General features: G+C 46.1%; 49 protein-coding genes, 2 long non-coding RNA genes and 2 pseudogenes across 65 annotated transcripts; 30 read left to right on the forward strand and 23 right to left on the reverse strand.

Annotated features, from left to right (window-relative positions):
• The first annotated feature begins 629 nt into the window (after window positions 1-629).
• WDR91 (WD repeat domain 91) lies at window positions 630-21112 on the forward strand. The gene is made up of 15 exons (XM_055807167.1): window positions 630-888; window positions 2652-2831; window positions 4258-4464; window positions 5308-5391; window positions 7501-7625; window positions 9583-9760; window positions 10039-10194; window positions 13243-13442; window positions 13908-14058; window positions 15501-15595; window positions 15919-16087; window positions 16892-17000; window positions 18496-18608; window positions 19360-19557; window positions 20469-21112. The coding sequence occupies exons 1-15, from the start codon at window positions 766-768 to the stop codon at window positions 20631-20633; spliced, it is 2253 nt and encodes a 750-aa protein (XP_055663142.1). The 5' UTR covers window positions 630-765; the 3' UTR covers window positions 20634-21112.
• A 1438-nt stretch (window positions 21113-22550) lies between these two features.
• LOC114012158 (uncharacterized) lies at window positions 22551-24220 on the reverse strand. Its single transcript, XR_008747663.1, has 3 exons — window positions 24086-24220; window positions 22826-24032; window positions 22551-22689 (listed from the first exon to the last, which is right to left on the reverse strand). It is a non-coding gene; the product is annotated as an uncharacterized LOC114012158 (long non-coding RNA).
• Window positions 24171-26039, forward strand: CYREN (cell cycle regulator of NHEJ). 2 transcript variants are annotated; one of them, XM_055807168.1, is made up of 3 exons: window positions 24171-24550; window positions 25096-25165; window positions 25519-26039. In XM_055807168.1, the coding sequence occupies exons 1-3, from the start codon at window positions 24171-24173 to the stop codon at window positions 25759-25761; spliced, it is 693 nt and encodes a 230-aa protein (XP_055663143.1). In that variant the 3' UTR covers window positions 25762-26039. The 2 variants fall into 2 exon arrangements, with proteins under 2 accessions (XP_055663143.1, XP_055663144.1); XM_055807169.1 differs by lacking the exon at window positions 24171-24550 and adding an exon at window positions 24586-25021.
• Window positions 26040-26419: 380 nt separating this feature from the next.
• TMEM140 (transmembrane protein 140) lies at window positions 26420-33299 on the reverse strand. The gene is made up of 5 exons (XM_013299149.3): window positions 33165-33299; window positions 32865-33063; window positions 30199-30316; window positions 29507-29612; window positions 26420-28745 (listed from the first exon to the last, which is right to left on the reverse strand). The coding sequence occupies exons 4-5, from the start codon at window positions 29517-29519 to the stop codon at window positions 28129-28131; spliced, it is 630 nt and encodes a 209-aa protein (XP_013154603.3). The 5' UTR covers window positions 29520-29612; window positions 30199-30316; window positions 32865-33063; window positions 33165-33299; the 3' UTR covers window positions 26420-28128.
• Window positions 33300-42564: 9265 nt separating this feature from the next.
• On the reverse strand, window positions 42565-56921 carry AGBL3 (AGBL carboxypeptidase 3). The gene is given in 9 exon segments (XM_027786679.2): window positions 42565-50997; window positions 52158-52228; window positions 52390-52492; window positions 53040-53112; window positions 53115-53160; window positions 54303-54457; window positions 55264-55713; window positions 55716-56020; window positions 56525-56921. Coding segments are annotated over 9 exon segments (1488 nt in total). The 5' UTR covers window positions 56644-56921; the 3' UTR covers window positions 42565-50831.
• A 22364-nt stretch (window positions 56922-79285) lies between these two features.
• PDE6H (phosphodiesterase 6H) lies at window positions 79286-88491 on the reverse strand. Of its 2 annotated transcripts, none has more exons than XM_005237359.3 (4): window positions 88347-88491; window positions 83443-83632; window positions 83135-83175; window positions 79286-82223 (listed from the first exon to the last, which is right to left on the reverse strand). In XM_005237359.3, exons 2-4 carry the CDS (start codon window positions 83580-83582, stop codon window positions 82147-82149), a joined length of 258 nt encoding a protein of 85 aa, XP_005237416.1. In that variant the 5' UTR covers window positions 83583-83632; window positions 88347-88491; the 3' UTR covers window positions 79286-82146. The 2 variants fall into 2 exon arrangements, with proteins under 2 accessions (XP_005237416.1, XP_005237415.1); XM_005237358.3 differs by lacking the exon at window positions 88347-88491 and adding an exon at window positions 86705-86946.
• Window positions 85924-318030, reverse strand: LOC101911108 (histone H2A-IV). Its single transcript, XM_005237376.4, has 2 exons — window positions 317354-318030; window positions 85924-85938 (listed from the first exon to the last, which is right to left on the reverse strand). Exon 1 carries the CDS (start codon window positions 317935-317937, stop codon window positions 317548-317550), a length of 390 nt encoding a protein of 129 aa, XP_005237433.1. The 5' UTR covers window positions 317938-318030; the 3' UTR covers window positions 85924-85938; window positions 317354-317547.
• ARHGDIB (Rho GDP dissociation inhibitor beta) lies at window positions 99988-108660 on the forward strand. The gene is made up of 6 exons (XM_055807336.1): window positions 99988-100122; window positions 103629-103817; window positions 104337-104420; window positions 105291-105367; window positions 106860-106923; window positions 107860-108660. The coding sequence occupies exons 2-6, from the start codon at window positions 103640-103642 to the stop codon at window positions 108057-108059; spliced, it is 603 nt and encodes a 200-aa protein (XP_055663311.1). The 5' UTR covers window positions 99988-100122; window positions 103629-103639; the 3' UTR covers window positions 108060-108660.
• On the forward strand, window positions 109395-126212 carry ERP27 (endoplasmic reticulum protein 27). Its single transcript, XM_055807331.1, has 7 exons — window positions 109395-109515; window positions 109726-109826; window positions 112687-112824; window positions 116394-116507; window positions 119489-119614; window positions 125259-125456; window positions 126168-126212. The coding sequence occupies exons 1-7, from the start codon at window positions 109395-109397 to the stop codon at window positions 126210-126212; spliced, it is 843 nt and encodes a 280-aa protein (XP_055663306.1).
• Window positions 130235-151271, forward strand: MGP (matrix Gla protein). 2 transcript variants are annotated; one of them, XM_055807345.1, is made up of 5 exons: window positions 130235-130386; window positions 147830-147982; window positions 148766-148801; window positions 149958-150033; window positions 150899-151271. In XM_055807345.1, exons 2-5 carry the CDS (start codon window positions 147922-147924, stop codon window positions 151032-151034), a joined length of 309 nt encoding a protein of 102 aa, XP_055663320.1. In that variant the 5' UTR covers window positions 130235-130386; window positions 147830-147921; the 3' UTR covers window positions 151035-151271. The 2 variants fall into 2 exon arrangements, with proteins under 2 accessions (XP_055663320.1, XP_005237418.1); XM_005237361.3 differs by lacking the exon at window positions 130235-130386 and adding an exon at window positions 144979-145135.
• On the forward strand, window positions 161487-164531 carry ART4 (ADP-ribosyltransferase 4 (inactive) (Dombrock blood group)). Its single transcript, XM_005237419.1, is given in 4 exon segments — window positions 161487-161579; window positions 162890-163517; window positions 163520-163597; window positions 164437-164531. Coding segments are annotated over 4 exon segments (894 nt in total).
• On the forward strand, window positions 171947-172753 carry SMCO3 (single-pass membrane protein with coiled-coil domains 3). The gene has a single exon (XM_005237362.2). The coding sequence runs from the start codon at window positions 171947-171949 to the stop codon at window positions 172622-172624; it is 678 nt and encodes a 225-aa protein (XP_005237419.1). The 3' UTR covers window positions 172625-172753.
• WBP11 (WW domain binding protein 11) lies at window positions 176969-189713 on the forward strand. 2 transcript variants are annotated; one of them, XM_055807322.1, is made up of 13 exons: window positions 176969-177154; window positions 178527-178573; window positions 178828-178941; window positions 179731-179762; window positions 180970-181063; window positions 181451-181647; window positions 182483-182616; window positions 183306-183505; window positions 184350-184544; window positions 185162-185263; window positions 186096-186404; window positions 187822-188004; window positions 188610-189713. In XM_055807322.1, exons 3-13 carry the CDS (start codon window positions 178878-178880, stop codon window positions 189041-189043), a joined length of 1944 nt encoding a protein of 647 aa, XP_055663297.1. In that variant the 5' UTR covers window positions 176969-177154; window positions 178527-178573; window positions 178828-178877; the 3' UTR covers window positions 189044-189713. The 2 variants fall into 2 exon arrangements, with proteins under 2 accessions (XP_055663297.1, XP_005237420.1); XM_005237363.4 differs by lacking the exon at window positions 178527-178573.
• LOC101923645 (histone H2A) lies at window positions 194821-195310 on the forward strand. Its single transcript, XM_005237364.3, has one exon. It carries the CDS (start codon window positions 194857-194859, stop codon window positions 195244-195246), a length of 390 nt encoding a protein of 129 aa, XP_005237421.1. The 5' UTR covers window positions 194821-194856; the 3' UTR covers window positions 195247-195310.
• Window positions 197206-197966, forward strand: LOC101918911 (histone H1). The gene has a single exon (XM_055807334.1). It carries the CDS (start codon window positions 197248-197250, stop codon window positions 197902-197904), a length of 657 nt encoding a protein of 218 aa, XP_055663309.1. The 5' UTR covers window positions 197206-197247; the 3' UTR covers window positions 197905-197966.
• LOC101923823 (histone H2B 1/2/3/4/6) lies at window positions 198925-204386 on the reverse strand. Its single transcript, XM_013299140.3, has 3 exons — window positions 204258-204386; window positions 202169-202333; window positions 198925-200117 (listed from the first exon to the last, which is right to left on the reverse strand). The coding sequence occupies exon 3, from the start codon at window positions 199732-199734 to the stop codon at window positions 199354-199356; it is 381 nt and encodes a 126-aa protein (XP_013154594.1). The 5' UTR covers window positions 199735-200117; window positions 202169-202333; window positions 204258-204386; the 3' UTR covers window positions 198925-199353.
• On the reverse strand, window positions 206393-207550 carry LOC129784684 (histone H3-like; annotated as a pseudogene).
• On the forward strand, window positions 207686-208345 carry LOC129784683 (histone H3-like; annotated as a pseudogene).
• LOC129784688 (uncharacterized) lies at window positions 209655-218203 on the forward strand. The gene is made up of 2 exons (XR_008747688.1): window positions 209655-215046; window positions 215615-218203. It is a non-coding gene; the product is annotated as an uncharacterized LOC129784688 (long non-coding RNA).
• On the reverse strand, window positions 220650-221089 carry LOC101924345 (histone H2A-IV). Its single transcript, XM_005237367.3, has one exon. It carries the CDS (start codon window positions 221037-221039, stop codon window positions 220650-220652), a length of 390 nt encoding a protein of 129 aa, XP_005237424.2. The 5' UTR covers window positions 221040-221089.
• LOC101923998 (histone H2B 8) lies at window positions 221369-221887 on the forward strand. Its single transcript, XM_005237366.4, has one exon. The coding sequence runs from the start codon at window positions 221426-221428 to the stop codon at window positions 221804-221806; it is 381 nt and encodes a 126-aa protein (XP_005237423.2). The 5' UTR covers window positions 221369-221425; the 3' UTR covers window positions 221807-221887.
• LOC101924681 (histone H2B 1/2/3/4/6) lies at window positions 242806-243263 on the reverse strand. The gene has a single exon (XM_005237369.4). It carries the CDS (start codon window positions 243246-243248, stop codon window positions 242868-242870), a length of 381 nt encoding a protein of 126 aa, XP_005237426.1. The 5' UTR covers window positions 243249-243263; the 3' UTR covers window positions 242806-242867.
• LOC101924840 (histone H4) lies at window positions 243530-244361 on the reverse strand. Its single transcript, XM_027786718.2, has one exon. The coding sequence runs from the start codon at window positions 244099-244101 to the stop codon at window positions 243790-243792; it is 312 nt and encodes a 103-aa protein (XP_027642519.1). The 5' UTR covers window positions 244102-244361; the 3' UTR covers window positions 243530-243789.
• LOC101925005 (histone H2A.J) lies at window positions 249127-250066 on the reverse strand. The gene has a single exon (XM_005237371.4). It carries the CDS (start codon window positions 250001-250003, stop codon window positions 249614-249616), a length of 390 nt encoding a protein of 129 aa, XP_005237428.2. The 5' UTR covers window positions 250004-250066; the 3' UTR covers window positions 249127-249613.
• On the forward strand, window positions 250288-251031 carry LOC101910413 (histone H2B 1/2/3/4/6). The gene has a single exon (XM_027786716.2). It carries the CDS (start codon window positions 250332-250334, stop codon window positions 250710-250712), a length of 381 nt encoding a protein of 126 aa, XP_027642517.1. The 5' UTR covers window positions 250288-250331; the 3' UTR covers window positions 250713-251031.
• LOC101919081 (histone H1.10) lies at window positions 251960-252890 on the reverse strand. Its single transcript, XM_027786709.2, has one exon. It carries the CDS (start codon window positions 252856-252858, stop codon window positions 252193-252195), a length of 666 nt encoding a protein of 221 aa, XP_027642510.2. The 5' UTR covers window positions 252859-252890; the 3' UTR covers window positions 251960-252192.
• On the forward strand, window positions 266906-267811 carry LOC101919250 (histone H4). Its single transcript, XM_027786680.2, has one exon. The coding sequence runs from the start codon at window positions 266950-266952 to the stop codon at window positions 267259-267261; it is 312 nt and encodes a 103-aa protein (XP_027642481.2). The 5' UTR covers window positions 266906-266949; the 3' UTR covers window positions 267262-267811.
• Window positions 268969-269492, forward strand: LOC114012164 (histone H3). The gene has a single exon (XM_027786712.2). It carries the CDS (start codon window positions 269000-269002, stop codon window positions 269408-269410), a length of 411 nt encoding a protein of 136 aa, XP_027642513.2. The 5' UTR covers window positions 268969-268999; the 3' UTR covers window positions 269411-269492.
• LOC129784681 (histone H3) lies at window positions 269622-274102 on the reverse strand. 2 transcript variants are annotated; one of them, XR_008747687.1, is made up of 3 exons: window positions 273388-274102; window positions 271458-271569; window positions 269622-270979 (listed from the first exon to the last, which is right to left on the reverse strand). XR_008747687.1 is itself a non-coding variant. In XM_055807338.1 (1 exon), exon 1 carries the CDS (start codon window positions 273949-273951, stop codon window positions 273541-273543), a length of 411 nt encoding a protein of 136 aa, XP_055663313.1. In that variant the 5' UTR covers window positions 273952-274102; the 3' UTR covers window positions 272671-273540. The 2 variants fall into 2 exon arrangements, 1 of the variants encoding a protein (XP_055663313.1); XM_055807338.1 differs by lacking the exons at window positions 269622-270979; window positions 271458-271569 and having other exon boundaries at window positions 272671-274102.
• Window positions 275140-275891, reverse strand: LOC129784686 (histone H4). Its single transcript, XM_055807343.1, has one exon. The coding sequence runs from the start codon at window positions 275848-275850 to the stop codon at window positions 275539-275541; it is 312 nt and encodes a 103-aa protein (XP_055663318.1). The 5' UTR covers window positions 275851-275891; the 3' UTR covers window positions 275140-275538.
• LOC101910757 (histone H1.10) lies at window positions 287312-288068 on the reverse strand. Its single transcript, XM_013299104.3, has one exon. The coding sequence runs from the start codon at window positions 288056-288058 to the stop codon at window positions 287378-287380; it is 681 nt and encodes a 226-aa protein (XP_013154558.2). The 5' UTR covers window positions 288059-288068; the 3' UTR covers window positions 287312-287377.
• LOC129784687 (histone H4) lies at window positions 293678-294075 on the forward strand. The gene has a single exon (XM_055807344.1). It carries the CDS (start codon window positions 293705-293707, stop codon window positions 294014-294016), a length of 312 nt encoding a protein of 103 aa, XP_055663319.1. The 5' UTR covers window positions 293678-293704; the 3' UTR covers window positions 294017-294075.
• On the reverse strand, window positions 295015-295527 carry LOC101919599 (histone H2A type 2-C). Its single transcript, XM_027786711.2, has one exon. The coding sequence runs from the start codon at window positions 295467-295469 to the stop codon at window positions 295080-295082; it is 390 nt and encodes a 129-aa protein (XP_027642512.2). The 5' UTR covers window positions 295470-295527; the 3' UTR covers window positions 295015-295079.
• LOC129784678 (histone H3) lies at window positions 296689-297288 on the forward strand. Its single transcript, XM_055807335.1, has one exon. It carries the CDS (start codon window positions 296809-296811, stop codon window positions 297217-297219), a length of 411 nt encoding a protein of 136 aa, XP_055663310.1. The 5' UTR covers window positions 296689-296808; the 3' UTR covers window positions 297220-297288.
• LOC129784685 (histone H2A type 2-C) lies at window positions 298064-298582 on the forward strand. Its single transcript, XM_055807341.1, has one exon. The coding sequence runs from the start codon at window positions 298128-298130 to the stop codon at window positions 298515-298517; it is 390 nt and encodes a 129-aa protein (XP_055663316.1). The 5' UTR covers window positions 298064-298127; the 3' UTR covers window positions 298518-298582.
• Window positions 299522-299923, reverse strand: LOC101910934 (histone H4). The gene has a single exon (XM_027786717.2). It carries the CDS (start codon window positions 299890-299892, stop codon window positions 299581-299583), a length of 312 nt encoding a protein of 103 aa, XP_027642518.1. The 5' UTR covers window positions 299893-299923; the 3' UTR covers window positions 299522-299580.
• Window positions 308700-310623, forward strand: LOC129784677 (histone H1.01). The gene has a single exon (XM_055807333.1). The coding sequence runs from the start codon at window positions 309082-309084 to the stop codon at window positions 309739-309741; it is 660 nt and encodes a 219-aa protein (XP_055663308.1). The 5' UTR covers window positions 308700-309081; the 3' UTR covers window positions 309742-310623.
• LOC101919773 (histone H2A-IV) lies at window positions 310658-311150 on the reverse strand. Its single transcript, XM_013299084.3, has one exon. The coding sequence runs from the start codon at window positions 311148-311150 to the stop codon at window positions 310761-310763; it is 390 nt and encodes a 129-aa protein (XP_013154538.2). The 3' UTR covers window positions 310658-310760.
• LOC101911280 (putative histone H2B type 2-C) lies at window positions 311130-318755 on the forward strand. The gene is made up of 4 exons (XM_005237377.4): window positions 311130-311876; window positions 316656-316669; window positions 316823-316835; window positions 318279-318755. Exons 1-4 carry the CDS (start codon window positions 311335-311337, stop codon window positions 318673-318675), a joined length of 966 nt encoding a protein of 321 aa, XP_005237434.3. The 5' UTR covers window positions 311130-311334; the 3' UTR covers window positions 318676-318755.
• A 10836-nt stretch (window positions 318756-329591) lies between these two features.
• Window positions 329592-330372, forward strand: LOC129784676 (histone H1.10-like). The gene has a single exon (XM_055807332.1). It carries the CDS (start codon window positions 329625-329627, stop codon window positions 330303-330305), a length of 681 nt encoding a protein of 226 aa, XP_055663307.1. The 5' UTR covers window positions 329592-329624; the 3' UTR covers window positions 330306-330372.
• Window positions 330373-331023: 651 nt separating this feature from the next.
• LOC106112506 (histone H2A-IV) lies at window positions 331024-331493 on the reverse strand. Its single transcript, XM_013299088.3, has one exon. It carries the CDS (start codon window positions 331474-331476, stop codon window positions 331087-331089), a length of 390 nt encoding a protein of 129 aa, XP_013154542.2. The 5' UTR covers window positions 331477-331493; the 3' UTR covers window positions 331024-331086.
• Window positions 331494-331701: 208 nt separating this feature from the next.
• LOC129784680 (histone H2B 1/2/3/4/6-like) lies at window positions 331702-332277 on the forward strand. The gene has a single exon (XM_055807337.1). It carries the CDS (start codon window positions 331702-331704, stop codon window positions 332212-332214), a length of 513 nt encoding a protein of 170 aa, XP_055663312.1. The 3' UTR covers window positions 332215-332277.
• Window positions 332278-333512: 1235 nt separating this feature from the next.
• LOC101911810 (histone H3) lies at window positions 333513-334047 on the forward strand. Its single transcript, XM_027786714.2, has one exon. It carries the CDS (start codon window positions 333555-333557, stop codon window positions 333963-333965), a length of 411 nt encoding a protein of 136 aa, XP_027642515.2. The 5' UTR covers window positions 333513-333554; the 3' UTR covers window positions 333966-334047.
• Window positions 334048-334178: 131 nt separating this feature from the next.
• Window positions 334179-334689, reverse strand: LOC129784682 (histone H3). Its single transcript, XM_055807339.1, has one exon. The coding sequence runs from the start codon at window positions 334648-334650 to the stop codon at window positions 334240-334242; it is 411 nt and encodes a 136-aa protein (XP_055663314.1). The 5' UTR covers window positions 334651-334689; the 3' UTR covers window positions 334179-334239.
• Window positions 334690-336661: 1972 nt separating this feature from the next.
• Window positions 336662-337217, forward strand: LOC101920120 (histone H2A-IV). The gene has a single exon (XM_027786683.2). It carries the CDS (start codon window positions 336706-336708, stop codon window positions 337093-337095), a length of 390 nt encoding a protein of 129 aa, XP_027642484.2. The 5' UTR covers window positions 336662-336705; the 3' UTR covers window positions 337096-337217.
• A 199-nt stretch (window positions 337218-337416) lies between these two features.
• LOC101918216 (histone H1.10-like) lies at window positions 337417-338252 on the reverse strand. Its single transcript, XM_027786684.2, has one exon. The coding sequence runs from the start codon at window positions 338250-338252 to the stop codon at window positions 337641-337643; it is 612 nt and encodes a 203-aa protein (XP_027642485.2). The 3' UTR covers window positions 337417-337640.
• Window positions 338253-356375: 18123 nt separating this feature from the next.
• On the forward strand, window positions 356376-361285 carry APOLD1 (apolipoprotein L domain containing 1). Its single transcript, XM_027786676.2, has 2 exons — window positions 356376-356471; window positions 358628-361285. The coding sequence occupies exon 2, from the start codon at window positions 358633-358635 to the stop codon at window positions 359371-359373; it is 741 nt and encodes a 246-aa protein (XP_027642477.1). The 5' UTR covers window positions 356376-356471; window positions 358628-358632; the 3' UTR covers window positions 359374-361285.
• Window positions 361286-365432: 4147 nt separating this feature from the next.
• Window positions 365433-374219, forward strand: DDX47 (DEAD-box helicase 47). Its single transcript, XM_055807325.1, has 12 exons — window positions 365433-365552; window positions 366315-366408; window positions 367858-368046; window positions 368696-368767; window positions 369297-369415; window positions 369940-370011; window positions 370133-370249; window positions 370414-370560; window positions 370863-371000; window positions 372467-372537; window positions 373358-373487; window positions 373579-374219. Exons 1-12 carry the CDS (start codon window positions 365475-365477, stop codon window positions 373699-373701), a joined length of 1350 nt encoding a protein of 449 aa, XP_055663300.1. The 5' UTR covers window positions 365433-365474; the 3' UTR covers window positions 373702-374219.
• Window positions 374220-374363: 144 nt separating this feature from the next.
• Window positions 374364-400886, forward strand: LOC101920479 (retinoic acid-induced protein 3). The gene is made up of 4 exons (XM_027786722.2): window positions 374364-393396; window positions 395915-396885; window positions 397852-397904; window positions 398598-400886. The coding sequence occupies exons 2-4, from the start codon at window positions 395961-395963 to the stop codon at window positions 398688-398690; spliced, it is 1071 nt and encodes a 356-aa protein (XP_027642523.1). The 5' UTR covers window positions 374364-393396; window positions 395915-395960; the 3' UTR covers window positions 398691-400886.
• A 17922-nt stretch (window positions 400887-418808) lies between these two features.
• On the reverse strand, window positions 418809-424866 carry HEBP1 (heme binding protein 1). The gene is made up of 4 exons (XM_055807330.1): window positions 424707-424866; window positions 424404-424542; window positions 422687-422867; window positions 418809-421199 (listed from the first exon to the last, which is right to left on the reverse strand). Exons 1-4 carry the CDS (start codon window positions 424782-424784, stop codon window positions 421028-421030), a joined length of 570 nt encoding a protein of 189 aa, XP_055663305.1. The 5' UTR covers window positions 424785-424866; the 3' UTR covers window positions 418809-421027.
• Window positions 424867-443025: 18159 nt separating this feature from the next.
• FAM234B (family with sequence similarity 234 member B) lies at window positions 443026-464860 on the forward strand. 2 transcript variants are annotated; one of them, XM_055807324.1, is made up of 13 exons: window positions 443026-443097; window positions 448642-449034; window positions 449967-450065; window positions 452620-452808; window positions 454310-454440; window positions 454967-455114; window positions 455341-455482; window positions 456120-456263; window positions 459762-459843; window positions 460074-460232; window positions 460861-460978; window positions 462121-462347; window positions 462801-464860. In XM_055807324.1, exons 1-13 carry the CDS (start codon window positions 443061-443063, stop codon window positions 462804-462806), a joined length of 1875 nt encoding a protein of 624 aa, XP_055663299.1. In that variant the 5' UTR covers window positions 443026-443060; the 3' UTR covers window positions 462807-464860. The 2 variants fall into 2 exon arrangements, with proteins under 2 accessions (XP_055663299.1, XP_055663298.1); XM_055807323.1 differs by lacking the exon at window positions 462801-464860 and having other exon boundaries at window positions 462121-462793.
• Window positions 464799-480170, reverse strand: GSG1 (germ cell associated 1). Of its 9 annotated transcripts, XM_055807329.1 has the most exons (10): window positions 478878-480170; window positions 478427-478554; window positions 477689-477902; window positions 473035-473129; window positions 472799-472884; window positions 472341-472659; window positions 469775-469822; window positions 467315-467467; window positions 467080-467191; window positions 464799-465996 (listed from the first exon to the last, which is right to left on the reverse strand). In XM_055807329.1, exons 3-10 carry the CDS (start codon window positions 477826-477828, stop codon window positions 465681-465683), a joined length of 1269 nt encoding a protein of 422 aa, XP_055663304.1. In that variant the 5' UTR covers window positions 477829-477902; window positions 478427-478554; window positions 478878-480170; the 3' UTR covers window positions 464799-465680. The 9 variants fall into 9 exon arrangements, with proteins under 9 accessions (XP_055663304.1, XP_055663302.1, XP_055663301.1 ...); XM_055807327.1 differs by lacking the exon at window positions 478427-478554; XM_055807326.1 differs by lacking the exons at window positions 478427-478554; window positions 478878-480170 and adding an exon at window positions 477991-478326.
• Window positions 480171-503004: 22834 nt separating this feature from the next.
• Window positions 503005-518139, forward strand: EMP1 (epithelial membrane protein 1). Its single transcript, XM_005237385.4, has 5 exons — window positions 503005-503183; window positions 514486-514603; window positions 515504-515606; window positions 515714-515854; window positions 516435-518139. The coding sequence occupies exons 2-5, from the start codon at window positions 514526-514528 to the stop codon at window positions 516593-516595; spliced, it is 483 nt and encodes a 160-aa protein (XP_005237442.1). The 5' UTR covers window positions 503005-503183; window positions 514486-514525; the 3' UTR covers window positions 516596-518139.
• The last annotated feature ends 42510 nt before the right edge of the window (window positions 518140-560649 follow it).

Genomic DNA, 560649 nt, shown 5'->3' on the forward strand with positions numbered 1-560649 from the left:
TTTCTTCCAATTAAACTGTGACAGCGGAGCAGGCAACACCACCGGACATACACATACACAAAAGGGCCAGGCCCACGCCCAGCCGAGCCTGCTGCAGCCACCCCACCGGCCTGACCAAGTCCAAGGCACCCGCCGCACGACGGACCGACGCCCCCTGCCCCAGTACCGACCGCCAGCGCGGCACAGAGGACGCCTGGCCCTGCTGTCTCTTCTGCTGCCGGGAGCGGAAAGGCCGGCTCGAGGCCGACCGTGGCTGCTCACACCGGACACCTCTGGGGATCGACCGATCGCCCGATCGACCTCACCCCGCCCGGCCCGAGCCCGAGCCCGAGCCCGAGCCCGAGCCCGAGCCCGAGCACACGCCCACGCCCACGCCCACGCCCGCGCCCACGCCCGCGCCCGCGCCCGCGCCCGCACCCGCCCCTTCCATGGCCGCCGCCGCGCTTCTGCCCGCCTGCGCTCAGCAACAAGAGCCGCACGTGGCGGAGAGCCAATCGGAACGCCTCCAGTGCCCGGCGGCGGCCAATAAGGAGGCGGGAAAAACGCGGGCAGCGGACGCCGGCGGGGAGGGTAGCAACGAAGAGGCGGGAAAAGGCGGGCGGGTCGTGCGCATGTGCTAGTTGGGGACTACAAGCCCCGGCGCGCCTCGCGCCGGGTGGGCGCGGCAAGGTTCGCCGGGGGCTGCGGCTCTGCTGCCGCCGCCGGGCCGGGCTCCCCCTACCCCCGGCCGTGGGCGGGCGGAGCCGGCAGCGCCGCGGGGCTCCCATGGCGGCGGCGGCGGAGCGGACGGACGAGCTGGTGCGGGAGTATCTGCTGTTCCGCGGCTTCACCGCCGCCCTGAAGCAGCTGGACGCGGAGATCAAGGCGGACCGGGAGAAGGGCTTCCGGGTGAGTGGTGGCCGCGTCCCCGCTCCCGGCTGGCCGCGGGTGGCCCTTGGGGAGGCCGCTGTTCCCGGGCAGGCCGCGGGAGCCCCTCTGCGCACCCGCTCCCGGGGCTGGGCGAGCGGGGCGGCTCTGGGAGCGGCGCTCCGAGCCCCCGTGCCTTCCCGCGGAAGCAGCTCGCTTCAGGGACGGCCGCCCCCCAGCTGCCCGGGCTGGGTCGGTCGCCGGGGCCCGGCCGGCCGCACGGGCAGGACCCTCCGCATCCCGGCGGTGGGGGCCGCCACCTGGCCCTGCCGCAGCCGATGTACGCGCGGCCGCCCGGCGGGGGGCTCTGGCTGTTCGGAGGCTCTGCGCCGCTTGGCTACGAAGTGTCGGCGGTGCAGGGCAGCGGCGGTGAGTGCCAGCCCCTCGCCTGAGCTCCCAGCCGGGGGCCGCAGCTCCCGGGCAGCCGTCCCGCGCCGGCGGCCTGCTCGACCCTTCCCGGGCCGCCGCCTGTGCACCCTCGGCCCCCGGTAACGCGCGGGGGCTTCTCAGCTTCGTGCCGAGGGGGACGGAGCAGCCGCGCGTTCGAGTGGGCAGCGGCGGGAGGACATCTCTTTGCCTGCATATTTTCTCAGCCGTGAGACTTTTATCTGGCGGCTTTACAGCTCCGCGCTGTAGTTTACATGTCTTAAGCACCAACTACCTTGCTAGATGTGTGAAAGTTGGTGCAGAATTTGACAGCCTCAAAAATACAGTCTCAGCCCTTTGTGTGAGCTTCACGTTCCTGTAGCAGCAGTGCTGGGCACTGAATGTAGTGTTCTGAACAGTCAGATTTTCCTTTAACAATAGTACAAGCACTGCCTTCATAATTCATAAAGCATATTGCTTTTATTTTTAAAAAATTCAGCACTTTGCTAATGTTTAGAGGTTGGAAAACAGTTGATTTAATTGAAATTGTATTGTCCAAGAAAGGACTGTTGGCGTCACAGACTTAGACTTCAGTTCCTTTTATCTGTAGGAGCCACAGAGACAGAAGCTGGATGATGTCCTAAGATATTAGCTGATAAGGGGGAGCAAACCACATATTTGAACAACTTTGCAGCCTAGAGAAAATTAAACTACCAACTTTTTTTTTCCCCTGATGCCTGTCTTGGCCATCAGAAATCAATGAGAGAAAAAAAAACTATTCCTACACCACAGTTCTGCCATATTGGTACTGCAGAAATGATTTTCAGAGTCATAATGGCAAAACCCCCTTCTGTTTCAAACTTTAATGCCCGTCTTGTTAGTAGAGGATGTTATTAAAGGTACTTCAAAGACTGCAGTACAATGGTTCTTTCTTCCTCTTTCTGTTGGCTAAATATTTTTTCCTTTTAGTCTAAAAATAAGTTTTCCAGGTGCTGCTGTTGAGTTTTGAACATTTAATCACGTTATTCCTGTTTTGCTGTTATCAACTGACTTCTTTTAAAAGTGGAAAGTTTTGCTTACATGCAAAAAAACCCCACCAACTGCATTTAACAGCATATCATCTTTTTGTCAAAATCTGCTTGGCTATGTTCTTTCATGTCTTTTTTAAAATTTTTTTTTGTTTGGAAGGTGCTGCAGAGTGGAAGAATGCTAATACAAAATGCAGAGTGTTTCTAGGATTAGGAAAATAGCTAATGCATAAGTGCTGGATTGTGTTATTATTTGTGCAGTTAAAGCTTCTCAGTGTTAAGTTACAGAATGTCTCTTGTGCTGGAAGAGCCCTCACATGACTGTAGTGTTCCCCATTTTGCCTTCTTTAGGTGGATAAGATAGTGGACCAGCTGCAGCAGTTTGTTCAGAGCTATGATCTGGCTGCCCTGCGGGATTATTGGAGTTACCTGGACCGACGCCTCTTCAGCCGTTTGGAAGATGTGTACCGGCCAACAGTGAACAAGCTGAAAACCAGCTTATTCCGATACTACCTTGTCCATACTATTCAGGTAGTGTTTGGTTTTTTTAAGCTTCTGTTTTAAAAATAACCGGGTCTCTGAAACCAGAGCAATAAAATATCCTTGTGAACCCCTGACAGGCCTGGTGGGTAAGGGACAAGCAGTTGATGTGTCATGTATCAGGAGTGTAGTAAGGAATTTCATGCAGGCTTGCATGACAAGTTTGTAAGCAGGATAGGGTTGCTCAGATGAGAAATACAGTTAGTTGGGAGCAAGATACTAGGATATGAAGGCAGGTCCCCCTCAGACTAGATGTTAGTCCTGCTCAGCCTCTGTTAATAACTTGGATACTGGGAAAGAACACGAGGTTTGTAAACATCTCCTTGTGGGGTATTGCCATGAGAACAGAGAAGGACAAGAACAGGGCTCAAAGCAGTCTTCATGAGTATGAAGAAATGAGCAGGAAGAAAGCCCCAAGCACCTGTATGCAGGTAGTAGTCAACTGCTCCAATGTAGAATATGGAATGATGGAGCAGGCAGCAGTAGAGCTGTTACTGCAGCGTTGGGGATCAACAGGCAGGATTGTCTGTGTTCCTTCCACTCTAACCTGCTGTCAGGACTCAGCCACTCCTTTGAGGTACCACAGTTGTTAAAGCTTCAAGGGAGCTGGAGGGTCCAGAAGAAAAAAAGATTACTTGAAGTTTGTGGAGGTGAGTTTTAGTTTGAGAGGGGAGAAGTGGGCTTCAAATCTGTACAAGGTATTGTGGGAGAGAAAATAAGTGAATGGGTTTTGTTTGCTTTGAATAGGACAGAAAATAATGAGTTTAAAATGGAGCAGAGTGTATCTTGTTGACCAGGAAAGTCAAAGGAATCTGTTACACAGGCAGGGCTCGGACAAACAGTAGACAGATACCTGTCAGGATTTTGTGTTTCATTTCTTGCTATCTTACCTCCTTGATTCTGTTCCCTGACTGAAAATCTTTAATGATGTGTGCTGCTGGAGGAGTGAAAATCTAACGCAAATTTCTGGAAGTGAGTTTTCTCATGTTTTGTTTTGCCCTATACTTGCCCTTGGGCATACTTGTCCTGTGTTCCCGAATAATGTATCGGATGGAAACCTTTTCAGGCTATGTCTTCTGTAGATTTGAATAATTTGAAGTCTGCTTTGGTCCTGTACGTAAATGCTGATGTTTTGGTGCATAAACTGCACTGGTTTAGCTGGAAATCAGTGGGATTAGTTTAACTTGCCTCAGCCTTTAAACAAGACTGGTGAGTAGAAAGAAGGTCAAATTAAATGCATTTTCCTGGTGTATTTGGGGTGCTTTTGTTCCCTGATGAATCTGTTAACTCTAACCATGTGCTCTGTTGGGTGATGAAAGTAGTTGTTAGTGTGTTCATAACAGAGAGCAAATATTACTAGAACCCACGTGGTGGCATTAATGAAAGCGTGAGCCCTTTTCTTCTTGCTGTATTTCAGACCAGCCGCAATGACAAGGCGCAGGAGTTTTTCCTCAAGCAGGCCTCTGAGCTCCAGAACCAGGCGGAGTGGAAGGATTGGTTTGTCCTGCCCTTCCTCCCTGCCCCAGACTCCAACCCCACCTTTGCCACCTATTTCTCGCGCCAGTGGGCAGATACATTTATTGTGTCTCTGCACAACTTCCTGAGCGTCTTGTTTCAGTGCATGCATATCCTTTTTTGCAACTAATAGCTAAATCTCCCTTGCCCTGGTACTAGTAAAATGCTTACTATTAACAGTGGTGTCAAGAATATAATGTTGCAGAGCTTGCTGCTTTCAGGTTTGGAGCCAAGACTTAATAGGAAGCTGGTGTTTACCAGAGGATGTTGGAATAATTATTGGTCAATTATCTGATATATTATATTCCCTGGGTGCGGACAGTTGTGGTTGTTCAGCCATAGTAACTTGTCACTATGCAAGTGACTGGGAGTGCGCATTTTGTTCTGAAATGCTTTTCCTCTTTGCTTGGCATAGTACAAAACAGGCATGCAACCTTGGGTCATAGTCCATAACTGAACTAGCATCTCCTGCTAGACTGTTCTGCGGGTACCTATGTTCACAACATTGTCTAAGGACAGCTCACTTTCCTACTAAAGTTCAACACTGGCAGAAGTAACTGCTTTTGTCCCCCACTACAGAGTTCTGACCTTGTTTGCTGATAGACAGGTTTACACTGCAGCTGAAATACAGATCATCTTGAACTGTGTCTTTAGTGTACACTAATGCAGTAACATAACTTGTCTTGTCCTCCACTTTGGTCATGTAAAAAGGAAGGATTTAAAAATTCTTGCAAAGTCTTATGTCAGATAGTTTGTGCAACGGTAAAGTACAAAGTTGGCTTAGGTAACTAAGCTGTTACTAGTCTTCTGACCTTGCACATAACTTCTTGTTAGTTGTATGGGCTGAGCGGCTTTGCTGTCTTACAGGCAAGTGGCTGGTATGGAGTGCTGACTTTTAGAATTAAGTCTGGTGCATACAAGTTCTTGCCTTGGTTTTCTTTAACATTCCTCACCAGTTCCAGTCATTTTGAACTTTGAAGCTGAATGTCTCAGGAGCAGTCTCATACAAGAAGAAAATGAATCATTGCGGCATAAGGTCAGAACTGAAGTCAGTCTTTAGTTGCTGACTGTATGAGGCTCTAAGTTTTTTGTAAAATTGGTTCCATCTATTCAAGAAAGCTGTAACTGTTCAGTGCAGTTATTCCAAGTCAGATTCTCCTCTAAGGCCTTTGTTATTTTGGTTTATCTTTCAACTGTCTCCAGCAAACTTGGGGTTGTGATCATATAAAATGTCTATTTAGAGTATTGCTGTCGCTCCACTGGAGGTGATCCTTCTCCCTGTACTGTCTGACAGGTGGCTGGATACTGTGCAAGTCAAGAGAAGCTGAAACTAGTGGCAGGTTAAGGGCATATATAGCTGACTTTGGATGTAAACTTCTGAATAGTATTTAGTCACTTCCAGATTTTAGCTGGTGGAGCAATAAAAACAGGCAAAGAGGCAGTAAAACATTACTTCTGAAATGGCCACTTCAGCGTGGTTGGCATACACCAAAGCAATTTAGATCAACTAATGGAAAAGTTGTGAATGTTTTTTCTCAACTCTAGACCTTACAGGAAACCATAAGAAGGTCTGACTGGTTCAGACAAAATGTTGCCCATCTCCTTGTCTTGTGTTTGACAGTATCATGGGCAGACGCTTAGATGGTATAAGAATAAATAACATGAGTCAGTCCCTTTCCAGTATAATGTCCTATGAGAGAGGTTTTGGAAATCTGCAGTTTAAGAACTTTCTAAATTATGGATCACATGTGGATGATCATGTGCAAGTGGGAAGCCTTATTCATGTAAGCACTACTTTAGTTTCACTTCCTCAAACATACCAAGTAAAAGCTCTCACGGCATGATTACTTCAGTAAAATAAGTTGTTTTACCTCCTGTGTTACAAAATGTTACATTGTATGTTGTGCTTCCTGTTTCAACTCTTTTGGTGGCTGATCAATGCTGTTCATTTGTAGTAAAACTGTTGGAAGTAAAATAGAATAATTGATTTCAAAAAGGAGGCTTTTTTATGAAAGGTGAGGTTTGTCACTGTACTGTATGAAGTCAGTGGATCAGGCAGATTTTGACAGGAGGATTCTGCAAAGATGGTCAGTGGATAGGAACAGCAGGATAAGGTATCTTTTGAAACAAGGCTCCTTTATTTCCTCCAATTTTGTATTCTGTACTTTTAGTAAAATTAAAGCTGTTTTGGTGTGTTGATTGATATCGCTTAAAGACTAGATAAGATTTCTCTGGCAAATAGGCAGACTAAAATTGGACTTTCCTTTTTGAAGAACAGCTCAAGTCAGAAAAGCAAGCAGCTACCTACAGAGTACAGGTTTAAATAAAAAATGATGTGAATAAATATTGAACTCAATGCTAGTTGAAAATAAGTAGTGATTCTCATTTCACGGTTGAAACAATTCAAATATGTAAATAGCAAACTGGATTTCTAAAGCTCCTTTTTCTTCCTGTAACTTCTTTCCTTAAATACTGTGGTAAAAGGAAAAAGAATTATATCTGAAAAACGAATGTATGGAAACAGAAAAGCCTGAGCAACTCATGTGAACAAGAGTCACAGGCATAAACCACATCTGTCACAGAAAGCTGCATCCTGAGGTTCCTCTCTGCTAAAGGGAAGAAAGAAAAATATCTTTCTCCACAATGTGGAGATAAATCTCACTTGGTCATGCTTGGGAGGGAGCTGGGCATGGTGTGGAACTGGGTTTTGGGGTGACCTGATGGTGTTGTCGTCAGTGCACTCTGCCAGCTCACCAAACCCTTGGCCGTGGGAAGATTACCTTCTAGGCTCAGTGCCCATACATCACTGCTGCCAGTCACATGCATTGCCTTGGCCTTGAACTGCACGCATGGGGTGGCTGATCAGCTCTGCCCTGGCCAGCTCTAGTTACCAGCCCCATTAATGTTCTTACAGCAACAGCCCAAGGAGAGGAGTGAAGGGTTTTCCTTAGGCTCCAGTTTCATGTGTGTAAAGTACTGATTGTCTTGATTACTTGGACTAGTTTGGTGCTTAACCAGTCAGAGTGACACTATTCCCTCACCACCCTTCTAGGGCTGTTGGAATAAAAGGAGTAAACATTTCAGCAAGTGGGAAGGAGGTGAATCTCAGTGACCCTCTGTTTACTTTGCTCTTTTTCTCCCGTAGTTGTTTGCTTTGCAGGCTGAATCCTCTCGCATGAAGAAAGAGGAATTTCAGGTGGAACAAGCAGTTGTGCATCACAAGTTACCTGCATATGTGGCCAACATGGATCGGCTAGGGGACTCTGAGCTGTAAGTGCCTGCAGGGGAGGAGGTGGGGACAGGCTCTGCTGCTTTTATTGGGTCAGGAAGGCTCCTGGAGGGTTATTTACTTGTCCCCTTTGCCAGGAATCAATGCAGAAAGACATCCAGGCAGAAATTCTGGTGACCTAAGTGGGTTTAACGGGGGTATTCATGATGGGCATCTCTCCTGCCATTTGGTAGACAGATTTTTGCCAGTCAGTGAGAGCCCAAGTACACATGGAAGTGATTCTGCTCTCCTCTCAGCATTACACCAAGGTGTTCTGGGCAGTCAGGGCACTAGTAGCAGTGCAATACCCTGCAGTACTGCTCAACTGAAGTGGATTGACTCTTGGTTCCTATTTACTTTAGTGTCTGTGGTGCAGTAGGTGAGTGCCCTGTGTTTTGAAAACATTCTTTCTGTGTGACCCAAAAGGGTCATTCTTATGCAGAGATGCTTTCCTGCTTTTGCATAGCTGGGGGAAAAGGAAGGGTTTTTTTCTGTGAGGCTCAGTTATGCAGAGAATTCCCTATAAACTTGTTGCAGTTAAAGGGTGTTTTATGGTTACATCCATTGTATTCCTATCTGTGGAAATTGGGCAACATACACAGTGATACGGCTTGTTTAATTGTTAAACTTTTTTTTTCCCTCCCCCGGTACACAGTCATGAAAAGAAAGTCTGTGTTTGAATTCATTATGGTGTTGAGATGTTTTCTTTCTTTAAAAGGATCTGAAAGCAAATGTAGCTTAGCCGCAAGGTATTAATACTACTGGGGCTTTGACTTTCTCATGTGCTTCTTTCAGTCCTATTCAGACAGAGGGGGGTTGATCAAATTATCCTGCTGACAGTGACAAATAGAAGTTGTGGCAGAGGCCACACACAAAGTCTTTGTTTTAATCTAAAAATTGTCTGATAGACTAGTGTCTGAACTGTCTTGATAACTGCACTGTACACTCTGCACAGGACCGGCTACAAGAGTTTAATTTGAGATTTTTTTTTAACTACTCTGTGTGGAAAGCCCTGATGTTTATCTGCACACATGGGGGACAATGACATGAAGGATAGGATAATTTATTCCCATATTAATTTTTGTCAATTTGTATTAGAAAAACTTGCCTAAGAAGTGGCATTTCTTGTGTGCACAACTTTGTCTTTTAGTCTAGGGGCCAGTTCTGATTGCTTTTTCCATGTGTGCTGAACCCAAAGCCCAACTTGGGTAGAATAATTCCTTCCTAGAAGAGAGGATGGACACAGTGAAGATGCTTGTATTCCCCTTCTCCTGGGTGCTGCTCTGCTCTGAGGAAGCTGTAGCGGAGTGAGGTCAGACAGTTACCTTCTGGGAAGCAGCTGCTGCTCTTGTTGTTGTGGGCTGAGAAGGGAGGTGTGTGTAATCATAGAAATGGACCTAAACTTTCTTACTTTGGGTCTAGTTTTTGAGATGCTTGAGGGCCTGTGCTTTGAAATTGCTGAACATGACTTGCTGAATATCTAAAGATATTCAGTAAAACACTGGATACTGAATGCATTTCAAAGTAGGTCTGTTTTATGCTTAGAAGTGGAATCCCAGCTGAATAGGTTCTTTAGAAATCTGCCTTTCCCTTTGGGTCTTTCTAAACTAACCAGATGGAGTGGAAGCGGTTTGAGGTGGTTTTACAGGAGATTCAGCAACAGTTGAGCCCGCTGTTTCAATGGCATCTCTGAGAAGTGAGCTTTGGTTGTAGTAATTATGATCTGCTCTAGGCACTAACAGGATGTTTTGAAACTTTTTTTTTTAAATGCATAGCAGTCCATTGGCTTGGAAAGGGACATCTGTCCTCTAGTGGTTCATACAGCTGGCACTTTGCTTGTTGGGTGGTCTTTGATCAGGCTGTCTGGCTACAATTTCATATTCTGTTTGGTGTGGTTTGTTTGTTTTGGGGTTTTTGTTCTGTTTTGGTTGTTTTTTTTGTTCTTTATTTTTTAATTAGTGATATGACCTGCAGTCAGAGGAGTACTGCGCATTCTCTTCAGTCCCGGGGAGGCTTTCTGTCCTCTTTTCTCTCACAAAGTAAAAAGGGCCCTTCCAGACCAGCCCATCCAAGTGGGGCTTCTCCAATGCAGACTGGCAGTATGCTGCTAGGGAAGAAAGAACCAACAAATCACCAGGTAATTCTCCACTGTTTTTATTGAAAGGTGCTCAGTATCCAAGGAGTTAATTTGCAGCACAGCACTGCTTTAAGCTTTTGCTTCCACCTGAAAAAATGAAGTGTCCTTTCCTTCCTTGCAAGTTTATGCTGGGCCTGAATGCAGCACAAGAACAGCTGCTGTTATATGGGGTCTTGTGGAGGCCTTGCAGGTGCTTGATTTCTTTGCTGCCTCTTTTGCTTTTTGTTCTGCAGCCTAGCACAAGTGTAACTTTGCCAAATCATTCCTCTGCCTTCTAGAGTGCCAAAGGAAAAGAAGGAACAGTGAGCTGTAAGGATGGGAAGAGCCACTTCAGTGGGTTAGCAGGCGAGTCAAGTTCCCTGCAGCAGCGGCAGAAGCGCTTGCAAGAGCATGGGAAAGAAAGGAAGGAACTGCTTTCCAAAGGGACCTTTCAGGTACCAGGCAACGCCGCAGGGCTGGGAAGTGGAGGGCTACAGGGTTTTTGTAGTTTGTACTATGTGGACAAGTGCAAGTGTTCCTGTTACACTTCTGAGTTGCTACTCAGATCATTCTGTATCAAAGGTTCTGTGTCCCTAGAAGGGAATCAGTATTGACATTTCAAATGGAAGAAGAGTTGTCTTTTGTCATGATCTTTTCAACAGCCTGGTTGTGGAGGGCGTATGTTTTATCTGGCTTAATGGTTTTGTTCACATACTGTGTTATAATCCCCATTCCTTAGTGGCAAAGGGCTTGGCTGACCCATTCTGCTCAAGTGAGTTCTCTTCTGTGGGTTCTTAATGCCGGTTTGTGCAGGCTCTCTGTGGGACAGAAGAAGTTGATAGAAAGTTTTTCTGGATAGGAGTGATGTTTGCTTTTTGGAGTTCTTTTGTACTGTATAGTGCAGTTCTGCCTGGGGGGTGTACTGTTCTTTCTAATCTAATGAAATAAAACTGTGTCCTCAATTTTAACTGCTGAAGGGCAGTTCTGTTCACCTGTATATTGTTTGGCTTTCAGCAGGCATGTGGTCAAAGGATAACAGTGCAGGAGGAACGATGGCAGCATCTCAGGCACTCCCTTGGGGGAGAAATGGTGCAGAGCGACTGTTGCCTAATAGCCAGTAGATATGGCTGTTCTGTGGTGGGGAGCACTGCTTTACAGAGGAGATAGCCATGAAGAAAAGTTCTCTCATAGTACACCAGTGAGCATTCAAGGCTATCTAAAACACTTCTTAATTAAACGTTGGTCAGAAAATTGCAAAGCCCAGCTTCCCCTAAGTATCCTTTGACTTCCCTTGTTTTGTGACGTTCCAGGTTAAGGCAGTGTTTGAAGTTGATAGTATTTAGCTTTGCTCTCAATGTGTGTGAGCAAAAAGGAAACTGAAAGGTGGCAGCACTTTTTTTCACATGACTGTCATTCATTGGTTGTTATCTCTCCACATAAAATAACACAGAGGGGCATTCTTGGATTTATTTCCCAATCTTTTCTGGCTTTGTGATTTCAGATTATTTCATTATCCAGTGTTTGACCCATTGCTCAAGATGTGAAGCTACTATAAATAATGCAAGGATGTGTTAGGGAACAGGGTTTCAAAACAGTTTTGGAGCATTTAATCTTTAGAGGATGGTTTAGCAAAGGAATGCTTGCAGATGTTTTACTAGCTTATCACAGAATGGTTTGGGTTGGAAGGAACCTTAAAGGTCATATAGTTCCAACCCCTCTGCTGTGGGCAGGAGCAGCTTCCACTAGACCAGGTTGCTCAAAACCCCATCCCACCTGGCCTTGAACACTTTCATGGATGGGACATCCACAGCTTCTCTGAGCAACCTATTCCTGTGTCCCACACCCTTACAGTAAAGAATTTATTCTTTATCTAAATATCTAATCTAAATCTACCCTGTTTCAATTTAAGGACATTTCATACCCTTGTCCTCTTGCTATGTGCCTCTGTAAAAAGTCCCTCTCCAACTTTCTTGTACACTCCCTTCAGGTACTAGAAGGCTGCTGTAAGGTCTCCCTGGAGTGTTTCCTTCTAGGTAAATAACCACAGTTCTCTCAGCCTGTCTTCACAGGAAGGTGCTCCAGCCCTCTGATTGTTTTCATGGCCCTCCTCTGGACATGTTCCAACAGGTCCATGGCCGCCTTTGGTTGGGAGCCCCAGAGCTGAATGCAGTACTCCAGGTGGGGTCTCCTGAGAACAGGGTAGAGGGAGAGAATTGCCTCCTTCAACCTGCTGGTCATGCTTCTTTTGATGCAGCCCAGGATATCGTTGGCTTTCTGGGCTGCAAGCACGCATTGCCAGGTCATGTTGAGCTTCTTGTCCACCAACATCTCCAAGCCTTTCTCCTCAGGGCGGCTCTTGATTCATTCTCTGCCCAGCCTGTATTTGTGCTTGGGATTGCCCTGACCCTTGTGCAGGACCTTGCACTTGGCCTTGTTGAACTTCATTGGGTTTGCACAGGCTCACCTCTCAAGCCTGCTGAGGTCCCTCTGGATGGCATCTCTTCTCTCCAGTGTGTTGCCTGCACCACACAGCTTGGTGTGGTCAGCAGACCTGCTGAGAGTGTACTTGATCCTACCATCCATGTTGCTGATAAAGGTGTTAAATAGTGCTGGTCCCAGTACCGACCCCTGAGGAATACCACTCACCGCTGGCTGTTGACCACAACTCATTGAGTGTGACCATCCAGACAATTCCTTATCTGCCAAGTGGTCCATTCATCAAATTCATGTCTCTCCAGTTTAGAGGGAAGGATGTCGTGGTACAGTGTCAAGTGCTTTGCATTATGTGCTGTGTCTGCTTCTTGTTCAGCTTCCCGTGGCAATGGAAGACTAAGCTGCTTTCAAACACTGCTGTTTGCTGCAGTGCAAATCTTTTCTCATTCAGATACCTTCACCTCATAAAACTCAACTTGTTCTCTCTGCCCTGTCAAATTGGGTTTTAAGCTTTTGGACTCTTGTGCCAACTCTACTGTTATCAATCAGTTGGCTGCAGTGGTTGCCCCAGTGTGCACAGACTAAATCTTTGGCAGATGAGGATAATCTATGCCTGGGGCTCACCATCCAACAAGAGCTTTTGTGCAGGTTTACTGAACTGCGTATTACATGGATGTAACTTATATTGCTGAATGCAAGAATTCCTTGAAATATGTTTGTTTGTGAAGCTGTGCTCTAATGGCATCAAAATGGGCCTCTGATACCAGCTGAGGTATGCCAAACAGATGTTGTGGTTCCTTTAATTCTTCCAGGAAAGCGTGCGGCTGAGCATGTGGAGGGGGATATAAGGGACTCTACAACCAAGGAGGCCATATTAAATGGTGCAATTGTGCAGCTTGGTATCTTTGTGCTCAGAAAGGTCCCTGGCGGAAGGGGTGTTGAGCAGACAATGCTTTTGTGTCAGTGCAGCTCCTTGGATTTTTTTTTTTCTCCCAGTGGGCTGGGGTGGCTGAAGAGCTTGATCTGGAGGTTCTGCTTTCTTGTATTTCACACAGGATTTCTTCTTTCAGGGCCAAAGTGCTGAGAAGAAAATAGATACTAGTGCAGCTGAGACAGAGCTGTGCTCAGAGCTGCATGCTGAGCAAACGGAGACTTCAACCAGGATGCCTGGCAGCAGTGCAGAGGCTGTGGGGGTCCGGCAGGAGCAGCCTTTCATTGTCCTGAGCCAGGAGGAGTATGGGGAGCACCATTCATCAATCATGTACTGCAGGTAATGGACTGGAAGAAGAGGGCTTTCTCACAGAAGCATCTGTAGAGGACCAGCTGTGTCTGACCTCTTTCTCCCAGCCTCTCTTCTGTCCAGGACATCGTGCATGTACTCTCAGTTGTAGGGCAGTTTACCTGGTGTGACTGAAAATAGCCTGTAGCTTGTGCAGTGGGAACAGACAGATTTTTGTGACTGACTGGAGATGCCAGCCAGGAAGAAAATCCCTGGGAAAGCAGAATGGTATTGCTTAAGGGCATTATGCTTTGTATGTGGAACTTGGTGTGCTTCATTGTGCAAGTTACTGTGGACTGAACAGGAAGCAGTGCAAGGAAGTTGATTCCTGCAGAAGGAATTGGTGTGTGGCCAGGAGAGGAAGAATTACTGGGGTATCTACTTGCATCTGAGAACTGATGAACCCAATTGGTTTCAATTTCTGCACATTTCAATTGGTTTTTTTTCTGCACATAGGGTTGATTGTTCTGGACGGAGGGTGGCCAGCTTGGATGTGGATGGGGTTATCAAAGTTTGGTCTTTCAACCCTATAATGCAAACTAAAGCTTCATCCATTTCCAAATCTCCATTGCTGTCTCTGGAATGGGCAACCAAGCGTGATCGGCTGGTGAGTAGTCTGTGTGTGGAGACTCGAGCATCACAGCAGATATTTGGGGTTGTGTTGCTGTGTGGTGTGTGTGAACTTCATGATAGCTGCATTGTGGAAAAGATCAGGGCAACAGTTTGTTTCCTCTTTAGTGGGACCTGGGGAAATGAAGCCCGTAGGGTCTAAGAAAAAGTGGGGAGTGTGCTCTGTGTATTGAGCAAGAAATTCACCACTGGTTGCCTTGAGTCAGAAGTTCTCAAGGTGCAGTGCTGGTACAGTTACAGGATAGAAGTAGCTCCTTTAGCAGAAGTGCCTCTCTTCAGGCAGAGCAGGTAGCTGCTTGTAAAGGCAGGCAGGCAGAGGCCTCCTGATACAACAGCCTGTGGGAACCGTCCAGCAGGAAGCTGTGGAGCTTTACTTGTAGCCTGAGCCAGAAGCAGAGAAGGAGGAGCAGGGGTGTGGTGTTGACATTCTACTTGTGCAGGTGTGAAAAGGGCTCCATAGCCAGTTTTGTATTGGTGCCTGACGAGTTGGGGGGTTGCTGTGTGCATAAGTAGCTCAAGGCTTGTTTAAATATCATAACAGTTTAAATGTTTCCTATAGCACTTATTCTCTAGCTCTGTAACTAGAGAGGAGCCTTGAATTATATGTATTCTGAGTCCTGGAACTATTCCTAGTGTTTCATGCCCTCTCTTGGTGGAGAGACAGGGCTGTGTGAAAAGGCAGGCCTGCAACTGAGGGAATAACGTTCATGTTCTGGCACTGACGATGTGTTGCTGCCAACCCCAAAATGCTATCTGTGAAGAGCTGGTGCTACAGCTTGTCTCTTTCCTTTGCTCTTAGAAAGGAAGTTATCTGTGTAGATGTTCTGATGCTGCTTCTGCTTTGTGGAATTTATTTCCTGCTTGCTGATAGAAAGGTTCTTCTTTCTGAAATACATGGGGATTCAGCAGCAAATTGGGCTCTGAAGTGAAAAGGATCTGGCTTGCTGCTTTTTCTTTGATAATGCATCCCACCATGCTTTTACTTTTATTTGAATTGTAGCACCACTGATAAAGCATGTGTGAGCCCTTCTGGATGACTTCATTCTCTTCTGGATAAGAGGAGGTGACTCCTACTTAATTTTTTCTTAAACTTAGGCTGTTAATTCTTGCTTCTCTAGATATTGAGACTGCACATATATATGTTGAGCTATACTCTAGGAAGTGGCTTTTATTCCACCTTGGAGCCTATCAGATCCTTTTCTGACTGGAAAGCGATGATTTTACTTTGACTTCTGTGGCTCTGGGGTAGTCATAATCTGTGAGATACACGCAGAAAGACAAGGATGTACCCTAATGGAGTGATGTTTAATTGGAATGCATAAATAGAAAAAATTTTACTCTGTGGTGTTAGTGGTTGTTGGACAGCATCATTGTACTCATCACTCACCCTCCTTCCGTCTCCTCCTTGCTGGTTTCAAGCTATTGCTTGGCAGTGGGGTCGGGACAGTTCGTCTTTATGACACAGAAGCAAAGAAGAATCTCTGTGAGATCAGCATTGATGAAGACATGCCCAGGTAACTCTAGAATACTGATTTTTATATATAAATATAAATGTTGTTGGGTTTGATTATGAAAAGGTAGGTGAAGTTTACATGTTCCTGTTGCTTTCCTGCAACTGCAGGACTATAGCCTTCATCCAAATGGCAGTCCCTGTCTGAGTAGCATAAAACTGCTCCTTTAAACAGGAGGTGCTCAAAATCTGTCGAAGAACGCAAATCCTGCCCTCCTTCACAGTGCACCCTGTCTTGCAGGGTCTTAATGGGAGAACTTGTAGTTGAGTGTTGGGCTTGAGGCATGTGCCGGACAGAGGTAATTCAGACTGCTTACTGTGTTACAGGATCCTCTCGCTTGCCTGCAGCCCAAGTGGTGCCTCCTTTGTCTGTTCTGCGGCAGCCCAGAGCCCCATCTCCCACGTGGACTTTTCAGCAGTCAGCTCTGGGGGAAAAAGCATGAACCAAGTTCCTGGGAAGCTGCTACTGTGGGACACTAAAACGATGAAGCAGCAGGTACTTGCTGGGTTTCTTTTCTTTCTTGGTCTGCTTGCTGAGAATGAATGTCTTCTATTTCAATGTGTAGGAGCCCTCTTTCCAAATTATGCTGACTTTCTTTTCAATACCCCTTCCCCCCCCCTCCCTCCTGTCTCCTTTATCACATACAGGATAAAAATTAATAATGTAAGTAGCTTCTGGGTTTGGGTGTTTTTTTTGTTTTATTGGTGTGTTGGTTTTTTTGAGGTATTCTTCAAAGTAGTCCATAGCCTTGTTTCTATCCTGCCTGCAGAGTTTGTGACTGGAAATGTTCCAGGTGGATTGAATGATGCTTTGCTGAGGCTTTCTCCAGTTGTGCTCCATTGAAGGTTTTTTTTTTGCTGCCATTTCCCCTGCCCTCCCTGTTTCTAAATGAAGTGCTACTTTCAGAGGTTTCATCTCACGTCATCTTCACCATTGTTTTGATTTAGATGGGTCAGATTCTGGCAGGGAATCTTCATCCTATCTCTCACCTCTACCCTTAAGAAATACTATCCCTGACGTACAGGAGAAAGCAACATACTCAAGCTAATGCCTGCCAGAAGCTGGTTTTGCAGCCTTGAGGCCATGGCCAAGAAAGCTGTGGCTTGGCTGAGGTGAATCGTTGGTTCGGTGTCACAGTAAAATGCAGCTGCCAACCTTGAAGTCTGTAGTCATGAGACATGTAGGGCTTCAAACTGGAATTCTTGCTACTAGATACAGTCTTTACTCCCTCCCCTGGAGATCAGCTCCTTAACACCCCTAGCTCCATTTCTTTGCATTAATGCAGACTTTCCCTTCCAGCTGCAGTTCTCCCTGGAGCCTGAGCCCATTGCTATTAACTGCACAGCGTTCAACCACAATGGCAACCTGCTGGTCACTGGGGCTGCGGATGGGATTGTTCGTCTCTTTGGTATGATGGAAAAGGATTAGGGGTATTGACCAATAGCTGAATATGAGCTGGCAGTGTGCCCAGGCGGCCAAGATGACCAATAGCATCCTGACTTGTATCAGAAATAGTGTGGCCAGCAGGACAGGGGCAGTGACTGTCCCCTCATACTCAGCACTGGTGAGGCCACGCCTCAAATACCATGTTCCGTTTTGGGCCCCTCACTACAAGAAAGGTGTTGAGGTGCTGGAGCATGTCCAGGGAAGTGCAGCAAAGCTGGTGAAGGGTCTAGAGAACATCCTGTTAGGAGAGGCTGAGGGAACTGGGGTTGTTTGGTCTGGAGAAAAGAAGGCTGAGGGGAGACCTTATCACTTCCTAAACCTACCTGAAAGGAGGTTGTAGCAAGGTGGGTGTTGGTCTCTTTTTTCCTAAGTAACAAGTGATAGGACAAGAGGAAATGGCCTCAAGTTTCACCAGGGGAGGTTTAGATTGGCTATTAGGAAAAATTTATTCACTGAAAGGGTTTTTAAGCACTGGAACAGGCTGCCCAGGGAAGTGGTTGAATTGCCATCCCTGGACGTATTTAGAAGATCTGTAGATGTGGTGCTTCTGGACATAGTTTAGTGGTGGCCTTGGCAGTGCTAGATTAACAGTTGGACTTGATGACCCTAAAGGTCTTTTCCAACCTGAACAATTCTATGAAACGAGGCAGTGAGGTGGCCCCTCGGTATCCCCAGCTGGCTGCCCCCAGAGCCTTTCTTCTGCAAGTAGGGAGGCAGCTGTGGGACATGCTTGAACATCAAGGTGGAAGCTGTTGAGGAGAGAAAACAGCTCTCAGGAGTGAATTGACATAAACTTTCTCTGGGGCACATTGACAGGTGACACTGGTAGTGCTGCTGGATTTGTTGTTTCCCTCCTGCTGAGGAGAGAGTTTACTTGCCCTTGAGCCATGCAGTCTTGGCTCTGCCATATAGTAGTACCAGTATCAGAGGCTGAGTCTTGAGGAAAGGCATTTATGTGTGATGTTCCAGTTGAAGGCAAGATCTTCACGTCGGTCCTTCCCTGAGCAATTTCTCTTTCTCAGGTTTTGCCCTTTTCAGCCTGTCCTTGTGATAAAGACAGTTTGGGCCTCCCTCTTCTGTGGATGAGGGATCTGCTTCTGGCCCAGATCCCAGGTCTGTGGGAAGACAGAACTGGCAGCAGCTGTGAGGCCGGACAGGATGGCAATGGGAGGGGAAGAAAACAGGTGGCAGTTTGGAAACAGAATGCCTGCAGTTGACAGTGAGCATGTGAGCAACCCTGTAAAGCTGGAGGAAGAGGTGACTAGTTAAAGGCAATGATTTCTGTGGCCCATGTAAAAGCCACATGCTGGAGAATAAGCACAGGGTACTGGGGTTGGATTGGTCTCCCCCAGGCTGGTTTAGAGGGCTGGGACAGAGACCTTACAAATGTGAAGGGCCTCTCTCGACCTCAGCTCTGTGCAAGTACAAGAAGTGTTCAGTACTGTTTCTCCCCTCAGATATGCAGCAGCACGAGTGTGCCATGAGTTGGACGGCACATGACGGGGAAGTATACTCTGTTGAGTTCAGCTGTGATGAGAACACGGTCTACAGCATAGGGGAGGATGGCAAGGTAGGCTCTGGGTGACAGTCTACTGGTCAGCTGTCAGTGTTATCCTTTCTGGGGTCTTCTCCATATGGTGGGGATAGGAGTAAAAATACCCTCAGAATCTGGAGGATCTGCAGGCTGCTGACTGTAATCTTAGGTGTGCAGCACCACCCTCCTCCATGCAGTCTCTGCAAAGAGTGGCTGGAAGGAGTATTAAGAACTAGAGCTGTCTTGGACCTTGTCTGCAAATCCTACTGCTGATGACATCCCCTTCTTAGGGGATCCATGCAAAGGTGACATTTCTGTGCCCCCGAGATCACCGCATTTGAGATCTGTTTCGCCAGGGAGCAGATCCTTGACCACTTAGCATGAATTCCTTGTCAGCAGCTCCCTGTTTTTTATAATAAAAGCTTCAATTTCTGCAGTCTTCAGCCATACATACAGGTGTGGCTTGGGGAGGGAGGGAGCCACCTGCCTGAAGGTGTGGGTCCTTGGCTGGTGAGAGTTAGAGTGAATTTCTCACTGGGATCCTGCATGAAATGTAGAAGGATACATAGGCAGCAGTGCTAGTGGAAGGCAGGACATATGTTTGCATGGATAGCAGGCACTCCTTACAGCCTTTGCAGCCTGTTTTATAAATATAGCCTCTTACACAGATGTTGAATGCCACCTTCTGTTTGTGAGGAATAGCTGTTTTGCTTAATGTCAAATGGCCTCTCTACTGTCATCCCAGTGAATTATACTATGGGCTTTTGTCATCTTTTTGTCATTCTAGTTTATTCAGTGGAATATTCACAAAAGTGGTTTGAAGGTGTCAGAGTATGATCTTCCCAGCGAAGCTACAGGTCCTTTTGTTCTGTCCGGGTACAGTGGCTACAAGCAAGTCCAATTCCCACGAGGGAGGCTTTTTGCTTTTGACTCCGAGGGTAGCTATATGTTGACATGCTCTTCTACTGGAGGAGTAATTTTTAAGGTAAGTCTGAGAAGTGATGGGGAGTACTCTCAAGCATTCATACAAGCTTTTGTTACAAGGCTGCAACAGCAGCCACTGGAAGGTCTCAAGCAGGACCTGTCTATCCCTGCTCTGTGAAAGTTGCTGCTCAGTTTCATACAACATGCATTTTAGCAGTGTGTGGTGTTTAGGAGGTGTTTGAACTCTGTAAGCATTTGGCCCTCTGCATATAGCTGGAGTAGGTATGCTCCTTGTGTTCTTAAAGCTTAGCTGCAGCAGTTTTTCTTAGTGCCCAAGTGCCTAGGACAAAGTTTTGTTTTTTTTAAATGTATTGATGCATGCCAGTTCAATGCAAAATGTGTAATTGTTGTCTGATGCTCGTTTTTAATCTGCCTTGTGTGCTTGCTGATGCTATGTTAGTCCCAGCCTGATTCTCTCCTCTTACTGTGTACTAAAATGAAATGAAGGGTAAAGCTGAATGGCTTCAAATACCCAAATTTCTGTGCTGCAGTAACTAGGTGGTTACTGATAGCCCCTTGCCTGCCTCCTCTTGAGTCAATAGCCATCAGTATAAGCTATTGCAAGGCAGATCAGAAGGAATTTACTTTGCATCTGGGGCATTCAGAGCACCCATGCTAATGTGAGCCTTATCTTAGGCTTACATGCTCCTCGTCAGTGAGTAGTCTTAGCCTGCCATGTGCAATTACAGCAGCTCGGGTGATGTTAGAAGCTGAGCTGCTTGAGAACATGTGCTTCTGTCATGAGACTGGAAATTTATGTGTGCTACATACAACTCAACATCTCTGATTTTATGCTTAGTTATGTATGCTTATAGGGATATGGAGTCTATAGCAGGCTTTGACTTCTGCAGGTGCACTGCCCCCACTACAGAAATTTTCCTCCTTAAAAATCTTGTGCTTTCCTTATTTCAGTTAAATGGTGAGGAAAAGGTCCTGGAGAGCTGTCTTTCCCTGGGAGGACACCGAGCTCCTGTTGTCACAGTGGATTGGAGCACAGCCATGGACTGTGGGACCTGCCTCACTGCCTCTATGGATGGGAAGATTAAATTAACAACCTTGCTGGCTCAGAAGTCCTAACCTGGATAGTACAGAAGCGGAAGAGCAGCAAACTTGACAGAAACAGTGTTAACTCCATGGGAACAAACTGCATGGGAAAGAAGGCAGTCTCTCTTCTCGTTGTAGCTTTTGCCTCTTGACAAACATTAATACATTTGCCAAAACACTGTGCAATAGAATGCCGATATGGATGGGATCAGTGGCAGTACTGAAAAGTAAGTCTCCACTGACCCACTGTGGTAGCTGGACTCCCTCTCTTAGGGAGTCTTAACTAGCACATGGCTAGAAGGCTGCTGGGATAATGTCAGGGGTTCTGCAGAAGAAGGTGAGGCTGGAGGAGGTGTGCATGAGACAGCACAGTGCATGGTGATGTCTCAAACTGCAAAGGCCAGTGCAAAACAAGGGTATTCTTTTGGTATAGCATTTCTCGATGTGCTTTTTCTTTGATGGTTTTGTTTTAGTTTCTTTTCCATAAAAAAAAAAAAATCCCTTGCACTTGATTTCTGTGCTCTGTTCAGCTGTTGTTGGAAAACATGGAGGGTCGCTGGGGCAGTGGTGTGCCAAGAAGTCTCCTGGGTGGAGAAAAAAACCCTTGTGCTTTCACCAGGCACTTCCAAGCACAGACACCTGCACACTGGGGGAATCGGTGCAAGACATCAGGAACAAAAATAACTGGCATTCATTCAGATGTATTGTGTTCCCTTGTGATAGATACCTGCTACCAGCTAGAGGAGAGATCCAGAGTCAGACTTGAAATGCTTGTGTTGGAGTTCAGAAACTACATAATGCTTAGCAGCCGCCTGGTGGTGGATAGGAGGAGGGAAGGCCAGAACCAGTCTGGTCCTGCATGGTGCTCCCTGTCACTGAAGCTAGTCTCCCCCTGCATGCCCCCAACATCAGGCAAGCTCGGATCTTGCATACTCTTCAAATGGACTGTCAAGCAGCCAGATCTATCTGCTTACACATCACCACGGAGCTTACTGCTGCTGGTGCCCTTGGCCTTTATTGGGAGTTTACAGTACTGCTCCTTGGCAGAGCTCTCATTTCAATTATGTGAAGAATTGGCCCGGTTTGCTGTCTGAAGATGCCTTTGGTATATTCCAAAGGCCATTTTGCTCTTAGAGCCTGGATGTCCATTAACATTCATAATGTGAAGGGCAGTTGCCTGGAGAGGAGGTTACTATTTCAGTCTGTTTTGTGTGCTTTGGTGTATTTGTGAAGAGTGACTTGTCAAAGTTGTAATGCCTAGCTCTGCCTTTCTCCTTGCATTTGGAGAGATGAGGGCAAGGCCAGGAGAACCTCCATAGCTGGCAGCTTCCACTGCTGCCCAGGCAGAACTGGAGTGTGGTGGTTCTTCTCCACTTCCAGGTTACAACCTGGGGGCTGGAAATCAAGATTAGCTTGGCTAACTCTACAGCTATTCTTCACTGGTGGCATCACAACTCCCACCCTGACTTTGTGTCCAAGGTGGTTGTTGCCACCTTTGTGCCTGAAGGTGTTGGATATAGCCCAAGGAAGACTACAGTTACAGCTCAGATAAGGTCAGGCTCAGGCAGAAGCTCATTAAAGCAGGCAGAAAGTCTGACTGTATAAAACCAGGCCTGCAGTGTGAAATTTTCAGATCACTGGAGACATTTGTGCCTTGAAAGCACAGCATCATTGAGGCTGAAAGCGTCCTCATGTTGTCTGTCCCTGCCCTGCTTGAAGTAGGGTCAGTCAGGGCAGGTTGCACAGGGCCATATCCAGTTTAGAGCATCTCCAAGCATGGAGAATCCACAGCCTCTCTGTGGCACAAATAAGCCACCAGAACTCACCTCCAGCTCATGGGCCCAGTGCACTCCTGTCAAAAGGAGGTCTCAATACAGTTGCTGAACTCAATACAGTTCAGGCCCACGTTCAGTCACTTCCTCTGAGCAGCACTCCAACATGAACTCAGTAGCAAGAACTGTACGCTGACAGGCTCTATTCATGAATACATGCATCAGCCTCTAACAGTCACCTGTCTGTCACCTCAATAACTTGCTTGATTTGAAGCATCCTTCTTTAGCTGAATCTCTTCTCTCACCAGCGCAGAAACCTGAGTGAGCAAGAACACAGGCAGTGGGGAAAGGAACTCCCAGCAACACTACAGCACTATGCTGCATTACAGCACTGGGGCTGCAGAAGTGTGACTTCTGCCACTGGTAATACATTACCTCTGGAAGAAAAAGTACCTCATTCTCAGGAGTCAGTCTTCCTTTTGCTCTGCTCCTGCTGCTGGCAGTACACCTACAAAGGAGGTAAGAAGCACAAGGCTGCTGTGAGCGCTTATTTTACTTGGCTTTTCCCCATCTGCTTCACTCCAGAGAAGCTTACAAAGGTAACCATTTAGTCCATCAGATTACCATTGCCATGCTCCTTTCCAACAGACTGCATGCCTGCTCTGTGTCTGTCTGCAGCTGGAAGCAGCATGCTGGCTGACATTTTCCTGGGACCTTCAGAATCTATCTGCATAATTTAAAAAAACACACGTGAGAACTGGCACAGGCTCCTCAACCGCCTCCATGCACAGAGCTCCCATTTCAGCCAAGTCATGTAACAACGTAACAGGTGACAGAAAGAATGAAAAGGGCCAACAATCAGCATGTTAGGCATCTCTCTCTTGAGCAGGGCTTTCGAAACGGGCCAGAGTACACCTGGCCAGGATAAGAGGACCTAGACAGAAGCTAAGCATCTAGACTGTAGGCCCTACAGGTAAACATTTGACACTGACTGGAGCTGGAGAAGAGAGCTGTGACATGGAAAGCCAGCAACCCTGACAAGCGCCAGCCTTCTGGGATTTCGGAGGATTGCAACAGGCTGGAAGCCTTACTGCTTCAATCCTATACTAGAAATCCAGCTCTGAGGTCAGCTGCTGGGAGACCCAGGTTATTAGCTCGACCTCACTTTGAGAACAGTTTGCCTGTAGCAACAGCATGTCAGGGTCCTGCTTCTGAACAGGTAGCAGCAAAGGGAAATGAGCCCAAAAGCAAGCAAGCCCAGTGGGCCCCCCCTGCCTCCTTTAGAGAAGGTACCTCAGAATCAAAAGGAGAGTCATATTCCTCTTGCTCTGCTCTTACTACTGGCAAGACACCTACAAATGGGGTAAGAATAGTGATGCTGCTGTGTTAATTTCATTCTGCCTATCTCTATCCCTCGAGTCCTGCATCCAAGTGACAGGTTATCATTCTCCTACAGGCCAGAGTGGTTTGGCCTCATCACCTCCCACATGGTGAAGGACCCTGCCTACTCTCGTCAGCGCAGGTGCACCCATGGGAAAGCCAGCAGTTGTCCCAAAGCAAGAGCTGTCAGCTGCTGCTGGGCCTTCTGCTCTGCCAGGCAGGGTGGGCGCAGGCTTTGCGACGGGCTCTGCCTGCCCCTCACCGCTCCGCGTCCCGCCCGCTGGGGCGGAGTCTACTCCGCCCGCAGCGCCGCTGGGGCTGTGCACCCGCCACGGCCCTTCGCCCGAGGCCCCGGCGGCGCAGGGCGCGGAACCGCTGCCGGCCCGCGCTCCCCCTGAGGAGTCCGGGCCGCCTCTGCATGCGGCGGGGACGGGGGCACGGCCCGCCCCGGGCGCAGCAGCCGCGGGAGGCGTCCGGCGGGCTGTGTCGGGCCGCGGGCGGGGCGGGGAGAGGGCGACAAGAGCGGAGCCCGCCCCGAGCGGCGGCCGCGGCTCGCAGCCCCCGACGCGCCGCCCGTCCTGACGCGGCGGCGACAGCACCGAGTGCCGGCAGGGGGCGGCCTAACAGCGGCAGCACGGCGGGGGCGTGGGGAGAGCGGGCTCTGCCTCCGCCGTGGGGGGGCCGGGGCGGGGGCCCAGGAATACGTCTGCGGAAAGGTGCCGTTTGCACAGCTGCTGCTGCGGAGCCCGCTTTGCTCCTTTGTTCGAATGTTGAAGGATGCAGCCCTCTGTGCATCGGGTGAGGTTTTGGAGTAAAGTACGCCAGCCCAGCGCATCTGTCCGCCCCGCCCACCCGCCGGCCTCTCCCCGCAGCCCCGCACCCGCCCGCGCCTCCCGCCCGGCTGCCCGGCCCGAGCGAGCGCCGGCTCCTGTCCTGTCGGGTTTTGGGGGCGTTGTGGTTGTTTTGCTGCTCGCCTGCAGCCCCGCTGTAGCGAGGCAGGGGACTGGCGGCAGACGGCTGTCCGGCAGCGCTCCGCCCCGCCCCGCCGTGCTGCGCGGACGCGGCTCGGCCCGGCGCTTCCCGCTGGCGGCGCGGCGCGGCTCCCGGGCCCGCCCCGTCTCCCCCCCGCCCCCTCCGGCCGGCGGCACGGGGCATGGCGGCGGGTGGGCGGCGGCGGCTCCTCCCGGCGTGGATGGTGGCGGCGAGGGACGAGCGGGCGGCGGCGGCGCCTCCTAAGGCCGCTCGGCGGCGGGCGGCGGCGGGGCCCAGGTAGGGCCGCTGTGACGTGGGGGCGGGCGAGGCCGGGCCCTGGCGCGCTGAGTGTCTCCCCGTGCGGTGTCCAGGGCGGCGGCCGTGGTGCACTGCATGAACGAGGCGGAGCTGGTGGACGTTGCCCTGGCGGTCCTGGCCGAGGTGAGCCCGGCTCCCTAGGGGCGGGGACGCGGCCCTGGTCGCACCCGAGCGCGGCCGGGCGGGCAGGAGGGCTGCGGGACGCGGGCAGGGAACGCGCCGCCGCCGGCTCCCCGGCGGCCCTCTCCGGGAGGCGGGTCTGGGGGCGCTGCCGGGCGCCGCCCGCCTTTCCCAGTCCCCTTGTCCCCTTCCCTGAGGCTTCCGGGGCCGGTGCCTTTGCCCCTTGGCCGCCCCGGAAACCGCCTCCGCGGCGGACCGGGACCGACGCGGGGTGGCCCGCAGGGGCGGTGGGGTGGCCCCCGCCTCCCCGGGTGCTCCCGGGCGCGCAGCCCGGCCTGGTTGTTCTCTTTGGTTAGAACCTGGACCGCGAGGAGGAAGGTGAAGAGAAGGCCCCGGCCGGGAGCGGAGAGGAGCGGGAGCTTCAGCCACCACCGAGCGCGGCTCCCGCAGGCACAGCCAGCGCGGGGGCAGGCAGTGACCGCGGCCCCGCTCCGCCGGCCCCTCCAGCCCCTGGGGCGCGTGCCGGCGCGGCGTTGGCAGGCTGGGAGGACTCCGAGGACGATGCTCTGAAATATGTCAGGGAGATATTTTTCAGCTAACGTTGCCTTCTCTGAGGCTCCCCGGAAGCAAAGGGGACAGTGGGGAGAGTGTCCCCTCCCCCAGCACTGAGGATGGTGGGGGGACAGCCTGGCATGGGCCGTGTATCTGGCGTGTTGGTGGCTTGTGGAGCTGGTGGAGGCCATGGGGGAAAAGGAAGGGGGTACTCGCTTCTCCCACTGTGTGCTGGGTTCAGTGGGATTTGGCTCCAGAGTAGTTTATGTTCATTTCTGTTTGGCATCTCAGAGCATGGAGAGATTAAAGAGGACATGTGGGTTTCTGTGAGTGTCCTTTTGGCAGGTCCCTGCTGGGACTGAAGGGGAGCAGAGAATTGCTGGCCTTGAAGGTCTTTGCTGGCTCTGCAGAGCTGGATAGCTGTGGTCAGCCTTGGGTCTCCCTTGTTCTTGCGGTCCTTCTGTGATAGCTACAGTGGGCCGTGGCAGGCTGTCCCCTTTGGGGACACTGAATTTGTCTCCAGGCTCAGGCCAGGCTTCCTATAAGCTGAAGAAGGCATGGGTGGGAGCAGACGGGCGGGAGCAGGGTCTATCCTGAGGGAGCTGAGCCCATGGTAGTGTGCGTGGGGCTTTAGGAAGGCATGAGGATGGCTTAGCATCCTCTTCCTGGTCCTAAGGGGGGCTGAACAAACCACATGAGTCCAGGGCAGGTGTGAGAGACTTTATTGAAATAAAAAATCGGTCAAACCAGCATCAGCAGCCACATTCCCACCAAGTCTGCAGCAGGAGAGAAAGTGGACCCTCATGTCCCCAAAGGGGATGGAAGGCGAAGCAGGCACTTCGTGCAAGGTTACAGACATGGCGTGGAACAGTGCTATGCACTGCCACAGCAGAGAGACTCCATCCAGTGCTGGCAACGATGGCCCAGCTGGCACACTGCACCTGTCGTTTGGCAGCCCTGGCACTGCTCCCTGAGCACAGACTTGCACCAGGCACGTGTTGGTCTGAGCTAGCTTTACGGTGAACTGCCCTCCACAGAACCCATTCTCCTGCAGTCTCAAAGGCTGCTGGAGTGCTGGGCTCAGCCCTTTAATACCAGCAGGGACAAACCTGGGGCTCTGCACCAAAATATTCAATTTTCTCATGGAAACCCTCCTTATTAGGGCTGTTCAGCAACTTGTTAGGCTGCCTCTCCAGGTGCTCTGCTGCTGCTGGGGTTGGATGTGGGCCACTTCACCCTAAAGAACTAAAGCAGAGTCCCTCTAGATATTATTCCAGCAGTTGAAATACAGATACTCCTGCTGAATAGGGTATTTCCAGTGTATCTCTGGGGCTGTCACTGCTGTGATGGCAGTGTGAAGCCACAGCTCCCTCGAAGGCATCCCTAGTCAGTGAACCTCCACTACAGCAGGTGACGAAGGAGCAGTGTCTGTTTGGGCATCTCCAAGAGAGGAAGCCTGTTTGCTTCTCTGCCTATACTTAGGCTAGTGTTGTGGTTTAACTCCAGCCAGTAACCAAGCCACACACAGTTGCTTGCTCAGTGCCCCCACAGTGGGATGGGGGAGAGGATCGAAAAAGTGGCAAAACTTGTGAGTTGAGATACAGTTTTATAAGTAAAGCAAAAGTTGCACATGCAAGCAGAGCAAAACAAGGAATTCATTCGCAACTTCCCATCAGCAGGCAGGTGTTCAGCCACCTCCAGGAATGCAGGGCTCCATCACACACAATGGTTACTTAGGAAAACAAACACCATAATGCCAAATGTGTCCCCCCCCCCCGCTTTTCTTCTCCTTTCCTCAGCTTATATACTCAGCATGATGCCATATGGTATGGAATATCCCTTTGGCTAGTTTGGGTCTCCTGCCCTGGCTGTGCCCCCTCCCAGTTCCCCATGCCCCTCCAGCCCTCTCACTGGCAGGGCCCAGGAAACTAAAAAGTCCTTGACTTGGTGTAAACATTAACTATCAACATTGCTCTCATACCAAATCCAAAACGCAGCACTGCACCAGCTACTAAGAAGAAAATAACTCTATGCCAGCTGAAACCAGGACAGCTAGGTATGGCCAGAGCTGTGTCCACTGTGTGCTCATTCTCATCTGTCTCCTTCACTGTCTTCTGGTTCAGCACCAGAAATGCTGTCACTTTGATGCTTTGTCCCAGGCTGAGGAGTGTGTTACGTGCTGCAGTTCCTGGGAAGCTTCCATGCTGTGCTGTGGGTGTTGGTGGCTGCTGCCTGCTCACTGCAGGGGAGCGCCGCACACAACTACGTGCCAGAGCATGGCTGGACATGGGCCTTTGGACCAAGGATGAAATTCCTGCCAGTGACTAAAACTGCAGTGGGATTACTGTTTTAAATCAGGTTATCAATACCTCTTGCATCTTCTTCATTGTCAAATCTCAATGGGCAGGGCCTCCTCAGTACAAACAGCTTTGATATGGGGTTGTGTGCTTGGCCCAGCTGAGGTGTATAGTGGCAGTGACAATTTGGAGCAGTAGCAGAGCGTAAGTCCCAAGCAGTGCCAGGAAGCCTCCAGTGAAATCAGAGGGGTGAATCCAGTGCGAGGTTTGGAAAAGAAATATACCCAGGCCGCCAGACAGGATTGTCAGCTTGATGATGAGTACGGTGAGGATCACCTTCCATCCCTTTTGCTCCTCTGTGCACTTCACATGTGCAACAAAAATGGGGTAGAAGATGCTGAAGACCAGGCAGCCATACACACACACCCTGGATAGTGCCATTCCTAGTAGGCTGATGCCCATCACCTGCAGATGCCTGTAGTCCAGGCACTGCAGCTCCCCGGCTGTCTCATTCCACAGGCAGAAGTTGTAAAAGCCAATGCGTTTTTCAGGGAGGTTGACCAGGTTCCCGGCTTCCCATAGCAGTGCGTAGAACATTAAGGCCGAGGTGCCGGCAGCCTCCAGGAGGGTCAGTGCACAGAGCAGGTGCCTGGTGCACCTCTGTTGCAGCAGACCCATCCTGGTGCCCACAAGCTTTCTTGGTATCATGGTAAAGTCTGCTGTGGGGACACATACTGCAAAACACAAAGTGGGGGACCTCTTGGTGGTTGCGTGTTATGGCACCCTTCCCAAGATGGGCAGTGAGCCTGTGTCACTGAGGTCTTGGGACTTCCTTTGCAAGTAAAGCCAGAGTGTCTCAGTCCTGCCTCTGCTGTGCATGTGTTACTGGGTTGAGGGGGATGCATTTTTTGGTCATGCAAAGGTGGCTTAATGATGTCCCCTACGTGGACCAGCACTGGGAGGACAGTAGAGTTCCCTTATCCCCACACATGCCCTTTGCACCATGGTCTCACATTGGACAAGAAAGGCATCTGTCAGCGAACTGCAGTGATGGGAGGGCAGCAAAACACTGCTATCTGGTAAGGAGGGGGTTAAGAGCTATTCTGGGAAAATGTTTTTTTTTTCCAGTTCTGGTCAGATAAGGACATCCTTTGTGATCTTTGGACTACTGGCTAAAATGCAGGCATGACAGGGTTTGAAGTGCAGGGCTCCCCCTGCCGCCCCACCCCCCCAGCACTGAAACAACCAATGCCACTGATATCAGTTTCCCGAATCCACATGCCCCTGAGGCTTTTGCTGCCGTACATTTATGGGCACAGCAGGGCTGATTGCCTGCAGCCCTGCTCCCCACTGAGGCTGTCAGACACGGTGCTCCTCTGTCCCGGTTGCCTGAGGACTGATGCTTCGTGTGGGCAGACAATTGTCCACCGCAGACCCACCCACAGCCACTTGTCCTCCTCTGAGGCCCAGGAAAATGGGTGCTACAGAGACAGACCTGCAACTGCCATCTTCCTCGCTCCTCTCTGACCGGCTGGACTCCCTGCTCCTCTCCCAGAAATGTGGGCTGTCCTCAGTGTCCACTTGCAGGCTTCTGCTTTGTGCTGAGAAACAGGGAAGTGGCATCAGGAAGGGGTATCCCTGGCTGCAAGAGCCACGAGGCATTGCAGCACTGTCCACCCAGGTTTGTACAGTGGCACAACCACAGGGCAAAGAATTCAAGAGACCTTGGTTTCAAGCTCAGCATCTGGCTTGAGGCTCTGCAGACAACCCCCTTCCAGCCTCTGCCAAGCATTATCTCCTGTGAATCATTTATCACCTTGCCTCAAGAAGTTCACAACTTCAGTCCCACTTCTTCCCTCCGCTGCCCATTGCCCAGTATATCATCCTGATGTCCTAGATGCCCCAGGCCATCACCCCACAGCTGCTTATGATTTGGTACAGTCTCTGAGTTTTTAGAGTGCCAGGTCAATCTGTACCTGGTGCCTAACTGCAGTGCTGGTGACTATAGAGACCCTTCATCATCCCACTCCCAATCCTCGTCTCCCCAGATGCTTGGGAGTGGGGCACCAATGTTTAATGTGCACAGAGATAAAGCTTCTGTGTCCCAAACTCCTCCTCCACACAATCACTGTCAGCAGGAGCACACACACACACTATGGAAGGGAGTCACAGCATCCAGACACCGACCTGTCTCCTCCCCTGATGAATACTTCACTACTTCTTGTAGCTTCCCTTGGAGGTCTTCTTCACAACAGGCTTCTGGAGAGACTGGAAGGTCACATGGAGGATGCCCACTGTTCTGAATCTACAATGAAGACACAAATGACCAGGAAAATATCCGTGCTTGGGCCCAGAGCATGTAGGAGAATGAGACCTCACACACATGTAATTTCACCAGGGTTTGTCTTGCCCCTGGTATTGCTTCTTGGTTTGTCTGTCTTTACATGTGCTCTCCTGCAGCCAGTTGTTGCAGCTCTTCTCTCGCTGTCCCACAGGGGCTCACATCCACGTACCATTCTCCCCGCCATCCTGCCTCACAGCCCTCAAAGGGAGAACAAGTTTCACTTGGAGGGGGCTCTTGGTCACCTGACCATCTCCCCAGGATTTCTGTCAGAACTCAGAGCTGGGACTGGGACAGCCCAGCCAGATCCTGGCCCTGTCTACCTGCCAACTCTTGCTGTCATATTTCTTTAGACTGGTTTCCTAAGGAAGGCAGACTCCTAGGAAGATGGGCTTTGTGTTCCACCATCTCACGTTATCTTTTATTTAGCAGCACCATGCACACTCTTCCATAAAATACAAAAGCAATTAAAAAACTGTCCTAGTTGCACATGTTTAGTAGAGAGTGGACAGAGAAATAAATTCCTAGCAGGTTTGTGGAACTATATGGCAGGAGTGGAGGTGAGCCACCTCAGAGACTCTGCACTGCTATGTGATCTCCACATGTGTGAAGGCCTGAGGAAATCCCATGGTGTATCTGCCCTCTCCTCTGCTTTCAGGCTCACGTCTATAAGGACCTAGTTTCTTTTCCCAGCAATGCCCCCCTATTCACTCTGCCAGATTGCAGGCAGATTTGCCCCTCAGCCTCCTGCAGCCTCCCCAGCCCAGCAGGCATGACTGTGACTTTCCAAGGCTGGAAAGGCCATGACTGTGACAAGGGACAAAAAAAATGCTTGGTGTGTGTGCCCTATGCCAGCTGGGGCAGACAGCACACAGCTGGCTTGGAGGTGACCTACAGACTGGCAATGAAAGCAGAGACCTGCCACCAGCACAGCCACAGACATGGCACCTGTGAGCTCTTCAGCTTGGCCCTGAGGCTAGTTTGAGGGCAGCCTGGCTGAGAAGCAGGAGATAAACAGTAAAGAGCTGTCACCTGGTGTCCAGCTGGGGCTTTTCCCAGACATCCACAGCCCCTCTACCTCTATGGAGTTGCCTGTGCCTTCAGATAGAGCATCTGCAGCTCTACCTCAAAGGTGCAAGAAAGAGGAAAGCAAGCACAATGCCATGAGCCCTTGCCTGGCTTCAGCCCCTCCTTGTTTCTGGGCAGGCATCACTGGAAGCACTGGACTTCACCTTGGGGGAAGCTCTGTGTCTCAGTTTCCCAGGCAGAGAGGGGCTCTGTGCACACAGCTCTGGAGCTCCCTGGGGTGTCTGTGTGCGAGATGGGGCTTGTAGGGACCCTCTGTGCTGCCAGGACAGCAGAGCCCTTCCCTCTGCCAGCTGGTAGGTGGGTGAGCACCTTTCCAGGCTGGAGCTGTGCATGCTCCTCAGCGAGTGCTGGCCGAAGGCAGTGGGACAGGGAGGCCAAGGCACACAGCTCCAGCACAGGAGCTGGCCTCTGTGCAGGAATGAACATATCTGTGGAGCCGATGGACCCTGCTGCAGTGAACAGGCTGAATGCAGAGGGGTGAGGGAACAGGCATTTTCTCTTGCACCGAAGAGCTCCACAGAAGACTGCTTGCCTGCATTCCCCCTCCCCAGCTGCTAAGGAGAGTGATGCCATGCAAGAGTGGTAGGAAAGGAAGACAGCTTTGGACTTAGCATCTTTCCTTCAAGCCACCCACTCCTCCCCAGGATCCCTCTTTCCCCGTGGACAGGATTAGCTGCAGGGAAACCGTAGGTGAAGAAAGGCTGCTGACAAGCTAAGGATTGCTGGCAAACAGAAAACAGCCAGCAGGATGCAGACCAGGCTGCAGAGGAACTGCCCCAAGAATGTCCTACAACTATGGAAGGGCCTGCTGCCTCCCAGACATTAGCACCCTGCAGTACCACTTCTGGCAGCAACTCCCAATGCCAGCAGCATTGAGAAGGTGGAGGACTTGTTGCAGCACTATCAAAACTAGCCAGCTGCAACAAGGCTTTTACCATGACATACCAGGTTAACTTCAATAAGTAGTTCCCACACCTTTCTCCAACACAGCCACCAACCCCCAACAAGGTTTCAAAAGTTCATCTACTGTCTGTGCTGTTGCTTCACCCTCTTCAGGCCAGTCCACCCTGCTTCTTGCCTCTGCTGCATCCAGAGTCTTCTTTCTCCAGCTCCTCTTCCAGCCAGCCTCTTCTCATCTGGGCCCCCTTCTTCTCCTTGTCTTTCCTACATCCAGGGTGCACTCTCTCCTCCCTCTGCTTCTTCTAGGTCTCTCTTCATCCAGAACTCCTCTTCTGTACCCCTTACAGCTATTTAACTACTTAGCAGGAACCAGCCACAGCTGCACATTATCCACGTCAACCAACCCACGGCCCCTGAAGCCAGCCCACAGCTGTATATTATCAATGTTAATTAAACTGCCTTCATTCCTCTATAAATCCTCTACCACTCCTCTGCAGGGACTGACTCAGTGGAGGATACTTACGGGCTGTCCATCTGGCTGTGTGTGGAGCTGAAAGGTGCTGGAGAGGGCTGAGCGGGTTCGTGCCTGCTGCTGGGTCTGGTGCTGCCTGGGCGCTGACACCACAGCCCCTCTTGCGTCGAAGGCAGCTGTCGCTGCTTTCTCTTTCGGTTTTGAGGGCCACGGTAGCTTGATGCAGTGCTCCTCCCTGATACTGCGTCATCTAAATAGAGCCAGAAAACAAACTGAGCCCAGCCGCGGCCGGCCGAGCCAGGGGCAGGGTTGCACTTTCCACTTTCTTCTCCCAGATGGGGCTAAACTCACCCAGGAAAGCTGTGCTGCTAGAGGGGCTTGGGCGTCTACGGGGACTGAGATGAGTTTGTTTTATTGGGACGCTTCAGTAGAGGTGACTGACCGTCCCAGCGCTGACCCCGGTACTGCAGCACTGTCAGAGTTCACTGACCACTCTGCACGCTGCTGCCCGCCCTCTCCTCCCTAGAGCCGAGCTCCCTCCCGCCCGCAGGCAGGGCGCGGGTGCAGGCAGCGCGCGGGGAGAGCGGCCCGCTGCCTGGCGTGACGGGAAACCTGCTGCCCTGCTCTCAGCTGGGACAGAGTTAGTTTTCTTCTTAGTAGCTGGTGCAGTGCTGCGTTTTGGATTTGGTGTGAGAGCAATGCTGATAGCACACTGATGGTTTTCATTGTTGCTGGGTAATGTTTGTACAAAGTCAAGGACTTTAGTTTTTCAGACTGTTAAAGAAAATGTATTTTTAATTAAGAAATTTAAAGTGCTGAAGCTGCTAAATGGCAGAACCAGGCTTCATCCCTTGTATAGCCCTAATCCAAGGCTGGTTTAAAACTTAGTCAAGTTAATCAGTGAGAGGACAGAGAAACAATAGATGATCAATTTGTGTACACAGGCGCTCTCAGAAACGCAGGTGTTTCTAGAAAAAAATCAGCATATGTGAATAGGAATTGCTTGTTCAAAGACTGAGTGTGCTTGAAGGACTGTGTGAGTTAAAGCAGCAGAAAGATCATGATCCAAGGAGGACCTTGGAACCGAGGCAGAGACTGGAACCAAATAGATGAATCAAATGGGACAGAGTCAGCTGATGGATTCGCAGAACTGACAAGACCGAAGTAAACTTCTAAAAACTTCAGACATTGACTAATGATTTGATGAGTGTATATAAGCTGTGCTGTATCCCTTTGTTCTCTGCCACTCACGGAGGCGGTGGCCCAAGTCCTAGTTGTGATTAAAGCAAACCTAGTGCTACCCATGTCTGTGTGAATTTCTCCTTTAAACACAGGCCTTGCTGATGGGAGGGCTGGAGGGTCACGGGAAATTGGGAGGGGACACAGCCATGTCAGCTGGCCTGAACTAGCCAAAGAGGTATTCCATACCATGGGGCGTCATGCTTGGTATATAAACTGCAGAGGGTGAGGAGAAGTTGTGGTGGCTGGGGCCTGCCGATATGATCAGAGACTGGCTGGGCATCATTCAGCAGGTGGTGAGCAGTTGTATTGTGCATCACTTGGTTTCTTTTCTCCCATCCCTTTTGATTTCATTCCTCTCCCCTTCTCCCTCCTTTTCATTATAACTGTTGTTGTTGTTATTATTATTATTATTATTGTTCTTTTAGTTTTATTTCTATTCTTAAATTGTTCTTATCTCCACCCTCGAGTTCTGCATTTTCCAATTCTCTTCACCATCCCCCTGAGGGGGGAGCCAGCGAGTGGCTGCACGGTACCTAGTTACCAGCCAGGGTTAAACCTCGACACCTCTGAAACCTCAAGTGGTGTAAGGAGCAAAACTCTTATTTTAGGCCTCCTGGCCAGATCCAGAACCATTTGTCCTGTCCTATAAGCAGCCTTCGTGGTGGGTCTGTTAGGAGAGGTGTGTGCTGGAGGGTGATATAGGTGGGACAGCTAGCCATGAAGCTGTTCACAGAGTCCTACCTACTGATTCCACATTTAGGCATAGTCTGGAAACCTCCAGGTGGTACACATATTGTGAACCTATAATATTGACACTCACATCCAAGAGCACAAGGTAAGTGAATGGAAATATGGGAGGAAACCCTAAAAGAAGCTTAATGGATAGAGCCATAAGGCAGGTGGGAGTGGGGAGGTGCCTTCCTGTCTGGCCTGTGTGCATTGAATAATTTTAGCATGGAGAAGGACAGGGATCTGGATTGAGGTGGTTCAGATCATAGATTACTTGAGCAGGGGTTATGGTGGGAGAAATCAGGTGTGGGGGCAGAAGGCTTGCAGCAAATAAAGCCTAGCAGGCCACAGCTGCTGAGCTGCAAGTGGTGAATGATGGGGACCTGGAAGCCTTGGGGCTGAACATGGCCATCATCTAATGTTGCAGTTGCTGGCTGGGAAATTGGGGAAGGAGCCGAGACTACCAAGGCAAGACCTCTGTTCCCGTGAAGAAACACGCATTGGCACGGGAGGCATGTTTGTGCTGTCAAGAGGGGCGGTCATGCAGTTTGGCCTCACACCACTCACTTTTCTGTCATTCAGGAAGGAAACAGGTGTATGATTTGGGTCTGGTGACTCAGGTGCTTAGCTGGCCTCAGCACTGCAGGGGAAGCTGCTGTTCCACTGCCACAGGCAGAAGGCACAAGCAGCTCCTTCACAAACATCCTCATGTCACATTGGGGTCCTGTTTGCTGAAGCAATCAGGATGACTGCCACAGTGGGCCTGCTTTGTCATGCCACAGCACTTCTCCCTGCAGCCACCATCCTCCTAGAGGGGTGGCTGATCCCCTTCCCATCTCCTGAACCTCAGGCTTCATGAGCGCGACAGATGGCCACACATCCTGGCTTTAGTTTTTGCACTCACCTCCGATCTCTCTGGCCTTTTCTGTGCTGCTCAGAGCATTTGGGAATGTTAGCATGGTGTCTTCCCGGCCAGAGCTTCTTGCCTGATTGTGTACCTATGGCAGAAGCGCTTCTCTGGAAACACTTTGTCTCCTCCCCTGCAGGGTCTCAGTCTTTGCTGCTTGTAATGCCTCCTGGGATGGCATGGCTGCCGGCAGGGAGAGGTCCAGTCAGCCCCTGGCTCAAAACCTGCCATTGGTCCCAGCTGACCTTCTTATTCTGGAGGCCTCCTTCCACACCTTTGGCTGTGTCTCTGGCAGGTAGTTCCCCTGCCTTCTCCTTCTAGGCATTTATCCAGGGAAGATTGTGCCTGAAGGCTGGGCAGGATGCGATATGCCCTGCTGTTCTCTTTCCTAGGGACATTTTACGGGTGTGCTCTGGCTGCTCCTTTGGTTTCTGATTCCCAAAGTCTATCTGATGGGGGAGCAGTTGGGGAGGATACATGTGATGGGTGTAGGGTGGGGTAAGCAGAAGGATGATGATCAACGTGTCTCATGGAGAAAGAACAGGAAGGGAGAGGAGAAAGCAGGGCTTCTACATATGTGTGCCCGGAGGTAGGAGGAATTGAATGGAGTGTTTGGGCTGATGGGACCTGATGTGTATGGGCGGGAAAGGAAAGCGCTTCCTACAGAAGCCAGCTTCCACTAAATTCCTTTGCAATTGTTTCTTCCTGGGATTGTTTCCTGAAATAGAAATACCATTGCTTGTGTACATTAAGATGTTCACATGGCTTTACAGTGGAATGAACTGCTCTGCAGCTCTTGGTTTCTTATGGTGCAGTTAAAGCAAACACAGCAACACTGTCGGCAGTTCTAGTAATATTAAGGATCAGAAGTAAAGCGCGAGATGAGCTGGGACCTTGAAAAGTGTTTTGCTTATTTTAGCCTGCTGTTTCAAAAGTAAGCTACTACACTTGCTTCCAGAAGTTGATCATGACCCTGGTCCTCATTCCTGAGGGAATATCCACAGCAGAACTCCATTCCCTCTAATTACTCAAAAACTCTCTGAGCTATAGCTAGTACTGTCCTATTGTACCAGACTTGAGGGATTCCTGTGGGAGTCCTTAGGCTGGTGAGAATTGGAGTTCATATTCTTCTACATTGTTTAGAAATCACTTTTATTCAGAAACAATCATAAAATTACTATTTTTTTCCTCATCTGTAACCTACTGACAATTAAAAATAATAAATCTCAGTGAAACAAAGCCAGCTCTGTGCTTTTCTTCCTATATCTGTCACGAGGAGGCTGCAAGCAACCTGAGAGCCAGAGTCCAAGGTAGTGCAAAGCTAAATGGCTTTGTGCTGTCTGCTTGTGTGCTGCCGGATTTCATGAGACTGAACCCTAGTCCTGCAGGGTATCAAATGCAAGGCTCTCAGAACTCGTTTTCCAGCCTGGCTGCAGCCTTTAGTTTGGAAGGTGCTCCTCCACCATACTCACACCCAGTTCTAGCCCTGACAGAAAGCTGACCCAGTTGCCTTGTAATAATGACTTGTGCCTATGTGTCTAATTTTTTCTTTGTTATTGCATTTGTCTTGCTGTAACACAGTACGATTTTTCCTCGTCTCTTATACACACAACAGAGGGGCTGTATGGGGTATTTCCTTCCAGCAATACTGGGGTAATATAATTGTCCTGTCTGATACTTCAGACGTGAGTAGGCTTCCCTTTGCATTTGATAGGTCTGGTCTATGTGGAAAAACAAGGCTTACCAATTGCTGTCCTGTGTATACTTCATACCCTACTTTCCCCCTGCACCAGAGCCGTTGCAGCAACATGGCTCAATGGCTGCAGTGTGAGGTTCTACCCATCTAAGGCACCTGGCATTTTAAGTATTTGGCCAATTCTTCCTTCTTGCAGATACAAAATAATTTAGTTTTTCTCTATTATTGACGATTCTAGCTCAAGCCCTCTCAAATGCTCAAAATTTGATGCCCCTGATTTTACAGCAATGGATTCCAATGTATGGATTAAAATGGAGTATGCTGTAGAAACAGCAATGAGGTAGAGAGAGGAAGTCCACTGACTTCTTTACTGGGCAATCCTACATGCTAGGAAATTTAAAGGAGACAAAACTCAGTACTTGTCTTAAACAGCATAGTTTTAATCTCTTTTCCCAAATGTCTGTACAATGCTACATTACACATAGTAAATGTACAATACGAATTAAGAAGATGCAAGCTATGCAGGTATATGACTGTAATGAATAAAATATTACCCAGGTATGTAAGAACACATGAATGGCCATACTGGTTTAGGCAAAGGGGCCATCTATCACAGCACCCTGCCTCAAAGGTGACAGTGCATGGATGCCCAGGGCAGAGCAGGAACAGAACCAACATGCAATACTCTTCCCAAGCACTCTCCCAGATTCTCACTCTTTTCAGCTGAGGAGATTTCTGAAGCCATATGTGTCTTCAAAAACTACCAGTGGTCTATCTATAAGGTACATGTCCATCTAAATCCATGTGATTTTTGCATCCATGACATCCTTCAGCAGAGTTCCACAGACTATTTGTGTGGATTTTATGTCAAATGTTTTTGAGTGTAACAAGTGTTTGGTTTGTTAATGAAAGGGGGAATGTTTTTTGTAGCTTACAAATCTCCAGTTTTGTGGCTTCTGACTCCGGTTTTTCTACTATGATCAAGGAATCGTGGCTTCAGCTACTTGGTGAATAATCCTTCTCCTTAAGAATCTTGGGGAAACTTTGAAACTGAGTGAAGAAGGGGGGGAAAAAAGGCAAAAAAGAAGCAGGGGGGACTTAGCTCTTCATAGAGCTCTTTCCACAAGTGGAGCCTGCCTCACAAAACCAGTATATGCTGTTTAAGACAAATGTTACTTTATATTCAGGAAAAGACTCCCTTACTAAACTGATTTAGAAGTTGAGATACTTCTTCATGTGGTGAGAGAAACTTCATGTGTACATTAGCCAATGTGTGTGAACTAGTTTGAAAAAAAAAAAAAAAGAGCAAGAAGAATTTTGATGTCTGCAGGTATCTACTCCCTTGCTGGTAGAGCCATAATCCATAACCAAAGTCTTGGGAGCTGTTTAAGCAAATCAGATACATGACACTTTAATGTGCCTTGCAACATGTTGTCTGCTCTTTGCTCAAGGCAGTAACAGCAGAGAGAACTGCAGTGTGTCTTGTGCCTGGCAGGATTTATTTTTCCCAAAATTTATATCTTGTCTTGCTGTCCTGGTTTTCTTGGGCCTTGTGTTTTATGAGGGAAGTCTCTCCTTCATTTTCTTTTCTTCCAGTTTTGAATTGCTCTTTGCACTATGATCATGACCTGAGCCAAAAAGGAGGAAAAAACAAATCTGTATCAACTACTACAGGGTTACTACTTACCAAAGAAGTACATGGCTCTAACTTCCTTCACAAGAAATGTGGCATTATGGCAGAAACATTTCCTTTACTAAAGGAGAGCCACAGCATGATTCAAAATCTGGTACTAAAATATGGAAACTTCAGGCACAGGCACAGGACCTGGTTTTATTGCTCCAGAGATACAATATTCTATTGACATTTTCCTGGAAAGGTTAATTCCAACATTTCACAGAATCAGACCATACATCCCTTTATTGCATACTAATACATATAAAAAGCAATGAACTGATGGCTAGAGCCTCTCCCACCAGTAACTGCAGAAGGATAGTGCAGGGTCAGGGGCATTATCCTTTGTCATTAGGCTGAGGTTTTCCAAGCTCTTTTCACTGGGCTGTTCATGAAAAGGTTAATGAGCTTCTGGACCTTTAATGTCCCAGCTGGGAAGCTCCATGAAATGAGTTCTGGTATGAACACTTGAAGAGTTTTCCAGCGCTGCTGATGTACTGCTACCATCTGTCTTATGTCTTTCCAGACCCTGAGATAGCTAGACAAAGAAACCCACCAAACAGAACTAAATCCTATTATCTGGTGTATTTTGAATAGAAAAAGAACGGAGAAACCTTTTAAATATTGAAATGTTCTCTGCAGGCTTGGAGACACTTGCCATTGTGTTGCTTCATCTTGTAGGAGAACACATTAAAGCTGGATGAATGGAAATTTTTTCTTGTGGATAGGATTGTATCGTAGCACACTTTTTCCTGCCTCCTGTGGCACAGATGGTTCTTCATGATTGCCTTTAGCATCATGAGTGAGACTCTCAGAGCTAAAACACATGGAGGCCAGGCCAGAAAATACTTCACTCCACACAAATCCATGACAAGGTGTACATAAAGATAACCGTGCAGAACACAAAATCCTTACAGGTAAAATTCCTGCTACTTCAGTCTGAAGTATTTCCGAAGTTTCATATGAGAGAAAAAAAGAAAAAAGAAAATAAGTAATTTACTGTATTTCAAACTGCAAAGAACAACAATGCCATCATACTGTCTTAAGGATACTAGTGCCAATATCAGGTAGCCACTATAACACTATTCCTTCTGAGTCAGTCAGAAGTACCCATCACAGAGGCAGCAGAGGGTTACCTTACCATCACAGAAGTAAAATCAGACACCAAAGACATTTTCTTCCTCTTTTATCAGAGGAAAACCTAAAAATTTCAAGCTTGTGTATCAAAGTCTGAGCTGTAAGGTGCAAAGCATGAGTCCTTGAAATCATTTAGCATGAACAAATTAATATGTATTATTTCCTGAGGTGTTTGTGGCAGGATCTGCTGCAATCTAACTAGCTAGCTAACTCCACTTTGCTCTGTTACCCAACCACAGACAAGTGTATGCTCAGCAAAACACACAACATTTCATGCTTTCAGCAGGTGGGTACTTACAAAAGTCAGTGTTACAGCCACTGGGCCTTGTTGGACAGTGTCCAACCTCCATTGTTCATCGCTGAAGCACTAGAACCTGGAAGTGAAGGGAAAGTGCTAGCAATGAGCTATGCACCAGCACCATGACAATATTGGGATTTTAAGATATCCAACCATGCTAAACTAGTCAATGTCTGTTGTCAACTGTGCCACCTAGCCTGGCTTGGCCTTTATTTGCTCACCTCTTCCCTGTTTCTTAGTAGCTGCATGGCCCTATCTTTTCCCTGCCTTCCAAGGCAGCAGCAATCATCCCTTCCTCCAGAAAAGCATCAGATCAGTGCCTGTGCGCTGGTGTGTCCAGCAAAGCTGAGGAAAGGAGTTTCAGCTATGTGCTGAAGGAGGGGGTCTGCTGCTCCAGATGAGATGGAGGAAAGAAGATTATCTGCTTCCTCAATTTCACCTTCCACTGCAATCTCAGCCATCGGATGAAGTGGCCAAGGACAGCTGTCTCATTTATGAATGAAAAACAATAAAGCACAATGTCAGAAGAGCAAAAAAAGGATGAGAGTGGAATTGTAGAGAAATCAGGCTGGGATCATTCTCTCATTCCTGATTTGTGAAAAATGCTAGAAACCTGTAAAATATAATAGTATCCTACCTGAAATCCTTTCTGAATTGCTTGGCAGAAGCTGTAATAGGCAATTCTACTGTAAAAAGTAGAAAAAAAGAAAATTATTGAAAGTGTGTATCAGATCTCTTAAAAAAAATCAACACAATGAAACATCCAAATTTTGTCTTGGCCACTTCAGACTCAATAACTGACTGAGGCTGATACAGTTACTGTAACTCTACTTACTGTGCAGTAAGTAGAGTTACAGTAAGTGGAGTTACAGTACGCAGACATCTCTGGACACCAAGCCATTTACTCAGCTGACTGTGGGGATTAAGATTTTCTGCATATTGAACAGATTCTAACTCAAATGACCACCTCCCCTTCTTCACCTGTTGCCTAATAAAGGCTATTTGGCGATAAAGACATTGTAGGTAGCTCCCATTAAAACTGTTCCACAAAGTATAAAACTGAGTCAGGAGGTGAAGGTGCCAAAGGCAACATGGTTTTGTTTTGGTAAGTGTGTAGGTCTGTTGAACAATGCGTTCTCACTCGTAGCAGCTGCTCCAAGGAAAGCAAGTGTTTGACATTCCAATGATGCTGGACCAGTCTCATAACAAACATCTCCAGAGCACGAGTAGTATGTTGAGCCCCACTGGTCAAGCAACACTGGTGGGAGTGGGAGAGAAGAGCTGGTGCCACCTGGCAGACCCTCACAGGCCATACTTGATGACCTGCCCAGCTGCTGGTGCTCGAGGCTGTGCCACAGCAGGGTGCCCTGCGGCGTGAGCTGCGCCAGCCCTGGGGACACAGGGCTCCAGCGGGGTGGCAGCCTCCGGAGCGGGGGGCCACTGTGCTGAGGTGGCTGCTGAACAGGGGTCCGGGGCAGGTGAGATGAAAGTGGCTAAGCAACAGCAGCCTTTGGGCTAGAAATTGTTTCCCGTCAGATGCACATATAACACCTGCCTTCACTACACTGGTAAGACATCTCTAGAAGAGCAGTAGGAGGAAGAAAAAGGAGATATAAAGTGTTTTACAGGCTGTGGGATAGTACTTGAGTCCAGATATAAAAGCCACAGTAGCAAAACATTAAGAGACAGGATTTGTTTGTGTAGTTGTTTTTTTTCTCCTTCCTCTAAGCAACGTCAATTCCAGGAAAGCCTAGAAGAACGTGATCTGTTACATTTTAATCCTTTTGCTATAACTAGGATGGAACAACTGCAGCTGGGGAATAAAGTGCTTTAAAGTCACACAAGATTGCAAAAACATATAAAAATGCATTTTTTATTAACCTCTTCTTTGGCAGGCAAGCCCTCATCAGTCATAACACTTAAATGTACTCAACTGTACCATACTTAAACTGTACTTAGCTGGACCGCCTGTCCCACAGAAGCCAATTACAGCTCTAACGACTTGTGTCGAGACAGGCTGGCAGAGGGAAAGTCACTTTTAACTCCATTTCTCCCTCCACACTGCAGGTGACTCATATCTTCACTCTGAAGACACAGATCTCAGCACGTCGGCTGGTGTGACAGGCATGGCCCTGGCACTGATGGCAGGTGGAGACCACATCTCCTCAAGCGGCAAAATCCCTGCTGCAGCCCGGGTCCCTGGCCTCCCTTTTGGCATGACCTGATCCAGGAGGTGCATCTTACCAGCCAGACATGGGCCAGGTTGGCTGCTGCTCACTGCAGTGCTGCACAGCAAACAGCTCACCTGCAGGGTGTGGGGAGGCAGGAAACCACTGGGTAAGGTCTGTGTCCAACTGGTGAGAGGAACTAGGTCTGCCAGTGTGTGGGGAGCCGTATCCCTTGGACAAAAATAATGTTTACGACATTTTGAAGCTCATTTTATTCTAAGCAAAGAGGTGCTTTATATAGTTGATACTGAATGTAAATAATAATATTTAACACATCTGGCCAAAATACAGTAGGGAAGGCAAAACACAGGTGAGGAATATGAGGGATCAGACTGGGCTGCTGGCGGCTCAGGCTTCAATGGTGGGATAGAGCTGTGTCCATAGAGAGAGCAAGCTGCGACCTTGACCGAGTGAACTCAAGAGACAAGAAGGAAGAGAGAAAACAGGATATGAGGCGAGGCTAGAGACCGGTGACAGGGCAGCTGCTGGCTCAGGACATGACATCCACCCATCTTAGCCAATCAACAGCTGTTGCTGAGCTTGCTAGCTGTAAGGGCGACCAATCAGAGAAGCTGGAGAAAGGGTCTACAAACCTGGAGAAACAAACAAGGGCGCGCTTTTTTGCTGCTTGCTATTTTGTTTGTTTTGCGTTATTTCCTGACGGTCGTAACTCAATCACAACACACAGGGAAACTCGCCGGTTATATTTCTGTAGGTTAAAAAACCCCACACATTAAGAACACAGGATCCCCTCAATCAGTGAATCCAGTCCTCTCCTATCACAGGCACATCCTTCTTGCAAATCCTTTCACAAACCAAGTATCTGTCTTAGTTTTCCAGCTACCATGCCACTATGGTTTTGGATTATTTTTCTGGTTAAGCTCTCTAAGACAAAACCAAAGTAGTCGTAAGGCAGAATAGCTCTGGGTGCGTGCCTGAGGAAGAAAAAAGACAGGAATTCAGAACCAAGCACAAAGTTGTTACTAAAACATACCGCTACAGCATGACACTCTTAGTTTTTCAAGATCAAAAGAGTGAAAATCACATGAAGAAGGATCATCCTGAGAATTAATTCCAGTATTACTTATGTAGGCAGAGAATAAGTAACATGTTCTCACATTCCTCTCTTTAACTGATCTGTGATAGCTCCCCATGAATCCGTAAAACCCACAGGTTTATATAAAAACACAGATAATAGGTATGACTCTTAATATTTCTTACCTGGTCCTCATTGAGGAATTCTAGATCTTTGCTCAGCAGAAAATAACAGCTGAAGTACTGTTCTATATAATTTGCTGACATGACATCTGGAAAAGATTTAAATCTTTAAATTCTCTTCTTTCAATTAGAAGAATCCTTTGTTTTTCTTTTTGTAATTCTTGGAATGTTTCATGAGGCTTGTTTAACTGTGTAGGACAGGTCAGAACTGAAGAGAAATGTATTATCAGCTTTGCAAAATTTTGGCAACGTATGAGCTGTAAGGAGTTTTTAAAAGTGACACAGTACTGAAATTAACACTGCTCACAAGTGATTATCGGAATAAAAATTAATAACAATGACTAAAATCAATGAATACTGACTTATGGTACTGTGAGGTGAGGGCTGACAGCTTTGTATTCAGGACATTTCTGCTCTGCTATTTTCCTCATAGATTAACCAACATAGATGTTGGTTTTATATGCTTGATAGCGGGCTGTTTCCCACGGCTTTGTAGGTATCTGCTGTGCCACAAAGTTTGACACTAAGCACAGCAAATGCCGTTGTTTTTCAGTGCTCTGTCCACATCAATGTTTTCAATTAAAACCCTACCAAAAACTCTACCAAACCCTATCCTTAAACTCCTGAATTCAATAAACTCAACACTCCCGTAAGAAACCCATTTGGTTTTCATGTCAAAAACTAAAACTGTAAGTTTACGAAAATCAGATTTTTAAGGCCTGAAAGAATCACAGATTATCTCATAATTTGTGTACCATGAAAAATAGGCTAGCAATTTCATTCAGTTTGCTGTGAACCCTGTTGTAAACTGTGTGACTGAAGCGAGACAGAAAACCCACTACATCTGGAGTTTGCCCTAATAGGTGTTCTGACTCCCTGTCAAAACATACATCTGTTATTTCTAATGCAAACTTTTATCAGCTGCAGCCACAGCTTCTCATGCTTTTTTTTCCTTTTCATTACCTGATGCTATCTCTGCTATTCTGAGCTGCTCTACTGAAGAATGTCCTTATATTTTAGGAGACAATTGTCATCCCATAAGGTCTAATTTCATCATAAAGTGGCTGAACTCTTTAAAGTGTCATAACAAGAGGTTCTTAAATACTTGCAGGGGTTCCCTTTTATGTTCTTCTTTTTTAAAAAACTCTTTAAAATAATGATGACACCAGAAGTAGTCAAAATAATTCAGTATTAGTCTCAGAGAAATTCTACAAAGAAGTCAAGATAGCTTTTCCCTCCTCCTGTTTTTACATAGGCAAGAACTGTATTTGTCCCTGTGGCACAGTATGAAGATAACTCATGTTGAGCTACTTATTCACTGTGATATCAAAATCCTTCCCAGATTTCCTAGTTCTTGCAATGACACAAGTTCTCCAGTTCTGTTTTCTTAGTCTCCGCATTCACTTATTCTCTTTCGTCTCTATTGAAACCAATAAGTTCTGGTTGATCCCAATTTTCCATAAGATTTGGTCTGTCTTGTTTGACTTCAATGAATATTTTCTCCTCTAGTTTCTCTGGACCAAATGAATACATTATTAAAAATGCACATAACCCTACTGTCAATAGAAGCAAATATTTTTTCACCTGTCTGGAATTTGCCTCAGATTGTTTTTCTCCAGTGAGACTGTTCCAAATCAGTAAAACAGAGTGTAATAATGTGATGAAGACAGCTGAAACAAAAGAAAAATGAACTCTTCCAAATGCTGTGGCTGAGTGAAATCACAAAGAAATCAAAGAAATCTGTAATTATCTTTTTGGAACATACTCTTTACTGAGGTTTGAGATTATAGAAAAAAAATATGGCTTATTAGGATTTTAAGAATTAAATAAACACATAATGTTTACCTTTTTTTCACTGGGTCAAGTACCTGAAATATCTCATGTTGAGTTTCAATGTCCTAAGTCTGTGAAACAGAATGAAAACACAAATTATTTATATTATTAAGTTCCAAAAGACTGACAAAAAAGTATCATCAGGCAGCCACTTCATGGCTTGTTCAAAGTGTGTGCACGAGGTTAGGACAGGAGAAGCTTGGTCAGGGTTCAATAACTAGTGAGTGAAGAGTTAACTTGTAAAGGCGACTTTTTTTCTTTTCTTTCTTTCTTCCTTCCTCACCTCCCTGACCACCCTCCCCCACCGAGACCCCCCACCCCCAAAAAGCAGAAGGCAAGCTAGGCGTTCTGTATTTGGCCTGATTTTCAAAAGCTCAGAAAACTTGGCAGCTTGTGCTCGCTTTGCAAGCTGTTGGGTGCTCAGCATTATAAAAAATATTGACGTTAAATTCCTTTTCATGAAAGTAGTAGCATAACATTAGACTACATTATTTTCATCTACAGTTTTGAAGTGTTTGTCAGCTACAATGAGGCTTTCATTATGTAAATAGTTATGTAGGATGCTGAACAGCAACAATGGAGAAGTGATGCTTTTAAAAATGATTAGGTTTTATGCCAACTAGACTGATAATGACCCTTTAATAAACTTAATCCCATGGTAGTTGCTAAGCCAGCTAATGCTGAGTACTAAATCACACACTGAATGGTTAGGAAGGGGCATGATGCAGCTTTACAAGTATTGCCAGCACAAGTATTTCAGAGCAGGGGCTTGGTAATGATCCCAAAGTTAATTAAAAAAATTATTACCCGTTTCCCTTAAAAGTCCTGTGATCTTTCCCTTTCTCTTATCTTCACAGCATTCTACTGGACTGGAAAACACAACAGAAAATATTTTAATGGGCTTGGCAAAAATCTTGTTCAATAAGGTCAGCAGGTTCTGGTGACAAAATTGTCTAAAGTTGCAGTGGTTGAATTAAGTTGTCATGTATCAGTTTCTGGTCAGAAAAAGAGCACAACATGTTTCTACTGGGATGAAAAATGCTCATATTTTTGCTTTCATGACTTCTGTCTTTAGCAATGCTGTGAAAATGTTCTCCTCATGTTTTGGGTATTTTTCTGCACAGAAAATAGTATGTAAACATTTTGATTCATGAGGGAATATTATAGTTAGAAAGAAAAAAAACACTACCTCAAACAGTTCCAAATAAACATGATAATCACAATGCCAGAAGGAACACATGTAAGCAAGCTGCTCAAGATCAAATTCCTTATGCTGTGTTGTTCAGCAAATACTTACAAACCTGGACACAAACATAACGTATTGACAAGGGACCTTACTTCCTACTCAGTATGGCTTGTTTATTTTTAGTCTGGGAACCTGGATGTCCATGCTTTCTCAGCAGTATGAATTGCCACTGCTCTGTTTTTCCAGTGTTGGGGCTTCTGAAAAGGCAGATTGGCATAAAATGCTAAAAGCTCGTGAAGTAGTGGTCTACCTATTGAACCAATGAAAGCATTAATATAGCAGCCAGCATTATAATGTTTATGAACACAAAAAGAACATTACCCATCAAAACATTAACATGACTTCTTTCCAAATGACAGTTTGCTGTCTCTAGGCAAAAATAACAGTGCTCCTATTTTACATCTGAGGGTCATATAGTTTTCTAGGCTGAACATCAGCAAAGTGCCGTTGAGGGCTACGTACAGCTCCAGCACGATTTTCTGTCAAAACCTCTACTGTACCTGTGATATTCCTTGTTATTCACCTTTTTCAAATGTCTTTAAGAACTTCCATCAAGAGCAACAACAGAAATTTTGGTAAGCCTTTTGATCTAATAATGTTAATTAGTCACTGAAGTAGATCTACATGGGAAAATTGTGCATAATCATAAAAAGAACAAGAGAAAGAAACTTCTGGCAGGAATTGTGATGTACTGATCTTTCAAACTCATTTGATAAGCTATTATTATTTTCTTTACATAGCAACAGTATCACTCTGATGTGTTTTTCTCCTACTATACATCCAGCAACAGCACATTAATTAATTGCATGAAAGATGCATGAATGCAATTCATACAATCTCATTGCATGAAAGATATCTTTGCCTGTGTTTCAGCACAAAAATTACAGAATATGACCTAGTGAAGTTCCACTTAACTAATAATTTTGCAATGTGCACTGGTGTTTATAGGTATTGGCAGGCATAGCCTTACAGAATCAGGCTCTTAGGTGGCCAAAGCTGTGTTGAGTCCTGAAGATGCTCATCCTCTCCTAAGACAGGCATATGATGGGATGGGCTCTGTACCCAGAGGGATCTCTGCTGGAGAAGACTTCTCTTTATTGTTACATTAGTGATTAATTTCTAAAGTGCAGTCACTCAAAATAGAGAGGTTCAAGTAATCACCTAAAGCTGTGGTTTCAGACTGCTGAGATCTCCAAAGGGCTTTCGTCCCTGCTCCTAGCTAGTGTTTTCCCCCAACCCTTAAACTGGCTCTGATGCTCCAAAAAACGTTGTGTGAGCTGATTTAACTCATTAACACAGAAGAAAACCGACTCATTCTTTTTGCTGGTTTTTTTTCCTATCAGCTTGGTGTGTTAAACCAGGTCACTGGCAGGGACCGAACATCAGAGGGATGTAAGGGGAAGGAACACACAGCAAGGAATGTGGCAGGAGGAAACAAGGGAGGACAGAAAGTGGTTGTTAAACACTGTCAGAATGAGGAAAATGCTAATCCATTATTTAGTACAGATCCTAAAGTAATTAAGCTTTAACAAATGCTCTTGTGTTTCTGGAAGGCATCCCTGCCCTTTTTTGTTCTTGGATGTTTCTTTTATGTATATTACTAAGCAAGTCTACCAGTTTTAAAGACTAAACTAAACGGATAAGAAACAATACCCTAACTTTCTGCAGTAGCCTTCTGTGTTTTTCTGGACTTTATCTAAAGCAGTGTTACACCCCTCCAATTCTTCTTCTGAGTTTGAAATTCTCCTGAAATCACAATTATCCAACAGGGTTCCATATCTCCCATGTCACCTGGATAAATCTCATTACATATCCTTTAATCCCAATCCCTGGGATGAATACCACACACAGATGTTTTGCAATAAGCAGTTATGAATGAGAGTCATGTGGCAGCCTGCTCAATATACAGCTTAGTCACAGATATGAGGCAAAACCTGCCTGCCTTGCTTGTATGTACCATTTATAGACCCCAAGAAAATTATGCTTATGGCTATCAGAAAAAAACAAAATCAATCCCGCTGGCTGGCATGGTGAGTGTTTTAATACAAACAAGGATATTTTTAGCAAATGAAGTAGAAAGGCTCAGAGTTTTAGGCAAATTTTTCTCAGGCTGCTAGTCCTCAGAGCTGCTGGCCCCATGTCACACTGGCACCCCGCTGGCCAGACCAGAGGAGGTGGGGCAAGAAAGCATGAGGGGCTGGGAAGTACCAAAAGGCCCTGGATTCTTGGTGTCAACCAGAAGATTTAACTAGCTAACTTTGGAGTTCATTTAACATTTTCATTCTAAAGTTTTCATTAATAATTTGTTTTTTTAAATCCAGCACTGGGAAATGTGCCCATGTGGATTTATTACTCACATATGAATAAACTCAATCCCAAAGGTAAAGTTACAAGAACAAACATAACAGAGGATACATTAAGGAAAAAATACTTCAAAACTCACCCCTCCCTGCATACTTTCACCAACCCTCTGCTACCAGTCCTTGTACTGTACAAAAGAGACTTTTCATCCAACTCACTACAGAAGCCCTCCTGTAACCAATATAGTCCTGGAAATACAATGGCATCAGTGGTGGAACTTCCTGCTTGGTTCTTCAGCACTGAATAGAACAGGGGAAGAAATTTCAAGCTGTGGATAAACATTAAAAGTCAACACCATCCTCACAGACCTTTCCATCCACCCATGTGGGCTGGGTGAGTGGAAAGTCTCTCTGGACTTCACCTTCCTGAAGTACAGAACCCAGCAGCTTTGCTTTAACTCTAGGTGAGTGGGACTAGGTGGAACTGTTGCAATTTGCACAGGCACGTGTTCTCCGTATAACCCCTCCAGGGACAAACGCCTCCAGGGAAGGGCAGAGCACATGAAGGGATCTGTGGCAGCTTCCCTCATCACAAGTGCATTCATGACAGCTTACCTGACTACGTCATGTTTCAAACTCTCATCTCTGAAACTAGATCTAAAACTCAAAATCATGCAATTTGTTGACCAGCCCAGTTACATGAAATGCCTATCTGCATATTTTGCAAAGTGTCACAGGGGTCACTTCAATTTTACACACTCTTAGGACAGAGCCCTGGTACTAGATTCCCCTTTTTCTGTTGTTTATTTAATGTATTTATGTCACAAACAGGAAGCAACAATTTATAAGAACTGTTATTGTTGGCTAAAATTCATCCTCAAGCGTTCTAAAAGTAATACACTCACCAAAGTTTGTTTTGTTTATCTACAGGAAATATCTTGAGTAATATTATGGCAATCACAGGCACCAAAGAAATAAACACCAAGCAAATAAGGACAAAAAGCCTGATGTTTCAACCCATTCTTTTCAGCAAAATAAGTAAATACAGATTTCAGGAAAATTAAACGTCTCATTGCCCTTCAGTGAAAGTGGTTTGTTAAATCTGGGGCTACATTTGCCCGTGGGCTTAGAAGTAGGCAACGGGGCAGTCTGATGCTGACAGCACAGCACCAGTTTGATGGCTTGTCTGCGTGTGTGAGAGGAGAACACAGCTCCTGAACACTGAACTGGGTAACTGCACGGTATGGCTGACACCAGTGTACCTGGGCACGATACTTCTTGTGCTTCAAGCTGGTGCCCTCCTCCTCCTCCCCCTGACCCTGCTTACTCAGCTGTACTACAGAAGCTGACAGCTAGAAAGCCTGGCTTCCTTCTTTTGGAGCAAAACCACCACCTTCTGGACAATCTGGGTTAAGCTATAAGGAAAATTAATACTGTTGCTCTGCACTGTTCATTTGGACTGTACCTCTATAGACTATTGATTTGTTAATTACTATTCTGACTGACTCAATCCTAAAGCTCTTTCAAATAGAGCCTGTTAAACTCTAGCAATTCTTTCCCAGTGGCATTCAGGACAGACATGAAAATAGCCAAGAAAAAGTCATAGCATACCTTAATACCTAGTATTAGCTGGTGTGCAACAAGACCACAGGAGTCTGTGCTGTCAGAAGTTTGGCTGCTGTGGAAGACGAGCATTGTTTTGTTTAATTTCCAGATTTGGTGATTGCAAACAGTATTTTGCAGCACTCATTCCAACCGTTAGCATGTGTCTTCTGTAGTAACCCTAGCTGTAGAGTTGCATATGTGTTTTCCACACGCCTGTCTTCCAGATCCACATTTTGCTTTTACAGACCTACAGCTAACCTGCAAAAGGTGGGCATCATCATCTTAGAGAAAGCTTGGTTATTGAAAGAGATGGGATCTGTCCAGATGGCACCTCCTGCTTCTACCTAGGTTTCTTTTTGTGCTCCCTCCCCTCCTAAATCCTCTCACAGAACATCATCCCCTTTATTCCCGGGAAGCCTTCTCCTAGTTCTCTGATGATACAATCAGTGTCTGGTGTCTCTCTTTTATTTCCTTGCAGTTCAGCACCAATTGCGCAGCTCAGCTCTTGAATTCTATATTCTGGGCACCTAAAGTTTGATGAGATAGATCCTTATCTATGTTATTATGTATTATGTTATTATGTATTATATAAACTTATTAATGTTTTCCCAAAAAAGAAAGGTACAAAGTTTTTATTCCCTAATAAACGGCCATAGAGCCACAGCTGTTCATAACACATAAATGTCCCCCTCTCACAAATCACATGCACAATTGACTTGCCGTCACTCACAGTCAGCACTGGTACAGGAAGAGCTGATCACGTTTAATAGGGGTATCGTTTGGTCAGCATACAGATTCTTGGACTGCTATCAGTTACCCTGAACTTAGCCCCTTTGACTAAATGGAATCAGACTAGAGTCTTCCATAGTTAATGAAATTAGGTTTACACAAACCCAAACAATATACCTTATATTATGGCTAGATTGCTCTGCAAAATGTAAGGCTGAAAAAAAGCCTATTGATTTAAGTGATATAACAGACCAATTTAAGTGATATAACAGTTTCATTTCTCCTCAGGAAGGCCATCCGGGGAAGATACTGAGTTCTGCTTCTGATGAACTGGCTGTTAAAGTTTGGGTATATGATTTGGATGCAGTTTTTCAAGGAGTGTTAAAGGAGTGTGACTATTAAAAGTCTAATTTCAGTAACATTTCTAATATTTACTCTGGCACTCTTTATGAAGTGAAAAAAACATATAATAAAGTATGGCATATCTGAATAGTTCTAAGATACCTGGAATCTCAGTCTAACACATCAGAATTCAGGACCCTGGAGTTCACTCTGGCTTGCTGTTTCACTACCTTCTTGTGTTCCATCAGGCACAGATAGTAACAAGAAACACCACAATTTTAGTTTACTGCTTAAAGGACACCATTATCAAATTTATTCTTGCTATAAACCTATAGCGTATTATGTTTTGTTACAGTAGGAGGAACTGAGGCAGGAGAAAAGGCCTAGGGGGTACTTTCCTTACCTCCCTGTTGTGAACACAGTAGTTCAAAAGAGCATCACAGAAATGCTGTCCTATTGACTGCAAGTCTTTCATATTGAAATGGGTGCTTTGCAGCCTGCAGCATCAATATGAGCAAGACAGAAATGAAAATGTCAGTCATCCTGCTGACTGCTAGGTATCTGTGATACTTCAGGATGGTGGCTGACTGCAGACTTACATATCTTTCACTGCCAGATGCTAGACAGGTCTATAACTGCTGGAGTTTTATACAGATGATATTACATATCATTATTCTGCCTATATGAACAAGTCTATCCCCTCAGAAGCGGTTAACTATAATGCATAGTTAATGGATAACTCATTACAAAATTTCCTAAAAATACAATTGGCTTTAGTCACTGCTTTTAATTTGCCATCCACTAATGTTGTTTCATGATACATATGCAATAATACTAGCGGTGGCCTGAAAGGTTGCTAGGTGAATGCCTTAGTTTTCTGTTTTTTCCAACTTTTATCTTAAATCATCACTACTTTCTACCCAATAAGACAGAACACCAACAAGGGGATTGTAGCTCAAGCCACCATTTTCCATGAAAAAACAAAAGTAAAGGTCTTGTTTGATGATTCCTACTAAATAGCTATAGGGAATTGTCTCCCCCAACTTAAAGTCACAGACAGAGGCTTCCAAAGTGTAGCTGTTGTTGATGTTAATCTTCCACACTACCACTCGGCCTGGCTGCCTTTGTTCTTTCGTACTCTGAAACGGCAGTCTGGGAATGAAAACTTAAAAGACACAACATTAGCCTTTGAAGTCTGGAATATATAGGAAATAGGAAGATGCAATAATTTCATTTTAACCCTGCAGGTTTTTTTAAATCTTATCTACCAGGTAAGCGATTGTGAGTTTTCACTCTACTTTAATATTGCACAGCATAGCTCACAGCATACTGTTATTACTGGTATAATGGAGATGTAGGTGAATAATAGCCCTTAGGTTAAAAGCTTATTTTACTTTAAGAATTTCTGAGATATATGCAAATAATTTTTATGTGGCTGTACTTACTGTTTCTAAACAACCCTATACAGACATCTGACCAGCTGAGTTACCAGAAATCCTGTTATATACCAACATCCATACTTACTAAAAAGTTGGAATAGGTCTTCTTTCATGAGTTAATAGACCAACAGTTTGATGCAACCAATCTGGAGCTCACAACCACCTCATTACTGATATTACTGATATATATACTGATATCCGAGGAAAACAGCATTAGCTGCACGTATGCAATGACATCTAGTAGGTTAGTTTGTGTGCTGTTTTATTCCTGAGCCTTTGAAACCTTTTTTCAAAGGCTCAAAAGAAGCTTACTGCAGTCAGATTTTGCTGGTAAATGACATATTTTAAAAGCAGTCATTTCCTACTGAACTTTTTTCCCCCTAATTGAAATAGCTTACACAAACATAGTGATTTTGACAGAATTTTCAACAGAAGTTTTCAGAAGGATTCAGTCCGGAGGAAACATTTTTCTTCTTTAGCTTCTTGTTTACTTACTTGTTTGTTTGTAATTCTACAGTATGTTTTAAAGCTGCCTTTAATATAAGAGTACACAATATTTAGTGTTCATTTTTGACATTATTAAAACAATGCTACTTTGATATTTCATATTTTTTTCATTATTTAAAAAAAAAGTTTTTTAAAAATGCTAACTTTATGTCCCAGTTCAGCATGATACATTTGGAGTGCTGGAATTTCAAAGGAGTTAACATTTCATATTCCTACCATTTCTAGTTTTAGCCAATTGAAGATTATTTTACCGGCTGAAGTGTGGTCTTTTAATAAATGTGATACCTTAACAAAAAATTAGGTAACTCGGATGGTGCTTGATTTTTTAGGTGAGTAAGTTTCTAGCCAAATATTTGCTTACCTTATCTGGGCAGCTCTTGCTCAGCAAGAGTGGGAAGACACATGGATGCACATATAGTACTTCTGCTTGCTGCTTTCTCTCACAACCACACGTGAAGCTATAGTAGCTGAATATGATGCTGAAGGTCAGTAGCACTTGAGCAGACATAATTAATACTAATTATGGGGCACTCACTCTCTCCATATAGTAAGAAAGAGAGAGGAATTCTCATGGAAAAGAAGGAAAGGCACCGTGCTCGTCCCCTGTAAGCTAAGGATCTACATGCCAAAATATTCATTTGAAAGAATACAGATCTTACTTAAAACAGACTGTAACTAGATTAAAAACATTAAATTTATTAATTCTGACACTGTTTTTTTGCAGAAGAGTCAAGTTTGTATTAATTTGTTACAGAAGTTAAACCAGAGGGATTTGTTTTAATAGCTGAAGGTTTAGTTTAATACCCAAAGGTTTAGATTTATATCCAGAGTATTAATGTCTCTGTGACTGGAAGTCTGCATAAGAGATCAAACATATTTGTTTCAAAACATACAGGAAACTTGGCAATCTTTGCTGTCAAATGGACATCTGGGATCTATTTTTAACCTAACTTCATTCTGGGCTGTGGTTGTATGCCAGAAAAGATGAAAATGAAAGAAATAAGGAATTTATATGTAGATTTTGGCAAAGGATAGTGGGGAGAATTATGCTGATAATGTTTTGATGAAAACTCTTACTTTGGAGATATAACTTATTACCAGAACAGAGAAAGTATATTAAAGGAAAACCGGCACAATACTGAAGAAAAAAATAACCTACTCTGAAATGCAACTGAATGTAAACAGAACAATCAGAAAGGCTTGGGTACAGGGCAAAGATGTAAATTCCAAAAATTCCAAAACAATAAGGGACATAGGGAAGTCACGCTAACAAAGAGACAGTAGAAAGGAAAATAATCTATTCCAATGGGAAATAAAATGACATTACCTTTTGATCATGCTTCAGATATACGAGATAGAAGGGTAAAATTTCTTCACATTAGATCTGTATTTGCGGTTCAAGTCCCGACCTGTTAAAGAGCAGCGGTGACCTCCCACAATGACACCATCTGGATTCAACATGGGTACCACTCTGAAGACAAAATTGTCCTGCAGGAGTTGAGCTTTGTCTGAATTGCCAAGAATGTAATCTAGAAAGCCCTTTGACACCCAGGAACTATTAGTTTCTCCGAGATGCACCCTTGCGGTAAGTATCACAGCCTTCCTCCCGGTGCCCTTGCCACTTCTGGGGGGGTTGGTGGTAGTTAAAGCATACGCTGTGTTTCCTGCCAGTGAATAGCACAAGATATGAATCTTGCAGAATTTGGGCTTCACTGATCTTTAGAGATGGCAGGTGTAAGGATAGCAGTGGGCAAAGTAGCAGGTGTCTTGGTATGAGTGAACTGGAATGCCCAAGTGAGTGAGAAATACTGATGTCTGCCTTGGCCCCTGTTGGCTTTGTAATACTTGATTTCATTTCCAGCCCTTTGCCAGCCAACCTTGTGTTTCTTAGCATTGGCTTCTGAGTACAACAGTGGCCACAAGCCATGCTTATATAGGCTGTTACACTTGGTAAAATTGACAATAGTGAAGCGATACGGCATCCCTGCCTGCGTACTCGTTAATTTGAAGTAGTACCACTGTATGCGTCTGCTTGTGTGGAGGTCAGTGCATGGGGTCAGCTGCTACTCAAATTCATTGCTGGTAGGCAGAAAGAAGAGAAGCAGTTGTGATGCTGGTTAGCGCTGCGGTATGATGCAGTGCCAAATAATGCAGACTACCATGAAAAAGCACACCACAGTGAAACAGGCGCAAATGCAGTTTACACTGTCATAAAGTCTGTGCAGCTGCTAGGAAAAGACACCTAACCACAACTAGTCAATAATGCAACTGTTATCTTAATTACGACTTCTAACAATAACTGGGACTTCTGAAAATTTTCTCCACATTATGCTTTAAAAGGAGGTGCTTAAGAAATGGTGTTTAGCTTGTGTGGGTGATTATCACCTATAGAAAACATTCAGTGCTATCAGATCATTTCAAGTGAAGGCTACCTGCAACTACTTTTGAAGCTCATTCAACTAATGTAAAACTAGTGCAAACCCGGAGTAACACATACTGCTCAGAAACTGATAGCAGGCTGCTGATACAACAACTCTGATAATAACACCATCTTAATAACAGACAAAAAGATTAGAAACTTACACTTTGACCACCTTCTGCAAATTCACACTCTCAAACTGTGCTTCAAAGATCAGTGTGTTGTCCCCTTTCTGATGGAGGATCTGCTTCAGGGGGCAGAGACTTCTCACTTGGGAATACATAAACCAGGAGATTTTGTTAGATAGGGGAAGGAGCAGAACAGGTATCTTTCATTTCAGTCTGAGTCATTTTAGGGAACACCTGCACCCTTCTGAAAACTCCTTCTAGAAAAAGACAACTTGATGGAGTTGAACTTAAAGGATTATCTTGGTTAAGCATAAAAGAAATTATACAAAGATTTTGCTGCTCATGCCCACTTAACCTTATGGATTTCAGCCAGCCTAAGATCCGACTCTGTCTTGGAGGTCCCTGTGTCTCTCTGCATGAGCAAAGGGCAGTTCATACTCTGTACTTACGCAAAGCAACTGGGTTAGATGGAAAGACTGCAGGACTCAGCTCCCCCTGGGTTCTTGCACCAGTCAAACGGGTAACTTCTTACTCACAAATCATATGTAGTTGACAACTCTTGCCATCAGTTTGTTATTAAATCTCTGTATTCAATTATTCTAGTCTAGAAGCAAAAAATATGACACCCAAACCAAGCAGCAATCACTTTTATACTGCAAGTAATGTTTTCCCATCACATTTAGCATGCAATTTGAGCCCGTACCTCCTTTTACCCTCTTCTGCTTTTTCCTCAGATGAGGGGTTCACAGAGGCATAACTGAACTTTCTACTACAATCTCTGTTACTTTAGTTCATTAAGGGCCAGAATGTCTAGATTTGCCATCAGCAATAATTTACTTTTTTGTTTGGGAAGTTGTTTTGGTTACAGAATATTCTTGATGTAATTTTAGTAGTCAAGGATCCTCCCTTTACAGAACCATGACAGGAATTGTTTTTAATATTTATTTGCTTTCTCTGTATTGGTGTCAATAAGGTGGCAAAGGCCTGCAAACCCAGGGTAACCAAAACTTCCTTGTCACCCCCAAACTGCACCCACAAAACAGAGAGAGGATGTGGCACTTCTGCCGACAGCGGGAGCCCAGAGATCCCGCTGCAGTCAGTGCAGCCCTGCTGGTGGCTCCGGCAGGAGCTGTGCTCTGACACTTTGGTTAGGGCCAGCTCAGGGAAAAGGAGAAAGGTGAAAACTGCAGGTATTTCTCGGCTGCAATGACGTACTACGTGACTGTGGTTTCACACTGCTGATACTGAATTGGCTGTCTTATCAAAATTCCCTGCCACCTAACTTTCTATCTAGCAAAATGAAGGATTTGTACCGGTGGCCAGACACCGATCATCAGACTGTTGGATTCTCAGTTCCTGTATTCTTGCTTCTCTTTATCGCCTTACTGCTGGATCCACCTGAGGAGAAACTGCTGCCTTACCATGCTGCCAAATATGGGGGATGGACCCCACGCCATACAGCAGGGTTAGATCCTGTTCGGATCAGTTGTGTCTGCCCTTGCTTGGCCGGGGCTCCGCTAGAGATGTGTGCTGCAGCAGCCTGTCTTATTCTCTCCTGTAGTGTTGCTAAAGCTCTGACAGTAACACCCAGGAAGTTCTGTAAAACAAGATTCCTTTAAGTAATTTTTTCATTCCTTGAATCAGTGTTGCCATATGCAAAAGAACACAGTGTTCAGTGTACTGTACTGTTCCTCATGATTGCAGTTACGACAGACCCACAGGGGTTTTCTAGTTTTCCAGTTTGCTAGCTGGAATACCTACTTGAATTCAACTACTTTCTGTTTAGCTGAATTCCATTCACAGTTCCTCTGCTCTTCCCTTCCTCTTCATGCTCTTCCTTAACATTAAGGAAGTGTTCCAGTAGTTAATCCAGTAAAACTGTTTCTGGAAACACCTGTATCAGTGAAACGCTATGGAATGAAATGCATGCCTAAAATCTGAGAGCTCTGTCATGGGGCATTTAATTTTTCTGCATGGGAGTCACCATTAGATCCTTTCCCAGACCAGACTTCAGCAGGGCCTGCAGGAACTCTGCAGCAGGGAGTTCCCAGCCAGGCATTCCCTCCCAGCTCCTGCCGACTCCAAAATCAAACCGAGTGGGGACCAGAGCGCTGCTGCTGTCCCGGGCGGCGGGACAGGACGCCCCGACGAGGCGGCGCGACACCCCCGCGCGGAACGCCGCACTCCCCGCCACTCTCGCGAGAGTTCGGCGGCTGGGCGGGGGGAGCGCGGCCCCGGCGGGGGGGTGGGGGGGGTGGGAGGCGGGGGTGGGGGGGTGGGGGGGTGGGAGGCGGGGGTGGGGGGGTGGGAGGCGGGGGTGGGGGGGGTGGGAGGCGGCCCCGGCGCGGGGCCGTAGGGGGCGGGTGTCGCGGCCCCTCGTCCCGCCCTCGGTGGCCGGCGGGGCAGCGCGGGCCGAGCCGCGCCGCGGGTTTGTGCCGCAGCGGCCCCGGGTAGCGAGCAGGGAGCGGGGTGCAGCCCTGAGGCCCAGGCTGGTGCGCGGCGTGGCGGGGGCTGTGCGACGGCTTCCAAGTGCCTGCTGGTGCCGCTGCTGGCTCGGGCTGCGGGGTGTGCGGGGGGAAAGGCATTTGCTTTCTGTCGGGTGTGAACGTTAGACCTGGAAGTCATGGAATGCCAGCCGCACGACACATCACTGTGAAGTACGGTGTTGACAAACCCCGTGCATTTACAGCGCCAGGCAGCGCCGCCTCCTCTCCCAGTGTGTTACCTGGCCGCAGCTACAGCCTGGCCCGTGACAGCGCAGCGGCCCCCGGGCGACCCCCGCCCCCTGCAGCAGCCCCCGCAGCTGGGGCAGGGCGCTTTCGGCTGCTGGAGGCGTGAGCAGGCAGCTCCCGTGGGCCGTACACGGGCCGTGACCTGCTGGACACACCAGGGGATACAGCTGCTCCGGGTGCCCCGGGGCTGAGGGACAGAAGGATGCGTTTGCCAAACGTAACCTTTCTTACTGTGTCGTGTCACAGGTGCCTTCTGTAGAGTTCTAGTAGCCCTTTCATGGACAGATGATCTTCTACTGAGTAATCTGTTTTCTAGTTTCTTGTTACATTCTGGTGATTACCCTGTCACTTGAGTCTCGTGGCTCTAGTAATTGGATTTCCTATTTTTTCACAGCATTCCTTTTGTCTGATATAGGTAGAAGGGGCTGCAGGAGGTTGTGCTGAGCCTTAGGTGCCATTGTCAGCACCACAACAGGGCTGCAAACATCGAGGGTCACATGTAGTGTGAATCCTTCTTCTTTGATGTTGTCTCTTAGAGGAGGCTGCCCTCTTAATTTCTAGCTCCCTTGCCATAGTTCTTCACTCCTTATAATGCCTTGATGGCTGACTCCCAAATGAGCTACTTTCCAGAGCAATGGCTCTGCACAAGGCCCAGAGAATCACCTGGAGTCCAGAGCCTGGGCAGAGACCGCCCAGGGCACAGGGGAGGAAGGGTTAACTTCTTTGCTGACCAGTGCCAAATTTGTTGTGGAGCCTTGCAGCTCACTCGCTGGTGCCAGCCCCAGCTTCTGATGACCAGCCTTACATCAGTGTCAGGGTGGCTTACCATCCCCGGCTGAGGGGACCAGAGGGAAGGAAGGCAGGGAGTGAAGAGCAGACCTACATGTCGCTGTCCTGTAATGAGGTTAGTGGTTAAAAAGAGGAACGAAGGCCCAACAGAAAGGGGTATTAAGACAGGACTTTAGGAATAACCATGATGTTGGAGGTTGCAGTCACCTAAGCAAACTAGCAGGACTCCTTCAGCTTCCTCTGTTGTCCATGAGGGCAGGCACTCCCAAAGAACAATTCAGAGCTCTACAGTTTGGATCTGCTTGGGTTTGCTCTCTGGAATACTTTCTCCAGTGGTTGTAGAGGGACTGGTGGAGAGTTCCTTGGCTAAAATAGGAGTGCCAAGTTAGTTGAGAGTGAGCATCCATCCCTAGGATTTCTGTGAATTATGGGCAGGCAAAACTGCCTGGTGCCCTGAACCTTGCCCAGAGCAAGTCACCTCACAGAAGGGACTGTGGGCAGTAGGCGTACTCTTTTACTGAGCAGAAGAGAGAGAATTTGAACCTGCGTCTTACAGTAGTGACATATTACTATGCGCTTTTGATCTGTATAATCACAGAACACCTAATAGCTCCACAAATAGTCTCCTGGACAAAACAGTCATGGGAGTTTTACTGTTTGCTGCCACAGGGCAAATGCTGTGACCTTGATATCAGCAATATGTGTTGCGGTCATATCAATTTGTACATGAAATGGGGGACCACTGCTTCTTAACACATGGGAAAGTTACTTCCTCCCTACAAGAATCACATTCCACATATGATGTTACAACGCCTTCTAGAGTCAGATCCTGCATCTTCAGCACTGAAAAACAATGCCTATGTTTCTCTCGGTAGTGGATGGGTCTGAGATGCATGCAGGTGTGGAACCTCTGTCCCATGCTATTAAAATGTTTGAAAGAAATTAAGTCTTTGAGCAAAGAGATTGGGACCATAATGTTTCCCTACTTATGATAAGTGAAAACTGTGTCTTTAATGTAACCACATTTAGAAATGTGTGTTTAGATGTGGGCCACAAGAAAAGCTTTGTAGTATGAGCAAATAGTGGGAAAAATCCTGAAACAGGTCTTAAAAAATTACTCTGTTTTATAGGCTGAAAAATAATATTAACTGATCAATATCCTGATATTTCCAGAACTGCTTTTTCTTGGTTTCCCAAAATGCCCGTTGAATGATCATATCTGCTTTCCTTGTGCAAACAATAATCTCTAATCTAATCACAAAACAACCAATCCCATGCTCTTATTTCAATTATTCACTTATATTTCTATTGTCATGGTTCTTAAAAATCATAGTCTCGATCAGAATCGTGTTGCGTTAGGTGCTGTGTTTTGCTAAGGGCCCACCCACCCTTCCTTTAGAGAGGTGACAAGGAGAGGCAGGGAAGGCAGGGACAGGAGGCAGGAGTGACTTCGCCCAGAGGATGGAGCAGCAGAACTGCCGATGGAAACTGTCATAAATCCGTCCTGTCCACTGGGCAGCATTGTCCTTTACAGGAGCTCAAAAGTGAGCTGCTGAGCTGGAGGGGGAAGTTCACAGCTTTAGTCTGGGGTCTCCAGGAACCTTTGGGTACCTTTGGTGAGAAGTTATGTATTGTTAGGTACTTTCTTGGGGAAAAATCGTTTGTGTTGATAGCAGCTTGATTTAAACTGTTTTCTTTAAGCTTTGTATTACAAACTGTGTCTCGGTCTTTGTTCCTGAATGAATCAAGGATGGCAGGATTTCAGGATGAGTGCACTAAAGCTTTGTTTGATATTAGAGAAATCGTTCTTTGCAAATTATCCATTTGTTTTTAAAGCATCTGTGCTGTCTTTCCTTAAAAGAGCTTTATTTGCGTTTGCAAAATGGAGTGATAGCTACCATTTTGGGATCCTGGTGTAAACATTACAGAAAACATTTTTGACACGTTTTTCTTTAATGTCGCTTTTTTTTTTTTTTTCTTTTGGTACTTCTTTTGCTAAAAGTCATTTATCTCCAGTGGAACAGCTGAAAGAACGGGAGCACAAGTTCCTATTAAGTGTTTCGGCTGCTGTTGTCAGCCCAGGGAGCAGCGTGGCCACAAGGTGGCAGCAGTCTGTAAGGGGCCGGAGGTACCGCCCTGCCAGGCCGGTATGTATGTATGTATGTATACGCGGCAGGCCTGCGTATGTATGTATGTATGTATGTACGTATGTATGTATGCCTGCGTGCCTTAGGCCATACAGCGGAGCGTCCGCAGTGTTCAGGCACAGTTATTGCAGATCTGTTTTCTCGAGTTCTTTCACTTCGAGCTAATCTTGCGTGAGGTTGAGCAATGGGGTGTAACACCAGTGTCTCTCTTGTTGGCCCCGTAGGCTGGTGGCAAGTGACTTGGCCAAGAATGGCAAGTGCAAATGCATTTTAAAATCGCCGGTGTAAGCCAGCATCTGGGCTCGTGTGCTGCTGTGAGGCCTTGGCTGGCTCCTGAAGCCTGTCTGCTTCTTGGGCTCTCCTGATGGCATCCAGAATGGCACAGCCCCAGGCTGCAGAGTGCTGATGTCCTACCTACCCCTGCCAGCTCGCGTCGGTTCAGGGTAATATAATGGGTTAACTTCATAGTGCCTGGCTTTGTGAGAGATCAGGCATCATCCACCCTCCCCAGCTGGCATAAAATTCGTGTTAATAGAAAAGGGCAGCGAAAACTCCATCATGTGTTCTGTCTGATTTGACAGAAATACAGTCATGTGCCCGCACGTGATCAAGATTAAATTTGTGCTGCTGAGTGATCTGGCAGTGTGCAAACCCATATTAATGCACATGAAACCACAGGTTTTTTTGGGGGAAAAAAAAAAGCTTTTACTTCTGCTGCTCCTGCTATGAGAGAAAAGAAGATAAAGGGGAGCTTCTGACAGATTACTAGGGCAGACAATTGCAGGGTTCATTTTGGTCTGGGTTACAATTACCAGAAAAGACATAGGAGGTTGTTCTGTAAACTGTTTCATTCTGAATTCTGGGAGAATTTCATCATTTCTTAATGCATGGGAATTGTGGGAAGGTGTGTGAGGACTGGCAGCACTAACCTATTTCTATGCTGTATCTGCTTTATATCATACTTGAGTGAAGTTTTTTTGTGTCAACAGAACTTATTATAAAGGCAACACTCAATTTACAACATATAAAGTTAATTTAACTCTGCAATGAAGATAAACCCTGCATTTCCTGCTGTGTTTCTATGCAGAAATGCTAGTTGCTGTGAATAGCAAGTTTCCTTTGGTTGTGGTGCTCAGATGTGGATGCTCAGACACTTCGCAGCATACAGTTTAAATCTTTTAAAGGAAAAAAAGAGGGTGTCAGTACTGGTATGGACTCGGCATTCATTGTAATTTGCTTACTGAGAACCGTAACCAATGGTCTGAACTGTTGTTTCCCGCATGGAGTCCATCTCCACTCTTGTGCAAGTTTTTCTCCTCAGTGCTAATGATTTAAACACCTATTCATTACTCAGTAAGACTCTGCCCCTGGAGGCAAAGGAGTGAAAAAATGTCAATGTTACACAAAATGAAGTTGTGGTTTGTATTAGGTTCCTTTCACCCAATGCTGCAAACATGCACACATGCTTTAAATTTCTCTCTATTTCTAGAGGACTATTCTTAGTGATATGGTGAAATGTGCTCATGTTAAACATGCTCTAGAGGAGTTCCAAAATAAATCATGTCCTGAATTGACCTGATTCTCTTTATTGTTGCTTTTCTTTAGCTGCAATATAGCTTATGGAGTGATAAAATGCAACGCTGAAGGTAACGGTCTAGTTTGTTTCTCTCTGATATATTTAATTTCTTTCTGATACAATCACTGCTACATTTTTCTATTTCTGAGTTAATTTCCATGTTTTCATTTGATTCCACAATTCTCTAAAGGTGTATCCTCCATTTTACAGAAGGCAAACTGTTTAAGAATATATATTGCAGCATCTTGTAGCTAAATAAAAATAATATACTCTCTGATACTTACACAGCTGGCTTACTTATGGGATTTAGTAAATCTCTGTGAAGTTTTACAGGTATTTGAGAAGCTCTTAGTCAAGGAAGCTCCTTTAAATCCAGTTATTTCTGCTCTGTTCTTTTCTGTTCTTTCCACATACTTTCTTCTCTCGGGCCATCTCATGACGGTTTCACCCCTAGCTGCCAATACTGATTCTTGTGTCCATGCTTGGGTTTCTTTTTTTTTTTTTCCCTTTTTCCAGCTCCAGCTTTAATAAGCCTCCTGGGCTTTCTTTGAAGATTTCATCTGCAACTGCAAATAAACCCTTGTGTACTCTGACGCTTCTATTTGGATTAAAAAGCCAAGCGACCTTGTTTTAAACACTGAACAAAACGCTCTTGAAGATACATGGAGATGGGTACTCAACACACACCTGAACTCAAACCTGGAGCACATAAAAAATAAAGAGATTTTTAAAATGTTTTGTGCCTTCATTAACAAATTGCTCTAAGTCTGTTGTAATGTTTAAGTTCCTTTCTGTGTTTACTGAGTTAAAGAGGAGTTCTGTAAATTTTTTCATTAGGGGGGATATGTTTCTTTCCCATTTTCCCCCAAACACTCTGGTTCTTGTATGTATAAAAGAAGTTCTCCCACATACTTGGTTAATATTTCTAATATTTTTCTTTGTTACCTCATTCTGTTTTAAAGCCTTGGCTGAAGCTCTTGAGACATGTTGAAACAACTTGAGATCACCCAAAAAGGAACCTGAAATGTCATGGTACAAACTTGGCCTTGCAATGTCAGAAATTTTGCAATCAACAATATATGCCCTGTTCTGAGGCACCGTGTTTTAACACAAGCACTTCCCAAAATCTTATTACTGCATTCCAGCACAACCCCTTAAGAGAAATGGGCAATGGTGAGACCTTCCTGGAAATGGCTAGGAAAAACAAAGTCAGAGTAAATGGGTGATGACCATGCATGGATCTTGCTGCTCCTGCACACATTCTCCAGGGATAGGGAGTGTCTTTTTATTTTATGGTTGTACAATGCTTAGCACAGCGAAGCTTTGATCCCTGATAAGGGTTTTTGGATGTTTTGGGAATGGCAGTCAAAACTGTGCTATTTAACCAATGGTTATTGTAGTGCTTTGAGAATTTGGTTTGTTCCCACAGGTTTTATTTTTATCCCCATTCCCCAGCTATGTATTGGTGTGACTGCTGCTGTCACTGTTGTGCCAGCATTGTCCTCACTGCATTCTGGACTACTTTATTTTTGGATTCTGACTGTGGCACTCACCTCTAATCACATGCAAATGTCTGCATCTGGGCTAGGCACCTTAAGTTTTTTCCCTTGTCTGTGGAGGATTAATCAATGTAGCTGAGACTATGGTACGACTCATCTCATGCTGAAGCAGATGCCTGTGTTTGGTTAGATGAATATGTCCTTTAACTCCAGCGATTTTATTGACTAGATCCTCCTTGACAGCTATGCTATAGAAACCTAAAGTTAGGAGAGATTAATCCCATCCTTAGAGACCTTTACCATGGTGTCTGTATAACTAAGCATAGAACGCTGATGTGTAGATGGTGCCTAACCTAATCCCGGTCAGAGGGCTGGGTGCTGCAGGGGCTGCATCCCTGGCCCAGCAAAGGGGCTCCCATATGTTTTTCATAGTCTGTGAATCTGTTATAACCAGGCCCACAGTCAGCCAGATCTGGGGCAGAGTGTGAACTCCAGATAATAATCTTTCTCGCTTTTTCCCTCCACCACATATTCCCTCCCTGCCCTGTCCTGCCCTGCCCTGCTCCTCCCTTTGGCTAATCGCTGCTGCTGTTCCCAGGGCTGTGCTTGTGCTCACACTGCCTTCTACTTCTAACCAGTCTGCCAGTTTTTTACTGGTTTCACTGTTTTTTCACTGAAAATTTTTTACTAGTGTCTAACTACAGGGGCAGCAGAAGTAAGAGAAAATCCTTCCTCAGCTTTTGAAATAGCTCAGGACATAAGACAAGCTGCACTGGGCCAGCCCGAGGGTTCACCCCCCCCTCATGTTTTTGATAGCTGGACACTGGGGAAGGATGCAGGGCAAGCCCACGGTAGCACTTCCAGCCTGCAGGGGTCTGGCTCAAAAGCTTTCTAAATCAGAGGCATTATCTTTGAATCTAAATAGATGAACTCTCACAGACAAGGTGGCAACGTGGCAGTGGGTCTGAGGTTGCCATGTCTAATCCCTCCCCTACACTCCTCACTCTCGACTGGGCATTGCTGGCTGCATGGCTGTTTTGTAAACACAGGCTTTACTTACAGGAAACAACTCAATTACTTTTTTCTGATTTTTTAAAATGAAATAACTTTTCCTTAGCTATAAATTCCATAGAAATTGGCTGTAGTCAGAGAGTGGAGAAGCAGTTAATGAAAGCGTTGCCATCTGGGATAGTAAGGGCCTTGTGGGAGACCAGCCGTATCAGGGCTGATGCATCTCAATCTCAGTACAGAGTCAGTCAGTTTGTGACTTGCACTAAAGATTGCCGCTGATTTAATACTCAGTCATCCAGGACATGGACCTGCTGGGATAACCAGGCTCTGAAGAGCCTTCTGACCTAAAAAGACCTCTGTAAGGTGCAGTCCAGCCAGAAGTCTTCTTTAGCTCAGAGGGTACACCCCCAAGCTGGAAAATAAAGGCTAATTGCAAGCAAAAATGTGACACCAGTGCTGAGAACAATGATCAACTTCCCAAAATGGCACAGAAATAGGGAAGACAGTGAGAAAAGTGAATGGGGAAGATGCTCTGCAGAGGGAAGAGTTGAGAGGCCTGTTTTTTCACTGAACAGGCAAGGTGGGCAGACAGTATATGCTTACTGATAGCAAGCTGTGATCCTACAGCACTACATCAATAAACTACAGCATTTAGAGAACAGCTATCCTGATTTGGCACCCTGTTAAGGAGCATGAACTTGAATTTACATTTCCACAGCATCAGGGATAGCCTAAAGGTAAACCCCTCTGAAGCTAACCCAGTGGTTTGCAGTCTGCTTTCCTGCCTAACTCAATCTGGGAAAGACACCAAGTGGTCCCCTGGTGCAATGGCAAATAGATTATTTGGCCGTGGCTTCCTGTACCTGCTACATTTCTAACGTACTGCCCTTAACTTTAGCTGTTTTATGCTGCTGCACATGAGCATAGAAAATATGTTGTTATTTGCTCATGTATTTCTTTATAGAAACACGTTATCTGGAGGTGATGTGATCTGTATAAAATAGCACTCCACCAGTGATTTCTGGACTAGCACATAGGTGGCATATCTATGTAGTTCATAGCTCAGATGTCCTGGAGCTAGCTCCAGTTAGAGCTGGAATGTCTGAGCAGTGCTGTGCTGAGATAGCAGTCTGAATCTGGAGTAGAGTATAGCACAGCAGTTTCACTAGTGACTCCGTTTCTCTGCAGGGAAAATTAGCTGGCCAGGCTGCTGTGCTGAGCTGAGGTGTTAGGCTGTTTCCCATTCCAGAGCTATTTTGGTGGGCATTAACTGTGTGACCTTTGCACCAGGCTCTGTTGTACGATGCAGGTACGATCTGTTGCTTGTTTCTGCACCAAACAGATCCATGATATAACAGACAACATGACAAATATTAACCCAGCAGAGGTTATTTTTGTCTGTTGCAAGAGAGCTGTACCCAGAATAGGACGACATGGAGTAGATCTGGTGATGCTTAATGAGTCAAGAAGATCCAGGGCTGGCTGGGTAAATCAGCAAAGCAGATCTATAATGCGGAAAACAAACAGTTCAATAATGCTTCTACTTTTAAGATGAAAGCAAAGCCTCGACTCAGTGAAATAACAACAGCTCAGATAAATTAGTACTAGAAAAGTGATGAAACCACAGCAGTAGCTTTAAGTTATCTGGCATGGATGCTGCTGAGGAAATTGGTGCAGCAACAAGAATTCTGCATGGGCTGCAAAATGCTGCTGAGAAGCTGTACAAAATTACCACAGTTTGATGCTTCAGCTAGTTGAAACACTTACAATCCAGACTGGTATGTATGAAGCAGGTTCCTGCTCTTTAGGTGGGTTCATGGACTTTTCTAGATCATCGCCAACCTTGGATGATGTCTTTTATCTTTTTTCTGATATGTTTCAAAACATTTTCTAATGGAGTCTGGGTTCCTGCCTATCAAATTAAAGTGTAGTGACAAGCGCCTTGCTTGCCTTGGTTGTTTTTCCGACCCTTTAAAAATAGTTCATGAAGTCCCCAGGGACTGTAGATCACAAGCTGAAAAGCACTTAATAATTCTCTTTCCTGGTGCCTTGCAGATTCCTGGGACACAGCGTATCTTTCAGCAGAAAAATCGGGTGACGCATTCATAGCTGATTTGAGACAGAAGGCTTGTTTTTTGTATCAGGACAGTGAAGCATGCATGGCAAAAAGAACCTCACAGAGAAGAACAGGGCTAAGTGACATTTAGCGTATGGTAATGAATAATTTTCTTGATTTCTTTTTTATATTTGAAAATTTTCTTTGGGAGGTGAGGTGAGGAGTAAGTGAGTTTGTAGGGTAGAAAACCCTGGTTAGACTTACTCTTCTGTGGCTGGTTTTATTTATTTTTTTGTTGACTTGGAGCTAGGGACAGTCTGTGGCTGTTTCTTTCTTCTTCAATTGTATTTTTAACTTTTGGCAAAGTCTCAGAATGTTGAGGATGCTTATTTTTGTAGATTTCAGAAAACAAAATAAATAAAACCAAGCTATTTGTATCTCTGTGCTTGTGCCATTCAAAGTCGTAACTATGACTTTCACTGGTCAAAACAGGACCCAACAGCTGTTTTTCTACAGCTGTGGAAAGCTCGGATAATACTTGATAGTGCTAAAGGTACAATATATTTTCCCAAAAGCCCCTGTCTTTGCTTCCACTAGGAGAAAGTTCTTATTTATGGTACAGCTGCCAAAAGATGAAACTCATGTTATAAGGCTGCTTTTTTCCAAGCAAGTCTGTACCAGCACTGGCATTTCCTAGAGCAGAAATCACTGCTTCCACATAGGGGGGATTTATTCTGAGATACACACACATCGTTGTGGATGAGTATCCTGGACCCCTCTGTGCTGCTTCTGACCCCAGATGCTATGGTATTGCTTCTCTCCTGCATGGTGGGGTGGGTCATGGGAGGCAGCAAGGCTCCCTATGCTCTGCCTTCAGATGTCGGGTATTACTAATCCCATGGTTACTCTTCTGTCAGCTTCTGAAAACTCTCTAAATTTTTCTATGGATGAGGAACTTCCCTGTGTTTCAGTGCCAGTAATGGGAAGCTCTATCTGAGGAGGCAGCCTGCTGCCATGTGCCACCTGTGGCTTTGCAAGCCAACCATTGTGCTCTTGGGTAGCTCTGGCAGTGCATTTTGGAAGGCAAAAGCTACTCAGGCTCTCCTTTCCCCACTTTCAGCTGGACCACAGGGCAACAAGAAAGTGGACAAAGGCTGGAAGATGGCAAAGGGCAGCAGGATGGGACAGTGATGCTGTGTCAGGGGCGTCTTCCCTTTGCACAGCCTTAGAATGACTTGCATCGAGGCCTGAGAAGCACGGGCTGATAGGGCAGAGGTTTTAGGGCTCTGTTTTCACAACCTCTTACAGAATGCCATTGTCATAAAAGCATCTTTCTGGTATTTCTGGATCTAAAAAGTCCAATAAAAATTTAAGTGGGAAAACATACTAAAGTCACCCTTATTTTTTGTGTTTATAGCTCCAGTTCTCACAGTACATCTCAGACATTACTGTCTAACCATGCAAAGCTGTGTCCTCAATAAGGACATCTCCATGGCCAAGAGCTGAGCACCCAGCACTGTGTGCAGGGGGGGAGCAGGGCACAGTGACCCTTGAATAAACAGAGGCAGAACCAGTACAAGCATGTGGGGAGCCCCAAGAGAGCAGGACGTGTTTACTAGCTACTGCCATCATCCTCCAAAAGGAGCTTAAAGGAGGCAGTTGTGTACAGGGCATGGGGAACGAGAACTGGAGAGATTCACACCTGCAGCCTCACTGCCTCCAGCACTGGAACAAAGGCAATGCCAGGTTAGTCTCAGTCTGTGCTTATGGTACTGACAGCAAATCCAAGGGGTGGCCTTGCTTCTATAGTTGGACTTTGCTCTGAGGGAACAGGGGTGTCCTGGCTACCTTCTTGTTAATTAAACCTTATTTGAGAGCAATCAATTATTAGCATCTCTCTGTTTTGATCCCCACAGGAATCAGTTCTCCCTCTGATTCTGGTATGTGAGGTATGGACCCTGCCTGCTGGACACGCTTACCCCATCCAAACGTTTATCGCCCAGTTTCTGTCCTAGGTGTGTCTTGCGAGCCTTTCTGAGACAGTAATGCTCCACCGTAGCCTTGCTTTGAGTAACCCACGAAATGCAATATCCTAGGTTAAGATATTAATGAGCATGAGGCAGTGTCTTCTGGTTTGCCATAGCTGGCTAAAATGTTAAACCAACAAATTACCTTGTCTTCTCTAAAATGTTCCTTCTTGTTAGTTACTTCATGAAGGCTAAGAACTTTACGGCTCTTTTCATAGTAAAGTCCTCAGCTCCATTGTTTCAATGAGTTTAGCTGGATTTTACTGCTGTGATCAGCCGCCAGCCCTTGGAGGAGCCCAGGGTTCATACTGTGAGTGGTGGTGCCTCACAAACCAAATGTAGAAAAAGACTGCTTGCTGGAAGGAAACACAGTTCCTTAAAACAGGGCACATGAGCACCTGAGCTTCTTCTAAGGACCCAGAAAGCTGCTCAAGGACCATACACTTGCTGCAGCTGGTCACGTATGGTGACTTATGGGAGCAAGGTCAATTTTCAGCAGCAGATGTTTTGACTGTGTGTAGGGAAAGGCTGTGAAGTGTATTTTTTATCTTGAAACTACTGGGACAATGCAGTTATCGTAAAGATTCTTTTATCTTTCTCCCTGGAACTTTACTATTTCAACTTCCAATAACTTCTACTAATCTCCACCATGTCCTACCTGAATTCTTGAAATGCTGCTTTTAAGTAACGCTGACTTAAAAAAAACCCACCAAAACCAACATCCCCTGTCACTCATTACAGTGTTTTGTAACTATATTTAAAGGCAGAAGGTTTCCTGACCTCTCTAGGTGAGGAAGAATGTAGAGCTTTTAGTATTTTTCAAGCAATGATGTTCTAACCTGAAACCCACCATCTGCGGTTGATTACAACTGGCCAAACAATGAATGACCCCAGCATCCTCTGCTTTGGAGCATGAAGTAGGAGAGCTACTGTCTCTTTCAAGACAAGTATTGAAGAAACTTGCAGGTGATAGCCAGCACTATGAGGCATTTTTTTTCTGAATTCTGAGATAAGCAAAAGGTCATATTTCTATGTATTTCTTTAGTAGGTATGAATAGGTTTATTGTGTGAACTCCTTGCCTAAGGGCACCATGGATAGCAAATGTTTCTTTAGGTTCCAAAACTATCTACACTGCATCATGAAGGAAAAATTCACCAGGTGCTCTGAAGCACTAAGACATCAGTTCTGGCTCAGGATGTCCTTGAGTGCAAATCACTGGAAGCTACTAGATTGTGTTAGTGACATAGTGTTATATATTGCCACCTTCTTGTATCTTCTCCTTTGCATCCATTAGTGGCCACAGCTGGAGACAGAGTAATGTGTTTGAGGGACCTTTTGTCAGGTTTGGCAGAGACTTCTGCCTTCTTATGCTTTTTTGAATGTTTCTGATTTAAATTAGACATACAGAAGGCAGCAATGAAGCCCTATTTTGTCTGGCCCATAGCAACAGGCTAGATATTTTGCAGTGCCTGTGTCAGACTCAGTGACATTGATTTAATGTACATGCCAATCTCAATTTTTCCAAATACTTATGGATGAATATAAAGGCTGTAATATTTAAACACAGCTCTTGCTCATGGGCTCCCACCTGTGCACCAGTGGGTAAGCATGGGTGATAGATTGTCAAAACCAGCTGGGATCATCCTACAGACATCCTGTATAGCTCTGACTTGAAAACATCTCCAGTGGTCCTGAAAAAGAGCTCTGAACTGTCTGAGCCACAGATGTCACACAGTATTGGTTTGAAGACCTACAGGGCACAGATCACGTGGAAAGTTGTTTTGGTACTCAGAAATGAGCAATGTAGTTCTTATCTGAATTTGTCAAACACTAGTTTCTAGTCACCAGATCTGATTTTACTTTTGCTGCTTGGAAGAGACTCATCTCCTATCAGAAATGTGTTCCTACGAAGACATTGCTGGTCTGATCAAATGGCCTTTTGACCATCTCTAGTAAACTAAACAGGAGTTATGGGTCCCTGGTGGAAAGCAATGAAGCCATTTCAGGTTACTGAGTACTGCTCAGCAGCTGAGCTGGAGCAATGTGTTGTGCTTGCGCTCTAAGCTTGCTGCAAGCAGAAAGGATACATGCAAGCATTAGCCACCATGAATTATATCTTACTTGATAATTGAAGCAGCCAAAGAGGTCACCTTCTCTAACCCAGTCAATGAGCAGTAACTTTTAAAGCTGGGGCAACCCCCTTGCTTTGGATGTGTGTCTGAGCCCTGAGCTAATTTACCCCCTCTGTGCACTTTCAGTGCTGCATCACAAAACTCAAGGGACTGAAGGGGCTCTGGAGACAGATTTCTCATTTTTAAGTAGTGTCAAAGTGAAGACACTTGAAGGGCAGTGAAGAGTTTTTGCACTGTTGTGTAGCTCCCAGCCACAGTTGCAGTTTGAAAGCAAGACAGAAGATTTATACTATTGGGACCACTTGGGACCTCTATTTGGGACTCAGAGAGAAATTCCGGTCAGTCCCCACAGTATGACTTTTCTCAGTCCTTCAAAAGAGGTAACTTAAAGTTTGCTCTGTAATTAAATTATTATAACTAGCAGCAATTTTCTCCTGCTTGCAATTTAGTTCATATTAAATTTATCTTATCATTTTTGTCTGCATGAACTTGGGAATCTTGTTTTTAATTGACTAATTTAGATAGATCAAGAGATAAGGTTCTTCTGGGAGTAGGCACCCAAAGGCTCCAAACTGCTTGTGTTGAATCACCACCCAGGGGCAGGGTAGTGAGGGTAAGGAAATATTCCTTCCTGCAGAGTTTATCAAGAACATCTTGGGATCAGGGTAGCTAATTATTCAGGTTAAACATTGCTTGAAGCAAATTTTATACGTGTAGAAAAACCAAGTGTTAAAAGAATATGAAACCATAGCACTTTTTCAGTCAGGTAGTTTACCAGTTTGCAGTGGGTTGGTTTTTTTTGGGAGCCTGACCTGATCCAAAGCCTGTGGAAGTCTGAAGAGATTCCTGGCTTAATTCAAGGAATTAAGTTGTATGCCTTAGTGCCATAGGATATTATTACACTAAAGAGCTTATTAAGATTAAAAATGGGATTAGGCATTACCATGAATGAATGCTAAGAGTTTACATTGCCGGGATAAAGCTGCAAAGCTTTATTCTGCCTTTCAGGGAAATTGCCCCAGATTGGAGCCAAGAAAAAAATTTACATATCATAGTATTAAACACAGTGAAGTGTTCTTGTATCTTGTGTTTTCCAAAGTGGAGAAATCTGGTACTAAAGGTAGGATGTGGGACTAAGATCTCACTGTTTTTTTCCCAGAAGCAGTTCTTACTGATCAGCGAAACAAATATGTCTCACGTACTTCCATGCTCTTTCTTTTGAGCCCTAGATTTTTGCTGGGGTTTTATATTTATTTTTCCAAATTAACTTTTGGTTGCAGTTGCTCCGTTAGACCCTAGAGAATCAGCAAAGGACCCCTGGTGGCGCAGGAAAGAAGCCTGAAAAGGAAAGGAGAAGGAGAGAAGAGGGAGAGGAAGGGAGAGGAGACCTGGGCCAGCTGCTGTCTGTGGGAGAAGATGGAGGAGGGAAAAGGCTTTCCTAATGTGCATTGTCTGGCAGAAAAGGAAGGGAAAAGCATGTGGGAGGGAGGCAGAAATAGGAGGAGAGAGGGGCAGGGAGGATGCTGGAGAGAGGAAGCAGACAGTGCAGCACCAGGGACCACGGATGGGGGCATGCAGATGGTGTGTGGGGATCAGGCCCCCCACGCCTCAGCTCAGCGAAGGGTTGCTGAGGACTGCCACTTACTGCTCGTGTCCTTCCGTAGCGTGTGGCAAGTGGGAGGCCGCTGCTGCTGACTCTGCTATCTGATGGTGAAACAGTCCTGCTGCAGCAGGGGATTGCTTGGGCTGCCCGGCGCTTGCTGAGGGTGAAGGGCAGGTGCAGCCACCTTTCCCAGAGGCTTCTCTAACAGGGCTGAGGTCTGAGCCAATGGTTTTTTTCTTTTTTTTTTTCAACAGAGAAATAATAACTCCTGACATGTAACAGGGAGCAGAGGTGAAAGCTCAGCTCAGACATTTTTCTTCCATCCTATTAATGTGTTTCTATTTCTTCGCTGCTTTGTTTGTGTCTTGTTATCGAAAGCTTACAGATGGCTGCTAAACAGAGCTTCCTGTGTATTTAACTCTGATGTTGTAATGACTGAGAATAAATTTCATGTGAAAAACAAACGTGCTTGCTATATATCACTACTACATAGCTTTAGAGAAAGCAGCAATGGCGATGGTCCAGCGTGACTGCCCTGCCTCCTGCAGGAACTATGCCTGATGCATACCTCATTTTATCTGCAGGGGATTCTTGGATGCTTTCTGCAGTCCAGTCACAAATGTCCTAAGTAACAGAGCCTTCCCACTTCCCATGGGACAAAAGGCCAGCTTTCTCAAGGAAGGCATTTGTTAGGACTTCTTGATAACAATTACTTGAAATGTTGATGTTTTGTTATGTTCCGATAGCTTTTCCATGTTTCATCGTAGCTAATATTTGTCCTCTTTTGATATCTACGCTCTACAGCTACCTCCAGATGGGAATCACAACTCCACCTGGCTGTTTCAGGGGGCTGTACAAGCTGGAGAAAATTCCCTGCTGCCTGTGGAGTCCTTACTCCTCCATTCTTCATTTTCCTATCTGTATGTTTTCTTTCCTTCCCCTCCTCCTTCTACATTAGCTTGAAATGCTTAACAGTTTATGAACCTCTGTCCTCAAAATGCCTAGAACCCAATACAGCTTTCTGGATGGGGTTGCAACAGTGTTAAGTTCCTCTCAGGTTTCTGATAACATAGCTCCTTGTGGTACTATTTCTGTATAGGCAGCTTTAGTCCAAACTGGCTTAATTTGCTGACCGCACTTCATTCCAGTTTAATTGCTGACTTGCTTTCCCTTTGCTCTTGTCTGGGATTGGTGCTTACCAGTATTTCTCCTAGCTTGAGATTTGTGTCTGAAAGGACTGTTCCCTGATGCCTCCATCTGTGTGTTCCTCATCACAACCGTCTATATGTGACCTGTCCACGTACTGACATTTTGAAGATGGTTTGTGCTGCATCTTCACTGTCCCCCACTTGTTAGTGAAGTTCAGTATCCACAGGCTGGAGTAACATACTGGCTTGGAGATCAGAATTATTACTAATTCATTAGTTCTCAGTGATGTACTTACAAAGTGCCTAGCATGGAAAGACTGTGATCCCAGTGAGGGTTTCTGGTAACACTGCAGTTGCTGCAGCCAGATCTAACACTACTTGTTTCCCACGTGGTTGGCCTGCTGTTATTTTTCTTCCTCTACTTTCAGACCTGCCGCCAGCTCCCCTGGTGCTGACAGATGCACGCTTACTATGCCTGTGCCAGCAGCTGCTTGGATGATAAGGTGGCTGTCTGGTGTACAGGTTTGAGTTGACTTGTATCCAGTTAGCTTTTGAGAAGAGCAAATAAGCTTGCCTCCTTGTGACTGGAGAAACCAATGTAGGGTTTTGATGTGATGTGAGTTTGTGCTTCAGGTCACCTGTGGGGCAGAAACTTCTGTATGACTGAGGAACTGGCCCTGTTTCCCATCTGTCTATAACCTGCCATCCCCTCCTTCGACTTCTGTAAGCCTGCACAGATCACACTTGCAAGGGTTGTGTTCTAGCCAACCTACACTGGAGGGGGTGTTAACAGACCTGGGATTTCCATCTTTTGCTTCTTTCTGTCCTAACCAGAGGTGGAAAGAAACAAAACACAGGTTATTGAGTTCTCCTAATAACACAAGATAGATTCTCCCACTGATGTTACTCCTGCTTAACTACTCTGTCACCTGTGATTACATGGCCATTGTGGTGGTAGCCTGGAGCACCCCTTGCTCCCATATTTTGATGTGTTTCTCTCCAAGCTCTCTTTCTTCCTGGATGGTTCTGCTGCTTCAGCTGCTGACTCCCAGGTAAAGCAAGGCCTTTTGTAAGGGACCAGATTCAGCTTGCTCAGTGGATGCCCCTTATAGATAGTTTATGCCTTGTATGGATGCTTTTCTTCAGTGCTACAACAGGTTTGGAGCTCCTGCAAGTGCTCCTTGGCCATGTGCCATACCCTGCCTGGTACAGTCCATAGGGCAGAGCCCAGTGTACTGCTTTTGCAGGCAGTTCACAGGCTGTTCTTTTGTTCCTATGCACTTCTCTGGTGCTCACCACTGTTCTGACCAAGCTCTCAGGGTACCAGAAGTCTTCTCCACTCCCAATGTCCCCCCACCCCGGCTAAAGTCATACTCTTCATAGGGTGTCCTGGTTTCAGCGGGGATAGAGTTAATTTTCTTTTTAGTAGCTGGTGCAGTGCTGTGTTTTGGATTTGGTGTGAGAGCAATGTTGATAGCACACTGATGGTTTTAGTTGTTGCTGGGTGATGTTTGTACTAAGTCAAGGACTTTTTAGTTTCTCAGGTCCTGCCAGTGAGAGGGCTGGAGGGGCACAGGACATTGGGAGGGGACACAGCCAGGACAGCTGTCCCAAACTAGCCAAAGAGATATTCCATACCATCATGAACATCATAGCATCATGCCCAATATACAAACTGGGCAGGATGGGGGTTGGCTGGAGCCAGCCCGTCACTGCAGGGGGACTGGTTGGGCATTGGTCAGTGGGTGGTGAGCAGCTGTATTGTGCATCACTTGGTTTCTTTTCTCCCTTCCCTTTTTATTTCATTCCTCTCCCCTTGTCCTTTTTCATTGTAACTGTTATTGTTAGTATTATTATTGTTCTTTTATTTTATTTCAATTATTAAATTCTTCTTATCTCAACCCCTGAGTTTTACATTCCTTTCCAATTCTCTTCCTTATCCCCCCGGGGTTGGTGAGTGAGTGGCTGCATGGTACTTAGTTACCAGCTGGGGTTAAACCATGACATAGGGTAATGTGGTTCATCTATTTGTGTCCTATCCCTGGTCTGCCTAGCCATCGGGACAGCCTGGTGTATGTTGCATATGTGCTGATGATTCCTATGCTCAGCTGCTTCATATACAGCCTCAGGAATGTGAGAAGCCCTCAGAAAAATGCCAGAGACAAGAAAAGTGTGTGAAAATGCCTGAAGGCAATGAGCTTTCATAGTGAGGGTGTCCATTTCACCCAGCAGGAGCAACAAGGGCCAAAAATCTCACCGCAGTTATGCTAAACTTCAAGAAGGGGGACCATGTAAAAAATGAGTTGTTAAAGGTAAGCTAAAAGTTGCAAGTGATAGAATTAAGTCCTTATGTGCTCCCAGCACAGAGTCTTCAGCCATCCCACTCATGACAGGTGGATTATAGTTGGTGTGATGAAGCCTGGGAGCTATAAGTGCTCCCTGCGTTGGGCAATCAGGACAACTCTGGAGGTTCAGGAGCTCAACATCAGGGTACTAAGCTGAGACCAGCTTTGACAATTTGAGGAAATTCCAGAGTTGAGCACATTTATAAGCATGTGATAGTATCTTTAATTTTAATTGCATGATCTTCTGTTCTTTTTTTCAAATCTGTCTAGATTCACATCACAATGGTATGGTGATGCTGAAAGAGACTGTTGACTGGAATAACCTGCCCACCCTGAGTGATGCTTAGTAAGTTATTCCTATGAGGCGTTACACAGATGCTCTCAAAATACATCCTCGTTGTTCCTTGGATCTCCAGGCTGAGGCCCTGGATCTCACTGAGTGAAATCAGACTCAGAGAGAGAGAGACTCACTAACGAGTGCTCATAGCTGCAACCACAACCAATGACAGCTGTATTTTGAACACCAGAACATAATGTTAAGTATTATCTTAATCTCTGAAAAATAGGTACTGGAAACCTAAAGGTGATGGATACTCTTGACATTACTTTTTCTAACTCTCAAAATACCATTTATAAAATAGAAAAATGCCCTACGAAACACACAGTGATATTGCCAGAGTACATTTGTTAGTCTATACCATATTGATCAATACCACAGGAAAATGTGATACTGGCTTGATACTGAATGAGGCACTCATTTGCAAACTGTTGGAGGATGGGAATCTTGCCCTGAGAATCTTCAGATCTTCTGAAGAATCCAATTTACACTGAAGATTATGGTTTGTTTTTTTTTTAATTGAGCTTCCTGAGGTGATTTAGATATATTAGGGGAGGAAAAGCAAGACAAGTGCTTCTCACTTTTCCCAAGGTTCATTCTTTTCTTGCAGAGATTTAGGTTTATTTAACTTCCTCACTAGAGCCAGAAACTGAGGTCAGTGAGGATGGACTCATCTTTGAGGGCACTCTGTGTTACAGAAATTTCTGGACATCAGCTAAACCCATCTTTAAAGCTGGTGCTATTAAATAGCAGTAACCATGTAAAGATATGTTTCTCTGGCTTGCAAAGTGTTTTTGGGAAGGGATTTATAAAAAGCCACTCCCCAGCTGACTCCTGGCTAACTTATATTTGTATCTCACAGGACAGAGAGCATTCAAAGTCAGAAGACACTCAGTGCTGAGTTGCAAGAATAAAGCTCAAAAGTTGGCAGAAAAGAAAACACTTTCTAAGGCTGAGACCTGCCTGGAGCATACACCAGGAGGCAACTGAATCTGACCAACCTGAAATGCTATAAATGTTTAGAAAGTTCAGCAACAACAAGAAACAAAAGGAGATGAGCATTTGCAGCTCTCTCATGCAGTCATAGCAATAAGAAGGATTTAAGTGGCATTCACATCCCAGTAATCTTGTGCTATAGGATAAAAACATGCTGACACTCAGTTGCATAAAGAATCCCAGAAGACATAACTGGCCAGAAAATTCCAGCCCTAAGGAAATCATATGCACCATACCTGGGAGAATATACCAGTCGTCACTCAGGGAAAAACTACTTCTCAGATGATATCACACTTGGTCGTTATTGCCTATTTAGTTTTCTCTCATGAGGAGTGGTAAGCGGCTTTCAGAGCTTTCCTCAGGAAAGGATTTCAGAATGAAAAGCTAAGTCATCTGCCTTTCTCCAGATACATTTTGTAAGCAAGTCAGACTACATTCCTAGAATTTTAAAACTTTTTTTAAAATTTTTATTACTTTTGACTTGTTTTCATAGTAAAAGAACAAAGAATAACATATTACAATGTATATAGACTGAAGTCCTTCAACAAGCTACTTTAACACATTTGTGCTTTCTTGCACCATAGCCGTCTCTCACTTTGAAAAATGGAAGTTTCAGGGGTTATAGCTCATTGGAAAAGACTCAGAACATCAGACAAAATAACTGTGAGGATGTTTTAGGATTCCTAAGTCTCAAAATTCCATACAAGTAAAGGAATGAATGTGATTCTTATTAATGAATAGAAATTATTTTAAAAATAATTAACAAACTGTGTTGACTGAAAGCATCTTCTGATACAGCATATCAGCCAGGCACGAGAGCTGGGGTATGTGTGCATTCCTGTTGGACTCTTCTAGGAAGAAGAATGGAGTACTTCTCTGATGGGGGCTGGGGTTATGGCAATCAGATGTGGAACTACACCAGGACTCTCCCATTTGCTGAAATGCTTCAGTCCCTGGACTACAGAGAAATTTGCTTTTACCCCAGTATTTTCTGACAGAGGATCTCACTATCTTTGAACTGCTTTCCCAAGGCCTGACTTGAAAAGGGAGCAAAAGAACTAATTCAAAGGTTCTCCTCTTGTTGTTCTCCTTCTTAAAAGAGCTTAAAAAAAGGAAAACTCAATCATGATACAGGCAACCAGCTTGCAGAATTCAGAACTGGATGCAGTGGGTCTTTCCCCAGGTAGAAGAGGATAGACTGAGAAGGAGGAATAAGGATCACATGCTACAGGATGGTGTAATGTGAGGGAAAGCACAAGAGCATTGGCATAGGAACATTCACATTTAACCACAGGAGGAGAGGGCTAGCATATAAGCTTGAAAAAAAAAATTAAATCAGTCCCCTACAGTAAAAGGTAAATAAAATGTAATTTACATAACACTTAGGGAAAGAAGAAAAGCCTTAAAAGGTGAGAAAGGTGGGAGAAATTGGTGCTAAGTGGAAAGGACAGACTGCCTCTGCCCAAGGAAACAGCTTTGGGCTGCAATTAGCTAAATCGTACATGACTCCTGTGCTGTGGTTGTGTTGCGGTTCTGAACCGCTCGTTGGTTTACTGCTGTTTCTAATGGTAGGAGTGCTGAATAATAAAAGCTGTACTCTGGACTGCCAACAGCAATTTCCTTTAGCTTTTTGTGCTCAAGCTGTATTTTAAATGAAAACTGCTAGCTTTTATTTCTGGAATACCAGTAGCGGATAACTATAGCACAACCATGGATTTATAGCAATGCTTTATGTGTGGAGATTGGTCTTTTAGGCAGGATTTGCTCTCCTCTGCACCACCACTCCTTGCTCCCATGAACACGTTCAGCGTAGGAAAGATAAACTGGGGAGAGGGAGTTCTTATGCAATGAGGCTCATCAAACTGAAGGCAATGATTAGAAATACCACCTGCTTTTATGTATATAATGTAGCTACAACAAAGCTTGTTTACTTCCTCCAAACAAAACAAACCCCCTTCCTTAATGCCAGGGCATCAGAGAATGTCGGTGCCTTCCCCAAGCGTTTAAGTGGTTATGAGTGCCTCACCACTCACCAGCACTCAGACTGCCAGAGACCAGGAGATACAAATCGATACGGTTAAGTGGATTAGCTCTGTGCTTGCCTGCATATGCATCACAACCTCCCCCTGCCTCCCCACCTGCTCTGCTGTTATCACTCTCTGGGGAGCCACCATTTGCCTGCTTGTCCAGGCAAGCTCCAGAGCTTGAAGTTGCCAGAGGATGAAGAGAGAAAAACCTTCCTGCTGACGGCGGGGTGTGTGTGAAGGGGGGCTTGCCCCATGCTAAATACAGGGAAGAAAGAGCAACTAATGCAATACTGTCTTCTGCTAAAAGAGGCAGGACTACTGGCACTGTCTGGTAACGGATGGTAATGATTGTCTGCCTAACTGGCAGCAAACATGTCCTGGGGAGCAAATGCCTCATGTAAGTATGTATGGGCACAGGGACGGTGTTACACAGGGGTGTCCCATCAAAGCAGAGGGAACCGTGTTATTTGGAGTGCTGCTTCTTTGGAACTCCATCAACAAAGGAATGAGTAGTAGGATTGATTTGTTTAGCTATTGATCTCAGACATACACATTTTTTTTAACATTATTAGAATAGGCAGAGTCTCATGGCTCATAGCTTGTAGGCAGTACAGCAGAGACAACGTTTGCAAGCCCTTTTCCTCATTTAGCTGATGAGGTCAATCTTAGCAGCAGATTCCTTCTGGTGAACCCTGGGGAAGGGCCTCTTATGGAAAAATAGCCTGATGTCTGGACTGGTGACTAATGCTGTTCCCTACAGATATACTCAGCAAATAATTGGTGGCCCAGATAATGTGGGGACATACTCATGGAAATCCTATACAGAAAACTGTCAGGGAAGGAAGGAAGAAAAAGAATGGGCTTGATATAATGAGGTCTGGACATACATGCACACAGTATCTCAGCTAATCAGAAGGAAAGTTCAAATACAGCCTCCCTGTATCTCCATAAACATGAGGATCTATGACAGTGGGAAGAGACAGAATATGGTGCAGGGAGGCATTAAGACATTTTTCAGTAGTTTCATCACAGGGAGCATGAGGTCTTCTCAGGGACCTGCATAACTTCTTTGCCAAATTAATCTGCACAGGACTTTGTCATAACTAGCTCTTACAAAACCACGCTGCCCATGAGCAAGTGGATGTAAGGGCCAAAAATAAGTGTCAAAGGTGATGAAGACCATGCTGGGATCTGTGGAGTCACCAGGTGACACCAGTAGAGATGCTGGGGCCTTAGATGATTCCAAACTGGGCCAGCTCATGCAGTTCCAGATGGCTGAAAGCTTCCCATGGGCAAATCACTGTGATATCTGCAGAAGAGAGAAAATGACAAATGGGTTCTGGTCACTGCACTTCTTGGATTTTTTTCTTCTTGGATTTCTTTTGTATTAATGGAAAGGATGATTTACTAAGGAAACATTAAGGAGAATGAGACTCCACTTGAAGGTTAAATGAGCAGATGAGCTCTTCAAATCTTGTACTAACTACGAGACCAAACCAGATCAGTGTATTTTCTCCTGTGCCACCTTTCTCTGTGAGCAAAAGCAAACCTGCATTTCTATAGTCTCTTCAGTGACAGTGTAGACTGGTGTAAAAATTCATTCTAGTTATGTGATTTCTCCTATTCTTATAAACTACCTGTAGCCAAACTCCTTGAAGAAACATGCAATCTTAAATCAGATGCTAAATAATTTGGTCTGCAACATTCAGGATCTGTAACTCTTTGATAGCTGCAATTGTTATTGATACCTAAGAAGTTCTGACTGGCTACAGTTGATCCAGTGTGTGTTTCTCAATCTCAGATGGGTGCATAAAATTCTTAAAATTAGGATTCTGGTGATAACACAAATACTTAACTGGCTGGGATTTGGTTCCTGTGATTTTTGGTATTAATAGCTTAGCATTTGGCATTTCTTTGAGAACCTCATTCTGCTGAAATTCTTAGCCAGAGTATTAGCACAAAACAAATAAGCACATTTGCAGCCAAATGAAAGTATTCAGAAATCGAAGCATGCCTAAATAGCCTTTCTCACTTGTAGGATATGTAAGCATAAGCATGACCATGGCAGCTTGCGGAGGGAGTACTAGCCTTCTCTGGTGACCCTGAGAGCTGCAGAGAGGCCAGGGAGACAGAGGGTCCACCCTAGAGTCCTCTCCCATGCTGAAGCATGACTGCACTTACGTTAAATCAGAGCATGACAAGAACATCCGCAGGGCTTACCTGTGCCCAGTCCCTCCATGCCTGGGATGTCATCTCCAAACCTAGGGGAGAAAAGAGCAGGTGGGGGGTGAGTCTGGGCCAGCAGCAGCCAGGAAAGGGGAGCTGCCCTGCACCCCCAGCCAGGGAAGAACTGCCAGCAGGCAGCTGATGAAGGGAAATAGTTCCAGGTGGGAGAGCTGATGGCACCAAGGGGCAGGGAGAAGCCTTCTGGCTCCTTGCCCCAGGGAAGACGGTACTGCAGAAGCCCAGCTTAGCAATGGGGACCCACCCAAGTATCATGGTTTCTTATTTTTCCAAAATGCCCTTACCCTCTTACTCCTTTTTTAGGGGGCTTGCTCTTGAACTGCCTTGTCTGTCTCTGCTTGAACTTGGGAGGCCCCTTGCGAGGTGTAGTGGGACCAGTTGGAGCATCTCCAGTGTTGAGGGTGGTGGCTGGGTTCTCACTCATCGCTGGGCTGCTGTGTGTGGCAGGCGCACACCTCTCTCAGATCCCTCTGTCTGCAAGATAACAGCAAGGACTGACACAACACTCTGCTTATCATTTCTAGGTGTCAGTAGTCTGGTGCCAGAATTACAGAAAATATAATTGTGACAAGATTAGAGATAAAGATATTAGACATAAAGAAATACTGTAATGTACACAAAGTAAGCAGGATAGTGCTGCCTTTCATCTGGCATGCTAGAATTCAGATGAGAAACAAAGGACACTTGAGCTAATGATAAAAAGACACTTAAGTCCATAGTGTAGTGACTTCTAGACTCATGGAAAGTCACATCTTCTTTTGTCTCAGACATAGCTAGACTCTTGGAGACAGGTTGCTACAGCAGCTTGCCCTGTAGTTTGTGTAAAATAGGAAGGTTAATGACAATGCTGTTTGTTTTCTAGTTAGCCTTAGAACAGCAGTACTGAAATTTTTACTTATTGGTTCAGGACATGACTACTAGGTCCCACAAAGACACACTTACGGCTTAGAGAAATAGTCTATCCTTGGGAATCATGATATACTTCACCTGTTCTTATATTTGGGCCTAAGCATTACCTTTTGGACACTGATTTGATGCTGAGATAGATGGGCACTTAGTCTGGGTGGAGCTGCAATTAAGGCCTCATGTCAGTACCCAACATGTGAAATGGCACAGGATCTTTGAAAGATTATAAAGAAGGCTAAGGCAAAGCATTGGAGACTGTCTTTTACGCAGAAGTTAATTTCTCAGGATTTAGGAGAGTAAAGCCTGTAACTTTCCCCAGGATGTGTCCATTTTGGTATTTTTAAGCATTATATTACATGTGCTGACCTCTTCTGCACCACACTGCACATGAGCCGAACTCCATTTCACAGGGGCTAAATAGTTATCAGGGAGCAATTCTTGTGAGGGAGACATCTCTCCTGCCCCAGAGGGCAGAACTGCTGCACCCAGAGCCCTTTGTTTCCTTCCCAGAAAGACAGCAGGAACTCTCACTGGTGACCAAGTGGGAGCTTCCAGCCCTCCATCAAATTTTGTGCTAATTAGTATGCTCAAATGGTCTGAGCAAGTGCATTTATGGATAAAAATAAATGCCATTTTTTCTCTCCTTCCTAAAGTCACATTCTTTCCCATGACCATTACGTAACTCCTACCTCCAGGTGTTTGTCCCTGTGCAGCCAAGCTGATGGAATCGTGGATGGAATTAACTTCAGGATTTTGTACTAAAGGCTAATCCCATTAGGTCACCATAGCACTCTGGCCTAATCCCCAACATCACCTGCAGTGACACTCTGGATTTTTAATCTCAGAACTATAAATGCCATCAAAGATGTTGATTTTTTTTTTCTTAGTCTGAAGACAGTTCATGTCTTTGTCCTAAAATAGCCGGACTGCCAGAAAGCAAAGCCTGAGATGCAAGGAGAAAGACCATCCAAGCAATCCTCCTGTGTCACTTCTGTATCAGTGCAGGGCAAAGAGCTGTGTTTCTGTATTTTGTGGCAATCTGGGAGTACTTCACCCCTGACATCTTTCCATCTGTGCTGGCAGTAGGACGAATCCTAATGATAGCACCTAGAGGCATGCTAGTTCTCCTGTTGCTTGTGGTTGGGGTCCTGTCTCAGATGTAACATCCCGAGCAGGAGACTGGATGGGTTCCAGCAGCCCCAAATGGAGCAGCAGATGGTTGTGTCTGCAGCTGAAGTACGCACAGATGCTATTCCCCCGCCTGTAACACAACGCTTCGTAAGTACATACTGTGCCTACAAACCCAGGGATCAGCTCAAATTGTAGAAGTTACTTATTTGGCTGCCATCTCTGCAGCACCTGAACAACCACCCGGTATTTACAGCTTTATCCTCACAGCATGACTGCATGACAGGCAAACACTGTCACCTTCACCTTTTACAGAACGGAAATGGAGTGCAGTGATCAGTATGACCTTGATTGCACTGCTGGGAGGAGTGACACAATCTTTTGACTTGCAGTTTTTTAAGCCCAAACTGAGAAGGGAAGGCAGTTTGGCACCAAAGCAAAGAGAGAATTTGGTGCCTCGCTATTACTCAAGACCAGTGAGGAATTCAGATGGTACTGCCCTACAACCAAATGCTTTGCATCAGAAAACTGCTCCATGGCATGTCTGCTAATGCCCTGAAGTACAGTCAGTTCTCTGCCTCAGGTACAGTTCTTATTGGTGTCCATCTCAGTGCTGGATACCCCTTCACAGAGGGGAGATCTCTCCACATGAGAGACACACATCCACTTGTTCATCTGACATGCCAAGATACTTGGGACCCTTCTCAAAGGCTACTCCCAGAAGTACAACAGAAAAAACAAACCACCTAACAGATTTCCAACCCTTTGGACTGGCATCCAAAACTTCTCAGACGCATTTGAGCTCCATCTCCTAGTGAGTTCCTTCCCTGCTTCACCAACCCCTGCTGTCTGCCAGCATGGTACCTTAACCACAAAAACCTCTTTGAGGATCAACTCCACTTATGGAGTGGACTTGAGTCCATGCCTTGCCCCTGGCCTTCACTCAATAGAGAAACAGATAAAGGGAAGACTCAGTCCTTGGAGTTTCCTTTTCCCCCAGTCTGAAGTAGTTGTATCCACCTACCAGCTACTCAATAACTCTGGATCTGGTAGGAAAAAAGATCTGCCCAAATCACACTTCATCCTGTCTCTCACCTGCATGAATTCAAGCAAGAGTACTCAGTGAAACCAGAAGGGACAATTCTAACTTCTTCCTTGCTAACCTCACTCTACTTATTCTCTCCACTCATCACCAAAAGAAATGGCAGAAGATGGCAAGCAACCTTAATGTCCCATAACAGCCTCTGTCTTGCAGCAGGAATCAAGCTGCCCTCCCACCATTGAGCTGGTGGGACTTACTTGCCATCACAGGCAGGCAAAGATGTCTCCATTCATGCTGGAGAGGGCCCTTCCCCCACAGCACGGGACCTACCTCAGTTCCCACACCTCAGGAACCAGCTGCCCCTGCACACAGACAGACACAGGTGGGCAGGCACCCCAGGATCACAGACATGAAAGAAATGCCCACATCAGCTTCCCAGAAGAATTTCCCAGCCTTTCACCTCCCTGTACCTGGGTACTTGGATAGTCCTTGATACCACAGCAGATGGCTTGACAAATGTTTGACGAGACTGAGGCTCCTCTAGATCTCTGTAAATGCTATGCTGCCTCCTCCCAGTGCTTCCCGGGCTGCTAGAGCTCTTCTGCTGTGCCAGCACTGGGATGCAGCTCCCGGGTGAGAGCTGATGGCTGTGGGTGCAAAGACTGCTGAGGAACAAGATCTTCTTCCATGCACTTCCTCTGCTCCCTTCTCTGACAAGGCATTACTTAATTGCCCCTGACAGACTTTCTGTTCAGTCCAGGGTTTAATCCCCTGGGTAAGAGCTTTGCTTGTGTCCAAATGCTAATTATACTTAATACACATTAATGTGCTTATCTCAGTTGCGTCAAATATCCCACGTCTGGGTTGCTGGCCAGGTTAATAATCCTTCTTTCAGGTGTTTTTTTTAACGTAAAGGGGCTTGAATACTACTGACAAATGCTGACTCTTTAATCTGCCCTCTCCTTAATCTCTGATTCTCTGTGGAAAATTTCCCTGACAGATAATGCAGACGCCTCACTTGACCTTCTTCAGACAGATTCAGTACAGGAACCCATCTTCCCATCTGAAACCTTCAAAAATACAGACTCCTTCATGTGCACTTGTCTTCCTGGTGCCTCAGGAGTGTCAGACGCAGAACCCCTATGAGCCATGGCCTCCATGCAGGGATACACTGGGTGCAGGCAGCAACCAGGAGGAAATACCCTTGTTTTCATGTTCCTTTTGATGGGTTTCTTGCATGCTCAGCTCTCAACTTCATCAGAGCCACTGGCATCATCCTTGCAGCCAGGCTTTCATCAGGGAATATTGTATCCAGTGTAAGATGCCTTTGAGGAGTCTCTCAGCTCCAGACTCAGTTGCTTGAGCTGGCTAATCATAGCAATGGAAAAAGTCCATATAGGTTCAGCCCTTTCTGTTCCTGTGTTTTACACAGGATCTCAGAACCTTCATACTAGCAGCAGTTTTAAGACAAAGGACAGATGAAAGAGAATGCACTCTAAAAGACAGAAACTCATTTCAAGTAGAACTATATTCCCACAACTACTTCCCAAATGGGGATCATTGGAAAGATTATCCCAGCTGAAAGAAGGGATTCAGTAACAGTGGAGGTACAGCATCACACGGTAGAAACTCCCCACTGATGTGCCCTGCATGTATGGCTGGGCACTGGGGCAGGAAACATTGGCTGCCTGTCCTGACTGCTCCTCTGGAGCCCTCCCAGTGCTGCTCACATGTGGGCTCAGCCGGCCAAGGACACAAGGCAAGGGGGACCCAGGGAGTCCTGACCAAGGGGTGCCCAGCATGAAAAACCAAGCAGCCCCGTGGAGGGCAGAGCTGCTCACACAGGGAGCTCTGAGACAAACCACGGCTGCAGCACTTAGCCTGACGTTAGAGGAAACAGAAAATGACCACCCAAGAACCACAACTCCCTCTCTTAGCTACTGGGTCTGTTGACACTTCCAGGCACAAAAATCCCAATGTTTCCCCCATGGGGTTTTATCAGGACTTTTACCTCCTCTGGGTTTTGTATCCAGTTCCTTTACCAGCACCCACACCTCGCCCTGTCCCCCCGCCATCCTTTGCTATTGCTTTGATATTCTGGGAAACACTTACAGTGCCAAGAGGTCCTCTTGCAAATCATTTAACTCCTGTCCTCCAGCTTGTGTAGAAAGAGTCTCGAGGTGTTCTTTCTCCTCCAGATATACCCTGCCACCAGGTGACATCAGGGCGCCAATCGTGGGCGGGCCCCCGCATGGTGGTGGTGGGGGGGGGGAGGGGATGCGTGGGAGCGCTGTGACCCCAGCACCCATCTGGCACAGCTCCAGCAAAGTCTGAAGGAGCAGCAGAGCCTTGATGTGCTCCTGAGGGGCAATGTGCCCCTATCTGCAAGAACAGGTTGTGACTTCTCTGGACCTCCTTGGGGGAGATCTCTGGAGAAGCAAAGTGGAATAAGGAAATCATCTGCCCTTTGAGTGATGCTGCTGCTTGTGAACACACACGCACATGCCTGCACATGCAGGGAAGGGAGGAGTTGGTCCTAATCACCCCAGATCCCTCCCCTGTGCTGGTGAAAGCATAAGGAGGCTTCCCGCAAACTTCTCAGCAGTGCCGCAGGGATCATGATGCACCTTACAGAGCGGTGCATGTGGCCAGACCGGTGCCAAGAGGCCTAAGTCCTCCCAGGGGAGTCAGGGAATGCTGCTGAGAAGCTGCACAGGGCCCTGGCAAATATTTAACTGCATCCAGCAAATGGGATGTCAGGCAAAGAAGGGGGAACCTTTGTGTCGCACACAGATGGCCAGTCAGGAGGGTGGCCTGTCACCTCTGAGACCCAAGGCATGGGGCTGAGGGTAACAGCTGGGTCACATCTGGGTACTGATAACATTGCTACTGTGAGGGGCTGTCTGAGAAAGGGAAGAGCTGGTGCCTCAGCGCAAACTCCAACCCAGCAAAACTCCACGCATAGTAATACACGCTGTTTTATCAGGCGCTTTGTATCTCCAGTGTGTTTTAATAGTGTGTTGTGACTGCCCAGGATATTAACATCAGAGAGACAGAAAAAGTGGGCAGAGTCACAGGATGAAAAGAGGTGGTCCAGGGCCCTGCTAGAAGGTACTGGAAGATTGTCCTTGTCCTTGTCTGCAGCAGCACTTCAGTCATGGACTGTAGCTGTCTGGCTTGAGGCATCACTACAGGCTTAAAAATTCTCTGGAGTCTGTTGGGTCTGGTGAAGCAACGCTCACTTACCCTTTGTTGAGCATCCAGCTCACAGCATGAGATCAGGGCTGGGAGGGCCAAAAGTGGTCCCAAAGAATGCAGCTGTGCTAGGAGCACTGAGGCAGCTCAGGGGCAGAATGAAACCAAGGTGTGGGTTTGTGCAGTGGCTTCATATTTGGGTGAGGCTGAAGGAGGGGATTTTGGAGCAGCCATGCCAGGGGTGTGACTGCATGTGACTGAGAAAGGGCAGGCTATCTGACATGACAGACCCTGGCAGTGGGGACCAGTTCAGCATTGCTTTGGTGTTGAGCAAGAGCCCCACAGTGGAGGCGTCTGGCCTTTTGTATGGGTGTGGTTAGATGAGATAAATCCTTCATTGAGACTCTTAGCTTGCATTTAAAAAATCAGTAAGGTCCTAGCCCTTAAGCGAGCACAGAGAAGCTGGGAAGTAAATCCTAGATGCAACCGAGGGGCTTTCAGTCTAGCAGAGAAGAAGCAAACACACTTAGCATTCCTGTGTGTTTGAGGATGATCACATGGCTTTCGGAGGCTTGTGCGATAATTTCTGGGCACAGGAAAGAGAAGGGGGGCAGCATCATGTTGGCATTGTCTCTTTCCTGTGACGACTAGAGCTTGTATACAAATGTGTGGAGATTGATTGCGCTCAGCAGCTCCTGACAGCAGAAGTGATTACTGTGGGCAGGGACCTGCTTGTGTGGATATAAAGAGGTGCAGCCTGCTGGCAGCAGACTCCACTCCCATCCCCGCTGCTCATTCTCATGCCTCCATCTGCTGCACGCAGGTTTCCGGGGGCTCCCCCTCCCCTTCTGCCTTCTTCTATGTAGGTAGAGTTGCTGGGGAAATCGGCTCTACAGCCCCCTACTCCTCTTTTCTGAACCTTAAAAATTTACATATCTTCAGGCTGTTTGTTTTCAGAACACCCCCATTGTTTTTCTGTTTTCCTAATGAAATCTGGCTCATTTCTCTTTAACAACAGTGGACATGTGGGGGAAAAAATTACTGTGGTGTCACATGAAGCTACTTTTTGGCCACTGACAAAATGTGGCAGAAAATCTCTAAAGGGCCCCACTCGTGGTTTCTTATCTCCCGTGATTATCAGACCATTCACCCCTCTCCTCCTCTCTCCCTTTCCAGCAGAAAGTGGGTGGCATTCGCTTTACAGGGATGCAGGTGCGCAGCTCCTTTGCAGAGCAACAGGCACCAGCTTTGTGTCGGTGCCCAGCTGCCACCCCAGATGGTTGACGAGTTCTGCCCAGGGACCGAGTACCTGATCCCTGTCCCTCCCTGCTCCTGCCCATGCTCTTCCTCCCCTCATCCCAGGAAAGCCAGTCCCAGCCTTTCAGGCCACATCAGTTGCCACCTGATCCAGACCAGAACTGCACCAGAAGCCATGCTTCTGTCCAAGTGGTAGCAGGAGTCCCTGTGGCCCCAAAGGAAAACCCATTAGCTTCGTTACCTCTGGCCGGATTATTCCCTATTCCAAGGAATCATTTAAAAACATCTCCAAGGTTTCTGATCCTATTTATGAGCTGGTGTAGCCATGGTAACTGTAGTCATACCAGAAATAGCAGTTCACTTGAATGACAAAGAAAACACAAGTTTACAAGACAGTGACTTTTCCAGGGGCTGGCTGAGCTCATGGGACTGTGGGAGGAAATCCCAGCTGAGGCGCAGGCTTGGGGATGCAGAAGATGAGGGCTGTGGCTGGCATGGGCCACAATAACTCTTTTGAAACATATCTCTACAAGCTTGTGCCAGGTGCTTGGAAGAATTTGTACCTTATTGATAAAGCATTATCACTTGCCACACGTATACCTGACTGGAAACAAGCAGGGAATTTCCCAGGCATCTCCAGTTAAATCTCAATTTCCTTCCTGCAGACAGACAGCCTACCAAGTGCCTCTGAATCCCTGGCAAGAGAAGGACAGTGGTAGGACCTGGATTTGGAATGAGATTGTCTATTGGTCTTGTAGAAGGTCAGCAAGGTTGTCATGTCAACAGCATTTTGGTGAGAAACTCACTGTACCAAGGTGACTGCAAAAGAAGATTCTTATACTGTAACCCTCCTTCCCCAATGCCCATCACATTCCCAAGCTCTCTGTCGTTTGTGCTAGTGAAAAAAGAGAAGCAGATACAGAGGATTGGGCTTTGCCTGGCACAGATATTTAGCTGTTTGAATACATGCAAATCAGACCATTAAAGATGCAGAGAAGGCATCCTTGTGGAGAGTTCTATTGCTTTTCCTTCAGGAAAACATGCACTGCTATTCTGCTGTCAGGATTAAGCATCTGTAACAGCCTGCAATAAAGCGGGTGTGCTGACTTTGGGAATCTGTGCCTGCTGCTGGATACAACAGTTATGTTGAGTGTCCCTGAGCTCAGCCTGCAAAAGAGCCTGGTCTCAATTCTCTTTTCCACTCATGCCCTGGAAGCTGCTCTGGTAATGGGGCAGAGATTAAAGAGGCTGAGGTCTGTTTTTCCACTGCCAGGGCTCTAGAGAGAGATTTTCCTGGTCAGTCTGGAGAAAAGGGTCCTTTGAGGAAATAATAAATCAAGCTGTAAGGTTTAGTTGAACTATCAGCAATGGCCCCGTCTGTGTTAGAAACTAGGTGGCACTGGGGACATGACTAAGTCCACAAGCCAAATGGCCATTGCCAAAGCTTCTTCAGGAAAAATGAAGTCCTTTTTTTATCACTCAGTCAAGGGTACTTGATTTGTGCATGTCACAACATCATTACAGGCCCCAGGCTTTTAGGCACACACACTCTTTAGAACATTCTGGGTCTTTTTATAGCAGATGATATAAAACCCATGTAGCCTGTTATACACTTCGTTAGTTACCACAGAGTTACATTTTCTTCTGAGTAGTGAGTCTGTCCTTTCTTGGAATGGATAACCAAGCCTTACCGCCTTCATGCTCAGAAGACTTCTACTTTGGTATGATTTTATTAACTTACATGAACTTTTCCCTTATTGGCATAAATAAAAGGAAAACCAGAATGAATTCTCTCTTTTATTAGATAGCACTTTTCACCCACAGGTCTCAAAACACAGACCTAAATTTTCATCATCCCTATTTGTAAATATGGAAGCTCATGGACAGAAAGTTCATAGACCTGCAGATGAGACCCAGCCATCCAGACATCTGCTGTGGGGACTGATGTGCTTGGCCATGCAGCACAAAAGGCTCAGTACTTTATAACTGCTTTGTGATTCATTGTTTAAGAGCACACCCCTGCTCATTGCAGAGTTCTCCCATGAGAAAGCAGTAATATTAGTGAGCGTCTTTTCCATGCACTAACTTTGCTTAAATCTGCATCCAGGCTGTTGGTACTGCTGCAACGGGATTCAGTTTGTTAGATCATTTAAAAAAGCTTCCTTTCTTTCCTGTTTTCACTCTGCCCACCATTAAAATATCTTTTTTTCTTTCATGAGATTATTTTTCTCCTGAACGACATTTACAGAACAAGCTCAACATTAATATACTGAACCATAACCTAACATTTTTCCCTTTTTTGATCACACCCAGGTAGTTAATCTTGTAATCTGTAACTGCTAGAAAGCAGAGCATGTGGTTGCTCTTAAAAATGTGCCTGAATAACACAGTTTTCACAGTATTGTCTCAAGGGTCTTCCTTAGATTTTTCTTTTTGCATAAGTGATTCCTTCTGTATGAATTACATGCTGTATACCTGTGAACAGTAATTAAATAATCCATTAGCACTCACTAAAATGATTACACATTGAACTAAACAGAGAAGTAATACTGCCTTGTTTAAAAAAAAAAAAAAAGGTACTCCAGAAGTGTCTTTTTGTTTAAAAGGATATCAGATGGTTCCAGAGCTTTACTCAGTTTAAAATAGAGAAACAAATTATTCAGTGTCACTGGGCTAAGAAGAAGAAACTGTACGCAAGTCAGCTCCAGATGTCTTCTCTCCTGACAGCTCCTTTTTTCATCTTTTTTCTGAAGGGTCAATTCTTTCTCCTTGGCAACCAACAGCTCAATAAAGAAAGGCTCTCCTAAAACATTTTGGTAAAATGTTTCTTTCTTCTTAAGGGGGCACATCTCTTCCTATGGCTTTCACACCATGCTACAGACATACTCTTCTTTCCTCCTCCTACCAGATAAAAGCACTGCTGTGCAGTCTCATTCAGTTCAGCACTTTGCCACCATTACGATTTTTTTCATGTAACAGCTGAGGCTTTGAAACAGAAATGATTGCTTCTGGGGAGCATCTCACACTCTCCTTGGGAACATTCAGCTAATGGGCAGAGGAGGCAGCATTTCCTGATCCATTATCTGGTCTCTTGGGTAGCTGCTTACCTCCCAGACACACATATGCTAAATTCTCTAGCTGCCATGCGATAGCAGATCCCTGGTGGAAATAATTGTCGAAGGGAAGGGGAAAATCCAGGGAATGAAAATGTGAATCAATTGTTTTTTTTAAAAAAACTCTCCTTTTATTGCTCAGGTGTATTACTATGTACTAAGCCTTCTGTCCTCCCAACAGGATCTTGCAAATGCGTGGGGTTTAATGCTTTAAAGATTTTTTTTTTTATGGCTTTTCACTGGCAAATTCCAACCTTTATTTTAATTTAGGTTCTCTACACTCTAGCTTTCCACTAAAGGTACACTGTGGAGGTACACAGTGGAGGTGCAAAAATAAAATGAATTTTTCCCTCTTACTGAGAGGCCCCTAAGGATATTTCTGTGCCAAGAACCTGGAACTGCAGCCTGCTTCTTGATTCAGTCAAGCATCATAAACACATCACAGACTAAGTGAACTGTTTAGTAGCCGTCATTGCATGCTGGGCATGCACATGTTGCACAAAGCATGTTCTGACACTTTCATATACACAGAAAACTATTGTTGGGGTCCACAGCTTTGAGGGACGTACTTTGACTGTAATAGTGAAAGTTATTTCTAGAGAAAAATGAAAATAAAGGAAGAGAGAGAGAAAAAAGGGAAACTTTCCCCAGTGGCCTGCTGGGAAGGGCAATGATGGGGTCCCATAAAAGCATCCTTGTCAGAGGCTCTCTCCAGTGCAGCAGGTGATCACAACAAAAATTATAAGGATGATACTTTCTTGCTGTGCTTTCCCTTAGCATTATATATTTTTCATCAGGACCCACTTAAACTCCCTATTGGTTATTTCTGGTTATGATTCTATTAGCTCTGGGAGGAGAATGCTCATCATGTGCAAATGTTGCACATTCATTGATGGTTAAGCTTCTGTGAATATATATTATTGGATATTTACTGAGAATTTAAATAGCTGTTAGCCACTTTGTTGAGCATCGCATTTGTTTTTCTCTTTTATATACTAAAGTCTACAAAAGAAGAGATAATGACGGTGCTGGGTGGGGGGTGGGGGGCAATTCTCACACTGGTGCTTTCTGTGAGAATCCGCCACGATAATGCTGTTGGGGTTTGCAGAGGCAGGGCTGTGAGAGCAATAATGTGGGAACAGCACAAGTGCAATAAAGGAACAACGTTGCCACAGAGATGCTGATGATTACTGCCTCATGGCTTCAGAGAGAGGTTATGTAGCCGCAAGCAACATGTCCTGGGCACTGCTAAGGCTAAAGCAGCAAGGCACATAAGGCACCTAAGAGCTAGTGGGAGACTGGACACAGCCTGATGCAAAGCCTGGAATTCCAGTATAAAATCAAGGTCTGTGTTGAGAGGAGTGTTTAGCACAGGCAAGGCAGGGTGCAGCGGTCAAGGGAGATTTTCTAAGGCCAGCAAAGAAGGAGAGGATGGCACAGCTCTTCTCCTGATTTAGTCCCAGCTTCAGCTCTGCTTGCAGGAAAGTCACAATGCACGGAGGAGAGCTTGGGTAAATACCTCCTAACACCCTGCCTGGTGATCAGCTTAGGACTGAGATTTGATTACACTTGCTGAGATCCGACCTTACATAACCACCTGTTTTCTGAGAGGTCCTAAAATAATCCAGTCCTCTTTCAAATCCAGCTCCAGTGAGTGACTTCTCCAGGACACCACCCTCTGCAAGATGCTGGCTCCTGCCACGACATTAACTGAGGGATCGAGAGCAAAAGCTGCTTTCCTCCATGCCAGGCTCTGGAGTGCAGGGGATGCAGGGAAGACACCCCTGCTCCCCAGTGGCAGGGACGTTCTTCCTCTCACTTTCCCCCTTCCACCCACTTAGCTCTCCCTCTCCTTTACCGGGCTGCTCTGTCCATCCTCAGCCTTTCCCAGGCTAGCCTCTGGGGGAAACTGGCTCTCTTCTGCCCCTACTCTCTCATCCCCAACCAAATCCTTTTCCTTTCCCTGACTTGCTGTTCTCCTTGCTGCCCCAGGGAAGTAGAGTCACCCGGAAGTGACATGCCAAGTCTTTGCCCACCTTCAGGCTGGAGACGGGGCTTATGGCGTTATCACATTAGCCAGCCCGAAAGCTGCTTAAACAAGCATTAAATCGCCAATCTTCTCTCCATCTTTCAAGGAAATCTCTTCTGGAGGAGCTGGAGAGATGAAGCACCCAGTCACGTTTTCTGGGGTCAGCTCTTCATGCAGCTGAGACACCTCAAGTCCTGTGGCTGGGTGGTTTGAAGGGATTGCTGTTGGATCAGGGAGTGGGAAACCCACCTAAACCCTTACCAGGGGCTTTGTGGCTGCACCCTGAAGTACCTTCTTCTTCCTTGCTCTCCATGCTGAATACTGGCTCCCTTGCCTGGCACCATGCCTAGCCCCCATCTCTTTCCTCCCTTCCCACCCCATAAGCTGCACACTCCTTTGCAGCTTGTGAGGAGGGGTGAGTGGCAATAAGCAGCAAGAAGATGGGCACCATGTGTGCTAGGAACAGCAGGATCAACCTTAGGATGCTGTCTTTTAAAGAAAATCCTGGGACACCTTGTGCCTGTGTTTTATTCACGTGGAATGAATCCATGCTTCATTGGCTGCATTCCCCTGTTTATCCCACTTAACTGGGATGTGGAGGAGGCAGTGCTGGGTTTACCAAGGAGTTGGGTGGCATCTTGTGACCTTGTGATGCAGTGATCGGCATGCCCCCTCATACGGCAGGAAAAGGCCTCGTGTCTGAGCTCCCTGACCTGTCACTTTCTCTCATGCTCATCACCTCGTGACTGCCTCAGGCCCAGATTACCTCCTCCCACCTCTGGAGGAGAAAGGCTCTCTGCATGGAGTGAGAGAATCTGGGGACACCCACCTGGGGGACACCCACTGCCAAACGTGATGCTTAGCTTGCAGCAGCTGTTGACGTGAATTTGCTGCACCATGAGGCTGTCTTCCCAGCATATCACCTGTAGTCTTCCTGGAGACTGCAGGAAGATTGAGGGGGAGGCAAAGCTCATGACAATGACAGGATTCAGCAACATTATTCATTAGAGAGAAATCCAGGTTAATATGTACTGAGTTTAGTGCAAATGGAAATGGGTAGCTTCAAAACAAAGCACTTCACAAGAGCAGTACCAAAAAATACTACACTATTGGAGACTCCTAGAATTATAAAAATTGATTCCCTGCCCGAACTGAAATCTCTTTTTATTTTTCCCTTCAGAGCTTCCAGCCTGAGAAATTTCAGCTCTAAATTAGACAGTTTTGGAAATTAAGAATAGGTGAAAGTAAAGCCTTCTAACAGGTGAGGGTTTCCTGAATTATTATTCACTTCTAAAGGCCATAAAGTAGTTCCTTTCCTCAAACACAGCCACCTCTTCTGCAGAAGATGGAGATGACATTTAGCAGCATGTACTAGCAATGTACCACTAATCTAAAAAATTCAAATCCAGAAATGCTGGACAGCTTATGGCAGAAATCCAAACTCAAATAGGAAAAAAAATGCCATGCATAAGATTTTTTTAATCTTACAGTTTTTAAGAAATGTCAAAATTTGTTGGGTCCAGTAAGGTGCTACAGATAGTATATGACTATTGAGAGTAAAGGCTGTGTAGTTGAAGGATATGCATTTAAAAATTTGCATAAACTATTTACTTGAAATTAAGTTTTGACACTAGTGGTTGATCACACGTATTAATGTGGTCAACTAATTGTACAACCAACTGTGATCAGTGGGGTAAAAGTACATAAGACCTAATCATAATACTTTAAGTAGAAAATATTATTTTCCAACTAAGAATACATTTGAAAGATTACCATTTCTTTGGCAATAAAGCAGGTACACTCTAGATGTTATCCTTGCTTCCTTCTGTCACAGACATAAAAATTGGTTGTGGTTGGACAATGTCTGACAAGAGATGATCTTCATTGCATGGCATCAGTTTGTCAGAGATTAAATACTTAGTGGTAGAGATTTGCTTTCGGTGATGTCCTGCTCCAACACAGTTCAAAACCTGCCTTTCTTCCAGCAGATCAGTGACGTTGTTCCCCAGCGGGATGTTGGATGTGCTGACCCAAAGGATGATGCCTGGCTTCTAAGCTCCCATATGCTCAGTATGGCACGTATCCAATGTCTGCAGCAACTTCTCACCTCTCTTACCCATGGGAAGATGAAGCACAGAGCAATGATGTGATTTGCCCATGATTACATACTGGCTAATTTCTAATATAGGAGTAAAATCTGTTTCTCCTGTGTGCTAGGCAGAAGTGCCAATATAGGATGAGTGTACATACCTATGGTGGCACACAGCTATACATCTCTATACCTTTATGCATATTTGTGGATATACTGGTCTTGATGTATGCTCACACATGTTTAGAAATAGTGTGCAAACAGCTATGCAAAGGCACAGGCAGCCTGGTATTTGTCTCCAACTAAAAACCAAATGAGACAAAACTAAACCCAACCACACACCAGCAAAAAGTATCGTAATAACGCTAGAGTTATGATTGCACTGGTCTCTGTACACAGCCACTAAACCCTAGAAGATTTCACGCCAAGCCATGAGTGAAAGGTAACCTCAACCCACAGACCATTGCAGCTAAAAGGTGTACTGGTCTCCCAGTACAAATTGGGAAGTCTATTGAAATCAGAGAGTTAGACCAGACAGGACAGGAACCAAGACAAGAAATTGATGTACAAGACGCAGGGGCTGCTCAACAAGACCATTTCCTCAAAGCTCCCCATAGTTAATACATCCAAATCTTCATGCCTTTCCCAGGCCAGGGCTGTTCACATGAACAATTTGAGCCACCATAACATGGCACTGTCATTGAAAGAATTTGTTCTGTCATTTTCCCATCCGTATCACACACAGCCCCTTCCTTTGTGCTGGCATAACGGTTTAGCCACATTTGGCCATTGTGAGCAAGGATTGGGAAACCTATCTAGGTTTAAAACTCACTGGTATATATTTATGCATTTGCTTACATATTTTTACCAGGTACATTTTAAACTTGGCTCAGTGCTGTCTTCAGCTCAGTTCTCTTGTGCTGGCCCACGGGGAGGGTTAACGTAGGAGTGAAAAAGAGCAGCAGAGAATAAAATGATTTCTCTTGGTGGTGAAGCTACTTCATGGAAGCTTAAAATGTTTCTGATGCTACTGCCCCTGCTAAGTGGAAACTCGTTTGCCAGACAGACCTATGCCCTGTTTGTCCCTTGAAATGCATGAGATCAGAATCAAAGTGCCACCATCAGCCTAAATGAAAACAATGGTAGGCTGGGAAAATCAGTCCCCCTCTTCTGAGATCTGTCCATCCCTGAAGGAGAGCCCTCTTACTCAGTTGTTCGCAACCTTTAAAAATTTGTGTATGATAAACATTTTCTAATGGACATGTGGATCTGGGGCAGTGAATTTAAGCCCATTGACAATAGGTTTTCTTTGTTTATTTTGCTTCTGCAAATGCATTAAGAGCAGTCTATCAGTCATTGCAGATCCAGATTTGTCGGCTGCAGATCAATGATTCAATTTGTTGTGCAGTGAGGATTGTTACTAAAGAACTAAGTGGGCACTCCATGAGTGGAAAAGAAAATCTGCTGATATTTCAGAAAGGAAGTGGTGTAAAATCTTTCTGATCATTTAAGCATCCCTGGGAAATGAGAGCTTGTTCTTCTTGAGGTAGCTGGTCTTTGAAACCGCTTGTGTGAAAATGGCTGGGAGTTGGGAACAATTAGCTGATTAAGTGCAGCAGCAGGTAGCATGCATTAACCAGGAAAAATGAGGTTCATCAGTAATGACCCCCATTTGCACACCCTCATATCCCGCCCCCCTCCGTATGCAGGTACTCAGCCTGATCCTCCACTTATTTTGATCGGTGTAAATCAGAGCCAGCTTTTGAAATCGACCTTAATTACACCAGGAAAATAAACAGAATAAAAGCCGGACCTGAAAAACAAAGTCCCCCAGCTCCCAGGCACAGCACCGCGCACCGAGAGCCCGGAGCCGCGCGCGGGTAGCACTCCCGCGTCCCCAGCCGGGCTCGGCTCCGCAGACAAAGCCCTGCGCACCTCTGCGCAAAAAGAGCGCAGCGCCGGGCGGGCGGGCGCGCAGACAAAGCGGGGCAGGCAGCCGGCGAGCGCTGCAGCATGCGGAGCCGCGCAGGGCTTCCTCTGCGGGGGGGGGTGGGGGGTGGCGGCGGCTGATTTTTTTTTTTTTTTTGTGCAAGTGTTATTTTTTTTTTCCTCTCTTCACCAACTTCCTTCCTGCTTCAACTGCCAAAGCTCAGAGCTGAGCGCTGAGAGCGGAGGAGGACCCCGGCCGCAGGCGCCGCGCAGCCGGTGAGTACGAGCCCGGGCGGCGGAGCCGGGCAGGGGGCGAGGCGCGGGCGCACCCCCGGCTCGCGCTCTCCTGGCGCCGCGCAACTTTGCGCCTTTGTGCTCGGCGGCGGGCTGCGCTGCCCAGCCTTCCCCGGAGAGACGGCAGGGCCCTGTCTGCGTCCCGTGGGGAAGTCGGGCTTCGCGCTGGGATGGGGTGGAGGGGCAGGAGAAGGGGAGGCAGCCCCCTGGGTGGCGGGAGGGCCCCCGGGGGGTCGCGGCGGGTGTATCCCTGCGGAGTGGTACCCGGCGATCCCCGGGGATGGCTGGGCACGGGTTCATTTTCTGCCCTCGCACCCCCGGGGGGTGGGATGGGGAAGCCGGGGCCGGGGGCGCTGGTGGGGCTGGTGTGCTGCTCCCCCATTGTAGAAAATTACTTCCTCCCTGCCAACCCCGCTTCCTGGAGATAAGCCCTCGATCACAAAGTGAGAGCAGATACAATGCTGGCCCTGTGACACCCCTCTTTGTGCCCCACGGTGGCGTGGGGAGGGTCCGAGACGGGGCTCACGCCGCCCCCTCCTGCTGCAGGTGCGAGGGCAGCCACCCACCCCCGGCAGCAGAACCCAGTTAGGGAGATGCTCGCACCCCTCAGCAGGGCACGATTCCTCTTTCTCCTCCTGCAGCCATCTCTCTCTCTGGCAGGGATCCCTAACCCACTGCTTTGTGGGTGCTGCCAGGCCTCAGAGGTGCAGGCGGTGCATGACTGCAGGTTGGGGCTGCAGGAACGGGAAAAATATGGTGGGTCAGGGCACAAATCATGCAGATTTCTCCTTGCATAGACCATTTATAGAGTTAACGTTCTCATTTTTAATGAGGAGCGTGGCCTGAAGGGGGGGTCTCAGCCCAGCCCTTGGCATGAGCAGTGGCACAGGAGCTCAGGGACCCTGACAGCTGGGCACTGACCTGCTAGCTCTGGGGAAGCCCGTTGCCTGAGCCCAGTAGCATGTCTCAGCTTGCAGAAGGGACCAGTCCCAGAGCTGGAGTGAGTAGAGGCAAGGGCAGCTAAGATGTGAGCTTTCCTCTTTGTTACCTGCCTGGAAGTTTGGTAGGAAGGCAGGGTCAGGCCCACAGCCTGGGGAGAAGTGCCAGACTAGGGTCTGATTGGTGCCATCCTGAGAGACATGTGAGCCAGGGGTCGTTCAGCCCAGACAGCCTGGCTAGCCCTGTTCCCTGCTGGCTCTTGCTGTTGGCACAGCAGGTTGTCTGCCCACCTTTCTGGGAGATTTTCAAAGCCTGAAAGCATCCCCCCTCAAGTGAGCCACCCCCACAGGCTGGTAGAGAAAGACTCTGTGGCATGTGTGATGCAAAAGGAAGGTCTGAGGGATGGGGAGCAACCAGCTGGTCCAACCCTGACTGCCTTTTCTCTGCGTGTGGCCAGAGATCTCTCTCTCCATTGCCTGGGTCTCTCCTGTCCTGTGATAAACCACAGCCCCCCCACCCCCAGAGGATGGGGGCAGGCAGCTCTGCTTTGTGGTTGTATTGGTGGCACATGCAGCCTGGTATCATGAGAGAGCTTGGGAGAGTGAAAATTACTCAGATCTGCAGCTGGAGCCCAAGTGGAAGGCAAGACCTGGCTGTGGCTGCCATGGCTCATCATGTCCTCTTCTTGTGCTGAGTGCGGGGTAACACTGAGGAGGATGCGAGGCTTTGTAAGGTAACTGTGTTGGGGCTGCAGAGCAGTGGGGCATGACCAATCGCTGCTTTCATGAGAGAGCTTCAGGTTTCCTTCCTTATGAAGACAAACTCAAGGGCCTTTCCCATGGTACGTCAGTCCTTCACACTCCTAGGGCTGGACATGAGCTCATCCAATGTTATTCAGATGCTGGGACATGGTTTTTTCCCTGTTCATTTGAGTTGGGATTCCCTTTTATTTCCCAGCTGCTCACTCTGCACTGGTTCCTGACTCACCACAAAATTCCAAAGTAGTTTTGCAATGGCCATTGCCCATTCTGTGCCTGACTGAGTCTTCTTATTCCTGTGCTGCTTGGTCCTTCTCTGTCCCTTTGTAACATGCCAATATACCCCTCCTTGATCCCACCCCCGAATTGGACTGAGAGGTCTGCATATTACTCATTGCTGCCTGATTCCACTTGCTGATTCACGCTGAACTGTTGCACATATATATATATAAATATATATATATTTTATTATTATTTCCTTTCTGTTTTAATGAACGAGAAAACTATCCCACTAGCTCCCAATGTAACTTTTGGAAGCAGGGGCAGATGTTAAGGCCACAGCTGCAGAGAATGATAAAGGACTTGCTGGGGAAATTGCAAATAAGCAGGCAAAAGGGGAATTCTTAGTAGAGACAGCCTTGAAGAAGGAGTTAATATAAGGGTGAGTGGAAGTGAACTGAATGATCTGTGTAGCTCAACAAATTCTTCTTGCTGACAAACAGCAAGGAATAGCTTGGTCATTTGAAAGAACTGCCACAGCACCAGGGCACTGCTCTGTTATTCAGTATTTCTCTGAAGAGTGGGAAGGTGGCTAGGACCATGTGTCTGGCTCCATGAGGCAGGCAGTTGACTAAGGGGGACCTGACACTGCACTACTTGCCCCTCTTGCCTGTCTCCTGTTCCCCCATCCCATTCCCTGTCTTCTCATCAATTGGTCTCTCCCTGCTCTGGCTCCCGTTTGGGATGCCATCCAAGCAGTTTCACTGCCCTCCTGCATTCAGCAGCAGGGTCCCAGCCATGGTGGCTGCAGGTCCCAGCTGTCCTCTCCTTTCTGAGAAGCCCCACTGATGCTGCACAAGTATGCATGGCTGCTCTGCAGCTGGGCTGGATGCGGTCACCAGTGCTTCCTTCCTTGGGGGGAAGAAGACCTGACTGATGCCTAAAGTAGGTTGTTCCTGGGAGCAAGCACTGGGAACGCCAGCAGATAGACTATAGCGAGTGCGTTTCCTTGAGGGTTTCCACTGACTTGTTAATATAAGGGAATTGCTGTCAGGTATTCAATCTTTCTGTGAAATGTGGCTTTTAACCCATTATGAGAGGGTGGATGAAACGTCTGGCCTTGGCTCTCTGTGACCCGGTGTGTGGCAGTGGCTCTTTCTGTGATATAGTTGGCGAGTGCTGAAACCTTGTGCAGTGGCTTGTAATTGCAGGGTTGCTGGCCACAACCATGCTGCAGAGTGGCTGTAAATCACTCTGGTTTCAGCCTCCACTCCCACACCTCCTCCCTGGGAGGGAAGAGTGGTCTAGGTCTGCGTGTGCGCGTGGTGCCTGCAGGGAGAGGAGCGGGGGCAGAGGGGGATTGTGTTCAAGCCAGAATATCAGCACGGCAGCATCAGGATTGCAGCTGATCACTGTCGCCATTTGCCTGTAACGATCCCACCGTGTTCAGCGCCGAGCAGATGCCTGCCTATCTGGGGGTCTGAGCCACGCTGTGCCCAGAGCGAGTGCCCCCAGGGACGCTACCCCACTCCAGAGCAATCTCATTGACTGCCCCCTCCTCTGTTACCCCAGACCAAGTGACCATGACCGAGAAGACCCAAGAACCTCATGTGGAGGAAGATGATGATGAACTGGATGGGAAGCTCAACTACAAACCTCCTCCCCAGAAAACACTGCAGGAGCTGCAAGAGTTGGACAAGGATGATGAAAGCCTTGCTAAGTACAAGAAGTCCCTGCTGGGAGATGGACCTGTTGTAGTAGGTAGGCTGGGGCATGCTGATAGGAAGGGACTGGGAAGATGCATTGCAACAGTGTGCTGTGGGGCTGGGACAAGGTGGCCTCAGAGAAGAGGGAGCTTGTTTGACCAAGCACATACGCTCCTGCTGGAGGAATGGGGATGGGCAGGTGGAGGGGTACATGTAAAGGAAGCAGGGAAGATGCTCTGAGCATTAGGTGTAAGGTTACTGGGGCATGCTGACATTGGAAAGGGACTTGTGGTGGGAGTTGTGTGGGCCTCAGAGGACTCCTGAGGGGATGAAATCTTGAGGGGAGCCTCCTGTAGTGGACAGACCTCCTCTAGGTATTGGGCTGGAGGCTGGAGGGATCCATGTTGAAGGACTGGGATGGATGTGTCCTATTGTGCTAAGAGAAGCCTAGCATTCCTAGGTGTTCAAGAAGTGCAGTTTCTTTGTGGGAAAACAGCCCTGTTTCTTCAGTCTTGTTTCCTCTGCATTTAATTTTGCAAGCTGACAGCTTCCCCCTTGACTTTCCTACCTGCAGATCCAACAGCTCCCAATGTAGTCGTCACCCGACTCACCCTGGTGTGTGACTCTGCTCCAGGACCGATCACTATGGACCTTACAGGTAGGCACAGACTCTGTCCTTGGGCATGAAAGGGGACAAGCAAAGGCCCTGGCACGCTTCAGATTGAAAGGGAATTCGTCCTTGGGATGCTACAGTGGGTTTTAGAAAAACTCTGAGGGCATCTTAGCCTTGTTTCTTATTTTAAGGTATACATATATGAAAAAGGAGATGTAACGGAAAAAAATGTCGAGGGTCTTTTTCTTCATCTAGACTGCTCTAGGAGCTCCTGGGTTTCTCCTGCCTTCTCTTCTTGCTACCTTTCAATGAGAACTCATGAGCACAGGGATGCCTGTGTTCAGGTAACAGGCTGTTTTGAAAATTAAGAATGGAGCAATGCTGCAGTTCCGGCTCCTGGGGACTGGGGAGAAAACCAGGCTTCACCTTATATGGGCTTTTCTGCAGAGAGAGGAAGCTGGGCCTGGAGGAGCAGAGAGGCTTCCTGTTCAGCTGAAACCACACAGAGCCCTGCAGGGCCCGGGCAGACTCACAAGCCCAGCAGGAGCTGCGAAGCATGGTGCAGTCATCCGTGCCTAGCCCTGGCTTGGGTGAAGCATGCACACACTCCTGCAGATGCCCAGCAATGAGTCTGTGCATAAGCAAATTTGTGTATATGTGCCCACACCTATGTTTGTTTTTGTTTAGGCATTTTCTTCATAGATGTGGACACAGACATATATGTACACCCAGGTGTTTCCATGTATCTGCTTGCACAGTGCAATTGCTTATGGAGACCTCCATGTACTCATTTTGCAGATGTGCCATCCTTCGAAGGGATGCTCACCTTGGATGCCAATCCCAGCCCCATGCCACCGCTCATGGTCTCTTCTTGCTGTGACACCTCTAGCTAACAGCTTGATGCTCTCCTTGCAGGTGACCTTGAAGCACTCAAGAAAGAGACCTTTGTATTAAAGGAAGGAGTGGAATACAGAGTTAAGATCCACTTCAGAGTGAGTCATTTTCCTTCCTGTTGATTGTCATCAGTTGCTGAGGCCAGTCAGTGGCAGTCTCTCAGATAACTAGAGCCAGGCAGCATGCCTGCCCAAAGTCTGGGCCCCTGTAAAGCTCCCCTAGCTTCAAGTGTCATTCTACCCAACAAGGGACCAGGTATTTCCAGAGAATTGCGTCTTCTTGCTCATTCCTTGGAAGAAGTTGCTTTCTGTCTGCTTGCAATGGTGAGCCATAGGTGGTTTGGAAGCCACATGGGTAGTTTTGCCTGAGTTTGGCTTGGTGTTTTAGCCACCAGAAAATCTTTACTTCACACAAAGTGGAAATGGACAGGGATAAGAGAAGAGATAAAGACTTTCCATTTAGTACTGGTTCAGTCAGCATTGCTGGGCTTCATGTATGCTTAAAAAAGATTTAATACTTTAACATTTGGCCGAAGATAATTGAATTATTCTGGGTCACGATATACCCAAATGGGCTCATTTATCCCCCTCTTCCATCAACCAGTGTGTCAGCCATTTCTTCTGTTTCCAGCTGAAGATGAAACTTGGCCACACTGCAGTGTGGCATCCAGTGTTGATGTGATCATCTCCACAAATGTTTTCTGTAGACAAAGCTGGGCTTGCCAGAGAAAGCAAAAAAGGAAGGATAGTTCTTCTAAAACAGATGAGGGGAAGTGTTAATGTTATGGGTTCTGTAGGAAAGATTTCCCTTCTTCTCTGAGGCTTTCTCTCTGAGGTGACTTTGTCCCCAGAGACACCTTCAGCTCTCCTTTGTGCTATGAAATACTTCCATATGTGTCTGAGTCCTGTTGACAGGAGACACGTGGAGCCAGACGAGTTATTCTAACTCCTTTCCTCAGTCCCAAGGCTGGTAAGAGCTGGCACTGTGTGAATTCTCCCCTGGGATATAAAAGGATCTGCCTGTCTTGTTTCCAGATTGAGTAGTGCTGTGGGGAGGCAGTATATGCTGGAGGGGGGACAGCAAGGGATACATCCAAGCTATCCATGGGAGATTTGAGGAAAGATTATGAACAAAACTGTATCCCTCTGTCTCTTGAGGAGAAACTTTCTAGTTTGTCACAGAGCTTAAAGGGCAATTGAGAGTTCTCAGCTAATCTTGCGCACAGCTTTGTGCTGGAGGGATGATTTTAGTTGCCCATGATCTAGTTTTCTATATGGAAATTATTGTCTGGGAACTCGCTGCTTCACTCTTCTTTGTCTTTCTCAGCCTGTCTTGTGAAGGTGACTGATGTGCTCCAGCCAGCTTCGAAGTCAGGGAAAGGATGGGCAAGTGTAGGAGATGCACAAAGGATGCTGTAGGTTTCCAGGTGCCTATGGAGAAGTCATGTTACTCCCCACAAGGTGTCCAGTGCAGAGCCTTTGAGAGCAGTGGTGTAGGGAGCCAAGATGGGTGTCTCTAAGGAGAGAGAAAACCAGCAGACACAGAACCAAAACTCTTCCCTTGACACTTACTTCAGGTCATTTCTTGCAGGTAAACAGGGACATTGTGTCGGGACTGAAATATGTGCAGCACACCTACCGGACAGGGGTGAAAGGTGAGTAAGAGCTCTTTGTACCCTGCACACCAGTGCTCCTGCCCCTGTGTTCCCTCTGCTCAAAGAAGTGTTCCTGCAGCTCTGGGCCAGGACAGAGCCTCCTCTGGTCCCAGGGACCTCCTTGTGCCACCACACAGGAGGCAAGACTTCTCAGCAGAGTGCGCTAGCATGCAGCCTGCACCAACTGTTTCCTGTTCTTGTGTGAACTCACTATCAGCCAGCTCTGGTATCTGTATGCTGCACCACTGTCTGTAACAGCAAAGACACCAGAGACACTGCTTACAGTGCTTGCTACAGATTTCCTCTCTGTACAGAGCTCTTTACCTCCCCTGTGCTCCTGTAGAGTGGCTCAGTCTGTGTGGAGCTCCCCACCCCCTGAAAGCTCTTCCAGATGCACTTGGTAAAATTCAGAGCTGCTCTATGAAGCTTCCCACTACGTGCAGAGCTCTGTGTTTGCCCATGGCTTCTCCTCTTGATGCAGTGCTGCCCTGCCTGGGCAAGGCAGAGGAAAGCCCCATTTTGCACACACACATCCCACTTGCATTTTTGCATGCAACCACCTCTAAGGCTCCAGCATCCAGTTCAGCACACGTAAGTTGTGTCTTCTCACCAGAAAAGACAAAAGGGGGGGATCAAGAGAGATCTCAAGCCATATGCTGGGTGTACCCACTCCCTTCCAGCAGCACATACATCTGAGAGGGTACAGACTGAATTGCCTGTCCATCTGTCCATCCATCCATTTATCTTTCCAGCCATCCTTATGCTTCACTAACCCACTTTTTCCATTGATTCTATTCCCCTTGCTGACATGGACTGTCCCTTTCTCTCTCCACTATTTCCTTTCTGTCTGTGATCTGTGGTGATGCTCATGGCTGCTTCTTTTCTTTACCATTCGCCACCTGAAGGACTCATCCCTTGCGGTTTGTTTTCTCCTAGTGGACAAAGCTACGTTCATGGTTGGCAGCTATGGGCCACGGCCAGAGGAGTATGAGTTCCTGACTCCTATTGAGGAAGCTCCAAAGGGTATGCTGGCTCGAGGCACCTATCACAACAAGTCCTTCTTCACGGATGATGACAAGCATGACCATCTCACTTGGGAATGGAATCTGTCCATCAAGAAGGAATGGACAGAATGAGTTCACCCAGTTTGCCTTCCCCCTTCCTATCCCCTTGCCTCCTGCACCAGTCTCCAGGTGGGCCATGCCCACCACGCTGCTCCTTCCTGTCACCTGCCACTGTGGCCAGCCACAGCCCTGGCAGCCCTTCCTGTGGGCACTGGGGCTCTGTGCCAGCCTTGGTCAATGCACAGGCCTGCAGGCGGCCTTTGCTGCTTCTTCTGGTACACTGAAAATAACCAGCCTGTTCTCACCACTGCCCCAACATGACACATAGTGGGTTAAATTGGGAAGCATCTCTCTCCCTCTTTCCCAGTACTTCTTCCTGCTGCCTCTGTCTCTCCTGTACCAACTCCAGTCCCGGAAGTGCCTTTTCTAGGAAACAAGATCACCTGGCAGGGCAGACTGGTCCCTGGAAAATCCCTATCTAAGTTACATTTGCCATGTGCTCTGACTCCATTGTAAATGGTTACTTACCTCCTGTGATGGTCTCCTGGTCTGTATCTGGTGCCCTACCCCGTTAAAAATCCATCCTTGTGCAGGCAAAACCAGTCAGGGGGAATGCAGCTAGATGCTGTAATAAGACTTCAGTGTCCCAAGAATAAAACCAGTTTCTTTCTTCTTTTCTGTATGAGTGTCACATTCTTTTTCTACAGTTTGTTTTTCAGTGATGTGTATGGGGAGAATGTGTTACAGGAAGGCTTAAGAGCATGTTTCAACAGGGAAGTAGCCCTCCTCCTGCGAAACATCAGCCTGACTCTATAGGCAAATAATTTCAGAGCCGCTTCCTTCAGGGGTTTTGTGAATCCTTTGAAACCTAAAGTCTGGCTCGTGATGGGGGTAGCCTCCAAGGGTAGACAGCCCCCACTTCTCATCCCAGGTGGCAACTGAATGAGCCTAGGGAGCTATAATGTGGCTTTGTCATGTTTAATGCTTACAACTGCAGCTGTTCCCCATAGCCAGGTAATGCAAGAGCTGCATGTGCCAGTGGCTGCCCTGCTGGCCAAGCACAAACAAACATCAGCCTCTGGGATCCAGCACTTGGGGAAGTGCAGTGGCTCCTTCTGCGTGGAGGGATGTTCTTACCCAACTGGGGTGCCTGGTCACACAGCTGTAGGGTAGCCAAGATGGCCAGTGCTGTGGGTGAGGGCACAGTGGTGGCAGTGTTGGTGAGGCTCTCCCAAGGCCGGTGCCTGCACAGCAGGGAGGGACTCTCTCCCAGCTGGGTGGTTATCTCAGGAGCTGAAGGCTTCACCCTGGCCCAGCTGCTCCCTTCCCACTGCCCCAGGAGCTGCTGTGGGCCCCTTGCAGCAGCTGACGTGTCTCTTGCCTGGGAGAGGACTGGAGCGGGGTGGCATGTCGAGGAGAGGGCAAGCTGGCACTATGGGCACCTCCATCTTCCCATGCCTCTTCATTATCCTGCTCACCAGGGGCTTCCCAGCAAGGTGTGCTGGAGATGGCAGCTCTGCATCACACAGTAAGTGAGCTTTCCTCCTGGCTCAGGGTGAGGCTGAGCCTGCTGTGGGGAGTCCTTGCCCAGGGTGTGCTGCGCAAGCATTGTGTCGAGCTTGCAGGATTGATGTGTGGGTGAGGTTGTAAGGGGTGGGATGCTTATGTGAATGTTGGGGGGAGCCTCTGTAAGCTTCTTTTTGCGTACCCTCTGTCAAGCCCTGACTCTCCTCTTGAGGCACAGCCAGCACCGCAGAGAAACCTATCCTGTTGAACAATGTTGAGGATGCTGAAGCCTTCATCGGTGGTGCAGAGGTGGTGGTCGCTGGATTCTTCCAGGTGTGTTCACAGCACCTACCCTCCACCAGCTGTGAGCCCTATCCCACCCTGACAAGAGCGTGGGGCTGGATGTGGCATAAACACCTTCCAAAGGCAGCTCCTGTCCTGAAAGTTGCTGGGGCTGTGAGGGACATGTGGAGGTATTAGGTGACGCCACAGAGAGATTGCAGGGAATATAGTATGTGTGTGGAAAGGGAGATGGAGCAAGGGGAGAAGGTGGAGGAGTTTGTAGGAGCCCTGGAGCAGAAGGGAAGTGCTGCAGGGGAAGCAAAACAGGAATGTAAGTGGCAGAAAAACAGTGTTGGTGAGGCATGAGTGGGAACGTCAGTGGTCTGCTTTAGTCGGTAAAGATAGAGCAAGGCACTGCCTGCATGATGGTGCTGAGGAAGCCAGGTCTCAGGGAGCAGTGCTTGTGTGGGTCCTCTGAAGTCCAAGAGGGTTTGGGTTCAGGCTGCAGCCTCCTCCCAGGACAGTGTAGGCATGGTCTCTCTGTCTCACTGCTTTGTTCCCCAGAGTTGATACCCTTGAAATCTCTGCCTCTCTGTGTCTAAATTCAATTGAATTCAAAGGTGAGTGATGGATTTGTGCCCCTTGTCCCCAAAATGGCATGAATGTTTTCCCTTAGGAAACAAGACAAAAATAGTGAGTTAGAGCACCATAAAACAGAGGCCTCTTTGACAGGATCCTCATTAGTTTTAAGGTCCCCAAGTTGCACCTTTTCCCCCCTTTTCCTTGAGCTGTGCTCTGGGCTTCTGCTGCCCACCCACATACAGCCTCATGGCTTCTGTCAGAGAAAACTTTAGCCTTTTGAAAACAACTCCTTCTGCAAATGCCTTCATCCTTCTGCCCTGTGCCTGGGTCTGGAGGACAGCCTAGGGAGGGCATCATGCCCTTGGTATAGGGCAATGGGATCTTACAGCCCACCACAGAATGAGGACTGATGATGCTACCTGTGCAGTGTCTGAGTGCTGGAGGCTTATGCCCCAGGGGCCTTGCTAAGCACTGATCACAGAGCACCATCTGCCTCACCTTCGGTGCCTGCAGGCATTTGGAGCTCCTCCGGGGTTGCTTTTGCAGTGCTACAGCCCTGCAAACCAGTGAGGCAATCTGCACACGCAGAACGAAAGCGCTGAGACGCCTTCTTCCCCCAGGGCAGCTGGCTGTGCTTGTGGCAGAGCTGTACCTGGGGTGCAGAGCCTCCTGCCAAGCTACAGCAGGGACTGTGGCTTCTTGCTGGGCAAAGCAGCGTGGGGGGCATAACCACTGGTGGTGTCTTGTGCCACTGTGGCCTCCATCCCGCTGCAGTGTTTCATTCATCAGTCAGACAGGAGGCTGCTGCCATGCAGCCCCAGCTGCCAGGAGCACGAGGCAGCAGCCAGGGACGCGTTGGGCATTCAGTGCCTGAAGCATGACAGACCTGCATTTAAACAGTAGATAAAGATGTATGTGTGCCATGAAGGCTTGTCTTGGCCCTCTGCCTGAGAGTATATTCGTCCAAATAATGTCCATGCTCTGTGTTTGCCATAAATTATTTCTCTGCTGCAGCCTTTCAATTCACTGCAGTATGTGGCTCGGCAAGCTCCCTGTGTAATGAGCACGGCCTCCCTGACTGGGAACAGCATGCCATGATGGAAAAACAGCACACTGCTCCAGAAACCCCACGTGTCTGTGAGAAAGGGCCATGCTTGGCCTGATTAAACCCCAGCTTTCCCAGGAATGCTGCAAAACTCAGTTAAGGTTATTCCCACCCCAGGCTTTAGCACTCTCACCAGAGCCATGTTGACGTGCTGGCATTTCCAAAACAGGTCAGGAAAGTTGTTTTTCTTTTAAATGAAGAAAGTATTTTGTTTTCCATTCTCTCTGGGCTCACAAACAGCTGAGATGATGGTTCAAACTAAAAAGAAAACCAAAACAATTTCCAAGCGGAGACTGTGTCTTAAGAATTTAAATCCAATAAGTAGAAGTATCAAAAATCAAAAGAAAAGTTGGGAATGAAATAGCAAGGGAAACTTTAATATGGGCTAAGGCTGAAGCTAGAAAGAGAATGGACCTCAGGTTACTGAGAAATTGCATATTACTATCCTTTGACGTATCTGCATTAGCTATGTTTTAAAGGGTATGTCTAAGACACCTTTTTAAAAGGAACCAGGATACTGCTAATGCAAAGTGTTAAAAATTATGAACCTCTAACCCTAGAATCGAAGTAATCTTAAAACCTGTATTTTTATGTATCTATTTTATACACACACACACACACATATGTCTGTATATATATATATGTGTATATATATTTAAGAGTGCTACATCTAGAGTCTGGGTTTCTCCCCTCCCTTTTGAGCTCCAGGACTCAGCATTATCCTGGTGCCACCTGTGCGTGCCGGGGTGAGGTTTCAGAGGAACGGGGGGCGAGGTTCCCGCAGCGCCTCGGCTATGTGCCAGCTGTGGCTTTGCCACTGACAGCGCGCTTGGTGACCTCCCCGGCTTTGGGAGGAGAGGGGGCTGGCGGGGCGAGGGGGGACCTCTGCAGCATCCCGGCCACGCAGGCAAGGTCACAGCGGGAGAGAAAGACGCGTAGCCGGGCGCCCTCTCCGGTCTCGCGGCGGCCTCCCCCGCCCTTCGGCAGCCCCCCCCTCCCGGCCTCCCTGCGCCCCCTCGGCGGGGCAGCGGGGCGGGGGGGCCGCGGGCCGGGCGGTTCTGCCGGGCGGGCGGTAGGTGTCGCCCTGGCGCCACCTCCGTGCGAGCGGCGAGCGGCGAGCGGCGGGCGGCGGGCGGCGGGCGGCGGGCGGCGGGCGGGGGGCGGGGGGAGGCTCCGCTCCTCTCCCCACGCTTCACCCTTCCTCCTTCTCCTCTCCCTCCGCAGGAGCCGGACAGCTCCGAAGCGTCCCCGTTTCTCCTGGCGGCCGGCCGGATCCCGGAGGTGCCCTTCGGCCTCAGCAGCAGCCCCGCGGTGCTGTCCCGCTACGGCGTGGCGGCCAACACCGTCACGCTCTTCCGCAGGGTGCGTGGGGCGGGGGTACCCACGGCGCCGCGCTGCCTGGCCGGGGGGCCCGGGAGCTACGTGGGGCGAGCCGCCGCTGGCCCCCGGTAGCTCCCTCCCGGGAAAACACGCTGCCTGGCAGAAGGTTGCATCCACAGGCGTAACTCCCTGGTGTAGAAGATCCCCTGCCCACCGGTGTTGGTCAGAGGGGCTCGGGGCAAGTGCTTAAGAACTGCCCGCGGTCACGGTGAAGCAATGAAGTTTCCGGGTAGCAGTGATAAAGAAGATTAAAGCAGCTTATCTCTCTCAGAGCAAGCCAAAAAAGGGCTTGTCGTTGATAGTCATTCTGCCTGCCCTACTACGAGCACATCTGTAGAGCTTCCTGCCCCAAAGAGTTTTTTTGCTTTTCGCTTGCAGAGTGCCCTTCACTGAGACATGCAACATTTATTACACCTGATGTGATTCTTTATTTTAAGTGTTTGGCCTGTGGATCTGGTCCAGCACTCAGTGCTTTGCAAAGAACGATGTCTGTGTCTCTGAGTGACCTGCCTGGAGCTCAGTGTTACTTGGATGGGGTTTCTGTGGTTTTGGAAAGGCTCCTGAGGCACATGAAAAACATCTAGAGGCCATCATACAATGGATCAACACAGCAGGCTTGATGTCAAATGTTGCCAAGCGTCACTTCAGGCAGGCAAAGCTGTCTCCCTTGGGTGCACAACTTTTCTGTCGTCACTGAAAGTAGATCCAGACTGGGTCTTTGCAGTTACAGATGCTCTGCCACCAAAAGAAATCCCAAGCGCTTTTTTCTGTCTCCTACACTGGTTTGCAGAATTATTCCCGAAATACGCTTTGGGCATGGACCCATTAAAAATGTTACTTTGCAGTTTGTTAGGAATAGATGCTGTGGAAGAGAAAATCTTTGTTGACTCCAGCTCTAAGTGCTGGTGCTTCACTGAATCTGAAGCCATGTTTGCTGGAGTTTAAGGAGGCAATATTGGGAAGGGCCATGTACTTGCTTCAAGAGTACCAGCAAAAGCTAAGAGCAAGTATTCTGCTGGTTATATCAATTTCCTTGTGTTGTACCTTCTCACACAAGTGTGGCACTTGAAAACTGGGGAGAGAGGTGTATCTGGGGAGAAGAGGGTCCCTAGATAGTGCGAGATGTTCTAAAGGCTAATGAGGTGTCATGACACCAGAGCTCTAATCACACAAGGGGTGGTAGTGGTGGGAGAATGGGATGGGAGACAAACTACATGTACCAGGGAAAGTAAATGTGCCACCTTGGCTAAGTTCTAGATAGAGGCTGTAAAAAGATTGGACAAAGCCAGTTTGTTCCTCTTACTTTCTCATCGTTTCCTGCACTGTGTTTACCACTGGAATTATCCAAATAATTCAAAGAGAATGATCTAAGAGTGAGCAATAGGTAGGCAGGTCCTTTTATTTAACCTCTTATTTGCTATGTGCAGATGTTGCAATTTGAAGCAACACCCATCTCAGTTTTGGTTCTTATTCATAGTGGTTTTCTTCCAAAAATATTGAAAAGATCCTTTGTTTTTACCCTGTGGCAGATAACGAGGATGACTGCATTGGGAGGATGTTCGATAAAATAAGCTATCTGGATTGTTGGAATTTGGATTATATTGAATATTCTTTGTTTACACTGCAGTTTTTGCAGCTGAACTCTTGTTTAATAGAAAAAAACCCCACCAAAATCAGCCAAGATACTAATACATTAGTCAGGTTCAGATTTGGTTGTCTAATTGTCAGTCTTTAAGTTATTCAGACACATTATTTTTCCTTTTATTCTGTGCTAAATACTGTATAGGAGTAAGGGGTCAGAGATAAAAAGGAAAAGAAAAAAGAACGGAGACAAGAACTTGGAATAAAATACTCATTTGAAGAATGCAAAGTTGCGTTACCAGGATAGCAGTGAATCGGAGGCATAAATGAATTTTTTCTTTCCTTTTGCAGAGTATGAAACACAGTGCTTAGAAGTTTAAACCATAATTACAGTAGTAAAAGGGGCAGCTGTCAAATAGTGAGACTTCTTTGCATATAGTGGAGAGAAATAGATTTATTCTAGTGAGGGATCTGACCTGACAGACCTAAAAAGAACACAATTAACACATGCTAACAAGCTATTTATATGGAGTGATACAGATATTTTGACTAGAGCTTTAACCGTTAGATGCAGGCTGTTTTCCAGCCTTATTTTCTTAAAATAATAAATGTTAAGTACAGATTTAAAATGTTGTTATTCCAAAATGAAAATCAGGTGTTTTCAGAAGCCCATGAAAGTCAAGAGAAGACTTTCTGTGGAGTCCAGGGTGCTTTAGATTGGTTCCCAAAGCCTGTCTGATCTTACCCGCCCAGATACTGCACTGGCCTGATCTTATTTACTTGAATAGAGCTGCCCTTTCATTTTACACAGGAGGAAAAGCTGTGAGAGGGATTGGGCTGCACAGTCTGAAAAGCACCAGTTTGGATTGCCAGACAGGGTGCTGTGGCCCACTACCAGATCAAAGACTTTGCCAATGACCACAGAACAGCAAAAAGGGCTTTAGATGTCTGCACACCACTGGAAAAACTAACACGAGCACTTTCAGAGGTCGTACAGATGCAGAGAATAAAATCTAGGGTGTGCATGTGGATCTTTTCTCAGCCCCAGGAACCTCGTTCAACGTGTGTATCAAAGGCTTGCAAATCCCAGAATTTGATCCTATTGCATGTCAGAGCCCAGCATCCCTATGGCTCAACTCAGTCATGTCCTGTGGTGGTACTGCACAGCAGCTCTGCCCTTTCAGGTGGTTTAGCTGTCATTCAATGATTGCGTGTTTTTTTTCTGTTCACCAGGTCATGAAAACCTCAATAAAATCACGTCATTTGGGTGGGGGTGTGGAGTGTGGGGAGATAGTGTTAGGTAGTCCCGTGAGGAGCAGGGAGCTGGACTTGATGATCCTTATGGGTCCCTTCCAACTTGAGATATTCTATGATTCTGTGTATGGCAGGATGGGTTTTCCTTTAAAGCTAAAATGTGCTGGGCTTGGGGTTTTTAAAATTTTCTATTTTTTTTTTCTGTACTGGAAAAAAATTCTCTTTTTATTGGAGAAATTTCCTGTTTGCACAATGTTTCCAGGAAATCCATACAGGTCCATGCCAATGTTTATTACTTGTAGAAGGAACAGAATAAGCAGATGAAGATTTAAAAAAGGGATGTAAAGCCAAAATAGCTGCAAGGAGTTAGGCTGTTTAATGATGTCTCTCCACAATGCCTAGAATATGCCTAGAACTGTTTACAGTGCATCAGGAGCTGATGCTGTAGGAATATCTGGAGTCCTCGGGGATTTCTGTCATGCCATGAGTTTGTCTTGTCCTTGGGAGACTGAAGGAGGGTGGAAGATCCTTATCTCAAAGTGCAGGCTGGTCTTTGTAGGCTCTGGACCTTCAGAGTGGGGTTATGTGGTGGAGGGGAGAGGGTGGAGGTGTCCCAGGGGGTGGGTGTCTCTGTGAGTGAGTGCCATCAGTGCCTCTGGAAGGGGTGCTGAGAGGAGAGGACAGCTGTGACTGGAGGTGTCTTTGCATGTCTTCAGGTAGACAATGACCGGAGGGATCTGGATATGAACAACAAAGATGTTGATGTCGAGAAGATGACTCGTTTCATTCGGATGAACGAGCTCCGCCTGGTGACAGAATACAACCCTGTGGTAATTACCAGGTCCCCTCAGTCATCACCCTGGCACCTGGCCTCCTCCTCATGGGCATCCTCTGGCCCAAGAGTTTGCATACTCGCATGTGTGTGAGGACTGCAGCAACAGTGTGGATGGGGTTGGAGAAGCCATGCAGCTCTTTGCTGCTGCTCCATACTGGGACTGGAAGCAGATGCTGTGCTGGGGTGTGCAAGTGGGGTGGGTAGAGGAAGGGAAGCATGGTGACTCCTTTAGCATTTCAGTAAATTTGGGATGTTGGTGGGCAGAAAGTTCCATTTCTTACCACTCCTGCTGGCAATGCTGCTTCCTCCCATGGGCACTTGCCATGTTCTGCCATGCCTACAGACCCTGCACAGCCACGATCCCCTCTCTTTGGCTGAGAAGCCTTGAGAAACATGGAAACTTCAGCACCCTGCTTCCAGAAGGCAGGCTTTTCTTCATCACCCAGCACATAGGGCTTGATGTAAGCCCAGCTATTTAAAGGCATATTCAAGAGCTGATTGGAAACTTCCCAAGCAAAATTTTATCTGTCCCCTCCATCACTTTCCAGAATGCGTCAGTTCCACAAAAACATAAAAGAGATCAGACAGAGGATGCTTCCATGTTGGCCATCTTCATTAGCTCACCCGTTTGACTGGCAGTGGCAGGGTCTCAGTGCTCCTCCCTGCTATAGAGGGTGACCAAGGATTTAGGCTTCTCTAAAATCTCAGCAGTTTGCTGGGCTCATTGCTGTGGAGTCAATAGTCTTAGAAGCCCCAGTGGTCACAAGACCTGAGACTTTATCATTGCTGATGGGGTCTTTTGCAGACTTCTGGATAGCTACAATAGTGCTGACCAGGCTCAATTTAATCAAAGGAGAATGCCTCAACCTGTTTCAAAGCTATACTTTTGCAAGCTGACGACAAGGATCAGCTAAGAGGGCTGACACATTCCCCACTTCAGGTGCAGCCTGCCAGTAGAGAGAGCATTTTGTTTTGGAAATGCAACATTTTGCTTCTAGAATGAAATACTGCAGATATTATGTTTTTCTCTTAAAAAGAAAAAAAAAAGAAAAAAGAAAAAGTGGATTTGTTTTTTAATCTTGATAAGGGATGTGAAAAATGCATTTCAATATCACAGAACATTTCTGAGTCAGAAAGGTATATCCTGTCCCTCTGTCCTTGCAGCCCTTTGAGAACACCCAAGTCATGTCAGTGGGAATGTTCTTGTTATCTTTATAATCGCCCAGGCCTTCTGAACCCTTGGAGTCTCCACTGCATCTTTTGGCAATTCATTAGATCATGGCTCTTTCTTCATGCATTTCTATTGATGCTTTGGGGTCTCACTCTGTGGCGTCCTGTTCAGCACCCAAGCTGTCTCCCTGACTAAGAAGTCCTGAGCTGTTCAGCCAGTCCTTTCCACCCTGACTAGCCATACACTTGTTGTTCAGGTTTTTTTCCAGACACTTTGGAGTACTATCAAGGTGCTGCACTTAAGAGTGCCTCCTGCAGTCTCTGCCCCAAAGCCCTCCCAGCTCTGCTAACATAGCTTGTTTTTTCTAAATACTTATTCCCAGTGCATGTGCTGTTTGCATCTAAGAGTGCTGCCACTCAGCAAAGGCTGGGGTCACGCAGATCACAGAGTGCTGCTAGGAGTTCCTCTCCCCATCCTGGCACCCTTACTGTTTCTTCCACATTCTTCAGGCATTTTTATGCAATGCTTACCCTGTGGGCTTTCCAGCAGTCAGATATGACCCGGCTGTGTTGATGAACTCTGCTGATCACTCTTGCACAAGGTTGTATGGACAGGCAAGCCTTTGAGTGGAGTTGCGAGAGGAACTGCTGCTCCAGCTCTGCTTGCTCTCAGCCCAGCCTTGTCACGGCCCTTGGTGCTGTCCAGATTCATCCTCACCTTCAGCCCCATCCTCTCCCATGAGGTCTTCTAATGTTCTCCAGCCTTGGTTTGCATCCCCTGTACTCTCCCCTGCCCCATTCGCACACCAGAAAAATGAAGGGATACAAAATGTCCGATAAACAGTATGCTAATGGCAGAGTCCTGTCTGCCAAAAGCTAGATGCTGTGCAGTGCATGGCCCTTGCTGGCGTGCGCTCCCTGACCCTTTCCTTATTACTCCTGAAGCGTGTGGAAACTTTCGTCTCCCACTGGCAAGCTGCACAGTCTGTGTGTCTGTGGTTTTGGTGGCACAGGGGAGGCAGCAGGTCTGGCCTGGCTGATGTTTAATTTGAGGGAGAGGCTGCAGGGCTGCAGGAAGCGGGCAGAAGGAGAAGCAAGATGACAAGTGAGCGAGTGCCTGGAGATGATGTGGTGGCTTCTTGGGCAGTGCCAGCCCTGTCATCTCACAGAGGGCCAGTGTGTGCCCTTACTGAGGGAACAAGAGAGAGCTGGCTCCTGGTCTCCCACTATGGGACTGCAGAGGCAATTTTAACCCTCAGCACTCTAGAATGCCCAGGCATTGGGGCTGCTGAAACTCTGGACTCATCCCCATCTTATGCACAACTGACTGCTAAATAAAGGAAATTAAGGGAGACACCAACCCTGACACCACAAATCCTTCCTGCTTTCTTGCTCCCATTTTGGCTGGGTGCTGGACCTCAGTGATTCAGAACACCCTTATTTTCAGTGTCTGCTGGCCTTCCCTCTTCACCTCCTTGCCCCTCTAGCCTTCAGCTGGCTGTATCCAGGCAGTCCTCCTGCCTAGTCACTGACCGTCCTGAGGCCAGTGATGAACCATTGTGGTCTTCAGACACTTGTCTCAGGAATAAGCAAAGCCAAGAGGTTAAGTGCTTCTAGAAAGAACACAGACTGGATCCCTCCTGCTCAAAAGAAGGCTGTTCTGCTTGTGAGGCTGATTTGCAAAGAAATCTCAGCTAAAGCATGAGGACTGATGTGCCTCTGGTACTGCATCCAATGTGGACTGAATGTTCTCAATCTCCTTGTTTGTGTGTGTTTCTCTTTCTGTGGTGGCCATGTTTTCGGCAGACAGCAATAGGTGTGATGCAGAGTTCGCTCCAGCTTCACCTCCTCCTGATCACAGACAAGATGTCCCCAAAGCACCCTGAGCGAATGCGGAGGTATCGGGCAGCAGCAGAGCTCTTCAAGGGGAAGGTAAGTCCAAACAGAAAAAGAAGGGGCATTAGGGACAAAAAAGGAGAAAAGTGATTTCTTCCATGAATGGAAAAATCTCCTTCTCTATGCATCAGGGGAACAAAGGCCAGATGGCAGGAAAAGAGGATTAGCTGGATAATCAAGTGGATGGGTTGGATCTCTTCACCTTTTGCCAGTTTGCCTCCTTGTGGAGAAAATAACCTCTGTATCCTTCTCCTCTGCTCCCTCAGAAGGACGTTCGTTACTTCCTTGCTTCTGGTTGAGTGTTGTCCCTTTGTACTGCGAGATGACAAACAGCTGCTGCACTTCAGTCTGGTGATGATTGCATTCCACTGGTGTGATTTGGTAGATACAGCCTGCAAGATGCCAAGGACCATTATATAAGTGACCAGACAGCAATTAATGTCATGGTGCTTCTTAACCCTTAGCCTTCTGGTTGGATCCTGGGCTATTTTAAAGGAATTGCAAATGGTTTTGTCAGATTTCTGATACTAAAGCGATGGGATAGATGAAGTCTTTCAGAGGAATTTTGCCTGGTCCCCACCCCTCTGTGGACAGAGCTTCTCAAGTAGTAAATCACCCTATGGCTGATTCTCTGCCAGCAGCTGGATTACAGGGGAATTTGTGTCTGGGGAACAGAGGAAGGAACTGGCAAGCAAAGGAGGATTGGGAGCAACGGGAAGGCATTTGGAGCAACAGGGAACAGCAGATGAGAGGGGGCAGAAGATCACAGTGTCAGGGAAGGCCAAGCTGAGATGCAGTTGAAGAGATCTTCCTGGGAGAAGTGTGGAGCTGGAAAGAGTTGGGGTTTGAGAACATCTGCATGCATCTGTTTGTGGTACCAAAGGGGCAGATTAAGAATCGAGTATATCCTCATCTTTAAATGGAGGGGTCACCTCAGAACCATGCACTCTCAAAAGTCTTGAAACTTGTTCATGGCAGGACTACTTTGGACCTTGCCATATGTCCCACGCATTGGCAAGAGACCAGGCAGAAATCATGCATCAAAGTCAAAAGGTCTCTTCAATAGCATTTTGTTTTGATGAATACACACACCTGCACACACCCACACACACCATTTATCTGAAAAATTTCAGCTATCTCATGTGAGATGTGTGTTATGGTGACACCATTATCACTGTCCTCCATGAGCAGCAGTCTGATACAGGTCTCCCTCAAGCAGCTAACTCTTCTAACACAGCACATTACTGTTGAGCATCTCTGTCCTTTGCTGATGCAGCTGCATCTAGTTTTCTCTTCATGTGTCATTCCTGGATCTGAGAAAATGTGATTTATTTTCCTAAAAATACTTCACAAAACATTGGATAAAATGTTGTACTGAAGTCCAGATGATTTATAAATTACCAGAAAGCCAAATTATCTTTTTTTAATTAATGCAGGCAAGTTTCCCACTGAATCAGTGTAGAAGTTTGCCAGAGTAAAATATAGAGATTAAAATTGTGGGGATTTGACTAATTATTTCCACTTTACTGCAGTGGTACTGCAGGACATGTAGATGAAGGAACTTAGGATCTAATAAGTCATTTTTCCCAGAGAAGTGGCACTCTGAGTTGGACTGTTCTCTTACAAAGCAGTAACAGACAGCTAGGACCCCTCTGTTTGGTTCTTAGATCTGGATAGCAAGGAGTAAGCAGAGCGATATGCCCATTTAGGTTTGTCTCCATTGCTCTGTCATGTAGAAAGACATGAAATAGTTTGGGTATTCAGAAGCAGCCACTGCACAATACCATGGAAATCTCACTGGCTCATTTTCCTAAGTGGAGTTATCTGCTGTCAAGACTACCAAGTTAACTCAGGTTTACTTGAAAACAAGTAAAATATTGGGTAGATTTTGTCTTTTTGCAGCTCACAGGTTGTCTGTGAATAAATGCAAGATTCTTGACTTTAATTTTATTCAGGTTTACTAATGAATAATTCACAGCCTGTAGGCTGGTGGTGAAAGGCTTGTTTGTGCTGCAGGGTTAGCTGTCAGTGGTTTTAGCAAGGAATCATTGCTGTGCAGTGGAGAGGTGTTCAGGCTCCCTGTGAGCATGTACAACTGCATCCACAAGCACTTCACAGCAATTGCAGAGTACCAGAGCAGCGTGGGGAGATTTGGTGTGTGCTGCCATTTCTCCACAAGCCAGTGAAGAACACAAATAGAGCCTTGAGGGGGTTCCCAAGCAGGAGAAGGGATACAAATCCTTTCAAACGTTTCTGCTGCACTCTGAGGGAAGAGGAGTCCTTGTCATTGTCATCACCAGGAGGGAGAAACTTGTTCCTTGGATTGATGGAGAGAGAATCATAGATTTGTTTAGGTTGGAAGAGACCCTTAAGATCATGGAGTCCAACCGTTAATGGATCATGAGGAAGTGATTCACCTGCTAGTTCCTGGATTATGGTCCCTTAATCTCTAGTTTATGATCTTTTCATTTTTGCCTGAGAGGAAGCTGAGATTTTCAGCTGGAGGTTCTATGAAGCTGTATGATGGGAGTGTTATTTGAAAACAGCCTGAACTGTGCCTGAGCAGCACCGAGTGTCTGAAGGCAGACTAGATTCCTCTAGATGTTATTGTGGAATCTGAGGGCTATAAAATCCTGGAGAGGAAAGTGCAAATGTTAGATGATGTGAAGCCAGCAAGAGCTGACAAGAATAAGAAGAAATATGGTACTTTTCTAGCAGAGTTTGAGAAACAGTTGTGGGTGGATAACAGTGAACAGGCAGAGCTGACAGTGCTGCAGCTGCAGGAGTGAATCCACAAGCCTTCTTGGAAGGATCCCACTGCAATCAAATATGTGCTTATTCAAGAAAGTACTGCCAAGAGTCCAGGCTTTCTACTGGAAAGGAAGTATCAGGATTTGCATTGCTGAGCCAAACTAGCATAAGTATCTTCAGTTTTCTTTCCACAGTACCAGAGTATAACATGAGAATTACAGCTGGTGTACCTTATGGATGTTTGCGGAAGTTTCAATAAGGTGATGTTGAGAATAATAAAAACAGCTTTTGCTGCAACTGATACAACTGGTTTACAATGTCAAAATGATTTAGGTAGAGGTGTTTGCAAAGTCCCTTTTAATTTATATGTAGGCCCATTTAGAAATGGGTTCTGAGAAACTCATGAGACTCCTTTAGTTCATCTTCAATGGAAATGAAAGAACAGTGTTCCTTCTTTTGTAGACAGTCATCCATACACTTCTTATTTTTCTTGTCAGACATTGATGGCTCCAGAACTGAGAAAGATAATATTTAGAGATGCTGTCTTTGGTGTTTATCTTTGTTAGAGGAAAAACTAAGTGACATCGAATTGATGTCTACCATTGCAGTACTACTTTCAATTAACTTTAATTTCTTGGGCAATAACATCATTCCATATCTTAGTATTTACCAGGAGCTTGATGTTCTATAAGCACCGGGCTAGGAATCAAGTTGTCAAGACACCAAGACAACACCAGTGTACAGAATTTTCTGAAAGAGAGCTTATTGCAGGTGACAGCGCACAGATAATATGCTTGGTTTCCATCTGCTGAGGAGACCAGGCTTCCAGTGCTTGTGGCCTCAGTACCAACACACATTACAGACTGCCTCATGGGTGTGACTTTGAGGCTGCACAGGCCCTGGCAGGACCCCAGGGGTACATCCAGCATAGGATACACGGCCTGTCCTTTTGCTGAAGGAGGATTCATCCTATGTCACAGCACTTACCAGGAATGTGTCATTCTAAAATGCACGTGATAGGTGTTACTGTTTCTTCTTTCGAGCGACAGTGGACAAATGAAATTTCCATCTCTCTTGTATGTTTGGAAAAGAAGAGGGGAAGGAAACTTTTGCTGTACTTTGGCACCCTGTAACTCTGAGCCAAATGTGAGTCACTAGAGAGATCCAAGCCAGGAACTGCAAATGATGGTATCTCAGGCTTTCTAGCTGAGGGGCCAGTTGTTTGTGTGTCTTTGTTTTCTTGCTGCTCCAGCTGAAAACCTCTTAGATCAGGTTCTTAGACCTGTGACCCTTAGATTTCTGACCCTTCCCTAGCTTGGTGTTTTATCCTTCAAAAAGATAAAACTCGAGGAGAAGTTCCCCACAACCTGGCTGCTCACTAGCTTGTTGCCCTTGGGGCACAGTTGGCTTATGAAAGAGAAATGGCAAGTGGTAAATGTCACATATCCCGTGGAAATGTTGTTCCTGTTTCTGTATCACAGTGATTAACTGCAGTTAAACTTTACACCAGCCTAACTGTCCCTCCTTCCCATAGGCTGTTGCCTAGGAAAGTTTCCAGATATATTTGGTTTTTTATGTAACATGAATTTAGTAAAATAAAGAATTTGAGATTTATCCAGTTTATTTTTAGAGGAGAAAAAAGTTTTGAACTAATGTGAGTGTTCCTGATTGAAAAGAAAGAAAAACGAGACACAGCCTGGGAACTGGGCACATCATCTTCACATTGCATTACTTTTCTTTTTTTAAACTTTTCGTTCTTCTTCGGGAAGTTAAGTCATATCCATGCCTATAGGTACATTGACTATGCTAGGCTCAGTATACTGCACAGGATAAAGAGAAGATGAAATGATACTTATTAGCTGGATGTTTGTTTCATTGACTTGGATATCATCTGCCAAGGGATTCTATTTCATCAGGTCACTGCTTAAATTGTTCCATTGCTGTATTTATTTTCTTTTGTGAAATTCATACGTAATGTTTGTATTTAGTATTAACAGATAATTTAACAAAGATTTTGGAAATACCTGTACATTTTATTGGTAAGGTTTCACATTCCAAAATGTTCGATTTGTACCAATTCCTACAGCACCTATAAGATCTCAGTTGAAACTTACTCCTAAAATTAAATCATAGAATTGATCCCCAATTCTGATAGATCTGTACTATTGAACTTCCCGGAAGAATCCTAATCCTTGGCTTGATTTTGCTCTCCAAGACTACTTGGGAGCCCAGAAAACTGTAGCTCATTCTTATATTGACTTATTCATTGTTGGGTTTCTCTCCCCAGGTCTGACCAACTCTCCACTGAGTTGGGCTGTATGGACATTGGTGTCTTGCCAACAACTCCTGTCTGTGAAATGATTACATCTTCATTTCTATTCACTGCAGCTCACTTAAATATATCCTCTGTAGTTGCTGCTCGCACATTCTTATCCTTGCAGGCTCCTGCTGCCGTATACTTCACTCCCACATTCTTGAAATTGAGTTTGATTCTCCACACACCAAAACACCTTTTTACTCTGCCACTCTGGGTCTTGCATGAGTGTGAGTATCTTATCCAAATAACATGTAAGTAGAGGAGTCGGCTTCTTCCACATGTGCCACTAAGGTAAAAGACATCTTGTCTCCTTATCTCTTAAAAGAATGGAAGTGGAGACTGCCTTCCTGCCATACTCTAGATATATTCTTAAAGAAAGCGAAAGCAGATGTTTTGTTTGGTAGTGTTAAGTCTGGACTTGATAAAATACAGAAAAATGAACTGCAGGGAGCAGTGAGGTAGTGGCAGAGGGAAAAGTTGTCCTAACAGACTATGATCCATTTTCTCTAACTCTTTATAAAGTTAACACTGTGAATCTTCATATGATCACTGTTTGGGGATCTGTTCTAAGTTTCTCTTTTGCTCATGTTTCCTTTCCTATTTCCATCACAGATTCTCTTTATCCTGGTAGACAGCAACTTGAAGAGCAATGAACGAGTAGTGTCATTTTTCAAACTGAAGAAGTCCCAGCTGCCAGCTCTCGCTATATTCCACACACCAGATGAGGAGCAGAATGTGTTGACTGTGGATGAAGTCTCTGTCAAAGGTGTACAGGACTTCTGTAATAATTTCTTACAAAGAAGGCAAAAGGTAAAGGGGGCTCCTGTGCAGTCTACAGGAAGATGGGATCTTGTAGGGCAGTGCTTTTGCTCACAAGGGTCTTAAGGATGACTTCAGTTCCCTGAACTCCTTCCCACCCCTGCCACCTCCTCTTCCATTTTCATTTGCACCTGAATATCAGAAAAGCATTAGATCTAGAGCAGAGATGGATGTCTTTGCAGAGCCTCTTCTTCATTGACTTCTGTCTTCTAGTCTACAGCAAGAAGACTTTGCTGACCTCTGCAATTGTACGAAAGTCTCAGTGAGGCATCTATTTTCTGGGAACAGCAGCTGGGGAGGCAGTGAAGGGTGCTTTTGAACACTGAGAATGGGGGTGGTGGATGGCAGCACCTGAGAGAGGATCAGAGAGACAGTGGCATGTATAGTAAGGAAATCTATCAAGAAGACCACAGAACAGAGTACCCGGACAAGGGCTCAGTACTTTACCAAGGTCTCTGCTAGGAGAAAGACAATTTAATCTCCATGTTCATTCAGCGTTAAGAATCCTCCCTCTGTCAAAGCTCGTCTTCCTGATGAGGCTTTGTGTATCAGTACCCTGTCTTGTGCAATTGAAATGGGATAGGGGCAGGGCAGTGGCATAGACAGCAGAGGGAGGCATTTAAGTTGATATATTTTCTTTTATCACTATGCTGAGAAACTAAGCAATGTCAAAACTGATTTCATGCCTCTAATGTTTTTTAGAAAGTCGACGAACCTGAGAAGGCGGCTCTCAATGAGGAACTCTGATTCTTTCTCAGCCAACAGGATGACTTTGACCAGAGTCATGTTTCTGGTGTATGAAGAGTTCACTGAACCCCACAGCTCAGGAATTCCTGGGATAGTAGTGTTAAGGAGCCAAGTCAGTCATGGATTTCCATCTTCATGCTGTGTACATACATGCTGTCTGCTCTCTCTAAGAATCTCTTCTCCCTTCTTATTTGTTGGTTTCAGCCTTGTTTTCCCAATACTCCAGGAGCTCTAGTATTGCCCTACACTCTGTCCTTCCAGGTCACCTTTGTTGGAGCAAAGGGTGGGTGATACAGCAAAATGGCAATATCAGAGATAAAGCTTGTAGTTTCCAGAGATCTGTTTCCCCCATTCTCTTTGCTTTTGGTGCCATGCTGGGATCCACTGTCAGCCTCTCCTGACACTAGGAACAGATTCGTTGCTTGATGTCACAGGAACTTTTCCATTTCTTTTACTAAATAAAGCAGAAAGTGAATAGCCTAAATTTTTATGCAAATATCCGATTTCCCACTCCCCATGTCTTTCACTTAAGGACAAAGCCTGTGTATTTCTGAGAGAGTAAGCTCAAACACCTCCTTTCTCTGAATTTAACCAGTTTTGCAATGCCTAACGAGGCAGATTCGTTGCTAAGAATCATTCACCATGGAATGGGACCCACCAGCAACAGATATTTCCACCAGGATGAGGGATTTGTGTGAAGGCTGGGAATCAGAACAGTACTGGGTACAGCAGATCTGAGCTGGTGCAGCAAAAATAAATGAGCCTGAGATGCAGGCTGAGGCTAAGAGGAATGGGAGCTGTGGCAGAAGGGCAGTAGAAATTTGCACTGCAAGATATGGGATATCTCCACACTACATTAGAGGGAAAGGCTAATGTCTGTGCACTGACCTCAGACATCCCTCAGAGGTCCCAGTGCTGGTGTACAGGGGATGGGGACTTTGCAGGTGAGGTGTATGAGCCACCCCTGTTCTGCTGTGCTAGATACATGCAGTAGGCTTGCTTCATACTTGGCTCAGCAACCTTTGGCACGAAGTATGGATGCTGTTGTCAAACAGTGACTGCATTTTCTGTCAGGGCTTGAGAGACTTGGCTTGGGACAGGGAGTCTAAGAGGCATAGATCTGGAGCTCTCAGCAATTTCTTGGAGATTAGCCCAAGGTGAAGAACTGGGAATAGAAGAATTTGTTCTTGCAGATGAGGCAAACACAGCTCACCACCACAGATGGGGAAGTCAGGAGCTGGAAGGGATGCACAAGTAACTGCCAGCCACCATGATGAGAGCCGAGGCTTTCAGTACAAAGAAGATGCAGGTGCCAATCCTGTGTTAGCTCTTGCCTCTTCCACGTGGATCAAGCTGATGTCTTTCATCTCCCTGAGGCTCTGTCTCCCATGCAGATGGACTTATCTCCTTTAGTGCTCTACCCTTGCATCCCCTCCACTTACCTAAAGCAAGCCCAGTGCTCTAACATTTGGTATGGGGAATCAAAACAGCTGAACATTTCCAAGGAAGAGTGGTATGACCAAAACAGTATTCAGGATTGTGCCTTGTGTGGGCAAGGATGGGAAACTCTCTCCCTTCAAGCAGGCTTTTTCCTAAGAGGCAGAGTGATGGGCAATATGGGGACTCAGGAGCTCCATGGTCAGTGCAATAGCCAAGAATTGTTTCCTAAATGAGACAGTTCAGAAAAGAGCAAAAAAAGAGGGAGGAAAGGGGAGAAAGACAAATCACCTCTGTCTGTTCAGTTGTCCCCATGGCACAGCTGAGAGTTGCCTAACCTCTCGTTTTCATGTGGCCTATAAGAACCTGTGACATTGCTTCTGGACACAGCTTGACAATAACACTGAAGATGTCAAGGGAGAGGTGAGTTTGGGGCATTATGTGCTGCATGTTTCTTTCTTTAGCCTGGTAAAAGCGGAAGCACCTGCTCTCAGCCCATCAGACTGTTTTATTGGGGTGTCCTCTCTTCTGAGCAGCCATTTCACAGTGACCTTCTGCCTGTAGTCCCAGAAGTGGAGATGTCACCATCATCAGCTAGAATGTACAAGGCCATAAGGTTTGGGCCATGGTGTAGTGTTCGTAACAGCTGGAGTGAGCCATCTCTGCAAACATCTCAAGTGTCTTTTTCTCTGAAGCATAAGACTGTTCAGGGTGGGTCACATACCTGTCACTGGTTTTCATGCGTTGGATTTACAGGCTAGTCGTGGAGCTGCAAGTGAAGACTGCTTCTCAGCAGCACTTCTTGGCATGGAGGGTCTTGCCTGTAGCATCACACAGCTGTGCTGCAGCCTCTCTCCTGCTCAGTGAGCTCACCCAGGAGATGCTGTTGGTGAGCAGAGCAAAGCGTGCCCTCATCATCAGTAGGGCCAGGGAAGAGAAATCTCTGCCCTAGATGACCTCTTGAATGAGCATGTGTCTAGTGGCAATTTGTATGCCTGGATCCTGTTGGATGCTCCTGTGGCTTTTGCGCCTTGAAGAAGGGTGCAGAAGTACATGAAAGCCCTTCTTCAGTGTGCAAAAGCCACAGCAAACCAGTCAGGCTGAGGGCAGAAGGCTGAGCCCCAGGAAGACTCTAAGGTATCAGAACGTCTCGCTGCTTTTGGCTGGTGGCTCAGCCCCTGGGGTGGGCAGAGGTTGCAGTGCTGAACTGGAAGGGCGAGTATGAAGCCTCGACTTTGGTGCTGGAGTTCCCTGAGTAAAGCATGAGGCTTGCTAGGCCTGTGTGTGCCCTGTGTGAGGGGCATGGTGGAGGAAGGATCAGTTGTATCTGACCGTAGGACTGTGTGAAGGCCTAAGTACAGGGCTCAGCCCCTCCAAAGCACTGGGGAGCCACAGGGTCTCATCCAAGACTCTGTCACACACTACAGCTTTGAGGATCAGAGATGGCTTACCTCACACTGGCCCAGAGTCCAGGCAGAGCAAACTCATACCTGCCTTCAACATCCCCATGTCAGTGGTGTGTGATGGTTTTGAACACCTGATTTTATTACCAGTCCTAGAACACGTAGGACTCTATCTCCTAGCAAGGGCTCTGCTTGCATTTCCTCTATGGGAAAATTGCTCCTTGTTATGGCTATAGCTTGTTCCTCCCTAGGAAGGGTTGTACTGCTTTCTCTGCAATTAGGTAAAGTGAGAAAGTCTTCTGCAGAGACATCTGTGAGGAGCCTTGGTGTTGTAGATGTTTCCAGCGTCAGACACCTTTGTGGTCCATACCAAACAGAGTGGGGGGAACTGGCCTGCTGCGTGGGCGTCTGAGGTTCATGTCTTGGCCCTGTGCAGACACAACAGCTGCAGGAATTGGGCACAGCGACGTGACTCTGCCTCAGTGCTGAAGGGAAACAAAACAGGACATGAATGAAGCTCTGGTTCTGCAAACAAGCCTGGGAGCAAAAGCAATGTCCCCAGTGACTGTGTTCACTGTGTACACAGCTAATTATAGGGACAGCTTTTCAGGAGCTTCATTATGTACACTGGGGAGTTTAATACCCTTTGCACCTACCAGAGCTCTGCACCTAACTAACAACATTGGGAGCCACAAGGCAGCCACAGGAAAAGTCTCCTCCTCCTCAACTGCTCTGCAGTACTCTTTGGGACTTGCACAGCACAGACAGCCCCGGAGCGCTGCACTCAGGATGCCCTGAGCACAGGCAGTGGTGGGCGTAGAGCCAGGGGATCTGCCTTAATCCCTGTGCTCAGAAGCTTCTGCAATGGAGCTTTGGTGGGCTCAGACACTGCGATGGGGCATCTGAGGTAGAAATGGGAGGCAGAATCTTGTGGAGGGGCAATCTCTTTGTTGTTTTAGTTTGGGTTTTGTCCCCATTGTGTTATCTCTGACTCAAATTTGTGACATACTTGGCCCAGATGTCTGGAGCTGGCTGGGGAGGCTGGATTGGTTTTCAAGGGGAGGAAGTGCTAGATACAAACTGACAGAGGGCAGGATGTGTGTGTGTGTGTGGGGGGTTCCCTTTCCCCTCAGTGTTGTGGAAATACTCTGCTGTGGGAGCCGTGGCTCTGCAGCAGTGCCTGGACTCAAGGGACATTCAAACCAGCTAAGATAGCAGCCAAGCCTGCCTGACAGCAAAGCGAAGCTGTGGAGCCATGCAAGAGCTGCCATCCTTACCCCAGGGAACATGGAACTGGGTGCACTGTGGAAGATGTAACTTCACATTCATCTTTGGTAAGAAAGAATTTGAACATCTCTAAGAGCAGAATATTAGAAAGAACTGGAGGTTTGGCAAGGGGACTAACATTTTTGTATTTTATCCCCCTGAACTGTTGTGTGTGGCATGTAATAGGCAAATGTAACTTAGAGGTGAGGGCTGGGTCTCAGGAGTGCTCCCCACATATCCTCCCCAGGCAGAAACCAGCTGCCAGGTCCTAGTGGCATCATTCAACTCTCTTGGGCACTTTCCTTTGGTACTTCCAAGTGCCTGGAGATGCACAGGTTTATGTTACAACCCTCTTCTCAGCATTTCCTACTGGTTGGCAGGGTGTTACTCCATGCAGTATTCAGCTTTCATCAGAAATCTCCTGGATACGCACATACCTTAGGAGTCTGACTCTGGGTCAGGGATGTCACCAGGCAGCAAGAGGTCTGAGAGAAGAGCTGGTGCTGAGTTTCTGCTCTTTTGTCCTGAGGCCCACAGAGCAAGGTTCAGCTCTCTGTTGCTTTTATCCTCCTCTTTCCAGCAGCTGATACAGTGCCATCTTCATGTAAATCATGCTGAATATTAGTTGAACAAGGCTGTTTGGGAAAGAGAGTGTTCAACAGGATACATGCAGTGCCTCAACTGTTGGGACTGCTATTTCTACTCACTTGTGTTCTTCAGCACAGAATTTTTTTTCTGCCTTTTGTGTAGCGTGGCCCCAAACCGAAGTTTTGAGCATTGCTGAATGCAAGGGAATTAGACCTCTGAACAAGCCCTTGTCTGCTGCAGGTTGAACCAAGACTTTCAATATGAACATCTCTGTGCCTCAGCTTTGTTGCTGCAGTCCCCCTGCTCATGGAGTGCTGGGTCTGGCCATGAGTGTCTGCTGAGCTGCAGGGAGTCTGGCTGGCAGGAGAAGGAACAGAACAACCTTTGCATCTGCCCTGAAGAAGAGGAGCGGGCTCTGGTTTCTGCATGTGGATCTGCTTGGTCAGCAGTGGTCCTGCTCTTGGCAGTGGCTGGGAGATGCTGAGAGGCCTCTGACTGACAGAATGAAGGGAAGAGACACCTTCCAGGGCATGTGACCCCAGTGCCTTATACACACAGAGGACCACCACCAGCACAGCAAGGTTGCCTGGCTTGCTCCCCACGCAGGACTGAACCTCCTACCTTTCTTCTAGGGACCGTGCTAGGCACCAGGGCCCTGCCAACTTTGAATAAAAATTTTAAAACTCTCTCTGTTATATACTAGAATAGCTGTCACAGGATGAACTTCATGGTGCTCAAGTCAGATCTGATCTCATGCACAGAAGTCCATCACTGAGCTGGGTGTGAGTTCCCAGGAGGGGGAGGACATAGCAAAGATTTAGCGTAAGATATTGTAGGAACCCTTGTCCTCCTTATAATAAAAGGAGGAAGGGCATGGCTGGCTGATGCCTCTGTTCATCTGGAAGGAAGCTGAACCAATAAATCTGGGCAGCAACAGTAGAAGCCAACACTCTTTTGCAGATGGAAGGACTGCAGGGCTTAGTCATTCTGCACCTCCACACAGGATGGCTTCCTCTCAGTACCACTAATGGCAGCCCATGGGCCAGCAAAGAGGTGGGGGCAGTTGATACAGGAGGGGGAAATATTGTCTGAAGGATGCAGTTGGGGAAGTGGTTTGCAGGACCATGAAAGAGCAGGGCAAAGATGAGCCAGAGGCTGGTCTTAGAAAAAGAAAGTGCTTGCCCAAGGGGTGATGTGGTCAGGGACAGGCAAGGGTCAGTGAGGAAAGGTGCTGAGTGGGTACCTCTGGGAACTGATAATGATGGAGAGGAGAACATAGCAGTGTTTTTTCTGAGGCTGTGAATCAAGTACTTCTTTGACTCATTTTGGCTTAGTCACTAAGGAAACTTCAGAGGAATATTCTCAGTGGAAAAACCTACAAAGCCACAAGATGCACACTGAAGAAGAAAGTACTTGTTCTCCCCTTTGAATTTCACCCTTCTCTGCTAATGTACCTACAAATCCAGGCAGGCAGGCTAGTCCCATGAGCTGCAAAGCAGTACATTTCTCTGGATTAGAGGAAAGGCCCATAGATAACGGCCTCCCTGCCTGCTCTAAGCCTCCACATGTGGCAGCTGTGCAGAGTTGCCTTCTGTATCATGGCTGCAGCCAGCACTGTGTCCTTCTCTCCTTATGCTCACCAGGGTTCAAGCCTTTGAATCCTCTGTGCATCACAGCAGCCCCTGGAGCCCCACCCTGTCCATGAACATGGTGAAAAGCCAGACCCATCCACTTTCCAGCCTAAACACATGGGCTCTGTGTGCACTCCAAGTTCCTCCTTATCCCTGTGTTACGAGTATTATATACCCTTCATGTCTCCCACCTCTCTCTTTTCCTAGGCCAGAGTTCACATTTCATCCTCATGTTAGGGGCTTTGTGTGAGTCTATGCCACTCATGTCACATGGCTGTACAATGCTTTTATCACCATCATTATTTCTTGCCTTTTATCTGGTAGCTGGGGTGTTAGTAGTATTGTTTTCTGTAACTTTCTCAGACAGGACTGAGAAGCACATCATTACTTCCATAGGTACCAGAAGACATAGTTAACATTGGTGCAGTATAGTTCTTTGGTCTGTGTGGGCAGCTAGAGGGAAATGCCACATCCTTGGATCTGATAATCAGCTATCAGGAAAGAAGGATGGGATCTTGCAGTTTCCCTGTTTTTTGTTTTGTTGCTATTACTCACTGAAATCAATGGAATAATCACCTCCAGAAAAACCGTTCATCTGTTTTCTTATCCACTGAATAATACAGGGCTGTATGACCACAATACTCTGTTTTAAAATACAGACGTGATACTTTCAGTATAAATCTGTTGTGCTCTGAGTATTCTTTGGCATTTTGGAATTCAGTGTGGGTGTTGACCCGAGGCTATTTCATGACTTCCCTTTGTGATCAAGACTTTTATTTTTCTTGGCCAATTATTTCTGTTCTTTGGCTGAGAAACAGAAGAGAAAGACAGTAACTTATCCCAGATTGTTGAGGAGGCCAGTGGGCAGAGCTGCAGTGAGAATCCAGATCTCCGGTATCCAGATTTCCTGAGCCTTAGCCATATGGCCAGTTTCTCTTCACCCTCCATCTCCCTGTGACTCCCAATGGCTACTTTCTTAAGTCAAAATGGCAATCTTTGGCCATGAATCAAGGGCTGCCTTGTTTGGTTGCTCTAGCTTGGCACAGCTGAAGCTGAACGGATCTGGATCACTGCTTTCACTCAGTCTCTCACTCCTTGCCAGTGAGAGCTTTCCTCCTGAAGCAGCTGTCTTATCCCTATGTGAGCCAGTGGGGAATGTGCTCCCTTGCCATGTGGCTTTCCCAATGCAGTTGCAGTGCTCTCTTGGATCCCCGGGCATCCTGGATTTCAGACTCCATCTTGTAGCAATGTTTTCAGGCTTTCTCCCCTCTTGAGGTTCTGTCAGTAAAGAAAATATTTTGTATTTGCCTATTCAATATTTTAATATAATTTTAAATAATTGCTGAATATGTATAAATTATTCTGTTTAAAATACTTTATTCTTAAGATATTAAGAAGATATCTTTGCATATTAAAAAAAAATATCTATGGCAGGTGAGGGGAAAATGTGAATGAGCCCCTGCTTGGTACATTTTAGTCTTGGCAAGACAGTAGCAGAAAGGCAGGGATTGTTAAAGTGAAAGGCTATTTCTGATGCTATAACTGAGATAGCGATGCTTATTATCAAAGGATCAACCATCTTTAAATGGTCATCAGCCTTTTTTACACAGATCCATCCTGTCATCCAGGAGTCTGGATGCTGGCACAATTAATGGGTCTTCCAAAGTCTTCTGTCATGCAGTTCCCTAGCATGGAAACAGCACATCTTTGGTTCTCTGCTATGACTGGTTAACTCACACAGAGCTGTAAAACACTCCGGAAGGATGCAATCCTTCCACAGACAAGCAGCCAGGAGTAGGGTGATCTAAGAATCATCTCACTAGGGTTGTCCTCGGTATCCCAAAACAGAGTCTTTTCTTTCTGCCTTGCTGTCTGTTCAGCAGCATTGAGGCTTTCAAGGGTACAAACCACTCCACATGACACTTCTCAGACTTCAGGACGGTGCTGGCTCTAGCTACACTCTCTTCCTCTCTGCTGGTTCCCTGTTTCTGTGTAAGTGACAGGCCCTCTGACCCTTGCTATGATTTTATTTATTTTTGCCTACCCCATGCTCTGGAGGCAGTTCTATCCCAAGCATAACCCTGCTGCTCCCAAGGGAAGATGCCTGCTTTTATAAAGAACAAATACCCCGTGCAAAGGGAGAACAAAGAGAACCCACCAGGCACCCTCCATCAGAGTGGTGATGAAACAAGCCTTTAGCAACAAGAAGGAATAGATTAACTACCTTGCCCTGGGGGCCCTGTTCACCCCAAGACTTCTGTTTGGGCTCTGAGTCCTGCAAGTGAAATTTCAGTGGAGCCTTGCTTGGCAGGTCTGGCTCTGCGATCTAGGACAATGAACCCTCCTTCTTTTAATAGCAAAGATAACTATATCCAGGACATTTAGAACCTGAGACACTGCTTTACCAGCATTTCACATGGTAGGGCTGGATTATTTCTGTGGCAGTTCCTACGGAAATTACATGGTTTGTGTGTCTGCTTGTCCTATCCCACCTTCCAAATGCTCAGACACACCTGACAGCAGGGCAGTGGTCTCTAAGGTATTATGGTGCCACTGGTTTTGCAAGACTAGGTGTTGGGCAGAGGAGGAAAGTCCCAAAAGCTACATCATTAGGTTTGTTATGCCAGGGGTTCTGTGGTCTTGCTCGTAACATGCCCTCACATCCTTGCTGGGACCCTGAAGCCCCCCAAGATGAGCTGCTTGGGAGCTGCTCCTTGCCCATTGCCTTGAATGGCATCAACATTCTCTGACTCACCTCTGTGCCCCCTTCTTGAAAATCCAGGCAGGGGTGTTTGCTTTGATTTGGGCTGGGGTTAGCTGAACGCCTGTCCTTGTGCTGGGAATCCACGCAGCATGCAGACCTAAAGCCCCTGCATAGTGGTTGGCTTCTATTTCTAGCTGTGATGATCAGCCAAAGGCTTGGTGCTGGTTTGTTTGTGTTTGATATATTAGATCTGTCTCTGTGAATTTCCCTGTGACAGACAAACATGACACGGATGGGTGGTGTGTGTGGGAGGGGGCTCCATTTCCAGACAAGCACCTTCCTTTGCTTTTCCCCCAGCCCCACAACCCACTTAGTGAATTTCCAGGGACCCTGTTCCCCAGGTCACTGACAAAAGCAGCAAAAAAGAGCAAGGAGGAGGGGGCTGAGAGGAATGACATGGTTATCTGCCCCAAAAGCACTCCCAAATGGAGAGCAGAGGTGCCAAAGTCCTGAGATGGGCCCCAGGGTATCAAGACCTATGTTTGATTGCTGGTTGGTTGTGCAGCTGCTATTGGCAACTGCTTTGCTCTGTCATTTGGGCTTGGTTGTGGATGCTTCCCCTGCCCCTCTCCCCAGCAACTGGGGCTCCTCTCCATTACACTCCCCTGGCCATGGCACCCTCCTGCAGGCTTTTCTCCAGGGCAGAACAGGGCTTGGAGCAGGTGGGAGGTGGCAGTGCCGTATCTGTGATGGAGGGGACAGACAGCCTGGAGAAGGGGCTGGGGCTGCTGCCATAGTGTATCCCACTGGCCAACTGGGGCAAGGATGGAGAGGAGAGAAAGCAGAGTGGGACAGGGGGAGCTGAGGCTGACTGTGGACTGTGGTTTATAGCTGCTGTTGTTCAGCCCCATGGCTGGAGCATGGTGAGCAGGTGCAGAGCGAGGAGCCTGACACCTCTCCTGCCCAGGGCTGCTGTTCCTGCATTACACTGCATCTCCCTGCAGTGTTGGGAGCCCAGTCCTGGAGCCAGCACAAGTCACAGGCTCAACATCACCATGATCATCAGCAGCCCTAAAGACAGAAAAGGGCTGGAGGTATGCCCTGGCTGTCCCTCTGCCTTTTGATTCAGTTTCTGGACAGCAAGGCAGGTCAGGTAAAAGAAATGGACGCTCAGGAGGACACATAAACATGCAGCTATTGTGGGAGAAGCTGGGGTGCTTAAGTGAGCAGTAGCGGGGAGCTCAGAGCACCGGCAATGTGGCAGGTGGGGCAGGCCCCCTCACACCCTACAGCTGAAGGCAGGTCATGAGCCCATCTTTTCTGCAGGCTGGGGAGGGCAAGCTGATCCCTGTGGCTGGTATTAGCATCCTCACCTCACCCAGAGCTGCTGATGTGGACATTCACTTTGTTTTGTATTTGCTGTAAACACATGGTGACTGACAGGTTTGTCCTTCTTCCACGCTGGGAATGCAGCTGCCCCTAGCTTGGGGAAAAGCCCTGCTGCTGTATGCAGCCCTCAGTGTCCTGCTTGCGGCTCCTTTCCCGCTGATACCTTGGACACCCTGGTATGGGGATTTAATCTAGTTAACTGGAATTCACATCTTCTGCTACCTGTTCAGGCCCACAAGGGTGTATTGTTACTTCACTCCTATTTAGCAACTTAATTTCCCAACAAAATCAAAGCCTGCTGAAATAAAGTTCAGACACATATATGTGAGTTAGCTTATGCTGGTCATCTCAACCTGTGGCTATCAAGAAAGTCCCTGGGCCCTTTTCTCTTGCTTTCTGGGCCAGTTTTCTCCACTGCAACTGCTGAACATTGGCTGAGGTGTTGAGGTTTCATGTTACCACAGCAGCCAGCTGCAGGACAGCAGCACAGAAGAAACCCTTCTCGCAGCCCAACATCTTTTCAGGGAGCTCACATGATTCAGAAGGCTGCAGGAATGAAGGACAGCAGCCACCGGGCAGGAAACAGCCTTAGCAGCAACCCAGCAGAAGCCCTTTGCTCAGCAGTAGCTTAAAGTCAGCTTTGTGCCTCAGGGCTAAGTCCCCTCTGCCCGGAGGAGGCAGAAACCTGACCAAAGCGATCTCAAGTGCTTGCTTTCAGGCAGGAGGGAAGGAGCTAAAGCCAAGCTCTCAGCTGTCACTCCAGTCTGGCAGATTTCTTTCTTCACTGGGCGTAAAGAGCTCCTTGTAACATTCCCGCTGCTATTTTACTGATGGTGCCTCTCTCTGGAAGCGCAAGCCCACTGTGATAAATTATTTTCTTATCTTCTTATTATCTCATTATCTCCCCAGCTAAGGCATAATGACAGCAGATTTCTGTTTAGCAGCCTGGTGTCTGCAATGGTTGCTGGAGGTCAGCAACAGATTATCATTAGAGCGATAGTGAAGAGTGGGCCAGAGATATCAGATAATGCAGAAGAGCTCCAGGGGCTGAAAAAAGGTTGAACTTGGGATGCCTGTACATCATCTGTCATCACCAAGCCCCAGGCTTGCGGCCTTCAGTAGGTTCACTAGTGAAATGACCATCTAGAAAGACAGATGCCTACCTCAAATAGCTGAAGTGACAGGCAGATGGTAGGCCAAGTAACATAGGGGAAGGTTTGTTCTACAGATGTGTACAGATGTTTGGTAAATAACATATGCACAGCAGAGTTTCTCATACCACGTCTGCTTGGGAAAATGTATTAAAAAATGTCCTCATTAATCTTACACTTAGCCAGCCAGCAGGTTTGTAAATGCTTGTATACCCAACATGGGACTTGTGAAGTGTTTTTTGCTGATAAATGTACAACAATATTTTCCAGTGCAGGTATGGCTGTAAGTGGGAGAAGTGAGAAATCTCAAATAATACAGCCCAATGGGTGCCAGGAAGTATTGTAAACAGATCCTGTCACTAAAACAGAGAGGGAAAAAACATCAATTAAAGCCCAGGAAGGACAAAAGTGTCTTTGCTGGCAGGAGTCTTTAAAGAAAGGCCCTGCTATGGAAAAAACCTCTATGCAACTTCTAGGACTGATACATGCTATAAGTCATATGTGTGATTTTATGTGATTTTTGGCACCTGTATTGAGTCTTAAAATACCATCCTTTATCATGTGTGGAGATATAAAAGGGCAGATAGTTTCAGCACAGCAGATCCCAACCAACGCTGACCAAGCCAAGTGAGGGAGGATGTTGAGGCTGGGTTGGATGGGGCTTTGAGCAACCTGGTCTAGTAGAAGGTGTTCCTGCCCATGGCGGGGGGGCTGGAACTAGATGACCTTTAAGGCCCCTTCCAACCTAAACCATGCTATGATTCTATGAATCCAAGAATGTCACCTCATGCCTGAAGCACTGCTGCCTTGCTCTTTTTCTTGTGCATCTTTGCCATCCGTTTTCTCCCAGAGTCTAGCTAAAAGGACCATGAGCCAAAGTGGAAAGAGCTCTGAAAGAAGTTTTTTACCACACAGACCACTGCCCAAGCTGCAGAATGATGTGAGATGGTTTTGGATGAAGACTTTTCCATTCTGAGGACATCACAATGTCTTCATGTTACTTTTTGATACTTCATTTTGTAGTAAATACTGTTGCAATATTGGAGGTCAATGTGAGACACTACAGAAAAGGAAGGTTGTTTTATTGTAAGCCACACTGGTTTCACTCACTCAGACTAACACTTTCATAACCACATATTCATAAGCACCAAGATGCATTTGTTCCTACTATTTGGTTTTCTTGCAATCACATAAAAGTTTCAAGGCATGGGCTCTGGAGTCCTCATCATGTCTCCTGGGTTTCTCTTGGTTTGACCACCATATGCTCATTTTAGATGCATCTTTTGCATCCTTCAAGACCTGGTAGTGACTATGATCTTTTGCCTCTCCATCTTTTCCCATATCTGAGGATCATTAGGCCTCATCGTGTTTTGTCTTTTCATCTAGGTATCTTTCAATCTTGTTCTTTAATTTATCACCATCATCTCTAGTGGTTTGAATTTTTCCTTTCATTAAGCCTGTCCTAAAAAAAGGACATATCTTGTTTTAAACTGTGCTTTGTTTTTCCCAGTCTGGATGTCCAGAGGATTGGTGTGTCAATATTTGGGATTTTAATGATCTACTAATCTAGGTGCCATCAATATGTGCTGTTTTTGTAGCCCTTCTTATGCCTTTCTTCCCATTGCTTCCACACCCTGACCTCTTCTTTGTTCTCCGTTTTTACTATTCTTATTGTTTTTTTAATAATTTAAAGGAAATTATGACCACTAATGACAAAGACATCCCTGGTAAAGCGGTGACTTCTGGACTTCAATGCCATTTTAGGAAGAAGGAAATACTAATTGAAAAGCAATAAAAAATGATCTGATTTATCTTTCCTTCTCCTTTAAAAATTCTTCTGTGCTTTATGGGAACATGAAATTTCTTAGCAAAAATAACCAATTGTCAAATTTAATACAAATAAACCATAAACATGTATCCAAAAAGCATATAATTAGCGTGTGAAATTCATTACTAAGGAAGGTCATCAAGTCAAATGACTTGGCTAGCATGTGATGTTAGGAACATTAATATAATTTGTAGTTATGCACAGCAAGATAAGAGTAATCAGATTTCGTGCTTTAAGGAATAAGAATGTCTTTCTTCTTGCTACAAACAGCATTTCACAATTAGCTGGGTATCATGCATTTTCCCCCACCCTCTAGCCTTCCTTTGAACTCTATCAAATATTGAAAACAGAGGCCAAGACCAGGGGCTTGGTGTGCCACAGAAAAAGTTATTTACCTAATAAACACAAAATTTATGATACTGTAGATACTGAATCCAAGACAGAACAAAGAAACATATATAACACTACAGGGATGCTTGTAAATATTTCAGTGGCCTGCTGCGTTCAAGACAGACAGAACAGAAATCTTTCATTCCAATCTTGGCTTCACAAGGACTGGCAGGTTTGGAGCTAAGTTTGTTGTTGAAAAAAGAGGCATTATTGTTATTTTTTGTTTACCAGATGGATGAGAAGAGTGAAACCACAGCTGCTTTCTAATCATTCTGCCTGTCTGGACAGGAAGTAAGGCGGGTAAACCTTATCTGACCCAAAAGAATGAATCAGGTCAGGACATTTTTGTGCTCGTGGTGAAGTGAGGGGCATGAGGGTGGAAAAGGAAGAAAGATTTCTGCTCCCCTTTCCCATAAGAGTGCTTCCCAGAAGCATGCTGTTTTCATAGTAAGAGTTCAGACTTTTTGCTTGCTTCATTTTTCATAGGATACTTGAAGTTCAAGCAATTCTAGTTACTTATATGGATTGTTTAATCCCTACACAGTAGCCTCTGCCAATTTTTTCAATATCCAAATAATATTAGCGTTATCCTCTCCCTTCCTTCCCAGACAGCAACAGAACTAGGCTGATCAGTGTACGTGGACATACGTGGGTGGGTGGAGGGGAAGCCAAATGAAGTGACAGTTAGGTCTTAGCCCTGAATGCTTTGGTTGCTTTATTCAGTGAATTAAATAACCTTGGTTTGTTGTCTGTGAAATTTTAGTCTTCTGTGCTCATGAACTTCCCGTTACCAGTAATCTTTTTTTTCACTGTTTCAGCCAAACACAGCTGTTCTAGGAAATCTTGGCTGGAGAGAGTCAGGCTTTAAAGTAATGCAATGATATCCCATGGAGAAGAGTGCTGAGTACTGGAGTTGAAGGACTGAGCCAGGCTCACTTTTTGCAGCAAGCAGAAATGGAGAGCAATGAGTTCTTATTGAGCTGTACTGCTGACCCCAAATGCTCCTTTATTTATACCCAGACTGTGATTTTTCCAGGCCACTGGACTTCATTTTGAAGTCTGATGGATTATTACGAGGAGTAACATCAGGGATCACAACTCTATAGGCCATGACTGTGAGGTTGTATCTTACCACTGATCTCTGAATTTCAATAGATTAAACATTTGCCACCACCAACTGAATATAGTGGCTAAACCCCTCTCCAATCTACCAACCAATCAACCAGCCAAACAAACCCCACAGTTTACCAGTTGGAAACTTCTCCTTGTGGTCATGGCTAACGTGGAGACAGGGTCAAATTATGTAGGATACTGCAGGTGGAAGAAGAATTATCCTCTCACCATCTGGCTTTTGTCAGGGAGGAAGGATCTGGACCGTTTGATGGTGTTTAATTTCACTCCTGCTCCTTGGCACTGTGATACAGAGCAACCAGTTATCCCAGAGCCCAGAGTGATGCCCATCAGGCTGAATGTACAGGTGTGTTCCACAACCACGGGCAGGGGAAAGTCATTGGAATTCATTGTGTAGGATGAAAAGGGGAGTTTCTGAAATGCACCCTGGTCCAAAACACTGGAAGAAGCATGAAAGAAAATAGCTGTGAGCTGGCATGGGAACCTTCCTCAGCCACAGAAAACGGACACTATCTGTAATCTTCTGAGAATGGTTTCTACAATACTCATAAGACTATACATGGATTCACTTTGTTAGAAGAAGTTTCGATTAGAACCAATGCGTAGTTTTGCACTAGAAACTTATTTTTGCACAAAGCTGTAATGCTGGTGGCAAAATTCTTCTCGGGAAAGGTGGAAACAAATATCAAAGATATGCGCTTAAATATTTTTAGGGAAAAAGAGCCACTTATTTGTTACAAATTTACTCTTCTCACCACCCCACCAATGACATGAAAATTAATAATTTAAGTTATTTTGGGGGGAAAAAATTGTTTGATTGTTGTGAAACTGGATTTCTCCTGTTTCTGTGCTCCCCTTTTCTTTTAATATTTGGAACATTTTAAATCTAGTTTTGAAATGTTTAAATCTGTGTTTTTCCCAGGTTGAACTATCTATTGAACTAGTTTTAGGGTTAATTTTGAGTAGCTGCGTGAGTTTGCTGCCAGAGCTAAGACATGTTCAGATATATATATATAAAGTTCTTTAAATGTCTGTAATGTGTTCCATTTATTTTTATTTCACAGTCTTTTGACTAGCTCCTGTGTTTAAAAAACATCTTGCTTTCTAAAGCTTAGTGTCAGTATGCTGCTTTTCAGCACGATTTATTCCATGAGGTTGTTGACTTTAATTATATTATGGATACTCGGACACTGCTACTTAGTGGCTCAATTACACTTGCTTCTTGGATCAGTTCCTAGGTATTACTTAGGACGAAATGAAAAAATAAAAATAGTCTTGTTTTCTCATGTGCTGTAGAACTAGTTGTTCCAAAAAGCACTTGTTTATCATGTTGAGAAATCGCTTCCTAAGCCACAGATCGTGTGGTGGTTGACTAACTTACATCCTGAAACACAAGAGCAAGCTTGGAAAGGGCTGTCCAGATTGGTGAGTCCAGTTACTTGATACTCTGGACAACTTGGGCTTGGAAACCCTCCCCTGTGACAGAGCTGATAGGGTCTATTCCCTTGCTGCAGTGCTCAGTGACTCTGCTTAAACCTTCCTAGCATGAGCTGGGCACTTGGTGAGGGACACATGGATATGGATTAAGACCCTAAAGAGGCTAGAAATGAGAATTTTCCTAAACATGAGAGCTGTGGGCTCTGCAACAGCCCCTGGAGGAGTACTGGAAACAACACCTAATTGCCAGTCCATTGGTCTACTGGAAAAGCCTTGTGGACAGCCCAGGGAAGGAGAGGTTTGGTGACTCCCACAGTCTATGGTGAGAAGATCTGTCATTTTGGGGATGACTGCAACTCACCTCGCCTTATTAGTCCTCACCTATACCACTTCCCACAGGAATTCTTCTTCCATGAACATGGGTGACCTGAGCCACGCAGAGGACTCCTGCTGAGGTCCCACTGATATCTTTATCCAGTGGCACTAACAGGTGCCCATCTCTGCTGGCACATTCTCAGTAGACATCTCAGAATCAGTATTCTGTGATCACCTCTGGGTCACAGTTGTTACTTTTGTTCCCTGTTTACTTCCAGTTTATAAGCTTTTAATTTACAGAAGGATTCTTACAGCTAATCCCCATGGAAGACCTTGACTTTATGCTACAGCATATTACTCTGTTTCTGTTACTCCAGCTTTCAAGGTCACCTTTCTACTCCTGTATGAGGTCTCAGACCTCCTTTGCACTGATGTTGCTTTCATGCTTTGTGTTATAAACAAACTTCCTCCACAAGTATTCCCATTTTAAGCCAGTCATTAATGGAATTATTCAGTAAAGCTAGTCCCAAGAGAAATTCAATTAGTAATCTCTGAACATTTCCCCTTTCCGCTGCTCAAGCTTCTGCCCCATTTGTCTGGTTCTTTACCATCTCACAATTTTGGCTTTAATGCCCATTTTTGCCAACTTCAGCAAAAACTTGCCAGATGGCACAGGAGCCAAGGCTTTTCCAATATGTAGACAGATGAGTGTGACCAGATCTTCTGAGTCCTGATTTCTTTCAGTGTTCAGCATGTCATAGAGCTGAATATTCAGCTGTCCCTGAAAGGTGGTAGAAGAGGGCAAGAAATATCCTCCTGTTTGTATTGACTTTCAAAGGCGGCTCATGACCATGTGTCCTATACCTTCAGGAAAGCTCAGGATTGCTGTTCTCAGGTTCTGAAGGCCAAAAGCTGCTTGTACAAGGGTACGTGCTATGTGGTACCTTGTTGCCACAGGTAAGTCTGAACTTTCCCAAACTTATCAAGCACTGTAGGAGCTAAAGATCCCACCCTTGGACAGGAGCCCCTCACTGTTCTTTGGGAACCAGGCAAAAGTACATAGATCAAAAAATGCATGTCAGCTCTAAGGTGACAATGTGTCCTATACAAGCACAGCAAATCCCACCTCTGTCCCAATAATTTGGTGGTTCTTTAACTCCATGGTTATACTATCATTTTCATTTTGCAACCAAGGATGTAAGCCTAAGACCAGACAAGCCACACTCACCAGTTGTTTGGTTAGTGAATAGATGTGATGGGTTTTCTCACTTAATGTCCTGAGCCACTGATTCTGCAGCTGGTCATCCCTCCTACCTCACTCCTGCTGAGCTCAGACCATCAGGCTTTGCCTGCCCTTACTGAAGGGTGGGACATTATGCCAGCACCCATGCCAAGAATGCACTGGGCACAGTTCTCTGCTAAGTGAGGGAGCACTGATGCAGGTTGCTACTTGCATGGGTTCATCATCCCAGCATGGTGCACTTGTGCTCTTGGCTCAGGTGCAAGCAGGGCCAGAAGCCCAATAACCCAGCCCGGCAAGCACAAGTGCATATCCTGGGTTGTCTGACACGTTGTCCAGCACTGCTGTGAGTCTGATCTGAGCAGTGAGGGCACCTTTCAGGGGCTTGGGTTTGTGCACGCCAGCTCTTTGCCACAAAAGGTTTGTCACTTTTGGAGGTTTCAGAGCTGCCTCTAAAAGCAGACACTTTTGTTACGTGAGTTTTCAGCCTGCCATTAAGAGGGAGGAACAGACAGTTGCAAAAGGAGCATGAAAGGAGATGGAAGAAGGCTCCTAGCCTCCTGCTCCCCATGGAAGAAGGTGCCCTGGCCAGCAGTGCAGCTCTAGTTAGAGCATAGCCAGGGAAGGAGGGTTTGGAGGGGGAAGTGTCTTGCTGCAGGGAACGAGACTCAAGCTTGTCCTCAGACCTGTGCCCACTCCCTGCTTCTGGGCACAGGAAGGCAGCCTGGATGTGGTGATGACCCCAGTAGCCCCTGGTGTCTGTTCTGGTTCTCTCCCCTCCCTCTTGGCTCAGTTCAATGTGACTGTTGGTTTCCTGATTGTGGGCAGAAGGTGTTTTTGGCAGAGAAGGTGGTAGCTTGGGGGTGGATCAAGAGTGGGAGACAGAAGAGGGGAGGAGTCACTGATTGAGGCTAATAAATAAAGGGCCCCTCTTCTTCAGTCCAGGGTCCAGGACGCTGGGAGAGCTGCCCCTTCAGGCAAGAGCTACAGGCTGGCGGGGAAGTGACAGCTTAGTGAGTATGCAGGGACTGCCTTGCTTTTCTTGGATGGCTGCTCATTATTAATATCTTGCCGGTGCTTCACAGCTGCAGAATGTTAGGAGTGGTTGCTATGGCGTGTGAATTATTGTGATTCTCCTCTCTAGCAGAAGACAGGCCAGAGGACTGATTTTCTGATCTACCCTTTATTTGGGGGACTGTGGATATTTCCCTGGAATTTGCAGGCAATTCATCTTAGCTTCTCTTTTTGAATTTCTAACTAGGGAATGCTGCTAGAAAGCAGGGGGAGTGGGCTCACTATGCTTCATGGTGTGTTACCTCAGGGGACAATCCAATGATACTGGGGAGGGGAGATATGTGCTGGAGAAGTATTGAGTGCAGGAAGAGCGAAAAGAAGTGCTTTTGAAAGGGAAAGTGTTCCCCAAAGGAGATTTGTTGGTATAGGGCTGTGTAGTCAGCATGTTCATTAATCCCTTGGAAAATGCATGGCCTCTGAGGTGAAAAATGAAACATTTGGGTTAAAGTGGTGTTTGTGGCTCTTCTGTGGTTGATGGCAGGGGATGCTCAGGCATCCTGGGATCAGAGCCCTCTGAAATGGGAGCAGAGTATTCCAGGGAGCATTGTGCTGTGCCCTGAGTGAAAGCAGGTAAATAAAGAGGGTTTGGCTGGAATGTGCATTGGAGTTTCCCACTCAGCAGCCTCACCTTCATTCCAAAGTACTCCCAACATCCTCCTCTCTGTATTCCACTGCTTTCCTGCTGGGGTCTTTCCTCCAGCCTCTCCCTCAAGCCTCCCTTTCTTGGCAGATCCCACAAACTCCCAGAGTGTACAAGACATTCAGGAAGCAGATAAAATCCACATTCAACATGAACTCCAAAACCGTGGGCTCTAAAGAATGCAAACAATCCTGGAGCAGAGAATTCCCTTAAAGAGACGGAGTGGCAGGGCACAGAGGGACAGCAGAAAAGTCTCAGTTCTCCTCTGACCTTGTGTCTATAGTAGACTTCTGGGTTTTGCCCCAGCACAACCTATTTTTCCTACTTATCTCAGTCTGAGCACTGAACTGGCAGGATGTGGATGGTATGGGGGGCATACATGGTGCAGGACTGAGCTGCTTTCCATGTGGGGCAGGATAATGGGGAAGAAAAGCAATTCTTTCTTTTTGGTCTGAAGTTGAAGGCCCTGCTCATTTTCTCTCCCAGTGACCAAAGGCTTCAGGCAAGAGCCATAAGTTTGGCATTGAAAGGGTAAGTTGTAAAGCCCAGAGCAGTTTTGCTCCACTGAACTTTCACTCCCCATTGGGGAAGTGCTAGGCTCCAGCTAGCTGTTCCTGTAGTTCTTGGCTGTGTCACCTGCAGCATCCTCCCCAGACTGGCCTCTGCAGGTGACAGCAGTGATAACACCACACTGGCTTGGGGGGAATGGCCTGCACCCAGAGTGCACTCAGTCTACACCTTGTCAGTGAGAAATCCTGATGCCTGCATGTAAGCATGAACAAAACGGGCAGTCACCACAGCTTGGATCAGACATAACAATGCTTATGTCTGTGCCCTTGGCTCATCCTCAGGCAATATACATGGTTCCAGACCCACCAATGCCATGGGGGAGGGCTGGCAGGCACTGGGTATCCACCTTCCCTCCCTGCCTTGCCTCTAGCAAACTACTCCCCTTTGTTTTTCACCCAGCATGCATGGCCATCTCTGTAACTCCTTCATTCTTCTTTCACTCCCTCCTACTGTACCACAGAGCTGAAGAGGGGAACACCCCATGTTTTGTCCATTGCTGCTGTCCATGATATTAGTTCCAGACAAGCTCTTTAGGTGCTAGAAGGCAAGGTAATGCTTTCAGAGACTGCTGGCCTGGGAGATTAATCCCAGCTGAAAAATCTTGCATTGACACCTGACTTCACTGCCCAGTGGGATGAGGACTGTTAGTGCTATACCAGAGAGGCAGCAGTCCTGAGAGATATGGTTACCTCTGCCTTCACCAAGATGTTGTCCCTTAGGCTGGAAGAACAGTATAGGGTCAGGACCACAGTGAGGACATGTAGAGACAGAGTTCTGGGTGCTGCTGTCATATCAATGCAAAAATTATGATACTTCCAGCAGAAGGGATCCTTCTAGGTTACTGCTTGTCACTCCTGAGGCAGTAAAGTAGGAAAGGGGAAGGGACAGTAGGGCTGGATTCCTCTTCTGAAAAATTGACAGGCTGGAACCACAGCAGGGGCCAACTAGCAGGAGGGGGACCAAGTGGGGAGGGAGTGTTTGAAGCCTCATTCTGCATGTCTCCATTGGCAAAACAGCCAGAATGGTTTGGCCTGGGTGTATCCAGACAGAGGTTGGCAAGGGCAAAGAAAGCAGATCAGAGGAAAAATTAGAAAGGCAAACATTTACATTTGAAATCAGCACACACCTCTCCCTCCGGGCCCCCAGCAGCCCCTGAAATTCCTTCCACTTGCGCAGCCAGCTTTTCTGAGCATGGAGTGCTAGTGACATGTTTGCCTGTGAATTATGGCCCCCAGCCCTGAACTGGGAGAGGAAGGGGGCATGCCCTCTCCTTCCCGAAACCTGATTCAATCTGCTAACAGAGGATGTTCTGTAATGGCTCCATAAAGAGTGTATACCAGCCAGCCATCGCCTTCCCCAGGCTCTTCGTGGGCCCCCTCCTGGCTCTGTTTTCATAAGAAGTGTTCCACTGCTAATTTTGCAGGCAACCCAGAATCTCCAGCTGCCCTCAGTGGGAAGAGAGGAAGGAAGACACAGAGAGAGAGACAGTGAGAAATTCCTCCCTGCACTGGCACAATGCGCACTCTCATCATCCTTATGGTCCTGGCTATCTTGGTGATGGCTACTACTTGCTATGGTAGGTGACCTTTTTTACTGGGTAGAGTGATAACTACAATAAACCTGTAGACATTTTTGGATCTGTTCAGATGGTTTCTACTCGACTTTGTGTCTTCTTTCTCCTTAACTTGATCTCTTACCTGCTTTCTTGCCCTTGTATCAGATCCTCCTAGCCCTGCTCCAGACATGTCAGTTCCAGGTATTGTGGCTTGTGGTCTAGGATGCTTCAACCTCTTCCTCTCTATTCCAGTTCACCTTGCAGACTGCTCTTCTTTTTGTCCCTCTGTTGTCTGGACTACAATAAGAGTTCTTATTCTTAACTTTTTTCCTTGTTAATGGGGAGATCTCTCCTTCTCCTTTTGTAATATCAGCCCCCTTTTCCTGTGAGGCACACAGTTCCATACTAATGGGATTAAGATACTGTTTCATGCAAGAGTCAAGCACATCTCATTGTACTAACCCATTTCCTAAGAACACATGCAAGCTTTGAAGGTAAGCAGGTATCATAGCCACTGTGGTGTCAGGAACATGAAGGTGAGGAACTATGTTTGAGAATCACACACTGGAAGACCAAGCACAAGCCTTGAAGTTCTGCCTAAGGCACCAGATAGCTCCATTCTAAACTCCTGAACACTCAAAACTCCTCAAGGTCACACCACTGATACCTTTCTCTTCCTTTTAAACAGGTGCCTAAAAATGTGGCTTCTCTGATTTGTGAGTGTTCTATTGACCTGTGGTGTGTGAAAGACTCTGAATCCCATCAATACTCTGTCTTACCATGTTTCACTCTTTCTTTCCCCAGAGTCCCGTGAGAGCATGGAATCCCATGAGTATTTCAGTAAGAAACTGCTTTACTATCTTCTTTAATTTGAAGTGTGCTCAAGATCATATTCTTGTACCGTAGGGATTAAATAAGCAGAACCATTCAGTCCAGGGAAATTGAATTTACTGGGTGATGGCATTTCAGGATGAAAAGCAAGAGAGTTAAAAAGAGGCTTCACATGTTTGAGCACAAATGCATAACACTGTTTTGCAAAGAATATAATGAGAATTGGAAAACAGAGTTCAGATCCCTGCTAAGTGCACCTAAAAAAGGTTAAGTGATACTAGAAAAAGACATTGCTCAAAAAGCCTGGGGATGAGCATGGGAATAGGTACTGCAGAAAGCAGTGACATGATTTGTTCTCCCCCAGGGACAGAGAGAGCCTTACTCTCAGCACCTTGGAAGAAGCAGGTGGGATGTGTGGGCAGAAGGGATCCTTTGTCTGGAAGAGAGAGTTAGTGTTACAGGAAGAGCATGAGAGGGTGGAGAGTCTCACTCTGGAACAAGTGATATCCTGGAGGGGTTTGAGAACAGAGGGATCAAAACTAAAAAGAAAATACACCATCTGGAAGAAGGACTTCACAAAGAAGCTAGTCAGAAGAACAAAGGCACACAGGCCATCTAACACCAAAGACATCCACAGACTCCTGAACTCTGCAATAGGACTGTGATGTTTTTCAAAAAGGATGGAAGGGGCCTTCAGGCACCTCAGTCCAAAACTGCCACACAGACTGCTCAGTGACTGCCTAATCTTGGAGGCAGATATATTTACTGAGGCCCTTCTTGTTTTTACCTGTAATTTCACAATTCTGGTAATTCTGCTGAGTGTGCCCAGACACCCCATGGTCTTGCACAGCTTGGCACCTACCTCTTGGCAAAGTTCCACTCACTCAGAAGGGCTGTGGCAGAAAAATCACAGTAGCTTTTCCTCGGGTGGCTTTAATAACGGCAGAGTGAGAGCAGCGTGTGCACTTCCATACAGGCTGCACAAGCCAGAGGGAGAGCCTGTGTATGAACCAGCAAGGTGGGCAGCAGGAAGCATTAAAAGGTCCTGGGTTTCACTGTGCATGGGAGGGTGGACAAGTAGGTTATAAATGTGGAAGCTAGCTTTTGTTGAAATCTGGCCTTGAAAAAGTGTCTATCTGCTCTGAACAATGCCTTGCCTTCTCAGGACCCTTCATCAACAGGCGAAGTGCCTATGACTTCATACAAGCTCATGCAAGACTACAAGCCATCTCTCAGGAGAGGTACGTTATGGCCTCAGGACACTGAGGATAGGGGTGGGGAGAGGTGTCTCCCTGTCAAGCACAGGCTAGTACCAGGGGTGGAAGCCACGGTGACTTCTGAGAAGCCTCAGCCCCTCTGTCAATGTGAGGTGCCCGTGAAGTCCCCAACCTTGGGAGAGGTCAGAACTCAGCAGAGAGCGAGTCCTTGTGTTTGAGGACATGTCATGTGCTGGGAAGGCTCTGTTTAATTTGTCTGAAGGAAAAACCAACAGGAGAAGGAATCAGTGTGGGAAGCTTTGTTAAAGATCTTGATCTAGTTCTCAGATCTCATGTGGAGTTTGCATGACCTTTTCTAAATCGTAGGGCCATCTGGGGGCCAACTTGCCTCATTTATAAAATGCAGATATAGGTGGTTTCATGCCTTATGCAGGGCTTATGAAAATAAAGGCTGAAGCACAGAAATCATGTCTTAGCGAGGTGTCAAGGCAAACCTTCACAGTACTGGGTGGCCCTTTTGCAGGCTGTTTCAGGCCTTTGTTCCATGCATGGCTTTGGGGAAGAGCAGAAGAGCTGAAGGCAGCAGGCTGGGAGGACTGCAGAGGAAGGACTCTTCCTCAAATTGAGGCACAAGCCACCTCCCTTTCCCCACCACCCTACTTAGCCCTGAAATAAAAGGTTATGTGAGGAGGCAAAACATTCCTGCTGCAGCCACATTGCTCCCAGGGGTGCGGTGAACACAGAAGCTGGTATGCTAAGGTCTTTGTAGCTGGATGATGGAATCTGTTGATGGACCTTTAATCCTGGAGCGGGGTTGTGGGGCAGAAAAGGGCTGTAGACAGATATTTAAGATGACAGTGCTTACTCCTTACCTCTCCTATTTTTGCAGGATCAGGGAGCGTAATAAGGCGCCACAGGAACTTCGGAGGGAGATCTGTGAGGACTACTACCCCTGTGATCCTGCTTCTCTCCATGGCTATCCTTCTGCTTACAGGCACTATCTTGAGAGGAGGAGGACTAAGTAATGGATGACCTGTCCCCAGCCTGAGGCCTGGAGCCCACAGCATCCTCCCAAAACATGCAATGGCTCTGAAACATATTTAGTTGCTCATGTCCCTGTATGTTATCCTGCCCGCTGCTTCACTCCCATCTAGCCATGGATTCCTACACTGTGTTAATTAGCCCTGAGCTGATGTAGCAGAGATCAGAAAGAGTTCAGGATGTGGGTATTTACTACACAATAAATTGCTGGTTTGATACTATCTTCTCATGAGTCACAGTATTTTGGTGTGTGTGTGTGCTATATTCCATGAAGAAGCTCAGTTTGTTTGTTTATCATAGACTCTGGTGCAGATTACAGAAAAAAGCCACTACCTTGCAATCACATGAGTTTGAAAGGATCTACAATATTTTTGTTCCAGGGTCTACAAGTGGTCCTTTTAAAGGTCACTGGCAAATTTCATTTCCCAGTCTTAAGACATCTTAAAATGGCATGGTGTCTAAAAGGCAAAGTGAGATGCACTTTTTGAAAATGTAATCTATACTGTCTTTCATTAGTTGGGGAAACAAAATTCAGAAGGTGTCTGTTTAATCTTAAAAACAAAGTTAGGTTAAGAGTTAGTGACAGGTAAAGCCTGTAAATTGCATCTTGTTTATCCAGTTACCCTCAGGTCCTGACATAGGGTGCTGCTGTGGAAAGGAGTGTGTGGTCCAGACTTTACCCATATTTTCTTTTGGAATCCCCTTTCATGCCTTTACTTCCACTTGGAATTATTCTGGTAGTGCTAGAAAGCTGCAGAAACCAAAGATGAAATGGGGCTACAGGTGGTAAATAAATAAACCTGGTGTTTGAGGCAAAACCCAACTTTCTTTACTTAGAACAATTTCACGTTACTGTTCATAACTTGAAACCAAGATGTGGCCTGACCCTGTGCACAGGTTGCTGAGCACCTCCCAGCCCACTGAGGAGCAGGTGTGACTGCTGTCAGGTTGTCACCAGCACCAGGGCACCTGGCAAAGCCTGTCCCCAGGCCAAGAGGCACCAGTGTTGAAATGCCTGTGTTGAATTCAGTGCTGCTCTGGGCTGGTCAGCAGCTACAGCAGCTTGGACGCTCCTTGGTGTGGGGGGTATAGGAGATATAACAACTTCTCAGTTCAGCACAGCTGGTTTGCACATTTGTATCTCCAGGCTTCCACAGGCACTTGCAGATTATAGAAGTGGGAAAGAGTCACGGCACACTATCAAAGACTATGAGGTATAAAGGATCAAATAGTTGACTAATTTGTAAAATTAAATCTAGAGCCAAATCTATCTGTCACAATAGAAAAACGCATCTTCTAAAATATGCTTCAAGGCTTTGCCAACTTTGAAAATGAACTTTGGGAAAGAAATATGATTTATTTATTGAAAACACTTCTGATAGGAAACTCCACCCTGACAGTTGCTAAAGTTTTGACCAAAGGAAAAAGTGTAAGATAAATGAGTTTAAGGAAAAAAACCCATACAGTTTAGGTATATTTACACCCACATTTTTTCTGCACGTTCCCAAGTGGGTGAATCTTATGATCACCAACCGGAGCAAAACTTCCATAACCCAAAGTCAACAGGTCTGCAGTGTCTGGGTTTGAGTTGACACTATGACACTAACAAAACAGAAGGTAGTGATGTCTGGGTCTGTATCCAGAAATATCTTGTGATTCCAACCTCCAGTTTACCAATATAAATAATGAATAATACCAGAGATTTCTGTGGGATTTTGTTAGTGTAAGCAATAACCAAACATGTTTAAGAGACTAAATGCTGGTTAGAAGGCTTGGGAAAAGTTGGGAAGAGAAGTAAAGCTGTTTGGATTACTAGACTTGTATATTTATGTTCTTTCAAGTATTCTTTTGGAAGCATAATTTTCCTAGAATACCTATTATTTTTAGACATTTATTTATTTATTTTTAAGCTGTTGCTCTTTAACATACTTTTGCTGGAAGTTTTTAGCATATGTATTTTAGTATATATATTCGTCTTACCTGCACTGTAGAAAACTTACACTTCCCCCCATGCCCCCCACCCCCCTCCCGAATCCTGAAATTTCTCTAAGCTAAAAGACAGTATTTCTAAGGACTGGCAGAATCCCTAATAGTTCTGACTGCCCTTGGGAGCCTTTTAGCCCTGTATTAATTCTGTAACCCTTGGACATGTCCCCTGCATATGGGGCTGAGGAGGACAGGATATGAGATGAAGATGTGATCCATATGCTGTATGTGGTACATGGCTTTGGAAACTTGGACGGTGGGTTTGGGGAGTATGGGGTTATTGGTAGGTAGGCTGTGGAAAAGCCCATGCAGTGCTCTTCAATTACCAAGTAACTACAGCCTCCCAAGTCCTGAATAATGAAATACTTGTGGAGTCTAAATATTTATTTGATTTTTAGACAAGAGAAGCCAAGTGAAACCCTCCAAACTAGGAAGATTTGCAGGAAGAAAAATTAAAGACCTTCCCTCAAACTACCAAAGTTCCCAACAGTAAAAAAATCTCAGCTCTCCAAAGTAGTTTAATAAAACTGTCCAAAGCAAAAATCTATTGTGTGTTTGCCCTATGCAAACTGTTTCATGGGTTTCTTTACCTTCAGGGGAATGGGTCAGGGTGGAGTGAGGGAAAAGGGTCACCACTGGGTTCAGTCTTATTTGCTTTTCCACATGAGAGAGCCCCATCACACAAAAACAGCTGCTCTACTTCAGGGTGTGCTGTTCTCTCCCCTGGCTTTCTGACAAGAAGCTGAATGGCTTTTACGTTTATAGAGAAACTGATTATTTTATCCAGTTGTTTTTCTTCAACATTCCCATTCAAAACTTCAAATAAAATATTCTGGAAATGCCACGAGTCCTGAGATAGATGTGCAAAATAGCTGCCAGGACCTGAAACCCCTGGCACAAGGGACAGGCTTTGTTTTGGAGCTCAGATGCAGGAACACAAGCCAGAGCCCCAGTCTGCCCAGGCAATCACAGGATATCAATTGCTGCCTGAAAGCAAGCTCTGGAGAACTTCAGTAACTGCCAGGAAAGCTCTGAGGTCAGGAAGACTGGCACAGCCAAAGAAGATGTGAGGAGTCTGCTGGTACCACTGATCATGACTCTGGCTCTGGCAGTGCTTTGTTGTTGAGGGGATGTCTTCCCTGGAAGGGTCTCGGGAGTGCTGCTCAGTGCTGCGTCTTGCCACCAGCCTCCCTTCGGTCTGGGAGACATGCACAGCTTTGGTGGGCGGAGTTGCACCACCAGTCACTGCACAACTTCAGATCTCTGTCTGAGAGACAGTCAAGGACGAGAGAGGGCTTGGGGACGGACAGCCTCATCTCATGCTAGGCACTTTCTTCCACTGGTCAAACCCCACCCCTGCAACTGCAGCATTGAATTGCAGCAGATAATTTGAACAATGTGGTATGTTTAAGTATTAAAACAGTTTAGCATTTAGGTGAACTGGCAAAGGTATGCTGGATGTTCACTTTTGAGTAAGAGGGTTGAGCTGCAGGCAGAGTGTGTTGACCACAGGAAGACAGATTTTGTGCCTGCCAGCCCTGGAGTGCTGTAGGATCACAGAGACAGGCACTGAGTCAAGCCTTCACCTGCAGGGAAATGTGGGATGTGGAGAACTTCTGGAGGAAAAAAAGCTTCTTATTTGTTAATAAATCAGAGTTCTCCCATTGAAATAAGAGCACATAACATTTGAAGGTTACTTAACAATGGTGACTTTATGATGAAGAGATAGTAATGTAGTGGCAGCTCTATAGCTGATAAAGAGAGAGAGAATTGGGGAAAGATCAGAAGAAGCAAGTGTTTTCCCTTTACAGCAGGAAAAGTGAAACTGAGCAGGAGAAAGCTCTGTCTTTTCCTGTATTATCTCATTCAGAGTTAAATTTTGTTCAGGTCTTGGCATCATTATGTCATGATTCAATGCTGGCAACTATGTTTTGTTTGATCAGTGTTTTCCTTCTGTCAAACTCTCACTTTTTCACTCTTTATCTTCTTTTTTTTTTGCCTTTTTTTTTCTTTTTGTCATTATTACATTCCAGAATGCTTAATGGCCTTGGAGTAACTTCTAATTTTGTTCTTTCTTTCTTTCAAACCCAAGGTATGTATACATTGCTTAAAAATAGAACTACACACAACCCTTTTACACAAAGTTTTTGTTTAAGCACAGTTGTTATTTTTTTTGGCCTCTAGAGTCCTCTTTCTGCCTGTAAATACACTTATACCAAATATCTGATGTCTTGAGTGGAACTGACACTGTTGAAAAAAAGTGTGGTGAACTAGTGGAAGAAAAAAATTGTGAAATAGGACAGTGTGGGAGAGCCAAGATTAGGAGACCTTCCATTTCTCTTTGAGGATGCCTTCCTTGGGTGTTTGCAGGGAGCATTAAGATTAAGGCTGAACAGAGAAATACAATGGGTAAATTCCTCTTGGGAGGACTGGTGAGCCAGGTACTTCAACTCTGAGCCAAAAAGCTGTGAGGACAGAATTGTTCCTTAATTTTGGCCCTATTTCTCTTTCCTATCAATGGCTTGAAATTTATCCCCAGAGTTAAGGAAACCTCTCTTTCCAAAAGTGAGAGGACATGTTCAGCTATCTTCAGGTTCTGTCCAAATTTGGGGTTTTGCTCAAATAGTTCCCTAGCACTAGCTGTCCCTGCTCTTAGCAAGGGTGGGGAGGGAGGAGGAGGAGGAAGGTCTTCTTCCAGATTCCACAGTGGTTATATGTTTATTGTGCCATTTAATATGGCTCCGAGGAAGTTGAAATTAAACAGATCCAGGCATAATGGGTGAATTTTGCTGTGGTGGGTGTTAATAAAACCCTTTTCAGAAGGAACAGACCTTCTGGGAGAGTGTGGGGAGCTTGATCCAGCCAGTAAGCAGAGGAATTCAGCTACAGAGTGGAGAAGAGGAGGAGGACTCATAAACAAAGTTCTTTCTGTCTGTCTTTCAGATCCCAAAGACCCCTCAGGATCTCCCAGTGCTGCCAGTAAGTGTATCATTGTGATGGACACTCAGCTTTGTTGTCCTGCATCTGCCACCATTCTCCCCTTTGACAGGTTCAAGGAGTGAACAAAAACCATGCTGAGCCCCTCTGGCTGTTCCCTTTTTGCTCCCTCAGCGCTGCAGTCCCTGAGTTGCAAGAACACCTGCAGCAAACAGAGGGGTTGCCTTTCACAGCCATGGGGGCAGGAGACACAGGAGAAGTTAGCAGCCCTGCACTGGTAGGCCAGCATCGCTCTGGGTGTGCTAGTGCCTGCATCTCCACAACCCTTGAGCAGCCTCCAGGCAAGACACAAGTCCTGCAGGTTATTAGCAGCTGGATGCATCTGCCCTCTGTGAAAGAGGGGGATGTGGGTGCAGCAACACGGCCACTCTCCCTGCTTCCGTGAGCTGGCCTTAGAGACCTATCCAAAGTGTCCCCAGGTGGTTAAGAGAGCAGAACCTGCCCCAGTGACAGCAGACGATGGTCTTTTGGATCTGCTGAGCAGTCAGTCTGCTGTGCAGGATCACACAGCAGAAAGGTTTGGTGCCACACAGCAACAGTCTGTGACATCCCTGCCAAATCACACAGCCTGGAGAGCCTGAAAGCAAGTGCCTTCCTTGGCTGCTCCTGAGGGCTGCAGTCCCTCCTGTTAGGTTGCCTGGGACATGGGAATTTGGACACCTTGGGGTGTTCACAGCTTTTGCAAGAAGCTGATTCTGGCAGACATCTGTATGGAAAATCCCTTTCGTTGTCCCCTCTCTGTGCTTTCTCACACCTTGAAGGATAACACTGCTGCTGAGGAGCATGAAAGCTGCTATTTCTCCAATGAGCCAATACAAACACAGATTGGGAAAGACATAAAAAATGAAAAGAGTGTTCAGGGAAAGGTGGCGATTTCTGACAGCTCTTTAACTCGCAGTTTCTACGTAGTTGTTATTTTGATAGACTAAACCCCAGCTTGCTAAAGGGGGCATCTCTCTCCTGCCAAACAGAAACAGTCAAACACCCCGCGATGATGAGGGAAGGATACAAGACCCACTGTCTCCCCACAGGCAGAGATCTTAGAAACTTCTTTCCCCCAGTGATAGCAGGTTTGCCTGTTTACCTGCTGAAATGTGCGTTGGTGTGTAGCTGCCTGTGTTGCTGGTGTGCCAGCACCTGTGCACAGCTCTGCTGGTGTGGGTCCATCCCATGGAGTGAGGCTGTGCTGTGTTGTGCTGAGCTCTGGCTGGGGCTGGGGAGTGAAGTGGCTCTACCTGCTGTTTGTGGGGTGCTCCACAGCACCCCAGGGTTTGCACAACCACAGATCTAAGGGAGCAAACAAGCAACTGTGCCGACACGGTGTGTTAGTGGAGACCAGGGGACAATGCTGTCATGGCACTTCCTTCCATTCAAATCCCCAGGACACAATAGGTGATTGCTCTCAAGAAAATCAATGTATGCCTTAGAAGCATAACTAGATCTTTTGTCCTTTTCTGCAAAATGCAGGATTATAGAATGAGAATGTCACAATATGTGTAAATGTGGTGGAGGGAAGAAGGCAAAATAGTTGCCTCCTAGTATAATGACTGGGAAAGTTCAGTGTTTTCAGGTAGAATAATCACTCTAAATATGTGCCAGGGCAGGATCGTTATGTAAAGACAGAAGTATGGAAATACTGTTACATAGCCAGAAATCAGGTTCTGGTACACTCTTCCAGTTATTCTGTCACAAAATTTGCCTGTAGAGCAACAACAGATAAATCTCCAAAGGCGTATTTAAAGAGTCCTTTTAGATGAGCCTTTCCATTTAAGGAGTCCTTTTAGATGAGCCTTTCCATTTGTATACTGTAGTCAATGACTGTAAACAGCAACCTGGAGATCTCTTGTTTTTGTTACAAATGGTTTCTGGTGAAAGTGAATTTACCCAAGCAGAACAAAAAAAATTATCTGTTCCTCTCTGATACTTCGTCATTTATGCTTGAAACTGAAAGTGTCTAAACAGCTCCAAAAAAGAAAAAAAAAAAAAAAAAAGCAGTAAACTTCATGAAATAAAAAGAAAATCAGTTCAAGGATAGATTGAGATTGAAGTGGGGTCAGCATTTGGTTTACTCAGGGCAATTTGTATCTCTCCGAGATATGTAATGTGTGTGTATTTATATAAAAGTCCTCTTCCCTCTGCACTACTTCATTCTGTATGAACATTGTACCTTAGCAACTTTCTTCACAGCCTCCCTTGATGTGCTTTGTCAGCTTTCCTTCCCTGAGAGGCAGATGGCAGATCCCCCCTCCAAGGGCAGGGACTGCTGACCCTCAGAAGACTAACAAAGACCAAAATCTCTCTGGTTGTGTGTAAGCTGCTGCAACCACCCTCAGCTGCCAACTGCAATAAATACTTCTTATGTAAAGCAGGTTGGTGTGCTGCTTCTCTCTCTTCCTCCGTACAACCTTTATCTGTGGTTAAAGAGATGCTTAAAAGATAAAGCCTGCTCTTGTGAACCCTGGGGAGCAGGATCTCAGTGTGTGAAGCTTCCTTCTCCCTTCCTGTGCTCCATCGTGAATCAGATGTGACTACATTGGAGTTCAGGTCATAATCCCAGTACACTGTGACAGTGAGGGAGAGGAGGGCCAGGCTTTTCTTGATTAACCATCTACTAAGTTCAGCACAGGGAGAAGCTCTGGGTCCTGCACTTGGGTCACAACAACCCCACGCAACCCTACAGGCTTGGGGAAGACTTCATGGTAGAAAAGCACCTGGGGGTTGATGTCCAGCTGAACATGACCCACCAGTGTGCCCAGGTGGCCAAAAAGGCCAATAGCATCCTGGCTTGTATCAGAAACAGTGTGGCCAGCAGGATAAAGGAAGTGATTGTCCCCCTGTACTTGGCACTGGTGAGGCTGCACCTCAAATAGTGTGTTCAGTTTTGGGCCCCTCACTTCAACAGGGATGTAGAGTAGCTGAGGTGTGTCCAGCAAGTCTTATGAGAAGCAGCTGAGGGGACTGGGGTTGTTTAGTCTGGAGAAGAGGAGACTCGGGGGATCTTATCGCTCTCTGCAACTACCTGAAAGGAGGCTGTGGGCAGGTGGGGGTTGGTCTTTTCTCCCAGATAACAAGTGCTAGGACAAGAGGAAACAGGCTCAAGTTATGCTAGGGGAGGTTTAGATTGGATATTAGGAAATTTTTTTTTCACTGAAAGGGTGGTCAAGCATTGGAACAGGTTGCTCAGGGAGGTGGTGGAATCACCATCCTTGGAGGTATCTAAAAAATGAGTATATGTGGTGCTTTGTGACATGGTTTAGTGATGGACTTGGCAGTCTGGGATTAATGGTTGCACCTGATGATCTCAAAGGTCTTTTCCAACCTAAATGATTCTATGATTCCATTATTTCTCCGAAAGTCCTTGCCCTGAAGTAAGTACATGGGGTAAGTCCACTGAGATGGCTGCCAGTGTGAGTGTGAGCATCTCTTGTTTAGCAAGCTACTATAACTTGTGCTGGCTATGCTGATCCTGGCCAAGGAGAAGACAGTTAAGTATTTCTGCTTGTCTTGGTCAAACCACCTGGGACAGGTTCCTCTATTGGCATAAACTGATGGGGTTCATTGCTCAAAGCAAAACTCTCCTCTGAGTGCCATCTAGTAAAAATGAGCAAAGTGCTCGTTAAAAGCAGTGAAAATTTTGCTGGGATATATTGCTAATACTAGAGATATTAGTGAAATTCTAATATCTGCTGTACTATCAAGTTAGGGGTTTTGTTATTGTTGTATGGTTTTGTTAGCACCAAAAAGGAAATCAAGCTTCTTGTCTGTATTTGCATCTTTCTGTTAGTTTTATATTTTTCTCTTCCTTTCAGTAAAGTTCCACACGAAGTCCTTGATCATATCATCTCCTCTGTGTCACCGGATTTCTATACAGGCTGAAGTCATTACGATCTTTGAGGACATGAATGCACAAATCACGTTACAAATTTACTGCTGGAAGGGAGGAACTCCTTTTGCCCTCGGTAAATGCAGGTTTCCGTACAAATCCTCTGCTGCCATCTTATGGCCGTTTTATTTATTGTAGTTAACGACTACGTTGCTTTTGAAGCATTTGAAAACGCAAATCCAGTGGGCTTTCTTCCTGATTCACATCATAGTACAACATACTCTAAGAGGCCAGAAGGAAAAAAATAGGGACATAATCTGCAACTGGATTAGATACAGCTGAACTGACGTTTTAGTGGCTCTGTTTATCCTATCCTGATTGCCAGGTTCCCACTGGAGCCTGTCACACTTCAGCTCCTTTTTATCTCTACGCAAACAGGAGAGGAAACGCCTCTGAATAAATTCGCAAACCCTTCTGTGGATTCACTTTTAGCAGTCGAAGAGCCACTTTCTGAAATACAACCCAAGATAACAGAGAAATTCCAGGAAGTGGGTAGAATGCGTTTAGCCCTTTGCACCATCCTTCATGCCGTCATCTCCTATCACCAGTGGCTGCAGGTATTGTCAGCAGTATTGGCTGGTGCAGCGTAATAGATCATGTTGAAAACAACCCAATATGAGACCTTTATGTCATCTCTCACCCTGTTTAAGCAAGATTTGGCAAATACTCTCTGTCCACAGAATCCAAGCAGCTGCACAAACACCTCTTTTCCCAGGGAATCACATCATGTCTGCAGGCGCCTCACTCACCCAGCCTATCACTAGCAGGCAATGGAAAATGGACTTTGCTTCTTTGTAGTCAGAACAAGGCTCTGACACCTCCTTTTTACTCTTTTTCCATGCAGAAAAATTATCAGAGACCATAGGACTTAGCAGGTGAATAACACACTGCCGTTATTCGGAAGGGCGACTGGAAAGCAGCTACTAGAGAAGGGTTAGTCTCAGTATAGAATCTGTATTTACACACATTTTGAGTGCACCCAACATAAACACTTCAACAAGGTGCCACTCTGCAGTTGCGTAAGAGTGGGATAGGCAGCACATTACTAGAAACCAGTGAGAGCTAAGGAGGAGGACAGTTACTTTTTTTCTGCTTCCAGATGGCATCCCAACCTACCCTGCATTTCTGTGTTGGCTTTATCAGAGCTCTGTACTTCTTTAAAAGGGCTTTTTAAGCTCTTGACCAGAGAGTGCTTTCCACCTCATCCTGACACATCACTCCTCAGGGAAGAACTGCCTTGGACTTGTCCAAGCCAGGGTTTTCTTCCTTTTTTTTTGCAAGAACAAGAACACCAGATACCTTGGAATTCAGAAAACCATTAAGGTGAAGGATACTTACAACAGCTGAAGCTGGTGCAACCGGACTCTTCCTTACGGATTGTGGGCACACTTTTAGCTGTAAATTGTCTGTTTGCGGTGATTATGACTTCTGGATTGCTGTAAGAATCTGGTGAATGATCCTTGGTTGAATAATTGTCATCAAAACCTGAGTGCAAATTACAAACCGCAGAATTTTCCAGTTGAAGAAAAAAGGGAAAGAAACAGATGTAAATGACCCCTACTTCAGCAAAATGTTTTTTACAGTGTCTTGGGTGAACTCTAGGATGCCAGTGCTGCTGGCCAGCCTTCTCTTGCTGATCCCCTCACAAATGCTGATAAAAGGGGTAAACATTGTTCTTTATTTTAAATAGTGAAATTGCTCATCCCACAGAAATAGGCCTCTTTTGTTCTCTTTTCTCTCTCTTTTTTTTTTATTTTATTTGAAATATGTTATTTAAGGAGTTTTGGGTTCAGTTTTAACTCTTCTGCTTTCAGCTCTGTTCCATTTCTTACCTGTCCTAATTCCTTTTAACTACTTGGTTGGAAATTTCTTCTCATTTGGAGCCAGGTGGTTTCCCAGGGTATGTCTGTGTGTAGATCTCATGGGATTGTTCCTCTCCTTTTCCAGCCTGTCCCAGCCAACACTCTGATAAAATCGATGTGTTGTTGGATGGGACAGTGACTATATTGTTCTCTTTCTTGTGACTGCCTTTTAGTTTTCCCTCCAAAAGATCACAGTATCATGGAATAATAAACTAAACGCCTGTGTTGTTTATGGGCCAGTATAACTTCAGAGTCTATGAAAGGTTATGTGTCTAGGATACACATTTGAGATGAAGTGAGTATCTTCTTGTAGAACACAACTGTCAACTGACTGTAGTACTTGACTAGTCTACTAGGAGATCAAAAAAGCAAGAAGAACAATGCCATAACTCACACCATTTCTTAGATCTTATTACACAAGGTTTTTATTAATGACAAATGTTAGAAACAGATAATTAGTGTGTCATTTGATAGGCAGAATATATTAGACATTATTTTCCTGTTATAGCACTCAGTTGTGTAAGTCCTTACTTATGTCTTTAACACTTACATACATGACAAGTTCATCTGGCCTCACTGAGACAAAATGGATGAACAAAAGTTTTGGCACACTGCTACTATATTGTCCTTTACTGAACATCATTCCCTGGAGCCAAAACCTATCCAAGAGGTATGACAAGACAGGAAAAAGAAATTCACCTCTGAGAGTGTTCAGGCTGTATTGCCCCAAGCACATTGTTTTGCTTATTCTTTCCCTCTTCAAAATTGCTTATTAATCATGAGGAGAAAATTGAAATAGATGGACCATGGGTCTGTCCTGCAAGCTCTATATCCTTGCCCAGTGAAGGGCCAACTCTCCTGAAGTTTTTAATGCCACTGATCCACATCAGATAAGAACTCTTGCTTTCTGGCTGGCATTTGCCAGAGGTGGATCTTCGACAATAACTGGAGGTTGCTCAGCAAGATCTTGTCAAAATGCCTACCTGCTGTGCTTGTTCTGCCAATGACAAAGAGGCAAGAAGAGGGTAAGGAGAAGCTTGGCTTGCATCCATAGAGATGCACAAAAATTTCACACTTCTGATGGCAATCTTCATTTGCTTTTATGTGGCAGGCTGTGTCCCACCTCATGATGGATATGGCTCTGCATTCCTTTGATTAGTAGTATCTGGGGTGTAGAGATCAGGTGATGGAAGAACTGGACTGAGACTATTTCCGAAAGGAGACAGCTGCTAACAAGGACTATTTGAGTCTCTGGAAGAAGGCTCAAGAGGCTTTGTTAAAGAGCCCTGTAGGTCTCCTGAGGGAGATGCATGAGAGCCATGCCATGGCTTACACCATGAATTCTTCCTTGCACTGTCAGCTGAACTGGGCCACATCTATAGCAGGAAGCTCTCCAGAGCACTACAGACACAAGTTCAGTTTCAAATATTTTCACTTGAACCTAACGACTGCTATTCAGATAATGAAGCAATGGCAGAGCAACAAGGAGAGCATGGTGAAACATAAGCGCTAATAAGTGCACAGGGGTGTAAAAGATTTATATATTGAGGCCAGGGTAGGCAGCAGGGTGCAATTTGTCCATTTCACCTCCACCTCCCACCTCTGGAATGAAGCCCAGAAGTCTGGGAAAGAAACTTCGTTCACAGTGACAACTTGCCTGGGAGCAGCTGCACAAGGCTTTTCTTACTACACATCTGAGAAGGAAGTCCTCATTCCCCTGTACGAGATACTCTTTGTCAAATTCAGACACAGCATGGTAACTGGCTGCATCTGCAGTCTGTGGGGAACTACAGTAAGTACCACTGCCAGCTCATGGAAGGTATTGTACACATCCTTTCATGCAAGGGAGTGCAGGACAGTTTGGTCTCAAGTACCCCAAGCAGACCTCACCAGCTGCACCTACATGGAGCCACACTCAAGGCCAAATCTGTAGCTTGCCTGCTGTGTTCACCTACGAGAGCCACATGACCCAGTTTTTACCTTTTGTTGTGAAATCTGGGAACACCTCTCAGGTTGCTAAAAATGAATCCACCTGATACAGAGCAGGTCTCAGGGTTTTTTGCATCCTCCATTTATCCCATCTGCTATTGCAAGGATGTCATAGGACACATGCATTTGGGTCCCCAGCATTCCTATTACAAGGGCAGATGAAATATGCAAGCAACTTGAATTCAGATATTTATTCTGGTGACTTGTAAGGCTGCTACACTTCAGGCCTCAGGACTGTTCTGGGCTTTGGTCCACTACTACTCTGGCAAGCTCAGGTAGGTGTACACAAAACTACTGTTGCTTTAGAGGTGTTCTCTCACCTGTGACAGAAAGGAGGAAAGGTATCCTTTGGCAAAACACACACTGAGTTTCCTGGCTATAGAGGTAACTGTGCTGGAAGACCTCACTGGACCTATTCCACATCCCTGTTCTTCTGTGAGTTCACCACCAATATAGGACTCTTGCTTTTGTCTCGTTGGACGATAGTGTGTCAATGCTACCTTTGAGCACAAAACAATGATTCAGGAATGAGTTTGTGCCTGGACCTAAGCCACCAAAGTAGTAGGCAGACTTGAGAAAATGGCTCTTCTGGGCAAAGGCTCTGTTAGCAAGTGCAGGAAGCTTTAGGCACCCAAAAGAGGTCTAAATGGCTGCTCTCTTGACTTTCAGGTTCAAGAAGCAAGAACAGCTACTCCACTGCCCTCACCTCTGCCACTCTTCCCAGTGTAGTTGGAGTTTTCATGTGCTTGGCCTGCGATGACTGATTCTCTGGGTGCATTCAGATATATACACTTGAATAGCAGGCAAGAAGAATTCACAGAAAATCAGTCTCTGGAGTTCCTGTTGTTACAGAAGGTTTGACCCTCCCTTTGATTTCAGCTGCATCTCTCCTGCCAAGACTGGAACATTCAGCCTGGTTCATCAAAATGGACATTCCATAGACCCATTCAGGTAAGAGGGCAGTTTTCTATGGCCTTTCTAGGCCAGTGACACCCTTCACCGTAAGTCGCTTTACCGTTAGGAGTTCAGGAGACACACATGAACTTTGGACTCTTTACAGATTGTACCTTTCATTTTAGTGATAAAGAGTCTGTCTGTGGGATGCAAAAGGCACCGTGGTGGTAAAGTTAGGTGTGCAGCTATGCAGCCTTGCATATTTCATTTGAGTATAGGGTCTCAGGGGACAGTAAAGTCTGTGCCTGCTGCATAGCGGTCTTCCGCTGCTGCATGATTCCATGCACTAAAGCCATAGCTCTCACCCCAAGCTGACTGCATCTCATATATGGGCGTTAGAAGCATGTTTGAGACATGAACTTAGCAGCAGAGCATCATGAGACTTGTCAGGCCTGTCTTCAGCTTTCATGTTCTCGTTTAGCATTTATTCTAAAAAATCAGGCAGATCCTGTGCTCATAATAGTCCTCTAGTGGTTTATGAACACATGCTGGTAATTTCACACTGAAATGAAGGAGCACCTGTGGAGCCCACTGCTGCCTTCATGGGTACCGGATGTGAGTGAAATTCACTTACTTGCCTTTCTACTTTGCTGGTCTGCAACATCTAATGCTGGAAATTGAATCAACATCACATATTGGAACTGGAACTTCTGATTTAGCTATAGATTCCTCTCACTTTTATGCGTTCATTTAGCACTTCTGGAGTCTTAGACACCCAAGGCAGAACAGCTATGAAGATCTCCCATCTCCAAAAAATACTAGTGGGAAAATGGTAAGAAACATTTTCTGCCTGCAGTTCCCCTTTCTGACATACCTTGCTTGCTTCTTCACCCTGGTCCCTCACCCCCACTGACACTGGCCCTGGGCTGAAGCTACGGTCAGGGAGATAATCTCACTGGTCCGAGGAGACTAGTCATAGTGACTAAACTTCACAGTGGAATCATCAAATAATTGAACGGAAACTTGGTGACACATTTCGCAGATGACCCCAGCTTTCAGCCACTGCTATCTTGGCAGGAAGCTGGAGTTCAGTATTCACCACCACTGTCCAAAACACGGAGTCACAAATTAGCTATCCAAAAGAGATATGAATATAAGAAGACTGCACAAGCTGCTAATCAGCTGGTTAGTCAAAAGTAAGGACAGTCAAAAGAACCTGTGTGAACTGCTTGACACTTGGAGCGGCTCTACATAAACTTGGTGCTGCCATTCCCTCAGAAAGCCTATGGCAAGGAATGCACAACTTAGGGACAGAGTAAATATTAGCTTTACAAATGTAGGCACTTAAGGAATTTAGATGTCTTCAGCTTTTAGCAGATTAAATGGAAGAGCTTGAGGCTTAGCATCTTGTGTACAAAATTTAGGTGTCTGTAATGGCAGATGCCATCATCTAATCGTCTGAAACCTAGAAATGTATTCCGTGAAACTAACGGCTGCCTCTGAAATCTTGAGACTTGCTTGCCCAGGCAGCTAAACCAGATTTAATACATAGCTCTTTTACTATTAGCTTGTTTTCTATCTGTATTTCATGCTACTTTTTTGTTGCTCTTGGTTTGCCAGTGATTTCAAATTTTGATCTCTAAATGTTCAAAGATACTGAGCCTAGATTTCAAAAAAAGAGTGAAAAGATTAAAGCACCTGCTGCAGATACCACTTGTATGTGTGTTCAAACATGCTTAATCTTTTTCCTATGTAAGAATTACAGGAATCAAGATGGATTTCTGACACATCAGCACATTTATGTCTCTTTATGGTTATCTGTTATTGCTGAGATGCAGCCTTCAATCATTTTAACAGAGGTTTGAAATCTCTCACAAGGTGGCTTCAGAACCCTGAAAACCTCCTCTAAATAGTCAGCTGCTATTTTCAGGTTTTTCTTTATGGTTCTGTGTCCTTGAAGGGTAGCTGGTCGGAAAACAAGGAGTGAAGAGGAGGAGGGTAAACAGCAAAGCCCGAGTTGTTGTGATGTTCCGCTTGAGGGGGAGCTGCCTTCTGCGGTACTTGGTGTCTCATTTTGTTGCAGCGTCTTCACAATGTCAGCATATTCCATGAGAAGTTCTGATACTTGGAGGGATAAGGCAGGTGAATCCAGTAACTGATGAATAGCAGACTCTACTGTGGCAAGGAAATTATCATGTTTCAACATCTCTGCAATGAGTAGACCCATGATACTTCCTACATCCCCCTTGTAATTCTCACAAAGTCCCTTTACTGCAGCGATCTTGTCCTGCAGGGAGGTGACGGGACCAGCAATCTTAGCATACAAACTGTGGCTGATGATTTCCTGTACATCTTTGTCTTTTGTTTCCATGGTGGCTTGCATCTCTTTCAAAGCATTGACCACGAGCAGCAGATTCTCTTTAATGCTGAAATTTTCTTTTGCTGGTATGATGGGGAAGTTGGTGCCAAGATGTGCATTAAGGAGACGGGCTGTTGCGTTGGTTGAAGAGACGTACATGTACACTAAATCATGCAGATTCTGGCAGGTCTTCACCAGCCTTTCTTTATCACTCATAAAACCAAGATGAGCTAACATTTCTGGAGTGGGGTCTGACTCTGAAAAGCAAACCAAGGAAATCCAGAAGACACAGGGGAAAAAAACCTGGATATATTGTCAAATAGAATGTTACTTTTCTGAAACCAGTATTGAAAATTAGCAGCCCACATGATGCATCCTCTCCCAAGACATTAGTTAGAAGAAAACACAGAAAAAGCTCTCTATCAGCCTTTACAGGGTCTTACTAAGCAGGCCAGCAAATATGGTGTAACCAGCTGCAGCTAACATTACTCTTATGGCTGCAGGAAGCATTACTCTCACCTTCAGCATGCAATCTGAAAAGCAGTGGAAGTGTTGTAAGTGAATTATTCTTGCCTTTTGGTGTTTATTGGTAAATTTACAGGAGCCCTAGCAAGCAATCTACTTTACATCACCTTTGCAACTATAATCCTTCAGTTTGTATATACTGGCGGGTGTAGACAGAATTAAACTCTCATTCTTGAGAGGAGGGAGTAGACACAGCAAAGGCAAAGGCATCAGACATCTACATTCAAGAGACAAAGCAACTGAAGACTGAGAATGCAACATTTTGTCAGGCTACGGTTTCCTCCGAACTGACCCATATCTATCAGTTCATACATGGGTTAGCTGTTTGCAAGCATCCCTTGACAGATGAAAACACAAAATGTCCTCCTTGCTTGGGCTCCTGTCTTGCTACTATTTTGACTACTAAGGAAGTTTTATGTCCTTCAGCTTGCACCTAAGCGTTCTCCCAAGGTCAACTGCAGGTTCAGTCTTGGGACAGGACGCAGCTGAAAGACTGCTCCTGATGTTGTCTTTGCTTGTGCCACAGCCCTGTAAAGCCAGGCTGGTTTCAGCAGAGACATTTCATTAGTTGTTGATGTGGTTAGATGTGTAGTTAGATGTGTCCAAGCAGTTGCAGCTTCCCATCCCACTTCATACATTTAAAGACTTTTCTCTCAGTGCTCAGCTCAACCCTCTGCCTCTTTCTCCTTTTCCTTCCCACTGCAAAAGTAGTCTGAAATTGTGTGAAATGGCAAAATTGATGCTAGCCTCCACTGCTGTTCAACCAGAGCTGGCTCTGGGTCTCCACACTACTTCTTCCACTCTCATGGCATCAGAGGAGATGACCTGGCAAATTGCAGCAAAGAAGGGTGACAGGCACTCTAGATGAAGTCTTTCACTCAAACTTAATAGCTCTGAAACAACAGCTATTAATCTTCCCTAAAGACCCAGAGTAAATAAGCAGGAATAAAACTGCTTGCTTAGTGTTTAAATGATTTTCTGTCATGTTCCAAATGATACTTTAGAATTTTTATCTACTGCAGATCTTGAAGACCTGAAATCAGTTTCCAGCCTACAGAATGTGACACAGAGGCAGTTGTCAGCCTGATCAATTCAGTTCAGTCTAATATTGAAAGAAGTACTTCAGGACTACATGGCATTCTCAGTTAATAACAGGATTCACAACTAATTGATGATTGCAGAAATGTAATAGTTAAATCATTAGTGTTCCCTCTCAGCTCATTTTCTCATGCCTACAGCTCTGAAAACAAGGAGAGTTTGATAATCTGGCTCTGGATTGAATACAATAGCTCAGGTTTCAGGGAAAAACTCTGGCAGTTGCAGAGTATTTTGAGCTTGATCTTCTAGTTGCACCTGAGAACTCAGCCACTCTCTGCTGGGGAGGCAGCATTCATGACCAGAGCCTAGTAGGCAGCAGGTCCATCTTTCTAAGGACCAGAGCATGAAAGCTGTCTAGAGCTTGGATGAAGGCAGAAGTACAAGCTTGTCTTCCTGGGATAGATGAAGCCTATTTTTACTGTCTGTGGTATCTATTTTTCTATTTGTGAGGGACTATCCAACTTTTCTTCCATAATTTGCAGGTCATGCAAAACCAGTCATGGCAAAAAAAAACATTATTTCAAGGAACAGCTGCAAGAGTTAGTGTTTATTGTTGATACCTATAAACAATAGAAATTTATAAATCTCAGTACAAAACCTAATCCTTTATCTGTATGTATGAAAAGTGATGTCCTACATGTTTTGTGTTCTCAGAACAGCAAGTAATCCATCCCTTCCAGCCATAGGTGTAGGTATCTGTGTACCATGGCTGTACCCACCCCCTTTGTCATAGGCAGGGGGATTCATGCTGTACCTCTGCTCTCTAGGAACAGAATGCCTTTGGAGGATCTAACAATTTGGCACTAGTGTTAGATAAACCGAAATCTATTAAAATTGGAAGGGGAAAGGAGGAAGAAAATGAGATGAATCTGAGTAAACATCACACAATAGAATTAATGACAAGCGGACAGGCAACAGGACCCAGCTGCAGCCCAGCCTCTGGATCCCTAGCTCATCACATGCTGCTGGAAACCACTAGAGGAACACAGGGGAAAAAGGATGAAGTCACTCTGCCACACACATTTCAGCTGATTGCGGGAGCACTCAGACAAAATCAGGTAGGCTGTCTAAATGTTTAATTAGAAAAGCTTCAGGGGAAAATCTCCTGGAGCTGGAGAAATAGTCAGAAATATGGACATATATGTGGCCTGCCTAACTCTAGAAAGCAAATGTAAAAACTATCAAAAAAGTTAACGTGAAGAACTAGAAGGCAATTTTAGCATTAAGAGAAAAAATCTAGAGCACTTATAGGAAGCTGAAATAATCTTGCGTAAAGAATAGACGCTGAGTCTCCTCCATACCTGTCTAGTACATAAAATGTTTGTTGAAGGGCTATCCCTCTTAGAACACATTGTCTTCTCAGTTTCTATGAATAAGGAAGAAACAAATGACCTTTCAACAAAGCATCACCAGGGTAGAAAGGAGCTAATATCATACTGAGTCAGAGAGCAAGACAGCAACATCCCTGAGGCAGAACTGATAGGAAATCATACCTTGCATTGACATGGTTTTATGTTTCCTGAAAATCATAAACCTTTACTGTATATGCACTTTTCTCCCTCCAGCTTGAAGAAAAAGATGTGTTAAAGATTTTACTCTCTTGACAGAGCTACAAGGTAAGTGGCTGAAAGAAAGGTACAGTACTGTGTGAAGTACTGCAGAAAAAATTCTCTTCAGACTGGCTTGTATTTCAACACTGAGACTAAAATTTGGCTAGGGGACTGTTGAAATAATTGTTTTTTACAGATATCTTCTGGGGGAGGGTGTGTTTAGTAAAATACAGCTGGGTCAGTGTCAGATGATTTGCAGTTAGCAGATAATGCAAGAACTACAAAGGACTGAAAGGACACAAAGTTATCTTTTTAAGAAGAAAAATCTAGCTAGTCCCCTACACATAACTATTTTTAGCTGTAACTGTGATATATAGGCACGAACAGCAAGAAGAGGTTTGTCTTGGGAAAATGTGAAGCACTGCATAAAAGTGGCCCAGATTTGCAATAAAAGGGCTGAGAACACTAAAGTACCAGCAAAGAAACAAGTCACCCTCTCATTCATAGTTTGTCCCTGCTGCAGCAAAGTAAGACATAGCATTTAAGTCAAAAACATGCTAAAGCATTTTTACTTTGCAGCTGATGATGGGTTAAAGGGAAGTGTCACAGAGTTGATTACAGAAGCAAAGCAGTGACAGCTCAGAGAGGAATGGTGACCCTAAGGATTAGACACAAATGTTTGCGGGAGAGGAATAAAAGGAGTTAAATTTTGTGCTCAGGTCTGTACAGTGGTAAGGGAGTGCCACATTCTGCTCAGTCATGTCCTAGGAGCCTGGTGAACACCTGCTGATATTAGCTTCAAACAGGACACCCTGGATATGGAAGGAGCGTGGCTGTGCAAGCGGGGCTGTTCCTGCAAGCCAGTGCGTGCTGCTCCAAGGCAGTCTGCCATCACAGATGTCCTGCCAGAGTAGGTGCACCTCAGGGTGCCTACACAGTGTGCTGACATCATATGGCTGTCTGCAGCTGTTTGATGTTCACAAGTGAAAAAACAATGGTGAATCCATTACAGCATTAGGGAGGTGAATAAACAATGAGGGAATGGGGCTAAATATCAGGGAAGGAAATACAGTCGGAGATGTGTGTAAGGTGATGTAAGTTAGGGTGGGTTTATGATACATAATTGTATTATTCTCTATGAATCCCCAAGTGTAAGTTTATTAGTAGCAGCACAGAGTGCTTATATAGTAACATTTTCTCTTGAATGTGAGGAGAAATAAACTACACTGGCATAAACACCCTTGTGCTGATATGGACTTTGCCCATTCCACCAGCCACCATAGTTGTTTAAAAATCAGATGACACTAACTGAAAAAAATAGGCTGATAAAAAAGTGTGTCTAGAACAGGCCTTTTATTTCCACAGCTTATTTTAGATTTTGCTGATTAGATGAGAATTGTTCCATTTTTTTAGTGAACTAGTTCAGCTTCTACCATGTTCAGTTTCACAGGTGAAGAATGACCCCTGTTCATTTTACCAGTCTGCTAATTACATATTTGTTCGCTATTTTTGTTGCTCTGAGTATGTCCAATGTCTCATAAGGTCCTTTTCCAATCATTTGGCTAAAGTTCCAAAGCAAGAATTTAGATTTTTACATTTACAAGCTATGCCTTGGGATTTGACTTGTTGAGTATAAAAAGAACCAGTGATGCAGAGACAAAAGACATTTCACTGTTCTTTAAAGGCTAGGGTTATGGGTTTTGAACAGGGTAAGAGATTTCTTTTCTCTCTTGAAGTAGGCTATTTCTAAAGAATGGCATTGAGTGACCTCCTTTACCCAGATAACCCCAAAAGAAGGCAAGAATTGATCCATCTGCACCAGGAATTGCTCGACTGCATGTCCACAAATTTCCATGCAACAAATGAGCTGGCTGGAGTGCTGAATGAACACCTGGGCTGTACAATTACCCTCATTCAGATGAAAGAGAGCAGCACTGTCAAGGAAAACTGTGACATCATCATTCAAGCGATGAGTGAGATTCAGCATCAAGTGCAGAAGATTGATAGTGACATGAAGGAAAAGCTAGAGCCTGTGCTGTACCAAAAGCTGTATGACATCAAAGAGCCTGAGTTGGAGAAAATTGCAATAGCCCATAAAGTTTTTTCTGTTGTTCTTGGAGAAGCAACTTCAACAGCTGGGATGGTAGCTATCAAACTTCTTGGCTCCAACCTTATAACTCTCACCGTAAGCAAGCTCGTCAGTCTCCTTGCACAGATTGGGGCATCTGTTCTTGGGGGAATCAGCATCACCATTCTTGGGCTCGGCATTGAAATGATCCTTCATGCCATCCTGGGAGCCGTGGAGAGGAATCAGCTTCTCACAGCTGTGAGAAGCTATGAGGAGCACCTGGCTGAATTTAAAGCAGCCTCAGAAAAGTACCAGCGTGCCATAAATGAAGTGACTTCTTTGGTGAGACAGCAGGTTCAGTGAATGAAGTTGCAGTTCTCCTTCCTGCTGTGACAGTGGCTGCAGCAGCTATGCCTGCAGAAACCTTTTCAATTCATTATGGTAAATGAACTACTGATGGCTTTTTCTCTTATTAGTAGCAGCAGAGCAAGAGATGTGACAGATCAGGGAATTGGCACTGAAATATATTAATAGGGAACTGGCTTATAGATGCTTCATGGAGGTAATGCTTCAAATACTTTGCACCTTTCCTTCAGCTGTTTTCTGGAATGCTTTGTAGATAACCTTGAACTGTAATTTGTACCAGTGACAGTAATACTCACTGCTAGAGCAGCAGTGGTGAGAAGACGTGATTTTTTCTTGTTGTGTTTCTATATAAAAGATGACAACATGATGGGAAAAAAAAATTTCAACATGCTGGTCCTTGTCATCATCTGGAGGGCTCATCAGGACAGCTGTGGTTGCTATACTCTTAGTGTGGATTAGTGCTAAATCTGATAGGCTGAATTCCCTGTACGCTGAACTGCTTACAAGGACTAGCTGAAGCATATTTAACTACTATTTCCTGTCCCATCCCTGCCAAAGAAGCCAAACAGAGATCTTCTTTAAATAAAGTCTAATTCCACTAGATTAGCAGGTAAGAGAAATATGGGCCTACAGGTAAACACACAGAACCTTGTCCCACAACTGAGAGAAAGCAGCTGTAGTGCTCTAGGCATGCTTGACTGTAAATAACCTCTTATGTTCAGCAATGCCCTGCTCCTGGCAACTCATAAGTAAACATTTCTCTGAACAGTTGTCGCTGTGTTGATTGAAATGTCTGTTACAGCCCTATTAATGCACTAAATTTATTTTCAAGTGCTTTACGCAGTCCCACCAACATGGGACTGCCAAAAGTATGCTTAGATTCTGCATTTCAGAATATGCTACCAAATGCCCTTATTTTTCAGGTTTTGAAAACAAAGCTTGAAGCAAAAACATGATTTGCAGTCTCTTGCTCTGCTTTTGCTGTGGTTTGCTTTTTTTGCTTTGATCTTTGGGGGGGGGGAGGTAATTTACAAATTAATAAAAATGTACCTGAGTACTGTAAGACTTCTCTTTCCTGTACTTGGTTTGGTTGTTGGGTTTTTTTTCCTGTCTGAAAACCCAATCTTAAAACAAATAATGAAAAAAGAATAAAATTCATTATAGATGCAACTTATAAATTCTTTTTTATATCCATGATAGACCGCTCTTTTTTTAGTAAAAGCTTCCCCCATACTAAAAGCTTATTCAAATTAATGCATTTGTTAATATTTAATATTAGAGATATTAGATTATTATAATAATAACTAGATCATGCCTATGAAAATAAAGACATGGGTGAGAGCGCAACAGGGAAGATCTACACTGGATTCATAACACTTCCATTCTGGGTTTTGGTTTTTGTTGTGCAGGTTTTTCCCCCCCCCACTGTTCCCATTTTAATCATCTTTGCTGATTCCTCTCTGCTTTTGTGTTCAAAAGCCACCAGATGGCAATGCAGCTGCTGGCTTTCAAGCATCTCTGCCAGCCAGATGAGTGCTAGGTACTTACAAACTGGGACCAGCACAAGCTGCACACTGGGCAGTGTGGGTCAAGAAAGCCAATTTAGAGGAGGCAAAAAGCTCTGCCTTGCCTCACATGAGGTATTGTGGTGGGTGATATGGTGACCTGAGGCATCATTTCGCCAAGATGCGACATCTCCCATCTCCTGACATGTGGCGCCCGGTTTAGAGGTACTTGTTTAGAGGCAAGAGACTGTCGATCAGCAGAACAGTGATATTGAGTGTTAGAGAGGCAGGAGTTCCTGGCTCCTACCGACTTTCTGCATGCAAATGTGCATTCTCATTTAGGAAGAAAACCCACCAAATCAGTACATATGTTTGCAAGACTGCCCATCACTGCTATATGAGAACAGTGGAGTCAAATAAAAACAAATCTGTTGTACTTTTTAGGCAGTTTGTCCACATTTTCTTGAAAGCAAATTCCAAGCTGTGTCAGGGTAAATGTGATACGCAATAAAGAATGTAAAGATACACAATTTCTATTCACCTCTTGATAGATCCTTGTTCCTGGTGGGTTTAAAGGAAAGCTGGCTTGCCCACAGCAGCTGGTGTGGCAGGTGTCATGCCCATGAGATGTTGGAAGATGTTGAAGATGTTGAAGATGTTGGAGACTGGTGGGCGGCAGCCTGTCCCTCCGCTTATGAGGTAGGATGCTGTGAGCTCACAGAGGCCAGGCCAGCATCCCCAGCCAGCTAAGAGAGCTGCCCGTGACCTCATAGAGGGGTATAGCAACACACAGCCATAACAAGGTGGGTTTGAAGTCAAAAAACCTGCTGATCAGCTTGGGATCTTCTCAAACTCTTTCCCCCAACTCTAGCAGTAAGAAAATCAATGGGTTTTACTTGTATTACCAACAGTTACGTACTTGAACTGAGTGCAACCGGCTAGATGTAAAGGAGAGCATCCAGTGGAGTGTTACTCTAGCTTAGCTCTGTTTCTGCTTGGTAACTGAAAGTCTGTCCCACAAAATAAAAAATAATTCCTGCTCTCTCTAGCTCTCTGACCAGTCTTACACTTGGTCCTCCAAAGATGTTATAACCAGCCTGTTGATGCTTCTCCTCTAGACTCCCTGGAGCTGCCCCTTGGTATGGCAGAAGTCCCCAGTGAGAAATGAGTGGACTATGGTCCTCCAAGTCAGCAGACACTGCTGGGAGAAAGCAGTTAAGACTGAGGCAGTACCACTGTCCTCACTGAGCCCAGTATTATGACAGAAGACCCCAAGCCTTGTGAGAAGAGGCAATCTTCAAAGCCTCAGCTATCCCCCTCTCCAGTGACATAGCACATGACAGGCATGTGCATGGCTACAGTATTCCTATCACACCCCGTCAAGCATCCCCCCCCTCTGCTCAGACTGTTGTTCTGGTGAAAAGATGAAGAATTATAACTGTATAACATGCATGTTTCAAATAAGAACAGTTCCAAAGAAGTAAACAACCTGTAAACCAGCCCAAACCAGTCTAAGCTGCTTCCAAACCTGTGTAGAAACAAACACTGGATGGTTGCAACGGAAATCTGCCCTGCAGCAAATTCTTTCTGGTAACAAGAACAATGTAACAGAACAGGCCAAGGAAGCACAGGGAGCGGATGACTGCTGTGTACATGGTTAGCAAGACTCCTAGGTGCTGAGAGCTCTTGAAGCTCTGTCTCTGAGGATGCCTCTGGGCTGGCCACTTGCTGACTTAGATTTTGTGCGGTTTGCAGCTGATGTCGGTGTTAATGTGACGTGCAGCTTGTAGTCTTGCTCTTGCCCACCCTGCAAGGATCCTTTGTAATTTTCAAGTTTGCCAACTAAGCCTCCGTTATTTGAAAAACTGTAACAACATCGTGTTGCATGGTACCTTCACCCAGAGCAGGGGGTCTAAAAATCCTGCTTGGGCGTTAGACCACCTCTGCTGTCAGGTGCTTTGGTGAATAGAAAAATGTCCTTCCTGTAACCTCCCCCTGGCATGTTGTTTCTTCACGCCTGCACCCATCCTTCACTGCTTGCCCCCTCCTTATTCACAGTGATGTAACTGGTCTCCCAGGGGCTGTTTTGTCTACCTTTATCCTGGTTTTTCATGTGTCTGGGGACTTTTGCTGGGAGAGGCACTTTGGGCAATGAGGTGTAACAGTTCCTACCGAAGTGTCCACCAGCCTCTGCAAAGCTGATCACACCGCAGGGGTGGCTGCAGCGAAAGACAAGTAACAGAGCAGTTTCTGCGGTCCCTGCTGGCTCCAGACTAGCTGTGTTCATTGTATGGCCCGGGTTGCCTGATGAATGTCATCGGGTCCCTTTTCTCCAGTAGTCCCCCCAAACAGCAGCTGGCACAGGAGCCTAACCGAGGGGTGCCAAGGGATGCCAGCCCTACTAACAGGGGAGCAGTGCTGCGTTCAGGCCAACCCAGCAAGCAACGCGTATTAACGCCTGAGACTAGGCGGGCCTCCTGCACCCTCAGTGCTTCTTCGCCCCCATTCCCCACGGACAGGGGCTTCTCGCGGCCCTGCCGTGTTTGGGGGCAGGGAGGCGCTGCGCAGCCCCCCCCCGGAGAGCGCGGGGGCAGTGCCCGCAGTGCCCACGTTCACAGGGCTCCTCTTCTGCCCCAGCGCGCTTCCATCGCCGGTCGCACCGGCACGGCACTCCCGCACCCCAAAGGCGCCGGCGGCCGCCGCTCCGCTCCCCTGCCTGCCAGCCACGCCCCCTGCCCTGCCTGCCAGCCACGCCCCCTGCCCGCCTCCCGGCCCCACCCCCTGCCCACCCATAGCGGAGCCTCCAGGCGGGGCAGCGAGGGGCGGTGGAATCAGAGTCGGGGCTGACGCGCCAAAGTCGCCACTTCCGGAGCGCGGTTCCGCGCGGCGCGGCAGTCGCGCTTTGCGGCGGCGCGCCATTCGGTCCCGGTTCAAGATGGCGGTGGGGCCGCGGCGGCGGGCAGCGCGGGGGTTATAGAGGCCGCAGTGGGAGAGAGTCGGGCCGCCCCGGCCGGGCGGAGGGGTGAGAGGACCGGGGCCGTGCTGGGGTGGGGGGAAGGGGAAGAGGAAGGGAAGCGAAGCGAGGGGAAGGCGGCGGTTTGCACTGCGCCTTCGCTTCCTCCGCCGGGGGAGGAGGGCAGGCAGTCGTGTGCCTCGTGGGAGGCTTTCTTGCCTCTGTCCTCAGTGAGCAAAAAAATAATCATAACTTTAGTGGTTGTTGTTTTTTTCACTTTCGGATGTTAATTTGTAGCATTGAAGCTCTTAGCTTTGTGCCCGAAGAGGATTTGGGGTCAAGGTTTCAGAAGTTTATTCTCTTTCTCTTTAGCCTTTAAACGTTATAAATGCGAGGTGCAACTCTTAACTTCTATCTCTGTTTGGTGAGCTTCCCGCCTAAAGAAATGATAGTGGCATGCAAAAAAGTCATGATCTTAGAAAAAGGGAATATGTTTTTGGGGATCACAAATCGTGGGGTGCTCTGGCAAACAGCAGGCCACCTGAGAGCGTAACCTGGTAGCGTAAGCCGTGAGCAGAGCTCTGCAGATTTTAACTAGTCAGTGCATTGAATGGGGTCAGTTCTTGGAGCTTGCTAGGGACCCCTTCTGTTGGGCCTTAAAGTATGAAATGAGGCACAGTGCTTAAATGTCTTTTTGGGGGGTAAGGGGAGGCATGTAATTTAGTAGTTTGGAGGTAGTATCTTATGTAAGCATGAGAAAAGGATGCACATAGTGACTGCAGTTAGGCTGCAGAAAACTTCATATCGAACTTGTGAATGCTTTCACTTCGGTGGTGATCTATTTGGATGCAGTTATGGTGACTAGAAAGCTACATCCCAGCAGCTCCTAAATTTCAGAGGGTGTTCTAGATTTTGGGGTAGAATCTGTTGTGTGGTGGGATTATTTTGTTGTTTGCCGTATGTCCCGCCCCCGCTTCCCCCCCTCATCCCCCTCTCCCAACACACAATGTTTTGGCAGGGAAGTAGGGGTGGAGGTGGGGGGAGATCAGAGCTGTGAGAGAAACATCACAGGTAGTTTAGACACTTACATAGTTGAAGAAATGTCTAAAGACAGGAAATAACGCTTTCCAGAGTAACCTTTTTTCTCTGGTCATCATAACATAGCTTGAAATAACACTGATGGAGGTAGAGAGCATAAGAGCAGTGGTTTATGGGGAGGAGAAGACACAGATGTGTATGGAACACATGTTGGATACGGTGGGTACTTGGGAGAGAAATCAAGGGCAGCCTAAAAGTCTGAGAAAAGGAGGAAATTTGTGGGAAACATTTGAAAGAGGAATGGAAATGTAAAAATTGGAGAGCTCATATGAAAGTAAATGAAAAGCTAGAAGGGCTCTGATATGCTTTTATAAAAATACAATGTATGTTTCTCTTTCCCCAGTTCCTCACCATGGTATAAGCAAGAAGCTTCTCGGTTTGAATTTTGGAGTGAGTAATAATGGAGTAGATGATTATCTTAAAATAGGTGCTTAGTAAAGTAGTAGTAAGTAGGTACTTTGTTAAATAGTAGTACTTAGTTAATGTAGGGTGATCTTGATGTGAATGCCTGAGCCTGTAGTAGGGTTTGAGGACCTCACAAGTATTTGCGTTTTTTGAGGGAGCAACTTGCTGATACAGAGAAGAGAAATAAGCATATTCAACCTACTGGTGCATAGGACCTGAAACCATGTCATCTTTTCCAGATCTGTCTTTTTTAAAGGATTTTTTTTGAGGCAGAAGGGAAAAGGTCAAAATGGGGCGGAGATCTACATCATCCACCAAGAGTGGGAAGTTTATGAATCCCACGGATCAGGCCCGTAAGTATTTGTAAAAGCTAAACAGATGGGAATGGGGGAGTCTTAGGGAAGCAGATAAAAAGCTTTCTCTGATGATATGATCTTCACCTGTGAATCAGAATTGAGTTTCCCTATCTTGAAAAATTGTATTTGAGTTTTGTTAAAAAAAATCCTGATAAACCTGCTTGCTTTCATGCTGTTGCTTCTCTTCGTTTTTGCTGTAGTTATCAGTGTTCAAAGACCTTTGTACCTAGCTTTTGACTAAACTGCAAGCTGTTTCTTGGGACTTAGTTTCTGTTTGAGGCTAGAATTTGAGAAATGTTAAATTTTGTAGATGCTCTGGTTAGATGAGGGAATTGTCTAACTGTTTTTTCCTTTTGGCAGTATGCCAGATACTCTGCTAAGCAGAGAAAGAAAATCTTGACTTCCACAGTGAATGTACTTTATTTCAGATGCATACTCAAAGCCTACATATTTTTAAAGTGGGTTGTCTGTTGATTCTGTTGCAGCTTCTGGGAAGCAGTCTTTTCATGACTGCACATATCGCTCTGACTTTTGCTGCCTGTTATTTTTTGTATACAAATGCCGCTGCTTCTGGAGACATGAAGACTGCTGTATCCCTTTTGTGTAACACATGAAAAATGTTTCATGCTGTATTTATCAGTAGCAAGATGAGTTAAACAGTTATAATATGTATAAAATGAGTGAACTCTTGAGAAACAGCACTAATCTTGATGAAGGAAAGGTTCTTCATGGATTTGATTGTCTCTTTCAAGTCTTCACTTTTTCTTTTTCCCCCCTCCTTTCTAGGGAAGGAAGCTCGGAAAAGGGAACTAAAGAAGGTAAATAAAAAGATCAGGAATGAGTACAGGCAATGCCAAGTAAAAAGTATGATGTTTGTGACTGTATTGGGCTGCGGCTGATGCATAGACTACAGATGTTTTGGTTGATATTCTAAGATTGACTTCAGAAAATACTTTCCAAACGAGTAGCTTAAGAAAACATAAATAGAAATATTGTTTTGGGTAACTGTCTCATCATCTGTCGCAGTACTCTCCAAACTATCAAGCTGCAACAAGGTCTTTTACCATCTCATACCAGCATACTCTTCATGCTCTCTGCTGCCTTCTCCTCGTTTAACCTCATCCAGGGTGTGTGTTCTCTCTCTTCTCTCTGCTTCTTCCTCTCTTACCTCTTCCTTGGCTGCTCTTGTGCCTTCCCCCAGCACAGCCATCACTGCTGTCTAGCTGGACCCGCTCTGTACCCGCCACCGCTGTGGGCTGCTGCCACGTCTGGCCGTGTACTCTGCCACTGTTGCCCTTTACCCTCAGTCTCTTAACTCCACGACAGTCAGGCTTCCTTCTCTTTGATCACAATGGCTCACCTTTACCGGTGTCTGATCCAGATCCCCAGGCTCTTCCCTCCTATCTCAATGTGATCTGGATCACAGGCTATCCCCGCCTGTCTCTGCTACATTGGGCACTGCCGTCACTGTTCAAAACTTCAAACATATTCCCCAGCACAGCCATCACTGCTGTCGCTGCTCATTACACTCAGCCTCATAATCTGAAAGGCCTCACATGGGGCACCAATTGTCACAGCACTCTTCAAACTATCAAGCTGCAACAAGGTCTTTTACCATCTCAGTCATCTGCTGTGTTCTAACTTGTAACGATTACAGTTTTTGAAATGTTATTGTAAGTACTTGGGAATTAAAAAAAAACCCACCCAAACAACAGATAAACTACCTAAGACTTGCATACTTTTTTAGTGTGTTTTACTGTATACATTTTGTCAGTTGGTTATCTTGTTGATTGTATGTATCTTGATCTGAGTGAATGAGTTCTAGAAGCATTTGTAATTAGCAAGATAGCCAGAATTTTTAATTCCCTTTGCTGCAGATTTGTACTGTGGTTAGTATTTGCACGACATCTTGAGGTGTGTTTTTCCTGCAGACTGGAAATACTGAGAAAGGGGTATTTGATACAACTGTTACCTCTCTCTCTTCTGTGACACTTTTCTGATCTGCTTGATCTCTGCTTTTCTTAGAACAAAAAGCAACGAATGATGGTACGAGCAGCTGTACTGAAGATGAAAGATCCAAAGCAGATTATCAGGGACATGGAGAAATTGGATGAGATGGGTGAGTGAGAGATACCAGGTGTTGGACTTAGGCAGTGGTTTATGGAGATGCATGACAAAGTTTTAAGGGATGACTAGGAGACTAAAATAGAGTAATGTTTTTCCTTTCCTGTTAGAAGGGGAGATTCTATGAATAATGGGGGATTAATTATGATTTGAGGTGGTGTGTTGCCATCAAAGATAACTTTTTTTTTTCCAGGAAGGTGGCTGATAATGAGTAGTGTGTGTGATATTAACGTAAAGTTGAAGGAGAGGATTATCATAAGGCTGAAGACTTCCTGAAAATAGGGGTTGAAAATTGTTTGCTTTGAAGTTGTTTCGTTCATCACAGTTGTGCAGTAGAGTAACCTAGGAATTTTTGGGGTTGTTTTTTGCGGTCTTGTATTAGAGTTTAACCCAGTACAGCAGCCACAACTTAATGAAAAAGTACTAAAGGATAAACGCAAAAAACTTCGTGAGACTTTTGAGCGTATCTTGCGGCTCTATGAGAAGGAGAATCCTGACATCTATAAAGAACTGCGCAAGCTGGAAGTAGAGTATGAGCAGAAGAGATCACAACTCAGCCAGTATTTTGATGCTGTCAAGGTAATAATTATTTTTTCAGGCTTGTAATTGTGGTAGGGTATAATTTTTGCTAGTTAAGCGTAATAGTTGGAAAGGAAGAGAACTTTTGAGAGACCAGTGTATATGTCGTGGCCCATATTAAGTACTTACATGAATTTGCGTAGTATCTTTAGTTGCAGCATTTCAGTAAGGACAGCATGGGGGTTGTCAAGTCTGTTCTCATCTCTGATATACTGATTTCATTCAATGTGATGTTACAGGGGAAAGGGAAATTTTAAGTTGCAAATTAACAATATGAGAGTTTGTTTTCTGTATTGGAGAGAGAGCTTGTGAATGTGCAGTTGATATTTCTGTGAATTTCTGCTAAATCTGTTGCTGGAAACAATGAGAATCCTTTGGCATTCCTTTAAAGGGTTTTCTTTGACATTCTTCCCTACCCTACTGGAGAACATAATGTTGCCCAACTGCAAGTATCTGTAAGATTATAATTTTTTTCCTTTGGAATATGCAGCAGCTTATAACTTTTGCCTTCTGGATACTTAAATACAGACATACTTGTCTGTAGCCCCTTTGCTTTGGGGCTGAAGGTCTAAAAGGAAATGGTAATATGACTGATTTTGAAATAGTAAAGCCTTTCAGAGGTGCACTGCATGTATTTGTTTTGCATTGAAAGCTTTTACTGCTGACATTTTCCCAAGTATTTTTCATGAACTGCTACAAGATAACATGCCCTAAGAACAGACAACTTGGCAAGTGATGGAAGGTCCCATGTGTTCTGTACTCTGAAAGGTAATGAGGTTGTGCAGTAGTTTCTGTGGGAGTAACCAATTATCTCTTTTCTTCTTTTCCTCCCCAGAATGCTCAGCATGTTGAAGTGGAAAGTATCCCCTTACCAGATATGCCACATGCTCCCTCCAACATCCTCATACAGGACATTCCCCTTCCAGGGGCCCAGCCACCTTCTATCCTCAAGAAGACATCAGCCTATGGGTAAGTGAAAAAAGAAACTTGGGAAGGGAAGAAAAAAGGAGCACTCTTATTACTGGGGAGGAGCTAAGGGTAGAAACAGAGTTAGTACTGACAGCAGAAATGAGGAATTCTGTATGAGTGAATTGTACTTTTCTTGTAACCAAAGCCCTTTTAAATCTTTCTCTACTATTACAGGTTTTTGTTTAAACTGCTTTGAGTAATACACTGTATCTTCCAGTGTTTGTCTTTCTGCATATCCGTAAAACTTAAAGCTCTGCCACTTTGAACATCAATGCCCCTTAAATTGCCATATGTGTTTTTTAGTCTTACTAGTATGTTGAGTTTAAACTTCTGGTTTACTTACTAGGTTTGTCATTCTAATACTAGTTCTGTTTCTTTCAGAACAGCCTTCTGTTTTCACCAACTTTGTAATTATTTCATTCTGCTTCTTTGTTGGGATTCAAGTCTTGCTTTATTTGTTGCCTTCAGTTGCCTTCCAAAAAGCTTACTTTTGTCTGATCTTCAGCAGTCATGTCTTTGTATGGGGTTGTAAACTCCTTGAGACGAATCTATTCTTTATAAATGCTCATGTTTCTTCTTAGAAGGCTGCTGTGTAAGCAATTGAGACAAGGCTAAAGTATTCTATTAAGTGCATGTTTGCTTTCATTTGTTTGTGTTCCTACCTTTTTCATTTCCTTTCTTATTTCCAGACCACCAGTTCGGTCTATTTCTGTACTTCCTCCTCCTGGGCTTGGTGTTCCACGTTTACCTCCAGGCAGGAAACCCCCTGGACCTCCACCAGGGCCACCTCCACCTCAAGTCCTACAGATGTATGGCCGTAAAGTGGGTTTCACCTTGGAGATGGCTCCTCGAAGGCGAGAAGAGGAGATTTCTTACAGTTCTGAAGCAGGTAAGGATTTTCCTATTACTGTCTGGGGTTTTGACTTCTGTGTTTTGCTGCTAATAATAGTACTAGTACAAACATAGTGTGCCCTAGACAAGGTATTCTCTGAGCATTATGGGTGTTAATACTACTTGAAGGACTCTTTATAAGTGATTATGCCTCTGAGGTGATTCTGGTATATTTCATAATATCTGCATTATTGTTATCAGCAATGTTTTAAGTGTTGAAACTTCTGATTTTAACTTTCAGAATCTTTGTAATTAGGTTGCACAGTTTAAATATTTTCTATGTAATCTTAACAGTGCTGAGACATTGTACATAGTGTCCCTTAAGAAAAACACAGCCATCCTCAGAGAAGTCTTCCTTTTTTTAAAAAAAAAAGACCCACAAAAAAACCCCCCACAACCAAAACCAACCCTGAAAACCCACCCCAAACCAAAATCACAACAACAAAACCCCCAGCCAACCCTGGGTATGCATTTGGTAGGAGAGCCTAGATCCTCCTTTTCACCCAGTTACTGTATCGTCCTTAGAAACTTGTGAATGGGTAGATCAGATTTATTGCATACTGGAAAGCATCAAAGTATTTTAATAGTGGACTGTTAGCAAACAAATGGTCTAATGAGTTACAGATAGGAGTTGCCTTCACTTGTTTCTATGCAAATTAACCAGCTGGTTAATAGTCAGTCTTATAAGTAGACTCTCAAGACTGTGTGCTAAACAGTAAAGGGTTGACAATATGTCTATGCTGTTGCTGAGGGGATTTTTCTAACTGTAGATATAAACTGATGTGTAAGACAATGTTTTGTATTTGAAGTTTATTCATTTCCTAATACTTTGCTTCCTGCAGGACAGCGAGGGCATGAAGATGATATGTCCAGTACTAGTGAAGATGAAGGTTATCCTGAGGATATGGATCAAGACAAGCATGATGAGAGTAGTGATGATAGTGACAGCGATAGGTCAGATGCAGACAGTGAAGGCGAGGACTTTCTGCATCGTGATAATGACAAGGAGAGGGAAGGTGGTGAAGAAAAGAAATCAGGTATGGTGGGAAGCTGCACATGGGGGTTAGATTTTTTTTATTTTTTTCCCCCAAGAGAAACACTACTTAACAGAGTATGTGTCTGTTCTCCTGATGCTGGGGTGGTGGTGGAGTAATTTGTTTAGCCAGCTAATTCAGTTCTAACTCACCTAAATTACAGCTGAGTAATTTTTACCAGTAGATGGATCAGAAGGAAATGATCTGGAAGTAAAGTATATCTTAAATGGATGTGTTTTCTTAACAGTTGAGTTAGCTTAGTAAGGTTGCAAGCCATTTTTCATCTGAAGCACTGAATTGACAGGGTACCCTACCGAAATTAAGCCTCAATGTAAAATAGGCTTAGTGATTTGAATACTAAGACAACTGAATTTTATGCTACTACTGCTTTTGGGTAGTGTTTGGGTTTTTTTTTACTGCTTTGGGGAGACAAATTGATAGAGAATACTAGATTAGCAAAACTTCAAATAATCAGTAACACCAATGTTTTAACCCTTATGTAAGGAGCATCGTTATGTTAGAATGATATGTTATCCATACCAGGTAGGAGACTTAAATCTATCTTATTTTTATTTTCTTCCCACCTCCCACCACCCTTGCCCATGCTTTGCTTTCCCCAGGTCATAGTGTACGGTTTGCAGACATGCCTGGGAAGTCACGAAAAAAGAAAAAGAACATGAAAGAACTGACTCCACTCCAGGCCATGATGCTACGAATGGCAGGTGAGTGAGATGGGTATATTAAGTGGAGGTAATGCCATTAGGCTTCCAGTTAAGGTTTATCCAGCAAGCTGACTTCTGTTTGCACAGTTTTTATTTTATAGAGTAAATATTTTACTGGTTACGATGCAATATCTGCTAAGAGTATAAACTGTGGTTAGGTATTTGTGGATTTGGGTTTTTTATTATTATTTTTAATCTACTAGTGTGTGTTTTGCACAGCAGAGTTGAAGTTATAGTAGAAACAGGGGTTTTTTGATGTACTGGGATAGTTTTTTTCAGCTAAACTTTATCTTGCTTTTTAAACAGCTGCTCAAATTAAATACGAACTTTTTAATGAAAAAGAAAGGGTGAGTCTGTAGGCTCAGCCTGTAACCTGTAAGGATTTGTACTCCCTAAAAATAACCTTTTGCAGAAATAAGTTAACTGATAGAGTGAAGATTGGTTGGTTTGTTTTGGAAAGACACCTTCAGTGTCTTTCGGAGGTGCTGGAGCTTCTTGGACACAGGGATTATGTTTATTTTGAGGTTAAGTCCCCATTTCCTTCCCTTCCCGCAAGCTCCCACAAACTATAGATAAAATAGCTGCAGTTTGGATGGGTAGTAGAAGTTTCAGCTCCCGTGGGAACAGATAGCTCTTGGTGGCAGAGTTCTGTCTAGGGTGGATTTATTTTTTCAATTTCTTATTTTCATTTTATGTTTAACAATAAAATGTGATCAGTTTCCTTTGAAGTAAGGTTTATCTTTACTCTTTGTATTCTGTGTGCTCAGGTTTCTCTGATGTTCACAAAGGTATTGTCTGTGGACAGATATGATAAGTATGTCTCCATTTCCAGGTCAAGAAATTCCAGAAGAAGGGAGAGAAGTGGAGGAATATTCAGAAGAGGAGGAGGAGGAGGAAGACGACTCAGAGACTGAAGAGACATCACAACAGCAGCAGCAGCTTAGTGAGGAAGCTCTTGCAGAGACTGCATCATCTACTGCAACTTCCCAGGCACAACAGCAGCAACCGCCTCCACAGCCTGTTCCTCCAACTCAGATACAGGCACCTCCTATGCCTGGGCCACCTCCGCTAGGACCACCTCCGGCCCCTCCACTGAGGCCCCCAGGTCCGCCCACCGGCCTTCCTCCTGGCCCTCCACCAGGTGAATACTTTGGTTTAGTCTGGTTTGGAAGGTGCAGGCTGTCGGTACTACAGGCAGTGTATCAGTTTGGGAGTTTTGAAGCTACAGGATGTGTACAGATGCAGTGCAGGAGCCCAACGTGGTAATTGCTGAGACCTGTGTGCTCTCTTCTGTCGTCAGTCTGTTGCTGTACTGCGCTTTTGAGGCATCAGGCTCTTGTAGCTGTAGTCTGCCTGATGGGCACTGGCTTGTTTGTTAGCACTGATGCTGACAGGTGGCAGTGGAGCCAGCACTGAGAGTACGAAGAACAGGGCCTGGTGCCACATGCCTCTCCAGTTTTGTGCCTTCCCCCTGCCCCCCTTGTGGCATTCTCCCCATGCTGAGTTGAGGCATGATTAAAGAGGTTTGTGAGCTGCTACCTAGTTATAGGTTTTGGTGTGGTTTGGTTTTGTGGGTGGGGTTTTTTTGGCTTTTGTGTGTTGTTGTTTGTTTTTTTTTTTAAACCTACAGTGTAATGAAGGGTTCTGCTATTCTACCACTTGAATGAATGTATTTCAGTCTTGTTAGGGTAGATAAGTATCCTTGGATGAAATAAGTAGTAAATTTGAATTTGTATCAATATTAGACTGCTTAGTGACAGTTAGCAATAAAGCCAATCAGTACCGGTTTGGGGGGTGTTTTATAGTGTAGGATTATTTTTTTTTTTTTGAGGGCCATCACTTGAGTTTCTTTGATCTGGAGAAAGACCATTTATTTTCTGTAAGTTGATGACATTGCCATATAGTTGAACTGGATAACGTAACAGGTTGTTTTGTAATTAAAAAAGTGTATAAACCTGTTGCTTGTTCTTAAATTGCTAAGATAACAGTTGGGCAATAGTGAGGAGCACTATATGCTATGATTTTAAAGTATTTTATCCTATATGAACACATTAATATTTTTGTGGGTGTGGGCAGGCATAGTTCCCTTTCCAATGTCTTCCTTGCTGTTCCATTTCTGATACTTTGTAGAGGGGGAACCTCAAGCCATTTACTTTCAATAGAGCAAAATTATTTGTTTTTCAGGCCAGAAGGGCAATCAAATGTCAGAATGAAAAGCTGGATTTCTTTTTTTAGCTGTTTAAATTCTGACAACCTCAGCTCGATATCTGTTCTCAGCTATTGCTTCATTACATGGGGAGAAGCCCTTTTTCCAAATAGGAGATGATACTTATGTTTGACTATTATGAAGAAGCTTTACTGTAAACTCTACAGCTGCTGTCTCTTTTTGAGACTTCTAGAAGATCTGTTTAATCTGACAGCTGGCTAGTGGTAGAATAGCGTTTGAATTACTGTTGAAGATCTTTAGCTGCTGGGATAGTTGTTTTGTGTTTTGTTGGGGTTTTTTGTTTGGTTTTTTTTTTTTTTAAACTGAACTGTTTTTGTATACTTGCTTTCAGGAGCTCCTCCGTTTCTGAGACCTCCTGGCTTACCAGGATTGCGTGGGCCTTTACCTCGACTTCTGCCACCAGGCCCTCCACCTGGGCGACCACCTGGCCCTCCCCCAGGACCCCCACCAGGTCTGCCCCCAGGTCCTCCTCCACGTGGTCCTCCTCCTCGTCTGCCCCCTCCTGCCCCACCAGGTAAAGTGTTCTGTTTGGTTCAGTACCAAGTCTTTTGTTTTCCCAGTTCTTGCTGTGTTGATGAAGCCAGTAAGTATAATCAGTTACCAGTTTGTTCCTGGCTGTGTTATACTATTTTCCTGTGTAATAATAATTAATGCCATGCCACTGTGTGTAGTTTGGTAGCAAGAAACTTGTCTTCAAGAGGGGAATTTCAGAGTTTAAACTTCTGCTGGACTGTTTCTGAATAACCCCTGGGTACTATACTGGTGCTCTACTTCATGAGTTGGAGATAAGGATATTTGGTTTTTATGCCTGGTCAGACATTTTTCTGATGAGTCTGAAATTCCAGTGGGATGGATTATCAAGAAACCTTATTTTCAGTGTATAACTTTAAAATTTGAAAGGGAGCAATACACAGACTTTCAAAATCTGAGGACCAGCAGCATTTGGTCCAGGGTTGGAAACCTTGTATGTTTTGGTTTTAAAGCCAGTGCTGCTGCATTTTTTCATTTGTTTGTTTTTGTTTTTTCCTTCTTGGCTTTCTGAGCCTGGGTGCTTTTTTTTGACTAAAGTTTGTAAGACTTCCAGGTGTGGAGTCAGCTGTTGCTTCCTCTTCTTCACAGGTATCCCACCTCCTCGCCCAGGCATGTTACGGCCACCTCTGGTGCCTCCGTTAGGACCTGCCCCACCTGGGCTCTTCCCACCAGCTCCCATTCCAAATCCTGGGGTACTGAGTGCCCCACCCAGCTTGATTCAGCGCCCCAAGGCAGATGACACCAGTGCAGCCACCATTGAGAAGAAGGCTACAGCCACTATCAGTGCCAAGCCGCAGATCACTAACCCCAAGGCAGAGATCACTCGCTTTGTGCCCACTGCCTTGCGAGTGCGCCGGGAGAATAAAGGGGCTTCGGCCGCCTCCCAGAGAAAACAGGATGATGAGCCTGCTCTCCCATTAACCAAAGCTGCCCCTAAGGCTGGATCATCTGCCCCTATCTCTGTACAGACAAAGGATGATGTGTATGAAGCTTTCATGAAGGAAATGGAAGGTCTTCTGTGACCTGTCATAGTCCTAGTCAGCTTTCCTGCCCCTCTGAACACAGATCAGACCGCCATGGAGGAAGGAGAAGGGAAAGTCCTCCTGCAAGCAATGAAAGGGCTCGCATGACAGGGAATGGTTCCCTACCCACAGGTTAACTTGTCAGTATGCTCTGAATAGAGACTGCTGCAGATGAGGCGTGTCTGGAGACCACCTTTCAGACCACTTGGTGGAAAGATACTACAGTAAAGGCGGTGCTGCTTCCCTCAAGTCCTCGGTCTTCCTTGGAGGGAGATAATGGTACTCTGGGGAGGGGGGTGTGGGAGTGGGGTGTGACTATGCTCTGCCTGAATCCTTGCACATCCTGAATGCTCTGGTGAGGGTAGTGGAACAGGTTTTTAAGGAGCCAGAAAAGTGTTAGCAGCATTTCATACGCATATGGTTGTCCAGGTCTTATTTTCTGTACTATTCTTTTCTGTAAATATTTTATAATCCTGTTTTTTTTTTTTTAGTTGCAGTGAGATTGATCAATCATCTTTCTTCCAGGGTAGTCAGGGAGGTAATTCATGGCATATACTGTACACTGGAATTCCACACCCTATCCCCTTTATCGTCATCTTGATGGCTTTTCATCAACTGGGGAAACTTCATTTTGTCTTGTGAAAGACAATAAAAGTTCAGTGTATCAAAATACTGCTTTCCTTGTTATTTGTCTAAAACTAGCACGTAGATGGAAAGGGGGAAGGTTTTTTGCTGATCTTGAGGGAGGATGGAGGCATTCTGAACCTCAGAAAAGCAAAGCAATAGCTACATTATAAATAATACATAGTCTTTTTAACTGAAGTTCTGCTCTATTCTTTTAAGTTCTTAAACATCCCTTTCAGCCTTTGTTGGTAGTTTGTCCTGAAGTATTACTAATAATTACAAAACTATTTTATATACTCTTATTGAAAGGTTTACTTCATATCAAGCCTCAGATACCCACCGTATGCATCTTGACCAGGCTACCATAATTAAAATTGTTTACCAATTTTTACTTAAGAGCTTGACAGATAATTTTACTTGTGGAAAATCTAATTTCAAACTCTGCGAAGTTAGTATTTTTAATGTGCAGATCCTTTAAAAAAGACTCATGTTTCTATTCTAAGGAATTATTTTATTTTGGCAGAAGTATTCCTTTAGCTTCATTCACTAGACTGACAGAGCCAAATATTCCAATAACTGCTACCACATGCAAGAAACAAATATTTAATCTTTATTCTAATCTTTATTCTAATCTGAAATGGACTGCAAAATCTCTTAGGATCTTGTAGGCAAGTCAGTTTTAAGACCAGTGGGATCAGTTGTGTTGGCAATAAGCCTCTCCCAAATGAGCTGCATCTTCACTGATGATAAATATTTCAAACATGCAAAGTTTTGTCTGGAATGCTGAATTTGAGCACAAGGCCTAGTACTAGTAGTTAGCTATTTATGTAGGTGCCTTCATGCAATTAAAAAAAAAAAAAAAAAGAATTTTTCAAGTTATGATACAGCATGAGAGATTGATAAAACTTCAGTGTCCCTGTTGAAGGGCTTGTGGTGAGTTTCTCGGTGATTTCAAGAGTGAGTCCTCTAACAACATACCAATTTCTAGATGAATATATCCAGACTTGTGGGTTTTTACATTTTTTTAAAATGAGAATTCGTGTTAGGCTGCCAACTAGCAGATATCTCAAACAATACCTTACTCTGGCTATAAGCCTCAGACTTGGCTGAATACTCAGCATTTTGAGGTTAAATCTGTTTTAAAGAGACAATTATTACCTATGCAAGCTTTGATTCTGTTTTCACAAATTCTGGACACAAACAAGTTTGTATAACAGTTCTCTTCCTGGTTCAGGAGTTAATTGCATTTGTCAGTAATATCTTAAATCTTTTTTTAGTTATGGTTATGGAATATCCCCTTTATTTCAGCTTTTAAAGAATAAAGACAAAAATGCTTTTTTTCTGGGGTTTTTTTTTTTTAATTGAAATGCGTGGTGATTTTTTTGATGGAAGGGGCATCGTTGTGGTACCTCTAACCCTTGGTTTAATGATGTTCCACTTGCCATATTCTCATACAGCTGAGCCACCTTTCCTTCTGTTGGGATAGAGTGAACAGTTCCCTATTGCTGTACCTATCCTCTTCAGACTGAGGCAAAAGGATCTGAATTTGCTACATGTTTAAATGGGCTCAAAAAAGGAAATCAAATGCACAAGGACTATGCATAATATCAGAAAGGTTGCTTCCTCGCCCTGTCTGGGCTGAAGGGCAGGTGTGAAGAAGGTAGGTAGCTTCCCACAGCTGCTGCACCTCTAAGATGGCTTCTGGGGGGCAGGGTGTGTGGAGAAGGCGAGGGGAGGTGGGGAAGAGAGAGTACTCTTGGAATGGACTTTGAGGCTCACATGGAAGGGCTGGATTTGACAATGCAAATCATCCAGGAGCTGCATGATTATTTTCTTTTTCTGGGAAGATTCCAAGGCCAGGATGCCTACTGTCTTGTGAGCCTCTCATACATGAGGCTACTGGTACTCTGTTGAGGTTTTGGATAAACACATGAGGTTGGGAGCTGTGTGCCTAGCTGGGACTGTGTGTGTAGAACCTGGCTGCACGTGGGGCTGATACTTCATCTGATGGACCAGAACCATGGTTTGTCTTCAGCTAACTTAATATGGGGGATGTTTTTCCTTCCTTGCTCTTGTGGTTTAATTACCAGCTGGGGTTAAGTGCCATATAGCCACACTGGCTCACTCCCTCCCTCACCCAAGGTGGGGTGAGGAGAATCAGAAAGGAATGTAAAACTCCAGGGTTAAGATGAAGATAGTTTAACAGTTGAAATAAAATAAAAACAGAAGAATAATAGTTCTAATGAAAAGAAGGGAGAAGAATGAAATCGAAAGGGAAGTGAGAAAAGAAAACAAGTGATGCACAATACAGTTCCTCACCACCTGCTGATTGATGCCCAGCCAGTTTCCAAGCAACAACCTGCAGCCCCAGCCAGTTTATATATCGAGCATGATGTCCCATGGTATAGAATACTCTTTGTTTAGCTAGTTCAGGTCAGCTGTCTCGGCTATGTCCACTCCCCCCCCTTCCTGTGTTCTTGCAGCCCTCCTGCTGGCAAGGCCAGAAACCAAGAAGTCCCTGACCACACTGTTCCCATGCCAAATCCAAAGCACAGCACTGCACTAGCCACCAAGAAGAAAATTAACCAGGATACTTGCCTTTAATGCCAGTTTCAAGTGGAGAGAGCATAAAGATGCAAGCTCACTTTTATCAAAGCAGTGGGATCTGTGGATGCCCTGACTTCAATCCATGCACTCAGGTAAACATCTAGTTCTTCATCAGCCATGCAAATGGTGGGCCACGGCAGAAGCATAAAATCCAGCTTTGAGGACTGCTGACAACCTTCTCTCCCCCAGCATCAGAAATGATTGTAAAGCAATTTCATTACTAAATGACAATACTTTAATCAACTAGATATATTTTTCTCTTTATACAGGTGTATAATCTTTGACCTTTGATAATGACTCTGAGTGGAATCCTTAAAAAAGAACAGGTCAATGAAATTTGCTTTGGCTGAACATCCATTTAATTATCTAAGGTTTTGTTCTTATACATACTTCTACCAAGAAAAAAATAGGACAATGCTCCCTAGTGTCTACCATGTCTCAGTACCCCAACACCCATAAAAAAGGGATTGAATAAGAAAGTGTGTGGAATAGATATACATGTGTATATAGATTTAACATACTGTTAATTTAATTGGAGGAGGGAGAGTTGAATCAATGTTTAGTATTTAAATAGAAATTATTTTCTTAGGGGGGAGAAAAGAACACAATAGAAAGCTCGTGGCATATTCAAGAATAGTCTGTGTTTCAATATAGCCTGTAGAAACAATTATGTATTTAGTTTATGATGGCACGGGTCATGGACACAATCCTGTAATGCTATCTTCTCTACAGCTCCAGAACAGACGCTTTCAGCTCTGGATAACTGGTAACATAAACCCAGGCCAATTTCTTCTTGGTTTTTGTGTTGTCATATAGAGCTTTGGGATTCTTTGTAATACCACCTTCATCTTGCGGTCACATTTTTCATGTGTGGTCCTGAGTAGTGTTCACAGAAGAAAAAATTATCATGGGGAGGAAAAGGACTGGGAGGGGATGGAGCTGCAGTGAAGTGATGTGACTTGCCCAGCGCATCATTGAAAATTAGTGACTGCATAAAGATGGAAATAGAAGACTCTTGAGGTTAGTGAATTTTGCACAATCCATTGAATGATACCACTAAGGAAAGATGCTTTCTAAATGTTACTGAACCTTCAGAACGGGGAGCTGGTCTTAGTTACCCAGAAACAAGTTGTGGCAGTACTTTGTGTGTGCTATAAAGTTCTTTTTGTTTTGCCTTGTTTATAATTTTCCTGCTGCGACTGGCATACACTGAACAGTTTTGATCGGAATTCCTGTTATTGTACCCTTCTGGAAAGAAGGCTGTGGTTCTCTCTTGATCTCAGAGTTGCAATGTTTAGATGAAATACTGTCTTTTGGCGCAGTTTTTTTGTTTTGGTTTGGTTTTGTTTTGTTTTGTTGGGGTTTTTTTTGGTAGGCTATCATGGATGGCCCGGTGGGAGTCATATCTTTGTCTTTCCCTGAACTATGACAATACTAGCATCATATCTGTATTATAGGGTCTGGGGTGCATTACAAAGAAGAACCCACATATTAGAGTGCAAAAACATTAAGGAACAAAAAATCACACAACTGGAATTTATGGAAATGAGCAGAATCCCATGCTGTGGGGAAAATGGAGGAAGAGCCTGCCATGCAACACTGAGGTAGCACAAGGATGTGGCTAAGTCCAGGGTGAACGTTCCTTCATGGCTGTAGACAAGGATAGGGTCTGTCCATACTCAAAATATATGGAAGAACGAGAAAAAGTTGCCAGGGAATAAAGAGAAACCGTGGGTAATTAGTGCAATGGAGGAAAAAGGACCAGGGATCTCATACAAACATTCTGAATCTTGAAGAAGTCGCTTCAGCTTATTGCTGCAGTGAGATATTCTCCAGTTTGAGTAAAAGTGTGACAGCCTGACTTCTAATGTTCTGCAGAATAGCCTTGCAAGTAATACTGTATTAGTCTGATTACAGTAATATGATTCATTTGTTTCCAGAATCAGAGAAAAATCCTGTTACATGTTCCTGCCTAGTTTCTAAACATTATCAGTAGTGCTGGGTTGCAAGTGGTCCTACCAAAAGGAATGTTTCTCTTTTGTAATGATAGTACTTTTTTACAAAGTAATCCTGTAGTAGCATTTCTGAGGTTCTAAATACAGAATTATTTATAAAACAACAACGATGGCATCAGGAGAGGTTCCCCCCGTTCCTGGAAGGCCGCTGCAGGCGAGGACCCGTCTCCCTCTAAGATGGCCTTCTGGAGCGCGTCTTGGGGTCACGGCTGTCGGGCTGCGCAGCCGAACACAGCCAGGAGCAGAGCGGAGGCGGTGGGCGGTGGGGCTGGATCCCCGCCCAGGGGTGGGCGCTGGCCCCACTGCGCCGGGAGCGCCCAGCCCGTCCCCCTCCCCCTGCCGGCTGGCGGGCGGGGGCAGCTCGGCGGGGCGGGCCGGTCGCCCGCTCCCCCATTGGATGGATTTGGATCCGCAGCCCCATTGGTCGGAGCGAGAGAGAGCGTGCTACGACCAATCAGAAAGCAGGCCGGGGCGCGCGGGGACGCTATAAAAGGGGCCGGGCGCGGGGTCTAGTGACGCGTATTGCAACGTCGTTTGGGTGGTGGTTGAAGGAGGTCGTCGAGAGCGATGTCCGGCCGCGGGAAGCAGGGCGGGAAGGCGCGGGCCAAGGCCAAGTCGCGCTCGTCGCGGGCCGGGCTGCAGTTCCCCGTGGGCCGCGTGCACCGGCTGCTGCGCAAGGGCAACTACGCGGAGCGGGTGGGTGCCGGCGCCCCGGTGTACCTGGCGGCCGTGCTGGAGTACCTGACGGCCGAGATCCTGGAGCTGGCGGGCAACGCGGCCCGCGACAACAAGAAGACGCGCATCATCCCCCGCCACCTGCAGCTCGCCATCCGCAACGACGAGGAGCTCAACAAGCTGCTGGGCAAGGTGACCATCGCGCAGGGCGGCGTGCTGCCCAACATCCAGGCCGTGCTGCTGCCCAAGAAGACCGACAGCCACAAGGCAAAGAGCAAATAAACTCCAAACTTGAGGAGCAGACCCACTTCAAAAGTAACCCAAAGGCTCTTTTTAGAGCCACCCACTTTGTCATAAAAGGAGCTGTAATTTTAGGAAAAAAGTCTTCAATCCTCATAACCAAAACCTCACAACAGGATGTGTCATATCTGCGTTCTAAAATGAGATTCAAGTTTAGAAACTCCGAAAGTTCTTGTTGCCAGATTTATGCCATGTGAAAGGAATTTGGTGTGGTAGGGTCCAGAGAGGCAGTTCAGTTCTATGGCAAGGAGCCCACAGGCCCAGCGGGCCTCTCCTTTTTCAGCTTAGCTCTATGTGAAGTTGGGGTAACTCACTGATGTGTCTTAAAACAGCCCTGCCCCCCTTCCCCCCCAATATTTTGACCTGGAGACTTGTTACAAAAGACAGACATTTGGAATTACTAATTTTCTATGGGGTTTTCTCATTGCTTTGTCTGAGCTGCCTTGCCCTTTTTCTGCCTGAAATCTGAATGGGTTGAAAATAATTAGTAAACGCTGGACAGGCAATTTAAGAGGAAAAATGACTGTTGCCATTTTACATTCTACCTTCAACACAGTGCTGAACATTACCATAAAGATTTTGAAATAGAAACGTAAAATCAGTGGTCATAGGTTAAGAAACATAATTTAATTATTATACATTTGAAAACATAATTTTACTCGCATCATAACTGAACAAAATGTTAGTACCGCTGACAGTTACAGTAGCAAGAGGTAGCAAGCATTTTGCAGGCCTTTGGTAAAAAAAGGCTTATAAGATAATAAAAATATCAGAGAATACTTGTTTTAATTCTCTGTTTCTGTAAAAAAGCAAGCATTTATTTCTGTAAGCATGGTCTTAGTAAAGTGCAGATGAGGACTTTCCCCTACTTGCCAGCAGCCAGTTGTTTTAGTATAGCAGATACATCAGTTGGATATACTATTTTTAGTATTACTTCCAGTGCCTAAATCCTGCCACTGGACATTAAAGAAACTGAATATTTCACAATCTGCTGTGAAAGGGGAGCCGTAACTGGTAACTTGAGCAAGTTCGATTGTGTAGAAGTATGGAAAAAGCAGCAGCAGCAGTGTCTCCTTAGATAATGATGACTCAGATTTTTACCAATCAGGCTGTATCAAAGTAAAAACACTGCTGAATTATGAAATGATGGGGCACTGATTATAATTCTTAACAAAACCTGGCCGTGTTCAGTTCTTACGTCTCCTAATTTATTAAGAAAATTAATATTTCTGCAGCAGAGCACTGGGGAACCATGTCTGCATTGTGCTCACTGAGCAACACAGTACAAGCTGCTATGCTGTAAAAAGTCATCTCCTTCTGGGACAAAAACAGCCCTTCATAAAACTTTAATCTGCTTCTTGCTTAGTTGCATAATGCACTAATTTAATTTATTTTAATTATTTTGAAAGGGGTAAAGGATTTTGGACAAAGAAGCTAATTTCTAATCCATATTCAGTGCTCAGGATGAGCCTGTGTTACTTCCTCCTCTTTGAAATCAATTTGCGATAAAAATATCGGTTCAAATTCCTGATTTTCAGTTCAGATTAAGAGAAGACCCTTTAAAGAATAATAATTAATTACTCTGGATATTTAGTTGCCCACATCGCGGATTTTATTTAGAAGGAAAAACAAAAGTTTCTGTCTCCGGAGGTCTGTCCAGGTCCAGGACTCGGGGTTTATCGCCTCTTTTTTAACTCACCCTTTGCCTCTTCGAGGGGAAACTTTGCAGAGGGGAACAACAGTCTTTCTTTTCCACGCCGCTGCGAACTGGGGGGGGGGTTGGTGGCAGAAATTCTGATAAAAACAGGCTTTTTTGACTCCTAAGAAACACAAAATGAGCGGGGAGAAGGGACCTTTCTGCCGTGCAGCGGGGCGGGCTCTGCAACGCACCAATCACCGCGCGGCTCCTCTCTATAAATATGAGGCCGCTGACTTGCTCCAGGCCCAGTGGTTTCCCCTGATTCGTGGACGACAGCTGCCACTATGTCGGAGACCGCGCCTGTTGCCGCTCCCGCTGTCTCTGCTCCCGGGGCGAAAGCCGCCGCCAAGAAGCCGAAGAAGGCGGCGGGCGGCTCCAAGGCCCGCAAGCCCGCGGGCCCCAGCGTCACCGAGCTGATCACCAAGGCCGTGTCTGCCTCCAAGGAGCGCAAGGGGCTCTCCCTCGCCGCGCTCAAGAAGGCGCTGGCCGCCGGCGGCTACGATGTGGAGAAGAACAACAGCCGCATCAAGCTGGGGCTTAAGAGCCTCGTCAACAAGGGCACCCTGGTGCAGACCAAGGGCACCGGCGCCTCCGGGTCTTTTAAGCTGAATAAGAAACCGGGTGAGACAAAAGAAAAGGCAACCAAGAAAAAGCCGGCAGCTAAGCCCAAGAAGCCGGCTGCCAAGAAGCCCGCCAGCGCCGCTAAGAAGCCCAAGAAGGCGGCAGCAGTGAAGAAAAGCCCCAAGAAAGCCAAGAAGCCGGCGGCCACCGCGACCAAGAAAGCAGCCAAGAGCCCCAAGAAAGCGGCCAAGGCAGGCCGTCCCAAGAAAGCGGCGAAGAGCCCGGCCAAAGCGAAGGCGGTGAAGCCCAAGGCAGCCAAGCCTAAAGCAGCTAAGCCCAAAGCAGCCAAGGCAAAGAAGGTGGCGCCCAAGAAGAAGTAAGACGACTCGGAACAGAGTCTACTCATTTAAATAAACCCAAAGGCTCTTTTAAGAGCCACCCACTTATTCTTAAAAAGAGCTGGGACACTATGGTAATCCTAGCAGCTAAACCAAATCTTAGGAAGTTTTAGTAGTAATTGATGCCGTAGTAGGGTAGTTACCATCTTCGAAACGTGCGGTACAGCCTTCATGGGAGAGCCGGGCTTCCTTAAAGAGGAAGTGTCTTCTACGTGCAGTCCGGCAGCTCCGCGGCAGCGGCGGCACTTGCCCCGCCCCCTCTTAATTGACCGGCACAGCCGAGAGCAGCGACGGGCAGCCCCGCGCGCCAGCGAGAACCCCTTGGTTGCGGGGCCCGGGGGAGTTTAAAAGTCCCGCGCTGGGCCCGGATTGGCCCCTTCCACCCTCCAGCCCCGCCCTCCCCTCGCGGCACCGCCTCGTGGGGCGGTGACCGGTGACACCCCGCTCCCCCTCACACTGAGGCTGTTCCCGGGGCCGTCCCCCGCGCGGGTTACCTAGGGCGCCGCATCGGCTCTCCTTCCCCCCTCGGATGGGCTCCGGGGCCGGGCGCGGTGTGGGGCGGGGATGGGGACACGCGTGCGCCGTGCCCTGCTGCTGCCTTGGCCCCGCAGCGAAAGGCTGCCCTGTGCGGCAGCCTAGCCTCTGCGACGGAAATTGGCTTTCGCACGAACTTGCGGCCCCATGCCCCATACTCAGACCCTGGGTACCTTGCACATCACCAACCGCCCCCAGCTTCACTTCCATAACTTTAGTGTTGTTTTTTTTTTTTAAAGTACCAACTCCTGCGCAACTTCGGGAATTGGCGTTTTAAACCGCAAAATGTTCGCAAAGAAAAATCTTTGCCCGTTGCCTCGAGTACACACAACTACAGTGAAGAAAAAAAATAAAATAGGGGCGGGTGCACTGGAATGTTCAGAAAACAAAGAAACCGAACTGCAAACACCTGAAAAAACTTGCTTCAGAAACTGCTTTCGAAATATTTAGTCACTGAGGAGGCCAAAATAAAAATTATTTTTTATTTAACAGGTACAGCGCACAGAATTCTTAACAGCAGCTAGCATTTTGTACTGGACTTACCAAGAGGAATTAAACCCCTTAGAAAATGAAATGTTACCTACCTTCCCCCCAAGGACTCTGAACTCTTGAAAGCAGAATTAGCAAAACACTAGGACAGATTCAAGACCAGAAATCCTAAGCTTGAAACAAGTACAACTCTAAGGTGAGCACAAACTGTTAAATAAGAGCCCTCCACCCTTAAAATTAAGTAGTCGCGTTTCAGCCATTTGAAAGTACTTAATTTTCAAATTATGTGCAAACAGGCTGTTTACATACCTCCTACCTCCCAAGAAAAGTAGTATTCAGCCCTTCTATCTGAAAAAATTGGTGGCTCTTAAAAGAGCCTTTGGGTTTGAAGTGACGGTCCGAGACACTCTACTTGGAGCTGGTGTACTTGGTGACAGCCTTGGTGCCCTCGGAGACGGCGTGCTTGGCCAGCTCACCGGGCAGCAGCAGCCGCACGGCCGTCTGGATCTCCCGCGAGGTGATGGTGGAGCGCTTGTTGTAGTGCGCCAGGCGCGAGGCCTCGCCGGCGATGCGCTCGAAGATGTCGTTGACGAAGGAGTTCATGATGCCCATGGCCTTGGACGAGATGCCCGTGTCGGGGTGCACCTGCTTCAGCACCTTGTACACGTAGATGGAGTAGCTCTCCTTGCGGCTCTTCTTGCGCTTCTTGTCGCCCTTCTTCTGCGTCTTGGTCACCGCCTTCTTGGAGCCCTTCTTGGGCGCGGGGGCGGACTTGGCCGGCTCGGGCATAGCTGAAGCTGCGCGCTGGCTCTGTAGCACCGAAATGTCCGATAATGCGATTACTCCTATATTTATAGGAACCTTATGCAAATATCTAGCCTCAGCGATCAGCGCTTCTATTGGATAATGGACTCAGTGACGTCTACAATCGTACGAACAGCTTTGTAATTGGTCACTTTTACATCCCACACTATTATTGGTTAATAATTCGAACGCTGTCAGCCAATCACATTGATCTCTTTCAATCCCTCAGTTCGGTGGCCAAGCTCGTTCTTGCTGTCGGGCCTCGCCCTGCCCCCGGGGTCACCTCGGAGCATCTGAGCTCCCGGGTCTCCTGAAGCTGCCTGCTCCGGTGGATTTTTACGTACAAAATGTAGTTATCAGCAATTACTCTAGAAAAGAAAAAACAAAACAAAACCCAAACCTAGAGAAAATTGTAAAGGGTTTTGCTACTCTTTTTTTCCTTCCAAGAAATATACCTGCATACCTTATGTAATAGCCTGCATTTGTAACAGCCACAAGTTAAATATAAAAGCAAAAAAATATAACCAGAATACATATAGAGGATCTGGAATACGAAGCATTATTAATATTGTTTGAATAATTTCTCTGTCCCACAGACCATGGCTTGTTTTTCAGGACTTTAAATGAGATGGAAGTTCTGATTTAATTTGTATCTTCAAAGAACGTAGACTTCTTTTGAGATGAAATAAATGTTGGATGAATGTGTTTAAGGCAAACCCAAGATAATCCTAGTGGATTTTAAATTGCATTTTGAATTTATGATCAATCAGAAGTTGAAGCTATTTTCATATTAATTTGACTTGTGCAAGAAGAAAATACAATCTGTAATCAACTGAAACAATTTAACACCATTAAGAGTTCTGATGTACTGGCATTTTTTTTTTTTATTAAAATGCTGTATGGTGACATTAGAAGATACAATTATAGACTCATTCATCAACAAATTAGAGCACTAAAATACACTTTTAAAGGGTTCAACTTCATTTGTGGTTGAATGAAGCTAGGATTGGGTAAGTTGGTATCAAATACCCAGTGCTATAATGATGCTATTTCCTTTTGGAACATGTTGTGGTTTAACTAGGTACCACACAGCTGCTTGCTCACTGCAGAAGGATAGGGAGAAGAATTGGGAAGGACTGTAAAACTCAAGCATTGCAATAAGAACAATTTAATAATTGAAATAAACCAAACCAAACCAAAACAGCATAATAATTAAAAAAATCTAATGAGAAGGAGGGAGAAGGGGAGAGGAACAAAATCCAAAAGTAAGGAAGAAAAAAAAAAGAAGTGATGTACAACACACTGCTGACCAATGTGCAGCCAGTAGCGATTGACCGACCCCGGCTTATATATTGAGCATGACATTCTATGGTATTGGACTAGCCCTTTGGCTAGTTTGAGTCAGCTGCCCTGGCTGTGTCCCCTCCCAATTTCTTGTGCCCTGTCCAACCTTCTTGGCAAGGCCTGAGAAACTACAAAGTCCTTAACTTAGTATAAACATTACCTAGCAACGTCTAAAACCATCTGTTACCCACATTGTTCTCACACCATATCCAAAACACAGCACTGCACCAGCTACTAAGAAGAAAATTAACTCTGTCCCAGCTGAAACCAGGAGAGAACCCTTAAGGGCCATTCAAAGTCTAGACTTTTTTGGTATCAGAGGAGACAGACAGTATGGGGCCTATACAAGAAACCTACCTGGCACAGGTAAATGTAGTTTAAGGTAGGTAACACTGCTAAAACCAAAACAAAACTAATTGTTAGAAAGAGATTCTGGATACCAGCACAAGCAATAAAAAGACCTATCACCTCACCAGGCTGATTATACTTCTGCTTTTTCTTTTTTTTCCCTTTTCTTGTCGTGTCACACACACACCCCACCCCCCTTTACCCTGCTGGGCAGAATTCTGGATTCACAAAGATTTCCAGCCTACATACAAAATAGTGCTGTCTCAACAAAGGGAACCAGGCAAGGAAAGGGTGGGACCTTTCTCTTTCCTAGCCAGTAAGGCTAGCTTGCAAATGCTTCTCTTGTGCTCAACAACTCTACTGGAGAGACAAAGGCAGACACCTGTGCTGAGCAACTTCATCATGCTGCCTCTGTGATGCTGTGGATCTCTGGTTTAATGTCTGTTGCCCCACCACCACCCTTGCTCCTCCTCATCAGGAACAGCAATGGGATAGATGCTCATCCATCTCCTATTTGCTCTGCTTCCCCCACAGCTGTCTTCAGCAGCTCAATCTAGCTTGGAGAAAATCTGGTAAGACAGAAGGGAGCTCTTTCTGCCTTTTCAAGAGAAGAAAAGTAGTTCTCTCTTTTTCAGTAAAGCGAGAAGAGAAGCCAATGTGGCCCATCTTTACACATTTAACTCTTTACACTGTGAACCTGATTAGCTTTTTTTGTCATAAACATTACCTGGAAAAGCAGTTCACTGAGAACACCTCTGCCTGGTAACAGGACTTCTGATGAACACCTGTGAAAGTCCATGATTTGACATGCCCCTTGGGGACAGTGTGGTGTAGGATCACCAGTTTTCTCTCCACAATAGCAGACAAAGGCTGTTGCTCTTGTTACACTGCTCTGAAAGACAAAATTTAGAATAACAAAGGGCAATATCAGCAATGTAAAGTACTTAGGTCCAGAAAGCAGAGGCATTAAAAATGCAGCACCTCTCCTCCCAAAAAAACCAAAACCACTTGTGCAAACACCCTCCTCCCCATGTTAATCCTTTTAAATCTGTTGATCATTTCCAACAAAAATGGCAGTTGATCCAAGTCTCACAGATTCTCAGTTCCAGTAAGTTTTCTAAAGATCAGCTACAGAGTAGAAAGAAATCCAGGTTAGAACTCCCAGTGAGGAAAAGTAGTTACTTGTGAACTGGACAACTACTGCTTTGTTTTAGCCTTCCAGCTAAAAAAATCTGTTAAACCAAAATATCTCAGTAATAACTAAATGCCAGTCATTCCCGGTATAGTGTGGTGGTGTGTGCTGCCTTCACAAAGAGATACAGCTGGACAGTACTGAAGGCAAAATAACTGGGGATGGGAGTAGGAAGAAGGTTAGAAGATATTTATAAAGGGAACTAGAGTTCTTGGAAAGGAATGATTGTGGAAACCTTATCAGCGATGGCAGAAGAGCTGAGTTTAGTGCACTGTTTAGACAGGATATATGTAAAAGAAATGTAGACATACATATTTCTCTCAGAAGCCTAAAAAAACATGTTCACTAAAGGAAACGGATGGGAACTTGTTAACATCCAGTCACCCATCATCCATTCCACTTCAGTAACACTGGACTTTCTAGTGACTGACCAAAGGTTGGGAGCATCCATAAGAAATAATCCTTCAGAGCGAGGAAACCTAAGTCTGATAGGAGGGAACAAAAAAGGCTTCAAGAACAGCCCTAGAACAGTTCAAGGATGTCAGTGTTGGAAGGAGTCACCAGCATACTGCATATTACCAAACAGTATGAACAAACAGGAGTAACTGCTCCAGCTTGAAGTTTTTAGGAGGCAATGAGAACACATAAAGGCAAAGCTGCTGTCAGTGTTTTGCTACTACATCTCCTGGGTGAGCTCTGCACAGATTTTTCTGGAAAATGCTCCTTCTTATTCTGAAATCTTGAGTCAGAAAGACAATTCTTTTACATCTGTACTTGTTGCCTAAATGGGCTTCAAGAAAAAAAATGGATTTTTTGAGTAGTATCTTAACTTTAATTATCCCACGTTCTGAAGCCTCTTCAGCCAGAAACGCTAGAGAACCAGTTGTCTGATGAAGTCAGAAACCTGTGTATTATCTTGGGCTTACAGAGTACACCATGCCAATGCCAAAAGCTTAGAAAAAAACCAACAAAAAAACATTTAACAAAGCAAACAAGCAGAGACAAAGAAGTAGATTTTAAGCATAGTAGGATAACTGCTGGAGATTCAGATTGGTGTCTGAACGCTGCTTTGTTTTATTCTGATGTGTTCCACACAGAGGAATACAGAGAAAAGAACCAAGGAGAAGTCCAAGAAAAAGTTATAGAACAACTAGAGCATCAACAGAAGACACTGTGTACATAGCCTTAGGAATTATTACAAATATATTGATGATGAGGCAGAACTGTCTAGTCGTTGTGGTTATTCTGGAAAATTTCTAAAGCACATGATGTGCCTTAGGATCACATTTGAGAAGTCAAGTTTTAAGGTTATGGGTAGTTACTGTAGACCTTTTAGTTGCTGAGGTTGCAATATTAAACATAATTATGTTATATGCTGCATATCTTGCTGTCTATACCTGCAAGTTTTCTAGGTTGTTAATCGTTGAATGGTGCTATAATCAGAAGGCCTTATTATTACTTAGAGTAACAGTCAATATGTGGGTCACATTTCTACAGGATAAAATAACTACTGGAAAAGCCACAAGGTAAAAGGAAAGGATAAAGGAGAGACAGGAAGTTGCCATGCATTTCCCAAAACATTTGGACACTTGAGATGACTAAAAATGATTAAAATGATACCTACCATTTGTTAAAATTATGTGCCCCTGCTTATGAATGCAGCTGTAGAACTACAGTTAAAAATATCATATGTTCAAAAAGTAAAACTACATGAAGAAAAACAGCAAAAGGAATACTTTGAGATATTACGTATCAATGAAGATTAAGTCAAAGAAAATTAACAAACACATGACATATCTTTGAAGGCACAAGAAACAATCTACTTTTTGTCATGGGCACATTAAAGACACGAAAATCAGTTCCTGTCTCGGCACCTCAGTCCCATAAACACAAAAAAGTCATGTGATCCTTGTTTTAGACATGAGAAACAAAGCCAGAGTATGTCGTACCCACAAAAGAAAAAAAAAAAAGCTAATTAATTCATTAATTTGGCTGTCGGTATAAAAGGGTGGATTTACGCAAACACCGCGACAACCACAACGGCCGGGTCCCCACCTACCCGGCCGGGCCCTTTGTTGGAGCGCAGCGAAATGGCGGCGGCTCCGCGCGGGCGGGAAGCGGCGCTCCCGGCCCCGCCGCCCCCATTGGCTAGATTTTGCTGCAGACCCGCGGCCGGCGGGGCCCGGCTCCCCCGCCGACACCGAGCGCCGCAGCAACGGGACCGGGCAGCCGAGCGCAGGAGAGCGTTCCCCCGCCCGAAGATTCGCTCCCGCAGCGCCCAGGCCGAGCCGGCGGCGGGGTCCGCTGTTTCCCGGGGCCGGGGCCGGCACCTTGCCGCCCGCCCCGCCCCCTGCCGGGGGCGATGGCGCGAACGTCCCCGCCCGCAGGGGGAAGAACGCGGAGGAGAGCCCGCCCTTGCCCTGCCTCGTCGCAGTTCTCAACCAGGTCGGACTACGGGCTATATAAGAGCGGCGCTGGCGGGTGTTGCCACCGCGCGTTGTTCACGTCGGGTAGACGCTGATCATGTCTGGCAGAGGCAAGGGCGGGAAGGGGCTCGGCAAAGGGGGCGCCAAGCGCCACCGCAAGGTGCTGCGCGACAACATCCAGGGCATTACCAAGCCGGCCATCCGGCGCCTGGCGCGGCGCGGCGGCGTGAAGCGCATCTCGGGGCTCATCTACGAGGAGACGCGCGGCGTGCTGAAGGTCTTCCTGGAGAACGTGATCCGCGACGCCGTCACCTACACCGAGCACGCCAAGCGCAAGACGGTCACGGCCATGGACGTGGTGTACGCTCTCAAGCGCCAGGGGCGCACCCTCTACGGCTTCGGCGGATAAACCTGGGGCTTGGCATAGGTTACACGTTTAGAACACAAAGGCTCTTTTCAGAGCCACCCATATCATCAGGAGAAGAGCCTTAATCGCTGTTGAAGATCCGTCGTGGTTTTACGGTCACGATAAAGTTGGGGGGGGGGGGGGGGGGGGGAGGGTTGTCGGGTGTATGCCGAGCTTCTGCTGTTGCTGCCCGTACCGGGCCGTACGGCCCGATGTCTAGGGGTCCGGCTTACAGCCCCGAATGCTTAACGGGCAAATTTGCAATCGGTGACTGGCTATATCCCGATTGCCCTGTCCGATAACAATAGGGGGGGGAGCAGGCGGAGCTAGTGCGTGACTTGAGGCTCTCTGGGCTCCACAGAAAAGCACGTTCGGCTCGTAAAGATGACTGCGTCCTCGGCGCTCCGCTCGCGCTCCTTCGGACAGGGTACATAGAAGCGACAGGCAGGCGCCACTGCGGCAGCCGCTCCCCGCTACCAGCTTCACCGCGACAGCCTGAAACGGGAAGCTCGTGAAATGGCGGCGGCGCGCGCTCTGCCATTCGGGGGCGGGACAGAGCGGGAAGGCGGGGGGGAGGGGAAGAGACCGTTAAGAGCGGCCGTAGCGCCCCGGGGGCTGCAGGGGAAAGAAGCCGCGAGCCCTGTGCGGAAACGCCTTCCCTTAGTGCTCTCCTATTGCGGAAAGGCTGTTGGTCCCCTGGATACCAGTACCGACACGCACCCCCCCACGACCCTCCTTCCCCCAGCTTTAAACGGGGCACCTCAGAACTGCCAAATCACTGGTCTGGGCGGGGGGGGGGAAGGGTCCCACGCTACCGGCAGACCGAACCTTCCCATCATTGCCTCAAGCACGGGAAAGCGCACTCGGCAGCGGCTGCATATGCCTGCTCCCACAACCCCAGAGATACAGCTCTCTCCAGTGGCCGTGTGGCGGCTCTTAAAAGAGCCTTTCGGTTTGGTGATGGCAAGGCAGGAGCCTCAGGCCCGCTCGCCGCGGATGCGGCGTGCCAGCTGGATGTCCTTGGGCATGATGGTGACGCGCTTGGCGTGGATGGCGCACAGGTTGGTGTCCTCGAAGAGCCCCCACCAGGTAGGCCTCGCTCGCCTCCTGCAGCGCCATCACGGCCGAGCTCTGGAAGCGCAGGTCGGTCTTGAAGTCCTGCGCGATCTCGCGCACCAGCCGCTGGAAGGGCAGCTTGCGGATCAGCAGCTCCGTCGACTTCTGGTAGCGCGGATCTCGCGCAGCGCCACCGTGCCGGGCCGGTAGCGGTGCGGCTTCTTCACGCCGCCCGTGGCCGGCGCGCTCTTGCGGGCCGCCTTGGTGGCCAGCTGCTTGCGGGGGCGCCTTCCCGCCCGTCGACTTACGCGCCGTCTGCTTCGTCCGCGCCATCTCTAAAGTCTTCTTCCTTACAGTACTACTAGAAGTAGCAATGTAAAACTCTTCCGGGCGCTCTGCGCTGACTCGTTTATATACGCGATCTCTGCTGGTTCATTGGCTGAGAGGAAGCGCCATTTCATTGGGCTAATTTGAAAATCCCGCGTTAACCCTTTGTATGCTAACCCTGCTGTTTCAATCACAGGCATAATCTTTTCATGTTCCTTTTCTTCGGAAACTACTTTCCCCCCTTTTTAACGATTACCCTTAATGTATTGCTCCTTTCATCAAATCAATTATACTAATGTAATCGTAAAAGTAGCCTACTACTGAAAATCGTTAAATATGAAACCTAAACACATTTTTCTAGGTTTATCTGAAAGTTCATCTTTTTCTTACAGGTTTCCTTATATAAAACCTAATTATGCAAAAAGCCGCTCGCTTTTATTTTGCCGTACTAAATCATTTAGGGAGGTATTTCAGGAGTAATGGAGAGCTTTAATTGCAATCCAAAAGTAGAACTCCCATATTAGTGTGGGTTTTTAGCAGCTAAAATAGTGTACAGTATTACATCGTATACTTGTATCATAGAGTTTACAAGCACGATTGAGAGTTTTAAACAATTGAGAGAAAAAAACAGGGTTAGTAAATAATAGATAAAACTTCAAATTTTATATGAAAAAAAATAAAAGAGCGACTGCACCCCTTAGGTGAGGCCTCGGACTTTGGGCGCCTTCAGCTCCCTCCGAGGTGACGCAATTAAATTCTTCCCGGTTTTGACCAATCACAACTGGGAAGGCGGGGCCCGACCGCTATAAATAGGAGTCTGACATGCGATCGGGGTTCACCGCGAGGACAGTGGGTTTATGATCTGCAATGGCGCGGACGAAGCAGACGGCGCGTAAGTCGACGGGCGGGAAGGCGCCCCGCAAGCAGCTGGCCACCAAGGCGGCCCGCAAGGAGCGCGCCGGCCACGGGCGGCGTGAAGAAGCCGCACCGCTAACCGGCCCGGCACGGTGGCGCTGCGCGAGATCCGGCGCTACCAGAAGTCGACGGAGCTGCTGATCCGCAAGCTGCCCTTCCAGCGGCTGGTGCGCGAGATCGCGCAGGACTTCAAGACCGACCTGCGCTTCCAGAGCTCGGGCCGTGATGGCGCTGCAGGAGGCGAGCGAGGCCTACCTGGTGGGGCTCTTCGAGGACACCAACCTGTGCGCCATCCACGCCAAGCGCGTCACCATCATGCCCAAGGACATCCAGCTGGCACGCGCATCCGCGGCGAGCGGGCCTGAGGCTCCTGCCTTGCCATCACCAAACCGAAAGGCTCTTTTAAGAGCCGCCACACGGCCACTGGAGAGAGCTGTATCTCTGGGGTTGTGGGAGCAGGCATATGCAGCCGCTGCCGAGTGCGCTTTCCCGTGCTTGAGGCAGCGCTGCTTCTGGGATGATGGGAAGGTTCGGTCTGCCGGTAGCGTGGGACCCTTCCCCCCCCCCGCCCAGACCAGTGATTTGGCAGTTCTGAGGTGCCCCGTTTAAAGCTGGGGGAAGGAGGGTCGTGGGGGGGGTGCGTGTCGGTACTGGTATCCAGGGGACCAACAGCCTTTCCGCAATAGGAGAGCACTAAGGGAAGGCGTTTCCGCACAGGGCTCGCGGCTTCTTTCCCCTGCAGCCCCCGGGGCGCTACGGCCGCTCTTAACGGTCTCTTCCCCTCCCCCCCGCCTTCCCGCTCTGTCCCGCCCCCGAATGGCAGAGCGCGCGCCGCCGCCATTTCACGAGCTTCCCGTTTCAGGCTGTCGCGGTGAAGCTGGTAGCGGGGAGCGGCTGCCGCAGTGGCGCCTGCCTGTCCCTTCTATGTACCCTGTCCGAAGGAGCGCGAGCGGAGCGCCGAGGACGCAGTCATCTTTACGAGCCGAACGTGCTTTTCTGTGGAGCCCAGAGAGCCTCAAGTCACGCACTAGCTCCGCCTGCTCCCCCCCCTATTGTTATCGGACAGGGCAATCGGGATATAGCCAGTCACCGATTGCAAATTTGCCCGTTAAGCATTCGGGGCTGTAAGCCGGACCCCTAGACATCGGGCCGTACGGCCCGGTACGGGCAGCAACAGCAGAAGCTCGGCATACACCCGACAACCCTCCCCCCCCCCCCCCCCCCCCCCCCAACTTTATCGTGACCGTAAAACCACGACGGATCTTCAACAGCGATTAAGGGCTCTTCTCCTGATGATATGGGTGGCTCTGAAAAGAGCCTTTGTGTTCTAAACGTGTAACCTATGCCAAGCCCCAGGTTTATCCGCCGAAGCCGTAGAGGGTGCGCCCTGGCGCTTGAGAGCGTACACCACGTCCATGGCCGTGACCGTCTTGCGCTTGGCGTGCCTCGGTGTAGGTGACGGCGTCGCGGATCACGTTCTCCAGGAAGACCTTCAGCACGCCGCGCGTCTCCTCGTAGATGAGCCCCGAGATGCGCTTCACGCCGCCGCGCCGCGCCAGGCGCCGGATGGCCGGCTTGGTGATGCCCTGGATGTTGTCGCGCAGCACCTTGCGGTGGCGCTTGGGCGCCCCCTTTGCCGAGCCCCTTCCCGCCCTTGCCCTCTGCCAGACATGATCAGCGTCTACCCGACGTGAACAACGCGCGGTGGCAACACCCGCCAGCGCCGCTCTTATATAGCCCGTAGGTCCGACCTGGTTGAGAACTGCGACGAGGCAGGGCAAGGGCGGGCTCTCCTCCGCGTTCTTCCCCCTGCGGGCGGGGAACCGTTCGCGCCATCGCCCCCGGCAGGGGGCGGGGCGGGCGGCAAGGTGCCGGCCCCGGCCCCGGGAAACAGCGGACCCCGCCGCCGGCTCGGCCTGGGCGCTGCGGGAGCGAATCTTCGGGCGGGGAACGCTCTCCTGCGCTCGGCTGCCCGGTCCCGTTGCTGCGGCGCTCGGTGTCGGCGGGGGAGCCGGGCCCCGCCGGCCGCGGGTCTGCAGCAAAATCTAGCCAATGGGGGCGGCGGGGCCGGGAGCGCCGCTTCCCGCCCGCGCGGAGCCGCCGCCATTTCGCTGCGCTCCAACAAAGGGCCCGGCCGGGTAGGTGGGGGACCTGGACATCGCGGTTGTAGCGGTGTGGTGAATCGATGTTGTCGATTTGGGGATGATCACTGTGCGCAACGTTGCCCGCGGAATACTTTTGGCAATACCTTTGGGGTCTGTAACGGTTCCGGTGTTCCGGGATAGCAGCATTTTTTCAGGAGAAGATATAGGGGCGCCGTTCGCGCCACGAGTGCACTGCGCGGGAGCTGCTGCAGTGACTCCTGGAGGCACGACCGGTATAGAAAGCCCTTAAACTTTGGGTGCCCGTACACGCAGTTTTGCTTTTCCTGACTTTGTATTTAATTTTTTCCCCGAATATGTATTTAACGTATTTTTATTTTGCTTTTGAAGCATCATCTTATAAATGCTTTCCCAGATATTTATTATTTACCATCTTTTTGGTTTTTTGTTGTCGTTTTGTCCCTGGGTAACTTTCATGTAATACACAGGTTTTAGAATTTGTTTGATTGCAAAGGTATTTGTCTTTTTGTTTGATCTTCCCCATCTTTTCCTTATTTCCTGATAGGTCCCCATTACTAGATGCTTCCTGATCATAAAATTTTTTTGCTTGGTTATTTCACAGCCCTCTCCATTTGAACTGTAACTTTGCTGCCCCCCCCCATTTGTTCTTTTATTCCAAGAAAAAGGGATGAATTTTTCTCCGTGTTTGGGGCTTCTAGGGTTTGGGTTTTTTGATATTTTTTTTTTTTCTATCTCTCTGTAGCCTTCTAGTATGTATGTTATTAAATTCAGGTTTTTTGGCCACCATTTTAATAAGCCTGTTTCCATGTGTAGATAGCCAGCTTTGTTGTGTTTATCAGCCTTTATGAATATGACCCAGCAGTTCAACAGAAATAGCAAAGATGTATTTATCTTTGCAAATCAACCCTAACAGCGGTCTTGGCAGAGATGAACCTCCTCAGTTTATATTAGAATCATTAGTGTGCAAAGACACAGTTATGAGTTCACAGACTGACTGAGAAAAAAAGAATTGATATGCAGCCTTTTTTTCTCCCCCATTTATTGGTTACAGCATAAATAGAATACAAGAGAGCTCAGTAACGCTTCTGCATAACTATAAAGTACATTCTTCCCTCCTTGTTACTTCTCTCAGTACTTAATATAAAACACCTTTTCCCTGAGAGGTAATAGTGTGTTTTCCCCTCTATTTGTCTAGATTCAAAGAACCTCTATTGTTCTCTTTGGGACTGCTGAAATAATTATTTTTTCTTTCTCATCTGGCATATTTATTTTTAATCATGCATTATTTGCACTTTTTTATAGCCTTGCCTTCAATTCACTTAATGACTTCAAATGCGTAACTGTTAATGTTCTTCTAGATTATCCACTTAATTCTCTTTTTGTGGTTTAGTGGGAACAGGTATTCTTGCCTTGCAAGTTCCCCTATTCACCTCCTGTGCCTAGTGTTGATTGGCACTTTGTCAAAAAGTTTCAGTCTCCTTTAGCATCCATTTCTTGCTTCTTTTTAGTTCACTGGATCTCTGTTTGTGGCATTTATTTTGCACTTAAAATTTTGGCACAAAATTTAACTTTTGCTTATTTTTCATCATACTTCCTTGATTCTCTCTTTATTAGACTTACTTAAATAAACAACTTTTCATCCTTATCCAGGGTCCGTTACTCCTGAAGAGTGACAACCCAGCTGCAGAACTGAAGCAGCTGCCAATGTAGCTTGTTCCTGAGATAAGCAATAACTTAGCTTCAAAAGGCATAAAACCCACAGATTTTCTAACGCATGATTATGACCAATTTCACACCAAATTTCTGTAGATACCATAGCAATGTACAAACATATGTTGCTGCATTACAGTGTGCTTGAGTTATTTGAGGAAATATTATTCTATATATCACAATTGTGAAATATAGGTTATGTTTACCCAGTTTTATCTTTTCCACACCAAACAACAGACAGTTTAATTTTAGCATAATATATGTGTGGTGTCTTTCTAAACTTTTCACTGGCAGCTGTAGGTATAAAGTATCAGTGTGTATATTCTTGAAATGTTGGGGTGCTCCTGAAAATAGACAAAACTAAACCAAAAGGAGGGGCATACATCCTGTTTACAGGGCTCAAGCCTTTCAACGTTCTGGAAAAGAAGGAAGGAGCTCTGTGCAATCTGCATTGACTAAATCTTGGAGTAACACTTCCATTTCCTAATACGACATTTTGGTCTCATTTTATGGCTAGTGTTCATTCATCACTCCTGGTGGTTCATTTACATGAATTCTTGACCGAGAACCAGCCAAGTGAGTATATGAATTACCCATTAATTTTATTGATTTTTATTTTTTTTACAGTTCAGCTTTTCTCATTAATTAAGACAGTATGGGGAGGGGGAAAGTTCTGTTTCCCTCTTTCTGATAAGGCATTAGTTGAAAGAGCCTTGAGCTGTTTCCCATGGTGTGGGAAGGCAGCCAGGGCACAATGGACTGAAGGAGCAGGTTGGGTGAGGGCAGAAAGGAGTGAGAAAAGTGTACTCCTCTTTCTACTCTAGGTACGTTGTAGCAGATCATAATGCTCCTGTCTTTCTCCATCATCTCTTAATCTCTCACCCTGTTATTCCTGCTAATACTCCTGGCCTTCCTAAGAGACAACCATCCCCTGAGGAAGCTGCTGAAATAATTAAATTCTAAAATCTGTTTTCTCTTCAGTGATCTACTTTTCCTTGAAGTTTTCAGGAAACCTGTTTTGTTGTTATCTGAAGGAGTCGCTGGTCTCTCAATAGATCTGCCAGCACATGTATTTTTGGGTCCTTAGGAGAATGAATATCAATTTACAAAGTCTCTGCAGTATGGTTGTTTTTTTTAAAACTAGCTAAAAGTATTGTGATAGAAATGTTGCAATTTGGAGATATAGATCTGCCCCACATCCTAAAGCAGAAGCTTGTGCTAAACATGCTGGTTTACTTAAGTGAGACATTTGTGAGGGAAAGGAATTAAACCGCGTCATCTTCCTAGGGAAGTGTAAGTGTTCTCAGAGCATAATCACATGAAAAGTAAAGTCCAGCTAAACACGGAGATGGATTTTTGCCTAGAATGACAACCAACATGATGAAAATATTACAGACACTGTCTAATTCCGTGGAAAAAAAATATTGCTGTACACTGCATCACAAGCTTATTACAGCACAAGCAAAATTAATGCTTTGTATAGCCTACTCATATGGAGATTCCAACCTGTCAGTCTCTGCCCAGGCCATCTGCCAGAAGTAATACAGGCCCATCAACATGACTGGTTGTTATTCTCTCAATATAAAGGGGAATCCCACATTTTTCATGTGACAGCTTGATATGCCCCTAAATTATTGCTGGAATGTCTGAGTTTTGGTCAGCTTAGCCCTAGTTTTCGTTCTCATTCACCTGGAATAACCTGATGGAGGACCTGGCACCTGGGACAATGGCTCCCCATGGGTCTTTCTGCCCAGTGAACAGCAGGATTCCTTCTCGGGTTGCATTTGCCTCTGAACTCTACTTGCAACTTTGTACTGAAGGCAACAGCTGGTGCATCCAAAGACACTTTCCTCCAGTACAAGCTATAAATCAGCATGGATCATGGCAGCTCATGCCCCAGAAACAGTGGGGTCCACCTCTGACAGAGCATTATAAACCTCACTGAAATCATATATGTACTTATTAATTACTGATGCTTAAAAGTGTTACCTTTTCATGCATTGATGTGTTTACACAGTTACCTCCAGTAATGCTTGCTGGTTGTCCCCAAAATCACAGTCAAGGACAAGGGATAGCCCAGGATGAAAGCAAAAAAAACCCCAACCAAACAAACACGTAGGAGAAAGTTACAAAGTCCTTTACAAGGACTATTTCCCTATTTCCCAACCCTTACCCCCCATTTTTCAGTGTATGGTAATGAAATAGTAATCTTATTAGTATTATCTTGATAATTGTTATCCTATGCTGCTGCTTTTCTGTATGATACTGTCCTTTTACACATCCAGCATGTTAAATGTGCTTGCATGCACACAAACACATTCAAGCATCTAGTATGATATTTTCTGTTGAAATGCCCACCCTAAAGAAGCCTTAGAGCTGCTCTGATGTGACTGCAAGGTCCTTCAGCATTTAGCAGTGCGTGCACACACATTGAGTACCTAGGGCTAGCAACTAATGGAAACTTCACCACCTATAGAGACATGTGGACTTAGACTTCTGGGTCACAATGTAAGGTGGCAAATCCAACCATTCTTTTGTTGATGAACAAAACCTCCGTTTGCCTGATGTGCAACACTGATCTTCCTGTGACCTTTATAGCATGCACATCTTGGGCTTTCTAAACTTCAGTAGTTTTGGATGTCGTTAAATGAAAATAAACTTCAGCCTTCTCACTTATTCACTTTGTTAAACCATAGATTTTAGGTTCACTGCGTGTCCTCCTGCCCCTGATCCGTGAGTCAATCTTCAAACTGTCTCACCACCATCTTCTACGTTCACTTCAACCTCCAGGTTGAGCCTAATAAAAAAAATCCTCCCACATCTGAAAACAAATAAATAACTAAACAAACCATTTGTTCAATGCTCAGAAGCACTTCAGTGAAAACTGAATATCAACAATCGCTAGATGAGGAACAGAGAGCAAAACAGAGGATATTGTATCTTTTTACCATTGTAGCATTTTGTGCAATAGTTGCACCTTGAGTGCTGTGCCCATTTCTGGCCTCCAAATAATAATAGCTAAAAAAGATTTAGTGCAACTGGAAAAGAAGGTTTGAGAAAAGTGGTAAAGATGATTTGAGGTCTGAAATGTATTTTGTAATAAGTATACTAGGACACTTTCAGAACAGAGAAAACTACTGGGTGAAGATGTTCTTGCTTATCTTTACTATTCACAAGTTATTTGTTAAATGTATCAGACTTAGTTAGTTTGATAATTATAAAGTTAGTTACCAACCAAAAGGTTACTGATGCCAGAAAGACTGCCTAAATATCATAGGCAGTTTCCTAAAGTAAATGGACTCCTTATCTCTATAGGCTTTTTCCAAATGAAAGAGAAGAGCTGAAGATGCAGAGTGACAGGGTGAGGAAGGAGCACCTCTCTCCTCAACAGAAACCAATTCTGGAGTGCACAGCTACTTGCATTACCGCAAGCACTTCCTAATACTGGTGGTGAATAGTTTCCATCTCTTAAAGACTTCTAAACTGATTCCTAATGGCATGAACTGCCATTTAATTACCTACACTTCCTCAGAGTCAGTTTTGTTTTTGTCATAAGGTCAAAAAACCCCAAACAGCAAACCCCAGCAAAACACTACTAAAAAAAGGACTTCTAAAAGAAAGCTCCCATTTTAGTTTAGTTTTGTTTGTTTGTTGTTCCCCACCCCACCCCGGGCTTCCAAGTTACTAGCATCCTGTTTTGTGCAGGTATTTCCATGGTTCTCTCACAAACTACTTGGAGGGAAGGACTTGTTTTCTATTTAAAATCCCTCCCCACATGTCAGGGGCAACATCATTCATACACAGAGTGCAGAGGCAAGAATTAATTGAATTTTTTAAGACCTGATATATAGACATGCATGCCATCTGGAGAGGTTTGTCTGCATCAGCCTAGCTAGTATGGTAGTGTTGTTTCTGTACCGTGCAGTCACATGTCAAGTTTTCTAGGACAGAATGGACAACGGGAGCAAAGCTCTAATGATCACAGATTCCTTCCTTACTGAAGCAGTTTATCATGCAGGGTCCGTTCCTCTCTCAGCAGCGAAGCCTGCAGAATCAAAATGGAAATCAAAGCTGGAAGTCATACCTCTCCTCATTTTTTTGTTTGTGGCTTGGTTTTGTTTTTGGTTTGTTGTTTTGTTTTGTTTTTTTAACCCCGGGCAGCAGCCACAGTATCAATAAAGCACAGTTAAAATAAGACCGACCGTGGATGCAAGAAGCACTGGAGATATTGACAGAACGCAGGCTGGTTTTACCAGCAGCCAGGGCGAGGTGCTCCCCATTTCACCGCGGTGTCATCCGGCAGATCCACCTGCCTTGCCTGCCAGTTAACGACATGGAGAGGACTCGGGGGGGAGAGGGGTGGGGGTGGCAGAGAATGTAACCTGGGGGAGACAGAGGGGAAGGGAGGGAGAGGAGGAGGAGAAGGCAGAGGGGGAAGCCGCTTCCTGGGCAGGATTGGTCAGGAATTGCTGCAGCTCGGGTGCAGCGGCCCCGCGCCTCCCCGCCTCTCTCCCCAGCCTCGGCTGGTGTACGGGGGCGGGGTGGGGGTGGGGTGGTGGAGCACCCCAGCCCGACCGACACCCCCCCCCCCCGTTACTCGGCTGTGCCACGGTAACGTTAGAGAGATTCTCAGAAGATTTAAAGAGAAAGATGGAAAAGCACTGAGCTACGGTTTACAGCAGTCTGCTTTGCTGTTAATACCAGGTATACTGGGAGCGTTTATTGTTACCTGCAAATGCAGATTTCTGTTGGATTTCTACAGCTCTAGTGCAACTGGCTTTCAGATTTTCATTCAAGTTTCCTGAATGTCAGCATCAGTGCCTCTGAAATTATTGGACACATGTGAGTTTCTTTCATATTTACCAAAGTCTAAATTGATCCTGTTCGGTGTCAGAGAAAAACACAATAGTATCGATACTTTTTTTTTAAAAAAACACTTCATTAATATCTAAGCAGGTTTGTTCTGAAGTCAATATGAAAAGTAAATTACTAATGATGTTACTCAAAAGGTTTCTATACATTACAACAGATTTATAAGATATTACTATTTTATTTTGGTTTGCTGTGTATGGTCACAGAAAGGTACTAAAGGACTAAAAATCCAAGTGAAAAGATTTGAAAGTAATTTATGAAAAGACCTACAAATGTTTATAACCTTTCCATAGACTGCATTACATAAATGACCGAACAAGTTTTACAAAGAACAGCCCACAGCCTCATGGAGATACACTTCTGTTGACCTAGGCACATACACCAACTTGCCTACATTTTTGGTAAATATGGTAGCCTAAAGCAACTTCTCCTGAAAGGCAAGAGGAAAAATAATTTAAAAATAACATCAAAGCTTCCTTTCAGACTGTAGAAGACTGCTTAGTATCAAGGGAGTTTGAACAATCTATTTATCCTGTCCACAATCAGGTCATTACTGAGCAGCCCAGCATAGTCTTTTTCAAGAAAAACGGGAATAAGAATTTTTGAAGGAAAATAATAATTTGAAGGCTTTTGCCATACACTACTGTCACTATAACAAAGTCAACAGGAAAGTGAACGTCCTTATATTACTTTACTTTATTTGTCTGCACACTTGGGAATGCTTCTGTGGGAACTTCTGCTACGGAACATTGTCTTTTATTTAAATTTTATTTTCTTTAAATTGTATTTTCTTGCACATTATCTTCTAGTGCTTTACAGAAAAGCAGAGAACTATTAAGTAACTGCAGGTTGAATAACATTCTTTGAGTGCAAGCTGTCTGAGAGATTGCACTACCTATGCTATAAGCCAGTACTTTAAAGCATAACAGTCTATTTTGTGAGGACTTAAAGACCAAAAGTAATTTAGGTCATCTGTGACACTACACGTCTTTTCATGACTGCCAGCATCTCTGATGCACTCTTCTTAAATGTAAAGCCTTTCTCCTTTATGAGAATTGAGGCTGCCTGAACAGTTGGAAATAAATTTAGGAAGGAAACCAGATTAATTAGAAATCAATATGCAATGAAATAAAACATTTGTCCTTTTGAAGAGAAATTCTTTAACTCTTACCTGTCATGTAAGTAAATAAGTTATACGATCAGTTTCTTCTATTTTAAAATATACAAAACTTTTGTTTCACTATGGTATGCAGACAGATGTGTTCATTTATAACAAGCACAGTTACATGAGGTAGAATAACATATCGCCCTACTACATAAAATGTGAATGTGCTGATCAGGAGAAATAAAGATACGCAGTAATTGTAGGCAAATATTCCAGTCATAGTTTAGCTGAAGAAAAAAGAGGATTTGGTATCCAGAACTCATCAGTTTTCCTGTACTAATAAAAACATACTAAAAAACATCTTGAAAATGCTGTTGGTGGCATAGATAACAGAACATTAGTCATCAAATACTATAGAAGGAAACCGAGCTCATTACATGCACCGTCTCAAGGGGGAAACATGGCCAGAAAGGCAGAGAACAAAACGGTAAGATTAATGAATTACAACTACTGAGTGTAACTAGTTTCTAGTGAATAGAGAAGAAAACAACCGAAGAAAAGAACTTTAGACTGTATTTTAATCTGCCTGTATCTCATTTGTAAATAAAGTTAAAATACTTGTGTTTTCAAGTGATTTTTCAATCAGTGGGGAAAACTCCTCCTTCCCTAATTTCCAAGAGAAACTGAACAGAGATACTTCCTTCTCAAGCAGTTCAGGGTCTTATTGCTTTTGAAAAAAAAAGAGAAATGCTCCCTCCCCACACCGTGTTTTTGAGGACAAAAATAAAACCCAGAGGCCTCCGTTTCAAAACACGGGATTTTCAGATGGCCCAATCAGGCCTTCTGCAAATCAGTCCTTTGCTGCAGACCCACGCAATCTCTTCCCCTATATCAACCAATAGAATATTATACTGCGTACGAGAAACTGAGATTATTAAGAAAAAAAAATCCTCAAGTGCTTTACACCTAGTTCTAGCTTCAAATTTCAGCGTAGTTACCAATAAGTTCCTGTAGCTGATACTGTTTCAAAATCCAGCTCTTAACGGTAGGTGATTAGTACCTAATGCAATTTCATTCAGCAAGACACGGCCGATAACAGAAAAAAAATCCACTCCTCTCTGAGTATTTAGGGTCAAAGCAAAACAAAAACAACAAAAAAAAAATCAACAAGCCAACTTGAAAATTGCGTAAGAAGCAAGTACCGTTTCAAACCAGTCCCGCGATTCTCGTCTTGTTTCCAAGCAACATTTCGGCCGGGCACTCCCCTGTTATCTCCCTCTGCTTGAGAAACATTTTCCATTACACATTGGATTGGCAAAATGGTTCGCTCCTCTGCCTCCAGAGGCAGGACAGTGCAAAAAGCACCACAGTTTTCCCCGCCTTAGCTCTCAGGAGGCACTTTTAAAGAACAAAGAAAACACCCCCCGCCTTCAGACAGCCTGAATCGGAGACTCCAAGTCTTGCATTCCCACCTCCCCTTCGGGCAGTTTTTTCTTCCACATAAACCACTACTGAATGAAAAAACAAATAAAAGCCCCTTTCATCGATATCGGCCTGACGAAAGAGGGAACACCGTGTCCGTTACAGGGGAAGAAAAGCTAATCTGTTCCGAGGAAACGAGGGGAGAAGCGCCTTCCCTGCCTTCCAAGCAAGGTAAACTCCCAGAGGCACGAATGGCAGAGAGGCTCCTCCCTACAAATGGCAGCCTCTCGCTTATTACCTTGATTTACACCACAATGACACACCACCACCACCCCCTTTTTCAAACCCATCTCTGCCCATGTCCGAGCCTTTGCTCGCTGCTCCGGCCCCCGCCTCCAGGAAACTGAAGGCGACTCTAAAGCTCCCGGCCCCACCACCATCGACCGAGCTGGTTGCCAAGGCCGTCCCCGCCTCCACGGAGCGCAAGGGGCTCCCGCGCTCTAGCAGGCCAAGGCGACCGCTAAGAACCCCGAAAAGTCGGCGGCCGCCGTGGCCAAGAGGCCCTAAAAGTCGACGAAGCCCGCCCTGCACCTAAAGGTAGCACCAAAGGGCACGGCCAAGGCAAAAAAGGCAGCACTCGAGAGGCAATACAGTAAAAGCAAAGGAAAGCTTTACAGAAAAGCCCAACAACGCTTTTAAGTGCAGCTCAAGCTGTCAGAGTGAAAAAGAACTGGAAACACCAGTACAAGTCTATACTGTTACACGGTGATCCCCTACTGCAAATATATGTGACTTTTTGTAGTGCTTCTACAAAATCTCACACGCTAAGAAGTACGGTTGAGCCTATTTTGTTTTAACTCGTGACCCTCCATTACAATTTCCACCACCGATAAATTGCTCAGAACAGTAAATACTGCTCTTTAGAAACCATCCATGATTAGTTACAGGACAGCTCCCCAGGCAAACACTAAATTCTCTCACCGCTGCCTGCAAGCAATAAATCGCAAAGAAAGAACTTCAGCGTGCAGAAGGACAAAGCCGCCCCTACACACAAGGCACTCGGACTCCGTTACGGCCCGTGAAACAGGAACAGGGGCGTCTGCGCCGGGACTGAAGCGCGCTCCATCCCGTCTGGGTTTGAAACCCGCGCGCTCTCCTTGGATTGGCCAGCGGCGGCCCCGCCCCCCACAGTGGGCAGGCACAACCCCCGGCCCCTCACCCCGCCACAGCCCACCTCTGCCGCGGGTCGGGGTGCTTACCCCCCACTGGAACCAAGGAGAGGGCAGCAGCGAGCGCACGCTTGCTGTGTTCTCATCTCTCCTCACACCATGCTGCGGTGACCGATTTAATCAATCGCAACTACTACTTTTATTGATTTTTAAAAAAAGTGAATCGGAGAAACATTTACATAGGAAACTTATATACATAAAACTTCCTGAAGAAAAATACAGGCAATCTACACTGATCAGAATGAAGCTGGAAGATCTAATAGTTTTGGCTTCAAAAAAGCCTTCCCTCACATCTAAAAATTTCCCAGATAAAAACAAAAAAATTCTGCAGATGCACATATATTCAGGGCTCAGGTGTTCCTGCTCTTTCTGGGAAGACGTGGGTGGCTCTGAAAAGAGCCTTTGAGTTTTTTGTTTAAAGAGCTTTACTTGGCTTTAGCCTTGTGGCTGTCGGTCTTCTTGGGCAGCAGCACGGCCTGGATGTTGGGCAGCACGCCGCCCTGCGCGATGGTCACCTTGCCCAGCAGCTTGTTGAGCTCCTCGTCGTTGCGGATGGCGAGCTGCAGGTGGCGGGGGATGATGCGCGTCTTCTTGTTGTCGCGGGCCGCGTTGCCCGCCAGCTCCAGGATCTCGGCCGTCAGGTACTCCAGCACGGCCGCCAGGTACACCGGGGCGCCGGCGCCCACCCGCTCCGCGTAGTTGCCCTTGCGCAGCAGCCGGTGCACGCGGCCCACGGGGAACTGCAGCCCGGCCCGCGACGAGCGCGACTTGGCCTTGGCCCGCGCCTTCCCGCCCTGCTTCCCGCGGCCGGACATCACTTCGCTTAGAACTCTAACAGTGAAAAAAAAAAAGGGAAAAAAAAAACCCCAACCAAAAAAGACTTACCTAACTAACGAAAAAGCTGTAAAACCAGAACAAATGTAGTGAGGGAGGCCACCCTGCCTTTTTATCCCTTCCTTCTCGGGTTCGGTGGGACTTGTGATTGGTGGAGGCGCCGATTATGAAATTAACCAATGGGAAGAGAGATGCAATAGCGACCAATTGGAGCTGCTAGCTGCTTTGACATCACGAACCCGATTTGTCCAATAGACTGGAACAGCCTTGAGTCAGCTCATTTGCATACCGTCCCTATAAATACAGGGGTCGCCGCTATTGTATTTACGTCGTTACTGCGGTAGACAGGTAGTGACAGACTTGTAAAATGCCGGAGCCAGCCAAATCAGCTCCTGCTCCGAAGAAGGGCTCTAAGAAAGCCGTCACCAAGACGCAGAAGAAAGGTGACAAGAAACGTAGAAAGACTAGGAAGGAGAGCTACTCGATCTACGTGTACAAGGTGCTGAAGCAGGTGCACCCCGACACGGGCATCTCGTCCAAGGCCATGGGCATCATGAACTCCTTCGTCAACGACATCTTCGAGCGCATCGCCGGCGAGGCCTCGCGCCTGGCGCACTACAACAAGCGCTCCACCATCACCTCGCGGGAGATCCAGACGGCCGTGCGGCTGCTGCTGCCCGGTGAGCTGGCCAAGCACGCCGTCTCCGAGGGCACCAAGGCTGTCACCAAGTACACCAGCTCCAAGTAAATTTTTGTTTGAAAGATCAACAAACCCAAAGGCTCTTTTAAGAGCCACCCACATATTCAGTAAAAGAGTCGTTCACACTGATTTGATTCGGTGAGTGGCAATTGTGTTTAGCACTGTTTTTGTTGCCAGGCAAGAACATACTGTTTAATAGAGAAAATTTTTTCAGGATAAAAGTACCAGGGCTTATTTGGGTCTTGCGTGTTCTCTATCCTGACTGCTCATCAGGCAGATCTATAAAGACTTAAAAGTCTGAGTTCTAAAGCTATTAAAGTTTTACTTTGTCATTTTAGAGTAATTATCTGGGTTCCAATTTTTGTATATATACAGGGAAATATGTAGCTGTGTTTAGTGTGTTTTGGTGTTTTTTTCCTGCTGTTCCGATATGAAATAAAGTATGTAGGGTTTTCCTTACATTTTCAGCCTTAATCCAAATGAGTTTATGCCTTGTCTAAGAAAATGTCATTGTCGCCTTTGAACACCAGCTGTCATTCTCAAACGACTAGGCAAGCCAGAGCAGCTTGTTTACTTAAAGACATGGGGATTAATTTGTATATGTGACATTTGGAAGACTAATCTTTAATGAAAGTTATACTGCGCACAGAGGTGAAATGTTATAAAGAACAGCATAATTTTAGTCCCACATTTTGTATGGAAGTGGTGTAGTTTTTTGTGTTGCTTCTCTTTAATGGAGAAAAAGCTGAGTAGGAGAGCTTCCTCGTAGATCCTAAGTGACAACGTAGTCGGAAAATACAGATTAAAAAAATAACGGATGTTTAAGAAGTGAATGAGAGCGATTTATCATACTTAATGTGGTGCAGGATATGCAGGGAAGGCTGCTTTTTCGGAAAAAAAAAACCCAAAACAAACCCAAACACGTTTGCAAAGAGGCTGAAATGTTGGCTGCCGGGGACAGGGGCGGCGGTAAAAAGCCTGCTACGCAGCCCGTGTAAAAACCCTGCATCCGCTGGGAGGTTGCCGCTATGGCAGAGCGCCCAGCCACCGCCGGCCCCGCTCGGCCGGGCAGAGCCTAGGGGAAAAGAGAAGACAGAATGCCGTCACGGCCAGCGGAGGAGGGGACTGCGGCGTGTGCTAGCAGCCGTTACCCGCCCTGCCCCCCTCCATGCCTGTCGCCGGGCTTTTCAAATCGTTCCCATTGTCCAATGGGATTTCTGCTTTTCCTCTAGCCAATCACAGCGCGGTGGTACCCATAAATTGCGGGCCCGACGTTCGCTTTCTGCAGACACTCACTGCTGAGTGCTTGAAGCTTATTCCGGCAAGATGGCGCGCACGAAGCAGACGGCGCGTAAGTCGACGGGCGGGAAGGCGCCCCGCAAGCAGCTGGCCACCAAGGCGGCCCGCAAGAGCGCGCCGGCCACGGGCGGCGTGAAGAAGCCGCACCGCTACCGGCCCGGCACGGTGGCGCTGCGCGAGATCCGGCGCTACCAGAAGTCGACGGAGCTGCTGATCCGCAAGCTGCCCTTCCAGCGGCTGGTGCGCGAGATCGCGCAGGACTTCAAGACCGACCTGCGCTTCCAGAGCTCGGCCGTGATGGCGCTGCAGGAGGCGAGCGAGGCCTACCTGGTGGGGCTCTTCGAGGACACCAACCTGTGCGCCATCCATGCCAAGCGCGTCACCATCATGCCCAAGGACATCCAGCTGGCACGCCGCATCCGCGGCGAGCGTGCTTAATCTTCTACCAAAACGGACCTTTGAGATTATCGAAAACCCAAAGGCTCTTTTAAGAGCCACCACATGGCACTAAACGGAGCTGTAAACTCTTTAAGTTCTATATAGGCAGTGATGCGTTTTGGTGTTTTCGGGTGGCTTTATAGTGACCGGAGCCTGTATCTCGTCAAGTAAGTACCAAATGGAATGTGGCAGTCACAATTCAAAAACATAGAAAAGGATTTTTTCCGTAGCAAAGGAGTACGGTGTGGTTTATTCATGACGAGGTGATTGTGCTAGGACAAGTTTAGCCTAAAAATTACGTATGCGTTTTTTCAGATGGTGTAAGTTAAAAATTTTTGGCTGCTAAAGAAAAAGTAGGACACGGGCTTTCCTTTTCTAAAGGAAATGCTTGGCTCTAAAAGATTCATATGTTTTTGTCTGTTTACTGCAAAGAATGCTTTTGAGACAGCCAAAGTTGAATTTATAAAGTTAACTTTTCAGAACTGCATTTTCCATTAACTAAAATTGTATTCAGTTATGAGTAATGTAAATTCCTCGTGCTATGCTGCTTTTATTTTTATGTTCTTATGGTAACAATTTTACTGGTTTTCCCTGTGAAAAGTATTGTTTTATTTTACAAACCCCTTTTTTTTGAAGTGGGGAGTGGGGTAGCGTGATTTTTCCCTGAAGCCCCAGGAAGCCCTTTCCCGCCCTTCCAGGAAAGGCACCATTCGGCAGTTTTCTTAGTGTTTTATCACCCGTTGTCTGATCGTCTCTGTCCTGAGAGACTTCCCCTGGGCATCTTCAGCCCTTCTCAAGCACTTCTAGTTTATTCCTGACATAAATATATTTCCAGAGCGCTAGAGACAGGGTAGTTGCAAGGGTAATCTCTGCAAGTCCTGTTTTTAAGAGGTGTGCTTTTTTTTTGCTTTGGTCTTCTGGGATACACGTGGCACGTTTCATGGTGCTGGGTATCCTGTATGAATTATTAGAGATACCTATTTAGATCAACTTTCTTGGTCTGTGATTAGGCTCCCGAAAATATTTGCTGCACTGAGGAAGTGTTTTCCACGGAGTATTAGGGATCAACAACTTGACATAGTGTGCGAAATTGTTGTCAAATGGAGACTCCTGCCTATCTGTCCTGTTCGGTCACTTAATTTTTTTTCTAGTGGACCTACCAGGAAAACAGGGTTTCTCCCTGACTTAAGTTCACCTGCACAGACCCTCACCCTCATAATAAATAGATCTGTAGTTGGTGCCTGAAAATTGTACGTTTCCAAAAGTGTCTGACTTTCCGTCGTCCTTTAGTTCTGTTCTTATACTACAGGCTTTTTTATGTAATTTGGGAAGCTTGCTGTTCCATTGAGGTGTTGGAAATAATGTCTGATTTTTTTCAATGCTACAAACGAGCAGCTGTGCCTTTAAGAAGCAGTTGGATCGAGTTGAATAGAGCCTTTGTTTAAACTCGGGAAAAAACCCACGGAGAACTGTGGAAATAATTCTCTTGGAAAGCCTAAACCTGCAAGACTCCTGGTTTTGTTATCTGTTGGTAGGGTTCATATTAGGAAATTTTCTTTTCTGTGTCGGGAACTTGGACTCTGCAGCAAAATCTGACCAATCCAGTGCCCGGACACACCATTTTCTTTCCCTTGTTTTTCTCACTTTCAGCCATTTTCTAATACTTTACCTCGACGGGTAAAATGGAGGGGCTAATGTGTCGGAAATAGATTGTCTTAATTCCTACAGTACTATGCGATTTATTCATACATACAGCCCCCTTTTGTTCCTTGACATAGGATTTGCGTTTTTCAGAACAGATGAATTTTTTTTTACAGTAGATGATCAGCAGTGTGATTGCAGAAATGAGTCTTAGTGAAAGCAAACTAATTTCTTCTTACTGTCTGTGATAGCAAGAGATCTATTTATCTAAACCCGTTTACATATGTTACTACTATTAATTAAATCAAGTAAAATATTTTTTATTTTTGTATACTAGGTGATTAATTCATAAGCAAACAGTCAGAATACTTAAATCCCAGCAGAAATTTGGGTCAAAAACTATGCTTTCTTGCATGCACAAGAAATAAATTATTTTTGGAGGAGTGACACAGGGAAACAGGTTATATTTCGCTTAATCTGTCATTTTTCCTCTAGTCTTTTGAAGATCTTGGCCTGTCCTATTAAATATAGTACTATTTGGACAATTGCATGCTTGAGTTGTGAAAACCACTAACACCCCCATCAACTGAGAAGGAAACATTTGTGCAAGGCTTCTGCAAGAAGGGTGAGCTCATATGAACTCACAATTATAATGCCTGAGTCTGAGGTAGTTTTGGGGTGTTATATGTCTTGAAAAGACATTAATAATAACCTAGCATAGCTTGTCCTAGTGGACCAGGCTAGAAATTGGGAAGAATTATGTGGATTTTAAAAGTCTTTAATAGCTGCAGATGACTGTAGTAGTGATATGGGGAACAGTGGTAGACTGATTGTATCTTAATACAGTAGTAGTAGGCTTTGGTCTTACCTTACAGAAGTGATAAATCCTGTCTGGAATCCTATTCCTATCAGTTTGCATATGGTGATGAGTTAACTGTAAAGAGAAACAGCCGAAATCCCAAATTGGATGTAAGTTTGGGAGGAATCCTTTTATAAGGTATGGGTATCAAGAGCATTTAAAATTGAGCATTTTAAGCAAAGATAAAGTGCTTAAGGATTTGAAGTACTTGCCACAAAATTCAGAATAAAATTGATCAATTAAATCTGATGTAGAGTATATCCTGGAAGGTATTTGCTAAAGCAAAACCCAAACATACCATGATTTAGAAATGAAGCTGTATTTGCCATAGACAGTTTTTGATATAAAACTTTTTTTAATCTAAGACACACAGGTGACTTGGTGTAAGATATACTAGTTCCAAGTGACAGTAAAAGTGGAGTTTCCTCTGATACCAGTAAGATCTAGCAGTATTTTGGTGTTTTTTGCAGGGGAGAGTGAGTAAATCAATGTGGCTAGGTAGAAGCAAAGTAATGAGATGAGCAGACCAGAGTGCTGCCCAGCTGAGGACCAGCTTGCAAACTGGTAGTGGTATAGGGTGCTTTTGTTGGTGACTTGTGATGCTGAGTAAGATCTTTGCTAAGACTTGCTGGCTGTTCTGCTGTCCTCTGAGCAGACCAGGCACTCTGTTGGTATGGTCTGGCTCAGATCACTGCTTGGAAGGATGTACTTCCTGTCAGATGGAAGGGTAAGATGGACCATAACCACTGAGGCCCTGGTGAAATACTTCCTTTCATCAAAAATGCATAAAAAACTCTGAAAGCATCTTTCTAGTACAAAAATATTAGCCCTACTTGACTCTTACTAGTTTCTGAAAAACTCTGAACAGATGTATCCATATGAAAAGAGTTGAGGTTTTAAAATTTTGAATTAACTTGTAGTGTAAAAAACTTTAAGGGTGATATGGTGGTTTCCATGCTAGGCAGTACTTAAAGATAAACCCTAAACATCCTATCACATTCTCTTCATTTGCACATCCCTTTTCAGGGCTGCTTCACAAGCGAATCACCTGTTTGTTACAGTCTTCAGTAATCAGGATCAGTGAAGTCTGAGCTCAGCCAGTCTCAGCTCTCCTACTAGCCTGGGCAGTACTGCCTTGCTGCATCTTATCCTCTTCTCTTCCACCTTTGAATCATACTGTGTTTTCAACTGGATATAAGCACCTTTCAGACTGTACATGTACAGACATTGTCATAATGGTATGAACACTTGCTAAGATTTCATATTACATATTGTTGAGCTTCAGGAAGTACTGCTTGTCAGCTACTGCTGTTAGGGATTTAGGTACATTGGCCACCATAACAAGGTCCAGTCCTTGGATCCTGCTGATTCATGTGTGGTCTGGGTGAAGGTTTCCAATTCTTCTGTTACTAGTTCTCAGGTTACAACTTGAGCTAGTTGCCTCCAGAGAGGTACCCCTGCAACAGATCATGCCCCTCAGCTACACCTGCAGCACCCAGCACTTGATCCTCAAGTCCAATCACTTAATTTTGCTTCATGGTCTCTTGATTTCTTATTGGTTTTCACTGTTGCTGGGCTGGCTGCCTTCTGAAGTTACCTCATTCTCTTGGAATTGTTTCCTTGGTCCTTATCTTCATTCTGCTAGTATCTGCCAGATTAAGCTAGTCTGTGTTAGCAGCATTAGTTTTCTCAAAGTTTACTTCTGGTCAGCTCTTGCAGCTTAAGGCTTTAACTACTTTAGCTACTAGTGTTAAGCTACTAATGCAAAATGAGACAATTCAGCGGAGAAAACAGGTAACCAAATTTCTTCTGTAACACTATGAACTGGTAGTAACAGCTTCGCTGAGAATAGATTCCCCTTTGACTGAAGTAACATGATAGTAATAAAAAGGCAAGCTACTCAAGGAACATATATAAACAAATCAAACCAAATGTTATGAAAAGCAGCTGGTAGATGAAAACTAAGCACAACTGGTCATGTTGGCTCTGAGAGACAAACTCTTTGAACTAAAAATTATTGGTGTTCTAGTGTCCTGTAAAACTGTGTATAGTTCTACAGTATACTGTAAAAGATGCATTGCCCTAGTTCTAAAATTGGGTCTAACAAACATTTCCATGCCTTCTTAAAAGTTAGGGAAATGTAACACAATATAGACCACAAAGAACTGTAGCCATAGAGCTCTCTGTAATGTGAAAGTCCAGGAGCGAAGACATTTCCAGGCTCTCTAATCTCCTTTATTCAGCAACAGGTCCTGCTTGTAGGACAGCACTGTGGCTAAGTCCCTAAGCATCTAGGTTGCAGTCTGTATGAAAAATCACCTCCTACTCTAGGCGTGTGTCTTACTGTCCTAGTTGACTGTACAGAGCTGCAGTATGCAGCAGTGTTGCAAAGTCCTTACTTCTGGTGAACACTTCACTATTCTGTAACTGCCAAACTCCAAAGCCTTAAACACTCATGAAAGAGTGGTGGCCTTTACAGCTCCAATTAGTACTCATACAGCTTTAGTAATTGAAATACTGAGATGGGGAAAAAAATATACTTGTCCAAAAATGTGAAAACCGATGTATTCCTGAAACTCTGGAATTAGTATATGCAAGTGTCTGAAAGAAGAGAAGAAGCACAGCTGTAAGTATGGAGGGTGTCAGTTGCACCTAGATAGTAATAAAGAGCCCCAAATTTCTACCTGCAGCTTGTCTGGGACACCCAGGCTGTGAAAACAAAGCAGAGCATAAAGCAAGGGGCAGTATAAAGGAAAGCAATTGAGAGGAGAGGAAGATAATGATCAGTCCTGGACCAATAAGGCATTCTGCTATAGAGACAACCAGTGGTGAGTGAATTCCAATGCTTACAGAAGTCTTAGATGTTGAAGAGACAGAAGAATAGAATTGCTGTTAGCTTCTAAACTGCACAAGAGGCCATTCAAAGATGACCACATTGTAGCCAGCACCTCCCCCTCCCTGGAGAGCTGCTGAGGGCTCATAGCAAGCATTCCTTGTCCTGCCTGTCCCTGAAAGCAATACCGCCCTGCCCTTTTGCAAACTTGGTCTTTTGGGTATGTATCTGTTTTAGGATTGATTTAAAGAACGAAGTCAAAATTTCTTAGTGACTAAGTATCCTTTATTGGCAGCGCTGGATGCACGGGGGACCCTTCCGCCTAACGTGCATGTTTAAAGTAACTAATTAGCTTATATTTATACAATAAGACAAACAATTAACACCTATACATATTCATTACCTAATCCTGCCTACCCTCACTTCGTGTGTTAATTAGCTTATCAGTCCTTCGTGCTTGCGCAAATTCCTCCAAGAATTGTGGGCAGTGGTCTCTGGGAGGAAGTAGGTCTTCCTCATGGTACTTTTCACCTTTTGCCTGGTATGTGATGGTCTTGCAAGTTTGCAGTGTTCTTATGGGTCTGAGCTAATTTATGTCCTTGTCGACATCTGTTTCTTCTGCTTGTTTCTTTTACTCGCTCCCTCTAGGTAACTTTTAAACAGGGCCCTTGTTAGAGAAAGTTAAAGAGAAACAGACTCCTCCTTTGATCAGTTATTCATTAATTATTTCTTTCAGACTATGGTTACATGGCCTAATTACTATACCTACATTCTTTGAGTAAATATAAGTTCTTAGCCTTGGTACAGGGCTGTACAGAGGATTTCATAGCCGCTTTGGTCGTGCAACTACTAGTTTCATTAGAATATATTTCTTATATTCATTAACTACAAGGCTTATTCTATCCTAAAGTGAATTCATACAATATCATTCCCCCCTTTTCTAGGTACATGCAAATTCCTTTGCATCATATGTATCTACTTGTATTCAAACACCAAAGCATACACTTAAATAATATACATACAAATATTCCAAATACTATAAAAAATATTACAACAAATATCTGCTTCAACCATTGAAGGTCAGGTAACCAAGAAGTCAGCTTGTTCCACATTTCTTCAAATCCCCAAGAAAGATCATCTTTTGTAATCTCGTGCAATACTCTGGTTTGTTACCAAATTTCTTCTAAATCAGTGGAAACTCTTCCACTCTGATCTATGTATATACAACAACTGGTATTAATAATTGTACATACTCCCCCTTGAGCAGCCAATAATGAATACAAAGCCATTCTGTTCTGTAATTCCACTTGTGACAAGCTAGATATTTCTATTTGCTATGTCTTTATAGCATCGATTGTTTTGTTTTCCAAGTTTTCTATCATTGCTGATATATTGACTATAGGTTTTTTTTTTCAGTTCACTTACTCCTAACCACAGGATAAACCATTGGGAAAGCTATGAAAAGCACTTGGCTTTTCTATTAAAGAATTTTTGATTACTCGTCTAATTCTCCGCATATGATTTCTCAGGTATCCTTTTGACAAAGAATCATGTAACGTCATGTTAGGAACTACTGCTCCTAAGGTACATGTTCCCATCTGTTTTTTTGGTAATATCTTTCAGGCTGTATCATTACACAGCCAGTACCATCCTCTTCCTTCCGGTATTGGCCAAGCTGTGGAGTTAACAGAAATAGAGGTACCAATATTTAAAGTTGTATTATAAGAAGTTTGATTTCCTACATAGGTCACAGGGTTACAGTCCATGTTTCCCAGTCCTTTGGGTGGATTACATGGCTGAACACACGTATAGTATGACTCTTGCACCTTAGGACTATTTATCTCTAATTTCAAAATTTCATCATTTTCAATACTCGAAGAGGTATTTTCCCCACAGTTTTTCCCAAGATTTATTCCTAGGTAATGGAATTCCAATCAATGATATACCCTTTTCTCCATATTCAGGCAGATGTGTACATATCCAACAATCAGTTTTATTCAGAGCCTGAGATATGCCTTGTACCAGGGATAAATGTACATTATTATTCCACAGAGTTAAGTACAAATTTGGCAAACATCTGACTATAATTATGACCTGAAGAATCGTAGTTCTGTGGGTCCTGTCGAGGCAACGGCCCATGATTTCTCAGGAGTTTTCTTTACTCTTGAATAATGGATCCAAGCGGCTTGTTCTTTTCTGTTCATCTTCGTCACTTTGTGAAGAGAAATACTGGATTCACAAGTGAAGAAATCTGTTTTCACATTACATGAGACTTTGCTGGACTGTTATTCTGTTCTAGTTCATGTTTGTTAATAAATTGTTATTTGTTGTTTACTAATTGTCAAATGGTTCATTGAAGTTACTTTGCATCAAACACACAGTTTTCAAAATAAATCCAAAGGGTTGGGTAATACATATAATAATAACCTACAAAAACAAAACCTAAACCCAACACTTATAGCTATATGTTTCACTTAAAATATAGTGTTTATAGTTCATTTAAATAATATTGATTTTTATTATTACTTAACACTTTTTTTTACATGCATCACTGTCACGGGTAGACTATAGGGATTTTGCATGTGTGGTCTTTCACGATTTTTCCAACACATTCCATGGGGCTTTAAAATTGTGTATGCGCATGTTCAAAGGTATACACAGATCATGCGTGTGATAAAAACATGGCTACTGCATGTCTAGATGAAGTCCCAAACCCATTTCCTGACCTTACCACTCCAGTAAGTCTATTAATGGTAACATTTATGGCACTATGGTCAAACAATAGGTCCCTGTTTTCAATGTAATGTTTTCTCACCACCAGACCGCTACATCACCTGCCAGGGAAGAAGGGTCTAGAGTGCACATTTCCCCCTCTGAACATTCTGTATGGTGAGTGTTCTCAAAACGTTTAACCTATATGGTTCATTGGAAAGGGGAATGAAACTTTTTTTTTTCTTCCTGTTGTTTAGGCAGAGGGTGTGTTTTTCTGCTGTCACACATCAAGAACTTATGGCAGAGGTGGAAAAGTATAAAAGTCATTACCATATCCTCGTCTATGCGTTCCTGGTGGTTGTTTTTGCTGTTATTCTATTTTTATTCTTACTCAGCCTACATTGTTATCTGAATTGTTAAGAGTCAATTGTTTCCAAATTCCCGTTGGCTAGTAAATTGTTATTGTGTGTACATTTTGGCGTACTACTCAAATTTGTTTAACGCCATCGGGTGAAACCATAATGGCAAATTGCATGTTAGTTATAATGTGTTGAATTAACCTTATAAAACATGGAACAGCACATGGCAAAAACAATAAGGTGGCTAATCCACATAACAAATAAAATAGGATTCATTTTACCCGGGGGCTCCTGAGAAGCCAGGAAAACAAGTCAATATTCGTCTTTCCAAGTTCGGACTGGAATAGGGGCTACTTCCCTATCTCTGATGTGATTTGTTTAACTACCTCACCATTGTCATCAATTTTCAAACAACAATTGGAAACAAATAATTTACCACAAACACCTCCTTCTTCAGCTAGCAGGTAATCGAGAACCATCCTGTGTTGATAAATTGCATTTCACATCAAGAGCTTTAGCTGTTTGATTAGTAATAATTTCCAAGACAGCTTGTAGAGGAATGACACTATTCAGATTGTAGATAGGTTCTTGAGCACCACTAATGAGTTCATTAGGATTCCAAGTTGCAGGTGCATAATACTGTATGATACGTTGCGGTGTCCATTCATTTAATAAATATTGGTACCCCTCTTTTCTTGGGAGTTTGGAAAAATCAACTTGTCACTGTTGCCCTGGCTAATTTTCAAACACATTTCACATTGCTGTTTTATTTTATCACCTGTTTTATTACAGTATACAGGTTCCGCCCTATCAATTTCTGATTTAGACTTTTACATAAATTATCAGCTCCCCAGTGCGTCTTATTATGTTCTGTTAGGGCTGTGGTCCATATTAAATTGGATGGTACCACTATACGACCATCCCTCAAATAAGTCCACTTATTTTATCATTCATGTCCTGAATTAGCTTTAAGTTTTCTTTAGAATAGTTTGGCTCCTGATCTGTACTTATAGTTTGGATTTTACCATCTGGTATTAAGGATAATTCCTCCTTTCCTACATCCTCTGCTACTTGTCTGGCCTCATGGTTGGCCAGGCAGTTTCCAATTTCCAGATCAGTGCCTTAATGGGTCATCTTATGTTCTTCCTTCCTGGATGACCCTCTTATAACGGAGGGGGTCATTCCTCATATCAAGGTCTGGCATGGCATATGTTCCCACCGCTCAACGCCTACTGGGTTGCAGCCAACAGCAGAGCTCAAGATTCTTCTTGGTGGCAAACACAGAGGCCAACCCAGTCTTGCCCTTGATTGTGGCAGGAGGCACTTGACCAACCTTATTCCTTGTACTTTGTTGTCAGTGCAGAGTTTCATCTGGCATCCCATAACAAGTCAGTCATGGTAAAACACACAGATTTACATTAGTAGAACTATTACAGAGTGTATTTTATTTTAGTTTTTATGCCAATAACCCCCACAGCCCTGCTGACCACAGGATATTGTTTTACCTGAACTAGGCAGGCCTCCCGCTTATCATTTTTACTGTAACAGGGAAGGCATTTTTCGCCTTACCTGGAATTTATTTCCAGATATACCTGGTTAAAGATTTCTTTTACTTCAGGGAGGTCCTCTCTTCCACTTTTCTGTTGAATTAAAGATAAGCTCAACATTTTCATAAATTGATCATTTTTAACTTTTGGTTTCATTTCCCCTTCTTTAAAGGTCTAGATGTTCTAATAAATCTCATCCCAACAAAGATTTTGGTGAATTTGGCATTCTTATTTTTTTCTTGGTTTGTACTTTAAAGGTTTCAGGATATTTTCCTGGTGGCCAGCAGCTCCCACAACTGTAACAAATTCTTTTCACTGAAGTTTAACACCAAATAAGTTGGTTTTGTATTCACAAACTTTTCTACATCACAATTACTTAGTAACAATCAACTCGAAACTTTATCCAGTCCTATTCACAACCAACTTTCAAACATCTAAATTTCCCCATCAAAGATTCACCTTTATTCTGCTCAGACCCACTGTCTGCCCTAAAGGGGCTGTTACCGGTCCTGTTGTACTGCAAATGCTGCAGCAATTGGGGTGACATTGTCAGGTCCTTCTGCTTAATCGTCAGCAACAGCAACCCCCTCCTCCTCACCAGGACTGGGGGCAGGAGATGCTCTTCCTGCTCTTCAGGTTACACAAGCCTGCCTCTGCAACAGCGCTTCTGTTTTAACTCTTTCTTACCCTGAACGCAAAACTGTTACTTGTTGCTTTAAGTCTGTGTTCTTACGTATCAGCTTTCGCGGGCAAACAGCAAACACCCTGCCGTGCGTCCAGCAGGACTCAGCCGCACCTTCGAGGGGGTACGGGGGGTTGTACAAACTCACTCCAATACTAACACTTTCACACGGTCTTTGACTCTCCACCCCCCACCCACCCCCTGCTTCAGATCTTACATACATTAGTATAAATTTTATCTTACAACGTGTGAGAAGCTATGGACTAGGGTATTGTTTATTAAGATTTATGTTAAACCCAATGTAAAGGTTAGGCAACAAAAGACAAGATAACCGCAATCGCTTACACAAACTAAACCAGATACTGCTTGTGCAAGATAAGATAACCACCAGATATCCAGGAACCGACAGAAGCAGGACAAACAACCCCATATAAGGACATATGAGTGAGGGGTCAACTATGGGACGAAGGAGGAAGACTTCTTACGTCGGCCTCAACGACCACCAGGAGGCAGAAAACGACCCCCTAACAACAACTGAAGCATGCCTCCACTACCTCATGAACACGGAAGTAAAGATGTATAAAAAGGGACTGTTTGAACTGCTCAGTATGGCAGTTGGCGGAGCGCAGACTCCCCTGTCGTCCAGCGCTGTTTTTGCTCATATTCTACTTGCTATAATTAATAAAATTTTAATTGGATTATGATCCGTTCTGGTCTCAGTTTATAACAAACGTGTTTCATTCTGGTTGCTCCACAGAAGGAACCACAACCTGAGCTCTCTTTTTTTTTTTTTTTTTAAATTTAATTTAATTTTTTTTTTTTTTTACACAAATATTTCAACGGGAACATCCTTTTAGTTTAGGTCTCAGGTTTTTTGTTTTTGTTGTTTCTTTGTGGGTTTGGTGTTTTTTTTTGTTTGTTTGGTTTTTTTTGTTTGTTTTTTTTTTAATCCTTTTCTAGAGCCATAATCAAAGATCAGGTGGTGTTAATCCCACACTCCTCCTGTCACAGAAACATATCAGCACACATTTCTTGAGGCGAGAGGAAAATGGGATGAAGTATAACATTTACTGTAATAAAACATTATAATTCAGTGTCCCATTTAAGGGCCATGTCTCTCAGTCCCCCAACTTATACAAGGGCCACCACTGATTACAGTACTTACAAAAGTTCTCTTATTCACGGTTCCCGAGGCTGCACCCACCCCACCCCCCGCCATTTCCTTCCAGTGACTTAAAACACATCCCAACAGACTCTTTCTTACTATTCCACCACTTTGTCATCTCAATCGCTATCCCAGCCATAGACCACTCTAATTTCAGTTACAGCTTTCTCTCTTATCCCAGGGTGTCCAAACCTTACAGTTAGGGCATTCAGTTTCTTGTCCCCACCATATAATAATTCTTTACACCATATACACTTTAAAACATATAGAGGTTCACATTCACCCCTCAGATGTTCAAGACAATAACCACATACCAACATTTATAATATACTTAATACAGAAATGTTCTCACATTTCTAGCATAAATGCGTATAACAATTATTAATTAAAAGACCACTTTTCTCCACATTCCAGCTTATAAAGCGGCAACCATTGATTACAATATTTTATCAATGTTTTCCTATTCACATTTCCACCAGCGGATCCTCCAATATCCTTCCAATGACTCAAAACACATCCTAAAGGGCTTTTCTTTGAAATCCCACCACTTTGTTTTCCTCCCATTTTCCACTTCACACTAACAGAATACACTTAACACTTACAAAATGCAACATGCAGGTACCTTTCTACAGCAACATCAAAACGCCACTATTATTGCCAAGAGTATAGCCAATATCACAATAACAATAATCAGAGCCAAATTCCACATCCAATACGTCAAAAAACCGTAAAAAGCAAGATTACCAAGAATATAGCCAAAATCACAATATCGATAATCAGAGTCAAATTTCCATACCCAATAAGTCAGAAAACCGTAATAAGCGAGACCGTACCAAACGAGCCCTATAGGTGAACTTGCCAGGCTCCAAACTGCAATTTAATGCCAACCAAACGTATACTTAAGGTGCTAGCCACAAAAGTATACACCACCCTGCAGAAGTTTAACTTTTGACTTACGGGCAGTCCCAAATGACCGGTCTACCAAACAAACAAACCAAAATAAAGAATACCGTCACTTACAGCAATGGGGTCCTTGTCTGCCGCCGCAGTGATCCGTTGAGTCAAGGAGTCCCTCTGGGAAATCCTGGGGGTACCCTGGGGAGTCCTATCCCCAGCGGGTCCTACAGCCCGGCAGAGAAGTATCTCACCTGGGTCGCCAGATTGATTTAAAGAACGAAGTCAAAATTTCTTAGTGACTAAGTATCCTTTATTGGCAGCGCCGGATGCACGGGGAACCCTTCCGCCTAACGTGCATGTTTAAAGTAACTAATTAGTTTATATTTATACAATAAGACAAACAATTAACACCTATACATATTCATTACCTAATCCTGCCTACCCTCACTTCGTGTGTTAATTAGCTTATCAGTCCTTTGTGCTTGCGCAAATTCCTCCAAGAATTGTGGGCAGTGGTCTCTGGGAGGAAGTAGGTCTTCCTCATGGTACTTTTCACCTTTTGCCTGGTATGTGATGGTCTTGCAAGTTTGCAGTGTTCTTATGGGTCTGAGCTAATTTATGTCCTTGTCGACATCTGTTTCTTCTGCTTGTTTCTTTTACTCGCTCCCTCTAGGTAACTTTTAAACAGGGCCCTTGTTAGAGAAAGTTAAAGAAAGAGAAACAGACTCCTCCTTTGATCAGTTATTCATTAATTATTTCTTTCAGACTATGGTTACATGGCCTAATTACTATACCTACATTCTTTGAGTAAATATAAGTTCTTAGCCTTGGTACAGGGCTGTACAGAGGATTTCATAGCCGCTTTGGTTGTGCAACTACTAGTTTCATTAGAATATATTTCTTATATTCATTAACTACAAGGCTTATTCTATCCTAAAGTGAATTCATACAATATCAGGATGCACAAGTGAAATCACTTTTGCTTTAAAATAATGCTTTCCATTCCTTTTCAGTTCTTGCACTGAGCTTTGCTGCAGGACATCAATGTCTAGATGATGTGGGATTTTTCTTAATATCAGTTAACAATTAATCATGGAGAAATAACGATTTGTTATTCAGCTTCCAGGCAATTGTAGTGTATGCTTCAGTTCCAGAACAACTTCCCTGTCTTCTAGGCTGTTTTACCCCTAAACACTGACAAGTTGCTAGTATAGAACTGGGAAGAAAATGTGTTACTAGGATTGATGGCTCCACCTTTATACATCAGCAGAGACTATACTGTGCTCTGTTATCTGTTCTGATGCACATGTGGTTCTGAAATGTAGTTTAGAAATTCAAAAAACTGCTCAAATCTCCTGTGTATCCTTTTTGCTTTGATATTTACCCTTTATACTGACCCATCATTATACATTTCTAAAGACCTTCCAGTATTTCCTTGCCTCCCCTGTATAATGAGTATTTGAGATGGTTATGACCACCCCCCTTCTCTCTGCACTTGTGGGATGGTTTATTTGGTTGGGGTTTTTTTGTGTGTGTGGTGTTGGTTTTCTGTTTGTTTTTTGTTTTGTTTTGGGGTTTTTTTTGTGTATGTTTGTTTGGTTTTTTTTAGCCCAAACACACCACTGAGATGGACCAGTGAAGTTATACAAAATGCTGATCTGTAAAGCTTCAGTCTGTGAGGCCATTAGTAAGGAAGAAATTGTTCCAGAGGGCACATGAGATAATTTTCATTAAGTGTTCAGTGTGCTCACACATGAATCTTAGCATAATATGCCAATGTTTTAATGTGCATGTCGATGCAGAGCTTAATGCATGGTGTAAGAAGCATGATGGAAAAGGGAAGAAGAATGGTTTCTGGTGTTGCCTAAAGTCCTGAATTAACTATATGTTAAACAAGTATGTGCACAAAGTTTAAGTTAAGATGACCCGCTCTCTCAAGCCATCAAAACTGATGTATGAAGGACTACTTGATTGTGGGAGTCAACCTTTGGAAACAACACATAGTAAGATCACAGTTACCTAAATGATGCAGAAGGAAGCCTTCAAGTAAGAAAGTTCTGGCTACAAGAGAAGACAAGGTGAATAACGTGTTGCAGCCCACAGGAAATTAGTTGGAAGTAGGACAAAATTAATTGTGGTAGTGGGAGATCGCAACCTTCAACTCAAATACAGCCCCCTCCCCCCAAGAGGGCAAACCCCCGCTTTGGGAGCATGCGTAGGTCACTTGCATTGGAAGCAAGAAACTTGTAACCAATCCTGTGCATGAAATGAAATATGTAATGTGCTATGAATATGCAAGTACTCTACTTCCTATAACGTGTACCCTCTAACAGCTTGGTGTGCATGTTAGCAGGAAAAATCCCCCACGCACCCAGCACTGCAATAAATCAATGGCAAATTATAAACTGTCATTTGCTTTGGAGAGTATTCCTGGTTACGATTTTTGGTAACACTGGGACACAGCCTTTCAGGAACAGCCAAAAATTGAATGCAAAGCTTGGTGTGGTTTAGATGCCTATTTAATGAGCTGAGCTCTCAACTTTTTCAGTATTAGACTACTCATGGTCCATGAAAAGCAGGCAACATCCCCACTGCACCAATGCAATAAGTAGCATTTGAGAATTTCTGTTTACTTTTGTGCAGTCAGCCAGCTCATTGTCAAAATTGCTCACGCTGACTTTAAAGGACTTCAAAGCAAAGAACCAGATTTGTTGTTGTTTTGGGGAAAAGGAACATATCTGGAAAAAATTAAACTTTTTTACATGGATATGGACTAGTCCACTTCCAGGAGAGATTATTTTACAAGTCTAAGAGGTGATTACACAGATGCCAAAGAAAATGCAGGGGTTGGTTGCCAAACTACTCTGGTAATATCAGCCTAGGTCAATATAACACAAAAGTTTCAGCAAACCAAACGTGTCACTCCACCTCTGCATTCAATGCCTGAAAACTGTCACAGTGTAAGCAGCATTGCCAGGCCAGTTCTTGCTGTTTCGCTGGTTTAGGCAGGTGTGTGCAGAGTTTGAGTTCGCCTTGCAGCAGCATAAGTGCAGTCTACACAAATAAAATGAACAGTCTAATGTGAAATAGTAAATACTGATTACATGCTATGAGGACTGCATAGCAGCTGGTATGTATGTGCATGAGTATGTGCAGTTGTTATACATTTTCAGGTATCTGTCACTTCTGATATCTTTAGACTTAGCCCAAATCCAAAGTTCTTAATTTATCCCTGTAAAATGTACCTGTGTGATGGTCCTGGAATGAACAGGGAAAGACCAAACTAAAAGTTCTTCAAAATACATTGTATTTTAAGAACACTACAAAATATTGATACTTTGTATCCTCAAGAGTATTTGGGGGTTTGGTTTGATACCTATAATTTTTTTAAAAATACCTTCGAAATGACATTTAAGAGTTAATATTTATCAACTGTTTAACTAAAAGTACAGTTTAAAGTTCTCACTAATCTACCACACTGCCCCAGTACAGATGCAGAACTCCACTACTGTACTATCTAGCAGAGCTGCCCTCACCCATGTCCCACAGAAATGCAAAGCAGCACTCCCAGGCCTTTCCTGAGACCCTCCATGAGACCCTGCCTGGTGTTCGCTGTTGCAAAAGGAATGATTCTCCCTTTCTTCTCCTTGAGATATTTTTCCACAAGTGTTTCATTTATCCATCAATCCTATGGCTGTCTTTACTGAACATTCCGATTTGGGTTTTGGAGTTGCTGATGGATTTTGCTCTGTAAATGTAAGAGGCTTATCTGACTGGAGGCTGACAAGCACAATACTAACAGATCTATCACTTAATTGTAGGAGACTCTAGTTTAAATGTAGGAATCAAATAGAAGGCTAGCTGGTGGTGTTTATAAAAAGATGACTAACCAGAAAAGTCAAGAGGGCCTCATATCAAGGGAAAAACAAACAAATAGGCTATGACACTTCACTGAATACTTAAGTCACAGTTCCAAAACTGGTGGTTGCCTGAATTATAAAATAGTTTCTGTCAATAGATTTGCACAATTTTAAAAAGAAGGCTGAAGAGTTTTGAACAAGCTTGTCTGGTGAGGAAGGAAATGGAAGAAAAGCTAAAAGTTAACAGATATTGAAAGGAAAAAAACACCCCACTTTTCTGCCTTATGTTTCTCTGTTTGGAAAAAGTAATATATAAAAAGATACATTAAAAATGTCTATCTTCTAAAAGGATAGTAACTTCCTTTTTGCACATGTATCTATTATACACTCTAGGGCATGAGGGGGGGGTGGTAAAGGGAAAAAATGAGGTAAAGTTCTTAACCTATTGTATAATATGTTATGATTAATACATAAGGAAGGTGTGTGTGTGTATCTGTCTGTCTGTGTGAGTGCAGTACTGAAACTTTTTTTTTGTTTTCCTAAGAAGTTACAGAAATTTATGCCAGTGAAGATTTTTTCATAATGCTATAAATTCTCAGAATATGAAGACTAAATGCAAATTAAAACAGAAACCACACCATAACAAAATCCTTGATATCTTCAAGAAATTTTTAATTTTCCCATTTCTTGAAGACTTATTTATGTTTATTTCAATATTCCTCTATTAAATTGGAAAATGATTTATTATTGCCAAAGTCACTATAAATTAGTGAAAACCTGTACAGTTAAAAAGAAGAAAGGAAACCCCCAAGTAGTCCAAAACCATTTTAGGTTTTTAATTTTGAAATTGTATTTAATCTCAGTATATATTATTTTAATATTAATCGGTTTCAGGAAGTAAAGTTTATTAGTTTAAGCAAGTTTGCCCTAAACCAGGGAAGTTAGTAACATGAGAACATTAATCTGTGGGGTTTTGTTAACCTTTAAAAATACAAATAGCATTCCTATATTAAATGGCATGTGTTTAGCATGGAAATAACTGAAGCATTAATGTGAGAGTAGTGTAACAGTCTTTTTTTTCCATTAAGGTACTGAGCAAAACCAGGTCTTTTGCTTCCCCAATAGGAAGTATTCCCAGAATATGGTGTTGTGACCTGTGCTGCTTCATTATGGTCTATTCTCTTGAAATAATTCTTGAGGCTCTCAGCTTTTCTCAGAGTGGTCCAAAATATCTTTGATAAGTAAAGGTATGACAAATATATGTGTGTGTGTGTATGCATGTGCTGTGACGAAAAAAACCCAAATCCAAATTAATCATGTTTTAAGTTACAGGAAGGAAATACTACGTTGCATTTTAAAAAAGAAAAGATCCCTTGTCTTATCACGTAGCTTGAGCGTTTCCTTCCCGTCCACTTTTAAGCAACACGTAGCAGGACTTAGCAACAGAAAGAAGCTGCAGGTAAAAGAGGACAAGGCTGAAAAAGATTCTATGAATATACCCGAAGAAGGTCTCGATGCAGGCAAATATTACATAGCTAAAAAATTTTGAAAGCAACACGTGAAGCGTCCAAAGCAAAACCGGGGGCGGGCGGGGGCCGGCGGCGGGGCGGGGCGGCAGCGTGAGCGCGGCCCCGGATTGGCCGGATTTTGCCGCAGACCCGCGGGCAGCGGGGAGGGCCGGGGCCGGGGGCGCCGCCGCAGCCGCTCTCGCCACCGTCGGAGACCCGGCGCTGCCTCGCAACGGCCGCCCGCGCAGGGGGGCAGGGACGGGGCGGGTGGGTCAGGAAAGAAGCCGAAAGACGGGCCGGGGCAGCGCGCAGGGCGGCCGGGCGGCGGGAGGCGCGGGGCGGAAGCGCAGCCCCGCCCGCGACAGGCGGAGCCACCGGGCGCGTCGCGGGGGCCGGGGCCGGGGAGAGCGCCTCGGCCGCCGTCTCGCGGGAAGCCCGCGCCGAGCCGCGCGGGGACCGCCCGGGGGCGGCGGGCGGGGGCAAGGGCGGAGACTGGGGCCGAGCCCCCCGCCTCCGCGCCGCAGTCCTCAACCAGGTCGGCTCCCGGGGAATATACTGCGGCTCCACGGTGGCGGCGGCGTGCAGTGTGCGGCTGCAGTAACGCTGGCATGTCTGGCAGAGGCAAGGGCGGGAAGGGGCTCGGCAAAGGGGGCGCCAAGCGCCACCGCAAGGTGCTGCGCGACAACATCCAGGGCATCACCAAGCCGGCCATCCGGCGCCTGGCGCGGCGCGGCGGCGTGAAGCGCATCTCGGGGCTCATCTACGAGGAGACGCGCGGCGTGCTGAAGGTCTTCCTGGAGAACGTGATCCGCGACGCCGTCACCTACACCGAGCACGCCAAGCGCAAGACGGTCACGGCCATGGACGTGGTGTACGCTCTCAAGCGCCAGGGGCGCACCCTCTACGGCTTCGGCGGATAAACTTGAATTGCAAACGTTAACGCTGTCAAAATCAAGGCTCTTTTCAGAGCCACCCACATATTTCACAACGAGAGCTGTTCATTACTGAAATACTATGTAAAGTGCAATTTTATAGCTCAAAGCTGCAGGATTTTATACTTGGAAAAAATATGTTACTTGATTTGCAGCTCTTAAAGTGTGGGGCTCTTAGTCTGACTGTTGAGAGCTCTCTGCCCTTTAAGTAGCTATGTTTTGATTACCTAAAAGTACTTAATTTTTCAGTAATGTGCAAATCAATATGCTGTTTACATACCTTCTACCTCCCAAGAAAAACGGCAATTCAGCCCTTCTCAAAAAAATTTGTGGCTCTTAAAAGAGCCTTTGGGTTAAAAGTAACGGTCCGAGACACTCTACTTGGAGCTGGTGTACTTGGTGACAGCCTTGGTGCCCTCGGAGACGGCGTGCTTGGCCAGCTCACCGGGCAGCAGCAGCCGCACGGCCGTCTGGATCTCCCGCGAGGTGATGGTGGAGCGCTTGTTGTAGTGCGCCAGGCGCGAGGCCTCGCCGGCGATGCGCTCGAAGATGTCGTTGACGAAGGAGTTCATGATGCCCATGGCCTTGGACGAGATGCCTGTGTCGGGGTGCACCTGCTTCAGCACCTTGTACACGTAGATGGAGTAGCTCTCCTTGCGGCTCTTCTTGCGCTTCTTGTCGCCCTTCTTCTGCGTCTTGGTCACCGCCTTCTTGGAGCCCTTCTTGGGCGCGGGGGCGGATTTTGCCGGCTCAGGCATCCTTAAAAGTTTCTTTCAAAGATCTTCACTATACCTTCAAGAACATCGAAAATAGCCCTTGCATCCCTTGGCATTTATAAAGGAGTTATACAAATTAGTGGATTGTAATCGTCCCATTTTTATTGGAGTAGAAAATCTTAACGTAGAGGCACTTCCATCCTGTAATAGTCACGGCTTAAGCACTGCATTCTACATGACTCTGCTTTGCAGTTATTGTGATGAGGGTAATATCTTCACCAGCTAAAACTTACATAAATAGGTAAACAAAAAACACACTTGAATACAGTTACTAATGCTATTATTTAACATGTGTGCTCTTAGTACACTGGGCATTTTGCAGTAGTTATTCAGGATGCTCATAAAGACTGAATTTTGCTCCAGCTTTTTAATTCTCAATTTATTACAATTCGTGTTTTAAGGTTACAGCTCCGTTAAGTTTGCAAACTATTTATTTAAGTAATGAACAGCTCTCGTTGTGAAATATGTGGGTGGCTCTGAAAAGAGCCTTGATTTTGACAGCGTTAACGTTTGCAATTCAAGTTTATCCGCCGAAGCCGTAGAGGGTGCGCCCCTGGCGCTTGAGAGCGTACACCACGTCCATGGCCGTGACCGTCTTGCGCTTGGCGTGCTCGGTGTAGGTGACGGCGTCGCGGATCACGTTCTCCAGGAAGACCTTCAGCACGCCGCGCGTCTCCTCGTAGATGAGCCCCGAGATGCGCTTCACGCCGCCGCGCCGCGCCAGGCGCCGGATGGCCGGCTTGGTGATGCCCTGGATGTTGTCGCGCAGCACCTTGCGGTGGCGCTTGGCGCCCCCTTTGCCGAGCCCCTTCCCGCCCTTGCCTCTGCCAGACATGCCAGCGTTACTGCAGCCGCACACTGCACGCCGCCGCCACCGTGGAGCCGCAGTATATTCCCCGGGAGCCGACCTGGTTGAGGACTGCGGCGCGGAGGCGGGGGGCTCGGCCCCAGTCTCCGCCCTTGCCCCCGCCCGCCGCCCCCGGGCGGTCCCCGCGCGGCTCGGCGCGGGCTTCCCGCGAGACGGCGGCCGAGGCGCTCTCCCCGGCCCCGGCCCCCGCGACGCGCCCGGTGGCTCCGCCTGTCGCGGGCGGGGCTGCGCTTCCGCCCCGCGCCTCCCGCCGCCCGGCCGCCCTGCGCGCTGCCCCGGCCCGTCTTTCGGCTTCTTTCCTGACCCACCCGCCCCGTCCCTGCCCCCCTGCGCGGGCGGCCGTTGCGAGGCAGCGCCGGGTCTCCGACGGTGGCGAGAGCGGCTGCGGCGGCGCCCCCGGCCCCGGCCCTCCCCGCTGCCCGCGGGTCTGCGGCAAAATCCGGCCAATCCGGGGCCGCGCTCACGCTGCCGCCCCGCCCCGCCGCCGCCCCCCGCTTCCGCTCGTTGGGAGCCCGCAGAGCGCGGGTTTCTCGGCCGCGGTCTCTTTGTCCGTTTCAGCCGTGACGTTTCCGTGTTTTCTTTGTCTGTTCGGACAGTGAGCTTCCGACAGATGCCCCTTCCTCCGTGCAGCCCTCTGGGCTGGGCACCGAGCGTTCAGCGCTTTCATGTCCACACCGAGCTACCCGCAGGTCGGTGCGAGAGGGAGCAGGGTGAGCGGCCCTACGCAGCAGGGGATATCGCCAATGAGGGGCCCCGGTGGGAAGCGCTTAGACGTTAGGCTTCCGTGAAGGCGACTTGGTGCAGCTGCTTGAGAGCGCGGAAGTGCCCGCCCGCCCTTCTCGCCCGCCCTTCTCGCCCGCCCTTCTCGCCCGCCCTTCTCGCCCGCCCTTCTCGCCCTTCTCGCCCTTCTCCTCCTTCTCCTCCTCCTCATTCAGCGCCATCCCCGCAGCGCGGTCCCACGGGCAGCGCGGGGCGCGGGACGTCGGGCTCGTTCCCGGCGGCTGGCAGCCTCTGGAATGGGGAAGTGCTCGATGGCGTGCAGCTGGGTCCGGCAAGCCAAAGAGAGCGTTAGTCATTACCAACCAGATGTTTGTATACTATTTGAAAAAATGAACGATATTCAAGTTTTCCTTCTTCAGATGAGGAATCTAGACATTTTGCCGTGTATATCACGCTTTTGCTAACAGACCTCACATACATGCTGATTGCAGTATGTTGAGCTGTATTTGTAAAGTGAATGAATAAATACTGAAAGCATTAGGAGGCTATTTTTAAAATGAGTGTGTTGGGCTTTTAACTGTTACACAGAATAAAAGCAATATGGCTATGGTACATGCAAATTATTCTATTATTAGTATTATGCAGTTCAAACATGTTTACCTTTTAGAAATGATTGATTGTGTTTTAGATTCGTACAGTTGTTTATGTAATTTCATTCCCAAATATAATTTACAGAATTCAGGCAACACCTCCAGAATACTTCTTGGCAGAATAAATTGAGGGCAAAATGTGATTGAGATATTCATGCTACAGGTGTACATTACAGGTGTCCAAATATGTACCAAGTCTTTTTTACCATTATCATTATCACTGTGAATTCCATTTTCATTCAAACTGTTACTCTGAGTTAAATTAAAGACTTGCCACTCAATTATATATGCAACAAAGCTGGCAAAACTAGCTTTAATTGAGTTCATGTTCACTTTTGGGATGAAAATAATGAATTACAGCTCTCTCTGCACTAACTGGAAGGTTTGTCAGTAGTGGACCTGCCAGGCTGGTGGCTAATGTCACCATTTGCCTCTACAAAGTCTGCTTTGTTCTTTATACCTGGAGATCTGGTTATGTTTCCTGAGGCAGTTATAAACAATCTTCTGAATACTAAAGAAAGTAAAAAAAAGAAAATAAATTACACAAAATCATTTAGTGTGTCAAAATCATCACTTCCTAACTCTTCCTAACTGCAGGGTGAGTATCCTTGTGCAATTCCCTCTGTCAGTACAACCACTGGAAGACTTGGAAAATTGTCTTCCACAGTGTCCTGGCAGAAATGGGTGATGCAGAGGCTGAGACCAGTAGCTTTCAGATTAATTAGCTGCAAAACCTTTTTCCAAAAGTGTGGACCACAGTTAATATAATTTAATATCATGCTTTCTAGAAGGCTGCGTTGCCTGTAGGTTGCTGCATGTGGCCACAGACATGTTTCCTGAGTGTTTTTGTTAGTGACGTAATCAGCTCTCTCATGGACCAGAGGGTTTTCTTAGAGAAAAATAATGAAAACAGAAAGAAAATTTTGCTACTGAGTGTAATGCCTGATGAAGTTGCTTTTACTGTTGATTTGAGACAATATTTGGATCAAAACCTAGGGTTCAATCCCCAGTTTGTAAGCACTAAATTTTCCTCATGAGTTTGGATGCATAGTACTAGAAGTTAAATGAGAAAGGAAACACTTGCAAAACTCTGCTCCATTGAAAAAAAAAATTATGTAGCTTTTCAAGTGTGCACTAATTAGGACAGTTGCCCTAGTTTCTCATTAAACTATAATGAGGAAATTGCATTTGTTTATTGTAGTAAGAAAATATCTCATCATGACTGCACAAGGAAGTACAAAATTAGCAAAAAAATCATCACATTAGTGCATTATACCCAACTAAAACGTTGTTCTTAATTTTCTTGAGCGCTTGTATGGCAATTTAAATCCGCCTATGTATCAGCTACAACTGTAATAATAACAATAATATGCAAACTAAACTCATGGAAGATCTTTTTAGTAGAGGACGTTCCTAACACTGCTACCAAAGTGAAGGAGAAAAAGAGATAGAAAAGCCTCTTATCTTTTTGCCTATGTGATTTATGACTTTGATATATAGACTTATATTATTAAGCTATCCCTAAACATAACTACAATCTATAGCATTTGAGGGAGATTGGTTGGAGGGGTTTTTTTTTTGCATCACAGGTTCTTTGAGAATGCAAAGGGGTACTGGAACCCAGTAATACAGCTAAGGCACCATATGGTATGGATTTCCTCTTTACTACTATTTGTTGTATATGAAAATGAGAAATCTGATTTACTTAAACTTGCTTTGCTACATTCCTTCATCCAGTGGCATATGCCAGGCAGATTTGCCAGCACTCTTATCATATAATCCATCTGATTTATAAGACACTTACATTTGAAGCCTCATCAGTGTGACGGCAGCACAGGGTTCACAACTGGTGAAACCACTAGTGGCTAAGAACAAAAGTAGGGAATACTAGGAAGTGGACTGAAGTATCACAAAGGCTAAAATTCCAGTTATTGAGTTGAGCAGAGTAGTGAGTGAAATACGAGGAAAGAAATTCTGCAGAAAATAATCTAATTCTGATCAGATGACAGGAATAATTTGGATAGATGTACTGGCCTTACTTCCACACTCAGAAGGGCATGACGCTCTCTCTGGTACCGACTCTGATTTCCACAGATAGGAGTTTGTTCACAGAGAAATCCCACTCCTGGATATAGATACCCCCACACCCATGGGCTTTCTCTGGAATTGCAGTGCTTTAATCTAGAGATGCATGCTCGTGGCCCAGAAAGCCCATGCTGTCCCAGGCTGCATAAAAAGCACCCTGGCCTACAGGTCAAGGGAAGTGATTCTCTTCTACTCTGCTGTCGTGAGACACCACCTGGAGTACTCTATCCAGCTCTGGGGTCCCCAGCACAAGGCAGACACAGACCTGTTAGGCTGGGTCCAGAGGAAGGCTGTGAAAATGATCAGAGGGCTGGAACACCTATCTTTTGAAGAAAGGCTAATGCAGTTGGGGTGTTCAGCCTGGGCAAAAGCAGGCTTTGGGGAGACCTTATTGCAGACTTTCAATACAGAAAGACTGAGAGATTTTACCAAGGAAGGTAGAAAGACAGGTGCAAGGATAAAAGACAACAGTTTTAAACTAAAAGGGAGATTTACATTGGAAATAAGGATGATTTTTTTTTTGCAATGCAGGCAGTGGGATACGGTACCAGGCTGCTAAGAGAAGCTGTAGATGGAAGTGTTCAAGGCTGTTCAAGGTTGGATGGTGCTTTGAGGTGCCCCTGCCCACAGCAGGAGGGTTGGACTAGATGCTCCCTTCCAACCCAGACCACTCTATGACTGCAATCTTCTGACACACACCTATATAGGTATCTGTTCTGGAAACCAAAAGTAGAAGACTTCTGCATGTTAAAACACAGTTTTTATATCATTACAGTTCTTCAAGAAATGTAGCAGAAGAGAGGTAGTTTCAGCTAATGAGTATCAATAAAACAGCATAATGAAAACATTACAGCTCTACAAGTATCCACTTGCAAACAAAACCCTGAGGCACAGAAACTGCCACCTTATCAGAACAGTCTGGTGCTCCAGACAGCTCTCTTGCTTTGATTCTCTCCAGAAATCATCCCTGATATCCCTCTTTGGCCATGATACAGTCCTACTTAAATAGCCTCTCTGCTACAGCTTGGGGGTGGGGAGGAGAGGCACAGAGGGTAGTATCTTGCTGAAAGTGGTATTTTCCTTCCTCCAAGGCCAGAGCATTCCTCTTTCTCCCCAGGGGACGGGGAGGGCAGAGGTGCTGGCACAAGTGGGAGCTATGGCCTGAATACAATGTGCTGCAGACCACCAGGTGCAAGTTCTGGGAATATTCAAGCAATAGGAATCACCTAGACAATCTTTCTCATAATTTACAACTGAACCTCAACAGCTTTAACAGTGTGCTCTGGGTAATGATTGGGCCAAGGATATAGAAAATTAATTCAAACCATACTACCCACTGTTAACTGACATAAGAATAGCTATGCACAGTGAGGGAATTTACCTGGCAAGACTGAAAATCCCACTTAAATGGGAAATAAATCAGCACTTTGTGTTTCAGAAGAAAAAGGAGTTTCTTCTGAAAGAAAAGATGTATGTTATTACTTCATTGTCCAGGTATGACTACTCAAGGATCAAAGTAAAAATGAGCCAGTTCCCCTACAGAATTTCTCATTTTATTTCTAAATAAAGTTAAGTCACAGCAAACCATTACATCTTTTGAAGAAAAAGCATACAAAAGAAGCCTTTTCTCATTCTTAGATGTATTTATGTGGGTTTAAGATGCTCTATTTATTTATCTATATATCTGCATAGCCTTTTCCGCTCCCCCAATCTTTTAGCCAACCCCCCTCTATTTCACACCTTAAGCAGCCTGAAAAGTCATGAAAATCGAGATCCAACAGTAAAAACAAGTGTTTTGCCAATCCTGCTACAAGACACATGATCAATAAATCACTAGTGTTTTCACTGAAGATACAGACTACTAGAGCACCTAACACATGCTCTGTAGAAATACCACCTAGCACAGAAGTACTTTTCTAAAAAAGCAACACAACTCTTCTTCTGATTGTGTGGTTGGCTCTGAAAAGAGCCTTTAAGTTATAATGTTATTTTGTTGAAAGTCCAAGCAGCTTTGTTCTCTGAGCTTATTTGCTCTTGGCTTTGTGGCTCTCTGTCTTCTTGGGCAGCAGCACGGCCTGGATGTTGGGCAGCACACCGCCCTGCGCGATGGTCACCTTGCCCAGCAGCTTGTTGAGCTCCTCGTCGTTGCGGATGGCGAGCTGCAGGTGGCGGGGGATGATGCGCGTCTTCTTGTTGTCGCGGGCCGCGTTGCCCGCCAGCTCCAGGATCTCGGCCGTCAGGTACTCCAGCACGGCCGCCATGTAGACGGGCGCTCCCGCGCCCACCCGCTCCGCGTAGTTGCCCTTGCGCAGCAGCCGGTGCACGCGGCCCACGGGGAACTGCAGCCCGGCCCGCGACGAGCGCGACTTGGCCTTGGCCCGGACTTTGCCTCCCTGCTTCCCGCGGCCGGACATGCTTCAGACAGCACAAAAAGTACAACCTCGCTTCTCGCGACAAGACTAAGGCAATCATACTGACGCAACGGCTCTTCCCCTTTTATCCCTTCCCTGGGCGGGATTAGCGCTTGCTGATTGGCTGGACTCAGTCATTGCTTACAGAACCAATGACAAGCCGGATCGTATTGTAACCAATCAGAGACAAAGGCACACACTCGTGAGAGAAGATCCAATCGCATTGAACAAATTAGAGGGCTGGTATTTGCATAACAGCCCTATAAATAGAGGGCTCTGCGGCCATTTTGCATGCGACTCCACTTCGGAAAAACGGCAGAATTGTGTTAAAATGCCCGAGCCGGCTAAATCCGCCCCCGCGCCCAAGAAGGGCTCCAAGAAGGCGGTGACCAAGACGCAGAAGAAGGGCGACAAGAAGCGCAAGAAGAGCCGCAAGGAGAGCTACTCCATCTACGTGTACAAGGTGCTGAAGCAGGTGCACCCCGACACGGGCATCTCGTCCAAGGCCATGGGCATCATGAACTCCTTCGTCAACGACATCTTCGAGCGCATCGCCGGCGAGGCCTCGCGCCTGGCGCACTACAACAAGCGCTCCACCATCACCTCGCGGGAGATCCAGACGGCCGTGCGGCTGCTGCTGCCCGGTGAGCTGGCCAAGCACGCCGTCTCCGAGGGCACCAAGGCTGTCACCAAGTACACCAGCTCCAAGTAGAGTGTCTCGGACCGTCACTTCAAACCCAAAGGCTCTTTTAAGAGCCATCCACATACTCACTATAAGAGCTTTAACACAGTACTGGTTCGTTGGTTTTGGATGCTAAAATTTATTTGAGATGGTAAATAGAATTTCCAAGTAACTTAAATTCGTAGCAGAACATGCAATGACTGGTAGTTGTCTCTGGAATCCATGTGAAAGTATATAGCTTTAAGTCAATAATGTATTAACTATTACGTCATATATGTTAACATTAAAATACTTTTCCAATAAATTAAGCAGTATCGTTCAGCTTGTGCAGTACAGATTTGAGATGCAGTACATTATATTATACGTTCTGCTATAAAGACAAATCTTTCTGATTTCACATACTTTGCAATCGCTGTATTAATATAACCGCCCCTAAAAAATGAGGATGAGCGGGAAAATGAATGACCCTGATCAAATTTTTTGCATAGGTCTCCCGGGATAGTCTAAGCTTACAAACTGCCTTCTGTATAAGAAGACAGGGAGCAGCCTTGTAGATCCAAAGACCAGGACAAGAAGATTGGGGGGAAGCGAGGACACCTGAGACAGAGGTAGACACTTTGTGAGGAGAAACTGGAGGGAGGAGGGGGGTGTGGACGCGGGAGCACCGGCAGGCGCGGAGTCCGCGCAGGCAGCGCTCCGTGTTCCGTTCGCCGCGCGCGCTTTTCGAAATTCCCCGATCGCCGCATAAGCGGCTGCGGCTTCTCCCGTCAGCCAATCGCCGCCGGCCGCAGGCTGAGCCCCGCAAACACCGCTGCTGCGGGGAGCGCCGCGCCGCTCCGCTCTGCCCCTGCGCTCCGATCGGCCGCAGAGCGCCCTGCCCGCAGCAGCTCCCGACCACTGCCCGGCGGAACTCTGGCCGCACCGCCACCAGGCCGGCAGGGTGCGGAAGAGGATCGCAGGCATCTCTACCTGCCTCCCGTCCCGGCAACCTCTTTCTCAAAAAGCAGGTCGGTGAAGTCACGGAGAAATTGAGACCTGCCCCACAACAGCGTTGCCGATCGGAAAAGATATTGTCAAGGAAGCGGAGGAGCCGTGCCGACAGCTCCCGGGCACAGTCCCTAAAAAGTAGTGGTAATCGCAGCCAGGCTGTTAGGAACCCAAGCTGGTTAGAGCACCGAGAGAAACCTCCACGCCCAAGAGCGACACCCACCCTTAGCAGTCCCTTTAACATGTACAGCCTCTTGCGGTGCTCAGAAAAAGTCAGCCTTTAGAAAGCGTTTTAGCAGGGAACGTAAACTTTATTTTTCCAAGTCTTAGCGTAAACACCGCCGAAGTTTAGCGTCCCATTCACTCCACAGACGAACGTCCCGAACGTCCCACACAGACATGGCGTGGGGTTAGCCCTGCGGCAAGCACGGAGCTCCGCGGCGGAGTGTATCAGCCCTTTCTGGGACAATAGTGGGTGGCTCTTAAAAGAGCCGTTGGGTTTAAGTATTTCCACTTGAAAACTTCACTTCTTGGACGCCGCCTTCTTTGGCTTGGCCGCTTTCGGCTTGGCCGCCTTGGGCTTGGCTGCTTTGGGCTTCACCGCCTTCGCTTTGGCCGGGCTCTTCGCGGCTGCCGCCGCCTTTTTCGGCTTAGCAGCCTTAGTCGCCTTCTTAGGGCTCTTGGCCGCTTTCTTGGCCGCGGCAGCTGCCGGCTTCTTGGCTTTCCTGGGGCTCTTCTTCGCCGCCGCTGCCTTCTTGGGCTTCTTAGCGGCGCTGGCGGGCTTCTTGGCAGCCGGCTTCCTGGGCTTGGCCGCGGCTGCCCGCTTCTTGGGGGCTTTTTCCTTCACTTCGCCAGGCTTCTTGCTGAGGCGGAAAGAGCCGGAGGCGCCGGTGCCCTTGGTCTGCACCAGGGTGCCCTTGTTGACGAGGCTCTTGAGCCCCAGCTTGATGCGGCTGTTGTTCTTCTCCACATCGTAGCCGCCGGCGGCCAGCGCCTTCTTGAGCGCGGCGAGGGAGAGCCCCTTGCGCTCCTTGGAGGCGGACACGGCCTTGGTGATCAGCTCGGTGACGCTGGGGCCCGCGGGCTTGCGGGCCTTGGAGCCGCCCGCCGCCTTCTTCGGCTTCTTGGCGGCGGCCTTGGCGGCGGGGGCCGCGACAGCGGGCGCGGCGGCGGGAGCGGTCTCCGACATCGCTGCAGAGACTTCTTCCTAATCAAAAGAAAGTAATTGGGCTACAGTAACCCCGATGCCTGAATTTATAGCGCAGCGGTGATCTGTGATTGGTGCTTTGCAGAGCCCGCCTAACTGTGAGCCAGGAAGAGCTTTTCGTCCTCCGAGTCTGTGTTTCTTCGGAGTTATAAATTCAGAATTTTTGTAAAATGTGTGCCAGGAAATCACCCCGGTTTCTTCGGGGAATGAAGAGAAGACGGTGGACTTTCATTCGGGGGAGTTTCTTGCTGTTGGGACCCCAGATGAGAAAGAAAAGATGTGTTTAACCCCGTGTTGTGAAGTCAGCAAGACCCCGGGAACGGCAAACTTTTGTTTTTCCATCGAAATTAAAATAAAACCTGTAGCTAAAACGCCTTCCCCGTACTGCAGGCTTATTCTTTAGGGGGTTTTCTCCACACTAGGGTAGAAACCGAGGGGGTAGCTTCATTATTTTTGCCGTAAATTGATTTCAAAGAGAACGAAGTAACACAATTTCATGGCTGAGCTTTGAATATGGATAAAGATTCGGCTCCCTTAACCATATCTTTAACTATTAAGAATACAGTATTTCTACAGAATTTCCTGTTTTGGGGAAATGAGAGTCCTTCAGAAGAATATATGTACTGTTGAAAAGTGTCTGAAACTTGCCAGGGCTCTGCATTTTTTGTGGTGGTTTGTAAGTGAATAGCAAGAATTTGGAATTTTTACCAATAGTCTCTGTTTATAAATTGAAACTGTCAATACCTAGTTAATGCATATAAACTCTGGATAAAGTTCTAGTTTAAAGCTTTTACGGTTGCAGTAGTGTATACAGTTATTCTTTAAGTCTTAACAAATTCAGAAGCAGATTTTCAGGGGGAAAATGTCAAACAGGTATAGATACACTAATATATATTTTAAGCTACTCAAATATTAAAGAAGCCAGCTGGAACCTCGGTTCTTCTCACATAAATTAAATAATGTGGAAATCTGGCCTGCATGAACACAATGCTTCAGCCTCATTATTACCTATAAATATTTGAACACACTTTGTTGAGTGTGTGTCACCCCCACACCCACACCCCCCCCCCCCCGTTTTTTAGTGTTTCCTAAAATCTGCCATTTAAAGGAAAAGGAAAACAGTTCCAAATTTAGGTTTTCATCCAAATCCTCAGAATTTTGAAATAATTTCCAGAATATCCTCATAAATCAGAATCAGCATTAATTATTATGATCCCACTTAATTATTGTCTCACAAAGTGATAGCAGAAATTTATTATTAATTTTTTAAGGGCTGTTATGAATTGTTTAGGATAATTTTTGAGTATATCAGAAGACAAAAGCTGTGAATGGCTGTAATGAAAAAGCAGCTAGGATTTTTTACCTTGGCTGAAAAGAATAAATTAAGCTGAAATGTCATATTGTGCCCCATTGTGCTTTGTAAAAATTTGCCATGCAAAATGTCAGTAGGCTATTTCAGCAAATGAGCTTCTCATGTATGATGGACAAATTTGAGATTCTAGAAGACAAGTGGTATGTTGCAAAGGGCCCTGGTATTTGTTTTCATACATTAAATGTTTAATACAGTTAAGTTATACTTCATAGTAAATCGTTAGTTGAAATAAGATAGATTAAAATGGCAAGGATAAATAAGATACATTAGAATAACAAAAGCGAAACCAGTGAACATTTACCTTTTCATATTCTCTTTTAGTTCTTTTTTCTTTTGTTGTGTCTGCAGGCAGGCCAGCTAATAAATACTTTGAAGGAATGAAGAAGAGGAAGGCAAAAGCAGAGAAAGAGAAAAATTAGGCTTTTAGGTGTCCCATAGTAAAAACTGGACAGGCATATTGAAGTGGGCTGTGAGATCTGCCATGCTCCTTGTGAATGTGACACCATTCCCACATAAACAACTAGACCAAATTCACGGTAGCCATAGAGTTTGAAAGCTCAGGCTGGTAACTCAAATGAACAGTAGGAATATGTGCCTGAGAGGTAAAAAGATAGTTGGTTGTGGTAAGATGAGGGCATTATGCTTATTTTCCAGGTTAGGTGAATAGAGATGACCATAAAGCAAAGTCTGACAAAAGACAGAGCTGGCAAGGGATGTCATCTGTCCAGGTTTGTTTAGTGTAATGCACATTCTTTAGGGAATAAGGACTAAAAGAAACTTAATGTGCTTTAATCTCTGTAGGTTTTACAATTTAGTATTAGAGCTTTATGACTCTTACATCTGAAACTGGTCTGGGAGCTGGGAGCAACTGGGAGTGGACAGTAACCACTGGTGGAAGAGTGCTGCTGTAGCCCCAAGGGTTGGTTACCAGCTCCATCCCTCACATTCACACATTTGGGCATGTTTCCCTTTAAACTCGCTCTTTGTAAACCTGTTCTCAGTCCACCAGGAGAGGAGAGATTTTCTTCCCTTCCCACAGCATGTAGGGATTGCTGTCCATAGTCTTTGGCAAGTTTTAAATGCACAAGGTGGTCTGTGTTTTTGTAAGGAAAGCAGACGAAGGAGGTTATTATCTGAGAATTTCAAGGAGCAGAATTTAGGACTTCTCCCACTTTTGGTTCTGGGTGTGTCCCTGCAAATCTGCATGTCTTTTGAACAGTTTCCTGCTCCCTGTTCTGAGTAGCACTGCTGAAGCTCTTTGTTTTTCCCTAGTAGTCTGAGACACTGGGAGACCTGGCAGCTGCTCTCCAGCATTATGTGTCAGCATCCTTCATTGCATCTATTCGTCAACCATCACACTGGCTCTGTTCTGAACAGGGAATTATTCCTGGCCTACTTCTGAGCAGTGAACATTTTCTTGGTCTTAGCAACCATTTCTGCAAAAGCCCATCTTCCTCTAAAGAGAAGGGCTTTAGAGCTATGAAGTGGTGTGAAAAAGGGAGTCTTTTCTAGTCATTTCCCCCCCCCTGGCCTCAGCAATGACATTTTATCCTTAACTGGATAAAATAAACATGTTAGAATCTTCCAAAAATTTTCAAGTTTTCACTGCTGGAAATAGCTGTTAAAAGCAACACTGGACCAAACAATTCTCAGTTTTCAGAAAGGCCAATCTCTCTTTACCTTACATATATCATTGATATTACCCTGGGTGTTTTACAGATAAGAGAAGAAGACAAAGCAAAGCAAGAATCCCACCACATATTTTAGCAAATCTGTGGTAGATTATGGAATGTTTTTTCAATCTTTCAGAGAAATTTTCTTCCTGCCAAGCAACGTTACTTGAAAACACAAGTTTTGAGTGTGAGCTGGTAATAAAAAATGTTGGCAGTTTCCATGTGAAGCAACAAATATTTAAGTGTGACTCCTTTCACACTAAATTTCAAATAAATAGCAAAGATTGAAAGTTCTGTGGTTTTCCTTTCCAAGTACCCTGTCCAAATGCAGAGTCTGTTTATCTCCTACTCAGGACCTCAAACTAATTTCTTATGCCTCTTTAAAATGCATACCCTTACTTCCCTAAAATGAAACCTCATTTCCATGCATCATCACACAACATGCCCTGACTTCCTTCCATGCCTGGCAGTACAGTTGCTAGTGCAGATCACAGAAGACCCTACAAAATGTCTGCATATTTTCCAGTGCAAGGACCTTCAAAACAAAAGTAGCTCACATATGTCCTGGTTTTGGTCAGTATAGAGTTAAGTTTTCTGCTCAGTAGCGGGCACAATGTTATGTCTTGGATTTAGTATGAGAATGAGGTTAATAGTGCACTGATGCTTTTAGTTGTTGCTAAGTAATGTTTACACTAAGTCAAGAACTTTTCTGTTGTTAAGGCTGCCTCGAGGGACACAAGAAATTGGGAGGGGACACAGGCACGACAGCTGACCTGAACTAGCCAAAAGGATATTCCATACCATAGAACGTCATGCTGAGTATATAAACTGGGGGAGTTAGTTGAGGCAGGCTGATGGCTGCTTGGGGACTGGCTGGGCATCAGTCAGCAGGTGGTGAGCAATTGTATTGTGCATCATTTGTTTTGGTTTTTTCCTCTTGGATTTTATTCTTCTCCCTCTCTCTCCTTTTCATCTACTATTATTATTACTGTTGTTGTTGTTATTGTTGTTATTATTATTAAGTTTATTTCAATTATTAAATTGATCTTATCTCAACCTATGAATTTTACCCTTTTCCTGATTCTCCTTCCCATCCCACTGGGGGCAGAAGAGGAGTAAGTGAGTGGCTGCATCATACTTGGTTGGTGTTTGGAGTTAAACCGCGACAACATATAACATAAACAGTCATTCCTAAAAGTGTATAGTAGAGAAAACAGTAGATTTTTTTCTTATCAAGAGACATTCCATATGGAGGAGAAACAGATTAGACTTTAGACAAATAGAGGCCAATTAGACATTTAGCTGTAGGAGGAAAACAATCCAGGTAAGCTGATTAGCAACATTTAGCTGAAAGCCTACACTCGTTTAATTATAATTACTATTGTTAGCATGGTGAAGACTCAGAGAAATTACAAACTTTTAGTTGAGGCATACTATCTTCTTGACAAAGAATGATTTTGCAGACATTTAGGGAATCCCTGGACATTAGTCAAGTCTCTGGTATGCTGCAACTATATTGACAATACTGATTCAGCAATCATGAAGTTTATGTAATAGGGAAGGGTTAAGATTTTAAATGGCTGTCAGTAGTAAAGAACTCCGTATCCTTTTAGATATATACTTCAACAAAGCTAACAAGATATACTGACATATTTAATTGTTAGGGCAATCACATCTCCTAAAAAAAGGTCTTCTGATATAACACCTAGCATAATAGGTCTGATCCCCATGCTCAAAGAAGGATCGGCTAGAGCAGGGAGATGCCACGACCTTTCTGGGCAGCCTGTTCCAAAAAATTCTTTCTTATATTTAAGTAGAATTTGCTGTGTTTGAGTTTGTGTGTATTGTCTCCTGTCCTGGACATTACTGAGAAAATTCTGGTTCTGCCTCCTTTAGTTCCCCCATCAGGTATCTGAACACATAGATAAGACCCTCAGCTGCTTCTTCCAGCTGAACCATCTCAGCTATTTCAGCCTGTCCTCATAGGACAGATACTCCAGTGCCTTCATCAGCTTTGCGGCTCTTCACTGGTGTCAGTTATGCCCATGCCCCTGTTGCACAGGAGAGCCCAGAGCTGGACACAGCATTCCAGTTGGTTCTTACCAGTGCTGACTGGAGGGAAACAATATTTTGCAAATAATATTTATCCAGGTTAATTTGGGAAACATACATACAGGTTAACTCTGAATGGTACTCCTGCCCCTTTTAAAATTTTGGTAGCACATCAAGGTAACTGCAAAAAACATTGTAGCCTCTTACATAGCCCTTCATTTCAAGGCTTGTCAAAACCAGTTTGAGCTACCCTGATTCGGCTCAGCGATCATGTTGTCCATAGACCTTGTTAAGGCCAGTTGGAGTCTCTGCAAAACTGCCACTTCAAACAAAATCCCTACATTCTGGGGTGATCAAAAGGTGGGGAGACATGACTCTCCTGCCTGCCATAATATATATTTGCTACCCAGCAAAAAAGAAAGGGCTGTGCATTTTAATGAATCAGCCTCAGAATCTCCTTGTGTGTCCAGAAAATGCTGCCTAAAGCATCAAAATATTTTTTCCAGCTTGTGAAAGTCTTTGGATCAGAGATCGTCTTGTAAGCAAATTTCACTTCACCCATCCCTGGGACTGAGAATTATCATTACCAGGAGAATCACAGAATAACAGAAACATTTAGTTTGGAAAAGACCTTTAAGGTTATAAAATCCTATCATTAACTCAGGATTGCCAAATCTACTAATAAACCATGTCTCTAAGCACCACATCTATGCTTTTTTTAAACACATGGTAATTTCACCACTTCCCTGGGCAGCCTGTTCCAAAGTTTGATCACCTTTTCAGTGAAGACATTTTTCCTAATATCCAGTCTAAACCTCCCCTGGCATAACTTGAGGCTGTTTCCTCTTGCCTTGTTGTTTGTTAGCTGGGAGAAAAGACCTGCCCCCACCTCCCTACAACCTCCTTTCAGAGAGCTGTAGAGAGCAATAATGTCCCCCCAAGTCTCCTTTTCTCCAGACTAAACAACCCAGTTCCCTCAGCCTCTGCTGATAAGACTTGTTCTCTAGACCCTTCACCAGCTTTGTTGCCCTTCTCTGGCCATGTTTCAGCACCTCTACAACTCTTTTGAAATGAGGGGCCCCAAAGTGAACACAGTATTTAAGGTGTGGATGATATGTAGTAGTATTACTACACACAGGAATCCCAGTTATAAGCAGGATTCTGTTCTACTTGATTATGTAGACTAATTAACTTTTCATTGTTTTCAGCTGTATTTTTTTTAGTTGAAGAAAGAGAGGAAGAAGGTAAACGCAGAAAAAAAACCAGGGTTCTACACGCAAAACGTTAGAAATGTAACTGTACCTGTTACTCTCACTGAGTGTCTGGAAAAAACTAAAATGTGGTATCTGAACCTTTGTTACATGCTGTCTATTATCCCAGGTGCACAGTACAATCAAATGACAATTCTTTTTTTTTTTTTTTTTTTTTTTGTGAGTCAGATTGCAAATACTGATTCAGTCAGAGATGAAAATTGAAACTAGGCCATCAATATATAAAAATCTGCATCCTATAACTTTAGTGGCATTCAAGATGTACATGTTATTATAAGCCATTTGCTTAGCTATCAAAGATAGTCCTAGCCCTTCATGGCAAGTGAAGGGAAATAGGATGCTGAAAGCTTACCTGCAGTAATATGCAGCAGACACAGCTATGCACCCAACCCATGCAGCCAGTCTTGTTACTCAATATACTTAAGGTATCTGAAGAATATGGGCAAGAACTAAGCACATAATAAGACATTCTGGGGTATGGATTTATGCATTGCACAGGTTTACAGACTCAGCAAACCTTGGGGAAGGAATACCTCATTCATATCAAGTTGTACAAATTACCAGCTCAGCCAAATTCAAGGAAGGTGTGAATAAAAATAAGGATTTACCATACTCAAAATAGACATTGGTTTGTAAGAAATAAGGAATGAAATTAAAACCATGTTTAACTGGCTTGATCCAAAATTCACATTAGAAAGAGTCCCAGTAGAGGATGCAATGTTCCCCTAGCACTGGCTGATACACTGCAGATTTTTCTCTCTGTTTCTTTTTATGTCATTTTATAAAAATATTAGAAGTGAACTAATAATCAGTAAAACTTGGTCTAGCACACACCCACACCCTCCCCTGCTTACAGGATAGAAACTTATACTTAAATGTTTATGATTGTCAGCTATGAAATCAAAATGCAGAGTTCTGTCAGTATCAGTATTAGGCCTGGCACAATTTTATTTATGATATGAATTACATGTAGTATAAACGGCATGTATAGAAGTGCTATGGGTACCAACAAGCAAAGAAATGCTACAATGATGGTGGACTGTTTATATATTGAAAAATGGCTGATAAATTGGAGACACTGCCCTAAAAAATATTTAAGATACTTCACCTGGAAAGAAATATATCAGTTTTACAAATACTGGACAGTAGCAGTTGACTAGCACTTGAGTAAATTTGTATTTTCAGGTTACAGCTGACGATGAATCAACAACAGTATATTATTATATATTAAGAAAGGAACACAATGACGACATCCATGAGACAGCAATGACGACATCCATGAGACAGATGAAGAAGAGTTTCTTCTGTAATCAGGAATGGTATAGTCTCACTTGGAGCTTTAGGTCTAGCTTTTAGAACTGAACTTCAGGTATTGAGAAGTGAACAATAAGACACTCCACAGAAAAGAGCAAGAGTAATTATTAGAGAGATCTAGGAACTATTCCCTGATGGAAAGGCACATACTGCTAGAGTTCCCTGACTCAAAAAGAAGGCTGAAAAACTACAGTTTCTTCTCAAACACTTAAAACATGAAGAGGAAGTCATCCCTCCTCAGTATACGTTGTAGGAAATACAGGAACTAATGTTCTTTGCCACAGCAGGTTAGCAGTAAGGATATGATTTCTAATATGGAGTAGAGCAACTATCAGAAATAAAAGGGGTTCAGTTGGCTCTTGATGATGGGTGAAAAGCAACAAAAATTGCTGATGTCTAGGTACTGGTAATTGTCATAGAACTATAGATTAGAGAGTATTGATGTGGACAAGGGATAAGTGCTGGATGTAATACACTTGTCATTTAGTAATATTTTGGAACAATTTCCTATAGCATTCTTATTTGTGATCTGAGGGAGTATAGGCAGGATCAGCAGGCTGGTAGACATTTGAAAAAAAGGTCAAAGGGCTGTAGTTAACAACTTAGTGTCTGCGGGCAACCAGTAAAGAAAAGAGTGCCCCAGGGCTGAGTACTTGATACTGTTGACCTGGATGGTAAGAGAGAATGTACCCTTAATATGTTTGGATGATACTCAGTTAGGATGGGTAGATAGAGTCAAAAGTTAGACATTTAATTAAAATTGACTTTAATAAACTTGAGGTGTGGGCGAAAAGAAATCTTGTGCAGTTTATCCAAGAGAAGTGCAAAGTTTTTCACAGGAAGCAGAACAGGTAGCATCAGCATAGACTGAGAAATAACTGGTCTGACCTGGGGGTTTTTGTGGCTTTCTTGACTACTGGATCCTTAAAGGCAAACTTAATGCTTTATCCAGAGCCTAAGCATAAATAAACCCTATAAGCAGCTGGCGTTTCCAACTGAAGTGTTTGGTTTTCCAGCTAAGCTTTATTGTAAGAAAGACAAAGCACAGCAGTAGTGTCTGGAGACACCAACCCAATGCACATCACAATTTTCCAGACTTGGCTTCCTCCAGAAACACACAGTCTGAGACAAAATTCATTATCGTCCTACAGGAACGCCAACAGTAGATTCATTATGTGGAAAACCATGCTGCATAGAGACTGTTCAGACAGGGCAGTACTTCAGCTGCTGTTAAGTATTTACAACTCTGTAAGAGCTGGCAGAGTTCAACAGCAAAACTTACTGCCCAGTGCAGCTCTGTGGGAGCTCAGGCAATAAAAGGAACTGGCCATTCTCAGCTGTGCGAGAAACGTGTTTACAATGCTTTCATGCAATGTGTTTCTAGCTCAATCAATGTTCAATGTATCAGGAGACCTGTGCTGCTTCAAAGGCCCAGCTAGAAAGCAGAGTAAGGATTTAAGAGAAGCCGTGAAGTGTCAGCTATGGTTGCTGAGTAGCTGGTTTGCTGTTTGCTTGTCCCTTACCCAGGTGCAGGAGCAGCTTTGCATGGTACGCTACAGATCTCAGCTCCATGAGCCACCCTGATCCTGGGAAACCAGCTGGAGCACTTGTTTGAGAGGTCCTTTGGTATCTTGCTGGGAGAAGGTCAGAGCCCAGGGAGGAAAACAACATGAACAAAAGGGTGTCCCTGTCCCCAGTTACAGGTTATTGACACTGTCCCTTCTCTCCCATGTCCTAAACCAGCTTCACATGAGGAACCGGGTATATTACTGTCTTCCCAACACCACAAACCTGATCTAGGAGTTCCTCCAGCCTTTCTTCTTAGACCTATTTAGCTATATCAGCTATTCAGGGAGCCTGCAAGACTGTAGGTTATATATGGTGTGGTGGGGGTGAGGCCTTTGCCACCCTTCTCATTTCAAGGTAAAGTGAGACATACCACACTCACTACTTCAGAGTCGTGCTAGGCTGGCCTTGAATAGCTGTCCTCACAGCTGGTACATGGTTGTGCGAGAGAAAAACCCCATAAAGTGTATTTTGCAATTCTATCACAAACAGTATTTCTTTGAAAGGAACCCTGAAACATCTAGCCTGGTGAGGAGGGAGTGTGAGCAGTGGCAGGGCCACATGAGTGCTTGGGTGTTGGTGCCTGCCAAGCACAGCATTCCTTCAGAAGCGCATGTACAGTGTCACTTCCTGCAATCTGCTGATGGAGACTAATTCTCTGATGTTGTTTTCCATGAAGAAAATGCATCCAGCTCCTGCTGGTTTACAGTGTAACACAGCAGTGATTGAAACAACATGCACTTGCCCTTGCCAGTAGCTGGCATGGCACAAGGGAAGCGAGACAACTTCTGGAAGATTTTGCTTCTCTGTGGATCATCTGATCTGTAAGAAGCCATGCTGTGCATAGCAAACTGCATCCTCAAAGGTCAGTCCAGGCTCCTGGGCTACAACAGAGGTCTCATCTTGATTTATCAGTCCCTGTGTAGTTTCTGAACTTGGTAGCAAGAAAAAGGTTGGAAATTGTCCATGTCAGGGCTGCAGGCCAGCCCTTTCTATCTTCGACCAAGAGGACCCTTAAACAAAAAGGTGAGAATAGGACTCTCCGCTCTGACTGTCTCAGTGGGCAGGGAAGGGGGAGAGGAGAGGTGAAATTAGTTATCAAAGTGCCAATCTTTAATCTCAATTCACAACCACAGTCCCACCAGATCTTTTATAATATCTATCAAACAGATAGACATGATCAACACACTGGGAAGCTGATACCTGTAACATTTAAACATCAGGTAATATTGTTTGCTGTTTTTACTTAAGCAGCATAAACCACTTCTGCAGCTACAGCAAATCCACAGATTCAAATAGTGACTTGGACCTTGGTCTCAAGATAAAAGCTTTCTGTGCTTAAAAACTTTTTTACCAAAATCATGGGGGCTGCTTGATCTCGGTAAGCACAGCCCTGTAGCACGGCTTACATGCTGAACTGAAGGTGGAGTATGTGGGTACAGGGATACAGAGAATGAGGACCACTGGGATAGATTTAGAAGCTTGAAGTGTGCCAAAGAAGTCAGATCTTGCGCAGTTTACAGTCTTATGCCCATGGAGAGACAAGTGCCAGCTGACCACATCTCTGTGCTGTCAGATTTGAACAATCTCCAGCAAGGTTCTTTTAAATATTACTTGAGAGTTCAATGTTTAATACCAAATTTCCTTATTGAGCATACTTCACATTACAAGGGTTTTTTATTTCGTGAAGTGATACAGCAAGGTAGTGAAATCACATCACAAGCATAATATATCATTTGCAATACACAGTTGAATTACAGTGCAAACATGATTCTCATTAATGGTGTCCATATGCTCATTGTCACAATGCTGGGGCCTTCCCAGTCTCTGGGAAGGAGTGTGCTGGTTGAAACCATCTCAAGCCCGTTGCTCTCTTCAAACTTTATTTGTTGTTTAATACTTTATGTCAGGCTGAGACACATATACCCTGCCACCTCTCCCCACCCCTCATGCTGGTCTGGCTTGCTCAGGAATACATTAGTTGTGAGCTGTCTGAGGGAACCCGATGATTCACTGATGCAGCTTTCTTATATAGAACCATGGTAACTATCCAGTCTCCCTGGTGTGAAGTGCAGCTTTCTTCACAGTTCATTATTCCTCAAGCTCATTGTCTTTTTGCCCTTCTCTGAGTGATCCTTTACTGTGGGGGTGTGCTGGTGTGTCAAACGTACCCAAGTTTTTGGTACAGGGCAACGATTTGTTTCTTTCCTCTTGATAGTCCAGATGAGATCTATTATGTTTTCAGCATGGCAGATCCCAAGAGCACGGTAACAGTGCAAAGCAGGGAGGGGTCTGTACAACCTGTCACATTCACAAAGGACAGATAACAATTCCATTTTGCCTTTGAAAGTGAGAGACAATATTTTCAACAGGGAATGAAGCACCAGCTGCCCGTGAGTGAAAAGCACGAGGAATATGAAAACCTGTCCAATACCCATCAAAATTCAGAATACCTTTCCAGAAGTTTATTCATATATATTCTTACAGTATAATGTCTGACAGTAAAAATTTTGGCTAATATTCATCTAAAACTTGTAGCCTGAAATTCTATTAACATTTCATGAATGATGTCTTTAAAGTCAGGATTAGACTAATAACTGCATATTCTAAATACTCACCCTGAGGTTATTGACACAGACACAGTAACCTACAGGAGTCCTATCTTATTGTGCTAGACTTGAAACCTATGAAAAAACATCACACAACTACCTCGAGGATGCAAAACCAGAATATAAGCAAGGCAGCTGAAAACTTTTAAACAAATCAAAAGTGGAGTGTAAAAATCATGGAGATAGTGCCTCTGTCTTGCAGAATTAAATCTGTCTCTATTCCATCTTGTTGTGGATGTGTTCTTAGTCTATATATGTGCAAAATGGACAAAAACTTAAGTGCTCTTGCTTGAGCACTGCCCCTAGTAAGTATGTGTAGGGTTGAGGAGCAGAAAGGGAGGGGTATTCAAATTCGGTGTTCTGCCACTAGTGAGCAAAGAAAAGAGAATAATAGTTAAAAAACACCCCAAACTATTCTGGAATCCTTCTTTAGGCTACTTACAGGACAGAAGGGTTGGATTTGTTTACTGTTTTGTGACCTGACAGTTCTGTATAAGCAAGAACTATAGCAAACATAATACATTTTTTAAGTCCTAGTATCATACTCGGTTCACTTGTTCACTCTTCCCAGGTAAAGAAAGGAGGTATGCTTATGACTACACCAAATCTAAGGAGACTCTGAATTGTATATGCATTCCTCTGCACCTCTGCAATGGGAACCACAGTTGCTACAGCCTAGGTAAAAGCTGTGAATGCCTCTGCTAGGTGAACTATAGTGATTGATTAGAAGAGTTCGGTGAGGGTTGCATCATAATAGAAGAGGAGAAAAGAATAGAACATTCCCATGTTTCTTCACATACTCTTTTTCTGAAATGATGCAGATTAACTAGGGAGAAGAAAAATTTAATCTAAATCATATTTGTTGTCTTTTCAAAAAAGCCCTCGACACTCAAAGAGACATAAATTTGATATTGACCATGAAAACATCTAGGGACGGTATTAGAAACAATATTTGAGGTGTCAGGATAATGAACTCCTCTTTTAAGTTTCTAATATGACCATAGACAGCAAAACATTCCTTTGGTTTTATAATGGAGAGTAATACCATCATTATTAAATAGACCAAGAGAAGCTACTCCTTCCCCGTTTAGTAGCATAATAAATATAAACTACTTATTATACGTTCTAATATGGCACAATTTTAAAAAAAGAACATAGAAATTATGCCTGCATTTCCTACATAAAAGGACAGAAGAAAATAAAATTATAACCCTTTCTATTTTTTCCATTAAAAAATGGAAACAGTCATTAGATGTTGGTCTAGTAGTTATTCCAGCTCAAGATTTTCTTATACTGACATTTATGATATCCTTAGACAAGGATTGCTCCTTATGTTCATAAATATTATTTCAAAATCTCGTCTGTTTCCAGTATAGATTTAGACCTATGAAACAGCAGCTAAGGATTAAAAAGCTTAATCTGCAGTACAAAAGAAAGGTGGTTTTGTTTACTAATGAAGATAGTAGAAATTCAAATCTATAGATATACTAAAGAACATTTTGTAAAAGCTAAGCAAAAATTTCCCAGAACAGTAACTCCAAATGAGAAAAATTTGTAAAAGTCTAAATCTACTATAAAGGTAATAATATAAAATATATTCTATTCTGCCTTCTGGTTAATGTGTGCTTACAGACTCAAAATTATTTATGTAAAAGTTGGAAGAGAGTATCACACTTCATATTTAAGAAATGGGAAGTGAAAAGTGCAATACAAACCCTATATATTAGAAAATCTCACAGCAAATTCATCCCAAAATCCAGTAAGATTTCAAAACATTAAGAATTACTGAAGAAAATGTTATAAAATTCTGAATACAAATAAAACGGTTAATGAACAACAGCAAGAACATAATGAGAATTTAAAGTAATTCAAACAAATCCAGTTATTGCAAGAAAATAAAATACACACAAATGTGGATCAGAAATGGATTTATACCCAAGGCGCCGGGGTGGGTGCGGGCTTTCCAATTCTTCCGAACATGTACGTCGTTGGGATTTTTTTGGGGGGCAGTGTAATTTTTTTATTGACTGTGTAGACTTCATAGCACTGTAAAACAGGTAACATCAATCCACCGTGATATGTGACAGAGGCAGAAAAAACGGTTGGGAACCCCGCCCCTCCGTGCTGCAGTCCTCAACCAGGTCGGCTCCCTGCGCATAAAAGCCGCCGCTCCGCCCCGGTCTTGCTACACTCTCTCCCCGCGACTCAGCAGCAGCATGTCTGGCAGAGGCAAGGGCGGGAAGGGGCTCGGCAAAGGGGGCGCCAAGCGCCACCGCAAGGTGCTGCGCGACAACATCCAGGGCATCACCAAGCCGGCCATCCGGCGCCTGGCGCGGCGCGGCGGCGTGAAGCGCATCTCGGGGCTCATCTACGAGGAGACGCGCGGCGTGCTGAAGGTCTTCCTGGAGAACGTGATCCGCGACGCCGTCACCTACACCGAGCACGCCAAGCGCAAGACGGTCACGGCCATGGACGTGGTGTACGCTCTCAAGCGCCAGGGGCGCACCCTCTACGGCTTCGGCGGCTAAAAGGCCTTTCATTTCCCGGACCATCTCGAGAACCCAAAGGCTCTTTTCAGAGCCACCCATTTACTCCTTGGAAGAGCTGTGGCATTGTTTCCTTTGAAAGGACACTAGAAGCATCTGCTATCCGACTTCCAAAATGCATTTAGACTGATGGCTGTGGTGTACTGCTGAAAAGCTTTGTACTTCAATAAGTGCGGTCTTTACCAATGAAATTAAAATTAAAACGTTAAGTTGTCTTTGCTTTGTAAAAAGATGGGGTTTTTTTTGTGTAATTTTTAGTTTCCCCTGCGAATGTTGTACCCGCAAAAAAAATAATTGCAATGCTCTTTGTAAATGGACCAGTGTTATCTTTGCCTTTTATTTAGTTTTCAGCGATATAAGTGTAATTATCTTGACCATTTAATGTCTTGTACTCCAGAATTGTCATTTAACTGAGAGTAGATAATCCACCGCATGGAAGAAGGGGAAACCAATTTATGACTAAGGAAAAATACTGAAGTTGCTGTGAGATTAAGGTATTTCTGCTATTTCTAAATAAATTTTACTACACTCAGTCTTCAGTTGCTTGCAAGTGATTTCTTGGGGTTTTTTTTTTTCTAAAAGCTGTTTCAGGAATAAATCAAATGTAGTTTTCTAGAGTGTATATTTTGGGGAAGGGGCAGAACCATGAGCAAAGATTATGACCCTGGGAACACATTTCAAGAAAACTTGTCAAAAGAAGCCTTGTGCAAAAGTTTTTGTCATTCTTGCACCCAGAGGCTGCTCTGGCTGTGGCTTCTGAAGCATTGGTGTTCCATTTCCTTCATCAACGGAGGCTATAAAAACTACAAAAACAGTTTTTCAGGTTTATATAAAGCTGTCGCTAGTAATTGACCACTTGCAGACAAGTGATCAATAAATTTTCGTGGTTGCTTCTGGTTTTTTTTGCAGACTAAATGAGTAGGAGTAAATTAGGTAAGACAATAATTTTGTACTCCTTTTTAAGCTTTTAACGTCACAAGTTCATTGTCCAAGTATTCTCAAAGTTGCAAACTGACTTGACTTCATGTACAATTTCCTAGAAAAAAGGAAAACAAAATGAGAAAAATAGTTCAAATTATGCATCTCGTTTGCTACATACTTGTTTAGAACTACAACCCTGCATTACAGGAATTCTTAAGCGTCTGTCTCTGGTTTTTGAAGTACCAGACTACCTTTCCCTTGCGGTTTTCAGGATAATGTGCCTGTTATGGTACAACGAGTTCTATACGGCATTGAAGACACTTTTTAATTCTTTGTAGTCAGGCCACCAAAAAACCCCCGCACAAAACAACAACCAAACGGGAAAAGAAAAGAAAAAAAAAAAAAAGGAAAATAATTTGCGCTTTTAGGAACAACCCCTGAACTGGAGCCTCCACACGGCTCTTAATCTGTCAGGAGCCTGGAGAACAGGGAAAGCCAGAGAAGCGGAAGAGATGCGAGCGCTGCGTCTGCAATACCCGCTGCCCCAGGACTCGGACTCGCACCGCGGGAGCTGTGACTGGGCGCGGGGGCGCAGTGGGGGTGGGGGGAAGTGGGGGGGAAGGAGGCAGCGCCGAGCTCAGTTTCCTCCGGCCTAGGCTGGGATTTCCGCGGCAGCCAATGAGATCGCGCTTCTTGACGTCCAATCAGCGACGAGGCGGCTCGATATATATCCTGGCGCTGCGAGACCTGCTACAGCCGCTTCTCGCTCCTCCGGGAAGGGTTTGGTAGCTGCTGCGCAATGGCGCGGACGAAGCAGACGGCGCGTAAGTCGACGGGCGGGAAGGCGCCCCGCAAGCAGCTGGCCACCAAGGCGGCCCGCAAGAGCGCGCCGGCCACGGGCGGCGTGAAGAAGCCGCACCGCTACCGGCCCGGCACGGTGGCGCTGCGCGAGATCCGGCGCTACCAGAAGTCGACGGAGCTGCTGATCCGCAAGCTGCCCTTCCAGCGGCTGGTGCGCGAGATCGCGCAGGACTTCAAGACCGACCTGCGCTTCCAGAGCTCGGCCGTGATGGCGCTGCAGGAGGCGAGCGAGGCCTACCTGGTGGGGCTCTTCGAGGACACCAACCTGTGCGCCATCCATGCCAAGCGCGTCACCATCATGCCCAAGGACATCCAGCTGGCTCGCCGCATCCGTGGAGAGCGGGCCTGAAGGGGCTTTTGCCGTAGCCCCTCCACAGTTCTAGCAGACGAGACAGCCCACACAAACCCAAAGGCTCTTTTAAGAGCCACTCCATGCACACAAAAGAGCTGTAGCACTGGTTTTAATTTAGAAATAATTTTTGAGTGTAGCACTGATTTTATGTCCCCAGTTCCTCTTTGTGTCGCGGTGGTTTTAGTGTATTATCCCATGTTTTACTATGTTTTCTCCATGTAAATATTCATCTTTAATAAACCCCATAAGGCTCTACATTTCCTGCTCTGCAATTCCCTGGATTGCAAATACCAAAGGATAGTAACAGGCACTTTTTGAGCAGTATGTGTAGGAGAGAGACAAAACTGGACACAGGGAGGGCTCGGAAGTCAATGTATTAGTTTAAGCTTGGTCAGCAGGGAATATCAGGCAGAAAGGATTTTTTTTTTGCATTATGAGTGCACTGGACTCAACTGGCCTTGATGTAGAAGGGAGATGGCACACACTTCTCTGTCTGACATGGGCCTGGGCTCAGGAACTGCCTCTAACCTCGCCTAGCTCACTGGATCTGGGCAAAAGTGGAAACTTCCCATAGTCCACTGAAATTCTGTTTGTGTTGAACCTAAGGCATTAGGTTTTACTGGGGGCTACCACCTTGCTCCAAAAATTGTTAACCCCGGGAGCAAGAATATGTCTCAAAGAGTCAGTTTTGAGACCAGTCTCAATTATGTATGACCATGCCAAAGAAGCAGGTCACATGAGTCTTATTTCTTACAGCGCAGAAACATGCCTAAAAAGACCACGAAACTGACTGAAAAGTATTGTACACAGGAATAACTATCAAGTTTTTCTGGATTTTTTTTTCTATTGATAATATAAAAGGAGGTGGAGTGGGGGTAAAAACTGTTATCTATTTCCTGAGGGTTTTTTTAGAAGGTTGGTGTTGGTGTTTGTTTTTTTGTGGGTTTTTTTTTTGTTTTTCTTTTGGAGCAGGTGGGGAGGTGGTTGGACTGGGATATTTTTAATAAGAGTTTCATTAAAAATTTAAGGTGGAAAATTGTGGTTTTTTCCAATGATTGTACATGTATTTGTTTTGAATTTGCACTCCCCCAGGTAGCAATCACATGATTTTATACAGTCAGAAAATACGCTGAGTTGTCAGATTTCTAGGATTCTTCAGAAAAGTTACTGGCATGATTGTGTATGTATACGTGTGCGCATGCAGCTTTCAGCGTTCCTCATAAGGGTCCTTCCAACCACCTTTGCTTGAATTGTTGCTGCAACATGCATATAGGAATGACCAGTCTAACAATAACCTGAACATTAAAATAGGAAGTTAAAAATTAGGCCTCAGATTCATAACAGGGAGTAGTTTCTCATACTGTTTTGGGAAACATCTTCCTATCTTTCCCCCATCTGTAAAATGCACCATTGGTACCTGGCGTGTAACAGTCTTGAGTGCTGGGCAGCACTGAAGGGTCCTATTAGAAGATGACAGTGTCAGTAGAGGCTTCTGAGCACCATTTGTTTTCTCTTAGAGATGCTTGCTCCATTATAGACACAATCTATCAGACAGCACCTGGATGCCTGAGGAAAGAAAGTGGAAAGACTTCGTCAATCTTGACTGAAGAAGTCTACACTAAGTTTTTTTGGGGGGTGTCTTTCCCCACACCTTTTTTTTTCCCTCCGTATAAAGCCCCTTTATGAGTTTGTTGATCTTCATGGCCTTATTTTGAAACTAGGTTTCGATGGAAGTAGAGATCTGCACTGTTACCGAGTGATGAATGGAACAACTGTGCAGTTTGTAATGAACACAGGAGTGAGTTAGTCTGTGTTTTTATCTTTCAAACACAATGAATGTGTGTTTTTCAAGACAGACTTCACCTCTACTTGCATGTAAATTAAAATCTTTTCTGGGTTTGAAGTGAATCAAAATAAAAGAATCCCAAATTATACAGAAAGAAAATATTAGCATGTTTTGTAACTGAAGTTTTATGCTATAGCATAACTAAGATTTCTCCAGTTCTTGTGAGGAACCTTGATGTGAGAGAGATTTTTCACTTACAGCCTGGGGAGTAAAGGAAACCTTCCAATAGCCCATAAGAGTTGTGTTCTTCTAAAAGAAGCCAGATGACAAAAGCATAATTTCAGTCCTTGCTTCAACTTCTTCAGTTGTCCTAGAGCATATCTAATGTTAGCAGAGGGAGCGGTGGAAAGACCTCTATCGTATTGCTAAGAAGTACCACCTTGTTAATGCTGTAAGATCCTACCCAGTTATTTTTAGCAATTTTACTAGATAACACTGATACAAGACCTGGGAACTCAGACAAGATATTAACTACTTACGTGTCATGATCAATAATTTCTTCATCCACTTTTGAGAGTGAATTCCACTGTTTAGTAACAGTGAGGGCTTCTTCCAGAGCCTGGGTGTGCATTAAAAGTGAGCATCAGTTTCTGTTTCAGTAAGCTAGTGACCTCACTCTATTTATTTACAATTGTAACAAGTCTGAGGTTTTAACCATTTTAACACTTGCTAGCCTGGAAGTGGAGCCTAGATACAAAATCCCTTCAATTAATTATACAAGGCCAATGTGGACCAACAACTAGAATCAGGACAGAGCCCACAGAAATCTGGAAGTGTAGCCAGACATGTCGTTCATTTTAACAATCTAATCATATAAATAACTTCAATATGCCTTTATAGACATAGTCCCTGTGGTATTCCATCAGGAGCACTTCCACTTTCAACTTTATAAAATTGCTACCCCTTGCTTTGCAACTGGTGATGTACAAAGAGATTAATAGAACCAACTTTCAGCTGTAAGGGAGGAACAACAATTATCTAGTCTAACTGTGAAGTAGTTCCTTTCACTTGATCTCTTATATTGTATTGTTGGAACTGCAAAAAATGGAGTGATCAGCTGAGATGGAATATGTGTCTGCTGGATGGATATGGCTGGGTGGTGCATGGGTAGAAGGGACTTGGAAAGAGACAGAGGTGGGTGGATACTGAGAAGAATTAAAATTTGAGTGACAGAAAAGCATATATACATACGTGTATATATATGAAATATACACACATATATATGCGCATATGTAAATTCGTACCTACATCATTATACTATGAGTATTTCTTTTATCTGTAATGTTTTACCTCCTGTGTGATGTTTCTGAAACACACCCTATGAAACTTCTGGCAGGGCTCACCGGGTTCATCTCCTTTGTCCTCTACCACAGCCTTTCCTCAAAGTCATAAATCAAGCAAAGAAAGTTAATAATATAAATGACAGACCAGTTTATTGAATTCCCCATTTTTATCCCTTGCATCAGGCTTATCATCTTAAGGACTTTTGTTTTCTCCACATAATACATTGAGAGGCACAGCTAAGATCTCTAGTACAGTGTTACAATTTTTGAAGTACATCATGGTAAAACCAATGAGAGTACACCTACAACAAATTTTAATAAAAAGCTGTTTGAAACTTGAAGCTTACCTTGCAATACTAACCTATGTTATGCCTTCCACATTCCTAAGAAGTGAAAACTGCACTGCTCCAATAAAACTATAGAAAATAAATTATTTTACTGGAATTATCAAGTCTGGGGAGGGGAGCAGGGAAAAATTACAGCTACACTCTGTCTTATTCCGCTTTAAAGTTTAAAGCTCTTGCAATGCTTACCAAGAGTATTTTTTATTTACCTTATATATACACTAACATTTCTGATTTATTAATCTCAGTTACTTATTCTGTAGAGCTAACTAGATATTTCAAAGCCCCTCACCAAAACAGATCATAACACTGCTGAAAAAAAATCAAGGAGTGCAAGGTGACTGGTTAGGAAGGATAAGTAGTAGCACATTTTCTCTGGAGTTGTGACATCTTAGTGCAAAGTTCTCCTAACAAGTGCAAAGAGAAATCAGCTGAGCAGAGAGCAGCAGAGGGGAAAAGTCGTAAAGTAGTAATACTTACAAAAGAAAAAACTTACATTACCTGAAAAGAGCTTTAAAATTATTCAGTCCTTTACATAAATAGAAAAGGCCGTGTCACAGCTCTCCTGTGTAACTTGGTGGCTCTTAAAAGAGCCTTTAAGGGTGCAGAGATAAAAGTTCCGGTTCACAGAGAAGGGACCCTGGGGCAGGAGCCTCAGGCCCGCTCTCCGCGTATGCGGCGTGCCAGCTGGATGTCCTTGGGCATGATGGTGACGCGCTTGGCGTGGATGGCGCACAGGTTGGTGTCCTCGAAGAGCCCCACCAGGTAGGCCTCGCTCGCCTCCTGCAGCGCCATCACGGCCGAGCTCTGGAAGCGCAGGTCGGTCTTGAAGTCCTGCGCGATCTCGCGCACCAGCCGCTGGAAGGGCAGCTTGCGGATCAGCAGCTCCGTCGACTTCTGGTAGCGCCGGATCTCGCGCAGCGCCACCGTGCCGGGCCGGTAGCGGTGCGGCTTCTTCACGCCGCCCGTGGCCGGCGCGCTCTTGCGGGCCGCCTTGGTGGCCAGCTGCTTGCGGGGCGCCTTCCCGCCCGTCGACTTACGCGCCGTCTGCTTCGTCCGCGCCATCTCTACGAGAGGAACGAGCTGGCTCCAAAAACCACTGCTGTGGATTGATTACACGCTGATACCATAGCCCTTTTTATATCATGTTCTCGTCCCCGATTGGCTGAGAGCGATGCGCCTTAATCATTGGATACTTTCAAATTTGAAAATCCCGCCTCGAGAGCGCGCCTAACTACCAGCCGCCCACCCTCCCCCCCCCCCCCCCCCCCCCGCCTTGCCCTCACCGCTGTTACCCTTGGTGTTGCTTATTTCTTATAGCAGTTATTAAAATCTATAGCAAAAATGAAAACCTTTAGCGGACATTGTTTAAAAGGGAAACAGGTACGTGTAACGTATGTTGATCCGAACCCGAAGATTGTTTTATTTTTCCCTTCTAATCAGCTGAAATTGATCTTTGAAAGTAGTAAGTATCATAGAGCTTTTCTCATTAGAAATACTTATAACAAGGCTTTCTTTTTTTTGTTTGTTGGGGTGTATGTGTGTGCGCACGCGCGGGGTGTTGTTCGGTTGGAGGTGTGTGTGTGTTTGTCTGTCTTTGTTTTACATAGAGTAACTTTAATCTGTAAAGAGTAGAAAGTAATACCGTAGCCTGTATGGGAGTGCTTTTAGGTTGAGAGGAATTCCGCATGGAAAGTGCCGTAATTCAAGTGATAGCGTTTTCAACGACTTTGTTGTTCAGCAAGCAACAGTCTGGAAATAGTTCATACGGAAAGAAATTCAGACTTCATCGTTCACAAGCTTCTCATCCTCCCCACTGCGTATTTCCGCTGTTTTCTTAGCCGGGAGAGTTGTTCTTAAGAGCCCGAGTACAGAAGGGTTTTTCGGCGAAGGGAAAAATCGTGCTTACACTGGAGATAAAGAACGGCTTTGACTCCCGGAGCCGTAAATTGAAAGCAGCAGGTTCCTAAGCTTTACCACACCGGACGCACAAAGAATAACGGACGACTCCCTAAAAAACCCACCAACTTTTAGAGGACAGATGAGATCGTTCCGGTATTTAAAAGCGTATGAGAAAGGGCTCAGGGGCCGGCTAGCTGTGACACTTCCCACCCCGCGGCTGTACGTTTTCACGTGCCGAACATCCTTACAGGTATTAACACAATTTAAAATAAAAATACCGCCTACTTCTGCTGCTTACGTAATGACTGAAAAACACAGGCTATGAGAAACGTCCGCAGGGCGATGCGTAGCTGCCTGAGCCAGGCGAGTTTACCAAGTATCAGAACCACCAGTTTAAGAGTGTGTTATTATTAAATGCTTGTCTTTACTGGAGAGCAAGTTAAAATATCTAGGCTTGCTAGATTCCAATGCTGTTATCGATACTGAAAATCAATAAGCTTCGTATGTTCCCCAATATATCAAACATAACAATTATGTAATTTTAACAGCATCATGCATTTAGTTAGCCTGTACTTAACCAGAATTTTTAAAAAAAATTAAATACATAAGATAGCATGTAGGGAAAAAAGTATTAAAACCGTTCACGTTCTTTTACCAGCTTTGACGCAACACAGCTCTTTTCCAGTTTAAGTGGGTGGCTCTGAAAAGAGCCTTTGGGTTCTCGAGATGGTCCGGGAAATGAAAGGCCTTTTAGCCGCCGAAGCCGTAGAGGGTGCGCCCCTGGCGCTTGAGAGCGTACACCACGTCCATGGCCGTGACCGTCTTGCGCTTGGCGTGCTCGGTGTAGGTGACGGCGTCGCGGATCACGTTCTCCAGGAAGACCTTCAGCACGCCGCGCGTCTCCTCGTAGATGAGCCCCGAGATGCGCTTCACGCCGCCGCGCCGCGCCAGGCGCCGGATGGCCGGCTTGGTGATGCCCTGGATGTTGTCGCGCAGCACCTTGCGGTGGCGCTTGGCGCCCCCTTTGCCGAGCCCCTTCCCGCCCTTGCCTCTGCCAGACATGCTGCTGCTGAGTCGCGGGGAGAGAGTGTAGCGAGACCGGGGCGGAGCGGCGGCTTTTATGCGCAGGGAGCCGACCTGGTTGAGGACTGCAGCACGGAGGGGCGGGGCTTCGTGCTGGCTCCCCCGAATCTCCCCGCTTTCCCTATCGCGCGCCCCGCTAGCACAGAAAGGCGGGTTCCTGTGAGTTTCCGTTCCCGCGGCACAAGTGGTTCGGTGTTGATGCCTTTTTTGGGTACGTTCGGGGTTTTTTCGGATAGTAAAGACATTGGGTCTGTGTGTGTAATAGTTCATAAACTTTTAAGAAAACTTTCGTACATCGTGATCTTTTAGTACTAAGACCTCTATCATAAAAAGGTATCCCAGTTACTGAATCACTTAAATTACTTTTTGATTTTTTTATGCAACTCTTGTTTTAAAATATGGGTACGTGTTAATGAATTGCAATTTGAGCTGGTTGCGTAGATTGTCACGTGTAGCTACAGTGTTTTAAACTGCTGCTCCTCATGTTGGAGGTGGGTTTCTTTTTGGGTTTGGTTTGGATTTTTTGTTTGTTGGTTGTTTTTTTGTTTGGTTGTTTGTTTTTTTTTTTCTAAATGGAGCATCTTGTAGCAAAATCTGTCCATTCATGTTTCTGAGAAATTCTACCCCTCCTGAATTTCTTTCTCATGTCCATTTCTTGCCCTTTCTGAACTTTACCTGAAGGAGAGTTTAGCAGTAAAGGTATGCTAATCGAGAGTTTACCCCTTTAGGTGCTCATACTCCACTCTTTTTTTTTTTTTTTTTTTTTTTTAAAGTAAAGCAGTTCCTTTGGAGAATTATTTTTACAGTACTTTCTGTTCTTGTGGTGGTATAGACAATAATGTGGCTTTTTTGATAGCATAGACAATAACGTGGCTTTTTATGGTGATTAAAAAATATGTAAAAAGAAGAATGGTTTTGTCATTCAGAGGAAGGTGTTCAACTCTGTGCTTTATTTTAGGGACAAAAATCTTTTGAGGTTTTACGGTTAAAAAGGAGAAACAGTGTTTAACAAAAATCCTTCCTAGCTGGCTTTTGACCTGAAAAAAACTCGGGGAAAGCGAACGAATTTTTCAGTATTGAGCGTTTGCTGCCCTCTCATGGACGTTGTTTGGTTATTTTTTTCCCTTCCAAACTAAGCGGCTTTATATAATGTATCCTTTCATAAAGATACAATATAACATTAGCCAGTAATCAATCTCTATCTTAGCATACGCCAAAGATACAGATGTTGCACCTGCTAGCAGAGAAATCACTGTTCCAGCGGCCATTCACTGGCAGATGGAAATAATGTAGCCTGCCATGTTATTTATGCACAGTCTTTCCAGTTAAACCTCAAAGGAAACCTAAATGGGGGAAGACAAATAAAAACCAACCAACCAAAAAAAAAAAAACCAATGCCAAACCATCACCAACAAACAACAAACCAAAACCCCAACCAACTCCCAAAAAATACAACCCAAGACTCTGAAGAAGACATCCTAAAGGCTCAGACCAGACAGTATCCTAGGTTGGGGCATGGAGATAATTCTTTTGTACAGTGGGGATGCCACGGCTAACTTCATGGTGCTCTCTCTCCTAAGGCCAGTTTGCCCCTTCCAGGAAGGGAAGTTCAGGGACCATGACTGGACTGCAGTGGGATACCAGGCCACTGTGAAACTGAGCACTCTGTAGTCGGGTCCTCTGTTATTCCCGGGAGATTTTGAGTGTAAGGTAGCTGTATCCTGCACCGGTAAGGAGAAGTACCTCGTGTAACATTTGCTGCAGGTTTCATTACTCTCTGAGTGCACAGGCAAGCCCCCAAGATGTTACTATCAAGGTACTTTAGCATTACCTGTTGCAGAGCTCCCTGAACCCACTCTGCTATGAAAATCTAGTTATCTGGTCTGTTCAGTCCTTGGGGATCTGTTTCACGGGTCCCCTCTGGGAGTTATTACCACTTGCAGACACCTTACATGAGGTTGCCAAACAATCCTGGGCTTCACCAGATCACCTTCCCAGGCAGTCCCTGATGAGTTGCCCAGTTCTGGAAAGCTGAAGTTTTGTTTCTGGTTTTGTGGGGGTTTTTTTGTTGTTTTGTTGGCTGGGGGTTTTTTTGTTTGTTTTGTGTGTGTGTGTGTGTGTTGGGGGGGGGGGGGGGTGTGTTTGTTTGTGTTTGGGGTTTTTTTGGGGTTTTTTTGTTGTTTTTGTTTTTAATGGGATAAAGTAATTTAGAGCTTCATACTATAACCCTGCTCCATAATAAGCTGCTTCTTCCCAGGAAGACTACATATAATATTTCCCTGTCTTCTGCTGTCTGTGCCCTTTTCTCCATCGTCACCTTAATAAAATGTCAGAATCAATTTTGATTGTTTTAAAATGTGTAGATACCTACTTGTTCACAGCACTGTTTTTTGAGTCATGACCGAAATTACCTAATAAAGTGAAGGTAGGTTAGAGCCATCTCTTCTTCTGTTCCAGATGATTCCAAATTATACATCAAATTTCATCTGGTCTGCTAGCTCTGTCTGTTAAAAATAAACTAACTCTGGATACAGCCTTTGAGCCAATTCACTATGCATTTAACAATCCATGCATCAGATTTATACTTCTCCAATTTAGAGGTAAGAACATTGTGGGGGACCATTCCAAAGGCCTTACAGAAATCTAGGTAGATGACACCAGTTTCTTTTCCCCTATCCACTGATGCAGTCACTCCACTGCAGGAGGCTGTAGTCAGGCATGATTTGCCATTGGTGAGCCTTATTTGCTGTCTCTAATGTCTTCCCTGCCTTCTATATGCTTCAACATAGCTTCCAGGAGGATCCATTCCATGACCTTACCAAGCACTGAGGTGAGGCTGACTGGTCTGTAGGCCCCAGAGTCCTCTTTATTATCCTTTTTAAAAATGCCTGTGATATTCACTTTTCTCCAGTCTCTGAGAACTTCACCTGACTGCAATGACTTTTAAAATACGTTGAAGAGTGGCTTAGCAGCTACATCTGCCAATTCCCTCAGGACCCTGTGATGCATCTCCTCGGGCTCCATAGACTTGTGTATGTTCATGTTTTTCAAATGGTCTCAAACCTGATCAGAGAGGTTTGAGATGAGGATGCAGGGGTCCCTCCCTCAAATGATGGTAGGGACTTCATTCCCCCAGTCCCTGCCTTGAAGTTCAATGATTTGAGAGATTTGGGAAGAGTGATTGCTAGTGAAATCTGAGGCAAAATAAAGTGTTGAGTATCTCGGCCTTTTCCATGTCAGTTGCTACTAGTTCTCCATCATATTTGTCAGGGGAAGGGAGGGGGGCATGTTTTCTTCAATCTTCCTTTTCTGAGAAAAAAAAACACAAAGAAAACAAAAAAATTTTTACTGCCTTTGTGTAGCTTACTTTTCCTGCCCAGGCAACTAGGATTTTTTGAATAGTTGTCACATGGACTACTTCGTCAGCTTTTCTTTGACACTAGAGAAGAGGAAATGTGTCTAAAACACACCTGCTTTTCATGAAAGAAGCCTCTTGACTCAGAAGTGCACAAACTCACCAGATCTGGTCCTGACAGGAGAGAGATGCTGGTAATAGTAAAGTGTTCTCTTTGATTGAAGGGGAAAAATATTTCAGCAGTTAAGAAGCAAGTGGCCAAAGGCAGGTAGCCAGGGAATGGGCATAAAATTCTGTCATGAGAACAGCTACAGTGGAGAAAACAGAGAATCAGCAAAGAAATGCAAAACACCACAGTGCTGATGGCAATGGCAATGTACATTTTTACTAGTTCAAAGTCCCAGATTTGGCTGGGAGAGTTTATTTCTTCTTAGTAACTAGTGCAGTGCTGTGTTTTGGCTTTAGTGTAAGGAGAGTGTTGATAACACACTGATGTTTTTAGTTGTTGCTAGGTAATGTGTTTACATTACATACAACTGAGTATGCATATGAAGTATACAGACCCAGTATATATAGCCTTGGTTGACTAGTGCCAGCATACACTGGTTGCTGAAAGAATAACAGGAACTCCTTTTTTATGGTTAGTGCAGGTCCTGACATATGCTTTGTTTACTTCTATTGTTTTCAGTGTTTGATGAGAATAATAATCCTATTATTATTTTCCTACATTTCATTTTTTCTACAGATCCTGGCAGTGCAACCCCGAAATCATTGAAAAGCAGACCTTGCACTCTTTGGGAAAAAGCACCAGGGTTTCACTGATGTCCCAGGAGGAGGCCTACCAGAGTGATGAACAAAAGTCACATGGGAATGGAAGTGCAAAGAGATAAAAAAAAAAAATATCTGCAAAGTAAAAATCAGAATAAAACACAATTCCAAATCCAGAAAGAGTTGTCCAAAACTGAGTATGGAGAGTGAATGGGGATCCTAGGAGGAGTCACACTAGTGACATGTTTTGACAATGTGTTCTGGAGAAGAGCTGGTATCCCCCAGTGCTCAGCATTGGAATGGGTGCATTGTGATCAAGGGAGTAAAAAAGAAACTTGTGGCATGAAAATTCTATTGTGTAACCTTATGAAGTCTAATGTGTCTAAGTTAAAAGTGGTTCTGCTCCTGAACTCAAGCTGGCCCAAATCTGTACTGCCATACGAGGGGCAGAGAACAGGTCTGGTATTAATGATACTCATATCACACTCTTACTTTTGGGCATTCCACACGGGCTGTTCCCACCTTCCTGTCCATACACTGTAGCTGGCTCCCCACGTAGCTCCTTCCTTTTGAGATTCTGTAAACTAAGTCTTGAAATGTACATATTTATATCTATCCATTTATTCAATCCAGGATACTATGAAGAACTTTTTCTCTGCTTTATTTGTTTAGGGTGCTCACTACTAGTGAGGATGTGCAACAACACTATATCCCTGTTTCAAATATCTTTGGACTTAATCAAACATTCAGCCTTTTATGGAAGATTAGCTCACAATTCTTTTTAACATTTGCAGAAGCTTTTTCATAATAGTACTGGAATAGTTTCACTTGAAATAAAACTCCAGCTTTGATGTTCTTAAGAAGTAAGCCTCTGAGAGAGATCTTTTTATTGTTTTTAGAACCATAGAATAATTTTGGTTGGAAAAGACCTTTAAGATCAACCCAGGACTGCCAAGTCCATCATGAAACATGTCCCTAAGCACCCATCTACATGTTTTTAAATATCTCCAGGGATGGTGATTCTACCACCTCCCTGGGCAGCTTGTTCCAATGCCTGACCACCCTTTCTGTGAAATTTTTTTTCCTCATATTCAATCTAAGCCTCCCCTGGCATAACTTGAGGCTGTTTTCTCTTGTCCTAGCACTTGTTATCTGGGAGAAGAGACCGACCCCCATCTGCCTACAACCTCCTTTCAGGTAGTTGCAGAGAGCAGTAAGATTCCCCTTGAGCCTCCTCTTCTCCAGACTAAACAACCCCAGTTCCCTTAGCCTCTGTTGATAAGACTTGTTCTCTAGACCCTTCACCAGCTTTGTTGCCCTTCTCTGGACATGCTCCAGCACCTCTACGTCCCTGTTGAAGTGAGGGGCCCAAAACTGAACACACTATTCGAGGTGCGGCCTCACCAGTGCCAAGTACAGGGGGACAATCACTTCCTTTGCCCTGCTGGCCACACTATTTCTGATACAAGCAAGGATGTTATTGGCCTTCTTGGCCACCTGGACACACTGTTGGCTCACATTCAGCTAGCCATGAACCCCCAGGTGCTTTTCCACCAGGCAGATTTCAAAACGCTCTTCCCCAACCCTGCAGGGTTGTGTGAGGTTGTTGTGATCCAGTTGCAGGATCCAGCACTTCTCCTTGTTGAATGTCATACAATTGGCCATAGCCCATCTGTTCAACCTGTCCAGATGCCTCTGCAGAGCCTTCCTTCCCTCGAGTACTGCCCCCCGAACTCGGTGTTGTCTGCAAACTTACTGAGGGTGCGCTCAATCCCCTCATCCAGATCACTGTTAAAGATACTAAACAGAGCTGGCCCCAATACTGAGCCCTGGAGAACACCACTTGTGACTGGCCACCAGCTGGATGTAACTCCATTTACTACCACTCTTTGGGCTCAGCCATCCACCCACCTTTTTACCCAGTATAGACTATATACCTATCTAAGCCATGAGCAGCCAGTTTCTCCAGGAGACTATATACCTATCTAAGCCATGAGCAGCCAGTTTCTCCAGGAGAATGCTGTGGGAGACTGTGTCAAAAGCTTTACTAAAGTCCAGCTAAACAACATCCACATTCTTTCCCTCATCTGCAAGGTGGGTCACCTTGTTGTAGACTGAGATCAGGTTCATCAAGCAGGACCTCTCTTTCATAACCCAGGCTGGCTGGGCCTAATCCCCCAGCTGTCCTGCACATGCTGCATGACGGTGCTCAGGATGATCTGCTCCATAATCTTCCCCAGTACTGAGGCCAGGCTGACAGGCCTGTAGTTTTCCAGATCCTCCTGGCTGCCCTTCTTGCAGATGAGCGTCATGTTGGCCAACCTCCAGTCTTCTGGGACCTCCCCAGTTAGACAGGACTGTAAATGATTGAGGGTGGCTTGGCAAACTCCTCCGCCAGCTCCCCCAATACCCTTAGGCAGATCCCATCTGATCCCATAGACTTGCACATGTCTAAGTGGAGCAGCAGGTCACTTACTTTTTCCTCAGATACCACTGGGAATTATTCTGCTGCTCCTTGTCCCTGACTTCTAGCTCAGGGGGCTGAGTACCCAGAGGGGAGCTGGTCTGACTGTTAAAGACCGAGGCAAAGAAAGCATTAAGTATTTTTCCTCATCCTTTGTGGCAATGTTCCCCCTGGCATCCAACAAAGGATGGAGATTATCCTTGGCCCACCTTTTGTTTCTAATGTACCTACAAAAACACTTTTTGTTATCTTTTACAGCAGCTGCCAGCCTCAGTTCTAGCTGGACTTGCACCTCTCTAATCCTTGCCCTGCATAACCTCGTGACATCCTTATAGTCCTCGAGAGTTGCCTGCCCCTTCTTTCAATGGTGGTAACGTCCCTTGCTTTCCTCTGAGTTCCAGCCAAAGCTCTCTGTTCAGCCAGGCTGGTGGTCTTACCCACTGGCTAGTATTTTGACACATGGGCACAGCCTGCTCCTGCACTTTAAGACTTCCTTCTTGAATATAGTCCAGACTTTCTGGACCCCTTGTTTTCAAAGACAGGCTGAGGCCATGCAGAATAAACTCTTACTTTCACATGAGAACTACAGTTAAAGACACAGAGATACACAAAAAGCACAGGAGTAACAGAACCCATTAACAGAGAACAAAGAGATAAATACATGTACAGAAAATAGCTAGTTTTGTGGTAATCTGACGGGCAATCTGGCTTTGTGGTGCCTAGCGCTGCAACCCTATAACACAAAAGTCTTCATCAGTGATTTATTATTGTGTAAGGAAGTACTTTTACTTCAACAGAATTATTGCCAGGTTGTTGAGAGTCTGTTTTTGTACATGTAGACCTTTACCTAACTCATGGATTCATTTGCTGTTATTTTCTTTCTCCATTTCTACTTCCAGTGCTGGAACATCACAGATTTTTATTATCACAATTTACTAAGAAAATCTGCAAAATGAAAGTTGATCTTATGGAAGAGAAAACAAATAAAAACAGGTCTTCCTTGCAATAATTTGAAATTCTGAAACTTTTTTGTTGTTGTTGTTGACCTTACTCCTAATTTTTGAGCAGCTTAGCATTAAAAATCATAAAGGGCATCTGTGTATTTTCTGCCAAAGTATGGCTGCTCACTAAACATTATCCTTTTTTTGCCTCCTGTTCAGGTGTGTCTTTGACTACCAGCAGCTCAGTTCTCCATGTCAAATCGTTGCACAGAATCACTGATCAGTCTGATTCCAATCCAGTTCCCAGGTCAGAACTATTCACCAAAGACAATGTGTTTTGTGTCTGATATCCTAAAGTTCTGCTTTCCATATTACCTGTGTTCCAGGCAGTGGTACTCACATTCCTTAGAGTCTGTAGTGTGGGGAAATGTCCATGCAGTGAAGTCATTATAAAAGTTTAAGAAATCTGCTACTCATCTCAGAATATGCATTAGGCTGAGCACTTTGCAAATGTGGAACAGGCTAGGGACATGACATAGCCTATATAAAAAAGTTCAATAAATAGAAGCTGCATGGCCATGGAGATGGCCTGTCATATAATACAAATGCTTTGTTAGAATCATATTTTGGGATATTAATGCAATCCCTGATTGTGATAGGAAATGTCTGGGAAAGTTCCTGCTCATTCGTTCTCAGAAAAGGACACCTAGCTAAGCGAGAGATGGAGATAAGGGCATGATGGGCAAGGAAGATGTTCCTTGTAACAAATGTACCCAAGGTCCAGAAACTGACCTGTTCACCAACACTATCAGAAGACAAAAAACCATTAGTCCCTCTCAGTTATTTTGAAGTTTGATTTTTCATTATGAGCACATGTCCAAAGTCCTTTTCAAGCTGCCCATCTTAGCACATGACACATCCTGGAAGATTCTGAGCAGAGCTTATCTTTTTTTCCTTCTTTCTCCAGTTTCACAAAGCATCTTAACAGGTTTGAGAAAGAATTTAAAGCCCAGATGGCCAAAGAGGATGTCATACAACAAAGTGAGGTGTATTCCCTTTCCATTGCAATCATAAATCACACAGTCAAACCTAAGCTCAGCAGATTAGCTAGAAATTTGAACCATGACAGCAGAATAGTATACCATGATTTTTTCTTAAGATATCAACTTCTCTGATGACCAGGATATAAAACTGCTTAAGTAATGGAGAATGGCCTGTTGAAGATGGTGTGGGACCCTGAGGGACACATAGTGATTGGACACTGTGGCAGTGACTCTGTAAATTGAAGATAAGTTATTTCTGAAGGAGAATCAGTCTGGAGCGGTGCACATCTGCTCCTGTAGCTGAGAAGAGCTGGCATCCACAGGGCTAGCAGTGCAGAAGCTGAGGGGGAAGAAGGATGAAAAATTATGAATTAGGGGTACTAACCAATGTGCCAGTGGTGCAATTGGCATAAACATGACATTACATGTGTCCCTGAAAGCTGATTTTTCTCAGGCCATTCTTGCTTTTTTTACACAGCACTCTTTCCAGTTGGGAAAAAAAAATCCAGTAGCTACCCATGTTATGCTGTCCAGCTCAGCTTTACAAGTTTAACAGGACTTTTTTATTTGATGTTGATTTTGTCCCTGTACTGAATAGCATACCCACTGAAGCCTATATAGCTAGTCCATTCAGTGTTCCTTACACATAGACTTAATTTTTGTAGTATGGAAGATTCTCTTACATTATTTGGCAGCTATCTCCTGCTAAGGACTATTAAGTCTATTTAGCTGAAGCCACAGCTATGTAGTCTTTGCCTGTAAAAAGTATTATTAGACTGGTATTAATGTACATAAGGCCAGTGATCTCCATCATCGCTTACATTCAGTAACATACTAGTTTTCTAAATCTCAGCTACTGCAATATCAAAAGTAACTGAATTTCCTTTAAAAAGTTATAACTAATTTCAGTTTTCCCCTCTTACCTCTTAGAAAAGGGAAAGAAACGCCCTGATGACTCCCCCAAGTGAGCAGGGAAGGTAAGTTGCAATAGGCCAAGAGTGAATGGCTGTCATTACCTGGACTTATCCCAGGGCTATCCCACCGAGGTCAATTCAATTAGAAGGGATATGTGTGATACAGTTCTGCCCATGCTACTAGGTTTTGCCTTTTCTGGCTCAGATGTAAAAATATTAATCATGAATATCAGGTTTGCTACAGCAGCATACCTGCTGCTTGACTGCACCCAGTCAAGGTCTACTCCCCTCCAACTACTTGGAGCAGGCTGGAAAATTGCAGTTGACCCACTCACCTTGGGTCAGTGCACCTTGTTGGGTGGAACTCTGAGAATTAGTGGGAGTGACTACCAACACCCTCCACTTATGGCAGCCTTGGTAGGAGCATCTCTATCCTAAATAGTGGCACAGCCCACGGGCTCAGGAATTCAGGCTGTCAGGATGAAGGGGTACAGCTCAATACTTTCAGGAAAAAAAAGTGGGATATGTATGCAGGTTTGTATGTTATGGAGGAAGAGGTCAAAGCCAAGCAAGGACTGAAAACTCAGACACACCAGAAGAGGCAAGGCAGACAGAGTAAAAGCAGTGTTTCAGGAAGGTGGTTTAAATATAAATTTAATAATATTTATATAAATAAACCCAATTAATGATCAATTTAATTAAACATAAAAATAAAACTACTCTGTTTTGTATTTATTTCCCATTTAGTACAGAGATTTAGGACACCGACAGTCTTTGTGACAACGTTAATACCGGCAAAGTCCAGTCCCACCATTTGTCCTCCAGACTGCTGGGGCCCCGTTCCTGGGTAATCCATTCAGATATACGAAGTTAACAGCTACGGACTTGAGATCAGCCGTCTTTGCTGACCGCTGAGCGGATTGTTCCACGAAATTTCCCTTTCTCCTGTCCGCTGGGGAAGCGGTGGCACCAGCACTGCGACTAAAGTGAGGAAAGGGCCTCCCTCCCCCCGTCACTTCTCCCTGACTGCTTCTTACTGCAGGCAGAGTGAAGGGCATCGCTTCAGCGCGGTAAAGGCGACAGAAGGAGGGTACGGTCGAGTCATTGGGGCAAGGAGGTGGCTGCAGGGTCGAGGGAGACACGCGGGAGGCTCTGGGTCGGGTTCCTACTCCGCCGAGCGTTGCTCCCCAGCCTCTCCGTTGCAAAAATGAGCCCTCGGCACCCGGCTAAGAGCCGAGCCCGGCAGCTCCCAGGCGCAAGAGGCTGAGAGCCGAAGTCGGGGACCAGCGGGCAGCACCAAGGACGCTCAAAAGGCAACCCCCGACACCCGCGCCTCCCGGACCCCGCTCGCCTTGCCATTTCCAAGGAAGGAAACGAGCTTGCAGGAGGCAGACGTGCTCTGAGAGTGAAAAAACCCATAGGCAGGCGAGCACGTCCCCAGGAAGTTCATCAGCTTCTTCCGCTGAGTGAAGAAAAGAACCGGAGCATCAGTTTAACCCGGGAACCGCCACAGCCCAGAGTGGCGGCCAATCCGCGCGCGGCGCGGGCTTTTCGGAGCCAGCCGGCCGGTCGGAGCCGGGGGGGGCCTCCGAGCGTCTCCTCGCCCCCCGGCTGATCGGAGACACCACGGGACCCCAGCACCTCGCCCCCCGAAAGCCGGGGTGCCGTGACCGCTGCCGAACTTCCACAGGACTTCGGGCTCACCGATTTCTTGCGGCTAACCGGGAAGCTATTTGCATCCACACCCGCGGGTATACGCTAAGGAGTTGTGCCGCCGGGAACCACCGCAGTACGGCTGTCCGCTCCCCTGAAAAAAAGCGCGGAAGTTTGAGCTGTTTCCACATCGACCATAATTAAGCAAAAAGCAGTGCCGAGTAAAGGAAGTTGCGCACGCGCGCACACACACACACACGCGCAAAGCGTAAGAAATGGCATTTCAGCTCTTTTTGGGAAAGTTTGGGTGGCTCTTAGAAGAGCCGTTGGGTTTATCTGCAAGACAGACGGGATTTTTTCAGCACCATTTATTTTTTCTTTGGGGTCGCCTTCTTCGCCTTAGCCGCTTTCGGCTTGGCCGCCTTGGGCTTGGCTGCTTTGGGCTTCACCGCCTTCGCTTTGGCCGGGCTCTTCGCGGCTGCCGCCGCCTTTTTCGGCTTAGCAGCCTTAGTCGCCTTCTTAGGGCTCTTGGCCGCTTTCTTGGCCGCGGCAGCTGCCGGCTTCTTGGCTTTCTTGGGGCTCTTTTTTGCTGTCACCGCCTTCTTGGGCTTCTTAGCGGCGCTGGCGGGCTTCTTGGCAGCCGGCTTCCTGGGCTTGGCCGCGGCGGCCCGCTTCTTGGGGGCTTTTTCCTTCACTTCGCCAGGCTTCTTGTTGAGGCGGAAGGAGCCCGAGGCGCCGGTGCCCTTGGTCTGCACCAGGGTGCCCTTGTTGACGAGGCTCTTGAGCCCCAGCTTGATGCGGCTGTTGCTCTTCTCCACATCGTAGCCGCCGGCGGCCAGCGCCTTCTTGAGCGCGGCGAGGGAGAGCCCCTTGCGCTCCTTGGAGGCGGACACGGCCTTGGTGATCAGCTCGGTGACGCTGGGGCCCGCGGGCTTGCGGGCCTTGGAGCCGCCCGCCGCCTTCTTCGGCTTCTTGGCGGCGGCAGGCTTGGCCGGGGCCGGAGCGGCGGCAGCCACATCGGGCGCGGCAACGGGAGCGGTCTCAGACATGGCACCTCTACGGTATCAGCACGAACAATAGCGGCAGCTGCCGCGCGCCCCCTTTTATAGCAGCGCCGCGCGCACTGATTGGTGCGGACCGCCCCGCCCCGCCGCCCGCCGCCGCGCCTGTTGTGTTTCTTCCCGGTACAAAAATGACTTTTTCCTCCCGAAATTTACAACCGGTGCACCCCGTTTCTTCCCGGGCGGGGAGCAGGGATTGTGTGCTACCCGTTAACGGAGTTTCCCGTCGGAAGGAGGACAAATGAGGCAAAAGTGACCCCAGAAACTCCTCAGCGTGGGGCCGCTGAGCCCTCGGGAGAGAGAAACTTTCCTTTTACCTTTTAGATTAAAAGTATACCTTGGCATAAATGAGCACAGCCGGCCTGAAATCCTGTACTTTAGAAGGTCCTCTGCAGAGCAGGGAAAAACCCGGTATGGTTTGAACGGGTTTTCTCAGGATAAATTGATATTAAACCCGAGGAAGTAACACAGCTTCGGCCCGTGGTGGCGAACGCGGGGGCAGAGATGGCTCCCTCGGCCAAGCCGCGTCCCTTCGAAATCGCTGAATGTGCTCAGTGTCCCTTCCGCGTCCACGGTGTCTGAGCTAATGCCTTTTGGGGAGACGTTTCTGGTTTAGCAGCTCCGTGTGAAAGCCAGTGTAACTTTACGTCTTCTTAAGTATTTCAATGGAACAAAGCACCTACGTGCCCCTCTGAAGGCTGATGCTCCTGTCATTGGATCTTTACTTAGTCGCTTTCGTTTGTTAAATTCAAAAGTCAGGATAGTTTCAGTAGTAATAGACCAGATTTGAGCCTTAAAACGTATAAAAACTTTGCATCGTGATTTGTTAAAATTGATTGGGGAGTAGAATCTGGGGTGTAATGAAATTTGAACAGGACGGGGATTTAAAGGTGGAAATCCGGTTAGTTGAGGGTGTGTTCTGTAATTAGGACACTTTGTTATGCAAAACTGATTTCTCTGTTCGAATGAATGAATGTTGATGTTGTGTTTTGCTTTGATAACAGCATCTGGTGATTCACGACTTTGTTCCTTTCAAAAGTAAGATAAGCATTTAAAACTTTTCAAGAGGGTTCCTTCCCCGGGTCAGTGCCAGCTCCATATTCCAAACAATGGATGAATTTTCACTTTCTTCCTTTGTTTTCAATGATATGTTGCTTTCTTTTTAATACGAAACAAATAACACTTTGCCTGCAATAATATTGTGTTTCCTAAAATAGATACCAGGCTATCATCAGCTCATAAAAACGGGTGAACAGACCTATTCAAGGATAAAAGTAGGTATAACAGGGTGAAAGAAATGACAATACAACGTAGAGTTCCCGCTGCCTGGGACTGTGAAAATACGCTGATTTGAATCTCCATGCGACATTCGAGAAATTCTTTTCCGATTACAGGTGTTTAATTGAAAAAGCTGAAGGGCTTCAATCAACGCAAGGACTAGTGTTATTCAAGGAATTTAACACACCCGCTTATTTTCTGTTCTTGAAGGTGAAATGTGTGAAGTAATAGAGCTTTAGTGAGGTCTCCCAGAGAATGCATTTCAGCCTGTAAAGCGAAGGTGAATACATGTTTTGGGTGATCTGGCTGAGATAACGAGCTTGACAAAACTGCAACGTGTGAGACTGCAGAACTGTGCATTGTGTATTGATTAAACACTGAAATGGAAAACCAATATTAATATCCATTAATGGTTTTTTGATGGTTATTTCTTAAAATGGGGGAGGATTAAGGTCCTCAGTGACATAATTGAGCACTGTATCAAAACTGCTGACACCCTGAGGAAAAGATTTTCTCTAATCGAGTAGTACTGAGCCCATGGTCATAAAGAATGGAGATTTCAAGTCCTCTTAGAGGTAGTGGAGCTAACATTTTGTAACTCTTTAGTCCACTGATACCTGTTTATAAGTGGTTTGTTTGTTTTAAGCTATTCACATTTAGTGGCTCTTTTCTGACAATTCTCTGGCCTTGTACAACAAGGAATATTTTCATCCTTGTCAGTCTGCAAGGTTCCTATTAATCTTTTTATTTCTCCCAAATTGTTTAAGGCAGAAACGGACTCTGATATACCTGGAAATAGAAAAGGAACATTCATTTTTTTGCTTTCATTGTCATGATCGTTTCTCTATTTACTTGGAAACTGGAAAGTGTTTTAAGATTTGATTCTGATCTCTCAAGCTCCTCATTGCACCATATTAGATAAATTTCTGTACATTGTAGATTATCTCAGGCCACTATGAGAGAGATTTGTGAACAAGACAAAACAGATGGGTAGCATCAGGCTGTGGGTTCTCATAGGAAAAAAACATTATGGTCTTCCTACAACATAGGTCAAATGAAAGATTAGCACAAACCAGACAATAAGAACAGTGTTGTTGAACTAACTCAGCTCATTTGCTTACCTCTGGCTCTTTTATTCAGTCACATTTTGCTTCTGGATATTCAAGTATAACATCCTAGATTTATCCAAATATTTTGATTATAATCAAGTAAATGGATTTTACTTTATTAGCCACTGTAGAGTAAAATTTCTTTTTTTCAACCATAATAGAGTGTAATCCAGTACAGAGAGCATGTGCTCAACACAGGAACTTGTTGCAGTTACGTAGGTACAGCAGGAAGGCCCCCCAAGTTTTGATATCCAATTACCACCTGGGGCAGAATTTGTATTTGGGTATCACCATTCCATCCACCTTTCCTTCATTTTTAGAATCAGCAACTGTAATTAAAAATACTGAAATATTTTAGTAAAACGTTGTTACTTTCCTTCCAGGAAATAAACATTTTTATGAATTAGCACAGTCCCATGGAGAGATCCTATCCAGAATTTCTTTAGGAAGTTACTATAATAAAAGAACAATTGACAGGAGAATGTGGTGGGTTCAAGTTTTGACTCAGAACCTCACACTTGCTTTGGATCGATTTAACTTTATGTAGACCACTTACTGAAATTGGACACCTACCCTTGCCCCTGTTCCAAGGAAGACTGGGGTAGGTAGTATGAAATGATTGTTACCCTGTGTTTTAATGTCCTTTTTCAAAGCTGTCGCCAGATGCAGGTGTCCTAATGCTCAGTAAATCGTAAATCCCGGCTTCCTCCTGTTTAAAATTCATAGGCCCCCAATGTTTTCCTCTGCACCTACTGACATTTCTTTTCCTGAATTACTAGGAAATTAAAAATGTCCTAAATAAGTGTTAATGCACTAGTTCCATTATCACCATGTTGAAATGAACAGCAACTGATTTCTTCAGTGTGAATTGTGGCTTCCACAATGGTGATACTCTTGGCTTTGTGCAGGGCAATTGTATTTTGTTCTTCTGACAAATTTTTGGATATAGATTGTAGCTCATGGTGAGATATACACTACAAAATGTTCAGAAGAGTATGTATTCCACATTTGAAAGACATGTCAAAATCATATTTTTTTTCCATACAACAGGACATGCCTCATTATCAGGAAATGGAACCATTTTTTAAATCACAGAAACACCATTCAAATACAGATGAAAACTATTACTATATCTTCCAGCCTTTGTCCAGTAGCACTCTTGAGAGGATGGAAACCCTGTTGCTTTGCATATAGAAGCTCTAATGGACTGAAAATTTTCATTTTTCTTTTTCCCTCGTGTGGAGCAAGAGCAGTTTCTGACACAGCATTAGACCTAATGGCTGCTGCTGGAGCTCACTCAGTGGCACAAGGATGAGAAAGATAAGAAGGAACAATTTAAGTTTAGTGGACAGTATAGATCTAATAATAAGTATGGGGTAGAAAGAGTAGTTTTGCATGTCACAGATTACCAAAGCTATTTCAGGAATGAAGTGACCTACAGTGTTTTTCTAAAAATCATATTAGAACTTCTTCCAGAATTGCAGGGTTAGGATATGAATGAGGCCTTCTTGCCCATTAAGCAACTGGCAGTTAATTGCATTTTGGAAACTCCAGATATAGCACAAGCAGATAAAGCTTTGATATAGAAGTGAGGGAAGACAAGGATGCTTGTGAAACTCCTAATGTATTTGATTTTTTTTTCCTTTGCTCCCTGTGGCAAAAGCAGCACATGGAGTTCCCCAAATCCATTGATACCAGTTAATCTAATTCTTACTACTGTGCAACTGTCCGAGCACTGAAGGCTAATTTAAACCCATTTGTTAATCAATGCTACAGTTCTAGGATTAAAAAAAAGATTTTAATAAAATAAATGTATAATATAAGAATATGACAGGACTTTTTTCTTTTCACATTCTATTACGCAAACATAAAATGTTAATTGCTAACAAGAGAGCCACGAACATTCCTCCTTGAATTCTTGAGGCAACTCTTATCCTTTAATACCACTGTGATGAATCCTTTAACTGAATATTTACATAAGAAAATAGAATGATTTACCTATAACTAAATGGCTGCAAACAGGCAGCGCAAGGAGGCAAAGCTGTCAAAATAGCTTCCACCCAGTTTTTGGCTCTTGGAATTTGTGAGTAAACTCCCAAAATTCAGGGGACCGTGTTTCCCAGCAGCATAAACACTGCCACTTTGTTGTTTGGGGGTTTTTTTGTGCTGATGATTTTAACCCTTGCAGGTATAAGATTATCAGGTGAATTCTTCAGAACATACTGAACTAGAGAGAGTGTGGGAAGATAATCACATGAGTCATAACTAAATGGAAATGTAATTCAGAAAAGTGTCAAATATGACCTGCTTGAAACATTGCTTTCTAAGGCTCCCCATACTTTAAAGTCTTTAAGGGCATATACAGGAAAAAAGGCTATGGCATCCTGTTCAAAGTGATTTCTACAGCCTGCCAAAGTTGGAAACCATTTTGAAACTCGGTTTACAGCTGACAAGCCAACATTTCATATGCTCAGCATTGGTTCTTAGTAGAGAAATATAAACAGGTCTACTTCATGTTTGTAACATATACATCGATATTTTAATCGCATGTGAAAACATTTTCTATTGATTTTCTGAAAAACAAGTCAAATAACAGAAGCCCACAAACTGTTTTGCCGGATGGTTGACAGTATGTGAAGCAAAGAGGAGCATAAGGACACGAGGGCAACCTGTCAGTTGTTACAGTTAGCAGTCGTTTCTGAACGCTGCCATTGTGCCCTTGCGATGTGACCTCAGCACTGATGAGACGTGGTCATCAGAAGCTTAACAACGGTCCGCAGAGGCCTGAAGGCCGCCGGCTACCCGCGCAGTGACGTGCTCGGCCGCTCGTAAAAGAAAGGTCTGTGCGCCGCCGCGACGCACAGAGGGGGAAGATGCCGGGAAACGGCGCTCCAGGGGCACCGGGGCTGGGGGACGGCGGGCGAGGCGGAGGCGGGCGAGGCGGAGGCGGGCGAGGCGGAGGCGGGCGAGGCGGAGGCGGGCGAGGCGGAGGCGGGCGAGGCGGAGGCGGGCGAGGCGGAGGCGGGCGAGGCGGAGGCGGGCGAGGCGGAGGCGGGCGAGGCGGAGGCGGGCGAGGCGGAGGCGGGCGAGGCGCCCCGCCGCGCGCGCGGAGAGGGGGGAGGGGGCGCAGGCTCCGCCCCCGCTAGCCGTACTCGCCCCTGCTCCCAATCAGGTCGGCTCCCCGCGCATAAAGCGCTGCGCCGCGGCCTGCTCTGCGTTGCAGTTAGGTAGAGAGAACGGCGGCAGCATGTCTGGCAGAGGCAAGGGCGGGAAGGGGCTCGGCAAAGGGGGCGCCAAGCGCCACCGCAAGGTGCTGCGCGACAACATCCAGGGCATCACCAAGCCGGCCATCCGGCGCCTGGCGCGGCGCGGCGGCGTGAAGCGCATCTCGGGGCTCATCTACGAGGAGACGCGCGGCGTGCTGAAGGTCTTCCTGGAGAACGTGATCCGCGACGCCGTCACCTACACCGAGCACGCCAAGCGCAAGACGGTCACGGCCATGGACGTGGTGTACGCTCTCAAGCGCCAGGGGCGCACCCTCTACGGCTTCGGCGGCTAAAAGGCCTTTCATTTCCCGGACCATCTCGAGAACCCAAAGGCTCTTTTCAGAGCCACCCATTTACTCCTTGGAAGAGCTGTGTCGTGTCACGCTCGTCTTTGTTGTCGTATACCGGCTCCTGCCCTTCCCATGCTCGCCCCCCGTGTTTGGTTGTTTTTTTATTTTCCCCCAAGCTGCAGCCGCACTAGCTAGCCTTGCAGTCCAGCTCTGCGTTCTGTAGCCCGCTGCTGCAGCATTGCCCCTGCCAGCTTCCTGCTTACCCTTCACAGCAGCCGCTTTTGGAAAAGCTCGCTGGGCGCGCTGCCCTGTAAGGCAAGCAGAGTGCCAGTTTGACTCTTCTCGAGGTGTTTAGGGACGCCGCGGAGTCCTGGAAAGTGCTGGGCCGTGAAGGGCAAACCTAGCGTGCCTCATCAGCGGCTTTGCTCGGAAAAAGCACGGGAGTAAAGGAACAGTGCCTCTGCTCGAACTACATAAAAAGGAGAAAGCAAAGCCCGGCTCCGTGTCTCGCTAAGCTCTCCTCCGCTGGAGGGCCGGCGGCTCCTTCCTTTCCTCCTGCTCGCTTACATATGAAGGGGGAAGCTGTCGTGACCGCGCCGGGTTCGCTGGCGCCGGCAACGGCCTCATCGCTCTTGCGCGCGGCTGGGGCGGGGCCGCTGCAGCGGGGCGCCGTCTCCGGCGGCGACCGGGTTACGCGCCCTCGCTCTTTCGAAAAGCCCGCGCGGGCAACGGCTGGCTGCAGGCGATTCCGCGCTCCGCTCCGGCAACCGGGCACCGCCCGACTAGGAAGCTGCGGGGACCACGAGATAAATCGCAGGCTTCCCGGCCGCGCCTCAGCTCTCCAGCGTAACCCGAGCCAGGACGGCTCCGGAGACGAGACATACCACATACACATCTCACGCCCCCAACGACACGGCTCTCCCGTGAGAAACGCACGCAACACCGGTCCCCTGCTGCCCACTCAGCAGCAGTCAGCGTCTCGAGCTCCTTTCTCGACACTGTGGGTGGCTCTGAAAAGAGCCTTTGGGTTTCGCTTCTCTGCTCGGGACGTTTCTGCGGCCGCGGTTTACTTGCTCTTGGCTTTGTGGCTCTCTGTCTTCTTGGGCAGCAGCACAGCCTGGATGTTGGGCAGCACGCCGCCCTGCGCGATGGTCACCTTGCCCAGCAGCTTGTTGAGCTCCTCGTCGTTGCGGATGGCGAGCTGCAGGTGGCGGGGAATGATGCGCGTCTTCTTGTTGTCGCGGGCCGCGTTGCCCGCCAGCTCCAGGATCTCGGCCGTCAGGTACTCCAGCACGGCCGCCAGGTACACCGGGGCGCCGGCGCCCACCCGCTCCGCGTAGTTGCCCTTGCGCAGCAGCCGGTGCACGCGGCCCACGGGGAACTGCAGCCCGGCCCGCGACGAGCGCGACTTGGCCTTGGCCCGCGCCTTCCCGCCCTGCTTCCCGCGGCCGGACATCTTCGGTCGATTACCCCCTCAGCACTAAGGCCCAGCCACTACAAGACAAACAACAGGTGAGTTGCCTGCGCCCTGAGGCCCGCCTTTATATCCCTTCCCTTTGCGCCGCCGGCGGCTCCCGATAGGCCGAGGAGCCTATCGGGGAACGCGCACCCAATCACCAAGCGAATCTCGTCCCGACCAATGGCGAGGGGCGTAACGCTGAAACGCCTCCGCCCGCGCTCTCGAAGCGGCCAGTGACGAGGCGGGAGGGGCGGGCTTCAGCAGGCGGCTCCGCCCCGCCGGACCGCCCGCTCCCGCCGCCGGAGCCCGGACCCGCGGGGCCGAGGCGCCCCGCGTTTGCTTGCATTTTCTCTTTTTAAAATTTTTTAAAGCAGACGGGCCGGAAAAGTGCCGGTTGGGGGCGCAGACCTGAGGAGGTAGAGACAGACGTCTAGGGTGGCTGTGTCAGTGAGCGGGAGAAAAGGAGGGGGGCTACTGGGGGAGGGGAAACGCGGTACGCATCCCCCCGTTGTTTGACGAGGAGCCTTTTCCCCGCGGGAAAATTTCGCCCCTTTCCAACACCGCGTCACGCTGAAGCTTTCCAAAACGGCACACGCTTCCCTGCACCGGGAAACTGCCACGGCTCGCTGTGCCCCGCAACTCAAACGCAGAGGGACAACGCAGCCACACACAGCCCCTGCTCACTGCTCCACGTTATACCCGAAATTGCAGGTACAAGTGATCCCTATATTTCTCTTATCCTCGTTTTCAAGGTGCAATTCATATATTCAAGTAGCACTTATAGAGATTAAAAGGGACAGATGAATTTACGTTTTATGATATGCTTTTTTAAACATGTTTTTCAATCTATGTTTTCCAATGGTCGTCTGGTTTCCCCTGTGTTTACTTTATAGTCCGTATGGTACAGCAGTATTTCAACGTGTTTAAATACAAATAATCGTATCTTCCACATAAGTGTTATCCTTGTTATCTCTACATAGCAAAATACATTAAACAGGAAAAAAATCCAAGTTGATAAGAAATTATCACTGTATAAAAAGAAGTATTTGTTTTGAAGTCAAAATAATTTTAAAAAAGAAAGTCAATAAGATGCTAAGGATTACCGGAAAAGGAGAAGATATACAGTGATAAAATGTTGTGTTTGGACGGACAGAGCACACAACAAAAGGTTAGGCGGTACGTACCTGTGGCGGGACTTTTAAATTTTGAATCCACCAATGAGAAGAAGAATTTACCAGTCCGCCTATCAGAGGAAGAGCTAGTCCTATATATACCCCTCCAAGAGGGACACGGAATCAGTTCTTGTGGTTGCGTTTTAGCTGTTCGCTTTATAGTGATGGCGCGCACAAAGCAGACGGCGCGTAAGTCGACGGGCGGGAAGGCGCCCCGCAAGCAGCTGGCCACCAAGGCGGCCCGCAAGAGCGCGCCGGCCACGGGCGGCGTGAAGAAGCCGCACCGCTACCGGCCCGGCACGGTGGCGCTGCGCGAGATCCGGCGCTACCAGAAGTCGACGGAGCTGCTGATCCGCAAGCTGCCCTTCCAGCGGCTGGTGCGCGAGATCGCGCAGGACTTCAAGACCGACCTGCGCTTCCAGAGCTCGGCCGTGATGGCGCTGCAGGAGGCGAGCGAGGCCTACCTGGTGGGGCTCTTCGAGGACACCAACCTGTGCGCCATCCATGCCAAGCGCGTCACCATCATGCCCAAGGACATCCAGCTGGCTCGCCGCATACGCGGAGAGCGTGCATAAGCCCATTTGGACCCCTCTCATCTTTGAGAGAAAAAAATTTAAACAAAAAGGCTCTTTTAAGAGCCACTCCATTTACAATAAGAAGGGCTGTTGCACTTAATATATCCACCTACTTTTAAATTTTTTTGCTTTTTTTACGCTCCCAAAACCGAATAATGAAAAAAGGTTAGGCTTGATAAAGGAAACGCTTGTACCTGCAATTTCGGGTATAACGTGGAGCAGTGAGCAGGGGCTGTGTGTGGCTGCGTTGTCCCTCTGCGTTTGAGTTGCGGGGCACAGCGAGCCGTGGCAGTTTCCCGGTGCAGGGAAGCGTGTGCCGTTTTGGAAAGCTTCAGCGTGACGCGGTGTTGGAAAGGGGCGAAATTTTCCCGCGGGGAAAAGGCTCCTCGTCAAACAACGGGGGGATGCGTACCGCGTTTCCCCTCCCCCAGTAGCCCCCCTCCTTTTCTCCCGCTCACTGACACAGCCACCCTAGACGTCTGTCTCTACCTCCTCAGGTCTGCGCCCCCAACCGGCACTTTTCCGGCCCGTCTGCTTTAAAAAATTTTAAAAAGAGAAAATGCAAGCAAACGCGGGGCGCCTCGGCCCCGCGGGTCCGGGCTCCGGCGGCGGGAGCGGGCGGTCCGGCGGGGCGGAGCCGCCTGCTGAAGCCCGCCCCTCCCGCCTCGTCACTGGCCGCTTCGAGAGCGCGGGCGGAGGCGTTTCAGCGTTACGCCCCTCGCCATTGGTCGGGACGAGATTCGCTTGGTGATTGGGTGCGCGTTCCCCGATAGGCTCCTCGGCCTATCGGGAGCCGCCGGCGGCGCAAAGGGAAGGGATATAAAGGCGGGCCTCAGGGCGCAGGCAACTCACCTGTTGTTTGTCTTGTAGTGGCTGGGCCTTAGTGCTGAGGGGGTAATCGACCGAAGATGTCCGGCCGCGGGAAGCAGGGCGGGAAGGCGCGGGCCAAGGCCAAGTCGCGCTCGTCGCGGGCCGGGCTGCAGTTCCCCGTGGGCCGCGTGCACCGGCTGCTGCGCAAGGGCAACTACGCGGAGCGGGTGGGCGCCGGCGCCCCGGTGTACCTGGCGGCCGTGCTGGAGTACCTGACGGCCGAGATCCTGGAGCTGGCGGGCAACGCGGCCCGCGACAACAAGAAGACGCGCATCATTCCCCGCCACCTGCAGCTCGCCATCCGCAACGACGAGGAGCTCAACAAGCTGCTGGGCAAGGTGACCATCGCGCAGGGCGGCGTGCTGCCCAACATCCAGGCTGTGCTGCTGCCCAAGAAGACAGAGAGCCACAAAGCCAAGAGCAAGTAAACCGCGGCCGCAGAAACGTCCCGAGCAGAGAAGCGAAACCCAAAGGCTCTTTTCAGAGCCACCCACAGTGTCGAGAAAGGAGCTCGAGACGCTGACTGCTGCTGAGTGGGCAGCAGGGGACCGGTGTTGCGTGCGTTTCTCACGGGAGAGCCGTGTCGTTGGGGGCGTGAGATGTGTATGTGGTATGTCTCGTCTCCGGAGCCGTCCTGGCTCGGGTTACGCTGGAGAGCTGAGGCGCGGCCGGGAAGCCTGCGATTTATCTCGTGGTCCCCGCAGCTTCCTAGTCGGGCGGTGCCCGGTTGCCGGAGCGGAGCGCGGAATCGCCTGCAGCCAGCCGTTGCCCGCGCGGGCTTTTCGAAAGAGCGAGGGCGCGTAACCCGGTCGCCGCCGGAGACGGCGCCCCGCTGCAGCGGCCCCGCCCCAGCCGCGCGCAAGAGCGATGAGGCCGTTGCCGGCGCCAGCGAACCCGGCGCGGTCACGACAGCTTCCCCCTTCATATGTAAGCGAGCAGGAGGAAAGGAAGGAGCCGCCGGCCCTCCAGCGGAGGAGAGCTTAGCGAGACACGGAGCCGGGCTTTGCTTTCTCCTTTTTATGTAGTTCGAGCAGAGGCACTGTTCCTTTACTCCCGTGCTTTTTCCGAGCAAAGCCGCTGATGAGGCACGCTAGGTTTGCCCTTCACGGCCCAGCACTTTCCAGGACTCCGCGGCGTCCCTAAACACCTCGAGAAGAGTCAAACTGGCACTCTGCTTGCCTTACAGGGCAGCGCGCCCAGCGAGCTTTTCCAAAAGCGGCTGCTGTGAAGGGTAAGCAGGAAGCTGGCAGGGGCAATGCTGCAGCAGCGGGCTACAGAACGCAGAGCTGGACTGCAAGGCTAGCTAGTGCGGCTGCAGCTTGGGGGAAAATAAAAAAACAACCAAACACGGGGGGCGAGCATGGGAAGGGCAGGAGCCGGTATACGACAACAAAGACGAGCGTGACACGACACAGCTCTTCCAAGGAGTAAATGGGTGGCTCTGAAAAGAGCCTTTGGGTTCTCGAGATGGTCCGGGAAATGAAAGGCCTTTTAGCCGCCGAAGCCGTAGAGGGTGCGCCCCTGGCGCTTGAGAGCGTACACCACGTCCATGGCCGTGACCGTCTTGCGCTTGGCGTGCTCGGTGTAGGTGACGGCGTCGCGGATCACGTTCTCCAGGAAGACCTTCAGCACGCCGCGCGTCTCCTCGTAGATGAGCCCCGAGATGCGCTTCACGCCGCCGCGCCGCGCCAGGCGCCGGATGGCCGGCTTGGTGATGCCCTGGATGTTGTCGCGCAGCACCTTGCGGTGGCGCTTGGCGCCCCCTTTGCCGAGCCCCTTCCCGCCCTTGCCTCTGCCAGACATGCTGCCGCCGTTCTCTCTACCTAACTGCAACGCAGAGCAGGCCGCGGCGCAGCGCTTTATGCGCGGGGAGCCGACCTGATTGGGAGCAGGGGCGAGTACGGCTAGCGGGGGCGGAGCCTGCGCCCCCTCCCCCCTCTCCGCGCGCGCGGCGGGGCGCCTCGCCCGCCTCCGCCTCGCCCGCCTCCGCCTCGCCCGCCTCCGCCTCGCCCGCCTCCGCCTCGCCCGCCTCCGCCTCGCCCGCCTCCGCCTCGCCCGCCTCCGCCTCGCCCGCCTCCGCCTCGCCCGCCTCCGCCTCGCCCGCCGTCCCCCAGCCCCGGTGCCCCTGGAGCGCCGTTTCCCGGCATCTTCCCCCTCTGTGCGTCGCGGCGGCGCACAGACCTTTCTTTTACGAGCGGCCGAGCACGTCACTGCGCGGGTAGCCGGCGGCCTTCAGGCCTCTGCGGACCGTTGTTAAGCTTCTGATGACCACGTCTCATCAGTGCTGAGGTCACATCGCAAGGGCACAATGGCAGCGTTCAGAAACGACTGCTAACTGTAACAACTGACAGGTTGCCCTCGTGTCCTTATGCTCCTCTTTGCTTCACATACTGTCAACCATCTGGCAAATCACATCTATGTTGTCATCTCATTAAGAAACTCACTTTTCTCTATAACCTTATTATGCCTGACTCTAAGAGTATAATATTTCTGGTGAGTCTACAAAGGGCTTTTTTTTTTTTTCAGCACAGTATTCTAGAATGCCCTGTATTTTCTATTCTCTATCTTGAGTGTTGCTTCCTATTAAGTCACAGACATCCTTATCTCATTCAAAAATATTTCCTTTTAGATCACTGCTAACTGGATTAAAATTAATCATGTATGTGAAATGCTCAGCAATGGCTATGTTAGGTATATGCATGCATACCTCCATGTTTTACAAAGCCTCACATCATTCCTTCATATAATATATTTTCCTTTCACCAGTGTTCGTTGCCAGTAACAACATTTCTTGTTGTTAGTTTGGTACGACTTCATGACTCTGAAAATCAATCATCATGATTGTTAAATCTAGACCTCTTTTCTTCTGGCTATCCATGCAGTCCTCCATTTCATAGCTTAGGGCCCACTGGGGTTATGGGATTAGCATAATTGCAATATGGAGAATTTGCCTGTGCTCATCATGGCTGAATACATGTCATCCACACACAGACAGAGGAGACCCCTTCAAGAAGAAGGGCTCAGGGAGATCTTTGTGAACTCTGACAACCCTTTGTGATGCTGACATTGGCATTTGGTTCTGTCTCAGTCACAGTGACTCTAGAAGGGAAGGTCTGTGTGAGTGATAGGATCTAAAAATAGTGAGTTAATTCTTTCCTAGCATCTTTCAGTTGAGATATTTTATATAGGAAGGCGTCTTCTGGCCCTGAAGACTCCCGATTCCCTTTTCTCTGTTTTTTCTTATCATTCCCTCTGCTTCCCATATTTTCTCTTCACATCTCTTCAGCTACAGGAAAGGGGAATTAGTTCATGTAGAAGAATGGCTGCAGAAGCGTGGCCTTAGAATCTCTGAAGGTCTGCATAATCCAGGCCTGGTATTAGAATAGGCCTGTAATCAGAATTGTACTGAAGTTGCTGTGCTGAAGTTAACAAGAAAGGTAGCCTTGAGCTATTCTTGAATCCTGAGACCAAGTAATTATGTTGTGCCAACAGGCCGTGGCTGTAACAAGCTACAGCTGCTGGGAAAGCAGGTGCAGGGCCAAGAAAGATAGGGAGCGGTATGGGAATATAGGGAGTAACACACTACAAGGCTGAAGCATAGCAACACAATTAGCTACATGGATAGAATGCTTATTTTAGACATGAAAATTAGGGGTGTGAGAACTGTGCACGCTTAGAGGCTAATAACCAATTATATTTTTGCATTATGAATATGCATGTATATCGATTCTATATAAGTAGTGTTAGAAACTAATAAAGTTGAGCAAGATGCATAACTCATATTGAGCGATTTCTTGACTCTGGCGAACCCTTCTCCCCAACAAATTCACTCTCTTTGCTGGTTGCCACTTTGTCACACTTCATCTACAGCATGGAAAGCTTGTTTTCCAGCACCATTTTGTAACACACACACACACTGAGGACACTTAACTGTATAAATGAGATTCTCCTCCGTGAAAGGCATGCACTCCATGTAGTATGCATGTTCATCACTCATTTTTAACATCTACCACTCCTACTCTACCTATTCCTCAACCTTTTGCAATTTGTCATGCTGAAGCCACATCCTAAAACATGAAAAATGAGAGATATTGTGTCCAGATAAAGAAATCAATAAACACACAGGAGAAAAATCCATTCAAGGCTCCCCAGTTCAAAGTAATCTCTATGACTTGCTGTTTTCCTGATGTAGAGAGATATCACTACAACCTAAGGGAGCATTTTGGTGTTTCTTTTACTGGTCTCTGTCACAGAAGGAATACTGGCCCAGGTGGAAGTTTCCTGTGAATTACTCAGTTCTTCTAGTGTTATGATCATAAGTCTCTCTCTGGAATGCAATTCAAAGGTCAGCACAATCTCAAGTCTGTCCCACGTATAGTGCCCATTCATTTCTCCCCACTCTGGATGTCTGCTGATATTCTGAATTGCAGAAACAAGTTCTAATACTACACTCAGCATTCTTCCTCTGCCCTCTCCTGGATTTATGGTTTGTGTGTCCCTGATACTAGCCCAATAGAGCTAGTGTCTCCTTCAACATTGAAAAGACCAAAATTAGGTGAGCCTGCTACCCTGGGGAGAGAAAGATAACCAAAAATACCACAGCAGTGTTAAGGCTATTCACCATGTTAGTAGAGTAAGCACACCTTGTAAAATGAAAAAAAGAAAAACCTAAACCCAAACAGTTTCTAAGTGTAAGAATATTTTCTTTTAATTAGTGTCAAATGCAAACAAATACACCTGTCCTCATCCAGTGATATGGCTGACAGTGGTCACCCTTGAAAAACTTTCAATGTACTCAAGCATTTCAGGGCCTGTTTTCTTCTAAGGAACTAAATGAAACAAGCACAGATGACACCTTTGCCTCCATTTAGGTTGTAGTTCTTTTTCCTTTTTCCTTTTTTTCTTTTTTCTATCTTCCACCCCCCTCCAAGATTTTTATATAAATGAATATGCATTAGATCTGGAAAGTTCATCAGAATTACTGAAGTGTTTAACTTTCAGTCCCTTTTCTCAACAGCTTTGAGTAATTTGGGCTATTACATTTCCTGTCTTGTAGATGTCTCCTATTGCAGCTTGGGCAAACCCCAAAACACCAGCTCATTTCTCTTTACTTACCATTTCTATACAGTTTGATATATACATCTAACATAGGCTGCTCCTTGCTCTTAGGTTCTCAGTGCTGGCCTTGTGTACTAGGCTTGTTAAGCATGCAACTAAATGTAAGACGTTACAAACGACTAACCTCAAACAGTACACAAAAGTTAAACTTGTTATTCTACTTCTTATTTCACACATGAATCAACCAAAACTTGACTGCATTTTCATTGTCCAAAACAGAAAAAACCAGTCAGGAAGACAGAGATTTAGACTTAATATGCTTACTATGGAAGCCAATCCTTCTTTTTGGAACCTGATCATATAAGGCAGATGCAGGCAAAAGAGGTGAAATGTATTCTTCTTGAATGTACCCCACACTGTATACATATACTGTCATGAGCCAGCAAAGCCAGATTCCTGACTTCCTAACTCTCCGATAGCAGGAGTGCTGAGTGACTGGCCTCATTTGTATATGGTGGGGAAACCTGGGCACCAGCTGGCCCTTCCAGTTTCCCTGGCAGTCTAAATGACATCCTCACCAGGGACAGTGCTGCTCTGGCACCAGCCCATGGACCGCACAGCTGCAAAGCATGTACTATAAAAAACAAGCTACAACACAGCACTCTTATACACTGAACAACTCTTCAAAACCTTTTTGCTCCCTCTCTGGTAAGACAAACAGCCTATGTTGCTGGAAACCAAGTGCTACCTTGTGATACTCCTGCTCTGGAAAGATGGCACAAACAGCCATATCTGAATACAGTACCTGCTTCACCCCTACACCTCTGAAGAAAACTGGCAAAACAGTATCACTTCATGAAAGGACCTTCACATGGTGTGTGATGGCAGTGCTTTGGTTCTCAGCGATGGCAGAAGTGCAGCCTATGCTGTGTCTGGGTTCCACCATCACTGTCTGTGTGGCAAAAACCCTGAGTTGCCTGCCAACCCAAATGTACCTGGAATCCTGTCACATCAGCCCCTGACGTGCCACCAGCCAGTCAGATGGTAGATTACAGACCAGCTGTGCATGTACTTGCCCAAGGACACTTTGTTCCTTCAAAGGTACCAAACATGGTTCCGGCTGGAATGGGAGGGGAGGCGTAGACAGATCACATTTGCTTCCTCCCTCTTACCAGCAGCCACAGGGAGCACTGGCACACAAACAGGAAAAGGTAGAGGGCAGAAAGCATGCAGAAGTGCCAGGGTGCTGTGGGGAAGAAGAGTGAGTTGCTCAGCATCGCTCTGTGTGAGCTGCTTACTGGTCTGAGCAGCCAGCCTTCAGTGCTGATGGAGAGGCTACTCTGAGAGGACAGTGTGGTGGCACCCTTCCTTGCTGGGATTCAGTATTAAATGCAGATGAAAGAGAGGCACCGGGGCAGGAGGTTTCTTTGGGGTGCCATGGCTGATGGAGCTTCTGTTAATGTTGCTTACCTTTCATGAACTGTTTGTCTCAGGGCCTGAGGGCTTCAATTGCTGGTTGAGGACTACATTCGAAGCATGCCAGGGTGGGCCAGAGGACAGTTTGTCAAGTGGTTTGGGTAAGCTTTAGAAGACTAAAGTACTTTAAGACATAAATAACTCTGTTCTTTGATACCTGACTGACAGTGAGGATCTTTTCTTTGCCTGTGTGTGAGAAAAGTAAAAAACTGTCAGCCTAGTAAACTCCTGTACAGTAGAGAATAAAGTGCATATGTTTTCATCATTAGCTGTTCTTGGAAGGGGTTTGGCCCCCTAAGTTTTCACTGGCCTTTTTTCACTTTCCCAGGAAGGGCATCCCTCCCAGTGCCTCCTAACTACAGACATATCCAGGTTTTAGCCTATAGGTTTTCAGTTGCCAAATGACATGCCAGGGCAATGATGAAAGGAGGCCACAGCAGTTGCCCCAGCCCTTAGCCAAGAGTACAGGGAGGAGTGTGCAACATTCCAGGAAGCTGAGTCTAATGGGGACAGTCACCCATTGCCCTACCCTATTTGTCCTGCCCACTATAGATGCTCAGCCACACACTGGATTTAAAAGGCCTTGTGTGGCCTCAGTACACTTAGAAATCTTAACTGCAGCAGCAGCATCAACATCAGTATTATGTAGGCAAAGACTTGTTCGCTGAGCTGCAATGAACTTGCAGTTTGGTAGGTCCCATTTTAAAATTGCTTGGCTAAGGGTTAAAAGCTGTTAAACTGTGCTGGCTGGTTTGATTACACGAGTTATTACATTTGTAACTCAGATGAAGGATGAAGTCACTGAGGGCAAGAAAGGCATGGGTGTAACACTGTAGCAGGAGTGTAATCATGGTTGCAGGAGTATTTACACCTCTTTCCTGTGGAACATGTATGTGGGAGTGCAGCACGTAACATAAAGGCCCTCCTCACCTTAAATCTCACTGGAAATTTTCACTTGAAGGAAGAAGAGGGGCTGTGATGCACAGGCATATCAGCTGTACTTCCTTCAGCTGTCTTAAGAATGACTGACCATAGCATTCATCTACAGCAGGTAGAGCAGCCCATTAGCCATATTTGTGCGGCTAGCTCTCATGCTAATGCCTCCTAACAAAATTGCTGGAGAAGAACAACTACTATGCTACCTCTCATTATTGCAAACATGCTAAATATAACCCAGAGCTCATTTTCTTAGGAACAAGTACTGGCAGATCCTAAACTGGAGATGGGAATGTTTGATAGCTCTCAGGTGCAGTGCCAGCCATTGGCTGTGGTACATGTATCTCCTTGCTTATGCCAAGAGGTCTTAACAGATAACTGCAAAAATTGGACAGACCTGGGTACCTGAAGGGAAGTGACTTGCAGGGTTCTGACTGCAATCTTGTGCAGGTTTGTAATGTAGTCTGACCTGCTAGGGTGCTCATGAGGTGAAAAGAATTGAAGTCATTCAGATGTAGTAGTCATTACAGTGATGCTCTCTCCAGGAGTACCTCCGGAGATGCTGATATCACTCTTCTCCTCTTTTCATAAATGATGAAGTCTACCTTCCTTCCATCTCATTGGTAAAGCCAAACTGTGTCAGAGTCTATGTGGTGCCTTCTTTGTGAAGTCTTTCTACAGTATTCTATGCTTAAACCAGAATTATTTCCTTTTCTCATTTGCTCAGCTTGAAGTGAAACTGCCATTCCTGCCTTTCATATAATCTTGCACCACATTTTTTTCTTTGACTGTGAATATGTGTCCATTCCTTCTAAACTATCTGCTCTGATTGCAGAACAAATTTTTTAAATTCTGAAATGTACCTTAACTTTCCCAAATGTCATTCCTGCATGTGTTTCTTTCATGTAGAAAAGAATACGTTCCAAACAGCAACTCTGCATTGCTACAGTTATTGCATGTCTCTGCTGCAAAGCCATTAAAAAGAAAGATCAGAGTTTTCCTCTGTATCATGAAATTTCTGAAGTTACTTCAGTTTATTTTAGTGTAGTAGACTGTAACTTTTGGAGATCAGAAGCTGCTACACATATGACCCTGTTGGGAATGGGGAGAGGGTAGCAGTTACTGCAAGAAAAGCCAAACCAGGCAGACAACTGGGATGGTGACCATTTTTGCCACCTCAATTTCAGCCACCAATAAATGCGAATCAACACTCTGTGAAGCCACAACTGAGGGCTGGAATACTTAACATTCCTCCAGTGAAGGTTAGTGAAACAAATGTGTATGAGTTCAAAATTACAAGAATAGGCAACATGAATTTTCATTTTGCTGACATGTCAATCATGGTCTGTGCTTTTCCGCTGTCTATGTGCTATGAAGTGTCTTGGTAGCCACTAAATGTCATCTCCTCCCAACAACCATTACTACTATATTTCACTATGTAGTCAAGTCAATTGAAAGCCTCCTTCATTGATGCACAAACATATATAGGATATAGACTTAAAAATACATATTAATTTTACTTCAGTTTTAATAATTTATGAAGGTATACCTTCAATACCACCATTCACTCCAATTTATTGCAGTCCTGTCTCCTTACTTTATGTTACATAACTTTTACAAAGATGACTTTGAAATTCCCAATTGGATTAACCCTTCTCTCAATTATCTTCCTGTTGAAGCATTACCAAGCTCAGGTGCACTTTTCCTATAACCTTTATTCTGATATTTTTTTCTTCTAGGGTGCAGTTCGCATTTTTTCACTTCATTGAGTTTATTCATAGTTTCATATGCATCAAAACCCAATTTTACAGAAAATAATTTTTTTCATGTTATGTACACATTTAGTATTTACAAGACAGCCATTTTAAAGGAAACCATGAGGTGGAAATGGGATTACATTTACCCAATACTACCTATTCATATAATCTGTTACTTTGGTTGCTAATATGTAGGCAAATACTGGATTTACATTATATGTTATATCTGGTAATATCAAAAGAAATCAGAGGGCAGGGCTGAGGTGCAGTCTTTGTGATCCTTGAATAACTGTGAAAGGCAATGGTTAACATACTTGTTTGTAATCAGGCACAGATTAATGAAATATTATTCTGGAGCTCTGTTCTGTTCAGCATATTACATCATATTCCACCATATATCAATATTGATTGAATTCTTCCTGGTCCTTCAGGAACGACCTATGGCCTACCTCTCCCCCTGTTAAAACTCAGGTTATCACAAAGTGCTCTAGTTTTTGTCCTGAAAATATTTCCTCATTTCAACGATGGCTGTAAAATGTGTAAAGAAGAATTAGGTGGGTTTTATTCAGAGTGGGAAGGGGATTCAGAATTGACTTTAGATAAAACTTTGTGTAGACATATCATGTAAGATGTGTAAAAATCCCACCAACTACTCACACACACACAAAAAACCCCACCCAAAACCAAAAACCAAACCAGTAATAGGGTTTTAAATTCTACTACTATTAGAGAAAATACATAACAAGATAATATTCTCTGGGCAGGAAGAGTATAACTACTAATCTGCCACGCTATCCGTTGCACATGTTACATTACTAGAGAGACAAAGATAATTCCAATAAATATCACCAGAAGTTTAGGAGGTTGCTTTCTTTTACAAAGCTGCAGTTTTTAACATCAGGTATCAAATTATATTCTACTTGAAATTGAAATATAATATGAAAACAAATAGCTTGCCTTACTTATTAATTGATGTAGAAAATCATATGGAAAACAAACAAAAGAAAGAAAGCACCCAACACAAGGTAGCAGGGTAAGTTTGGCTGCTTTCTGCTGAAATCCCAGAAAGACAAAATAAAACAACTGTATGTTCATAAACCTCCAGATATTAACAAATTGCTTGTGACTCTATAAAAAGTGCAATAAGAGGTTGTATGAGACACTATTTCACTAGACTTTAGCGTTTTAAGAGGTAAAACACATGGTCAAAGGAACCGGTTCTTAATCCATATTCAGAGCTGAAAGAGGAGTTTGTGTTACTTCCTCCTCTTCAAAATCAATTTAAACTGTCAAAATAGCTTTAAATCGGCAGATTTCAACTTTCACCCCAAGAAAACCCTCTAAGGAATCAGCCTGAGTCGTTGCTGTAAAATTTAAGTCAAAAGGAAATTTTTAATTTGCAAGGAAAAACAAAAGTTTCTCTCTTCAGAGGTCTCTCCAGCAGCAGCACACGGGATTTATCGCCTCTCCTTTAACTCAGCACGCGTGTTTGCGGCTGGAAATTCTCCCGAACGCAAGTACCTGCTCTTCTCCTCCCTCACCGGGGAAATGGGGCGATTTGGTGGCAGAAATTCCGAGGAAAATACACTTTTGTTAGTCCAAAGAAACACAAATCGAGCACACCGAAGGGCTCCCCGGCCGTGCAGCGGGGCGGGCTCTGCAACGCACCAATCACCGCGCGGCATCTCTCTAAAAATACGAGCATCTGACCCGCGCCAGCCCAATTGTGTTCGCCTGCTCCGCAGAGGACGCCGCCGCCGCCGCGATGTCCGAGACCGCTCCCGCCGCCGCCCCCGATGCATCCGCGCCCGGCGCCAAGGCCGCCGCCAAGAAGCCGAAGAAGGCGGCGGGCGGCTCCAAGGCCCGCAAGCCCGCGGGCCCCAGCGTCACCGAGCTGATCACCAAGGCCGTGTCCGCCTCCAAGGAGCGCAAGGGGCTCTCCCTCGCCGCGCTCAAGAAGGCGCTGGCCGCCGGCGGCTATGATGTGGAGAAGAACAACAGCCGCATCAAGCTGGGGCTCAAGAGCCTCGTCAACAAGGGCACCCTGGTGCAGACCAAGGGCACCGGCGCCTCGGGCTCCTTCCGCCTCAACAAGAAGCCTGGCGAAGTGAAGGAAAAAGCCCCCAAGAAGCGGGCCGCCGCGGCCAAGCCCAGGAAGCCGGCTGCCAAGAAGCCTGCCAGCGCTGCTAAGAAGCCCAAGAAGGCGGCAGCAGTGAAGAAGAGTCCCAAGAAAGCCAAGAAGCCGGCAGCTGCCGCGGCCAAGAAAGCAACCAAGAGCCCCAAGAAAGCGGCCAAGGCAGGCCGTCCCAAGAAAGCGGCGAAGAGCCCGGCCAAAGCGAAGGCGGTGAAGCCCAAGGCAGCCAAGCCCAAGGCAGCCAAGCCGAAAGCGGCCAAGGCGAAGAAAGCAGCACCCAAGAAGAAGTAAACTATAACAGGAGTGCTGCTCTACATATTTTGTTATCAAACGGCTCTTTTAAGAGCCACCCACACTTTCCCTAAAGGAGCTGAGGCACCAAGTCGTCAGTAACCTGCAGCAAGGATCCAGTAATTCGTAAGTCGTCGGCGGTCAATTGTGGTTTCTTGTTTTGTTTTTTGTTTTTTTTTTCCCTCTTCCCCCTCCCCAACCATTACCGAAAGAAATGCTAATGAGCACAGTATAACGCGGCGGCTTTAGGGAAGTGTACACTTTTACATCCGTTATGCTGAATGATTGGTTTGATTACCAGGAAGTAATTTTTATAATGATTTGATAAAAATCGGCTGCGTGATTTTTTAAAGCATATATTTTGTAACAAAAGTAATGCAATTGCCAGGCACGCTGCTACTGAGCCATGTCTAACCTATTGTGTTATTTCTTTTAAGGTGTTTCCTTAAATGGTTGTCTCTGGGGGAGGAGGGGAGGGTTTCCTTACATACCCGTAAACAGGCCTGAGCTCTCGCAGTCCTTTTGTTCCCGATGAGAGAGAAAAAGATCTTTAACTCTTGAAAAAGCCCGCCCTGACCAAGGATTGGCCAGCGGAGAGGCCAGCCCGCAGCTCCTTCACCCCCACCCCCCCCCAGAAGATGAATACGCCTCATATCTCTGGTGCCGGTTCAGCCACTCCCCAGGGAAGAAAAACGCGGAAAAGGGGGGAGGGGCGGGAGCGCTCGCCGAAGCATTGGGAACTTTGTTCTTCGGCATAACCACCAAAGGGAAAATACCCCATACTAGGAGCAACTTACATTGGGAGGACGTTCTAGCACGACTTTGTGTTGCTACTATCACCAAGCCAAAAACAATTAATAAACATGGAGAAAATAAGAAAAACCGGGTTGAGTATTCCATGAAAACGGCATAACTATACAGTGGATAAATGAGCTCTTTTATGATTTTGTGGGTGGCTCTGAAAAGAGCCTTTGGATTATTTTCTTCGGAGCAGATAACGTGCCGCCTTTCCCTTGCGTTCACTTGGCTTTAGCCTTGTGGCTGTCGGTCTTCTTGGGCAGCAGCACGGCCTGGATGTTGGGCAGCACGCCGCCCTGCGCGATGGTCACCTTGCCCAGCAGCTTGTTGAGCTCCTCGTCGTTGCGGATGGCGAGCTGCAGGTGGCGGGGGATGATGCGCGTCTTCTTGTTGTCGCGGGCCGCGTTGCCCGCCAGCTCCAGGATCTCGGCCGTCAGGTACTCCAGCACGGCCGCCAGGTACACCGGGGCGCCGGCGCCCACCCGCTCCGCGTAGTTGCCCTTGCGCAGCAGCCGGTGCACGCGGCCCACGGGGAACTGCAGCCCGGCCCGCGACGAGCGCGACTTGGCCTTGGCCCGCGCCTTCCCGCCCTGCTTCCCGCGGCCGGACATCTTCGGTCGATCGCTTCTAAAAGCAACTAGCACCAGAACGCAGCGCACAGCCACAGCCCTTCAGCTATAGCTTCTCTTTCCCAACTCGCCCATTCGCTGATAGGCTGAGAAGTTGGTCTCTTCTCGGCAGCCAATCACAGGGTGGATCGAATTCCAACCAATAAAAAAGGTCTACAAGGGAGTAATGAGGCGTTATTGTCTTCTGACCAATGAAAGTGAACACAAGGAATCCCTTACATTTGCATACGAGAGCTATAAATACGTGAAACGCGGCTGTTTCCACTTAATCCGTCTCGCTATTGCTGGGTACCCGCTGTTCGGTGTCTGCGAGAGACGTGCCCGTGCTGCGATGCCCGAGCCGGCCAAGTCCGCCCCCGCGCCCAAGAAGGGCTCCAAGAAGGCGGTGACCAAGACGCAGAAGAAGGGCGACAAGAAGCGCAAGAAGAGCCGCAAGGAGAGCTACTCCATCTACGTGTACAAGGTGCTGAAGCAGGTGCACCCCGACACGGGCATCTCGTCCAAGGCCATGGGCATCATGAACTCCTTCGTCAACGACATCTTTGAGCGCATCGCCGGCGAGGCCTCGCGCCTGGCGCACTACAACAAGCGCTCCACCATCACCTCGCGGGAGATCCAGACGGCCGTGCGGCTGCTGCTGCCCGGTGAGCTGGCCAAGCACGCCGTCTCCGAGGGCACCAAGGCTGTCACCAAGTACACCAGCTCCAAGTAAGCTGCCTCTACGCCCTGTGCCAGCACTCCTCGACCCAAAGGCTCTTTTAAGAGCCACCCAATTTTTCAATATAAGGGCTGTATAGTCAAATACAGAAAATGTTTCAGGTTTTTAATGTGAATGCTTAAAACAAATTTTGAAGCCCTACTTCTAGATTTATTTTGAGAAAACCTTATCTGTGCCAGGGAACATAGTTTATTGTAGCAACAAAGTACTTGCAGTAACTAAACTTATTCTAACAATTTTTATTTTTATTGTACTTTCTAGGTGATACTGTTTCCTTATTTTAAAGTTGTATTACAGTTTTCTTTAAAGATTCTGGTATATATTTTTTTACAATACATCAGTATTCTAAGTACGTTCATCTTATATGTTGTAAATTGAAGGAAAGGTTTCTGTAGTTTTCTAGTCAGGAGATTTTTTTCTATTTTTTCTGTTAGAAACTTATCCGTGTACAGCATTATAACTGCTATAACAATGTCTACCACTTGATGGTGCTCAGTCTTTTTTTTAGTAAAAGCAATGAGGTGTCTACAGTACACTGTTCTATAAAAGAATTTATGTAGTAATAAGGGACACTTATCTTAATAAAGCTCTTGCCAACAGCCCATTGATTAATACAATAGAAGTAATTTCTAAAACTTATTTATCATCAGCAATTTTGTCAATAAATTTTCTGTGCTTGTGATTTGTACTGTAACATGCATAGCTTCTCCCTACAACTTCTTAGGTACAGAATATTCCCCTTGTAGCTAAAACCAGAGAGTGAAGATTAATATTTCATATCTATCCAACCTTTCCTGTATTTATGTCATTAATTGTATTAAAACTACTGAAACCAAAGAAACTAGCCACTGTAGACTGACTTTGTAAACTATCAGAGTTTATCATATAGCTACTAATTGGCCCTAAAGTCTTTTGGCCTCAGGTCACAGGCCTGAATCAGTCCATCATGCTTTTGCATAATGGGATGCTGCTGTAGATGCAGATCAAAGCTTTTGTTGCCTTCTTTCAAAATAGTTCTGAATAATCCTAACTTCCAAGCATATTCTGTGGACCTCTGAACACGCTTAGTTCATACAAGGACCACAGAATCACAAAGTCAGCCTTTCTAGTACTGACTGCATGTTGTTTGTTAGTACAGGTACAGCAACAGGCACCAGGTCTCCTTTAAACCTGGCACGAATTTAGCAAAGTTAATTTCAGCTTCAGTGCTGCTGGGGACCTCTCTGATTGGATTTCAAATATCCAGTGGGAAGAGGCATCCTCCACAATGTCCTTCAGCAGCTTTAAATGGAGTTCAAAGATCTGTCTGCCAAGTGCCTTAGTGCAAGCTCTGAAACACAGTTTGCATATTCTGAGCCTCTCTAAAAGTCCAATATCTATAAAGATTAATAAACCATAGTGTACTTCAGTCTTTAGGGGGTTTTGTGTAGAGGGGACACGTGGGTTACTAGAAAGGGATTCTACAAAATACATCCTAAAAGTGCTCATATTTTGACAGTGATAATGATCAGAAGAAGAATTTGTCAGTGTCTATTATGCCCTGTAATTAATCAAGTAAAAGTCAAATTCTGTTAGGTACTCTTTGAAAAAAGAAAAAAAACCCGAAAGGCAAAGACCCTAGTTTGAACTACAGCTAGCACAGGGCAGTCCTCCCACCTGAGTTGAAAGTAGAGATTGGTGGTGCATTTTGCCCTCCCAGCTCAGGAATACATAACTTTTCCTTTTGCCTTTTCTGTCTTTCTATGCTTATGCTGCATGCTGCAAACTCCATAAACATAGCTTAGCTTTCAAGCTTTAACACAGGTTACAGGGTACACTTTTTTCACAAAGAAAGGTTGTTTTGGTATGTGAAATTGATTCTAAATTCATGAAACTCTTCTAATAAACCCAGAAGAAACTGCTACTTATGATTGTTTCTTCCAATCTCAATATAAATGATAAGATAATATTAGGGGGCAAAAATGTGATTATAGCAATTACACCTGCACACATACATCATCAGATCTGACTAACACATCCACTATTTTCTATCAGTGCTGAGACCAAAGTGTCTGAAATGATAAAAACCGACTATTTCAGGAATTTCCCTATACTTGTTCATCTCACAGGTAAAGGAGTAGTATTTAGGATCATAAGGAACAGCAATTATAACTACATCCCAGAGGAGGATGAACATTCCAAATTAATAAAGCAAGTAGTGTGAAGATAAAGCCATATGACAGCATGTTGTTCCATCATTCACGTTCTTTAGTGGTCTTTCCTATCCAGTTCACGGCAGTGTCTTTTGTATTCTTAAATCCACGCTACCCAGATGATGTCACCCAGCAACATTAAGATGGCCCAGTGTCCAAATACATCACCCTGGTGTAGCAGGAATTATGCAGCCACCGCCTAGACCATGGTAGGAATTATGTGTCTGCCAGCTCAACAGGGCTCAGCCCTAGGTTCCTCCTCAAAGAAGACGAGTCTCCTGTCTGCTGAGTAAATCAGTGGTTTACGTAGCCGGCATGCAAAGCAGCTCGAGCTGGGTGCCCCCAGGAGGAACCCCTACTGCAGATGGCACCCGCCCAATCATACCCGTACCACCCATCACCCGATTGCCAAGTCACATCATTTAATTCTGGCTGGTGGTCACTTTATTTCTTATCGGGTTTCTTGGTGGCCAGGCTGGCCTTCTTCTGAGGTTACCTCCTTCTCTTGGAATGGTTTCCTTGGTCCCCATCTTCTTCATTCTGCTCGCATCTGCTGGTTTCAGCTAGTTCTGTATTTGCAGCAGTAATTTGACCAAAAATTTTACCCTCTGTCAGCTCTTGCGGCTGGCCTGGTTTTGGTTTGGGTAGAGTTAATTTTCTTCTTTGTAGCTGGTACAGTCAGTGCTGTGTTCTGGGTCAAGTATGAGAAGGATGTTGATAACACACTGATGTCTTAGTTGTTGCTAAGCAGTGCTTACTCTAAGTCAAAGACTTTTCAGTTTCCCATGCTCTGCCAGTGAGCAGGTGCACAAGCAGCCAGGAGGGAGCACAGGCAGGACAGCCGGCCCAAAGCAGCCAAAGGGCTAGTCCATCACACAGAACATCATGCTGATTATACAAACTGGGGGGGGGGGGGGGGGGGGGGAGTTGGCCAGGAGGGGCCGACCGCTGCTCAGGGACTGGCCGGGCAGGTTTCAGCAGGTGCTGAGCAGTTATACTGAGCATCACTTGTTTTTCTTGGGACTTATTCCACACTTACACTCCTCACCTCTCTCTGTCCTCTTTTCATTGCTATTATGATTATTCCTATGTTTATTACAGTTGTGTTAAAATATTTTACTTTATTTCTATTATTAAACTGTTCTTAACCCACGAGTTTAAGCTTTTTTGGATTCTGAGGGGGGGGCAGGGGGAGGGGGAGTGAGCGGCTGTGGTAGCTAGCTGCCAGCTGGGCTTAGCCACAACAGCAGCCTTAGGCTTCAACTACTTCAGCTTCCAGCGCCAGGCAAGGCTATTAATCCTAACCATTCTCGGCACCGGGAAGTGCTAGAATACATAATCTTTAAACGGGGCCGCCGAGCTGTACTTTTATCTACCCTCCATGTCTATCTTCCAAATGTAGACCATATTTATTCTGGTTATAGAAACACCTTTGTCAAAATACTTTTTTTCTGTAACAGCAAGTTTTTCTCTGTCAGAGTTAACTATCAGAGTTATGTTACAGTTTAGTCCCACGGTGAATAGTGAGCCATAAAGAACACTGAAGCACAATGCACACAGTTGCCAGTAATTCCCCTCCCTTGTTTTTAACAGCTTAATAAAGTAGCAGCATTCTTGGAAAGACTTACACCTTCTCTAGATCAGCATACCTACAGTAAAATTTGTGTTTATTAATCGCCATGTAAAACAAAACCAAACACCTATGTGCTTGTATTTCTGCAAAAGTGAAATACACCAGGCTGCATAAAGAAATAACTGTATTTTCTAGTTAACTGACCAGACAGCAAATCAGAAATGAGATACTGGTGCCTTACACCTCATCTAGAACCTGAACAAATCACACTCTGACTATAGCAATTTTTCTATGCTACTCCCTGGTCTTCCTTTTTCATGGGGGTAAATCAATATCAAAGTGTCTGCCTGTACTACATTGCGAAGGGCCACAAGGCCTTAAGGCTATGTAGACCTTCGTGTAGCCCTTTTGGGTGTTTAAGGAGGTGTTTGCTAGATATGCGAGTTGAAACTGGAGCTACGTAATGCCTAAACACCTTCTGCAGCAGGGAAATAAGAGGAACAGCAAGAATAATAATGAATAGTCTTGTCTTTTGTTCTATTGCATTTGTACTGTTGATACCAGAGCATTCATTTATAAGGTAAATCCAAAAGACTGTCCTTCTGAAAGTTTCTACAGTCTGAAAATCCAGATTTATATCTTCTCCCACAGCTTTGAGACAACACATGCATGACCAGTGTGGTTCATAGGACCCTTCCCCATTTTAGCTACAATCCTCAGCAGTTCCAATATGCAGACACCAGTGTCATTCCGTGGAACAATATTAGGCACAGAGGGGAGTGGAGACTTCCCTCCCCTGCAGATGAGTGAACTTATTACCAACTCAATTTTAGGAAAACTGAGCTCAGCAAAGAGCAGACCCTCAGCTGTGTTAGCCCATGTCTCTTTTCCCTAGACTGGAGGACACAGATGGGCAAAACTGACCATGGTGAAAATTGCTCCTGTTGCTCCAGTGCCACTAAGGTGATCACCAAGGCCATGCTTGCCTGCACAGAGCACAAAAGAGAGCCCCAGGAAAGTCAAGAAGCTGGCAGCCACAATCCTTCCTAATGCTCTGTAGAACTAATTGTGCTAAAGAAAGCCAGCAGGATTCTCTCACAAGAGAAAGTTAAACAGCAAAAAATGGAAGTCAACAAGGGCCTGAAGGCAGGGAACATCCCCTCTATTGCAGAAGAACCAGCTCAGTCTCAGTGCTGGGACCACGTGATGTCTTCAGGCTTTTATCTTTGTGTGTGTCCACGCACACTTTGCTTCCCCATCTCCCACCCCTTCTCCACAAATCTGAAAACTCCATATTGTCTGGAGTTGCAACAGCAGTCAGCTACTCTTTCATACTGACCAACCAAACCGAAACAATCCAGGCAGATACAAAAGGACTTGAGTTTACATCATCGTCTAATAAATACTGCCTAGAGAACTTAAGCAAAGCCAGAGTTTGTGGACTTGCTGAGAGGCACAATGCTTACTTCAGTATCATTAAAAAGCATAATTGCTACTGCTGAACACTAAAAATCTCCAAGCTTTCGCAAAACAAAACATTTTATTGAAAACAAATCAGGAAAGAATTCTATAAAGGCAACAAGCAGCTAAATTGAACCCCTCCCTTGACAGATAAGCCCAAGTTTTTAAAAATATTACATTTGGTATTAATAAAACAACCACCTTCCAACAACAAAAAAACCCCCAAAAAACCCCAAAAAACTGCAAAAGGCAGGCAGGAACAAAGAACACACACTTAAGGCAAACACCAAGAAAAGCACAGCTTACATGTTTCCACCTGCATTCCCTAGAAAAAGTAAAAGCAGCAAAATTGACTCAACCCTTCACGAGCATTGTGGGGGCTCTGAAAAGAGCCAGTTCTGACCTCCTTTGCTTCTTGATTGATCTTAGATGTGTTCACTTGGCTTTAGCCTTGTGGCTGTCGGTCTTCTTGGGCAGCAGCACGGCCTGGATGTTGGGCAGCACGCCGCCCTGCGCGATGGTCACCTTGCCCAGCAGCTTGTTGAGCTCCTCGTCGTTGCGGATGGCGAGCTGCAGGTGGCGGGGGATGATGCGCGTCTTCTTGTTGTCGCGGGCCGCGTTGCCCGCCAGCTCCAGGATCTCGGCCGTCAGGTACTCCAGCACGGCCGCCAGGTACACCGGGGCGCCGGCGCCCACCCGCTCCGCGTAGTTGCCCTTGCGCAGCAGCCGGTGCACGCGGCCCACGGGGAACTGCAGCCCGGCCCGCGACGAGCGCGACTTGGCCTTGGCCCGCGCCTTCCCGCCCTGCTTCCCGCGGCCGGACATCGCAGCGACTCGGCGAAACGACGGCGCCCGCAGCGCCGCAGAGACACCGGCCCACGCCCGCCGTGAGGCCCGCTTATATCCGGCACGGGCGGCGCGGCGGCGGCGGCGCCGATAGGCTGCGGCGGAGGCGTTGTGCCGGCAGCTCCCCACTGGGAACGCGGATCCAGCGGTGCCCAATAGCAACGCGCAGCGCGGCGTGACGCCCCCGAGCAGAACTTCCAACCAATGGCGGCGCCACACAGTCGAGCCGGTGCGTCACGCAGCGCCGCTATAAAAGGGGCTCGCGGCGAGGGCGTCGTTACTCGGCGTCGTACCGACTGCTGCTTGCTGGATAGCGAGAGACGTGCCCGTGCTGCGATGCCCGAGCCGGCCAAGTCCGCCCCCGCGCCCAAGAAGGGCTCCAAGAAGGCGGTGACCAAGACGCAGAAGAAGGGCGACAAGAAGCGCAAGAAGAGCCGCAAGGAGAGCTACTCCATCTACGTGTACAAGGTGCTGAAGCAGGTGCACCCCGACACGGGCATCTCGTCCAAGGCCATGGGCATCATGAACTCCTTCGTCAACGACATCTTCGAGCGCATCGCCGGCGAGGCCTCGCGCCTGGCGCACTACAACAAGCGCTCCACCATCACCTCGCGGGAGATCCAGACGGCCGTGCGGCTGCTGCTGCCCGGTGAGCTGGCCAAGCACGCCGTCTCCGAGGGCACCAAGGCTGTCACCAAGTACACCAGCTCTAAGTAAATGCCTGAAAGATTAATTCAATGGCTCTTTTAAGAGCCACACATCTTTTCATTAAAAGAGCTTTAATTTCTGTATGTTAATGATGGTGTCCTTTTTCGTTATTTGCATGACAAATACAGGACCCAAGATTAAAAAAAGAGGCTTAGCATAGCTTGGTACGAACACAATCCCTGCCTGCTCCCTACTTCTCATGGTCTGTGTACTTACCCGTTTTTGGTTTCCTCGGCTCTGCTGACTCCAGGATTACTGTCTTGTTCACACTGCCTCTTGTGGGTGACTTCGATTGCCAGCTGCTTGCAGGGCACCTTCCCCACACAGTCTGCCTCCTGCGTGCCGTTGTTAAGCAAAAGTCCTTGGTATCTGAAAAAGAGTGAGAGGGAAAGTGGTTACAGTGCCTGTTCTCTTCAGCTCAGGTTGGTGTCAGCCCTGGTCCATCCCTTCTCTGTTTTCTTGCCTGAACTCCCATGCTATTGGTCATACGCATATGCCAATATAGTTTAATAGTGTCTTTGAGGTTCTCAGTAATTGGTAGGGAAATGCTTTTTGATTTTCTTAGTGTTTTGTCTCATTGCTCTTCCCTATCAGAAAAAAAATCTTCTGTTTAAAATGTATGTCTTAAAGGATTAGTTCAACTTTTTCCTAGCCTGGTTGTTTTTGTTTAAATTCGAAGGTTCAGAATACTGAGTAGCTGATGGTTTCAGAGGGGGCTAATATTCAGATACGTAAGGTCTAATCACAAGTCAACCACTACGATGTCTTAGCTCCTGCTGCCCCCCGATAGGCATTTCTGAAGTGTCTTGCATTTTGCATTTTACAGCATCAGATTAAGACCTGGAACTCAAGAGAAACAGGAAAAAACTGCAATAGACTATGGAAAACTGGTCCCGAAGGACACCATGCAAGCAAGACTCAGAACACTAAGTTAATTAACTGTTGGAAAGTGACACAGCTCTTCATCTGAAAGAACTGGTGATTCCTGAAAGAGCCTTTGGGTCGAGGAGTGCTGGCACAGGGCGTAGAGGCAGCTTACTTGGAGCTGGTGTACTTGGTGACAGCCTTGGTGCCCTCGGAGACGGCGTGCTTGGCCAGCTCACCGGGCAGCAGCAGCCGCACGGCCGTCTGGATCTCCCGCGAGGTGATGGTGGAGCGCTTGTTGTAGTGCACCAGGCGCGAGGCCTCGCCGGCGATGTGCTCGAAGATGTCGTTGACGAAGGAGTTCATGATGCCCATGGCCTCGGACGAGATGCCCGTGTCGGGGTGCACCTGCTTCAGCACCTTGTACACGTAGATGGAGTAGCTCTCCTTGCGGCTCTTCTTGCGCTTCTTGTCGCCTTTCTTCTGCGTCTTGGTCACCGCCTTCTTGGAGCCCTTCTTGGGCGCGGGGGGCGGACTTGGCCGGCTCGGGCATCGCAGCACGGGCACGTCTCTCGCTATCCAGCAAGCAGCAGTCGATACGACGCCGAGTAACGACGCCCTCCCCGGGAGCCCTTTTTCAAGCGGGTTCCTAATGACATGCCCCGACGCCCCACCCCCAGCAGCCTGTGACTCAGAAGCGGGGAGGAGGGGGAGGTGCTCAGTTTCCGCCCCGGGCGATGGGCTTCGCCGTCGCGCGCAGGACGATGCGTCTGGTGGGGCTGCGGTGCGATGTGCGTTGTTGTGGGGACATGAGAGTTGTCGTTGTCATCGCCGCAGCGCTATCCATATGCGCGGCCCTCCGGGTGAACTGGGGAGGAAAGGGTTGGGTGTTCCGTGGGGCGCGGAGAGGTGGCAGCATCGCGGGTTGCGCAGTGGTGCGGCGGCGCAGAGCGATGGAAGCGTGTGGGGAGAGCGCAGCGGTGTGTATGTGCAGGGGATGCGCGGAGCGATGCGTGTGTCGTTGAGGCGCAGAGCGAAGAGTGCTTCGGGAGCCGAGCGGTGTGTGTCGGTGCGCAAGAGTAATGTGGTTTGGGGGGCGCGGAGCGATGTGTTTCGGGGGGCGCAGGGCGATGGCTGTGTTGTCGACAGGGGAGCCTGTGCGTGGCGGGGAGCTGAGCGATGCCTGTGTGTTTGAGGCGCAGAGCGATGGGACTATCGTTCACAGGGGCTCTCTACGCCGTGGGACGCGGAGCGATGTGGAGTCAGCCGGGGCAGAGCGATGGGAGTGTCTTCGGGGAATGCAGCGATGTGTGCGTAGGGCAGGGCAGGAGTGGTGCGATGTGTTCCGGCAGCGGGGGGGGGGGCGACGGGTACCCGAGAGCGGTGCGTGTTTCGGGAGGTGCAGAGCAATGGGACTGTCGTACGCAGGAGCGATGTGTTTGTCATTCGGGGCAGAGCGATGTGTGCGTAGGGGAGGAGCGGAGCGATGTGTCTTCGGGAGACTCCGAGAGGTGTGTCGGCTGGGTCGCCGAACGACGTTCGTGTTTAAGGCGCAGAGCGATGGAACTATCGTACGGAGAGGGAAGTGTTTTTCAGCCGGGGCAGAGCAAAGGGAGTGTCTTCGGGCACTGAGGCGCGCGTGTGTAGGACACGAGCGGAGCGAGGTTTGAGGTGAGGAGGAGCACAGCGACGTCTGTTTCATGAAATTCCGAGCGCTGTGTGTGTTGGGGCATAATGTGTTTCGGGGGACGCAGACCGATGTGTGCGTGGCGAGGTGCTGAGAACCGTGTGTGTCCGTCGGGGAGCAGAGCGATGCATGTTGTTCAGGCGCAGAGCGAAAGGACTGTCGTACGCAGAGCGATGCGGTGGTGTCGGGGCGGTGCACGGTCATGTCTCCGTCGGGGAGTGAAAATCTCGTGTGTTTCGGGGTGCACTGTCTTTTGCGGGAGCAGAGGCGATGCGTGTTTCAGTGAGACTCAGTGCGATACGCATGTCGGAGACACGCTCTAGGTGTGTGTAAAAGTGTTTGTGGTAAACCTATGTATGGGCCGTTGATGAAGTGAAGGATGTGTGCGCCGAAGAAAACAGTGTATTGGAATAACAGCAGGAGGCTGCTGAGAGGAAGCGGTCTCTACGGTCACTGTCACAAGTGCTCCGTGTTGGGACGCCCGAGCACTTGGAAGGGGACATGAGGTTTTCCTTCTCCTGCTGCTTGACGATATGGGGGCAGGTGTGTTGTGCATTTCATGTAGATCACCTTTCACCAGTTTCATTTCGGCTTTCTTCGGTCGAGCTTCCGCGAGCTGCGAAAGCGCAGCGCCGGCACTACCTCCGCCCTCGTGGATTTTCCGCGTTCCTGTTTGCCGAGCGCGGCGCTGCCCCGCTACCCTCCCTGCCCGAGGCTCACTCGGCGGTGGGACCCACCCCCCGCTCGGCCCAGAGAAGACGCGATGGTCGCGAAGGTGCCCGCTGCGATCAGGGGCTCGGCGGCTGCGCCCAGGGTGAAGCTGCGCGGCTCGTTCCTGTCTGTCCGCGGCGCCGCTTCCCGCCGCGCTCTGCTCCCAGCCGCGCTCCCGGCTCCTCGCCGGCCCCGGCCTCGCAACTGAGATGGCATTTGCACACACGTTCCTGTAGCGAATTTGTATTTGCGTCGTCTGGCTATTCCTTCCTGGAAAGGTTCGTGTTAGGAGTTCCATTACCTTCTATTTCTTGCACCGCTGCCGGAAGCCCTTGAACGGAGCTGTCATACTCACGGGGCGCCAAATTAACCCTCATCGGGCTTCAGCGCTAAGTGCGGAAACGGAGGGGTTGCGCGCACTCCCAGCCGTGTCCCGGAGCAGCTCCTCAACCCAGCCGCTGCACGCCACCTCGCCTGCCCTGTCCAGGAGGGGCCGGCAGCAATCCTGCCCTGCTTCCCTTCCGTCCTGAGGGTCTGTCTCGGCTGGCTGTTGAGGGGGAAAGCGATCCTACATGGAAGTTTTCTAAGTGTGGGGACCGCTGGAGTAAAATCCGTGGTCTATCCCGGATGGTAAGTATTGGGCTCCTCCCCAGGCCCCTGGTCCCCCCATTCGCTCGTGCCCAGCCCCGCGGCGGAGCTCGCTCGCACGGTAAATAGTCACGAACGGAGAAAAGGGAGCGGAGAGCCCGCGGCGGTTAGGCTCGGGGCCGAGGCACAGCAGGGCACTGACTGGCAGGCGGCTTACACAACACTGGTCCCCCCCTCCTCTCCGTTTCCCCACCCTGGGTCCTCCAAGATTTCCTCGAGCCTTAGGCCGGCACACGCCACTGCCTTTCCACGGCGGCTGCCACCGCGGCTCCGACCCCGCCGCGCACACACGGGGCCGCGGGCGGCATCTCCGGCCGGGGCGGGCGGGAGGCTCCGGCGGAGCCCGCAGCGCGGGGGCGGAGCGGAATACTCAGCGTCCCTGCGCGCCTTGTGGCACAGGAAGGTCTGCATCGGCAGCGCTCGCGTCAGCCCGGCACTGGCACCCTTCAGCAGTCAAGCTCTCCTCCCAGCCCCACACAAGGGCAGATCACCCGGGAGGAGCACCCCCCAGCCCCGACCCCTTCTCACCTCCCCACTCATCCGTTAGTAGCACGTATTCCTGGATGTGTTTGCACAGGTTTGGCAAGGAAGCCCACTTGGGTGTTCGTTATCAGGAACTGATTTTCTGTGTTATCCTGAGCTGTCCAAGAACGGTTTCATATGGTACCTTCGTAGGGGAATAGTTAACAGCGACGGTGAGACTTATCTCAACGTGAGGTGGGGGGTAAAATTCTTCTCAGTGGTGGGATGAAGGGCCTTCTCTCCTCAAAACTATGGTAACCATCGCCAACATAAACCAATATTTTACCAAACAACTTAACACTTTTGTTTGTATACGACCCGTGCCCTTAGAAAGTCTCATGGTTCCAGGTGTGGTTTGTTTTTTTTTTTCTTGAGGTGAGGAGAATCTAAATTTAAACCCTCTTCTCGCTGGAGTTTTGCAGTCATGTATCACCTCCCAAAGTGTTCTCCCTAATAGACACCGATGTGCTTTGCATATTGTCTGGGAGAAACAGCTAGGTGCCATGGAAAGAGATGGTGAGAAAAAGCTGTAATCAGCATCAGAAAGCGGGGCGGGGGGGAAGGGGGGGAGAGAAATCCCAGGCAGTATAGATGAGTTTTCCTTTGGGAGATTCCCTTTTGGGAGACTTTTCTTACTCTGTGAATACTGGGCTGCATGCGGAGCAACCTTGTCAGGGAAGTGTCCAGAATATTGTGCAAGGCCCACAACACATTTTTTTTTGAGGAGGGGGGGAAGGAGGAAACAGCAGTTAGGGACTGTAGCGAACAACCAAAGTAGCCCCTGGGAACAAGAAGCCCACTGACTTCCTGGGTATCACATGGAAGGAGAGGAGCGCAAGCTCCTTCTGAAATGCGCAGGTCTTCCCAACCTCAAAACGTCTGCAAAGGAACCATGGCTATCAGCTTTCCAGTGTCTCAGCTTTCTTCTCAGTGTTCACCTGAAAATGCTCTACTGCTCATTTATCACAGCCTACAAGGAGGAAGGGTAGCTTAGACGTCTTCCATGTCCTGAACCACTGCAGCTGATTGCACTCTTCCCATCTTTGTGGTACTGCTTTCCACCATTCATCACAGGTCCTCTGAGCCAAGGCATCAGGCAGCTAGGAAGTGGCTTAGCCACTCAATCTCTGCTGGCACTGCCTGTGGCTTGTAGGAGACTGTACAGGACAGCTCAATTCTGCAACAAGCTGTACCGTTGCATGTTTGCCACTCCTTATTTCACCCTCACAAAACCCAGGCCCATACCACTGCAAAAAACAGGCAGAAGACAAACCTAAAATTTTGTTCTTATGATCTTGAAATACAAATGAAAACTTGGCCATGTGGTGCAGCACCTTAGCTGAGGCTGACAGCCTAGGAAGAAGAGTGCTTCCTCCTTCCCGAAGGTAATCCGCAGTGGGAAGAAGCTGCCGTTCCTCAGTGCACAGGGCAGGCAACAGCAGTCCAGACATGCTGCGTTGGGAGATCCCAGATGACATACAGAAAGTGTGCAGCAACAAGTGGCAAAAGAAATGTTGTATTCATATGCTGTTAAAATATGTTATTTCACATGCTCCTGTTCCCCCAAAGGGTCTCCAACATTTGCCTGAGCAATTAGAAATACTCAGATCAGTGCTACCCAGTGTTTCTGTTCTCAACATCCCTCTGGTCTCCAGCCTGTGCACACATTTTCAAGACACATTGTATTTTGTGTTCCCTGTGACCCTCCCAGCTTATTAAAGGAAGGAATTAGGCAGAAAGGAAGAGTGGACTGGCTACTTTCTCTCTACCTAAATTAACATTCCCTATTGGCAAAAGTAGGCTTTTAATCAAACCATTAATATACACATAGAAATTCATCCAGTACAGTAACACTTTCATACGTATTATGTTTGTACCACATTGAAACATTAAATATTAAACAAGAAGCTCTGTAATTTGACTGATTGCTGGCTGCCTTGCTTGTTTCTTATAAATTGATTCTTGGAATTATCCCATAACTGAGATTGGAAGTTTTTGAAAGCTCTGTGGTCTGGAACAATCAAGGAGCTATTTCTCTCTTGCTTTGAACCACAATAAAACTTTAATATAAAAATGTGAATGTATTTGCAAGGAGATAATTTTAAGAGAAACGAAGAAAGCTGTATCTGTGGATCCCCTTCTAATAACTAAATTTTCTGCCTAATGCCTCTGGTCATAGCTTTATTTTATTTTAAGAGATTACAGATTACAGATCTGTTTGGGGACTTCAAATCTATACGGATTTCATCCCAGAGGAGGATGAACATTCCAAATTAATAAAGCAAGTAGTGTGAAGATAAAGCCATATGACAGCATGTTGTTCCATCATTCACGTTCTTTAGTGGTCTTTCCTATCCAGTTCACGGCAGTGTCTTTTGTATTCTTAAATCCACGCTACCCAGATGATGTCACCCAGCAACATTAAGATGGCCCAGTGTCCAAATACATCACCCTGGTGTAGCAGGAATTATGCAGCCACCGCCTAGACCATGGTAGGAATTATGTGTCTGCCAGCTCAACAGGGCTCAGCCCTAGGTTCCTCCTCAAAGAAGACGAGTCTCCTGTCTGCTGAGTAAATCAGTGGTTTACGTAGCCGGCATGCAAAGCAGCTCGAGCTGGGTGCCCCCAGGAGGAACCCCTACTGCAGATGGCACCCGCCCAATCATACCCGTACCACCCATCACCCGATTGCCAAGTCACATCATTTAATTCTGGCTGGTGGTCACTTTATTTCTTATCGGGTTTCTTGGTGGCCAGGCTGGCCTTCTTCTGAGGTTACCTCCTTCTCTTGGAATGGTTTCCTTGGTCCCCATCTTCTTCATTCTGCTCGCATCTGCTGGTTTCAGCTAGTTCTGTATTTGCAGCAGTAATTTGACCAAAAATTTTACCCTCTGTCAGCTCTTGCGGCTGGCCTGGTTTTGGTTTGGGTAGAGTTAATTTTCTTCTTTGTAGCTGGTACAGTCAGTGCTGTGTTCTGGGTCAAGTATGAGAAGGATGTTGATAACACACTGATGTCTTAGTTGTTGCTAAGCAGTGCTTACTCTAAGTCAAAGACTTTTCAGTTTCCCATGCTCTGCCAGTGAGCAGGTGCACAAGCAGCCAGGAGGGAGCACAGGCAGGACAGCCGGCCCAAAGCAGCCAAAGGGCTAGTCCATCACACAGAACATCATGCTGATTATACAAACTGGGGGGGGGGGGGGGGGGGGGAGTTGGCCAGGAGGGGCCGACCGCTGCTCAGGGACTGGCCGGGCAGGTTTCAGCAGGTGCTGAGCAGTTATACTGAGCATCACTTGTTTTTCTTGGGACTTATTCCACACTTACACTCCTCACCTCTCTCTGTCCTCTTTTCATTGCTATTATGATTATTCCTATGTTTATTACAGTTGTGTTAAAATATTTTACTTTATTTCTATTATTAAACTGTTCTTAACCCACGAGTTTAAGCTTTTTTGGATTCTGAGGGGGGGCAGGGGGAGGGGGAGTGAGCGGCTGTGGTAGCTAGCTGCCAGCTGGGCTTAGCCACAACAGCAGCCTTAGGCTTCAACTACTTCAGCTTCCAGCGCCAGGCAAGGCTATTAATCCTAACCATTCTCGGCACCGGGAAGTGCTAGAATACATAATCTTTAAACGGGGCCGCCGAGCTGTACTTTTATCTACCCTCCATGTCTATCTTCCAAATGTAGACCATATTTATTCTGGTTATAGAAACACCTTTGTCAAAATACTTTTTTTCTGTAACAGCAAGTTTTTCTCTGTCAGAGTTAACTATCAGAGTTATGTTACAGTTTAGTCCCACGGTGAATAGTGAGCCATAAAGAACACTGAAGCACAATGCACACAGTTGCCAGTAATTCCCCTCCCTTGTTTTTAACAGCTTAATAAAGTAGCAGCATTCTTGGAAAGACTTACACCTTCTCTAGATCAGCATACCTACAGTAAAATTTGTGTTTATTAATCGCCATGTAAAACAAAACCAAACACCTATGTGCTTGTATTTCTGCAAAAGTGAAATACACCAGGCTGCATAAAGAAATAACTGTATTTTCTAGTTAACTGACCAGACAGCAAATCAGAAATGAGATACTGGTGCCTTACACCTCATCTAGAACCTGAACAAATCACACTCTGACTATAGCAATTTTTCTATGCTACTCCCTGGTCTTCCTTTTTCATGGGGTAAATCAATATCAAAGTGTCTGCCTGTACTACATTGCGAAGGGCCACAAGGCCTTAAGGCTATGTAGACCTTCGTGTAGCCCTTTTGGGTGTTTAAGGAGGTGTTTGCTAGATATGTGAGTTGAAACTGGAGCTATGTAATGCCTAAGCGCATTTTAGGAAAAAATAAGAAGCAGAATTCATTCTGTCTAATACTAAGTACATCTTTGTAGGAAATGATATCACAAAAAAAAAATTAAAATCTTTTTTTCTGGAAGGTAATATTTAAAATAAGTAATGAACTACTTTTATAATTTAATTAGGTTGCCCATTAAATAAAGCAATGAAAGGGCACTTCCAAAATTATTTTTTCCTTCCGCTCCTCCACCTGATAAAATTCGCAAGATCTTTTTGCATTTCATCCTTTGCTGAGCCTAAAACTAACTCTCTATGATTGTAGAAAACAGAATTTAAAGTCCAGATATCAAAACTATCAAATATCATATTTGCCCAATAGTAAAAACATATCAAAACTATGGAATATCAGAAAAATGAGCTTTCATGAAAGTATATAGACTACTCCAGGACTGTGCTGCTACATCCGTTTTTGAGAAGAAGGGTAGAGGCCTAGCTTAAACCCAGGAATATGCATCTTTGAAGGATGAATTTAATTTGGAGGTAAAGCTACTATCAAATTGGTTCTGATACGAGTGAATAGAGCAGAATAAGATAGAGAATTTGAAGGAAGCATGTATGATACAGAACTAACCCCCAGAAATTTCTCCTTGATGGCATGTGTGCTTCCCAATAGTTTCACTTCTGTGACAATGTAGTTCACAACCCACAGTCCACACTGGGGTCAGTAGGCGAAACCACTGTGAAATACAGCATCAGTACAGACATTGGCTCCAAACTCACATGATCTGTTTTTATACTCTGGCATATGATGTTATTCTGCTGTTTGTCTTCTCTAGACAAAAGCCCCTCTAAATGCTACCACATCTCTTAGTAGTTTCTCACACTGTAGGTGTACCTTAGTCATGGTAAACCAGCACCACTGACAAGCTTTTAAAACAGACTTCATGGCCAAAACTCCACAAGACAGTGTATGATATTACATTACCAAAATAAAAAATTAAAGAAGGCAAATGACTGCATTTTCAATCATAGGAACTTACCACCAGTGTCTTCTATTCTTTCCCATATTTTCCTGTGTATGTTTGAACATGACAATCATCTAACTCATCCTAAGAAAAAATCATTTTATGTATGTTCAGTTTATCTCACATCACAAAACTCTTAGGTTGGAAAAAGCCATGCCCTAGTACATCTCAGAAGTTCTGAGAGCATAATTGTTTAATTAAGCCACTTGATTTATATTATATACTAAAGAAACGTTTGCAGCCTCACCTATTTTTAAATAAAAAAACCATGCACACCATTTTTTGTTTTACTTTTGCAAAACTGCTGATGCTGGCCAACAAAATGTCCAATATTAAGAAAAAAATAAACTCTTATCTTAAGATAACATCACAAAAATGAAAGTGTTCACATATTGTGTTTAATGAAAAGAAGTATTTTGGAGAAAAAATGGGTATATAGTTTCTCAAAACATTAATACAACGACGCAGAAAGCAGCGAAAGAGTGAAAGACCTTCTGTATGTTCTTATGTGATGTTGAAGGTACCTGCTAATTTAAGAGAGCTGTTTTTCACATTAGCCATTTTGCTGAAAACTGTCTTTTGTTTACTTTATATTAGCTCTGACTAGAGCTAAATAGGGCACTATATACCCAGGTTTCATTATTTTTAAGAGATGAAGCCGTGTTACGGCAAACAACTCATAGCACAAAACCAGGGCTGACCGGCTACTTTGTGTTACTTGCTTCTTTTCAAAGCTCGTTTATGCTACGAAAATGTCTCGAGATTAGGTCCATTTTGCACTACCGTGGTGAAAAACTGTCTGAGGAACGTGAAGCCGCTGCCATTGTAGCAGTGTTGTCAGAAGCAAAGTTTTAATTCAAAAGGAAAAACAAAAATCTCACCATCCGGCTCTGCGTGCAGTCCCCAAACTCGGGGATAATTGGTTTGCCTGAAACTCATTTAAACACTCAACCAAAAGAAACGCCGAAAACTAAAAATATCTTCCGTCTTCAGCAAGAATATTAAGAAATGGGTTGCCGTGGTCACGGCTTTTTTACGAAAAAACCACTTTTTTGACAAGGAAAAAACACAAGCCGAGCGGCAGAGCGCAAAGCGGTGGGGCGGGGCGGGCTCGGCAACGCACCAATCAGCGCCCGCCGCGCTGCTATAAATAGGGGCGCAGCGGCCGTTGGTGCAGCTCGCTCCGCGACCGTTTGCGCAGAGTCGAGATGTCCGAAACCGCTCCTGCTCCGGCTGCTGAGGCAGCGCCCGCTGTCGCGGCCCCCGCCGCCAAGGCCGCCGCCAAGAAGCCGAAGAAGGCGGCGGGCGGCTCCAAGACCCGCAAGCCCGCGGGCCCCAGCGTCACCGAGCTGATCACCAAGGCCGTGTCCGCCTCCAAGGAGCGCAAGGGGCTCTCACTCGCCGCGCTCAAGAAGGCGCTGGCCGCCGGCGGCTACGATGTGGAGAAGAACAACAGCCGCATCAAGCTGGGGCTCAAGAGCCTCGTCAACAAGGGCACCCTGGTGCAGACCAAGGGCACCGGCGCCTCGGGCTCCTTCCGCCTCAACAAGAAGCCTGGCGAAGTGAAGGAAAAAGCCCCCAAGAAGCGGGCAGCCGCGGCTAAGCCCAAGAAGCCGGCTGCCAAGAAGCCGGCCAGCGCCGCTAAGAAGCCCAAGAAGGCAGCGGCGGCGAAGAAGAGCCCCAGGAAAGCCAAGAAGCCGGCAGCTGCCGCGGCCAAGAAAGCGGCCAAGAGCCCTAAGAAGGCGACTAAGGCTGCTAAGCCGAAAAAGGCGGCGGCAGCCGCGAAGAGCCCGGCCAAAGCGAAGGCGGTGAAGCCCAAAGCAGCCAAGCCCAAGGCGGCCAAGCCGAAAGCGGCCAAGCCAAAGAAGGTGGCGCCCAAGAAGAAGTAAGCTCCGAGGAAAAAAAAACCCTTGGCGTCGCACTGAACCCCAACGGCTCTTTTAAGAGCCACCCAAATTTTCTCAAAAAGAGCTAAAATACGCACGTAACCTTCTTCTTTCTTTACATATTGTTAGTAAACAATGGAAATAGTTTTGTAGTCTTGGAGTTTACCTCATACGGAAACATGTAGAGTGTGCCCTCACAGACAGAAACTTCAGTGCTTGAAGCTCTTCATGCTTCTCTAATCATTATCACTACAATACTGGGTGAAGATCGTTGCCTCCTTTGAAGATGAATGACATTACTTAAAGGCGGCTTAAGTACTTAAAGACTTGAAATGTATTCCTCTGCTTCTAAACAGTCTTCTAGCCAGTACTTAACACTTTCTTTTCCGCTTGTGTGACTACGTGAGGGGAAAGCAGCTGAATAGGCAGGGACGGTTTTCGCATGGTGCCAGATGGTTCACCACATCTGCAAGATCCGATGGGGAAGAGCAGTATTTTACACTCATAAGTAGGACTGTAGGATACAAATAAATACTACAGGTTCCAAAACTGCAGCATAAAAAATTTAATCTTATGTGCACAATTAAGTCATACATAAAAATTTTTGAAAAATAATTAACGCAAAGTCTTTCTTCCTTAATAAGACAGACGGTATTAGTGGTGTTTTCAAAGTGCTTCTATGTACACTTAGCGCGATATAGCTCTTTAATGATCAAGTGGGCGGCTCTGAAAAGAGCCTTTGGATTTTTCTGGGAAAGATTTCCCGGGCGTTGTTTGTCGGCACTCACTTGGCTTTAGCCTTGTGGCTGTCGGTCTTCTTGGGCAGCAGCACGGCCTGGATGTTGGGCAGCACGCCGCCCTGCGCGATGGTCACCTTGCCCAGCAGCTTGTTGAGCTCCTCGTCGTTGCGGATGGCGAGCTGCAGGTGGCGGGGGATGATGCGCGTCTTCTTGTTGTCGCGGGCCGCGTTGCCCGCCAGCTCCAGGATCTCGGCCGTCAGGTACTCCAGCACGGCCGCCAGGTACACCGGGGCGCCGGCGCCCACCCGCTCCGCGTAGTTGCCCTTGCGCAGCAGCCGGTGCACGCGGCCCACGGGGAACTGCAGCCCGGCCCGCGACGAGCGCGACTTGGCCTTGGCCCGCGCCTTCCCGCCCTGCTTCCCGCGGCCGGACATCGCAGCGACTCGGCGAAACGACGGCGCCCGCAGCGCCGCAGAGACACCGGCCCACGCCCGCCGTGAGGCCCGCTTATATCCGGCACGGGCGGCGCGGCGGCGGCGGCGCCGATAGGCTGCGGCGGAGGCGTTGTGCCGGCAGCTCCCCACTGGGAACGCGGATCCAGCGGTGCCCAATAGCAACGCGCAGCGCGGCGTGACGCCCCCGAGCAGAACTTCCAACCAATGGCGGCGCCACACAGTCGAGCCGGTGCGTCACGCAGCGCCGCTATAAAAGGGGCTCGCGGCGAGGGCGTCGTTACTCGGCGTCGTACCGACTGCTGCTTGCTGGATAGCGAGAGACGTGCCCGTGCTGCGATGCCCGAGCCGGCCAAGTCCGCCCCCGCGCCCAAGAAGGGCTCCAAGAAGGCGGTGACCAAGACGCAGAAGAAGGGCGACAAGAAGCGCAAGAAGAGCCGCAAGGAGAGCTACTCCATCTACGTGTACAAGGTGCTGAAGCAGGTGCACCCCGACACGGGCATCTCGTCCAAGGCCATGGGCATCATGAACTCCTTCGTCAACGACATCTTCGAGCGCATCGCCGGCGAGGCCTCGCGCCTGGCGCACTACAACAAGCGCTCCACCATCACCTCGCGGGAGATCCAGACGGCCGTGCGGCTGCTGCTGCCCGGTGAGCTGGCCAAGCACGCCGTCTCCGAGGGCACCAAGGCTGTCACCAAGTACACCAGCTCCAAGTAAGCTGCCTCTGAGCCCTTCTCGACCCAAAGGCTCTTTTAAGAGCCACCCATCCTTTCAGTAAAGGAGCTGACACAGTGAGGGCTTGTTTGTAGTAGTCCCAGCTACTTCTTTGGGAAGGAAACTATGATACTGTGGACGTGTTGTCAGTAGTAAGACACACGAGATATACCTGCTTGCGGTAAACAAAGTGTTTACACATCTGCCTCTGGACGTGGAGAACTCGTGATTCCATAAAAACGCTGCTGTGGCCCGCTTCACTTGTGTGTCCAGTTTGGAGGAGGCTTAGCAATAAAGCAGCGATATGTAGGTGGTGTTGTTTAAATGCCCAAAACACGTGTGTTATGAATAGGTGGTGCTTGCTGCTTTTTTTTTTCTTTTTTTTTTTTTTCCCCCACTTGGGGCGGCACTCCGGCGGAATTGGGGACAGATGCACCGAAAGCACAGGCGGTGTAAGGTTACCGTGTGCTTTTACGGCAAAAAGCTCAAGGTCGGCCCCTCTTCACACCCCCCCCTCCCACCCCACCCCCCCTCCCCCGCGTCCTCGTTAGCGTTCTCGCCGCCGACCGGAGCGCTGCACGGCGTTGTCGCCCCCGAACGGCGCAGCCCGCCTGCGGTCGCGAGCACGGTGTGCCCCCAGCGCTCTTCCCCGGCTCTCGCTCGCTGCGCCCCGTAAATCCCGCGGGCGGGAGGACCCGGAGCGCGCGGCTGCCGGGCTCGCGCCCGACCTGAGTGAGGACTGCACGGAGCTCCTCAGCAAGAGGGCCCGGCCCAGCGCAGCTCCCGAGAGGACGCTGATTGGTCGCGGTGGCGCTCGCAGACTGGGAGCCCGTTCTCGCTTCCCCGAGCCTCGCTCTTCCGAACAGAGCGGGACGAAACAGCGAGCGCTCGGGGGTAGGAGCAGGCTGCCATACGAGGGAGCCTTTGCCAGCAATACCGATGCGGGTGTGGAGGGGGGGGGGGCGGTGGTGGGAGAGGCCGAGGCGTGGGCGGCGGGACCCTGCTACAACGGCCACCTACGGGGGTCCCTGCCACCCTCCCGCCCGCCGTTCGCGGAAACGGCCCACGCATTCCTTTAGACAGCCAGGGAGACGGTGCTAAAGCGTTCTGGAGGGCTGGGAAAGCAAGCGGTCGGGCTGGGGCTGGCCGCGGCGGGAGGGGGAAGGGCGGGTTCACCGCCGGGGAGGCGCGGGCTTTTCGAATGCTCGCGTCGCCCAATGGCAGGCGGGCTCGCGTGGGCGGCCAATCGGCAGGGCGCTTCGGCTATAAATACCGCCGCCGCGGGCCTGCCGCCGCAGCTCGGTCTGTGCTGAGCGGGAAGGAGTGGTAGCGGGCGAGGGGCCATGGCGCGCACAAAGCAAACGGCGCGTAAGTCGACGGGCGGGAAGGCGCCCCGCAAGCAGCTGGCCACCAAGGCGGCCCGCAAGAGCGCGCCGGCCACGGGCGGCGTGAAGAAGCCGCACCGCTACCGGCCCGGCACGGTGGCGCTGCGCGAGATCCGGCGCTACCAGAAGTCGACGGAGCTGCTGATCCGCAAGCTGCCCTTCCAGCGGCTGGTGCGCGAGATCGCGCAGGACTTCAAGACCGACCTGCGCTTCCAGAGCTCGGCCGTGATGGCGCTGCAGGAGGCGAGCGAGGCCTACCTGGTGGGGCTCTTCGAGGACACCAACCTGTGCGCCATCCACGCCAAGCGCGTCACCATCATGCCCAAGGACATCCAGCTGGCTCGCCGCATCCGTGGAGAGCGGGCCTGAAGGGGCTTCTGCCATAGCCCCTCCACAGTTCTAGCAGATGAGACAGCCCATACAAGCCCAAAGGCTCTTTTAAGAGCCATTCCATGTGCAATAAAAGGAGCTGTTATTCTTTTTGTTTTGTTTCCCTGTGATGTTCAGGGAACTAGGGTCGCCGAGTTGCTCGGTGCACACTATCTTCACAGTGCAGAAGTGTTGCAGCTCTTTTGTTGTACATGGAATGGCTCTTAAAAGAGCCTTTGTGTTTTCCATATTCTGAAAGATGCATTTTCCTAGATTAAGCACGCTCACCGCGTATGCGGCGTGCCAGCTGGATGTCCTTGGGCATGATGGTGACGCGCTTGGCGTGGATGGCGCACAGGTTGGTGTCCTCGAAGAGCCCCACCAGGTAGGCCTCGCTCGCCTCCTGCAGCGCCATCACGGCCGAGCTCTGGAAGCGCAGGTCGGTCTTGAAGTCCTGCGCGATCTCGCGCACCAGCCGCTGGAAGGGCAGCTTGCGGATCAGCAGCTCCGTCGACTTCTGGTAGCGCCGGATCTCGCGCAGCGCCACCGTGCCGGGCCGGTAGCGGTGCGGCTTCTTCACGCCGCCCGTGGCCGGCGCGCTCTTGCGGGCCGCCTTGGTGGCCAGCTGCTTGCGGGGCGCCTTCCCGCCCGTCGACTTACGCGCCGTTTGCTTTGTGCGCGCCATGGCCCCTCGCCCGCTACCACTCCTTCCCGCTCAGCACAGACCGAGCTGCGGCGGCAGGCCCGCGGCGGCGGTATTTATAGCCGAAGCGCCCTGCCGATTGGCCGCCCACGCGAGCCCGCCTGCCATTGGGCGACGCGAGCATTCGAAAAGCCCGCGCCTCCCCGGCGGTGAACCCGCCCTTCCCCCTCCCGCCACGGCCAGCCCCAGCCCGACCGCTTGCTTTCCCAGCCCTCCAGAACGCTTTAGCACCGTCTCCCTGGCTGTCTAAAGGAATGCGTGGGCCGTTTCCGCGAACGGCGGGCGGGAGGGTGGCAGGGACCCCCGTAGGTGGCCGTTGTAGCAGGGTCCCGCCGCCCACGCCTCGGCCTCTCCCACCACCGCCCCCCCCCCTCCACACCCGCATCGGTATTGCTGGCAAAGGCTCCCTCGTATGGCAGCCTGCTCCTACCCCCGAGCGCTCGCTGTTTCGTCCCGCTCTGTTCGGAAGAGCGAGGCTCGGGGAAGCGAGAACGGGCTCCCAGTCTGCGAGCGCCACCGCGACCAATCAGCGTCCTCTCGGGAGCTGCGCTGGGCCGGGCCCTCTTGCTGAGGAGCTCCGTGCAGTCCTCACTCAGGTCGGGCGCGAGCCCGGCAGCCGCGCGCTCCGGGTCCTCCCGCCCGCGGGATTTACGGGGCGCAGCGAGCGAGAGCCGGGGAAGAGCGCTGGGGGCACACCGTGCTCGCGACCGCAGGCGGGCTGCGCCGTTCGGGGGCGACAACGCCGTGCAGCGCTCCGGTCGGCGGCGAGAACGCTAACGAGGACGCGGGGGAGGGGGGGTGGGGTGGGAGGGGGGGGTGTGAAGAGGGGCCGACCTTGAGCTTTTTGCCGTAAAAGCACACGGTAACCTTACACCGCCTGTGCTTTCGGTGCATCTGTCCCCAATTCCGCCGGAGTGCCGCCCCAAGTGGGGGAAAAAAAAAAAAAAAGAAAAAAAAAAGCAGCAAGCACCACCTATTCATAACACACGTGTTTTGGGCATTTAAACAACACCACCTACATATCGCTGCTTTATTGCTAAGCCTCCTCCAAACTGGACACACAAGTGAAGCGGGCCACAGCAGCGTTTTTATGGAATCACGAGTTCTCCACGTCCAGAGGCAGATGTGTAAACACTTTGTTTACCGCAAGCAGGTATATCTCGTGTGTCTTACTACTGACAACATGTCCACAGTATCATAGTTTCCTTCCCAAAGAAGTAGCTGGGACTACTACAAACAAGCCCTCACTGTGTCAGCTCCTTTACTGAAAGGATGGGTGGCTCTTAAAAGAGCCTTTGGGTCGAGAAGGGCTCAGAGGCAGCTTACTTGGAGCTGGTGTACTTGGTGACAGCCTTGGTGCCCTCGGAGACGGCGTGCTTGGCCAGCTCACCGGGCAGCAGCAGCCGCACGGCCGTCTGGATCTCCCGCGAGGTGATGGTGGAGCGCTTGTTGTAGTGCGCCAGGCGCGAGGCCTCGCCGGCGATGCGCTCGAAGATGTCGTTGACGAAGGAGTTCATGATGCCCATGGCCTTGGACGAGATGCCCGTGTCGGGGTGCACCTGCTTCAGCACCTTGTACACGTAGATGGAGTAGCTCTCCTTGCGGCTCTTCTTGCGCTTCTTGTCGCCCTTCTTCTGCGTCTTGGTCACCGCCTTCTTGGAGCCCTTCTTGGGCGCGGGGGCGGACTTGGCCGGCTCGGGCATTATTATGTAAGTTTCCGCCAACGACTCATAAGAAGCTGACAGATCATGCGCTGACGACCAGTTTGAGCGCTCTCCTTTTATAGGGTCGGTATGCAAATTACAGCTTTCTTTAGCCTTCGTTTGTATTGGCTGAGGAAGGCTATCAGTGCCGTCGGTGTCTGTACTTCATCTCCATTGGTTAGAATTTGATCCGCGTTGTCATTGGCTGTTCTCGCAATGTTCCCTTCTCAGCCTATCGTAATTCGTTCCTTTCGCTGGGAGGGTATATAAAGACGAGCGATGAAGCGTTTTTCATTTCCGTACGATTACAGCTTCTGATAACTTAGTCGCTGCGATGTCCGGCCGCGGGAAGCAGGGCGGGAAGGCGCGGGCCAAGGCCAAGTCGCGCTCGTCGCGGGCCGGGCTGCAGTTCCCCGTGGGCCGCGTGCACCGGCTGCTGCGCAAGGGCAACTACGCGGAGCGGGTGGGCGCCGGCGCCCCGGTGTACCTGGCGGCCGTGCTGGAGTACCTGACGGCCGAGATCCTGGAGCTGGCGGGCAACGCGGCCCGCGACAACAAGAAGACGCGCATCATCCCCCGCCACCTGCAGCTCGCCATCCGCAACGACGAGGAGCTCAACAAGCTGCTGGGCAAGGTGACCATCGCGCAGGGCGGCGTGCTGCCCAACATCCAGGCCGTGCTGCTGCCCAAGAAGACCGACAGCCACAAGGCTAAAGCCAAGTGAGTGCCGACAAACAACGCCCGGGAAATCTTTCCCAGAAAAATCCAAAGGCTCTTTTCAGAGCCACCTACAAAATCAGAAAGGGAGCTTGAATTCTAGAAAATAAAGTCTGCAAAGAAGGGTGGTGCTTTTTGAAACGGTCGGCTAAGTTTGGGCAGCAGCAGCTGCAGACGCGGCCCAGGACACACACTGGCCCCGACCCTCGGGCGTTGCTTCCCTGCGCTGCTCCGGGGCGGGGCTGACAGGCCTCCCGGGAGCCAGCTCGGCCCTTCCGAAGCCGCAGCCAATCACTGCGCCGTGCGGGCTTCCCAAAGCCACCAGCGCACTGCTCAACTCTCCGACTTGGCAGGGGTTTAAAAGCAGCCCCTACAGTTTACTGCCGCCTGTCTGTCCCGAAACAGAAACGGCTGCCATTCCGCTGAAAATCTGTTGTCTCCTTCCCTGAAAGGGGTGATGGCCATAGCATTTCAGCTCTACTAGGAAAACATCGGGGGCTCTTAAAAGAGCCGTTGGGTTTCTACAACGCCAAAATTATTTTCTATGGGGGCTTACTTCTTGGGCACCACCTTCTTCGGCTTGACTGCTTTCAGCTTGGCCGCCTTGGGCTTCACCGCCTTCACTTTGGCCGGGTTCTTTGCTGTTGCCACCAGCTTTTTCAGCTTAGCGGCCTTAGTCAGCTTCTTGCCCACAGTGGCCGCCGGCTTCTTAGCTTTCTTGGGGCTCTTTTTTGCTGTCACCGCCTTCTTGGGCTTCTTAGCAGCGCTGGCAGGCTTCTTGGCAGCCGGCTTCCTGGGCTTGGCCGCGGCGGCCCGCTTCTTGGGGGCTTTTTCCTTCACTTCACCAGGCTTCTTGTTGAGGCAGAAGGAGCCCGAGGCGCCGGTGCCCTTGGTCTGCACCAGGGTGCCCTTGTTGACGAGGCTCTTGAGCCCCAGCTTGATGCGGCTGTTCTTCTCCACATCGTAGCCGCCGGCGGCCAGCGCCTTCTTGAGCGCGGCGAGGGAGAGCCCCTTGCGCTCCTTGGAGGCGGACACGGCCTTGGTGATCAGCTCGGTGACGCTGGGGCCCGCGGGCTTGCGGGCCTTGGAGCCGCCCGCCGCCGCCTTCGGCTTCTTGGCGGCGGCCTTGGCGGTGGTTGCTGCAGCGGGGGCAGCCTCAGACATGACAGAGACACGGAGAGCCCTAGATAGCAGCGGCGGCCGCTGCGCCCCTATTTATAGCAGCGCGGCGGGCGCTGATTGGTGGTCGCTCGCCCGCCCCGCCCCGCCGCCACTGCCCCGCGTTCCGGCTTGTGTTTCTTCGGGGATAATAAAGAGTATTTTCTTTACTTTACGTGTCACAAAATTACCCCTTTTGTACATCTGGGAGATCGTGGAAATGCCTATTCTCGCCCATCGGTGTCCTTTCGCGAAAAGAGTGGAGTTTGGGAGGGAGAGGACAATAAATCCCGAGTCCTGGAACCGAACGGACCTTGAGGGCAGGAAAGTTTCGTTTTTCTTTGTAAATTAGAAATTCTCCTTTAAAGTTAGCGTGAGACAGCAGATTCAGTGTTAATCTTCAGAGGGTCTTTTTTACATTAGAGAAGAAAGCGAACAGCTAGAATCTCACTCTTTAAAATAAAATGTTTTCAAAGAGAGTGAGGTAGCACAAACTTGCACGAACTCCTGCAAGCCTTGCCCCGGCTGCTCTTACCGAGGTTCATACCTCTGGCTACCACGTAACACTGAGTTAGGGATTCTTTTACCCGTACTTCCAAGGCTACATTTTCCAGAGGCCATGCGTGAAATAATAGACAGTATATACTTTGTGTACCTCGGAATGGGCTGCTTTTTACTGCAACAAATTGCTGCAGTTAATGTAGCAAAGGGCTCTCAAATCTTAACAGAATAAATTGGGACACAAAGACCAAAGATGAAAAGGTTTGTTTTGAATCACTGAGCTTCACGTAAGTCTCTGACATACAGAAATAGACTCTAAATAAAGCACACAGTGCTACTTCTGTGAAATTTGTTGGTATGATTCCATAACATGGAAAAAATTGGCAGAGATCGAGTCTGAAAGAGATGTGAAAGCACCATTTCATTCATAGTTTGATGCCAAACTAGGAAGAAAATTTGCAATTTTTAATCACTGCTGTTTTGCCAGGTTACATATCAAGTTACAGCAGCTTCTGCACATAAAACCTTTGGCTGCAAGCACAAACTGATGCAAAGTTGTTTATCCACGTGGTGACTACTCTATTGGTATGCACAACTCCTCATCAGCTAAAACTTTGCATATAATTCTGTGTCTCTGACCGGAGTTTCTAATTCATTTACCCTGAAGTTTAATGGCCATTGGCCAATTTAACACCATCATATTGCTGCATTTGTACCTGATGTGTACAAACTGCATTTGCACAGTTTACGTATGATGCTGACCAGATGATCAACTCACTATTTCAACAAAATGCAATCTATGTGAGTGGAAAAATATTACCTCCCTCCTCTCTATCATTTCACTAGAGGAAAGGCAAATGAACCTCATGAAGATTTTGGGTGACCCTTCACCTTCAATTAATTCATAAAGTCCCATTTTTTAAAACTGTATAAACAGATCGACTTTTTATCATATAACTATGGTAAAAAGGACTTTAGGAAAATAAACATATTTTTATCTCCCAGTTACATTTCTTTCTAACTTGCTCATTCTGGTCTCCTAGATGAGGAGTTATCCCTGAGACAGGGAGTGTGAATAAGATGGCGAATTCAGCAATTCTGGCTCTGGTCTTTCAAAGCCATGTTGGAAGCGGAATGGCATATAAAGCAAGGTTCACTTGGAATTTTACAAAGGCAAGAACGTTTACTTCATGTAGTAATAGGATGCATAAAGAATTGAATAGTGGAATTATTAATGTCTCCTGAAGTTTCCTGAAATCAAGCGGATGACTGAATGTCTGGTCTGTCCCATCTAGGTCTGGTAAAAGCTCTGAATGTCCTTTAAAAACTTAACTTGACACAATGTGGTTTTTGTTTTTTTTTATATTGACCAACCCTTTTCACATTACCAATGCCAGTACTGGGGTTTGGACAAGAGCCTTTCTACTTCACAACAGCACATTTTTCTCCAATCTGTAATTTGATAGTCTCAAGACTGTTTTCCTTACACACATAGATGGAATACAGCTGTATGTCTAAATCGTGCATAGTGGTGATAACTTCAACACCAACCATCTTCAGAGGAAAAGCCCCTCAGTACGTGCCAGAGCAACACTGCAGTGCATACTTGTAGTCCTTGTCTTACTCCACTTTTGAGGCTATTGATCTCCATCAAATGTTAAATGGCCATCTTGCAACTTGAAAACATAAGTTTTAGTAATTATTTTAAGTGCTTCTATTTATTTGATTTTCCACTCATGTTTACTCCATTATTCCCTTCCCTTATTGTTAAGAAGACAATATATTTTCACAACCATCTCACAAACAAGCAGTCAAGCTATGCGTACAAGGGGGAGGCTGCAGAAAAATCAAGGCATAGGAGGAGAGTTGAGTACAGTGTCACCTCATTCAGTAGTGAATACACAAGGACCATAGTTTGCCCTCCTCCCCCAAATACTGCTATTCCTTGTATGATCAGCAGCACAAAAAGCCTGAAGTTATTCGCCAAAGGCATTACTCTAGTAATGATCAAGCTTAGTTAGGCTACATGGAAGTAGTATATATTTCACTACAATGCAGCCACAAAAAAAGGACCACATAGGGAGGACAGTTGCTGGAAAAGATTCTTCCTATTATGCATTTTCCATCACAATTACAGCAAGCTTTGCTGCCTCATCTTAGAAGAGGTGACCATCAAGAACAACAGGACCTCAATGGTACTCCTCTCTGTTGGTCTCTACATGCTCTGTTGGTATGGACAGAGATCTCTGGTAGAGTAACAAAGATCTGCCAGCAAATCCTACAGTATGTTTTTTGCTGGCACTACCAATGTGAGCCAGCTCAGACTGCAGGGCTAGATCTGAAAACCTCTTTAGAGCACTTCCCAGTCAGCTTGAAAAGCATAGATTATTATAACCAGCAACATATGCCTACTAACTTAAAAAAACATACAGTAATCCAAACCAAACCTAATGCCTGCAAGACAACAAAAACATTTTGCAGGATTAGGGTTAATTTTTTATTTATTGCATTATTTTTTTTGTGATACTTAACCTGGCACTAGGTGACAAAGCATAGTGGCCACCATAGATGATATCACAAGTCCTAGGAAGAGCACCTACAGAGGCTCAGTGTTGTTTTTCATATACATACTGAGGATAATTTTTCCTGAACTGTTTGCTCCTTTTCCTCCCCTTTCTTATGATTTTTCCACATGAGTATCTGACTGCATTACATTTATGCATTTCACATTGCCACGCTTTTCCCAAACATGTAAAACCCATCCCCATTTTGGAGGTGGGAGAACTGAGAGTCACTTTTCCACAATTCTTAAAAAGGCAATTACTTGAACCCTCCAATTTTTGTCTTGTTCAGGTTTTGCACCCTCCTCCTGCTCCTGTTAACTCTCACCACTTCCTGTCAGCAGAACACCAGTTCAGAGATGATTCATCTAATTTCACAGAGGAAAACTCAAAACCTGTTCAAAATGCAGTGAATTTGTCTGCCCATTTTAATTTTTGTAACAAATATCACCTCTCGCCTGTATACACACAGGCCAGACCAGGACATCAGTCTGCAGGTGGGATCAGGATCAGGCCCAGTGAGGGGCTCCGGGGTCAGACACAGCTCTAGCCTCAGGCATCGGGCACCTCCCTGGTGCAGTGGGCCCATGGCTGGGCAGGGCTGTGGGGAACAGGAGACTGGCCCTGTTGCAGTGTCACTGAGGCAGGGGCTGATGGCCCTGGGGGGCCTGAAATGGGATCCTGGGACCTGGTCAGGGTGAGGTGAGCCACAGGAGATGCTGGGCAGGGACATGCAGGGCTGTTGGTGCCCTGACAGGACATCTCCTTTAGTGTAGCAGGAAATACAAAAGGCTCTCAAAACTAATGCTTCAGCATCCTTCTGGATCTAGACAATAAAGACCAATTTCAGCCAAGTTCCATGCAAATGTTTGATTACAGTCCTAGTAGACAGAGAAGTGGATTTCAGTTATAACAAAACTCTACTGCCACTTGCAGTTATCATTGACATTGGATGTAGTCACCAACTTTAGGTTCAAGATGGCTGAGTTCAGTTTAGTGATTCCAACTCTTCGGTCATCAAACATATAAAATTGTGGGAAGGGTTTGGCTGACCTTGTACAGGGCCCACAGTGGGCAGCTGAATCTGAAGTACCCTTCCACCTTCATTTTATTGACCCTCACAGGGAAAATTCTCAAGAGGTTTTGGACTAGCAACATCCAGCTTCAGTTAGCAAACTATCTTTCTATAACAGCATTTCCACCCCCTCCAGCACAGTCACAAAACCTGAAAGGAGGTCAGTAGAAAGAGCTATTTTGTTCCACCTTTTAGCTGCTGTCTGGAGAAAATGCTGATCCACAGTTTTGGTCTGGGTGACAATGTACAAGTCTCCCTACTAACTGCCAGTAGGAACTCCCACCCTTTCCTGTCCCACTGTGAACCATGACACACATCACAGGGGTGCCTCAGACAGTTTTGTTTCTTCTAAGGCATCTGGTCTCAAAATTCTGGCTGGTGTGCATCCCTTGGGGCTCATCTACTCCCCATTGCTGCCCACCCTGACCAAGGAGTGAATAACTGCCTTTACTTGGTATCAGCAATTAAGCATATTAGCTGTTCTTTGATGAAACTAGACACTTAAGAGCTGCCTTTTGGACCTGTTTCACCTCTCAGGTGCTGTGACCCACAGTTTGGGAAAAGACCTGCTTGCATAAAAGCACTAACTGCAGTGTCCATGGAAAGATCCTGCATTACTAACTTTGTTCCTCCTTTACTAACCAGCAGCTTTGACTCTTCTCATTTTCCTACTTCCACCATCAGTGACCCACAGTGCCTAAACACAACCTGCAACCCTTCTGCTTTCTGCAGAGAAGCCAGGGAGATGAGCTTCCACCTCACGGAAATGAGCTCAGCACAGGTGGAAAAACATCCTTGAGGGAGAAGAGATTGGCCCCTCTCCCTGCTTTGCTGGAGGGCAGGGACCGAAGATGACGATCCCTGCACTTTTCATAGAGGACACTGGGATGCAGAGTCTGCAAAGGAAAGGAGCAGTTTAGCACAGATGTCCAGCAGCTGAAGCACTGCTCTGAGCTATGTGCAAAAATAGCTGCTGGCATCACTGCACCTGCGAAAACAGGGAAGTTGTGTGTTGCTGGACAAGCAGGCGTCTTCAGAGAAGAGCTGGAGAAGGGATACTACTGGTTGGTTGTTTTGCCACCTTCTGTTTGAGCACATGTAAGGTATGTTATGTAAAGTGCTTAGTTCTGGGACCTTGAATACATCCATGTCTCTTGTTCCTTTTCCATTAGACTCCTCTGGTAGTTTTGAACTGAACAGCTTCTAAGAGGTTTTTAAAAATTAACTGCATTAAGCAATATTCTTGCCTTACTGCTGGCATGTATTCAAATGAGAATTCCTATGACAGTTGCCCTATCATTTCCATATTAAGAAAAAAATGAAATTTTGTCCCAGGGGACTTACACAGGAAAGACTCCTGTTGACTTACTGATGCCTTTTCCAAGAAATATAAAGAAACAAATGCTGTGGCCTTGAAGGCTCAATGAGTATTCCTCACACCAGGGTCTCCAGAATCAAAAGTATGATACACACTTGAAAATGGGAAATTCTCACCCTCCAGTCTTGAAGAGGCCCAGAACAAAGGAATCTAAAATCATGGCCTGATCAGTAGCACAAAAGCTGTGCTAGGTTACAGGGTAGCCTCAGGGAATAAACACTCATTTGAAACTGAGGCCACCTACATTCACCATTTGATTCTGCCCAGGAGTCAATGGGAAAACCAACAGCTTCCTCCTTACCTCTGTTTCTCTGAACATCAGGTGATAACAGGCATCTCACACATTCGTTAAGATTGCTGCAGAAAAGCAAGAAAGTGTGAGTTGTCTTGTAGCTTCGTGTTGGTAATCAGAGGTCCTGGATCCAAACTGATGTGATTTTTGAGTATACATCAAGAAATGCATCAGCCACTGTATGCTTCCTGAAATACAAAAGGTGGTAAGAAGTAGGCAGCCTGGTTACTAAGGTCTACTTACAGTCTACTGTGCTTAAGAGGAAGACTCCTACTGAGGAGGAGGTTTGAGGGAAAGAGACAGCATTTTGCTTGGCTCTTTCATGACCGCCCACCATGGGAAGACCTGTGTATAGAATGACTAAAGAAGAAGAAGAAGTGTTTCAGGCGCAATGCTTGGTCTACACTAAAGAAGAAGGATGCTCATTTTCAGACACTGCTGTAAAGAGGCACAAAATAGAGCAACATACTTAGTTTCTGAGACCTGATCCAGCTCCCTGACTGCACTATGTTCAAGCAAGGGCTAATAACAAGCCATACCACCCTCTCTGCCCAGTTCCAGTTCTTCAAGCTGGCAGAGCTGCTTCAAGTATGAAAACATTTTTTCTAGAGCTATACCAGTTCAGTACACAATGTTATCTGGTCTGTATGGTCACTCAATCTCTGATGTGCTGCAAATATAAAATAATACCCAGTCTAGAGGGGAGCATCCAAGAAATGTTAGTCACATGGATTTGGATTAAAATCTGATCTAGGTATCAAGAATACCATTTGTCTTTAAAGGCAGAGTCCACAACCAGTCTCCAAAGCAGGTTTTTCAAATTCAGAGCCTTGATTCAAGATGGGCATAAAGGCCATCCCAACAGCCAAATATCCCTTGCCAAACACTGATTTCAGTATGGATGTGAGCAGCAGTACCTATATGAGCAATGTTTGGGAGGTACAGAAGGAAACTTTCCACTAAGATCATGGCCATCTGATGGCACCACCACAGTGCACAACACCAGTCCAGGGAGGTCTGGGGTGTCTGGAGGTGGGGATGCTCCAGGAGAAAGCATCCTTCCTTTCAGCAGCAGCAGCAGCAGCAAATGGCAGACCAGCGACTGTCCTCCACACTGCATCTTGTATTAACCTATTGGAAACCTTTTCTACTTGAATGAAGCCTAGGTAAAGGGTTCCAGTTTGAATTATGTGATTCCAATGACCTTTTTTATCTTTTATCCTCTCACCTCCACCCTGAGCTGTAAAAGCAAACATGGATTAAGATGATACTTAGTGGACACCAATCTCACATTGCATTTGTGTTGATATTCACTGAAATAAAAGCTTCTCTAAACAAACAACCACACCAGTGTTTTGGCCAGTCATATTGTCAGCAAACCCCATTATCTCACTGTTCACCCTTTTTCCATATCATTTAGAAACTTGTTAAAGAGCACAGATCCTAGTGCAGAACCCTACAGAACTCCCTAGTGACCTTCCTTTATTCAGTCCTATGCTTTTTTCAACCTTCTATCAAATAACTATCCATGCTAAATTTTCCCTTTTATCCTGCTACTGTTGAGTTTTCTTTAAAGTTTTTTTCAGAGAGGCTTTGTCAAAAGCCTTTGGGAATCCAGGCAGATCATATCAAGCAGATCACTTTTCCCCACATGCTAATTGACCTTGACAAAACAGCTCCAAGATCTTTGTAACACAGGACTTCCCTTTGCATGCTGAAACTATGCTGACATTATTGAAAAGACCGTGTTTATCCAGGAGGCTGTTCTGAATCTTGTTATATCTCAATCAGTGTATCTGGTACAGCCAGTAGGCATACAGACCGTGAGTCCTATAGTCTGGCAGGTTCTCAGGCAAGATTTTTGGCTGCTGTTGTGACACATGGAGGGTTTAGTGCTCGTTTTGATTGTTTAACTAGCTAATCTTCTAAACCCTTTATGGACAGCTGAGTTATATTTTTATGCTTAATCTGGTAGAGTTTATGTTCTTTTCTGTGTTCTTTACTGAGACACACCTGTAGCTTTTTGAATGATGCCTTCTTACTCTCAACCCTCCTTCCTGCTATCAGTACCAGCATCTTCCCCTTTCTCAGGCCTTTCTGGGTGGGTGGTAGCCCTACCACTGTGTCTCCAGCATGGTCACTTTATCCATCTTCACCCACCTGTGAAGTTTTAATCTTCCCAGCTGCTCCTTTGAGCTTCTTTGTTAAAAAGAATGTTTCCAAAGTGCCTGCCTTATCTGCAAAACATGCCAGTGCTCCTGTCTTGTTTCCCAGGATGGAAGCACTGATGTTGAGACAATCACAGCACTGTTTTCATTCCCTGGTCTTCTCTTTGAATGCTAACCCTCTTGTTTTATGCTATCACCTGATGTATTTTTTCCTATAGGCTACAGAATTTGCTGTTTCTTTTCCTTGGGAATATTGTCCTAAAAATTGTCACCATTGGTTGGCTTTCCCCTACTCCTCAGCTACAAAGCTCACTGACAACCTCCTGCATGTTCATAGCCAGAAGCCCGTTTCTTTTTTGATCCAGATGAGGTCCATACCTCTTGTGCAAGTGCTCTGCTGTACAGAAGTGTTCCCGGATCCTGCAGAAACCTTATTCTTAGCCAGGTTGTGAAACCACCATCCATGTCCCTCCCTCATCCCAAGCAGTGTACTAGGAGCTTTTCAGCAGCAGGGTAGCACAGGTATTCTGGCTTTTATTTTCTTCCCCAGGAGCTTACACATTGCATCCAAAGCTTTTCTCCTTCCTTTCACTATGACACAGGTACTGAAAGTGACCATGACAAGGCATCCCACTCTCGCTTTTCCTAGGAGCCACCCATGTGCCCTGTGAAGTTTGTCATCTTCGTGTCCTTTCCCAGAGTAGTGGGAGACTCCTTTGGCCCTCCAGCCCCAGTTCTTCCCCACTTGTGTCTCAAAACAGGGAGTTAGTCTGGAAAGTTGGATGCTGGATCTAGCATGTGTGCACAAAGTGGTGATGGGATGAGTGCTAAAAGGGCCCTGTTGGGATACTGCAAGGAACATGCATTGTAGAAAAGGGTTCTGTATATATGGTGTGGAGCAAGCACGAGTCATAAGACCCTGCATGCACTTGGGAATGACATATGTCAGTCTGGCAGCTTACTCCAGGATTGTCCTCTGGAGAAGTCCTCCCGAGCCACATGGATGTGTCCTCTAATCAGGAAAGGGTTAAGGAGCATGAATGGGAGAGCTCACATGGTGAGGAAACGGGCTACAAAATACTCTGGGAAAAGCTATCTTGACAGCTAAATTAAACATGTAGCCACATGTAGCCTATGAGGAAATAAAGAGGAGATTGCCTTCACACAAGCTTCTCTTCCGCATAGTACTTGTATGGACTATTAAGCATGAGTCAGAAGAGTGGTCCTTGGTAATCTAATAATTCCCTGGTGCAGCTTAGAGTTTCCCTTTTCCCAGAGCTCCAAATGTCGTGGAGCTCAAAGGAAATGCTGCTATTAAGATGTTTTTTAAAGAATTTTCCTTGAAAATACCTTTTTGAGCGTTTCAGAGAAGAATCTCCCCATCTTACCCCAGCAATTTCCAGCTGCCAGCAGAGCATCTTTTGGCAGCGAGAAGCAAGTGTAAGGCAGAACCTGTTCTGAGTTGCCCTCAGTGACAACGGGGTTTATCTTGGTTCCATGCAGCCTGGGGAGACGCAAACAGCTTTACTGTCATCTGTAATTCTTGTCCTAGGCCCCACTCAGCTAGGCCCAAAAGCCAAGTATCTCTACTGTTTGTGTCTGGGTTGGGTTAGAAAAAATCAAAGAATAGCTAAGGAAATATCTTTTGTGTTCATTTGTTTGTTTACTGTTGTGATTTAACCCTAGGTGGCAACCAAGCATCATGCAGCCACTCGCTCTTTCTTCCTGTCCCTAGAGGGATGGGGAGGAGAACTGGGAAAAAGATAAAACACGAGGGCTGAGATAAGAACAATTTAATAATTGAAATAATATAAAACAACAACAATAATACAATACAATACAATAATAACAATCATCATCATCAATAATAACAATCATAATGAAAAGGAAGGAGAAGGGGAGAGGAATAAAATCCAAAGGGAAGAAGGGGAAAAAAACTAGTGCTACACAATACCATAGCTCACCACACACTGGCCGATGCCTAGCCAGTCTCCAAGCAGCGATCAGCTGGCCCCAGCCAACTCCCCCCAGTTTGTTTACCGAGCATGATGTTCGATGGTATGAAATATCCCTTTGGCTAGTTTGGGTCAGCTGTCCTGGCTGTGTCCGCTCCCAATTCCTTGTGCCCCTCCAGCCCTCTAGATGGCAAGGCCTATGAAGCTGAAAAGTCCTTGACTTAGTATAAACGTCACCCAGCAACAACTAAAAACATCAGTGTGCCATCAACATTGTTCTCACACCAAATCCAAAACACAGCACTGCACCAGCCACCAAGAAGAAAATTAATTCTATTCCAAATGAAAGCAGGACACTTACTTTGTTTGGTTTTGGGGTGGGCTGGGTTTTTTGTATTACTAAACTGGTAAAAAAGAGGCACTGCCTGATCTTTTCAAAGGCTATATTTGATCAGACACTACCAGAGAGGTTTACTACCACTGCAAGTCTTTGTGCTTCCCAGAATAACACCATTTTTAGAAAGTATTTTTTTAAACTGCATGTGTTTGCAAATGACACAGTCACTCAGCCCTGCCCTTATGCCTTCTGCTAATCATGCAGGGCGTATCTGCAGATTCAGGGAAGCACTTTCTCTCACAGGTTTCCTTTCCTCCCCCCCATGTCCTGATCATTTGTTCAGGAGGGTGTAGGAACTGGGCCAAATCCACCCCGGGCCAAGAGCATCTGCTGATCATCCCTGTAGTGTCATAAAATTGCTTCAGGGACATTGAGCAGCAGAGCGCTCAGGCACATTGCACATCTGAACTAGGAGCCTGGGATAAACACCAAGCTCCCGTCCCCATCACATCCTGACTCTGCAGCTGGCCAGCTTCTCCTCTTCTGGAAGCGCAGGGTCCCAGGCCTCACAGGAGTGGTGACTTGCTCTTGCCAGATCTCCCATTAACAGATTTGGTGCCGTGCTTGAAAGATGCCCTCAGCTCCTTCATGAGATTACCACCCCCTTTTCACAAATTTCCCTTCAAAGAGGTTTATATTACTGACGGCTGCTCTTTCTGATCAGGTCTGGACAATGTGTAGTAAGTAATTTCTGAGGCCCTCATACCAGGTTATGCGTTAAAGTTAATGCTTACAAAGGTAGAAAAAGATCTGTCTGCCCTTTAGTGAGGAAGCATTTCCCTTTCTCCCTCTCTCTAAGCACACTGGCAATAGGACAAAATGTTTCTGATCATTTTTCCCAGCCCTGGTGGGTTACCAAGAGGAATCACCTTGTAGTTTCATATTTTGAGAATGGAAGACCTGACCTGAAAATAAAAGTCCTGACTTGACAAAAATAATAATGATTTGAAATGGTGCTTTTTCCAGTTCAGACTCAGCCACTTAAAACTGAATCTTAGACTCCCTGGACCTAGAAGAAACCGTTAGGACTGTGATGCATCAATGTTATCCATCACACATTTTCTTTGCATTCCCAAGTGCAGCTCTGCAAAACCCTGTGTTCTTCTGTACATGTCTGGTTTATACATGTCCTCTGCTAATCTTGAGAATGTGACTGACAGCTTGTCACCCACAAGCATGAAGAGGGGCCACACGCCATGCACCGTGCAGTGCAGGATCATCAAAGCCATGGTCTTTTCTTTCCCTGATCCCACACAGGTAGCATAAGGCTTACTCTATGAAAGGAAGGAGTACATTAGCTAAAAACAGGCAAAAGAAAATAGTTCTTTATGCCATGAGTAACTGGGAACTTCTGGGCTTTATGCTTGCAGCAGGCAGTGGAGACAACTGGTGTCAGCAGGGTCAAAAGGTACCAGATAAATTCGTGGGCAAGAGGGGCCTGTTATTGTAGGGGACAGGCAGGGATGTATCACTGCCACCCACACTCTTCCACAATAGCATCTTCTACTAGCACTGCAGGACACCAAGTGCTGGGTTTTACAGGGACCATCTTTGGCCTAGAACAGTTTCTGTGGGACAGGACATTTGAAATTGGAGCATAGACCTGACAGACTTGGGGGACATCGAACAGGGCAGGAGAGGGATAAAGAATTGCCATCTATAATAAGTCAGACATTCTAGAGCAGGTGTCTAAAAGAGATGGACTGAACCAGCCTTTGGGTATGCCTGATTCTTCTCCTGGCTCTAGAGGGAGCTTCAGTAAGTGAATAAACTGGCTCCACATGAACCTCTGAAGAGGGCTGAAATTAGGCGAGGTGCACCCCTCTCTGAATTTCAAAGTAAGTTTTCAACTTCAGTTGGACTTCTTTAGGCTCTTGCGTTTCTGTCATGTTTCTACAGTGCCAGATGGGAGAGTTAATCAAGATAATGAACTTCATTGTTTTGTTTTCATCACAGTGCATTTCTCAAATGGAATGTTTCTGCTGAACCTTAATCCTGTTAGTAAAAGTTTAACCATATGAAATTAATAATAGTTCAAACAAAACCAAAGCCCCCACAATGGGTCTTGCAAGTGTTCCAGAGGTGTCCAGGATCTGGTCTTTCATCACAGTTCAAAACTTTCAAGTTTTGGTTCATCTTCATGAAATGTAGGACTAGTTTCTGTAAGGACTGTGGATAAATGGTCTTATTTGATGATGAAGGAATGTAACAGCGACACGTGACTGTGACTATTCCAGGACAAGTTAAATCCAACTTTATAAAGTTTGAGGTTTTTGAGCTGAATATTCCCAACGCAAAGTCATCATCATTGGTAAAACTGGTATGGAACTGATATGCAGACCTGCAATGCAGCCTCAATCTGTCCAAATCTGTCTGCGTCCAATACTTAAATTTGATTACCATTTCTCTTATCTAACTTATTTTTCAATTAAATTCTCATGTATTGTTAGGAATATGAAATATATCTCTTGACTAGCTACAAATTATGTACAATAGAATAGTTGGTTAAATTGATGAAGTAAGAGAAGAATTAAGATCAAGTAAAAGCACAAATTCTAAAAAAATTCTAAAACTCTTTTTCTTTCATATATTTAAAAAGAAATACTAGCATTCATAAAAATTGTAAAAAAAGTTGTTTTCTTTACAAAACTTAGATCAGACAATGCCAATGCACTGAGACTCTGTGTCATCTCATGATTTTTTGTTTTGATTTTTTACATTCTTGGTTCAATATCAGAGAACATTTTTAGCACATTTGAAATCGCATTGCCCAGCCACAACCTGGGTAGCTAGTGGAGAAGCGCACAGGGATGTGGGGTGAACCCAGTCACTGCAGCTTTCTGGCCTTGGCCAGTGACAAGTACAAAGACAGGATCAGGAATGTTTCATTGTGCAAATACAGGATGATACCAAATCCAGTTTTCCTGCCAAAAGTACATTTTCCTAGCCTTTCCCTCCACCATGACTGATTACTGAATTGTTGTTTTGTGCCCTCAAGCCTCTGAGTTTAGAGTTTTTCTAGGTAGCCTCAAAACTGAGTCTTGTTACCTCACCAATGGCCTTATCAGAGCGATTAAGAGCAAGAATTGAGGAGCAAGTGATAGTGAGAATGTCTCTGTTAGAGATCACTAACCCATACAACAAACTGCTACTAGCAGGGAGCAAATAAGGGAGCCGGGTAAAAGCTCTATCCTGTGCTGCCTGATGGAAACAGACACTCTAATGTCCTAGCTAAATAATGCTATATCTACTCGGTAATCTCATATACCAATGCTCCCAAGACTAGATTTGGGGATTTACACCTGAGTCTTTTGAGCCCATTAGTTTCTTGGTTAAGACATGCTGCTGGTGCCATGCTTCCCAACTGAGCTGCTTTTCCTTCTTGTTCAAACTGTGGTCCTGGGAGCACTGCCCAGACCCACCAGCATTCGGTACAGAAATGCCACCAAAGGCTTCCGCACCAGCAGCTCCTCCTCATGCACTGGAGGACATGGACATCACCCTGGCAGAGGGAAGATCAGAGTGTAGTACATGCAATGAAAGATTGGCTAAACACTGCCAAATTCACACTGTCAAAGGGGAATAAGAAAACATGGACATCTGTGCCTTGTGTTTTGGTGGCAGAACACAGAGATTGTTCTAGCCTGGCTCGCTACAGAAATAGGGGTTACAAAGTAGGGCTGTTGGAAGTTTTGTTAATCAGTAGCTTCTGAGCTTCCTGGGCAGTCTCAGACAGAATTTGATGAAGCAGTTAAGGTTTCAAAGATAGCGACTTCTTGCAAGTTTCACGAAAATAAGTATTTTTGTAGGTGAGAAGAATCCAGACTCTTGTTTCCTTTGAGAGAATTGTTGCAACATGAGCTCAGTCATCAAGAAGTCCACAGGAAAAGAGCCACAAGGAACCAGGCTACCTAATTTCTACTTTTCAGGAAGCCATTAGGTTTCTTTGCAGTTCTGGAAATACGGTAACAATTCCCTATTCTCTGCAGTGCTTGAGGGTATGGATAGCCAGACTTGCTCATTGTGCTTTGCTGCTGCAATTGCTGAGACACTGAGCAGAGAAAAGTCCTCCAGCAGCACTGGTCTGAGCAGAACACGCATAGGGCCTCACTCACTCACACCAGCTGTGCCACAGGCAAGACTGCAGGCATATGGGCCAAGCGGGGAGCTGGCATTTTGTGTGTCAGAAAGAGAGACTTATGCCATACAGCCTGCACTGAAACATATAATTAAAAGTAGCAAATGGCAGTATGAGCTGATCTGTTTAAGTTCATTGCAGAAATCCATGCTCCATGACTAAATAAATACTTGACCTCTGCAGACACTGGTTGGCAGTGTTTTGACAAGGCACTTTAGGATGGTATCTTTGTTACATGAATACTTGCTCACAAAGCAGGTACAGGCACAGTCAATGCACTTGGTTAATATCCTACTTAACTGGAACTAATAAGAGATGTTTGCATCCCACAGGCTGTCCTGTTCCCCACACCCTGCCCTGCTCTTTGTAGCTTTCTCCAAACCTAACTGAAGTCACACACGCACAGGTGACCAGAGCCCAAACTAGCCTGTGTCATTTTGGAATGCTTTCAAAGAATTAATTTGGATCTACTGGTAAGGTTACTAAAAGCTGATGCAGCCTTTTCTGATCTAATTTGCTTTATTTGTTTCAGTTTTGGGCTATTCAAGTTCCTACTGAATCTGAACGAGTGTCTTGCTGTGAAGAGTTAAAATTTGTCACCAATTCAACTGACCACAGGAAAAAGAAAGGAAAAAAAAACCTTTTAGCCTCAGGAACCAGCGAAAATACCAAGCACAGAAATTCCCTGTTAAAAAGACTAAATTTGAATGTAATTTTACTCAAACGTACTCAATTATTTGATCAAAACAATGTTAATAAAGGAAGTGTATCTTTGAAACTCCAGCTTCAAATGTTACACATTTATGTTCAAATGTTATATTGCAGTAGCTCCAAACAGCTTCAGAATAAACACTTCTGCCATATATGCTTTCTGCTGGAGAGGACAAGAGCAGAAAGATCAGTCCTTTCTGCCAAAATCCACTGGAAGGAAGAGAGCTGAAGTAATAAAACATCCTTCCTTCCCCTTGTTGGTCATCTGCTCCCACAAAATGCCTTCAGGGCAGACTTTGCGTGGGTCTGGCTTCTGCACATTGCAAAAGGATGTGGCTAGATGGGAAAGGGTGGAGCAAAGGGACCATTTTTGGCCAGGATAGCTGTGAAACACCTGCTGTGCCTCTTCCACCTTCAAGCCCGAGTGTTTCACAGATCAAGAATGATGAAACTGTAACAGAGTACAGCAGGCAGGATGGTGAGGCCTCTGCTAGCTTACAGGACTCCCCAGTGAAGGTCAAACCTGGCCCACAAGTCCTGATGTACCTGGTAGCTAAGATTCACTCCAGGTAGGCCCCTGGGACCTACATGGTAACTCATCAGATGCGCTTACATCTGGACCGTGGCACTAATGGCGCCAAATGTCTTTCAGTCCCTGGGAGGCGGTCAGAGAAGATGCTCCTCTCACATCCTGCTTCCATTTCCACCTGCTCATCTTTGCTGGAGGGGGTCTCTGTAATTATCAGTGGGAGAGAAGTCCAGCACTCTCACCAAAGGGGTGATTGTGAAAGTGTCGGTAGGGACAAAACGAGATCACAGCATACTGCTGCAGGACAACTCCCTAGGAAACAGTGTTTCTTATTCTAATACACATTTGTTTTCCAGAATCAAGTTGATGTTTGTGGTGGGAAGTCCTTACTTTCTAGGTATGCACCTCATTATTGGGGTGGATTATGGGGAAACATTCTCTTTAGATGGTGAAGGAGCCCAGGGATGATCCCTGTGAGAAACTATCCTAGGCTGAGACGAACGTCTCATCCTGCGTAAAGTGCAGGTCTTTGAGGATGCAGGAAACTCTATGAGGGAATACTACAAAAAGAGTTAACCGTCTCTTCTGCAATTTAGTCATGTCCTTGCCCACGCACTGAGCATCACAGGGGTTTCTGACAATATTTTGCAGCTGAGTATATTGAAAGAAGAGCACTGAGAAAGGAAGAAGAACAACTAAAGCTCTCGAAGTGTCATCTTGGGCTCATTCTAGACCCTTTTTTTTCCTTTTCTGTGTTATTTCATTTTTAACAAAACTCACTGTCCTAACAAGGACACCTCTATGGCACAAGTCCTAATGCATATGCAGTTACATAAAAACCCATACTCTATTTGGGAATGTGTGAAAGAGCTCTTGTGTCTATTAACTGCAAACCTTCACCAAGGCAGATGGGGCTCCAATTCAAGCATATGTTTGCTAAAACAAAGGGAAGGGCTAAAGCACAGTTTCTTTCAGCGTCAAAATGTACCTCCCTGTCAACATGCAATATGTACAAAGTGCATCTGACCAAGATTGCTTATTTAAGCACCTTCAAAATAATGTTTTGTCTTTTCAGTTCTGTGACAGGTTAAAGTAGCTCTTCAATACTATTTGTTTACTCATTCATGTGCCATCTCGTGCAGGCCCACCTCTGACAAAACACTTGATATACTGTTTCACAGTCATTTTAAGATGATCTAAAGCCAAGCTGACATTGCAATGAATAATCCTAGCCTTCGCCTCTCCCTGCCTGCTGCCTCTCAGTCCTGGTTCCTTCCTAAGGTCAGCTCCAGCAATTGTGTGGCTACGCACCTCACACATTCAACAGTAAAGCCTCACCACTCACTGACAGCTAGGTAGCCTTCAGATTAGCCAGACCAGGGGGACACTAGGGCACAGTCAGAGGTTCCCTGTCAACAAACAGCCCTGAAGAGAAACAGATGGCCCATCTTCAAGCAGAACTGCTCAAAACTGATATCTGGCAACCACAGGCCCTGTGTCAATAAGGACACATGCTACTTTGGTCTAAGGTGTGCTGCACCACTTAGTGCCACCAAAAAATCCTTTTTTTCCTGAACCCATCCAAAGATTCTGTCTTTGATTAAAGCCGGCCCTGGCTCAGTGTGAAAAGCAGCGCCAGGAGTGTCACTTAGGCTGTTCCTCCCCACCACCTTCATCACTTCCTCCCTCTGGCCACATCTGTATGTGGGCACAACTGCCAAGAAACAGCAGGCAGCAAAAGAGGGCACCCCAATGACCCTTTCTTTCTGATCATTGGTGGCTGGGCAGGCACCTTAGGAAAACAACACGGTTGTTTCTCAACTACCATGGTGTCCATGGTAAGAAACAGCAAAAACACAGGGAGAACACTCCTTTTGCAGGATGCTGCATGGTTTTACCTACTCCGAAGGAGAAGGGATGGGAATTCAGAGCAATCATCTTGCTGTAGAGCTGCTTCCCTTTTAACGAGCAGAGCACCACTGCAGCACTCGCACAGCACTGCTGTGCTCCAGCCAGTCACACGATTGTCCCAAAGAACTGGGATTTCAAAAGTAAACTGACCTTGAATGAAGTAGCTGCCTGACTGAGGTTCCACTAGCTCGAGACATGTGGCAGGGGGACTCTTCAGTCATCAAGCAATTGGCAGCTCCAGCACAGAGTAAAGTCAGTTGCTATTTCAGGGAAAGGAAAGGCAACTGTTCCCTGGGGGGAATGACTGCACTAGCTCAGCACCAGAAATAGGCTGAGATTTTAAAATTTTTTTCCCCCTACACTTCAGGAAAAGCGAACACACAATGTTCATTTGCAGGGATCGTTTCCTGAACATGATGTGTGCTCGCTGTCCCGCAGGTCACTTTCCAGTATGTCACATCCTTCTGCACAAGGGAGAGCAGGAAATGGCAAACTCCCAGTATGAGGCAAAGCATTCCCATCACAGCAATTGGTCCACAGGAGCTATAAATTGGTCTCCTCCAGAAACAGATCAAATTTGTCTTTGGGGAGGTCAGCTGGAAACTAAAGGTAAGTTTGAACCAGTGTTTTTTTCAAGTGTTTCTGAGTACTATATTAGGAAAGCATTTGCAGGTTTGGAGCAATGTATGCCTTTATTGTTGGGGAGGTTTTTCTTTAAGAGCAGGAGTTGGTTCTGTTTTCCTTTACGCTGGCATAAATCAGTATATTCAAAAGATATGCATCACTGTACAGCTTATGCTATATATTGAATGACTGTTCTTTTAACCAAGTGAGATGATCACTGTTATTACCTAAGACTGTTCTCAGCAAGAAAATCTGCAGAACAAATTGTTAAGAGGCTACAGGAATCAATGTATTTAATGATCATCATATTGATCTCTTGTTAAGTTATTGATGTTATACTCATTACTAATTTCAATGCCAGTATCCGTTTAGCTTAGTGTTAGCCCTTGTGCTTTCAGCTTAATCTCTGACTATAGCATAAAAAATGAGAGGACACTGCCTCCAGCTAAGAAAAGCACAATGTACTAAGTGGCTCAAATGGCCTGATGATACCAAAAGAGACTGGGGTCATTGTTCTGAATGGCATAGGGGTAGGTCCTAAAGGATTCTGTGTGAGATGGATTAGGACAAGCAGAAGGGAAGAAAATTGCCGTGAGAATTATTTACTTACACACTTTGGGATGGAAAGACTCTTTATGGTAGGAGGCTTCCTCCTTCTCAAACACAAGGATTCTGCAGAATGAAATCCCCAAGGATCCTAACTATGCAATGTGTCCGTGTGAGGGATCAGGCACCACCACCACCGAAGACTTAGAACTGCAAAGGTGGCTGCAGCAATGAACAGTTTTGTTTAATTTGCTCTGGGACAGGGTTTTTTCTGCTGCAGAGACTTCTTTTGGCTAGGAGGGCATTATGGACTGCAAAAAGCTTCTTAGCTCTATGGCTAGACTTTGCTAGGTGCAGAGGCAGCACAGCTCTGTGCACAGTGCAGTGCGGTGGAGCACAAAAGCTCTGCTCCCACCAGACAACAGGCAATGCTACATCACTTCTGTTGCCTCCCTCATCCAGTTGCTGTATATGTAAGCAGTGTTAAGGATGCTGGCTTCCTTTGTAAAGCACTTTGCAGCCTTATGCAAATACTTAGTAGAATATTTTTTCTACCCTTGTGACATGACATAGAACAGAGAGAGCAAACAGAAATTGCCTAGCACCAAAACCCGGAAGATTCACCTTCTAGAAGGGAAGACACTCTCCTGCTATCTTGCCAGTGAAGGTTGCCATAGCCAGCGGTTTTCAGGCAGTTTCTATTCACAGGTGCCTGTATTTCCCCTACTGCCCCATCCCCAAGGGAGCGTGCGCTGAAAGTGGGCTCATTTTTCTGGTGTGCCCTTTATGAACCTCTTAAACAAGGTCCATAGGCCTCCCTGCCACTGTCACTGGAGATCCACCACCTCAGGCTGGACTAAGCACCACAGAACAAGGGTTCGCACCATTGTGCAGACCAGGTTAAAATAGGAAAAAAAATGCTGCAGGACCTTGAGTTGCTTAGGCTTAAAGAAAGGAAGGATGTTCACAATACCCATCTGAGGCATCAATAAGCCTCTCACCTCCTAGATGGAAAAAACAGACGTTGACTCCCCTCAGCAGTTTCCCTCTGTCCTTCTTTAATGGGAAATGACCCCTAAATAGCAGCCTGGGATGGGTGGCTTTCACCCTCTCAGTGCATGGCCTTTCTTGTGAAAGATGCCCTTGAATACTGCAGATCCTCTGAATCTTATCATGGGGACCACAGAGTAGTTCTGGCAGCATTACTACTCTGGGAACTGAGTCACTCAATCTCTAGGTAATTTCTGTCCTCAGGGTTGGAAGAGACACTTTGTGTCTTCACAGAGGTAGTAACAACAGCACCTCTGACCCCAGCCCTTAAGATATTTTAGTCCTCTTGGGGAACAAGAAAAACATTCAAGAGTTCCTCTGTCTGAAAGTTACAGTGGAATATGGTAATTTAATGTACAAGTGCGTACGTGCACGTGTGTGTGTACGTGAGTGTGTATGTGTGTGCAGACAGCAAACCCTTTATGTAGCTGAGTGAAGAAAAAAAATTGGCTGGATGCCATCCTTGAAATGGTGGTCCGGGCTGAGCATGTCTCATGGGGGGGTTTAACATAAATCCCAACCCAGCTTTTTCTGTTCCTGGACAGAGACCATGGAGAGAAATGGTGCTGCCTTCCCCCAGATGCTAGACCCCACACACCACTTCCACACAGCACTGCTGGATCAGAGACGGAGGCTACGTGGCCAGATTGCTCACCTTCACAAGGCGGCTCGTAAACTCAGCAAGCTCCGCAAAAGGTCCCTGATTGCCAACATCAGCGGGAGCACCCTGACAGCCGCGGGAGCAGTCACAGCCATTGTGGGGCTGTCCCTGAGCCCGGCAACACTGGGAGCCTCTCTCCTGGCATCCGCTGTGGGTCTGGGCCTGGCCACTGCTGGGGGGGCTGTCAGCATCACCTCCGATCTCTCCTTAGTGCTCTGCAATTCCCGGGAGGTGAAGAAGGTGCAGGAAATCGCAATGACTTGTCGGAAACAGATGAGGGAAATCCTTGGCTGCCTGGAGTTCCTCCGCCGGGGGCAGGGCCCAGGGGACCCCACACTGTGCCAGTCGGAGAAGAGGGCCTCCATCTTGCTATATAACTCCGTCTGCTTCATGGTCTTCTGCGGCTCCCACAGCTTCCTCGTGCCAGAATACACAAAGGAGGTCACAAAAGTGAGCCAGGCTGTGCTGAAAGCCAAAATCCAGAAGCTGGCTGCCAACCTTGAGACCTGCACCAGGGCAATGGATGAAGTCTGTGAACTTCTTGAGTCCAGGACAAAGCTTTCCCCATGCACGAGGAGACTCAACTTGGGTGCTAAAACAACTGCTGAGATCCCAAGGCCATCCAGCTGAAACAGTGTTTGTCCCATAGTTACGAACTGGTCTTGGAGACATTACATTATTAATTGTCACCATTAGCACTGCTACCTGTTGCTGTCATAATATTGGTGGTGCTAATCCAAACAGATGATCACATCTCTCATGTGCCTTACCTATATCTGAACACAAACTCCTTCCTGATCGGAAGCTAAAGCTTACACACACGCACACTCCACCGACAGCAGCCACCTGATTAAAGTTGGAGAATATGATGGACACACGGACTATTGTGTAGACAGAAGCAGATCCCAAAGCCTAATGGCAGGAGTAGGTGGCCATTCCTCAGACCCATGTTTCTCCAGCCATCTCCTTGGCTCTGCTTCCCCAAGGCAGCAAAAAAATAAGTGGGTCAGGAGGCTGATGAAATCCCTGCAGTCCTAGTGCTGATTGAACTTGATTCGTAAATAACATATGAATTTGTAAGTGGTAAAAGGGCTGGGCTACCCTCAAAAAGCCAGCAGCTGCCAGCTTCCAGTGAAGTACAGTCCCATTACCAAGGTACATCTGGAAAGGCTGTTGAAGGAAGCAGGTCCATATATGACAGGCTGTGTGGATGGCTCATCATCCCAGGGTGAAACAGCAGGGCCAGAAATTGTAATCCCTTTTGAAGAAACCTCTCTAGGCTGAGAACTGTGATGTTGTGATTTATATGAGAGATGTGTTTGTGTTCTATTTATTTACATATTTACAGGATTATTTTTAAGGTTTTGATATTGTATTTAAATATGTTTGGGTTTTTTTTCTTTTAAAAAGGAGGCCTCTGCTCCAAAGGAAAGAAGCTGTTCTTAGAGGCAAAGCAAGTCTGTGGCATGTGAGAGCAAGTCACATGTTCTTTGGTTGTGAGGGAGGGCAAGTCCATGTACAAAAAGGAAAGCATGGCCTGAATGCTGGTAGTTATAAAATAGGTGAAACATGGTCAATGAGTGACAACAGATCTGCAGAACAAAAACAGGGAGAAGGACAGGTCAGTGACCCTGGGATGAGAGCCTGCCTCAGGGCACTGGTGGAAGAAAGCAGTTATCTATTGCAGCAAGGACAGAAGCATAGGTTGGTGTTACTGGTCTGAGCTGGAGCCCAGCTGTTATAGGAGCACATCTGAGAGGTGGGAGTACCACTCTCCATGCAGTTGAGCAGCCTGTGAGACCCACAGTGGTTCGTCTGTGAGGGAGGAGGCAGCACTCATGGAGAGCTACACATATTCCTACTAATGCTTCCCAGGGAAGGCTTTGTGTTAGCAAAATATGTACTGGTACTAACACTCAAGAGGGGTGCAGAGGAATAGGATGATTCAGAGGCAGAGCACTTACGAAACAGGAGGAAGGACTGGGACCCTGTTTCAAGTGACTGATCTGCTAAATACATCCTTTATGATTTTTGACCTTTCAGTGCCTCGGTTCTCTGTCTAAAAATGGGGATAGTAGCACTTCCCTGCCTCACAAGGATGTTTCTGGGACAAATATTGAAAAGTGCTCAAGTACTGTGATGACAGGGATCACGTCAGTACCTGGAAGAGGTATAAGGCAGAAACCCCAGAAACTAGCTTGAGACAACTGAAGGAGTTAATGCAGGGATAATTTCACCTCCACAAGTATGCCTCAATGGGTAAGAGAAACTTCCCTGCAGACACATGAATTAAAATTATCAGGAAACCCACTCTGTAATTCTAAAACATCGATCAAACTCTTAGGAAGAGCAACACTTCATCTCACAAAGCTTGAACCCTTGTCCTTTTTGTCTCTTCCTCTTGTCACATCAACATTTGTTTTTACACATAAGAACAAAAGTTTTGATCCTTCAGAGTGTGAGTCAGATGCTTGTAATGCCCATGCCTGTTTGCCAGAAATGAACAAATACACTACTGGTTCGATTAAATTAATATGAAGCACTTTTGTGTCAATGTGTTTCTGCACGCCTGCATGTGATCACATTTCTGACCCCTGGCTCACCCTGCTTGATTTCATGCTCCAGGCACTGGAGCTAGGGGAACAATATGAGCAGCTGGACATGTTCAGAAGGCAAGTATGAAAAGTGAGGTCATCAGCTCCATGCAACAGAGCTGGCATTTGTGTATGAGTTTATGTGTTTGTCTCTGTGAGTATATATCCTGGTGTGCACACTAGCCCATGTATGCTGTGGATATTGGTCTCTGACACAGATGCAGAGGCACATATGTATGAGCATGTAAGTATGGTTTTAGAGTGTGAACTGCACGCTATGCAAAGGCAGACATGATGCAAAATTTTCCCTAGTGCTCCAGCGTATCACCAGCTAACTCCATCAGATCAGTTACCACTTAACCATACCTCTGAGATGCCCAGTTTTGTCATCACAGGGAAAATTATATAACATACTTCTCCTACCTCCTCCCCAGTTTTCTGGCAGTGCAGCTTCATCCACATGTCCACACAGAGGGGACAACACAGGAACAACAACAGCTCTGAATGAACTAATCTGACTAGCAGAAAGATCTAAATTTGATAGCTCACAAGGGTTGGTTTGCTCTGCTCAGCACAGTCCAGCACTGCAATCACAGCCACTGTTTTAGCAGCTGGTGATGAATCAGATACTTTTGCTTCCAGTCTCAGCCACACAGGCAAAAAATCCTGCTTCTGTTCTGTTTTCCTGTAGGCTAACCCTTCAAAGTCAGGATTTGGGTTGTTGCAGAGTGCTGCTGTGCACATGTAATTGAGACCAAGCTACCACACTTCCCTCTCCAGGTTTTGCTAGGAATGCAAAGGCAGGCTCAGGCAGACAGCGGGGCCCACAGGCTGGAAGATCTGTAGTCCTACACAAGTCACAGGAGCAATGTGACTTAGTTTGCTCCAAAACCCATTCAGTGCTCTTGGACACCTTCTAAGCTAGGTTGTCCTGTGAGTCTAAGTCTGTGCCCTCACACCTCAGATACACTTGATCTAGCAGCTAGCAGACAGGGCAGGAGGTGGTCAAATCCTCCTCACTCAGCTCCAGACATACTGTCCTGTCTCTTCCCATGAAGTCAGCACTGGATCTCATGCAATATCCTGGAGAGCCAGCTCTGGGAGCTGTGCTGGCAGAAATCTACCGTATTTGGGGGTAAGATTAATTTCTTACTCCTTTTGCTCACTGAAACAGCTCACTGCTGGGTCAGATGACCACCAGAGCTGGTACCAAGAAAGCACTAGAAGCAAGTGACCTGGGCTGGGACAGGGGTGCACCTAGTCCAGCATCAGTATTGGCTTAGTTCCAATATCATGACTCCCTTAGAGTCACAAGCAACATTTGGGGGGAGTGTCTTTGATAAGCAGCTTTTTTTTGCTAGTAGTTATGCTATTTACCCTTCAAAGTAGTAGATGTGCTGGTGGAACAACCCTTCCTTTGGCAGCTAGGCAGCAGGGGGAGAAGAGTACATGTGATTTGATGTTTAGCCTGGGCTGGCAGTTATAAAGCCTGGCCTCCTGATGCCATTTTTACTTCCCTTTTATTGAAAATAAATTCCCCTGCTGCAGGGAGAAATGATTCAATAGTGAAGCAGAAACGCAGATATCATTTTACCATAAAGTCCCATAGCATGTTTTGAAAGCATAATAAAAGATGTCTGTGACAAAGAATCCCGAATATAGTCAGGGAATCAGGATATCCCAACAGCCTCTCTCTAGGCATCTCAGTGGGTAGACAGGACCATTTACCATACACGCTGTACATCCTGTCTTATTATGCATCCCTTATGAAATAGTTTGCCTTATACCTGCACTAAAATTCATCTGCTGTGGATGCTCCCACCCTGTCCCCCTTAAGGAAGACAGCTTGTAACATGCAGTAGGGCTAGGAACATATTTGGTCAAAAGCTGAGTCTAAAAGCCCTAGAGTGAAAATTTCTAAATCCAATATAATCTGCAGTGTACTGTGCTGAAAAGCACAAAAAGGGAATCACCATTTAGAAGCAGTACTTCTTTTATCACGAGTGCTCCCAAGAGCAGTTTAGGACAGGTGGGAACTTTTATTCAAATACATCTGCTGACAAAAGGGAATTACCCAAACCGGAATTTTACCAGAACAGAATTGCTCCACCCTGCTCCCCACCAAAACAGCACCTACAGTATTATATGGGCAATGAATTCAACAAAGAACTGCAAGCACTGACTTCCTGTCACATCCCTGACTCCATTTCCTGAGTCATCCCAGTGACCCTTACAAGGGTTCATGTCTAAGTTCTGGCCAAGCTTAACCTTTAGCACTAACGATAGCAAGTTCACAGCTCAGACTGACGTAATTTTTGAAACATATGGTCATAACTAGCATCTACACTGGGTGTTTCTTGGGGGTTTTTTCTTGTTGGTTGTGGTATTTTAACATTTAATTTATTATTTTAAAGTCATTGCTCCTGAGCACAGTGGGATGCAGCAGTTTCATTTCCACTGCTGCTCAGTGAATTGTTTCAGGTTTCCTCTCCTTTCCCTGTCACACAGCGAGTTTGTTTGGATTTCCTCTCACTTTCCTCATTGTTCTGGAAGCAGAGGAAACGGCACACTTGGAATACAGTGACAGATGCTCTGGTACGTCAGCATTTCCACTGTGAGCACACCCAGCTGGGCTTTCCAACCAGCAAGACAGAGGGAGGTCTGGTCATGATTGCAGCCATGAGTTCCATTTTGCAGTTGGCCCTGCTGTCCTTCCAAAGCCCAAGCTCTTTGATGTGGTAGCATTCTTTTTCCTAAAACAAAGGAGGTTCACTTTGCCGCAAGGCTGACCTGCTGCAACCAGCATTGGGACTACAAATCAGAGAGGCTGCATCCAGACCAGATGGAAACCAACGAGCTCAGGAATTATCATGGTGATATGATATTTTGCTGCTGCTCTCCCTGGAAGGGCAGTAAATTCATCACCATTTTCACCTCTCACTGGGTACTTGCAGGCTCCCTGCCTGCTGCTGTCATCACAACAGCAATCGAGAGCTGAGGGAGTGCTTTCATCTATTCCCATCCCCTCTACTCTCATTTAACGCTGTGAGTTGCTACAGTTCAGTTTATTTTATGCATTTCTGACACTTCAAAGTTGCACCTTGGAAATCACCATGAACAGGAAAACAAGGTGGAACAATGACAGATTTTGATTTTTCTTTTTTACCTTCACTAGTACTTCAAAATGTTTCATATCAGCACTTCTGAAGAAGTCAATTTGCTCTTTACACATATTATATATGTAAGTTTATATGTGTTCTTGTATTTTCGTGCCGGGCCAGTTCATTTTGTCTCGTTCTTTTACAACTGTAGAGTTTCTGAATAAAGACCACCACCACACACACTGCCTGATGCAAATGCTGAGCTGCAGGCCAGCACCTCAGCCAGCTGTGGTTAATGCCAAGCAGGTGGGTTTTCACACAGCCAATTCAGCGTGCTCTTACCCCAATACAGCTCCGTAACCCCCCCTTCCCCGGAGAGCTCTCTGGAGTTCAGTGGAAATTCACCCCCAGTCTCCAATTTAGCAAAGCACAGCACTCGTCACACAAATCCCCTTGCAGAAGCACAAGCCAAATAAAGTTTAAAGGAAACAAGCCTTGTACACGTTTAGAAGACAGGCCTCCCCGTGTCTGCTAAACAGCCTTGCGCAGAGCCAGGATGTTTCCACCGGCACGGCAACGCGGCCCACGGCGGCTCCTTCACATCAGGAGGAGAAAACGACAGCGCTTGGTACCCCGAGCGTGAGAGCCGCTTCCCAGAGGGCTGCGCCCTGCTGACCTCCGAGCGCGGAGGGCACCTTCTGGGCTCAAGAACACGAGGCCGCCCGCACCCCACGGCCCCAGCGCTAACACGGCCGTAGCGCTTTCCCAGCGCGGCGCTGCCGGCGCTGCCGGCCCCGCCCGGCCCCGCCCGGCCCGGCCCCGCCCCGCCCCGCGCGCCAGCCCGGCTCCCGCCGCCGACAGCCGCGACCACAGCGCCCGCCCCAACGGGTAGCTGCCGCCGCGCGCGGCCCCTCGAGCCGCGCCCCCCCGCTCCGATTGGCTCTTTCCTCGGAACTACAAATCCCATGACGCCGCCCAAGGGGGGGAGCACGGCTCCCGGCGCCCTCCGCGCTGCCTTGGAAGGGGGCGGATCAAAATGGCGGCAGGAGGTGAGGAAGGGCAGGTGGAGGCGCCGGAGGTGGCGGTGGAAGAGCCACGGAGCTTCAAGGACCTGGTGAGACCGGGCTGGGGCCGCTTCTGCCCCGCTGCTCCTTCCCCTGTCCGAGGAGCTCTCCTGTCCCCGCCCCGCCTGTCAGTCCGGGGGGAGCGGGAAGGGACGGGACGGGACGAGCTCCTCGCAGAGCCTGGTGTGCCAGCTGTGCCCTACGCCGCCCCGCCGTGCTTGCCTCGTCGGTGGCACGGCTCCGGGTTGCGGCGCTCCGTGGGTTACGGGCGGCCCCGGGCCCGGCGGAGCTGCCGCTGTGCGCCGGGCAGACACGTGCGCCGCCGTCGATCCGCGGGCGCGGTGTGGCGGCGGTGCTGGTGCTGTGCCCGCGCCGCAGGTCTGGGGAGGCCGGACCTGTGCCCCAGGGAGGCTGGCCTTGAAAGGCTTAACACTCCGGGCTTCTCAGCCGCTGCCTGTGTGTTCAGCAGTGCTAACCTGCACAGGCGCTTTCCTTTTTCCATGCTCATGGGATATCCGCAGAGGGGATAAGAGACAGCTGGGGTGGGGTGGGGAAGTTCCTTGTGTAAGCTAGGGAAAAAATTACTAGTTCCTTACTGATGCCAGTCACCTCTAACAGTTTTGAACAAACCTGTGAAGTTCCTGGTGGAGGTGGGATCACTGCTTGCCCTTTCATGTAGTTGCATCGAGGGCCTGATGGGGTTTGTCTCAGCTAGAGACAAGTTTGGCTGTGTTGCAGCATGTATTTAGCTTAACTTTGATCTAATTTAGGTTTCCTTGGTGATACGTTTCCCTTTTTTTATTAATGTTCAGGGAGTGACCGATGTCCTGTGTGAAGCGTGTGACCAGTTGGGATGGAAGATGCCCACAAAGATCCAGGTTGAGGCTATTCCAGTGGCTCTTCAAGGTGAGCAGTGGGCTTCTCTGATCCCGAATCTGGGAATGCCCCAGGAGCTCTATGTGAATTAATTTTACTGAGTGGAAAGTAAGTGGCAGGGATGAGAGTGTTCTCACTTCTTGATCATTGAAGATCTCTGTGTAGAAGTATTCTCTGTTCATTCTTATGTTCTTCCCAGCTGGAGCTTGGAATACCAATTTCTCCTATAGCTGCCTGCAATTGCAGAGTTTCAAATGGGTACAAACACGGGTTCTGGAGTGTTCACAACTGTTGCGTAGTTCTGACACTCAGTGTTAAATAACATTATTGTCAGCTGTTAGAGCTGCTAGGCCTCATTGACAGTTTTCTTTCTGAAATACTCAAGCGTACACAGGAAACTTCTGACAGATTTGGGGCTCTGCCTTTTCTGGTAGAGACCTACAGTGTGTGTCTGAAATTGGACATGCTTGACTGATTACTTAACTTGTATAATCTGCTTTGCTGTGAGCAGGCAATTCTTTGAAATTAAGATTCTTGGAGTCAGTAATAACCAAACCGCATTCACTTTCTATAAACATCCTGGAATTACAGGAAAATAAATTACTGAATTCAGCAAACATTTCTGCCTGTAGAGTATTTGGTTGTTTTGATTTTTTTTTTTTTTTTTTTGAAAAGCAAAACACTGTGAAGCAGGAACAGAGCAATGTAGTGAAAAAATAGGAATAAATTTCCAATGTCCTGCTCTGTCCTGGTACTTCGCTGTTGTCAGACACTTTTATTCACCATACAAGATTTTTTTTTTTTTTGGAGGGGGGGGGGGGGGGCAGAGGGGGGAGGCGGTTGGTGGTGGGGTGGGGGAAAGTAAGATTGCATTCCTGAGAAAGTTTCTCCAGTTTAAGGCCTGTTGGCACTGTGTTCTTTTCAGCCGTAGGAGTTTGGGCAAAGGACGTGCTGTCTCAATCCTTTCTGCTGCAGACCAGTTTAGATTTCTCTCTTAATTAATAGCACAAATTGGTTGTGGCTTGCAAAATGGGAGTTTGCTGTTGTCTTGTAGTTGGTATGACCTAAGTCTCAAACGTGGGAATCTATTTCCTTGTAAGCCAGTAAACAGACAACAACTGGTCTAGAATACTTACCCAGATAGAAGCAATAGGCTGTAAATTGACAGACAAATTTGAGAAATAATAAAACAAAGCTTTTTCTGAACTTAAGGTTTCTATGAAAACTTATACTGCCAGAAGTTTAACTAGAGAATGGAAAGGTTCAAGGCTGTGGTTATTGTACAGATGAAGTCACATTCTAAAAATTCTACGAAGGTGTTCTGAAATTCTTTGTGTTGGCTCATTGTTCTTTACCCTTTGTGTGTCTCTGTTTTTCTATCTTTAGGGAATTCTAGTGCTTTATTGCACAGTGCTTTAAAGGCTTCTTCCTCTGGTCTAGATATGTAACAGTTTTTGCCACCTTTGCTGCTCCTTATAGGCAGAGATATCATTGGACTGGCAGAAACTGGCTCTGGAAAAACAGGAGCCTTTGCTTTGCCAATTCTTCAAGCACTGCTGGAAACACCTCAGCGATTATTTGCTCTTGTCCTCACACCAACAAGGGAGCTGGCCTTCCAAATCTCAGAGCAGTTTGAAGCTCTTGGATCCTCCATTGGTGTCCAAAGTAGTAAGTAGCTTTGTGCTATTAGAGCAGTTTTCCAGCTCTAGATTGCAAAGGAAAAAGTAGAAAATATTTGTGTGGAGGGTTGAACAAAAGGTGACAAAAGCTTGTGATGCTGGAAGACAGAGATCTGGTATCAGATTTGGGAAAAAAGACTGTATGGTCTTTCCTCGTGAGTAGTCTGCATCTCTTCTGCATTTTAAGTCTGAACAGTTAAAGATTAAAATAGAAGAGAATCTTCTCAATAATATGTTTGTATCCAGTGCAGTCGCATAGAGCTCCACTTTGTAGTGTGATGTAGTTTAATCTTTCCTTCAGACAGTCTGTATTGGTTCTTTAGATACTCTCTACAAATATGAAAGCTTTGTGGGTATTTTTAAAATTCCTAGATTTTTTGCAGTTGAGTTGCACTGCAAGGAATAGATTCTGCCTGTAGCTCTTCAACTGTCAAAATACCCAAGGCCAGTAAGGACTTCATTGTACAGCTTAAGAGGCCTGGGAAGGTCAGGTGTGCTAAAATAAAGTGAATTCTCATGCAGCAAAGTAACCTTTCATTTATACAGAGTTATGGGTGGTTTGGAGTAGGAGGAAACACTATGGTGCCAGGAGCTGGCTGGGGCTATACGAGACTCACTGTATTCTATTTGTTCTGCAGCGGTTATTGTGGGTGGAATTGACACGATGTCTCAATCTCTGGCCTTAGCCAAGAAACCCCATGTTATAATTGGTAAGTTAACATGCTGGGGGTGTGGGGTATGAATATTATCAAACTGAAGTTCTCCAGAGAAAGAGTGCTAAAAGGCTGTGTGCATTGGAAGAAGCAAGGGTACATCCTTCATTTGTTTTTGTCCTGAGATTTGAGTACTGGATTGTTAAATGTTTCTAAAGTATATACCAGTAGTCTTGCTGCTACAGACTCATTCCAGAGCATTCCTGCTAGGCTGCCTTTGGATTGGTTTTTCATTCTCCTTAAGTATTCAAGATACTGGTCTCATCCTTAGTACAGCTCATCTACAGTCTGTTTTGTATTTGTTTTTTCTTTAGGGGAGGGGCGGGGGGAAGGCATTCTTCAGAGTCTGACTCCATTTGTCTTTATTTCAAAACACTCTGAGGATGTCTTAGAGTCCTTCCCACAAAGCTGTCTACCTTTACTTCTCTTGGGCAAAGGATCCCATTTCTGTAAGAGATGACTCTTGCCTCTTTGGATCTTTTACTTTGCTTTCATTCTAAACTTGCTCTCCTGATTTTGTTGGTAGCAACGCCTGGCCGTCTAGTTGATCATCTGGAGAACACAAAGGGCTTCAACTTAAGAGCTCTGAAGTTCCTAGTGATGGATGAAGCTGACCGGATCCTTAACATGGATTTTGAGACAGAGGTAGGAATCTGCTTGAAGAAGAATTTGGAACACCAGATGAGTCCCTTTAAAATTACTTCATACAGTCACATAGTAAACACAGAGCTGATCTGTAGAAATTAATGGCAAATTTTAACTAAGATCTAATAATTGCACAAGTCTATGTTGGGAGTAGAACTTGGGAGAGTTCCTGCAGAGCACCAGCAAGACAGTAGGAGGCATTTTGTTTCTGAAATCTACTGGTCCTTCTGGAGTATGTGACATAGACACAGTTACCATATAACACGATCGCACACATGTTCCAACAGTAATACTGCCTGATATTTGCACTGTTGCTGGACTTCTGGAGCTCACACTGTCTAATTGTCAAGAAGCTAGCAGCCTACACCTTCCCTTTAGAATAGGGGAAATATGTTCCTACAGAAATCTGAGCCTAAGTTGCACACACGCATTATTCTTCGTTTGGACGATCATTATGTTTGGAGGAGGCGTATGTCTTGATTGTTGTTGTATTCAGCATTTCCATTTCATTTCTATTTTTACAGGTGGACAAGATATTAAAAGTAATTCCTCGAGACAGGAAGACATTCCTGTTTTCTGCTACTATGACTAAGAAGGTGAGAGCAGAGTACTCTGCTTTACTACTTTCATCAGGCTATACTGTTGACTAAACTATATGATACAGGTTTCTGACAAGATCTCTGTCTATCTAGTACTAATTTACATTGATCTTCCTAGGTTCAAAAACTCCAGCGTGCTGCTCTGAAGAATCCTGTTAAATGTGCTGTTTCTTCCAAATACCAGACTGTTGAAAAACTGCAGCAGTACTACATTTTCATCCCCTCCAAATTCAAGGTAATGCCACTTCTGTTTCTTCCCTCTTGTGGCTATGTCTTGTCTTGCTGTTCCCACAGCTGCCCAGTATCTTGTCACCTTGTCTGGCTTATATTTACTCTTTAATATGGCATATGTGTTTATCTCTTCACACCCCCCACCCCTTTCTCTCTGTTTCTTTTCAGGACAGCTACCTGGTTTATATCTTGAATGAACTAGCTGGAAACTCTTTCATGATATTCTGTAGTACTTGTAACAATACTCAGAGGACTGCTCTACTGCTCCGCAACCTGGGGTTCACTGCCATTCCTCTCCATGGGCAGATGAGTCAGGTATGGGCATACCTCACAGAATGGAGTAGACAGGAGACTTGTTGCTTGGGAAATGGGCTGCACCATACTGAGTCACAACTACCTTGCAGAAGGAGTGTTTCACAGTTAGTGTACTGGACTCGGCCCTAGAAATTGAACTAATGTGAATGCTGCCACTGGTTCTGTAATAGTTTAAAAAAACTGGAGAAATGAGATTTTTGAGTAGTTTTTCTCAGTTCTTCTTTACCAGTATTTCAACAACAGCATATTAACCAGAATAAGCATTATTATCTCATTCCCTTTTTTGTCCTGCTCTCTTCCAGAATAAACGCTTGGGCTCTCTGAACAAGTTCAAGGCAAAGGCGCGTTCTATTCTGCTGGCTACTGATGTTGCAAGCAGAGGTCTGGACATTCCACATGTTGATGTGGTGATAAACTTTGATATTCCTACACACTCTAAGGTAAGCTAATTTGTGTGCCAGCTGAGAGCTTCTGGTGACGAGGGGGCATAGTGAAGCTAGACAAGGGAAAAAAGCCACCTTTTTTCTGCTAACAGGAAATCTAGTTCACGCTTCTGTAGATTAAAAGATGTACTGAGTTGGTATCTCAGTTTGGTTGAGTGGCTTCATCTGGATTGTAGAACTGATTTTTAGAACTAAATTTTTAGAGTTGTAGAACAATTACTTCCTGTAAGTGAAGAGGGGAAGTGAGGGATATTCTGTGTCTTTGTGTTTCTGCTCTGAGTATGTGTTTTGCCATATTGCAGTAAAGGGCTTCTAGACTTTGAAAACAGTTTTAACATATTACTAGTTTCAGGTAGTAATCTCTGTTACTGTGATTCAGGTTTGCCTTCACATTTTAAACTGTTTGAAAAACAAAAAAAAAACAAAAAAAAAACCCTACAACAACAAACCCACCAAAACCAAAAGTAAAAATTCTCCCGTTATGTTCAGTGTGAGTTTGATCAAGAAAGATGTCTTTAATATATTTCACCTTCATATCACAATAGTACAGCAAACTGAAAAAAGTGAGTTATTAACCATATACCATATGGAAAGTATAGTATTGTCTTAGGGGGGTGACTTTGTTTCCCAGACTACTTTCGGAAAGCATACCATTGACATACATTTCAGGAACTGGTATTGCTCCTTAGAATGATCAAAGACACTACACATTGCAAACAAAGCTTGGTGGTTCTTTGGAAGACACTCCTTCTGACATTATAAAAGGACAGAAGTTTAAAAAAAAAAGTAATGGTGGGGGCAGTAGCTTGAATGACATTGTTACGGTTTTTGTGCCCTTCCCTCTTGTCTAACTATGTCACAGAACACATCCTTTCTCATGATGCTTCCTTTCTCCACACAGATCCTGCATGGAGAAGGGAGTATTTTAATTTCCATAATGTAGCATAAAACCTGGAAAACAGCGTAGAACCATATAAACAGAAGGTGCTTAATAGATCAGATGCTTCCAAATTATTCTCATTGATCCTGCCTTTCACTGTGCTTGCCAAATTTAAATCTACTTGCCAGAGAGTGTCTGGAACACCGACTATGTAGAACATTAGATCCCAAGACTGAAAATGCAGGAATTGGCTCACTTTAAATATTAGCTTTCCAAGGAAGTGATAGTTCATTGGGAAAGTCATGCATCATAACTTCTGTCCTGCAATCTTGAGTAATTGGAGCTGGTAGTCATCTTTCTAAAGAGAAGAATTCAAATGTTAAAATGAAAGGTATGCCTCCACAAGCCAGTATCTTCTCAAATCCTAATGCTGCACACGGCCCTGAGTATTTAATCCTGGCTGTATTTTTCTCCTAATCTTCTTGTACTTTCCTAAAGAAAAATTACATGGGCTGATTTCTCATAACTTCTGGTTTGTGTTTGGTGCATATATATTATTGCTTATCAAGAAAATTGTTTTCAGGATTATATTCATCGTGTTGGGAGAACAGCTCGAGCTGGGAGATCTGGCAAATCCATCACCTTTGTCACACAGTAAGTGTTAAAATGTGATAGACTTATTCTTCTCAGATGTGGTTCAGAGCAGAAAATGTCTAACCTCATCCTGGGTGAGAAGAAAATACTGCTTTTCATTTTGGGGTGCCAGTTGGATTTATTTAGCTAAAGGGAAAGAATTCAAAGACCAGGCTGAGACAGGAGAAAGGTCTAGATAAATTCTAAAGCAGACATGTAATGAGCAGAACTTACTGTTCTGATTATATACTGATTGTATAATTGTCATGGTTTAACCCCAGCCAGAAGCAAAGTACTGTGTAGCCGCTTGCTCGCTTTCCCCCTGTTCCCCGTCCCCAGTAAGACGAGGAAGAGAACTGGAAAAAGGTTAAACTGGTGGTTTGAGATAAGAACAGTTTAATAACTGGAATAAAGCAAAACCAGTAAGAATAACAATTGTAATGAAGAGGAAAGGGAGAGAGAGAGAAATAAAATCCAAGGAGGGGAGAAAAACAAGTGGTGCACAATACAATTGCTCACCATTTGCTGATACCTACCCAGCCAGTCCCTGAGCAGTGATCAGCCCCTTCTGGCCAACTCCCGCTGGTTCACGTGCCAAGTGTGATGTTCTGTGGTGTGGGATATCCCTTTGGCTAGTTCAGGCCAGCTGTCCCTGCCAGGCTCCCTCCTGGCTTCTTGTGCACCTGCTCACTGGCAGAGCATTGGAAACTGAAAAGTCAAGGACTTGTGAGGCCATCAGCGCAAGCATCTGTGGGCTGGAGATAAGGGGTGATGTCTGTGGGTGGTGACAGCTGAAACACTCTCAGGAGGGCTGATTCAAGCTGGTGTCTTGTTTTTCCAGGTATGATGTAGAGCTGTTTCAGCGCATTGAACACCTGATTGGCAAAAAGCTGCCAGCATTCCCCATGCAAGAGGAAGAAGTTATGATGCTGACAGAGCGTGTGGCTGAGGCCCAGAGATTTGCTCGAATGGTGAGTGCTGGCTTCTTGTCCCTCTACTCATTGTTGTAGTATGAATTTCCTCGGGTGCCAGAATGTGGTCAATCTCTTGATTGCATTGCAGGAGCTGCGGGAGCAGGGAGAGAAGAAACGATCTCGGAATGATAATGATGATGACACAGAAGAAGCTATTGGTGTCAGGAATAAGGTGGCAGGTGGGAAAAAGAAGAAGAGGAAAACCTTCTAGTTCAGTATTTGGACAGACCTTTCATTTTTTCTCTTTATGGCTACATGAGCTTGGCAAAAATGGTCTACCAAGTCATCTCCGGTAGATTATTTTTTTTTTTTTTTGTCTTTCTGAACTGCTTGTGAGATTGGGCAGTCTACCTGGAAAACAACTTCTTCTCTTCTGCTTTAGCAGTTACAGACCAAGCTTGGCCCATTGCGCTTGCTGATACCTATCATGGGACCAGTCTTCCTTTCAGTGACACCAGCCTATCACCACTGGACCTGAAAGTAGCTGTGGTCTGGCCCTGCTCATTCACAAAGAAGGTGCAGTGTGATTGCAGCTTTCCCACTGCTGCAGCCTGTCTCACCACTCAAACACACAGAATGGATCTGAGGTCAGATAGGTGTGTTGGAAGAAAGAGAGGAAAAAATTAAAAAAGCAGCTGAGTTTCTGCAGCACAGTGTGATGCCCTTGCCTTAGTGAAGGGACATGTCACGTGGAGAACTCCAAATATATTTTGCTTAATTTTAAAGCTACCTGGTTTTCTTTGTCTTGTCACGACCTGTTCTGCTCATTTGGAATATTGACTCTGCCAGACGGTTTTCTTTTTGGATCAATCTTAGCAATTCAAATGTAATATCAGTACTTTAGATGTGTCACCTGAAGAGTGGCCCAGCACAGACAAAACCTGTTTTGACAGGGTTAGGCTATTCACTGCCTGGAATTAGATCCAATATCTGTAATGATTGGCAAGATCAAGGAAAAATCTGGGGTTTTTTTGGTTTTTTTGGTGTGTGTTTTTTTTTTGTTTGGGGTTTTTTTTGTGGCTGATTCTTGTAGTACTTGCAAATCAACACAAGAGGGTGGTATTGACATAGGAAAGCAGCTCATGAGCTGGGTGGTGAAGAAACCCGGGTATGGTAGAGGCTCTTTGACACAGTTTTCCTGTTTATTTCTCTGTCTTGGGCAGAGTTCAGTGCCGTATAGGTAGACTCTTGCAAGAGTGGGATAAATGTACTACTTCATATCAAACCAGAAGATTAGTGCTAGTTCCCATTGACAAAAAATTTCACACTAGACATTTTTGCTGGTGGGCAGTGTGAGATGCTCTTTTGTGACCGCTCAACATGAAAATTTAGTGCCTGTTAGAACTGCTCATAAACTGGATTTTTCTACTATGTGAAAAATGTTAAAAAGATTCTTTTTTAGATCTAAATGGAAAGCTGAAACTACTGCAGTAGTCAAGATGAGCACAATGGCTACTTCATAGTATCAACATCTAATATACACGTATATGCTAGTAAGAATGCTTTTGTACTTTTGTCTGGGGCAGCATATTTTGTAAAATTACAAAAAAAACACAGCATTGTTAAAACTTAATAGGAACAGCTTTGTTGTCTTCATGAGGAACAAACATACTACCTTGTGTGAGAAGAGTGCCAGTGTTCTTTGGCCTTTTTTTTTGGTAACAGTTTACTCGCATCTCCAGAATGGTCACCTTCAAGTTTGATAGCTCTGAAGCAGTCTTAAGATCACTGGCAGATAAGTAAGGATACAGATCTTGGGTATGTTTTCTGCTAAGAGCATTCTTGGAAAGCAGGTAGAGAGTGCATTTTCTACGAGTCCTAGTGCAGAGAGGCAGGGGTGGAAGCCCTGTTAATTCTACAGGGCCCTTTGGTAGGGATCCTCACAGGTAGAGATAAAACAGCCTTATAATGCACCAGAGAGAGGAGTAAAGAGTTGAGTATGTGGGTGGAGATGCAAATGCTCCTTCCCCATGGAGCAAGGGAACTCTCCTGACTGGTTCTCTGTCCTGCTGGATGCTTGAACAAAATTTCTTACCTTTCACAAGCAGTACAGGGTTGGTCCCACTATCAGCAATTTAAAATTAAATCCTTTTGAGGAGCCTGGGTCTCTGGAAAACCTCTTAGTGTTATTCTCGCTATGTAATGGATGGCATGCAGAGTCGGTCCTGAACCAGTCTTGTAAAGTGATGTGGAGGGCAATTTTACTGCTGGAGGAGGTAGGCCAGGGTCATTCCTTTCAGAAGTAGTAGGAGGCTTGCTTTAATAGATTGGCAGGGTCTCTAGCATCTCTCTGTCCTTTCCTGTGTGGAAGGCTGCAATAGTCAAGGGGGAATCTATCTTCCTGATGGGATCAATTTCTCTATCCCTTCTCTGCAGTTACAAGAGTAACAAGGAGAGAAGTAGAGCTGCTCATTGTAAAAGGATGCAGAGCCTTTTTGAGAGGAGTGACTCCTAGGCAGTTGGCCGCCTCCCTTAGTTTGGAATGACAAGCTGTAGAAACACTTTGCACTAGAAAAGCAAAGGTCTCATCACACCCACGTTCTCACCGGTGCCTCACCTGCCACAGGTATGTGCATTCAACTTCAGCTAAAAATATCTCAACAGGTTGGAGGAGCAGGAAATAGTTTATTACTGCAACTACACCATGAGGGCTAGGTCTGGGTGTTTGTATAACTGAAGTGAAATAGGGAGAGTCTAAAGATGTATTTGGTCAAAACAGAATTTGGAGCCAGGCTAAAGCAAAATGTGTAGCTGATCTAATGAAACATGAGGAGAAAAGAATGGAGTGAGACCTGTCTGTCTCTGTATAAAAGACAGTTCAGAAGATACCAGCACTGGTATGTGTGTGGCTGCATACTTTTGTACAATAACTGATGCCAGTGTGTTTGTTCAGTGAGGACTCTTGAGGGGCAGTTCTGAAGTACGCCTCTCTGCACACCTCTTGAGTCTTCGCACAGCAGGGAGCTGAAGTGAAGGATTAACCTTAGCCTAGTCCTATCATATGTCACACTAACACAACCTGTCATTTTTTTGTGGTTGAAACTCAAGTTTCAGCAAAAGCTGTGTTCTCAAAAGATGTTTGGTAGGGATGTTTGTAGTTTGAAACAGTTATACTTCCCAAGTCCATAATGCAAAGGTGATTGTTTATATACTTGTAATATGTATTTTAAACAGTGTTTTGTAGTTTAGATTTTTAATACTGCATATGTGACTACCTTGGACAGTAAAGAATGGGGTTATAGTGTCTTTCATTTACATGTTTGAGAGCTGGCAGAAGCAGGACAATCTTTTGGAGGGGAGGAGTTAATTTAGACATTGACGTCTGCGTGGGTAACTGGCTGCAAGATAAATGCTCTAGGATAGCTGCAAAAAGTAGCAATCCCTGCAATCACACAGTGGTTCAGAGCAGAAGCTGCACTGAATTGACCTTGTTTGAAATTGTTTGGGCCATCTCAGTTCCCCAGTGCTATGCTCCTGCTGCCCAGGGACCTGCAAGGGAAGCTGTGGGCAGGAAAGCATAGCTGGGAACCAAGGTGGGGAATCCAGGGTGCTTTTTCTGTGGTGGCAGCCTGAGTCTAAATCTACTTAAAATAATAATGAGGAGGAACACAGCCTGTTCAAGGACCTGGCAGCCCACCTTCCCCCCTACTCCAAGAAAAGCAGAGTTGGCCAAGAGGAAGAGCTAAGCGTGATGACTTTCTAGCAACACCATTAACTTGTGCTGAGGAGAGTCACAGTTTAGGAGGGAACTCTTAAGAGTGAGAAGCTTCTGGGACTCTGGAGGGCTTTAGTTTACAAAGCAGGACTGAAGTTGGTAAACCTTCCCAGTTTAGCTGAGCACTGAAGAAGGAAAACAGTCAACATACTGAAAAGCCCTTGGAAGTGCTTAAGAAGGAATGGAATTGATTGCATGACCTGTGAAAGGCACAGGCACGTACCAAGCATTTTGATGTTGCATAAATGTGAAGTTGTGGTTTGCCTGCAATGGTATGTGAGGAGCTTCTGTAAACGTTCAAGTAAGCAATTAATTCTTGTAAATGTTGCAGAGCAAATGCTGTAAAAATCCAGCTTTGATGACAGAGGTAGTTCATGTAGTCATTCCGAATTCTTACTGTTCTTGCTTATGCACTTAAACAGTAGATTTTGGGGGGACAAAAACTATGACTATGTAAACATGGAGAATCAGAACATGAGTTTCTGACAGAATCCTAAGCTTTGGGGTTAACTCCTGAGCTTAAAAAAAAAACAACCAACAAACCACACCCAAAAAAACCCAAAAGAAGCAAATGGTAAAAGATGCTTTAGTTTTCAGATGGATTTTTTTCCTCTGGTTGGACTATGAAAGCTCCTTCTGCATAACAATATCTAAAAGGGAGAGCTCAGGCTGTTTTATTCCTGTGCCACCTAAGAAATGGGAATGGTCGCTTGTTCTCTGGCCTAGGGATGAATACAGCCATGCCTCCAATGCTGTATCTCTTCCTGAGGACCCTTCAGTTATGGGAACTCCTGATGATGACGATAAGGCTTTCTTTGAGTCCAAAGCCCCCCAGGTCACAGGTACATGCCTTCCTGAACATGATAATCAAGTATATGTTGTGTTTCATGGTAGGATGTGTGTTGGGCTGTGCCAAGGTCATGCTTAATTGTCCAATAGGAGACAGTGGCACTGCAGTCTTCAACTGTTGACACTGAAAGTCCTCAGGGAGGGGTGGAGCTTATTCAGCACTTTTTCAGGGAAGCATCTAGAAGCCTGAAGCTGTCTGTTAGAGGTTAACACGGGAATTTTGACTGCCTAAGGGAAGAGGACTCAATCTTTGCCTTCTCTGGTGGAGGATCCTCATTGTTGCAGAGATGTACATGCTGCTCTGTTGCCTCTCCCTAAAATGACGTCTAGGTATAGGACTACAAAGTTTCTGTCTTCACTTGGATTTGGTGGTTGCTAGAGGTTCGTGAGGAAAGGGAAATGCAGTGTGAGCTTTCTATGCAAAAAGGGGAAATTTTTTTTCTTCCATTCCAGTACTAGCAAAGGCAGAAAAAGAACCCTGCTGGACAGGCCTCTCTGAGACTATTGCTTCTGTCCATCACTTCCTTCCTCCCTATTTGATACTGTCAAAGAAGACAGGATTTTTTGGCATATTTCCCATTTGGACTGATTTAAGTCCCCTTTAATCCTTCTCAAGGTTTTCACTCACAAACAGGTCTCTGTGTAAAGAGAGGCAAATAGCAAAACTTGCTCTGCAAGTCATCTGTGTGTGAGGTAGAGGGAGGGTTGCATGATAAGGTGGAATTTCTTTGGTTGTGCTGGCTTTCCAAAAGAAAATTATTCCTTTGTGTGGTTTTTAGTGTATGTCTGCTCCATCCCATGAACAGGGTTAAACCACAAAATTTCTTGGCTTTGAGGTAGGAAAAAGGATTTTTTTGCACAATCAGAGTTGGAGCCACAAAAGTACCTTCTTTCCTGCAGTAGCAATGTGAGGGGGCACAGGATCTGTGGAGAAAGCTGGGCAGAGAATGTGTGGAGGCTCATTCAATTTTATTTAAAGCAACAGAGATTAAGGTATCCCAGTCAAGCATGTAATTGGATATACTTGGTCTTTCACTGTCTTTATTGTAGCTCAGTTGAAGGGAATTTATAACAGGAGATACTCAGCCTGATTTCTCATTGCCGGATTCTGTGCTTGATGTATCATCAGCAGGGAAGCAATACTTCTCCCTCAATGTGTATTCAGAATAATAAATTTGCCACTAGTGAGGGATTTCCTATTACTGCTGCTCATGTGCATGCTTACAGGTGCGTTAAACCTTTATCTTGGTGCATGCCAGAGGCTCTCTTTGGTTGTTAAGGACTGGTCTTCTCCAAACACAATCAACAATATGAAGCAGACAGCCTAATAAATTCCTTTGACGGAGCGTAGGCAGAATAAGCTTTCCATTCCTGCAGTTGCAGGTCTTGAGATGCCTCTTAGAGATTTTGCAGAACTATGAACTATTTTTCATTGAATACGCTTGAGTCATGTGTGAGTATCTTGGTTTAGGCTCTCTCTACCCATTGGTGATAATTACTTTAGTACAGACTAGGAATCTTGGAGTCGCCGTTCCAGTTTTCAAGAGAAGTTTAGATAAAAATGCAAACTTTTAAAAATGCAAAAAGTGTTGGCTGTGCTTTTTAAAATAAGTAACATAGTGAGGAATGGTTATAAAAGATCTATAGAAGAAATGTTGGAAATAGATTCGATAGTCTGTTCTAAGATCCAATTTTGAGATAGCCTTCTGCCTGTGTTCAGGTGGCTGGCTGCATCCAGGCTTGCGTATCTCAGCCAAGATTGTTAAAAAGCCCTTTGTAAAGCATTCTAGTGTTTTGTGACCCTTTTGGTTGTTCCAAGGTTCCCATTCAGATAAGATTTCTTTACTCCAATGATACTGCCTCTGTCTAGCTCAGAGGACTTTTTGAAGATCCATCCTCTGAATGCCAGGCAACCTCCCCTCTTTGAAAATGCCAGTGATGCTTTCACAGGTCAGATGCTGCCACCTGGTCTTGCTGATTAACAGCTCTTTGTGATTAGTGAGGAATCGCGGTCTCCATTGGAGTTGTGTTAAGCTGATGGAAGGAGAATTGCTGGAATTGCAGTCACTGGTTGTCTTTTATTTGCATGTACTGATTGAGCATGTGTTCTTTTGAAAATCATGTAGCGGACAGTTGTGGATGTCTTGAATTCAGTAGAAGCAGCAGATGTAAAGGAAGATGTGGCTAGTGCAGGGCCCTGTTAGCCTTCTGTTGTGGATAAACCTGTTGTGCAATGGGAAGGCAGCTTTCTGGAGGGCATATTATCAAAAAAATCTTTGGTGAGTGCCTTTATCTCTGTATCTTACACAGCAAATAAGACTTTCTTTTCTCTTTTTCCCTTTTTAAATGCAACAAGCCCTTTGGAAAGCTAATTGCTCTGTTCTTTCTTGGAAGGGAAGGCAGAACCCCTGAATCAACAGTGTTTCTGTCCTGTGTCAAGCAGGACACATGGATAAACAGGACACACTTTGAGAGCTCTCTTCCTTTGCTGTGTTCTTTAGCCTCTCTTGCTTGGGCCAGGGTAGGCTTCTGGTGGAAGTGTTCAGTTTTGTTAGCCATGTCAACCCTTTGCTTCTCTGATCACCTGAGATCTACAGGACCGCCTATTAACAATTTACATGGGTAGCAGGGAAAATGCACGAGAGGAGATGATTTTCTGCCTCAAAGAGCTTCTGGGTTATCCAAAAATATGCTGGAGTCTGTGGAAAGGACTCTGCAGTAGTTATTGGAATGTGAAGATACAGGGATAATGAGGAGGACTGATGGGGAGAGAAGTCCCTCTCTATAGCTGGATGGTGAGTTGCATGGCGCTATCTCTCTTGGTAGGGAAAGACCTTTGACAAGTAGAGATCTGAAGCCAACCATGGCTGGATGACCTTGCCTTGAAGTGGCTTCTGTGGTCTGGACACTCATCTCCTTGGCTTTTGCAGTGTCAGGACAAATACGTAAATTTCTGCCTGCTTTGCTAAAGTAAGGTAGCTCTGCACCAGAAGCCATGCTGAGCCTTAAAATGAATTCTGGATTGAAGGAAACTTCTTGTGACCTTGTGCACTGCCCCAGGTCCTGCTTCAGCTGGAAGACTTTTTCCTCTATGGCTGAAGTGGGCAGTGGACTGAGCCCTGTGGCAGAAACCTGGACTACCTGACAAACGAGGCTGTACTGGTATACCAGAGCAGGTTGGCCTGCCTGCTCAGCATGTCAGCAGAATCTCACTGCCCAGACAGGCAGAGTTTGCACTTTTTTGCTCTCCTGCATTGTCTGCAGGATTGCATCATTACCCAGTCCACTCCCATCATTTGATCAGATAAAGGTGGCCAAGGGACTCCACTAACTTTTGGAAGCATTCAGTGATGGAGATCCTGGGGCAGTGGCACCTGCAGCTGGGGAGCCACCTTTCCTGTGTCTGAGGGAGAGGGAATATCTCTGTATAGCCTGGGGTAGGGGAGCCCCTCTGCCCAGGAGTGCCTGCATGCAGCCTCCCTCTCTGCATGGACTGATTTACTCCTTTGGAAGCATCAGCCAAGGCCTCCTCTCACATAATTAGCTGGCAACCCTATGCATCACTCCTGAAGCTGGCACAGGCCTGCCAAGTTCTGCCGAGATACTCGCTGAGCAAGGTTTTCTCATGCTCAGCGTGCCTCAATGTGTTGCATTATTAAGCTTTCATTATTTGGAAGCTTTTTTGGGGACACATCCCCCATCTCCTTTCCCCACCTTTAGCCATTCCTATATGTCTGACTTCCTTCACCAAGGTCTCATGCATGTATCCCCCTTTCTAAGCACCTTCTGCACTCTGCCCTCCTCACTTTTCCCCAGCCTTTCTGCACCAAGCAGCCTGCAGTCAGGTCCCTAAACAGCCCCAGGGCTGGTTCTTAGCTTTGCTGTTCATGCTGCACTGCAATATAGTCCTGCAGGGCCTTTAGCAGCCAATGGACAGGTGCCTGCCCAAGCCATTTGCTTCCAGCTCTGCCTTTCTTGTGTTTTCCAGGATGTGTGGGAGATGTGAGCTGCCTCAGCAGTTCCTGCATGGCTCTTCCCATCTTTATGGTGTTTTAGGAGACACCTCTATGTTTTGAAGCTTCTTGCCAGAGGAAGTACTACAGTCTCTGTGCAGATGGAGATTCCTCCATTGCACACCTGCAGGAATATACCACCTCAGCCATACAGGAATTGATGGGCATCTGTGTTCACAAATGCTCTAGAAGATACAAATCAATGAGATAAATGATAGAAAACAATGGAGATCCTGCTGGGCTCTCTGGGCAAGTCTCTCGTTGTTTAATACTGTAGTACTGCGTGTTAGAAAGAGATGGTGCGTTTATACTCAACAACTTCTTTCAACTCGTTACTTACCTTAAATCCTTTTGATGAGTAAAGAGAAGGATGGTTAGGTTTAGGGCAAATCTATCATAATTTTGTGCTGTCCTGGAAGGCTGGTATACAGGCTAACCAGCAACAGACTCAACAGTGTCATTTCTCTGCTTGATGATTATAAATGAGTAGTTAGGAAAGTCAGATTTCAATTGGCTAACAGAGGTTTTAACCATGTGTACATCTAGATAAACCACTCTGGAGATTGGGGATTATCAACTGTTATGTAATAGCAGATTTTTTTTTTAAATTGGGACAGGACTGCAACAGATGCTGTGTTTACTAAAGACTGTCACATAATACATCCAGAATGTGTGTTTTGTTTGACAGAATCATAAATGGGGATTGCTGTTTTTCTTTACCTCTAGTAAAACCGCACTGCTGATCAGACAGGTGAATCATTGTAGGTTAGATTTAGTTCTTATTTGGGTTGTTGGGTAAGAAGTGAAGTTGATTTAGTTCAGCTCCAGTTCAACACAGCTTCAGATCTACTGTGTGGCTTCAGTTCTGGCTGAGCAAACTCTAACCCCAGGTAACACAGGATTTCATGGTAACTTCACCCCTATGTACATCACAATCCTGTAACTTGATAAAGCCCTTGGAGTCAGCAATAATATTGCTCAAATCCATAGGATATGTGAGATCCCTTCACTGACATGCTGCATAGGCTTTTATTTTTTTTCCCCCCCCAAGAGTATACCTGAGTTTATCCCACACATGATGGGATGTGTTGTGTGCCAAGCAGAAGGTCAGGGCCCACATTAGTAGTGATTCCTTTTGCCTTTTAAAATCTAAACACACAGACAATGATTTTTTTCTGCATGATTAAATTAATGTCCCTGCAAATCTGGGGAATGGAGTACCATGTGCTTGCTGAAATGTAGCAGCACTTTCTGCTGCCCAACAACTACTAGGTTTTACCCCGGGGTGAGGTTCCTGTCTGCAGCCAGGGATTCCTGCAAAAAGCACTTTACAGCTTTTTCAGGAGAGCTGCTCATGTGCCAGTTGGTATTTCATTACTGCGAACGAATGTCAGTTATAGCAGTTTGTTAATAATGAACAAGGAAGGGATTATTGGGCAATGCAACAGCACTGGAAGAGAACCTGCTGAAGCTTCCCTTTGCTGTATCATGCACATACCAAGAGCTGTCCCTCATCTCTGACACCGTCCTAGATTGCTCATACCGTTAGCTGAAACTGTGTTTGCATTTCTGAAGAAGTTAATTGGGAGCTAAACCTTTCCCTGGCATATGGCTGTCACTTAGGGGGTTTCACTTTTGTTTCTGAAGCAAAACAGCCAAGGCTGCTGGGTCTAGAGAGCAGCAGGGACCCTAGGGGCTCCCATGGGAGAGCTTGCTGGTCCTTCCCATTTAGGGGACAGCTAAGTGGTAGGAGAGGAGCACAGGAGGGCCAGAAAGGGGCTCCTTGGGTTGAGGCTACTGGTCCAAATTGAAGCACATAAAAAACTCCTGGCTTGCAGTAAATGTCTTCTCTATTTGGATACTAATAATGGCTGTGCACTGACATTCTTCCCTCTAGCTTAGAGGAGATCCTAGGTTGTCAAGAAGGTTGGAAGAAAAATAATCAAGGCCAGAGACATGGCAGACAGCTGTATTTTCTGTATAGTTCAGACCTTGCCTTCTCCCAGCCCCAGGCACAGCATCCAGGCTGGAAGTTCCTGGAGTACAGAAGTTCCTATTTCATATTCAACAGTATAACACTCTTTTCCAGCCCAGAATTGCTGCTTCTTTAGATCCATGCAAACATGGCATGTTTACATTATGTTTAGTGACCATCAAGTAAGATAGCAGATGTCCCCGCAGGCTTATCTGAAACCAGGAGAGGAGTTAAATGAAAGCATGAGGTGAGACAGAGAAACTATCCCAGCAGGAGATACTTTGAGTCCTGCCAACTGGTCCGAATCGTCAGTGGAAATTTCCATTTGAACTTTTGATGGAATGATGGAGTTTTGTTTAAAGGAATGAGGAAGAGTGTGTGTGTTCATCTGTATATGTGTGCCTGCCTAAGACCGCATATTTGAAGAGTCATTTTTTCTTTGCATTTATCAGAAGACTTAAAACAGTAAGAGTAGGAATTTTATGCTCAGACTGCATTTTCCAGTCAACTCTCCCTTTGAGATTTCCACTCCTTATTGTGATAGAATTAAAAGGAGAATAATGAAATGGATTACATTAAGGCCTTAGCTTCAGTTATCAAGTACTTATTAATCTCTCTGGCTAGGATTCAAATCTATGGCATCAAGTGCTCCATCTTTACAAGGTACATCCACTGAAACAGCATGTAAAGAGTGCAGATCTTTCAGATCTGGACTCACAAAACAAGCAGAGAGGTTCTGTCACAGTGCAGGATGGGCTAAACATCCTGTGGTGAATTTTCTGTGGAAAACCGTTTTAAGTGGTTCTCCTGGCTTGTGATTGCTTGCCCCCCACCCCCCTGCCTGTCTGGCTACCACTTCTGCCAACAGCATCCTTGTACCTTGCAAGTCCTGCATTTTTATCTACTTTTAATAGATATTGCAACAACAGAGGCAAAAGCATGGCCGGCAGTGTGAGGCTGGATGCAGCCAGGCTGTTATGTGTGCATGCTTGCACACAAGTATGCGTGTTTGTGTGTGGTTATGTGCCCACTGAGGTTAGGCAGAAACTGCAAAAGGAGGCATCATTTTACAGAAGAAAGCAGCTCAAGCAGGAATGTGATCAGGCCTCTTAAACACACCCAATTAAATTTCTCTTCAGTTAAGCAGATAAATAGAGCACTGTTTCCCCCTCATTTTCCCTAAGTACAGCTATTTGATTGTGTATCACTGTCATAGATTTTGATGATGCTTAACTACCAGATATAGCAGGCATGCACCAAATTAATGTTGCTATGTCCTTTAGGGAACTTAATGTCATTGGTCATACTAGGAAGTTGGAGATCTCATAAAGGATCAGTTGTGATTAGCAGGTAGGACAGGAGGAAACTTGAAAGACCTCCATGTTGTTGCAACAATTCATCACTCCTGGCAAACATTGCACTGGGAGAATAATTCAAGAAAGAATTTTGGTAGAAGGAGCAAAGAACTAAACTGCAGTCCTGGGCCTCTAGTGAGGCAGTATCTGGGGATGCTTATGTGCCTGTGTTGTTCTGGAAGTTAGGAGAGCAACCCGCCCACCTCAATGTACATGATGGAAGAAGCAGTGGAAGGAGGCCTGCGTGCATGATCTTGTGCCAAGTGAAAGGAAGGTGCCCAGCAATGTGCTGGCCTTTTAAATGGAGGTTACAAAGCTGTGTTGCCTGGCCAGCTCCATAACCTCCACGCAGCATGAGGGTCCTAGGCTACCACCTGCACTCCCCCTGTAATAGTAGAACCCATGCTGTCTGTGCATGCCTGAGGAGTGTCAGACCTGCAGGCTCCCAGGGCTTGCCATCTGCTTGTGCCAGAAGTGCTTCCAAGCAGAGCAATTCTCCTGGCTCCTGGGTTGCCAAAGGGAGGGGAGCCTTCAGGATCAGAGTGAAAAGGCATTTTGTGCATGCTGAAAGCATTGCCTTAGCCCAGTCTTGATGAAACGTACATATGCTTTTTCTCCTATCCCATCTCTCTGAGTGTTTGCAGGGCTGCATTGGCCTTTTTGGTACATACACACTGAATTGAGGAAGGACTGAAGCATGAGCTGAGCTAGGGCTCTCCTTGTGGTTGCTGGCATTCAAGTGCTTGAGCTGCCCTGAAAGGCATCTGAGAAGTTTTATGGTCATATAATCGCGGTCAAGTAACAAACTTTACTTAGGGTGAGCTAGCAAGCAGAACTGAGGCACTGGCTGTATAAACTGTTTACATGTATAATCTGACAACCATTACGCCAGCAACCTTTCTGCCAGGTCAGCACTGGCGTGGCACTTCCAGCAGTCTCCAGCTCAAGCCCAGAGGAACACAGACTATCTCTCCTCAAATCACAGGGACCCACAGACTGTAAAGCCCATGACTGCAGGGAAATGGCTGTGTCTGTGGAGCAGAGCAGTGCTAGAAGCACTCACCTCCATCTGTCTGAGCTTTGCCACCAAGCACCTGATACCTCCGAAGATGAAACAGCGCAGAAGAGAAGCTACTTCTCCCAGGGCTGCAGTAAGACATTCTTCATAAGGGCTAGCACCAAGGCTGCCTGTGGTATCAAGCTCCTTGATTACATTTTGCCAAAGCCTGACTGGGATTTCCAGGGACCTATGTAGCTCCTCAGCAGCTCTCCAGCTCCAAGAGGTGACACTGGGATTTATGGCACCTGGAGATCAGAACTGCCTGCTCTGGGGACCTGTTCTAAACTGTAAGAAAATACTAAGGGGCAATAGGCTGTGAATTCAATTACTTGACCTTACCTCACAATTGTTCCTTACAGTTCTCTCCCCCACCCACTGCCCATTTCCTTCAAGAAAAATCACAGCATTGATTAATGATTAATCTTGGTTGGATAACACCCAACAACCAAAACTGCTGGCTAATCCCAGGCCATGGTTCTGCAATCAGTAGCAGATTTGTACACAGCCATATCACTTAATAGAATGTGCCTGATTAAGATTAAACATGTAAATACAATTGTATTTTTCATAATTTAGCTAGGGCAGACAATACTGAGTTTATGCCATCTTTATGCCAGCTGTGTCAGGGCACAGATCTGTACCAGCATGAAGCTCATTGATTAAAAATCTATCAACACTTTTTTGTCTGATGAAGTCTGAAAAGGAGGAGTGATTTATGTTGGATCTCAGCTCTGCTTTGTATCATTGCAGTGATGTTTGATCCAGGAGCAGTAAAGCAGAATTTTCTGTATCATTGAGAAGGGAGTTTTTGTGTGCAGCCTGATTCCCAGGAATGCTTCTTGCATGGAAGCAGTCCTCAGCAGAGCGTCTTACCCAAGGCACTGCTGGACGGAGAAATCAGTCTCAGACTCCAGGGCAGGATGGCTGTCTATTGCCAACAGCCACACATGTGTGTGGAGTGGAAAAGTAGGGAAAAGGGAAAACTACTCTAGGCACAGTGGGCGAGGAATACTGAAGGGAACACCATTAGAGGCCAGGCAAGGGTACCAAAATGAGGACTGGCACACAAGGAAAGCAAAGGCTGACTCCTCCTGGAGTGCTTTGCTGAGTGTCTCTCTGTCAGGCTTCGCCAGCTAAAGATGCACCAGACATCCCTCTCCCCGAAATCATTTCCCCAGCCTTGAGATCATCTTTGTCTGGGAAAGAGAAAATGCGGGTTCTTCTGGATCTCCCTTGGCATATCCTCCTTTTTGGGGATATCAGGTAACATCCCTGTTTGTTGTTATCAGATCCCTTGTTTCCTGAGAGTTAGGTGCTTCTTCCCAAATGTGTCTCTGTATACAGTACCCACTCACCCATATCGGTGCAACTTGCTGCTTTGGGAGCACATCAGCACAAAAGCAGATGAGGTTAATGCCATAAAGGAGGACTGGACCCTTCTGAGCTCCTCTGGTAAGCAGATGGGCACAAGATACCTCCAGGAAACTACATCTAGAGGAATGGCTCAGTTGTCATGAGTAAAACTTTTATCAGCATACTGTTGAAAGTCGTAAAGGAGGTGATAAATCTAATTTTTTTTTAACTTGTTCACAGCTTTCAAGAGCACCAGTTTTATTGTATGAAAAGGCTCTTCCTAGCCAAAGTGATCACAGCCACAGGTGGTCTTAGCTGCTTACCACTTATTTCTGCCTGTTCTTGCTCTAGCTTCCACACTTGCGACATATGAAAAACAGCGTAACACCTGCCCTTGTGAGATAGGAACAAATCTAAGGCATGAACTCAGCACAGTTTCAGTGGGTGCTCCAGGAGCCACCCTGTACCCCTGGGTGTCCAGGTACGAGGCTGGCCATTCCTGGGATTGCATACAGAAGTGATCCCATGTGCAGCACCACAGAGCATTAAGTTCCTAGTGCAGGACCAGGTAGTCAGTTTCCATTGCATTTCCAAAAGCAGTCTTCTCACCAATTAGGGATGCTCTGGCAGATAATTCACAAGTTTGAAAGTTTTTGTTTATAGGACATACTCAAGAGCACTGATTTCAATATTTTAACAAGTCTCTTTGCTGTTTTCTTGCCCAAATCTTACACACACACACACCTCCCAGTAAATGAACCCCCTGTAACAGGAATCTGGGCATTTAGAAGCCAGGAAGAGAGAGGGGTTGGCCAAAACCTATTCTTTTAAAGAAAGTCCTTTGAGCTTCTTTGAGTGGAGACAGCAATTACAACATCAAACCACATCACTGTTGCGTACTCAAAATGTTTATTTTGTTCCTGAGACTGAAAATGGCAGGAAGCAGAGCATGCTGTTTGGAAGAGCTGATGGCTGCAGAGACAAGTAACAGCTCTGAAGGACACCAATATGAGTTACTTTTGCAATTTTTTTAGATAACATTTAGGTTTTGGTGCCGCACTTTTAATTTCCAAAGGAAAAGGATTCAACTCTTAGGCAGGAGTTTTGGTATTCCTTGGTTGTATACATGCTTTCAGAGACAGAGCACAAGGGATTCAGAGACAGGACCCCAAGGAGAAAGCCCAGTGTTATATGGAGGTGCCACATGTAACCTTTCCAGAAATGACAACCCTTGTCCTTGTCTTTGCTCCTGTCTAAGGCAGAGCTGCTCAGAGCTGGCTGCCTGGACTGAACACCTGTCACTTTTGTGCCAGGCTGTTTCCAAGGTTGTCATAATGTTTGTACCTGAACTGATTTAAAGACAAAGGAAATGGATGGGGCAGGACAGGGTGGAGGCTGCTATAATGTTAGTTCAGTATGACTGTGATAAGTGCTGGCAGGGGGGATTTTTTCAGAGAACAAGGCTGTTCTTGTGTTGTCAATGTACTGCACAGGTAGCTAAGCAGAAGGAATGACACAAGTATACTCACAACACAGCCAATATCAGTGACCAAAAATAAACATGTTATTTAGACACATTCCAGAGCGCCAAGCACTACGTCTCCCCAGGCATCTACTTGCTTTATTACTCAGCTTAATAAAAGATACTAACTCAGCCACTGAACCTCCCAGACATGCTGTCTCCCCCAGACCTGGCTGAGCTGAGAGGGGCTGCAGCACCCCGCCCTTTGCTGGTGGCTCAGCCCTGTGACACTGAAGCCAGTGGAGCAGGGCTGGCCCAGGGCATCATGCACAGTACCGGTCATTGGCACCCTGCAGGAGGGAGCATGGCCAGGCAATGCCAGCAGCGAGAAGGGAAAAGGAGTGGAGCCAACACAGAGGGAGAGCCCAGCCCTTCTTTTCCACCTTGTCCTGCTGCTGGAGGACTGGAAGGGGAGGTGTAGGTGGCTGCTGCCCAAAGGGGTCAGTCCCTGCTGCCATCCCTGCCTCTTCTTGTCAGCTGTAGCAACTGCTCCTTCCCATTCACCAGCAGCCAGCTTGCTTCTCTAGGGCTGCAGTATGGCCAAAGCAAGCTGTTTTGCTACCAACAGCCTCCCACCCAAAGGAACTTCCAATGTCACCAGCATTTTGCTACTGGATTGTGTTGAAATTATTTTGGAGACATGCTATGCAATTCAGCTGACAAGTGTAAAGATCTGTATTTGAATTCATTATTTTGTCTCTCTTCACCTCTGTTGGACAGAAACAAATACTTAGGTGTGATTTGGTTTGTTGTGAAGCAGGTCAACTGAAAATCCCCTGGAAGTGCCTCTTTCTTTCTACCAACTATAGTGGGAATCTGGATGACTGTGTCTGATGAAGTCTGCTCTGTAGACACGTAGGGGTCAATTTAATTGCCCTTAGATTGGTGCCTAGGACCATTTGAGATCCCCTGGTTATTCAGTGTGAGCTGATGATCCAAAAGTGTAGTTTCACACAGCTCTTGTATCCTGTATACCATCCCTGTGGCGGTGACTGAGTTACAGGTGACCAAGCTACAGTACCTTCAATGAACTATTTGTCTATGCTGATGCACCAGAATGAAGTCCATATGGTGGCTGTCCTGCTTTCAGCTGGGATAGCGTTAATTTCCTTCTTAGTAGCTGGTGTAGTGCTGCGTTTTGGATTTGGTGTGAGAACAATGTTGATAACATACTCATGTTTTTAGTTGTTGCTAAAGTAATATTTATGCTAAGTCAAGGACTTTTCAGCTTCTTAGGCCCTGCCAGTGAGAGGGCTGGAGGGGCACAAGAAATTGGGAGGCGACACAGCCAGAACAGCTATTCAATAGAACGTCATGCTTGGTATATAAACCGGGGTGAGTTGGCCAGAGCCGGCCAATTGCTGCTCGGTGACTGGCTGGGCATCGGTCAGCAGGTGGTGAGCAGCTGCATTGTGCATTGCTCCTTTTGGTTTTCTCCCTTCCCTTTGTATTTTGTTTCTCTTCCCTTCTCCCTCCTTTTTCATTACAATTATTGTTGTTGTTGTTATATTTCAATTATTAAATTGTTCTTATCTCAGCCCTTGAGTTTTACCTTTTTCCTGATTCTCCTCCCCCTCCCTCTGATGGGTGAGGAGAGTGAGCGAGTGGCTGCATGGTACTTAGTTGCCAGTTGGGGTTAAACCACAACAGGTGGACATCTACATCTGGGTACCTATATATAAGCTCTGCATCTCAGCTCTGAAATAGCCAGTGGAGATTCAGTACTCAATACATTTGCTCTTACAAAGGTGATTTGAGATGCTTAAGGGTATCCAAAACATCTGCACAGGACTGCCAGATCTGATACAGGAGATACAGGAGACCTGTGTGCTCCTGGAGCAGTTCCTGGAAGCTGAGCAGGATACCCTATGACACCTCAAATGACACTATATGCTTATGTGCAAGCAACTAAGGTGAGGCTGCAGACAATCCAGCCAACCACACCTGGGAGCATTTCAGAATACATAGAAATAGGCACCTGCATCCAATCAGCTGGGCCAGTCCATCTGACTTTTGGGCTGTTTAGAAGCTGAGACATCCAGCTCACATTTAGGTAATAATCACCAGACATCTAAATTTAGATGCCTCTATCTGCAAGTTGCATCCCATCCCTAAAGCAAGGTGACAATCATCTCACCTTTGTGGTGTGAACGTTGTGCTGTTTGTACTCGCCCATGTAGATCAGTGATGCTTCTCCACCCTCTTTGGCATAGCCTGAGGGCTACGGGCACCGTTTCTCAGGCTACCTACCAGGACTCAGCAGCACTTGGGCTCCTAAGTCACTTGGAATTTTTTTCTTTAAACATAGACCCATTTATCAGCTTTTTGAAAGTACAGGGTGTGTTTAGTGACTAACTGTCAAGGATTTTTCAGGCATTCTGGAAAATGGTGTTATTCTTCTTTCCTTTCTTTTTACCCCTGATAAAATTTGACACACTGTTTTCCATTAGGTTTTTTGTGTCTGTGTAAATGCAGTGAAGTTGTTATGCAAATAGGCTGGCAGTGACCAATAGCCTTTGAAAGCTTCTTGGGATATCTTCCTAGACAGGTTGGGTCCCACTGTGCTGGTGCTGAATTCCTCTCCATCACTCCTTCTTTCCTCCTCCCATTTTTCACATCTGCTTCCTTCTTGGCTGGCTCACTAAGCTTGAGACCTACTTTAAAGTTAAGATTAATTTCATGTAAAGAAACCTGGCATGTGCTTTCCTAAGAAACCTCAGGTTTTTACACTGAAATGAAATTAGGGAGGATGTGAGGAACTGTCCTAGGGCTCAGCATGGCCCACCCTACAGTGCCTGCCCTGAGCAGTGCCTTTCACTCGATAAGCCACTCATCCCTTCAGTCCCCCATGTGCTTCTAGGGGGTGCACAAGAGAAGACTCTCTTGTATGTGTTTTGTAGCAATCTCCACATGTGACATTCAGAAGGGATCAGCACCCAGAAATATGCCATGGGCCCTAAAACAAACAAACCAACAAAATGAACATGCAGATGAGACAACCATGGGCAGTCAGATCTCAGCACAGGCATGTACAGCTGCTTCTCTGGTTTTGGGAAGGAGCACAACCTCCGAGGGGTGGGAGGAACTTCCAGGTTTAGGGGCTGTGTGTAGGGACCAAGTGCTTGGTGTGGATAGGCCCTGATGACAATTCCTTAATCAGAATAATAAAATACACCCAGTGATTAATATTTAAATAACAGATGAAGTCACGAGCACGCTGGAGATATGCGCGGCTTTGGATGGAATTGTGCCAATAGGTGTGTCAGGCCAGAGGCACAATGTAGAGCAAGGGGGTATTTGTCATTGCCTTAATTCATTAACTGGGCCAGCAATTTGGACAAAGTGACTCAGTGCTTGGGAGCAGACAGAACTGCGCCTTCGGAGAGCAGGGCTGGACCGAGCAAGACAGCAGGAAAGGCAAACGGCCCTTTTCAGGAAAGGAGCCGGTGGGAGCCCAGGTGGCAGGGGTGAGCGGAGCAGCCGTGTCCCCGCACAGCTCGCAGCAAGAGCCCCGAGGAAACCGCCTCTAGAGCTGAGCTCGCAGCCGCTCTCCCTCCAAGCGCTGTGGGTCTGTTGGCATCCCACAACCTCGTCTTCCACCTTGCAAGCAGTTATCTGGCAAGAAAGCATGCAAAGAGACAAAAGGCTTGGAGCAGGGAGGGGACGCCCTGCTATTCACAGCCACAGTCCCCACCCACGGGTGCCAGCAGAGAGGGGGGCATTTATCAGGCGCTTGGCTGAGCAGCGTTCAACCCCGTCTGCGCCCGCCGCAGGGGTGAGCGCCCCGCTGACGTCAGGACGCCTTACTTCATCTCCTGGCACTGGGGCCGGATTTTCATAGCCGTGTCCCGTAGGAGAGGAGAGGCGAGGCGGTGGAACTGGAATAGGCGTGCTCAGCCACACCTCCCCAGCCCTCCAGCTGTTAAAGCTCCCGAGGAGGCCACGGGGGCTGCTGCTCGGCCGGCCGGGTTGCAGGAGCGGAGGTGACCGTCACTGCCGCGCTCAGAACTTGCCTCTTCTAGCTGGAGCCTCCCTGCTGCCTTCACCGGGCAGGACCCAGAGAGGTAATTCAAGTCAACGTCCTACAGGACCCAGGGCGGACCTGCCTTCTGTGGCTGGGGTGGGATGGTGGGCAGCACCATGGCTTGGGGGGTGGGGTGGAGCAGGGGCATGGGGTGCCATTGGCAAACAGAGAATGCCTCCCACCCTTGAGTCTAACATGGGATTGCCAGCTGGAGCTGGGGAAGCTATGGCAGGCTTTCCTTGAAAACAGTTTGAAATTTGTGGCTGGCTGTGTGTACTTTACGCACAAGTATCAAAGAAAAAGCAGGCTCCAGCTGGAGGGAGAAGACTCGGCACTAAAGCAGTAGCTGATACAGGGTGAGCTGTGAAGTTAACCGTAGTACAGGCTCCCTTGTGCAGACTGCAGAGCCCCTTGGAAATCCCAAATACTTCTGTAGGTGCTGGATGAGCAAACTCAGCTTCTGGGGGGTAAGACTCACCCCAGGACACAGGGCAGAGACTCTTCATGCCTTGTAGGACATCTACCCTGGAAAAAAAGAGAAGGGAGCAAAAATGGGCACAAGTGGTCCAGCTCTCCAAGGCAGTGAGGTGCTTCCATCCTATTTGTTCCAAGGGCCATGGCGGACGACTGTGGAAAGTACCACTTGAAGTAAGCACCAGTCAGAACCCAAAGCTATGGGTGTGCTCTGTGCTGCCCTGGGGTCTCACATTGGCATTCTGGGCTCTCTTCCCACCCTGACAGCGAGCATCATTCTGTATCTGCCAGACTTGTGAATAGATAAGCTAATCTGATCAACAGTAAATGTCAGTGGATAAAATTGTAGCATTTGCTCTCCAGAGTTTCAGGCAGCATTATTTATTACTTACAGATAACTCTCAGCTACTTGTGCAAGAGATCGTAAGTCCCCTAAATCTTGTGAACAATGATTTGTGAAAATTCCTGCATGTGTTATTCACTAATTCCGTTCTCTCCATGGAGAGTCCAGAGTTCCTGCATATTTGAATAATCTGCATTTTATTATAGCCAGCTTTTTGAAGAGCTGCACATCTGCTTTTACACAGTGAGGTTAAAAGCTGGAAAAGTATTCCACTATTTGTAAGCAGGTCACATTGAGGCATATGTGGGGCTAAGAGTGAGTCAGTAATATTTTCCCCCTTCATCCCTTGATTAGGTCAACTGCCATTTAAGAAGACTCAACCTATACTCCCTAAAATCTCTTGGAAGGGTTTTAGAATCCACCTCATAACTGCAGTATGTTGTTCTGGAGGGGGAAAATAAAAGCAAATGGCATGGTGAGCACTAAAGACTAAATTTTGCAAGGTTAACTTTTTTCTTTATATATCTGAAAAGAAATCCCTTGGTGGGTCACCATTAAGGCCAGATTCTCCTATGTTTCATGCTGATACTGTATTTAAACTCCCATTTTGGTAGGTTTCAGAGATATGAGCCTCACTGAGCAATTTGATACCTAGAAAGCAGTACCTGGCCCCTGGGATCTAAACTCACTGAGTAACTGCATAAACGGTCCATGAAGTGCCCAGCATCCTTGTACAGTGGTTTCTACACATGCTTGAGGCTCCCAAGAAAGTTGGCAACTTAATTCCCCTCAGTGATGGGCAGAGCTCACCTAAACAGCCTGCCTTATCCCCTGGTGAGACAGGCTTAAACCAGGCTTACTCAGACAGCACTGAACTCCATGTGATAATACAGCAGGAATGCATTGGGTGCATTAGAGACCTTATCCATCCTTGACTCATGGACTCCTCAAGCGGTAACTTGGTGGTTACTTCTCGTGCAATGAACAGCATTAGCTCTGACATGTCAAGCTTCCAGCCAGTGCCAGGTGGCATCTTGGGGAGGGGACTGAGGTCTTTGAGACAGTTCATATTCCTGCACTGCCGTGAGTAAGGAGTAATATGAGTTTAGGGCTCATGGTTGGTGGCCTGCATTTGCTATTTAATTTGGAGTGAGAACAGCTATGCTGGAGGCATCCAGGTTATTTATCTGCGGGGTAAAAGGCAGTTAAAATTCCCCTTCATTCATACCTGTAAACCAAAGCCAAGAGTGTTTCACAGAAAGTAAAAAGGGAAAAGAAACGGAGTAACGAGTTTCCTGTTCTGCATTGCTCATCTCTAAACCTCACTGGGGTTGTTTGAACTTGTCAAAAGAGTGAAAAGTGTATTATGACTAACAGCTGCTCTTGTATCACAAAAGTGATAAGGCAGCTTAGTCTCTATGCTGCAGGGCACCAAGCTAACACCTGCAAAAGTGCCTCACCTTCTCCCTGCTCCCCATGCTCCTAGAACATTGCACAACCCCAGGCACCGTGCAGAGGACATACAGGGTGAATTGCCTCCTGCTAAGGGGCTTGGCTTAGCCTTGATTGAGAGCTGATGCCAAACAAAGGGGTGGTTCTGCTCCCACAGCCCCGTGTCCTTAGCACTGTGGTGAGCTTGGCCAGTGAGGTGGAGATGGAGGTCTCTCCTGCCTCTCCTTCCCCACTGCTGGCAGCACCTAGGTGGTTGATATAACAGCCTGTGTCTTTTCTTCTTCTACAGCTTTGGGGAAACGTTTCACAGGGAGGTTGTTCAAGAAGGCAAGAGGATGGCAACACCCCCTCCCCGAGGCTGCAGCAGCATCAGTCATGACTATTACCTGCTCTGTGACATGGAGAAGGCCTGGGGGATTGTCCTGGAGTCACTGGCTACAGCTGGCATCCTCATCACCATTTTTCTCATCTGCTCACTCTTCTTTCTCACCTGTAAAGTCCAAGACAACAGCAAGCGGCACATGATCGCCATCTATTTCTTCTTTCTCTCAGGCACGCTTGGCATTTTTGGTCTCACTTTTGCTTTCATCATTAAACTCAATGACAGGACTCGCCCCACTCGCTTCTTCCTATTTGGAGTCATCTTTGCTCTCTGCTTCTCATGCCTCCTCACCCATGCCTGCAACCTCAACAAACTAGTGAGAGGAAGAAAGCCCTTCTCCTGGCATGTGTTGCTGCTCCTCATTGTTTCCTTTGCCATGGTACAAGTTGTGATCAGCATTGAGTACTTAGTCACCATGCTAGTAAACCAGAAAGACAAATTTCTGAATATGTCTCTGCAGGAGACCAACAAAGATTTTGTCATGCTTTTGATCTACGTGCTCTTCTTGATGGCTCTGACCTTCTTGGTTTCCATGTTCACGTTCTGTGGGCCATACAAAAGCTGGAAGAGGCACGGGGCACACATCTTTGTCACTGTCCTGTTCTCCATTGCCATTTGGGTAGTGTGGATCACTATGCTTACAAAAGGCAACATGGTTTTAAACAGACATGACTGGGATGATCCTGTTGTGGCCATTGCTCTGGTGTCCAATGGATGGATCTTCCTGATAATGTATATTGTCCCTGAAATTTGTTTCCTTACTGCGCCTCTGAAGCTGGGGGACTACCCTCCAGAAAATGATTTCTGCCAACCCAAGTTCATAAAGCAGACAACTGGAGTGGACAACCGTGCCTATACACAAGATGAAATTGTGCAAGGTATGATAAAGTGAACAACTCCACTGTCCCCCGGCCCCAAGCACACATGCCCCACTCATGAGCTAAAAGGGATAGGAGGGCAGCAAGAAAAGATTTGAACATGGTGGATAATTTAGAGGTAGGAAAAAGTTTCAGACTGATGCCATTTCAGAAACGCTAGTTAAGATTAATCCCCAGACAAAAAGGAATAAAGCAAGAACCAATGCAAAAGCCAAAGATATGTAGGAGGAGTGAGTGACTTACTGCATGTCAGGGCTGAGACGTAACTCCTTATGATTCTGTTATGTCTGGGAAGTCTGTGTAAAAATTCAGGAGTTTTTTTATTTGTCTCTTAGCAATGTTCCAGCTTTTCAGAGCTCTCCAGCTTATACCTTGGAGATTATTTATTCCAGTTCTGACCTGGTTCCCATTATCCATTTAAAAATGAACCCGTCATCCAAAAATGAGGCAAGGAATTCTTACTTTTCTGTATGTGTCGCATGCCTACTTGGGCAAAAAAAGGTTTTATCAATTGAAACTTCCCAAATCTATGGGTAGGAGATGTGGAGCTGCTACCATGATCACATTTGTTCCCTGGAATCAGACCTCCAAGTTTGTAAAAGAGTAGATGAGAAAGGCTGTGCTCTCTCAGGGAACACTGCAGAGTGTGTCTTGTGCATGCAAGTGGGAGGGATTTGGCTGGTGGTGATGACAGCAATTGTGAGGCAACAAGAGGTGTCTAAACTCCAAGGCCACCTATGCCCTGTTATTTACAATACCATTAATTCCTGCTTTCATAAGGAAATATTTAACAAATTACCCACCTGTGGATTCTAACCCGTTCCTGCCTGCATATTGCATAGTTTGTTCAGTCTAAAAGGAGCTGCTAATGTAGCCACAGACCCTTTGAGTCTTCCTTGATGTATTTCCAAAATACCGTATAACACTAACTCACTAACTTTCCCCACCTCTTGTCTTGTGACTCAGGAGACACAGAAGACCTCAGCTACTCCCCATACTCTTCTCACTTTCAGATGAAGGTAAGTTCACACTCCCCTTCACCTTTTTCACCACATTTAGTCAAATGTTCAGGTGCTGAGGGGAAGGGAAGGAGAAGGGGCAAAGACAGATGGACCTAGAGCAGGCAGGTGCTTTGCATGGAGCTGGGCAATACCATGACGTGTTCCTGGAGGTGCCTGTGGCTGGGGGGAGGGAACTGTGACATGCCCAGGGACATGGGATGGCAAAAGGGGCCCAAGGCAAAAGCTGAGGTTGTGGTTTTCAATACTTCTGGATTTTACATCACATAAGAAGTCCTTTCTTTGGACACAGTTACTGCAGCAGCCTCTTCCCTTTCCTCAGGGGATTGTGCTCCTTTCCCTGTCCCATGCTCTGAATGTATTCCCACCAGCAGTCACTGGAAGTTGTGGTGCAGATCCAAAGTGAGCAGTCTCCATGCTTCCATGTCCGTTCACCAGTCCTCCTTCAGACCACAGCCTAGCTAGGTCTAGTAGGTCACATCATGACACCGCATGTCCTCTGGTGACATGTCTCAATTACTAGTTTGCTGTGCCAGGATTCTCTTCCACAGCTCCATTGATCACACTGTCAGGAAACCTTCAGCTTTGTGATTCTCCCTCTCTCTCTCTCTTTTTTTTTTTTTTTTTTTAAAGCCCTATCCTATTAATTCTCTCTAGTTTTGAAAGGTAAAGACTTTTGTGCTTTCTTTTCAGACCGTTGAACCCCAAAAGGATTTCTCCATCCCTCGGCCCAAGGCCCGGACAAGCCCGTACCAGGACTACACTGGTGGGAAAGGCCCCATGTAGCAGCTCCGCAGCGAGCAAAGAGACCAAGTGCCTGTCAGCAGCAGCACAGGCCACACGGTGACAAGTCCTGCAGAAGAGACAGAGCCAACTCCCACTGACAAAAGAGGAGAGAGGTCCTCTTTTCCCCACACAGACACCCTTGTAGGCCACACTCACTCCTCAAACACAGCTTTCAGAAACCACTCTGGCCATCCTGTCTCTGCTCACTGTTTCTCCATGGAATGGAGCTCATCTTTTCTGACAGAGGAACATGTTGGGAAGAGCCTGGCCTGGCCTATTTTTAGCAGGAATGCTGTAGGGCTGGAGCAGCAGGAAGATCATCAGCCACGTCTGTGACCAGCTCTGCCCCAGCCAGGACTTGCTTTGATCAGCTCAGGGGGATGCCTGCACCCTGTGTCTGACAGGAGGAGAGTCAGGAGTGGAAGCATTAGCCCTACACATCCCTACTACTGCCCACCTGTGAACACATCTCAGGTACTACCAAGGACACTTTTATCTATCCACCATTATTTTTGTGCCCACTCCCAGCCCCACCTGGCTCTCCTCCAAGAGATCAGTGGAGAAGAGACAAAGAGAGAGACAGACTATTGTTTTTTATTTCTTCATGTTGACTTCCAACCCCCTTCCTTATCACCTAGACACCACGGTGGAGAGGGAGAAGAAACTTTAAAGACATAAAAACATCTACAGCTATTTACTTGACACATTTTCTGATTGCACTCTATCTCCTAGCTCTGACTCCTCACCACACGCCCCAGCTGAGCTCCCCAGGGTGCCTGGCCAGCACTGAAAACCCTCCCCTCCCCACCCTTGACACCCCAGGCTGTGGATCCCTGCAGACAAAACCTCTTCCATGCAGCTGTTTGCAATACCCTGGTGGGATTTAATCCTGTGCACCTTGGAGCTCTGCCTCCTCCCCACCGTGTCTGTGGCATTAACACAAACATTTCCCAAGCAGCCAGGTTATGGAGGGCAGACACCCTTCTTCCCAGGAGTAAGCAATCACGAGCACATGCGTGTGTGTGTGTGTGTGTGTGCGTGCGTGCGTGTGTGCTGTGTGGACTGCACCCTGGCAATGAGCAGTGAGTCTGCAGAGTTGAATCATTCTGTAGCCTGCTTTCTATTTGGTAAATAGCTTTCCATGGTATTTCATCTGTAAATGAATAGGGCTCTCCAAGTGGGCATGTATGGTACACTGGTATCTAACACAGCTATATATTTATTTAGTACTTTGTATGTGGAATATTTAATTAATCAAAATACAAACAGCCTGACTACAAGAGAATGGTGTTCTTCCTCGGGAATATGACTCCTCTAATGGCTGGTGGGGTGATGGCAATAGCTCTCCATGGCTTGTAGTGGGCCATCTGGGAGATTGCAGCTGGGGGGGGGCGGGAAATGGCAAAGAGGTGCTGGCTTCTTCAAAGCTGTCACTATGGACCAGAGATCAGCTGCTTGAAAGTGAAGAGGGTTAGTAGCTTCTCTGTGCTACTTTTCTTGAATAAAGAAAGCTGATTCAACATTAGAAGCGCTTAAGAAGTGAAGAAATATAAAACCAAGCCACAGCAAGCAAATGCAGGAGGAAAGATGTGTTCTCTTCATCACTGCATGTGTCTGTGCTTGCTGTGTTTATATTCCTGTATTTATTCAGTTATGTCTTGCTGGGTGCTTGCATAATCAAGAAAAGAAAAGGACCTTGTAGGTATTTAATTCAGCTTGTAAAAATATGCCTTTCTGATGTTGTGAACACATGTAATATTTTTATTTGAAAGTAGAAACAATATCAAAGCAAAATAATTATGATTATGGTGACGATGATGATGATGACGATGATGACAATATTTAAAATCTCCTGATGGTATGAGGCTTTACTTTCCCCTTTTAGAGGCTTCCTTTCCCATGAGTTTTTACATGGTACATCATGCCACATATCTATATGCTCCTGGCAAGTAAACCCCCTTCCTCAGGCACAGTGCTGTCTACAATATGCGAGGCTGCGCCTTTTCCACTCCACCTACCAGCACTGAAAGGCAATGCAGGGACATTTGGATCTTCTGTATCCCTTGGCATGAGAAAGAGCCCTCCTAGGCATTGGTTTGAAATGCATCGCAGGACACAGGACTAGAAAAATGCCGCCTTCTAGTAAATTTGAGGTGGAAATGATGCTTACCTTCCCCTCCTCCTCTCCTGTCCTCCTACACAGCTCCAAACCTGTAACATAGAGGATGAGAGAGAAAACTCATGGATACTAATGTAAAATTGGGGAGCAGATTGGGAAGGGGTTTTGTGAAGCCGTGATGCAAGCTGCTGACTTGCAGACTGAAGGTAGGAGAGATGTGTTTCAAACAATACCAGACTTTAAAGAAATTAGGTTTTCAAGCTGATGTGGTGCCATTAATGGCTTAAATGTAGCTAGAGTACGTCCCAGGAGGAGCCAGAAATGTGTTACAACAGTCAGTTCCCCTGCTTCAGTGGATTCTGGTACAGCAAAGGGACAGGTTAACAGGAGAAATAAGAGCAAAGTGTGCTCTTACTGTATGTGTTTTCCACACCCCAGACACTTATCAGCTCCTTCACTGACTGCCACAGACCAGAAAGTGCCTCCCAAATGCACCTTGGCCCCAGAGAGAGCAGAACTAGGAGGGATGAGGGACACCATATGCACTCCCATTCATTCAGAGCATGGTGTTTTTCTTGATTACTTGGTTGTTATTGTGCACGCTGCTTGGCGGAGAGTGAAAATCTCCTTCTATGGATTTACAGTGCCTTTTAGAGTAATTTTTTTAAACCTCTGTAATGACACAAGTACTAATCTGCCCAGAGTTATTTTGCACTTGTTCAATATTAAGGCAACTTTGGGTGAGGGCTGATTTAAATGTCAAATTAAATACAAATTTCTGTGGAACTTGGTGCTGGTGGGGAAGGGGTGGTGCCACTCCGCAAATACCTCACACCTCAGAAGAAGCTTTTGGGAAAGCAGCAGTTTCCTCTTTCCTTAAAACTGAGTTTAAACCAAACCAGTTGGCTACTTAGTCACGCACACACATGTCCCAGGGAAATCTTAAACTGGTGGGGCCAGATAGGCTAGACTTGAAAGGAACAAGTGAATAGAGGAGGCAGGAAGGTTGCCTGATCCTTGTGCTGGTTTTTCTTAAAAGCTGCCCACTGGAAGACCAGTAAACCCAGTAAGGCTCATCCCTACCATCTCTCGTGCAGAGCTCCCTTAGTGGTGGGGGCTGCAGGTACACTGCCTTCAGGGCCCTTTGGTTTCTGGTCCCTCCTCTGCCTGTTCAAGGAGACCACAGTGCCAGAAATGTACACACTGGAGAAGGGTTGGCACGGAGCACACCTGGATTACGAAAACAGCCAGTTTTATTAGGAGGCAGGATAAAATCAGCTGAACTTCAGGTCAGGGATGGCATGGCAAAGAAGGGCAGAGGCACCACTTGGACCCAGGACCTTCAGGGTCACCATCCTGTGGGCTTGCCAGGGCTGCAGGGCTCCATGTGGTCAGCCAGGGGTGGGCACAGAGGGTGTGGTAAACCCTTGGGGCAAAGACTCAGGCCAGTGGTGTCAGGGCCTGGGAAGGGGAAGGACCTTGCTGCATTCACATCCCAAATACCCCCAGCTTGCCAAAAAAGCTCCCCTTTTGGAGTCAGTGCCACCCTCCCCAAACAAGGTGTTTCTTTGGAAGGGATTCACCCTCTCCCCACAAGCCCTGTAACCCTTGCTGCGGCACAGGGGTGGTAAATGGGTCCCCCTCACTCAGCTGGCACAAGGGATGCTGAGGACTGGTTGTAGGCAGAGAGAAGCATGCTGCCAGCCAGTGGGGCTGTGGATGGTTGTGTCCTCCTTCCTTCAGGCTCTGGAGGCAGATGTGTTGGGGAGCATGCCCAGCTCCCATGTCTGCCAGGCTGACCATGGATCAAGAAATCAAGTGTTGGTCTCCTGGGGTGGCAGGAGGCAGCTGCATTGGGTGGGGAGCCCACGATGCCTGGTAAGCATGAGGCACCCCTTGCACCCCCCAGCCTTCTCTGAAGCAAATGCTGAAAAGCTGCATCCCCTTTGGCCTGCTCCATATAAGTGATGTAGCCACCCTGCCTTCCTCCCTCCCTCAGATGTTCCCTCTGCTGTCATCTATCTCCTCCCTGTTTCAGTATTCAACACAGAGCAGTGTCAAATGGTGACTCAGGCTGTGTCCAAGTAACTGGGGCTGGTGAGGAGCCTTGTGCACCCACTCTCTGCAGGCTCACGGGGCTAGGTGAATTGCTTTAATCAAATCTGCTCCCTAAGGAACAGAATCACATGGCCACATCTTGGATGTGGCAACTGTTGGCTCAGGTGTGCATGGTGCTCCTTTACCAAAGGTGACCATCCCCGCAATATGGCTGACAGTACAGATGGTGCGTCCAGTCCCCAGTGACAGCAGTGACGATCTCCCATACAAAACCTACACTACAGGTTTCAGTGTATCTTATCACACTGGACCAGAAACAGAGGTAGCTGAAGAGCAGATACCCCTCCTATTTTCCTGGTCCTGAGACAGGCAAGGTGACCAGCTGGGAGCAATCTCCTTCAGCCACCTCAAGTAGCTGCAATACAGCCTGTGAGCAGCACCCAGAGGAGACCAACACCCAGAAGACCAAGTGGCAGCATCAGAGCATCAGCCCGGCCTACATTACTACCCAGCCAGGTGGGTTGCTTAGCTTACACTGTTCTCATCAAACCATAGGGAGGAACTGGCTTTGCAGCGTCTTAAAGACAAGCATGAGATCTAAAAGCTGCCAGTGTGTAGCTCCCTTCAAAGCATAAAATCCCATGTGTGTAGGGAGCTGGTGGTTCTGAGAAGCCACCAGGTTCCTCCTCGTTTCCAGCTCTTTCCTGCATTTTAGTAGGTTTAGTGGAATTACAGAGCCATACAAAGGTTTTGGTCAGATGGGACCTCTGAAGAGGTTTAGTCCAGCTTCTACACTGAACAAAGCTCACCTCAGAGCTAGACCAGGTTGTCAGGACCTTGTCCAGGTAAGCTTTGAATATCTCCAGTATCAGAGATCTGACAGCTTCTTGGGGCCCCTTTACTGGTATCTGATCACTCTAATTGGGATTTTTATTAAACTTTCCTCTGATCAGAATTTCCCTTGTTGTAACTTCTCTGTCACCCCTTGTTCTTTTACTGTGCACTTCTAAGAAAAGTGTGGTTCCATCTTCTTTATAGCACCCATTTACTTAGCAAAGAGCAACTGGATCCCTTAAGCTTTCTTCTCATGGCTGAGCGGGTCCCTCAGTCTCTTTTCCTAGTGATGTGCTCCAAGAAGACCCCAACTGACTGTCTCAGTGGCCCCCTGCTGGACTTGTTCCACTTTATCAAGCCCTGCTGCAGTGGGAGACCCAAACTGGACACAATACCCCAGATACAGCCTTACAAGTGTTAAATAAAAGGAAATAACCACTTCCCTCAACTTGCTGACTTCACCCTTACTCATGCAGCCTGGTATGTGGTTGATGTGTATTTCCACAAGCGTGCACCACTGGGCAATACCTTCTTCACAGTCATTTTCCCCAGCACCAGTTACTCCCTTTGCCCTGGAGGATCTTGTGTGGTTATAAATAGAAGGGACTGAACAGTCCTAAGGATCTGTCTCTAAGGCAGGTGGTTTCTAGCACTCAAGGCCACTCATGAGCTGAGGGCTGCAGCAGCAGCTGCTTCTTCCAGCAGGAAGCCCTGGAGAAAGAAGTGCAAGGTCCCCTGCCAGCATTTGCCTGCTTTATGGGGCTCTAATGCAAAGTAGAAGTTTGCTTTTGCAGCAGCAAGCACAGACTTTGGGTACCAGCTGATCTGCATCACTCCACCCAGGCTGGGGTTGTTGAGCTGCTGGTGACCAGCTGTGTTCAATGAATCTGTGCCCCTACTGGGCCACCCAGCCACAGGGACTTGGCTCCCTCTGCCCCTGGGCAGTCTTTGCTTCTGCACTGGGCAATGCAGTACAGCGGTCGTGGGAGTATCTCCCGGGGGTCCCTCTCCCACTCCAGCCACCCTGGTCCTGTGGGCCTGGGACTTGTCCTGTCCCCCTCCCTTCCTGCAGCACACATCCTTCTGCACCCATGCCTGTCTTATGTGGGATCCTCTCCCTTTCTTAAAGTCAACATGCCCTGCCACCTGCAGTTTCTAGGGAAACTGGTATTTGCTTTGCCTTTGCTATGGTGACAGCTGAAGCACCACACTAGATATGAGTGCCACTTTCTGCAAAAGGCTTTCTGAAGTGCCAGGCACGGAGCAGGAGCTGCCCTTCTAGCTGGCCAGGCTGATCTTATCTGCACCTATCCCTGGAGTCAGCCAAGGCTCCACCTGGCTGAGGACTTTCTCCCATCAAACCAGTAACAGGTGCATTTGAGGAGAAAGCAAAGGCTGTGGCTTACAAAATGGTCATCTTGTTCTCTAAGGAATTAATCAAGAGCTGAAATAAAATGCTGTGTCTCCAACATATGGTGCTGTCTGCTGTTTTACTCCCCCAGCCCCCCAAACGGTCTGCAGTGAGGCTCAAATGCTGGAGCTGGAGTGTGAAAAAGTGCTGAAAATTTTGGGTGAGATTTATAGTCATAGAAAGGGACCTGGGTAGCATCCTTGACTCTGGTGCTGCTCTTTGCTCAGTGCTGTAAGAAAGCACATTTTCCTGCAAATCAGCTCTTTACTGGTTTTGCCAGACTGAACAAACACATGTTTGAATCTCAGAAATTAGGCACATCAGTGTTGCTCAGTGTCACTTAGTCATCCCAGGATCCTTTTATAATCAAAGTGACAGGCTGTTCCTGCAGGCACTCTGGTTTTAGCAGTACCGAACCAACCTTTCTCACTGTCTGTTTGCCCGGAAGGAGCTGGCCGTGACCCTCAGCCCCTAACTCAGCCACCTCAGACCGGTGTCAAGGGAGCAATGCTGCTCGCAGGGTCCGGGATGCTTTCAGCATCCGCCTGGTACCCATGGTGGTCTCCAGAGCAGTGGGCCTCCTCCCACTGCGCTAATTCTGGCAGGAAGGAAAGCAACTCCCTCAAAAACAGGGAAAAGTCTCGGTTTAGGTTTCTGGCTCGGTTTAGGAAGCGGAGGCAACGCCAAGAAAGTCGGCGCGAGGAAAAGAGCTCCCGGGAGGATTTAAAGCCGCCAGGGCGGCTCCTCCTGCCATTCGGTCGACGACCGCCAGGGGGAGCCCTTGCGCCGCGGAGCCCAGCGCCGCGCGGGCCGCGCTGCGGGGGGCGGGGGGCGGCTCTTGCGGCAGTCTGAGGGGTCTCTCCCTCCCTGGGGTCAGAACAAAACACCCTGGTCTCCCAATTGTCATAAAAAACCCCAACCAAAACCAAACCGAAAGAGAAGCCCCTGCATCTTATTAAAGCTTTAATATTAAAATCATTTTGAAAACCCCAGTTATTTCATGGCCTTTCATTGAACTTTGGTAAAATTTGCAATTCTGCTCCCATGAAATGATTTCCTTGACTCAGCATGTTCCAATTAAAAAAAAAAAAAAAAAAAGAAAAGCAAAAACAAAACCAAAGCTAAAACTCCCCAGCCTACAAATGAAGTTTTTTCCACTGTGATGCTGAGCTCATTTTACATAGCAATACAGAACGCTTGTCTCTGAACTTATTTTATTTTAGGCACAGTTATGTTTAATTTCAACTAACCTCTTCCTGACTGGCTGCACTTCAGCTGTTGGAGAAAAACAGCTGCCTGGAGAGCCTTCTGCCCAGCTCTGCTGAGGTATCTATGGGCAAGGAGGATCAGTCAGTCCCGACAGCTTGGGCCACGAGGCAACGGTAAGATGGACAGTCACCGGGGCAGGGCAGCAAACAGGCAAGTGGGCATGTTTCTGGCAGCCTGGCTGTCCAGGCAGATTATGGCTCACTGTCTCTACTCCCTATCCTGTCTAGCCTCCCAGATGGAGGCCACCAAGTTCCTGGGCCTGCCTAGATGGGACTGTGCCTGTCAGCAGGATGTGAGATCCCCAGTGGCAAAGCCAGTGATATCTGGCAGCAATGTGGGCAGGACAATTTTATTACACAGAGATGCAGCAGGTAGCTGCATTGCAAGGAGCTGCAGGTAGATAAAATAACCTATTGGTGATCCTTCTCCTTACTCACAACCACCATCACCACTATGCGTCAAGGCTGTGTTGTGGTTCCCCTTGTTACATCTAGACTTTCGGGTTTAAAATGGCAAATTTGTGTGAGATGAGACCTTGGCAGGGCCAGGATTAAGTGCCCAGCTCTTAAGCACAAATCGCCTCACAAGCAGATGTAGTCACTGATGCAAGGATGTGTATGCTGATTTGAGGGGGAAAGGATAGAAAACGCATGGGTTTATCTACCTGGCTGTACCAGCAATCTACAGAAAAGATGAAAACATGTTTTTTTACAGCATGACAGATCTATCTGTGAGTTTCTGGCAGTGTCACAAGCTGCTGGGCTGTGAGACAGAAGTCTGGTGGGCCAGGGTATGCTCATTTCTCCACAGCATGGGCTGCTGCTAGGCTGCTCGAAAAGCTGTGGGGCAGTTATAATGCTGCTTCAAATGTCCTGGGAGCTGCCTCTGCAGCTCTTGTAGCATCACAGTGCTAGTGTCACCTTCCCTGCTGCCCTGCCCTTGTCCTAGGAGACTGGCTCTGCCAGCTGCTGTGCTTTAGTGTGTTCTCTGAAAGATGACCTAAAGCCTGTCCTGTGTAAGGACCTGAAAACCGGAACCGTCTGTTTTACCATGACATCGGGGTCTTCAGTAATGAGGCAGGGGCACTGTGGGTTCTGCATCCACTGTGAACAAGTGGCCTGGTTTCTGCTGAGTTACCCAGAACACACAAAGATAGGTCATGAACCATTTTTAACCTATTCAAAGCATTTGAGTGAGTTCACACCAGAGCAGTGCTTCATATCTTGGTGACTAACACATTTTCCGTCCAACAGGAGGAGTACTAAAGCCAGATAAACCGAGATGCCCAACCCTGGCTTTAGCTACAAGTGATTCTTTCCAAATCCCGGAGACAAGTGAGGTGGGAGGAGGGGAAGGTGCAAGTTTCATTATGTATCTTGTCTTTTTTTGAGTATCATTTGTCTTTATTGTCTAGTGGTAATCTCTAAAAGTGGAATAAACTTTGTCTATATTGAATGAATGAGGAAATGCTGAAAGAAGCTGTATGCTCTTTTGCAGGATCCCAAAGAGATGAAACCCTTGACAGTATCTCGCCTGATTTCTCTTTCACAGTGCACTCTTCAAATGTAATCAGCTTTTGGGGCATGCTCTGCCTCCAACTGTGCATACAATGCTCACATTGAAATTAATAGAAGCATGATGATACAGTTGAAGTGAAAATCTGGGACAAAAAAGTTAAATTCTTGCTGGTAAAATCAATGACAAAAGTTTCTTTGCCTTTAGTTCTCACTTCAGAGTCATCTGTATGTCTAAGGCTGGAAATAATAATTTTTATGCATATATGTGTCTTAGCAACATCCTAAGAAATAAAGAACCATGAACTTTGGAAACATTTTATGCAAGGAGTTTAGAAACATGTGTTTGTGTCCTCCCTTTAGCAGAGATTTGCTTCTGTGTTTAACCTAACTGCCTCAACCCCAGTTCTTCCCTGGTGGATGGGAATTATTTGGGCCTGATCGGATCATCGTAGTACATGTGGACAAGGTACTGGACTTGAATTTGTATTGGTGACCTCAGATCTGGTATTTAATAATTCTCCTATTTTGTTTTTGATGTGTCTATTGAATTGCTAAGCATCCTGCAGGAGACCTTTCAAGTGCTTATCCTTCTGTCATGCCAGCATGATGGGGAAATGCTGTTCCCTACATTCAGGGCACAAGGTTAAGAGGAGATTTCCACCATGCCTAGGTGACTGCTCACCTGCACGGCCAGGTGCATCGCTCTGTGTCACTCAGATGAGATGCAAACCTGGCCTGCTTCCAGGCAAAGACTCAAACTGCTGTGCCCTCCTTCTTCTCCCTGTGATGTTGGTGATGTCTGGATAATTCCATAAGCTTGCAATCCCTTGGCTTGACTGAGATGTGACTGCAGGGGAGCCAGAGGCTGAGCCGCACCAGCTCCTGCAAACACACATCATCTCATGCACAAACAGGCTGCACCCACAGCTGAGCTGGTGGCTCATCATTACATGGGCAGTGATAGACACCAGTCCCAAGCAGCAAGTACATTGTCTAACCTGGGAGTGAGGACTAATCACAGCATGGAGTTTCTGGCTCCTTTTCCATTTTCCTTAGGATTAATTCTTGTCACTGGGTGTTGATGAGGTGAAGCTAAACAGCAAAAGATCTCAGACCCGAAACTGCCCTGATCTCTTTGTAAGGGTGGAAGGAAGAGGGACCCAGCAGACTGGTGGGGAGCTGGGCAGGGAGATTGTATTTCTTCATGGCTCACCTCTCCAGGGTAGTGGGCAACACAAATCCCAAGTGACTTTAACCACTGGCCATGGTCCCTGTGGGTGAAATGCCTTCTTCCCCACTGTTCCACACAGCTGCCGTGACTGTGCTAACAGCAGAGGAGCGTTGATCCTTGACATGCTCTCATCCTTGCAAATCTCTCTGCCTGCAGAGAACTGAATAACTTCTTGCATAATTAGCCTCTCCATCTGTTAGAACAGCCTGAGTCCCAGCAAAGCTCTCACCAACACTGATTTACAGGATGGGGGGACTAAAAAGAGTAGGACAGCTCTTCTGAGCAGCAGCCTTACTCAGAAGGGGCACTACTATCAAGTGTAAGTCAGTGGGGTTTAAGGTCCCTTCCTGAAGATGGGTGCCCTTTCAGCTGGCATTGGTGATTTTCTTAAATGGGAATCACTGTAGGAAGAAATTATTAGAGCCAGAATACCTGGTTGCTCTCAGGGCATGAAGAAAGGGGATGCTTGGGATAGGACTTCACATTCAGACTGTCCTGTCCTCCCTAGCACTGACTGAACTGCAGCTCTAGCCCAGAAGCTGGATGCAGCCTATGCTGGCAGCTGTACTCCAGGTTCTTTGTGGACTCTCCACTCCAGTCCTGTCCCATTAGCTAGATGTAGCAATCACAGACTTCCCAGAACAAGCTGCATGCCTGCTACTTCCTCTATGTAAAATCAGCCAGCAGCAGCTTGCTGCAGAGATTTCATAAGAGGGAGGAAGTCACGCGTTAGAGGCACTTGGTTGAGGATTTCTCTGGCTGAAGCTCTGCCTGGGAGAAGCTCGTGATCCTTGTCTTATGAGCTGGACCAGATCTGCAATCATGAACAGACAGCAACGGGGATGGGAGTGTCTCCCAGTCAGGCAGAGTGACCTCCTGTCTCTGTAGGCAGGACAGCTGAGATACAGCTCCCTGCACCCAAACCATCCAACCTCCCATCACACCCGTGGCCTCCTACTTAGCCTCCAGCTAGTACCCCAAGGGGAGAAGAAAGACAGGAGTGGGATGTAATCCTGTCACCTTAGGCTGACAATGAGTGTTCATCCTTTGCAGCTACCTCTGAGCATCTGTAATACTGATTTTCCTGTCTCAGCTCTGTCCAGCTCTGCAGTTGCATTCCCCAAAGCACTATGAACTAACTGCACTTCCTAAACGTCTGAAGAATTAGGACACTATTTACTTTGGTTGTCGATGGGTATCAAATGGTGTGAAAGAAATGTGTGCCTCGGATCCATCAGTATCTGGGACCAAAATAACAGATAGAAGAAGAAAATCAGTGGGAGTTATCATTATATGGAGTTGCCATGGAAATAGCATGAGAGAACTTGGAGGAGAGTTAGCACACCATGTCTCCAGGAGGGCATAAATCTCCTGCTAGCCTCCCTCCTTTTTATCTCATTAACAGGCAATATTTCTTGCTTTAGCAAGAGGTGGGAAAACATCAAAGCACAGTTCTGACATTTCTGTCTATCCCTTGATTTCTCTGACTAAGACCTCCCTGACCCCTTAAGAAGTAGAAATGTGAACCCTAGTGCTATTGGAAAGTTGTCCTGGAAACCATTTGATAATTTAAGTAAAATGGTAAGAGGGATGTAATTTCCCCCAGAAAATATTTATTGACTTTTGTGAAATCATATGAAAAAATGGAAAAACTTTTTTTTTTTAAATGTACTATTCTAAGACTTTTTTTTGATTGAAATATGTCATATTTCATTAAAAGGATTTTTTCAATGCTGATTTCTAAGGATTACAATTTGAATGATCTCAGAATTTTGGTGAAGCTGCTGTTGCACCATTCTGGGAAGCCCAGTTTGTTCTCCTCTCTCAGTTGTTAAATCCCACTTTTAAACTGCCTCATCCCCTCTGATCAGGACAGGACAACCATGCCTGCACAGGCACTGTATCTTGAGATGCCACAAATGTAAACACAGCTCCAAGGCATGATGTCGTGTCAGGGTGGCATCCTCCAGCACACGCATCCAGTTCCACACCCTGCACTTTCCAGTGGGCCACAGGTCACTCCTCTGGAGGGTAGTCCCTAAACAGAACTGTCAGTGATGGCTATGGCAATCTGACCCAGAGTAAACTATCCCTTGGATGTTGGCAGCCAGGTGCTTATGAGCACAGAGAGGCAAGTGTGAGTGAATAAAACCAGTTCTGTTCTCAAACAAAATTATCACCCTCTCCTATAAGGCCTCACATTGAGTTCTAATGCATTTTGCTCCAATGTTGCAGTATTTTTTTCCCCAGATACCACCCTCCCCACCCCTAGCTCCCATCCTTCCCTAGGACTTTGGCCACTACAGGATGTGACTGAGCACCTTTAGAGATAAGGACCCTCAGCCTGCAGCCAGGCTCCAGAAGGGAGAGGGCATGCAGGAAACCATGGGGCAGGGCAGCAGTAAAGCCTTCATGTTTGTATCTGCTCCCTTCTGGCAGAGACAGTAAGTGGGAAAGGGAAGATGCCCAGGAGCCTCCAGTGAGACCTCATCTTCCTCACCCACCAGCAGAAATGCTTTGTCCTCACGTCAGTGCTGCAAAGGCAAGTGAGATGAAAAGAAGCAGAATAACAAGAGAGGAACCCAAAGAGCACTATCCCCAAATGCTCCTTTAAGAGCCGATTGAAGTTATATCCCAGCTACTGAGCCCCGTTCTGGCTTGGAGCACCTGAATTTCCATCACATTTGTGACTCCACTTGCAAAAGCTGGGACCCCAAGTGATATAAAGCCCTGCATTTGGAAACCTCTCTCCTACAGAACAGCTAAAGCTGTGGAATCAATTTGTGTGGGGTGACAGCTTTGGCCTGGGCTGCTGCGTTGGCTTAGAGCCATCACATTTGCCATGATGCCAGTAATTTCAACTTTTTTCCCTAAAGCTGTCTTAATGAAAGAAAGGAAGAGGAGAGGGGAGGAAAGCCTCTTTTGACATCCGCATCTCTAAGACAAAAGTCTTACAGTTATCTAAGGTGTTACCAGCAACTAAGATTTCTCAGAACAAAACTTGTGTGCTAAGTTCTTGTTGATTGCTTTGTCTGTTTGCTCAGCATCAATTTAAGATAAAATTATACACATAATCTTATAAATACTATTTATAAAGCTGTGAATACATATTATGTATGTTTTGTGACAAAGTGGATCCATTTTTACCCCTATGAAATGACAAGTCCCAAACACTGAATAATTCGAAAGGGGCTATTTTTATGGCACTTGATGGTACATTTGTTGCTGAGTAGCAGCTCTTTGTCTATAGCCATGGGAATAGACACCATTTTTAGCTTGTCATAATTCTGGAGCTGGATTCATTCCAGAAGAGTTTGGCGTAACAGTGGGCTGTTGAATGGCAACTTATGATAAATGGATTCATGGATTATGGGATCAAACATTTTGGAAAAAAAATACATTTATCTTCACATCAGGACTGTCCAGTGAGCTCCCATTCATCTCCTTGCTGTGTGTCCCAGGACAGGGAGCTGCAGTCACCGGGAAACTCTCTGGCCGGATGGCAGTTCCCACGCCAGTTTCCTCATCTCCCTGGTGTGCCTGGTTGTATCTTGTTGCTTTCAGTAGAGTTATCTGGAAGCAGTTGCCTCCAGTGTTTCTTCAGGATTGTTATTTTCACATATTTCTTTCTAGGGAAAGGGAAAACATCCAGAGCCTTTTCAAATGCTACTGCCTTGGCATCAAGAACAGGAGTAACTTGAAAGGTAAAAAACCAATCTCTGTCCATATCGATGCAATTTATGCTACATTCTGTGCATTCTGGGCTTCCATTCAAAATAAACAAATTTTTAGAAGCTAAAAACTAAATCATATGCTAATAAAAGAAAAAACTTCTCTTTTTCTCTCTTATTCAGAAATAGCACCATCACAATGTCAAATAAATGAACTCCTGCTTACCTGTTAACAAACCAGCTCTGGGAGAGCTGTCTCCAGCCAAATGATACCCCTGGTTCAAGATCTGGCTTTCATTCCTGGATCCTGAGAGGTCTCCTGGGCAATCATTAAAAAGCTGATACTGGCCATGCCTGGAGCGTGCATCTGAAGAGCAAAGTTGGAAACAGGGTACTGCCTGCCCCAAAGGTGAGCAGTGTCACTGCCATGCTCAGGGAGATGGTAGAGGTGGGGCATGAATCTACGTAAGGGTCAACACACAGCCAGACCAACCGATACACCTGGGAGGAACAAAAACACCCCTGGGTACCCCATATGCCTGAAACCATACCCATTTTTTCCAGCCTTACTTGCTTTCAGACCCTGTTTCCCCATTCAGATCAAACAAGCACTCCAAAACTTGCAGGGCTGCTTTCATTGTTTTGAAATCGGCTGGGCAGATTCCCAACTGGAGGGTGGTTTTGGCCAGGTTCCCAAAATGCAGTATCTCATGAAATCTGCCTTTCTGTTTTTCCCTTCCCTGGGGCAGGGAGGGGTGCTTAGAGACGTCTCAGCTGCTCTTGCAGCTCAGGATTCCACCTCTCCTGGGAAGCAGAGCTGAGGATGTCCTCAGAAGAAGAGCACTGCTGTCCACGAAAGCGTATACGAAAGTCTTGTGCAAAGCAGATGGCAACACAGTGGGAGGACAGTTGTGCTGGTGATGTCCAGCGAGATCTTTATTCCCTGGGCCCTGCTGTAGGGAGGAGACATGGTCTGGCTCAAGGCTGGGCTGGAGAAGCCAGGAGGCATCTCTGGTTCCTCTTCTATGTTTACTGTGCTGCAGCCATCACAGCATAAGCTCTGTTGGAAGGGGTCTGGCAGCCTCCCCTTCCAGCATTCGCCAAGGCAAAGGGCAAGTGTGTGAGCTGGTGGGGGGCACACAAGATGCTATATCCAATGAAACGCACCCTCACACCACCCTCCCACGAGACAGCACAACCAGGGCATCAGCCTCCTCCCTCCCACACCTCCACAGGATTTTTCCTCCCCCTCCAGCCCAAGTTTCCCATGTATGAGTATTGGTGTGCAGGTGTATTGTGGTTTAACCCCAGCCAGCAACTACACACTACACAGCTGCCCGCTCATGCCCCCTCCACCCCAGTGGGACAAGGCAGAGAATCAGACAGGTAAAAGTGAGAAAACTTGGGGGTTGAGATAAAGACAGTTTAATAAGCAAAGCAAAAGCTGTGCATGCAAGCAAAGCAAAGCAAGGCATTCATTCACTGCTTCCCATGGGCAGGCAGGTGTTCAGCCATCTTCAGGAAAGCCGGGCTCCATCACGCATTAACGGTTACTTGGGAAGAAAAACGCCATCGCTTCAAACGTCCCCATCTCCCTCCTTCTTCACCCAGCTCTACAGGCTGAGCATGACATTATATGGCATGGAATATCCCTTTGGTCAGCTGGGGCCAGCTGTCCCACCTGTATCCCCTCCCAACTCCTTGTACCCCCCCCAGCCTGTTTGTTGGTGGGGTGGTGTGAGATGCAGAAAAGGCCTGGCTCTGTGTAAGTGCTGCTCAGCAATAATTAAAACATCCCTGTATTGTCAACACTGTTTCCAGCACAAACCCAAAACATAGTCCATCCTAGCTAATACACAGAAAATTAACTCTATCCCACCCAAAACCAGCACAAGGTGGAAGTAAGGCATTGGAAAATGAGAGGCATGGTTTACATGAACTTAATTACCCCAAGTAAATGCTACTGCAGTAACCACCCCCTTCACAGTTCCCTGGCTAAATAATACTACAGATCAAGTTGATTTGGAAAGATGTTCCTTTGCAAAGCTGAGTCATAAAGAGGATTGAGAAAGTCTGCAATCAGTGATTAAACAGCTAGAAAGATCCACTAGCAGGGAAATGTGCCCAAAATTGTTGTGCTATACACTACCTTTTATGTCAATGCTTTGCTTTGGGTAAAAGGTTTCATTTGTTTCATTTGTCCAAGTACAATGCATTTCTAATTTCAGATTCTGTCCTCTCTTACAGCAGCATTCAATTCTGTTGATCTTGTACTTCATCAGTCATAAGAGAAGGCAACTGAACTCTTTGTCTAGTGGCAATTCAGTTGCTTCTTTGGACTCCAGTTAGGAAAGGCCTTAAATTAAACACTAGGGATATAACAAAAAATTAAACAAGATCGGAAAACTCTGGAAAAATACTCAAGGGAGAACAGTTGCCATGGCAATGCTTCTCTGTTTACTCTTGGGATAACAAGAAGTATGTACTGAAGAAGACAGTTCCCCAACACACGCCTCACTTAGACCCAAACCCACTTTGTTTCCAAGTCCAGGTACAGGCAGGGTGGGTGGTACAACTACCCACATAGCACAGGCATGGGCTTTGGTGTCCCACCACAAGGAGCCACAGTGTCAGGTCACACTGCACACCCAACACCACACTGCCACCTGAGTCATGATGCAGGTCAGGGTGCTGCAGCGTATGTCTGAGGAACTACTTTTTCCATACCAGCTGCCTTTAAATGGCCTCATAGCTCCAGAGCACCTCTGCTGCTCCTTGGTCCCACAAAACAAGCAGGGTTGTTAAAGAGGATCACAGCTTATGATGTCCAGCTGCATCAGCTCATGGGATCCTGGAGGGGGAGAAGGGCCATGGCACTTGTAAGTCCACACTGCAGGCCAGGCTGCAAGGGATATAAAACAGGAGGTACTGGCCTGATCCTGTGCTTGGTACACGGCAGTGAGTTGACCTATATGCATGAGAATCCAGATCCTCAAAGACATTTAAATACCTAAATCCCACTGCAATCTTTCAGCATGTGGTTTCTGCGATCTTTCATTTCCATTTGTACTTTTGAAAAATACGCACATAAAATTCAGGCTCCTTAACCCTGTCTTCTCACTGGGACTGCACAGAAGATACATCTGAGGCTGTCCCATAACCCTGGGCTGCTGACCGCCCAGACATCACGCTTAGCCTAAGAACGGTGTGGTTGCTTCCATCCCATTCACTCGTTTCTCCTCATGGAAACCGGAGGGTGGGCAGCAGTGAGGGTCAGAGGAGTGGCATGCACCCAACTCTCACCTAAGCATAGGATCTGGATATGGAATTAGACAGACAGCACCTTAGGAATCAAGCAACATTTGCACTGACCCATCTTCTGCAGCAGCTCCCACAGAGGACTAGAGAAAATACATCCACCATGGCTGAAACCGGTCTTGTACAACAGATTCTGCTGAGAGCAAAGCAGATATTATGAATGAGCTGACAAAACCAGCCTGCTGTTGGCATAGGCACCAAGCAGAGACAGAGAAGCTACACTAGAAGTATTTCATCCATTACTGTCAGAGAAGTCACTTTTACCACTGATCCTGCTCCAATAAATCATGTTGCCAAGCAGTTTTACAGAGGCATTATACATCCAAAGCTACTTATGGTCCCGTTAAAAGAGATGCATTTCTTTTTTAGCTCAGCGTGGCTGAAATGCTGTCACAGAAGAAAGAGAGTCACTGCTCAGAGTGCTATTGTAAAAGAGGTATTATTGTAATTATAGCAGGAGGGATGATGTGAGCTAGGACCCACCATCTTCTTCCCCTGTCCCATTACCTTTAGGCAGCATTGCAAAGCTGAAAATTTGCTACCACAAGCACAATAGTTGCTCACACACTTTTTGCCACGGTGATTGATGAAAGTGAGGAAATAATGATGTTACTTCCCTGTTCACCATACATCACCCATCCCTTCAAAGTGACTAGAGTATTATAAGTCTGGCCAGATTTATATAGACAGCTTAACCAATTAGCACTTTTATAAAGGCTGTTGTCTTCTTAATGCAGTATTAGTTATATTTAGGCATGTGTCTACAAAAGAAAGTATTTCCAAAGCTAACAAAGCTCTCATTCTAGCAGACTTAAAATCTCAGTCTGCAAATGTTCACCCTATGGCTGCATTCACATTAGCAAGTTATTCAGTAACAGCAGAAGGAACCAATAGATCAAAGCAGGGGGTCTGGAGGCAATTATATATACACTACATATATACATATACTTACACATATACATATATACATATTTATACAAATACACACATACATGCATATAAATATATATGCATTATATATATAGCTACCATTAAGCCCAGTGGGAAAACTCTCACAGATTATGTTACTAACAAGTGGAGTAGTTTAGGAAGTCAGCATATCCACCACGGCTAAATCTACATGGCATGCATATAATTCCCATCAAGATTATATTTTTGAACTTGGCTTTGTTTAAATGTGGCCCTTCCTGAGGCTGGCCCTATTGCCATCACACCACTGCTTTGCATAGCACTAGGAGGGACCTGCCCAGCTGCTAATTAGCAGCAAAGCCACTCCTGTCTCTGGAAGGCAGAGATAATTCCCAAGGCCATTACCCCACTGAGCCTCTCTAGCCCAGCAGGCAGCACAGGCAGCCACGGGGGTGCTGCACTTCACCACTGAGCGAGGCGATGGGAGAGCGGCCACGGGCAGCCACGCAGCCTTCACTGCACACACACACCCCATCCCAACCACCCAGCAAGGCACCTGCTGACAGCACCAAGGTGCCTAAGCATGAAGAACCGTCTGCCCTCCCGTTTCCTCCACTCTGTCTTCTTACATACACACACAACAGTCAACATCATGACGCCCTGTCAAATGTCAGAAAAGCATCAAAACGTCCCCATTTCAACATTTGCTTGAGATACAAAAGGGTATTGTAAAGGCACAGAAGAGAAGCAAGGAGGTCTCTAGGCATCTAGGCAATCTGCTGCACTACTATCCCTTGGAGAACAAATACTGGAGGGGTCAGAGAAAAAAAGCTTGCTTTTTTTTAAACATTAGTTCAGGAGTCAATTGCATGTAACGGAGCAGCGTGACCATGTTGGCACTGAGTCAGAATCCAGAGTGTACCTCTGACTCCTGGCCCCAGCACAAAGAGGTTGCTGAAAACCCTCTAATGTCAACAGTGAGTCTGACTGTCCAAACAAACATGCACTTGCAGTGACAGAGGCTTATCAAAAAGCTGCCCAAGGAGCAGAAAGACAACCTGCTGGAAATCCTCAGCCAAAGAGTATTTCTGCCCTTCCACATGCAAGGAACTCCTTGCCATAGGATGAAAGGATGCTGTGGATAGTAAGTTCACCTTAAGCCTAAAAAGGAACTAGACAAGTGCATGGGATAAAGTCTATCTGGGTCCACCGAGGACAATATTGAAAATCCCTAAGCCACATTGTACTAGAGACAGGGACATTACATTTAGAGGAGGTATCAGCCCACAGTTGCACTGATCCTGTACTCTGCCTCAGGTGTCCACTCCTGTCCATCACTGGCAGCAGGGCACTCAGCTAGATGGACCTCACTGTGACAATATGTCTAACATTTCCAGATAGCAGGTCACACTGAAAATCAGTCATGAGTTTTTGCCTGAGCTCTGTCCATGAATCCCCACTACAGGAACACACAAGTGAACACAGAGTTTTCCTCAGGTGAGCAAGCCCCCTAGTTTCTATATTAACACAAACACATTAGTCAAAGCCTTTCAGTGGCTGGAACCAATGAAGAGGATTACTCCACCATATCCCATTTCACACAGCCAGAAAATGTAGGGCCACACCAGGACACCTAAAATAGTCATTGGAAAAAGCATTAAAACTATTTATAGAAGTTGCAACATGATTAGTACACCAAACAGAAAGATAAAGTGGCAACATAAACTCTTCCAAATTAACAACTCCCACTGAACTCACAAAGTCAATGATCAGCACAGAAATTGCAAATCACAGGATTATTTTTTTATTTATTTAAAACCCCTGGAAAATGCAGACAGAACACAGGCATCTTTGCATGTGCAGAAAAGGCAATTTGGTTTGCATAAGCTTTTGATACCAGTTAACACTGTTCGTGAAACTGTAACCTGTCTACTGCATGCAAAAGGCTAGCAGCAGGGCCACACTGGCAGAGCCTACAGACAAAATTTCTCTCACTGTTGGGTCAGAAGCTCTTGCTCTCTGTTCAGAATTATGCATGTTATGAAAAAAACCCCGACCATGTTGCTGAGATCTGCAGCTCTGTTCATACCAGGTTTATTATTGGTCTTCTTAACATCTGAGATATCACAAGAGAAATTTTGAAGAATTTCAGGATTTTGATCGTTGCAGGACACTCACCACCAGTAGCCAGAGAGGACTGTATCCACAGTCTACATACAAATTCCAAAATGAACCTGGGAATGCATAAAACAGCTAGCTTTGTGCCCCTCCATTCCTCACCCACACAGGTAAAAATAATCTGGGACATGAACAGGACCCTTCGGATTCAGGAACAGCTTTAGAAGGGCTTTTGCTCCTTCAAAAACTCCTTCAAAAGCCTAACTCTTTGTCTACCTTGATTTCCTTTTTGATTCCTCCTCACCTGCACCGTAATCACTAACTGCAGCCAACAGCTTTTCCCTTGTTTTTTTGAAAATTAGCTATCTGCTCTTTTTACCCATCCTGACTAGCTGCTCTTGCACACAGGTGACAAACTCTCCTGTGAGGTCCACAGCAAAAGCTCTCATACAGCTCCACAGGACAGAAAAAGAAAGCACATCAGAACCTCAGGTTTTCTCCTTTTACTGCTGAGATCTGTTCTCAGAAAGAAGGCACATGTCAAACAGCTGAACCGGCCAGAACATGGGATGCCATTGACAAACCTCTCTTTCAGCTCCAGGGGTAAACCAGCTTTTGGAAAGCACCTGAACTTTGGGGCACTTAAGCATCAGAAGAGCTCTCCTCTTTTAGCAGAGATAACCAATTACACAGGCACCCACAGCAGCTTGGTGTGTGACCATGTTCCTACTCCAAGCATCCTGCTGCCTCCCTGGCAGAGCCAACAGCTAAAATGCTCATTTGATGCCCAACGGTTAAACATTGCCGGTCTTCCTAAAACAAGACCCACCTTTGAGGTTTCTGAAGGCTACTCATTATTTGATGCAAATCCCTGTTTTCAAGAACAGCCAGGTTTTCCTCCTCCTTTAAAGACAACAGTTGCTCTGAGTAGCCCTTCAGAAACTAACACCATTTAAGAAGAGAGTTCTTTTTAAAGACCTGAACCCACAGGAGTTCCACTAGATGCTCACCATTCCTCAGACGCGCCCTCAGAGCACAAGCAATAGGTACCTGCTTTTTTCACAGCCTGTATTTTTCTAATTCAATTAGGCTACCACAACAGTGCAGCTTTGGCCCTTACGTAGGCTAGTTTTAAAGAAACGTTACACACAAGTGACAGGACGGTGAGGAAATGATCTTGGGATCTCTGAATCACATTGTCTGGCTGCTAGATGAGATCAGGACATGACACACTCCAAAATGTCTCAACTCAAACAGAAGGATAGCTGCAAACAGAAACCTGGATCTTCCTCTAAATGACACTTCTTAGTCAGACAACAGAAGTATTGCTCTCCTGCACACTATGAGTAAATGAAAAGGATGCTTATTTTCACTGCACTGTGTTGTGAGCAAGGCCCATGTCCCTTTAGACTGCTTTTGAAACGGCACAGATAAAAGCAGCGTTTTACAGCTGCAGCAAGCTCAAGAACATAAAAAAGTCCCCGTATGCACTTTCATCATGTTTCCCTGCCTGCCTCAGGTGAGGCTAATAGCCAGCACTTGGACGTGACTCCTGTCAGGCACCAGTCTTGATAATTAAGTACTTTTGGCTGTCTCAGCATAGAGCTCTGGGAGCACAAGGTAGATAAAAGCAAACCGAGCCGCGGAGAGATCACAAGAGCCTGTGTACCCAAGGACCTGGTCCAGAACAAAGGAGCAGGACCGTCAGGGGAGGTCTGCAGTGTTCTAAACTGTTTGGTCCATAAAAGACCAAGGCATAGGTACGGGGGAAGGGAACGATAGGTTTTCTGTTTCTGCCAAATTATCAATTTATTTTGAAGAGGAAAGGAACATAGTGTGGGGAGGCTATCAGTGCAAGCCAGCACCACAGGGAGCCAGATGCTCATTCTTTCACAAACCAGACCTCATTGCGTCGCCCATAAGGCTTCATAGGGGGGTCATAACCATTGCAGAAATAGAAATCCTTGCGGTATGCAACTTCACTCCCCAGAGCAGACTTCAGCTTGGCAGCATAGTTCACATAATCCATCTCTTTGGCATAGCCACCAAACTGCCTGCAAAGAAACCAAACACAGAGAGGTGCTGAGCAATCTTGGCAAAGCCAGCAAAGGAAGAGAGGGAGAACAATATATAGCCACAATATATTTAGCCACACATTCTGGTCCAGGTCCCACCAACATGTACTCATGCAGGCGGTTCTTTGTGAACCAGCACACTTTGTGATAAGGTTTCAAGGGTTACACAGCAGGATGCAGCCATTCATTGGCAGACCCACATATATCAGTCGGTAGAATGGCCCTGCCCTTTGAATCCACACCATATCAGAAGAACAGTTTCTTAGAAAACAAGGTTATCTCCAAGTCTGCTCAGCCTGCAGTCCTTACACTGAATGCTGTCAACAACCATGATCACTGATGTGTGAACAACCATCTGCTGGAAGCCAGATCACGAAGGGAAGCCAAACTTTAGCTAGCCCAAGGAAAAGGGGAGGTAGGAACAAAGATGTTCACAATTACAGCCCACAATGCTATTTAAAAGCAGTGGGCTGGAATTGGTTTATGTTGACCTCCCACCAACATGAATTGTTTCCACATCAGCCTGCACCTCACTGCCCTGCTTCAGGGACAAGGTTTGAGACAAACCAGCCTGTTCTTGCAGACGTGGCCCATGCCCACAGCAAAGGCCAGGCAGCGGTCACAGGCAAGGGGCAGCCAGACAGTTTAGACCAGGGGTCCTCAAACTTTTTAACCAGGGGGCTGGCGCGGATGCAGTGGCAGGCAGTCATCTGCAGCTGCTTGGTTTCCGCCCCCAACCCCTGGTGGGGGGGGGGGGGGGTGGCAGGAGGGGGTCTGTAAATACCGGAGGCTGGATTGAGGACCCTGGGGGGCTGTATCCATCCCAGGGCCGTAGTTTGAGGACCCCTGGTTTGGAGTCAGCCAAAATAGTACAAGCAAGGAGGAAGGGGCACATCCAAGGGGTTAAATACATGGTGAAGAGCTTATTGCTATTGTGATGCTAGTTTGAATCCATGTTGTCAGTCAACAGCCATTCAAAGGTGATTTGAAGCAATGCAATGGCTGCCAGTTTCCATGATGGACTCTGGCTGAGTCCATCTAAATGAGGCTTCAGCTGACACCAGTAGTTTGGTGGAAACCACACGAAAGGACGTTCTTGATGATTAAGAACAATCTTGATCCCAGGAAGTGGGCAAAATAATAGTTTTCAGTGATTAGAAATTACTCTATACCTTCATATTCACCCTCCCCTGTTCTTCACCTCCCCAGGTGAAACAAAAAGCCTTTCAGGGCTAACCTTCACACTTGTTTTCCCAGTGAAAAAAAATCCACATTCCAAATCGGTGCAGCATGACCAATGATAAGAAACAACATCAAACACTTGTCTTTAGTCTAGAAAGACCCCTCCATCTCCCTTTACCACATGCACCCCTTGTCCAGCAAGGCCCCTGGGAAAACCAACACTGCTCTTCAGAGCGTAAGGACCTCAGCACTTGGGACTGGAAATCCTAAGATACATTCCTTACATGGAATAAATGGTCATGTCCTGTCTCTCTTCAATCTTGATGCTTTCATCACTGGGATGAGGCGGGTTGGCTTGAAACTGGCTTGGAATCCGCAGAGAGACCTTCACTTTCTGCTGTAAGGAGCCGTCTTCAGCAGGAAAAGCAGTGATGGAGACAGGAGCAGTCATGCCCATGCCAATCCCTGAAAGAGATACACAGACATTGCTAAAGAAGTCAAGGCTCTTAGGAACTCACAGAATTAACAGGGGATTCACAAAATCTAATTTTATTTTAGGAAAACTCCTCACAGTGAACTACTTGTACAGTCAGTCAAGAGTGGGGTCCTCTGGAGCATGTAGAGCAGCATTAGGCTTCTGCTCAGGCCAAACTTCTCTTTCCACTGACTACACAAGGACTGTGGGAGGCAAGGGCCCCAGGTGACCTCCGGATGGAATTTTACTAACAGTCCTGTTTTTGTAGATGTCAACCATATAGTTCATGCCACCAAGACACTCTGTTCTTCTGACAAATCACCTCTAACACAAGAGGGTCTACAGTTCTGGGGCAGGTCAGTGGCACATGTAAATCTACATCAGTATTTAAATTGTTATCATCTGCACTTAGTGGTGAGCCCATAGCCAAGTCTGGGTGACAGGAGCTTTCTCCTAAACCCTTTCAAATGCTTCCAGTCATCCTACGAGTTCCAGTGCCTCGAAACTCAGAGCTGTTATGGCTTTCAGCAGGACTGTCCATGCTGTCTACCACTCCAGGAGCAACATGTTGCTTTTCTGCTCGTTACTGCTGAAAGGTTCCACATGGCACTGAAGAACTTTTTTCTTCCCTCTTCTTCCTTCAGTAGTAAGGAACCTCTAAACCTCAGGATCAGACAGCCACAGAAACAGCTGAGATCAAGACGTCTTCCTCATTTATTTCGCTTTGACACCATACCTGCCTCTGTGGCACACATTATAGAAGGCACCCTTTTCTCCTACAGCAAGAGTGATCATCACCTTTCTAAATCACGCTGCTGTAAATGCCATTTCTCCCTGCATCCTGTTCCTACTCCCATACAGACTATACAAGTCCCTCTACCAGATGCCTGAGAAAGGTGTGTGAGAAAATGTATATGCCTTGGAACTGCTCTATGGTCTTCTCCTGCTGCAGATAATTACCAATGCACAAACTGAGAATAAGAATCACCTGGAAGCACCATTATACAACATTACACAGTACCATTAAAAAGCAAGCTCATTGTTCATTACCTTTTCATAAATAAAAATAGCCAGAGTATATGATAAAATATCAAAGACATAGAAGTTGTTTCACTGCCTACAAGGGTACATCACAGAAATGAAGTGCCCCAGATACCCTGGATTTCATCAGCTACTGCTCACACTGGGAGCTGTGATAGATACACGTGTGCCTGTCCTCACGTTATCCCAGCTGCAAGGTAACTCAGTCCTGCTGAAACAAATCACTTCTGAGATTTTAGCCTTCTCTGAAAGCGAGATTGGTTAGGAGTGGAATCATAGCATGGATTGGCTCAGCACACTTTAACCTGTGACAAGCCTATTTTTCCCTGTGAGGGGCTGTCCCCATCACAGACCCCCAGTGTTGGGAGCTGCAAGCCAGGCAGGCCTGTGGTGCCATCAGCTCCACCCACCCTGTTTTCACCAAGCTTCTGCAAGTAGTGGTCAACCACAAACCACAGCCCCATGGGGTGGAGAGTGTCTCTCACCCTTTTCGTTGGTTCCTCCGACATACTTGAGGATCTTGAGCACCCCTTCCTTCGAGGCTTCGTCGAACGGCTTCCCTGCCACCTCCACGGCCGCAAACCGCCCGCCCTCGCACACCCTCTCCTCGTAGCTGAGCTGCTCCTGGGGAAGGAGATGGGGGTGCAGAAGCTGTCAGCTGCCCGGACGGGGTGGGAGGCAAGTGCTGCCCGCAGGACACCTGCTCCCCCTCGCAGTGCGTTATCCAGCCCGGCTGCCTCAGAAATCCCCCGGGGAACCACAGCCCGGCCGCCCACCCCGCCACCTACCTTTTCCCCTTTGCTCAGCAGCCGGTAGGGCCATGTCTCTACCGTGCTCAGCAAGGAGTTCTTGATCATGCCCAGCATGGCCGCGCTCGACTCGGCCCCGCTCACCTCAGCCGCTCTCGGCTCGGCCCCGCTCCGTCTCGGCCCGCTCGGCTCGGTGGGAGGGCCCGGGGAGGGCACCGCCGCCTGCACCGCACCGCACCGCCGCCAGGGGGCAACCAAGTGCCACCTGCGGCGAGGCGCGGGGCGCGGGCAGCCGGGGCCGGCGGGGCTCGGCCGGGGCTCGGTGCGGCCGCGGCGGGCGGCGGGAGCGGGAGGGCGGCGGCTGCGGGGGTGAAGCAGCGGAGGACGCTGAGAAGTGTGAAGAGTAATAAGCTGCGGGAGCAGGTGGTATTCATCTGGGGGAGAGAGGAAATCTGAAGGAAATAAAATAGAAGGAAGGGGAAGTAATGCAAGAGCGTGTGGTGTATAGCGTGGAGGGGCACAGCTCTCCTGAAAATGCAAAGTCATAACGTGTTGATTCTGGTGGTTTTTTAATAAACGGAACTAAGGATCACAGCTGTCTTTTAAGACAGTGGATTTCAGGCAGTGGTCCATGTCTCTCTGGATGTCATAAGCTTTAGGTAAGGGGTAGGTCTTGGAAGCCACCGATGGGATTTGCTCTCCCCTGGCTTACCCCTGCATGTGTTCACAGCCCAGCCGGTCAACTGTATTTAAAACTCTAGCCAGGTCCCTTCCCAGAAGGGCATGTAAATGAACACAACAGGGGGCCTAAATGGCTTATATAGCTGGATATATTTATGTACATAGAGGACTTAGATCCTTCATGATCACAAATGGGGTTTAGTTCTATATGCCATGTCAAAGGACAAGTGCCAGCTAGAGAAAGTGCCTTGCCCAGGATCGTTTAAGGAGAGGGCAGCAGAGGTAGGAATCAAACACCAGTCCCTGGGGCAGCCATGGATCAGAGCAGCCTCCCCAGGCACATGAGGCAGAGGCACCTCAAGGTGCTTGCTCAGCTGGACTCCTGCCTCCTCAGATGGAAGGTGAGTGGCACAGAAGCAGGCTGATGCATAACTTTCCTATGCTTTTAAAGAGAAAAAAAAAAAAAGAAAACAATAAATGTAATATTAAAGCATTTCCATCTAGAGAGAGAGGGTCATGCAAAGGCGAAGAAGTTAAAGCAGCTGGCCACGATCATCTGATCAAACAGGCCATGCTCAGATCAGGGAGCAGGGCTGCAGCCTGACTTGGACTTTCACAGAGTGAACGATGGGCAGCTATCAGGGGGGACAAGGGCACAGACCTAGTCATTTATTAACTATTTATATTATTTTGTTTATTCACCATTATGCAAGAAATTGCAAAATTGTAATATACATTGCGTGCTGCAGCTTATTTGTTCTGTTTTAAAATAAATCGTGAGTTTCTCCATTGAGCTGAGGAGTTTTGCCAAAAATACCAACTGGCACATATCAGTGTAGGAATACATGGACTGGGGTCAGACCAGAGGTCCATCTTGCCTGGTTCTCTGTCTCTGGTCAAAGCTGGTGGTGGACTTCTAAGTAAAAAGTGAAAGTATGCAGCGATCTAGTCTGGCCTGCCACCTCCAGCATCTGGGACTGAAGGACTGAGGGAAGTCTCATCTTTCTGTTTCAAGTAGTCCTCAGTTGATTTTATACAGCTTCATGTTGCCTGATAAAATGCTCATAAAAACGTGAAAGCTGACATTTATGTTGTATTCTTCCTCCAGATACACCAAACAGATCAGCAGTCCTGACAGCCCCAAGCAAAGTGTGTAAAGCATCCCCCGGAGGGGCCAGCACTCTGTGCAAGCATGCAGCTGATGCTATAGCACAGCCTAGTAGCTCTGAATGCAGAATAACAAGGAGGAGGGGGGCCTTTCTCTCCTGTTATTCCTTGTCATTTAGGTAAATATATTCTGGGATCAAAATAGTCTACATTTCCTGCGAAATTATGATGACAACTTTACCAAAGGCACAACTGTATCTTTTTATCAGCCTTTTCACAGGCTTGATTTTTCCCTTGTCTACATAAGCAGGATTTCAAATTCCCAAGCAAAACCAATGAGACACCTTCCAAGTTAGAATTTTGTTATTTTCTGAAAACCTGAACTCAGAGAATTTACATCTGGGAAATATTTATCAAATTGTCTCATACACTACTCATACCTCTCCTACTCAACTCCCAGGTCACAGCCAAAATTCTGGCTGTGTTACTTCTTCTGGTTCATTCTGAAAGATTTCATATCAAACTGGTTCTTCCCCTTTCTCTCTGGAGGTTCTTGTAGTGTCACTGAACTTCTTTCCATAAACTCAGGCCTTGAGAATCCTTAAATAGCTAGTCTGCATCCTCCCTGTTTGTAACTGGAGGGTGTTTTCAAAACAACTGTCATGCCAGCTTCCCCCATAACCATTTAGACATAATCTATTCTTTACTTTTGTTCTTATAAATTGCTTCATCCAGACCTTTAAAAAAATAGTTTATTTTCCTCTCTGACTCTCCTGCTTATGTTTCAACAGATTTCAGGTATGCAGTTGGCTGCAACACTGGATAGGAATCTCTGAATTGGATTTACCTTTAGAGACCTGAAGGGCAAGCCCACTCTCTGTTCAGTGCATAATTTGATTTCTGCACTGCTTTTTTACCACAAGTTTTATTGCCAGGAAACCACAGGCAAAGACAAGCTGAAGGCAGGGTATTCTGGGTGCTCCCTGAGGCACAAAAGTCCTTGGGGTGTGTAGTTGTTCTTTTTCTACAGATCTTAATTGTGCTAAAGGATGTTGGGGAATGTCTGGAGGTCAGTGCTTGCATGTGGAGAAGATATTCTGTGAATTAGACATCAATTGAATTATCATCTGTGATTTTGGGAACTGAACTGTCTCTTAAGCTATTCTGGAAAATTTTTCTAAACACCCACCTATGCCATTAGGTATCTAAATAGTTCTGAAAAAAACATCCCCTGTTTCCAAAGGTCTTGGCAGAAGTCAATGCAATGTCTTTCACAGTGCTGGAATTTCTGAACATATCAGCTGAATAACAAGGTTCTGAGTGCCCAGTTCCAGGTAGCTAAAAAAACCTCTTTGCAGAAGGTGGATGTTCAAATTTGGTCGCTAGAATATGACACATCTGCAGTCTTTAAACATGATGCACAGACCAATGTTATCCAACCCTACCGACCCCTTGAACATGTGAATGGGGCACCCTTAGCACTGATGGAGAATAGTTAAGACTGTATTTTAAAACATAGCTTCCTCTTCATCCTCCCTGCCCAGCCGAAGTGCCAAGCACTAATCTATCTTTCTACATTCATCAGGCATTCAGCACTTTTGAAAATCAAATTCCCTAGCTGTTTCAGATGGAATGCAGTAAAAATAGAACAGAGAGAGAAATTCATCTGATCTTTATAGAAAGAACTTATTCTGGTAAGCAGAAAGAATGGCTGTATAGCCTAAAGGTATTCACACTCAAGTAGACTGAGCTTGTCAACTCATTTTGCTTGGGACACAAAACAGCCATCATTGAAGAACAGGGTCAGATTTCACCTACTGACCCAGGTTTGAAAGGCAGCCACAAAATGCAAGCGTTCTGGTCTCCTTAGTAAAGCTGTCTTGCATGTGCTTTACTTCAGTGTCTAGCAGCATTGCATTGAGAAAGGCTTAAGCAGATAAAAAAGATTTCCTTTTCTTTCTGGTAAAGAATTAACTCCTCTGAGGTCTCCTGTGAGTATACAACCTTCTCCTATGCATCGGAAGTCTCCGCAGCTGAGTGTTTCCACGCCTCTGGCTCTGCAGAGTGTTCAGTCGAATGGGAAGGACTTTTTTGTTGATGACATTGAGGCGTTCATTCAGTTCTTCTAGCCTTTTCTTTATTGACTGGACTTCCCTCACAAGATTGTCCACAGCCGCAGAGACAGGGCGAAGACTACAGAGAGAGTAATACAGGAGAATAACTCAGTGTGGGGAGTGTTCCTGAGCATGCAAAATAATTTACCATGGCCTTGTGTTTCTTGGTGGGTAAGGGCCCTTCATGATGAAAAAGTTGTAAGCAACCATTAAAAGATGCTTCCAAAGCCACCTTTCCCCTAGGGTGGTGGGAGTTCATCAGAGATATCCCCATTTGAACCCAGGAAACCACAAGTTTCAGAACCAGCATGGGTGACATGGTCTTTCCATTGCCACCAAAGCACAGCTGGCTTGGTGCCAGATGACAGCTGGTTTATGAGCTTCCAGAAGCACTCCTGCTTTAAGGGGGAGATGAAGACCATATCCTGCTTGGCTGGGACAAGCAGGGGTAGAGAAGAAGAGAGCAGCAATGTGCAGGATCGCCTGTGAGGACTTCCCAGTGCAGGGCAGACCACTGCGTGACATTTTGCAGCTGTGATTGCACAGCCCCTGGGTCACTCCAGCCTGGGGCAGAGCCAGATTTTCCATCAGGATTTGGTAAGGTGAGGGCTGCACTGATGCACTGATGGGCTTGGAGGTAACCTTGTCCATTCCCTTGGGGGGCCTTCTCTCAGTCTCCCTTTAGGTGTTATGGAGCTCTGAGGCTCATTCTAATATCACCTGATATTAATTAGTATTAATTAGCCTTGTTGTTAACCAGGAGCAGACATGGAGGGTCGGCCAGTGATTCCTATAGATTACTGTCATTCCTCAGCATTTCCAATGGACCAGCCTGTGTCCTTGCCAGCAACCTCTTAATTCAAAGCCCTATGCAGGAAATATGGCTGAATAGTCTCATTACATCTCCCTGGACTAAAGTTAGAGCTTTCCAAATCAGTGACTTAATATCAGCCCTGATATTCTTAGGCACTAATGAATTCCAGCACTGGCAGTGTGGAAGTTGTGATGAATTCTGTGTTAATAACAACAGCCACCATCCAGCTAGGGAGAAATCCACTTGATGCCAAAGGCCAACATATGATCTATCAACTATATCCACCTGAAACCCTAATTTGTACAGATATGTGTGGCCTTCTGACTAGTGCCATTTTATTTTTCTAGCCTTTCCTCTTCAACTGGTTCGATGCATAGCAGTTGCGGACAGAATATTTTTTTTTTCCTTTATCCTAAAGAGAAAGCTGAGTTATGGAAGAGGACAACTCACTTTATGAACAATTCTGATTTAAGTGATACTAAGTTTCTAGTAATTCCCAATATTCCCTTCTCTCTTTTTCATTGATTTTCCCACTCTGTTTCTGGAAATATGCGATTGAAGCAAATTTTATGAGTGTGCTCAATCGTTTTTCTGCAAAAGCAAATTGGGAATTATGATGACATGGACTAGTGAATAACTTTCTCAGATCTGGGTGTTAGTGACTGAAATATAAAACATCACAGGCCAAATCAGCTGCTTCTCCCTGCCCTGCAGCCAAGTCCATGTGTGGAATTGTTGCACAATTCATTTTTCCACCCTGTTCTCACAGGAGTGAGGTGCCAAGGACAGCCTACATTGTCTTAAGGATAATTCTTACAATACAGTCATAGCAACTGAGAATGTTTTGCAGTAGTCAGCAGAATACTCAGTTTACTAGAGTAATCAGAGCTGTTAGCACAACAGATACCAAGACAGTGGGATTCGTCCCCCACAACTGAGCAATATGAAAGATCATCTTAATGAAGATGAATCCTGCTCAAGGAGGGACACCCAGGAGAGGACCAAATCCCACCTCCAGATGAAGGGAATTACCTGGAGAACTCAGGCAGTAAAGTGTTTGGGTTGTTCAGCAGAGTGTGCCTCATTTGCCAGAAGATGCTGTTTCCCCATTTCTCAAGGGTTTGAGTAATGCTGTCAATGCCTTCTATGTTGACGTAGTCAGCTAGGTTAGCAGGATGTCCGTGGAAGAGAGGAAAATAAATGTGACAGAACAAGAAAACATGAGCCAGTGGTTTGAGTTAGATTCCATTCCCCATCACTTGAACTGAGTTGCAATGAAATGCCAAATATTAAACATAGAGGATTTAAATTAAAAAGCAAGTAACTCTCCCTCATAATGCAATTCTCTGCATCCAGGTGCCCAAGTTTTCTGCTGTCACTGGATATCCCAGCTGATTATTTTAAAAAAACATTTTTCTCTCCAGAAACCTCAGCAGATACTGAGGAATCAAGAAAAAGCACTCATGAATGAGCACTGTGTGCCTCACTCCAAGGGCAAAATAGGTGAATCTTCAGCTCTGAGATACTGAATGACTCCCAGGCTGACCCACCACCGCCACCTCTTACCGCCTTCTCTGTAGTTCCATTTCTGATGCTGGTCCAGAAAATCCTTCTGGGATTCACTGCAGGGCAAAAGGATGAAGAAGAGGAAAAGAGGAAGAGTAACCATGATGTCTGTTCACAGGATCTTGACTTCCCCCTGCTCTGTGGAAACAAAAAAACTTGCTGCTTTATTTCTCTCTTCCCTCTCTTTCTCTGCCTCCCACCTGTCACCCAAATATCAAATTTCTGTCTGATGATGTATTTCTTTAAAATGTTCAAGTTGCTCAGCCTAGCTTTTACAGAAGCACAAGGACTTCTCTTTTCCGCAAGTACAAACCTCCTTACTTTTTTTTCAAGCCATTAAGTGCTACAGAGATGCTTCATCAACTGGAAGCAGCTAGATAAGTAGCTTTGCTTCATATGTAGCCACGTTGGGATAGCACCTTATAGCTATAAATGTTCTATCCGTGTCAGAAGGAGGTATGACAAGGTATGGAAATAGCTGTCTCCCCACTTCGCAATTAGGGAAAGCAAGGTACAAGCCAGTGAAGCAATTTGTCAAGGATTTAATAGAGGCCAGAATAAAAATTTGTTCTTTTTCATCTGATCCACTAATGGCTGGCAATAACTGAGATGCTGCCCAGTGATGAAGCCTCAAACGCAACCCCATTCCTCATGTACTGTCTATACCTGGTGTCAGGAGGTCATTTCCTAAGCTTCTTGTCTTCTTTCAAGTTTACCATTATTCCCAAGCCAATAGAAGTCAACCCTAACCTACAGGCCCTCCTGGACAAGTACCATCTCTAAATGTAACAGGACAGATCAGTCTGTCCACAGCTTACTCATGCTAATTTGTTATTCTTTCTTAATTAGAGTAGTCCCTCAGTGTTGAATCTAGTAGTTTTATTTTTATTAAATGTAATGCACAGCTGTTCTGGTAGAAACTGGATGGAAATATCAATTACACACATATTGCACATAGCAAACAAAAAAATGCATTGCCAAGTTCATGTGGTTTAGTGATGATTTCAGTTATCCGTAGTCACAGTGATGGAGGGGCTCATGTGAGAAGTAGGCACATTCAGAATATCCAAATTATTCCCCTGTTCAGGTACATGCATCAAAAGTCTAAGACCTCACTGCAAAATAAGAGGACATTAGATTTCTTTTCAAATATCATATAACACTCATTTCCTAACTATCTGGGAAGAATTCAGCCACCTCAAAACCTACTAGGAGCTGTAGCAGACAAAGCAGTACATAATTAAATCCTTTTAATTTGTGCCTTTCTTACATTCAATCACTAGTGTATTTTAATTGCAACTATATTTATTTTTCCATCTATTTTAAACAGTGGTATGAATGTAGTCATACTGATGGAAAATGTGATGCTACTTTAAAAATATTACTTTCCACCTGTCAAGATGTATTTTGTACTCAGTATTCTTCTTTTAATTGGAGTATTCATTTAAAGGAAAAAATAAATTCCTTCTTCCTATTTCACACATACATACACCTCTTCTTCCCTGCAACTCAAAGCTGCCAAAATGAAGATCTCTAAGGTTTGATGGTATCACCAAGGCATGTAATGAAAAGGTCTTCATGGACCTTATTGAAACTATTTGCATTGACACCACAGCTCCTCTGCCTCCCTGTTTTTCCAGATAAGTGCTCCAGACTTTAGACCCCTTTTTTTCTCTGTCTTTTGATGAGTATGCACTGCACATGCCTTTTTAATCTTTCCTGATGGGAAAGGACTTACCAGATGCCAACATCTCTAATTGCAAATGATTTGAAAATGCTGCCAGCATCAAGGAGGTAGCGTGTCTTCCCAGCTCATTTTAAAACTTCTTGTAGAGATTGTACATTCCTTACCCTTTCCATCTCCCACCTGTTTCAACACCCCAGGGCTGGGATACTTTGATTTTTCTGTATTTGTTAAAAGAAATAAATTCCACCTACGTCTGACACTAAAAATGCACCCTTCTTGATCTCAAACTTTTTAAAACATCAGGCATCCAAATGAAACACAATACCCACATGTTTTATTTGCAGGATGCCTCACAGATAATTTTCTTTGTATCTTTGCTTCCTGCATTCCTGAGGGCCTACCATAATGTATTATCATAGTAAACATCAGGTTATAATCATCTTTGAAATAGATTCTCATATCTCAGACACACAGAAATTGAGCAATCCTCTGTCTCTTTGGTGGAATTGTACAAGACAAATGGATGTTCAATAACAAGGTTTCTAGCAGAAAACATCTGCAGGGTCATTTGGAATAGGAACCAGATCCCAAACCCATTGCAAATATGTCTTTGGATCCGTTGCACTGTTGCACTGGAACGTACTGTCAGGGTAGAACATGAATTGAAAGGCAGCGAAAACTCTCACATCCTTGGATGAAAGCTCTTTGCTAAATTCAGAGAATAACAATAACAACATAGTAGCTTTGTTATTTTTACTATTAATTACAATAATATGGCATGCTTTCTGTCAGAAAATTGCATCATGTTCTGCCCTTGGAGCAGGGCAGGCTTAGTAATTCACCAGAAAGTCCTTTCATCTGCAAGCAATGAAGACAGACATATTCAACTCATTATTACACTCCCCCCCCCGCCCCCCTTTTAACCTCTCAGTTCCTCACTCTGACATGCTAAAAGAGCTCTGCTCCCTCAATACCCCAAGCATAGTCTTGCAATATCAGCAGTTGTGCCACCCAAGCCTGAATCCCTGCCCCAAAGCAAAGAAACACTGCCAGGATTTGATCTCCCATCTCTGTCCCTCTCCTGTTGACCCTTTCTGTTTCTTGCTGCTCCAGTATACTCCATTTCCAGTGCTCATCCCTCCTTACACACAGCAGGGAATGACAACAGAGCACTGAGTTTTCACTGGTGCCTCCCCCAGACTGACATACTGAGGTCGTGTGGTGACTGAATGTCACTACTGCTCATGGGTTGTGCTGCCTACTAGGATAAGCGGGTTATCCTCTCCCAGTGCCAAACACAGCTTCATTTCAGAGAGTTGTCTCTTCCCTGAAGCTGAGAAGAACACACTGTTCCTATTCCAGACGTAAGTTGTTGCATTACAATTCAGAGCTTGCTTGCCCCTTGTTTATCAAGATGGCTTGAAACTTTTCCCTGCACTTACGTCTGCTCTAAACACGTACACTCTCCTGATGACATGCATGAGCATCCTGGTGTGTTAGCTCAAGGCCATGTTTGCTTTGAGAGGAGGATTTTGTTTATTAGAGTTAGCAATCACTTTAGTGATACCTAAAAAGAAGGATGTTTTTGCTGCAATATTGGACTTTGCCACTGTGGTTTTCTGTTGAGACCTGTTCTCCTCTCATAGTTTCCCCAAGTTCCTTTCGAGCTACTTTCAAACTAAAGCTGAAGAGTGATATTAGGGTTTGGGTTATTTGCAGAGAAGTAAAACATGCTTTTAAATGAATCAGGGAGTTTGATCTCAGGTAAATCATGAATACATAAAATGTTGCTCTCCAATGGTAATGTATATTTAAACATCATAGTATGTCTAAGATTTTCAATGTTGTAAAGGATCTCAACAGATAATAAAGGTACTTTTGCAGGCTGTTGGAATTTCTCTATCTTTATTTCCATATGCAATATTTTAAGAGCATTTTAAGGTTATATTACTTACACACACCCAACTAAAATGTTCTGTTTTATGTATAAAGTCAAGGAAGCTTTAGGTGCTATAAACCAAATGGTTTCACATTAAAAAAACACAGAGTAGCTGCACACAATTTCGCAGTTAATGCCAGTTCAGCCAGGCTGGGATCCTGAAAAGACTGAGCTTTTACAGGAGAAAGCTGCCAAGACTGCGAGTCCAGAACGATCAAAGAATTTGCAAGCTCTACTTGCAAAGCGGATGGCATTTGATAGCTTTCCAAGGGAAAAAAATCAGGGTATTATAAACATTAGCATATGCTTGTAGTATTATGTAATGGTGAAAAGATCAAGAAAAATGCCAAAAGCAATTAAAAAAATGGATCCTACAATATTAACCCTGCCACAGTGGTACAGCTAGAATACCACCAGTTTCAAAAGACCTTGTTAAAAATCCATTGTAACGTATTATTCTTGAGTTTATATGTGTGTGGGTATAATGCTGTATGTTGGTACATGTGCACACCCAGCTTTGGGTTAGGTAGTAATAAAAATATCTTGACTTTTTCAAGTTTAGCAATGTACTTGAGTTAAATAGTGCTTTTGCATATAATTAAAAGTTACACTGATCATTTTCTACCTGGATGTTGTGTGAAAGCAAAGTGCACCTGAATCCCTCAAATAGCCTGACCATCCTGCTAAACAAAGGGATCTGATCGACAGCCTCAATGATGGACAGCTAGGGTGATGCTGTTGCAGCAGGCAGGCATATTGATGCTAAAGAAGGGGAAAAACCCCCACCATCCACGTGCAAAGCACACATCTATTGCAAATCATAACGTTAGTAAAGTACTGTTGGTTTTGAAAAGGTAATATACACCTTTTGCCTCTTCTCCAGATGTACCTGCTTTTTCAGGGTATGTCTTATTTCCATCTCTCTCATATAGAGCTTGGGGCTTACTCTTAAGGAGTTTCCTCTCTCTCCCTAAATAGGCACCCACAAATCTTACACTCTCCATGCCTGCCTGGCTGGCTGTCCCCAAGGATTTACTCACTCTTCCTTTCTCCTTCCTTCTTTCACTCTGCACACCCCTTTTCTCTGGAAGTGTAGGTAGCAACCCTCCAGCCTCCAAGTCCATGCCAGTTTGCACATGTTCCCTCCTCTCCTGGCTCTTCTCACAGGTGCCTTTAGAGTCTGTCAACCCAACAAGCTCTTTCTGAGGTGCATGGATGTGTCTACTCCAGAGGAAGAAACAAAACATTCCTGGAAAGAAGGCAGAGAATTGCGTACAAACATTACCTGTGCTCTTGAGGCCAGTCCTTCTGTGACGAGGCTTCCAAATCTCTGCCTCCCAGCTCCTTTTCTCCTCACCACCCCCTCTGCATTTCAGCTTGCAATGAGTGACGTGTCCCTCTTCATTTCCCCGCTTTCCGCATTTCCACAGTCTTTCCATGGAGCCTCCTCCAGCTGTACCTCTCCTACCCCTCCCTCCCACTCCTGCAAACTAGCCATCTCCCCCCCACACATGGGAGCCTTACGGGAAGGAAAGCCTGGGTGATGGAGCCCCTCTCAGAAGCAGCTCCATTTGCAAAGACACCCGTATATCTTTGCCCTCGGTTCTTTTGGGCAGCTCTCAACTGCTGGCTCTCCGGCACAGCTGTATGACTTCTCTTAACTAGTCACAGTTTCCACTATGCAGCACTTCTCTCTGGCTGCTTGAACCCTATGGCCATCCAGCCATTAATTTGTTCACGGCATTTGTTCCTTCCTTTTAACAAACATGCCAATTAATTCCCTGCTGATTAGTTCATTCTTGATGCACTCTGCCAAATCTATTTCTGGTGGAATAAACAAGGAGGGATGAATCGGCTGCAGTGTTGTTATTTTTTTCCCCACTGACCCCTCCCCCAGGTCCATGCCTGCCAAATCAAACAGGCTCATGTCCCATCAGTACTCGATAAATAGATTTCCGAAGGAACGCAAGGTGTTAGAGTGATGATTTTTGTGAAGCGGGAGGTGGACCCCCGACTCTGATCCCATGTCCATGCCAGGCTGACATTTTCCTGTGATTTTAGAGGATGTGCAGCCACCACAGCCCAAAGCTGCACAATTGCTGTACACCCAGGCTCATGACTAGACCATGGCACTGTTTGCAAGTGCCTTGGCCAAATCTGCATTCTTCCTGATATTACTTCTCCAGTATCAGCTGGCAACAATGCACTCTCTGTTTCCTGACCAGCCTATTCTTATTTAACTCCATTTTCCACAGCCAAAATGTCTGCACTCAGCAGCAAGAAAAAAGATGCTTTCTCACAGGGTGGAGGACTGTCCAGCCACTCAGAATAAAAGCAAACACCCAGAAGTAAGGAGCCAGAGGATGTGTGCAAGTGTTACACACAGAGCAGTTGTTAAAATCGCAGTATTATGATTGCAACAGAGTGCTGCTGGTTTACACCAGGTGAGGAGTTGATCAGAAGGAAAGCTGAGTGGCATCCTTCTAAGCACAGTCCATAAACATCAGCCAGCACTATCATTTAGTCAGCCACTTAAATCCACTCCAGAGAGAGGTCCAGCTGGGACCATACTCGGGTATCTGCTTCTCTGACACCAGGAGTGTGTGGTTTTGGCTGCTCCTGCTCCTCCAGTCCCACTGGCTCTGTGGCAGGGAAATTTCTGAGAAGACTGCCTTGTTTACAGAGCCTTACCACTGAAACAGCAGGACACTCATTTGCAAAGTTATAAACCACCAGTTTTCAAAAGCAGCTCACAATATACGGGCTTAGCACAGAACAGCCTCCGGAGGAACTGGAAACCTATTTTCTTTGGGCTCAAACAAGCAAACAAAGTGCCTAGGCAACAGGCAAATAACCCAAACAATCATCTGTCTCCAGCTGTTCCCCATTCAGCACACTGCAAACAGCCCTGTTAACACTGCCATTGCAGCTTCCTGCGAAGAGGAAACAAACTGCTGACAGTCAGCATGGGATGGGGATGCTGAATGGAGGAACGCTTTGAGCAGGAGCCCCTCCACGGCATGGCACAGAGATACCAGCTGAGCAGACCTGATGGGGAAGCCCACACAGGCATGGCAACACACTCCCAAAAGCCTGGTCCAAATCCAAACTGTGCTGGTGAAGGGCCACAGTGTGTGCCCAATGTCCTGGTCTCATGCTGGTGGAGTGCTACCTCAGCACAGCTCTCAGCAAGCAGGCGTGTGTATCACAGAAATTCCCCATTCTCTGCATCTCCTGGGGGATTAGTAGGGGAGACAGGACAGGAGGGATCTGTAGCACTTCTCTTCCTTGTCTTCTGCCTGTTAGCATTCACATTCCCAGTGATGCGAAATGAGCACTGCCCAGCCCACTGTCACCACTGTGGCTGCATTCGGGCAGGGATGCCCAGTGCCCATGTGCCTTCACTGCACCACACTAAGCAGAGCCCAGGAACTTTAATACAATCAACTAACAAGAAACTCTCTTTTTTGTTGTTGCTGTATTTCTGTGACTGCATTGTAAGCAACTGCAGGGTATTCAATCTGCTCTCCTGCCTGAGGACTGCTGCTTGCAGCTAGTTTTCTAAACTTGAGTAGCCTCAGCATGAAGCTTGCTTGTGATATGCAAACAGGATATTGCACATGTCTGTCTGTGGGTCTCTCAGGATGCAGAAGGACTCCAAGACAGCAAAATCTCCCTGGCAAGAACATCTGCAGAAATGCTTGTGCTCGTTTCCCCAGACCCTGGATCAGCTTGGTAACCTTTGGGAAGGCACAGATTTAGCAAGCTGAGGGCAAAGGGGCTCAAACCCTCTCCGTAACCTCCTGTGTCTTGCAGGGTGCTTGTGCCCTGGGCCATGTGGGAAAGCAGCAGCTGTGAGGGTCTCCCCAACACTGCCACTTGTGTCCAGCCCTGACTTCTAAGCACACACTGAGACAAAATACCCCTTGAGTGCTAAAACTGGGTGCCTTGAGTGAGAGGGAGTCAGAGGAATTCCTGACATCCCCCAAGAGGTTAACAGCTACAGAGGTGGAGCCACATGTGAGCCACCAGGGATTTCTCTTAAGTGCCGAAGAAGCTCCTGTGCAATTTCTAGGAGCATCCATCTTTGCCCCAGCCAGCCACTGCTGGACTCTGGTTTGCCTCAGCCCTGCACAAAAGCCAGAAAGCAGCCTGCTTGAAGCAGCTCCTCTCTCCCCATACTGGATAATGGGGCTGGTCACCTCCAACACTGCTGTACCTGTTCTTCTTCCCACCCCTGAGCATTGAGGTCTTGTCCATGCACCTGCATCCACTTCTCTCTCACATCAGATCAAGGCAAGTGCTGAGCACCTGTGAAGTGTTGCTGTCTTCCCCTGGTACTGTTTTATACCTGCTTTGAACTGCAACAAATCAGTGAGCAAAATGTCTCCGCTGCATAAGGCTTCCTCCCTTGACTATCTGGGATGTCTTCATGTCACTGCTCCAGGCACAGGGACCTGAAACAGGACTCAGACCACCCATGGCATCACAATGAGCTCATATAGGGAGGCAAGGCTGTCAGAGCTAGCCAAAAGAACAACAGGGGACATGGGTCTGGTGCTGAGAACCTACATCGCACTTCATAGTATGCATCAATCTGGTGGTGGTGGACCCAACTGGTTAGAGGGAAGAGGGTAACTCCCAAGAGTGCATCAAGATGTATGCTTGGTGCTGGGCAGTTTGCAGAATCTTGCAACAGATGCTGCCTCCCCTTGTGCATAACATATCCCCTTAGTATCTACCCTCTCCTTTTCTTAATTTGCCGCTTCTCCAGTTCACACATCAATGGGCACTTCTCTCCAGGCTGTCAGTCACAGGACTCCCAGCATTGGCAGAACAACACTGAGACTGGAAAAGTCTCTAGATATGGACCCATCAGGAGTTTGGTTGGGGCAGACTCCCACAGTAGCTCTCTCAACTAACAGCCTGTGCCTGCCCCTGTGACAGCACATGGGTACACTGCACAGATGAGACATTTGCACAGCTCTGACCATCTTTTGGCCTCTTCTCATGCTGAGGTGAACAGAGGGCTGGCATTGGTTTTACTTCCTGGGTTCATTAGAAACTCTACAATCATCTGCACTACTTAAAATTGCCTGAAGTGCACCTGCTGTAGGAACTTGGGAGTGTTTTGCACCTGCTCGAAATGTTATTGACACTTTTTCTGGTTTTACTTGCTTTTATTGTTCTTTCTGTTAGCCTTCACCGTTTGATTGCATTTGATTTTGTCGTTTGAACAAGCATTTCCTATTTATTGCAGTATTTGCTCCTGCATGAGTCCTCTGTCATGGAGGGACTCAGCCAGACACAGGAGGAAAGAGGATGGAGCTCCAGACTGTCCATGTAGCCATGCAAAGTAGAAGGTTAGGATGAGAAGAATGCTTTAGCTTAGCACCAATAGGACTGCAAAGATGCAGGTTATTTCTTCCCTCCAGACAGCTGGTGGAAGGGACAGCTGAGAATAGCTCCTGTCCCAGCAGCTCATCAGGAGATGATTGCCCCTCTGATCTTATGACAGAACTGCATGTGCAATCACTCCATTGTGCAATCACTCCATTGTGCCGCTCTGCCCAAGTTACCTGCTCTAGCTTGAAGGCCTTCAACAGCAGTGTTTAATGCGGGTCTTTTCAGTATCAAGGAGCATTCCAGAAGTTCTTGTGCAGAAAGGCTGGAAAGGCTGTAATTTCTGGCAGAAAGGAGGCAAGATGGAAGGCTGTGGGGTATGGGACCTCACCAGTTAACCCTGCCCCACTGCAGCCCAGCACAAACTTCTTTCTCCATTTGTTTGCATTAGCCCCATCCTTTACTAAGTGATTGGCAGCTGTACAAGGAGAATCACGGTAAAAAAAGGGCAGCACTTTTCACTTGTGGGGCAGTGTGGCATGGTCCAGCGGCTAAAGCGGAAGAGAACTGAACAAACTGATTGCAAGGAAGGAGGGGCGTTACACACAGCCTGTCCCAAACAAAAATAAAAGAGGTAAAAAAAAGAAGATAGCTGCAACCTGGGTGCAGAGCTAGAGTGTGTTTTCTGGGATTTCTGGTCAAGGCAGCTGTCCCCACATATTGTGTTCCTGATGCTGTTCAAGGACATGACCCCTCTCTTTTTGTGTGAAGAGACAGTGAGAAACTACCGAAAGAGGTGACATTGAAAAGATTTCCTTATGCTGTGTCCCACCATTTTTGAGCCAAGTGCAAAGTCTTCTGCACTAGTCCTGTTAGGTGGAACCTGGATATCACTACAATTTGTGTAGGTCAGGTGAGTATTGTGTACCTGTACAGCACCTCCAACACACTGGCATTTTAAAGGGCAAGGGTCATGTCAGAAATCAGGCATCCAGCAGGGCACAGCAAATTTACCTCTGTTAGGGTCTTCATCCTACACAGGACAGCAGGTGCCAGTGTGGGCAGAGAGGGCTTGTACAGGCTTACACTGATGAGCGGCTGGTGGCTGCGTATTTTCATGCTATTTGGCTTGTAACATTGTTCTAAATGACCACATTGCCAACCCAAGGCTCTCAGACTTTCAAGCTTAACCCCAAGTATCTCATTTTTCAGCATCTGGCTTTTTCAAAGTGCTTTGGAAATAAATAAATAAAATTAAAAGCAACATTCACATAAATGAATGATTTATTTGCAACTTCAGGGTTTTTTTCACAGCTTTTTGATTGATATTAGTACACTTGACAGGTCCAATTTATATGCAAATCAGCTTACATTCACAATGTAAAGAAGGAAAACTTCATTACTCATGCTTTGCATGAGTAACACCCTCTCAACACTCTGCTTACTCATATGTTCCTCAAAAGTTTTCACCACAAATCACTTCTCCTTGCTATTCATTAGCCTCTCAGAGATCTCAGGGCTTGGGGAACAAGCCATTTATGTGGGGATGCATGAAATTAACAGTGGGCTATGCTGTACTGCAAACATACAAGCATTGTAAACTGTGGGCTCTTGCGGTGTATGTGTGTGCGCCAGATGTTAGAAGATCAAAACTGACGACATCAGATTTTCCAGTTTCCTGCTTCTGGCTGTTTTCTCTGGTACCCTTGCACTCAGCTCTAATTGGTACCAGAAGCATTTTCTTAGAAAGAGCTGCTCTGCTGGACAGCTCTTGTCCCTCTGTATCACAGGCTTTCCTGAGACTTGAAAAGGATCCAGGATCTCTCCTGTAAATATTTACATAGATACAGGATCATCACTACTCTTGAATCTAAAAAAAAAGTGGAAGAGAGGAAATGGCATATGGAACAGAAGGATTCTGTATTCAGAAAGACCTGGAAAGGAGAGAAAAGTAATGACTCTGATGGCTTCTCCAGTGTTTGTGCCTGGGACTGCCCCCACAAGTGCTGTGTTCTCAGGAAGGTCCTGATCTGAAGCCTGATGACATCAATGGAAAAAATCCCTCTGGTACCAAAAGGGTTTGGATCAGAACTACTATCTTTGCTGTTCACATTCACCAACCAGACTGCTTGGTGTCTCTCTTCTGCTCCTTCTTTATTGTTATTTAAAAGGGTTTCAGGACCAACCCGGGCAGAAAAGTACATTATTTGCAGGAACAGTGCCTGAAGCAGGGGGAAGCAGCAGCAGTAGCTGCTGAAGAAACATTATGTGTTCTTTAGCTAAACAGACTCTTGATGTCTTCTGTGTCTGTCCAGCATTCTTCTGTGACAAAGCAGTCAGCCTTGAGAGTTATCACACAAATCATGACTTGAAGAAGTCCTGGTGTTAGATGGCCCGTGCATGGGACGCTGGAGTCTTGTGGCTTTGGAGAAGCCACAAAAACCCTCCTAGTTCAACTTCCCCATCGTGGGAGATTTCACTTGTTTGCTTACCTCAGAAGGCTGTGGTGAAGATTGATGCCAGCTTTGGAAAATGCCCTGGTGGTCTTCTGTAACTAAGCATAAAAGCAGTTGCAAAACCAAATCAACAAATAAGATTTCTTCCAACCACAACATTCCCAAGAATGAAGGCATATATTTATACCAAGAACAAGCACCAACACTTTCTGTGTAAAACCAACAAGCATATTGTTGCACGTGTCAGTGCCCGGCGCAGTCGGGCAGGCTGAGGACACCCAGTCTGTCCTCGGTCAAGGCTGGCTGCTACCAGCCCTCACCGCCCTGCGGGTCTCTGCCCCTGTAAAACAACCGGGAGGAAACGATGGAAGCAGTGAAGAGGTTCCGTTGGCGGGCACCGCAGGCCTCTGCCCCCCGCGGCACCGCGGCACCTCCGAGCCGCAGACCCCGGCCCTGAGGGCCGCGCCCCCGCCACCTGCCGGGTGCCCCCGAGCGGCCTCACCCGCAGCTCCCCGAGGCAGGGACGCCCCGGGCTGCCCCCGCCGCTGCCCCAGCAGGGTGAGCCCCGGACCCCGCTGGGGGTGTGACGGGGGGGGGGGCTCACCCCGCAGAACTGCAATCCCCAGCAGGCCGCAGGAGGCGTGGGGCGAGCGGGGCGGCGCGCCTGCGCACTGCGCCTCTCCAGCATGGCGACGGTGCTGTCCCGGGCGCTGAAGCTGCCGGGTAAGGGGTCGGCACCCGCGGGAAAGGAGGAGCGCCGAGCCGGGCCGGGCCGGGCCAGTCACGGGCAGCCGCGCCCGGTGGCGGGGCGGGGCGGTCGCCGCTGCCCGCGGTCGGTGGGGAGCGTTGCCATGGTGATGTGGCGATGTGGGGCGCCGGGGCAGGCCCGGCCGCTCTGGGGGCGCGGGCGGTGCCGGGGGCTGGCGGCCTCTGTCCGGGTTCCGTGACAGAGGGAGGGCTGCAGGGGACGGGGCAGCGCCTCGGGGCTCGGGGGGCGTCGTCCGTGGCGGCGGGGGGCCTGGGCCTGGCCGCGGCCCTGCCGGGACTGCGCGGGCGGAGGCGCCGGGTTCCGCAGGCCGCGCAGAACTGGGCACAGGGCTCAGGACGGCCGCCGCCACGGCCAGAACGCGTTGGGCCTTCGTGATAACTCCTGGCGGGTTTTACCCTGAAAAGCCAGGCCAGGAGTTCGGTCTGTGCCACAGCAATTACCCGAGTAAATGTTTAAAGTCTGCCTGCCATCTCTGCACAACTTCCAGCCAGAGATCTCCAGCAAGATGAAAGGATGTTGAGCATAAGGGACTATTGTGTTGTGGAGCCAGATCTTTCAACGATAAGGCTGTGAGCAGCAGTGCAACAACTCTTCAGCGAGGAGATTATAAGGGAATGAAAAAACATTGCGAAACCAGGTCTTGAGTTGCTGTTGGATGGGCTGGAGATGGTGCCAGTGCACCTGGCTGCATTAACCCGATGGGAACATGCCTCGATGCTGCTCCAGCCCGTGTCTTGCATTCGAATCGGCCGTGGGACAGGGATCTGGCCGAGCTGTGCACTGCTGGGAGGGGGCTTCTCCTCAGCACTGCTGTGGTCCTGCAGTGCCCCAGTCTGTGAAGCTGCACTCAGTGGGCAGGTTATACTTTCCTCCTCCATCGGTCCATGAAGATCACAGTAGTGTCTTCAGGGCCCTTCCCACCAGCTTTTAGTAACCCATATCAGGAGTCCTTTTTTTTTGTTTAGTTAGTGCCTGTTAGATCTCATTCAAAGGAAGTTTTTTTGCAAATCAGTTTCTTCCTGGTTATAAATATACAATTGTCTAAATGAGAAGGAATACATTTTACATGAAGATTATTTAGGAAGGGTGCAGACTGGTGGGTATAAGTGTGTGTATTGGAGTGTGACCACTGGGGAGCTGTACAATAACAAGTACAGATCTCTTCTTCCAGGACCTCTGAAACCAGCATGATCTATTTGATAACTGCTGTGGGGAGGCACTGATTTGGGAAAGAGTGTGGGCCTTTCAACTGTGGTTTAGAAAACAGTTCTTGCATCAATCCTTGCATTAAATTGCATATATCAGACCTTGTTAGTGTGGTTTATTTTTGAAAAATACAGCCTTAAACAGCAATGAGAAGCAGCAAGCCTATTGCTACAGCTGGTTTTTTTCCTGCTGCATCTCACTGAATTAATTATGTCAATATATGACAATGTATCTCCCCATGGGCTGAGATGGCTGCAGTACCCAGGAACTGGTACCTGACGACTGCCAGATGGGGAAAAAAAAGAAGAAGAAACAGAACATGAAGGATGTACAAAGGATACTGGAATCAGTATGTAGTCATTGGAATAACACATTGAAAATTGTATTCATCTAAAATCCAAGATCTGTTCTTTTCACTCCAAAGTGTGTGCAAAGAAAAGACTTCCCGGTAAGTCAGAAACAGAAAAAAAGATTGCAATTAATATCTTTCAAGCCATCAGCACTAGAAATGAGTATGCAGGTCAGAACAGAAGTAATTTATTTGCTATACTTTTAGGAGAGAACACAAAGCAGCAGAGAAACTGACCTTGCTGATATGAACTTGGTCCCTGTGAATTGGGTACAAGGCTTATATACACTTAAGAGAGGCTATGCAAAGACAAATAACAAGATGTGAGTTATACAGATCTGGTACATAGACAAGGCCATAGAACTGCTCAACATAGGTCTGAAGTCTGTTTTCTTTAGCGCAGGGACTGATTTATCATGAAGGTTACACAGTGATTATTATTTCAGGAGATAGGGTGAGAGTTTGACCAAGAGGCCAACTCGCATCTTAGCATTTCTCCTTCCATGACGGAAAGCTGAAAACTGCATGGGAGTATTGAATTTTCTGGCACCTGATCACTTGCAACAGAGGCAGCTTTAGCTTTCTTTTGATGGACAAACTGTCTTCCCGTAGTCTGACCCTTGTTGTTGACAAGAAAGGAAAGAATTTGACTTCTGGAGCACTGCTCAACAAATGATAATTTTCTAAATGGTGTGAGACTGCCCTTGTTTTCACACATTCTTTAGTGCTATTTATGTCTATTTATGCTTTTCTGTTGAAAAATCATTTGGGAGTGATTAGTGGAAGCCAGGTGGTATCCCTTCTTCCCACAGCAAGTGACCTAAAATTCAGATGAAGAGTCATGTTCCTTCTGCTGTCTCCAGCCAGGTGAATCATGAGTTATGTATTCTCTGCAGAACAGCGTCAGGAGGTCAAGCTGAACGCATCCTCACCAGTCCTCCAGGACACATTACTAAAACACCTACTGATCATTGTTAGGGCTCTCTCAGAACAGTGGGAGATGAGCGTTTGAATCCTCAGAGATAGATATGCAGTTGTTTCCCAGGTGCTAGCTGGGTGCCCCAACAGCCATTGTTAAAGGGCAGTGTCTTCCTCCTTTTGGCTTAAAAAATAATACCAGCAGGGCATTTTACGCCTGACCTTACTGAATAGCTGTGCCTTGTGAGAGTGCCACCTAACCTTCTGAAGAAGGATAGGGAGAAGAGTGCCAGTTTCTGGTTCCTGGTCAGGCTTAGACATGAAACAAGACTGAGTAGCTCTCTCCTTTATAGTTTTTCTATAATTCAGTAAATCCTTTCCTATGTGGATCACCTAAAGCTGTAAGTCATTGCTATGTAGTAGCTGTTTTCTATCCTGTGATCAGTGGTTCTCAGCAGCAAAGATATTCCTGTTACAGATTGTTTGTGGTTGACACCAATGTTGATGTTGCTAACATTATGTTTCAATACCTGCCAGTTCAAGGAGTGGGCGAGCTATAGTTTTGAGGTCCTTTCTGTCTCATAGAGATCCAGAACAAAACTGTTGCAGGTAAAACTCATTCCTATCAATGCTTTTAGTTGCCTCAAGGAAGAACAGCAGGTTTCAGTCCTTTAGGTTGACTATCTGGAATTAAAATAATTAAACAAATCACAGTATATCTGAAGTGTAAGTATGCTATTGAGTTGTTTTACTCAAAGGACACCAGTTTCCAAAACCAGCAGTCCGGTTAACATAACTGTCTGGCATTGACTTCCCAGGCTAAATATCATTTACTTTTGGGCCAGAAGCATTTGCTTATTATTCCACTCTGACCTGGCTTGAACTGAAACATCTGGATCTGTAGTGAGAAGCTGCAAATACCTTGCCAGTGAGTCCTCTGGAATTTCTTGTTTTCGCTGAGTACTCTTTCAGCAACTTGTCAGGACAACCTACTGTATAGACATCTGGGAAATTCACGCTGCGTTGTAGCTGCGATCTCTGAGCAGAGAGCTGTGTGCCACCAAGGTCAGTGGCCTTCTGCTCACAGGATAGAGCCAAGGTTATCAAGACTTCCTGAAAAGCCCACACTTTGTATGCATGTTTGGGGCAGATCTATGTGAAATATAATATAAGATCAGTGTCTCACAGGGATACACCAGACCATCCCATAGAATGTAGTATCTTTTAGCTGGGTGCTCTACCTCCACAAGGAACAGCTTTTTGGAGTGTTTATGTGCACTAGGTTGTTTTGATGTGAGTCTTTTGGAGAAGCCCCTAGTTCAAAAAGGTTTTGATTTAGGTATTTTTTTTCAAAAAGTCTGATTTATGTATGTGCTCTCATTGGATATCTTTGTTTCCCTTTTCAGTGTGCATGGGTTCTCCTAGCTACTCCACTTAGTGTGGGACATTTGGCCTTTGGTGGGATTGACAGTTTTTCTTAAATCCTAAAACTGACAGAAAGGGGAAGTGAAGGTCCTTTTGTGGGTTGAGAAATGAGAAAGAAATGAGATGCACATGCTGCAAAACAGATTCTAGGTTATGCAAAATAGGTGTGTTGCACTAACTAGATACTACAGTATGTCTGTAACTGTGAGTCTGCCTTTAACAGGAAAACACAAAGTAAGGTATATTATCTTGTGCAGGAAGATAATAGTGAAAGCCCTTAAATTCCCGCTATGTAAAGCCTTCTCATCTTCTTGGTGTCTGAGAGTGGTTACATGCAGCTTGCATGTTTTTGCTTAGTATTTATGCCTTGCATGTATCACTTCAGGCATCTTTGGGCACAAGTTAGTTCCTGTCTCAGGTCAGCTTTAGGCAAAGGGAAATGAGACAGATACCTGGCATAGCAAAGTCCCTCTTGGAGAGAGAGAGAAATAGACTGAGACACTGCAATCATTGGAGCAGTGGCCATGGCTCCATGCCCAGCCTGGTGGCACAGGGCAGCTCCCTGAGACGTGATCCTTCACTCGTAGTTCAGGGCAATGAGTCTGCGTGATCTTGCCTGCCCTGATAAACAGATGGCCCTGGCCTTACGCCAGTATGTATGACTGGGCTCTGCACCTGCCCTCGTCACACTCCCTGCGGCTATCTAGGGCTTGAAGGAGAAATCGTCCATGTGCCAGGCATCTGTGGGGAAGACACCTAAAGCCAAGCTACTTTCTTGTACCACCATCTGAAGGCATCAGTACTAAGTTACCTATCTTGGCAAGGCCAAGCATAAGCTGTCGGCTCTGGTGGGAGCAGGAACAGAGCAGGAGCACTGTGGTTTCCTGCTACAGGAGCTGGAGCCCTCCCCCTCGCAGTACTGAGCAGCGCAGAGAAGGTAGTGTCTTAGAGGGGCAGCCCTGATCCCTTCAGACACCAGCATGTTACTGGCCCAAAAGGGCAAAATCACTTTGCCCTCATCTTCAGGGTGTTGATAGCACTGCAGAGAAACTGCACAGTGCTCTATCCCTTCTATCCTTCGTGAAGCAGGACAGCAGATGTGGCACACTAGCAGGCAGTAATGCTGCTTGGACCAGGCAGGAGAAGGAGGGCAAAAAGAAGTTGCAGAGGGGGGTCCCCTCAGAGAACACAGACAAGTGAAGAGGGACTGTGTCAGGATTAGAGGCTGGCAAATGCTAAAGGAGTTCAGGAGTGCTGAGGTTTAGGTACTCAAAGCATTAAACATGACTTCATGTCAGTGTGTCTTATTACCAAACAGGAAAGTATTAGAATTAAATCAACCATGAATTCCATTTATATATGTATATTGATATTATATATATACACTTTTACCTTGGGGAAATACACTGTCAACATCTTTTCTCCTGCAGCTGGACAGACCCTGTCTTTTCTCTAACACCTCTTACTTGAATCCATGCAAAATGCAGGCTGCACTGTCATCCCTTCTGTATCACTCTCCACTGCAGCCTTTTCTGCACTGACACCCTGCAAAAAAGCGAGGAACTCATGCTTTATCATTTCTCTGCACCTCTTTCCTCAGGAAAGAAGAGCCCAGACCTTGGGGAATATGATCCCCTCACTCAGGCCGACAGTGATGAAAGTGAAGATGACCTGGTACTCAACATCCAGAAGAACGGGGGGGTCAAGAATGGGAAGAGCCCCCCTGAGGAGGTGCAGGATGCTGACTCTGATGTGGAGGTTGGGATGACAAAGCAGCACACGTCAGAGAGCACGCCTGAGGGTTATGCTGCAGAGACAGCTGGGAGTTTGGAGCAGAAGGCTGCTCCCTCCCTCATGCCATACCTGCGCACAGCGATCTTTTTGCTCACTGTGGTGATCTCGATGATTCTTGTGTTGGTGTGCGCATTTCTAATTCCCTGTCCCCCTAGAGACTTGCATAACATCTGGAACCGCAACCTAGGTCAGGGAGCAGGTGAGAAAGCCCCAGGAACAGCATCTGGCATGGGGGAGGTGGCAGCTCCCAGGCTGGGCATCGGCGGGAGAGACCTATCTGGGAGAGCCAGGTCGGAGCAGAGGCCCTTCCTCAGCACTGCAGATGCTCCGAGGTAATACACAGGGAGCTGTGTCCTGCTCACTCTTCAAGCTGAGGCCTCTGAAATCTGGCATTAGTAGATAACAGTGCCACAAAGTCTTGTTTCTGTCAACACCAAGAAACATTTTGACTGTTCTCCCGTCCTGTCTTTTAGTTCAGGTGGTGCATTCTGTTCCGGATACAAATGGCCCAGCCCACTTTAAAACATAGTGTCTCCCTCTATATTCTGAGATTCACTAGCACCTCCACACCGAAGTGTGTGGGTGTGTTTGGGAGGAGAGGGATAGAAGTCTTTGTGTCTTCTAACTGGCTGAACTAACCTTATTTCTTTTGTCTTCTTGTCCTGCTTGAATCCATAAATCAACGTTCATAATCTTTTGTCATCCTATATGGGCCACTGGTAACATTTCTAAGGTATTTCCTGTACTGACTTCTGCAGTTAAGTAACAGTGGTTTGTGAAATAATTTTTGCCAGGTCTAGATATGTCTCTCCCTCCTTACTTTCTGCCCCTGGCTTCCAAATCAGCCTTTCGTAAGATACATGGCTCCCACGTCACCTCAGAAAGTGAAGTGGGAAGCAGAAATCTCTTTTTCCTTTTCCTTTCTCTGACCCAGATGCTACATTTCTGCCTTTCCATGCAATGAAAGATCTTGCTGTGGTGTGAGCTGCCTGGCATTGGTGGTTCCCTAGCAGACTCTATGAGGCTTGGCTGGCCATGAGTCTCTTCTGGGCCAGCCCTCCTCTCCTAGTGTGGAAAATGGGCTGGGTGGCCTTTTGGCAGCAGTGCAGTGATTCTTTGTGACTGTTGCAGGTGGTGTATTATCCCCACTGGAGCTGTGTGATGTGAATGGTGATGGGCTCCCTGACATCCTCATTGTCTTCACTGCCTTGATGAATGCTAGTGTCATGGGTAAGCACTGCAGCTCCATTCCATTCCTCTTTCTGTACATGTCAATACACACCTTTATATGTTTGTCTCACACACAGGAAGAGTTCCGGCCACTACAAATCCACTGCATTGCTCTTTCAGAGTTCCTTAAAATGACTAGTGTACTGTGCCTGTGCTTTGTCATGCTGCTTGTAATTTTCATTGCAAGCCGGTGCTGCCATACCTGTTGGGTCAATGTCATCTATTTCATCTTTGTCCTGTATTTGTGCACACTTGGTCTGGGGGCAGAGATAAAGCAATCAGAAAGCACCACTCTACAAATAGCAGTTAGAAATAAGGTGTGTTTTTCCCCCCCCTTTGTTATCTCTCACAGCCCTTCACAAAACAGCTCAATCTAACTACCCCCATTTTACAGGCATAGAGGTGGATGCACAGACTAGGGGAAGCAGCTTGACAAAGGTCACAAATGTGATTCAGTTGTAGAGTCTTGACTCTTTCGTGACCTGTGGTCCAGTGTCCTGGTCATTACCAAGGGTGGTTAGTGACAGGAACAGTCATGGTGGAGCTGACTGTTGGAGTACTCTGGTTCTTCTGAACTAGTTGCTTGCCATCAGGGAGCATTATGGATTTTTTTTAGAACAGCTGTAAGTTGAAGTTGATGGTTGCAGGAAACACCCTCACCTTGTGGCCTTTTTCTCCAGGTCACTCCATATACTTGCCAGGCTCCAAATTGTTGTTAACTCACAGATAATAGGCTGGCTGATGGTGGGGAAGCTACTGTGCCTGGCTGTTTAGCAGATATCACCCTGCTTCCTCCTCCTGGCTGCTTTTGTTTTCTCTGTTAACCCTGACACCTCTCAGGTAACATAGCAGCAGCCTCCTGATACTGGCCAGTGTTATACGGGGGCTGCCAAGTCTGGTGGCATCCTGTTGCACTGGGCTTCTGAAGTCCAGGAGGTTCCCAGCTGCCTGCTGTGTTGCATCTGCCCAGCCTGGCATCACCTGAGATTACATGAATCTGTTCAGTCTCAGAGACATATTCAGGGGGCAAGCATACGTTGCACAGCCTGAAGAGAACTCTTGTGGGAGCAAAAGGCCTTGGCTTTTCAAAGAATCAGGTAATAAAAATGTACAGGATAGGGAAGATGCTGCTTCTCCATGGCCCAAGCAAGGCCCTTCGTATTTAACAGCAAGTCCTATAGAAAGAAACCTATGAGCAGAGAGAAAACTGTAGAGTAAATTAAAAAAAAAAAAGTGAGACAGGGAGATACTGTTGACATAAAGGCTGCATTCCGTTTTTAGAGGTTGTTCTTGCATTCTGTATTTTTCCGTTGCATTGTATTTGTCTTTCATCGCAGAGTGCTTGGAATGGAACTAGTCCTACCTAGCTGCATCCTGGCTATAGCTATGCTGGAAGACAAAAAGCAGACACAAAAGCAGGTGTAAGCACTTCACAATCCTAAACCTATATAGCTGGGCATCAGCCCTCCTGTAGCCAGTGCTCAGAGCATTCACACAGTGTCAAGTAGAGGTAAGCTTGGGATAGATAACCTGAAGGAGTAAGCTATGGCATTGTTAGCTGTTTCTCCGGCTTGTACACACAACAGCTGTGAGCTGCACTCAGGACTTAGTTCTTGGTCCACCAACCCAATGAGGAGAACTTGGGCTGGAGCAACCCCTTAGCATAAGCCAGATAATTTTTCATTTGAGAAGAGAGTGAGTTTAATTTAGAGAGTGGGCTCAGACTTGCTTCTACCTAGCGTCCCAGATACGCCCTTTGTGTAGTCAAGTCACATGTTGCTAGTAAGACAGGAGTCATCTGCGACTGTTGCGATTTTGAAGTGTATGGGAGTTCATCTTAAATTGCGATATGAGCATACCAGGTGGAGGTTACAATAACCACAATAATGTCTGAAGGTAGGCTGAGCTAAAAGTTGCTCACTCTTGGATCAGAGCCAAAAGTCAATGGAAACAGCATAGAGCAGTTATTTTGTGCTGAAACTGGTGAATGAGGAAAAGACCCCTGAGTTACACCAATTGGTTGCATTCAGTCTTTTTTTCACAATAACAGAACTCATTTGGAAAACAAAGGAAAAAGCTTTCAGATTGCCAATCACCCTCTGCAGCTCTAGAATTGCAAACAACCCAGGGCTTTCACATGAGGTGACATCTTCCTTGAGAGTCACTTAAGGTTTCCCCTTGTTGCTTGAGGGAGAGGGGATCAGAAGGATTGGTCTGGTTTGACAGCGGTACATTTCACACCAGGAAGTGAGCACAGGGATCTTGGTTCCTCTGTGCCCAGCTGACCACATTTCATGGCTGTGAGCTCAGGTCCAACCTCCATGATTGTCTGCATTGTTGGCTGACAGCCCAACTTGTATGGAGATCACTGCTAGGCTCTGCAGGCAGAGAGACACAGACATGGGGTGGGATTTGACCTTTGCTTTCAGGCAGCATGAATGTGACTGGCTTGAGTCTCTCAGCTGTAGGAGCTACAGCTGGAACTCAAGTGCAAAGATCAAAGGCAGCACGGAGATGCCAGGGGATTTCACTCTTTCTTTCCTGCTTCTTCCAGGTGTCTCTAGGCCCTCCGTAACTGTGGTGGCCCTTTCTGGTATGAATGGCAGCACCCTGTGGTCCATCCAGCTTCCAGAGGAGACTCGGAGTGTGCAGTGCAAAGGGCTGTCACTGGGGGTGCCTGCAGAGCCCGTCTGCCTTGTTACGGGAACATCAAAATTCCTTAGCCTTCTCAGTGCCTCCACAGGTAGAGTCAAGTACCAGCATATTAGAAATATGCTATTACTTTTTTGTTTTCTTTAAAGGACTAATAAGCCTGAATGATTCTGTGCTGGCACTTCATAGTGGCTGTTATCTAGTGACGCACAGGAAGGACTCAAAACACTAACAAGTTGCTAGTCACACAGGCTAAGAAAATCCAAACCACTGCTGCTCTGTGGCAGCATCTTCACCCTACCATCTCAGAACATTTCAAAGTGATGATCTTACCTTGTACCATCCCCACGGCATAAAGGATATGTAAGTTCTGTTCTCATCAACATTGATCTGTTAGTACAACTCAGTACCTATCTAACAGCACTGAAAAGCTGAAAACTGTTCTTGGAGGAATTATATAAGGATATATGCAACAGCCAGGAAAATTTCCAGAGAAATTAGGCCCATAGAAGAATTGATTAGATGTGAAAGACTATTGCGTTTTTAATCACTTGATCATTTGCACCTCCATTCTCTGACTGCTGTTTGTTCTACAACATTAATTCTCTAGCAGAAATATTCATAGGGACGTTTTTGCAATTAGAACAGAGAATGGAAACGTACAAGAAACCTTGGGTTTAGGTGACAGATCCAAAGAGCACTTACCTTTCAGATGCTTTTATGCTTTTAGGGACCAGATTACTTACAGAGTTTGCATTGTCAGGACCATAGACTGATTCCTTTACCAGCAGTAGTAGTAGTAATAATTAATGTGTGCAAGTGTTTGCAGGTCAGACCTTTGATTTTCTTTGTCATGCAGGGGCAAACCCTACCCTACAGAGCAGCAGCAGCAGCAAAACATTTTTAAACTCTGACTGAAAAAGCAGAAGTATTGGCAAAAGAATCATGGAAAAGCAAAAGCATTGAATTTCATTTTGCCTTTTTGGGGTGATTATTTGCCAATTTGCAAATCAAGTTTTACTGAGTTTCCAGCTGGGTCCATGCTGGATGGCTGAACCATTTGACATCACGTCTGCTAACATGATTCCACCCTGAGGTGGAGTGAGCATGACATGCTGGAGTGGCTATTTACTGCTGGGAATTTAACTGAGACACAGATTTACACTTTGAATGTCAGAACTGCCCATCTGTTCCCTTTCCAGGCATCTACCTACAGGCTTTAGTGCTGGCTGAGGAAGACAACTGCTGTCCTGCAGAGCAGCACTGCCATTTACATTCTACTTTCAAGAGTGAACTTCAAATATTCTCTGCTATTTCAGGAATTGTTTTGGGCTCGGGTCTTTCTAAAGAGATGCTAAGAAGGAGGCACAGCAGGACTTGAGGCATGACTCAAAGACAATCTGAAGAAATGCTGGGGGAAGAACTGTGCTGCCCACTGCAGTTTGCCCCAGTTTGTAGTCTTATCTTTCCTCTTCTCAGAGAATGGGGGAAGCAATCTCTTGCTCCCTTCAAGAAAGTTTTGTGGAACCCTTTGGGGATGCCTGTTGGTTCCCCAAGTGCTGCAGGTCTGTTTCATCCTGTTCTTCCTGCAGGCAAGACCATCTGGACGCTGAACTCCATTCACCTTTCAAGTGGGATCCTGGCTGCACCAGCTGCAACTCTTCCAGATGTAGATGGAGATGGCATTAGGGATATTGTTGTTCTGGCTCTCAAAGAGACACAGGTACAGCATGTCCCTGCTCAAAGTTTGAAAGGACCTTGACTTTCTAGAGGAAGAACAGGGAGCCTGATGTGGAAAGGCTGTAACAGGAGCTGCAAAAGCCCCTAGTTTTCACTCCCTTAGATTTCCCTGGAAGGTACCCTTTCTCTTTCAATAGGTCGGAGCAGTGAGATCAAGCAATAATGACAGTATTTTTTGTCAGCTGGGAATGAACAGAAGGGTCATTATTTATAAGGGCTGAGACTGGAGAATTACCCATTCCTGTTCAGTGAAGGCTTGGTTTGAAGTGAGTGTTTAGCAGGAGTGTAGACAGCCATGTTGAGATAGATCTCTGGAGGAAGGAGCATTCAGCTTATCCAAAAGAAATACTTGTATGATTAATTCAGACTCAGATTTCCTCTAGGCTCATCCCTCCCCACAATTCTATCATTAATGTTTTTAGAGGAGTTCAGTTTTTTGAAGTCACTTCCATCTTTGATGCATTTCCATGAAAGCACTGCTAAAATCTCTACACCTCTTTTCTTTGCAGCCTGATGTGTTTTTCATCTTGGTGTCAGGAAAGACTGGGACTGCTTTGCGTGGGCCTGTGAAGTACAGCACAAATGGAGAAGGGAAAGTGATTGGCCCCCAAGTCCACATTACCAGCCGTGGAGCCATCTACATCCTGTTTGGTTTTGGTAAGATGCACCTTGCCTCTCTCAGCACTTCACCTTACTGAGAAAACATTCATTTTACCTAAAATGGCCCAGAGCATCTACCATGCCTTCTGCTGTAAAAGCTAGGAGTAGAGGGCATGGGAACAGGTCTTTAGTGCCATGGTATGGAAGAGTGCAGGAGTATCAGTACCTAACGAGGAAGTTAGTTTTTGCAGGCAGGGCTCTTCATCTTTACTCCTCCTGGCAGGTAATGTTCAAGCAGTTGCCCTGAGGGATATCTTTACCCAAGCCAGAAACCGGGACAGTTTTCCTGCAATGCTGCAGCAGGAGGAGCCAGAGTGGGAAAAGCGCCGATCTGTCAACCTGTCAGAGCTCATTGACATTTACAGGTAGGAGATGGACTTACCATCTTGCTTCTGCTGGCAGAGGAAGGGGAAGGTAGGCATCTCAGTTTTCCTAGAGGTGGTCCCTTCTGTGTCAATACTGTCCTTTTTATTGTCCAGTTGATAACAGTACTCTAGGGAGCCCATTGTTTCCTCCCTGTCCTGTGGCTGTCCTAGGAAAAAACATGCAGAGTGTGATAAAAGGGAGTCCTTTGCTTCTCCTGCTCCTTTTTCCTTTCATCCACCCACTGAGTATACCTAGAGGGGAAAAAACGTTTGCAGCTAATGGACTCCCTTTTGGAAGCTCAGCATTGTGGACCTGGATTTCTCAGCTCATTGTTTACTGCCAAATTGTGGTCAAGGTCAGCCTGGATAGGAATAAATGGTGGGAACACATGTGAACACACAAACTCCATGCTTTTTATAGTAACTCAAGATGTTCAAAAGATCCCACACCTGAATTTAGCCCACTTAACTGAGGAACCCCCAAAGGAAGCTAAGCTCCATCACCAGGGAAAAGATGGGCTTCATTAAGAATAGTTCAAATCTTAGGTAGGATGAATTGCCATGTGGACAGGCAGCTAAGGCTGAGATGAGCAGATACAAGCCTCGGAATCTCCTCTCTGCTTTTCATTTGTCCCAGTGGGGGTGTTGACTTCCTGCAGACAATGAAGACACCTGACACAAACTGCAGCAGCCTGCTCATCACAACCAAAGAGGGCTTGATCCTACTGCGGGGACAGGACCTGGAGCCCCACTGGACCCTGAAGCTGCAGAACATCAGCAGGTTACATACTAGGAACATTTTTCTGCCCTATTTCTTCCTGTACCATTTCCTGTCTTTCACTTGTAAGCAGATGTGCTCCTTAGAAAGCAATTGAGAAGAATTCAACAAGTCTACAGAGAAATCTAAGAACTCAAGGTATGCAGGTGCATTGCCGAGCAATTGAGGAGGGCAGGGAGAGCAAGGGACAGAAGGGTGGAAATCTGAGCTGTGTGCTTTTGAGTGATGACAGATAAGGGACTTGATTCAGGTACCCATCACTGATGTCATGGGTATGTTGTGGCACTGGAATTCCCAGGATTACTGGTGTGTGATTCAGCCCATCTGCTGTCCAGGACTGCCACTTGCCAGCTTAGTGAAGAGGAGCAGTTGCATTAGTGATGCAAAGTATTTAGAGAAGGTGTCTGAGTATGGCCCACAGATCCTAATGTTCCTTGAGAGCTGAAAATGAGCAGTCTGATGGCAGTTAGCACACCATCTATACTAACTGTAAACCTTAAAATAATACTGCTCATCCTCTAATTTCACACATGGAAATTAAGTAATTTGCCAGATCTCGTGGGTTGATAATAACCAGCAATTTCAGCTTGCCTAGTATGAAATATTTGCAAAGGGCAGTTGGGCACAATTGAGGGAAATTACGTGGGAAACAAATTGCTCTGCTATCTAGAGGAAAGAAAGCAGCTCTCGGCTCAGTGTTACCTGACTGTCAAGAGCATCTATAGGAAGAAGGTATTGGATCTTCATTAAGCAAGAAAACTCAATGTTCAACTAAGTTTGATATTCAGATAATATCCACATCCTTGAGGGCTCAGGGGTGACATAAGCAATGGCTCTAGGAATGGCTTATGGCTAGTGCATCATGCTATGGGGAAAGGAAATAGACTAAAAGTGTTTTGTGCCCAGAGTCTGAAGACTTGTAGACATGTCTAGGGTCTAGTTTAAAGGTTAAGTATGTTCTGACTAAGCAAAGCCAGTTCATAGATGCTGTAAAATCAGTTACACACAAGAAATTTCTAAATGGACCCAGTAATGAATTGGAAAATTTCTATGGGTTCAGATTAGGAAGGGTTGAAAACTGCTTTACCTGTTCCTTTTACAGAATCGCAGCACGGTTGAGGTTGAAAGGCACCTCTGGAAATTACCTAGTTCAACCTACCTGCTCCAGCAGGCTCAGCTAGAGCAAGTTGCTCAGGGCTGTGTGCTGTCGGGTTTTTAGTATCTCCAAGGATGGAGACTCCACAACCTCTTTGGGAAACTAGTATTCCAGGTTGCTGCACTCCAGCCCTGTTTTTTCTGGTTCCTTGGCCTCCCAAGAGACAGGGTACAGCACATGTACAGGAGGAGCCAGATAGGCACTGAAAAATAACAAAAGCAATTCTTAGTCAAGGCCATTGTGCTAAAGTCCTGGACTGCCTGTTTTCTCAGAGTTAAGAAAAATTAAATCTGGTAGACTGAGTATATTGTGAACAAACATTTATTTGAGGAAGTAGGGGGCAGGGGGTGTTAGGTCTTAGAGAAGTTCTGCTTAAGCAACATAGGCTGAGGGACAAATTCAGCTCAGGGGTGTCACCACAGAGTCGAACAGACCAAAACCCAGTTCCTCCTCAAGACAAAGCTTACAGAGCCAGCTGAGAGCTCTCCTTTTCCCGGATAAACCTGCCCCAAGCATACCACTCCAGCCAGGCAAACTGAGTTCAGCCCTTTGGGAACAGTCTCCAGGAAAAACAGCTTGGCTGCTGCAGATGTGCTGCATTTCCAGAGAGCTTTTGACAACAGCCCTGGAAAACCATAAAGGAGAATTGGTAGTCATAAAACAAGGGCGAAGTTCAGAGACCATGAAATTGAGTAAGCAGTTGAAAATTGTGTTGTAAATGGATGTTTCAGATGAGAGAAGATTAATAGCAGGTTGCTGTGGGGATTACTGTTGGACAGGAATAATTACTAGCCTTCTGGTTCATTTGGGAAAGTGCCGACAGGATTTTTCAGTTGATTGGTAGCATCTAAAATACATACGCCTGTCTGCATTCAGTTTGTGGGATCTGCCACTGCCTGTAACCCGTAAGAGACATGAGAAGAGGCACCTTAGGAGAGGTTTTAAGTTTGTGCCAGTAGGACAGAGCTATCTAATACTTCCTTTTGCTACTGGAGAGCTTTGAAGCTATAGGAGTATCCCGTGATACTGCTTTGAAAGCATTAGTTCTAGTTGCCAAAGGTGTATGTAAAATGAATGACATGGTTTGATGTAGCAAGTATAAATAGTCCAGCCTCTGCTGTGTGGCATTGCTGTTCAGGAGCTGTTCTGGTATGCACATTTTAAAGGAGAAGCTGGAAAAGGTTGGAGAAAAAGACTGGGAAAAATGCTTTAGCATGGAAGATTTAAGTCAGTGGGTTTATATGATCAAGGAGGAGCCTGAAAGATAAGTTCATAAGCATGTGTAAGTAATAGGAGCTAGCAGGTATTTTAATCTTGCCATAGCAAGAGCAAGTGCCTTGGAGTGAAAGCCATTCATATTCAAGAGAATGAAAATGCAGGCATGTTTCTTTGGATGAGATTAATCATTAGAACTGACTGTCACAAGAAGTGATGAATTCATCTCATCTTTGCATTTTTGTAGCAAGCCTCATGGGTAGTAGGTCTAGTCAAAGTCAGCCTACTGATAATTGGTTAATTGTGTGAAATACTGCAATCTATCATAAACAAGAGGAGGGAGGACATATTCTGATGATCCGGCCTTGCCATAAAATCTCTGATTCTGTGAATTTTGAGGAAGCGTTTGTGCTTATTTAGAACCTTGTGTCTAGCTGTGGTGAACTTAAGGAAGACAGAGGTAAAACTCAGAAAGCCAAAGGCAAGCAAGATGGTTAGAAAACAGTTATAATGAGAAATATTCAAGTAATAGTGTTATGTCACCCAAAAGGGATGTAACACCCAGAAGGGATGAGGGGGAACTTCATTTAAACTGCTGAAGGTATGAAAAGACTTGTAAAACTGCCAGCAGTAAGAAAACAAAGAATCATGGGCTGACATTAATGGTCAATATATTAAGAGCCGTTTCACTCTCGGCAGCCTGGGAAATACACCTTCAGCAGGAGGTCAAATCTGCCTATGCATTTTGAAAGAACTAGGTAATTTTTTATGACCATAGCAAAACTGTACAAGTTCTCATGCTAAGGAAAGAGACTCATGTTACAGGGTAATGAAGAGATGTCTACACTGCCCAGTAAGGTATGCCCCACACACAGACAATTCAGATAAATGGCTAACAAGCACCATGGGCTGCCTGATCATTTTTCATTTTTCTGATCCACCAAAAAATGTTTCCTTACAGTCAGAACAGTTTTGAGTGGATAGAAGATCTTATTTAGGCTTGCAAATCCTGCCTTTTTAAGAGGCGTGGAGGCATTTAAGAATGGAGGATGAAAGCAACTGTGCTGCCTCCATCTGAAATCCCTGTTTTTCTGTCATCGGGCTGAATATTTCTTTTTCCAAATTTGCAGCCAGCCTGTACCAGGTTACTTTGGTGCTGACCAAACTCTGGACTTCATGCTGCAAGCACAGACTGGAAATGGAAACAAAAAGGTAAAACAAGTGAAGGCAAGGAGGGCAATGGCAGCATAGGAGTGAGGGAGGTTGGGTAGAAAGGGACAATCATTCCCTGCTCCTTGCTCTTCCCATTTCTGTGGCTGACATTTATTGCTGTGTGGCCACAGGCATGAAAGGGAACACCACAGGCCATGCCACTGCAAAGAGGCTCTCTGTACACCCACACCTGGACACCCATTAATGCTAGATCTCTCCCCTGCCTTGAGGTGGTGGTGATAGACGGCAAATCTGGCCTCCCTGTTTGGCACCAGGAACTCCCATGGCAGAAGCAACAACTTGATGATGCACTGTCAGTCATGACTTTGGACAAGAAATCTGTTTTTCTCTTCTGGGCTGATGAAGCACAGGCTGTATTACAAAGTTTGGTGAGCAAGCATCCTTTCTTCTCTTTGAGGTTTATCTGTAAGACAGGTGCAGTCTCTGTCTTTTATTCTTAGTGTAATTGACCTTTAAACCTGCCATATAAGAAGGCTGTCAGCGACATCTTTTCCTTTTGCTTTGACAGTCTGACTTTAAGTTTCTCTAAGTTTGTTCTAAAAACACAGGAGGTTTTGTGTGCAAATTCTTCACTAGAAAACTTCATTGACAGAAAGTTTGTGTCCATAAAACCAAAACTTTCTGTGTGTATTTCATTTTTTTTCTGCAACACTGAGGTATTTTTACTGCAGATTTGTTCCCAGCCCCAGAGCACTTCTCTGCATGCTGGCACACAAGTCAGCATGGAGACTCAAACTTCCAGACTGTAGCTTCACCCATAAAGATGGACGTGACAAAGCCCAGATCTCAACCTTACCAAAAAGAAGTTGTGGAGCAAAATCTGTTTTAGAAAAAAAAAACTCTACAGGATTTAGTCTCTGTAAAACCACAGAATTTTTGATTCTCTGATCCATGTAAAGACAGTGCAGTGTCAGAAAACTTGTTTATTTCTTGGCAAAGCTAGACTCCTCTTTGCTAGCCAGCTGTAACATTTTTGTCTGTCCTTTGTTCCAACAGCAACCTGGTCCCAGACCTGAGCACCCAGGGCTGCATCACCTCTATCTTCTTCATCCTGTTTTTCCTACAGTTCTTTTGGACCTCACCAATGCAACAGACAAAATCATTGCTTCAGCAGGTGAGTACAAATGGAGGAAAAACTACAAAGGCTAAAAGAAATATGGAGGGAGAGGTAGCTGTGAGAAACAGTGGGGTGTAGTTGTGCCTTTAAAGGTAGCACTTGAGGTCCACCACAATGGGAAATAAGATTCCTCTTCCTTCTGAAGGATGGTTCTGTCAAACTCCCACTTTGCAAATGAAAGACCCACCAAGTTACTTGCACATGTTTAAGCAAGGAAAGGTCTGAGTTTGATTTCATGCATATTTTACACAAGAGAAGTTCCCTTGCTTTCCATGGAGCTATTTATGTTTTACGATGGTACATGAAGAAGCACTATGAAACCTTTCTGTGTCATCTCAGATACATCCAACTTTGTTGACCGTCTTCTTGGGCTCTCTGGCATAGCAGCTGTGCTGCTTCTTCCTTTCTTTTTGAAAGGGGAGAATCTAAAATATTTAAACGTGTGTTTTCAGGGAAAAGTAGATCTAGAGTTAACATCTGTACAAGACTGTACAGTCCCTGTTGGATTTCCTTGCTCTTTCTAAAGCAGATCAACCAGCAGCCAGCCTGTTGAGCATGGGAGGATGTGGGATAAAAGATCAGTTCATTCAGCACTGAGTCTAGCAGTTGAGGAAGCTTAGAACAGCTGCTACATAGTGATGCATCTGATTGGAGTTGTATTAAAAACACAGCTCAGTCAAGAGCAAATAGATTATAATTTTAGAGGTGTTTATTAGAAACTGGGATTTCCGAGGTCTGTACAGATTATTCTGCAGCGACTGAACTGACTTGCCCATGCTTTACTGATTTCCCCTTCTCTAAGAGGTAAAACAATAGCTGTTAACAGGTGTGGGAGCAAACCTGTCTGAAACTGAACTGCATTACTGAAATATGTGCATCTCCTATGTCAAGCTCAAAAACATCACCTGGAACCAAACTCTTCCATTTCTGATCTAAATTTCAGGTTATTTCTATGGAAAATTTTTAACTTAAAGTAGTTTTCTGTGATTAACTAAGGTACATGCAATTGTAAATTCAGACTGACTATACCCTTAGTCCAGACCCTACTTTGACTGAGTAAAGACTGTAAGATTTCTTTTGGAAGAAATGTAAGCATTTACTCCTCACTAATGTTTTCTCACCCTTTGCTGGTGGACCAGTTGGCATTAATGATCTCCAGAAGGATGCATTTCACATCACTGTGACAACAACTGCAACCTCTGAAAAACAACCAGGATTTCTCTCGGTCAGCAAGCTGGGCCTGAAGTGGGCCATGATGAGTCAAGGTCGAATGGTGTGGCTAAAGGACACCACCACTCCCAAAATCAGCCGTGGAGAAGTGAGGCGATTTCTTGCCCGACTGAAATTTGTTGACTTTCCTCAGAAGGTGAGATTGTGCAGGAAAAACTAATTAAATCCAGGCCTTTGAAAACATCTGATCTCTTCCCTACAGACACAGTTGTTGAGTGTTCTTTGAGGTGCAGTTCTTTGAGGTGTTGTTCTTTGGATGAGACTGGTGGGATGCAAAGAGACTGTTAAGATGACTGGCTGCCCCTTTGGGCATAAGCTGGACAGATTGTGAGACCCAGCTGTACTTTGACAGTTGGACAAGGAGGGGGATCTTCGAAGCAACCAGGGGTGATGCTCATAAGGGACTGAGAGACTCACAGAGGGAACAGAGAGGTGGGACAGAGATCATTTGTTTTGACACGGGCAGACAAGGATCTTCCATATAGCGGTGCCCAGGTTCAGTTGCTGACCTGTGAATTACCAATTTTCTCTACCAGACTGGATGATAATAGGTTCTGGCTTTAGTTTTTGTTTGCCTTTCCTTCTCCAGCTCTAGCCTGGTGGTTCCTCAGATTTCGGTTGGACCTGTGGCCTGTATGGGGAATACAGGAAGCTGCTCTGGATCTTCAGAAAAACTGCTGTGTAGACGGAATCAGGGCTAAAAGCACTTTCTTCAGCCTCCTGGAGAATGCTGCTGGAGTCAGGTTTTTCCTAGGCAGACCTGTCCTGTACCAGAGGAATCTTGTTCAGCGTCTCCCCCTCCATATGCCGTTCTTGCATGCTTCCTTCCAGGTAATGCAGAAATGTGAATTAGAATTTATACACATATATATATATAAAACCAGGTTTTATATATATATATTAATTTATACAATATATGTATATATTTTGTATGTTTAATTTATGAATGGGATTAAGGGAGCTCCTTTTTATGTCCAGACAGTATTCCCAGGCAGTCAAACAAGCTCTAGGCCTAGAGTAGGCCATGATGACTCAAGGCAGATGGTGTGGCTAAAGGACACCACCTGCTTTTATCATTGTATTTTTGGAGAAGCCTCTGTCTGGCTCCGTCAGGGCTAGTTTTGTCTACAGCCTTTCCTGTGCTCTCCTCTGTTCTGTCCCCTCAGAATGGAGAAACTAACTCACAGTAACAAACTCACTATCTGGCTGAATTACTTGATTTAGAGAAAGATGGTCCTCACAGCATTTGCCGGCCTTGCACTTGTATATTTTGATCCCCAATCCCAAGTTCAGGACAGGTTCATGTGGCTGATGAAGTGAAGAACCTTCTACTTCATGTAGAAGTGAAAGGTTCACATCTTATTTCTATTCATCCCTAAGCTTTTTATAAACCCAGTGTGTCACTGTAACTTCATATTGCAGTTCCATGAGCTGAGTCCCCCTTTGCAAATGCATCACAGCCCTTTTGAGGTAGATTCCTAGCAGATCCCCATTGGCACTGTAAGGGTCACACTAGATCCAGTCACAGCAAAGCTGATTCTCTTACCACTGTGTAGGGGATTAGAGGCTCAGACAGAAGCAGAATGGAAAGCTTTTCTGTGCATTTTACCCCTGTTCTGGGCTCAATGTTACCATTCCCTTGCCAGCCCAGGCCTGTGTGCAGTTCCAGGAGGAACAGATTACCCCCATGGCACATTTGCTCACAGTATGTTTAACGCTTTGAACTGTGCCTCTGAGTGCCATCAGCCTCCTGTGTTGCAGCTGCAGAGAATCTACATGAATTTTCTTGTAATAGAAATGACCATGTAAAAAGCAACCACTTCGGTGCCCCAGCAGGTCCCCACAGTGCAGGGCAATAGGAACTGTTTTCCCAGTACGCCTTTCTAGGTCTGACTTTTGACACTGGGCAGAGCCAGGCTGAGATGAGGATTGCAAAGGACTCTTCTGTCCTCCTGCTGGCACATTCCCTTCCAGCCTTCCTGTACTTCTCTACGAGTGGTGAGGTGATGGTAGGAGTTTGACCCTCCTTTGAGATGAGCACATCTACCTTGGGTTTGCTCTCCTGGGCTCTTGACATCTCTCCTTGCTGTATCACCCTCTTTGTTCTCCATCCCTGCATCTCTGTATAAAGCTTTCAGGATAGCCCTTCGCGATCAGCTGCAAGCTCCAAGGCTGGTCCTTGGGCCCTGCTCTCTTAATGTCAGAGCCTGTGAACAGTTTGTATATGTTTAATGGTATTTTTGTGTAAATAGCTTTGTATATATTAGCACAACTGTAGCAACAGCTCTAGGCCTGGCCTTTTCCTCCAGACAGGAGTTAGTGTTTATAACATATAGTCAGTTAATACAGCTGCATAATAGGGAGTGAAAGCATGAGGACCAGTAACATACAAGGATTAAACAGGAGTGCCCCTCCTAGCCACCACCTTGCTGGGAAAGGTGAAGTGGCCATTACCTGAAGTAGTTATTCTGCTGAGGTTCTTCCTGAGACAATTGATACTTAAGTGATGTTAGCTCCTCCGTAATGTGAATTCACCTTGCCCACGCACACACACATCCCCACTGTGAATAAAGAGTCTGTCTGTATATTGTTGGGAAAATGTATTTGAACTGTGAACTGCAGTGGAGCAAATAAATACTATGTACAGCATCATGTGTCACGTGAACCAGTGTTCCATCTGTGAGAGATGAGTTTGCTTGATTTGCGGATTGTTTGTGGTATTTTTACATTTACAATGGGGAAGAGGTGATAGATGAAGAGAAACAAAGCAAAAGTCTAACCAAGGATTCTTAAAGGTTGTGGAGAAGCACAGCAGAAAGAGACAGACAGGCAAGTATCTCAGAATGGGAGATTTTGGGTGGGAGAAACAAGAAGAAAGCATGTGGGAGTCATGACAGATAGGAAAGAGGAGGAGGAGAGAGTTGTTTGAAAGCAAACCCCCATTCCTACTGCAGCAGCGCTTTTAATCTGGGGGCAGGGAGAAGAGGAAGTTGGGCCTGGAAATGAAGAATAAACAGGGTGTTCAGAGAGGATTACAGCCAATCAATATGAGCACCAATGCCCTTCGCCATAGCACTGAACCAGGACGGTTGCTGGAAGGTCAATGTGACACCACCCAGAAAGGCCCAGTACTGCAGTTCACCAGCTGGACGGTGCTATCTATTCCCAGGTGCAGTACTGCTGGGATTAGGACATCTGCCTCAACTCTCTAAAAGGGCTTGGAGACAGCTGGCATCAACAACATGTCGCTCCAGTTTCACCCTGCCCAGCTGGGGACACCCATCAAACTATGATCAGGGAGGACCCACCGTGCTGTTGGCACTGCTGTTACTCTGGTCTAGTGTCCATCTCGCTCCCCAAACCATAGAGGAAGGAAGAGCTCCCCAAGAACTTGCTAACAGTGGTGCTGGTGTTTGGCTCAGAGCTCTAGTGCCTCCCAAACCCCATTGCTCTGCCCCTGCACACTCCCCTAACAGCGATCCTCGCCTATTGTCTGTCCCAAGACTTCATCCAGCTCCATCTCTGGTTCCCGCTGTAGCACTTTCTGCTGCAGATCAGTGTAGAAGTCAACTCCCTCAGAGACTGAGTGGAGGGACTTGTCTTGGGGCTCATAGTAGCTTCTTATTTGCTGCTGTATGAAGCACTGGTGGTGCTGAGGCTGATCCTTGAAGGTCCCATCATAGCCCTTGATGTGGTTCCTTTTGAACTCCAGCACTGTCTTGGTGTAGGTGTTGAGAGTGGTGACAGCAGAGGCCATGCAGCAGGTGAAGGAGGCCCAGGCCATGCTACAGGAGAGGCACAAGAACAGCACATGCTGTGAGAAGCCGAGTAAGGAATTGAATTGCGTGCAACTCAAATCAAATAAGGAATTGATTTGCCAGACAGAAGTTGCTGGGCATGGACATGAACTAGAAAGACTAAGGCTCATAACAGTACAGTTCTTAGGGGTTATCCCACCACAAGATCCTTCTCGGATTGGTGGGGTGAATACTGATCATCCCTGCCACAGGGAAGGGAGGGATACAGGGAAAAAGCAGGAAAAAGCAGGACAGCACAGCTTGGAAGCAAGTTCTGTAGTATTACAGGGCTGCTCAGTGTCTTCCTGGGCATGAGGCATGTCTACTTGAGCATCACTAGATGCCTGTGCTGACATTTTGTGTCCACGGCTGGCACATGGCACTGGGGTGTTAAGTCTTAAGAATCAATGTGGTCATTGTCAGTACAGCAGTGCAAATTGAGCCTGCGCTTTCCATGGGCACTTGCAAGGCTCAGCCAGCTGTTTTTCAAGTCAGTTAAGGCATATCAGCTGCAGTTGGCTTTTGTAGCCTTTAGACAAAGGAATCCTGAGTGAGTCACCTGCTTTTTGCAGCTGCTTTTCCTGGCTGCAGCATCCACATGTTTAAGGACATGTCTAGGCTTGGTGCTGCAGGAATACGCCCTTTGGACATTCGTTAGGGAAGATGCCAGCATGCAACTTACTTAAACTGCAGAAAAAGAAGACATATTTGAGAGCATCATGGCAAGTGTGACACTGGCCTCTTCACACAGGGAAGAGCTGAGACCAAACAGGGCAAACCAACATAGGGGCAAACCTGATTAGTCATCAGGGTTGCAGGCACTTGTTTGGGTGTGATCCCATTGTTTTGCCAGTCTCATTTTAGCCAGTAGCTACTCATTTAAGTAACTCGGCAACTATTTGTTAAAGCAGGGTACGAGGCAAAGACAGGAGATGAGCAGTAGGAAAACCATGGTATGCCTGTCTTTGCAAACACAGAAAGTCAAGAAGGAGGAGGTGGGTTTTGGCACGGTGTAGCATGGATGAAGCCCAAAAGGATGGGGAGGTGAAGATGGATTCAGAGTTCACCTACTAGAATGCCCAGCCGTAGTCCCATGAGTGTGGTCTCCAGTCCTCTGGTCCAAGACTAACTGTTGCCTGGAAGACTTGAGTGTACATCATGTGTGCCACCATCCCAAGGAGACCTGGACCCAAAAGACAAGAAAGCAAGGAAGTTATAGCAGGAGCCAGAGCAGCATACTTCAGCCTTGTGTGGGAGAGGAGGCTCTCCTGCTGCTGTGATTACAAGCCTGCAGTAACACACTTACCCGACAGCACTGAGGAGACAGCAGCAAAGGCGTTGAGCTTCAACCCACAGACAGGATTGCCAGTATGCAGCATTTCCACCATCAGGAGGATGAAGCTGATGAGCAGCAAGCTGATGTACAGCATCTCTGATCCCAGCGACAGCCACAGGATTCCTGCCAGGAACCAGAGACTTCTCACATCAATATAGGATGACTTGTTCAAGGGAGAGTACTCACCCTTCCCAACCCAGTCCTGAAAGGATGTCCTTTGGAAAGAAGGGAAAGGAGGAAAACAACAAACATCCAAAAGCAATCCCCCTGGCCTGTGAGCAAGGCCTCAAAGGATGCTGAAGGGGACAAAGAGTCTGTCACAGAATATGGCTTGGCTAGTATGGCATGGCAAAAGCTGAGAGGATCTAAAATGCTGTCTGTAAACAAGCCAGCATTATTCATAAACAGCAAGGAGGACACCAAGGGGAAAAAGATGGCAGGGAAAGCAACTGAGTGTTATTAGCACATGACCTAGTGGTCATAGGTTGGCCACAAACACGTCTGAGCTGAAAGGTAGAAGGTTCTTATCCATTAGTGTAGTGACCTTCAGAGTAGGTTCCTAATCACAACAATGGAGGCAAAAAACTCTTAACCTGGGACTCAACTGGTTAAGTAAAGAACTGGATGGTGCATCCACAACTGCAGCTGGGATCTGGGCCCTGGAATTCAGGAAGGCCCTTGCAAGCCTGTATTTCTCACTGAAACTCCAATTAAAATGAAACTACATTCCTAGGTGTGGATGTCCAGCGAGGGCAATAATATTCACCACTCACTCAGCTGCTTGAACAGAGTGCAGGTACTTTCATGCTGGGATTATGAGTGGGACTTAAGTGATACCACAGTCCACAGCTCACTGTGCAGTAGGGCTTGGAGGAGAACGAGAAAAGGTGCTCTGTAACATTGGGCTGTGGAAAAGCACAGGATGCACTGAGGAAGAAATATTAATCTGACAAATGAAGCAGCACTGTGAACACTACTGTTAGCAACTATTAATGGCTGTAGAGGAGACATTCAACTGGGGAAAAGGAGTGTGAAGAAAGCCTTCATTAATGTGGCACTGACTTGACTCCTCAACATCATTAGTTCCATAGAATCACCCAGCTTTTCAGCAAGAATTGATGAGCTGCATTCCCTGCTTAAAGGAGCTGACTTGCTTGCTGCAGCACCATCAGGGAGACCATTTAGAATTCGGATTGCTGAAAGAGGCCTGGGCTGGGAATGAAGCACAAGAAGGTGAGAAAGAAGAAAAATGTGTTGCTACTCCCTTTGAAGTGAGTATTTTGCGGTAAATGCAAGAGTCATTCAGTAAATGCAGTTAAGTCATTCATTTTATGACAAAGTGGAGATCTGCATGACTTCAAAATAATCTTGTACCACCAGCAGTATTTGAATTGTGTGAATACTGTTTCCCAAAAGAATAAACGGGAGGTTTTTCTACCCTGCTGTTGTGCCAAGAGTGACCCAGGTTAATCTGCCCAGCAATGCCACTGCATGCCACTTGCACGGGGCCACTCACCTGGGAATGCACACTGCTTTATAAAAGCAGGTCAGCAGTATTTGCCAGTGTTTTTAAAATAAGGGAAAAAAGGCAGAAAAAGAAGATGAGCTCCCTGAAAGTATTGATCTCCCTGCTGCCTGCTAGCTGTTGCAATTCCCCAGAGTTTGGTACAGCCCTTGCTCTCATGGCTTGAACACAGACGCAGGCTCTGCACCCCAGGGCCTTTCCTTCAACATATGAACATCCTCTGAAATTACTTGCCTCCAGCCTCCATCTCAGGGAACAGTTAGCAAGCCCACACCAACTGAAAAGCTTTCAGTAAGTAAAATCTCCATTGCATATGTACACATACATCCAGGCGTACTGAAGTTGCCTCCAGGATAATCTGACACATGACAATGACAGGAGAGGTGAGCTCTCCAACCTAAATGAAGTTTTGTATTTGATGAGACAAGGATTTTACCCTGAAAGTGTTACTTTCAGATGTCCTGATCACTGACCACAAAGTAAGAGGTGATTCAGCTTCCAGAGTCATCACGTTAGACCCCAAAAAGGAAGCACTGTGTCAACATGTGGCAATGTGGCATATGTGGGAGGGACTGCCCTCAGGTGGCGTCCATACACAGCCCCCACCCCCCCCACCCCACCCCCGCCCCGCTGACTACAGCAAGATGACAAGTTTAGACTGGGCAACTTACTAGGTGAGACAAATCCCACTTCATATGGGAGAGGGTCTGAAGTTTCCAGCACTAACTTCACAGATGGCAGTGCTTTAGGCAAACATCTGGAAGGAAATCTTTGCTCCTTTAGCAACCATGAGGCCAGGATTTCATGCCTGGCTCTTTGGGCACCCAAAGGTGAAATGTTGCAGGTTCCCCATCCCAAGGAGGAGCACTGGGCAGCTACAGTGAGGTATGGGGATTCGCTCTTACCTCTCTCCGCTGGTGGTGAAAGCTCTATAAAGCTACGGCATTTCTCTTCTGAAACACAAAAACAAAGGTATTAGTTTGCAAAACAATGCAGGGTATGTAAGGGAAAAGAAAATCTCTTCCTCTCACATAGCTCAGTCTACCCATCAGATCTTCTCACCTCTGCTCTCTTTCTGACTAACTTTCCAGACCTCCACTGGGGCAAGGTAGGGGAAAGCAACATCTGCCTGGAAAACTAGAAGTGGCCTTTCCAGAAAAAAAAAACAGCAATTTGTGAATCTTACAAGCCTCTGGTGAATATAAAAATCTGTTGCTACTCATTCACAGCATTACTTTTGGTCAAGCCTATTATGGGTGTGGCTTATAACAAACTGCAGACCCACCATGTCTGCTAAGGATGTGAATTTCATGTGAATTCCAACTCACCCCAGTCTCGGCAAAGCAGTTCTAGAACTGCTTCCCATAGAAGAAAGTAAAAAAATATCTCCCCAAGTGAAATGCTGAATGACAGAGATATGAGTCTCTCTTCTGTGGCAGAAAATCATGCAGAAATATGGTTCTTCTGCCTACACATTTTAGGCATGCTATTTGGACAAAGATTGTTCATATTTTGCTTTGGCTTTTTATGTTGCCCAGATGCAAACTGTCTCAGCTGAAGGTGCATCGTTATTATCTGTAAGTCTCTCTTACTGCATACTTCATTACTGGATTTGAGGCTCTTCTCTGCTTGGCACAGTATTTTCTCCCAGAAGTATCAGCCTGCTGCTTTTCATGTAAGAATCTCATTTTCTTAATTTCTATCCCCAGTTCTAATCTCTCCCAATCTCCTGTATTACTTCTGTCATCCACAGCTCTCAGGACACTACCCAGTTTAGTGCCATCTGCAATCCTCATTAACTTGCAATTTGCTACTTCACCTAGAACTTCAATGAAGTTATTCAGTAATAGCTCATCTGAACTGATCCTGAGATTAGCCTGAATAATGAAATCCTTTTTCCAGCTCAACTCAAACTTCTTTTCCTCATAGTAGCCCTTTTTTTTTTTTTTTTTTTTTTTTTGGTTTATGCACTTGCTTCAAAGACCCACAGTAGTGGGTGGGCTGTACTCGATTTACAGGAAGCAGGGGACTGAGACTGTGTGCTCTACCCTGTGCTCTGCTGCAATCCAGATGTAATGTGTTCTCTGTGTTCCTTCAGGCATTGGGGTTATTCCAGAACTGTCTGGTGGCCAGAGAAGTCTTTCAGAGAAAGCTGTCAAGGGATGTAATCCCATTCCCATAAGCACCATGGAAACACACCCCAACCCAAACCAGTCCCAAATAAACACATCTTCCACAGCATGTCTGGAAATGCTCATAATGAAGCAGACATCTCGTTAGGACATGAGAGTTTGAAGCACATTCTCTCCTGCTCCCACCCCCACTTCTGTCTGCTTTTATGCACCAGTCCTTTATTTTCAAACTGTGACAGCAACAGATAAGAAAATGAGAAACACTATACTAGAATGATGGCTTAGTTAAAGGTGAGATGTTTGTGTCTGGGGACAGCTGAAGGGAGGGCAGTGGGATCAGGGGAATGGGCCTGATGAAAGTAACTTTCATCACTGTATCTTTAGATACAAATCTCCCTGTTGGCCACCTTTCAAGTCAGTTCTGATCCTTGATGTGTGTGCCAGGCCATAAAGAGCATCTGTGCACTGTACTGCATGGCAGTACATGCTAGCATGGCACAGGTTTCAGCAGAAGGACTTCAGCAGGGCTGGACAGGAGCAAGTCAAGGGTGAAGAGAAGCACCAAAGGGGTTTGGTACAGTTTGCATGATCAGCCCCTGGTACTCCAGAGTTTACGGTGCCAGTCCCACATGGTCAAAAATCACAAATGAAACCTGTCACAATATCACAAAAACAAATAAAAAAATTACAGTACTGCAGCTCCAATCCTTAGGTCAATTTGACTCCTAGCTTTAGTTCCTCTAGGTTCCGATCCTCCAGGTTTTCTCTGTATCTATAAGGCAGTACTTCCTTTTTTTTAAAAAAAAAAAATTGAAAAAAAGCCCAGTCCCAGTTCAATTCACAAAATCTCTCCATTTGGTGTTTTAAGGAGAACACCAACTATTGCAGTCCTCACAGTGCTAACTATGAATTGACAACACTGCATAAAATCACCCCACTTAGATTTCTGAGGGGACATGCACAAATGTGGCCTGGAAAGCAGGAAGTAAGCTGCATGTAGGAATGGAGATACAGGGAAAGGGAAGGGAGGCTCACTGCAGTTCACATCTGGATGGATGGTGCCATCACAATCACTGCCACCACCACCACCAATTGCACTTCACAGCCCCTATTCCAGGCTGAAGGACACACCAGAGGCAATCATTCTCCCTTGTTCCCCTCTGTTCCCCATCCCAATGAAGGACAGAAATATGACCACAGCAATGCACAGTTCTGATGCCATCTAGGAAAATGAAGAAGGCTTTTCTCCCAAGAGTTGTCAGCCTCCTGCCTTTCATTTCCAAACTCCTGTGGAGTGAATACAAGGGAAGAACTTGTGGCTGCCTGGGCAAGACGCTACCTGGCCCTTCCATGCTCTCTTCACAGGAAAGCCACATCCCTGTGTGGAAGTATCTGAAGGCAAAGCGGTCGTCCCCGGTCTCCCAGCTGTAGTGCACCACATCCTGGGACGAAACATTGCTAGCACCTGCATCATGCGGCACGGGGACACCAATGCACTTGGTGGCTTTGCTCTTCCCACACAGAGGCTTGGGCACTTTCTGGGTCCCAGTGCACCAGTAGCTGCCGAGCAAGGCAGTGGTGGAGAGGCTGAGAGCCAGCAGGTTCAGGATGACAGCAAGGAAAGCACGGCGCCATGGCAATCCCTTCAGCAGCTCCATCTACAACACACAGACAGGAGGGACCATCACACCAGCCACTTGTCCCACCTAGCCTTATAAATCCCAGCTCTTCCCAGTGCATGCCTGTGGAGAGGGGTTATGAGCACTCTGCCCTCCTCACAACATCCCAACAGCTCACCCAGTGTGGGAGAACCGTTTCCTGAAAGCCAGGGCAGTGAAGCAGTAGGTCAGCTTCAACCATTTCAAATATGCTGAACATCTGTACTGGGGAAGAGAGGGTGACTCAGAATCCATAGCAGGGCTGAATGCATCAGGATGTGTAAGCACATGAGCAAAACAAAAGGGATATCACATTCACTCCCAGAAATAGTAGGGAAAAGCTGTTCACCAACTTCCCCAAATACCCTGTGTTACCTTCAGATGGGGCATGATGAATGCTCTGTCCAACTAAATGAAAATTCTTGCTTCCAAGTGTCCAAAACACTTTGCCAAGCACTTCATTGCTGCACCTAAGGAGGTAGGGAGTGTATTGATTTCACAGTGGGGAAAGGCAGGAAAATGCTCCTGGATCACTGAAAGTCACACATCAAAGTAGCGATCTGCTCAGGAGGGAAACCTAGCTATCCAGGCCTGGCAGCTTGAGTTCAAGCTCCAGAGCAGCACTTCCCACCTGAGCAAACACTATTCTGCACATCACAAATTTGGTAGAGTGGTGGGATGACAATGTTTCTGCTCTCACACAAAGTGCCAAAGGGGTGCTTTTTTTAAGAGCAAACATTGCCACAAACAGTCTTCCTGGTTTCATCTCATCAGAAAAAGTAATTCAGAAAGTGGTTTGTGTCCCAGGGTCCTGTGGCCTTTCTCACTCAGAGGGAAGCTTAAGATTTTATGGTTCCTGCAAAACCCTGCACTGACTTCTAAGAACCCCAGCATATCACTCCATGGATTGATTAGATGTCATCCACCCACACATCAACTTTCATGTAATCAAGGCATGTCTCTTCCCACATGGCACTCCCTATGTTTGGCATAACTTCATCCAGATACTCCCACCCTTTCCTATTTATGACTCTCAAAATCTATTCGCCCATGAATAGATGCAGTTTGCACAGACATTGCCTGCTGCTGGTCCTCTTCACATAACTTCAGTTGACTCACTCAGAGCTGGATGTGTGAGAAGGGCCCAGCACACTGTGGACACTGCTATAAATAAACCATATGAGATTGTGCTTTGCATTGTTTGTGATTGCACCACAGCTAAAAGTAGTGCAGTTAGAAGCATTTGTTCTGCTAACCAGCAAGCTCAGAAATACAGTCAGTAAAGATGATGCTGAAGCTCCTCTTGGGAAGCAAGACTTCATTAGCATCTCATCACACTGAGAAAACAGTGTCTGATCCAGAACACCCTCATCAAAGGCAAGAAAACACCCAGCTCCTGAAACATTCCCATACTGGTTTATGCACAGACTTTTTTTGTCTCTTCACCAGAGCATTTCTTTCTTTCAGCAATGGAGATGCTGGACCCTGGAGACAGTAACATCTTAGTGGTACCATAACTAGTGACTTCCATGATCTGAAGGCATGTTGGATATCAGCATTTTCACAGAGCAGATCCCTACTAGGAACAGTTAATTATGTGAGGGTTTCTGGCTAAGGTTGGTGGCAAATTCCTCACTGAATTTTTTTCAGTGGAAAATTTGGCTTATGACTGAAAAGGAAATTATAGATAAAACTGCTCTCCTCAAAAACATGATTTTTCATCTGAAAACAGAAACCAGCACAAAAAGTTTTTCAGTTTTTCATGAATGCTTGATTATAAGATTTTCTGTCATCAGGTTTCGGTTTGCTCATGCTTTTATTTTAAAGAAAAAATCTTTCCACTCATAATATTGACAAAAATAATTTTTCTAATTTAAATCTTCAATAGTAGGAAAAATATTCTCTTCAATTGATTTGTGATAGTAGTTGAAAGGCCATATAATTTCAGAACAAGTGATAAGAAAAAAGAAAAAAAAAAGAAATTAGAAGAAACTGGATCAAGGATGCAGGGGACATAGGGAACAAGAAGTAAAAGCCAAGCACTTACTGAGAATAACTGACTATAGTATCTAGATAGTCCCAAAAGGAAAAAGAATTGAATTTACCTTGGCAGCAAGTCCTCGAAGTCCTGTTAATTTGGAGGAGCAATACAGAAATGGGACTCACGGTTTGTCTTCTGTTTTGTTCATCTCTAGATCCTTCAAGAAACCCCAGTTGCTTCAAAACCCCTTTCTCCTTTGTCTCCTCCCCTCCCCCCTCACCTCCCCAGTGATTATTAAATGCTATCCTTCCAGACAGCAGCTGTTTTGTGGAAAATGGTCATTTTGTAATCCACAATGCAATCACAGCACAGCTGTTCTGGGAGATTATACGGGAAGCGATTGGTGCTGTGGGCTGGGATTAAGTGCAGAAGGGTGACCTGTATTGACTGAGTAGAAAGTTTCTGTAAAACACAGAAATATCCCAGCCATCCCAGCCATCCCAGCCATGCGGTGCTGTTTGGGAGCTTGTATGGAGTGAGCTGGCAGCTCTCTGGCCAATGCTTCAGGGGATGAGTGACCTTAGCTCAGATACTACCAGCAACCTTGGTGTCAGGTCACCCCTTGCCCTGTGCACTACCATCTCAGCAGAATGACAAAAGCCACAAGCCCCCCAGCCCTGGGATATCCTCCTGGCCAGTTCTGCCAGTTGCAGAAAGGGGAGAAGAAAAAAATGGGGAGAGGGAAGTTTATGTGATTGCATCTTCTCTGAGGACTGAGGATTTCAGACCCTGAAGAGATGCCAATCCAGTTCTCCCCATGGGCACTGGAGATTTTGAGGACAAAGGAGCCCCTTATCAGAAGTGCTGCTGAGTAGCAGACTGGCACCACCGCACCACCACCATGACAGAGGTATGTGAAACAGTGATGAGTCAAAGAAGTTCAACACCCAAAGGATGGGAGCATCGGGAAGACCATCAGTGTCCCTCATAGTGGCAACTTTTACCAAGGCAAGAAGCTCACAGCTCAGATTCACATCGGATGAATTTAGGAGGCTAGTAAGGAGAGGCAGAAAGATTCACACTAACCCAAAATCTTCTCTGAGCTCTTGTCCCAAAAGTTTAAAGGCTCCCACAATACCTGAGGGTATTGATACACATTGTTTGGTATCAGAACAGCAAAAAGAATGGCATCACTTCTCAGGAGAACAAACTTTCACTGGAGGGCACGGAGCAGCACTGCACTGAATCAAACTGCAAGGGAGAGGAGCATCCCAAACGTATGCACCCTGTCTTCCCCACAAAAGCTTTGCCCAATGCCAAGTGGGTGAGGCTCCCACCACCACTGGCAGGGAGCAAGGCAGATTTCCTGCATGCCTGCCCTGCTGCTCTGCAGGGACAGAGGAAACCAGCGGTCCATCTGTTCTCATCCCCTGCTTCCAACACCAGAGCCCAGAGGCTGGGAGGCAGGTGTACAAACAGCTCTGGGTGACAGCACAGCCTGTGACAGCCCCTGCACAGCACAGGCAGCAGACAGAGCTGACAAGTTCACGGTCCCATATGTGGGCTGTGCTATCACAGGCTCCTGACCCTTCCTGCCCCGAGCAGAATGGTCAGTAGCTCTGCAGCTATTTTAATCCTAGTGACTGCATAAACTCCTCTAATATAGATAATCATTTCTAAGACAGGCTAACTGAAAGCGATGCTAAATGTTTCTGTGCTCCATGGACTGCCTGCAGGCTTTTTGATTAATAAAAAGGTTCTGTTTGACACAGATGTACTTAATTTACTGAAGTAGGTAGAATAACAGATGATGCTGTTTAAAAGAAGAGTGGTAATTTTTTTTCATTGTTCAGTCTCTCTGCATCTGGACACCTTAAGTTTGTCTTCTCTATGCTCAGTTAAAAAAAAAAAAAAGCCTGTTTTTCAGAATAGATAAAGTCCATCTCTCTACTGATAATCCTTAATGTTACCATTTTTCTAATTTTAAGCTTAATGAAAGTTTCATTACAATCCAGTTTCTAAAGCTGGGATCACAGCATATATATTGATGGAATGAGACTGAATTAGATTTATATGGGATAAGAGTTCAGACTGAAAAATAAATTTATCATAAACATGGTATGGTTTCAAAAATATGCATGTATCAGATTTGGTATTCTGAATAATGGCAGATATTTATCCTTCCAGAAGATGGCAATCTTTCTCTAGTCGTCTTTTCAGAAGTCTGCTGCTCACATGTGTGTTGGAGGGAAGCGACACTCCAGTTTAGACATCTATTCCTCCCTTTTCTTTTCTTTTTTTCCCCTTCTGTCTTCCTCTTTTGTCCATTTTTATGAACACAACCTCTACCTTGCCTGTAATATGGGAGTGGGTCCTTCCCTTTGGGCCTGGGGAGACTTGTGAAATCATTGGGGAAAAAGAGGAATGAATGCAGGAGCTTAGCAGGGCATTTGCTCTACCTTCTGCCCTGCACGGAACTATTCTTTCTAATATATTTTCCAGTATTTTGTGAAGTACCACATCAACTTTTTGCATGTGTTTCCATCCTTAGATTCTTGCACACAGCTCACAGAACACCAACACCAGAGCATGTTTCCTGATGTTCAGCAAATTTCCCTTAGCAAAATTTTTATTATTTGGTTTTTTAAAAATCCTTATTCCAACCTCATCTTAATCTGACCAATTATGGACAGGAAACCCAAACTGTATCTGTCTTTCAGCCTACTGTGCCTCCCAGTTTTCTCCTCTTTGTTTCTGGTATTTCCCACCATAACTTGGCTTGGGTAGAGGTTTTGGATATCTCCTTCTCTTTGAACTCAGCAGCAGCCAGTCCCTGGTGACTCGTTTAAAGTTTGCCCATTGAAGTGAATGCCCATAGCAGCTGATTTTCTATGCAATAAGCCAAGCACTTGGCTTACAGAAACAAAACAAGGAAATGAAATGCAAAACACAGTCTTAACCCAATACCTCTATGGAGATTGCCAACCCTAAAAAAGCCCAGGCATTTATAAGTGATGCATTTTTATCCTGGCTGTATCACATACGTACTTTGGGTGTATCCTGCCCAAAGTGACACCTCCAACTCCCAAGGATGTTGGTGGAAAAGAAGGGCGAGGATCCCTTACCAGATAGGGCCCAAAAATTGCAATACTTAGCTGGCAGGTCTCAAGACGCACACGGCTCTTCATAGCCCTCCATGCAGCAATTCTCCCCAGGGGTATTAAGGTTCATATGCTGTCCTGACATGGGCTTTTCAGCTGTCCTGAGGCGGGAAAGAGAGGAGGAAGAGCAGCTATTTACACCCATAATGTCACTTTGTGAAACCTGGACAAAGACGGGCTCATACTCACCCCTCATTCCACACATTCCTCACACATGACACTTCCCACTGCTCCTGTTTTTGCTGTTTTTACAGGAAGACCATCCAGCGCTGCTGTCCCCTCCCTTACTGCCACACAGAAAGCAGGATTTCTCTGGGTGGCAGATACTGAAAGAGCTAGACTTCTCAAACCCACTGACAGACTGCAAATGCCAGATTTCTCCCTGAGCTCTGAATAATTCCACTCAGATTGTAACCTTTATTTAGCTGTTTGCGTGATGCATTAACTCTTGCTCTGCGAATGACCTCACCAGGCATATTTTTTCTAGCCTATGCACATTTAAAGGTGAATTCTGTTTTTAAACAGGAACAGCTTACATTGCTAGACATCAAGCCTGTGGCAGAACAGGTATAAAGATTGAATTAGAGCAAGTAAATACATCTAAAAGATGAAAAAACAAGCTTACCATCAGTTTGGACCTGACTACCTTTTTTCCTCCCTCCTTTTTTTTTTTTTTCACAGAACAAGTCTTGGCTGGATTTTTTTCTAATCTTTATGGTTATCAACCATTCAAAAACCACATAGAAAGTAGACCTGAAAAGAAAAAAAACCCAACAAATGCAGCAACACAGACTCTGAGGACTCAAGAGAGATTCTAGATGCCTCAATTTCTAGATAGCAACATAAGAATATTTAAAAGGGATTGCTTTTCACAGACTAAAACCCTGGCAACTCTAGGATGTGTTGACCTGAACATCGCTCCCCCCCCAAAAAAAAAAGTTATTTATGATATTTAGCCAGCCATAAACTGTAAGCAGACAAGAAAAAAACAACTTTTATATAGATCTATAAGGATATTAAAGAGGAACCAGTCCAGGAAAGGGTTCATACAAAAGTCCAAGTAGTTAAACACTTACCTTATCCACTGCTCACTGTCCTCATCTGCTCTTCTATGGCTTCCAGTGAAATACTAAAAGGTGATCATGAACTCTTCCCACTATATCTTCCTCTCTGACTGAACACGTAGGAGCCAAGAAATTGCATGAGATCTGACCAGATGCTTCGAAATGCGCAAAGTCTGTCATTTTATTGATGGGCTAATTCTTTGAGAGCTTGCTAATTCATCATGGTACATTATATCAGCTGCAGGATCGGCAGGGCATCCGCTTCTGCAGAAGACGTCTTTGTAATTTGGTAGTTCCCTTTATAAAAAATGTTGCCAGTTTTAAATCTAATACTTACGGGATCTCAGTCTGTTACTCCACAGAATCACAAACACCCAGATTCAATGACTGTTACAAGCACATGGGTTCTTTTATTGTCAAGAGGGACCATTACAACAACGTAGTCTCATCTCAGGTGTAACAGAACCCAAAGAACTTCAGACAATCATTTCTAGCAATACACAGAGCTCTTGCAGGATAGTACATATTTTATACACCTAACTAGTATTGACTGTGCAACAGAATATGATGGAAAACCCATCACATCCTTAGAAAAGTTATTTCAATGGTTAATTAACCTCATTCTTAAAATTTTGGTCTTGATTTGTAAGCACAGTGTCTGCTTTAGTTTTCCAACCTCATCAGGCTGCTCCAACAAATAAATAAATAGCCAATGAAATGATTTCTTAAAAATGTTATTGTAAGAGTCACAAATCAATGCATTTCATTAAAGACACACAAGTGTGATCTAACAAGCTGGCTGACAGCCCGAATTCCTGATTCTGTACTTGGCTCTGACATGTAATTTTCCCCTCCCATCAGCCAAGTCATTAGTGGTGCGTTTACACTACAGTCAAAACAGTGGCGGTGATGGGGAGTAAACATTCAGTGCTTGTTTTAATCGGGTGTTGCTAGCAATTTTGCTCCAGCAATATAAAGCACAATGCAGGGTACAAACCTCAGCCCAGAAATGGAATGGAGTAAGCTGTGCTGAACTCCACATTGCCATGGCTGGACTGGTAGTGCAAACATAGTTCTGGTTTCCCTAGACTGTGAAGTTGGGTCTTCATAGTCATTCCCACAGACACAAATCTACAGCACAGCTGATACTTGTTGATGTTGGAATCAGCACAAAGCCAGTGTAAAAGAGACATTCTGTTTTGATAATGGCAAAACTTGGGGATCTAAAATTAAACTGTGCAAAGAGTACATCGCATACGTAGGTGATCTTGGACTCAAAGAAACATTTAATACCAGTTTTAAGGCAAAAAAAAAATATTTTGAAACAGTATAGTTGAACCACACTGCACTTTGGTTTCATGTATGGAAATAAATAAGTCAAAGCAATTGTTCTTTGTTTCACTTTATCTTTCCTCCATTTCACTATGGTGAATCAGAATAAACAGGGCTAGGGGAAGCCTCCAAAGATTACCTAGTCAATCCACCTGCAACAATATGACCTGGGCACCCTGAAGGCCTTCAAGCCTACTGTTAAAAATTTCTGCAAGGCAGATACTACTTTGTTGTGGACTGAAGTCCGTATATTCCTTTGTAATATCTTGATTCCAACCAGCTCACAATATCCAATAGAAAACTTTTCCATCTCTGCTAAATGCCCATGGTCTCCATCCCACATCTGAATTATTTACTCACACGGATTATCCCCTGAAGGCCATTGGAACTACATGGTTTACTAAAGTTATACTCACGCGCTAGTATTTGAGGAACCAGTGCTTCAAAGGAAGACTCTAAGCTAGCAGGAGGGGTTTGAAAATCAAAGAGTGAGTAAGACAGAGTTAGCTTTTTTGAGGTGAGGCGTGGGAGGTGTTTTCGTTCTTTAGCTATTAAAACCTCCTCGCTTTGGCAAGAAAAAAGAAGCAGGGGGAGAGAAAACAGGGAGGGGAAGGATTCATGAATAAAGAGGCAGCATGGCAAAAGGTACAGCAACCAGGGTGGCCAGAAGGCAGGAGCAACTTTCTCAGGCTGGCTTCTGTGGTGGAGCAGAGACAGTAGCAAGCACAGGTCAGAGGAGCCAAGGTCTAATACGCTGGTCTAAAGGGAATAATAAAACCAGCTTTACTTACATTGCTGAGCAGAGGGGTTATGTTATGGTGGGTGCTTTGAAAACCACAGTGCTAGATACTATAATTGCACCTCTTATCTTTCTGGGTGCCCTGGTAATTATCCAGGACTGAGGGCATCCCCTTTTTTCCCAGGTTTAATGAGGATTTTTGAACCCTTTCCATTCCTTAATGGCATTTTGGAGCTGTGGCTTCACAGGCAGACCTGCTGTTGAGCGCCATGCCCAGTGCTCACACCCCCCGTGCCCTTGCACGCTGCGACGGGCAGCACGGCAGAGCTGCCCGTGCACCGGGGAGGGGACGCTTGGGGACAGGGCAGCAGTGACACAGGCTGGACCCCCACCCCATGCTCTGGCGGCGCGGGGGTCGGGTGCCGCAGCGGGTGCCCGGGCCGGGGCGCTGCGGGGTGCCCAGGCTTCCCTACATGTCCTGGGGGATGGGAGGGCCCCGCTCAGTGGGAAGGGAAACGAGAAATATTTTGGAGGCTGCCGGCAGAGAACTTGGGCGTCTCCCTCTCATCAGCTGTGTTGTGGTTTTTTTGTTGTTGTGGGGTTTTTTTCTTCTTCTTTTCTCTCTCCTCCCCCTCTCGCCGAACCTCCCTGTTTCCTCCTGACTGGGCAGCCCTGGTCCCACCAGCTGTCGTCTCCCCAGGGTGGCCCTGGCGGTGGGCAGGAGGGGTCCAGGAGAGGTACCACCATCCTGGGCCCAGGGAGCCCAGAGCTTGATGGCCCTGCAGCCACAGCCAGCGCCCTGTGTGCAAGTGCGCTGTGACTGGGGTCTTAAATCATGTGATAGTATTTCCATCAGGTGCACAGTTAATAAAACCCCCGAAAAACAACTGGCCTTCCTGGCTCCCATTATTTTTTCCTGAGCAGGCTCAAGCTGCAATTACTCAAAGGCTCATTATTCAGCCAAATTCAGGGAGGATTTTGTCATAGATGGCAAAAGGCATGTTCCTGACAGAAACATTGTGATTTATTTTAAAGCAAGACATTGCCCAGAGGGTGGGTTTTTTTAAAAGAAGTCACAACGATACTTTTTTTTTTTTAATGTGGATAAAACAGAATATTCCCCTGCCAGCCCTGTTCTCAGAAACAACTAAATGGTTTTGACTGAAATCAAAACCAAAAAGAACCCAATAAAACAGCTGAAGCAGACGTGAGCAAGATGTTGGCTCCACGTTTGGCAAAGGCAAAAGCAATCAAAGCCAAACCTTGTGATGGGATGTGTCAAAGACTATTATAATAAAGAGGCAACGCTACTAGCGACGTCTTCTATGTTCTGTGCACCCATTAACATGCTAATCTCAACATTAGTTTTTCCCAGGTAGCCAGGGATTATAACTGATGAGCTTTACAAAAAAGTATTAAGTGTCATGGCTAAACAGTTTGACTGGACAAGAATGATTTGCCATCACCTGAACAGGGTAAGCATGAAGGAAGAACATTTGGCTGGCATGTTTGTTACCACAGGCAGGGCTTAGAGAAATTAGGTCAGGCAGAATGGAAAGAAAACTTCAGAAACTTCTTCCAAACAGTGAAAAGTAGTTGTCTGTGGAACAACAGTATCTCATAGGAAGTAAAGGATGCCCGTTGCTTAAATCATACACAATCAGACTGGATAATGCACTGGAAAATATCCTGTAGGCCAGAATCGCAGGAAGTGGGCTTGAATGTGAGAAGGTGGACTGGACAAGCTAGCAAGATTTTCCCATTTCTGACTTCTATGATTATTTTTTTTAATTGGTTGTAGTTTGTATTGCTTGAAATTCCTTCATATGAGTTACAGAATCTCTGAGCAAGGCAGAAGATGGGCTGGAGAAAGAGAGAGGTGGGCGTGTTTCCTGGATGACACCAAAAAAAAAAAAAAAAGCAGCCAGCTGCCTTGCAAAGGCTGTGAAACTAGAAAGACTGGCTGGAGAGAACAGGAGGGAACACAGCCCACAGGGGCTGCTGCCACGGGGGCTGGTGCATGTGCAGGTGAGCTGTGCTGGGGATACTGTGGGTGAGGATTAGGGGTTAGGTCAGTGATAAAGAGGGTGACTTTGAGAGAGCTGTGACCCTACTTAAGCATGCTGCGGTCACTCATGGTCAGTCTTCAGCACTGGGCAAGAAATTGGAAGGCTCAGCTCTAGCTTTCTGAATTACTCTCCCCTGCTGGTTTTCACTAAAGGATTTTTGAGTTAGCAGAACATTTGATTAGGGGCTTCTCTCCCACCCTTCCTCTTTTTCAAGCAAGAGTTTTCTGTTTTGCTTTAGTTTGAAATCAGCTTTCAAAGGGTTGGATTAAAACAGAGATTGTAAGGCTGGTTTTTCCTTCATTAGTCCAGTGCTGGACACAACAAACATCCTTAATTATTCTCATCAGTCCTGAAGCCTCACATGGAACTTTACCAACGCACCACAATGCTGACTTTCAAAATCCCTAGCATTTCAGCTCATGACTGGATGCAATCACAGGTCATCCATTCTTCCCCTTTCATGAGACTCAAAGCAGGTCACTGGCCTATGCTACAACCCTTTACTGCTCCTGGGAAGTCTGTGTTGCAATCCTAAGGATGCCCTAGGCATCTGCTATTGGGCACCTGAAGTCCAACCTGTATTATTCAATCTTCAATCAGCCCTAGGAAAGTCCATCTGTCCTACTGTACCACATGTTTTACTATTCCAGCCTTGGAACACCTCCTAGTTTGGGCTAACACAACAGTTCAGGAAAACACCTCCCTCTGCTATCATCATGCTCCGAGTTTGGGATGATGGTGATGTTTGAAGTGCAATATTGCCAAGATCCTCAACAAAACCATTCTGGAATTTACTGGTGTTTCTTTCCACCCACAGTCTGTTACAGAACTTAAATGTGTGCTTCACAGCTTTGCTGGAGCAGATATGCTGTTCCTCTCTTTTCATAGATTAAAACATATTTAATAATTATTAAATTAAAATTAAAATCTAGATTTTAATCTAGATTGAACTTTCCCACAATCCTTCATAGCCATTTTTACAGCTGGCTTAACCTCTGCACTGAAGATCAGGAGACTGTTCTTTTAAAAGCTCAAATGAGGTCCTCAGGAGGCTTTGAGATCCTCTAGGACAGAAAAACTACTGAAGTACTTTTTGTTGTTTGCTATAGAAAAAACCCTGTGGATCACAGATCAAATCTGGTTGGGCACAAGGTGTCCCAGACAGCAATAGCTGCTGTCTTGGGGATGCATCCTGATGAGTGGAGGCAGGAATGTCGGAGGACACACACATCCAGTCTGGCCTTCTTTACTGTATTTCCTAATGGGAAAATTCCTGTACTCTTCTCCACCTCCTCACTCCCAGGCTTTTGCTGGGGCCCTGACTCAAACACCTGGCTCATTGGCACATAACCAAACTGTACATCCAGGGAATGTGACTTGATGCCTGCAGGATCTCAGCCAACTAATTCCATCAGTGCTTAGAAAATGGCCATGGTTTGGAATGCCTATGTCCACCCCCAAGAAGCTTCTCTTTTTTTTTTCTGAGCCCCCACAGCCACTCTCAGCTGCTCAGTTACGTGTAGGCACTGAGACTTTCCACAGAAGAGTGCAGGAGGAGGTGCAGGGAGTGCCAGTTCCATCTCCTATCCTGGAGGCAGAGAGTTTTAATCAAAAGCTTTCCACAGAGCTTAGGGCTCCTAGCAGTGATGATGGAGAATGAGTCTCTTTCTGATCATTAGGAGGTTCTCACAGAGACTTTCCCTGTAGTGATCACAACCTTCAGTGATACAGGTGCATCTGCTGGACACTGTAGATACCTGCTCTGACCCTATGACACAGCATTTATCTTTGGGCTGTCTCCTGCCCATGCTAAGGCCATAGTTTCTCTTACACCTCTGTCTTTTTAGGCTGACATCCAAGCTGGACTGAAAGGCTTCAAATGACAAGGAACTTACTGTCTTTCAACTGTCCCACTGGCTAACCACCCTCACAGCTTGGAGTGCACACCCTATTTCTAGATGGTCTTCAACTTCCAGCCACTTGAGGCGAGTTCTGTATTAGTAAGCTAAGCAGTCAGGCCATGCACAAGCGCTGACCTGCAATTTTCTGCATTGTTAAACTGTTAGTGTGCTTCATGGCAAGATTTGGCTTGTGGCAGCTAGTACTCTCCTAACAACAGCAGGGCTGAGTCTGATGCCACAGGTCAGTGCATCATTCCCGAGAGGTTATTTGGGCAAGGCTACCTTCTCTGGGGAAGAAGAAATTTGGTGCAGAGGGATGTTGTGCCACTTGCCCTCAAATTCAGAGAACTGGCCCCGGATTGCTTTATTTACTAGTGTAGGTGTAACCTAGATTTCAGCAAGACCTTTTCTTCCAGCGTTGTTTACTATTAGAAATCTCTCTCCTAAGTGAAGTATTTGTAGACTGTGATTAAGTCAATTCTTAACTTTCTCTTATATAAACTACATTTTGAATCCTTTCCAGTTTTCTGCATCCTTTGAGAAATACAAACAGGAAAACAAGATAGTACTCCAGTATGATCTCACCAGCCATGCTTGTACTCCAGGCCTTCCCAGCTTCCCTTCCCCTTATAAACACAGCACAAGGACAAACTCTCCTGTCCTCACCTATGTACCTTATTTCCAGGGTCAGCAATCCTACAGGTATGGGCCAACTGGACAATACACTCATCTGGTCCCTGATATAGCTCTCAGGGAAACAAGAGTTTAAAGGGTGCCAAGACACCTCTGCTGCTCAGCTTGAACACAGAGGTTAGTGAGACTGAAAAAATGAAAATGCCCCACTTGCTATTCCCCTCATATATTTAGGAGTGATGTCTTTCCTAACCTGATGAGGGTTTTAGCCTAAAGATTATTTACCGTGATGCCTGTATCCTCCAATCTCCCTGGCACATCTCACATATGCACTTTGCTACAAGAAGGTAGCCGTGGCATTTTGTTGTTCAAAAACACTCAGGAGATCCATCTCTGCCTGTGCAATCTGAGCTGACTTGCTGTTGTTGCCCTGCTATTATTCGTGTGACATGCAAATATTCCAGCAATTAAATTTTCCTGATAAAGGATAAATAGTGGTAATTCAGTACCATCAGACTAAAATCTTAGCTCTGTAGGAACCCAACTAGAAGCACTTGCTGATAACAGGATCCCCCCCGGCAGGTACTTTCTGAAGTCTAACCATTGATAATCTTTCAAGCCATGCAACAGAGGTGGTGTTGGTTGTCTTTGCCTCTAACCCTGCCATCCACAAGGAGGTTTCTGTATCACAGCCCACAGACTTTTACGTGCCATGGTCTTGATCATTACATCATAATGCAAAAATAACTCTACTACAGATGAAAGGATGGTTTTTGTGTGCAAGGCATTGCTCTTGAACACAGTTCCAAGCTCAGCTGTACAGGTCTAGAGAGCTGCCACTCAGTCACTCTCTCTCTCTTCTCTATGAGCACAGCAAGGCTCAGTCATTTCTGTTTGCAGGGATATTGGTAACACCAAACCAGCAAGCCACTGCAGGGCACTCAGTAATAGAAGTTAGGTGAGCACGTAGACAGTGTCACCCTGTCACTACGCTGGCACTCACAACTTGGGGATACACTGATGCAAGCACTGCACTGTTGCAAAACAAGTATTACAGAGTTTTGGCCTCACCAGCCCCTGGTGTGACACAGCTGTCACCGTGTGCCTCAGCACAGTTGTCACCACCTTGCTAGGCAGCCATCACAACATGGTAATGGCCTGTCAATGTACAGCAGGAAGGTCACGAGGCCAAATTTTCAGCAGCAATCTCCAGGACTTCTTTTGTAGAGCTCCCCTTGGCTGGGTAGCTGAAGAAACAGAGATTTTCTCCAGGAAGCAGTATTTTTATGGGTAATTCAAAAAGAAAAAATAAAAATAAAAGCCTCAACCTGCTTTGCAAGAGTGCAGTTTGCAACTATGAAGCTGAATTTGCCAGCCATCAAAATGAGTTTTTCCTCCATATCTGACCTCTCTTACCCCACAGAAATACTGAACTCTCTTGAGTTGAGGGCAAAGTTTTAGGGGTAAGATCCAGTCCCCTTGGAAATCACCACACCTGCCACACTGGGAGCTTATTGTCAGCACAAAGACTTCCCTCTGAAAAATTACTGGTAAATTCTGCTGGGGCACTGCTGCTTACAGGGACAAGACTGCCTTCAGCAGAGAGCTAGGTGGCATTAAGTGCCGAGAGCTTGATAAAGCTAAGAAAGCAGGAGACATTGTGCTAACCCTTATCTCTAGAGGTACCTTTGACATGCAGAATGTTTGTTCACTGTGATTACCTGGGTGGAGAGTTTATTGTTGCTTAAATTATTTACTTCTAAAACCACAGTTATTTGCCTCCACCCTTTTCACAATGCCCTGTACACCCCAGCATTAATGCACCTTAGCATAACTGCGGAACACCAGGAAGGACTGTAAAGAGCGCTAGGAAGATGGCTCCTTGGGGGTGCACCTGGCAAGAGACAGAGATATATCCACTGGGACCAGTCATCAGCATGAGAGAGCAAAAAAGTATCACCTGCTTCTGCTGTAAGGGCTACTGGGCTGGGCAGAGGAGTCCTAGAGGAGCAAAAGGCACTAGTGAAGTAAGACCAAGAGTGGTAGAAAGGCACATAGTCCTTCTCCTTTCCCTGCCTCTGCCAGATCAGAGGCCAGGGCGAGTTTCAATGAAATAACCAGAGTTTCACAGGCCACATGGACAGTATGGGTGTGCTCCCTCCCATCCCTGCTGGTGAGAAGTAGATCTGGCTCTCTCCTCCTAATGTGCTGTGCATCTCAGAGACTCTTGAACCTTTCCTTAACAGCTGCCTGAAGTGGTCAAACAGCAGAACTGAATGAAAAGGCATGGTTTTGGGTATCCTGATGACTCTGCCACCCCACTGCGCTGACAAGAAACACCTTCGAGTGTAGAAGAGAGATGGAAAATCAGCACTGGATTACTGTTTAGGAGGCTGTGTTCCCTGAGGTCACTGGCAACACTCACATAGGGTTTTTGTGGTGCAGGGTCACATCCATAGTCTTTTTCCCAACCAAAGCAAGTTCATTTCCTAGCCTGCAGTGTGTTCTCCTGTGTCCAGTCCAGTTTTGGAGACCAGAACTGATAAGCTAGGCTTCCATTACTGGGTTTCCCTTGGGAAGCTATTCTACACACCAACAAGAGTCAGTTACTAGTAAAGATTTCCTGAGATTCAACAGAAAATTTCCTTTCACTCAAACTCTTTCCATTACTTCAGCTATTTTCTTTTGGATCTTCTCCCTTAAGCAGCATATTCCACTTGCCACCATCCTTCCAGGACAAAGTTTCATTGCTATGTGTGCAAGACCAGCTTTTCAGAACTGCCAGTCCCAGCTCTGCCCTGCCCTGGTTTACCCCCCCTGTCAAAAGGATGCTCACTGCTTGCAATGCTGGGACCAAGAGCTAGATTTTCAAAAGTGATAAGAAATCACAATTCCAGAGCAGTCTAAGGGAGCAGCAGCTGTGACCATCTCCAGCTGCCCACAGCAGGTGAAGAGTCTACAATCTCAGTGTGACAGGACTGGTTGCCTCCAGAGGCAGGTCTCACTGCTCCCAATGACAGCTATGTGGTCACCAGCAACAGAATAACCGAGGTTGGAATGTCAGCATCACATGTCTAGAATTATTGCCCAAAGTATCCAAACTAAAGAGCACATGAAAAGAAAATGAATTCCTTACAGGCCAGCCCTTACACTCTGAAACAGGGACCCAGATCTCTGTGATGACCACACTAGTGATCATTATTGCTTTTCAGCATCACATTTACCTCTAAGGACAGTGGTGGCTCATATTTCTGACCAGCACCTAGCACGTTGGGGCCCTAGCTTCTCAGCATTGCCATAGAGCAGATAACCGTAATAATAAATAGTAATAATATGGTTTGGTTTGTTTCCTCAAACTGTTAGGATAAGGTAATTAAGAATAAGGGAAGAATAAGTAAGACTACTCAGCATTGTGCTTTTGTCTTTCATACCAGTGCAAATTTAATCCTAGTGCTACAAAGGTGTTCCTTTGGGTATATGAAGCCTTAGGGACACTTCAGCTCTCGGCACAAGCAGCCATATTACCCCAAATACATGTCTATTCCAGATGTTCTGGTGATTGTATCACACAAAGAACAATTCTAGCTTGATAAAGAGAAAAAAGTCACTTATTCCCCAGAGCTCTTAACCCCTTGTTCTCTCAGCAGTCTTCTCAGGGAAATAGTATAACAACCTGTGAGTCAAACAGAGGTAGCATGTAGACTGAATATGGCCCAGATACCTGCAGACGATTATATTACATTACATTACATGGGGCAGCCTAGAAAGCTAAATTGAGTCAGACAAGTCCCTATAAAATGTGTCATGGTTTAATTCACTTGTTCAGCGGTTTATTAGTACCCCCTGAGCTAAGACACATGAGCTGAACATTGCATGTAGTAGTATGAAGTGAAACAGGGCAGCATAAATCATATCCTGTGGTAGTTAACTTGTGGAAAGGTGAATGGATGCCTTTAATCTCTCAGAGGCTGAGAACTAGAAAATTGATACAGCTCTTTTATAATATTTTCCCTCACCTGAGTTCATGTAAATACACAGACATCTTTTCTTCTCAGAATAAGGCTCACTTATTTAAGAGTAAAAATTCAACAGCCAACCATGAACGGTTCCCAAATTATACTAATGTAGAAGAATATAGCCTCTCTAGTCTGCTCTGATTTGCAGTGCAAGAAGGAACATCAAGGCAGATGGCATATAATATGAGTGCAACAGCACCTTGGTGTGATGCCAGAAGTTAAGGGAGCAGGACCTGTTTGGGTCCCAGAGACCCAACACAGTGAAACACCCAAGGCTGTTGCACAGCCATACCAGTGAACTTCCCCAGGAAAGGGACGTGTTATGGGGTGTAGGGAGCTGCTGGCTCTTATTTAGAACATAAAAGCAGACAGAATCCCATTCAGAAACAAACTGGACACCCTCTTCACTTTTTTTTAGGTAAAAGACACACCTGTTTCCTCTGTGCCAGGCCTTAAATACCAGAGCAGCAGCTCAAAGATCTTTGTCCTGTTAGTCACAACAGGGGCATTTACAACAAGGATGAGTGTGGTTGCTAGCATTGTAAAGTACTCAGTAATGCAGTCATAGAAGAAAGCATATACAGGCCAATCAAACATAGAGATAACAAATAAGTCTCTGTTCCCAGGTATTTAATATAAATTACAAATCATCTACCTCCCTGGCAAGCTGGGGTCAGGTTACAGCAATTTGCTCTAAGTGGACAAGGAGGATGCAAGAGAGCTAATTTTATTCTTTGGTGGTGGAAAAGTCACTAGGAGCCTGGGTGAACTGCTCTACAGACAAAATGCAGCCCACAGGCCACCAGCTGGACAGTTTGGACAAAATCAGTTGTGGATGTTGGAACTTAGTGCTTCAGACAGCTTCATTTAGCTGTTCCTGGGTATGTTGGACACCTCAGAAGAATTAAGTTCCCTTTCTGAATTGCTTTCAAAGTGGGTTTTTGGAGACCTCAAACCTAGGAAGCCCTAAACCCAAATAACAATTGCCTTGTGAGGAAGAAAGTCTGTACCCTTGAGGTCTGCGACTTGCAAAAGGATGTGGGGGTTGAAGGCTTCTTCACAGACTCCCCTCACAAAGCCTCTTTTTGTCATGCTTGCACAGAGTATTTAGACAGAAAGTTTCGAGGGCTGGATTTCAAAGCAAGGAATGTCAGAAGAGATCTTCCAGCTGTGAATGGCCTCCAGATGTGGACTTTTCTTCTCCAGGCCTGGGGGAGGGGTTGAGAATGCCTTGCATTTGTCTCATAAAATCAAATGGAAAAACATTGTCTACCGAGGGAGGAGGGTGGGCAGGCAGAGAAGGTGGAGTCAGAAACTGGGCAAAACAGAACAGGAAAAAAAAAAAAAAGCGGAACCACAGCTGAAATGGTTCAGGACGCGTATCATGTTAAAAGCTGTAGTCTCTGAGTAGAGGTTGGACATTAAATGACATGGCAGACATCAGCAATCAAGGCATTTGAAATAGAAAGAGCAAACAGACCAAACCATAGTTTTGTTTGCAGAAAGTGGTTTCTCCCCCTCCCAGAGCTGTGACAGGATCTTATATTGTGAAACACCCCCAGAGAGGCAGTGGCCAGGACAGCTTGCTGGTTGAATCTGTGCTAAGCCAGAACCAACATGTTTCTCTTACGAGTGCCCCACAGCCCTGGACTTGTAGCTAGTCATCTTTTCCTCTGCAAAGATTGTCTGTGGACAGTTTTTACCTCCTTCCAGCTTATTCAAGAAAAATTATTCTCCTCAATTGAAATTTGGCCCCAAGCAATGAATCTGTGCAAGCTGGAAAGACCAGCATCCCTGTGGACAAATTTTACTCTCAGTTATTTCTGCAAATGTTCTTTCTACTCACGGTTGCATATAATTTCATTGCTGATATGGAACTTGGCATTTCCTGCTTGGACAGGTGGAACTGTTTGGATCAGACAGCCAGAGCGCATTTACTGCTCATCCAGCAAGGGAAGAATATGTCTCTCTTCTGTCTTCTAAATGTCTAAGGACATCTACTGCCCTGGCAAAGCTAATAGTGCTTTTCTCAATTTAAAAACATGACCACAGCCTCTGCTTACTTTCACTGAAAAGTCCCTATTTCTTGTTTATGGCATGGCCTAGCAGGCCAGCGCAAAGAACATTAGGAATGTCTGTAAGAGATGTCGGCTCTTCATCTGGAAGTTTGTGGTCTTCTCCAGCTCATTAGTTCACTTTCCATTTCTCCTGTAATATCTTACCAGCTGTCAGATAATAATTTGGGAAATGACTGTAGTAAAAAAAAAAAAATAAAAAAAAAAAATCAAAACCCAAAACAAAAAAAATATTTTTACTAAAAATGTAAGACAACCTGTACTAGCTTAGACTGAGGAACCGGTATCTCTTCTCTTGCAGTCACCAGGTATTAAGGAAAAAACTATAAGAAACAGAGGAAACAAAATACATCCCAGTACACCTGCTCACCTTCCATCAGCCTGCTGTTTAGGACACTTCTGATGCAAACGGTAGCATCTGTGCTGCTGTGTCCAACAGTCACCAAAGGAAACAGATGTGCCCAACCCATTCATGTCTGTTGTAAAGAGTTCCATTATTCCTTGATGCCTACATGGAAAAGTCCATAGCTTGTTTGTTTTAAACCTGTTGCCTAACCATTTTATCACGTACCATTAGTTTTTGTGATATGTGACTGCATGAATGTTAGTTCTCTGTTAACATTCTCCATACCATTTTTTATTTCCTTTCAGGCATCTCTCTTCCAAGATTAGTACTCTGTGCTTGCTCAGAAACTATCTCCTACTTCTGATCTCTGATCATTCTTGATGTGCTCTATTCTTACTAGTGCTCTTCTACGCTCTTCAAAGGAGTAACTAAAAGCACTCACAACTTTCAAACTTTCAGCAGACCATGAAGTACACAGAGGCATAATCATGTTCTTTGTTTCTTCTGTACTCATTCCTAGCATTTCTGTTTGGCTTTTTGACCTCTTCAGAGCCTTGAGTGACTGTTTTCAGCAGGCTGGCTGCAATGAATCCAAGATCTCTTTCTCCTGGCAGCAGCTGACTTACAGCCATTCAGTGTATCTCTACAGCCAGGCTGTTCTCTTCCTCGTGGAACTCCCTTGCATTTGCTGCCACTGAATTTCACCTGCCAGGTGCCCAGCTACTCAGTGCCAGGAGATTTTCTGCAACCCTTTGCAATCAGCTTTATATTGCCTCTCTGGAATAACTGTGGGACACAAGTAAACTGTTAACTTGCTGTTCACATGCTTCTCCAGATCATGACAAGTGTGTTCAATAGCACTAGTGTTAGCACAGAGCCCTGTGAAGTCCTTCTGATGAGCTCTTTGTCGAGACTGACCATTTGAAGTGCTCAGGTTGACGCTTGTTTTCTTATGATTCCATCTGGCAGGGTTCTCCACGGCCAGGACTCTCCTTTGAGAGTAGTCCAGCACGCAGGGCTGCCTGGCACCATCCTTTTACAGATGCCATGTGCTCAGACAGCAGGTATGTGAGGACACTCTGTGATAACTAGACCTAATTACTTCAATGGTCTGGACCTTAAATCTGGCAAATCCAGGGACGGAAAAAACTGGACACAGATGCTTGCTGGTTTCTGTGTTACTGAGTTCCAGGGGATATGAGGGCTGCACAGGAAAGGTTGGGGCTCTTCATAACAGTGGAGGATAGGGTGCAGATCTGCACCATGTCACTCCAACTCCTCCCCTCCCTTGACTTGGATCATTCCTGGTATGTCCCTTCCCCTTCTCTATGGGGCTGGTGATGGCAGGCAAGGATGCCTTGGGCAAGTTTTCATCAGCTGTGAACAAGCCTGCACACAGAAGGAAACTCCTTGAGCCATCCATCAAGAGTGGGATGTATCAGGAAACAGATCAGTGGGCCAAATGCGAGCACAGCACACCCTCCACTCTCCTCTGCCAAACCACAGGCTCTCTGAGCCAGGATGTCACCCCAGCTCCTTCACATCCAGCCCATCAGACTCTCCCAGCTGGGATTCTGACCTACAAAATATGTCTTCGATTCCTGACTTTGTAGCTGTAAATAACCTCATGGTCATGTGGCCCATGGTTTCAGGTGCCATACTGTCTCCAAGGTGAGAGGGGCCACCTTAGGGGAAAACAAATAGGAAAGTATCCCAGGCATGAAAATGCTTCTGTGGTTCTTGAGACAGGAATTTCTCTCACACCCATTCCCCCCCCCTCTATTCCTCCCTGCTCCTTGGTGCAGCTGAAACCCAGCAGCAGCAACAGCAGGCAAGTTTAGTCACTCCACCACCTGGGTATCGATTACACCTGCAGGTGGAAACCAAGCTATCAAAACCAAGATGTCAACTTTGCCAGAGGATTCTGCTTGGCATCCAGTGTGGGCTCAGTGCCAGTCCTCACCCTGTTGCATTTCAGCATCCCAGCTCTTCCCATGAAAGTCTGGCAGGTGCTTATTCAGGGAGAGGCATTTCACTTCACAAGTCTTCAGCCTTCATGGAAGGCAGAGAAATTCCAGAACTGCTTTCCTGAACAGCATTGAGCAACTCAACACCACTGAAAGCCAGGACAGGCAGAAAACAACGGCTTCTTTGTGTCTGGGTCAAACCCTCCCATTACTTCTTTCTGCCTGCTGACATTTCCCTAGATGGCAAAAGGATTTTTAAATTACAGTGACAAGCTGGCCTTTCTTGTATTACAAACTTCGCTTTACAAATAGCACATGGTACCCAGCAAGGCACCGGCTGAGCAGCAGCCTGCCTTCAGACTCTGCTCTCCTGGGAGGAGAAACCCCCACAGATCTCCTGTGACTCAGTACCTCTCAGCATGGTGACCCTCTCCAGGCATTTTGGGAGGGATACAGTGCATACCCAGTGACCCATGCTGGTGAGCAGCATCAGCTGCTGCTGGGACAGACTCAGCTGCCAGCCAGAACAGAAAGTGGGACAAACAGCACTTGCCGCTTGCGTGGGCATTGGGTGGGATTAGTTTCCATCCAAGAGAAAGGCTTGGAATTCATGGCTCCAGTGCACCCAAAAGGGCACAGCAGAGACAGCAGTAAACCCCCTCTGAGGGATGGAGATGCATGTCAGTTACCAAAGACATTGCAGCTTCCATTTGTCATTGCTGTTTCCACCCTGCGTTCACTCTGCAATCACTTTGGTAGCTGTGACATGCAGAGGTCTCTGTTAACTTTCAGAGCTCCATCATGCCTGCTTTTTGGCCTGTGACATGGATATTACCTCTTCATTGAGCCACGAAGGTGACAGCACTGGACTGGAACAAGCAGATGGCAGGCAGCGCAAGGAACCTCTATAAGCAGCAGTGCAGCCCACAAGTGTTCACTGCCTGATCAGAACTGGTCTGCCCAGCTGCACCACTGCTCCTGAGTCACATGGAGCCCATCCTTGCTACAAAACCTGGAGTGTTCAAAGGAGATCAGTACCTCCCTTACCCTCCTCCCTGGCCACTTTTCTTACAGAGAAAAGGACTCCACAGCCAGCCAGATAGAGCTGCTGGTGGTGCCTGGTGGGAACTGCTGCTCTGCAAGTGGTCCACGAGGCAGAAGGGCCTCTTTCCGCATCACCTGTAGAAAAACATCACCAGCTTAAGGATTATAACCAGCTATAAGAGATGTAACTCAGGTACTGCATAGGAGTTCCTAACATGTACCTTGCTGCCTTTTTAGCCGCAATAATACAAATGGGATGTCAGAGTGGCCCATCACCCTGCCTGTATATTGCTCACCCCAACACATACACAGCAGCACTGTGAAGAGGAGCAGACCCTGCACTCGGAAGGCTTTTGACTGTTCTTCTGGAAGTGATGAAGATGACGGTGCCCCTTGCTCCTTTGTGTTTCATCTTGACCCAGTATGCTCATACTGAACCTAGCCACCACAAAGTTATTGTTGCAGGTTATTCAGCCTGTGCCTCATTTTGCTCAGTTTCACACTCTAGTGCAATTTGGACCAGTATTATAAAGTAGATCCACACCCTTGCATATCACAGGAGACATAACATTTGTTCTCAGCCAGGCGGTACCTACAGCTCTGGGGTTCCCTTTAAGCTTCAGTCCAAGGTTCAAAAATCCTCTCAAATAATTATATCTTCCTAAGCATTTCTTCAGTTCACCTCCAAAAGTCCTAATTCTTCACCTGTGAGCACTCTTTACCAGTCTGCCATGTCCTTTGCTTGAATTCGTTCATTCTTATTTTTTTGTCCAGTTGATCTTATATGTCACAGGGATGGTGGTACCCAGACACACCTATCGAATTCAAGCAATCATTTCATGCTGTTGCAACATTGTGCTGATTTTTGCTCCACAGTCACAAAGCATCACCCTTTATAAGCACATTTGAAGTAAAAAAAGCCCAGGCTTTTAATTCTTTGTACTATCTAATCCTCAGAGCCAGGCAATGTGGTGAATGCTCTCTTTCTCCTCCCCCTTGTCTAGCTCATGTCTTCCCCGACACTCCCAACATGGAGCTGCACAGGGACATAACACCTCTGTCTTTGACTGGTACCTCAGACCAGTCAGGAAGTTCCTCAGTCCCACAGCACTGCTGGGACTACACTAAAGCGATCCCTTGCCATAGGATTTGAGGCGAATCCTCTCAGCAATGAGAACCTTCAGCTTTCGCTGCCATTACCACTTATAGGGCCTCTCCAGGGGTGAAATATGGCTCTGAGATTTGTGGATGCGAGAGGGACATCAGCATCTGAATATCTCTAAATGACACTGGTTGCCTTTTCCCCCGCTAAGTGCTATATCATGTTGCAAGCTCTTCTCCAGATCTCTGTCTGCTGTCCCTGTTAAGTTGCTTCCAGCTTTATTTCTTTTGCAAGTTCCAAAGGCTCCCGCCCTATGAATAGCTAACTTTGGGTTTATTTCCCCCCAGATAATAGGTTTGCATTTTTCCAGTTTGAATCTTGTGTTATTATTTCCTGCCCATATCCTGCCTCAAACACAAGGGAGCCACGAAAGTGGTGACTGTACATCACAAAAGGAGAAGGAATGGAGTCATGAAAATTTTTGTGTTAGCGAATGCATAAGGCACAGAAAGGGAATGTGTGTGTATGGGGGGAAGCAAAGCATAATTCATGTTCCCTCTCAAAAGATGAATGGACAGCTGGCCTGAAGCAGGGAAGCAGGTAGCAAGGAAGAGAGCTTAGCTCAATGCTCAGTCTTAGCGCTGAGGGAAGAGGTTTCTCCCCTCACAAATTTGTCTTTATCACCAGTATCTTGACTTGGTGGCACTGCTTCAATCCCTGATTCAAAATCAGAAAGACTGCCATGAAGTCAGTGCGAGTTGTTCCAGTTTTATGCTGCTGCAGATAAACTCAGAAGCTGGCCCATGGTGTGGCACATGTAAATGTTTCCTGTTTCAGAAGGGAACCATGCTTCTGCAGTCACAAGAATCATTTCCCTCTTTGTCAGGGAATAAAAAAACAAACCTAGAGATCATCCCCTCCCTTCTGCCATGCAACAGCAACAGGAGGGAGAGGACTTCCCATCCTTCTGCCAGCCCTCTGCACTTTGCTCAGTGACTTGAAGCTCAGAGATGCTTCCTTTGTTGGCTGCATCACCCATGGTGTTCAGCCATCTCTCCCCTGCTCTGCCCCTGTCAATGACCAGCCTCTTTCCACCTCAGCTACACTTCCCTGTTTTCCTTCTCCTCCCTCCTGACTATGCACTGAGCTTGGCTCTTTTCCCCTCCACCAACCCCTCCCCTCACTAGGAGACCATTACAGGTACTACTGCCCTCGCTAGCAAGCCTTCCCTGGGCTTTTCTTTCAGTTTAGTTGAGTAACTGATTTGACCAATGGCAGGTCCATTGCACTCTGCCATTTATCTTCCTAGGTTATCACTCTCCCTTCCTGCATGCAGAGCCTGTGACACTGCAATGTTACTTAAATAAATGCATCCTGAGATTAAAAAAAAAAAAAAGCAAGATACTGCAGAACGTGAGAAGCAAGTACAGTTAGCCTTCACGCACCCTCCACACGTTATCTCTGGTTGCAGAGGGAGATCCTACAACTTTCTCAAGACACCAATATATGCTCTAAGAAGAAAGGCCAGCAAACCCTGAGCAGGACTAATACGTGCAAACAGCCCATGGGAGCAGCAGGTAAACAGAAAGATTTCTCATTGTCAAACCTCAACCACAGTGCAAATGGCACTTGCTGTTGCCTGGGCCTCTTAGCTGACATCTGTTTCTACAGCCAATGACACAGTTGCAGTCCAGGATGCAGGATGGTCATGCAGCTAATTCCCTTTGTCAGCACTGAATGAAAGGAGAACAATAAGGCACTGCTAACTCATGCCATTTCTTGGTGCTTGCACAATATTTTTTTTCTCCACTAACATGGTAAAATCTGTTGGTGAAGCAACCAGTAGCATATACTACAAAATACAGCTGCCACAGAAGGCAGAAGTAGAAAGGAGCCAGAAGCGGGAGAAAGCAATAAAGAAAACCTCCTTGGTTGCCATCATGGATGAGAGAGGCCTTCAGGTGCAGGTGGAGAATACCACCAGCCACTATCTCTTTGATGTGGAATGGGAGAGGTTCTTGGGAAAAGTGACAGCTCAGATGGGTCTGCCAGGGCAGAGCTACCAGTTGCACATTACAGGCAAATGTCTTCAGCTGAGCTGTTTTAATGGAAAAAAAGGAAGAGGTTGAGGTAGAGGTTAAAGGGAAAATGAGATGTGGAGTGCAGTTCCCTCGGTCTCATAAAAGCAGGGGAAGACTGCCTCATTTCAGCTGGCTCTCATCAAAATACACCTTCTTTTGCTCCAGAGCATGGAAGAAAGTTGTTTTCTTGGGTTCACATTTCTGTTCCCAACACCAGCCAGCTCATGCTGCCTCCTCTAAGTGTTCAGAACCTCAGCCTGAGGATCACATTCAAGCCCACCCAACAGAGCCTGGGAAGGCAAGGCCTTTTGGACTAACTGACCCCCTGAAAAATAGTCCAAGCCCCTCAGCCCGATATGAGTGGATTGCCATTTACCCAGCCTGCCAGAATCTCCAGATTTGCTGCAGAGACCACAATGTGAATGTCAGTACTCTAAGACAGTGTGAGATGTCAGTCTGCCCACTGCACAGAGGAATCACAATCCATGCTCATCTCCCCTTCCAACATAAGAACAAAGCGTATGGTCCTTTTCACATGGTAGGACAAAATGAAATTCTAATCACTGTGGAAATTATGGTAGGAATGGTCTCCTTATCTCATGCCCATGTTCATCTTTTATTCCTGTTCTGAAACAAGGTAAGTTTTGGGGCTTCCCAGATGTGGTAGGTGGGATGCAGAGAATGCATTCTGGCATAGACTGCACTCATAACACTCAAGTACTAGAGGGAACTATTGCAGTTCTTGGATGTTACAGCTCTGTGACAAACCATTCCTACACAAATGCTATAAAGCCAGGGGATTTTCAACACTGTACCTATCACCCACTTTCAAAAGATCAGTCAGTCTGGAAGTCCAGACTGTGATTTCAGAAAAAATCAGATGTAGATGTTTCTGTAGGTTTTGTTCTTCATACAGTTTACCAAAGTACTTGGGTGAGAGATCATACCTGCCACCCCCCCAAAAAAAAAACCCAACAAAAATCCCCCACAACCCGACCCCCCAAAAAAACTGTGCACAGGAAGAGTTACATTTGTTCAGTGTTGACTGCAATCCACTCCTTTCTTGTACCACTGAGCTTGTAAAGTCAGCTCCCCTAAGTACTGGAAGCCTAGCAGTCCTTGTGGGGACAGGAACATGACAAGACACATTAGAGAAATGACCAAAACCATCAAGGTGTGACTTCCAGTATCTGCTTCCTCAGAACTAAGTGAAGCTATAAATAAGGGAACCATCACCCTTTCCTCTCCAGTGGATGAATGCTCCCATTTGAAGCCCTGCAGGGTCATGTGTGACAAATGCAGTTTATCATATGGCTCTGAGATGTATCAGATGTCTCTGCAAATTACTGTATCACATGGATAACCCCAGGATACACACACAAACACATCAGTTACACCACTACAGAGCAGTATGAAACTTGTTGGTTTCTATTTTTTTAAACCCACACATTATCTCAGGCTCAACCCTGCCTTCTTCATATCATGACAAGTGGAGAAGTAGCAAACACCATGGAGCATATCCCTTCCACTAGTCCTGCAACCAGCCAGCAGGACATTGTACAAAGTTAAGAGCATGTGTAAGAGAGGAAAGGGTTTAAGTTTCTTTATGAGAAAAGACATTTTGTTTAGACTGGGGGTGGGGGTGGGGTGGGGGGAGGGACATGGGGCTTAATATGCAGTGTGTGTTTGCAGATAGTTATTCAGAAAAGCATGTCTAAATAGCATATATTGAATTCCTGTTGAATTTGTATTTGAAAGCATCCCATAGCATGGGAACTCAGCTACACACCTCTCCCAAGCATAGATTCTGGCATCTGAAGAAAGTGCAGAGACACCATGGACTATTTCCCCTGGCACGTTCTAGAAACAATCTGTTCTGGATGCTTCCAGCTGAGCCTGACCATACCTCCCCCACCCCTAACTTCACACCCTGTCTCCCACTCCCTATCATCCATTCCTCCTTTGATCTGGGCTTGCGAAAGCAAAATGTTTGTCTTATCTAATGTCACTGTGGATGCTCATCTTGTTACAGCACGGGCTACTGTTTACATACAGTAGTGATGTCTACATAGGTGTGGGGCATGGCAAAACAAGCAGACATACAGCAGCTGCAAGCTGCTTATTTGGGAAGAGCTTCAGCAAAAGCATGGCACGCACGGGAAAGCTTCACCCTTTCATCGCCTGTGGAAATGCCAGCCCAGATTCCCACAGCTCAAATTCTCGTGGCTTTGACCTGACCACCTCCTATTAGTTGGCTGGAGGCATTCAGAAAAGCCTGTGAAATGAGTGGTGCTTGGGTCAAGGGACACCATAGATTATGGTGTGGGCATCTTAGGCAATTCAACTTTAGTGTGTCAAACTGGCAGCATGCTTTAGACCTTTGATGCCATGATGAGACTTTTCACGTCACGGGTTTTCTATTGCAACCTGCCTTATGAAAAGCACACACCCTAAAGGGAGAAGTTGCCGCAGGCACACAGAATTAGCCTCTTCTTAAGATGGGTGGATAGATCTGGTTCTCCGTCACACACGCATAAAGGCTTATTGAGCTAATGCTTCCTCCACAGACAAACAGCTACAGAAAATATGACAAATCTTATCAACTTGAAATGTTCTCCTACCTTTACCTATTGGTAGGAAGTTCTCTCATTTCTACCCTGTCTCCCTGTCCAGATGAGAGGTGGAAATATCCCAATGAGCTACCAATCTGCTCAGTGGAAGCTGAGCTCTCCCCTGACCTCATCATACCCTGTCATTAGTGGGGTACCCTCACTTGCTTAAACTATCATCTTGCCATTGCAGCATTGCTCCCCAACATGAGCAGCTGTCTGCACCTTTGGTCACTTGACACTCGCTGTTACCCCCTCACACCTGGCTTGACAGGTATAACAACAAGGATGAAGCTAGTTGCTGGCAGGGTACCAGTGCTCCTCCAGGGCCACAGTCACAATTGGCCTGTCTGGTTACTTTTCTTTACTCTGCTGGCTGGGCACCAACACGTCCAGATGGAGAGCCAGGAAGCAATGCTCCTGTGGGCAAGCTGCTGCTGATGCTGCAGAACCCTGCTGCCTCCCTGTGAAGTGTCTGATGTTGGCCATTGCCTGACATGGCCTCCCAGGCTAGAGAGCAATTTGTACAAAACAAGTTTGCTCTTTCTGAAAAAAAAATGCTTTGCCAGTCACAGGTCACTTCATACCCAACTTCATAGGGGGCTCCACTGTTGTTGCCCCCCATGAGTGTGTTTGAGATGCAGGTGTTTTGGCTGCTGTGTCTCAGATAAGCAATTCTGTGAGTGTGCAAGCAGCTGCAGGTGGGCAGTCACTTGTGAACAGGTCTGGGGCAGCGGATGCTTCACCACAACTGAACTGTGGCCCAAAGAGTCTGCTTTGGGACCCTGTGTTCAGTATTTTGCATGGAGCTGAGCATCCCTCACTCCAGTAAACTCTGCTGGGAGAACAGGGAATGGCAAATGGACAGTGCAGCTCAATGCAAACGTCAGCTCCTTCTGCAGGGTAAGCAAATACATTTTCCTTTTCCTAGATATCGTCTTCATGTACACCACCAAGATGCACGTTCTAACCCATAGCTATTAAACATAGTTAGGCTTATTCTATCCTCAAGGAACACATATTGGTCTTTATTTTCCATCAGTGGTAAAATTCCCATGGGATTGTCAGGGCACAATGTCTTTGCCCACTGTATGTGTCATTTTTGCTGCCGTTTTATCCATAACTGTTTTAAGCAGGCTGCTAATAGTCTAAAATTAGACTAGACACATATCAACTGCACAGAGAAGGAATAATCTGAAAAATAGCAAGGTCTTTTAATTTGTGTAGACTTCAAAGAGCACCAGCTTCATCTTTCAAATAAAGGCAATCCAGTGTCCTCCTCATTAAAGTGGGAAAGGCCTTTGCCAGGTAGTTTATCAGTATCTGCTTATTTATTTCTGGGCCCCTGGAAAAGCAAGCTTGATTCCTTGCAGTAGCAGATCACCAACTCTATCACAATATGGATCACATTTTAACCCAGATGCTTTCTGATAAACTTCCTCCCCCTTCACCCACATCTCAAGCACATCCCCACTCAATCTTGCCTGTAACATCCATGAGACAGCTACACCAGTCAATTCTCTGCAAATGTAAAGGATCTATTTGTAGAAGTCTTTAAGATGACAAGAAATGCTGACCTTAGAAAACTGCGAATCACAAACTCCTTATTTCATCTTCTTTGCCTTTCTTTTCTCACTCCATGGATGCAAACCACCACCGCCCGGCCAACTTGTTCCAGAGTAACCACCAGGCCAGAGCTGCATTTTGAGCATCTCTGCTCCTTGGTATATTCCCAAAAGTCTTGCCCATGTCAATGTCAAGGGTCCGATTTGCACTTCCCGCGCTGCCCACCTCCATGACTTCTCTGCGCAGCACAGCAGCACAGGGAGGGGGTGCAGTGACTCACCCAGCCTCACCATGTCCCCTGCCAACCGGCTCTTTGTTTGTTTGAGTGATTGTATTGTTGAAGTCCCGTTGCCACATTTGTAACCATACTTTTTTTTTTTTTTTTTTTTTTTTAATATGACAACCAGAAGTTCAGTTTTATAAACAGATGCTGTTGTGGGCCTCTATTACTCAGCTGGATCAGCGTCAGTCGTTTTTCCAGGCTGCGGTCTCTGTGCGGCACACTGAGTCAGAGGCAGCCCTGCACACATCTCTTTGACTCGCTGGTTTCCTCCCAGCGACTCTTGACTCCCCGCCAACAAAGCAGGGCGTAGCTCATTAATTCCTCTCCCCCCCCCCCCCCCCTCACCCCCCCCTCTCCCTCTCTTTAAAGGCAGACTGATTCATAGTAACTCCTTTAAAACAGAGTGGAAAGACACCACCCTCCCGCACCAGCGGAGGAAACTTAAACCACCAGCAGGTCACTCCCCTGCACTGCAGCTCTGCGCTCCGGGACACAGCACCGCAGCTCCACACGATCCTGCTCCCGCAAGTGCTAGGACCAGCCCCAGCCCGCACGGTAAGAGCTGCTCTCGAAAATCCTCAGCAACTTTTCTCCCTCACTGGCGGCTGCTCCTCTCATCCAGCAGCTCCAGCCTGCTTTTCTTTTCCACTCCGCCACTTCTCTTCAACTTGGCACATGAGCCGGCTATGGGACACACCTTAACCTTTCAGCTTTAGCTTTGAAATCCAGCTGTGTTACGGGTCAATGCGACATTGCAAAGCGTCCCAGCTGCAACTGTAGAGTGCTGGCATCAGCGATATTATTTTTGCCTCCGGGGCATGTGCAGCGAGGGCGCAGGCACAGGGTGCCCAGCTTGGGCCAGCCCTGCCGCAGGAGCTGCTGTGTGTTTTTCAAGTAGTATTGCTTACAAACGTGGGAAAGTGCCTGCTTGAAATTAAGGCTGCTGGTTCAGCATTTCTGGCTCTCACTTGCATTTTTCTGCAAGTCTGTCTCCCCTCCATCAGTGGTTTGCCAAGCTTTAAATTAAAACCACGACAGTCATTCCAAGTGAAGTCCGAGAGGCCTCAAAGGTGCAGACTTTGGGGTACAGTGGAAAGGACCTCTCTTTTTCTGTTGGGAGTCCCAGCTCCTGAGGCTGAAGCCAAGCCCTAGTTCTTACACAAAGCCACACGATGGGTAGAAATGCATGCTATGCCTTCCTTGGCAGCACAGACCCTAGAGTGGGGAGCACTGAGAGGTGAGGTGAGGGAGCGGGTGGAATTTCTAAGAGCACTGGGGCTGCATGGTGGGGTGTGTGTGTGGGAGGTGCTGATGGGAAGTGTAGGATTGCAGAGATTGGCAATTTTCCCTATTCACCTGCCTTTTTCCACACAACCACCCCCTCCCTCTCTCCTCTCCTTCACCAGTTCTCTCACTTCATCTGTCTGCTATGGTCTGTATCCTGCGGTCAAATCTGAACTATTTTTGAGGTCTGAGAAAGAGAGTGCAGCAAAGCCAGTTTGTTGGCACCAGGCTTTGGTTCCTGTTGCAGGAACCCAGCCCACCTCTGCACAGTTTCATGGATCTGAAAGAGACTGAAACAGTATTTAGCCCAGTCCAGCTGGGAATGGCTGCAGCTCTGGCTGCTGCTGTGGACAGTTGCTATATGAGTGGCCAAGAAGCTGAGCTGACCTTAACCTTGTGGCAGAAGGATGGATTTAGTGAATTTCGAGGTCCCCTCTGGCACTATTGCTTGAGGTTTGGTCATGCAGGGAGTCCCTCCTATCTAAGAAAAAGATGTTTGAGCGGTAGGGAAGCTGACCAAGGCAGCAAGTATTTCCAGGTCAGTGAGCAATGCATCTGGGTAGAAAGTGTTTTTGGAAGTTGTCATTTACCATGATTAACAATGAAATTGGTTGGGGGTGGGGGGTGGGATGCTGTGGTCACAGAGCAACTCTCACTCAAAAGCTTTGCATTCCTCAAGGCACCTCTGAAAGCAGTCTTGCTGAGGAACTACGCACTTCACATTTCTGGACAGAGTGGGATTCTTTTCTGAGCAAACACACAAGAAGGAGCTGGGTATGAAGAGTGTGAAAACTTGGAGTCTGTTAGCTGTTGTTCCTATGATAACAAGGGTTCAAGTGAGCCGAACATCTCCACCCAGCCCACCTCACACAGCCACCAAACATGGGGACTGTGGACTGAAAGAGTGCAGGCTTAAAGGCAGCTTATTTCTATTTGCTGCCTTGGGGATCAGCATAGGAAAAGGATCAAAATTGAGGTATCTTACTATCACTAATGCTGTGGTGCCTGGAAGCACAGACTGAAATACAGCTCCTTCATGTGAGGCGCTCTATACCCACCCAAGGAGTTCCTCCCAGTAGGCTCCCATGGAAGCTCCCCCCAGCTATGAGTAATCATTTAAACGTGGCATGCAGTCTGAGCCATTCACCCAGGCTACCCTCGTGTTAGAGCTGGGCATCGCCAGCCAGGAACAGATGCCATCCTGAGGCAGACATTTGAGAAAGGGAGTCCAGCCACACCCAAGGACACATCGATGGAGGAGGGACTTGGGATCTTGTGGAGAAACACCCAGTTTTGGAGTGGGTGCCTCAGAGCTGCAGGGTTGTTAGTGCTCCCCCGTACCCTGCTGAGGACAGAGAACCCAGGGCTTGGAAAACCGGCCCTGCTGGCCTAGCCGGTGGTCTTTGAATTTTGCAGTGTGCGAGTAATGCAAGTGCATGCAGGTATTACTGTTTGGTGGCCTGGGGTAGAGCAGAGGTTGTATTTTGAAACAGTTCTGGGAGATCTGCTGATAATAGCCAGCCTGTTTTTGGTAAAAGGCCCACCTCAGGGCCTTGTTTGTAATGAGACAGGAGATTTGCTGCAAGCACAAATCCTTCTCTCTGTTCATCACCCTCCGAGCAGCAAGGCTGGCACATGGCACTCAGCCTGCGCCTGCTTGAGTTTCCTCAGAGCAAAAGCAGGAGGTTTGGCAGGGTACAGCCTGCTTCCCTAGTCCTGCCTGTTCACAGGGGGCTTCACAGGGCCCATCAACCCCAGGCAGTCGCTGTGATGCCCCTTCCATGGCACATTTCCACTTGCTCACTTCCCCGCAGTTCCCTTTGCCTGCTGGACCAGTCCTCACTTTACCGAGTGCTACACCCGATGGCAAAGGGGGAGGCACCTGATGACGGGCTAGGATTTGCCTTTGGATACTCAAGTGCCCCACAAGGCAAGAAATAGCATTACTAGACCCATTTGATCTCAGTAGGCTCCTGTGCCTGTACTCTTCAATAGGGAGGTGACAGTACTGTCATCCAACAAAACACAGGGCAGGCTTCAGGGCGTGGCACTCCTCATTATTTTTTTCTTCTTCCTGTTCTCCTGCAAAAAAAATAATGAAAAGGGAATAAAAGACAATATTCCTTTACCCTTTCTTCAAGGCAGGGAGAAATAAGAGACACAGAGGTGCTCTTTTACACCTCCAAAAGGGAGGGCAAGGAAGGGAATTTCCTATCTCCCCATCTGAAGATGGATACTTAATACTTCATGGGTCTTTCCTGCTGAGGCAAAGCAGCATGCACAGAAAAAGAGACTCTTCTCCATGGGCCTGCTTTTTTGACAGCCTCTGCCAGGACTGGTAATTAACTGGTAGCCACACTCCTGTAATACGGGCCCTGAATAAATGTGCTGAAGCATCAGCTCAAATGTGACTACACAGATCCTCTGTCAGAGCCAGTCCACACCCAGTCATCCCATAGCACGATACGGGTCCTGCAGCAGTTCCTTATATAAACTGCCCAGAAGGAAATCTAGAGTGCCTCTGTTCTTAAACTGCTTTCTGCTGTTACACTGTAGGGAGGGCAGCAAAGCAGCACGTCTAGGGGCTGCCATCTGGAGCATCATTTCCTCACACCCCATTGGGAGAGTTTTGGAAAGTACCTTCCTAGTTAGAACAGCTGAACAAAGGAGACCCTGGCCAGATTTGAAGCTCCACACACCCTCCTCCTCCTTAACTGTTTGTAGCAGGGTAGAGAGTACAGGGAAGTGACTCTCTCCATGGAGTACATGGAAGACCAAACGTAGCCCATGCCTTGTCATGGTAGGGAGGGACGGTTAGGACAACTCAGCTCTAGAACCCACGTTGCCCAAGAAAGTGACCAGTTTGCCAAGCTCATAATTAAGATCTATCCCTTTTCCCCTATGACAACCAGTCTGTACTGCAGGCATGGAGAGACACCCACAATGAGAGCCCAGGGACAGATCCTGGGCTAGGTCATCCCCAACCATGCAAAGAAATGCAGTGAACTATGAGCATTGGAGCGGCTGATGGCAGGTGAGCAGTGACTCATGCGGAAGGTTTGGCTCCTAATCCTGGCATTGCTGGATTAGAGGAAATCTGGGCTGAGGACCTTTGCTGTCCTTTTGCCCTTGCAGGGCAGAGACTGCTCAAGGAGGAGAGTTGCGAAAGCAGCTGCCACGACTGGGTCCAGTGTCCACATTCTTCTCATTCCAGAGAGACATCTCCCCCACAGGCTCCAGCAGGCCTCTGGAAAGGACACTGAGAGCCATGGGAGCAAGAGGGGAGAGCTGCAAAATGCAAGCAGGCTAGTCAGGGGGTTGCTGAAGACCAGCTCCAGGTACATGGACCACTGCTGAAGGAAAGCTGGACTCTGAGACTGGCACAGCCACTGGTTGTGCCAGCTCAGGCAGCTGAGGCAACCTGCCTGCTAGCTGGCCTATAGCAGCTGCAACAAGGCCAGAGTGCTGTGTCCTGACAGATGCCTTGTGGAAAGCCATTTCTGCATGTAATATGAGCTAGAATGACCCTTAGACCATTCTGTCAGCCCATGCTAATCACAGGTGCATGAAGCCCTCTTGAAGCCAGGAGGGGCGTTTTACCTCACAACCACCTTTACCCCACCCTGCACAGCACACTGACCAACTTCAGGCTGCACAGCATTGTCTTGCTTCTGCTTTATACTCATGCCCCTGCTCCTCGTAGTCCATCACTTGTGCACTGTAGGTCAAAAGAAGGAGCTATCACACAATTTTGCAATTCAATCCTGCACAGTCTTTTCCAAGCTCACTTGCAGGAACAAGGACACCCTGCAGGCAGACTGACCCAAAAACTCAGACTGTTTAGATGCCTAAGTTGCATTGATCTCAGTATTTTGTAGGTTGTACTGGCGTGTTCATAGATTTTGCAGTCTTGAGAAAGAGTCACTAACTGATAAGGAGCCACTTCTTTTTCAGTTACCCTCCCTTGAAAAAAAAACCCAAACAAAACCAAAACGGAAGATCCTTGCAAAACTATGTAAATCAGAGAACTGCAGTTTTAATTTAAAAATGCAGCTAAAAGCACAGCTGATGTGAGCTCCACAGACCTTCCACCTCTATCTAAAGCCTGTTGTAAGGAGGAAAAAGCAGGAAGCCCCACCAGAAATGATCTGTGCACTTTTGCTCACACCACACTGTAACTTGAATTTTCTTGTCAGAGCTGTCAGATGGTTTCTCCCACGTGGGCACTGTCAGTGTCAAAGTCACACAGATAAATATGCGCACTCATAAGGAAGCCACGCATGGGTACACATGCAGACAAACACACACTCAACACACATGGTTCAGCTCTGCTCACAGGGAAACCACAGATGCACACTCCCATTCATAGAGGGAGCCACGCAGAGCTGCAGATGCACACCCCTACACACACCACGTCATCGCCCAGACTGTCAGTCCTCCCACAAAAGTTTCTTGCATATGTTGGCATCTTGTCTAAACCCCTGCAAGTCCCAGCAACTCCTGTGTCTAATTAACCCACCCAGGGACCATCTGACACTCTAAGGGTTGAGCGTGCTCCCCATTGCACCTCCAAAAGTGCAGAGGAACACTTCTGTGCTTCCACTAGCTCTGAGGTCCCCTTCCCCACCCCTCCCTCTTAACTTGCCGCCCATCAGCCCCAGCCCTTCCTTGGCGTGTCTAGTGTGAGTGACAGATTTCCTCCAGCAGTGGCTGCTGGCTGCCTGCCAGGCCCCAGGCTGCTGTCTCTTCCCCTTCCTACTACCAAGAGAGCTTTGGAGTTTCAGTTGATGTTGTCACATGGCTGAGCACTCGAGGGTGGTTTCTTCTGCAGAAAATGCCAATTTCTCACTGTCTGCCCTAGGAGCTCCGATATTTCCCCACTCTCATATGAATCACAAGCATGAGAGCTGGAAAAGCCTTGTGTGTCATCTTTTGTGACTCCGCCTTGCATCTCTCAGTAAATGGAGGTTCGTTTCCAAGGGTGGATTCTTGAGGACTTTTGGTCCCACAAGAAATGATTCATATTCTGGGGTTTAACAACTCTGCTGGGAAGGCAATTCCCCTGATCCCTTGGAGACCATACCACCAGAAAATACTTCGCAAGCACCAGACAAAATCTTCAATTTTCTTAAGCTTATTTTCAGTTGTAGTATACCTCAGGCTGCTCTACACTTCCCTTTTGATTGAAATTCATCTGCTACTTTTACAGCCTTGCTGTATCCCATGTGATCACCACAGCCACCACCCATGCGTGCACAAAATCTTCTCACTGCCATAAACCAGAGGCTCCACAGGCCTCCATGTGCCCACACACACCTCCTGCCCAACCCTTTTCCCACACATGCGAAATCTCTTTCCACAGGCACCAGCCTACTCATCCACATGTCTATAAAAAGCATCTGACTTGTAAGTTGAGTCAGGCCAGTCTGTCAAAACCAGGTTGTCAACAGCAGTGCTGGCATACAGTGGTTTATAAAAGCCTGGAGTCAGCAAGGACTCTGGATTCAGCTGGATCTGAAGCAAGAAACAGAGCAAAGGGTGAAAGCAAAAGGATACTTCCCTGTGGTTGTTTAAAGTTGTCATGTTTCTAGTAACAATGTGATGGGTCCGAAGTCACTGGGCCACCAGGATATTACAGAGATCTTCACATCTTTTCATCCTGCCAGGTGACCCAGGGCACGATGAGGACTCATATCACACACAGTGACAAGGTATGCACTTGTAGCAGGGCTAAGATGCAGGCAGGGCCTCAGCTCAGTCAAAGGCAGATCTACAAATTCTGCGGAAGGTTTTATCCCACTCTGAGGTTTCCCTTGCTGGTAGCACCATGGCAGCATTGCTATTTGTAGGTTGGCTTTGCAATAAGGAATGTACCAGTGACAGAGGTGGCAGTTTGTGGCTGTCTCAAACAATGTCAAACAGCTTTTATTTTCTGTCCCATCCTCTCCAATTCCCCCCTTCCTTTCCAAGTGGCCTTGGCCCTGATTCAAACACCAGTATTCCTGGTGTGACCCAGTGCCACCACAGACAGTGGCCAGGTTCATGTGCTTTCTCTAAATATTGGACCTCCTTCTGTCACCATCAGAGACAGCGCACTGGCTGAGACAGACCACTGGTTTGACTTACTACTGCATTCCTTATATTCTGTGGTGGCAGCTGGGGAAGGCAGAATTGTTTTCATCTCAGTTGCTTTAAATCTATGGAGATTTTTATTGACATTCTGGTCAAAAACATTTGCTTTTACCCCAAAATGCCATCTTTCCCTTGTTGAAAAATTGAATGTATGAAACCCAAGGGACTTCAGCTGAAAAACTGACTTTTAGAGGAGTCAGAGGCCACCACGGTGCTCACAGGTGGTTGATTTAGCTGTCCTTTGCTCACTGGATACTATGGGCTACTTTAGGCTATTGGCTGAGTTCTCCCCTCAGCCAGCATCTCTGAGAGTATGCCTCATCAACTTACCCTGGGAGAGGTCGTTCCAAGCAGGAACCTCAGTTCAGAGAGGAGAATGAGAATGGGAGTCAGATGAGCTAGATCCCTTGGGAACACTTCAGATCTGAAATATTTCAGATTCAGTTGAGAGTGCTCTGGTTTTTCACCCCAAACAGCCCGATCGTTCCTGCAGAAACATCCTGCACTTTTCCCCTCTACTCCTTTCACTGCAGTGCACTTTCTGCCAGATGCAAAGGACCACTACCTAATCTGGCTTACCCTCTTGAGGAACCCACTCCCTGTATTTGAGGAACTATACTGTTGGCCTTTGTCATATCTCCAAGTGGTACTTTGCATTCCATCCTGATGCTTTGCTAAGCAGCAAACAAGGGCAACAAGTCACTTCTCCGGATTGCCCTCCAGACAGAAGGATCCAAAACACTGAAGTAGATGGAGTGGTGATATGGGTGGCTACACTTTATCTGCATGAGAAGGCTTTGTCTTAGTTTTTAATGAGTAGTGCTTGCCTGCTTGAACTTGAACTAAGGTGCAGCAGAGCTATGTGTTCTTGCCCAATATGTGTACTCCTTCATGGTTAGAAAATAGTCTTTACACAGATATGTCTGTCATGCTTATCTGTAGGCTTTTTTGTGCTGAAGGCTGTTATGGTGATTGTTATTCATGGTTTTTGTTGGTGTGGCTTGTTATTTCTCCTCATCCATCATCCCAGGAAAAAGAAAACTCAGTCCACTGTCATCAGCGCAAGATCTTCTCTTGACTCACACAGGCTGTCCAGCAGGTGCATGACCTTCACTCCTCCTTCCCCACCAGCATGTCCTACCTCAGTAGTCATTTTGCTTTCATGTCTCAGCTCTGTTTTTCTTGGCTTAGCTGGGGTCCCTCCTCTGAAAGGCATGCCAGGAGGCTCAATGCAGGATTCACAACCTGGTTGCTTGACTGGTTTTTGAGAAGCAGTCCTAAAATTGGCAGGGTGTCCTGAACACTTGCAGGGTTAAATAATTGTGGTTTTGGGAGCTTTGGGGTGAGTCAGTGGAAAAAACTGGCAGCTCTAGGAAGGCTAAGACTGACTCATAGCCCAAGAAGAGCCTGAGGAGCTCCAAATCCAGCTACAGTTTAGGTAGGGGAATGGAAGAAAAGGCATTTGCGTGCAATTGTGTCCTATTGCTCTAGCAATGCGACCCCACCCTGTAACGGAGAAAGATGTCTCACACTTAACAAACGGAAAGCTCATCCGGTCAGTCACTAGTGGTCTGCCAGCTTCTCTGTCTAATGGGAGGAAAAGTGCGTGCTGTACTGTCAGAGACAGAGATGACTATTTCAATGCCATTCGTTCACCCACTGCTCCTTTGGGATTGTTCTCTAGTGTTTTATCTAAAAGGCAGGGAGAGATGAAGGAAGGGGAAAGCAAATGAATAGAAAAGGAGGCTTGTGCCTTAACTCACTAAGTATCAAAACTAAGCTGTGAGCACATATCTCCGAGGGAGTTTGCATTTGATAGTGTGTGTATTCAGGGAGAGGTGCTGACGTTCTCAGGAAGTAGGTGCACTGAAAGCACCTGAACTAACAGTGCTCTCAAGCAGTGTGAGAATGGGGCAGAAAGAGCAAAGGGAATAAAGGATTTGGTTTTGTCCTTAGCGTATTGGTCGAAGTTCTGGGTGTGGGGCTTTTTTTTACATTGAAAAGTAACATTTACCCCTCATTTTAATTTCTGAATGCAAACAGAAGATGCATTTAAAAGGACTGTTCTAGTCCCTTAGGGTGTCATGAAAGCAAGTTTTTAGTCTTTCAAGTACAGGGCTTTTTTGAAGGTCCTCAAAATAATTGGCAAAAAACTGCTGAATGAGTTTTTAAAGAGGCCATGGAAAAATACATCCATCTGTGAAAGAGGAAAGTTTAGCCACTCTTCAGTAAAGGCCAATTTCAGAGAAGGCAAATTTACCACCATTTGGTGTGTGCATACCAATACACTATGGTGGCAAGAGTACTCATTACAGTTTGTGTAGTCAAAGGGATGGGAAGATTTGACTCAGAGGCTCTATTCCAGGCACCTGCTGCAGTGATATCACCTAGTCATGGCAACAGCAATAGTTCCTCAGTTCATGGTACAGTGTCTATATCAGTTGACATCCAGCATTTTGAAACACTCGTTCCTTTTGCAGTCAATGGAAAGAAGGGGTTTAATGCTCATGTCGGATGTGTTCCTGTGGTAGCCTGCATATAATATTGAGAACCTGGATTTTAGCAATCCTGAACTCATCAATGACTGTCACTACAGTCAGAGAGGAACTCCTGAGAAGTCTGTACTTTCTCCAAGATCATCACTAAAGAAAGTACTTCTTTAGCAGAAGGTACAAGAAGCTAGGGCACAGTGACCAGGCCATCCAGGCGAATCAAGCCATAGGGCATGAGTTTGCTATAGGACACCCTAAAGCAGACAAGTAAGCCTGGCCCATGTTCAGCAAGCTAATCAACTCCAGAGAGTTCTCCCAGGTGAAAGAAACCTCAGAGCAAACAAGCTATTGCTGAGAGAAGAGGACCAGTTACCAAACCTAGTCTGCCCTTCTAAGGAGCGGCCTCATTTGGGTCGGAGGAGTGGCCTAACAGAGCTGGTTCCTTGAAATCCTGAACTCAAGGAATTCCTCCTGGTCATCAGCTAATGCTTAACTGGACAAAGAACCACTGATGAGAAGCCTGTCTGCCTGCTCTGGTTTGAGAAACTGTATCCAAAGCAGTGCAAGGAATAGCTGTAGAACTTTACAGGGATACACTCCAACACATGGCCACAATGAGAGAAAAGACAGGAGTGGAGAAGGTGGAGTCATTGAGTAAAAGCACCACATTTATGAGACTTTACAAAGCCTTTCGTTACAGTTTGCGTGAAAGACATCATAAAGTATAATTGTGTGGTTCTATGACAATGTTACCACATCCTGTACAAATGGTGACAGCATCAAATCTTATCTAAGTCACCTGGACCAAAATAACTTGGTAACCAACATTCATCATGTACTTGATACTGCTCTTCAGTACCAGCACTACCAAGAGAAAGAGCACCACAGCCCTGTGAAACTTTCTAGGAAACAATCTTTCACTGGCCAGAGCGGACCCAGTAACTCTTCTTCCCCATTTCTGTGGCTGTACCGCACAATTACTAATAAATGCCTGGTAGGAGGGAGAATATACTCACTCACTTTGTGTGAATTGTCTGCACTCTCTCAGCTTAGATTTGTTCCTTGTATTTTGAGTATTCAGGGGAGAAGTCAGCAGCTTTGACAAACATGAGAGCTGTCTAAAACCCATTCCCCTCCCTTTCAAATCACATATTCATCAATGACAGGGAATCTTACAAAAAGTAAAAGTTTGCAGGGTACAGAGGCAAAAAAACCCAAAACAAACCAGAGGGCAATTTGTGCTACTGGATAATCTTATTTTAGTAATAATGTGATCTGCACGCCTAAAGTTTTAAAAGGGAAAAAGGCAGTTTTCATTGCAAACCTAAGCATCTTCCTCTGCTCTAGAACACCTCAGTGGGCATTTCTGTTCTGGTTATTCTCTTCTTCACGCAATGGAACGACCCGTTGAGTAGGGGCAGCCCTCCAGTCCACTCTCCGCTGCTGCTCAACAGCTGATGTGCCCAGGACCACACAGTCTTCCACTCCACACCACCTGTCTGTGTTCCAGACCAGCTGGAGGAGGTGGTGCCATGAGAGGGAAAGGGAGAACAGGAAAATCTTTCCTGACCTCTGTGAATCCTGTGGGCAAAAGCTGCTCTTCCTGGAGTGTAGTCCTGGAGTATGTCATTTTTACTTTACATAACCACACACCAATTTAAGTATCTTGTATTTATAGTCAGGCTATTTTTAAAATGCCCTCAAGCTAACTACCCCTGCTCTAAATCTCCTCCCAGACTAGTTCCTTTACCAGGCTGTCTTTAACCTTTTGAGCAACTGACTCCCTTGCAGATTTTGACAAAGGTTTTAGTGATGTTTTTTGTGACTGCATGGTTCCAGAAAGGATTTTAAATCAACCTGTTTTCTTACATGTAAATAAAGTAATGTAATGCTATTCTTTGATTCAGCCCTTCCCTTTACCTTCTCCCTCTGCTCTTGTTCTCCTCCAGAGTTCTCTGTATCAGTGACGCCACCTAGAAGGGACCCAAGATGTTGGTGCTTCTGGCTGGAATCTTTGTGGTTCACATTGCCACTGTCATCATGCTCTTTGTCTCCACCATTGCCAACGTAAGTAGAGACCACACGGGACAAGACACGGCTGGTGCCCTCCGCAGCAGTAGCCAGCCCTTTATACAGCTGGCAGGGGGACAGGCGGGTGGGGGCTCAGGTCTATAGGTGAGGGACACCCGCTCAGAGCTGTGAGTAAATATGAAGCAGTGATGGGCGTTCTCAGCAAGCAGAAAGGCAGCCGGGGTGGTAAAGGAGGCAGCCTCTACCTGCCAGCCCCCTTTCCCAAATCCCGGTGCCAGCAGCACCTCAACACTCTTTATCAAAAGAGCGCCGTGAGGAGCAGGGAAGGTCAGTCGATGACAGCTCTGAAGCGGTATTTATCATCCCATCTGGCAGCCAGGCTGCTGCACAACTGGGCGCCTCCCCCCCCCCCCATGCCTGCCCGCTCCGACGGCAGCGCCGGGGGCTGGGGGCCGCTGCAAGCCCAAGCCGAGGGGCGCGGCCGGCGCCCCCCGCCCGCCGGGAAACCCGGGGCGAGGGTGACCCCTGGCGGCTCGGCGGGGCGGCGCGGCCGGGGTCTCCCCGCGCCTCCTGCCCGGCGCCGGAGGCTGTCGGGGGTCCCTCGCACCCGCCCGGGCGGCTCCTTCGCTCCGGCGTGCCTGCCTGCCGCCTCGCGCGGGGGTTTGGGGAGGGGATGGCCTGGGCCGTTTCCCCCCCATCATGGGAGCAGACTGCCCCAGTGTTTCACCTGGACCAAATGCCTCCTGGCCGTGGAAGCCTGCGTCATCTCCTACCCGCTTCGCCTGTTCATCTGCTGCCGACACGTGCTGCCTTTTTCAGCTCTGTCTCGTGGCACTTAGGCTGCTCTTGCTTCCCTTATGGTTTAGTCTGACAACTGGGCGGAAGAGCAAGGAAGCCTCCCTTCACCCTTGACACCACTGTTTCATCCTGTTTCAGGTTTGGATGGTGGATATTACCAACTTTGGAACAATCTCATCAGGACTCTGGCTACAGTGTAACAAGACCTGTGATCAGCTGCCACTCAGAGGTGGCAATGATGGTAAGTTAGGTCTGCATTTTCATCGTGGTGATAAATTGCAGGACAGTAGTGCACAATACCAAGGCTGAATCCCGACCTTCTCAAATCTATTCCCTGTGTGTTCACAGCTTCCCTCAAAGCCGTGCAAGCCTTTATGATCCTCTCGATCATTTTCTCCGTCATTGCACTTGTCATGTTCATTGTCCAGCTGTTCACCCTGGAGAAAGGCAAACGGTTCTACATCACTGGAGCCATCATGCTGGTTTGCTGTAAGTATGTGTGCCTTTCGATGGCTGTGCACGCGTCCCACTGCCGCACCTCTGCCACACATGGCCATCAGGGGAGGTTGTCAGCCAGCTAAATGTTTCCAGTGGCCCAATTCTTGTGATAAAAAAAAGCACTGGGGAACTGGAAAGTGTTCGGTTTTTTTCACTGTATATAATGAAAGTATTTCCAGATTTTCATTAGAAAAGCCCAATAGGTTTTTCAAAACACCTTTGAAACACAACAAAAAAAGATTCAAGTATTTTGGAGGCCAGGGGAATAAACAGTTAGACAACTACTGCTCATGGGATTCAACACAGGACCAAACTGCCTGCAGATCTTATTACTGATTTCCTCCTAACAAAGGTTTATTCCCCATGGCACTCACTAAACAAGCCCCGAGTGTCTTATGTCATCATGTCTACAAGAGAAATACTCCATAAATAAGCCTAATGGGCAGCAGCCCCTCTCTTATGTGGCACAAGACATGCATTACAATCTCAGGGGACAACAGTATTTCAGAAGTCCTGCAGCAATGCTGGTTTCTGTGCATTTTCCAACTCTTTTCTCCCTTCCTTCCCACAGGGATGTGCATTCTGATTGGAGCCTCCATTTACACAGCTCGGTTCACAGGCAAGCTGTCCTACGCACGTTCTCACCACGGCTACTGCTTCATATTGGCCTGGATCTGCTTTTGCTTCAGTTTCATTATCAGCATCCTCTATCTTGTTCTTAGGAAAAAATAAGGCTGATGGGAGTCCAGGGGAGAGGGTTGGCTACTGGGAATGGGGAAGAATTGCTCTGCTGAGAGAACTGTTGGGCCAATAGGCAGAAACAGCTACCATCATCACCACTGCTACCACCACAGAAAAATCACTAACAAAGCTAGAATCCTCAGAAACTCCTTCACCAAAGAGAGGGAGAAACAGCTCCAACTGATCTAGCACTGCTGGGGCTGTTGCACCAGAAATCTGCAAGCGACCCAGACAGCTCTTCTCCTTTTCTGCAAAGTCATGTCATACTTTCACAAAGCTTCAAGTTCAGCAGTGATGATTGAAGGGCACCACAAAACCAAGGGCTGCATCTTTCTCCCTTCCTAAAGCCCTTCTTACTTACATTTCCGTGTGCCTTGTGGGTTGGGCAGTGAGGCTTATGACCCCTTTTTTTGTCCGTTGAAATGAAAGGGATGGGCCTTTTGTTACATTTATACATACATATATATATATGCACATATGTGAAAGACATTAAATTGAGAAGAAACCCAACAGAAATCAGATTAACTTCGTATTAAAATATCTACAGAAAAAAGGCAGCAATTTTTTTTCTGTTCTGTTTACTATTTGACATTCCCATGGTTGAATCAGATACAGGTAGGAAGGGCAAATATAAAGGCATGGATGACAGGGGGCAGGGAGAGAGAGAAAGTGTTGGTGAAGATACACAGGGGTTCCTAATTACAGAGGATGCAGTTGCTCAGTGATGCACATGCAGAGAGGGAATCAGCTGGGTGTGTGTCTACACTAAAATCTTCTGTTCAGCTCCAGAACATGCTAACAACATTGCAACATTGCAGGTCTTTACTGAGACGAGTCCTTATCTGTAGACAGGGTTTTTTTCCCACACTGTCACCCAGTACATGGTATTAATTGAGAGCCCCACCTTGTGACACAGCTCATCTCAAAGGCAAATGATACTGCTTAGCAGAGGAAATGTGTTCCCTAATGACAGATTAGGAGAGATGAGGCAGGGCTTGTGAGTTCTGCTCCTTGCTGCACAACCTTAGGCCAGTCACTTTACGTGGTGCTTTTCCGTCTGCCAAATTCTTCCATAAAACTATACCTACCTCCAAGGTTGCTGAGAGATTTTGAGTCTGCTTTGTAATACAAGGTCCCCATGTGAAAGGCTGGCATGGGAAAGTAAGGCATTGGTACTGCTGCAACCCACAAATTTCTGGCAGTTTAAAGAATCTCAGTCACATGTGGCATTTGTAAGGGACAAGAGGTCAAAACTTCCTGTGACTCCATCCACAACTAAAAGGCAGAGAGTATAAAAAAAATTACAGGTGCAGATTCTGCATGGATGCTATTTACCTCTCTCTCTCTCTCTCTTTCTCTTTCTGTTACATGTTCTTCTTATGTACACTTTATCAATTTGGTGGATATATTCTAGTACTGTATGTTGCTGTTTCATTAACAAAGGTTATTTCATACATAGTCATTGTAAATATTTTTAAATGCATATTTTTAACTTTGAGGGTAAAAAAATAAAATCTGATTCCCTTTATTATAAAGAGTTTTGCTCTGGGTTTTTTTTTATTAGTATTAACAGATATGTTTTCATATGTTAACAGAAGCATTTGCTGTTCTCACTGAATCAAAGCTCACCCCCTTAAGATAACACAGAAGTACCCTGTTCTCCTGCTTGTCGGTATATGAGATTTCCTGTTCTGGAGGGGAGGAGGAAGCAGAACAACTCCCAGAGCTCCTGTTTCAGGCTCTCTGCAAGCTCAAGCAGGTAGCATGAGCAATGGTAACACTCAGTCCCAGAGCCAGGCTTTGCTTCACACCCAGCAGAGCTGGAAATGTGTTTTCTCACTCTGTCAGAATCTCATCTCTGTGGAAGCTGGTGCTTAATATGCTGCAGAATTTATTACGTCTTAGACCAACCCTTAGCACAAGTGAGTCCCAAAGCAAAATCACCGAGGTGTTTGCCTGGGCCACATGAGTTGGTGTAGCTGCTGTGTCCTTATCATTGTCTGGCCAAACACCTCAGCAGCTCTAGAGCTCGAGCAGAGTCCAAAGCCAAGGACACAGGCAGATCTCAGCAAACCTGGGGCACAATCCTGTGAGCTCTGAGGTGAGGTAAGGCCTAGCGGGAATTAGCTGGGTGGGAAATTTTGCTTTATCAATTAATCCACTTTAGGGAGAGCTAAGACATTCTGATTGAGGGTAGAACAGTGACATGAGTCTTTAGGAGCAGAAGTTTCACCAGAGAAGGACCTCATACATAGCAGGGTGTGGGAAGGCTCACAGTGTGTGATGGGTGGATGCTTGTCCTGGTCTCAGGAGTTTCCAGGAGTCTGGCTGTGCATCATCCTCCTGGAAACTCCTATAAGTGCAGGGTAACCAAAGACCAGTCAGGCACTGGGAACAAGGCTCCTCTGGTTACAAGCTAACACTGGCAGGTAAGACCTGAGCCAGCAGCTGAAATGGGAACACTGGGGGATGCTAGCTAGGGAGCTTTGCAGGAGCATGCCCACGGCTAGGCTGGTATCCATGCCCTGTTTCTAGCATGGCACAGATCACACATGACAGTATGATACCTTACAGGATGACAAAGCAATCCCAGCTTTGTTGAGATGCTCAGGACAGGTCACAGGTAATGGTCTTGATTTTTGAACAATGGTCTCCAGCAGCCTTTGTCTCACCATATGATATGGATATGAAGGCTACCAGACACTCTGGGCAGTTTGGTTTGCCAAAAAAACCACTTGGGCTTTTAAAGGAACAGTGCCTTAATCTACAGGTGGAAAAAATCACTGGGTCCTCTGGCATCTGAGAAACGTAGTTGTTCTAGTCCCTGAAGTATAACACATTCCAAATGAGACAGTCTTTTCCACATCTGGTAGCTCCCACCACCATCTTTCAAGTCCTGTTACATTAGGGGCTGGCAGGCAGGGAATTACATTGCAGGACAGAGCACACCAAAGGGAAAAGTAGATACCAACAAAGATGAATCAATTACAAAACAGGAGGAAGCAGAAAAGGACAGGAGCAAATGGCACTATTGGTTGTATCATATGATGGGTGTTTGCTGAAAAATCATCTTCAACACGTCCTGAAGTGACACTGATGCAGTACCACACAGACTGTGAGATACAAAGTCATGGCACTCCTGCAAGATCCATTACAGGGATTTCAGTAACCAAGCCTCACAAGGGCCAGGACCAAAACTGATTCCATTACTTTACAGCAGAGTCCTTGTACTTTGAAGGAAAGCCTTTGGAAGAGGAGAAAAAGAAACAAAACAATCTCCATGCCTGAGACTCCACTGCAGAATAAAGGAAGGATTCCCCCTTCCTGGTCCTTTTTCTGCTGGTCACAGTGCAAGGAGGAAAGGGCTTTCCATAGACAAACTGACTAATTCAGGGCATTTGACTACAGTAAATCAGCTGCAGGAAGTGCTAAAAATAAGGGACAGCCAAGGAGGCAAGAACAAGAGTCACCCTCGATCTGACCAGAGAGTCAAGCTATGCAGACTGGAAATAAGCATTCCAATAACTGCTCATGTTAACAGGTTTGAAATTATCTGAACATGTTCATGGGAGTGTTGCAAAAGCTGCTGCAGACAACTCAGGGGAGAGCCCTGCTCTGTAAATGGCAGAAGCCCAAAGTGGCCAGGCAAAGTAACTGACTCCTGGGCTGATGAAGGGGCAATGACAGCATTGCAAACATAAAGGCAGTAGCACCTGCTGCATTTACAGAATGCAGCTGCCTGTCAGCATAGGCAGAGCCAGAGAATGGCTTGATTCCTTTGCAGAGCAAAGATGACAGAGAAAAAACCAAACCAACACCACCAAAAAAACCCAAGCGTGCAAGGAATAGGGAGACCATGGGAGGCATAAAAGATGATGCTAGGAATCGTGTAAAAGATTATGGGTCACTTCTGGCACTGGAGTAACTCTCCACTGCTGGCATCCAGGGTGCAGTTAACCCAGGAATCATTTAACAGAGGAAAGTAAGGCAAATATTATGCATGCAGCGTGAAATATTATCCCACTCAAAACATACCCAGCCCAGGGGGCATCCCAGAAATGTAATATTGCAGTTGTCTTTAGAAGTCTGCCTAATCTTGTAATTATTTACATTTGCAGCTCTGCTTGCTCAGATAATAAGAGCAGTCAGGGTACCAGTTGATTGCTGGAGGAACTGGGGAGGTATTTTAATCCCAGACCCTCTGTTCCAGCATTGCTCAGTTGGTGAGGTGCATCACTGCAGGCAGCTCAGCTCTCCTGACACTGTCAGAGCCATGATATTGGATTAGATACACAGTGATCTGATGCATGATGACAAATCTCATGTTGCACAATTCACCCGAAGTATGTGGGTATCTGGTATAAATATACACCTTGTCATCTGTTACAGTGCTTAGGAAACTTGATTGCCTTTATGCTCAGCCTAGTGTGGAAAACTGTAGCTGGCAACCTTCCTCCATTCCACCCCGTCTCAGGCTTCACATGTGGACCAGGTTAGCCAGGGACCAGAGGTGTCAATCCATAGGGTGAGTGGCCTCCAGCCAGCATATGCCTAGAGGCAAGGACAGGAGGTATGCTCTTCACAGAGGTTTATGAGAAGCCAAGATGTTTCATCTGATCTTTTAGGCTAATCCCAGTGCCAGGATTTGGGCAACAGAGCCAAATTTATCTGCAGTGAGGTCTAGGAAAAGCGGCAGTGCTGTGGAAGTCTGCTCTGTGGGTATGGTCACTCTCATACAGATGACCTGGAGGGCATAATGCAGTCAGAGGTGCTAAAGAAAAGGGTGTTGGGGGTGCTCCTGCCTCTCTCCACCTTCCAGGTAGATCTGTGCATGGACAGAAGCCTGGTTTTTGGCATTCACAGATGGATGTGACTTTTTTCCCACAAGTTTTGTGAGGCATCAGAGAAGCAACTCCCAGAATAAAAGGTTCCTTTCATTGGCATGCTCACCATAGAGCTTTTTGGGCCTTGCTTTGATGATAAGGTGGAGCTGAGGGGACTGAGCTGTAATTCAGTGAGTAAAAGCAAAAAGCGCTTTCTAGGGCTTCAGGAGGGTAGGGGGATGTGTGGCTCTGAGAGAAAGGGGGATATCAAATGAATGAAGCACTATCTTGTTATCAGAGCCCAGAAACCATACAAACACCAGGGCAGCTTAGCCAAGCAAGGAAAATGTGCTGCTGTAGGCATGGTCTCAGCATGTGGCAGGGTAGAGGCTTCCATGTGCTCCTCACGCTGCAGCCATGGCACATCTCCCCCATGCTCCTGGGCAATGCAGGTCTCCCTGTGAGTCCTACTGATGTCCCTAAAAGCTGAGGCTGCTCAGCATTTTGGGGGCATGTCTAGTAGCTCCAAGGATTGGGTCCAAAGCTTTCACCATTTTTGCTTACAGGCTCAGGGAGGTAAAAGATAGCTTCGGCACAGCTTGGATGTATTTTTTTAGGGTGTTCTGTTTCTAACTGGTATTCTGAGGCAAGGGATGCTTCATATGTATCCCATAGAGAATCATCAACTATGCAGCACGTGAAGCAGCTTAGTGGCAAAGAAACCAGAATCCCTGCACTTTGCACCCCAGCTCTGCAGAGGGCTTGCAGGCTTTGCAAGGCAGCCAGAGTGTGAGGAGGAGGCAGAAGTAAAAGGTAGGAGTGAAGTACTCAGGACCATCTGAGAAGCAAGAAGCATGGGCACTACCTAGCCAGCAGGGTCGGTTAGCAGTGATCAGACGCCATGCAGGAACGGGGCAGCAGAAAGAAATGGGGGATCACATTTATGGATGGGAGGGAGAATGAGATGGACAGGAAGAACAAAGACTGCAGAAGACTTGAAGACCATCACAGCACTGGTGGGTTGGGGGAAGATGAGAGGTTTAGTGGGGAGTTGTATGGAGTCTGGGACACCTGAGACCTACTGCAGTTGTCTACCAAGCAGAGAGACCCTGATCAGGCAGTAGGCTTTCTTTGCCAAGGCAGTACCAGAGGCTCATGTGCACAATCCTGCCAAAAACTGGGGCCAACTATTGTAAAACATCCAGCGCCAAGGACCCACGTGTGCCCTCTCAGCCCCTTGATGGCTGAAGACCCCGGTCCCCTGCGTTGTCACTAGAGGTCAGTGCAAGCCCAGAAAATGCTTCTGCTGAGCTGTGTCTTTTTGAGACATGGACATCCCCAGCCAGGGACAGTTCTGCTTTATGATACTGTAATTCAGAAATGGAATCATGCTCCAGCTTCACTTGGCAGCCCTCAAGTGGGCTCCCTGCTGTCCTGTGGCATGTCAAAAGAAGAAAGAGGCATGTCAGGGGCATCTTGTCCCACAGAGGTAACATTGTGGGAGTGTTTATCACAACTGAGAAGCCTACAGAGCAAATGAAAATGGAAGAAACTCTATGGAGGAATGAGAAAAATTTTTCTAACCATCAGGCCTGAACCATGGCTCAATTCCCTTTGGCCACTGAGAGCTTTTTTTGGCTTAAGGAGATAAATGGGTTTGCCCCTCACTCCTGCAGTTAATCTCCTCCACCGTGCACTGTCAGAGAAACTGAGGCAGAGAAATTCCATCAAGCTGGGGTAAGCAGGCTGGGAGGAGAGAATGGAGGAGATGCTGGGGTGGCCGGAAGATGGAAAGACTACAGTCATTTAGGACCTCCACAGTTCCTGCTTCAGAGGGGACTCTTTCCAGCTAACTCCCCTTCACTTATAGTGGATCTTAACAAAACAGGGTCTTTCTCAGTTTCCCAAAGAGCAAGCTTTACGTTCCTAAAGACTGATTGCAGCAGGCCGGCCAGTAGCTAAATCTGTATTAAGGAAACCAGCTTTCAGGGTTGTGGTTTTAATACTGATGAATTGCCAGTGAAATCTGTGGAAGCTGCCGAGGCTCAGCAAGGTACATCAATTTAAGTCTCTCATTTCAAACACCCAAGCCCAAAAAACTGAACACAGACTCCCAGTGGAAATCTTGAAACCCTACAGCAGGGACACAAAGAGATCAGAGAAGTCATTGCTTTTTCTGCCATGTGCCTACCAGAAGATTTGCAATGACCTTGCTGCAATACAAGCAAAGTTTGTATTTGCAGTGCAGTAAATCTAGTGGTCCCTGCTGTATAATTGCATGCCCATATTGAGGCACAACTGCTTTCTGGCTGGGGAAAAGGCAATCATGGGATGGAAGTGTGGCAGAGCCCAAGCAACAGGAAATAAATTAAGCTGGGTATAGGAGGTGAGGTTTTCCATTCAGATACAGAGGATTCTGCAAATTACAAAGCATTTGTTTGATCCAGTCATCAAAGCTCTGGAAGAGTTGAGAGAAATCCAGGAAAAATCCATGGCCTTAGGGAGTTCTGGGAGTTTCTGCTGTGGTTTGCACGAGTGCCTCCCTCTGCCCCCTCAGCCTAACCTCTCAGGTGTGGGAGAGATCTCCCTTTCCCTCCAGCCATTTGCACCCTCTGCACACAGCTCCCTCAGCTGCCACCTCCCGGGCTGCCTCCGTAGGAGTGAGAAATCAGAGGGGGCCTGCCGGGCTTGGGGCAAGAGATAGGGAAATGTTGTGGACATGGTAGGCAGTTCAGTGGAGATCGGGGCGGGGGGGGGGGGGACGGGACGGACACGACAGGACTGACTCAGCTACCACATAGCCTTCAACTGTGTTTCCCCTGGCAGCAGAGAGCTCAGAGGGCAAGGAGCGGATATCCTGCCCCCAGGCAGGAGAGGGATCGGCTGTTCAGGCCATGCTTGCTTCATGCCAGCACAGGTAAGGCTGGCAGCCAGCTCACCCCTCACCACCTCCCCAGCTGCTGTCCCAGGCAGCTGCCGGCTTCACTGTGCATCTGCAGCTAACAAGCAGCAATGAGTGGTGGAAGGAGACAGGCATCCAAGGAGAGCCTTTCCATATGACTTTCACAATGTGACTAGCAAACAAGGGCATTCACATCAGGATTCACAAACCCTCAAACAGGTATCAGTCATGAAGAATCAAGCCCAGTCACACCCAGATCCAGTGTGCTTCAGAGTAGAACCAGTGCAGCACAGGCAGCAAGACCAGGCTGACCTGTAGTGTCAATGGAGCCGTCACTGCACACTGGGCCTTACATTCATGTTCAGATGACTATGGCTTTGACACATAAGTACCTATGCTGATGTCTCATGCTGGGGCTCTCTGTCCCATTCTATTTTTCCACTCACAGGGAAAAAGCGGATTTTTGCACTGTCTGCTTCTAAGGCGAAGCTTAATGAAAAGCAGACGCTTTCTACCATGACTGTTTCCTTTCATCCCTCCCTAGATTATTTCTGCCTTCTCCCTACTGTGGAGATGGAAGTTTGGCAGAGCAGCAAGCTGGAAGTCATGCAGGAGCCCTTTATTGCGCAGAGGAAAATCAATGCCACTTAGGCAAACACATATGCTATAGATAAAAGCACTACTATCTCAGAGAAGCCATGATCAGGAAAGTTAGCCTGTTCCGAACTTTCTGACCATTTTGGCTGTGTTGGGCATGCCTCCAAATATCATCAAAGCTGTTGTGTCATAGTAGAATCAGATCTAGATGCAATTCAGGTGGATAACACTACGCAGCCAAGTAAGTGTCATGCTTGGTGGAGCTATGAGAACAAATCCACGTCCCTATGTTGTAAACTTATTCTTTCCCACAGAATCACTGATCTTAATGGGATCCAGGCAAAATGGAGCTCTTTCATCAGACTGCTCTGTCTATGAGAAGTTGCAATGGATGGGAAGCCACAGACCCTGAGCTCTTGCTTTTCATCTCTTTCACTGTCTGGAATTGCTCCATTTATAACAGCATCCTTCACATGCATGGATTCATCTCAGTTTTCATAGTTTCACATAACCTATTTTACAGAAGTTGAGAGCATGGCTGTAAAGACACCTCCAGCGGGTCTGGGAAGACAGATTTCTAGTGCATGAGAGAGAAATTATACCACCTCTGCCTCTGGGTCTACCAAAACCTTACTCCTAACTGTTCCTGATAGGCAAACCAAGGCTACTATCTGCATTTCCACCTTCAAGACAGATTAACAGGCACAGTGTAGGCACCACTTGTCATTTAACTAAAACCACCCTTCTCCCAATCTGATCCACAACCCTTCCAGGGGTGGGCTGGCTGACACATGCCATGTCACTCTCCACCACACTGCCTCACTGGAGACTGCCTTTCTCTTGCTTCCCAGTGCTGCCATCTTCCAAAGCTCCCACAGGTGCTCAAAGGGCAAACGTCTCAGCTTTAATCTTCAAAGTCATCAGCAATTATCTTGCATCATATTTGCCACTCTTTTCTATCACATGTGCACTCTTGGCTCCCACCAGTGTTGAAAGCTTCCAACAACCCTTGCCTTTTCAAAGGGCACTGCAGACAGCCATTTACACTTTAAATAGATATTAAAATGAAGCCACCTGCATGCCTTCCAGTTCTCGAACTGCAGAGCAGAGTGATGGATAATGGAAGTGTACCAACACATCAACAGTTTCCACTAGCAACTGCTGCAGAATAGCATGATACCAACTTCAAATATGGACAGGAAATAGCTTTTGATATCAAATGTAAGTTTCAACTCCACAAGAGTCTCTAAAAATAAGCATTTTATTCCCACCCACCCTTGATTTGATACCAAATGGATTGTGGAGCAGGACCAAACTCTAGAAACAGAAATAATAATAGAGGTACAGTTTTAATTAACTGATCCTATATTCTTCCCCTTTCTAACTGGACCTGCTGCCTCATTCAGCACACAGAAGTGCTCTGCAGATGAGGCTATCTTCCTTATTCACTCTGTGCCCATATTTATCTGAATGCCAGCAGTGCACTGAACAGCATACGGAACTCTGCTTCCCTCCTGGTTTTTTTGATTTGCCTCATTATTATCACTGCTGAGCAGTTCCCAAACTCAAAAGGACTTTTGTCTTCCAGTCACCCTACAAAACCAAACCATTATTACAGGCATTTTAGAGACAGGGGGATTGATTCATAAGCAGATCACAGCTAAAAATCTGCAATGCTGACCATTAATTTGGCCACATTGGCTTGCTGCCTCCACATACAAAAGGAAACTGCTCATAGCCACTAGTGAAAAGTTGGGTGCACATCATTTGTTCAGCATACAGAGTCCACGGTAAAAGCAGAGAGAGAAAAGTGGGTTTCTACAACCCAATGCAATGTTCTCAATATGGCTAGCTGTATTAGTCTTCTTGCCTGAACACAGAGGTAGAATGAAGGCTGCATGCATCTCCCTAAGCCACCAGTCACCTCAGATCTTTCCTGATCGGAGAAACACCAGGAAACTTCCCACCAATGTGAACCCTCTGGATAGGAAACACAAGCCCACAAAGATAAATGTCAAAAGGATCAACTAGTCTTAGGTGCTACTATCAAGACACCAATATTCCATGCATAGAAATCTCCATGCACTCAAAGCACAGCTCCCATGGGCTGATTCAGCTGTAGCAGTGATACCTGCAAAGCAGACCCCAAGGACTCACATCAGCCCCTTTCCTCCCCTGCAATGTCATGTCTGTGTAGATCTGCTTTTAAACAATTGAGCACAAGCTCTGCCTTGGCTGAGAACCAAGTGCTGCACATTTGCATCCCAACTTTACGCCTTCTTGTGCATTGAGCCCATCCAGATGGCAGGCTGTATTCGAGGCTTAATGATCTGCTTCCCCTCCCCCCAGTACCGGCACACTAAATTACTGGCAAATCTTCCTGATGATCTTTTAGAGGGAAGATAGATCATATACATAGAGTGTGTTTTAAAATACCAAGTTCTAGGGAAAATTATGGTCTGCAACAATGGTGCAGAGCATGGATTCAACTGGATGACTTAAAAAGCTTGCAAGTAAGCTTTCCCTGCCAGCAAGTCCCCATGGCTCCTCGCCAGGCAAAGATTTTGCCAGACTTGGCTTGCTTGCCCCACTCTTGGTCACTGCAGATCCCTGCCCCCTCCAAAGAAAGGCTCTTTCAGCAGACAAAAACTTTCTGAAAACTCTCAAGAAGAAAAGCTAGGGTTTGGTCTGTTGGAAGGTTGGGTGCGGCTCAACACAGAGCTTGCTGGAGCCATGGCTTCCAGGGAAGAATTTTTCACCCAAGTCATGACCAGGAGATGTATGTGTTCATGACATGAGACCCAGTTGCATCTTCTGCCTATAGAACACTGTGCAGAATACAAGGATCTGCTCATAGGACCAGACCTCAAACACTGGAGAGAGATATTAAGATACTTCTCCCATTTGATGAGAAGGTAAAGTGGCACACGTGAACATAGTTTCAGTAAATGGCCATAGTAATCTGACTGCCTCCCCCAACATCACACAGAAAGCTGCAGCAGAGGCAGGAACTGCCTCTTGAATTGTCCTGATAACACTCAACAGCCTTAATGTGAAGATACCTCTGTGTCCAGTCTGGGGACCTCCATCTCAGTCTCTTCAAACTTTCCAGTATCTGTAGTGACTAAAGCAAAGGCTTTGTGCTCTGCAGTCCTTAATGCTACCGAGTTCTGACCTCTCCCAAAAGCTGCTCCTACTGTACCTTCTCAGTTAGGCATGGTTCTGTGTTGAAGCACCGTATGCTCTTGTATGTAAAGATCAGTGAATGGATTGGGATGCCAAAGCAGTTGATTTGGGTTCACACCAAACTTAATTGTGACATTTCCTGGGTATTTGATTTTGTTCCTCAAATTAAGTCATTTTATCATCAAAAGACTTTTCCAGCATGTGCAGTATACCTACAAGAAGAAATTCCTTCCTGTGGAGTTCACTGTGTTTCTGTCCACTTAAGCTGGATCTGACAGCTTAAGTTATTTGTATGCTTTGAGCTAATCATCTGCATAGGAGTAAGCATCAGCTGTAGCTCACATGAAATACACTGCACAAAATATAAATCTATCCAGATGTATGTTCAAAAAAAATGTCAGTGCTAGCTCTCAAAGAGTATGGGAGCAAGGGCCAGGGGCCAGGGAAAAATTTTTCAGCTTTTAAGTGACAGACAATGGAAGTGATCCAGTTTCGCATCTAATAAGTACTGGCAGGTTGGCCAGGATTTGGATGCTAACAAAGAGATTCAGTACATGGGCCTAGCTTCAGATAATGAGCATGTGCCCATACGGCTCTGTGTGTGTGTGTTTATACTGAGTGTTCTTTCCTGTTAGTGGGGTTGCGTAAGTGCAAGCATGCATGTATGGGCCTGTGAAGAAAGCTTCAGAGCTAGCTCAAAACTGCCCAGCAGCACAGGCAAAATTTAGTTTTGATACCCAGAACAAAAGGTCTTGTATATTAGCTGTGACAAGACCCTGGAACTACTGTACTTTAAACAGAAAACCTCTCTCCCCTGGCAGGAAATCAGATCCATGCAACAGCAGTGAAAGCACCAAACCCAGGCCCGCTGACCACGCAGGATCTGCCACTGTGTTGGTGCGGCGTAGCAACACTGGTGCTGGGACAAAACTCACCCAGGAAGACAGAAGGACCAAATACCGTCAGACCTGCTCCTGGTAGACACACCAGCCAGGCTGCCCCACTCTGCCTGCAGTGTGAGGAGGTAGAGACTGCCAACGCTCACTGCTCAAGCAGCTGGTAACAATCTCCTTTTGCAGTGTCAGATCCTGCTGTTCTGCTGCTCTGGGAAGCCTGCCTCCCTAGGGAACATCCTGCTCTGCCTGTGCCTGCAGCCAGCCCACCTGTGTCAGACCACACACCTGCCTGAGATTTGTCAGCAAACAACATGGCTGCATGTCTTGTCCACAGCATTTGCTTCTCCTTTAGCTTTTTTTGGAAAACAATGTAGTTGTCGGCTCAATAGTTGTCAGATGGGTAGAAGGAGGAATAGACAGCTGAGATAAAATACTTTGTACATGATAGGAAATTCAGACCCAGCAATTTCTAAACAATTTGTGCATCCTTAAGCTTAATTTAATTCTTTATCCCCCCACCTTAGTTTCTTGAGTTATAAACAGTTCAGCAAATGATAGACTAATTCAAAATTAAGATGTACTAATGAGATTGGTGATGAACATACAGAGTCACAGATTCTGGTAATGTGTTTACCTGCTATTTTAGGGCTACCTTGCCTTTCCAGCTCTACATTTCTTTCTCTCAAGATGCACTAACTTTTTGTTTTCTAACTAATGCTTAATTTAAGCTGGCACACTCATCTCTGTTGAAATCACGCCTAAATGTTTGCTTTAAGTATCCCTTCAACCTATTCTTTCATTTTATTCCCCACAGTCACATACACAGAGCTCAGGGCCTGATAGTTCTGGCATATCTGTGGATCTTAAAGAGCAAGATGGTGGCCTAATATCACCAGCACAAGACTGAAAGCTATTTGGGAAGGAGGGGATTCGGACCAGATATGCTATGGGATCAGGCTGACTTCAGGGATAGCTCAACTGCTTGGAAACCATTCTGGGCCCAGAGATCCTAACAGCTCGGTCACCATGTGTAAGGCATTCACCCTTGCCCTGCCAGACCCCTGGGTAGCAGTGCAGCCATTGCCTAGCCTGGTTTTAATACTAACTCCATCTGCAATAGAGTTAACCAGTTTCCATGTTAGCACTATGTATGGGCCATTTACTCCTACCCATGCCAGCCCTTCTCCATCCTGGGGAGCATGCTGGATGCAACAACAATATGAGCACTTCAGCATCTACTGTGGAACCATAGCTTTCTTTACCACTCATCCCTTACCTGCTGTACACTGAAACTTTTTGGACCTTTTACAAGTGAATACATTCTCCGTCTTCTAAACTGAACTTACTTTGGTGCCTTTTTCCAGTGTAGAGATAATCCTCTGTGGCAATTAGCAATGAAAGCCACAAAGCAATCCACAACCAAACCATTACTGCAGATTTTCTTTACAGAAGCACTTCCAGTATCTGAGCACCTCAGAAACACTCTCTGCACCTTGTATTAATTTTCCTGCCCCACTCTGTACTCACTCTGTTTCCCCACAGGGTCAAATATATCCTGAATTAGTATTTTCCCCTCACAATAATTCTGTAAGCTAGGAAAGTCTAATTCAAGGTGCTCAAACACAGCTTTAAGGGCTTTCATATATCATGGTCTAGGGTATCCTGCAGTGCAATGACAGAACTAAGTACAAACATAAACACTTCAGGGAACTGGTACCTGAGAAGGGGTCTACACTGCCACAACACAACCCCCAGCAGCGCTTCTGAGGTCAAACTCCAACATCACAATCCTTAACTGGATCCAAAAAACCATGGACTCCCAGCTTGAAGAAATGAGAAGTAAGGGATTTCAGGAGTCTCAGAAGCTTCTAGGACCCCCAGGGCACATGTAGTCCAAATGACTCAGGCATCAGGATACGGCCTGAAGCCTCTCAACACACCAAAAGGTCTCCCAGAGCCAGCAACACTATCCTCTCATGCCTATGCGCAACAACTGAGAGCTCCTGTGTATAATGTGGCTCTTCAAGCCCTCATGGTACAAGCTAGTCACCCAGTCCTCTCCTCTGTGAGAGCATGGTGCCTTCAAGAAAAGTAGTCACTGAAAACCTCAAGAGAGCTTGGTGCAGGAGCAACTGCCCACTCCTCTCTGTGCACTCCTCTTCCTCAGCACGGTGAAAGCCACCCCAGAGAGTCACATTGGCGAGGCAGTTGCTGACAGGACAGGTTAACTCCACCAAGCCTAGATGGCTAAAGGTGGCCAGCTCCCATCTTCCCCTCAGGAAACTTGCAAGTGACAGAGAGTGTCTTCAACAGGGGCATTTGTCTCAGAGGCAAGGCACTTGGGAGGCTCCCAGGTGGGACACTATTGCATGGTCATGAGGCTGAATGGGGAAAAGCCTATGAAGAGAGAGAAGGGCAGGAAAACAGCAGATGTCCAGCCACTGACTATGCAAAAGAAAACTCTTGCCTGCTATCTTCATTTCAACAGGAACACATCAACAGCTTGAGGAGACCTCCATGAACAAAACCCACAGCACAGGCCCCTGAGGTCCCAGCTCTGCTCAGGAGTCCTCAAGGACAGCCAGTGTACAACAGGAGCATGGACAATGTGATGTGAGAAATGCAGGTAGCTATATCTGTCTGGCAGAGCAGGCCAGGAGTGGGACTAGGGACCAGAGCTGAGGGACAGCAAGAGGACTGGAGTGTTTTATAGATGGGGTTAAATACCAGCATTCGTTCATTTTACAAGTCTTTTTATTTCCTTTTGATGATGGGATTCAGTTACAAGCCTAAATTAATATGCTAAGACAAGAGACAACAGATGGGATACCAACCAGGAGGGGAATAAGAAGAGACAATGAAGCAATTCTGGTCAGTCTGACCAGATGATGAGCTCAGCAGCCTCCTACTCACCCATATCCATTCATAGGCATTCTTTGTCCTTCACACTTTGGTTTCACTATTTCCATGAGAATTTTATTACTGTCTATGTCCTCATCAGCATTTTTACTATTTATTTACTCCAAATCTGTTAGGAACCCAGTGTCTGAGGTCTCAAATTCCTGACCAGGAAAGAGGTCTGAAGTTTTGTAAATGAACTGATGGAGAGGGCAGATAACCAGCTCAGAATTAATGAATGTCTGTGCCCCTGTATCTACAGCAGTCCACACACAGCATGCCAGGCCAGCGGTCTGACCTCCAAGCGAATGGGGAATCCACATGGCATCTACATATCCACAGCTGGTTTGAAGCTATAAATCTGCAGGTTCCAGCCTGACACCATGCTGGGGCTATCGAGGGAAACAAAAGCAAGCAATTCTTCCACCCTGGTGATTCATTCTTCCGTGTCTCAGACAACACAGAGCTGAAGCCAACCGTACCTTTTCAAGCATTTTCTCCCTCAATTAAATACAGACCTAGGTACCCATAGCAAAGACTGCTATCCTTTACAAAAAAGCTAACTATGCTAAACACCAGTTTTCATCCTTGTAAAATCTCTGAGGTCAACTCCAAGCATGTGATGGATTTAACTCTTTGGAGAGCATAAAGGACTTCAGGGCTAAAACATAGAAATCTCTTAGCTGAGTTGGAATCATTATCTTTATGGAAAATAATGCAAGCTGATAATTTTGATAAGGATGACAAATGCACTTCTTCCAGCATAATTCATCCTAGAGAACCTGAGTGCAATTTCTCAATGCCAAATAGCAGCTACTATTAAATTTTTGCAAATAACTTGACAAGCAATTGAAGTTATCATAGCACTTAGGCATTTCTTCCTCTAAAAGCACGGAATGACCTGAATACTCGGTAGCATCAGTAACTTGCAAAGGCGGGTGTACTGATTTTAATGTACATAATAGGATGGAAAATACAGAAGGCAAAACTGTGATGCACCTTCACTTGAAACAACACTTGCCCTCTGAGCTTTTGAAGTGAAACCCAGGCACTAACAAAGCCATCCACTCATTTTGCCTCTAACTTCAGTGGGACCGGGATATCAAAAAAGACATCACAGAAACCAAACCAGAAACAAAGGGGCAAAACCCCAGAGGAGTAAAGAAACTGTGGCATAAAGAGAGATGAGAATGATTGGCTTTGCTTGGTTTCAAGAGGCAATAAGTGTGTGAGGGCTGCAATAGATAAAAATATCAAAGGAAGGAGAAGGTAAAATTATTGCCTTATGCAGAAAGGCAAAAGGCGTTCAATTACAACAGGGGCAGGTATCTACATAACCTGTGGAACTTGTTGTTGGAAGATCTCATTCAGGTTAAGAATTTATCAAAACGTAGAGCAGGATACATGCATCTTGTAATGGATGGGAATTTTTAGGAGCTTTGTGTTTATCACAGCACATAAAAATCAGCTTCTAAGTGGCAGGGATTAAGCAGAAAGTATCCCTCCTGGAAGGTTATCCCTAAACAACGTCCTGTGGGTTGCTTCCCTTTCCTCTGGAGTGCTACAGACAAGCCATAGGTAGCCTACCTCATCCTGATCTCATCTACAGGATAATTCCAGGGAGATGTTTTCACAGCAGAATCGAGGTACTGTATGCTATTTAATCTGAGCCTATCGTACATGCTTAGCAACATCTCAGGCTGCACTGTCAGGAGATCAATTATTACATCAGTGAAATAAATTAAGAGCTTTGTCAGAAAAACATCAGGAAAGCAACTGCCCTAAAAGATACGTAAACAAAATTCTCATGCTGTCATTGCTGAGATGAAAGAGGGCCTTCCCTTCTGTCCCTGCCTCAAATCCATGCTACAGCAGGAACGAATCAGATCACAAAGAGCAATTCCTTCCCGTCCGCCAAGTGAAAGTACCACTTTCCCCAAATTCCTGATAATGTTAGTGGAAAAGTTCCTCCTGGGCTAATCTGCATTGACCTATAGAGCCGCATGTGTGAATAAGTAAGTGTTGACCTCAATGTCACAAAATTAACAATAGCAGCCACAGCCTGATGGCTTAAGGCTGTTGCACAGTTTATTGAACACAGGGAGGCCCTGCCTGCCAGGTGGGAGCTGGGCTGGCAGCACTACAGTGACTCCAGCATCCCTTGGCTCCACAGCAGCTGGAAGAAGAGAGCAGAGCTAAGGGAGAGAGAGACCACTTCGGAGATAGGTACCCAGCTCTTCTCATTAGCAGCTGTGCGAGAAAATGCTATCATGCCTGACTATGGGGGAAGAGAGGGAGGGAATGGAGTTTTTTTATTGAGTTGGATCCTGATGTTTTGCTTCACAGAAAAGGAACATATATCCTGGGGCTGAGGCTACAGTCTTCAAATATAAGGCCATTTGCCTGTAGGATGTAAATCACAGTACTTCTGCAGACTCCAATGGAAAAACTTAGTGGCACACTAGCTCCTCATTCCAGACAACAAAGGAACTCGAGATTGTTTCTATTTTAGAAGGAGTTCTGAATAATGTTTAGATATTATTTTTTTTTTTCAGTGTTCGAAACAAACAATACAACTCTATCATTCCTCTGGAGTAAAATAACATATCTTTCCTCCTGTGTCCCTTACCACCTCAGAAATCTGGAAAATGACCAGGATGGGGAAGAACAGCTAGCTGCTCTCTGAAAGAACATAACAGAGAATGGACAGTTGGGTAAGCTAGTTACCTGCTAGAGGACTTGGACAGACCTTCTTTACACCTCACAATTCAGCACAGACCATCTCAATTGCTGCAAATTGCTTGACCCAGTGTACTCATCTCCAGATAGGAGTCTGCAGTGCTACCCCACCCTTGTTCCTCCCCATCCTTGCCTGCCTTCCTCACATGTGCATGCACGTATTGAGAAGGACAAGTTTCCACCTCTGAGTGAAAGGTGACATCCCTTCTCTTCAGGAGGGCTGTTCAGCAAGCTGGCAATTTAATCCAAGCTTTCAAAGTTCTCATGCTGTCCAATGGCTTGGCTTGGCTTCCTACTGCTCTGTAGCGCTTCAAGGTTCTTTGCTCTGTAGGGATTTGATTTTTATTCTCTGCGAGATCGGAAAAGAAAGGATCTTTATTTAGTGTGTATCAGGGGCTGGTTTAGGAGACAAAAGAAAGGCAAGGTCATCGGCTCAAACCAAGCCATATCATTGTGAAAATGTCAACAAGCCTGTGATAAGAAGGGAGCTAAGACTCTCTTGCTTGATACAAATTATTGGACCACAAAAGGGCTATCAAGTCCATCACCTCCGCACTATGTCACAGACAGGATCCTAATGTCATCTACTGGATCACACAGATCTCTCTGCCAAAAATAGATCAGGCCCAGATCTGCTTGGCTTGCAACATCATACCATCTTCAAATTGTTTAACTATTCAATTTTCTCAGCAGCCTGGAAGGGCAAATAATGACTATTATTGCTATTCAATGCAAGAGAGCATTGTGGCTGAAAGATTGCTTAGATTACAGTCAGGACAGTGATCTGAGAACAGTCTGGCTCCCAGGCCTTCTCCTGACCCCTACAGCTTCCACCCAGCTCAGCAACAAGATGAAGACTCAACCTACATCATGAGAAATTTTATACAATCTGCCTACCCCCCTGGCTCTTCTTCAGACACCTAGTGCTGCCACAGCAGTATTTCATAACTGACCACAATAATTCTTTTACACACTTATGTGGAAATAGGCAGAATTTTAGTAATCAGAATGGGGTGGTGCCTATCCAGAAAGCAAGCATTCCAAACCTGGTACAGTTCTCCGCATGATGGCAGGAGCAGCAGCACCAAGTTGGCCCCAGCCCTGCAAGAGGTCTCCCCTCTGGCTGCTTCTTGTCTGGCCTTGGACACATCACATCATTCATAATCTGTCCTGCAACCACTGAGCAATGAGCTCACTTCCAGCACCCCTAAGACACTACATAGCTGCCTTGCCCCAAAGGTTAAAAGACATAGGTTTATCTGAGCCTTCTGGGAACAGCTTTTTAATTTCCCTGGGTGTGCACGCACATAAACACACACACAAAAGCTTACTGCATATTGGATACCACAACGATCACATGTGTGCTCTCAAGCAGTATTTACCCTTTTCCTGCTATAAGTCAGTCTCTTCCCTTCCTTTCAAGTTGACCGTTGCCTCTTCCTCCCAACAGGCAGCTGCCTTCTTCCTTAGCTGGCAAAAAAGAAAATATCTTATTGTTCCTTGCTGAATTTCCGCTGCTAGCAGCCTTTCACTGGCCAGCCCAGCACACATCTCACAACCCCATTTATTCAGAAGGTGGCAGTTTCTGCCAGAGATCCTGTATTGGTCCATACTGAGATGTCCCAGGAACACATGGGTGAGGGACCGTGCATGACAAACATCTTGAGGGGAGTGTTTACACCATAATTAACTGTATCCTGTGATTTCTTAAAGGAGAGCCGCTTCTGTTCTCTAGATAGATTTGCAGAGATTGCCTCCATTGTGTCCTATAGACTGTGGAAGGGTCAAAGTCTGACAACAACATGAAGAGAAAGGTTTGATTTTCAGATCCAGACAGAGACCTGCTCCATAGCTTGATATTACAGGGGTTAGCACACCTGGAGTACAAGATGGGAGTCTAACCTAGCAGGACTGCCTTCTGATCATGATGTCTCTTGGAGGCCTGACACCAGAAGAGATGTCCCTCTGGTCTAACCAAGCATGGCCAACTTTATGTTTTTAAAAGTCTGCAGTATTCAGCCAGCCAGTGGTACTGCTTCAACTGAGGTGCTTAAGAAGAGAAGGCTGAAGGAAGGCTAACATCTAGAAAATGCAGCAGCACTGTGTTGACTTTTTACATGTCCTTCATCTCCCTTTCTTCCACTACTTTCCCTGTTCTCCTCCATAGAGTCAGACACCCTTGGAGAGCAGTTAAAAATCTGCTTCTGAGCTGGAGGTTTAAAAGGAAATGTTAAGGCAAAGTCAAAGCTTTGGTACATGCTAATTTGAAATTAATTCCAACTCCAAAACAGTTTCTGAATTTTCTTTAACCGCACAGCAACAGCTTCCATTGCCTGCAGACTAAATATGTCATTTTCTCAGGCCAAGTCAATTTTCCAAGTAAACATTACCAGGCAAGAAAACCATACCATTTTTAATAGACAGAACTGGTGAAAGTGTGTGGGAAAATCATGAAAAAAAAAAGTTACACCAAAATTTGCAAACCTCCCCCTTAAAAACACACACACAGAAGAAGTCTTACAAACGGCCATATACATTTGGATGAAACTCAAAAAAAATGGAAATTTAAAATCTTCAGTGACCACCAGAGGGCTCTGGGTATGTCTGAGAAATGATAGCTGAAATCGACTCCTTAATTCATACCAAAACGCCTGTGTATGCTAAATATCAGGCAAGTCTCCCCATTCATTGCATTTGTTGCTATGGAATTTAAAAAGACAAACAAACAAACAAACAAACCCAACCCAAAAACCAAGAGGAAAATTTTTTCTCAGCAGTTTTTTTTGAGAAAATGCCCAGGAGCACTGTCTCAGTAACATGACTGCTGTCTCCATTCTTTCACATGAAGGACAAGCTACCTCTCATCTTCACAGCCTGAATCATTAGAAAACACCAGACACTTCAGAAAACACAAAGATGGCGGTGGGGGGTGGAGTGGGGGGTGGCAGGAAGGGGAAGCGAAGAAAGGGAAAAGTGAAAAAAGTGAATGTTTCCTTGAATGTTTCCTTGGGAGAGCATAAATCATGCAATATGCAGGGCATCTGTCACCAATTCTCAAGCATGATGCATGTAGACACAGCCATTTACCAACTGGTGAGGGGGAGAATGTGATCCTAGACCTTCCAAACTGGGGTGAAGACATAAAGGTCTTTCTCCAGCATAGCAGCTTTTAGACCTCATGCTGGATGCCAGCAGCAATAACCAAGCAGCATAGCATGCACTGTTCCACTGGGCAGTGGAATTGGGCTGGTTCCAGCAGGACCAACAGAAAGCAGTTTACCAGTCCCAGGAGACACCTGCACTTTACTGTAGCGAGTAATGCTGTTTGGAGTAGCTTTTACTTGACTCTTGCTTCTTTGCAAGGATACAAATCTTCCCCCTGACAAGCCCAAGGGATGTGTAACTAAATCAACTAATCTGGAGAAATGGACGGCCATGCATTCAGGACTACACGCTGCTTGGGAACCATGAGAGGATCAATGAGATGCTCCTGAGGGATTATGTCTCTTACCTCTCAGTGATTTTTGTGGTGATTCTGACACTCACTTAGAGAGGTGGCATTTTATCTTTAAACTGCTGACAGAACTCAGGTCTCAAGGTGAAACTCAGCCATATGCTGAGCAGCAAATATCCCTACTGGTGCACATCCTACCAGCTGCTATGACTGAGGATGATGAAAACAGAACAGAACCACTGTGGGAATGGTCAGTAACCAGGAGTCTCTACAATATCTGATCAGTGAATGGTTAATGCTGTGTTGCCTCCCAATTTTCCTGGCACAGCCACATCCCTGTATCAGCTGGTAAGTGCTGAACTGTGGAGAAGACACTGAGAAAGGGGAGGTAGTTTACATTATCTGTTGTTTGTTGAGGTCAATCTGCAGTGTATAAACTGAGGCAACATCAACGACAATAATTCCTATCATCTGGACTGAGCTGCCCCATCACCTCTCCATGTTAGAAGCGACTCCCAGCCAGAACCAAGAGGAACTAGAACAGATGCTTGCTTATGCCAAGTTGGGTTTTTCAGACTGGAGCTGGAATGATATAGATGAGAGTAGATCATATGTACAAAAATATCCAGAAACCTAAAAATGCAGATAAAGACATTTATTTTTCTAGGAGAGTGAGACATCTCCTCATCAGCTGCCTTTAATTAACTTACCTGGGGGCATCTATAGGTCACATGAGAAGCCGACCTTAGACACATGTATCTTTTCTAAATCTGATTTGGTATCTAAATTACAGATGCCGACCCTTTAGGCCTCCAGCAGTCCAGGGAAGGTGAGATTATTTCCATTCCATAACTACCATTCATGCAGATTTTCCCCACTCTGTCTCAGTTACTACAAACTGTAGTAAACTCAGCTGGAAAGCTTGCCAGAACCCAGCACTGGGCAAGTTCAAGGTACATAAAATACTACATGTTTGTAAGCTGTGGGGGTACATGAAACAGCCAGCACAGAGGAGTCTTCCAGTCTGGTCTGCTTTGGAGTGTCTACCTATACTTTCAAGAAAGGATCTAAGGGCCAACAAGGCAATAAACCCACAAGGCATCTTGCATAGATATCCAGCAGATTTCTATTCTTAGAATAATTCCAACATAAAATGTTCCCCAGTTTGTCTTGCTGATGAAGATAGCTCTTAAAACTGGACATGATGAAAGATGCCATCACAGAAAAAGTGCTATCTAGGATGCCCAAGGGGGGCACAATCAGTGTGTGTGAACACAGCATGTGTCACAGTGTATAAGCAAACAATAGTATTATGCTCATGAGCAGTATCTCTCTGAGAAGCTAAGCAATATTTCCTGAAGTAGCCAAGCTTCACTTATGCATACTCAAGGGGTACGGAGGGTACTGATGATCATGTTTACTAGTGAGGACATTTTTGAATATGTCCAAAAGACATAAATATCTAATTGCCATTTTCAAATTTGAACTAGACCTGTGGGATAACATTCATCGTACTAATTTTAGCTATCTAACAAATAGGCATCTGGGCAATAATCATTTGGGTTCCCTCTATAGCAAAACAGGAGAAAGAGAAAGATCCAGAGGGCGATTCAGTGGGTCTGATCACAAAACAAACAAGAAGTGAGCAGTACTAGTCTCTCAGTGCTCTGTGAGATGGAAGTGCATCTCTTCTGGCTCAAGTTAGAGCATGATCTGACTGAAACATGCTGTTGATTCATGCTTCTTTCCCTGAATGTGGAATGACCCCAAACAAGCTGTGTTTGAATGCTTAACTTCTCTATGAGTAAAGCTGAATGAGATGAACCCACCCTCCCTTTTTATTGGTGTGCTAAAATATTTCGCTATAAAAGAAACAGAAGCAGCTATTCTAGAAAAGACATTTCAGGAGATACTAAGAAAAATCCTTCCTTTACTGGTTTTGAAAAATAAATAAGAATAATAGCTATTTCAGCTATTCTGGCATGAAAAGGTCTTAACAGCATGGCACACTTAAAAAACTCTGAGATGGCAGGATTGATTTTCCAGAAGTGATTCTTCAGTTTCATTTTGAAAATTCCCTGCAGAGGAAAAACCAGAAATACTGCTTTTCATTCCTACTCACTAGGAAAAATGTCAAGAAGCTATTGACTTTGGCAAAGCCAGAGTTTCCAAGCTCCAGCAAAGTAAAAACCTGCAGCCAGCATTATCACAGTGCAGAGGCAGCTCCTTAGGAGGAATTATTCTGCAAGTCCACTGTTGAACCAAGCAGTTTATTTATATGTGAGGCATCACAGAAACTGTGCAATGAGCAAGAAGACTTGATGCTAGCTAACCTACCCCAAGATAGGGAGAGTAGCAGTTAGCAAGCTGAATTCAACCATGTGGGGTACTGGACATGTCATGAGCAACACTAGCTGAACAGAAGCAGAGATGGGATGACTGTATGCCTGAGCAGAACAAGCCTGCAGCTCCTGAGTGTACTCGTGGGTGCACCCATCCATCTCCCATAACATTCTTCTGAAAACCTCGCTTTGCTTTTCTTTTGTAGAAAAAAGCAGTTTTTTTGCTGGGAACAGAAAATATAAAATTTTAGTAACTAGGGGCAGGAGCAGCTTGAAGAATGGCTGCTTGAAAAACTAAATGCAAAATGCCTCTCAGCAACAAGCAAGATTTATCCTGGAGGAAAGGGAAGCAACTGCTCCCTCTGGATGCTCTCACTGCAGCCAAGGTTGTATAGCAAGGGGTGACAGAAAACCAGTTGTTCTGCGTGCCAGGTATTGCCTTGGTGTGTGGCTGGGGAGTCGGAGGGCAGAGGGCAGATGAAGGTGAGAGCAGCACAATGCTCCTGTATTGCCACCCATCCTGACTCCCAACAACCTCATCTGAGACCTGGGCTAGTCTGGCCTCTTGCCTGTTGTCTGCACCTCCAGACAGCAAGGTAGCTAAAAAGGCACACAAATGCTGTGCTTTAGCTGGGGGTGAAGTGTACCCCATGCTATCATGACCTCCTGTGTGGTAAGGTTTGTCTCTCTCCCCTGAGGGATGTACCTAGATATGCGAGTGACAAAAGGCCAGCGATAAATCCTTGCAACTTCTCATATTATTGTAATGGGAAAAGAGAGTGGTTATAGATTTCCTTAGTCGTGGATTTTCTTACAGATGACATCAGGTTTTAATGAGAAATGGATACTCACATGAAAATTCATACTTTTGCACTTACCATCCTACAACACAGCCATGTGGATCCACTGCACCACACACCTCCAGTCAAAACCCACATTCCCTCCTGTCCCTGTAACAGGCACCAAGGCAAATAAATGTGCCAGAAACATCACCAGCAAGGGCCTCTCCCTTATCCCCTTTCTAAGGAGCATCTTCTCAGAAGACCCGAAGGCTGAGGTTTCCCTTAAATATCCCTCTTCCTAGCAGTGTCCAGCACCTCTCCAGCATTGCACTTGCCCACCATACAACACAGAGCAGCTGTGTCCTTCAGAAGGGACACCTTCCTGGCCTCTGCAGTTCAGCATCAATCTTCTGCCTGTACCAAAGAGCCAACACTCCTCACTTCTCCCTCTTCCACCTCCTTCCTAGAGAAAAACTCCATACATTACTGTAAAATTAGGACTAATGTTGCGCAGAAGGAAGAGTCAGAGGGATAGCATGCATGTCCACACACAAGTGCTGCTTTGCTCTTCTAACACAGAATAAGCGACTTGTAAAGCCACTACAGAGCAGCCCCAGTGAGCAAGGCAGGTGTCACAGTGCAGACCTCATGTGCTGGTCTCACTGCAACGCATTGCTGGGCAGGGTGTTGCCTCCAGCCCCTGCCAGTGGAGGTGATGAAAGGTAGTAAACCATGAAAGACTGACATGTCCCTGCTCTGTCCCCATCCCCTCCTCCCTGAAATCCAACCTGGAGCATCCTGGGGAAAGCCCCATCTGCTTCTCATTCCAGACCTTGTCATGTCATAATTATTCCTAATTATGCCTCATTTAGCTTGACATGTAGCAGACCGGGAAAGATGCCCTAGTGAGAGAGAGCATCTTGGACGGCTGCAGCTGCGAGGTGAGAGGAGGTGCGAGGCAGAAGGTAATAAAGGGACAGGAGCTGTGCCGCCGGGCAACGGAGGGCGGCAGGGGGCTGGGTGGGTGCGGGGCCCCGCTGACAGCGCCCCAGGGCGGAGGGCAGCGAGGGTCGCGGGCAGCCCGCAGGGGTGGCAGCGCCCGGCGCCCCAGGCCCGGCGCCGCGCCGCTCAACGGGCTCGCACCTGCCGCAACGGCCGCCGCCCGCAAGGTGGCGCCGCCGCACCCCGCTGGCCTCGCGGCCCGGCTGCGGCCCCGCCGCCCGCTCCCGCTCCGGCCGCAGGGCGGCGGTGAGCCCCCCCCCCGCACGGCTCCGGTCCCGGCGTGAGTCGCCTGGGACGCCCGGTGTGTGCTCGCCCCCCAGGTGTCTTCTGGCTAACCTTTGGGCAGAGGAGCTGCTGGTAGGTCCTGCTGGAAGCGTGTGCTGCCCAAGCTCCTCGGCCACTTGCTGCCCGGCTGCTCTGCTGGAGGAGAAGCCAGGGAGGGTCCTTTATCTCCTGTGCCCACCCCAGGGTCCCACGAGTCCCAGTGGGCCTGGTGGCACAGGTTCATCCTTGCCCAGTCTGGGACACCATTCCTGCACTGCAGGGGACACCTACAACAGCTCACTATGAAATTAATGCTGCAAAAATAACATAACGCATACACTAATTAGGGGCACTGAAGGCCTACATAAGTGTTTTTTAGTGGGTGTGCTTGTACTGCAGGAAAGCTCCATTCCCAATTTTTCCACACAGCAACATCGCCAGCAGATGCCCAGATACACGCAGCACCCTCAGCTGATGCACCAGAAGACATGCCGAGTGTAAAGCAGCTGATCCTCCAAGATGGATGCTGGGAACTGCATGGATCCACCATGGACGCTGGACAGCATCTCTCTTCCTCCTTGCTGTGATGGATTAACCCCAGTCAGTAATTAAGTGCCACGTAGCCACTAGCTCACTGCCCCCTCACCAGAGGGATGAGGAGGACAATTGGAAAGGAATGTAAAACTCAAGGGTTGAGATAACACAATTTAATAATTGAAATAAAATAAAAATGAAAGAACAATAATAACAATGATGACAATAACAGTTATAATGAAAAGGAGGGAGGGGCAAAGGGACGGGAGAAAACAAGTGATGTGCAATACAGCTGCTCACCACCTGCTGAATGATGCCCAGCCAGTCCCTGGGCAATGATCTCCAGGCCTCAGCCAACTCCCCCCAGCATGATATCCCACGGTATGGAATACCTCTTTGGCTAGTCAGCTGACCTGGCTGTGTCCCCACCAAATTTCTTGTGTCCCTCCAGCCTTCTGGCTGGCAAGGCCTGAAAAACCAAAAAGTCTTTGACTTATTGGAGGGCTGGCAAAGCCTCTGGTGTTGACTAACCAGGTAGCCTTTGCTACATGTGTACTCCAGTGTTTGAAGTTCCACCACCCACTGCTTTCAGCGTAGTTTTAACAGTTCATTACATTGTTCAGTTTTCCCAGAGGCTGGTGCATGATACGGCATATGACATATCCACTCAATGCCATGCTCTTTGACTCAAGTCAGAAATGAGTTCCGTTGTTTGATTCAGTTCTTTCTGGGGTGCCATGTCACCATAAGACTTGTCTTTCAAGGCCCAGGATAGTGTTCTGGGCAGTGGCATGGGGCACAGGATATGTTTCCAGCCATCGGTGGTTGCTTCCAACATTCTGAGCACATGGCACTTGCCTTGACAGGTCTGTGGGAGTGTAATATAGCCAATTTGCCAGGGCTCCCCATATTTATATTTTAGCCATCATTCTCCATACCAAAGAGGCTTTAACTGCTTGGCTTGCTTAATTGCAGTGCATGTTTCACATTTATGGGTTACCTGAGCAATAGTGTTCGTGGTTAAGTCTACTCCTCAATCTCAGGCACATCTATATGTTGCACCTCTTCCTTGATGGCCTAAATTGTCATAGACCCACTGAGCTGTAAATAATACACCTCTATGCTGGCCGTGCAAACCTACCTGAGCCACTTCAATCTTGGCTGCTTGATCTGCCTGCTTGTTGTTTAAATGTTCTCCAGTAGCCTGATTCTTGGGTATGTGAGCATCCACATGGCATACTTTTACAAACCAGGCTCTCCACCTGAGCAGCGACATCTTGCCGTAATGTGGCAGCCCAGATGGGTTTACCTCTGCATTGCCGATTACTCTGCTTCCATTGCTATAACCACCCCCACAGGGCATTTGCCACCATCCATGAGTCAGTATGGAGGTAAAGTATCAGTCACCTTTCTCGTTCAGCAACATCTAAAGCCAGCTGGAAAGCTTTCACCTCTACAAACGAACTTGATTCACCTTCTCCTTCAGCAGTTTCTGTGACTTGTTGTAGGGAACTCCATACAGCTGCCTTCCACCCCTGATACTTTCCTACAGTATGACAGGACCCATCAGTCAACAAGGCATATTGCTTCTCATGTTCTGGCAGTTCATTATACAATGGGGCTTCTTTAGTATGTCACTTCTTCCTCTGGTGACATCCCAAATTCTTTAACTTCTGGCCAGTCTATAATAATTTCCAAGATTCCTGAACAATTGGGAATTCCTATTTGAGCTTGTTGTGTAATTGGCACAACCCGCTTGCTCCCTGTAGCATCAGTTGCATGATGTATGGAGGAAACCCTCCTTTTAAACATCCAGCCCAGCGCTGATAACCAGAACACCAGAAGGAGTTGTGCTTCAGTACCAATCGCTTCCAAAGCAGCTCAAACCCCTTCATAAGCTGCCAACATCTCTTTTTCAGCTGGAGTATAGTGGGCCTTAGAGCCTCTGTATCCCTGACTCCAAAAGCTCAAGGGTCTGTCTCGGGTCTCCCCTGGTGCTCTGTGCCAGAGGTTCCAGGTAGGGCCATTCTCCCTGGCCGCATGCAGTGTAGAGCACATGCTTTACATCTTGCCCAGTCCAAACTGGCCCAAGGGCCACTGTTTGAACTATCTCTTGTTTAATTTGTTCAAAGGCTTGTCACTCCTCTGGGCCCCATTTAAAATTGGGTCACGTGATGAAGAGGGCTCACAATCATGCTGTGGTTTGGAATGTGCATTCTCCAAAAGCCCAAAACACCTAAGAAGGCCTGAGTTTCTTTCTTATTAGTTGGTGGAGACAATGGATGTGATCAACAACTATGTGTGTTGATCACATCCATTAGGATCTCACGATGTCCGTCTTGCCTTTTATTCCCAAAAACTGGATCTCCTGTGCAGGTCCCTTGACTTTACTTTGTTTTAAGGCAAAACCACCTTTCAGAAGGATTTGGATTATTTTCTCCCCTTTCTCAAAAACTTTATTGCCTCATAAGATGATGTCAATGTATTGCAGGTACTCTGGAGCTTCACCCTCTTCCAGTGCAGCCTGGATCAGTCCATGGTAAACGATAGGGATGCATTTCCACCTCTGGGACAGTCAATTCAGGTGTATTGGACACTCCTTCAAGTAAAGGCAACTAGTGGCCTTCACTCTGCAGTCAAAGGGATTGAGAAAAACACATTCACAATATCAATGGTGGCATAGCACTTAGCTGCCTTTGATTCCAGTTGATATTTGTGCCCCTCCAGCCCTCTTGCTGGCAAGGCCTGTAGAACTAAAAAGTCTTTAACTTAGTATAAACATCACCCAGCAACAACTAAAACCATCAGTGTGTTACCAATATTGTCCTCACACCAAAGCCAACAGACAGCTGTGCACCAGCTACTAAGAAGTAAATTAACTCTGTCCCAGCCAAAACAGGACACTTGCACATCAACCATAGGTCAAAGCTGAAATGGCACCTGCTAACATGCAGGGACTAGCAATAATTAAACTGCAGGAAGGTGCAAAATCATCAGGAATATTGAGCCACAGACTGGTCTGAAAGGGGCACTTGCTGCTTTGTACTTCTCTGGGGCCCATGCTGCAGAAGCCAATGAGGAATCCTGTTTCAGTGTGTCAACTGTATAACAATAGCATCACTGTGACCTGAGCAAAAAGACATTTACACAAAATATTTTGGAGCGGGAGGAAATTAGCCATCTTCCTGTGCACTGTTCACTTTCTGGGGAAAAAACCCAACCAACCAAACAACAACCAACTTCTTTTTTCTTGGGTCTGAGCTCTTGCAACTAAAATGGCTGTTGGGAGAGCCAGCACTCCACCGTAGTCGGCTGCAAGCTGTGTCTCTGAGCTGATGCAGGTATTGAGTCTGCTCTGCCTCTTTTTCCTCCTCGGGAACTACCTTTCAAACAGCCCACCAGGGAGACAGGCCTGCATTCAGCCTGTCCTTCTCCCAGCTCACCACCCTTCTGCTGCAGGCGAATGGGGTCAAATTCCAAAGGGAGAGAGAGAGTTAAAGCCACCTGCAGTGCAATCAAACAGCTGCTGTGGGAAGAAGCCAGGCAATGAAGGAAGGATGATTTACTGACACAAGCTAAGCCAATATAAACACTTATGATACAGGTGCCTGTGCTCTAAGAGATTGCCTGACTTAATTCAATTGCTTTGTAAACCGATTTAGTTAAATCTGTATAAAACTGGTGTTTAAACAAGTCCAAACAGTGTTTAAGAAGTTGTTAATAAAACATATCACCATAAAACAAATACATATTACCAAGGCTTCCTTTTTGTTGACAGGATATATCCTTTCCCCCATATTTCTTTTTCTCTCCGCTCTTTTCTTTAGAGGTTGTACGTTTTTCTGTGGTGTGACTATCTCTTTCTTTCTGTACTGTACAAAAACAGGGTTTCCATTCAAAAGTGTGCAAGTCCACCTCTAGCATTTCTCACTGCTGTGTACCGTAGAGCTGGGGACACGTTTATTCATTTATATAGCCTCCAGTAAGATTAAACCCAAAATAATATTTTAAAGCAGATTTTAAGCAAAGTAGTTTATGTAGGATCCAGCCTAACCCCTTTCATTCTTTCCAAACCAACCTCTCTTACAATTTAGAGTTATTTAATCACTCTGAAAAGATGGGGGTGTTTTTGTTTTCAGCCAGATCACTTTCTTAAAAATGATAATTTCATTTTTCAGTATTTTTAATTCCTATTCCAAAACCACCCAAATCAAATCTTCAGCTGTGTCCAAAATTAACTGTTTCAAAATTCCAAGATCTTTTCACAGACTTGGCCCAAATGCCCAGTTAGTTCAGTCTTCTCCATCCAAACCCCTTCATTTTTTTAAACAAATATGTAATAGAGTTAAAAATATAATAAGACAACGTTACTATACCTAAGCAGAAGTGAACAACAATAGGACTAGCATAGGTCAAGTCTTCCCTAGATATGTATTTTTTGTGGTCTTTGATTCATCCAGAGGAGGAGTTTTGGCAAGTGCTTCCTGCATCCAGCTGTTTGCACATCTGCAGGATGCACTGGAGCTATCATTCCCCTAGGGAGGCAGTCAAGGGGCAGCTGGAGCAGCCACACCAACCAGCAGAAATTGTCACTAACAAGAATGAAGAGGGACACATCTGGAAAAAAGACATTTAAGAGGGTTGTGGCGGACTTCGTGTATCAGGTGGGCAGCTCTGAAGGAGTCAGAGAGGCCTGGGGAGGGGTACGGAAGCAAGGTGAGCTGGGGCTGGCCCGAGCGGGGGGATAGGAAGTCGTTTCTGTACAGGTAGGGAAGCAGGAAGCATTTAAGCTCTGAGACAGCAGCATAACAGCTACAGGCTGTGGGGTGGAAGGGGCCAGCAGTGCTGAGTTGGGGTGGGGTGGCTGGAGGATGCATGGGCAGAGGCATGTCCACTGCTGGCTCCTACCACAATCAAACGGCACTCACAGGCAGCTTCCCTCTTGCCCAGAAAGATTGGCTTCCTACCCCATGCCACACAGCTCTGCTGATTTACACCCTGGAAGCCAGGCAGCCCCGGAGCACAGCCGCATGGCATGTCAGTGGAGCAGAGGGCCACATGGGAGCCCAGCCAAGCCCCCGCAGCTTCATGTTGCTGCTGTCTGAAGAGCACAGACCCTCTTGCTTGGGGAAAATGGCATGCACAGACAGTCTCCTGGGAGAAGTTGTCACCTACACACTCCCAGCTGTCCCAAATTCCTGCTCTGTATCAGTCCCAGAGCCCCTTTCCACTGCAAGATGAGGCTGCAGACTGGCTCAGGTGCCAGTGCAGGGGTTGGCTCCTGACTGTGCCAGGGAAGCTGCTCTGCTCCAAAGGATACATTCAGAGTAAGCCTTGTGTACATTTGGCAGGGACCATAGTCCATAGCCACCCAGCCTGGTGACATCACTGGAGGCCTCCAGGGTAGACAGTGCAAGCCAGGATTTGTGATTGTTTACCTTGACATTTATTTGGATACACTCCAAGTGTAGACAAGGGATTTAGATATACAGATTTTTACCCTTATGGCACCAACGCACAAACACAACTACTAGGAAGATTAGAGATATCCCATCTGCTTAAACTGCTTCCCTTTTCCTGCCAGCACTGATCACTCTCAGATAACCCTGATGACTGGGATTTAAGCCCTAGTGCCACTAACTGTGACTGGCATCAGCATGATTACATTTCCCATGGGACCACCCTTCCAGCTCTGCAGTCCATCTCTGCTCATCTCATCGCAGCAGTAAGTGTCACCTTGGCTGATGGGGCCTCACACCTTGGCCCCCAGCATCAGTCCCCAATAGCTCTTGTGCAAGGCACTCAACAAAACTGTAGCAGAAAGATGGTTCTTGCCTTTTTGTTTGGCAGTTCAACCAAACAGAGATGGTCCATATCATGAGAAAAAACAGTAGGCAACAGAAGGAATTACAGGAAATGTAGATCTTAGTTGTCCTCACACAATTGCAAGTTGTTATGCTAGTTTTATTCATACTTTGAAATGTCACCTCTTTGGGCTGTGGCCAAAAATATTAAGTTCTAGTCTGTGCTGGAAAAATAGAGGTTTTGACCAAAAGTATTTTTACTAAGCTTTAACTAAAGCATTTGTTATCAGTAATTGCTACAAAATAAGAGACACTCTGTTCAGCCCTGCATCTTTGGAAGGAAACACAATAAGTAATTATGAGCTTACAGTGCAATTACATAATGGTTTAGTCTCAAGCACTTTCCTTGGTGGCAGACAATTCTGTCATTAGGCTGTGAACTCAGTGTGGTTTAGCACTTTTGCCTCCCTGTGTCATTTGGGCCTGGGCAGCAAAACCTTCCACAGCCTCATGTTCTCGATGTGGTTCTGCTCCCCAGAGAGCACCTCCCACAGCAAAATCCACACCTTTGACTTGTGAACTACATTTTCCACAGACTCTGTAGGAATTTTGCCAACACTGAATCCATCAAAACCTTTTTCTAGTCTAAGTTACAGGTCTCCTAACCAAATAATGATGCAGCTCAGCCTGATTCCATTTGAGAGCACAGATAAGAACACAGCAGAGACTCATGTCCCTGGGAGGCAGTCACACATGTATGCTGTGCTAGTCTTAAGCCTCGCAGCAGTGTACACGCTGGACTCTGGTAATGCTCTCCTCTGACCCTTCCCCTGGAGCAGGCCAGTTGCTGTAGATGATGGGGAGTTAGTGATAATGGTTGATGACTGGTTTAAGGTGTGTGTTTCCACACTACCAAAAAGGAGCAATTTGAATCACAGGAAGCCCTTCCTTTTATTTTTCTCTCTTTCTGCAGTGAGCCCGACACCTGTTAAGATTGGTCATTGTTTATCTGCTGTCTTGTCATCCCACCTCAGTAGCTCAGCTAAGAGATCCAGGTCCTATTCTTATTCTTGGCAGGTAAATGCAGCAGCCCTGTGCACTGTCTAGTGCTTTTTGATGTACTGGCTTATTCTTTTGATGGGTCAAAGGATGCCTTCGGTGCTCTTCCAGTGCCTGCTGTATTCAAATAAGTTGCCTTTTTCTTAATCGTCTAGAAAACAAATATGCCATCTAGGGCTGGCAGTTATTTCCACATACTCAGAAGCACCAAAACCTAAATGCACTACATCCTTTGTTGTCAGCTTAGCAGGTAAGAGCAAAGGTACCCAAAGCTGTGCTTGTGGAGGGGCAGACAAAGAGGCAGGGGAGAAACAATGACTGGGGATATTCTCATAATAATGTTTATTTGAAACCAATGAATGCTGAGGGGATATACCATGATGACCACTGACATAAGACCCTTCTCTCAGCTTTTCACAGAGGTTTTCATGAGCCTGTGGACCATAAGGGAGAAGCTGCAGTGGAACACGCATTGTTTAGAGGGAACTGCAGGGCTTGTTAGAGGAATGGACTATGCAAGGTAACAGGCAGCTGCACAGCATAGTGAAGACCATCTCTAAAGCTCAGTGCTTAACTGCTCCTAGATCTCTTCTTTCATCTGTTGTGCTGTTCAGCAACTGAGACTCCAATAAGCAGGTGCACCCAGCTCTATGCAATGAAGCAAGCAGGCTGGGGTTATATGTTTCACAGCAGAGGCTGTAAGGCGGTGAAATTGCAGAGATGGAAATCATTGCTCTGAAAGCACATTTCATCATTTTCTTCCCAGGATTGGAAATCCTTCTACCTTCTGCCCCTTCCCCACCATAACACAAAAGACATTCAACTGCATTGTGTAACTGGGAAAAACTTCATCTGCAAGACAGGTCCGTGTCAGATGTTCTCCTTGGAGAGAACTTTGGAGCACAGGCAAAGGAACCTTGTATCGCACAAATTGCTGTTTCTGAGTTAGATTACCATAGAAAGCCTAAGCCATCTAATGACAGAGACAAGGAATAAGAGGGAAGGATGGCAGAAAGTCAGTTGAGATGGAAGAACAATTTTGCACATTGTTTTTTGCTTGGGTTTTGAAGGATAAAAGCATTGCACTTCCAGCATATGATGCACAGTAAATGCTGAAAGGTCAAGCAGAGGAAAAAGGGGGAAAGGCCCTGAAAACCTTCAAGACATCATTGAAATATGGGAAGGAAAAGGTTTTGTTTCCATGGCAATGAGTCCTATGGTGCTTCTGCTAGAACAATCTACCAGAGAAAGAAGAATTCCCCTGTTAGTGATGCTGGTGAAGTTAAAGATAATTACGGAGACTCCTTCCCTCAACTGGGTATGTTTGTAAATATTCTGCTTGATGCATGTAAGTGCTCAGATGTTACATAGCCCCCAGAAATGGGTGTCTCCATAGATGACAGAGAGTGAGCTCCTGGCCATGTTTCACAGGCCAAATGTCTGTGAAAGTTTGGGTGCATCGTGGATTTTTGCCCTTTCACCATGCTTCTTCGGTGTATGAATATGGCCTGAGGTGTCAACGGAACCATAAGAGTTAAAAACCTTCTTGACTGCAAATCTTGGATTACAAAGTTGCAGTTCTCCTCCAGGATAAGAGGACTTTGTTCCCATCTGTCACCTCCCATTGCCTTCATACATATATGTCAAGGTACGCCGTGGCAGCTGTTTTGCCACAGCAGCACAGCATGAAAGAATTCAAGAGAAAAAAAGAATACAAAATGGGAAAGGGAACTTAAGAGATACAGAAAACACTGATACAGAAGAACTGGAACAGGACTCCAAGTGTAGCCTTCACCCTCTTGCAAAGAGCATCATTAGATCATCACTTACTAAAAATGATCAGCTTTAATATTAACTGATACTGTCTGTCTATGGTATGGTCATGCTCAGAAGTGCAAAGAGAGACTGTTACATACATTGTAAAAAGAAAAAACTTTTCTCCAAAGTACTTACAATCCAAGAGGGTAAGAGAAAGATTTAGATATCTGTATTTTGCAGATGGGAGGCAGAGATGAGGTGTAAGAGGTTAAAACACCTTGTCTAAAGCTGCACTGGAAGTTTGTGATAGAAGTGGTTGAACCTGCAGCTCCTGATGTTCATCTAAATGTCTAATGCTACAAATGCCTCCAAAGTAGTATCTCCAGGTGTTTAGCCAAAGAATTCAGCAGATGCAGCTCAGCTTCTGAGACCCAGCATAATCGTACAGATGGAATAAACACAAGTAGCACAACAGCTCCATGGCCATGGGAATGTGACAGACATTCTTCTGCCCACCATGGTTTCAGCAAAGACATTTTCTTCCCAAACTAGAAGTAGCACCAAACAAACAAAAAAGCCCAAAAAACCCAGAAAACACACAGCATCCTTCAGCCCTAATAGCATATTATACAGAGGAAGCAGGAGAGCATTTACCAGCTGGAAGGATGATACCTCTGCACTGATCAGCTGCAATATAGTCACTTCAGGCAGCAAAAAAACACCCTCTCCTGTATTTTAAGGGCCAGACCCTGAAAGGACATGCTGGGAAATATTTCTATTAGGCAATTCTGTCTGGTGTCCTTCCTCCTTTTTTTGCCTCTGCCTGACTGACTTTTGGGAAAGGAAACGTGGGGAGGAGGCAAGTGGAGACTGAAGTGTGCCAATAAGTAGAGAAAACTCTCAGGTACTGGTGCCATGATCAGCAGCAGGTGAACAGGTTACAAAACTGTGCTCCAAATGAGCAATCTTAGCACCTCTGGATCCTGAAGGGAAAAATGTACATAGGTGTTAGGGCCCACACAGCAGTACCCTTTGCCTTCTCTGGGGAAGGAGCTGGCAGTAAATGTCAATCACAGGCTGAAGCTGGTAAAGCAGTTACGGAGAGCAGACTGGGCCCAGACCGATGACCATAGATAACATCCTGCCATCGCTCTCTGCAATTTTGCATTGCAAGGCTTTCCCTCCTGTGCTACAGGCTGGCCTCCAGCCCTTCTAGTCAAGTGCTATTTACCCCTGCCACCACCACCAGCATGGCAGTGACAAACCGTAACAGCAAAACTCATGTGGCATCTTGTCCATCGTGTTTCCATGTTCTGCTCCAGTCGCCTATCACAGATATTTCTCTTGTAAACTCTTGGGACACATGAAATCTAAACATCTCTGTCTGTGTGTGCACAAGGCTGTGGCCTCCATTAGCCCCCTATCACTACAGACATTAAGGATAATATCACATCACCCATCACATTACCAAAGAGGTAGATTTCTTTCTCTGATCAGGCATCAGAACAGCATGGTGGCCATTTGAAAAGATGGGTTGCAGATTTTGAGTGAACAGTATATTTTTTATTTCTTTTCTTTGCAATATTCTACATGCAACATCAGAGAAAACCTGCAGGGTTTTTCTGCAGGGCTTCTCTGCAGCTATGCAAAACTGCCAGAAGGTGATCCTGGAGAATAATTTTCAGCAGCCCTTGGAGTCAGGGCAGTGAGATGAGGACACTCACAGCAAGACACAGAGTGCAGGACTCAAGGCACAGACTTAAAAAATGCGACAGGACTGAATATCCCACAAGCAACACAAAGATCCTGTAAATGATCTGCCTTACAGATCACCTCAGACCTCCACATTTAGGTATAGGTATCACATCCTCCTGGGCCCAACTCAGGGAGTTGACACGTTGGAGTTCAACATGCAGGGGGACAACACTGGAGGGAGAAAAGCAGCAGCTGGAAAAAACCAGAGGAGATCGGGAGCACAGGTTCCCTGTGAACACCCGCAGGGCACGGAGTCTCTCCCAGCCCAACACAAGGGCATCTCAACTGGCTGGCTTCAAGACAACATAGCACTGTAACTCTCACAAGCCCAGTACTAAATTATCCCTTGCCATTACCCTCTTTCCCTGCAAAAGAGAGCATAGGGGCCATGTGAATATTTGGTGGCTTTACATAGCCCACAGGCTTCTCTGAATGTAGAACTGGTTCTATAGGTCCACTTCATGCTAGAGATGTCCCCTACACTGGAGACCGTATTGGCAGTGGGAGTCAGTGTGCAGCCTTGCACACAGCTTGTCCTAGGGGAAAAAAGGTTTTAATCAGCTCCTCTCTGCTAGAGGACCTACACCCAGCCCATAATCATCTCTCCCAGTACAAGCTAATAAGTGGGCAGAGAGCTCAGTGCCTTCTCCCTCTGGTGACAACACCCCACCTGCAGCTGTGCACCTAGATAAAGTGCCAACAAATTATGGAGGCGAGGCAGAAAATCATTCCTACAGCTTCATTTGCAAGATAATTTATGGCATCTGCTTCTGAATTCAAACAAGAGCAATGCTGCAGCCTTTCTAACCTGCTGCTCTTGCTGCACGGTCATCACCATCTTCTGGCTGTTCCTGGGGCTTCTGTGAAAGGGAAATACATTAATGGACCTCAGGCCAGCTATTAGCAGATGCTTGTCTGGACTGCAATGGAGATCATAGTTTGTTTGGTTGCCAGCAGCCTCAGAAGATGGGTCAAAGACTGAAACAGGGTGATAGAGATGGTATTCCTGCTCTCACCCAGTAGTGCTGCAAAGATCAGCAGTCAGGTGTAAGAGGCAAAAGAGGGCACCATAGTCTCTCTGGTTTCACATTAGCAATCATAGTAGAGGTGGTGCTAATGTGCCGAGGAAAAGTGACCCAAATGCAGTTTACCTGTGTCATATTCTCAAACTGGGAAATTATCTTTGTGTACCTGCCATGCATTGCCAGAGTGCACCAGGCCACCCTGTTTCTTAAGTCATAAATTCTTTGTCAAACCTTAGTGGTGTGGGCTGGAGCTAAACTCTCCCCTTGCCTATACCCAGCTGGCTGAGGCACAGACTATCATCTCCCCTTTGCAGTATATGTCTCTGTCTCTTGCTCTTTCTTCCGTACACTCCTCCTTCCTCAACCTTATCACAGCTACCAACTCCCTGTGAAATCTGAGTCAAACAGCTGGACCCCAGTTCCTACTGGCAAAAGGTAGGGAACAAGATGCGAATCTCCTTCAACACAGGATAATAACCCCCAGGATATCTGCCTGGTCATATCTGGCGCCCTCTCAGAAGACAGACAGGTGGAGATCAGTAAATGCAATTTCAGAGTCTGACATCTCTGCTCTAACTTGGGTATCTCTAAAAGCAGGGTGTAGGGCGAGTTGTTCTTTGGAGGTTCACATGTCCATGTCTTGACCGCTGGAGTTACAGGAGATATGTTGCCCTCGGATTAACCTCTTTGATACACAAGGATGATACAAGACCTGCCATATGGGCTGAGGCATATTGTGATAAGTCATTGTTCACACCATGATGAGGGCTGTGCCTGAGCACTCGGGCAAAGCTGCCCAGAGCTCGCTATCCTGTGGTCAGTGCCTCCTCCCAGGGAAGGAGCAGAGAAATGGCAGCAAGCACTGCCACACCACAGGGTACCCCTCATGGTGCTCCTGCTGCCACTGGCCTTCCTTCCAAGAACCTATCTGCTCCTCTTCCTCCTCCCTCTCATCTTATGCAAAGCAGCTCATTAGTCCCATTAGCAACAAAGCACCATTTCTGATTGTTCATCAGTGATTCCTTTGTCGCCCTCCATCACTCCTGTTGAGCCTCATTAGTGCTGCTAGGAAACAGGGGAGCTGTTGGGATATTTATAGGAAGGGTGAGGTGTTCTTTACACTTTATTGTTAATATCCTTTCTTCACTGACCACCTGTCCCCTCACCCCAGCCCTCCCCAAAGAGTGCTCTCTAATATCGGGGTTATCCAGGGGATATACAAAGGCAGGAAAGAACTAGACTGACGGTTTTGAGTCAGGGAAATGAGAAAGGCAAGCTGGAAGTATGCAGAGGCTCAGTCCTTGGCCAGGAGTGTTCAGGCCTGTGTAGGGCTGGATACCGGGGAGAGGGGGGGCTGAGTGTGCGCTCCTGTGCATACACACATCTGGGGTATCTGTAGCAGCCCACAAATAGATGCAGAGATCATCATGTGCACACATCCATCTTGGGGAGGTACGTACCCGAGCTACAAGCATGGCAGCTTGTGCATGTGGTACCTGTGTCAGGGGCTGGTTGTGAATGCACATCCACACCGGACACCCACCTCCCTGCCTGTAAGCTGATGGAGAGCTGTACCATGCTCCCAACAGCTCCACAGGGAGAATCTGCTGTGGTTACTTACAAGGATATTCTTTCATGCAGCACTTAATTATGGAGGCAACTAGACAAAGACTAATCATTCATTCTAATACAGGGGAAAATAATCATTCTGACAGGAGGAGATACGCGACTTCTCTGGGAGGAGAAAAGATTGTGTGGGAAGGAGAAGAAGGCTGAAGAAAAACCACAGGACAAGGAGAAGAGGAGGAAGGAGGAACAAAATCCTAAATCAGTTACCTAGTATAGACACTTTTATGACTTCATAAATGGAATATGCTTAGTGTCAGCAATCTTTGCCTTACAGCATCACGAGGATACCTCTCCCCAGTTAAAGCCACAGGCCCTGATTGTGCCAGCAGTGAAACCAGGTGACATTTTAATACCACTTTTCATCTCAAGATTGCATCTTCCTTCCAAAGGGTCCCAAGGAATTTTAATAACCTTTCCAGATGCATAACTTATGTCTTGTGGCACTGAAATGGAGCCTGTTCCTGGGAAAGATGAGCCAGCTCCACCACTGTGCAGGAGCTTTGGACAGAAACCAGTGACAGCTTCTGTGTCCCTCTGAACCATAGGGTATGCATGTGCACGCATGTGAGGAAGAGGATTTCAGGGCAGCAGAATGCAATTGCAGAGTAGGAAGGGTAGCCAGGAGCTGTAGCCAAGTCCTCAGCTAATAGGTAGGTTAGCACTGGGGAGCTGTAAGAAATGGCACGGGGGATTCAAAGCATGGCAGCCCTCCCTTTGCCTCCCTGGTGGGTCACACCCTTACAGGCAGTTGGACCTCTGTGTGGCTTGGGACAGTCCTGAAAGAGGCTGCGAGCCAAGCTCCTGACAAGTGTTGTAGTTCCGGATGAATCATCCAAAACCAGGGTGTCTTGGACAAAATCCAGGTTTGGGAAATAGCATCATACACTACTAAATCCCCCTTTGGGTCTCAACCAAGTCCCACTACTTTCCTTTCCCCTTCAGAATGATACTTTGCTGGGAGCAAAGACAGGTCTGTTCCCACCCTGCTTCTGCCACACTCTCCCTGAGTGTCTGCTTCTCGCCCACAGCTGGCGTGGGTGAAATGGATCTGTTGCTGGAGACTGTACCCACAAGGCTGTGTTATGCCCAGAGCTGTCCTGCACCGTGACCAGTGAAACACTGCCCTGTATTGCCCCTGGTGAAGAGTCTTCCTTGCTCACCACTGAGGATGGTGCTGGCTGACAGACATGACACAGGCTTCACTCTTCACCTTCATTCTCCAGAAAATGCTGATCAGCTTTGTCCTGTAGACCTCACAGAGAATCAGCATCCTTGACAGAATATGAGTGAGGACCATGTCAGGAACTGACCCTTCCCCTCCTCAGCCAGTGGACTGCTGCAGCAGCAACCCAAAGCTGTTGGGGAGCATCTGCCCTCCTACACAAACAGAGACCTCTTTCTCTGGCTCCCTAAGTATCAGAAGCAAAGCTTTCCCTGCCCTCTGCAGCTGCAGGCCATCATACATACAGTATTATGTTTGTATCTCCTCCGCCTTCCTCATTGCTGCATCTTTCCACTTTCAGCTAATTTAATTGACTGCTCTGGTTATGAAGATTCATGGTGTCTAGGCACCAGGTGTAATACTTAGCATGATATTGCCATTTTCACATCCCAGGGCTATGCAAACATTAACTAACGCTAACTCTAATTAGCTGCAACTCACTGGAAAGTAGGTAAGCTTGATGTTAGCCCCATTTTTTAGCTGATGACACTAAGAGTCAGAAGGCCCAAGTTACTCATCTCTGCTGTTGAGTTGAGTTCAGTAAAAGGACCAGGATGAAAATGGGCAAATATGATTTCTAGTTTGTTTCACCATCCTGAGGGATATTCTGGCCTCCCACACAACATGCATTTTCCCCAGCTGTACCTCAGGAACAGAGGGGAGGATGCTTCAGTCCTGCATTGCCACAGCCCCCCCAGCAGCACCTGTGTTATGCTCAACAAACCAAGAACCCCTCCCCTGGCTAGTGGCAAACTAAGAACCTCCCCTCACCTCCTGCTGTCTCCCCCAGAGCATCCAGCTGGCACACGCAATGCCACCAGGACCCAAGCAAGTTTACTGAAGCCACAGACATGCAATAGTAGGGCACAGTCTGCCCCCTTTCTCCCATTTCCCCACCTAAAAGATGTAGCATGAAATGGCAAAAGTCTGCATTGACTATGCTAGAAGCCGTATTATGAACAGAAAGTGATGCTTTGAAGTCCTGCCATGGTCTGGTTAGCAATTGCTGGAGAATATATGCAGTTTTTAAATACTACTATTTTTTCTTTAAACAGAGCATGGTCTTTGTGCAGGGACATTTCAATTTTAGATCTTGTAAGTCACTGCTATGTTATTCTGTCCCCAGAAACTGCATGTGCTTTCTTTGCTTTCTCTCTTGGTTGTTCTTTGCTAAAATCCAAAGCTATCTATAACTTTAGCACTTCACACTCAGGAAAAGAGCCAGGAAAGTCCTTTCTTCTTCCTTCATTCTTGCTCCTTTGCCTCATAGGAGACCTTTCAGTAAGGTCATCAGAAATGCTGGCTGACAGACACACTGCAAGATTGGTTTAGGAGAGATTCTCCACAGGACAACTGCTAATGAAGGCAGTTAACCTGCAACAAAATTCCCTCAAGCCACTTCTATCAGCATAGACCTCACCTTCACTCCTCCCTGGGTCATCACACTCTTCTGCCTGTTCTGCTGTAGTAGCTTCCTACACAGAAGTGGTTGTATTTCCCTTGAGGATGCATCTACTGGGCCTTCTCTCACTGCGTTGCTTGGAAGGGAGCTGTCCCCCTGTCTGCAGAACAAGAAGTCAGGGTCTCTCTCTTGCACACACCCTGTGAAAGTTTCTCTGCTTAGTTTTACATTTACAAGGAAAAAAATTTTTGAGAAATATCACAGCTAAAATGTTTTGTGAAAATTTTTTTGCCCAATACCAGGAATGGATGGGAAGAGGGGTCAAAGGTAGCACTGGCTGAAGTTGGTGATTCCTGAGTAGAACAGGATGCTGCTGTACAGGCCTCTTTCTTTGTATAATTTTCCCACCTTATAAAACCTGGGTGCACTCAGCTCTGGGAAGCAGTAGGCAGTTCTAGTCACTACTTCCCAGGAGGGCAGAGTGGAGTCAGGGAAGGCATGAAGAAGAACAACTAAAATGGCCAGGGGAATGGAGCAGCCACCTTGAGAGGAGAGGCCAAAATGGCTGAAATCTTCACTTTGGAGAGGAGGATATTAGGAATCTTTACAGACTCACCAAGGCAGTGGATAAGGTGAAAGCAGAACTGCTGCTCACCAAATGCCATGGTGCTGGTGGGGCATACAGGGACGGCACTGCTGAGAGCAGCCAGGCTCACACGGCCTTCCAAAACACCATTTCCTACTGGCACCATAGGACACCAAGAGCTGGGCTGTGGGGACCATTGCTCTGACTTGGTAGGTCATTACATTTTATATCACACCCATATCATGTACAGCAGGTGTGCTTTTACACAAGCCCAGCCTGTATGAAGACATATCACACAAATGAAAACCTGCAGCCACCCAGTCCCAGCAAGGACCAGCCACCCTCTACCTCCAACCGAGACACACCTCAGTGTACACAGTGAGCAGGCAGTGGGACAGGCAGGATCCAGGTACCCTCTAAGCACTGACTCCTTTATACAGCCACAAAACTGCTCCTGTGTTATCTATGGCTGTAGCCTTGCACAGCTAGCCTTGTGCTTGAAGTCAGCAGGGCTGTGGCTGAGCAGGAGGAATAAAGAAACCATTTTGCATTCAGGTGGCGAGCATGTGCCCCCAGTCTCTGAGAGAAAATAGGGTGGAGAAAAAAGTGCATGCGGAATTCAGACACTTGTGTTATCCAAGCACCCTGAGGTGCTTAGAGACAGAGGGGAGGATAAAATTGCAGTCAATTCCAGTCCAGTCCCCCTGGGAAGATGAGCACTGGGTCCAGCCAGTAGCCAGGAGCCATCTGACAACTGGGATCAAGGCTTTGCTTCTCCTTATTGCACTAGCCCAACCCTTATTTCCTCACTATATGTGTTTAATAAGCAGTGCACTATGTGTTTAATAAGCAGTGCTCAGTCTGACACCCATCTAGCAGCTTACACAATGAGTTAGAGTGAGAGTTTACACAGAAATGAAGGCAAGGAAGAGCATACATAACCTGCAGAGTTTCTCTCCCCTCATTCACGGCCTGCTTAATATTCCCAACATACCTTTTCCTCGGGATCACAGCCATGCATCAGGGCTTGTTCATTCAATGTAGTTTGAAGACATCAGATGCAGAAACAGGTGGTAGAGAGAGAAAGAAAGAAGCAGAGGAGGAGAGAAAATTATCTCTCCTTCAGATATATTCTGTACAGAGAGCAAAGCAGTATCAAATTGAGGTGCTTTAAGGATTAATTTAACCACAGGATCTGGAGCACACACCTACCTTCACAGGGCTGCGCATGAATATTCCATATTCCTCATGCAGAACATCATCTTTTAGAGTTTACCACACTTCGGCTCCTTTGCTGGGAACCAGAGTGCAGAAATCTCAACTAATGCAGCAGAGTTCAATAGGAGACCTTATTGGGGGAGATGGTTTTATTCTAAACCACTGATT

This window comes from Falco peregrinus, chromosome 6 (assembly GCF_023634155.1).
Source record: "Falco peregrinus isolate bFalPer1 chromosome 6, bFalPer1.pri, whole genome shotgun sequence".
Taxonomy (NCBI): domain Eukaryota; kingdom Metazoa; phylum Chordata; class Aves; order Falconiformes; family Falconidae; genus Falco; species Falco peregrinus.

What these genes read in the sequence shown, in the direction of transcription:
- SMCO3 (XM_005237362.2), top strand. Translation starts at nt 171,947, where the DNA reads ATGGCATTGAGTGACCTCCTTTACCCAGATAACCCCAAAAGAAGGCAA.
- FAM234B (XM_055807323.1), top strand. Translation starts at nt 443,061, where the DNA reads ATGGCGACGGTGCTGTCCCGGGCGCTGAAGCTGCCGG. An exon ending in GATGAATGCTAGTGTCATGG is followed by an intron (nt 450,066 to 452,619) that starts GTAAGCACTGCA and finishes TGCTTCTTCCAG; the next exon opens with GTGTCTCTAGGCCCTCCGTA. An exon ending in CAAAATCATTGCTTCAGCAG is followed by an intron (nt 460,979 to 462,120) that starts GTGAGTACAAAT and finishes CTGGTGGACCAG; the next exon opens with TTGGCATTAATGATCTCCAG.
- LOC101910934 (XM_027786717.2), bottom strand. Translation starts at nt 299,892, where the DNA reads ATGTCTGGCAGAGGCAAGGGCGGGAAGGGGCTCGGCAAAGGGGGCGCC.
- HEBP1 (XM_055807330.1), bottom strand. Translation starts at nt 424,784, where the DNA reads ATGCTGGGCATGATCAAGAACTCCTTGCTGAGCACGGTAGAGACATGG. An exon ending in CGGAGGAACCAACGAAAAGG is followed by an intron (nt 422,868 to 424,403) that starts GTGAGAGACACT and finishes TATCTCTTTCAG; the next exon opens with GGATTGGCATGGGCATGACT. An exon ending in GACATGACCATTTATTCCAT is followed by an intron (nt 421,200 to 422,686) that starts GTAAGGAATGTA and finishes GTTTCTTTGCAG; the next exon opens with GCAGTTTGGTGGCTATGCCA.
- LOC129784680 (XM_055807337.1), top strand. Translation starts at nt 331,702, where the DNA reads ATGGCGGCGCCACACAGTCGAGCCGGTGCGTCACGCAGCGCCGCTATA.
- MGP (XM_055807345.1), top strand. Translation starts at nt 147,922, where the DNA reads ATGCGCACTCTCATCATCCTTATGGTCCTGGCTATCTTGGTGATGGCT. An exon ending in GATGGCTACTACTTGCTATG is followed by an intron (nt 147,983 to 148,765) that starts GTAGGTGACCTT and finishes TTCTTTCCCCAG; the next exon opens with AGTCCCGTGAGAGCATGGAA. An exon ending in GGAATCCCATGAGTATTTCA is followed by an intron (nt 148,802 to 149,957) that starts GTAAGAAACTGC and finishes TTGCCTTCTCAG; the next exon opens with GACCCTTCATCAACAGGCGA.
- LOC106112506 (XM_013299088.3), bottom strand. Translation starts at nt 331,476, where the DNA reads ATGTCCGGCCGCGGGAAGCAGGGCGGGAAGGCGCGGGCCAAGGCCAAG.
- LOC101918911 (XM_055807334.1), top strand. Translation starts at nt 197,248, where the DNA reads ATGTCGGAGACCGCGCCTGTTGCCGCTCCCGCTGTCTCTGCTCCCGGG.
- LOC114012164 (XM_027786712.2), top strand. Translation starts at nt 269,000, where the DNA reads ATGGCGCGGACGAAGCAGACGGCGCGTAAGTCGACGGGCGGGAAGGCG.
- LOC129784682 (XM_055807339.1), bottom strand. Translation starts at nt 334,650, where the DNA reads ATGGCGCGCACAAAGCAAACGGCGCGTAAGTCGACGGGCGGGAAGGCG.
- LOC101919599 (XM_027786711.2), bottom strand. Translation starts at nt 295,469, where the DNA reads ATGTCCGGCCGCGGGAAGCAGGGCGGGAAGGCGCGGGCCAAGGCCAAG.
- WBP11 (XM_055807322.1), top strand. Translation starts at nt 178,878, where the DNA reads ATGGGGCGGAGATCTACATCATCCACCAAGAGTGGGAAGTTTATGAAT. An exon ending in AAGAAGACATCAGCCTATGG is followed by an intron (nt 182,617 to 183,305) that starts GTAAGTGAAAAA and finishes TCTTATTTCCAG; the next exon opens with ACCACCAGTTCGGTCTATTT. An exon ending in TCCTCCTGGCCCTCCACCAG is followed by an intron (nt 186,405 to 187,821) that starts GTGAATACTTTG and finishes ACTTGCTTTCAG; the next exon opens with GAGCTCCTCCGTTTCTGAGA.
- APOLD1 (XM_027786676.2), top strand. Translation starts at nt 358,633, where the DNA reads ATGGAGAGAAATGGTGCTGCCTTCCCCCAGATGCTAGACCCCACACAC.
- GSG1 (XM_055807327.1), bottom strand. Translation starts at nt 477,828, where the DNA reads ATGAAGAGCCGTGTGCGTCTTGAGACCTGCCAGCTAAGTATTGCAATT. An exon ending in AAACGGTTCTCCCACACTGG is followed by an intron (nt 472,660 to 472,798) that starts GTGAGCTGTTGG and finishes TGTGTGTTGTAG; the next exon opens with ATGGAGCTGCTGAAGGGATT. An exon ending in AGAGAGCATGGAAGGGCCAG is followed by an intron (nt 469,823 to 472,340) that starts GTAGCGTCTTGC and finishes TTTGTGTTTCAG; the next exon opens with AAGAGAAATGCCGTAGCTTT.
- LOC101911108 (XM_005237376.4), bottom strand. Translation starts at nt 317,937, where the DNA reads ATGTCCGGCCGCGGGAAGCAGGGCGGGAAGGCGCGGGCCAAGGCCAAG.
- LOC101919773 (XM_013299084.3), bottom strand. Translation starts at nt 311,150, where the DNA reads ATGTCCGGCCGCGGGAAGCAGGGCGGGAAGGCGCGGGCCAAGGCCAAG.
- LOC101923998 (XM_005237366.4), top strand. Translation starts at nt 221,426, where the DNA reads ATGCCGGAGCCAGCCAAATCAGCTCCTGCTCCGAAGAAGGGCTCTAAG.
- LOC129784676 (XM_055807332.1), top strand. Translation starts at nt 329,625, where the DNA reads ATGTCCGAAACCGCTCCTGCTCCGGCTGCTGAGGCAGCGCCCGCTGTC.
- PDE6H (XM_005237359.3), bottom strand. Translation starts at nt 83,582, where the DNA reads ATGAGTGAGAACCCAGCCACCACCCTCAACACTGGAGATGCTCCAACT. An exon ending in CCTAAAAAAGGAGTAAGAGG is followed by an intron (nt 83,176 to 83,442) that starts GTAAGGGCATTT and finishes TTTCTCCCCTAG; the next exon opens with GTTTGGAGATGACATCCCAG. An exon ending in CATGGAGGGACTGGGCACAG is followed by an intron (nt 82,224 to 83,134) that starts GTAAGCCCTGCG and finishes TCTCTTCTGCAG; the next exon opens with ATATCACAGTGATTTGCCCA.
- LOC101925005 (XM_005237371.4), bottom strand. Translation starts at nt 250,003, where the DNA reads ATGTCCGGCCGCGGGAAGCAGGGAGGCAAAGTCCGGGCCAAGGCCAAG.
- ARHGDIB (XM_055807336.1), top strand. Translation starts at nt 103,640, where the DNA reads ATGACCGAGAAGACCCAAGAACCTCATGTGGAGGAAGATGATGATGAA. An exon ending in GAGTTAAGATCCACTTCAGA is followed by an intron (nt 105,368 to 106,859) that starts GTGAGTCATTTT and finishes CATTTCTTGCAG; the next exon opens with GTAAACAGGGACATTGTGTC. An exon ending in CTACCGGACAGGGGTGAAAG is followed by an intron (nt 106,924 to 107,859) that starts GTGAGTAAGAGC and finishes GTTTTCTCCTAG; the next exon opens with TGGACAAAGCTACGTTCATG.
- CYREN (XM_055807168.1), top strand. Translation starts at nt 24,171, where the DNA reads ATGCGGCGGGGACGGGGGCACGGCCCGCCCCGGGCGCAGCAGCCGCGG. An exon ending in TGCAGCCCTCTGTGCATCGG is followed by an intron (nt 24,551 to 25,095) that starts GTGAGGTTTTGG and finishes TGCGGTGTCCAG; the next exon opens with GGCGGCGGCCGTGGTGCACT. An exon ending in CCCTGGCGGTCCTGGCCGAG is followed by an intron (nt 25,166 to 25,518) that starts GTGAGCCCGGCT and finishes CTCTTTGGTTAG; the next exon opens with AACCTGGACCGCGAGGAGGA.
- LOC101918216 (XM_027786684.2), bottom strand. Translation starts at nt 338,252, where the DNA reads ATGTCTGAGGCTGCCCCCGCTGCAGCAACCACCGCCAAGGCCGCCGCC.
- LOC129784677 (XM_055807333.1), top strand. Translation starts at nt 309,082, where the DNA reads ATGTCCGAGACCGCTCCCGCCGCCGCCCCCGATGCATCCGCGCCCGGC.
- LOC101911280 (XM_005237377.4), top strand. Translation starts at nt 311,335, where the DNA reads ATGAGGCGTTATTGTCTTCTGACCAATGAAAGTGAACACAAGGAATCC.
- WDR91 (XM_055807167.1), top strand. Translation starts at nt 766, where the DNA reads ATGGCGGCGGCGGCGGAGCGGACGGACGAGCTGGTGCGGGAGTATCTG. An exon ending in ATGAATCATTGCGGCATAAG is followed by an intron (nt 5,392 to 7,500) that starts GTCAGAACTGAA and finishes TTTCTCCCGTAG; the next exon opens with TTGTTTGCTTTGCAGGCTGA. An exon ending in CGGCTAGGGGACTCTGAGCT is followed by an intron (nt 7,626 to 9,582) that starts GTAAGTGCCTGC and finishes TTTTTTAATTAG; the next exon opens with TGATATGACCTGCAGTCAGA.
- LOC129784685 (XM_055807341.1), top strand. Translation starts at nt 298,128, where the DNA reads ATGTCCGGCCGCGGGAAGCAGGGCGGGAAGGCGCGGGCCAAGGCCAAG.
- LOC101924345 (XM_005237367.3), bottom strand. Translation starts at nt 221,039, where the DNA reads ATGTCCGGCCGCGGGAAGCAGGGCGGGAAGGCGCGGGCCAAGGCCAAG.
- LOC101919081 (XM_027786709.2), bottom strand. Translation starts at nt 252,858, where the DNA reads ATGTCGGAGACCGCTCCCGCCGCCGCGCCCGCTGTCGCGGCCCCCGCC.
- LOC101920120 (XM_027786683.2), top strand. Translation starts at nt 336,706, where the DNA reads ATGTCCGGCCGCGGGAAGCAGGGCGGGAAGGCGCGGGCCAAGGCCAAG.
- EMP1 (XM_005237385.4), top strand. Translation starts at nt 514,526, where the DNA reads ATGTTGGTGCTTCTGGCTGGAATCTTTGTGGTTCACATTGCCACTGTC. An exon ending in TTGTCTCCACCATTGCCAAC is followed by an intron (nt 514,604 to 515,503) that starts GTAAGTAGAGAC and finishes ATCCTGTTTCAG; the next exon opens with GTTTGGATGGTGGATATTAC. An exon ending in ACTCAGAGGTGGCAATGATG is followed by an intron (nt 515,607 to 515,713) that starts GTAAGTTAGGTC and finishes GTGTGTTCACAG; the next exon opens with CTTCCCTCAAAGCCGTGCAA.
- LOC101919250 (XM_027786680.2), top strand. Translation starts at nt 266,950, where the DNA reads ATGTCTGGCAGAGGCAAGGGCGGGAAGGGGCTCGGCAAAGGGGGCGCC.
- LOC129784687 (XM_055807344.1), top strand. Translation starts at nt 293,705, where the DNA reads ATGTCTGGCAGAGGCAAGGGCGGGAAGGGGCTCGGCAAAGGGGGCGCC.
- LOC101923823 (XM_013299140.3), bottom strand. Translation starts at nt 199,734, where the DNA reads ATGCCCGAGCCGGCCAAGTCCGCCCCCGCGCCCAAGAAGGGCTCCAAG.
- LOC101911810 (XM_027786714.2), top strand. Translation starts at nt 333,555, where the DNA reads ATGGCGCGCACAAAGCAAACGGCGCGTAAGTCGACGGGCGGGAAGGCG.
- LOC101923645 (XM_005237364.3), top strand. Translation starts at nt 194,857, where the DNA reads ATGTCCGGCCGCGGGAAGCAGGGCGGGAAGGCGCGGGCCAAGGCCAAG.
- DDX47 (XM_055807325.1), top strand. Translation starts at nt 365,475, where the DNA reads ATGGCGGCAGGAGGTGAGGAAGGGCAGGTGGAGGCGCCGGAGGTGGCG. An exon ending in GAAACCCCATGTTATAATTG is followed by an intron (nt 368,768 to 369,296) that starts GTAAGTTAACAT and finishes TTTTGTTGGTAG; the next exon opens with CAACGCCTGGCCGTCTAGTT. An exon ending in CCCAGAGATTTGCTCGAATG is followed by an intron (nt 373,488 to 373,578) that starts GTGAGTGCTGGC and finishes ATTGCATTGCAG; the next exon opens with GAGCTGCGGGAGCAGGGAGA.
- LOC101910413 (XM_027786716.2), top strand. Translation starts at nt 250,332, where the DNA reads ATGCCCGAGCCGGCTAAATCCGCCCCCGCGCCCAAGAAGGGCTCCAAG.
- LOC129784678 (XM_055807335.1), top strand. Translation starts at nt 296,809, where the DNA reads ATGGCGCGCACAAAGCAGACGGCGCGTAAGTCGACGGGCGGGAAGGCG.
- LOC129784681 (XM_055807338.1), bottom strand. Translation starts at nt 273,951, where the DNA reads ATGGCGCGGACGAAGCAGACGGCGCGTAAGTCGACGGGCGGGAAGGCG.
- LOC101924681 (XM_005237369.4), bottom strand. Translation starts at nt 243,248, where the DNA reads ATGCCTGAGCCGGCAAAATCCGCCCCCGCGCCCAAGAAGGGCTCCAAG.
- LOC129784686 (XM_055807343.1), bottom strand. Translation starts at nt 275,850, where the DNA reads ATGTCTGGCAGAGGCAAGGGCGGGAAGGGGCTCGGCAAAGGGGGCGCC.
- LOC101910757 (XM_013299104.3), bottom strand. Translation starts at nt 288,058, where the DNA reads ATGTCTGAGACCGCTCCCGTTGCCGCGCCCGATGTGGCTGCCGCCGCT.
- LOC101924840 (XM_027786718.2), bottom strand. Translation starts at nt 244,101, where the DNA reads ATGTCTGGCAGAGGCAAGGGCGGGAAGGGGCTCGGCAAAGGGGGCGCC.
- ERP27 (XM_055807331.1), top strand. Translation starts at nt 109,395, where the DNA reads ATGTCGAGGAGAGGGCAAGCTGGCACTATGGGCACCTCCATCTTCCCA. An exon ending in TGGCAGCTCTGCATCACACA is followed by an intron (nt 109,516 to 109,725) that starts GTAAGTGAGCTT and finishes TCTCCTCTTGAG; the next exon opens with GCACAGCCAGCACCGCAGAG. An exon ending in TGGTCGCTGGATTCTTCCAG is followed by an intron (nt 109,827 to 112,686) that starts GTGTGTTCACAG and finishes CTCCCTCCGCAG; the next exon opens with GAGCCGGACAGCTCCGAAGC.
- LOC101920479 (XM_027786722.2), top strand. Translation starts at nt 395,961, where the DNA reads ATGGCAACACCCCCTCCCCGAGGCTGCAGCAGCATCAGTCATGACTAT. An exon ending in ACAAGATGAAATTGTGCAAG is followed by an intron (nt 396,886 to 397,851) that starts GTATGATAAAGT and finishes CTTGTGACTCAG; the next exon opens with GAGACACAGAAGACCTCAGC. An exon ending in CTTCTCACTTTCAGATGAAG is followed by an intron (nt 397,905 to 398,597) that starts GTAAGTTCACAC and finishes CTTTCTTTTCAG; the next exon opens with ACCGTTGAACCCCAAAAGGA.